At 35.6% G+C, this 576,716-nt stretch overlaps 2 long non-coding RNA genes and 1 other non-coding gene across 5 annotated transcripts; 1 reads left to right on the top strand and 2 right to left on the bottom strand.

The window, feature by feature from the left end:
* Positions 1–161,738: 161,738 nt before the first annotated feature.
* LOC129534500 (uncharacterized) lies at positions 161,739–204,310 on the bottom strand. 2 transcript variants are annotated; one of them, XR_008681115.2, is made up of 6 exons: positions 203,839–204,310; positions 176,813–176,964; positions 173,539–173,570; positions 173,266–173,357; positions 168,459–168,556; positions 161,739–164,319 (listed from the first exon to the last, which is right to left on the bottom strand). It is a non-coding gene; the product is annotated as an uncharacterized lncRNA (long non-coding RNA). The 2 variants fall into 2 exon arrangements; XR_010134349.1 differs by lacking the exon at positions 173,539–173,570.
* Positions 204,311–211,852: 7,542 nt separating this feature from the next.
* On the bottom strand, positions 211,853–506,417 carry LOC129534499 (uncharacterized). Of its 2 annotated transcripts, none has more exons than XR_008681113.2 (4): positions 506,278–506,417; positions 504,932–505,063; positions 402,108–402,161; positions 211,853–212,755 (listed from the first exon to the last, which is right to left on the bottom strand). It is a non-coding gene; the product is annotated as an uncharacterized lncRNA (long non-coding RNA). The 2 variants fall into 2 exon arrangements; XR_010134348.1 differs by lacking the exon at positions 506,278–506,417 and adding an exon at positions 505,291–505,329.
* LOC115935115 (U6 spliceosomal RNA) lies at positions 357,153–357,256 on the top strand. The gene has a single exon (XR_004070822.1). It is a non-coding gene; the product is annotated as a U6 spliceosomal RNA (small nuclear RNA).
* Positions 506,418–576,716: the final 70,299 nt, after the last annotated feature.

The raw sequence follows: 576,716 nt of genomic DNA, 5'->3' as shown, positions 1-576,716 counted from the left end.
CTGAGGTGGACAGATCATGAGGTCAAGAGATGGAGACCATCCTGGCCAATATGGTGAAACCCATCTCTAATAAAAATACAAAAATTGGCTGGGCGCGGTGGTGTGTGCATGTAGTCCCAGCTACTCAGGAGCTGAGGCAGGAGAATCACTTGAACCTAGCAGGAGGAGGTTGCAGTGAACAGAGATAGTGCCAGTGCACTCCAGCCTGGCGACAGAATGAGACACGGTCTCAAAAAAGAAAAGAAAACAAACAAACACACAAAAAAAGCTGGGGATAAACCTAGCGAATCATGGGAGCCTAAAGGAAGTAGGTATACATATCAAATCATTTAAGTACTAATTCATCACCCTTCCATGTAGCAAAGGGTTTTTTTGAGCCAGCAGTTGCAATAAAATGACACGGGAAAAAATGTGTAAGGCATTGAAGAGAGAATGTGAAATGAGAGTGGAGGCAGTAAGTAAGCCAGTACCTGCAAATCCTGCAAAAGAACATTGCTTTCGGAGTGTGATTTTTTGTTTGGGTGCTTTCATTAGGTTGGTTTGTATTACCTATGTCAAATACATATGTTTTCTCCCTGTATTTTGTTATAACTATCTTTAAATATACCAAAGAGAATTTTACAGTAAAAGTCCATACACCCCACACTAAAACATGTTGTTATTATTTAATTAATATTTTATTTCACCTGTATTACCACATCCATATACACATACAACCGCCTATCCATTCGTTAATTCAATATTTTTTATGTTTTTTACAGCAATTTGCATGGCATTGGTACATTTCCCCCCAAATACTTCAGCATGAATATAATTAAAAGAACAAATATTTACTTATGGTTCTTTTAATTTTTTAGATAAAATTTACATAAAATAAAACGTAAAAATATTTTAAATATGCCTTGCATTGAGTAGTGATAAATGCACATAGATATGCAACTAAAATCTCTATCAAGATAAAGAGCATTATCATCAACACAAAAAACTCCTTCTTACTACTTCACAATTCCTCCCTAAGGCAGTGTATATACCTTAGGGGTAAATTGTGAAGTTGTAAGAAGGAACATTAGTTTTATCTCTTCTAGAATTCATACAAATAGTAGTTTGCATTATGAAATTCTTGTAAAGACTTCTTTCACTCAGCCTATAGTTTTAGAGATTTATCCCACTTATTGCATATACATCCATTTCTTTTTATTATTATCCATTGAATGAATATACCACAATGTGTTTGATGAATAACCAGAATGTTTCTAGCTTCTGTCACTTATGAATGAATAAAGGTGCTGTCTACATTGTTAAAAGCGTTTCTTTGGGCACATATCTCATGATTTTAATTTGCATTTCTCTGATGACTAATTATATTGAATGGTTTTTGTGTATTTACTGGCCTAACACATTTTTTTTTCTTTTTTTTAGAGACAGGGTCTCTTTCTGTTGCCCATGCTGGAGGGCAGTGGCATAATCATGGCTCATTGCAGCCTCAAACTCCTTTTCTCATGGAATCCTACTGCCTCAGCCTGCCAAAGTGCTGATATTATAGGTACTTTATGTGATATGTGTGATACATCTACTATACCTGGCCCCATCACATATATTTCTTTATGAAATATCTGTTCAAATGTTTACCCATTTTAAATTTGGTTCTTTATATTTTTATTATTGACTTATAAGACTTAAGTATCCTGGATATTATTTCGTTGTTAAATATATATTTTGCAAATATTTTCTGCCAGTTTGTGGCTACTTATTTACTTTTCTTAGTTATCTATTTTTATGAATAGGAATTATTGATTTTTATTTTCATCTTTTTTGCTCTTTTATGCTTATTGCTTTCTGTGTTTAAGAAACATCTGGAAGCCTGTAATCCCCGCACTTTGGGAGGCTGACGTGGGCGGATCACAAGGTCAAGAGATCGAGACCATCCTTGCTAATATGTTGAAACCCCGTCGCTACTAAGAATACAAAAATTAGCTGGATGTGGTGGAATGCGCCTGTAATCCCAGCTACTCGTGAGGCTGAGGCAGGAGAATAGCTTGAACCTGGGAGGCAGAGGTTGCAGTGAGCCGAGATTGTGCCACTGCACTCCAGCCTGGCGACAGAGCGAGACTGTCTCAAAAAAAAAAAGAAAAGAAAAAAAAAAAAGAAACAGCTGTATATCCCTTGGTGTGACGATATTCTCCTGTGATATTTTTTCTCAAAAACTTAATAATTATAGCTTCTGTCTTTTGGTCTATGATTAATCTCAATTTAATATTTGTGTATGAAATGAGGTGGTGGTCAATTATCATTGTTTTCTGTATTGATATCTGCTTATTTTCTAGCAGCATTTGGTAAACGGACATTCCTCTCCATTGGATTTCTTTGCAAGCTTTTTTAAACATCAAATCAGTGTACCCATGAGTGACTAATTCTGCAATTTCTAGACTACTGTGTTCCATTGATATGTTTATTTATCCTTTGAAAGTAGCATACTGTCTTTTTTACACAAGTCTTAAAGTCAGATAGCAGGAGTCCTCAAACTATTGTTTTTCATGACTGCTTTGGAAATAAACCATTTGCATTTCTGTATGAATATTAGACTCAGATTGTAAATTCATAAAGAAAAAAGCCTACTATGGTTATGATCACAAAACTTTAAATTTATAGATCAATGTGGGGAGAACTGATATTAACAATGCACAGATTTTCAATTGATAAATAGGATGCATCTTCCTATTTAGATCTTCCTTATTTTTTCTCCACAAATTTTGCAGTTTTTCAGCATAGAGTCTTTAATATCACAAATTAATTTTTTGACACTTTTGAAAATTAAATACTGAAACATTTTTATTTCCAAGTTCTGTGTTAAAATATATTAAATAAAATTAATCTTAGCTTATTAGACTTTTATTCTATTAACTTCATAAATTAGTGTATTAATTCTAGTGGTTACTTTACAAACACCTTATACATTTTACATAAATAATCTTGAAATCTACCAATAGAGACCTTCTTAAATTTTTCTTCTCAATCTTTCCGATTCTAATATCTGTTTCTTGCCTTATTTATTTATTTATTTATTTATTTTTTTTTTTGAGACAGAGTCTCACTCTGTCGCCCAGGCTGGAGTGCAGTGACGCAATCTCTGCTCACTGTAAGCTCCGCCTCCCGGATTCACACCCTTCTCCTGCCTCAGCCTCCCAAGTAGCTGGAACCACAGGCACCCACCACCATGCCCAGCTAATTTTTTGTATTTTTAGTAGACTCGGGGTTTCACCGTGTTACCCAGGATGGTCTCGATCTCCTGACCTTGTGATCTGCCCGCCTCGGCCTCCTAAAGTGCTGGGATTACAGGCATGAGCCACCGCGCCTGGCCTGTTTCTTGCCTTATTACAACATTTAGGCAAACTCTAGTATCATGTTAATTAGAATTGTTAAGAGTGAGCTTCTTTGCCTTGTTCCAGATCTTTGAGGAAAAGCCTACCCTATTTCATCCCTAAGTACAATTATAGCTGTAGGATTTTTGATGATGACTTTTTTACATTAAGGAAATTTCTTGGATTCCTTGTTCACAAGAATTTTACTTTTGAATCTATTAAAATAATGAGTACTTTCTTACTATATTGAATTAAATTTTATTTTATGGATATGATATAATTTGTTTATTCATTCACCTTTTGATAGACATTTGACTTGTTTCCATTTTGGGGCCACTGCAAGTAAAGCTGTTATGAACATTCATGTTACAAAGCTTTGTGTGGACATATGCTTTCATTTCTCTTGGGTGAATACCTAAGAGTGTAATGACAGTCTAATGCATACCCAGGTCATGAATTCAGGCACTTCATCTGTAATGTAGAAATCCTGCAATTTTGTAGTTCATTTAATTCCCCTACCCTTTACACTACGGTTGTCATATACATTATTAGAACATATAATCCCCAAAGGATTATAAGTTTTGCTTTAAATCAGCCAAAAAAGTAGATTGGGAGGACAAATTGTCCTTAATTTTACCAAGATACTTGCCATTTTCAATGCTCTTTCATTTCTTTGTGAGGGTCAAGGCTTTTAGAATTTGTGATAATGCAGGTTGATCTTTGGTGAAAATTCTTAGACTTTTAATCCAAAAATATATTTATTTTGCTGCTATTTTAAGGTTATTTTCCCTTGATAGAAAATGCTAGGTAAAATGTTTATTGTTGTTGTTTTTGTTTTCCCCTAGCACCATCAGGATATTGCCTCACTATCTTCTGTCCTTCATTCCTTCTGAGGAGAAGTCAGCTGTATTCAAGTTGTTTCCACTTAAGTGAGTTTTATCAGATTAGTTTAAAGATATTTGCTTTATCTTTGGTAGTTAGCACTTTGAAATGACTATCATACTTGTGATTTTCTTTGTATTTGTTTTGCTTTGGGCTTGATGATCTTATTGAATTAGTACATCTACATGTTTCAGAAATTAGTAAAATTGTCAGACATTATTTCTTCAAATTTTTTTTTCTGTCCCACATCCTATATTCTCTTTCTGGGACCCTACATATATATTTGACCTTTTAATATTGTTCCACACATCTCCAATGCTCTATTAAATTTTTTTCAATTTTTTTTTACTTTAAATGTTACATAATTTCTGTTGATTGATTTTCTAGTTCATTTTTTCCTCTAGTATCTTTATTCTGCTGTTAAGTCTGCTGAGTGACTTAAAAAAGCAATTTCTGGTATTTTCTGTCAGTTTTTAAATTTGCATTTTAATAGTTCCTTTTTCATTTCTGAGATTTATTGTCTGTTTTACTCATTACAAATAAAACTCCATTTTTTTTTTCTTATCCCATTGAGCATGGTTATAATGGTCACCTTAAAATTCTTATCTGCTAGTGTTAACATCAGGGTCATTTGGCATTGGTCTTCATTGATTTTTTTTTTGAGGATCATTTATGATTTCCAGTTTCTTGTATTTTTAAGTAATTTTTGATTGTATCTTATATACTGTGAATGATGCGTTTTAGCATCTACATTTTATAGTGTTCTGCCAAAGAGTAATTGCTTCTTTTTTTCCCTTAAAGAGGCAATTAATTTGGACGAGCTAAAATTGGAAACTGCCCCGCCATCTGCAATGAACAGCACGTCAAATGTAAGTTCACTCTTTTTTTCCTCCTGCACACAGGTAGTTAAGAGAGTGAGACAGAGCTTATGTACAGAATTTGGACTCCTCCTTCCTTGACCTCTTGTTTTTGAGATTCACATCTCAATTTCTGTTATCTACATTTGCAATGCAATCTGTCTTCAAGCTCTCTGTGCCAGTAAAATATAGGTTTTTATATCAAAGTTCCTACACTCTGTTGTCGCCTACCTGATTTAGTCTGCCCTCTGGTCAAAAGCTGGAAAAAAAAAAAGATCTAAAAATATGGAAAACTTCCCCTTTGCTCTTCCCTTCTTCTAAATGTTAATCTCCCTATATTCTTCAGTGCATGCAGGTAGTTGTTTTATGTATTTTATCCAGCGTTCATTATTTGTATGTACTTAAGAGTTGGTCTGATAGAAACTTAGTCATGACCTGAAGGGGAAACTCATTTGTTTCTTTTCTAGATGAAAAAAATTGAGAACATTTTTTGATTTAAGAATGAGAATTAGGATTGTGGAAAATAACCAGAAAGGGAGGCGATTTTTAAAATGCTAAAGAGAGAGAGAGAGAGTAGAAGAGGAAACTGATGAAACCTGGTCACTAAAGGAGAAAGTCAATAAGTCATCTAGGGAACTTACAGAGTTATTAGCACTAGACAAGAGGAAACAAATGGTGAAAAGTGGAAAGGAGAGATTCTTCAAGAAGATAAAGTTTGCAGGTGTTTTGAAATAGATGTAGAGTATTTTCATTATATTCCTTCTGTTATCTAAAACATTAAAAATATAAGATTTATTTGTGGTGTAGTAATTTTGGCAATATTATGGAGTGCCTCCCATTAAGAAAAAAAGACATTTAAAAATATCCATTAACTCATAGCCTTGTTTCCAGCTCTCCAAATGAACTATTTCACAGCTTCTCACACCTGTGCTTGGCTTCAGATTGGGATGGCACTTGTGTGAGGTGTTTTCTTCTACCTGGAAGACTCAGGCACTTCAAATTCAACATTTTGGCTCACAAACTGGCTCCTAACAAGCAAATTAATATGTATTCTAATATATGTAACACAAACATAATGCACATATTTTTTAAATCTAATTTTCTTAAATAACTATTTTCCCAACTAATACAAAACATTTTCAATGTTTACAAGAGAATCTTGTAAAACTTGCCCCATAGACATACTTATGTATATATATATATGGTTATTATAGAACTTATTATATATGTATATAAAGAATGAATAAAAGAAAAAAGTAAAATAAAACAACCATTAATTATTAATATGTAAAATCCCCAGAAGACCTTCACTCAGTTGAAGAAAATCTTCTGAACAGATTTTCAGACATAAACTCCCTTCACAGCACAACTGGGGACAAATTTCATGTCTTTGACAGATGGATGAGAAAGCGTGCCAAAAACAGAGTCATTTTCCGGGTCTAAAAGAGGCCAGCCAAGCTATTGTTGATGGCAGCAGCAGGTGGGAAATATTGAAGTCTACAATGTCATAAAATGTGACAATATTTTGCTTGGTATTCTAACTCTAACTTATCTCAATGTTGCTGAGAAAAAGGCAGTAAAGTTGGGACTGAACAGGAGAAATAGTGTGGAAATCCTCATGCAATTTCTCAATGTTTGGAACTGTTTCATCTGAAGGTAATACTTTGGCTCAATAAGACCCCTGGTTGCAGGCTAAAACAGTGCTAAGGTCAAAGAGGCTATTGCCTCCCAGCAGCAGTGGCAGCGTGGGGTGTTAAGAGTTGGGTTAACTGAAAGTAAGCTCACTCTTCCTAGTGTTATGGCTCAGTCCCAGATGAGCTAGACTCTTGGCTCAGTAGCTTAGGTGCAACATATAAAAATGAGCACACCCTGTCTGAGGAATAAAATACAAAATATTACTATACCTGCATCATCATTGTTCTCCTATATAAAATATCCAATGCAATTCTTTAAAGCATAGAAACTGCAAAGAAGCAAGTAATGTGATACACAATCAAGAATAAAATTAACAAGTTCAATCTCCAGATGATCCAGTTATTGGGACTAGCAGACAAGGACTTTAAAACAACTATTACAAAAAGGTTTATAAATATGTAGGAAAAGGTGTAAAGAATTAGTAAACAAATGTGGACATCTCAGAAGAGATGAAAAATATAAAAAAGAATGAAGTAGTTCTGCTTCAAGAAAACTAAGTACAAATAAAATCCCTGCATGCAATATAGAGAAGAAAACAAACACAAGAAGGTTCTGAAAGGTAGAGGGAAGAGAGGCTGGCTAGGGACACAGTTGTTAATTCCCTTGGGTTTTCTTTTTTATCTTAGAGATCTCAGACATAGAGTTGAAGAAGTTGACAACTCAGAAATGTCAACAGGCACAAACTACAAAAGCTCTGACAAACCTGCTCTCTTTAATCAAAGGACCAGAAAGGGGCAGTGTAGCTTTGTATACAACTTTTAGTCTAATATTAAAACACAATTTATTCCCCTCTCCCATGAAAGCAAAAGCCAGATGAAACCCTAGACTTCCACCATCACAAGGTTGTACTGAGATAGTCCAAAACCACTGTTGTGGTTATTTCAGAGAAGGCCAAGTAGGTAGCTGAGAATTCATCTCTGTTGTCCAGTAGTGAACCACCACCTCTCTATTCCTGAGCCCAGCTGGGCAGTAGAGACCACATGTGGAGCCTAGACTTCTGTCCCCACCCAGCAGTAACAAGGCACCTCTCTCCATTGGATGATATCAGAAAAGGTCTATACAAAGAGATTTATTAAAAAGCAGATCAAAAGATTAACCCATAGGGAGGTGGAACAAAACAAAACAAAACAAAAATAAAGTGGCACAATTAAATCCTAAGATATCAGCACTTACATTAAGTGTATTAAGACAGAAATTGACAAAAATTAAAAATACAACGAACTATATGCTGTGTATAAGAAATTCACTTCAAATATAATGACATAGATAAGTTAAAAATATAGAATGGAAATATATATTATATATGCATATATAATATATAGAGTTTTTTATATATATAAAATATTAATCAAAAAAGCAAGAGTAGCTATATTGATATCAAATAAAGAGACTTCAGAGCAAATAAATTTACTGTGGTCAGAAAGGGATTTTATATAATGAAAAAAGTAAATTTATCAAGACAAGGCAATCTTAAATGTATTTGTGCCAAACAACAGAGGTACAAAATATATTAAGCAAAAAGTGATAGATCTTTACCACAATTAAAAAATTATAAAAATGATTAAAAGTAATAGAACTGAAAAGATAAATAGAGAAATCCATAATCATTGTTGGAGATGTCATTTCCCCCTCTTACCAATTGATAGAACAACTGAACAGAAAATTAACAAGGCCATAGAAGAACTCAAAACTATTGACCAAAAGGTCCAATCAACAGTTATAGAATACTCCACTAATCATCAGCAGAAAATACATTTTTTCAAGTAGTCATGGAACAGATACTGAGATAGACAATATTGGGCCATAAACCAAAGCTCAACAAATTTAAAAGGGATGATATCACTGTATTCTCTGAACACAACGGAATCACACTAGAAATAAATATGGTTAACTTAAAAGGAAAATCTCTGAAGACTTGGAGACTAAAAAACACACTTCTAAATAATCCATGAATAAAAGAGAAAGTCTCAGAGCAAATAGCAACAAAAATATGTAAATAACCTAAATACCCATCAACAGAAAAATGGATATACAACTTGTAGTATACTTATACAGTAGAATTCTACTCAGCGATAAAAAGAAATGGACTACTTGAACACTCAGCAACGGGAATTAATCTCAAAAGCATGCTGAGAAAAAGCATCTAGACACACATGAAAACATTAAAGAACAAACCAAACTAACCCAAGGAGATAGAAATCAGAACGGTGGCTCTATATCGGAGGTGAGAGATTGGCAGAAAAGGGATAGAAGGGGACTTTCTGAGGAGCTGGGGATGTATTATATCTTGATTGGTTGTGGGTTACACAGGTATGTATGTTTTTCAAAACTTATTAAACTTTATTCTTAAAATCTCAGTATTTTACTAAGTATAATCATACCGCAATAAAAATACAGAAATTATTTTTATATTTATTGATACATAGTAATTGTACATATTTATAGTATACATGTGATATTTTGATACATGCATACAATGTGTAGTTATAAAATCAGGGTAAAAAAAGATACAGAAATTAAACAAAGCAAGATAATAATTCTGAACTTTAGCCCCTTTTCCCTGTTCTTATAAATTCCAACTCCAAATGCTGTTGAGGTATCCTCTGAAGTACCTTCAAAATCTATCAAATCCTCTTCACCTTGCTATCACTGCCCCAAACAAGAACTTCATTTGGACTGAGACAATCTTCATTGTTATCCCACTGCTCACAGTCCTGTTACTCTTAAACCATTCTTCCCAGAGTTCCTGAGTGATTAAAAGAAAACAAGCTAATGCCTCCCATAGACAAATTTTCAGTTCCTTAGTACAAATTTATGCCTTGATTTACTGTCTGCCAATTCAGCCACCACAATTCCAGCTGCTTCCCGGACTGAAGTTTATGTTTATTTCTTTGACTAATTTTGGCCACAGCATCTCAGCACTCATAATTCCACATTTGACATCTGTAGGATTGCTCATGTCATCTTCTATGATATAGTTTGGGTATTTGTCCCCTCTTAATCTCATGTTGAAATGTGATCCCCAGTGTTGGAGGTGGGGCCTATTGGGAGATATTAGATCATGGAGACAGATCCCTCATGAATGGCTTGGTGCCCTCCTCTTGGTGATGAGTGAGTTATCAGTTAGATCATGTGAGATTTGGTTGTTTAAAAGAGTATAAGACCTCCCCCTTCTCTCTTGCACCCTTTCTTGCCAGGTGATACACCAGCTCCCCACTTGCCTTCCATCATGATTGAAAGCTTCTTGAGCCCTTACCAGAAGCTGAGTAGATGCCAATGCCATGATTCCTGTACTGTCTACAGAACTGTGTGCCAATCAAACCTCTTTACTTTATAAATTACTCAGTTGCAGGTATTCCTTTATAGTGATGCAAAACAAACTAATGCGTCCTCTGTCTAGAATGACCTTACCTCTTAATGTAGTGCTGTTACCTCTTCTTTCTTTGTGAATAAGCGAGGTAGTCAACACCTTCTCCTCTCTGACAGCTCTTGGGAGACTATATTTGCATAGCCTTCTGATATACTTTGGCTCTGTGTCCCCACTCAAATCTTATCTTGAACTGTAATCTCCATTTGCCTAGGGAGGGACCTGGTGGGAGGTGATTGAATCATGGGGACAGTTTCCTCCAAGCTGTTCTCATGATAGTGAGTGAATTCTCATGAGATCTGATGCTTTAAAAGTGTAGCACTTCTCCTTTCTCCCGCTATCTCTCCTATCACCATGTAAGACATGCCTTGCTTCCCCTTTGCCTTCAGCCATGATTGGAAGTTTTCTGAGGCCTCCCCAGCCATGCAGTACTGTGAGTCAATTAAACCCCTTTTGTTTATAAATTACCCAGTCTCAAGTAGTTCTTTATAGCAGTTGAAAATGGACTAATACAGAAAATTGGTACCGGGAGAGTGGGGTACTGCTATAAAGATACCTGAAAATGTGGAAGCAACTTTGGAACTGGGAAACAGGCAGAGGTTGAAATAATCTGGAGGGCTCAGGAGAAGAAAGGAAGATGTGGGAAAGTTTGGTACTTCCTAGAGACTTGTTGAATGGTTTCGACCAAAATGCTGATAGTGATATGGACAATAAAGTCCAGGCTGAGGTGGTCTCAGACGGAGATGAGGAACTTACTGGGAACTAGAGTAAAGGTCACTCTTGCTATGGTTTAGCAAAGAGACTGGCAGCATTTTGCCCTTGCCTGAGAAATCTGTGAAACTTTGAAATTGAGAGAGATGATTTAGGGTATCTGGCAAAAGAAATTTCTAAGCAGCAAAGTGTTCAAGATGTTACCTGGCTTTTTCTGAGCGTATAGTCATATACATTCACAAAGAGATGGTCTGAAATTGGAGTTTATGTTTAAAAGAGAAGAAAAGCATAAAAGTATGAAAAATTTGCAGCCTGACCATGTCATAGAAAAGAAAAACCCATTTTCTGTGGAGAAATTCAAGTTGGCTGCAGAAATTTGCCTAAGTAACCAGGAGCCAAATGTTAATCTCCAAGACAATGGGGACAAAATGTCTCCAGGACATTTCAGAGATCTTTATGGCAGCCGCTCCCATCACAGGCCCAGAGGCCTAGGAAGGAAAAATGGTTTCCTGGGCAGGGCCCAGGGCCTTGCTACTTTGTGCAGTCTTGAGACTGGGTGCCTCATGTCCAGGCCATAGCTTAAAGGGGCCAACATACAGCTCGGGCCATTGCTTCAAAGGGTGCAAGCCCTAAGCCTGGGCAACTTCCATGTGATGTTGGGCCTGAGGTATGCAGAGGGCAAAAATTGAGGTTTGGGAACCTTTGCATAGATTTCAGAGGACGTATGGAAATTGCTGTGTGTCCAGGCAGAAGTTTGCTGCCTGGGCAGAGCTCTCATGGAAAACCTCTACTAGGGCAATGCAGAGGAGAAATGTGGGGTTGGAGCCTCCAAACAGAGTTCCCACTGGGGCACTGCCTAGTGGAGTTGTGAGAAGAGGGCCACTACCTCCAGACCCCAAAATGGTAGCTCAACTGGCAGCTTGCACCATCCACTTGGAAAAGCCACAGGCACTCAACACCAGGCCATGACAGCAGCCATGGGGGCTGTACTGTGCAGAACCACAGGAGTGGAGCTACCCAAGACCTTGGGAGCCCACCTCTTGTGTCAATGTGCCCTGGGTATGAGACATGGAGTCAAAGGAGATTACTTTGGAGCTTTAAGATTTAATTACTGCCCTTTTGGGTTTCAGACTTGCATGGGGCCTGTAGCCCCTTTGTTTTGGTCAATTTCTCCCATTTGGAATGGGAACATTTACCCAATACTTTACCCCATTGTATCTTGGAAGTAACTAACTTGTTTTTGATTTTGCAGGCTCATAGGGAGAAATAATTTGCCTTGTCTTAGATGAAACTTTGGACTATGGACTTTTGAGTTAATGCTGGTATGAGTCAAGACTTTGCAGGACTATTGGGAAGACGTGATTGTGTTTTGAAATGTGAGAAGGACATGAGATTTGGAAGGGGTCAAGGGTGGGATGATATGGTTTGGCTCTGTGTTGCCATTCAAATCTCATTGGAATTATAATCCCCATTTGTTGAGAAAGGAACCTGGTGGGAGATGATTAGATTATGGAGGTGGTTTCTCCCATGCTGTTCAGAAGATAGTGAGTGAGTTTTCACAAGATCTAATGGTTTAAAAGTGTGGCACTACCCCCTTCTCTCGCTCTCTCTCTCCTGCTGCCGTGTAAGACGTGTCTTGCTTCCCCTTTGCCTTCTGCCATGATTGTAAGCTTCCTGAGACCTCCCTAGCCATGCAGAACTGTGAGTCTATTAAATATCTTTTGTTTATATATTACCCAGTCTCAGGTAGTTCATCATAGCAGTGCAAAAACAGACTAATACACCATCTCTTCTGTATGCTTACACAGCATTTTGTATTTTACTATATCACTGTACTTCTATCATTTATAATTGTTTTTTCATATTTATGCCTTCTCACTAGACAATATGCCTTGTGAAGAAAGGACTTAATCTTATTTGTTTTTGGTACCATAAGTGCCAACTACAATACCTGGCTGATAGTAGGTCTTAATTAATGTTTGCTGAAAGGAAAAGGGTGTATTAGTTGATACGCTTAAACTGGCTATGCTGCTGTGACTCTGAGGTCTTATTTTGTCAAAGCAAATTAGATCTCATTGTTCAGATGCTGCAAAATTTTGATTAGAATAAAATGATTTGACCTTATCTAAAAGCTTGGCTGACATTCAGGGTATGAAATAAAGTCATCTTCTAGAAATTAATTTATCACAAATTGCAATTGGTGAAGTGATTAAAAAATAGATATTGATACATAAGATGAACAATTTTTAACTGAGACCTACACATTGTAAACATAGAAAAATGTCCTAACAAACTCCTTCATATTTGATTTCTTTTCTCTGGTAAAAATTGATAAAAATACTTAGTATTAATTGTAAAAACTAATTATTTAGGAAAATGAAATAAAGAAAATATATGTTTTAAGTATCATAGTAAGTATTAATTTTAAGCTCAAAGCTTTTAAAATTAATTAGTATTATTTTTAATCCTTAAAACTCTCAGGATTAAAGGTATTTTAAGCATAGGTACTAATTTTACATTCTCAAAGACCTAAACTTGTAAACATTTCAAAGTCTGAGGCATTTTGCCAGTTTTCTGATTTTTTGTTAAATTTATACTTTCATAAATAAGGATTTGTATTAAGCCAAATCAATTACTTTGGACAGTTTGCTAATTCAACCAAAATTGCACTCCAGGTTTATTAATCTTTTGATAGACTCTACACTACTTGAAGTCTTTGAAGATAAATTGTCACAAGCCCCACTAGATTAATGATTCTCTTTCTGTGGTTCAAGAACATAAGAAAACAATGATGACTATGTGATAAAGTTGCACTTTCAGCAACCAGTAAAACTGAACTTCAGTGCAAACATGGAGGTCTCCTGTTGGACAAAAGCTTCTATTTTTCTTTCACCTAAAATATGCACTTGGTGAAGCATATCTGACAATAAACAGTGTCCCAGTGTTTACTCTTAGGAAATTTGGATTTCAAAAATCTAAGACCGTGGGGGAAAATCATACTAAACAAGAATGTATGCAATACATTCTAAGGTTCTTTGTTAATAAGTAATCAGGAAAATAATTTAATAAATGACTTAAAGAGCCAATGAAATGTAGTGTCAACCATGGGAAAACCTGTGTTTTTGTCTTGGCTTTGCTACTTGCTAAGGTTTGAGCTCTGAGACAAGCCACTCTACTTTTCAAAGTCTGCATTTCAATATTTAGAATTATGGTTATAATAGAATATACATTCTTTACCCTGTGGTTCTGAAAACTGAGGAGACTTTAAATCAGATAAATCTTAATTTAAGTCCTAAGCTGTATGCTTGCTGCTGCTTGTGCAGCCTTAGGCATGTTAGCAAAACTCTCATACTTTTGTTTCTTCCTGCTATAAAATGGGGATAATAGTGTCTACATAATCAGGTTGTTATGAACATTATTGTAAATAATGGTTCAATTTATAAACAATAGGGCTTCCAAACTGTAACACATGCAATATTCTACATTTTAGCAGAAAGCCTAGTATCCTGTCCTTGTACCTTCTCAACCTGCTTTCCCAATGTCAATATCTTAGAAACCCCCAGATCCATACTGGGCTTTCTCCTATCCGAAGGGTCCATCACATTTGCACCTTCTATGAACTCAATGCTTGGCCTTGAGAATACTTGCCCCCTTGAGCAGGAGAACTTCCCAATCATACCTGAAGCTGGTTGCTTCAGAAGGATGCAGCTCAGCAGCTCAGTCCTGTTCTGCTTCCACAGCAGGAGCCTGGCACAGGCTTTGAAACACATAGTCTGAAGAGGCCTCTGTTGACAGGTGCTGCTGATTCTGCTGGGGTAATGTTTGTGTCACTCCATGTTATATCCAAGGAAGGAAGGTTGGATGGAAACCTCACAGTCAGTTTGCTGCCAACATAACTGATAGAGTGCACTTCTGGGTTTCAGTGTTCCCATAAAGTACTAGGTGGGACCATCTTTCGAAAACCAGTGTTATACTTTGCCAAAGTTGAGCTAATGTCAAAACTGAACTGAGTTCCCCAAGCTGCAGCGCTTTAAAAAAATTATTGCCTTTGCTCTTAAGCTCTCCTCTTTAAAAATTGCTTTCTTCCAGGATGATGCATTTGAGAAAGGTTTTAGTGTCTGTCCTGAGAGACTTCAAGCCATAATTCATCTGCTTTGTGCCTTAGCATATCTTTCCCGCTTTGAGGCCAACTACTCTTGCCAGATACTGGCTTTGGGAGAGACCAGTTCTAACTAGTTTAGTAGCCTTGAATTTGTGGGAAAGAGGAGGCCAATTTGGCCTCCCTTTCTTCCCAGGAGGTCCCTGGTTCCTTATACAAATTTGAATATATCTTTAGCAAAATTCATAAAAAGTATGACATTTAAAGGCTACAGAGTAAATTTTCTTTACCAAATAAATTCCAAATATATTCCATAAATGCTATAGTTTTAAGTAAAATACCATAGCATATTTTAAACAAATACATTAAAATAATTTTAGTATAACAAATAATTTAGGTAACATCCAGATAAGTATGAAAAAACTGTTTGAGAACTACATGAATTTTTCACAGTTGGAGAATTGGTTAGATACGTCTTTTTTCTTCTGCAATATAACATATTCAGAAATGTTCATAGTGCTCTTGAAATAACACTGATGACTTCACAATACTGAGACCAAGTGAGACCTTTTGAGATTAAACTACCTATAAAACAAAAATATTCTTACATGTATCTTTTAACATCCTTACATTCTGGATCCAGAGTTATTATTTAAAAAATAGTTATTTTGTTATTTGGAGATTTTAATAATTTCACAAGGATCTATACTGAACTAAAATTCAAACTGAACTGTGAAGGACAAAAAGTATGTACAAAATTTTCTTTCTGATTTAGACATTTAATTTGACATATTTATTAGAAAATGAATGTATTCTCCTTGCTTAAAACAATACAAAAACATATTTTTAAAACTCTTGATCCTATCTCCCACCCATTCTACTTTCCAGTAAATAGTAACTAAAATTATCATTTGCTGATACACATTATTGTAGGTACACATACACTCACACAGATATACAAGCACATGTTATTTTATAAAGATAATATTATAGGCTACTATTCTGAAAATGTTTTAGAAATGGATATCAGATTATAAGGTAAAATTATTTTAAATAATTTTTAAGATTATTTAGATTATAAGATAAAATTATATCAGATTATAACATTATTTTATTTTAAAATTTATGAAATTTTTTTTCAGGCCCCAAAGGTAAACATACCTTTTTTTTAAATGAAAACAAATTCAATGTGAATTTATAAGTTGATGAGATATATTTTTTACACAGTGCTATTAGATATATTACTTAAACAAGTTTTTAAAAATACTTGTTACACAATATAACAGGCTCTCTTTTTGTATTAAACATAATCTATGATGTTGAAAATTCCCAACAAAATTTAACATTTAGCAATACATTTCTTAAGGATATACCTAGAGTCATTCCTGGAATACTTTTGAAGATTGCATCCTTCATCTGGCCGGTCTGCCTGAAATTAAAGTAGTCAGGAAATAGTGGTTAGCATTTTTTTTTTTTCAGAGTAAAATGGTCAAGTAAATGAATTGTTGGAAATGACATATTATGTCGTGATTTCAGTGATATTTGATTTTTACTTTAAATTAATTTAAAATGTGTGAATATTCACATTCTGCTTTTGAAACTTATGTGTTCATTGATTTTTCCTAAAAATAATATGTTTTCATCTTCTGAGGATATTTTACACCTATTTTTCTCCATGGTGCTTGAATAGAAGTTATTTGACAGTTGTTTATACCTTAATTCTCCTTGCTATTTATGATCCAAAGTTTGAAAAATATTGAGTTTGACCTGTAAATGTATAAATATCTCTATGAGATAGTGAACCTCTTTAAAATGACTAATATTTAAATATATTTTTATTGGAAGAGGTTATAAAGAGGTACAATATATTCAGACATTTTTAATTTTTTTGTTTTTGTTAAGAAAGGTTTTTTAAAAATTGTATTTAAATATTGTCATATGCTTACCTTGACATGCAAATACATAGTGAACTGATTACTTCAGTCAAACAAATCAACATACCCATCATCCCATATAGTTACTTTCTTGCTGTGTGTGTTCATGTGTGTGTGTGTGTGTGTGTGTGTGTGTGTGTGTGTGATAAGAGTACCTAAAAAACTACTCTCTTGGTAAATTACCAGTATATATAATACACTGTTATTAACTAATATTGTACATTAAGTCTCTTAGATTTATTCATTCTATGTAAATGCAACTTTGTACCTTTTGACCTCCATTTCCCCATTTCCATCCTGCCACTGTCCCCTCCCCTGGTAACCACCATTCTGCTCTCTGCTTCTATGTGTTCAACTATTTTCATGCAGTATTTTTCTATCTGTGTCTGGCTTGTCTCCCTTAGTATAATGCCCATTGGGTTCACCATGTTGTCAAAAATGTCAGAATCTCCTATTTTAAGACTGAATAATATTCAAGTATATGATACAATATTATGACTAATATCTAAGTATCTATCTAATAGTAGCTAACAATTCTTTCATATTAAATATTATTATATGATATATAGATATATTATTGATATATCTATATCTGTAATATAAATTTTCATATCCATCCATCTGCTGATACTTGTTTCTCTCAATTGTAAGTTTGATTGTACTATTGTTTATAGTTATTCATTCCCCCATCTCAGTAAGATTATACATCTCTACCCATTGCTTTGTCATTTCCCCTCCTGTGAAAAGAAGCTGTCCCTGCCTCATTGCACTATGGTTTGATTATATGACTTACTTTTGCTAATGGAACGTCAGCCAATGTGACATACGCCATGTCTGAGCAGAAGCTTTTAATACTGTTGCATGGTTTCTCTCAGCCCTTTCTCTTGTCCTCTACTGTGAAAATACACATGTCCCACACAGAGACTGCTCCTGCAGGCTAGGTGTCATAAGCCATTGAGATATTGGGTATTGAGATAAGCTGACTAATGCTAATAAAAATTCTGAGAAATAATGCTGACTAATACAAATTTTGGAAAGAAAGCCAGGTGCTCACTTCCAAAGTAATTATTGTAAGTAATTATTCTTTATATAGAAATGAGAGTTTGTTCATGAGGTTTGCTCTAAACCACCCCATTCTCTTCCCTGCATAACTATCTGAGGTCTAGTGTAAGAAAAATGCATAATTTATATTTTAAGTAATAAGTCAGCAATTTAACACTGTTTCTAATTACAAGGACTATAATCAAAGGTGTAACCATAACATATTCTTCTGTCTTCTCATAAGTTCCTATAAGCCAATAATTCCTTAAAATACATACCAAATTATTTCTAAATCAAACAAGTTCAGAGATAACTAATAATAGCTTACTATCTATTGAAGCAATATAAAAAGCCCAAAGCGTTATTAAGAATGTTTATTTTACCACAGTATATGATATTTGTGAAGAATTTCTGCTACCTTTTTATACTGAGAAGTTAGAAGGGTTTTTCTGAGTTGCATTTAGAAACTGTAAAGTTCTCTGATGCACAGGAAAGTGGTGATTGGAAAAGCCCAAATGAGTACTTTGAAATTACTACTTTTTGATACCCTATATAGGCAGTGAAAATCTGATGGCCATGACTGGCTTCTCAGTACAGCCTGATATTTAATTTCAGGATGTAAAGATGTGAATGCTGCATTTATATTGCTACCACTCATATATATCCAGATGTTACCATTTTGGTGCTAAAAAGCATGGTCAACATTTTTGTTGGCTTATGTGATGAAGTAGCTATTCTTACATCGTAAGATTATACATTTCTCACTTCCACCTACACTCCTATCTCCTTATAGGACCCCATGGGTTCCTATAGGTTTTTTAAAAAAACCTATAATGTTTTTAAAGAAATAAGTGAATAAGTGACCTGTGAATATTTTTTATTGCTTCTTAATTTTCTTGAGATCAAAATTAGTTTCTAAAATTTAACAGATATTTTATAATGATTTCTAAGTAGAAAACAGAAGTGATAATTCTCATGTGGAAGAATGTTATGGATTAATCGTTACAAAATGGATGTGGCCATAATACATGTGTCAATTTTCTATTGCTGCATACAAATGATCAGAAGCAATGCCTTAAAACAACATTCATTTATTATATCATGGTTTCTATAGGTCAGAAGTCTAGACACACTGCAGCTGGGCTCTTTGCTGAGTCTCATAGACCAAGATCAAAGTGCAAGCTGTCCTGCATTTTCAACTGGAGCCTGTATTCCTCTTCCAAGCTCATTCAGGTTGTTTGCAGAATTTAGTTTTTTTGGCCATGTAGGACTGAGGTCCCTATTTTCTTCCTGGCTGTTGACTAGGGTTGCTTTCAGCTCCTAGAGGCTGCCTCTAAGTCCTAGCCATGGCCTTCTCACAAGATGGTAACTTATTACATTAAAGCCAGTAGGAGAGTCTCTCTCACTGTATTTTTTAAGAGACTCACCTGATTAGGTCAGGCCCACCAGAGAAAATCTTTTTATTAACTCAAAGTCAACTGGCCTAAATTACATCTTCAAAATGTCTTTTACCACATTATGTAATGTAATCATGGTAAGGATATCCCAGTACACTCATTAGGTTTCACTCACACAGGAAGTGGATTGATTATACAAGAGCATAGGTTATTGGTGTGGTCTTAGAATTCTTCCTATCTCAATAGATAACTTGCCCAACAATTTAAATAATGTCAAAAAGTGAAGTGATGGAGAGAGCCTGCATTTTATTCTAAAATTATCGTCATTTTTTTTATTAACATCTCTAATATTTATCTGGCGTGTGATTAATAATCTCATCCCTTTACTTAAGTACATTCATTTCTGCTGGGAAGTTAAACATCCACTTATTTAATGACATGTCTTCTTTTTTCAATGAATTATACCTCATTTAACTGTTTACTCAAGACAATGTGATGGCAACTATATTGTAGGTAATAGATTATATACTCCAATGCTTATAGGGAAGAGGTAGGTAACAAAAATTGTTAATCAAGCCAGGGAATTATGTCCATGTGTGAATTGCCAAAGTATCCCTCCTTCCTTGGGAATTCAAAATGATTTTAAAGGGAAAAACACTTTGCCAGCAAATAACGCCGATTTTCTTACTGGGTACCTCCAATGAGATGACTTTTTTGAACACTTGCTGTTTGGAAAAGGATGGTAGATCCTTGATAATGTTTTTATCAGTACATCAAAACAAACCAAAACATACTATGTTTCTCCACAAAATTTCTTCTCTGAAGAGATATTTGAGCTCAACTTCCAGGTAGCTAATTACTACTGAAAAAATTAAAAATAGAGTAGATTGGTAACTATGAATTAAATATAGTCATCAACATACTTGGCCCTTCATGCTACCTGGCCACATTTCTATGTTCCTCATAACTCTGAATCTCTTCCTAATCAATTTTAGCTCTTACTACTCCAAGAAATAAGCACACTCCACTTATAGCTGTCACAAATATCACCAATGACTACCTATTACCAAAATCTTGACATTTTGGTCGTTTTCTAGTTGATTTTTTTCTGTGCTGTATTTTTTTTTAAATATACATTCTAAATAATTCTCTTATCTTGCTTTTAAAACCTCTAGCTCTTCTCTAAGCTTCAGACCCACAAATGCATAACTTATGAATTTGATGTTTTAAGGTACTCTGAACTCTTTAGGTTCAAAACAGAAACTGTGATTTAATCCATCAACTCTGGTTCTCTTCTTATGTGAGTAAGTAGAATAAATGGATTATATTTGCTACGTGAAAGCAGAATTCTAAGATCCATTACTTGCACCTCCTTCTTCTTCACCCCATTCCCAATCCATCATTAAGCCACTTTGACTTTGCTTCCTAAATGTATCTCACATTTGTCATCTTCTCTTCATATCACATATTCCATTTCTCAGCTAAGATATCTTTATCTCTTGCCTGGTCTCCTGTTATTCCTAATTTGCCTGTCCTCATTAGAATTAATTTATTACAGGCCAGGCGCAGTGGCTCATGCCTGTAATCCCAGCACTTTGGGAGACCGAGCCAGGCAGATCACCTGAGGTCAGGAGTTTGAGACCAGCCTGACCAACATGGAGAAGCCCTGTCTCTACTAAAAATACAAAATTAGCCAGGCGTGTTGGCACATGCCTGTAATCCCAGCTACTAGGGAGGCTGAGGCAGGAGAATCGCTTGAACCTGGGAGGCAGAGGTTGCAGTGAGTCAAGATCACGCCATTGCACTCTAGCCTGGGCAACAAGAGCGAAACTCCATCTCAAAAAAAAAAAAAAAAAAAAAAGAATTCATTTATTACAAAAGTAAAAATTTTATCATGCCACTAATTTGATTAAAAGCCTAAAATGGTTTCCCATTGCTTTGATATCAACACCTAAACCTTTTTCCTGACCCACAGGACTGGTGAAGTCCAGATCATTTCTCCTCTGCAGCCTCATTTAATGCCACTCTTCACTTTTTTCCCTGAGATTCAATACCTCTGGCTTTGTTTCTGGCCTTCAGACACAAGTTATTTCAATTGTTTGTGTGCTCTTTGCATATGCTTTTTAGTCCTTTTGCCTAGACTTCCTTTTCTTCTCATGGTTTTTTACTACCACTAAATGTCACCTCCTTGGGAAAGTCTTCTTTGATCCTTCAAATTAGATAGATGCCCCACTGATATTCTCTTAAATTGTTTTTATTGTTGGAGTATTTGCCAGAGCTTGGACTTACACATTTATGTGACTATTTAGCTTATAATAGTCTCTTACACAATACTCTAAGCACCATGATAACAAGGACCATCTATTTTACTCAGTAATGTATCCTCACTGCTAAGCACCAACAGGTACTTCATAAATATTTCTTGAATAAGCATTTAAAAGTACATGAATCAATGGATACCTGAGTAAGGAGTGGTGGCTATGTCTTTGTTAAGCTCCTCTGTTTTTTTTAAGATATTAATCTTATTCATAGATTGGCTTACCATCAAAAAATATTAGCACCACTCTTATCTTACAACTTATAATTGGTATACTTCACAGTCCTCTTAGCGAGATAATCATGTTGAATTCAAGACTGTTAAATAATTTTGAAGCTTCAGTTGAGGAAAAGTAGTATATCTATGGAGATTAGTTTTAAAAGCTATTTTCTAGTTCAAAGAATTTCAACCAATGCTTTTGACATCCCTTCCTGAAGGCACTGGTGGGTGATTGGGATGGATATAGATGAGGCGCGAGTATAGAATTATCACAAAAAATGTTCTAATTTTCCATAATTATATCAAGAATATTAACTAGACTGAATAGTAGCTTTTTGTGTATGTACTACATTTTTAAATATATAAAAATGCTATTGTGACAAACAAAATATAGCTTTCTTAATTATTTTTGGATTTATAGTAGCTTTCACTGTAATCCTTTCTCTCTATCAACAGATAGTATTAATAAAAGCATAATTATCATCGTTAAGGATATGGGACCATTTTTTAATATCATAAAGTCTATTTAATCAGCTTTGGGCATTAATGTGGCTTAGTAAACCATCTCATAACTCAATGGCTTAAAATATAATAATTCATTTGCCCTATATGTCAGCAAATTATCTCTTGGTTGGTTGATCTATGCTGGTTTTGTCTGGGTTTGACTTCAAACTACAGGTTGGGTCAGGTCTGCTACGTGTGTTTCATCTCCCTGAGATGAAAGTGGCCTAGGCTGGGCGCGGTGGCTCACGCCCGTAATCCCAGCACGTTGGGAGGCTGAGGCCGGTGGATCGCGAGGTCAGGAGTTCAAGACCAGCCTGGCCAACATGGTGAAACCCCGTCTCTACTAAAAATACAAAAAATTAGCTGGACATGGTGGAGCGTGCCTGTAATCCCAGCTACTCGGGAGGCTAAGGCAGGAGAATTGCTTGAACTTGAACTGAGACCTGGGAGGCGGAGGTTGCAGTGAGCCAAGATCACGCCACTGCACTCCAGCCTGGGCTACAGAGCAAGACTACGTCTCAAGAAAAAAAAAAAAAAAAAGTGGCTAGTTGGACGCACATTATCTATTACCAATGGGAGAAAAACAAGATATATGAAAGAAAACCCTCGATATCTCTTAAGGACTAGGCCCACACTCAGTACAATCTTAATTTTGCCCAGACTTCACTGGGCAAAGATTACATGGCAAAGCCTAATATTAATGATGTGGAGAAATAGGAGCTGGTTCTAGTGCAAGAAGCTACACAGTCACAAGAAAATGGGATGCATACAGAGAGGAAGGAAGTATCAGGAAAAGAAAAGACATTCTATAGCACAAAGTATTTCTCTTAATTGAGAAAATTGAGATCCATTATTTCAGATTTCTAAAAATTTTTTCTATTAAGTCAGAGCAACAGAGGGGTGCAATATTTAGCGACATCGCCAATTCATTTATCTATAATTTAGTGATTTGTTTATTTATAATTCACTTAATAAAAATACACTTTTTGATGTATGATTCTGGGAGTTTTGATAAAGCATAGTTACGTAACCTCTACCACAATCAGGATGTAGAACAAGTGCAATTGTCACCCAAAATATTTTCACCAACTACATTGTTTCTATACCCTGGTAACCACTTTTCTGAGAGCTTTGATTTTTTCTCCAGAATGTCATATAAATGGAGTCATTGAATATGAAACTTTCTGTTTGGCTTTTTTCACTTAGCATAATGTTTTTGAGATTCATTTATGTTGTTGTATATACCATTAGTGGATTTTTCTGTGTCTCCTTTCAGTTATGTTATTTTTTGCCTCATGTATTTTGCAGCTCTAAGTTTCATGTATAGACATTGCTATGGCTTCCCGGTAAGTTTATCATTATTTAGTGAACCTTTTTATCCCTGGTTGTTTTCCCTCTTTTGAAGTTTACTTTTTTAGTAATAACATAGCCACTTTAATATTTGATTAGTGTTTGCATACTGCGTCTTTTCCATCCTTTTTCTAATGACCTTATTTCATTATACATAAAGTTTCTTGTAGATATAAAAGGTACAAAATATATCTTGTGACTTACTTTACTCATCTAATCTGATGTTCTCTTTTAGTTGGTCTGTTTGCTCAATATTGGGTTTAGGTCTTCTATTTTATTATTGATGAATGATTGTTAATTTTATTGTTATTATGTTTGTTCTGCGGATTTCCCTTTTATACTTCTTTTGGTTACTTGAATATTTTAAAATTCCATTTTAACAAAAATATTGCCTTTTTGTCTCTATATTGTTTTTCAGTGGTTGCTCTATATACATACATACATACATGTATATGTAACTTTTTACACATTCTACTTAGAGTTAATATTTTACCACTTCAAGTAAAAAGGAGAAACTTGGCCGGGCGTGATGGCTCACTCCTGTAATCCCAGCACTTTGGGAGGCCGAGGCGGGTGGATCATGAGGTCAGGAGATCGAGACCATCCCGGCTAATGTGGTGAAACCCCGTCTCTACTAGAAATACAAAAACAAAAAATTAGCTAGGTGTGGTGGCAGGCGCCTGTAGTCCTAGCTACTCAGGAGGCTGAGGCAGGAGAATGGAGTGAACCCGGGAGGCGAAGCTTGCAGTGAGCTGAGATCGCACCACTGCACTCCAGCCTGGGCAACAGAGCAAGACTCTGTCTCAAAAAAAAAAAAAAAAAAAAAAAAAAGGAGAAACTTTATCACATTATAAATGTCTTTATTCTCTACTGTTTATTTTTGTGTTGTTCATATGTATTGTGTCTACATACATTAAAACCCTCATAATTATCACTTTTTACAATCACACCTATTTTACATAAGAGTAGAAAATTTGTTATATTTACTCAGGTATTTACCAATTCTTCTGCTTTACTTTCTCTCCTGAAATTCCAAATTTCTCTCTTTTTTCATTGTACTTCATCATGAGGAAATTTATTTAACATTTATTTTTAGACTAGCTCTACTGGTGATAAATTATGTTAGTTTCCCTTCAAGTGAGAAAAAAATCCTTGTTTTGTCATTATTCCTGAAAGATATTACACTAAATCTAGATTTGTGGGATAACGGTTCATTTCTTTCTATACTTTGAAAATATTCTTCCACTGTCTTCTGGCACCCATTTTTATAATGAGAACTCTTCAGGTATTTGAGTTGTTTATCTGCAAGCAATATTTTGTTTTCGTTTGGCTAATTTCAAGACTTTTTTTGTTAATCTTTGCTTTTCAGCAGTTTGATTATGATGCGTCTGGTCATGGTTTTCTTTTCAATGTGTTCTGCTTGAGTTCATTGAGATTTTGAATCTGTAAATTTATGTATTTTTCCAATTTTTGGTAATGTTTAGCAAGTTACATTGTGTGTGTTTATGTGTGTGCGCAGGCACACATGCAGACGTACAGAACATTCTTCTCTTTTTTTGGAACCCCAAAGACACAGATGTTGGAACTTCTGATATTGTCACACAGGTCTCTTAGGCTCCATTTATTCAATAGCTATTTTTGATGTAGCTTGGATAATTTCTATGATCCATCTGCAAGTTCAGTGACTCTTTTATAATTTTCATTCTGTGATTGAACTCCTCTGTTGAAGTTTTAATTTCTTTTATTTTTAGTTCTAGAATTTTTATTGGTAGTTTTTTACTTACCAGTTTTGTTGATAAGTTCTATCTTCCCCTTCATTTCAAGAGTTTTTCATCGTATTTTATAAAACACGGGTAGAATAGTTACTTTAAAACATTTTTCTAAGTTTAGCATCTGGATTCTTTTGTGATTGTTTATTGATGATCTTTTTTCTTAATAATTTTTAACATTATCCCCCTCTTTTAGGTTGAATAATTTTATATTGTATCCTGGAAATTTTGAAGATTTTGTCTCTGTGTCTTGTTAAAATCCTCTGCTGAATGTGTACTTTCTGTTGTTTGCTAGTTAACGTCACACGAAGCAGTCCAGATTCACCTTCTGTGGTCTGCAGGTTCCAATCTTAGTTTTGATTGTGCTATTTTGGTCCATTCTATTTATCCAGTCCTCAGGAGTGAGTCAAATGGCACTTGAATGGCCATCTGTAGAGTATTTCCATTCCATAAGCCTTTGCTCTGTTGTTCTACATCATTCCCTCACCTGTACAGATCAGGAGTAAGTTCAGGACGTTATATAGGGTTTTAAGGGACCTTGTTCTGTATCCTCCACCCCCTATAATTCTCTAACATATTATAGCTCCCAAAGGACCAATTTTTGGTGCTCTGGCTAGAAAGCTGAAAATTTTGTCTCCCAAACTGTTACAAGCTTTCTGCAAATAGGTCTGTTTTGAGGAAAAGTGACAAAAGAGAGAGAACAAGTAACAGAGATTCCCCCTATATGCTTTGACCACAGGAGCTCCTTTCATGTTTCTCTAGTCAGGAATGCGAATATTTTTATCAGTGTTTTAGATACCTAGGTGACTGCCATCTCTACTGTCACTGCCATCACTATTGCTATTTCACCGCATTTTCGCAGGAGTGCAGTTTCCTAAGAGGGGCTTTCTTTGAGTTAATGCTGAGAGAATAAAAAGAAAGAAAATACAAAAAGAGGATTTCCTTTTACATGCATACATCCCATAGATGTGGCCCTTCCGAGTTCTCTAGACTAAAAGAGACTGTTTTTCATGGACATTTCTCTGTCTATATTCACTGCACTGTCCAGGGGATTTTGGTGGTGTTTCCTGGGAGAGAGAGTGTACTTTTTCCATCTTAACCTGATCTGGAAATTAGGCTATATAATTTTGATTGACAAAAAGATTGTTCTTATTTTGCTTTCAGCCTACCTGGAAGGATGTTACCCAAAAGTGCCTTTGAAATTCTCATTGCCCTGTTCATTGTAAGGATGGTGCTGAGGAATGTGTTTATATTACCACAAGTTGCTCTTCTCCTTTTGAAAACTCAGGATACTTTCAGTAGCTTCAACATGTGGAAGAGTTACATTGTTCTGAGTACCCAGTCTATTTTTTATTACAGGTGATTTGATGTGACCATTTCTTTTCTTTTTTTGGCTACTGGATTGCCAAGAAACATATTTTAAAACCACAATTAGCAAGTTTATTGCCTAGGTATTATACTCATCTCAGTTTTAATTTATTATACTGCACCTGCTTTCATTTGCATTGTAGATATTTATGTAGGCAATGTTAACTCTCCTCTGGAGAAAAGAAAGACTATAAACAAATAAGTCTAAGTTTACCAAAATTACACTGCATATCATAACTGAGAAGTCAATGTACATGATTGAAACAGAAAAAGCATATGGTAAAATTATTCTCTTCGACTCTATTAATAGTTTAATTTTGTTTTTGAAAACTTATTAATGGACTGTGAAAGTTAATTTTGGAAAAAATACATTTGGGGAAATATTTTTAAAATATGAAATACAATTATTTTAAATTCCTGTGAAGCTCACCACAAGCTGCCATTTAAAAATAAATGGCATACATAACTACATAAGCAATAGATAACTGATGCTTATATCATAGTCACCTTTGTAACCACAGTTGTTAGCCGGGGTCATATGCCTTTTAATTGTATATATATATATATATATATATATATATATATATATATATATATATATATATATATTTTGAGATGGAGTTGCTCTTGTCACCCAGGCTGGGGCAATTTCAGCTCACTGAAACCTCCACCTCCAGGGTTCAAGTGATTCTCCTGCCTCAACCTCCTGAGTAGCTGGGATTATAGGTGACTGCCACCACACCTGGCTAATTTTTGTATTTTTAGTAGAGACAGGGTTTCACCATGTTGGACAGGGTGGTCTTGAACTCCTGACCTCAGGTGATCCACCCACCTCAGCCTCCTAAAGTGCTGAGATTACAGGCATGAGCCACCATGCCCCACTGCTTTTTAAGATCTTGATAGTATTTGCTCTTTCACTTCATAATTTCAGGAAATTCAAAGCTCTTTCTAAGATTTCTAGAAATTATTAGTGGGATGAAGCCATCAGTAACAGATTTGAAATGATTAGCAAGAAAAATCTAAATGAAATGGATATGGAAATTATCATGTTGTCTATGGCTCAGAGCCTAATTCAGCTTAAGGGTTTTCATGCAAACTCAGTGCCATGCTGGTGTTTTTATTTTTTATTTTTTGGCAATCTGGTATTCCCTGATCCTCACTGACCAAAAGTGTTATCTTTATAGCAGTCTTTATTAAATACTTCCAGGATACAGATATTTTCTTTGCAGTGATATAAATAAAGTTGAATTTTCACCATTATATTTCTCTAAAATTATGGCTATTTCTGCAATCTTGGCTCAGGTTCTGGATGCTATTCATCCCCCTTCTCTCCCTCTCTCTCTCGTCTTTCCTCTTTCTTCTCTACTCCACACTTCTCTTTTCTACTACCATCCCTTAAGGATAAAAAATAAAGTCCTACTGTATCAGTCAGGTTTCTGCAGAGAAATATAACTGATAGATAGGATATCTATCTAATCTATCACCTATCTATCATCTATCCATTTATTTATCCATCTGTCTACCAAGAGATTTTAAGGACTTGACTCACACAATGAACTAGCCAGTCTGAAATCTGTAGGGTAGGCAGGCAGGCTGAATTTTTGGCAGGGTTGATGCTACAGTTTTCAGGTAGATTTCTTCCCTGGAAACCTCAGTTTTTGTTTTTAATGTTTTCCATCTAATTGGATGAAGTTCACTCACCTTATCAAAGGTAATTCATTTACTTAATGTCAACTGATCGGCCAGGTGTGTTGGCTCACATCTATAATCCCAGCACTTTGGGAACCTGAGGCAGTCAGATCACTTGAGGCCAGAAGTTCGAGATGGGCCTGGCCAACATGGTGAAACCATCTCAGAGACAATGGGGTCTAGAGACAATGGGGTAAACTAGTATTTATTCTAACCAGTCCTATAATTCTAAATGTAAATATATATAATTGTTAAACTTCTAGTGAGCAATCATTTTGCCAACAGAGATCTAGTAAGAAAATTTAGCCATAAGGTTATAAATCCCCATAAAGCTACTTTGTTCTTAATTTATCTACAGTGTCACTTCTTTCCTAGTGTATTAATCCATTTGCAATCCGTGTATTACCCAGAATATTCAGATTCACTTTGAATTCATTTTCTCCTCCCTTTACATAGCTCATATACATTAATTATAATAATAGCCAAAAAATAATTTTGCATTTACCTTATAATACTGGTAGTCACAGAGTACATTTGTATAGTATTTTCCATGGGAAAGGCTCACAAGAAAGTGTGAATTCATGCATACAAATTTATTTCTCTTTCCAATAACATATTGCATTTATGTTTCATAAAAGTGGCTTCAGAAGAGAAACATAAAGTAGTTTGGGTTCTTTGGCTGTGAGGGCAATATACTGTTTCAAAAATGTCCCTTTACAATTTAAAAAATAAACACATTGTTATAAAATGCAAGCTGTGTTTAAGTTCTTAATCAGTAGTTATAGAAAAAATATGTTCCAAGACTATTTTTATATTTGTCCTTGAGAAAATGAAAAGAGAAACTGCAAAAGAGTTCAAGTATTTCAGTGTTTGTTATATTATCTTTAAAGATCAAAGCAAGTTCCATTTTGTTTGGGTGGTAGTAAACTAAGAAGTTTTTAAATTTCATTGGCATTTTTAGCAATTATTATCTTGAATAGGCATCTAGGTAATTTACTTGGTAATTAATTCTATTTGACCTTGTTTTGCTACTCGTAATTTTTTTCCAGCTCTCCTTTTTTATGTGTGAAGTCCTTGGAATAAGCAGTATGCCTGCATTTCTTTTCATGCTCTTCAGTAGCTGGGAGTAACATTTGCATAGCACAGTTTGTGAGTACTTAAATAAATAGATGAATGAATATAATCAAGTTACAGGGCCTAATTCTATCAAAGTAATTTATTACTCTTATTTGTTTTTAAAGTTTAAGTAAACTATTTATAAAAGTACAGATTCTAGAGGAATTTAACAGTATAGATACTAACTGCCAAAAAAGGGAGAGAAAGTTAATACACTGAAGTATCTAATTAAGTCAGCATTTAAAATCGTGCTATCACATTAAACTTGAGAGAAATCGAAAAGTAAAGATGAAACCATTATAATCTACTTGGCGCTATGTTTGCTGATAGTAAAGATACAAAACTGAACCTGCAGCTCTTTATAATCTTTCTGCATTATTACTTGGTTTCATTTTCTCAACTACCTGTATTATCTTCCTGAAGCCTGCATTTTATACCCAATTTGTGGTTCGTTAACAGGAAATATACTACTTGAATTTTATCTCTGTCCTCCGATTATTTTCTCCAGGTGTTACTTGATAAGCTGTCCTCCTCTTAATGGGGAAAAATGCGCTCTGATCAAACTTGTTACATAGAAGATTGCTGTATTATAAAATTAAATAGCTAATTTGAGGAAATAATTTTCTCAAAATATTTCTTTTCTGAAATTATTAAGTCAAATTTCATGTTGACCAATAACTATTGATTATGATTATTTGATTTCCCAGATATACAACAAGTTAATGAGTTTGGTCTACATTTTTTACTTTTTGGGGTACAGTTTACATATTAAACTGCACCTCTTTTAAGTGACAGGTTCAATGAGTATTGGCAAATGCATTTGTTCACGTAACCACCTCCACAATCAAGATATAAAACATTATTTTTACTACTTTTAATATTTATCTACCATACCACTTTGTAGTCACCCCATCTCCACCCCAACCACATAACTACTCTTCTGCTCTCTATAACAAACATTTTAAAAAATTGATCACTGATGTACATCTGACTTTAAACTATTTGTAGTATACTGACTTCCTGTTGACAACTAATCCTTTTTATGCATATATATTTTAAAGTTTTACAATAAATCATTTTGTAGTTATGTAACAGTGTGTCAATATATAACAGTGGGCAACATTGGATCATCTTGAAGTTAATTTTCATTGTTTATTTTTTCTGTTTTTTAAATGTCGAATTATTTTTTATTGTATTTTAGATGTTGGATATGTTCAAGTATTAAAGCAATAAGAAATACATTAAAGTAGCCAGTTAACATAAAAAATTATGGCTGATAGATTATCATTCTAAGTCTTGTTCACATTCTCTCTTCATAGGGAAGTATTGAATGCTTAGAATTTCTCAAGGATAGTTGTTTTTGAATTATCAACCCGTGAATTAATTGCCAGATATTCTTATTTTCCATTACTTCAGGCATCATTAGGGACAGTGTTGACAGAGTTATCATATGAATATCCTATAGTAATTAAGGGCTTATTTTATTTTTAGTTCTATCTTTACATTCGTTTTTAGTGGTTACTCTAAGGACCCCAATATGCATTCTTAACTATTTCACTGGATCACTTTTTTATGATGTAGAAATCTTGCAATATTAGGTCCATTTGTTACATCTAGCTCCATTTTATATGCTATAGTTGTTATAGAATTATATTTATATGTTATAAACTTATAACATACATTTTTTGCTTGTATCATGTATATTTTATAAAATGTGACAGAAAACATAAAACTGCTGGTTTAACTCTACATTTCTAAAATATCTGAATTTTCTTTTGAATTTCTTTCCCTTCAGCCTGGATAACTTCCTATAGCAGTTATTATAGAGCATATCTGCTGGTGATGAATTTTCTTGGTTTTATTTTGTCTGAAAATGCCTATATTCCACCTTCAAAGGATATTTTCACTGTGTATAGAATTCTGACTTTTTTTCTCTTTCAGCTCTTTAAATATTATCTCATTCTCTTCTAGCCTATATTGCTTCTTATGAGAAGTCAGTAGACATTCACACTGTTATTTCCTTACATATGATGTGTGATTTTACTCTGACTGCTTACAAGTTTTTTTTTCCTTTATCTTGGGCTTTCAGCAATTTGACCATAATTTCCCTAGGTGTGGTTCTTTTTTGCATTTACTCTACTTGGGGTTCACTGAATTTCTGGAAACTGCAAACTTACAACCTTTCAACAAATATCAGAGATTTTTGTCATTCTGTGTTCAAATACTCTTTCTGCCCCATTCCCTCTCTTCTCTCTTTCTAGAATTAAAATTACATGTACTGATGTTGTTTTACAGTTCACTGAGAAACTGTTCTTTTTTTTTCCTCATTTTTCCCTCAACTTTTTTTTTCTTTTTTTTTTTTTCTAATTGACAGAAGTGGAGGCACTGCAGTAAGAGAAGGCAATCAGACTCCCAGGGTGCATATCTGATGAGATAATGGCAAATTGCTGCCTTTTTAAGAATGGAAGTACTGTACCCCTTGAGGTAATAGGGCATATTAAGTGTTCAATATCAGTCTCTTCTCCTGGAAGGTTAAACATTTCGCAGTGGAAGTAATTATATTAGTCTTGGTGAGAGAGAACAATCTCTACTGTGGTTACACACATGACCTCCATCCCTACTATAATGGTCATTTGTTCATATGTCCATTGAATAAACAGTAGAGTGGCCAAAGAAAATGGCTGGTCACTGCTATATATCCTTTCTTCAGATTGGCTCGTCCCTAATATTCTAGGGTCTTCCCAGATTCTCACCATAACTAAGCTACTTGCCAATGCTTAGAAGTTCATGTACATCTATACTTTAGGTCATTCTTTCTTTCATTTTTACAATTTCTCATAAATGTACTAGCATCCCTGAACATGCAGGAGATACAGGTAACCTTTTTTAAAATAAAGAGCAAATATCTGCCAGAGAAGGCATGGCCTTGCTTCTGAACCTTAGAGGTCTGCACTGTCACTTTCATATCAGGGCTTAACAGAAACAGTCCACAAGTTTGTTACCTACCACAGACATCTTAGCATCATTGACCCTCTTGAGTCATGTATTCTGAATGAGCATAGGCCATCTTATTTTGATGCCTAAACCTGATAGATAGGCCTATCTTATCTTAAGCCAGAACTGAAGGTGGGAGTCTTCAGAGTCAAAATAAATAAGTTAGAATATTTTTTTATGTATGTTTTTTTCTCACATCTAAAGAGGTTCAGCAAGTACTGAAGATCTTTCTCAGTGGTAGAAAGCATAACATGCAACTATTTGTAATTTTCCTTAGGATTTTGTGATGTACCTCTCATACCACTGGGTCCCTAAAGACTTAAGTGACATTATTTTCAATCATCTGTCAAAAACACCTTACTAGAATTCGTCAGCATCACACTAGCAATTGAATACACAGAGCGATTACAGCATTGAGTGATATAGCTCCCAAATCCTATCTTGAAGTTCTTTTCTTAGGGTCAGTTTGGTACCAAATAGCCTCACCAGAATTTCTCACAAAGGAGAGTCGAAAGTAAAGACTTAAGTGCTGCTACTACTTTATGTGGAAATATAATTCCAGGATGTAGACATAAGGGAAAAGGGGGCCAGGCATGGTGGCTCATGCCTGTAATCCCAGCACTTTGGGAAGCTGAGGCAGGAGGATCACTTGAGGCCAGGAGTTCGAGACCAGGCTGGCCAACATGGCAAAAGACGTCTCTACTGAAAATGCAAAAATTAGCCAGGCCTGGTGGCAGGCACCTGTAATCTCAGCTACTTGGGAAGCTGAGGCATGAGAATTGCTTGAACCCAGGAGGTAGAGGTTGCATGTACCACTGCACTCCAGCCTGGGCAACACAGCAAGACTCTGTCCTCCCAAGAAAATAAGTAAATAAACATAGAAAAGAAAGAAAAAAGGGAAAAAGGGAGTAAGGGAGAATCAGCATGAGTCAGGGAATAAGAAACACCATTATGTGGGTGCATTAATAATCTGGCAACAATTAATACCTAGTATCAAGTGCCATTGCTTTATCTTGATACAATCTTTGGATGGCCTACAAAAATTAAAAGGGTTACAAAGGACTGAATCTGAAGATTATACACATAAGAAGGGGGAAGAAGCGAATACCCACAAAACTTTTATCTACTGGTTGCTGTGTCTTATTTGTTAAACGTTTGCCTCACAAGGTCTTAACTTCATTGAGCTTCTGGTTTGCACATGAGAGGGCACCGACTGGGGTTAGATGGCATCTCATGTCTCAACATCAGCAGGGAAGTTCCAGGTAGAAGGTGAGGAATGAGCAGTGTAGACATTAAGCAAGGCACTCTTAGCTTGTGTCTTTGTGAAATATGTCACACTCACACACACAGCTGGTCCACACCTGACTGCAACAAGAGAGATAAGGCTGAGAGAACTTGAAGCGGTATGTAAGAAGTGTCTGATATGCACACTAAGGTATGAATAAGCCTTCTCTTACTGCTAGAATGTGTGCAACAGTTTTGGTGTATGCTATCACATCAAACTTATCACCCACTGGTCGGTGAGAGACTAAAATATAAAGACTCATTTTAGCAAAGCAACAAAAGTTCAACCTCTTATTTACCCACTTGCAAAATCAAAACAATAAGATCAGTTATGAAGAGCCTGAGTCGTTTATGTAATGATCCTGAAGCTTACTTGTGTGCTGAGTGTGGTGCTGAGCCACCTGAGGGAATTCATCCTATGATGACAGATGCTAGGAAAGTTTTTGCTTTGGGCAGCCATGCAAACATGTCCCTTGATAGGAACTTTACATATCTCTAAACCTCCAACCCAGAAATTCTTTTGCCTAATCTTATTATTTTCACAATACACATTGAAAGGCTTTTCATTGCTCCTGAATGTGCTTTCTTTACCTCTTTCCCTAGCCAGGCTGTGTCTTCTGGTCAACTTTTGCCTCAGCTCTCAGTAAAAATTATCTCATTTTACCTCCTAACCAGTCCTCTTGTTTCCCTGTCTGCACAACAGTTATTGCTATTTTTTTTTTCGCTCTCCTCAGCTTTGGACAAGATTGTGCTGTCATTTTTCATGTATTTTTTACTTATATTTACTTTTAATACTATTATCATAAGTAAAACCAGGTTTATTATATAATTCTTCATGAAGCAGAAAAAAAAATCCACAGACCACAAATGTATTTCGCAAATGTAAATTAACTTTCCATCTTTAATCTTACTCATTGAGATCTATCTGTTGCCAATTGCTTTCTTTTCATTCACTGTCTAGAAGTCCTTCAGATAGCCAGAGACTTTAAATGAAACTCACTACTGTTAAGTCAAGTTTAGTTTAAAGCTGCCTCCTTACATATTTAAGTTTGGCCTAAAGGTTTTTCTGTACATCTTGAACTGTAACAAGTGGAGGTGTAAACCAATCATAGTCTACACCTGTGCCAATCACTGAGGTTTGTCCAATCAAATGTAGCCGACTGCTTGAACCATGTTCAAATAAGGCAAACACCAAGTTGTAACCAATCCAGTTGTTTCTGTACCTCACTTCCATTTTCTGTATGTCACTTTCCCTTTGTTATCCATAGATCTTCTTCCTCCACTTGGCTGCACTACAGTCTCTGAGTCTGATGTGATTCTGGGGGCTGCTCAATACATGAATTGTTCATTGCTCAATTAAACGCCTTTCAATTTAATTTAGCTGAAGTTTTTCTCTTATCACTACAAAACATTGGGTTCCTGAACCACTTATCTTCATTTTTTTTCTACTTTTATTGAAGACACTAGTTCTTAAAATATAATTAATTTCTCTATTCTCCTATGGAATTATAAAAAATTATCCTGACCTAATGAGGTTCTGAATTCCATATTAATGAACATATTTACAGTGTTTAATAAACTGTGTTCCTGTAATTTCACTGATGACCATTTTCTTGAATACATCTTTTTTTAAAAAAATATATTGCTAGCTTATATTAAATCTTCTCTACTTGAGCTCTGTCATTGTCCAGGGCCAGTATGGTGACTTCTACCCAACCTTTGCACAGTTTAGGGTCCCTTCTTCCACTATGGAGTTACTTTCTTTCCAACTACCATGGCAATGTGTGCTTGCTGTTATTATAACTTTTGTCTAACACGTGTCTGATATTGTTCTAATTACTTTAAGTGTAATGTCTCATTTAATCTTCAAAACAACCAGAAAAGCTGAGAACTATTTCAGTTACACTTACCAGTGAGGAGATGAATTTCTAGCATAGAAAGTAAGTGATAGAGCTAGGACACCAACTTAAGTAGCTGTTTTAGGACTGTTCGTAATCTCTGTAGTAACTCATAAATCTCTGTAGATCCCTGTGGCCAGGATAGGAAAGGATACAAATTAAGCACTGTTGCCCAGGCAAAGGATTTGGACAAGGAGACTGGCCACATAAGCTTAGGGGTGAGGTCTTTTAAAGTGCAAGAAACCTGGCTCTCCTTTGGCCCAGAGTCTGGCCAGAGGAAAGCTAGCCAAAGAAAAAGCTAACATTAGCTGATTAATAAATCTTCTTGTAGAGGAATCCATCGTATATATTAGACACAACAATAAAAAAAGCATCTCATAATTTGTGAAAGTTAAAGGGTGTTGGCGTGGAGAATATATGGAAGAAACAAATGGTAACATTTTTCATGGCATATTAATGATTATTGCTGTGACTGAAGAATTAGTGGCAGTGGTTTCCTGAATAAAGGCTTTGGGGCTAAGGACCAGGCATGAGCAAACAGCAGCACAAGACATGAAGGGCAGCAATAGCAGCAGTAGCCCTGTGAGGGATGGCTGTGCCCAAAGGTGCCAACATGGGAACAATTATGACAGTAACTAAAGATTAGTGATGGATGGGCCCCAAGGATCTGGGGACATGGCAGAAGCTCTTGAGTTTTCTAAGTCATTTTATCCTGCAACAACACAATTGTTGGTAATAATGCATGTCCTTAAAAAGTTCTTATTATAAAAAAGAGGTAGCATTCTATTTCCATTTATATTTTGTTTATTTTAGTGAAACCTAAATGACCTTCGGTTTTGTTACAATACTGTGTAACTGACTTTTTGTATAGAGTTCTAAATTATAAATAATAATAATGTCTGCATACTTTCTTCACTGCTGTTTCAGGAAAATTATTTTAAATTTTTGTATCATTATTGTATCTTAGCCTCCAGCTTCCTTACACAAAATATTGTAAGGACGTTATTTATTATTTTTATACCATAAAATAAAGCCTACCCTAGAAGTTTTTTGGTATAGAACCATAGCTATTTTCAGGAAATTGCAAGTAAAAAATTCTAAATGGGTTTCCTAATGATTAAGGCATTCATTATGAGGCTAGCTAAGAAAAAAAAAAAAGTCTTCTCTCAAACAGTCTGCATACTTCCCAGAAGCAAAAATCCTAAATCATGTTTGCATGGCTTGACAGCAAATGCCAATATTATTGCAAAAGGTGAGTTTTCTGACGTTATTACAAATCCCTTAATTTGAAACAAAAACTGTTTCCACTGCAATTTTACAAAAAAACGGTAACACTTAGTCCTGATGGAAACTGAGCTTTTAATTGGGTATTCAGATATGGATTAGCCATGAATGCATTGACACTTGTTCAGCATATGCACACTTTATTTTAAAGCTCAATTTTAGAAGCAGAGGCTGTGACACATTAGGGGTTTTTTGTTTGTTTGTTGTGGTTGTTTATAGTTTGCTGTTATTCTTTAATTTCTCATATAATTCATGTTGGTTACTAGTATACCTTCTGTATTTCCATCAAAGCATATGACATAGTGTATTTTACTGTCATTGGCCTAATTATTGAAAGTGTACCTGTCTTTACTGGCCATAACAACAATGAGAATAATGTTTTGACTTTTTTTTTTTCCTATACTTTAAGTTCTGGGATACATGTGCAGAACGTGCAGGTTTGTTACATAGGTATACACGTGCCATGGTGGTTTGCTGCACCCATCAACCCATCATCTACATTAGCTATTTCTCATAATGCTGTCTCTACCCTAGCCCCCAACACCCCGACAGGCCCTGGTGTGTGATGTTCACCTCCCTGTGTCCATGTGTTCTGATTGTTCAACTCCCACTTATGAGTGAGAACATGTGGTGTTTGGTTTTCTCTTCCACTGTTAGTTTGCTGAGAATGATGGTTTACAGCTTTATCCATGTTCCTGCAAAGGACATGAACTCATACTTTTTTATGGCTGCATAGTATTCCATGGTGTATATGTGCCATGTTTTCTTTATCGAGTCTGTCATCAATGGGCATTTGGGTTGGTTCCAAGTCTTTGCTGTTGTGAATAGTGCTGCAATAAACATACGTGTGCATGTGTGTTTATAGTAGAATGATTTATAATCCTTTGGGCATATACCCAGTAATGGGATTGCTGGGTAAATTGGTATTTCTGGTCCTAGATCCTTGAAGAATCACCACACTGTCTTCCTTAATGGTTGAACTAATTTATACTCCCACCAACAGTGTAAAAGCATTTCTATTTCTTCACATCCTCTCCAGCACCTGTTGTTTCCTGACTTTTTCATGATCGCCATTCTAACTGGTGTGAGATGGTATCTCATTGTAGTTTTGATTTGCATTTTGCTAATGACCAGTGATGATGAGCTTTTTTTCATATGTTTGTTGGCCACATAAATGTCTTCTTTTGAGAAGTGCCTGTTCACATCCTTCACCCACTTTTTGATGCGGTTGTTTGTTTCTTTCTTGAAAGTTTTTTTAAGTTCCTTGTAGGTTCTGGATATTAGCCCTTTTTCAGATGGATAGATTGCAAAAATTTTTTCCCATTCTGTAGGTTTCCTGTTCACACTGATGATCGTTTCTTTTGCTGTGCAGAAGCTCTTTAGTTTAATTAGATCCCCTTTGTCAATTTTGACTTTTGTTGTTTTAGTCATAAAGTCTTTGGCCGTGCCTATGTCCTGAATGGTATTGCCTAGGTTTTCTTCTAGGGTTTTTATGGTTTTTGGTCTTTTTATTTTTTTGAGATGGAGTCTCGCTCTGTCACCCAGGCTGGAGTGTGGTGGCTCACTCAGCTCACTGCAAGCTTCGCCTCCTGGGTTCATGCCATTTTCCTACCTCAGCCTCCTGAGTAGCTGGGACTACAGGCACCTGCCACCACGCCTGGCTAATTTTTTTTTTTTTTTTTGCGTTTTTAGTAGAGACAGGGTTTCACCGTGATAGCCAGGATGGTCTCAATCTACTGACCTCATGATCTGCCCACCTCAGCCTCCCAAAGTGCTGGGATTACAGGCGTGAGCTACCATGACTGGCCAGTCTTACATTTAAGTCTTTAATCCATCTTGAGTTAATTCTTGTATAAGGTATAAGGAAGGGGTCCAGTTTCAGTTTTCTGCATATGGCTGGCCAGTTTTCCGCATATGGCTGGCCAGTTTTCCCAATACCATTTATTAAATAGGGAATCCTTTCACCATTGCTTATTTGTGTCAGGTTTGTCAAATATCCGATGGTTATAGATGTTTGGTGTTATTTCTGAGGCCTCTGTTCAGTTCCATTGGTCTATATATCTTTTTGGTACCAGTACTATGCTGTTTTGGTTAACGTAGCCTTGTATTATCATTTAAAGTCAGGTAGTGTGATGTCTCCAGCTTTGTTCTTTTTACTTTGTATTGTCTTGTCTATGTGGGCTCTTTTTTGGTTCCATATGAAATTTAAAGTAGTTTTTTCTAATTCTGTGAAGAAAGTCAATGTATCTTAATGGGGATAACATTGATTCTATAAATTACTTCAGGCAGTATGGCCATTTTCACGATATTGATTCTTCCTATCCATGAGCATGGAGTGTTTTTCCATTTGTTTGTGTCCTCTCTTGTCCTTTCCTTGATCAGTGGTTTGTAATTCTTCTTGAAGAGATCCTTCACATCCCTTGTAAGTTGTATTCTTAGGTATTTTATTCTCTTTGTAGCAATTGTGAATGCGAGGTCACTCATGATTTGGCTTTGACTTTTTTATGGTTATAATGTTTAATGTGGAAAAAGAATGCTATTCAATTTGAAATCCAGCAGTTCTCTGGGAGAATTTGGCTCAGTGGGAGGTGTTAACAGTTACTTGTTAGAGTCTTCGAGAGACTTTTTTCAAACCGCATGTAATAGTTTGCTCCTTTTTTCTTTGTCTTTTGAGAATTTCCTTTGTAGAGGACCACTGTTAATACACTCTTGGAGGTATAGAATTGGAAATAAATGTTAAGAACCACTAATCAACATGGAAATTTGTAAAGGACTTTCACCTGTTTCCTAAGACAAAGCAAATGTTGAATATTTTTGTTTTTAATTTAGGGCTTTGTCAATGAGTCTTCACTTGGAACTTGAACTTATCCTCTCTAAAGAAGAGAATGATAAAGTATTCATTGACATTCCAGAGGTTGTCCAGCATAATAACTGGTGGGACTGAACGATAGTCTCTGTTGGTATAATGACAAAGCAGCAGTGACGAGACGTTCTGTCATCATTATCTTGTTGTTTTTGTTCACAGAAAAGTTAGTTTATATAGAAAAAGTTTAATGTATTACCTGAAGTCTCACTGTGACTTTCAATTATAAGAGAACTAATAGATAAGATTACATTTTGACCCATTATTAGTAATTATGGAGGTATATTTTTTGAATGTTTTTGCTTCAATTATGCTTCATGATCAGCTCAGTAATATATTTAAAGAGTTAACAAAATATTCTAGGAAATGATACATTTGAGATACATGCCTTAACTTTAAGTAGTTCTCAGCCTTAGCAAACTTACTGACAATATAAATTATAAAAATTCATTCTATTATTATTTGTGCCAGACACTAATGCCCTGCTCTATGTATGAAGATTAATATAGGAATGTAGATTCCTATGAATCTTATGATGAAGAGTAATATAGGAATGGTCTCTACTATCAAGAAACAATCAATTAATGAACTTGTTAAGTTATGCTGACAATCTCTAAGATTCAAAAAGACAGAGTCTAAAGCATTTGTGGTATGGTTGTCTTGGTTAAAAATACCTTGTCTTTTTAGACAGAAGAGATGGAAGGGATCTAATGTCATAGATTAGGTCGTTGAAGACTTGGTAGCGTATATTAGAACTGTAAAGACATGGAACTAAAGGAAAAAGATGAAGCACATCTTCAAAAATTCAGAAGGCTTTCACATGGAGCAAAGAAGAGATTGACTTCAGTTCATACTCAAGTTCTGAACTAGTATCAGTAAGTGGACATTTCTGTGTGACACTTTTAATTTCACGATCAAAAAGGGTTTTACAGCTAATGGAAGTGTTCAATTTTGGAAACTATTGCCTTGAACAATAATCAATTGTGTACTGGCAAAGACATTTTGAAGGTTATTCCTGCCTTGGATGGGGAAGTTGAGCTATTAGTGTCTCTGAGTTCTCTTCAAACTCTAAATTGTAAAACTTAATTTTGGGATTTCCCATTTTGATTTTAAAGCATAGAATCAGTCACAAACCATATTTTATAAAATAAACAGTTAAAAGTCATAGACTATGATTTTAAACTAACAGTTTTTTAAACAAAAGAAGTTTAAAATAAAACTATTTTATGTTTTATTTTGTAAAAGAAAACTGGATTTTATCAGAGTTGGGGTATGTGTGTGTGTGTGTGTGTGTGTACACTGTTGTTTTATGTACATACATGTGGGATATAATTTGCTGATAGAACATGAAAAGACCAAAATAATTTAACTTCACCCTTTAAAAGAAAAGCACATTCTTTTTTTCTAGAGGACTTACATTAGCGTTGTTTTGCTGTATCTATTTGTTGCTTAAAATATGGTCTTTGTGCAAGAGTTTTATCCCTAGTAGCCTACTGCCCAACATGCACTATTGCATGTTTTATACAGGTGAGAACTTCACAAAAGAAACTAGCAAAACACATTTAGAGTAATAATCAATGCTAATGACAGTTATGTAGATAAAATCATTTAGGTGAACAAAATGCCCTAATTCTGAATTCTTTTTTGATGAAATGTAACTCCAGATGATAACTCATCTTATATTTTTAATTCTCTGGAGCACGTCTGGTGCTGCTACATTCTGAGATCTGTTATATAAAACGACTTTTTTGGAAGATTAACATCACACTTTCTCTGTACTGCCAGCATTAAGCCTTCAATAGCAGCCATCTTTTGGATGGTTGCCACTTAATTCTGCACTGCATGTAAATTTTAGTCAATGTGTTCATAGGTAAATAGCTTATTGATTAAAAAAATTTACACTATGTACATCTACATACTAAGGATATAGCAGTTTTTAAACATAGAATTTCATACTTTCATTTTCATAAAACTTACAGAGCACAGTGGCTCAAATGCCAAAATACTTGTATCAAATCATTGGGTGGCAATAACTCTCTTTACTTAATATTTTGAGTTCTGCTAGCTATCTCCAGCATCAGAATAATGTATCTGTCAGGGTAAAGAAAACTTCTCTAAGTATTTTAAGCAAAAATGAATTTAATACAAATCCTTAAAAATTACTGACATAGAAGAGGTTGAGAATGAGTGCTCATTGCTAAAAATTTCTAGCACAGGTTAAAAACAGTCATATATATCACAATTACTAAATTACTAATGTATTAGTATATTAAGAATGTTAATAGCTACTTACTTCCTCAGACTCCTTTGAAGAGAATGTCTTTCTTATCAGAGGCCTGGTAATGTTGATAGTGTCAAATAATTTAGATACATTTGGCCATAGAAATTAGATCAGAGCTGGAGATTTGATCAAAGATGAACCAGGTAATAGACTGGAATGGGCCCATCAGATTCAATTATTCTTTTGGTAGTTTGAACCATGAGACATCAGATCCTGAGTTATTTCATTAGAGGTATTCTTTAGGAATTATTGCTATTGACAACTCAGTTCATATACTTCTTGGATTTAGGTTTATTTATTTGTTCTTGTTTTTGGCTTAGTTTGATTTTTCTTAAATTTTTCTTTATTAATTTTTTACTTACTGTCCAAGATACTCATAATCTTATAGGATCTTTCCCCCTCTTGCTTCTGCTTTGAACACATTTAAATAGTTTTTTCTCCATGAAACAAAATTTGTTATGATTAATAAAATAAATCATAAATTTGCATTTCATGGATTATGTGTTTGACCTTCACAGTTGTTAAATCATTACTGATTTCCTATAATTTGATATATACCTGCACTGCTAGGAACTTATACACATGTTTATACATTTTAAAAAACTTTGTTGAAGCTTTTTCAAAATATCAAAGAAATTTTGACCCTAAAACAGTTAAATTTGTTGTATGAGAGTAAGATCTTCCATATATATATATATACACACACACTATATAGTTTATATATATATAACTATATACTTCCATATGGAAGTATATAGTTATACTTACTATATATACATTAGGTATATATACTATATATGCAGTATATACAAAAATATATATGCAGTATATATATAAATATATATATGCAGTACATATAGATATATAAGCAGTATATATATATGCAGTACATATATAAATATATATGCAGTATATATAAATATATATATGCAGTATGTATAAATATATATATGCAGTATATATAAATATATATGCAGTATATATAAATATATATGCAGTATATATATAAATATATATGCAGTATATATAAAAATATACTAAATTAGTAATTTCTTAATGGTGATATATATGATTATGATATATAGTAAGTATATATACCTACTGTATATAAACTATATAGCTATATATAGTATAGCATAGTTATATGGTATAATATACACTTAGTGTATATATATACTTTATATATAAATACATATAACTACATAGTTTATATAGTAAGTATAAATACTTCCATAAGTTATACTTACTATATATATAGAACTATAATTTTTGTATATATCTATATAAGTATATAGTTATATATAAACTATATATAAGTATGTAGTTATATATAAACTATATAGTATATATATACATATATATATGGAAGATCTTAGGCTCATACAAACATATTTAACTATTTTGTGGCCTAAATTACTTTGATATTTTGAAAAAGCTTGAACAAAATTTTTAAAATGTGTAAGTATATAACTCTATACTTATATATAGCTATATATTAACTATATAATTGTATATAGTTAAGTATGTAGTTTATATATAACTATATATGAAGTTATATATACATACAAGTTATATATACACATAACTTCATATATATAACTTTTGTATATAAATATATATAAAAGAAAGTTATATATAGTCATTAGAGAAATGCAGATCAAAACCACAAGGAGATACCATCTCATGCCAGTTAGATGGCGATCATTAAAAAGTCAGGAAACAACGGATGCTGGAGAGGATGTGGAGAAATAGGAACACTTTTACACTGTTGGTGGGAGTGTAAATTAGTTCAACTATTGTGGAAGACAGTGTGGTGATTCCTCAAGGATGTAGAACTAGAAATACCATTTGACCCAGCAATCCCATTACTGGGTATATACCCAAAGGATTATAAATCATTCTACTGTAAAGACACATGCACATATATGTTTATTGAAGCACTATTCACAATAGCAAAGACTTGGAACCAACTCAAATATCCATCAATGATAGACTGGATAAAGAAAATGTGGCACATATACACCATGGAATACTATGCAGCTGTAAAAAGGGATGCATGTCCTTTGCAAGGACATGGATGAAGCTGGAAACCATCATTCTCAGCAAACTAACACAAGAATAGAAAACCAAACACCACATGTTCTCACTCATAAGTGGGAGCTGAACAATGAAAACACATGGACACAGGGAGGGGAACATCACACACTGGGGCCTGTCGGGGGGTGGGGGGCTAGGGGAGGGATAGCATTGGGATAAACACCTAATGTAGGTGACGGGTTGACGGGTGCAGCAAACCACCATGGCATGTGTATACCTATGTAACAAAACTGCACGTTCTGCACATGTACCCCAGAACTTAAAGTATAATTTTAAAAAGTTAATAAAGAATGCTTTTATATATATAGTTATATATATATTCTTTTAATTTTATTATTTATGGTAGTATAGTAGTTAGGATTAATTTGGTAACAAACATTTTTGAAATGTCAAAATGCCTGGCTTAGATGAGATAAAAGTTTATTCCTCACTCACATGACAGAACCAAGGTGAAGGTTATTCTGGACTGGCATAGTGGCATGTGTTCAGTGATGCAGGTATTTTATGTCTTGTTCTTCTCCATCATTAGCCTGACTCCCATCTTATACTCCTATATGATATGTCAGTTCAGGCATCACATCCACATTCCAGTAAGTGAGAAGATGAAGAAGGGAGAAGAGCCCCAAAACATAAGTGAGATTTCTTGTAGGCTACCATATAACATGTTTATGTGTATCTCATTTGCCAGATCTTTCATCTCTTGACCACCCCTACAAAAGGAAAGACTAGAAAAGGTAGTCTTAATTTTAAGTCTCTAAAAACACCCAGTTTCATATATTTGTGCAAATTGCTGTCTCTAATACAACTTACTTAAAAACAATCAAAAAATGAAATAATGTGTAGATACAGTCTCCTACATGAATTGCTTTTGGTGGCTATGTTCAAAAAATATCATTAGAGTACTAAAAGAACAAAGTACAAAGCTAGTTAAAAAGTGATAGTCATATGCACAAATGATAGGGACACCTGTGCAAGAACTTTGGAGTAGGAAACTGCGTAATTCTAATTGTGTTATTTCCATATTAAATATATTTCTTTTAATGATAATATCTTTAAATTAGATAATTTGTTGCATGTAACGAACTTCAATCTCCTCAGAAAACTAACATCAACAAAATAAATACATGACTTATATAAGAATACAAATAATAATGACCAACATTTATTGACTAACATATACCAAGAATCTCTTGACATGTGTGTTGCATTTAATCCTCACAACCACCCTAGGACATTGACACTTAAATTAAATCTTTTTAGAGATGAGGACATTTACCAACTGAGCAGTGAAGAATATTGCTCATATTCACAGGGCTAGGAGGATGCTAAGGCGGGTCCTGACTCCTGCAGACAGGTTTCAAAGCCCTTATTCCTGACCACTCAGCAAGCTTTCTCACATTCTTTATTACACAACAGTGGTGCTAGACTTAAAGCTTAGATGATCATTCTAAGTCTGGGTTCCCCCTCTGCTGCCTAATGTGACTTCATCAAGACATTTTGAGATCTATCTGTCCTCTGTCCTTTCTCTCCTCTTTAAATGTCATCCTTTGGGGATCCCTAGAAGCATTCTTTTAACTTCTCAGGCCCCTCTCTGACTACAAACCCCCAAGAGTGCCCCGAAGAACATTCCTGGAGCCCTGGCTCTCAAGTGCATTCCTCTCCTCTGCAAAACCTATTGCCTGCAACCTAAAGAATCCATTTGCTCAAACCTTTTCCAATGCCTTACATTTTAGACTCTCTCCACTATGCTTCCAAACATCCCTTCGTGATTTGATCCCTGCCAATACCTTGGCCTCAACCCTCGCTCTCTCTCCTGGACTTTGTGTTGGAACCATGCTGGCCTTGCATGTTCTTGAGTGTGACAGGATTTCTTCCTGCCTGGGCCTTCACACTTGCTATTCTTTCTACACAAAATATTCTCTATTCCTCCTCAATTATCAATTAACTCCTATTTCTCCTTCAAGTCTGGACAATGTGTGCATTACTTCTCAGAAAAGCTATCCTTATCCTCCTAAATTCAGCCAGGTTTCCTGCTGTACATTCTGCCCAACGCTGGCTCCTTGTTAGTACAGGTGTGAGCTGTAGAACAGCCTGCAGTGCTGGCATCACTGCAGTTTGCTGGGAACATAGAACCTCAGGCCTCTGCCCAGATTTATTGAATAAGAGTTTGCATTTTAATAACATCTCTAGATGATTCAAATGCACTTTGAAGATTAGGAAGCTCTACTTCTTCATAGCACCTCTCACAATTGTAATGCCATGTTTGGAATCCATTGTTTGATGTTGCTCTCCTTGATATGTAGGTGAGCTCCATCAGGTAAAGGGCTTTTCTGTCATTTTTACTGCTTTATTCACAGTTCCTGGTACAGCATATTGCCCATAATATTCACTCAGAAATAATTACTGAACAATCAACATATTTCATATATTTTGTATAAAACAGAAAAATCTCATAAATCCAAATTATTACAACAGACTCTTGCAGATGACCTACCGCTATAAAATTATTGAAATCTGTATTTCTTACAAAGACTAAAAAGGGCCATTATAGAATCTTACATAGAGAATTATAGTTTATGCCACATTCTATTACATACAAAATATAAATCTGAACACTAACATGTATTAAAGTTTTAAAAGTTTGCAAAACTATAAAAAATATACTATCAAATGACTGCACTTGAAAAATAAATAGATGCTAGTTAGTGCACAAAAAAATGCATCTTTCAACATGGTGTTAGATATGATGTTGAAATCAAAAAAGAACTTTTTTCTCTTTTGGCAATACAATGAGAGGCAACACTATTTTTTTTCTACCTCTCAAAATATCATTGAGAGTTAAATCTGTATTTGGGAGGTTCAGGTCCTACTAAAAGCACTATAAAAAGTGAAAGTTGTTCTTATATTAGCTATAATGAACACTACTTGTTCCTAATTGCTACTACCACCATGAATGGTTAAATTAAGCAACACATAGCCAGACTGCATCTCTAGATTCCTAGTCTCTGGGCAGGGCATCTCTGAAAGAAAGGCAGCAGTCCCAGTCAGGGGCTTATAGATAAAACTCCCATCTTCCTGGGACAGAGCACCTTGGGGAAGGGGCGGCTGTGGGCACAGTTTCAGTAAACATTCCTGCCTGTTGGCTCTGAAGAGAGCAGCGGATCTCCCTGCACAGCGCTAGAGCTCTGCTAATGGACAGAATGCTTCCTCAGGTGGGTCCCTGACCCCCTACCTCCTGACTGGGAAATACCTTCCAGTAGGGGTCGACAGACACCTCATACAGGAGAGCTCTGGCTGGCATCTGGGGTGTGCTCCTCTGGGATGAAGCTTCCACAGGAAGGAAAAGGCTGCAATCTTTGCTGTTCCGTAGCCGCCGCTGGTGATACCCAGGCAAACAGGGTCTGGAGAGGACCTCCAGCAAACTCCAGCAGACCGGCAGCAGAGGGGCCTGTTAGAAGGAAAACAAACAGAAAGGAATAGCATCAACATCAACAAAAAGGACGTACACAAAAATACCCCAACCGAAGGTCACCAACACCGAAGACCAAAGGTAGATGAAGCCACAAAGATGAGGAAAAACCAGTACAAAAAGGCTGAAAATTCCAAAGCCAGAATGCCTCTTCTCCTCCAATGGATCACAACTCCTCATCAGCAAGGGAACAAAACTGGACACAGAATGAGTTTGATGGATTGACTGAAGCAGACTTCAGAAGGTGGGTAATAACAAACTCCTCTGAGCTAAAGGAGCATGTTCTAACCCAATTCGAGGAATCTAAGAACCTTGAAAAAAGGTTAGAGGAATTGCCAACTTGAATAACCAGTTTAGAGAAGAACATAAATGACTGATGGAGCTGAAAAACACAGCACGAGAATTTCGTGAAGCATACACAAGTATCAACAGCAGAATTGATCAAACGGAAGAAAAGATATCAGACATTGAAAATCAACTTAATGAAATAAAGCTTGAAGACAAGATTAGAGAAAAAAGAATGAAAAGGAACAAATAAAGTCTCCAAAAAATATGGGACTATGTGAAAAGACGAAACCTATGCTTGATTGGTGAACCTGAAAGTGACGGGGAGAATGGAACCAAGTCAGAAAACACTCTTCAGGATACTATCCAGGAGAACTTTCCCAACCTAGCAAGACAAGCCAACATTCAAACTCAGGAAATACAGAGAACAGCACAAAGATAGTCCTTGAGAAGAGTAACCCCAAGACACATAATCGTCAGATTCACCATGGTTGAAACAAATGAAAAAAAATGTTAAGGGCAGCCAGAGAGAAAGGTCGGGTTACCTACAAAAGGAAGCCCATCAGACTAACAGTGGATCTCTCTGCAGAAACTCTACAAGCCAGAAGAGAGTGGGGGCCAATATTCAACATTCTTAAAAGAATTTCCAACCCAGAATTTCATATCAAACCAAACTAAGTTTCATAAACAAAGCAGAAATAAAATGCTTTACAGACTGGCAAATGCTGAGAGACTTTGTTAACACCAGGCCTGGCTTACAAGAGCTCATGAAGGAAGCACTAAATATGGAAAGGAAAAACCGGTACCAGCACTGCAAAAACATAACAAATTGTAAAGACCATTGACACTGTGAAGAAACTGCATCAACTAATGGGCCAAATAACCAGCTAGCACCATAATGACAGGATCAAATTCACACATAAAAACATGAGCCTTAAATGTAAATGGGCTAAATGCCCCAATTAAAAGACACAGACTGGCAAGTTGGATAAAAAGTCAAGACCCATCAGTGTGCTGTATTCAGGAGACCCATCTCACATGCAGAGACACACACAGGCTCAAAATAAAGGGGTGGAGCAAGATCTACCAAGCAAATGGAAAACAAAAAAAGGCAGGGGTTGCAATCCTAGTCTCTGATCAAACAGACTTTAAATCAACAAAGCTAAAAAATGCAAAGAAGGGCATTACATAATGGTAAAGGGATGAATGCACCAAGAAGAGCTAACTCTCCCAAATATATATGCATCCAATACAGGAGCACCCAGATTCATAAAGCAAGTTCTTAGAGACCTACAAAGAGACTTAGACTCCCACACAATAACGGTGGGAGATTTTGACACCCCACTGTCAATATTAGACAGATCAACCAGACAGAAAATTACCCAGGATAGTCAGGACTTGAATTCAGCTCTGGACCAAGTGGACCTAATAGACATCTACAGAACTCACCACCACAAATCAACAGAATATACATTCTTCTCAGCACCACATCACACTTATTCTAAAATTGAACATATAATTGGAAATAAAGCACCCCTCAGCAAATGCAAAAGAATGGAAATCATAACAAACAGTCTCTCAGACCATAGTGCAATCAAATTAGGACTCAGGATGAAGAAACTCACTCAAAACCGCTCAACTATATGGAAACTGAACAACCTGTTCCTGAATGACTACTGGGTAAATAACAAAATTAAGGCAGAAAAAAAATCATTTCTTTTGAAACCAGTGAGAAGAAAGGCAAAACGTACAGAATCTCTGGGACACAGCTAAAGCAGTGTTTAAAGGGAAATTTATAGCACTAAATGCCCACAGGAGAAAGCAGGAAAGATCTAAAATCGACACCATAACATCGCAAATAAAAGAACTAAAGAAGCAAGAGCAAACAAATTCAAAAGCTAGCAGAAGACAAGAAGTAACTAATATCAGAGCAGAACTGAAGGAGCTAGAGACACGAAAAACCCTTCAAAAAATCAATGAATCCAGGAGCTGCTTTTTTGAAAAGATCAACAAAATACATAGACTGCTAGACAGACTAATAAAGAAGAAAACAGAGAAGAATCAAATAGACACAATAAAACATAATAAAGGGGATATCACCACTGATCCCACAGAAATACAAACTACCATCAGAGAATACTATAAACACCTCCATGCTAATAAACTAGAAAATCTAGAAGAAATTGATAAATTCCCGGACACATACACCCTCCCAAAACTAAACCAGGAAGAAATCAAATCCCTGAATAGACCAATAGCAAGTTCTGAAGTTGAGAGAGTAATTAATAGCGTACCAACCAAAAAGAGGCTAGGTCCAGATGGATTCACAGTTGAATTCTACCAGAGGTAAAAAGAGGAGCTGGTACCTTTCCTTCTGAAACTATTCCAAACAATAGAAAAAAAAGGGACTCCTCCCTAACTCATTTTATGGGGCCAGCATCAACCTGATACCAAAACCTGGCAGAGACACAACAAAAAAAGAAAATTTTAGGTCAATATCCCTGATGAACATCGATTTGAAAATCCTCAATAAAATACTGGCAAACCGAATCCAGCAGTACATCAAAAAGGTTATCCACCACGATCAAGTCGGCTTCATCCCTGGAATGCAAGTCTGGCTCAACATATGCAAATCAATAAATGTAATCCATCACATAAACAGAACCAAAGACAAAAACCGGATGATTATCTCAATAGATGCAGAAAAGGCCTTCGACAAAATACAACACCGCTTCACGCTAAAAACTCTCAATAAGCTAGGTATTGATGGAACATATCTCAAAATAATAAGAGCTATTTATGACAAACTCACAGCCAATATCATACTGAATGGGCAAAAGCTGAAAGCATTCCCTTTGAAAACTGGAACAAGACAAGGATGCCCTCTCTCACCACTCCTATTACAACATAGTATTGGAAGTTCTGGCCAGGGCAATCAGTCAAGAGAAAGAAATAAAGGCTATTCAAATAGGAAGAGACGAAGTCAAATTATCTCTGTTTGCAGATGACATGATTTATATATTTAGAAAACCCCATCGTCTCAGCGCAAAATCTCCTTAAGCTGATAAGCAACTTCAGCAAAGTCTCAGGATACAAAATCAATGTGCAAAAATCACAAGCATTCCTATACAGCAGTAATAGACAAACAGAGAGCCAAATCATGAGTGAACTCCCATTCACAATTGCTACAAAGAGAATAAAATACCTAAGAATGCAATTTACAAGTGATGTGAAGGACCTCTTCAAGGAGAACTAAAAACTGATCAAGGAAATAAGAGCGGACACAAACAAATGGAAAGACATTCCATGCTTATGGATAGGAAGAATCAATATCTTGAAAATGGCCATACTGCCCAAAGTAATTTATAGATTCAGTACTATCCCATCAAGCTACCATTGACTTTCTTCACAGAATTAGAAAAAGCTACTTTAAATTTCATGTGGAACCAAAAACAGCCTGTATAGCCCAAACAATCCTAAGCAAAAAGAACAAAGCTGGAGGCATCATGCTACCTGACTTTAAACTATACTAATGGCTACAGAACCAAAACAGCATGGTACTGGTACCAAAACAGATGTATAGACCAATGGAACAGGACAGAAGCCTCAGAAATAACGCCACACATCTACAACCATCTGATCTTTGACACACCTGACAAAAACAAGCAATGGGGAAAGGATTCCCTAAATGGTGTTGGGAAAACTGTCTAGCCATATGCAGAAAACTGAACCTGGATCCCTTCCTTACACCTTACACAGAAATTAACTCAAGATGAATTAAAGACTTAAACGTAAGACCAAAACCCATAAAAACCCTAGAAGAAAACCTAGGCAATACCATTCAGGACATAGGCATGGGCAAAGACTTCATGACTAAAGTACCAAAAGCAATGGCAACAAAAGCCAAAATTAAAAAATGGGATGTAATTAAAGAGCTTCTGCACAGCAAAAGAAACTATCATCAGAGTGAACAGAAAACCTACAGAATGGGAGAAATTTTTTGCAATCTATCCATCTGACAAAGGGCTAATATCCAGAATCTGCAAGGAACTTAAACAAATTTACAAGAAAAAAAACCATCAAAAAGTAGGTGAAATATATGAACAGACCCTTCTCAAGGGAAGGCATTTACACAGCCAAAAAACATATGAAAAAAGCTCGTCATCACTGGTCATTAGCGAAATGTAAATCAAAACCACAGTGAGATACCATCTCATGCCAGTTAGGATGGCAATCATTAAAAAGTCAGGAAACAACAGATGCTGGAAAGGATGTGGAGAAATGGGAACACTTTTACACTGTTGGTGGGTGTGTAAGTTAGTTCAACCATTGTGGAGGACAGTGTAGCAATTCCTCAAGGATCTAGAACCGGAAATACCATTTGACCCAGCAGTCCCGTTACTGGGTATATATCAAAAGGATTATAAATCATTCTACTTTGAAGACACATGCACAAGTATGTTTATTGCAGCACTATTCACAATAGCAAAGACTTAGAACCAACCCAAATGCCTGTCGATGGTAGACTGGATAAAGAAAATGTGGCACATATACACCATGGATTACTATGCAGCCATAAAAAAGGATGAATTCATGTCTTTTGCAGGAACATCAATGAAGCTAGAAACCAGCATTCTCGGCAAATTAATAAAGGAAGAGAAAAGCAAACACTGCACATTCTCACACATAAGTGGGATTCAAACAATGAGAACACATGGACACAGGGAGGGGAACATCAAACACCGGGGCCTGTCAGGGGGTGGGGGGCTAGGGAAGGGATAGCATTAGGAGAAATACCTAACGTAGGTGACGGGTTGATGGGTGCAGCAAACCACCATGGCACGTGTATACCTATGTAACAAACCTGCATGTTCTACACATATAACTCAAAACTTAAAGTATAAAAAAATTAAGCAATAACTATTTCAGGTACTGTTAAAAGCATATCTAGTGGACTAAAACAAGATGAATTTCCTCTCTAAGAGTATTGTTGTTACTAAATCAAATCTTCTTGAACAGTATACCAGTTGGGGTTGGTATTTCTTCCATGTCTCCTCCAGCTGGGTATGATATTAATTTTTAAAATGTTCTGAGTCAGTGACAATTAACTAATGAATCAAATTAGATCTAATCAGACACTGTCTTTGCATGAACCCATCATCTGTGTTTGATTTTGTTTCTCTCAGAAAATATTGGTGATTTTTTTCTTTTACATTATATGAATTTTTTAGATTACTGGGTGGTTCAATTTCTGAATCATTGGCCTGGGACCTTGATTAAAATCTTGCCATTACCCGCTTGACTCAAAAGTCTTTCTCAGTTTATAACAGAAACCTAGAAATGAGAAGTCCTCAGTGAAATACATTTCATAATTGGAGTTTCTGACAAATTGCAGTCAAGAGAATATCCCTTCTTGAAGCTTTCAGAGGCCTCCTTCAGGTTACACAGCTCCTGATTGAGCAATGATGGAATTGCTTCCTTTCTTAGAGAAAGTAGGAACCAGAAAAAGGCCTAGCTTGTCAGAGTAACAGGCATCAAGCCTCTAGGTCAGCACCTGTAATATCAATGAAGTAAATTTGAAGTTTTGAGTTTACTTGCTAACTGAAATTTCTGCTTTTCTTTTTAAAAGGAAATCTACTATGTCAGCATATTTGTGTCATTTTTATGCAAACATTGAAGGGGAATCATCACACAATATGTCTTTTGTTGTCATTTTATAATTCTCAGAATAATGTGGAACACAACTTACAAAAGTCAGGGATTTCTAAGCCATTTTATATTCTGTCTTATGCTACTTTCCATAATTTCTTTTCACAGGCAGTCATTCTAATATTGGGTTTAGTAGCTGTAGCAGCAAAGTGTTATTTCTAGCTATGACTTACTGTCTGTTGCTTTAAATACTGAATTTATCTTGGTAATCTCTACAGAAAAGTGAAATATTGATATAAATCATTTTAGTAGGTATGCAGCACTAAGAAATTGTCTATAGAAGAAAAAATATATAATTACATCAAATGCATGACTCCCATATTTTGCCAAGCTCACTTGGTTTCTTTCACTGTGTCCCTTGATCTGGTTAATTGTTCTGCAATATGTTTTATTTTATATGGTTAAGAAGCTAGAAAAATATGGCTTTGCCCAACATTAGACAGATTAATTTGGCTAAAGTGAAATTATTGTTATCTTGTTTGATATGTGCTGCTTCAATATAGACATGATTTTAATGGTCCACTGAAACTCTTAAGGAAGCTGGTAGTGGAGCTCCCGCTCATGTTCAACCAATATGGCATGTCGCATCAATCTATTGAGCTTGGCTATTGAAATGCTTCTTTAAAAATGATCTAAATAATACCTGCATTTTATTAGAAAAAGAAAGCATTTATTCTTACAAATAGGACATCTAAAAATGCATTCACTTTGGCAGCAATGCTGCACTCAGGTGTAATAAAATTGATGAGCCCATATAATAAAATTTATGAAACCAGAGTGAATTCAATTTATTTGAATATGCTCAGTTATGTTTTTGTTTATTCCCATAGCAGATGTTTAATTTACAAACCAGGCAATTACGACAGCTCTTCCAAACAAATAAGAGCAGATTAGTCAAACGTTCACATCAATTTTTATGTTTATCATTAGTTTTATGAGGTGTCATGAATATTCAATGGTAAGAAAAACTATCATTATGGTACCTGGAAAACCTCAAAATGATGTTTTGCATCTCTAAATGCTATTTCTCCTTTTTTTGATAAAGCTATTAGTGTGTGTGGTCTCTTATTATAAGTTGTGCTTCTGGGTTGTGATAGGAAAAAAGTACTCATTCTCTCTGGAGATCTAATACATTCTAATCAATGCACTGATGGCATTTCTGTGAAAAGCATATTGGTGATCATATTTTTATTTTTGCTATATAGATAAAGTTTGCATATTTGGAAAAATTAACATGCAGATTTTTTCTTTGATTTTATAAATTTTAATTTTGCTTCAAAATAACTCAGCCTGCACTTATTTCTGTGATTAATATGCTTCCTTTTCTTATAAACATCTTTTATTATACCAAAGGAAAGTTTTGCTTTTCCAGACATCAGACTTGTTGTGGCTCTTAGATAGGAAATCTTAACATGAAGCCATTTATGAGGGAAGACCCCACACAGCAGTTTTATTTTTCTTTTTGGTGTTTAATTGTCAGAATAAAAAGGCTATAGCTCCATTATGAGTCAGTAAAACTACATGGCATCATCCATAAACAAGGAAGAAATATTTTCCTGGCTGCTTTTGAATAGATTGCATTTTGGCAAGCTCTGCCCTAAAAGTTGTGAAATGTCCTCAATATCCTAACTGGCATCCCACAATGCATTTTCCGCAATCCATTGTAATGGCAGGTTTCATATCATTAATCAGCAGTCAGAGTGAAAAGAAAATTAGGTGATCAATGTGTTAAAATAGCTCTGATGGAATAACTTCAATATAAATATTTGCAACATACCAAATGCTGAAACAGAACCTGGTGTAAACATGCTTTTATTATAAAAGAGAATTTCAACTATCACATCATAAGTTTTGGTGTTCTTGTATGTTTGTTTTCCTCACTAGCATATTTTTTTTTTTACTAGAACCAAAATATCATCTGCCTCTTTGTCATTAGTTATAGTATAAACCTCTCAGGAATATTAACTTCAAAATTAACTTTACACACACACACACACACACACTATATATATATATACACACACACACATATACACACACATACACACACACACAAACATATACATACTTCGATATATAGCACGTGTGTGTATATATATTTATATATATATGATTTTTATGTTTTGAATTTGAATATGGGCCATGTAAGAGAGTTTGAGGATGTCAAAGTCGATATCAATTTAATGTATAGACAGATATTGGATTCTCACTGAAATTTCTAAAAGTTTGTTATTTAGAATGCAAAACTGAATCTGAATTTGGGTTTCATGTTTCTATGATCTCTATATGCAAACAATGTCATTCTAAGGAAGAAATAGGAGGAGGAAAGCTAAGAGACACAGATACATAGACAGAAAGCACCATTGATAAATAATTGCACACAAGTACAACTGACCCTTGAACAATGTGGGGGTTAGAGACACTGATAATCTTCACAGTCAAAAATTCACATATAACTTTTGACTCCCCAGCAAACTAACTACTAAAAGCCTACTGTTGACTAGAAACCTTACCAATAACATAAGCAGTCAATACATATTTTGTAAAACATATTTTGATAACACATACTGGATAATACATATTTTTTATAAGTATTATATACTGTATTCTTATAACAAAGTAAGAGAGAAAAATTATTAAGATCATAAGGAAAAGAAAGTGTATTTACATTCATTAAGTAGAAACAGGTCATTATACAGGTCTTTATCCTCAACTTCTTTATGTCGAGTAGGCTGAGGAGGAGGGGAAGGAGGAAGACTGGTTGGTTTTATAATATGAGGGGTGGCAAAGGCAAAAGAAAATTCATGTATAAGTGGACCCGTACAGTTCAAACCCATGTTGCTCAAGAGTCAACTATTGGATCATGGTGGATGTGGGCAGGAATAGATTGCAGCTCCAGACAGAGTAGCATCCAGAGTCTTGCATTGTGAATATTAGCTCCAGATAGACTGCAAGAACAAACCAGCAATCCCAAGAGGACCCACAGACCCTCTGAAGGAAGTGGTCTGCTCCGGCAGGACCTGGAAGATGCCCCAAATACTATAAATGCCCCAACTGCAGAAGTGGGAAAGGGAGACTTTCCTGTCCCGAACACACACCACTGCTGGAGAAGCTGAAGGTCTGTTTGCGGGAGAAGTTTCTGACTTGACCTGGAGCTGAGTCAAGTTAGAGAGCTGAGTGAAATACAGGGGTAGAAGAAGCAGGAGAAAGGCACTGGGAGCTCGCTGGGTCCCCAAGCAGCCCATTCCTGCCTGGCACCACAGGGATCCATTGGGAGGGTAGCCAGAGGAGCAGGGGGTAAACGTCCACAGAGAGAAAGAATTCTCTAGCCAAACATTGTAACAATTTGAATGGGGGGAGAAGCCTCCTGGCCAGAACTCGCAGAAGGGCATGAATCAGGTGTGCAGACTTCACAGGTCCTTTCACAGCTGGGAGGCGGATAGCCTTGGGCAAGTTTTCAAGCCCTTCTCACCTTCCACCTGGAAATGGACTCAGAGATGTTGGTGGGGGCACAGTGGGAATAAGACTGGCCCTTTGGTTTGCATGGATGCTGGGTGAGGCCTGTGATTGCTGGTTTTCCGTGACTTCTCTGACAACCTGCATGACTCAGCAGAGGCAGCCATAATCCTCCTAGGTACACAACTCCAGTGACCTGGGAATCTCACTCCCATCCCCCATAGCAGCCACGACAAGATCTGCCCAAGGAGAGTCTGAGCTCAGACATGCCTAGCCCCACCCCCCCATGATGGTTCTTTCCTATCCATCCTGGTAGTGGAAGACAAAGGGCATAGAATCTTGGGAGTTCTAGGACCCCACCCACCACCAGTCCCTCACCACACTATTACAGCTGATGCTTTCTGGAAAGACCTCCTGACAGGAGGCCAACCAGCACAAAAATAGAGTATTAAACTACCAAAGCTACGGACCCTCACAGAGTCCATTGCACCCTCTGCCACCTCCACCGGAACAGGCACTGGTATCCACAGCTGAGAGACCCATAAATGGTTCATATCACAGGACTCTGTGCAGACAACCCCCAGAACCAGCCCAGAGCCCCATAGACTTGCTGGGTGGCTAGACCCAGAAGACAGATGATAATCACTGCAGTTCGGCTCACAGGAAGCTACATCCATTGGAAAAGAGGGGAAGTACTATATCAAGGGAATACCCCATGGGACAAAAGAATCTGAGCAACAGCCTTTCAGCCCTAGACCTTTCATCTGACAGAGGCTACCCAAATGAGAAGGAACCAGAAAACCAACCATGGTAATATGACAAAACAAGGCTCTTCAACACCCCCCAAAAAATTACACTAGTTCACCAGCAATGGATTCAAATCAAGAAGAAATCCCTGATTTACCTGAAAAAGAATTCAGGAGGTTAGTTATTAAGCTAATCAGGGAGACACCAGAGAAAGATGAAGCCCAGTGAAAGAAAATTCCAAAAAATGATACAAGAAGTGAAGGGAGAAATAGTCAATGAAATAGATAGCTTAAAGAAAAAAACAATAAAAAATTCAGGAAACTTTGGATACACTTTTAGAAATGTGAAATGCTCTGGAAAGTCTCAGCAATAGAATTGAATAGTAGAAGAATGTCAGAGCTCAAAGACAAGGTCTTCTAATTAACCTGATCCAACAGAGACCAAGAAAAAATATGAAAACATGAACAAAGGTTCCAAGAAGTAAAGGGTTATGTTAAATGACCAAATCTAAGAATAATTGGCCTTTCTGAGGAAGAAGAGAACTCTAAAAGCTTGGAAAACATATTTGGGGGAATAATTGAGGAAAACTTCCCCAGCCTAGCTAGAGACCTAAACATCCAAATACAAGAAGCACAAAGGACATGTGGGAAATTCATCACAAAGAAAATCTTCACCTAGGCACATTGTTATCAGGTTATCCAATGTTAAAATGAAAGAATCTTAAGAGCTGTGAGACAGAAGCACCAGGTAACCTATAAAGGAAAACCTATCAGATTAACACCAGATCTCTCAGCAGAAACCATAAAAGCTAGAAGGAATTGGGGCCCTATCTGCAGCCTCCTCAAAAAAAAAAAAACAAAAACAATTATCACCCAAGAATTTTGTATCCAGCAAAACTAAGCATCATATATGAAGGAAAGATACAGTCATTTTCAGACAAAGAAATGCTGAGAGAATTTGCCATTACCAAGCCTCAACTACAAGAGCTGCTAAAAGGAGCTCTAAATCGTGAAACAAATCCTGGAAACACATCAAAACAGAACCTCTTTAAAGCATAAATCTCACAGGACCTATAAAACAAAAATACAAGCTAAAAAGCAAAAGCAAAAAACAACAAAAACCCCCCAAAGTACTTAGGCAACAAAGAGCATGATGAATGCAATGGTACCTCACATTTCAACACTAACATTGAATGTAAAAGGCCTAAATGCTCCACTTGAAAGATACAGGACCATGGGATGAATAAGAACTCACCAACCAACTATCTGCTGCGTTCAGGAGACTCATAGTACATAAGGACTCACATAAACTTAAAGGGTGGAAAGAGGCATTTCATACGAATGGACACCAAAAGCAAGCAGGGGTTACTATTTTTATATCAGACAAAACAAACTTTAAAGCAACAGTGGTTAAAAGAGACAAAGGGAAACATTATATAATGGTAAAAGACCTTTACAACAGGAAAGTATCACAATCCTAAACACGTCTGCACCTAACACTGGAGCTCCCAAATTTGTAAAACAATTACTACCTGACCTAAGAAATGAGATAGGCAACAATACAATAATAGTGGGGGACTTCAATACTCCACTGACAGCACTAGACAGGTCATCAAGACAGAATGTCAACAAAGAAACAGTGGATTTAAACTATACCTTGGAACAAATTAACTTAACAGATATATACAGAACATTTCATCCAATAACTGCAGAATACACATTCATATACACCTATTCAGTGCATGTAACTTTCTCTAAGATAGACCATATGATAGGCCATAAAACAAGCCTCAATAAATTTAAAAAAAATCAAATTTTATCAAGCGCTTTCTCAGACCACAGTGGAAGAAAACTGGAAATCAACTCCAGAAGGAACCTTCAGAACCATGCAAATACATGGAAATTAAATAACCTACTCCTGAATGAGCATTGGATCAAAACCAAATCAAGATGAAAATTAAAAAATTATTTGACTTGAATGACAATAATGACACAACCTATCAAAACCTCTGGGATACAGCAAATATGGTGCTAAGAGGAAAGTTCATAGCTCTAAATGCCTACATCAAAAAGTTCAAAAGAGCACAAACAATCTAAGACTACATCTCAAGGAAGTAGAGAAACAAGAACCAACCAAACCCAAACCCAGTAGAAGAAAGTAAATAACCAAGATCAGAGCAGAACTAAATAAAATTGAAACAAACAAAAAAATTACAAAAGATAAATGAAACAAAAAGCTATTTCTTTGAAAAGGTAAATAAAATTGATAGACCGTTAGCAAGATTAACCAAGAAAGAAAGAGAAAATCCAAATAACCTCAATAAGAAAACAAGAGTTATTACAACTGACACCACTGAAATACAAAAGATCATTCAAGGCTATTATGAACACCTTTATGCACATAAACTAGAAAACCTAGAACACACGGATAAAATCCTGGAAAAATACAACTCTCCTAGCTTAAAAAAGGGAAGAATTAGATACCCTGAACAGACCACAAATAAGCAGCGAGACTGAAATGGTAATTCAAAAATTACCAAAAAGAAAAGTCCAGCACCAGATGGATTCACAACAGACATTCAAAGTAGAGTTCATACAAATCCTTTTGACACTATTCCACAAGATGGAGAAAGAAGGAACCCTCCCTAACTCGTTCTATAAAGCCAGCATCACTCTAATACCAAAACTAGGAAAGGACACAACCAAAAAAGAAAACTACAGACCAATGTCATTGATGAACATAGATGCTAAAATCCTTAATAAAATACTAGCTAACTGAATCCAACAGCATATCAAAAAGACAGCTCACCATGATCAAGTGTGTTTCATACCAGGGATGCAGGGATGGTTTAACATATGCAAGTCAATAAATGTAATAAGCCACATAAACAGAATTAAAAACAAAAATCACATGGTCATCTCAATAGATGCAGAAAAAAATTCAGCAAAATCCAGCATCCCTTTATGATTAAAACTCTCAACAAAATCGGCATACAAGGGACATGCCTTAATGTAATAAAAGCCATCTATGACAAACCACAGCCAACATAATACTGAATGGGGAAAAGTTGAAAGCATTCCCTGTGAAAATTGAACAAGACAATGCCCACTCTCACCACTCCTCTTCAACATAGTACTGGAAATCCTAGCCAGAGCAATCAGACCAGAGAAAGAAATAACGGGCATTCAAATCAGTAAAGAGAAAGTCGAACTGTAACTGTTTGCTGATGATATGATCGTTTACCTTGAAAACCCCCAGGACTCCTCCAGAAAGTTCCTAGAACTGATAAAAGAATTCAGCAAAGTTTCTGGATACATAATATACACAAATCAATAGCTCTTCTATACACCAACAGTGTCCAAGTGGAGAATCAAATCAAGAACTCAACCCTTTTTTGTAATAGCTACAAAAAAATTAAAATAGGAATATACCTAACCAAAGAGTCCAAAGACCGTTACAGAAAACACTGCTGAAAGAAATCATAGATGACATGAGCGAATGGAAACACATCCCATGCTCATGGATGGGTAGAATCAATATTGTGAAAATGACCATTCTGCCAAAAACAATCTACAAATTCAGTGAAATCCTCATTAAAATACCACCATCATTCTTTGCAGAATTAGAAAAAACAAATCTAAAATTCATATGGAGCCAAAAAAGAGCCTGCATTGTCAAAGCAAGACTAAGCAAAAAGAACAAATCTTGAGGCATCACACTACCTGATTTCAAACTATATTATAAGGCCATAGTCACCAAAACAGCATGATATTGGTATAAAAATACGCACATAGGCCAGTGGAACAGAATAGAGAACTCAGAAATAACCCCAAATAATAACAGCCTACTGATCTTCAACAAAGCAAACAAAAACATAAAGTGGGGAAAGGACATCCTTTTCAACAAATGACCCTGGGATAATTGGCTAGCCACATGTAGAAGAATAAAACTGAATCCTCCCCTCTCACCTTATACAAAAATTAACTCAAGATGGATTAAAGACTTAAATCTAAGACCTGAAACTATAAAAATTCTAGAAGACAACACTGGAAAAAAACCCTTCTAGACATTGGCTTAGGCAAGGATTTCATGACCAAGTACCCAAAAGCAAATACAATAAAAACAAAAAGAAATAGCTGGGACCTAAATAAACTAAAGAGCTTTTGCACAGCAAAAGGAATAGTCAGCAGAGTAAACAGACAACCCACAAACTGGGAGAAAATCTTTACAATCTATACATCCGAGAAAGGAGTAATATCCAGAATCGACAACAAACTCGAACAAATCAGTAAGAAAAAAAAATACCATCAAAAAGTGGGCTAAGGATATGAATAGACAATTCTCAAAAGAAGATATACAAATAGCCAACAAACATATGAACACATGGTCAACATCACTAATGATCAGGGAAATGCAAATCGAAACCACAATGTGATGCCACCTTACTCCTGCAAGAATGGCCATAATCAAAAAGTCATAAAACAGTAGATGTTGGCATGGGTGCGGTGAACAGGGAACATTTCTACACTGCTGGTGGGAATGTAAACTAGTACAGCCACTGTGGAAAAGAGTGTGGAGTTTCCTTAAAGAATTAAATGTAGAACTACCTTTTGATCCAGCAATCCCACTACTGGGTATCTACCCAGAGGAAAAGAAGTCATTATTCGAAAAAGACACTCACACATGCATGTTTATAGCAGCACAATTCACCATTGCAAAATCGTGGAACCAACCTAAATGCCCATCAATCAACAAGTGGATAAAGAAACTGTGGTACATGTGTACAAAGGAGTACTTCGCAGCCATAAAAAGGAATGATTTAGCAGCATTTTCAATGACCTGGATGACATTGGAGACTATTATTCTAAGTGAAGTAAGGCAGGAATGAAAAACCAAACATTGTATGTTCTCACTTATACGTGGGAGCTAAGCAATGAGGACACAAAGGCATAAGAATGATACAATGGACTTTGGGGACTTGGGAGAAAGGGTGGGAGGAGCACAAAGGATAAAAGATGACAAATGTGGTGCAGTGTATACTGCTTGGGTGATGGGTGCACCAAAGTCTCACAAATCACCACTACAGAACTTACTCATGTAACCAAATACCACCTGTATGCCAATAACTTATGTAAAAATAAAATAAAAAGAATCAACTGTTCATTGATAGCCAGTATTCTCCTGGGAATCCAGGAAACACAGAAAATGATACACCACGGGTGTTTAGATTACAAAGATTTACAAAGTCTGAATTGTTCATGGTCTTTGCTTTCTTATAACAGAACTACAGGCTTTTAAATTGAAGGCTGGCAAAATTACCTGGTAATTATTCACATCAGTCTGTTATAAAGAACATAATTACGTCTGTAAATGATAAATGATGTTCTTTATTCCCCAAGTTCAAGTTATGAAGTTCCAATTTACAATAGCTAGTCACAAAATTTACTAAAATATTTTCTTTGTCCCTTTGCAAGGATGTCATAGTTTGCCTCTCACTACTTTAGACCTATATACATATTTCATCATTGTTCTGGGATGGCAAACATTAGAAAATTTTCTTTTCTTTAGGACCAAAACATGACTTCTGTGAACATTTGCAAAGCAAAACTCCATATATTTTCAGGGTTTCCATATTAATTCTAGGTCAGAATACTTCAGTGTACTACAAAATATGTAACTTAGACTTATAAACACTAAAGTTCTTATAAATGAAGTGTGGAAATTTGTTTTCCTAATGCATTGATCATAATTTCCTAGTTAGATGTCTCAGTTGTTCGATTTTTAGTGTTTCAAAATATAAAAATGATCTAGGTGGAATTAATTTACTTGTTTTAATACAGTAACATGTTTTAAACAAGGAAAACAGAATAAACATGTATAAAAACTTTTGCATACTGGAAGATATCAATATTTTTTATGCTTTACTGAAGATTGAAACATTTTATGCAAAACTATTGTTTCTTTTCTTTATAAGGTAATATTTTTAGCCCATTTTCTTACATCTGTGTCAAGGAAAAAGACTTATGTCTCTGCATGTTTATAATATTAGCTTATAACACTTATTCACTAATATATTTTTAAGATTGAAATAGTCAGCAGCAACAACCTTAGAGATAAAAACTAGTAGGCTAGAAGGAACGTTGGATAGAAAATGCAGTTTGCAAGTCAAGTTATATAATTTCTCATTCTTTCATGCATTTAGTATTCATTGAGTTACATTTATTCAACTTATTGTTTACTTCACAGTTACTATTTTCTAGTTAAGGGGATGTAAATGTAAATGCTCACCATACCTTAACATGCTCAGGTCAAAGTATCATGGGGGAAGTTGACTCACAATATGAAAATTGGGGAAGCAAAGTCCTGTGAATCTTGGCTGTGAAGTAAGAGGCAATACTGGATGTCTCTAATATATCTGTCAGTTTTTATTTTAAAAATTTCTAAAGTTGACTCCACTTTGAATGATTAATTTTCAAAAGTGAAAAAATCAATAGTGTAATGATTAAAGACCATATTTAGTAATTACATACATTTACTTTTTAAAATATGTTAATCCCATTTTCAATATTATAAAATGTAGTTATTATGTTCTCCTGATAATGTCTTCATTAGTCAGTTATTACTGATTTGAGCTTATTAGAGTTCGGCTTTTCACTGATGGTCAACTCTAATTGCTAGAAAATGTTTCTTTTGCAATACTACATCTATTTTGGGAGAGAAAAAGACAATAAGTCATGTTTCCCTACTTCTAAATACTGAAGTTAATGAGGGACTTTTTTTTTTTTTGCAAACACTATCAGGTTAGGAAGCCATCTCTAAATGAGGTAAAATGCCATAGGACTGCAGGGCTGAGAGTGGTGGACCCCACATGGCCTCTTCCTAAGGGCAGGGGATACCCTCTGGATTGAGTGCCACACAATAGTGACCTTGAACAGGATGGGTAGGGTTTACAGAAGTGCTGTTTGACGAAAAAGCATCTCAGTTAGAAGGAGTGAAGGGAATAGGCTTAGAAGGGAGAAATAGGGTGTTGTTTAGAAATAATGAGAATGTATGGTCTTGTGTGAATGGGGGCAGCAAAAAAATGCATGTGAAAACATGTAACATTAAATAAGTCATGGATAATCACAATTCTCACTAATAATTCTTGATTCTTATCTTTCCTCCCTTTCTCCCTCCTGCCACACCTATATTCTTCAAATTTCAAATAGTTTACTTTCAAGCACAGTGACCTTCAAGCTTTGTAATTGTGCAACTTAAATTATTATATGCTTCTATTTAGATATTTTATACATGTATTATGCAACAGGAATCTACCACGTACTAGCTTGGCACATTATTTAACTTCTTAAAGTGCGTTATTGTAAAAACACCCATTAACTGTTATTGAAAGGATTAAGTAAATATATATTTTAAAAAATCCATTCTCTTAGAACTGTGACTGGCACTGGTCAGTACTATTTAAGCTTTGGGTATTATTAGTAATACTAGGTTTAGTAGTATTGTTGTTAATAGTAGTATTATTAGTTGAATGAGTTATTCAATTTGTAAAACAAAATTTAAAAAATATAAACCAAAATGCTCCATATTTAAAACAAACAAAAATGTTTCCACTGCTCTAGGAAATAAGGAAGTCATTAAAGATTTTGAGTAGAAGAACAACATGTTTCATGGTGTCTTTTCCTTTTCTTATTTGTTTTTGAGACAAAAGAACATCCCATCCCTAAGGATGGTAATTCACAACGTAAGATTGCCTGGCAAAGTTACTTACTGACCCAGTTAGATTTTAGCAGTCCCCAAACACAAAGGAACAGCTCTGGACATGTTCTGTCCGTTCAAGGTTCCAACAGCCTGAGTCAGCTTTCCTCTGAATCAGCTTTGGAGAGTTGACTCTTCTCAAACAAAACTGGGCTGATCTGTGAATTGCCTTTTGTAAGGGGTGTGTTCTGTTTTACCTTTTCTGTGAACTGAAAGGACCAACTCAGGGAATTGGCTTAGTTATAGAAGTTAATTTGCATTTTCTTTCCTATTTTTTTAAATTATACTTTAAGTTCTAGGGTACATGTGTACAACACACAGGTTTCTTACATATGTGTACATGTGCCATGTTGGTTTGCTGCACCAATCAACTTATCATTTACATAAGGTATTTCTCCTGATGCTATCCCTCCCCCATCCCCCCACCCCACGACAGGCCCCAGTGTGTGATGTTCCCCACCCAAGTGTTCTCATTGTTTAATTCCCAGCTATAAGTGATAATATGCGGTGTTTGGTTTTCTGTCCTTGTAATAGTTTGCTAAGAATGGTGGTTGCCAGCTTCATCCATGTCCCTACAAAGGACATGAACTCATCCTTTTTTATGGCTGCATAGTATTCCATGGAGTATATGTGCCACATTTTCTTAATCCAGTCTATCATTAATGGACATATGGGTTGGTTCCAAGTCTTTGCTATTGTGAATAGTGCCACAATAAACATACATGTGCATGTGTCTTTACAGCAGCATGATTTATAATCCTTTGGGTATATACCCAATAATGGGATCGCTGGGTCAAATGGTATTTCTAGTTCTAGATCCTTGAGGAATCGCCACACTCTCTTCCACAATGGTTGCACTAGTTTACACTCCCACCAACAGTGTAAAAGCACTCCTATTTCTCCACATCCTCTCCAGCAATCTACCCATCTGACAAAGGACTAATATCCAGAATCTACAAAGAACTTGAACAAATTTATAAGAAAATATCAAACAACCCCATCAAAAAGTGGACAAAGGATATGAATAGACACTTCTTCAAAAGAAGACATTTATGCAGCCAACAGACACGTGAAAAAATGCTCATCATCACTGGTAATCAGAGAAATGCAAATCAAAACCACAATGAGGTACCATCTCACACCAGTTAGAATAGCGATCATTAAAAAGTCAGGAAACAACAGGTTAATTTGCATTTTCTAGAGAAAAATTCCCAATATCAAAGGAAAAACTGAGGTAAAAGTGAAATAAATCAACTTGCTGTAAAATAATAATGTGTTAGTTACACACCTAAACTGTTTAAACCTAAATCTTTACCCCTAGAAATGTAATTTGGAGCAACTTAAGCTCTCTTTGTTTTTCTTTCTTTACTGGTAAAATAGGGACAGAACCCACCTACCTCACAGTATAGTTCAACACTATTATTTCAGGTGATCTATGCAAAACGCTTAGAACAGTAGCTTGCACATGCAGGTAATTATTTGCTGTTATATAGTTAGAATTACTCCCATACAATGTAAACATGTCTGATCTCTAAATTTAGTTATTATGTAGATAATTTTTACAGTTGTGGTATGGACAGTGTGCACAGAAACAGAAAAACATTTAATAACCATAAAGCACAATCACCCAGTTATAAAAGACTGATAACGGGTACTCCTAACCCAGCTCTGACCCTCGAGATTTTGCAAGACACCTCCTCTGTATTTATCCTTTTATCCAATGAGTATTTATTGTGTACCTGAGGTGTGCCAGTCATTGTGCATAGGCTGGGGATACGTGGTCAATAAACCATGGATTCTAGCACGAATCCCAGAACAGATGTCTGTATCTATTTAGACCACATCTTAAAGAACTATTATTACAATGTCTTGAAGGAAAGAGGAATATAACATAGGAAATGGATTTTTTAATGGTTTACTTTTAACAGCTCCAGGTAAAAAAATATATGATTTTGCTTCTGATTAAAAATCAAAACCATAAACCATTATGTTTGTACTATCTCAATTTATAATTATAGAATACATTTCTACAGTATTAGACACATTTTAAGAAGTCTCAATTCAGAGTATCAAAATTATTCTGAAAATTTAAACTTAATTCCCATAACAAACCCTCAGGTACATTCAGTAGCTTTACCTATTTTACAGGCAAGGAAATTGAGGCACAGAGTAATTAGGCAAATTGCTTTAGGTCACACAGCTGGTGAATGGCAGAGACAAAATTCCAAACCTAGCAATTTGGCTCCAAAGCCTAAATTCACAATCATCATGCCGTATTGCCTCTTAATGTTTCTTCTCCACCTTACACCCAATCATAAGGGTTTGATGATTGATCAGCCACTCGCTGCTTTAGCCCCTTGGTTGGTTTGTTTGTCTGTTTTGATGGAAGATTGGAATAGGAGGAGATTGCAAGTCAGGAGAAAAAGTAGAGGTTGTAGAGCCTTGGGAGATTTAGCTCTGAAACTGTTGCAATATTTATTTGTCTAGCGGAGAAATCAGTTAAATCTCTATCAGTCTAGTAAAATATAAAAATTGCTGTTACATATGGACAACACAGTTGTATTACAGGCTGAAAAATTCCTCAACTGTTCTTACCTAGGAACCAGAAGTCTCACACTAATTAGGAAAGTCTTTAACCTCTGTCTTTTAATGCCTACGTAAAGAGAGGTGATAATAAATAACCTGCAATAATTGCTAAGAGCTAAATTTTAAATTTCCAAATGTACTCTTTCAGATTCTTTTATTTTTCCTTTAGCCTAAAGTGAACAATAACTTTTCCATGTATTAAATCTGTCGTCCATTTACAGATTCTGCTCTTCTGTGCCCAACTGATTTTTTGATCTGTGAACATTCTGAGAGAATTTATTATCCATGTGTTTATAGAATGTTTATCAAACAAGAGACCTGGATACACTAGGGAAATACAGTAACTTGTGAAAAAACATACATGTTAGGCTTGTCAGCTAGATTCCCCAGGGTGTTCCTCTTTCTAGCTATAGAGTCTAATTATTACCACTGGTTAAATATTATCTCACTGACTCAAATTAATCATTATAAAGCCTTTTTTCACATTAATAGCAACCTTGTAACGTAGAAGTCCCAAGTATATGATGCCAAAATCGATGAAACTTTCAAATTAAAATATCTGTAATATATTAGTTATTGTTATTGCAGCAGCATCTAAATACTTACAATAGAATTCTTATATAAGAGGCTTTCTCAAGATTTCATCTGTAGCCAAAAGCAAATCAAATTTCTTGCACAATAGTTCTTCTGAATGCATCTATTATATCCTCTCTGATTCTTCTGCTTCAGATGTAAGAGAGCAGGGTTTAGTGGAGTTGAGAAGGCAGCCACAGTCAGTCCATTTCCAGGTAAGGACACATGGCACCTAAAACTAATATTCTGGAAGAGATGCCAAAGTTAAATAAAGCCTGGATACAAATTCAGGACAAGAGTCAAAAGAATGATTGCAAGAGTAGGAGCCAAAAGCAACAGAAGGGAAATACTAGAAATATAGAAAGACTGAGAAATAAAGAGTGGCACAGTAGATGCTTGGGTATCTGTAAGAGCCTTTTATTGTGGGGTAGCACATCCTTTAGAGGATACATGAGGTTCATGGAAAAGGGTTATTACTCAACAGACACTATCCTCACATGAGAAAAGACTTGGAAAGGATAGAAGAGAATGGGATGTGGCTAATATATGTTGGTAATGAGATTGCAGATGGGAAGATGGTGATCTGAATTAATGTATTTGCCTTTCCTTCTGCAACTTCAATCCAAGCACCAAATAATGTTCCTTGGAAGTTCAATAGCTGGAAAGCTGATGGTCGTGCTTAGAGGATGTTTTTGGTGACCCACGTTTTCCTGGGACCCAGATAGAAAGAGCCAACAATCAACTTTAATTCACCTCAGGGCTATACAGAGAACTTGGTCCATTGTATTCCTCAGAGGATAGGAGTATCATTTAAAAAGATAGGTTTATTTCCAGTATTTGGTTAAGTCCAAGTGGATTAAAAATAGAATGATTAGAAATGTTCAATGTAAGCTATGTCAGCAAATCTTTATAAATAGGATGGAAGTGGGGGAGTAGTTTTAAAAGTTTTCTAAAGTTCTGCTGAAGAATGTAAGAGAGAAAAAAAAGAAAAGAAAATGTTCTAAAACATTTATAATTTTGAGGGTGGCCAGTGAGGATAGAGGTAGGCTGGTAAAGTTGAGTGACTGGCTCTCTTTATCTCTGTCAGATTTCGCTCTCTCTCAAGATATGTACTCATTGATGTGGCTTTAGGCTATGGAGAGCAGGGGATTGTGGTAAGGTTTAACCAGGGAATTTTCTCTCTTCTAATTAACATTTATTTTTATCCCAGTCTCCCTCAAATTATTCCTGTTCTTTTCTATCTGTGGCTGTGTAAGTTTTATTCTCCTTTCAAGGTTCAGTTCCAACGCTATTAAAACTCTTTTATGGTAGCAAGAACACCAATAAGACCACGTGAGTTCCTATATTTGTTTTACTGTTTACTATCTTTATAATTTTAGATGAGTTATTTAAACTTTATGTGCCTCAGTTTCTTCATGTATGCTATGTGGATAATTATGAATCAATGTATATAAGGTGCTTTGAAAGAATGGCACCAAGAAGCCACTTAAGTGTGAGCTGTTAATATTACTATCATTATTATTGCTATTATCTCATCTCCCTTCAGGAAATTAAGAGGAGAATCCATGTTTGATTCTCATCTTAAGCTTCTCAATCCATTGTCGAAACCTCAGGATCAAAAAGAGAGAAAACATTACAGGTATTAGCTGGATGAAGTTTTCCACATCCCTTAGGCTGTATTCTCAACACATTAGACCACAGTGAGTGAACACCCCAGATATGAGCATGTGCCATGCAGGCATTTTATCCATTAATTACGTTTTCTCTGAATACCTCAACACAAGTGTGTACATACAATCTTAAACTTAATTTTATTGTCTTGTATTGTTTACTGTTTCAGATATTAACAAGTTAAAAGTTTGTTTACTTATGATTAGACTATTAGTAAAGATGTTAAGTACGGTATCACATTTAATGAAAGAGATCTCACTGTTCTGAAAAAGTGAGATTCCTTGAGGTAAAGTAATGGGTTTATAACTACAAAGTTAAAAGACAGTGGAGATTGTGTTTCAAGTCAAGTTAGCCTGGCTATGGAGTGTTCACACGGAACTCCTGGCACAATCATGGTGTCCCAAGACTGAAAACTCCCTGAGAACAGTGACCATGCCTTCTAGCGCATGACTTCACCAGGCAGAAGATGTCAGGCAATATTTGCTAATTAATCTTTTACTCCATAAATATTTTAAAACGAGCATGATTAAATTTCCTGTTTATTAAAGAACTTTAAAATCTGAAGTGTATTTTTACATGAGAAAACAGCAGTGTAATTTTGGTTGCTTTCCTGTAAAAATCAATTTTAATGTGTCTGGAATTGTGTAGATATGATCCTGATAAAGAATAAAGTTTGTCTGAAGGTATCACCCTACACAAAAACACATGGAGAAAAAGCAATTTCTCTGAAATATGTCCCTTTCTCCACATTATCACCTTTAAAATAGAAAAATGTTATCCAGGCTGGGCACGGTGGCTCACGCCTGTAATCCTAGCACTTTGGCGGGCCGAAGCGGGTGGATTGCCAGAGCTCAGGAGTTTGACAGCAGCCTGGACAACACGGTGAAGCCCCGTCTCTACTAAAATATAAAAAATTAGCCGGGAGTGGTGGCATGCGCTTGTAATCCCAGCTACTCGGGAGGCTGAGGCAGGAGAATTGCTAGAATCCTGGAGGCGGAGGTTGCAGTGAGCCGAGATCGCGCCACTGTACTCCAGCCTGAGTGACAGAGTGAGACTCCAACTCTTAAAAAAAATGTTAATCAGTGCTTTTGAGTCTACCTGTCATCATTATTCCTCCAGACCTAGAAGCTGCCTGCAAATAAACTGCCTGCCACTCTGCAGGCAGCACCAGAGACACCCACCTGATGACAAAACAGAGCCAATGTTTCCTCTTCTTCAATATCTGATCCACCTGTTCCCAGCTCAGCTCTCCTGTGGACCAACTCACAGCCAGATGGCGTAGTACTGATACCCCATCCACCTGCCGACTCTCTGTTGATGTCTTCTTGAGTCTTGTCTGTATGCCAGGTGATACTTACTCAGTGATAGCTCTTATCTCATAGGTGTTGAGTCGCTTGCTGTGTGTACTATTTAGCTGGCTGTCCTTAAATTTATTTAAGTGTACCATGTGAGGCATAGAGATTATATTATGCCCAGATGAATCATTTAATTCCAGCGTTCTTGAAACTTAATTGTGCATAACCATCGCTCTTGGCATTTTTATTTGGATGTGATTCCCTTTTCAGCATTGGCTAAGAAAAACGTGTTTGCATCCCTCAAGATTTACATGTCTCCTCCCAAAGAAAAGGAGCTGAAATTATTTATAATATATATTTTCTGCAATTTCGCATAAATCCGTTGAGAATTACATTTCTCACAGATCTGTTTTCTGCCTATAATTCCAAATACGGTTACTACAGAGTTTATAGTTTTGCTGAAAAGGCTGATTTCCAAACCTCAATCTCTTTCCTGGAAATATTGTGAAGAGTAGTAGCAAAATGCTGCATTCATCACCAATCGGGATCATTACAATAAAAACCAACACTCATTAGGCACTTACTATAAGCAAAAACTTGCATTTAATAATTTACATGCCTTATATCATCTAATCCAAATAGCAACATTTAGTCAAGTACCCTTCTCATTTTATGAAGATAAAATAAACTTGGAAAATGTACTCTGCTTATGCAGTGTCACTCAACTGGTAAGTATCAAAGGTCATACACAGAGATTTCTCTACCAATGAAATATTTGCTCTTAGCCATTACACTATAGTTGTCCAATATTGTTTTGGTGCTTTCTGTTCAATTGCTTTCTTTAAAAACATAGTTTATTAATGAGAAGGATCACTCTTTAAAATTACTGCTGTCTAAGATCCATACAGACATTGGTTTTACAATATCTCCAGCGAGAATTTGTTAAAAGGTAGTTAATTGAACATTTTTGCATATGCGATCTACTTTTACCAATGAACTTGGAAAGCAGATTGTTCTTCATCCTTATTATTTTCAATTACCTAAAATCATCCATTATAAATTTCAAATGAAGTTATTGTTTTAAAATTTAATAATTACATATTTATCCTTTTGCCTCTGCTATATTCAAGAATAATGGCAATTGTGCCCCTAAAAAGGAAATAAAAAAGAAATATAATAAAACATGAATTTATTTATTTATTTATTATTATTTTTGAGACGGAGTGTCTCTCTGTCGCCCCCAGGCTGGGGTGCAGTGGCACGATCTCGGCTCACGGCAGGCTCCACCTCCCGGGTTCATGCCATTCTCCTGCCTCAGCCTCCCGAGTAGCTGGGACTACAGGCACCCGCCACCACGCCCGGCTAATTTTTTTGTATTTTTAGTAGAGATGGGGTTTCACCATGTTAGCCAGGATGGTCTGGATCTCCTGACCTCGTGATCCACCCACCTATGCCTCCTAAAGTGCTGGGATTACAGGCGTGAGCCATCACGCCCGGCCAAAACATAAATTTATACATTATAATCTTTAAACTTTAAACCTAAAAAACAAGATATTATAAAATGAAATGTTGATTATTTATAACATTGCCCTAATTTAAAAAGAAAAAAAGTTAGCCTAACTCTGATAACTGATTACTTCTATAGATTTTTTTTCTACAATATGCACATTTCAGATTCCATAGTGGCATGAAAGAATATTCCAAAAGAAATGAATCTAAAAAACGAAGAGTTGTTCTGGAGAAAAATGAGAATATGGCTTTATAGTCATAATGTCTTCAAATCCAAATTTCTGCTAAATTAAAAGATGCATTAGGAAAGGTGATTTTTGCATTAGATAATGCATAGGAAGTACATCACATAATCTCTTGATCACAGCTAGTATTTACTCTTTATTTTTTCTTTTTCCAAATATTAATAAGTAATGAAAATACCCCTGACACATTTTTATTGTAATTTTTAGTTTTTCTGGATATGTAGTAGGTATATTTATGGGGTACATGAGATGTTAAGATACAGGCATGCAATGCATAATAATCACATCGTGAAGAATGGGGTATCCATCCCTTTAAGCATTTATCCTTTGTATTACAAACAAATTGATTAGATTTTAAAATGTGCAATTAAGTTATTATTGACTACAGTTACCCTGTTGTGCTATCACCCCTGACCCTCTTTATCCTTCTTCTCTGTTTTGGTTTGTTTGGTCTCATCCCTTAGCACTTGTCATCATATAATGTAATATATATTTTATTTATACATCTTACTATTGTCTGTCTATCCATTAGAATGAAGTCAGGGATTTTTTGATTGAGTTATTTACTACTAGATTCCTAGTGTCCAGAACAATGCCTGGTTCACCATAGGTGGTCAATAAATACAAAGTGAATGAATAATTTTGCTTGTCTTATAAGAACATATTCACTCCGGAACAATAAATTCAGAAATAGATTTTTTAGCATTACATATGAAGAACAAGTCAGAATAAAAGAGTATTGTTCGTATGGTTGTAGATATGGTAAAATGCAGAACATGAATATGTAGAGACACAAGTAAAAATAAAAAACTCCAGTGATATAAAAGCACTTTGAAGCCAATTTGTATGTAAAAGCTACGCATGTAGCTGCTGAACGTAGTGGGCAGTTCACCCATATTCCCCACTACATCACACTCTTCCCTCATGAACCACAGGGAGCTATAGGGCATCAGCTGTTTTACCCAGCAAGTGTGAATCAAAAGCTCTTTGCTATAAGTCATATGCAGCTGAGATGTTTTCTTTTTAATTTAAGGAATCTAAATTTAGTCTGCATGAGGTATAATACAGTGATGTTATTTACAAAATTCTGAATGCCAGGAGCTATTATTCTAATCATCATCGTCGTCATCATCATCATCATCATCATCATCGTATTTACTGTAGCTTTTTAAGAGGAAAGGACTTTTAAACCTCATAAATGCCCCTCACTTCTTGAAAGAGAAAGCAGAAGGAACGATTAGTCTGGTTTTCTCTTCTCTGGTTATTTCTAATTTCTTCTTAGATCACCGTCTAATCTAAATCTCTAATCCAATGAGCCTTTAAATGTATATGGAGTTAAGAGTGTTGCTTTTGGAGAAAACAAAACTGCATTTGAATTCCAGCTCTGCTGCTTACTTCCATGTAAAGCAACCATCTCTGGTGATTATTCTTTGTATAATAATCACTCCTTTCCACCTTTCTGTGCCCCTAGAGCCTGAGCTCCATGGGCTGCCACATCTTGCTAACTTGCTCTCTGGATTGCCATTGGGTACAGCTGATAGGAGCCACTTGATGACACCCAGAGCGTGAAAGCAAGAGGTCAGTTATGTATTCAGTCGGCTCCCGCCCAGCCTCACATCAGTCTGGCAGTAACCAGCTTCCTCTCAGTCAGAACTGCTATCAGTTTGGGTATCTCCCCTTCTCAGGCTCACAGGGGTCAGATTCCTTCTCCATGCTCTTTTCTGTATGAAATATGATAGCTTCCTGCTGTTGTTCCTGCCTGGGTGTTTGACCATCCTTTGTTAGTTCCCCTAACCCTGACTATACTCTGTAAATACTCCCTTCTTTAGGGACTGACAGATACACTAACAAAAACTTGAGTTTCTCTGTCTATAAACTGGAGACAATGTCTACCTTTTTGTTTGTTGTGATGGTACAATGATATCACATATTTAAATTATCTCACATAGTACCTGGTATACATGAGATAATTTTGGTGGTGGCTGTGATGGCAGGGCTAGTAATAGTGATAATTGTTATTATCTACCTGTATTAGGAAGACTTTTCTCAGTTTTTGTTGGTATTGTATACATTTCTGAAGCACAGAACTCAGATGAGCAGGAGAAGATTTTAAATGAAAAAGAAGACAGCCCCATTTATAACTGTGCTTATAATGACAGTTTTTGTGGCAGAAACAACAAACACATATCTTTACTTCCAAGGAGGATAGTACTGCGATCTTATGTTCACACCACCACAAAAGTACACTTTTGTGTTCAATGATTGTGTCTATGCTTCTGACTAACCACCACCCCAAATCTTTTCTTTGGAAACTCTATGCACATATATACTAATATCCTAAAACTGGACTAGTGTGTGGGAAGGTGGACTATTTCTGGAAACTCAAATTGATGCTAGGGCTCTGAGTGCCATTCTGGCTGTCATTATATCACAAGTCCTCAGCCTCAAGGACACAGAGATGATTACTCTCCATCGTAAGAATCCTGCACTGAAGGTAGCGCAGCCCATACAATGAACAGCTGAATCACAGCAACATGTTTCTTCTATACTTTACAAACTCTTCAATTTTCATAATTTGAATTGAGAAACTGACATATTTTCACGAGAATCACTATTAAAATGATGATCTATAATTCAGAGCAGTCAGAATATGCCTAGGTCTGTGAACTTGAGTAGGGGAAGAAATTGCTGAGAGCGACAATAAGTTTAAGGTTAATTTTCAAATTGGTATATTTTAGTCAACCAATCATCTAAACTTAGAAAATATTCATATGAAAAGAAAATAATCATTTAATGTCAAATATATCATGAATTTGAATTAGAATGATATAAATAGAAATGGTGTCCTCATGAGAACTGATGTATTGGAAAAGAACAAAATTACAGATACAACATTAATCCAATAGGTAAATGGATTAATAGGTAAGCAAAGTAAATAAGATATTTACATAAACATTGACATATAGAAATAGAGTCGATTATCTTTTGAATCTCATATCTTAATAAACAAAGATAATGGTTCAGTTTCACAGAAAAAGCTACTTGAAAAGAGTAGATTGTAAAATTAGTTTTAAAATTCTTCCTTGGAGTCATGAAAGAAAGGGTGTAGTTCAGAAAAATTAACCTTTCTATATAAACAATCATTTATGGTCGCATGAGACAAAAATTTTTCCACAATGATTTTTAAATTTTTCACAGCTTTTGCCATAAACAGAGGGAAAAAAATCTGCTTGAAATATTAGCTCAATATAAAAGCCACATAGCTTCAGCAGCAATATTCATTCAGTGAATTTGCATTTTCTCATCATATGGATGATTTTTCTTTTATTTGTTTGTTTGTTTTTTGCTTCCTCCCAGCCCCCAGAGAACATGCAGAGAAAGTTTAGACTTTAAAAAAAATTCTTCCAGGAAGAAATGTTGTGGATAATGACAAGAGAAGAGGAGTGAAACTAAATACTTGATTGTCCAAGTATCCATAACTTGGGAAGTGACATGCTTAAAAAAAAAAAAAAGAAAAAAGAAAACAAGAATCAAAGGAATTTAGAATAAGATTCACATAATTTTTCAGAAATGTAATTAAACTGAGTTTTAATATCATTCTAAAATGCATGTATTAGTAAAACAGCTGGGTTTTGGTGGATGTCTATTTTTGAAATTCTTTGTGTTTAGTAATTTTCACTTTCTAAAAATTAATTCTAAAAGCGAGTTATGCAGATAAAGGAGAAATCATGTCATGTGACCAATATATAATATTACTTTTCTGTTTTTTAAAAAAGAATTTTAATGAACAAATGAATTTTGGCTACTCTAAAATAAAGCTGTGCTGAAGAAAAAGTTCTTATAGTTGTAATTATAGTCATAGCTTTCAGAACTAGTTGTGTTTGGTGAAAGGTGAAGCTAAAATGTTTCCCTTGCTTTCATGTTGTTTTCTTGCTACATCTTTAAAACAACAGTGGAAATGTTCTGTTTCTCACAATGAATAAAGTGCAACTAGCTTATTTGTGTTTAAATGATTAACTTGAAAAACTGATTCAAGACTTATATATGTGTGCAGTTTATTTTCCAAAGAAATAATTAAGGTTAAGAAGACTCCCTGAGCTTACTAATTTCTTTTATAGTGGGGTGCAAAGCTATTTGTTCATGAAATTAAAAAAAACGCTTTAGATCGTTTTCAATGCATTTACTTCCTTAGCAAATGGGTTAAGCAATGGCATTAGTAATTTCTTCTTCAGGATAGAATTAGATTTTGGATTATAATTAGATTTTAGATTTTCAAATTTTCTACAAAGTTTGAAATACGTTTTCCTGATTCTGTAGGATTTGCAGGAACCACTGACACTGAAGCAAGAAAATGTAATCCTAGAAAAATTGATACAAATTGACACTCCAACTGCTTCATTAATTTGAACTTACAACTGCAAAATATGTTCATATAAAACTTCTTAACTTTTCTTTTAAAAACAAATGCCAGAAAGCAATACTTTTAAACATCCACTAAATTGAAGTATATTTTGCTCAATATGGAAAAGATATGGTACTTGCAGTTTTAAAGATTATCAAAATCTCTCTGTTTCTTATATAGATGGCATTTGAAAAACTCCAACAAGGGGAAAATGTCAAAACTTTCCTTTTTCTAATCCATTACAATACTGTGTGTTTCTTGGATGAAGTAGGTGTCTGGGGATGGGATTGGATGAGAGAATTTTACTGAATATGCTTATATATCTTTTGAAATTTAAATTATGTGAATATATTATTAAAGAGGTCAAATTAAAATTTAAAAAAGCATTATTCATCTTTATTTTGTGAAAAAAGCAACTATACTCTCAACTTCAAATTAATAGACAAAATTGACTGCTAACTGGAACATTCTAGGGATATTTCTTTGTATTTGGGCATACTGAACTTGATAATGATTAATGCCATGGTGGTGGGATAACAGGTCACTGTCTTTTCTTCTCCCTGATGAGGACAACTGCTAATACAAATCAAAAAAAATTAGACCCAGTCAACTCTTTGAGAAGGAAATAAACTCTATCTTTAAGTGAATTTAAATAACATCAAAGTCTGAGTCACTTTACTGCTAAATTCAAATTTATCTTCTATTAACAATGCCCATTAGCTACCCTGCTGCTTGTATGTTTTGGACCCTCTATGACTGGAATTCAGAACACAGCCTCATTTGCATATTAGAAGACCCTATCCTTAGTACACAATCACGCCAGATGAAGCTAAACTGAAAAACATCAGCAAGTTGTCAGAAGTAGAGTTTCATACATCACAGAATGATAGGTACTAAAACAGTGCTTTTATTTTTTTGGCTAAGCATAATGGCTCATGTTTGTAATCCCAGAACTTTGGGAGGCAGAGGAGGAAGGATCGCTCAAGGCTGAGGGTTCAAGACCAGCTGGGCAATATAGAGAAACCTATGCTCTACAAAAAAATGAAATAATAAATAAATAAATACAGTGCTTTTTGCAGGAAACAAAATATTTTCTGTATTTTATTTAATTAGTCTTTGCAACATGATTGTGTAGAGGTAGGAGAATGTCTTCTTTACAGAAAAGGAGGATAAACAAAGCTAAGTGTAGGAGGAGGAATTTACCAGAAAAAAAAATTCCTTCTGCTCTATGTCTCTGGATGATTTTATTAGCATGATGCAACCTTTACTTGGAGTTGCAAATAGAGTGCTGTGAAGATGGGTGTAAAGGCTTGTCAAGGAGAATGATGATGGAGCTGTCCTGTGATTGACAAGTGTAGTGCTGTCTCATTTCTCTACATTTTTTTTTTTTTTTTGAGACAGAGTTTCGCTCTAGTTGCCTAGGCTGGAATGCAGTGGCATGGTCTCAGCTCACTGTAACCTCCACCTTCTGGGTTCAAGCGATTCTCCTGCCTCAGCCTCCTGAGTAGCTGGAATTATAGGTGCCTGTCACCATGCCCGGCTAATTTTTGTATTTTTAGTAGAGACGAGGTTTTGCCATTTTGGCTAGGCTGGTCTCGAGCTCCTGACCTTAAGTGATTCTCCCACCTCAGCCTCCCAAAGTGCTGGGATTACAGGCATGAGGCACCACACCCAGCCCATCTTTCTACACTTAAAAAATATGTTTTCCTCTTTTGGCTATACTCCTCATCTCAGTGCTCACCTTAGGCAAAGTGCTTTTGAGGTTTTTTTTTTTTTTCTTTTTCTTGTTAAATGCTGACATTATTTATTTTTCTTTATTGTTCTCTCAATGTGTTCTGCAGACCTTTGCAAGTATTTGAGACCCTTTCAAGTATTCTAAGGGCTTAGAACTAGCTTAATAATAATAAGACATTATTTACCTTTTATACTGTGTTGACGTTTGTACTGATGGTGCAAAAGTAATGGTGAATGAAAATGCTGACACCATAGCAGTAGCACCCAACTATACCAGTAATCACTGTATTCTTCTTTGCTATGCATTTGCAAGAAAAACAAGAAAAACAAAATCTAGTCACACATAAGAAAATCCTTGGTGAAGCAGTACAAATTGTTAATGTTATTAAATATCTACCTTTAATTTTGCTAAGTCTCACATAGTCTGTGTGGCTAAGTGGGAAGTATACAAATAGTAATTCTGCTACAAACCAAAATACTGTGGTTGTCCCCAGGAAAAGCACTTGTGTAATTGAATTGTGAACTCATTACTTTCCTCTTAGACCACCATTTTTATTTGAAAGAACAATTGACAAACTGTGATTATTCAGATTTAGGTATTTGCAGGTATTTTCTTAAAGAAGAATAAAATAAAACTGCAATTTTAAGGAAAATAACTGACTATATTTTTTACCAATGATGGCATCTGATATTTCAAGTGAAAATTAGAATTTTGGAAACTTGTGACAACTGATGTTATCTTGACAGCCTCCCAGTCCATAAAGCCTTTTCTGATCGGATAGGTGCAGGTGGTAACATTAACTAACAAATGCAGTGATATTGTAAAATGAGATGTGTCAAAATATGGAATATCTGCATAACTCAATGAATCAATATTTTCCAAATGATTAATAAATGATGTTACATATTCATGAATAGGTAAAAGATCCTTTCAAAGTCCAAGATAGATCAGTGGATTTTAACGTGACAGATTGTAAAAAGTTAATTGACATGGTTTCCGATTCCAAATCACTGATTAAATTTTGCTATGTTATCAAGAATATCCATAATTATCTGAAAAATCTACTGACCCAGGATTTTTGGTGCCACTTTGCCAGCTGCAGAACTCCATGGCTGGTGAAGCCCTTGCCCATGCCCTGCTTGGCTTTGGGCTCACTACTGGTGGTGCCCCACCCTCTTGGCTCAGCAGTCTGTGCCTGGCTTGCACTCTGTCCCAGATCCCATGCTCACTGCAGAATCTGCACTCAGTCTGTGGCTGGGCCAGGTGTGCTTCAGCCTTTTTGTGTTACAGCTTGTTCAGTCCTGCCACCCCACTCTGACCCATGGCTCCTGGGCTGACCCAGCCCTGCCATTGCTTCCTGTCACATAAGGTGGGCACACAGCAATGTTACAGCCTTTATTCGTTCCCACATTTAGTGGGTCCTGGGTTCTTATCCTGTGTCCAAGAAGAATGAGGTTACACTGACAACTGGAGGGTGAGCAGGGAAGAGAAGAGATTTTTTGAGCAGTGAAACAGCTCTCAGTGAAGAAGGGGCCCCAAGTTAGGAAGCCCCCTTACCTGAGGTTGGGTAGTCTCTGCTCCCAACACCAAGGATGGGTAGTCCTAAAGTGTGGCTGAGTCCAGGGATTTTATGGGCTTAGAATGGGGGAGTCCATGCTAATTGGTTTGTGAGTGTGCAAAAATGGCTAAAAAATGGCACCACATAAAGATGGGCGTGACAGTGTAAAATACAAATTAGGGAAGAGTAGGTATATGAAAAAGTAGGTGAAGAGTAGGGATCAATGAGAGGCAAGTGCATCAAACAGGAAGAGAGGTTTTCAGTCTGGTCTGTGGATTTATTCATGATTCGTAGCTTGGTTTTCTTGCTTAAAACTGTCTTTGGTTTGAAGGTCATGCTTCACTGGGGACCCGTCCCCTATCTGCCTAGGCATTTGACTGCCTCCTGTCACTATCACTACTAAAGTGCTCCTCCCTTTCCCGGCTACATTTGTATGAGGCTGGATTACCTTTACACAGAACAAGTAAAACAACATTTCACCATGAAATGACTGCAAAAGCAGATAAGAGCCTCAGGCTCTTTTCCATTAATACCAACATTAAAGAATATTTACAAAAATGCTTTTCTTACTACATTTTTAGAAAGTATGTTTTAAATATTTAATCTTTCATATTAATATATGTATTAATATATGATAGTCTTATTTTAAATTTTACATAATGAAAATCTTTTTAGTTTTAATCTCTAAAATGATAAACATCAATATGTATAAGCCACATAATCAAAGTTATTTGTCATCCTCAATACTTTTTATGCATCTAAAGAGGTCTTGAAACCAAAAAGTTTGAGAACTGCTGTTGTGCAAAAACCGCAATTTACTATAGTGATGAGATTAATTACACTATTTATTTGAAAATATCTGTCAAATTGAGATTATCCTGATAATAAGTAAATTACTATACTTATTGGTCATTAACTGATAATGACCAAAACATCTCTAAAATTGTTTGCTTAAATTTAATGGAATGATATATTGCTAATTTCTTTGAAAAGTTAGACAAGATAGGTCTAATAATAATCCAAGTACATCAAATATGACTACCTTCCCAGATATCCTGATTGATTTAACACTCTTTAGGGGTGTTGTTTACCGTGTTACATTACTATGCTTTGTTATTTTTTTCCTTCAGAGTTAGATGAAAATGCAATAGCTAATTTGCATGTTTGCATATATTTACAGAGCATGCTTTAAAACCTTAACATCCAGTTTGCAAACTAAGAGAAAAAATTAATGAATTAGTATAATTCATTATTGTACTAATTCATAGTACTACATAATTCATAATACAGTGATATTCATGGTCAATATTCTGGTACAAAATATTTCTTTTAAAATTAACTGATGTGACACATTTGAAATTGTGAGTACTAGACATGTATACAGAAGGAGAGTGTAAAAAGTAGGTAAAGAGCTCAGATTGAAACATAGATGACCTTGCAAAGAGTGATGGTGGAGGTAGTAGGTAAACAAACGGAATGTAAAGGGAAAAAAGATATTCTTTATCTGTCCTAGCTCTGCTGTTACACAATGTATATTGTGAACATTGACAACCCTAAGCAATGTGTCTGTGTTCTGTATATTTGTATATACATATGTATGTGCATTCTCTATACTTATATATAAAGACAAATATATATGTGGCATTCTCTATACATATATAAATATATATTTATATTCCATATACTCTGTATTGCATTTTATATTTCACTTAACAAATACTTTAAGATTTTTCATGGTGACATTGGTAACTTTGGCAGTGTTTACATCTCTGTAATACAATTTAAGTTCATGCAATTATTTTAAATTTATAGTATATTTTGCTCTTATTTTATTAAAATAAATGAAAACCTTTAAAATGTTTTTATTAGTGGAAATACAATTGAGACTATGGTACAAATCATTCCTCATGCCATAATCAATGGATAGCCTCAATTAGGAATTCAGTTAATTTAAGCTGGTTGATCCATATTAGTTGTGAAGAAGGAAGGAAAAAAGCAAATGTTTAAAATGCTATGATATGTATACAGACATATATATACAAATACACATACATGCACAGTGTTACGTTTAATTGATGATGAGATAGAATGGATTAATAATTAACCAGGAAATAAGCAGTGAACCAGATTGACAGATCTATGGAGGTGTTTGTAGGGATGCAGCTTCACTACAGGTTTATTTTGAGGAGAAGGATACTCTTCAATTTCTGGGGGTGCTGGTAGGGAAGCAAAACTTGTAAGAATATTTTAAACATTTTACCTCCCCTCCTAGTCCATTCTCCAGATAACTGCCAGTGATCTTTGAACCTGTAAAGTGGATCAAAATGGACTTTTCTACTACTGCAATTGTACTCAGATTAAAACTCAAAATCTATGTTGTGGTAAACAAAGGAAATAGCCTGTTTCCTTCCAACTACTCTGGCCTCACCTAGAATTATCTTCCCTCATTCACAATATACCTTCACAGAGGGACTGTCTCAGTTCTCTGAATAGGGCATGATTTTGTTTGTTTGTTTGTTTTAATCTCAAAGCATTTACTCAAGCCAGTGCTTCTGTTGGAATCTCTCTCCTCATCTGGTTAATTTTGACTGATTGATAAATGTTTCAAACTCCCTTTCTCCTATACCAACACCGCCCCTCCCAGCCTAAACTATTTCCTTTTACATTGTGCTTCCTTAACTATCTGTAATTTTCCTTTACAGTACTTGTTGTACAATGCCAGTATATATATTATTTACATATAAAAGTATTGTTTAATATCTTTCTTCACTTTGGTGAATGTTTAAATTTTATTTATCCTCAAGATCTAGAAACTTTCACATAGTTATCTCAATCATTTGTTGAATGAATACACAAGTGAAAGTATTATAATCTATACTTAATTTCTTGCTCAACAATCTGAAAAATGTCCTATTTAATGTCGTGTATAATTACCATTGTTCCTTTTTTCCAAGCATGTCATGTTTGTTTTATTAGATTTATTGAAACGTAATCTGTCATCTTTTGAGTTCAGTAATAAAAACATTGTCTTTGTGTTTTGCATGTCTTTTTAAAAAACAGTCTTATTTAGATATAACATATAAATTGTACCCACTTAAAGTGTATTAATTACTAGCTTTTAGAATATTTACAGATTTCTACAGCCATCACCACAATCTAATTTTGCAACATTTTTATCACCCTGAAAATAAACCCAGTACCCATTAGCAGCTACTGTCCAGTCTGCCTCTAGTCATAGACAACCCACTAAGCTCCATTCTGTCTCTGTTTATCCCACACATTTCATGTGATTGAAAACATACAACATGTGATATTTTGTGATTGGCTTCTGTTTTCTTAAATTCATTTTTCTAGTCATTCATACTCATTCACTTTTACAAACATGCCAATCTATGATTAATTGTAAATTTTAAAAAGGGCCCTTATCTACAGATAGTTTGAGAAGCCCTATTTGATAAACATTTATACATTGTTAATGTGGTTGCCAAACAAATGGACATTTAGGTAATAATTAGAAGTTTGAAATGTGTTTAGGTATGTGATTAAAAACAATCTTACCACTTGTGTACAATGTCATTTCAGAAATCCATGGTAGAGGAAAGTAGAATGTCTCTGAAGTGGTTGCAGTCGAGGTGAGAGAATGACACTTAAGGTAGCGTCTTTAAGATTTTCCCCCTCACTGTAGCTCTCATAACTAAAATGTTTATCACTGGCAAGTCATTCTAATTAAAAAGCATGTACTGAAACAATCCACTTTTTAAAATTTTATGTCTGCATGACAAAGTTTACTTTTCTTAAACGTATACATATATTTGTCTGTGTAGATGCATTTGTACATAATTTATCAACTTTTTTCCCAAAATATTTGAAAGCTGAGTCTTCACCTAGCAGGTGCTGGGCTCAAAATCAGTGGTAGTAACTTCCTAGAAGATATATTTGAATAAAACATGCACATCAATGATGATTTTTCCTAGAAAATGTGAGGAAGACTGATTTAGCGTCAAAGACTTATCCATGTTTAATGTATATCAAAATGCTTATGCTAACACAAAGAAAACAGGATAGAAATGGTCAATTCACAGAATCCAAAAATTGCTGGGTTCTTATTTCAGTTTATTTTTGTTTTAAATACTACTGATTTAACCAAAATAAAATAGGCAGGGGAAAATGTAGCTTAATATTTTCTACCTATACTACATCTAACTAGTACTGTGTTTACTATGTGACAAAGACCATCCTATCTTAAATATACTAAATCTTTTCATTCTTACAACAGCCTCATTTCTACCATTCCAATTTAAAATGGTAAGTGGTAGAGTGAGCTTTAGAACACATAGATACTGGTTCCAAACTTTATGTTCTAATTATCATAATCATAACCAAATTTTTGTTAATACCAGCTTTTACACAAACACACACACACACACTCACATACACATATGTCGTGCTTACTGTCAAAATTAAAAAAAACAACTGGCACGACTTAATCTCTTACCCTTCATTAGGATAAAACTCTCTCAGGATTTAAGTGTTCTTTCTAAGGTTATGGACAACAATGAATATTAATTAGTGATTCTTCCTGGAGCCAGCTGCTTAATTCTTAGCCTTCTTCTTTCTTTGTTTCAAAACATCACCAAATGAATGATTGAAATCTTTGCTTATCTTCCAAACAGTAAAGATGTGCACTGCCACAGGACCACTCTGTGGGCTGCAAGAATAATGATCTTATTGCACCCCAGGTATCATTAGATGCAGAGCTCTCTCCTTAAGTTTTTCAACCCCAAGCTGATAACATAAGCAGTAGGACTGACTTTCTTTTGGCTTACTAACCCCTAAGACCAGCTTATTATAAATGGGGCATAACACTTATTGGTCCAACTGCTTTATTTTACATGATGAGACAAATTTTAAAAAGTGTAGGTATTACAACAATCCTGTGATTGGGTCAGCGATTGCAGACCGCTGCAAGGTTATTGCTTTTCTTTTTTCCCCATTACAACATCTGTCATGAATAAACCAACTTGACATTTGTTTTGTGTTTTTTCCTCCTCTATCTAAGCAATATAATAAACAAAGATAGTACTTGTAGGATATTTCCTATATATTTCTGTTGAAACAAATGTGTTGTGAGAGGTTCATCCAAAAAATTGCCTCAACTATATCCACAATGCCTCTGGAAAATAAACTATACAACCAAACTTTGTCAATTAAATTTATCTTTTTATTGGAAGATTCTCATCATGACAGATTCTTATCAATTATCTGTGGAACTGAAATAAGTACACAGTTTTAGGTCTTGAACAAATGTTACAAAAGTGTCATAATTTCTGCCTCACTAAAATTATTCTTTGGATCATATTATTTCTGTACTACAAGCCAGGCCTGCTAAACTGATGTTGACTATTTTTAAATTAAAATCAAACCAAACCAAATTCCAGCAAGAATATCCATCAAGACAAAAATTCTTATTTTTTCTCTATGAAAAATCTGACTCAAATTATCTCCATATTTTAAATATGAAACATTTTTTCTGAGATATTCAGCAACTTAAAAGTGCTACTAGCACCTTAATATCTGCTTCATAAATACCAATCACTACCTACTAAAGAAAAAAAGGAGAAAGGATCAAATTCATAAGTATGCCTCAAGTCACAAGAAAACAAAGGGACTCTTTCCTGGCTTTTTCATGAACTTCAAAAACTTGAATCTACTGGGCATATGCAGAAATCCATAAAAACTTCAGCATTAGCTATTTTTATTGATGATTTGCTTTGATCACGCTAATTAACTTGTTTGTTTCAGGGTAAGCTTTACATAAATATTAAATATAAATTATTGGAACATAAAGTTTTCCTTTCTGTATTTTGAAACATTTAGTTACTACCAATGAGTGGCCTGAATAAATACCCCCATTATTATTTATTTTGGTGATTATATATCTTAATTGTTTTCAAGAATTTTCAGTTTTTGACAATACATGTTTCTTAAGTTTATTAAGACAATACAGTACTGGTAATGGTAGCTTCTCTCAGAATAAGCATAATGCACCAATTATGTATGGTATATTGGTTTTGGCACAAAACTAGCACATTCACAGTATATTCATACATAGATAATAAAATTGTTTGTTCAATACAACAATATCATAACATGACTAGAATGTACATATATTAAAGGAATATACTGCTTATTAAACAGAAAAAGGGGATATTTCTTATTAAGCATAGAACAAATATCCATATCCCATTAAATATTTAGTTTCATGATATTCTTTTGTCATTATAGTTATGGCTTTGTTCATTCGTATTTATCTACCAGAATACTTTACAAGAGAGATGAAACCATACATTTAGTTCAGCTATAAATACAAAGACAGTGGCTCAAAAAGAAATTCTATGTAAGTTACATCCATAAACTTTTGAATAACCAGAATGTTCAGTCTATGTCTATCTATCAACCTATTTATCTATCTACCTACCTATCTACCTACCTGTCTACCTATATACCTACCTATCTACCTACCTATTTACCTATCTACCTATCATCTGTCTGTGTCTGTCTATATTATCTGTTTATCTACCTGCTTATCTACCTACATATCTACCTATCTACCTACCTATCATCTGTCTATATCTGTCTATATTATCTGTCTATATCTGTCTATATCTGTCTATATTATTGACAGATAATAACTGGCAACAAAGCAAACATCCATCCACAGCAGAGTGAATAAATAAACTGTGTTGTATTCATGCAGTGCTACACTGTGCAGCTAAGAAAATGAATGAAATATTGAGAGTTTTTAGCATGAAGGGTTGTTGAATTTTGTCAAAGGCCTTTTCTGCATCTATTGAGATAATCATGTGGTTTTTGTCTTTGATTCTGTTTATATGCTGGATTACATTTATTGATCTGCGTATGTGGAACCAGCCTTGCATCCCAGGGATGAAGCACACTTGATCATGGTGGATAAGCTTTTTGATGTGCTGCTGGATTCGGTTTGCCAGTATTTTATTGAGGATTTTTGCATCAATGTTCATCAAGGATATTGGTCTAAAATTCTCTTTTTTGGTTGTGTCTCTGCCAGGCTTTGGTATCAGGATGATGCTGGCCTCATAAAATGAGTTAGGGAGGATTCCCTCTTTTTCTATTGATTGGAATAGTTTCAGAAGGAATGGTACTAGCTCCTCCTTGTACCTCTGGTAGAATTTGGCTGTGAATCCATCTGGTCCTGGACTCTTTTTGGTTGGTAAGCTATTGATTATTGCCAAAGTTTCAGCTCCTGTTATTGGTCTATTCAGAGATTCAACTTCTTCCTGGTTTAGTCTTGGGAGAGTGTATGTGTCGAGGAATTTATCCATTTCTTCTAGATTTTCTAGTTTATTTGCATAGAGGTGTTTGTAGTAATGTCTGATGGTAGTTTGTATTTCTGTGGGATCGGTGGTGATATCACCTTTATCATTTTTTATTGCCTCTATTTGATTCTTCTCTCTTTTTTTCTTTATTAATCTTGCTAGCGGTCTATCAATTTTGTTGATCCTTTCAGAAAACCAGCTCCTGGATTCATTAATTTTTTGAAGGGTTTTTTGTGTCTCTATTTCCTTCAGTTCTGCTCTGATTTTAGTTATTTCTTGCCTTCTGCTAGCTTTTGAATGTGTTTGCTCTTGCTTTTCTAGTTCTTTTAATTGTGATGTTAGGGTGTCAATTTTGGATCTTTCCTGCTTTCTCTTGTGGGCATGTAGTGCTATAAATTTCCCTCTACACACTGCTTTGAATGTGTCCCAGAGATTCTGGTATGTTGTGTCTTTGTTCTCGTTGGTTTCAAAGAACATCTTTATTTCTGCCTTCATTTCGTTATGTACCCAGTAGTCATTCAGGAGCAGGTTGTTCAGTTTCCATGTAGTTGAGCGGTTTTGAGTGAGATTCTTAATCCTGAGTTCTAGTTTGATTGCACTGTGGTCTGAGAGATAGTTTGTTATAATTTCTGTTCTTTTACATTTGCTGAGGAGAGCTTTACTTCCAAGTATGTGGTCAATTTTGGAATAGGTGTGGTGTGGTGCTGAAAAAAATGTGTATTCTGTTGATTTGGGGTGGAGAGTTCTGTAGATGTCTATTAGGTCTGCTTGGTGCAGAGCTGACTTCAATTCCTGGGTATCCTTGCTAACTTTCTGTCTCGTTGTTCTGTCTAATGTTGACTGTGGGGTGTTAAAGTCTCCTATTATTAATGTGTGGGAGTCTAAGTCTCTTTGTAGGTCACTCAGGACTTGCTTTATGAATCTGGGTGCTCCTGTATTGGGTGCATATATATTTAGGATAGTTAGCTCTTCTTGTTGGATTGATCCCTTTACCATTATGTAATGGCCTTCTTTGTCTCTTTTGATCTTTGTTGGTTTAAAGTCTGTTTTATCAGAGACTAGGATTGCAACCCCTGCCTTTTTTTGTTTTCCATTTGCTTGGTAGATCTTCCTCCATCCCTTTATTTTGAGCCTACGTGTGTCTCTGCGTGTGAGATGGGTTTCCTGAATACTGCACGCTGATGAGTCTTGACTCTTTATCCAATTTGCCAGTCTGTGTCTTTTAATTGGAGCATTTAGTCCATTTACATTTAAAGTTAATATTGTTATGTGTGAATTTGATCCTGTCATGATGATGCTGGCTGGTTATTTTGCTCGTTAGTTGTTGCAGTGTCTTCCTAGTCTCGATGGTCTTTACATTTTGGCATGATTTTGCAGTGGCTGGTACCGATTGTGCCTTTCCATGTTTAGTGCTTCCTTCAGGAGCTCTTTTAGGGCAGGCCTGGTGGTGACAAAATCTCTCAGCATTTGCTTGTCTGTAAAGGATTTTATTTCTTCTTCACTTATGAAGCTTAGTTTGGCTGGATATGCAATTCTGGGTTGAAAATTCTTTTCTTTAAGAATGTTGATTATTGGCCCCCACTCTCTTCTGGCTTGTGGAGTTTCTGCCGAGAGATCCGCTGTTAGTCTGATGGGCTTCCCTTTGTGGGTAACCCGACCTTTGTCTCTGGCTGCCCTTAACATTTTTTCCTTCATTTCAACTTTGGTGAATCTGACAATCATGTGTCTTGGAGTTGCTCTTCTCGAGGAGTATCTTTGTGGCGTTCTCCGTATTTCCTGAATTTGAATGTTGGCCTGCCTTGCTAGATTGGGGAAGTTCTCCTGGATAATATCTTTCAAAGTGTTTTCCAACTTGGTTCCATTCTCCCCGTCACTTTCAGGTACACCAATCAGACGTAGATTTGGTCTTTTCCCATAGTCCCATATTTCTTGGAGGTTTTGTTCATTTCTTCTTATTCTTTTTTCTCTAAACTTCCCTTCTTGCTTCATTTCATTCATTTCATCTTCCATCGCTGATACCCTTTCTTCCTGTTGATCGCATTGGCTCCTGAGGCTTCTGCATTCTTCTTGTAGTTCTCGAGCCTTGGCTTTCACCTCCATCATCTCCTTTAAGCACTTCTCTGTATTGGTTATTCTAGTTATACATTCGTCTAAATTTTTTTCAAAGTTTTTAACTTCTTTGCCTTTGGTTTGAATTTCCTCCTGTAGCTCGTAGTTTGATTGTCTGAAGCCTTCTTCTCTCAGCTCGTCAAAGTCATTCTCCATCCAGCTTTGTTCCATTGCTGGTGAGGAACTGCATTCCTTTGGAGGAGGAGAGGTGCTCTGCTTTTTAGAGTTTCCAGTTTTTCTGCTCTGTTTTTTCCCCATCTTTGTGGTTTTATCTACTTTTGGTCTTTGGTGATGGTGATGTACAGATGCGTTTTTGGTGTGTATGTCCTTTGTGTTTGTTAGTTTTCCTTCTAACAGACAGGATCCTCAGCTGCAGGTCTGTTGGAGTTTGCTGGAGGTCCACTCCAGACCCTGTTTGCCTGGGTATCAGCAGTGGTGTTTGCAGAACACCGGTTTTTCATGAACCGCAAATGCTGCTGTCTGATCGTTCCTCTGGAAGTTTTGTCTCAGAGAAGTACCCGGCCGTGTGAAGTGTCAGTTTGCCCCTACTGGAGGGTGCCTCCCAGTTAGGCTGCTTGGGGGTCAGGGGTCAGGGACCCACTTGAGGAGGCAGTCTGCCCATTCTCAGATCTCCAGCTGCATGCTGGGAGAACCACTGCTCTCTTCAAAGCTGTCAGACAGGGACATTTAAGTCTGCAGAGGTTACTGCTGTCTTTTTGTTTGTCTGTGCCCTGCCCCCAGAGGTGGAGCCTACAGAGGCAGGCAGGCCTCCTTGAGCTGTGGTGGGCTCCACCCAGTTCGAGCTTCCTGGCTGCTTTGTTTACCTAAGCAAGCCTGGGCAAGGGCAGGCGCCCCTCCCCCAGCCTCGCTGCCACCTTGCAGTTTGATCTCAGGCTGCTGTGCTAGCAATCAGTGAGACTCCGTGGGCGTAGGACCCTCTGAGCCATGTGCGGGATATAATCTCCTGGTGTGCCGTTTTTTAAACCTGTCAGAAAAGCGCAGTATTCAGGTGGGAGTGACCCGATTTTCCAGGTGCCGTCTGTCACCACTTTCTTTGACTAGGAAAGGGAACTCCCTGACCCCTTGCGCTTCCTGAGTGAGGCAATGCCTCGCCCTGCTTCGGCTCGCGCACAGTGCGCTGCACCCACTGACCTGTGCCCACTGTCTGGCACTCCCTAGTGAGATGAACCTGGTACCTCAGATGGAAATGCAGAAATCACCCATCTTCTGCATCACTCATGCTGGGAGCTATAGACCGGAGCTGTTCCTATTCGGCCATCTTGGCTCCTCCTCTTATACTTTTTCTTTAATTTCTTGTAAGACTGTTTTACTTGTGTTCCCATACCATGTATTGACATACTTTTAAAAACAATTCCTCCTTACTCTTCTTATTTTGTTTAAATGGGAAAATTTCTTATACGTGAGTAAATGGAAATTGAGTTAACCTGTGACCTGCCAAGGTCAGTTTTAAACATCATTACTCACTAAGGTGCACACATCAAAAAGTGATTAAGTGTTTCATAAAAGGGACAATGGCATAAAAATGGGCTCAATAACAAAGTTGAGATTTATTCATTTTCTCTTCTAGCTCTAAATTTTAATTTCTGGACAAACACTGGCTATGGTATAAAGTTTAGAAGCATATGTGTCCAGCAAATCAACTAAGAAACTAAATCTCATTTACCGAAACTAAATCTCATTTACCACAACTAGAAACATTAGCATCTCCTTATTCTTTATGTTTTTGTTAGAAATAAAGAATGTAGGTAATTGGGGGAGGGGGATAAATCAGTTATTTTATGGTTGTCATCTACTCTTTCTATTCAAGAAAGCATAATTTCCTCCTGGAAGGAAACAGATTTTATGCCTCAGGCTGGACATAAATCAAACAGAAATGCTATAGCATAGACAGTAATTTTATAAACTATCATGTTGTGGAAAATAGAGTTAAGCTGTAATCTATGATGTAGTTACCATCCCTCTAAGGGATAATTGAGTAACGGGCAGGCAGCTCTAAAGAGCTTTTGGTGTTGTGATCTTTTGACACATCCAGAGAATGACTAGGCTCTTTTAGGTAAATGATTTGAGGAAGTTTTCATAGTGGCTTTTATACTACAAATGTTGTTTGGCCAAGCCATGTATAGCTGTTTCTCAACATGAATAGATTTTTAAGCTATTTTTTTTAAATAGCGTTTTCTCCCAAAGAGTTTATCTTAAAAATATAATAGCAATTACATTAACAGTTCTGAAAACTATGAGTCATTCCTTAAAAATGGTTTACATTAAAAAGAAGAAAATTTTCATTACAAATTTTTAGAACTAGAATAAATTCTATTGAAGTAGAGTACATATGTATAATTTGATAGGGTTTCTGAAATCACATAAATCTAAAAGGACATTATGAATCAGCTCTAGGAAAACTGATCAGTTGGGACAAACATTGGGATATTAAATCATGATTTTTAGCATTTATCGTGCATTTTTAATATGAATCATCACCTCTCAACTGCCCAGTATGCTCATGGCTTATAATTTTAGCTTTTTGGCTTGTTCCCTGCTTCCTGCCTTCTGGGTACTTCACCAAGTCATCAGGCATCTCCATCACAGCTAGTCAGAAGGGGGAAAAAATGGTGAGACTTTCAAGTCAGTCAATTTCATTCTTCACTCCTAGTACTTTTTTATTTTTTAACAGACCAGTGGAGGATAGTTTGAAATCATTTTCTAACTCAAATATCTCATTAACTTCATCTATCTCTTATTCATATTGGGTCACTTTAAATTATAAATATTATTCACTTTTGACAACTTGAACACAGAATGTAGTTTTAAAGACATATTTTTGTGTTCAAAGTACACTACATTTTAGGGGAGGCTTGGCAAATTCTTGCCTGGTTACACTGTCATATTCTGTCAGATACTTTAATTGTAAAGTTAATGTATGTTTATTTTAATGAACCGAATCATAATGAGGGATATTAATTTTCTCCCTATTCATTGGAATGACTAATTTCGTTCTCTAGAAGAAATTAAAGTGAACTCACATTGGTGTGCATTCTTCCAGAATGTTTATTTTCTTTTTTTTTCTTTCATAAATGAGAGCTACTCTGTATTTTGTTTGAACCTTGATTAATTTTTTAGCTAAATAACAAAAATGAGTATTTTTTCCATTTAGAGTAATATAGATCAACCTCTTTAATTTAAACCACTAAATATTATTGTAATGTTTGTATATACAAAAATTCATTTATCCAGTCTCAAATAAAAGGGCATTTAGGCCACAGAAATTTTTCATGCTTATAAACCATGCCAAGATAATGCCTGTATCTACCTAACTCTATATCTATCTATGTAGCTAGCTAGCTACTGCGTGAGTGCATCTGTTGGATAAATTTCTAGAAGTAAAAATATTGAATGAAAAGTTATGAAAATTTAAAATTTTTATGATATTGGCAAGTTGTTCTTTAAATACTTCAATTTACTTTTCAAATGTTACAAAATGTCTGCTATATTTCCCAAACAAAACATGACAAAAATAAAAGTTGGAATGTTATAAATATGGTCAATGAATGCAAAAATGAATGTTTAAGAAAAGAATTTTTTATTTGTATCAATTCAACACATGAGAATAAAAGCATTTTGGCACTAACAAAAGTTTTTCATATATACACTCAAATGCCTCTATCTGTACTTTGTATGTATATGTGTGTGTGTGTGTGTGTGTGTGTGTGCAGCACTACTGGTGATGAATGAGGTTCTAATATCTCAAAGTTCCAAAACTTATTTGACTCAACTGATATATAAAAATAAATTACAATTTAATGAGATTTACTGAACAGTGTGAAGTCTGTTGAAATGGACAACGACATACTTTGCAAATAATTGTGAATGATGATAAGATCATGTATATTTAATACATTGGATAAAAAATAATAATCCCAAGTTCTGAATGTTGTAATTTAATATTATCAATAGTAATAATTCACTTACCCCAGTATTCATTTATTCAAACATCCATTAAGTATCAGTTTCATGTGTGGTAAATTATGTAAAACAACTCATACTTATATTCAAGGAGAGCACAGTACAGTGAAAAATCATATGAATGTTTAAACTACAACAGATTTTATAACAGCAATCATTAAAGTATGACAGCAGAGATTTAGGGGCCAAAAAGAGAAGAAAGCCAATGACTAATGTGTTTTGGTTAATAAAGTAACAATATTGATTTTCAACATTCCAGATCCTGAAAATAATAGTCATGCACACACATACACACGTGTCTGTATCATCTATCTATATCTATATTGTATCTATCTATCTATCTATCTATGTATCTATCCATCATGGCTTTCTTTATCACAAGTTTGTGAATCACCTCTAAAGCTTTTATAGCTTTTTTTTTTATCTCTAACATCTTCTAATCTTATTTTTCCAGTTCTTCCTTGTCCCTCCATGGAGAGCATCCTTGGCTGTCTGCTGTACTGATTGCAGATTGTCTCAAAAATCTCCTACACAAGGCAGTATTATCCATTTGAAAATCAATGTTCTAAACAGGGATTTCTATTCTAGTTATAATAATCATGTTATTCAATTTAATTCTTTTTAGTTTTACCTAGAATATTACCATCAATGACGAAATTGTGAGAAGAGTAAAGTATAAGAAATGGTATCACCATTTAAAAAGTATCAATGGCTAATATCTGTCTTTGTATATTTATTTGTTTTTAAAGAAACAGCATGGAAATAATTTTATTTTATTGTGGATTAATATTGGAGGAAAATCTGACTCTGATACAGCAGTACCTAAGCATAACATTAAAAGAAAATATTATTTATGTACATATTCTTGTGTACAACGTTATTTATGTCTTGTTAGTGCTAATATCTTATCTTATTTTTCATTATACTACTTAAATTTTTTTACTTTCTGAACTCAGTCACTGTATGTTTCATCAACACCAGGTTGCATTCCCTTTAATGAACATATCTTTCTGAAGGCTGTATTTTTCCTGCTACTTCAAAGGCACATCCTCATGTCTATATTCTGTGGTTCTACCATCTCCAAGGGCTAGAACTAGGGTCACTTCCATTATAAACTAAAGCCAGTCAGTCAACTCTATGTTCCTTGGCACTTGTTCATGACTCTATACGGTGTTCATCAGAGTGTGATATTTTATTTTTTGTAACAAACAAGTGTCCCTTAAGTTCAAGTTCTTGAAAATTGCTATTACATATCATTTATTTTTAAATCTCCCTTAATATTTATAGGTAACAGTAATACTGATTTAAAATAACCATATAATAAAAATTGTACTCACAAGTTTTTAAAATGTGTTGTAAAAACTAGCTCAACAAAGCATTTGGTCCATAAAGACTTGCGTTGATGGCTTTTCAGTTTCCCAGAAGGAACTTAGAATGCAGTAGGCATTAAAGAAATAATTTTTCTATTGATCTTCATCATCTAATGTGGCCTCTAATGCAGTGCTTCTTAACCTCACCATTCCCAGTCCTCTCTTTTAAATCATGAAATAGAATGCATAGATAATATAACCAATCCACACAAATAACAGTCACTCAAAAATCAATACAACGCTGACTATGATATAAAGAAGAAGGCTTTTAATACATAAATGTTCAGATATAACTATACTAGAAAATTTCAGTACAAAATTTTCAGGTATAACTACACTAGAAAATATAATAAAATAGTTGAGTGTTTGCATTTGTATAAAAGAATGCAACAGCTACAAATACACACTGGTAGAGTTGTTTTGGAAGCTAAAATATCATGAGCAATATTGCTATGGGAAGCATGAGAAAAAGAAGTGCAAAAGAATTCTTGATAAAGTGCTGAGTTACTTCCAAAAAGTACAATTTCTTGATTTACACAGCATTTAGACTTCCCTCTTAAAATGTGTTTGCAAATCCTTTGTGTTTATATGCAAACTAGAGTTAGATTATAGACTAAAACCGTTATATTTTTTACACATGCAAAAATTGTTCAGTGGCCATTTATAAGTCATATGGGATAGGGGACCATTTTTCCTTGTCCCTCCATGGCGAGCATCCTTGGCTCTCTGCCTTACTGAATGCATATTGTTCCAACAATATCCTGCACAAATTTCTGAAACACCCCAATAGGGCGGTATTATCTGTTTTGAAAAGCAATGTTCTAAACAGAGATTTCTACTTAGTTATCAAAATCATGTTATTAATTTTCTTGTAGTTTTAACTACAATATTAGTATCAATGATGAAACTGTGAGAATAGTAACATATAAGAAATGCTATCACCATTTAAAAATAACGGTGGCTAGTATCTGCCTTGTATATTTATTTGTTTTTGAAGAAATAGGATTGATAATAATTATTTAATTTTAGTGTGGATTAATATTGAAGGAAAACCTGACTCTGTTACAGCAGTATCTAAGCACTGCATTAAAAGAAAACATTATTTATGCACAAGAGTTCCCTTAAATTAATATGTCAAAAGTTAACCCCAGATGTGATGTATTTAGAGGTGGGGCTTTTGGGATGTGATTAGGGTAGAGCGCTCATGAATGGGATTAGTATCCTAATAAAAGACTTACAGAGAGATCCTGTGCCACTTCAGCCATGTGAGGACACAGGTAAAAGATGTCATTTATGAATGAAGAAGCAAGTCTTTACCACAAATTGTAAATTGTATCTACTGGCATCTTGATCTTGGGGTTCCCAGTCCCCAGAAGTGTATGAAATAAGTTCCTGTTGTTATAAACCACCCAATCTATGTGGTGGTCTATTATTTAACTTAAATGGACTAACACATTATGTAAATGTTAGGCTGGAGCATTAGTTATACTTTGTATGTCTTTTGCAATTAATAAGTATTTATGGCTCAAATTGAAAGAATACATTTCTGGACATGCAGGAGACAGAAAATGTAACCATCTGCAAATTAACAATCATTAAATCACTTGGAGAAATTCCCTGATGATCTATAGCTTTAAAAATTATTTAAGTGGCAAAATATCAAAAGCAATGAAACTATTACACATGTGTGCTGAGTTACATTTTAATGAAATGAACCTACATTCAATGCATTGATTGTATGCTCCAATATTTTTCTAATATTATTTTCCTTTTTATGTGTTTTCACATTTATTTGTTGAATGAATGAATCATGAGACGAAAATGTACTATGGAAACACTATTAAAATTTAAATGACAAGGTTTTAAATGCGTTTAAGTCTATCTTTCATTTTTAAAAAGAAAATAAATAGTAAAAGTGAGTAGACTGTAACTTGAACAACTCATAAATACAATTTTGCACTCATTTGAAAAAATATTGATACTATTATATTTTTATATGATAGTCTAAGTTACAAATCAATGTAGATATATTCTCAAGCATTTTCCAAGCATATGAGTATTAGTCATTGTCAACAAACATTGGTGAGCTAGCAAAAACAAAAAACCCAAAACACATGAATTTATTTATTTATTTATTTATTTAATTATTATTATACTTTAAGTTTTAGGGTACATGTGCACAATGTGCAGGTTAGTTACATATGTATACATGTGCCATGCTGGTGGGCTGCACCCATTAACTCATCATTTAGCATTAGGTATATCTCCTAATGCTATCCCTCCCCACCACCGCACCCCACAACAGTCCCCAAGTGTGATGTTCCCCTTCCTGTGTCCATGTGTTCTCATTGTTCAATTTCCACCTATGAGTGAGAATATGCAGTGTTTGGTTTTTTGTCCTTGCGGTAGTTTACTGAGAATGATGATTTCCAATTTCATCCATGTCCCTACAAAGGACATGAACTCATCATTTCTTATGGCTGCATAGTATTCCATGGTGTATATGTGCCACATTTTCTTAATCCAGTCTATCATTGTTGGACATTTGGGTTGGTTCCAAGTCTTTGCTATTGTGAATGGTGCCGCAATAAACATACATGTGCATGTGTCTTTATAGCAGCATGATTTATAGTCCTTTGGGTATATACCCAGTAATGGGATGGCTGGGTCAAATGGCATTTCTAGTTCTAGATCCCTGAGGAATCGCCACACTGACTTCCACAATGGTTGAACTAGTTTACAGTCCCACCAAAAGAGTAAAATATTCCTATTTCTCCACATCCTCTCCAGCACCTGTTGTTTCCTGACTTTTTAATGATTGCCATTCTAACTGGTGTGAGATGGTATCTCATTATGGTTTTGATTTGCATTTCTCTGATGGCCAGTGATGGTGAGCATTTTTTCATGTGTTTTTTGGCTGCATAAATGTCTTCTTTTGAGAAGTGTCTGTTCATGTCTTTCGCCCACTTTTTGATGGGGTTGTTTGTTTTTTTCTTGTAAATTTGTTTGAGTTCACTGTAGATTCTGGATATTAGCCCTTTGTCAGATGAGTAGGTTGCAAAAATTTTCTCCCATTTTGTGTGTTGCCTGTTCACTCTGATGGTAGTTTCCTTTGCTGTGCAGAAGTTCTTTAGCTTAATTAGATCCCATTTGTCAATTTTGGCTTTTGTTGCCATTGCTTTTGGTGTTTTAGACATGAAGTCCTTGCCCATGCCTATGTCCTGAGTGGTAATGCCTAGGTTTTCTTCTAGGGTTTTTATGGTTTTAGGTCTAACATTTAAGTCTTTAATCCATCTTGAATTGATTTTTGTATAAGGTGTAAGGAAGGGATCCAGTTCCAGCTTTCTACATATGGCTAGCCAGTTTTCCCAGCACCATTTATTAAATAGGGAATCCTTTCCCCATTGCTTGTTTTTGTCTGGTTTGTCAAAGATCAGATAGTTGTAGATATGTGGCATTATTTCTGAGGACTCTGTTCTGTTCCATTGATCTATATCTCTGTTTTGGTACCAGTACCATGCTGTTTTGGTTACTGTAGCCTTGTAGTATAGTTTGAAGTCAGGTAGCGCAAAACACATGAATTTATAGAAATTAAATACATTAGAAAACTCTAAATACATATACACACACATTTTCATTGTAGATTCATTATTTTAGGAGAAATATAAATAAAATATCAACATGCTTTTAATATGTAATAACAAAATTATCACACATTAAGTAAATGCCATAGTCCTAAGAGCTCCCCATGTATTAAATCATTTTATTATGTTATATTTCATTCACAGTAAGCAATATATGCATCATATGCAATTATGAACATAAAAAAGTGAACACCCATGTTCCAATTTAAGAACTTAGATATTATTATTATTATTTTCATAATTAGATATTGGTAGCTGCTTTTATTTTTATTATACTTTAAGTTTAAGGGTACTTGTGCATGTGCAGGTTTGTTACATATGTATACATGTGCCATGTTGGTGTGCTGCACCCATTAACTAGTCATTTAACATTAGGTATATCTCCTAATGCTATCCCTTCCCCCTCCCCCCACCCCACAACAGGCCCCAGTGTGTGATGTTCCCCTTCCTGTGTCCATGTGTTCTCATTAGAACTTAGATATTATTGATACTAACGAATCTACCTCTGGGCTTCCTCCATCTCCTCACAGCCTCTACCAACACTGAAAGCTAGCATCCTAAGTTGTCTTATAATTCACTGATTTCCTACAACCTTTCTTTCCTGACGCATGTGTTACAAGACAACATTTATTCATTTTGCATGATTTTGACTTTCATCAAAATAGAAGCAGAGTATAAGCAGACTTCCACAATTTGCTTTTTTTTCAATGATATATTTCAATGTTACATTAATGTTTTTCCATGTAGTTGCAGTACCTTTATTTTGACTGCTACATTTCTTTTGGTAATTATACCCTAATAAATGTATAATTCAATGGTTTATACAATGTCCCATTAACAAAAATTTGATTTTTTTAGTCTGTTTGTAATGCTAATATAATGCCAACAACAATTTCGTACGTATTGCTTGGTACATCTACACAGGATACACACACATACAGGCAGAGACATAAAATTCTTGGGTCATTGGGCCATAGGGTATATAATATTCAACTTCACTATTTAATTTCAAATTGTTTTCAAAAATAGTCATAGCTGTATATACTCTCATATAAACTGTATGAGAGTTCTTATTTATTCATTTGCTCAACACTAACAATTGAGTTCTGCTATGTTCTAGGAACTATTTGTTCATGGAACTTGATTTATTCTCACAATTTTTATATATCCGAGTGGATATAAAGTGTTATCTTGTTCTGATGTCAAGTTGCATTTATCTGATTATCAATAAAGTTGTACATACTCTTATGTTTATTGGTCATTGCTATTTCTCTATCTGAAAAAAACCCCACTTATCTCTTTTGTCTCATTTTTTTGTATTTTTTTACTGATTTTTAGAAATTGTTTATACATACTGAACATTAATTATCAGTAGTATATTTTATTAATATGTTTCCACTCTGTAGCTTGTCTTTTGATTCTCCTTTTGTTATCTGATGAACAGAAGTACTTAATTTCCACACAGACAAATTTATCTATAACTTTTTTTAATTGCAGAAATTTAAATGGCTTCTTTAGACATTATTTCGGAGGATCAAGATTTTAAAGATTTTTTCTATGTATTATTCTAACTTTAGAAAATTATCTTTTGTCAATCTGAAATCGTTTTGGGATATGGCATTTCATAGGAAAACAACTATTTTTTGAATATGAATAAACAAGAATCCCTCTTCTCATCAGAGTTTTGCCATACCACATCAATTATGTAACAATACCATGCATGCACATGCATCTGTTCTGAGTTTTCTATCTTGTTTTATTGTCAATTTGTCTATTCCTACACTTATTTCTATACTGCACTCTATTCATTACCATAAATCATAATACCTGATAAGACAATTTCTTTTGTTTCCTTGGTAGGATAAGTTCCTTATTTTTGCTTAATTTAAAATGAAATAAAATTTAGTTTTAATTTTATTTCCCTTCATTTTTAATTTATCAAAAGCAACATTTCAATAGTGGTTCTTTAACAAATATTAAAGGTTTCTAAAAATGTGGAAGGAGTTCTGAAGGTAGGTGAAACTGATAAAAATATGGAGGGATAAAAAATGATAGCAAACTTTCTGACAGAGAGAGCGAAGGCAAATAATGATAAGATAGAAAAGATACAAACACAACTTATGTAATGTGGAAAATAACCAATCTTACTTAGCTGTCTGATAGGATTGTTATATTCAAACTCAATCATTTTCATTTCTGCTCAATTTCCTTAAATCAACACATTTTAATCAATTATAAGTTTACTTAACACAAACTACAGAGTCAAATTCACACCACAGTTTGAATTAAGAATCATGTTCTAGAAAAACTTCCTCTAAGTCTCTTGTTCCTTCAGGCACAGTGTCATTAACAAAATTAGAGGCACATCTTCAGGATCTTGGAGTATTTTAAGTTTTGCCATGCAAAAAACTGACCTTTGTGATTTTTTAAAATAAATAAACAAATACTCCCCTTTGTAGGTAAAATATTACAAAGGAGAATTTATGGTATTTAATTACTATTTGGGTCTCCTAACATTATGTTTGGGAATTTAAATCCATCCCATTCCTTTTCTACTTTTGGAACATAATCAGTCACCAAAGTTTATAAGGACCCTGAAAAGAATAAAGGACTAATCTCACTCTCAAGGAACACTTATTTTTTTTTAATATAACTAAAGTTTTACAATCCCAATAGGAAAACTAATACTACTTCTTCTAGTATCCATGTCAAGGTTGTCTTCTTTGATGAATGGCTTTGCCTCAGTAGGGCACTTTAGGAAGTATCCTTCCTAGATGGTTCAAGCATCTGGGGGAAAAGGCAGCAAATCATCATGGAACTTAGGCTAAGAATTTGAGGTTCCTAGTCCATATAGCTTTACACACACGACTAACTTCTCTAAATTGTATAAATCATGATTTTCCGCAAAATGCCCATCTCCGTGTTAAAAATGTGTCTTGATCTTACTTCAATTCCTCAGATTATGTCCAAAATCTTCCATAGGTCCAAACAAATTTTACTTCCTCAGAAGGAAAGCTTGGATAAACAATATAAAAGGCAAAAGAGAGAAGATTCCCATCAATTTGATCGGAAGTTTTAAAGAAAAATGGCTTAGGAAGGATCAAGATGTATTTTGGCAACTAGATGAAAATAATTGCATATGGAAGGGAAATAGTAGAGAACTGAAGAAATCAAGTTAAAAGCAAATCCAAAAGGTTTTTATTGTGGGCACATTTTATTTTAAGAAAGTGAGAAAATAAAGTTAGAGAACTTTAATAAGGGAAAATAAACTACTTTGGAACTATGTAACATGGTGAATGTATTTGAATATTAGCAGTATTCAGTTTAAATGTAATTTTTATTTCTGCCAGCTTGTGCAGTAACACAGGAAGCCCACATAAAATAGTTCATCTTGATTGGTATGATTCTAGATTAAATTGAATTCCTTGGCCTTTCTGTATAAAAATTACCAGAGAATCTGCTTCATTTGTAACAAATTCTAACAATAACAATAGTTACAACAAGCTAAAGCCACTAATTGATGTAAAACCTGCATTTGTTACATGTTAAAATGAGGTAAAATGAAATAAAATTTGATAATGTTAGATTACAAAACTACAAACACTCATCTTTAATTCAGAATCCGTTAAAAAAAAAAAAAAGAAAGTGGCATGTTGTTGCTTTTTCCTAAATCATTTGATAGAAAAACTGAACTGAATTTATTTGGTGGCAAAAGTTGAACCTTAGCTATAATAAAGTTTTTTTTTTTAGTCTCTATTGCATTTAGTGTAAATATTCCTATATCTGGAAGCAGAAATACTAATATGTTTGGTTGTATAGCACTATCTCTGGTATGATGGGTTAATATGTATGCCATAATGCCTTTTTAAAATACAAAAAAATGCTGAATTCAAAATTTAGCCCCAAAAGTAGATAAAAATGGTGGAATGGTGACAGTGTTCTTCCTGCATATATTTGCTTTTGCTTCTCTTAATTAAATTGTTAATAAAAAATGAGTTTTTATTATATGTTATTTTTTACTCTTATTTTTAGTAAAGTACTACAGGTACCTAATTAGTAACATCAAACAGTATTATAAGACTCATAAACAAAGCAAAAAAACAAACAGTAATTCCCTGCATCCCTTTCCCCCACTGCTACTATCTGTTCTTTACAGGCAATAAATTTCATTATATTTTTCTCTTTTTTTGAAACAATTTTGAAGCTACATCTACAATTCACCCATTTCAAGTATACAATTCAGTGGGTTTTAGCCTATTCACATTTATGTACAACCATCACCACAATCAATTATAGAACCTTTTTTTGTCACATCAAACAAGGAACTCTATACCCGTTAGCTTTCACCCCCTATCACCACATCACCCTCCAATCATAATCAAACCTAATCTACTTTTTGTCCTTATATATTCTCCAGTTCTAGACATTTAATGTTAACAGAATCACAAAATATGTTTTTTTGTGTGACTATGTTTTCACTTAGGTTTCAGGGCTCATCCGTGCCATGGCATGCGTTAGTACTTCATGCCTTTTTATTGCCAAATAAGATTCCATTGTATAATTATAGCACATTTTGTTTGTCTGTTGATCAGTTGATGGGCATTTTGATTGTTTCTACCTTTTGACTTTTGTCAATACTGCTACTGTAAACATTCTCATGTCTGTTTTTGCTTCAATGCCTGTTTTCAGTTCTTTTGTGTGTAGAACAAGGAGAATTGCTTCATATAGTAATTCTATGTTTATTTTAGTGTGAACTCCCGAACTGTTTACAACAGAGACTGCATCATTTTACATTCCCATCAGTAATTTATGAGAATTCTAATTTCTCTGCATCGTTGATGACATTTATTATTTTCCTTTATAAAAAATTCTGGCCATCCTAATGAGTATGAAGTGGTATCTAATTGTGGTTTTGAATTGTATCTTCATTATCGCTAATAATATTAAGCATCTTTTCAAGTGTATATTGGTGATTCGTATACTTCCCTTGGAGTATTATCTATGTAGATCCTTGGCCCATTTATATATTGAATTACTTGTCTTTTTATTCTTGAGTTTTTAGAGTTATTACATATTCTAACATAAAACCCTTATTAGATATATGATTTTGAAATACTTTATCTGATTCTCTGTGTATTCTTTTCATTTTTTGACAGTGTACTTTGATGCACAAATGTTTTAAATTTTGATAGAGTACTATTTGTCTACTTTTTCTTTAGTCTTGTATTTTTGATGTCATATCTAAGAAATCATCACCAAATACTAGGCCATGAAGATTTACCCCCCAAATTTTTTCAAATAATTTTCTAATTATAGCTCTTAACTGTAGATATTTTATCAATTTTGTGTTAATTATTGTATATTATATTAGTAACAGTCTCACTTCACTGTTTTGCATATGCTATCCAGTTGTCCCACCACCGTTTGTTGAAAAGACAGACTATCACTTCCCTCATTTAGTAGTCTTGGCACTCTTGTTGAAAATAAGTTGGTCATAGACACATGGTTTTGTTCCTGGATTCTCAATTTTATCCCATTGGTCTCTGTATCTATCTTTATGTCAGTAAGATTGTCTTGACTACCGTTGTTTTGTACTAGGTTGTGAAAATAGGAAGTGTAATTTCTTCAACAGTGGCACAGTCGTGGTTCATTGCAACCTTGAACTCCTGGACCCAAGAGATCTTCCTACCTTGGCCTCCTGAGTAGCTGGGACTATAGGCATGTGCCACCATGCCTGACTAATTTTTTTAATTTTTTGTAGAAATGGGGTTGCACTATGTTGCCCAGGCTGGTCTCAAACTCCTAGATTCAACAAAACTCTTCTTACTATTATTTCAAACTTTTTCAAGATTTCCTTGGTTACTCTGGGTTCCTTCCAATTGCATATACATGTTAGAATCAGGGTATCAATTTCTAAAACAAAGTCAACTGGGATTCTGATAGGGATTACATTCAATCTATAGGTAAATCTGGGAAAACACTGCCATCTTAACAATATTAAGTCTTCTGATCCATGAACATGAGATTTTGAACAATTTATTATATCTTTTTTAATTACTTTCAACAATAATTTGTGGTTTTTATAATAAAATTATTGCACTTCTTTTGTTAACTTTATTTCTAAGTATTTTATTATTTAATGCTATGGTAAATAAAATGTTCTTAATCTAATTTTCAGATTATTAATTACAAGTTTATAGAACTACAATTAGTTTTTATTCCTGGGTCTTATATCCTAAAACCTTACTGAACTCATTCATTTATCCTAGTAATTTGTAATGAACTCCTTAAGATTCTTTATATAAAAGATCATGCCATTTATGAGACATAAAGATTTAGATGCTTTTTCTGTATTTATTGATAAAATCATATAATTTTTAATTCTATTTCTATGATGTTGATATGCTTTGGCTGTGTCCTCACCCAAGTCTTATCTTGAATTCTAACCCCCACAATTCCCACATGTTGTGGGAAGGACATAGTGGGAAGTAATTGAATCATGGGGGCAGGTCTTTCCTGAGCTGTTCTTGTGATAGTGAATAAGTCTCATGAGATCTGATGGCTTTATAAGGGGGAGTTTCCCTGCACAAGCTCTCTCTTTGCCTGCTACCCTCCATATAGGACATGACTTGCTCCTTCTTGCCTTCTGCCATGATTGTGAGGCCTCCCCAGCCACATGGAACTGTGAGTCCATTAAACCTCTTTCTTTGGCAAGTTGCCCAGTTTTGTGTATGTCTTTATCAGCAGTGTGAAAACGGACTAATATAGATGTCTTATATTAACTGATTTTTAAATGTTAAAACAACCTTTTATTACTGGGATAAAACCCACTTTATTATGGTATTTACTTATTTTACATATTTTTAGTATCAGGTTGCTAGTGTTTTGTAGAGATTTTGTGTTTATATTCATAGAAGATATTGTTCTGTAGTTTTCCTGTGATAGCTTTGTCTGGTTTTGGTAACTATTACTAGGTTTATAGAATAAAATTGAGAGGTATTCTTTCCTCTTCTGTTTTTTGCTAGAGTCTGTGAAGAAGTGGCATTAGTTTTTTCTTTTTCTTTTTTCTTTTTTTTTTTCCTGACACAAGATCTGTCTCTGTCACCCAGGCTGTAGTGCAGTGGCACAGTTCATTGCAACTTTGAACTCCTGGACCCAAGGGATCTTCCTACCTTGGCCTCCTGAGTAGCTGAGACTGTAGGCATGTGCCACCACACCTGGCTATATTTTTTATATTTTTCATAGAAATGAGGTTGCATTATGTTGCCCAGGCTAGCATCAGACTCCTAGATTCAAGCAATCTTCCCACCTTGGTCTCACAACATGCTGGGATTGCAGATATGAGCCACTGGGCAAATGTTTAATATAATTTACCAGTGAAGCGGCCTTATCCTGAGCTTTTTTGTGTGTGTATAGTTATTTTGATTACTAACTCAGTTGTCGGTATATGCAGATTGTCTAATTTCTTCTTGAGTCAGTTCAGGAATTTGTGCTTTTCTGGTCATTAATCTATTTCATCAAAATTTTCTAATTTATTGACATAATTTTCATAGTATTCCTTTATATTCTCTTTTATTTTTGAAATGTCAGTTGTAATGTTTCCTTTTTCTTTTCTGTTTTCAGTAATTTGGATCTCTTTTTTTTTTAATTGGTCAATTTATCAAAATAATTTTAAATTTTGTTGGTCTTTTCAAATAACCAGCTTTGATAACAATGATTTTTTTACTCCATTGTTTAGTCTTTATTTTATTAATTTTGGTTCTAATCTTTATTATTTCTTTCTTTTCGATTGCTTTAGATTTAGTTTGTTCTTCTTTTTCCAATGTCTTAAGCAGAAAAATGGATTATTTGTTATCTTTTTTCTTAATGTGGGTATATTTATAATTACTATGGGCATAATTATTATAATTGGTATAGATTTAGCTGTATCCTATAAGTTTTGGTATGTTTTTTCTTCATTTTCATTCACCTCAAAATATTTTGTAATTTCCTTTTTGATTTTCCCTTTAGCTCATTGGACGTTTAAGAGTGTGCTATTTAATTTTCCACGTAGTTGGGAGATTCTCATATTTCTTTCTGTTATTGATTTCTAATTTCACTTCATTGTAGTTGAAGAACATACTTTGTATTATGTCTATCCTCTTAAGTTTGTTCAGGTTTTTTTATGACCTAATCTATAGTATATCGTGGTAGATAGTCCATGTGCACTTGAAAAGAATATATATTCTACTCTTGAATGGAGTGTTCTATAGATATCTGTTAGGTCTACTTGGTGTATAGCATTTTTCCAGTCTCCCAGCTATGAAAATACTTGTAGCAAAAGCTGACAGAAATGAAGGGAGAAATAGACATTTCTACCATAATAGTTGGAGACTTTAAATCCCAAATTTCAATATGGATAAAACAACTATGCACATATATTAATAACTGGCATATCTTTCTGATGAATTGACCTTTTTATTATTATGAAGGGCTTCTCTTTATCTCTGATAATAGTTTGTTGTTTAAATTTTGTCTGATGTTAGTATGGCCACTTCAAATTTCTTATCATTGCTGTTTGTATAACATATTTTTCCATCCTTTTATCTATAATCTGTTTGTATCTTTGAATTTAATTTATAATACTTATAAATAGTATACAGTTGGATTTTTTAATCCAGTCTGGCAATCTCTGCATTTTGATTGAGTTGTATAGTTCACTCATATTTAATGTATTATTAGTTTTAAGAGAAATTTTATTGTCTGTATGTAAGGTATACATCATGATATTATGAGATACATATATAGTAAGATGGTTACTATAGTGAAACAAATTAACATATTTATAATCTTATGTAATTACCCATTTTCCCCCCTGTGGCAAGAGCAGCTATGAAGGCATTTTGAAAAGTTCATAAAAAGAGATAAAAAATAGAATTCAAATATAAAAGTAAAAAATATAAACTCCATTTCCCAACATAAATTCCATAAATTCAAGACACTTTTGTGAGAACTAATACCAGCCATTTAGTCCATTCCTAAAGAACTAAAAGTCCTGAGAACTTAACCATGTCAATGTAGTCATTTTCATATTACTAACTGATGAAAAATAATGGGTGCCCTTTAAAAAATTTTTAAGATTAAGTTAAAAAAAAGTCAGAAGAAGCCAAATTAGAACTGTAAGGTGGATGCCTAATGATTTTCCATCAAAACTCTCACAAAATTGCCCTTGTTTGATAAAAATAATGAACAGAAGCATTGTTGTCGTGGAGTACTCTCTGATGATTTCCTGGCAACATTTTTCTGCTAAAGCTTTCTTAAGACATTCTCATGATAAGCAGACATATCATTTTTTAGTTCTCCAGAAAGTCAACAAACAAAATTTTTTTAGTATCTCAGAAAACTGTATCCATAACCTTTGCTTTTGACTGGTCTGCTTTTGTTTTGACTGGACTACTACCACCTCTTGGTAGCCATTGCTTCAACTGTGCTTTGTCTTCAAGATCATACTGGTAAAGTCATGTTTGATTTCCTATTACAATTCTTCACAGAAATGATTTGGGATCTTGATCCCACTTGTTTAAAATTTCCATTGAAAGCTCTGTTTTTTTCTGCAGCTGATCTGTGTGCAGTGGTTTTGGCATCTATCATGCGAAAAGTTTGCTCAACTTTAATTTTTCAGTCAGAACTGTGTACACTGAAACAATTGAGGTGTCTATGGTGTTGGCTATTGTTTCTGCTGTACTTTGTCAGCCCTGTTCAATTAGGGCATGAACAAGATGAATTTTTTTCATGCAAATTAATGTGGATGGTCTGCCCACTGCAGGCTTTATTTTCAACATTGTTTGGTCCATTCTTAAAATGATTATTCATTTGTGAACTACTGATTTCTTTGGAGCATTATCCCTGTAAACTTTTTGTAAAGCATCAATTATTTAGCCATTCTTCCACCCAAGTTTCACCATCAATTTGATGTTTGTTCTTGTTTCATTTTTAGCAGAATTCATCTTGCTTTGATAGGGGTTCTTTTCAAACCAATGTCTTATCCTTTTTATTGTTATTGTTAATAATTTCAACTTTTATTTCAGATTTAGGGATAGATGCTGCTTTGTGGCCTTCAGTGGGGATACCTCCAGGTAGGAGAGAAACTGAGGCAACCAGGGTCTGGAGCAGACCCCCAGCAACCCACATCAGCCCTACAGTAGAGTAGCCTTACTGTTAAAAAAAAAAAAAAAAAAGACAAACAGAAAACAATAACAAGAACATCAACAAATAAAAGACTCCACAAAAATCTCATTCAGAGGTGAGTAACCTCAAAGATTGAAGGTAGGTAAGCCGACAAAGATGAGAAAGAATCAATGCAGAAATGCTGAAAACTCAAAAGCCAGAGCACCTCTTCTCCTCCAAATGACTGCCACACTTCTCCAGTAAGGGCAAAGAATTGGGCTGAGGATGAGATGGCCGAGTTGACAGAAGTATGCTTCAGAATGTGGGTAATAATGAACTTTGCTGAGCTGAAGGAGCATGTCTAACCCAACCAAAGAAGCTAAGAAATGTGATAAAACCACACAGAAGCTGATAGCCAAAATAACCAGTTTAGAGAGGAACATAACTGACCTAATAGAGCTGAGAAACACAACACAAGAACTTCACAATGCAATCACGAGTATCAGTAGCAGAATAGACCAAGTGGAGGAATCTCTGTGATGGTTAATACGGAGTGTCAACTTGATTGGATTGAGGGATACAGAGTATTAATCCTGGGTGTGTCTGTGTGGGTGTTGCTAAAAAAGATTAACATTTGAGTCGGTGGGCTGGGAAAGGCAAATCCACCCTCTGGTGGGCACAGTCTAATCAGCTTCCAAGGCATATAAAGCAGGCAGAAAAACATGAAAATGAGAGGTAGGCCTAGCCTCCCAATCTACATCATTCTCCCATGCTGGATGCTTCCTGCCCTCGAACATCGGACTCCAACTTCTTCAGTTTTGGGAATCGGACTGGCTCTCCTTGCTCCTCAGCTTGCAGACAGCCTATTGTGGGACATTGTGATCACATAAGTTAATAATAAACTCCCCTTCACATACACATATATATATATGTATGTGAAGGGGAGATATGTATGTGAAGGGGAGATATATATGTGAAGGGGAGTTTATTAACATGTTATATATATATATATAATATAGATATCTCCTATTATATATATCTATATATATATTATATGTATCTATCTATATATCTATATTATATATATATTTCCTATTATTTCTGTCCCTCTAAGAGAACCCTAATACAATCTCGGAGCTTGAAGACTTGAAGACTATCTTTCTGAAATAAGACAGGCAGACAAGAATAGAGAAAAATGAATGAAAAGTAATGAATAAAACCTCCAAGAATTATGGGATTATGTAGAAACTGAACCTACAAATGTTTGGGGTTCTTTGAAAGAGATGGGGAGAATGGAACCAAGTTGAAAAATGTACTTCAGGATATCATCCAGGAGAACTTCCCCAACCTAGAAAGACAAGCCAACATTCAAATTCAGGAAATGCGGAAAACCCCAGTAAGATACTCTATGAGAAGATTAACCCCAAGACACATAATCATCAGATCCTCCAAGGTTGAAATGTAAGAAAAAATGTTAAGGGCACCTTGGCATGGTGGTTCACGCCTGTAATCCCAGCACTTTGAGAGGCCAAGGCAGGCAGATCATGAGGTCAGGAGTTCGAGACCAGCCTGGCCAGCATAGTGAAACCCCATCTCTACTAAAAAATACAAAAATTACCCGGGCATGGTGGTGCACACCTGTAGTCCCAGCTACTCGGGAGGCTGAGGCAGGAGAATTGATTGAACTTGAACCCAGAAGGCAGAGGTTGTGGTGAGCTGAGATCAGTCCACTGCACTCCAGCCTGGGCAACAGAGGGAGACTATGTCTCAAAAAAAAAAAAAAAAAAAAAATGTTAAGGGCAACCGGAGAGACAGGCCAAATCACCTACAAAGGGAAACCCAATCAGATTAATAGTGGACCCAACCCTGTAAGCCAAAAGAGATTGGGGGCTAATACTCAGCAATCTTGAAGGAAAGAATTTCCACCCCGGAATTTCATATCCAACCAAACTAAGCTTCATAAGCAAAGGAGAAATAAGATCCTATTCACACAAGCAAATACTGAGGGAAATTGTCACCACTAGGCCTGGCTTGCAAGAGCTCCTGGAAGGAAAAACTGTTAAAGGAAAAACTATTACCAGCCACTATAAAAACACACTGAAGTACACAGACCAGTGACACTATGAAGCAAGCACATAAACAAGTCTGCAAAAAAACCAGTTAGCATCATAATGACAGGATCAAGTCCACACATAACAATATTAACCTTAAATGTAAATACTAACCTTAAATGTAAATGCCCCAATTAAAAGGCACAAAATAGCAAGCTGGATAAAGAGCCAAGATCTACTGGTATGCTCTCTTCAAGAGACCCATCTCACATGTGAAGACACACATAGGCTCAGAATAAAGAGATGGAGGTAAATTTACCAAGCAAATAGAAAACAGGAAAAAGTAGGGATTGCAATCCTAGCTTCTGACAAAACAAGCTTTAAACCAAAAACATCCAAAAAGATGACGAAGAGCATCACATAATGGTAAAGGGTTCAATTCAAGAAGAAGATCTAAGTATCCTAAATATATATGCACTTAACACAGGAGCACCCAGTTTCATAAAGCCAGTTCTTAGACACTTACAAAGAGACTTAGACTCCCATAAAATAATAATGGGAGATTTTAACATGCCACTGACAATATTACACAGATCATCAAGAAAGAAAATTAACAAAGATATTCAGGACCTGAAATCAGTTCTGGATCAAGGGGACCTGATAGATATCTACAGAATTCTCCACTCCAAAACAACAGAGTATACTTCTTCTGAATATATTCTTCTCATCACCACATGACATTTACTCTAAAACTTATCACATAATCTGAACTGAAACACTTCTCAGCAAATGCAAAAGAACTGAAGTCATAACATACATCCTCTCAGACCACAGCACAATCAAATTAGAACTCAAGATGAAGAAACTCACTCAAAACTACACAATTACATGGAAATTGCACAACCTACTCCTGAATGACTCTTAGGTAAATAATGAAATTAAGGTAGAAATCAAGAAGTTCTATGAAACTAATGAGAACAAAGAGAGAGCATACCAGAATTTCTGGAATACAGCTAAAGCAGTGTTAGGAGGGAAATTTATAGTACCAAATGCCCATATCAAAACACTAGAATGGTCTCAAGTTAACAACCTAACATCTTGACTAAAAGAACCAGAGAACGAAGAGCAAACAAACCCCAAAGCTAGAAGAATACAAGAAATAACCAAGATCAGAACTGAACTGAAGGAGATAGAGGCACACACACACAAAAAATCCTTCAAAAAATCAATGAATCTGGGAGATGTTTTTTTCTGAAAATTTTAGTAAAATAGACTGCTAGCTAGACTAATATAAAAGAAAAGAGAGAAGGGGCAAATAAACACAATTAGGAACGATAAAGGGGATAGCACCACTAACCCCACAGAAATATAAGCAACCATCAGAGAATATTATAAACATCTCTATGCACATACACTAGAAAATATAGAAGAAATGAACAAATCCCTGGACACAGACACTCTTCCAAGACTGAATCAGGAAGAAATTGAATCCCTGAATAGACCAATAACAAGTTGTGAAATTGAGACACTAATAAATAGCCTACAAACCAAAAAGAGCCCAGAACCAGATGGATTCATAGCTGAATTCTACCACAGGTACAAAGAAGGGCTGGCACCATTTCTACTAAAACTATTCCAAAAAACTGAAGAGTATGGACTCCTCCCTAACTGGTTCTATGAGGCCAGGATCATCCCGATACCAAAACCTGGCAGAGATACAACAACAACAACAACAACAAAAACTTCAGGCCAATATCCCTGGTGAACGTTAATGCAAAAATCCTCAATAAAGTACTGGCAAACTGAATTCAGCAGCACATCAAAAATCTTATCCACCACAAGCCAGCTTCTTCCCCAGGATGCAAGGCTGGTTCAATGTACACAAATCTAAAAATGTTATTCATCACATAAACTGAACTAAAGACAAAAACAACATGATTATTTCGACAGATACAGAAAATGCCTTCAGTAAAATTCAACATCACTTCATTTTAAAAATTTTAAATAAAGTAGATATTGAAGAAACATACCTCAAAATAATAAGAGCCATACATGACAAACCCACAGTCAATGTTATACTGAATCGGCAAAAGCTGGACGCATTCCCCCTGAAAACTGGCACAAGACAGGGATGCCCTCTCTCACTTCTCCTATTCAATGTATTACTGGAAGTTCTGACCAGGGCAATCAGGCAAGTGAAAAGAAATAAAATGTATTCAAACAGGAAGAGAGGAAGTCAAATTGTCTCTGTTAGCAGATTACATGATTCTATATTCAGAAAACCCTATTGTCTCAGCCCCAAAGCTTCTTAAGCTGATAAGCAACTTCAACTGATAAGCAACTGAAGTCTCAGAATGTAAAATGAATGTGCAAATATTGCTAGCATTACTATACACTAACATCAGGTAAGCAGAGAGCCAAATCACGAGTGAACCTCCATTCACAGTTGCTACAAAAAAAAAAATACCTAGGAATACAGCTAAAAAGGGAAGTGAAGGACCTTTTCAAGAAGAACTACAAACCACTGCTCAAGGAAATAAGAGAGGACACAAACAAGTGGAAAAACATTCCATGCCCATAGATAGGAAGAATCAATATCCTGAAGATGGCTATACTGCCCAAAGTAGTTTATAGATTCAAGCTATTCCTATTAAACTACCATTGGCATTCTTTGCAAAATTAGAAAAAACTATTTTGAAATTCATATGGAACCAGAAAAGAACCCAAATAGCCAAGACAATCCTAAGCAAAAAGAACAAAGGTGAAGGCATCTTGCCACTGAACTTCAAAATATGCTACATGGCTACAGTAACCAAAACAGCATGGTACTGGTACAAGAACAGACACATAGACCAATGGAATAGAATAGAAAACTCAGAAATGAGTCTGTACGTACAACCTTCTGATCTTCAATGAACTTGACATAAACAAGCAAATAAATAAATTGTGCTGGCAATAATGGCTAGTTATATGCAGAAAATTGAAACTGGACCCCTTCCTTACACTACATACAAAAATTAACTCAAGATGGACTAAAATAAAGACTTAAATGTAAAACCCCAAACTACAAAAATCCTAGAAAAAACTCTATGCAATGCCATTCAGGACACAGGCACAGGCAAAGATCTCATGATGAAAATGCCAAAAGCAATTTCAACAAAAGAAAAAATTGACAAGCAGAATCTAATTAAACTAAAGAGCTTCTACACAGAAAAAGAAATTATCAATAGAGTCAACAGACAACCTACAGAATGGGAGAAAATTTTTGAAATCTATCCATCTGACAAAGGTCTAATATCCAGAGTCTATAAGGAACTTAAACGAATTTAAAAGAAAAAAACAATCCATTAAAAAGTGAGCAAAGGACATGAACAGACACTTCTCATGCTGTCAACAAACATATGAAAAAAAGCTCAAAGTCACTGATCATTAGAGAAATGCAAATCAAAACCACAATGAGATACCATCTCACGCCAGTCAGAATGGCTATTAAAAAGTCAAAAAACAACAGATACTGATGAGGTTGTGGGGAAAAATAAACACTTTTACAGTGTTGGTGGAAGTGTAGATTAGTTCAACTATTGTAAAGACCTAGAGGCAGAAATGCCATTTGACCCAGCAATCCCATTACTGAGTATGTACCCAAAGAAATATAAATCATTCTATTACAAATATACATGCATGTGTATGTTCATTGCAGCACTGTTCACAATAGCAAAGACATGGAATCAACTCAAATGTCCATCAATGATAGACTGGCTAAAGAAATGCATGCAATACTATGCAGCCACAAAAAGGAACAAGATAATGTCCTCTGCAGGACGTGAATGGAGTTGGAAGTCATTATCTTCAGCAAATTAACCCAGGAACAGAAAACCAAACATCACATGTTCCCACTTATAAGTGGGAGCTGAATGATGAGAACATGTGGATACAGGGAGGGGAACATCACAAACTGGGTCCTGTCTGGGGTGATGGGGGAAGGAAGAGCATCAGGAAAAATAGCTAATGGATGCTGGACTTAATATCTAGGTGATGGAATGACCTGTGCAGCAAACCATCATGGCACATGCTTTTTTTTTTTTTTTTTTTTTTTAGATGGAGCTTTGCTCTTGTTGCCCAGGCTTGGGTGCAATGGTGTGATCTCAGCTCACTGCAGCCTCTGCCTCCCAGGTTCAAGCAATTCTCCTGCCTCAGCCTCCCAAGTAGCTGGGATTATGGGCATGTGCTACCACACCTGGCTAATTTTGTATTCATGGTAGAGATAGGGTCTCTCCATGTTGGTCAGGCTGGTCTCGAACTCCCGACCTTAGGTGATCCGCCCACCTTGGCCTCCCAAAATGTTGGGATTACAGGCATAAGCCACCTCACCCTGCCCAGGGCACATGTTTACCTGTGTAACAAACCTGCACATCCTGCACATATACCCCTGAACTTAAAAATTGAAGAAAAAAAATACAAGACTCAAATGAAAATACTAGAAATTAAAAGTACAATAGCAAAAACAACTGTTTTAATGGTCTTTATTTCATCATACATAGCCCTTAAAAAACAGATGCCTGTCTATTTTTTACCTTAATTTTCCTGTGCCTCTACCTCCAGTAAATCCTGTATTCCTGACAAACTGAATGTAATGACCTTTCCAAAATATACCAGACTATTAATAATCTTGAGCCTTTGTGGAAATGAATTTCTCTACATCGAATTCTTACTGCACCACCTTCAATATACATACACTTACAAGCTGTCTCTGCTCTTATTCACCAAATTCTTACTGATTATCAAAACTCAGCTTAAATGTTACCATCTAGGTGAATCCTTCGCTCATCAATGAAGAGTGAGTACTCTACTTTTTGTTTCCAAATTATATTGTTTCTGATTTTGCAGTCGTATTCACTACCTGCTATTATAACTATTCTCTTTGCATGTGTGCTTACTACTACTTGAAAGCATGAAATGTCTCTTTAATATTTAACCCTCAGCTATTAGCAATATGCTTGGTACATATTAAAAAGGCTCAATAATTGCTTGTGGCTTGAATAAATAAATGGGATAAATCATAATTTTAATAATGCAATGTATTAACAATGATGCTGTAAAATTTGTACCTTAATTCTGTAGCAGATGCTGGTAGTATCCAGCCCACATCTCCTTTTCTGTCACTATCTGGGTGTACTCTGGTCTGAATTTTATCTTTCAGCATCTTCATTTTTGGCTTGAGCCCTTTCAGTGGATGTTGAAATCTGTTTTCTGCAGAAGTGCATCACACTGAAGTTGTATGATTAACACACTCCAGGAGGAGCCCTTACCCAATGACTAACAGAAGTTAGTGTATAAACAGGAGTTGGTGTATCCCCCATCTTCCTCTCCTTTCAAATGGAATAACTCTCAGGCCATGCTTGACAGTGTTTTCCCACAGTTAGCTAGCAAAATTAAGCTCCAGTTTTCCACAGCATTAGCTTGTTAGATAATGCACTTGTAGTAGGCTTTCTGATTTTTCTTATGTCACTTGTCTATTTGCCTAAAAGGTATTTAGGAAGACAGGTTGCGCCTTCTAAATAATCTCCTGTTACTCAAGTCCTTATCTCACTATCTGCTCCTTGGGAAAGCCAAATTAAGGCATATTCACATGTGAATTTACCCGCTTTCTACATTTTACATTTGATCATATGTCTTTGAGAAAACTATTGTGTAAACTGTATGCATTATATTACATGTCTTAGAGTATTAACTAGAGAGTCACTTTGCAAGAATAAAAAAACAAGTCTTCGCTCATCTGTGAATTTATATCATGTTTGTAAGCTTCTATAGTTCTATGCAATATGTTGGTTATTTTAATAGTATTAGTAGGAAAGAGAAAGGTCTACAGAAAATGTTAAAAGTACTTATTGAAAGCAAAGTACTTATTGAAATACCCACAAAGAAGTCACAAAGACATACTCCATAATTGTCAACATAATTATCAAGTCTTGAGATCCACAGGTATTTAATGATGAAAAATGATGCCATGTTTATGAAACTCTATAATCATGGAAATCACTACATAGCCAGCTGCTTCCTAGGCAGCCACTTTATTATGACATGTCTTTTTCTTTAAATGTCAAGTTCTTTTATGACTTTCTTTAGTTTGCATTGTGATTTTGTGGAGAGTATTATAGGTGACATAGCTTTCTTTCATCTTGCGGAAATTACAAGCCTAGCTTAAATTATACTCATGCAGGTGTGGAAAGGAAAAAAAGGGTATTGGTAACTGGTGACATTGAGTTGTGGCAGGCTATGTCAATAGGACTGAAATGATTCCCGTATGCTGCCTTACAGGCTAAATGAGACACCTAGAGCACTTTCATTGGACTTCCCTGGTTTAACCATTAGCTCTAGTCTAATATAATTTCAAGCACATAAAAAACTCATTTTTGAATGAGGAAAAGAGTGACAGTCAAATCTTACTTTCAGATATAGTATGATGGAATTTTAACTTGACTCTTTGGACTACCTCTAGTTTACAACAGATGTGATTTATACTATGTAGGCTTCTCAGGATTGTAGACTAGCTGAGGTATTTCACATTGAACTATCTCATTGATTTTTCAAATCTTTAGTCTTGTCCTGGGGAATACATGCAGACTTTTTTCTTCACCACCATACAATTTTCTGGCCCTTTTCTTTTTTGACTATTCCCCCTAAACTTTAAATTGCTTTTATTTAATCCCCACCAGACTTTCATAAAGCACTTGTCCTTTTTGAAATGCTAACTCTGGGCTCTGACTATTATTTCCCATGGTGAATTTTTATTTCTATCAAGGAAATCTTATTGAGATGGATGTGGGCTCTCTTTCTGGTGCTAATAATAGTTCTTATAGTATTATAAGTAAGTGAAAGAGTAATGCAAAATATATTAATTTCCATTAACTTGTTCTTTTCTAGGACTGTAGGGAAAGTGGGATCTCACAGGACAAATGCCATTGTGAATGAAAGTGTCCTGGGAATGGGGCAGAGTACTATAATTGCAATTTGCTCTATTGCTAATGTCCTGGGCTTCATGGAGTTGTATGAAATAGGAGCCAGGTGGAAGACTGCACATTTGGCTCTACAGCATGGGGTATTGATGAGTTCAACTGTGAGAAGTTAAATCCATAATTTAGTAAAAAACAAAACAGCAACTCAAACCCATCTTGACTCTTGAGCTTCTTCTAATTCTCTCTGTATATTTGTCTTCTTTGTGAGTTCCTGTTACTCTAAAACTATTTAAATTTCTAATTCCCAAGATTCTGTGCACTTTTTCTGCTCTTCTACTGGTGCCTTCTGTCTCTCTGTAATGTCATCCATCCTCAAGGTTTTATCTATTTCTTTATTCTAATGACTCAGATAAAGGTTCCTTTATCCTAAATTCCTGATAGAAATAGGCAGATTTCTTCTAGGCACATCCACTTAGAGTATTTCATAGAAACCTCAAAGGCAAACACACACCGATAATTAATTGTCACTGTGCTAGGCACATATTATATATTCACAACAGTTCTGTGAGGTATCTGTTGTCCTTTTTTTAAATATGAGAGAAATAGGAGAACCCAATAAAGGAAATAAACTGCCTTAGTCACACATCTAGTAACTGGCATATCTGGTCTATATAACTCCACAAATAATGTAGTTCATACAGTATTATCAGGTCAACTTCCAAAAGAAATCTCCAAACAGAGCACATCATTGTTCACTCAAGATCTATTTCTGTAGGAATGCTTTTAAACTGTTTGTGGGAGTGTAAATTAGTTCAACCATTGTGGAAGACAGTGTGGTGATTCCCCAAGGATCTAGAACTAGAATTACCATTTGACCCAGCAATCCCATTACTGGGTATATACCCAAAGGATTATAAATCATGCTACTATAAAGACACATGCACACGTATGTTTATTGCGGCACTATTCACAATAGCAAAGACTTGGAACCAACCCAAATGTCCATCAATGATAGACTGGATTAAGAAAATGTGGCATATATACACCATGGAATACTATGTAGCCATAAAAAAGGATGAGTTCATGTCCTTTGCAGGGAGGTGGATGAAGCTGGAAACCATCATTCTCAGCGAACTATCTCAAGGACAGAAAACCAAACACCACCTGTTCTCACTCAGAGGTGGGAATTGAACAATGAGATCACTTGGACACAGGGCAGGGAACATCACACACTGGGGCCTGTTAGGGGGTGGGGGAGAGAGGGAGGGATAGCATTAGGAGAAATACCTAATGTAAATGATGAGTTGATGGGTGCAGCAAACCAACATGTCACACGTATACATATGTATCAAACCTGCACATTGTGCACAGGTACCCTAGAACTTAAAGTATAATAATAATAAAAAGATCTATTTCTGATTTTTCATACTTTATATCTTACTGGAGTTACTATCCTTCTAGATTCAAAATTCTAAAAACCTTAAAGTCTTTTTAGATTGTCCTCTCTCCTTCATTTCTTTATATTCAGTCAGACAACATGTTTATGGAGTATAGTCTGCTTATTGAGTATATAGTCTTCTAAAGCTTCCTCTTCTCTCCATCATCACTTCTCTAAGTCAGGCTCTCATTATCTTTAACACAACCTTGTGGCCTTTCTTTACTCCTCATGTCTCTCTCCAAACAGCCATCAGAATGATCTATATAAAATGCAGATCAGAACATGTACTTCCCTTTTAAAAACATTTTAGAAGATCTCCCATTACCTGTAAAACGAAATCCATACTTCATAATATGGCATCTTATATTCATCATGACATAGCCTTTTCCTACCTTTTTTTTTTTAACCTCTGTTGCTGGTCTCACAACATTTATTTGCATAATAGTTAGTCCCTTGCAGTACTGACTACATACAAAAATAGCATACATTTCTACACATTTACTCCTCCTTTCTTTTTCTTTTTCTATTTTACTTTAAGTTCTGAGATACATATGCTGAACGTGCAGGTTTGTTACATGGGTATACATGTGCCATGGTGGTTTGCTGAACCTATCAACTCATCATCTAGGTTTTAAGCCCCACATGCATTAGGTATTTGTCCTAATGCTCTCCCTCCCCATGCTCCCCACTCGCCGACAGGCCCCAGTGTGTGATGTTCCCCCTCCCTGTGTCCATATGTTCTCATTGTTCAACTCCCTTTTATGAGCGAGACCTTTTATGGTTTTCTGTTCCTGTGTTAATTTGCTGAGAATAATGGTTTCCAGTTTCATCCATATTCCTGCAAAGGAGATAAACTCTTTTTTTATGGCTGCATAGTATTTCATGGTACTCCTCCTTTCATTCAATAAATATTTACTATGCATCTACAATATGCCAGGCATATCTCAGTACTGAAATATACTGTTGATTATAACTGACTAAGATCCCTGCCTTCATGGACCTTATTGGGTAGTAGTGGGAAGTAGACAATAAACAATACATAAGTTAATTATCTAATACGTAAGAATGTGGTAAGTGCTGTGGGGAAATGATACATAAAGAAAGGGGTATTTAGAGTCCTGGGGCAATTTGCAGTATTAAATACGATGTTTAGAGCAAGCTTCATACAGAAGGCATCATTTGAAAAAGAAAAAAAACTTTAAGGATGTGATATACTTAGCCATGTGGTTATCTAGAAGAGCATTCCAGGCAGAGGCTCCAGCTAGTATATCTGTAATAAGGTAGGAATGTGCCTTGTGTGTTCGTGGAATAGCAATGATACAAAGAACTCCATGAGACTGAATAATCAGAGTGAGCAATGGCACAATGGTAGTGGTGAGGGCAAAGAAGTAAAAGGAAGTTAGCTCATACAAGGACTTACAAGCGCAGGGACTGGCTTTAATTTAAAGGATAATGAAAATCCAGTGGAGTTATTGAACAAAGGGGTAGTTTGCCCGTTACTTTTAAATGATCACTTCCTGTGTGAGTAAATTAAGGCTGTTGGGAATGAGGGTAATATCAGAGAGACCAGTCAGGTTGCTACTGCTAAACTTCAGGACAGAGAGATATTGGTATTTGGACCAAGGTAATAGCAGTGGAGATAGTGAACGTTGGTGGAATTCTGAATGATTTAAAAAATTGAGCCCCCCACATTTTCTGACAGATTAAAGGTCAGGGTTGTTCGCAACAGGATTATTGTAATTCTTTGCTTATCTTTAGGCATGTCAAGAACCATGGTGCTTGTTGTTGAACAAATCCAAATGATATGTAGTAATTGTTGATTAATATACTTTTCTAAAGTCTCAGATAGAATGGAGTAACTTGTACCAGCTTGACAACAATATTTATAAAATATATAAATGATTATTTGCACCTGATTTCTTTTATGTTCCCTTGATTTTGTACTATTGAGCCTGGTCATGCAGCCCAATTTTGGCCATGTGACTAGGGGGCTATAAAATATTTCTTTTCAGACAAGATGTGGCTCCTCTGGGACCAAGGTATCTCACAGGTATCTTAATGTTTTACAATCTGAAGACAAAGCATGTCCTGTGTGATTAACAACATCCCCTAGGAGCTGCGCCTGGAATTCTTAGATCTCTCTGATATTTGCCTGTGTTTTCTTTCTTTCTTTCTTTGTTAGGCTTTCCAATTATATAGCCCTGCCGAGTTGCTGCATAGAATACAAGGGAAAGAAAGGAGTTAAGACCTACCACAGGGTTTTGATCCGAGCAATTGGAAAATAGAGTTGCCATAAACCTAGCAGAGAAGAGCTCAGGTAAAGAAAATTTGAGAGTAAACAGACAAAATCAAGAGCTCCGTTTTGGACATGTGAAATTTGAGACATTTATTAAATATCTAAGTATATACGCTGGGTAGGCAGTGGAATAAACACATCTAGAGTTTGCAAGAAGGGTCTGGACTGGAAATATGCACTTGTCAGGACACAGATGGTATTGAAAGCCATGTTACTTGTAGATTTCCTTCTCATGTAAATTTCTTTTTTCTTATATTCATCTGGCAACCCTTATATATTCTTAAAGATCCAGTTCTGGAAAAAAAACTTCCTGGAAACTGTCCCTGAACTTCCTAGGTTGTACTAGGTGCCCTTCTTTTGTGCTCCTATACTGTACATAAATATTGAATTTAGCACTAGGAGAAATTACTTATCTACATATCTTCTCCCCCATTAGATAAAATGTCTTTTTTTCCAGGACAGGACTCTGCATTATTCATCCTCATATTTCCAGTACTCAAAACAGTGTTTTGAATTGGAAACTATACCTCATAACACTTCTATAGAGTAAACCTCAATGTTTCTTTGTAGACTTCAGACTTGTCAAGACTGTGAGCAGGGAGATAATCTTTTACAAAAGGATAGATAGTAGTACTGTCGTCAGAGATGCTTAGCTGAAGCTTGTGAACCCATTTATGTAGGGCCCACCCAGAAGAGAAACAACAATCTATACTTATGCTCTGAAGACTTACATATTGAGAGTTGATCACTAGCCCAAATCAACTTGTCATCTGGTTTGTCTGGTTAGAAAGCCACACAAGACTGGTGTCATCTAATCACATCTGTGCTAGATCCTTCTGGTGGACATGGGGTGTGCTAGATCCTTCTGGTGGACATGGGGTGTTCTAGAAACTTAGTCAACCTTCTGAAGCATGGAAAAAGGATGCAGATCTTGGAGACCTTGTCCAAATCAAGTAGTTTATTGACCTAGAACTGGTTAAATAAGGAGATTTTTCAATAAGACTTTGGAGTATTCTGCAACTAGGCCCAGGTATCCAGAATCCTGAACCACCTGATGAGGAAAAGTTGATTGAAAACTTCTCTCTGAAATGTTCCTCTTTCTCTCCCTAAGGTTATATTTATGCATTGTCATATTTACTCCACAAAGAAAACACATAGAAAAATTACCATTGTGGCTTGTTCTAGGCTAGAGTTCTACCTATCATTTATATGAAAATCAAGGACCAAGAAAACCCATCTTACTTGGAAAGTGTTTTGTTTTGTTTCCTGTATGTATTTTCCCACATGAACACTTTTTAAATAATAGTATGCAGACAACTTTTTAATTTTATTTTTGGTTTTGGCTTGCTGTAAAAATGCCTCACATTTTATTTATTTTTTTAATTTTATTTTTATAGATTCGGGGATACATGTACATGTTTATTGCATAGATATATTGAACAATGGTGAGGATATTAACTGTTTTTTTCCCTGGTGTTAGCTGAAAACCATTATCTAGATCTATAATTTCATTAAGTATGTGTAGAATGGCAATGTTTTTGTCCTACCATTCTTTCCCCATTTATTAGCTAAAATGATTCTATGAAAGGAAACTTTCCCTCAAAATTTATCTTAAGATACTAATAATACAGGAAAAGCAGAATACATTTTTATTTCTGTTTATTTAACATTTTGACAGTCATGAGTTAGTTGCCCAGCATCTTCTGAAACTGGTGAACAAATGTTGTTTTTCTCCTTTGAGTATAGGGACTCACAGATATCAACATCTTTAATGTTTTTAAATTCATTGTAATTACTATTTATATTAATGTTCAAATTGTCTCATTTTGTCAGTGGCAGCTTTAAAGTTGGTCCCTGATTTATTTTACCATAATTACATATTTTAAAAGCTTTTTTGCTTCCTGTTTTGATAATATAGTCTATGTTTATCTCCATTACTTCATTCAGACCTGGAATCAGTTTCTTCTCCAAGAAGTCTTATTTCCCTTTATAGGGAATGGTGTGTAGAGGCTAAACTCTGGACTGCATAATTACATGATTGACATGGTTTGGCTCTGTGTCCCCAACCAAATCTCATTTCAAATTGTAATCCCCACAATCCCCAGGTATTGAGGGAGGAACATGGTGAGATGTGATTGGATAATGGAGGTGGTTCCCCTATGCTGTTCTTGTGATAGTGAGTGAGTTCTCACGAGATCTGATGGTTTTATAAGTGTCTGACAGTTTCTCTTTCACATGCTTCTTCTTGCCTGCTGCCACGTAAGATGTGCCTGCTTCCCCCTTTGCCATGAGTGTAGATTTCCTGAGGCCTCTCCAGCCATGCAGAATGTGAGTTAATTAAACCTCTTTCCTTTATAAATTACCCAGCCTTGGTTATTTATGTATAACAGTGTTAAAATGAACTAATACAATGATGATATTGTTCTTTTTTCAGGTATTTATTTTACAGAGCTAAAAATATGCTTATTTTTAAGAATTAAGACCAATATGTTAAATTCAGTTTCATAATTACAGAATTTTTACTTAATTTCTTTAATTTTATATTTGCATCTCTATTCTTTAACACTAAAACTCTTGGATCTTAGTTCTATTTGCTTTATCCTATCATATATGTCTGTTAGTAAGTATATATGTCTGTTTGTAAAGTATATAATTAATAAAATATGATTACCATGATGGGATAACTAGGACTAATTTTATTCTTCCTTCTTAAACAACTAAAACCCAGACAACATGTAAGAAATAATATTTTAAAACCAGATAAAACATATGATTAACAGGTGGTTCAGGACAGTGATCCTTAGTTAGACTAGTGATCTCTCTAGTTTATCACTTCAACTGCAGGGCAAGGAATGGGAGCCCAAAGAACCTGGCAGTGTTGCTGAGTAGAGAAAGCAGCATTCAGAATTTGTTATGTAAAGATAACTACAATTCATGGGATAGAATACCAGAAAGGAGGGAGATTTATAGACATAGAGAAAGTCAGAGATCTGAAGAAGATCCTTCTCAAGTTTTCAGCTGAGTATTGATCAGCATGTGTGTTTAAGGAAGGAATCTGCCAAAAACAAAGGAAAGAATCACTGGTAAAAATAAAGAGAAATTTTCTTGAGCTTACTCTAGGCTGGGAAGAGTTTGTGTTTTCATTATGCCGAGTGCAAAGAACTTCTGACATGAGGCATCAAGTAGAGTCTTCAGCAGATATTGCTTTAGGAGAGGGGTAATATTAGTTCTACAAAGAAGGTTGTTTTGAATCTGATAAAATAGTTTAAAAGAAAGCTTTAAGAGGATTAAACCTTTTCCCAAGTAACGTAAGTACATTGCAAGAATAATCCAAAAAAGAAAATAAAAACTGAAGAAATAATAAATAATTTGAGACCAAGTAATTTAAAGTTCACAATGTCTGGAATCCAGTAAGAGATTACCAGAGATACAAAGAAGCAAAAATGCATGATTTAAAACAAGGAGACAAATATATCAATAGACATAGATCCATAAATAACACAAATGATAGATTTAATAGAAAATGATATTAAAACAGCTATTATAAGAAAAGCAAGACCATGATAAAAAAAGGAGTTGAAAATTATAACAAACATCCCATCCCAGTGGAACTTCTAAGATAAAACCTAAAATGTCTGAGAGTAAAATTACTCTACGTAGGTTAACAGTAGATTAGACACTGCATAAGAAAAGATTAGTAAGTGAAAGTCATAGCGATAGAAACTATCCAAAATGAAATATGGAGAAAAAAGACTAGACAAAAGAACAGAGCCTCAGTGAACTTTGGAACATAACGTGTGGACTACCATATGTGTAGTTTGTGTCTCAGAAAAAGAAAGAGTTGGGGAGGGGTAATTTTTAAAGACATATACCCCCAAATTCCCATGATTAAGTTAAGTTTTAAGCAGTTCTCGTCAATGTGATATTTGCTCTCATCCCAAGACCATGTTTGCTTTACTCCTGACTCTTTTTTTCTTTTTATTGATTTATTTCTTTATTTATTATTATTATACTTTAAGTTTTAGGGTACATGTGCACAATGTGCAGGTTAGTTACACATGTATACATGTGCCATGCTGGTGGGCTGCACCCACTAACTCGTCATCTAGCATTAGGTATATCTCCCAGTGCTATCCCTCCCCCCTCCCCACAACCCACAACAGTCCCCAGAGTGTGATGTTCCCCTTCCTGTGTCCATGTGTTCTCATTGTTCAATTCCCACCTATGAGAGAATATGCAGTGTTTGTGTTCTTGCGATAGTTTACTGAGAATGATGATTTCCAATTTCATCCATGTCCCTACAAAGGACATGAACTCATCATTTCTTATGGCTGCATAGTATTCCATGGTGTATATGTGCCACATTTTCTTAATCCACTCTATCATTGTTGGACATTTGGGTTGGTTCCAAGTCTTTGCTATTGTGAATAATGCCACAATAAACATACGTGTGCATGTGTCTTTATAGCAGCATGATTTATAGTCCTTTGGGTATATACCCAGTAATAGGATGGCTGGGTCAAATGGTATTTCTACTTCTAGATCCCTGAGGAATCGCCACATTGACTTCCACAATGGGTGGACTAGTTTACAGTCCCACCAACAGTGTAAAAGTGTTCCTATTTCTCCACATCCTCTCCAGCACCTGTTGTTTCCTGACTTTTTAATGATTGCCATTCTAACTGGTGTGAGATGGTATCTCATTGTGGTTTTGATTTGCATTTCTCTGATGGCCAGTGATGGTGAGCATTTTTTCATGTGTTTTTTGGCTGCATAAATGTCTTCTTTTGAGAAGTGTCTGCTCATGTCCTTCGCCCACTTTTTGATGGGGTTGTTTGTTTTTTTCTTGTAAATTTGTTTGAGTTCATTGTAGATTCCGGATATTAGCCCTTTGTCAGATGAGTAGCTTGCAAAAATTTTCTCCTATTTTGTAGGTTGCCTGTTCACTCTGATGGTAGTTTCTTTTGCTGTGCAGAAGTTCTTTAGTTTAATTAGATCCCATTTGTCAATTTTGTCTTTTGTTGCCATTGCTTTTGGTGTTTTAGACATGAAGTCCTTGCCCATGCCTATGTCCTGAATGGTAATGCCTAGGTTTTCTTCTAGGGTTTTTATGGTTTTTGGTCAAACGTTTAAGTCTTTAATCCATCTTGAATTGATTTTTGTATAAGGTGTAAGGAAGGGATCCAGTTCCAGCTTTCTACATATGGCTAGCCAGTTTTCCCAGCACCATTTATTAAATAGGGAATCCTTTCCCCATTGCTTGTTTTTGTCAGGTTTGCCAAAGACCAGATAGTTGTAGATATGCGGCATTATTTCTGAGGGCTCTGTTCTGTTCCATTGATCTATATCTCTGTTTTGGTACCAGTACCATGCTGTTTTGGTTACTGTAGCCTTGTAGTGTAGTTTGAAGTCAAGTAGTGTGATGCCTCCGGCTTTGTTCTTTTGGCTTAGGATTGACTTGGTGATGCGGGCTCTTTTTTGGTTCCATATGAACTTTAAAGTAGTTTTTTCCAATTCTGTGAAGAAAGTCATTGGTAGCTTGATGGGGATGGCATTGAATCTATAAATTACCTTGGGCAGTATGGCCATTTTCACGATATTGATTCTTCCTACCCATGAGCATGGAATGTTCTTCCATTTGTTTGTATCCTCTTTTATTTCATTGAGCAGTGGTTTGTAGTTCTCCTTGAAGAGGTCCTTCACATCCCTTGTAAGTTGGATTCCTAGGTATTTTATTGTCTTTGAAGCAATTGTGAATGGGAGTTCACTCATGATTTGGCTCTCTGTTTGTCTGTTGTTGGTGTATAAGAATGCTTGTGATTTTCGTACATTGATTTTGTATCCTGAGAGTTTGCTGAAGTTGCTTATGAGCTTAAGGAGATTTTGGGCTGAGACAATGGGGTTTTCTAGATATACAATCATGTCGTCTGCAAACAGGGACAATTTGACTTCCTCTTTTCCTAATCGAATACCCTTTATTTCCTTCTCCTGCCTAATTGTCCTGGCCAGAACTTCCAACACTGTGTTGAATAGGAGTGGTGAGAGAGGTGATCCCTGTCTTGTGCCAGTTTTCAAAGGGAATGCTTCCAGTTTTTGCCGATTCAGTATGATATTGGCTGTGGATTTGTCATAGATAGCTCTTATTATTTTGAAATACATCCCATCAATACCTAATTTGTTGAGAGTTTTTAGCAGAAGGGTTGTTGAATTTTGTCAAAGGCCTTTTCTGCATCTATTGAGATAATCATGTGGTTTTTGTCTTTGGTTCTGTTTATATGCTGGATTACATTTATTGATTTGCGTACATTGAACCAGCCTTGCATCCCAGGGATGAAGCCCACTTGATCATGGTGGATAAGCTTTTTGATGTGCTGCTGGATTTGGTTTGCCAGTATTTTATTGAGGACTTTTCCATCAATGTTCATCAAGGATATTGGTCTAAAATTCTCTTTTTTGGTTGTGTCTCTGCCTGGCTGTGGTAGCAGGATGATGCTGGCCCCATAAAATGAGTTAGGGAGGATTCCCTCTTTTTCTATTGATTGGAATAGTTTGAGAAGGAATGGTACCAGTTCCTCCTTGTACCTCTGGTAGAATTCAGCTGTGAATCCATCTGGTCGTGGACTCTTTTTTGTTGGTAAGCTATTGATTATTGCCACAATTTCAGATCCTGTTATTGGTCTATTCAGAGATTCAACTTCTTCCTGGTTTAGTCTTGGGAGAGTGTATGTGTCGAGGAATTTATCCATTTCTTCTAGATTTTCTAGTTTATTTGTGTAGAGGTGTTTGTAGTATTCTCTGATGGTAGTTTGTATTTCTGTGGGATCGGTGGTGATATCCCCTTTATCATTTTTTATTGTGTCTATTTGATTCTTCTCTCTTTTTTTCTTTATTAGTCTTGCTAGCGGTCTATCAATTTTGTTGATCCTTTCAAAGAACCAGCTCCTGGATTCATTAATTTTTTGAAGGGTTTTTTGTGTCTCTATTTCCTTCAGTTCTGCTCTGATTTTAGTTATTTCTTGCCTTCTGCTAGCTTTTGAATGTGTTTGCTCTTGCTTTTCTAGTTCTTTTAATTGTGATGTTAGGGTGTCAATTTTGGATCTTTCCTGCTTTCTCTTGTGGGCATGTAGTGCTATAAATTTCCCTCTACACACTGCTTTGAATACGTCCCAGAGATTCTGGTATGTTGTGTCTTTGTTCTCATTGGTTTCAAAGAACATCTTTATTTCTGCCTTCATTTCGTTATGTACCCAGTAGTCATTCAGGAGTAGGTTGTTCAGTTTCCATGTAGTTGAGCGGTTTTGAGTGAGATTCTTAATCCTGAGTTCTAGTTTGATTGCACTGTGGTCTGAGAGATAGTTTGTTATAATTTGTGTTCTTTTACACTTGCTGAGGAGAGCTTTACTTCCAACTATGTGGTCAATTTTGGAATAGGTGTGGTGTGGTGCTGAAAAGAATGTATATTCTGTTGATTTGGGGTGGAGAGTTCTGTAGATGTCTATTAGGTCCGCTAGGTGCAGAGCTGAGTTCAATTCCTGGCTATCCTTGTTGACTTTCTGTCTCGTTGTTCTGTCTAATGTTGACAGTGGGGTATTAAAGTCTCCCATTATTAATGTGTGGGAGTCTAAGTGTCTTTGTAGGTCACTCAGGACTTGCTTTATGAATCTGGGTGCTCCTGTATTGGGTACATATGCATTTAGGATAGTTAGTTCTTCTTGTTGAATTGATCCCTTTACCATTATGTAATGGCCTTCTTTGTCTCTTTTGATCTTTGTTGGTTTAAAGTCTGTTTTATCAGAGACTAGGATTGCAACTCCTGCCTTTTTTTGTTTTCCATTTGCTTGGTAGATCTTCCTCCATCCTTTTATTTTGAGCCTATGTGTGTCTCTGCACGTGAGATGGGTTTCCTGAATACAGCACACTGATGGGTCTTGACTCTTTATCCAATTTGCCAGTCTGTGTCTTTTAATTGGAGCATTTAGTCCATTTATGTTTAAAGTTAATATGGTTATGTGTGAATTTGATCCTGTCATTAGGATGTTAGCTGGTGATTTTGCTCGTTAGTTGATGCAGTTTCTTCCTAGTCTCGATGGTCTTTACATTTGGCATGATTTTGCAGCGGCTGGTACCAGTTGTTCCTTTCCATGTTTAGCGCTTCCTTCAGGAGCTCTTTTAGGGCAGGCCTGGTGGTGACAAAATCTCTCAGCATTTGCTTGTCTGTAAAGGATTTTATTTCTCCTTCACTTATGAAGCTTAGTTTGGCTGGATATGCAATTCTGGGTTGAAAATTCTTTTTTTTAAGAATGTTGAATATTGGCCCCCAGTCTCTTCTGGCTTGTAGAGTTTCTGCCAAGAGATTGCTGTTAGTCTGATAGGCTTCCCTTTGAGGGTAACCTGACCTTTCTCTCTGGCTGCCCTTAAAATTTTTTCCTTCATTTCAACTTTGGTGAATCTGACAATTATGTGTCTTGGAGTTGCTCTTCTCGAGGAGTATCTTTGTGGCGTTCTCTGTATTTCCTGAATCTGAATGTTGGCCTGCCTTGCTAGATTGGGAAAGTTCTCCTGGATAATATCCTGCAGAGTGTTTTCCAACTTGGTTCCATTCTCCCTGTCACTTTCAGGTACACCAATCAGACATAGATTTGGTCTTTTCCCATAGTCCCATATTTCTTGGAGGCTTTGCTCATTTCTTTTTATTCTTTTTTCTCTAAACTTCCCTTCTCACTTCATTTCATTCATTTCATCTTCCATCACTGATACCCTTTCTTCCAGTTGATCGCATCGGCTCCTGAGGCTTCTGCATTCTTCATGTAGATGAAAGGAATAACTTGAGCCAGCCGGATTCAGGGTGTTTGGCCCCTTCTGACTTGTTGCAGTTTCCTCTCATTCTGGGAGAACCAGAGTAGGGGCACATACATGCATGCACACACACACACACACCCCCCTACACACATACACTCACCCCTACACACATACACTCACCCCTATACACATATATACACACACACATGCACACACACACACCCCTACATACATACACACACACACAGACCCTACACACATACCCTACACACATATGTACACTCACATCGCTACACACGTATATACACACACACATGCACACACACACACACCCCTACATACATACACCCACACACAGACCTGCTACACACATACACACATACCCCTACACACACATATACACTCACACCCCTACACACATAACTTTGAAAAAAATTTAGAAGAATGTATAACTAGAATAACCAATACAGAGAAGTGCTTAAAGGAGCTGATGGAGCTAAAAACCAAGGCTCGAGAACTACTCCTGACTTTTAACAATTTATTTTATATTGGGTGTATTTCCATATTAAAATTTTCTATAAAATTTTTATAATTCCAATGTTAAATCTTTGAAGCAAGATATATTCAGATAAACCTATTTCCTACCCTTTTTCCATCTGCCTCGTTTCTTCCTTGACTAAATATAAACCTTCAACCATGTTATAATATATGGCTTAAATTGTTATTTAATAAAAACAAATATGTGTGTAGGGGTGTGTGCCTGTGTAGGGGTGTGTGTGTGTAGGGGTGTGTGTTTATGTGTGTAAGGGGTCTGTGCATGTATGTGTGTAGGGGTGTGAGTGTATATATGCGTGTATGTGTGTAGCAGGTCTGTGTGTGGGTGTATGTATGTAGGGGTGTGTGTGTGTGCATGTGTGTGTGTATATATGTGTGTGGGGGTGTGAGTGTATATATGTGTGTAGGGTATGTGTGTAGGGTGTGTGTGTGTGTATGTATGTAGGGGTGTGTGTGTGTGCATGTGTGTGTGTATATATGTGTGTGGGGGTGTGAGTGTATATATGTGTGTAGGGTATGTGTGTAGGGTGTGTGTGTGTGTGTATGTATGTAGGGGTGCGTGTGTGTGCATGTGTGTGTGTATATATGTGTGTAGGGGTGTGTGTATGTGTGTAGGGGTGTGTGTGTGTGTGTGCATGCCTGTATGTGCCCCTACTCTGGTTTTCCCAGAATGAGAGGAAACTGCAACAAGTCAGAAGGGCCCAAACACCCTGAATCTGGCTGGCTCAAGTTATTCGTTTTATATATTACTAAAATTTTGCCTTTCTAGTCATCATTTCTTATCTGAAGCAAAGTTCTTTCCAAATTACTTTCCAGACTTTTTCTACTAGACCTTACCTCTAATTATTTTTATTTATTTATTTATATTTTTGAGACAGAGTCTTGCTCTGTCACCCAGGCTGGAGTGCAGTGGTGCGATATATCAGCTCACTGCAACCTCCACCTCCTGGGTTCAAGCAATTCTCCTGCCTCAGCATCCCGGCTAGCTGGGACTACAGGCATGCACCACCACGCCTGGCTAATTTTTTGTATTTTTAGTAGAGACGAGGTTTCACCATGTTAGCCAGGATGGTCTTGCTCTCCTGACCTCGTGATCCGCCCACCTAGGCCTCCCAAAATGCTGGGATAACAGGCGTGAGCCACCGCACCCAGTCCCTTTCCTATAATTATTATTAACTTCACCTAAATGTGGTTTTTCTCAGTGTCACAACAATAACCCTGTAACCAGAATGTGGGACTCTCGTTACCAAGGCAACTCTTGCTTTGATTCTGATTTTCTGAACTGTTGAGTCTGAGATGTTCTTGGCTTCCTTTACTCCTGAGGTTAAGACCATGATAAGCATTTCACTGTTCTGTGGATATTCCATTTTCGTTCTCACTCTCTCTAAGGTTTGACTAATCTAGAGTAGTTTCTTTGGAATTCGGCTGTGTTAATTACATTTACTTTTACTATCTAAAATTAATGTCCCCCTCCTGAGCAATTCAGTCTCTTGTTTAAGTTATTCTTCTAGTCAATAAACCCTATTCAAAAATTAAAGGAAGACTATGTAAATTTTTAAAGTAATATGTTAGTTAAAATAGAAGAAAAGCAAGTGATATGGAACTTATCATTTCAACTCCATAAACTGATTTACACTTGTGATCAAAGGCTGAAAGATAACATTAAAATTGTTTTTTTATATGTCTGATATGGGATTTTGTATAAATTTTAAAAATGTACATTAGTATTATGTATTGTTATTGTTTCAATTTTGAAAACCTTTAAATGGATAAGGAAAATAATGACTTTTTATATGATATAAATTTGCTTTTATAATTTTTAAATCCATAATTTATTTAAAATAATTATAATTATTTGAAATTAGTAGATTGTATTTGAATAAATCAATTTGACTATATGCTATTTAAAAGGCAGTAAGACACAGACAACTTCATTTTTCTGGAGTCTGAAAATCCACATGCTTGATTTCTAAAACAGAGCAGCAATGTAAACATATTTGAAGAACTTTTGAGTTGAAGATATCTATAGACACAATGATTTAACACCCTTTCTTCATGTTTCGTCTTTAAACTCCCAAATGGAAAGTTCCTACTTGTCTGCTTTCTCATTGGAGTGCTGGGAAAGTAACATCTGCCATTCCTTTTATGACTCAATCTCTTTTTCCTTTCTCTTCCATGGAGAGAAATGTCTTATCTGTGTGGTAGGAATAATACTCATCTGACATTTTTAAAATGTTGCCTTCTCTTAAATAAATTTGTTAAAATTTCCGTCCTACTTAGTGTTATATGTGAAGCCTATTTTTCAGCCTGTTTTTTTCTTCTCTTTTGGCAAAGCTTTCTAAAATTTGTTGAAAAACAAACAGCATGTTATATTGGAGAATAGAAACCAAAGAAAATAGGCATTTAGTGTGACAATTTATATTAATAGGAATTAGTTGAATTTAATGTCTTTTGCAGCTATCAGTACCAGAGGCTGAAAATTCTTTTAGTGTTCTCATTTTGTTCCCCACTCTTGGCTTTGGTGTTTTGGTGCTTCCTTCCTCTGGTGCTGCTACTCAGAGAGAGTTGTACTTTACAGATCTTTCAGTTTTTGCAGTCATAGTTCACTGCTATTACACTGGAGCTCCCTTGGCACAGTGGTGGGTGTAGGGGGTGAATTCTGTGATCTCCCAGTTAAATGTTTTAGTTGGCCTACGTATTGGGGCTGTGGCTTCACAAGTGTTTCCAACCCTCCTCCACATGTATTACATTCTTCCTGTTGCCCACTCCCTTCTCTGGCTCCAGTGTTCCCAACCTATTTCCTTGAAGTTCTGTGCCCTGTTGATGACTTTTTCCCCCTCTTAAGGGAAGACTAGAGGGAGCTGGAGTGGGAAAGAATCACACTCACACTGCTGGATAAGGTTTCTAAATTGTGCTCTGGCAAAGTGTTCCTTTGTTAAGACTCTAGAAATGGGCCACCAGCGGTCTTTAAAAAATCACCGATTTTCTGTTTGTCCAGCTGTTTCTTGTAAGGATGAGAGCAAGGATTTCCAACGTCTTTCCAAAGATGTAAGAAACTTGAAGCCCCTACATACTGTTTTTAACCTAAAGCATTGACTTTAATTTACTTAATATAAAAATTAAAATTTTCATTAAGAAATTCACTAGCTTTATTAAGGTAAGAAAAATATTCTGAAAAATGTTTTAATGAAAGAGTGATAAACTCACATTTCTGTATTCATGTCATATAATTGACTACTTATTTGAGAACATGAGGAAATTAATTATTTATATTTTATCTCACTTCACCAACTATGCCTCTATATTTTTTGTTGTTTCTGATGTGCTTTTTATTTAGACAGTGGTTTTATTCACCCATTTTTTTCTATTCTGTTCCTGACTTTGGCTATTGTGCTATCTATCTTCTTCATTAACTTGTAAGTTCTTCTTTGAGCCTCTTTCTGGGCATATCATATTATTGCCAACTTCTTTGATTCTGTGACGATGTAATTGCATTATTCTATGGTATCCTTAGGCCATTCTTATGATGTATGTAGTTCTTGTGTTTTTGCGCATCCATTTCTTCTTTTGGGGGAAAGATTGCTAATCTCTAAGTGTAGCTTTTCTCTTAGTTTTTTTCAGATTATTACTCATTTTTGAAAGGTGCAAGGTATTTGTTGAAGAAAAGCAGGGTAGCAAAGGGAAGATGATAGATCACCAGTATTCTGAAGTGTTGACTTCTATTTGATGCCTGTTAACCAAATCTATCATATCCTTTGTTAAGAAGAAAGTGTCTCCTAAATGTATGGGATTCAAGTATCCATATCATTTATGGCTAAATGCTTTAATTTGAAGTTTCTCTTCTTTGTGTTCACAGACTGGCCTTCTTTTATGACATTTACTCCTGGCAACCCCCTTTGGCTAAGGGGCTAGATTATAGAAAAGTGAATAACTTGACAGCACACTTTGATTTTGCTACTCTACTTCTTTTGCTCTTCTGAGTTGTCACACTGAGTCATTAGAGGGAAAACTCCCACTTCTGCCTTTGCCCACCCACAGCTCGATGTTTTTCATTCTAGCCAAATAATCAATGGAGATATTCTTTCCTCAACGCCAATATTAAGTTTTGACAAGACTGCTTCCAGCATAGAGTGAGAGAAGGCCCTTGTTCACCATGCAGTTTTCTCCTTTGTTTGAACAACCTTTCCTAGAACCTGGCAGAATGGCATTCCTAGATTTTTATTAGAGTTATGGCCTTTTAACATTTTTTCCCTGTTGCTCTTTTGATAAGTTTGAGGAAAGAGAATATAATAGCAGGATAAAAATGTCATTTTCTGATCTCTGAAAAAAAATTAATTTGCCAGTTAAAATAGATGATACTGCCTGGGAAAACAACAAAAACACAATGACTACCATTCCTACCTTCTCTTCATTATACTTAGGAATTTTCTGAATATCTATCAGTAGACTTTTGGCTCTGAGATGGGCTATGAAATGTTTTGGATAAATTTTGAGCTTATGGAAATGTGTTCATGTCATACTAAGAACTAGTAGCAAGAGTCTTTCGCTGGTAGGACTTTCATCTCTAGAACTTATTCTGTGCAAACTTCTAGCAATTGTAGGATATTAGGTCTTAGAACACAGGATCAGAACTATCTGTTGCCTGAGCAACTTCGAGGGCCTGCAACCTTGAATATGAATAAGCTCCCAGAGACTGACAGGATTTCTTATTCCTTTTGCAATATCTTGAGAGCTAGTGGAAGTTTTTTGGTATTACAACATCTGTTTGTATTTACATATAGCCTCCCAAAAGGTCCCATGTTAGCGTAAACTCTAGAAAAGACTAAAGAAGAAGTTTCACTCTGAGATAAATATATATAGAATATATTTGGGCCTAGAATATAAGAAGATATATTTTATTATTAATTTCCATAATTTTATTAAAAATTTTGCACATTTACTGAAATAAGCAATCAGTTTTGTTTTTTTGTTTGTTTGTTTCAGGGTATAAGTGTAAAATAGTGTTATTGTTACAGGTGCAAATAGCATCATTCCTTTTAAGAACTTCCTTTAGGGACAAAGGTTTATTCCAATCCTTTTGAGACTAAGTGCATATATTACATTCAGGTTTTCCAAACACTTTTCGATACACATGTATAAATGCAATGAATATTAATAATTCTTCTATATCTACATTGAGAAAAAACAGCCATTTAAAAAATGTAATTAAAATTTTACTATATGTTTACTGCCTTTTGTTATTGCCTTGCTTATCTGAAAAGTGCCTAAGACCATTTTTTAATATAACTGAATACTCTGTCATCTCATAACAATTTCCTATAAAATTTTAAGTCACAAAGTCAAGACTACTAAAATAATTAATTAAAATACTGAAAATAAATTTAGATTCCATTGACGAAGAAACTCTGGAACACCAGATTTCTAAATTACAAAAAAGAATTTTGGGAAGATTTCTATGTTGCTCAAACTCTGAAGAGTATCATATGGAATACTTTTAATATATTATATGATAAATAATATATGTGCTATATCATAAGTGAAGTATTCATATTGAAACTTGAATGCATTACTTCTCTTGTGGTTAGTCCATACATTAGACTCAACTACAAAAACAGAAAAAAAGCCTTATTTTCTTTTTTTAAGAAATTTAAAATTTATAAAAATCATATTATTTAACAAAGTAAAATGCCTTTGGGACAACATAGATAATAGGCTATTTCCTTTGAGCATAGTTTTTTCAAAAATCATAAATATATGAGTTTCCAGTTATGTATAGATTTTGTTAAGCATTGGCATTAAGAAGTCAGGGTATTTTGCTACAGTATTGACACACATTATGAAATTTGTCAAACCAGCATGCAACAACTTTGTTAACCAGGCAATTAAACAGTCTACAGCACATTTCTGTATGAAAATGAGGAGAAAAAAGGAAACTAGCATTCTGTGTTTCTTTAAAAATTAAATAGAAAAAGAACTATTAAAAATCATTTTTGCTATGTATTAACAATTTTAAAGAACATCAATTATACAGGAAAAGACCAAGAAATGTATTTACATAGAGCCACACATAACAATGGTACCCAGGTACAGTCATCTATAATTACCGGCAGCAAAGTCAAAGAATTTGTTGTCAAATACTTTAGGAAATTATGCAACTATCCTAAGGATAACATAGGGTTCTTATAATCTGTAGTAGTCAAGCTTTCTTCTGATGTGTACAAATGATCTCAGGTTTATGGTGCTCCATGAACCTGGGGTATAATATGACAGTCAAGCTGTGAGGACTTCAGCACACCGTGGCCTCTCACACCTGTCACACTAGGTGTGAGTTTTCTTTTACTTATGCCACAAATTCATTAACCTCAAACTCTGTTATATACGTTTCCTTAAGATGTCTTCCCTTCCTTTCCCTTCCCTTTTTTGTTCTTTTCTTTTTTCCAGGAAGATGACATAGCAGCTTTTGCATGGTAACTAATTCCCAGTCCTCAAAAAATCATGATTTGAAATTGCAGGAATCATTATTTTGATTCCCACTCTATCCTAAAGGCATACTCACTTTTACCAGCAAGTCCTCTGAGGTGGCTGAGGTGTCTTGCTGTTTCTTCTAGTCTCCATTTCTGGCAGTTTTCTGTTTGTTCATTTTGCTTTCTGTACAGGACTCATCAAGAAGTGACATCCCATCTCTTTGGGAGAACATTCCTCTGTAGTAGATCAGATGTCTTCTTTCCTGAGGCAGTCATCTAGTCTGACTTTTCTGGATATTATGTCTGGTTAAATTTTTCACTTCTCACCTTCTGAAGATTGCTTCCTGTAAATTGAGAATACGGCTTTCTGGAATTCATTTAGTCTTGCTTTTATTCCAAGTAATGTTACTTTCTCTTCCATCTAAAATTTCCAAGTACTGTGCCAGATAAAATTTTATTTTTTCATTGATATATTTAGGCATATGTCAGAGACATAGACCTAGTGTCCCATAATTAGTGACTGTTCTAGTACTAGGACTTAAATCTTTTGACCCTTATGCAATATTTCAAGCTTTTGTGATGTCATATTCTAAGCTACTTTGTAGTGATTAAAGGCAGTGGATATGCCCCAAATTGTATTGCATTGCATTTAAATGTTTCACCATTGGAGACAGTTTATACTTTTGAGATAACAAAATTAATATGATAAACATTTAGAGTATAATATGTAACACATGGTTTCCAGTTATACATATTTATTTAAATTTTAGCACTAGAAGTCAAGGCATCTTGTCACATAGCATTAACAGGCATTAACACACAGTGGGTGCCTAACGACAATAGCAGTAGTTCTGTTGTGAAATGCTTTGTAGTTTACACAGTACTTCCACATACATACACATATATGTTTTTAATACAAATGATATTCCTATTATTTTTTGTTATTGAGGATACAAAATGAGCTGAAGAAGTAATTCTTATGCCAATAAAAAACCAAGTTGCCTCAGGAAAATTTGCTTCCAGAGCTTCTGCCACTACTATGTGTGGTAGATACAAAAAATGACTACAAGGTTTTCCAGCAAATACTAACAAGAAATTTAGTAAACTTTCAAATTCTTAGAATCTGAGCTGGCCCAGTGATCTTCCTTGACCAACAGAATGTAATAAAATTACCTTGCGCTAAGCCCCAAGAGGTGTTGTAGCTTCTGCTCTCACATTCTTGGAACCCTATTATCATGTGACCAAGCAGAAGCTAGCATGAGAGATGGTAACTGATGTATGGCCCAGTCATCCCCATCATCTGGCTGATCATAGATGACCTATGCGTTGGGTCATCTGAGTTCAGCCAGCTTCAGCCCATCTTCCAACTGACTCCAGAGGGTTACATGAACAAGCCTGGCTAACATAGCTGAGCAAAGCCCAGAGCTGAAGAACCACTCATCAGCATTGTGAATTAAATGAATAGTTAGTGTTTTAAACCACTAAGTGTTTGGTTAGTTTATTATTTATCAAGAGATAACAGACACACAACAATAGGCTGTCTATTCATTATGGCCATTACTATACACTATTTATTGATCATGACAACAACCCTGTTGTATGAGATGAGGTTACATTGCTTACCTAAGAACACATAGTTGGTAATAGTAGAGTTGAATCCTCATCTCAGGTCTTCACAATTCACATTCCTACTAAGTCACCAAAATTACTGACATCATACAAACTTTCCATATTCATATCAGAATATAAAGAAAGATAAAATAAGACATCAGCATTAGAACAGAGAGGTCTTGGGTACACATGACTAAAATAGCTGTAATAAATATAACCATCAATTTTAAAAAAAGCTTTATTGATATATAATTGTCATACCATACAATTCAGGTGAATTGAAGTGTACAATTCAATGATTTTTACTATATTCAATATGCAATCATAATCTCAGTCATTTTTAGAGTATCTTAATCACCAAAAAGAGAAATCCTGTACCTTTTACCTATCTCGCTTACCCTCTATTTTCCCTAGCCCTATGAAACCACTAATCCACTTTCTATCTCTATATATTTAACATTCTGGACATTTTATACAATTTAAATTATATAATATGTGTCTTTTGTGCCTAGAATATTTCACTTAGACTAGAATGGGTGTGTTCAAGGTAGCATGGCTGTAGATGATTATTCACCTAATGTTTTCAAAGTTGATCCCTGTGGTAGCATGTATCAATACTCTATTACTTTGTGTAGCTGAATAATATTTCATTATATATATACATATGTATATATATATATATACACCATATTTTGTGTATCCAATTGTCTGTTGATGGGCCTTTTGGCAGTTGTTAATTGTGCTTATATAAAGATTATTGTGCAAGTTTTTGTTTGCCCATGTGTTTTAAGATACTTTGATTAAACAGTATACCTAAGACTAGAATTGCAGGGTCATTGGCAATTCTATGTTTAACTTCTGGTGGAACCACTAAAACTGTCCACATCAGCTGCACCATATTACATTCTCACAAGCAGTGTACAAGGATTCCAATTTTTGCCGACACTTGTTATTATCATTTGAAAAAAATATTACTCCAACCATCCTAGTAGGTATAAAGTGGCATTTTTTTTTATTATTATACTTTAAGTTTTAGAGTACATGTGCACAATGTGCAGGTTAGTTACATATGTATACATGTGCCATGCTGGTGCGCTGCATCCACTAACTCGTCATCTAGCATTAGGTATATCTCCCAATGCTATCCCTCCCCTCTCCCCCAACCCCACAACAGTCCCCAGAGTGTGATGTTCCCCTTCCTGTGTCCATGTGTTCTCATTGTTCAATTCCCACCTATGAGTGAGAATATGCAGTGTTTGGTTTTTTGTTCTTGTGATAGTTTACTGAGAATGATGATTTCCAATTTTATCCATGTCCCTAAAAAGGACATGAACTCATCCTTTTTTATGGCTGAATAGTATTCCATGGTGTATATGTGCCACATATTCTTAATCCACTATATCATTGTTGGACATTTGGGTTGGTTCCAAGTCTTTGCTATTGTGAATAATGCCGCAATAAACATACGTGTGCATGTGTCTTTATAGCAGCATGATTTATAGTCCTTTGGGTATATACCCAGTAATGGGATGGCTGGGTCAAATGGTATTTCTACTTCTAGATCCCTGAGGAATCGCCACACTGCCTTCCACAATGGTGGAACTAGTTTACAGTCCCACCAACAGTGTAAAAGTGTTCCTATTTCTCCACATCCTCTCCAGCACCTGTTGTTTCCTGACTTTTTAATGATTGCCATTCTAACTGGTGTGAGATGGTATCTCACTGTGGTTTTGATTTGCATTTTCTCTGATGGCCAGTGATGGTGAGCATTTTTTCATGTGTGTTTTGGCTGCATAAATGTCTACTTTTGAGAAGTGTCTGTTCATGTCCTTCGCCCACTTTTTGATGGGGTTGTTTGTTTTTTTCTTGTAAATTTGTTTGAGTTCATTGTAGATTCTGGATATTAGCCCTTTGTCAGATGAGTAGGTTGCGAAAATTTTCTCCCATTTTGTAGGTTGCCTGTTCACTCTGATGGTAGTTTCTTTTGCTGTGCAGAAGCTCTTTAGTTTAATTAGATCCCATTTGTCAATTCTGGCTTTTGTTGCCATTGCTTTTGGTGTTTTAGACATGAAGTCCTTGCCCATGCCTATGTCCTGAATGGTAATGCCTAGGTTTTCTTCTAGGGATTTTATGGTTTTAGGTCGAATGTTCAAGTCTTTAATCCATCTTGAATTGATTTTTGTATAAGGTGTAAGGAAGGCATCCAGCTTCAGCTTTCTACATATGGCTAGCCAGTTTTCCCAGCACCATTTATTAAATAGGGAATCCTTTCTCCATTGCTTGTTTTTGTCAGGTTTGCCAAAGACCAGATAGTTGTAGATATGCGGCATTATTTCTGAGGGCTCTGTTCTGTTCCATTGATCTATATCTCTGTTTTGGTACCAGTACCATGCTGTTTTGGTTACTGTAGCCCTGTAGGATAGTTTGAAGTCAGGTAGTGTGATGCCTCCGGCTTTGTTCTTTTGGCTTAGGATTGACTTGGCAATGCGGGCTCTTTTTTGGTTCCATATGAACTTTAAAGTAGTTTTTTCCAATTCTGTGAAGAAAGTCATTGGTAGCTTGATGAGGATGGCATTGAATCTGTAAATTACCTTGGGCAGTATGGCCATTTTCATGATATTGATTCTTCCTACCCATGAGCATGGAATGTTCTTCCATTTGTTTGTATCCTCTTTTATTTCATTGAGCAGTGGTTTGTAGTTCTCCTTGAAGAGGTCTTTCACATCCCTTATAAGCTGGATTCCTAGGTATTTTATTCTCTTTGAAGCAATTGTGAATGGGAGTTCACTCATGATTTGACTCTCTGTTTGTCTGTTGTTGGTGTTTAAGAATGCTTGTGATTTTTGTACATTGATTTTGTATCCTGAGACTTCGCTGAAGTTGCTTATGAGCTTAAGGAGATTTTGGGCTGAGACAATGGGGTTTTCTAGATATACAATCATATCGTCTGCCAACAGGGATAATTTGACTTCCTCTTTTCCTAATTGAATACCCTTTATTTCCTTCTCCTGACTAATTGCCCTGGCCAGAACTTCCAACACTATGTTGAATAGGAGTGGTGAGAGAGGGCATCGCTGTCTTGTGCCAGTTTTCAAGGGGAATGCTTCCAGTTTTTGCCCATTCAGTATGATATTGGCTGTGGATTTGTCATAGATAGCTCTTATTATTTTGAGATACGTCCCATCAATACCTAATTTATGGAGAGTTTTTAGCATGCAGCGTTGTTGAATTGTGTCAAAGGCCTTTTCTGTATCTGTTGAGATAATCATGTGGTTTTTGTCTTTGGTTCTGTTTATATGCTGGATTACATTTATTGATTTGCGTATATTGAACCAGTCTTGCATCCCGGGGATGAAGCCTACTTGATCATGGTCGATAAGCTTTTTGATGTGCTGCTGAATTCGGTTTGCCAGTATTTTATTGAGGATTTTTGCATTAATGTTCATCAAGGATATTGGTCTAAGATTCTCTTTTTTGGTTGTGTCTCTGCCAGGCTTTGGTATCAGGATGATGCTGGCCTCATAAAATGAGTTAGGGAGGATTCCCTCTTTTTCTATTGATTGGAATAGTTTGAGAAGGAATGGTACCAGTTCCTCCTTGTACCTCTGGTAGAATTCAGCTGTGAATCCTTCTGTTCCTGGACTCTTTTTGGTTGGTAAGCTATTGATTATTGCCTCAATTTCAGCTCCTGTTATTGGTCTATTCAGAGATTCAATTTCTTCCTGGTTTAGTCTTGGGAGAGTGTATGTGTCAAGGAATTTATCCATTTCTTCTAGATTTTCTAGTTTATTTGTGTAGAGGTGTTTGGAGTATTCTCTGATGGTAGTTTGTATTTCTGTGGGATCGGTGGTGATATCCCCTTTATCATTTTTTATTGTGTCTATTTGATTCTTCTCTCTCTTTTTCTTTATTAGTCTTGCTAGCGGTCTATCAATTTTGTTGATCCTTTCAAGAAACCAGCTCCTGGATTCATTAATTTTTTGAAGGGTTTTTTGTGTCTCTATTTCCTTCAGTTCTGCTCTGATTTTAGATATTTCTTGCCTTCTGCTAGCTTTTGAATGTGTTTGCTCTTGCTTTTCTAGTTCTTTTAATTGTGATGTTAGGGTGTCAATTTTGGATCTTTCCTGCTTTCTCTTGTGGGCATGTAGTGCTATAAATTTCCCTCTACACACTGCTTTGAATGCGTCCCAGAGATTCTAGTATGTTGTGTCTTTGTTCTCTTTGGTTTCAAAGAACATCTTTATTTCTGCCTTCATTTCGTTATGTACCCAGTAGTCATTCAGGAGCAGGTTGTTCAGTTTCCACATAGTTGAGCGGTTTTGAGTGAGATTCTTAATCCTGAGTTCTAGTTTGATTGCACTGTGGTCTGAGAGATAGTTTGTTATAATTTCTGTTCTTTTACATTTGCTGAGGAGAGCTTTACTCCCAACTATGTGGTCAATTTTGGAATAGGTGTGGTGTGGTGCTGAAAAAAATGTATATTCTGTTGATTTGGGGTGGAGAGTTCTGTAGATGTCTATTAGGTCTGCTTGGTGCAGAGCTGAGTTCAATTACTGGGTATCCTTGTTGACTTTCTGTCTCGTTGATCTGTCTAATGTTGACTGTGGGGTGTTAAAGTCTCCCATTATTAATGTGTGGGAGTCTAAGTGTCTTTGTAGGTCACTCAGGACTTGCTTTATGAATCTTGGTGCTCCTGTATTGGGTGCATATATATTTAGGATAGTTAGCTCTTGTTGTTGAATTGATCCCTTTACCATTATGTAATGGCCTTCTTTGTCTCTTTTGATCTTTGTTGGTTTAAAGTCTGTTTTATCAGAGACTAGGATTGCAACCCCTGCCTTTTTTTGTTTTCCATTTGCTTGGTAGATCTTCCTCCATCCTTTTATTTTGAGCCTATGTGTGTCTCTGCACGTGAGATGGGTTTCCTGAATACAGCACACTGATGGGTCTTGACTCTTTATCCAATTTGCCAGTCTGTGTCTTTTAATTGAAGCATTTAGTCCATTTACATTTAAAATTAATATTGTTATGTGAGAATTTGATCCTGTCATTATGATGTTAGCTGGTTAATTTGCTCATTAGTTGATGCAGTTTCTTCCTAGTCTCGATGGTCTTTACATTTTGGCATGTTTTTGCAGTGGCTGGTACCGGTTGTTCCTTTCCATGTTTAGTGCTTCCTTCAGGAGCTCTTGTAAGGCAGGCCTGGTGGTGACAAAATCTCTCAGCATTTGCTTGTCTGTAAAGGATTTTATTTCTCCTTCACTTATGAAGCTTAGTTTGGCTGGATATGCAATTCTGGGTTGAAAATTCTTTTCTTTAAGAATGTTGAATATTGGCCCCCACTCTCTTCTGGCTTGTAGGGTTTCTGCCGAGAGATCCGCTGTTTGTTAGTCTGATGGGCTTCCCTTTGAGGGTAACCCGACCTTTCTCTCTGGCTGCCCTTAACATTTTTTCCTTCATTTCAACTTTGGTGAATCTGACAATTATGTGTCTTGGAGTTGCTCTTCTCGAGGAGTATCTTTGTGGCGTTCTCTGTATTTCCTGAATCTGAACATTGGCCTTCCTTGCTAGATTGGGGACGTTCTGCTGGATAATATCCTGCAGAGTGTTTTCCAACTTGGTTCCATTCTCCCTGTCACTTTCAAGTACACCAATCAGACATAGATTTGGTCTTTTCCCATAGTCCCATATTTCTTGGAGGCTTTGCTCATTTCTTTTTATTCTTTTTTCTCTAAACTTCCCTTCTTGCTTCATTTCATTCATTTCATCTTCCATCGCTGATACCCTTTCTTCCAGTTGATCGCATCGGCTCCTGAGGCTTCTGCATTCTTCATGTAGTTCTCGAGCCTTGGTTTTCAGCTCCATCATCTCCTTTAAGCACTTCTCTGTATTGATTATTCTAGTTATACATTCTTCTAAATTTTTTTCAAAGTTTTCAACTTCTTTGCCTTTCATTTGAATTTCCTCCTGTAGCTCGGAGTAATTTGATCATCTGAAGCCTTCTTCTCTCAGCTCATCAAAGTCATTCTCCATCCAGCTTTGTTCCATTGCTGGTGAGGAACTGCATTCCTTTGGAGGAGGAGAGGTGCTCTGCTTTTTAGAGTTTCCAGTTTTTCTGTTCTGTTTTTTCCCCATCTTTGTGGTTTTATCTACTTTTGGTCTTTGATGATGGTGATGTACAGATGGGTTTTTGGTGTGGATGTCCTTTCTGTTTGTTAGTTTTCCTTCTAACAGACAAGACCCTCAGCTGCAGGTCTGTTGGAGTACCCGGCCGTGTGAGGTGTCAGTCTGCCCCTGCTGGGGGCTGCTGCCCAGTTAGGCTGCTCGGGGTTCAGGGGTCAGTGACCCACTTGAGGAGGCAGTCTGCCCATTCTCAGATCTCCAGCTGCATGCTGGGAGAACCACTGCTCTCCTCAAAGCTGTCAGACAGGGACATTTAAGTCTGCAGAGGTTACTGCTGTGTTTTTGTTTGTCTGTGCCCTGCCCCCAGAGGTGGAGCCTATAGAGGCACCAGGCCTCCTTGAGCTGTGGTGGGCTCCACCCAGATCCAGCTTCCTGGCTGCTTTGTTTACATAAGCAAGCCTGGGCAATGGCGGGCGCCCCTCACCCAGCCTCACTGCCGCCTTGCAGTTTGATCTCAGACTGCTGTGCTAGCAATCAGTGAGACTCCGTGGGCGTAGGACCCTCTGAGCCATGTGCGGGATATAATCTCCTGGTGCGCCGTTTTTTAAGCCCGTCGGAAAAGTGCAGTATTCAGGTGGGAGTGACCCGATTTTCCAGGTGCCTGCCGTCTGTCACCCCTTTCTTTGACTAGGGAAGGGAACTCCCTGACCCCTTGCGCTTCCTGAGTGAGGCAATGCCTCGCCCTGCTTCGGCTCGCGCACGGTGCGCTGCACCCACTGACCTGCGCCCACTGTCTGGCACTCCCTAGTGAGATGAACCCGGTACCTCAGATGGAAATGCAGAAATCACCCGTCGTCTGCATCACTCATGCTGGGAGTGGTAGACCGGAGCTGTTCCTATTTGGCCATCTTGGCTCCAATACTAAAGTGGCATCTTATTGTGGTTTTTTGTTTTACTAATGACTAATGATGCTGAACATCCTGCCAGTCATGTGGTTTCTTGACCATTTGTTTATCTTTTATGAGAAATGTTTATTCACGTTCATTTATTTTTTGATTGAGTCATGTGTCTTTTTGTTTTTGAGTTGCAAGAATACTTTATATATTCTGAACACTTCATCCTTTTAAGATATATGATTTACAAGTATCTTCCCTTTCTGTATACTATCTTTTCACTTTTTTGATAGCATCTATTGACAGTGTCCTTTGAGGGAAAAAGAATATAAAAAATGAAACTCGGTAAAAATTTCATTTATCTAAAAATATCTAAAAAATTAGAAATTTTGAAATTTTTCATCTAAACATTTTTGCAAAGTTTTATCTATTTTTTCTTTATTGTGTATGCTTTTGGTGTCATATGAGACTATTGCCAAATCCAAGGTCATCTAGGTTTACTCCTATGTGTTATAGTTTTAGCTCTTCCCTGTAAGTCTTTGATCCATTTTGAGTTTTGTTTTTTGTTTTTGTTTGTTTGTTTGTTTGTTTTTGAGATGGAGTTCTGGTCTTGTTGCCCAGGCTGGAGTGCAGTGGCACGATCTCGGCTCACTCAAACCTCTGCATCCCATGTTCAAGTAGTTCTCCTGCCTCAGCCTCTCAAGTAGCTGGGATTACAGGCACTCGCCACCATGCCCAGCTAATTTTTGTATTTTGGGTAGAGACGGGGTTTCACCATGTTGGCCAGGCCAGTCTCAAACTCTTGACCTCAGGTGATCCGCACACCTCGGCCTCCCAAAGTGCTGGGATTACAGGCATGAGCCACCACACCCGGCCGAGTTAATTTTTACAAATGTTGTAAATAAAAGCTCAGTGCCACAATGAAGGTGAACAAAAGAAAGATTCCTCAGCAAGGCAAATTTACTTCTGCAGAAGGGTGCTGCTCGCATGTCTGACTGCTGAGAGAGCACACCGAGCTCAGTAGGGCAGGGGTTTTCATCCCTAATGCAGCAGGTCCTGGAGCTGTGTCCTTTCCCCATTGGCTGGAGTGGGATGCACAATCTAAGCTGACCCGATTGGCTACTGTTTAAAATTGAATAGGGCTAACTAGGCAGGAAGGGAGAGGCTGTCCATTACAGTTGAAGGCATCTCTGGGCATGTTAGGGCACAGCAAAGGTGGGAAGGGTGGTTCTGACGGGAAAGACAATTGCAGAGCAGGTAATCAAGGGAATAGATGTAAATTACAGATTAGGGCTGGTGGGAAGGTTATTTACCATAACTAGGGAGAGGGAGAGGTACAAAGAACAAGGAAGTTAGGCTTGAAAATAGAGAAAAAAGAACAAGGAAGCTGAGCAACCCGTCTCTTTGAAGAGGAACTTACTGTACCTAACATAAATGATGTGAGTTAAAGGTTCAGCTTCATTCTTTTGCATGTGGTTATCCAGTTGGCTAGTGATTAATTTTCACACTAAGTTTGCACATCAGTTTGTGCAGGTGAATTATGGGGAATACAGAAAATTCTGTATTATTTTGTATCTGCATTTTAATGTCTATTATATTGCCTGGAATATGACAAAAGTATTTGATTTAGTAAATAAAATATTATGCAATGTTATAATGCATTAAAGAAGAACAACTATTGGTGTGTATCATACCCTATGTCATATGGAAAAATGTTGTTTAAAAATATATATGCACACACACACAGACACACACACATATATTACACTAATAATAGCTTTACTTGACTTCTTAGGTTGCATGGGTTATTTTAATAAAATAGAAAATAATAATGTTAAAGTATAGACTTTATAGCTACAAAAACTTATATTTACATTTTCCAGTGATCTTCAGAACAATTTCATAGGTACCATTCTGGATAGGTATTATATCTATTTTATATATTAACAAATGAATGGGAAAAATTGCCTCAGGTCTAAACAGGAAAATGGAATAATAAAAAATAAAATAAACAAACAAACATCTCTCCTGATTATTAACTTAAATTCATGTTCCATCCATGTCATCATAATGCTTTTCATTTGAATTTGGTCTTTTAGTAATTTGTTAGTCTACCTAATATGAGTATGTTCAAAACCAGCCTTTCCTACAAAGCTAGTAGAATTTTCAGGTCAAACCAAATCAAAAGCCTCAGTGTAATACAGTTGTGTCAGATATAAGTTGTTTTTTTTTTTCTACCTGGTATTTCTCCCTGGCAGAGAATTAAATTATTCTGGTATAATTTGCTTATCATGAAAACATGCTAGCTGCTATTTAGTATCCTAAAAGTTAAGATATTTTAGAAGGATCTGATGAGTATTTGTTATAGGTGATTGATTGTTGGGAAAAGCAAATGGAGATATTTTAAATCTTCAAGAAGAAAAGATAAGTATTTCAAAGAGCTTAATAAAACTTAATGCCCATTTTCCTTTTTCAATAATTACCTTAAAAGGAAGCCAAAAGAATGCAGAATAGAGAATCACCATGAGAACATAAATTTGATTATCAAGAGAGTTATTTTCCATGTGTTAAGACATTAGAAAAATATTCACAAGTATTCAGTGGCTCAGAATGTGTATCATCGACACAAAAACTGCCCCCCACAAAAAAATTTAGCCAACTGAAGAATGAGGAAACAAAAGGAACTAAATAATGGAGGAAAGGTGATATAAAAATTATTGTAATATTCACTCAATGCTTTTAAATAGGATCAACTCTATGAAATTTTATACATATGGTTATAAAACAAGTCAAATGTCATAATAAACCTTAACAGAACATACATATAATATAAAAATAATTTTAAAATAATAAATTCATTTACAAATTCTGATACAACTATAGAAATTTGAAATGGAAGAGATGAGGATGAGGAAAAAAGTTCATCTTACTTTTCTCATCTTCCTTGAGGAGAATTGGATAGATACACTCTTTCAAGTTTTGCCATTGTTATTTATAACATGTGTTCATATATTTTTTAGACCCTTTTTAGAGCCTCAAATGTAACCAACAGTAGGATTTAAAACATAAAATATATCTTTCAAATGAATAATAATGAAATGTGGAAAGACAAAGCTCATATAACAAAATATACAAACCAAAGGAACTTATTCCAAACAACAGAAAGGAAAAGGAAAAGTAAATAGAACCTGTAATTATGAGGGTCAGCAAGCTACTTTCCATGGGTCAAATCTGGCCCACCACCCCTTTTTGTAAATAATGTTTTATAGGAACTACACCCATTAATTCACAAATTGTCTATGACTGTTATCATGCTATAATGGCAGAGGTGAATAATTGTGGCAGAGACTGTAAGGCCCACAAAACCTAAACATTTACAATCTGGTAATATTTTATAAAATAATTCACAGAAAAGTTTGCCAGTTACTGATCTATGGTAATAAATATATATAGGATTATTTCATTACAATAGCTCAAGTTAACAGGGTAAGAGAAGAAAAGGTAAATAAAAACAATAATGTTATATATATTTTGAAAGGACATTCACAAAATGTGCCTAGAATAACTAGGTAATGCTAATTTCTCAAGTCCCTTCCTTTTCAAGCAGTTGAATGATGAGAGTTTCACAGAGCATGTGTTATTTTTGTTGGATTTTGAGTCATAATTACAGGTTTTCTAAGCAGAGGACAGAAAAGTCATCCTAGGCAGAGGAAATAGCATGTGAAGACATGAAGGTGGGAAATAGATGAATATTTCAGCGGCAGCAAAAAGTGATCAAAACAAAAGAAAATGACTCTGCAGGTCTTTGCAATGATTATTCCTTCTCCTTGGTTCTTTCTAAAGAATTTGTCACTTTCTGAAATGATCTTACCTGCTGATTAATATAGTCAACTCCATCCTCCAGAAGATAAGCTTAATAAGTATTTGTTGAATGAATGAATGAGTGAATGAATGAATGACCACATTAATTTGTCATGTGGTCCATTAAGCATAAAAGACTGCTTGGAGAGTCCCAGAGCTCAAACAACATCACTGCCCAGTCACACTGATTTTATCACTTAGGTGTTATTGCCATACCGAATAAATTTCCTCTGGGCCTTTCTTGTTCTACTCTTCCTAGTCTGAGACCATTTCCTTTAATAAAGATGATAAAAGCAAAGAAAGGAGTTGACTAGTCTGCTTCCTCTCGGATAGTTACAAGCATTATTACATCCACTTTTGACCAGAGTAATTTTTCTTCTAGCTACAAACATAGTTAAAAAGTCTTTTTCTACAGTTTTGTCTGGCTTTGTTCAAAAAGAGTCAAACCTGCCCTAGCCGCTTACTCAGCTCCTCAGATCTCTGTGGTCAATCGTTTCAGCCTTAGCCTGTGGCTGATAAGAGCAGAATTAGAGGTCTAAAGTGTCAGTGGTCTACTTAACTTTTGTCTGTTACATACCCACAAACTCTAGTTACAAGACAGTCCTTAGTAATGCAGGTCTCTCAGCATGAAAGACCAGGTGAGAGTCGATAGAAAAACTTTTGCTAATTTATCCTTAAGCTGAAAATGACAACTTCCTGCACAGGCCCTATCATTGATTGAAAAGTGGTATTTTACCTTTTTTTTTTTTTTTTTTTTTAAAAAGCAGCCATCATAAATTATTGTTACTTTGATATTTACACATATTATACACACATTAGCTTAAAAGCTAATATTTTCTTTTACAAACAATATAGCTATATGCTTTATATAATTGATTGGTAAGTTACATTGTTTTGTTTTTTATGACTTCTCAGGAATTAAGTAATCAGAGTAGGAATAACAGTTTATGTGTAGATGTATTCCTAACTTTAAATGAAATGTTAAATGCATATTTACCCTTATATAATAGAATTGTCTCTTTAATATAATTTTACTTTTATCAAGAGACAGATTTTCCTTAGTTCTATCTGCTTTCTAATAGTACCTAACAAAATTAGTTATAATTTTCTTATGCAATTATCAGGTGATGTTCCTCTGTTAGACAGGAACCCTTTCTCTTGTTTACCAGCCTTTCTAAAAAAAAAAAGTGACAATTCTTGTAAAACAGCCATACACATGGATTGTGATTTTCATTTTCAAATAAGATTGCTCCTCCTAAAAAGAAAGGAATCAAATTCCATTTCAAATTACACTACTACCTGTATTCGAGTATGGCTGGTTACTCACCCATGCAAACCTGCAGGTTTATGCCAGATGAAACAATTCTGAATGTAGGATTTTCAAGATTTGTAGAGGTAACCCAATTGTTAGGGGTGTGTTTTGCCTTGAGATTATCCAAAGCTTCAGGGGAGAAAGAAATATGATAACAGGGTTTAGTATTTTAAATCCAGAATGAAAATACCTCAGAATAAACCAGGATGCTTTGTTGAGACTTTTCGTGTCCTTATACCTCTGAGAAAATGAGAGAATTGTTGATACTGTGAAAAAGATGAGACAGAAATTAAAAGACAAAAAAGATTTGGGCGAATATAAGTCAATACCTAAACCTTCCTATACCTACAGAAATGTATCATTTTAGAGTGTTTTTCTCTATCTTTATGCCTCTAACACTTAGGTTTCAAGCTTGTTAAATAAGGTGTTACTGAGAATTTTTACAGAATTTTACAACAGTGCCCTAGAAGCCATTCTACGCTTGTTTTCAGTAGTCCCTGGGGCGGAAAATATGCTTGCAAATGATTGAGCACTGAATTTGTTGCATATTTTGTCTAATAAAAATTAGTTTATTGAAACTTCCACATTTATTAAGTGTTCCTGACCACTTAGTCCTGGGGCTGTGGCACATGCCCACCCTCCAAGGGACACGGACGTGGAACTGCCCATGATCCTGCCCATGGGAAGTTTCCCATCAGCTCTGGGGTTATCTCATGAGTCAAGGGAGGTACAGACCCTGTCTACACATTCCAGGACCCTACATTTATTTCTACAAAATTTCTCAAACTTTTTTTGAGGCTCATAGACCTGTTGTTACTGCCTGTTTTCTACTTTGAAATGAATCTTCTGAACTGAATTGGAATACAAAGCAAACTAGTTTCAGAGACCAACAGGCCATTCTGAGTTATGAATGATAGGCTGATATTTTGAAACTCTTGTTTCCTAAAGATGACTTTCTGCAGGAAAAGAGCTTTGAAAGCAATATCATATATGTTCCAGTGAGAGTCCAAGTTTTCTCCATATGCCCTTTTGCAGAATCTATATATTAAACACCTTTTGCACATTTTTTTTAACATACCATGAAATTCAATGTTTGAAACCAAACAGTTGTTTATTATTTGCCAATGGTCATCGGGATTTTATGGCTTCATGTTCTTATGTTCTTTCCTTTTTTTTTTTTTTTTTAAATAATGGTCATTATAATTAAGCAAAGTCAGCAGAATATAACAAAGATGTCAATTTTCTAAATTAAATAGAAATTTTATTAAAATATTCACAGCAGCCGGGCACAGTGGCTCACACCTGTAATCCCAGCACTTTGGGAGGCCGAGGTGGGCGGATCACAAGGTCAGGAGATTGAGACCATCCTGGCTAACACGGTGAAACCCCATCTCTACTAAAAATACAAAAAATTAGCCAGGCGTGGTGGCGGGTGCCTGTAGTCCCAGCTACTGGGGAGGCTGAGGCGGGAGAGTGGCGTGAACCTGGGAAACGGAGTTTGCAGTGAACTGGGACTGAGGTGGAGCTTGCAGTGAGCCGAGATGGCGCCACTGCACTCCAGTCTCAAAAAAAAAAAAAAAAGTATGTGTGTGTGTGTGTGTGTGTGTGTGTATATATATATGTATATATATGTATGTATATATATATATGTATATATATGTATGTATATATATATATGTATATATATGTATGTATATATATGTATATATGTATGTATATATATATGTATGTGTATATATATGTATGTGTATATATATATGTATGTATATATACATATATTCACAGCAGATCAATAATTCATTTCATTAGTAGGTTACTTTAAAGCACGTCAGGGAACTCTCTAGAGGATTCACTTTGTACAAAGGTGTTTCAGAGGTAGAACTTCTAGGGGAAATTAAGGGTTTTTGTTTATTTGTTTTTAAATAAGACATTATTATTCCTGGATCTACCACACGATTCCATTAACTGTTAGAAATTTTCATCCTGAAATTTGATATCCTCATGATTAGTTTTATTTACTCATTTGTTTAAATATGCAGAATTAGAAAGACTTTATTCTGGACACGTGTTTGCTTAATACCACATTACAGAATAGTCTCTAAATACACAGAGAAACTGAGATAAAAGGCACTTTGTAAAATCAAACTATTTTAATATACTGTTACCATATGAAAGAAAATGAGAGCTATTCCATGAATAAAGACTCTGCAGTCATTTTCTTACATAGTTTCAGGACCCTGTTTACACCTACACAGCTTACAATGGATGATATTGTTTCTCTGTTCAGTGTGAAGTAATTATGTTGCAGTTTCATTCCTATGAGATATTTCCAGATGCCATCAAGATAAGAGAACTAAAGTCACATCACCACAGGCAGCAGACAAAGGCAAACAGTTAATCAAACCGTGACTGTGATTAGCCAGAGAAAAAGTGACAGTTTCTAGCAGTTCTGCAGCACCTGCATTTCTTCAGAATCTAGCTTTGGAGCAAGTATGGTTGGCTCAGCAAATTCCAATATCGCAATCAGGAAATAAAGCATTTCATAGAAGAAGATTAAAAGAAGCACAAAATGCAGACTGCAAGAAAAACAGTGTTTAAAAAATTATATAAACTTATAATTTTTTATATAAAATGGGGGAATGTCTGTAATAAGCTCAGGAAATTATCTTTAAACTGGGAGAACGACAAGAATTTGAAAGCCACGGTAAGGCTGACAATCTTGCAAAATGAACTGCCAGATAGGAAAAGAAGAGATGTGGGGATTCCTATAAGGCATCTGAAGAATGTTAATGTGGATTAAAATTGTATTAACATAAAGAAATAACCACTCAGGCTTGAAAAATGAATATTGCCCTTTCACTGTTTCTAATAATTAAGTCATCTAGCAGCAGGCAGTTGCTTGTTTGCATTACACACATCCGACACTGTAATGCTTCTTATCTTTATGTCCTAAAATGTGAAAACTAGAATGTACAGGTGTTCATTGCAAGTTCTGCATAGAGGATTTTGGAGGTCACTATAGAACTCTTAAGAAATTGAAATGTTCAAGGCTGTGATGAAGAATTGAACCGTAATATATTATCTTTGTGCATATTCAAACAGAGCAATCTAGGAGACCAACAAATTCATAAAAATGTAAATCAAAGTCTATGATGTAGGATTCTCTACTATAAGAGCACCTACATTTTAAGAAACTTCATTCATTTATAAATGAACATTCTGAATTTTAATATATACTCAAGTTTTAGACACTGAGTTGGCTTGACAAAGGAATTCAGCTACTCCACAACCCTGATCTGCCAGCCATAGGCATTTAACAGAGTTTCAGGCCCTTAAAGGGTTTCAAAGTAGCGTAAACATTTAGCATAAAATAGCACCTATGCTGCCATCAATATCTTAGGGGTGCACAGAGCTGCTGATCTTAGGCCTAGAGTTTCACAAGTCTAGGAATAATTTTCATAGAAATAGAGACTCGAACAGTCTAGTCCCTATCTAGACTCTAGGTAACTCCTGAGAATTGAGGTTCAACAGTTGATTCTAGAGTCATGAAGACAGGAGTGCCTCCCAAAAAACTGAAGTTCAGCTCATCCACCAGAGTATCTTGGGTTTCTCCAATCATACTTGCTTGGAAGTTTACTATAATCAACAAATATTTGTGGGAAAAAATGTTATGAACAACGCATATGTTTGACACTGTAAAAGATTCTAAGAATTGCATATATTGGCATGATTATTTTCAAATATTTCTTACAATTACAACTTTTCATCATTAAGTAAATACTAAAGAAAGGAAAATGTTATTTCATGTTAGTTATTACAGTGAGCAGTGGTTCTAACATATATTTTATATTCAGGTTAACTTTTTAACTCATTTAAATATTTAATTAAATACCTAATTGCACAGAATATTGTATCAAATTTTGTACAAGCTGAATTTAGTGACCATCCTCTATGAATTGGTCATCTCAAAATACTCTGCAGCGGATCACATTATTAAGTTCCCAGGGGGCCGGGCGCGGTGGCTCACGCCTGTAATCCCAGCACTTTTGAGAGGCCGAGGCGGGCGGATCACAAGGTCAGGAGATTGAGACCATCCTGGCTAACATGGTGAAACGCCGTCTCTACTAAAAATACAAAAAAATTAGCCGGGCGTGGTGACGGGCGCCTGTAGTCCCCGCTACTCAGGAGGCTGAGGCAGGAGAATGGTGTGAACCCGGGGGGCAGAGCTTGCAGTGAGCCGAGATCACACCACTGGACTTCAACCTGGGTGATAGAGAGAGACTCCGTCTCAAAAAAAAAAAAAGTTCCCAGGGACACTGTCTATATTCTCACTTTTCATATATGTGTGGAAAATATATATGTAAATAAAATTACACTTTCTTTACCATTTATCCATTGACAGACACAGGTTGGTTTCATATCTTGGCTATTACGAAAAATGCTTTAGTGAATATGGGAATGCATATATCTCTTAGAGATACTGAATTCATTTCCTTTGGATATATACCCAGCAGAGAAATTGAGGGATCCTTTGGTAGTTCAATTTTTAATTTTTTGAGGAAGTTTCAAACTTCTGTAATGGCTGTACCAATTTATATTCCCACCAACAATGTACAAGGGGTCCCCACCCTCACCAACACTTACCTCATAAGGCACTATTATGAACAATTATGTGCCAACAAATTGCAAAACCTAAAAGGAATGGACATATTCCTAGAAACGTACAATCTACCAAGACTGAATTAAGAAAAATAAAAGCCGGAACAGACCAATAATGAATAAGGAGTAATAAAAAAACTTCCAGCAAAGAATAGCTCAGGACCAGAAGCCTTCACAGCTGAACTCCATTCAAGGAGGAGCTAATACCATTACTTCTTAAACTCTTCCAGGAAAAAGTAGATGAAATACTTCCAAACTAATTTTATGAGGCCAGCGTTACTCTTATACCAAACCTAGACAAGGACACTACAGGAAAGGAAAACTAAAGGTCAAAATCTCCCATGAACATAGATGCAAAAATTTTCAATAAAATACCAGCAGACTGAATTCAGCAACATTTTACAACAGTTCTTTTTTCTTCATAATCTCACCAACACTTGCTATTGCCTGTCTTTTTGATAATAGCCTTCCTAACATGTCAGATTGAGCAGGGTTGGGCAGCCAGTCAATATTACTCTGAGTTCTCAAGAAATTGAATCTTAAAACATAAATCAAAAAAGTAGACTGACATCTATTTCTGGAGAATATTATAATTTGCAAAACTCATAAAATGAAACATCTTTTCTATGACTATTGCCTTAAGTCAGAGTGATAGTTTTTTCCTTAAATTTTCACGATGTCCTTCTAAATTTAAAATTATATTTCCACATGTAGCTTGAGGTTACTGTATTGGACAACACAGATTGGAATGAATTACTTCCTAGATTCATTTACTTTGGAGATAAGATTTTCACAATGGTTTGGAATATTTTTTACAGTTCAATTTATGTAGTTGCTCTTCATAGCTATCCAAATCCCTTAATTGCATATCATTCAGGATAAATTTTCTCCAGTTGGTGAGAACATTCTTAATCCCTGCTAGTGAATCAGTGACACCAGAACATTATGGTATAAAATTAGTAAATGTGTAGAAAAAACTAAGATACTTCTAGACCTCACAGAAGTATCCACTTAGTGGCTTAGCACAAGAGTATGGACCTAAAGATCCCGATTAGTTTCTAACTGCCACCATTATGTAATGTACAAATTATTTTCCTCCTGGGCCTTAGCTTTTCCATCTTTAAATGCCAAATTTCTGTCATAAAATGATTTTCTAAAAATATGAGAATAAAGGTATGAGAAAAGTGTGATAAATACTTTGAGTCATGCCTTAATAATAATAATTATAATAAGAATTATCATCAATATTTACCAAAATGCTCATATTTGAATAGAAAATATTATTTCTAGTAAAAAAATAAGGTTAGGCAATCAAGTGTTGTGCATATATAGGCACGTTGTAGTGTCACCCGATATTAGAGATTAGTTGATTACAGCTTCCTTATTGATGCATTTCTTTGCTCTGAGGTTTTGTGTTTTAACCAAAAATCATTTAACCATAGTATGTAAAATGAGAATATAAAATAAAGGAAACATTTATACTGAAGGTTTTTTTTCTTGGAATTATTTCTAGCCAAAAATGTATACCTCATATGAAAAACCTTTAGTTGCTAGAGTAATATTCATTGGAATTTAGTCATTTACTTGAAGACAAAGGGGAATAAAACTTTTCCAGTAAAAAATAGTTTAAATTATTTTAATCAGAAACTAAATAACTTAAAACAGTGACTCTTTAAAATGTAAAAAATTAGACATGATTTAGTTTTAAGTCAGTCAACTCTACAATGGGAATAGCTTTATCTTGGAAAATTTAACTCGGAAAGACTGGAAAGTATAAAACACTTGTTTGAGAATAATTTTGTACTTTAGGACACATTTTTGGCTGTCACTACTTGCAGAAGAGGCATTACTGGAATTTAGTGAATAAAGACTAGGGAGACTGGTAAACATCCTGCAAAGCATAGCTTAGCTCAGCTCCTCACAACAAATAACTATGGGCCCAAAATGTCAATAATACAACTGTTAAGAATCCCTGCATGAAATAAAATTGGTGTATTCTTTCATCTCCTTTTTTCACACCTGTCTATTTCTTGCTCTCGCTAGACTCTCAAGGTCTCTCTCTCTCTGTGTTTTTTTTTCTCATTCTTTCTTTCTCCAGTGAAACCTCTTTAATGAAGGCTCATTCATATTGTTGATGGCAAAGCACAGCTCCTTGTAATTAGAAATGAGACTCGAATTCCTCAGAAATAAGAAATTCAATCAAGAAAGAGTATAGCACAAGTTACATCAGCAAGATAAAAAAATAATTTGAATCAGCAATACTACTTTTAAAGATAATTTAAATTGCCATAGTGATGAATTGAAGCATACTAAGATAAAATATTTCATGAACTTTAAGAAAGTTAGTCTTAGAGGCTGTAAACAGGAATACCAACAAGTGTCAGTGAGCAGAGGGGACTGTACATTTGCCTAACACTTTTAAGTGTTTCTTCATTTTTTCAATTAACCTTTGTGAGAAAACTACTGGATTTCAATTGCTCACATTCCTTTGTCTTCTGTCATTTGTAACCAAAAGTATGAAAACTATAATTTCCTTTTTATTTATGATTTCATAAGATTATTCTCCTGACTTTTACATGTTATTTTTCATTTTGCAATGTGGTAAATGAATGAAATTCATCCAACATTTTGAAAGAAATTACACAAAGTATGATAATTTTGGCCATCACATTTTATAAATTTATTTTACTCATTTAAATTCTGTTCATTATCTTTTCCTTTGGACTTAATTGTTCTCTATAGAAAATTTCTCTTAAATTTGACTTCTCATTCATTTACTGCATTAATTAATTGAAGACAAGGGTATAAGAAAATGAGAAAGTCTCATTATTGAATTAATTGAACGAGGAAGTTGAGATATGAAATAATGAAAGTGAAACATTTCCACAATCAATTGATCATTTTATAAAATTCCCTCCTTAAATTGTCTCATTCTTCTTATTAATTACTTTATTTACTTCTGCCACATATCCTTCCATTGTTTCTTGTCTGATCCAAACACAGGAGGTTGAATTTCTCTGTTCTCTACTTCTGCAGTATTCTCACAGGTGCAGGCAGAGCCATATCTACTGTCTTATTTCCTGAGCCTTATGACCTTTCACATAGGTTTGAGTAGAGGTCAGATTTCCACATTAGTAAAAGATGGGATTTGCAAGGAATTGATTGGCATTCAGAACCCACAGACTGAGCAGGGCATCCCAAAGTCAAACACCTACAAGGGCCAAGACAATTTTCCAGGAAGGGCAGGTGTAAGTATACAGGTAAGTGGAAAGGACTGGAAAATGAACAGGTTAAGGCCCACGTGAAAAGAAACCAGCTGCTACTTAAAGCACAGTGTTAAATTAAATTTAGTCTAAAGCTGCCTCCTTACATATTTTGAGCTAATTCTAAAGGTTTCTCTATACATAGTGAACCGTAGCCTAAATGGTTGTGTAAACAGGCTGTTACTCTTGTAGCAATCACTGAGTTTCACACAATCAAAGGTGGCCAACTGTTCAAAGCAAGTTCAAATAAGGCAAATGGCAAACTGTAACCAATCCAGCTGTTTCTGTTTCTCACTTCCATTTTTTGTGTGTCACTTTCCTTTTCCTGTCCATAAATCTTCAACCTCTCAGCACTGCCAGAGTCTCTCTGAATCTATTCTGGTTTGGGAAGCTACCTTATTCATGAATCGTTCTATGCTCAATTAAACTCTGTCAAATTTAATTTGTCTAAAGTTTTTCTTTTAACAGCAGTGTCACCAAATATTCTGTTCTTTCAAAAGAAGCCAGAAAACTTATTTTCATATAAAATTTCATTATTTTTAAATGTTTGCAAAATTTAAAATCTCTGTAGACCAAACAAAACTGGTCTTCATGCCAAATGAGTTTTGTAAACCTCCCGTTTCTAACTGTTGACCTAAGCAGACACATTTGTTTATGTTAGGCTGTGTAAATAGAGAAGCGGCTGTCAAAGTTCTGTTAAAATAGTATTAGTAGGTTCCTTCATTCTACCATAAAGACACATGCACATTTTTGTTCATCACAGCACTATGCACAATAGCAAAGTCATGAAATCAACACTAAGGCTCATCAACAATAGACTATGTAAAGAAAATGTGGTACATACATATCACGGAATACTACGCAGCCATAAAAAAGAACAAGATCATGTCCTAAGCGAACTAATGCAGGAAGAGGAAACCAAATACCATGCGTTCTCACTTATGAGTGGGAGCTAAACATTGATACACATATTAGGTAGTATGCTTATTACCTGGGTGATAAAATAATCTGTAAACCAACCCTGTGACATGCAATTCACCTATGTAACAAATGTGCACATGTACCTTTGAACCTAAAATAAAAGTTTAAAAAACAGTAGTAATAAAAATATAGTAGGTTCTTGGGAGAGAGAGCTTAAATGCTCCTACCTTCTCTACTTCTAAATATACTTTAATGTTAACTGTAAACTTGTGGTTAAGAATTTTTAGGTTTTCACTGGAAAAGTTTTTCTCTTTCTAGATATCACATTCTTTTTTTCTCCTCTCTTAACTGTTCTTTCTGTCACATTTAGGAGACTTTGGAACCACCAAACTTGCTAATTTTGATTATATCTGTATTTAATTCATAGAAAACTTAATAAATGTTCATTTTTTAAACAGTATTTCACATTTCAACATGTACATTAAATATGATGGAATTAGTATGATCTTAGGGTTTTCCAGAGAAATTGAACCAACTGGATATGTGTTGGCATAAGAGAATATTTATTATGGGAATTGGCTCATGAGATTATGGAGGCTGAGAAGTTCCATCAGATGCTGTCTGTGAGCCGGAGAACCAGGAAAGCCAGTAGTGTAATTCAGTCCAAATCTGAGAACCTGAGAACCAGGGGAGCAAATAGTGTAAGTCTTGGTCCAAGGCTGAGGGCCCTGCAGGTTGTGGGTGTTTGGGGGACACGCTGGTTTGAGTCCCGGACTCGAACCAGGAGCTTCAGTGTCCACAGGCAGGAGAAGATGCATGTTTCAGCTTCAGAAAAGAGATGAAAATTTGTCCTTTCTCCACCTTTTTGCTCTACTCAGGCCTTCAACAGATGAATAGATCTTCTTTACCCAATCTACTGATTCAAATGCCAGTCTTTTGCTAAAACATCCTCACAAACATACCCAAAACTGTTTTACCACCTATTTGAAATTCCTTAACCTACTCAGTTGACACACAAATTTAACCATTATGTTTTAAATGAACACTTCTTATTTTTTAATTTTTCATTTGTACAAGTATATAGTAGGTATAAATGATTATGGAGTATTTGAGATATTTTGATACAGGCATGCAATGAATAATAATCACATCAGGAAAAATGGAGTATCCATCAACTCAAGCATTTACACTTTTTTTGTGTTGCAAGTAATCCAATTATATTCTTTTAGCTTTTTAAAATGTACAGTAAATTACTGTTGACTGTAGTTACCCTGCTGTGCTATCAAATACTAGATCTTATTTATTCTAAGTATATTTTTGTAACCATTAACCATCTCCATTCTATTTATTTTATATATACAATATATAATGGTATATATTTTTAGTGCATATTGCATTCTCTTTCCTCAATATTTCTGCTTTTCAGATTACTAAATTTTGTTTGCTTATTTGAAAGAACCATATTTTATTCAATTTTCTTCTTTAGGTTCATTTTGTTAGCATGCATTTCAATCCTGATGTACAAAATATTTGAGCTCTACAAAAGTTATCCAATTATTAAAACTCAATGAAGAGACGACATTTAAAAGGATATTATAATAACTATTTTACAAAACAAATAATGAACTTCTGTTTAATTCTTTGTATAAAGGATTCTGTAAATGTTACATTTGTTCAAAGCAAATGTTCATCTCTCTGACATCTTTCTTTAGACTATAATTTTTAAAAGACACAGAAGTTGTCTTATATCACTGAATTATTCAGAATTTCTTGCCTATAGTGTACGTACTAATATCCAAAGTCATTCCAAAAGTATCTGATCATGTTCATTCACACATACACACACACACACACACACACATTTTCCTACTCAATCTCAGGGCAGCATTGAAAATTTCCTGGAGCAAAGATCTATTTCTGTTTGCTTATTTTATATAATTACTGTAGCCAAAAATTATTTTCAGGGGGCATCTATAGCTAAGCTGCATTAGCAGGGGGCAAAGTTGGTGGTTCTCTTTGAATCTATTCTACTGTCAAGACTCAATTTCTTTTCTCAGGACTGACATTTAATGTATGATTGACCTTTACCTCGAATTCTAAAAGTTACAATTTTCTTTGTGGTAGCCTCCAATAAGGAAATTAATCAAAAGTTTAGGAAAATAAATGAGTTATTTAACTTTTGTCACCCAGTTAGTACTAAAAGTGACATGAAAAAATCCTTTTTGCTGCCCAAAATTACAGTATATGTGGTTTCTTTTTGTCTATTTTGGTATTCCTCTCACTCTGCCCTAATTATCTTCAACTTCTTCAAAACACTGACTTTCATATTAGCCAGCTGAGTCACTCACATAAGCACTAATAGTATAGATTTAATTATCAGTTGAAAACTTTCTTTGGATAACCTACTCTGAAATCTCACTCTTTGACTGTGCCTCCTAATGTTTTATGTAAATTTCTACTGAGTCATATCTTTATTTCTACCAAAATGGAGATCTTTAGTTGTCCAAGTCCTACCATATTCCTCTGCATCTCCTGAATCTGGCATCACCTCTCTCTTTTTCAAGTCATTGTTTTACAACCAGTCATTCAATATAAACTTTACTATTATTTTGTCAATCTAATAGTCTTTTATAATTCCAGTTATGGAAATTTATTTGATCTTATTATTATGGGCTTTCTGGAGGATGTCACAAAACAATGATGAATGAGCCTAGGTACTATTGACCTGTGCTTATCTTCAAACTCAGTTAAACTCTCATTTTTGCCTGACCATCCTGTTATTCATATTTTTTCATTGATTCTTTATCAATAGCCATAACACTTTTGTAATATCAATTGGAAACAGTCCATTCATTCATTCCCATATCCTTTTTCTAAGCTCACTTAATATTTTCACTGTCTGAATCTTGTCCTCAACAAACCTGCAATCTTACTTAGATTAGCCCACCTTTTCTTTCATTGCTGTTAATGACAGAAATGTCTTTCCTTTTACCAAAGGAAAAAGGCCAATATTTCATATCTTCTTTGAAGCCCCATCCCCTTGACTCTTCTCAGAACTTTGTTTCTTTAATTTTTCCTCTTTTTTTCTTCTCTTCTATGGCAATCATATCAGTATACCAGAATTTTCTGGTGTGTTCAGCCACTGTATAAAAAAGAGGTAAAAGAAAACATAATACAGCAAAACATCCAATTTCTCACTATCTCTAACTATTTGCTTATATTCCTGAACTCTCCTAAAGCCAACTTGCTCAGAAGATTGGTCTGCACAGGCTATCTTCAATTGTTGTTTCCAGTTACACACTTTGATCCAACACAATCTTAACTATTTTCCTACTACTCCATTAAAAATGTTTCTGTTAAGGTTGCCAATATTTTTAATGATGTTTCTGTACTCACCTTACTCAATTTCTTACCAAGTCAGCCACACCCATATTCTTAAAACTCTCTTCTCTCATGGCTTCCAAGACTCTAACATGCCCCACTTTTCCCCCTTACTTCACTGATTGTTGGGATTCACTCAGGATGGTGGCAGAAATATTAAAGGGAAACATTAGGGAAAGTTATAGGGAATAGTCACAAACCTTTTTTACATAGCTTGTAATAATTGAACAGGCTGAAGGCAGCTGGTCCTTACCTTAGAGCATTAGGTCATAGGGTAAATACTAGGGACAATAGAGGCTTCCCGAGTTAAGTCTGTTTACCCTACTTCCATTAACTAACCTTTGAGCCAGATGGCCCTCTTGAGTGGGAGGGGGGGGGCTGGGGGGCAGGTCGACCAGGGATGTTGCCGCCTAATGGTATTTACTCTAAACCGTGGTACCTGAGCTTTATTCATTTGTAGAACTATTCTCTTGACCATGTTAGTTATCCACAAGTGTGTTAACTCAGAGCATCTGTTGTTAATTGTATACTAAATAAATGCCTGGAGTGCAGACTGCTCAAGGCCAGCCACAGTGACAAACCTTTCTTGGTGGGCAGGCGGTCGGACACTCAGCAGGACTGGCAAAACAGAATATCTGTGTGTCAGTGTATGTTTTATTCATCCATCGTTTGGGTCAGGGTCTGCGGGAAGACCCCCGCAGCTAATGCCTTCTTGTGAGGAGCAATACCTCAACTGATGCTCTTCAAGAGTCTCATTTGCTGTCTTCTTTACCTGCACTCTCCTTCTACAGATTGGAGCCATTTGTAGTTTAAACTTGGACCCTCTTCTCTATATAAACTGTTTCCATGAAGTTTTTTATCCCACTCAGAAATAGTAGTCAACTTATACATGTGGTTTTGAAACAAACACATTGCGTATTTGCGTAAACTAATATATGTCCTACAATCAACATGTCTTTTAAGTTTTTGGTCTTCACAATGCTTCAGGTTAAAAGACTCCAGGAAATAAAAACTGAAAATTTTAGTCACTAATTAAATAAATGGAATGGTTTCTTGGTCTCTTCATTGTAAGCATTCATAACAGAACTGTGATTCAAAATGACAAGAAATAGAGTATGCATATATTCTTAAATAAGAACTCTACCACCTGCCTAGTCTTCTATTTGAGTTCTTTATATATTTTCTTGTTGTCAGCAGAATGTACATATTCAGGACTTTTTGCAATCTTCTTGAAAATGTTTACTTCAATAAAGTGAGTATTAAAAAACTAAATATTTCCTGCCAAGTAAAAGTGTAACAAACATTTCTGTAAGAGAAAGTTAAAGAAATGAAAGTCTACAAATTCTGATTTCTCTACAAGTCAAATGAAGCCATGAACCTTAAACATGATGTGCACTTTCTATTCTCTGTTTCTCACAAAAGAAAATTCTCATCCATTATTCCTTTGAATAAATAGCATTTCTTCCTAATTATCTCTTTTAGATATTTTTTGAATCCTGTTTGGTTGTGTTAAATTTTCTCACTTTTTCTTAGAACTTTCTAAATCTCTCTTTTGTATTTCTCGTATCTTTAAATATCTGAGATCAATTATGGAAAATTCTTCAACTATATTATCTATTCACTCTCTTTTTACTTGTCTGTAAGACTGTGTTTAACCCATTTATTTCATTTTTAATTTGAATGTTTATGTATATATATAATTATATATAAATCAAATTTTATATGTATATATATACACACACACATATATACATATATATCTCCTTGGTTTGTTTTTTATAATCTTTTGTTGTTGACATATATTTTCAAGATTTTTGAAAATGTATTTTTAATATAGTTAATACAAAAATGTATTTTTTCAATATATTCCAACTTTGATGATTCAAATTTTTTGGAGCCTTTTTTAATCTAACAAGGCTAATTATTGTGTTAGCTAATGCTCACACATGGTGACTTGTTTTCTTTTATTGTGCAATATTTTACAAAATCTGTGACCCACTAAGTTTTTTTTGGTACTTTAACTCTGAAAATTATTTGTGGCTTATTTATTATTTACTTGATTTCTTACATCTTAGAATATTTGCATTTGCTTTTGCCAGTTCCCTGTGGGAAATATCAATCCAGGACAACTTCAAACAAAATTTTCAACTTTAGCTGTTTGTACCACTAAGGTACTTGAGTTCAATCATTAAAATTATTTGAGAACTTGTTTATATAAACTATGTAGGGAAATGTTTTTCTTATTTCTATTCTTGTTTAATATCAAAACAGGCAAGTTTCCTTCTTTATGAGCCATTCAGTTCTCAATTACACTAACACTGAAGAACAGAAATGTTAGAGTGAATTACCTTACCAAAATATCATAATAATTAAGAGATAAATCCTAATTAATTAAGTGTTTTTTTGGGCACAAAGCTAGAGAAATTAAAAATGGACCAGAATGGCAGTTCTGTATAAATAGAATTTGATGCAGGAAACAAATGGCCTTTCAAATTACAGGGTAAATGATTTTCCACTTTCCATTGAATATGTAGTGATGGAAAATAGGTTACCTATAGAGAAAAAAATTAAATACCTACTTTACTCCATATAGAGATAAAAATTTTAATTGAGATTTACTTATGAAAATGAACCATTTAATGTTTGAGAAACCATACACATCCATAGTGCCATGTAATTCAGAAGATCATTTGTAATTGCATGAAATTAACTCACAACAAAGGAAAATAGGTTGAGGCTTAAATGGTGTATATACATTTTACATTTCTCAAAAATTCCAATTACCAGCTGTAGTATCAAAAGTATGCTCAAATAGCTTAAGCTTCCAACCACTTTTTTCCCATTTCATGATTGTTACTGGTAAGTGCTCCTAGGTTCTTGTCTGTGCCTGTCTGACTGCTCAAATGCAAAATTTCTGATAGTGCAGCAGCGGTGATTGAGCAGATGACTAAAAGGAGTATTCAGAAATACTTGCAGTGGCGTTTCAGCTCTGAAATTGATTTCTAAGTTAGATATAAAGGCACATACTGGTGGAAACTTTGTGAAGTCAGCCTCTGTTTGAGACTAATTTCCCAGTATAAAATGTATATTATTGGATTTCACTTGAATTTTTTAAACCAAAAGAAGAAGGCCTTTTTTTTTTTTTTTTCTTTTGAGGGAGTTTCGCTCTTATCCCCCAGGCTGAAGTGCAATGGCGCGATCTCGGCTCACTGCAATTTCTGCCTCCTGGATTCAAGAGATTCTTTTGTCTCAGCCTCCGGAGTAGCTGGGATTACAGGTGCCCACAACCACACCTGACTAATTTTTTTTTTTTTTTTTTTTTTTTTTAGAGACAGGGTTTTGCCACGTTGGCCAGGTTTGTCTCCAACTTCTGACCTCAGGTGATCCGCCCACCTCGGCCTCCCAAAGTGCTGTGATTACAGGCATGAACCACCACGCCCGGCCACTTAATACCTGAAATTCTAAATTTCCTCTGCTTTCCTTGAAAAATAATTATGCTTTAATAAGAAAATAACTTGTTCTAAGCAATCATAGTTTGTCTTCATCTATCTGTTTTAAGCCTGTTTCTGTATCTTCCAAGGGGTAGTTCCAACAGCTATGTTAAATCTGGAAGTGCGAGCACCGGCTTTCCCAAGAGCCATGCCAATGCACACACCACCTCAAGAATTCTCCTCGAGAATATTTCACTTCAAGTGATTCAAGCCGGGTACCCGAGTGTGGACTGTCATTCCACCTCTTTCAACCTGTAATCAAGCTTCAACTCCCACTAATGCTAGTTCCTTTATCTTAGCATCCTTCTACATCTGTCTTTTTCCTTCCATTCCTACAGCTTCTAGCCTAGGACAGGCCCTCTTAACCATTTCACTGGACTATTGCAATAACTTGTGGGCAGGCTTTCACCTTTAATTTGGATCCAATCGTCCATATTCCAACCATCCGTTCTTCACATCACTGATAAGATTGCCTTCTTCGATATTAAGGAGATCATTCTCTTCTCCCTTAAAAAATTAAGTCCAAACAGCTTATTATTGTAATTAAGGCTTTCACTAAATCATAACTTACAAGTTTAAAGATTCTGTTTATATTATTTTTAAATACTTTATACTTAATGATAGTTCATCTTGGCAAACATATTCCAAAGAGCAAACAGATAGAAATGTATAAATCACCTTCTATTTTTTATTTTCATTTTTCAACTTAACTCTTCAAAAAATAATTGATGAACTCCAATATTAACTTAATCTATTTGTATGTTTCCTCATTCGTAAAATGAAATATTTGTAGTTCCTATTAATGGCAGTTAAAGTACAGTTTATGTCAGTGGAAAACAAAAAAATAAGTATGCTCAATTTAAATAATTTTTAATATCAAGACTATAATTCACCAAGTTGAACATTAATCATGAAAATTTTAAAAAATATATGTAAGGCAAATTTTGAATCTTGCTATTGACTATCTTGCTTCTAAAAACATATTATGGAAAGAATATTAGGCATAATAAACTTATTTTTAAGGTAATGAATGGGAAATTATATTTTCCAATTGCTTTCCTATGGAAGGTGACTACAGAGTATTCCAGTCATACCGGCAACATCCTGAGCTTATTCTGTTTTTAACAGGAATAACAACATTTTAATATATATTGAGAAATTCCTTTTCTAACACAAATATGCAGAGTAAATGCTGTTTTTTTAATCTCTCTTTTGCAGTCTCTTTTGGCCAAGAAAACATGCTCACTCTCAAAAGTATAGATATGTTTTCATGTCACTGACCAAAATAATTGGAAGAGAAGCAACCTAATTTTTTCAAAATCCTACACAATTTAAAAAAATAGCTCCACTTGCGGACAAGTTGGTGACTGGAAAATCGTCAGTTTTCTAATTTCCACCAAGTTATGGATCTCTCCCTGGAATCAGGCACTTCAGTGAAACTTTACTAGGTTATAGTGTGGCAGCTGTATGGATCATGTAGGTTTGCATTCTGAACATTTATCCAAACTTATAAAGTCTTTTCATGCCTCATGCATAAACAACAGATTGTTCTCTCCTGTTGTCAGTGTTTTCCAACGCGCTAGTGTTAGTCTCAGTGGTGCTGCTATCTCACTTTACCAAAGACCAAGACTACTATAAATTATTCACAAATTAATTTATTTGGACATAGATTGGAGAAATTTTACCTGAAGAATGTGCCTTATCTCTCTGCCTCTCTCTCTTTCTCTCTCACATTCCAGTAAAACAGTTTTCCAGAAAAAAACACTGGACCAATTTGGCTTAAGTAGTTTTTCTCTGTAGCAATCATAAATATTATCATTGCTCCCATTCATTTCACTAATCATATATTCACAGGTATGAAATACTGATGTCTATACATTGATCTCTAAGGAAACTTTATACTTGTGTTGAATAAAGCTAACTCATAGACAAACTGACCATGGTAGTGGATCATGTATTATTATTCTAAAAAAGGAAAAATATAGAGGAATTTAGAATCTGAATATGGACCCTCAGTATGGAATAAACAGCTAGCATATTGCATAATCTTTCTATTGAAGATGCAAGTTAGAAAGAGACCTTCTCATTTTCCTGCTCTCTCTATCAGTAGCAGGGCGTATATTATTTTTATATCAATCAACATATATGTGCTTTTGGGGAGTGATGAGTTATGATGAGTTTCTCCTACTCTTCCTGAGAAATCAAATGAATTTCAATTGCAAACTCTTTGTAGGCAAAATTAGTATCTATCTTGACTGACCTTGTATCATCAAGGATGATCACCATCACTTTGACACATTCTAGATATCAATAATTATTTTTGAAAGAGTTAATTGATAGACAAGTTTTGAGCCAGCAAATAGTTTTTCAAAGTGCCATCACCTACTATGTTTAATGGACTCACATACAATGAATTAAAAATAATATAATGAGATACACAGCAATTATTTTCAATGTCAGCAGCAAATAGAAGGCTTGCAGTGTTAATTTACTTCCTCTATCACCACTGCTGCTCCATATGAGACCACATCTCCCAACCCCACCAAAATCATTATACAACCTAACTAAAAGCGGTGTAAACAAAACATTTTGACAAGTCTCCTAACTCTCCATTCCAATTAGACATCTTATTATAAAAAGATTGTGTCAACATTACTGTCTTACTGTTCTCTTGGCAGGAAGGAAAATATTACTGCAAAGTGCTTCATCCATGTGGATGAAAAATAATTCTGTTTTGTTTATGAGTATTTAAGAAATCTTATGTTTTCTTATCTGTGCTTTACTGGGATGAACAGAAACATATCACAAGTAATAAACGTAGTAAAATATACAACATAATTTATCACATTCTGTTTTTTGCCCATGTTCTTTAGTTCATCTTTTCCTTGAAATGATCTCTAATATTTTTCCATGCCAAATTTGATTATATAAGGCATAACGTGTTTTAACATTCAGATTGGACAATAACTCTCCTAGGACACCTTCCCCAATACCATGCTTCTCCAGTCACACTCCCTGCACATCTCTATCCTTGCACTTGGTTTAATACATTGTAAATATAACCGCTTTATTGAACAGGTTGAATTCATTGGGGTTAGCAATATAAAATTATTTAAAATTTTCTAATACACTTTTTAATTGTGCTCTGTTGAACCTTTATTTCTCCCTCTGGATTGTACAGTGCATTAATAAAATTTTACTCTCATTCTGATTTCATAAAACTATTTATTCAAAGATTTAACCCTCCCCACCACCCCCTGCAACACACACACACACACACACACACACACACACACACACACACACACACACAGAGTGATTGGACACAGTTCAAAACAGGAAATGAGATATTATTTTTCCTGTCTTACAAGTTTCTTCAAACTTTACAAGTGATTCTCTGAGGGTCTCTCCCCCACCCTTTAATAAGGGAAACCAGTTGAACACCTGACTCTCACTAAAAGGGAGGTGTAGAAAGGCAAGTGAATAAAGTGAATAGCTTCTCTTCCTGAATGATATATTTAAACACAAGCTGAGCTCTCAGGCGCCGTGTCCCTTTCATATGCTTCTCCAGGTGAAGACCTGGTGAAGTTTGGAGAAACTAGCTCCTGTGCACCTGCAGAATTCCATGCCTAGAATGAGGTCTTCTTTGAACTTAGTCCTATATAATTCAAGGGATAACTATTTATCTTCACTCTAATTCTATCTATATGCACTATTAAAAACAACAATTGTTATCACTGCAAAAAAAAAAAAACTTCTTGGGAATAAGTTCCAGTGTTTTATAACATTGTAGGGTGACTACAGTTAACAACAGTTTATTGTATATTCAAATAGCTAGAAGAGGGGATTTTGAGTGTTACCAACACAAAAAAATGATAAATGTTTGAGGTGATAGATTTGCTAATTACTCTGATTTGATCATTACATTGTACATATGTAACAAAATATTACACTGTGCCCCATAAATATGTATCAATTAAACTAATAATATACGTAAGTAAATTTTAAAAATAAAACAAAACCGCTGGGAGAAGTATATTTAAATCATTATCTCATATCATACTATTCACCTGTTAAAAGAATTATGTCCTTCTCTGTCATGGTACCATTCCTAGAGTATAAGCCCAATGAAGCTAGGGCTGTGGCTTTATTATCTTTGTATTTCCAAGTAACATGCAATACTATAGATTATATTAAATGCTTCTTTAATAAATGTCTGAGTGAAATTCTATATTACATTTAAAACCTCATGAAATATCTATTTCAATAATAACCTGGGAATGTCAGTGTGTACTACATGGAATTACACTAAGTGCTTTACAATTACCGTCTTGAGGCTTCAAACAACTTTACAAAAAAGTTATGACGATCATTACTTTATCATTAATTGAAGCTCAGAAAAAATAAGTTGCCCAGGTCATATCTTTAAAGGCAGATTCAGTATTCAAGCTGGCACATGTTTGATTTCCATTTACATCATGTCTACTCAGATAGTCTTCAGTGAAATACCCAGATAAAATTTGTTTTCAGTAAACTATCTATTGGTATATTATGTGCATATGCACACGTGCAAAATTAGGTTACACATATGCTCATGATATACATATGTATATATGAGTTATATACATATATTTATAATGTATATAGTAAATTTTCACTAAAGTGCCTGTATATATATATTGCAATTATATATATAAACTTAACTATATCATGTCTATGTAATTGTGATTTTATATACATAATTTTCATTTTATTTTCTCATAAAAATGTTGAAACAGTGAATGAAATTGCCTGAAAATGACTCTAGGAGCCCATTCTAGGTTGACTAGATGATATGCTAGTTGGGACCTGCTCCTTCCCTCAGTGGCAGGGAATGTACCCAAGCTCAGCTTCTCAAAAAAATAAAACTGTCTCCTTCTAGCAGGGATGACCACAACATTCTATAGACCCCAACAACATCTGTAAGAGGTGAGCAACTGGCATTTCCATTAGTCTCTTGTAAACAGCTGACACCACACTTCCAGGCTTTCTGGCAGCTTGTTTATTCTTCAAATGACAAAAAAAAATTTCCTATACTTTTCCCTATAAGATGGGAAACTCATGGGAAAAAAGGCCTCTTCACTAAAATGGAATTTTAACCTTATTTAGTAGATGTTCTGGTATGTGTCATGATGGATGATGAAATCCTGGGGTGTGTGAATCTTTATCTTGCTTACCTTGCCTTGAGAGATACCCATTCCCAGATGACACCGATAGCTTAACTCATGTAATATGATGTTGTGATGTCATTATGGACTCTAGAATGCACCTGGTGCAAAATAGAGAAATGATTTCAATAGGGAAACAACTTCAAACAATAGAGAACTGATCACGAAGGCATATATTGACCAAGATTTTAAGATGATAGAACCAGACAAAAGTCCCTTATCTTTCTTTCCTCTTTATAATTAATCTTGCCTTCAAAAAGACAAGCTGAAATCCAGGCTTACCTTTCTAAAGGTTTTCCATCATCTGTGAAAGGCTAAAGTCATAAGGAGAAGAAAAAGGGAGAAACAAACAAAAGAAAGAAGGAAAATAAACAACTATTCGAGTTCCCTAATAAACATAGTTCACTGCTGTTGTCAGTGAAAATTCAATGACCATTAACATCACCACTCTAAAAGAAAAATTACCCCCACTTCATCTATCAAATCAATATCTGCACAGAAGAGGGAAAGTATCATAGATTTTAAACAGCAAGCAGCTCAATAAATTGTCTGAGGTTCCCAAGCCACATTAATCAGATGCTTGTTTTAACTGATATTACTGCAACACATTCAGAAATTGCACTGGATATTAACCCCTGTTATTTCAAAGATATTTTTAAAACCCCTATTATTTAAAATAATAAAATTATGTTTATAATTATATGGAGGTGAGGGACAAGGGTGGTGAGGCATTTACATATCTCCTTAGTAACATTCAAAGTTTATTTAAAATTTTATGATGCATGAATTAAATAAATATATTAATGCTGAGAAAAACATTGATTTATGTACTATCATTAAAATGATGCAGCATTGTTTTGTCATATTGGATACTTCATTTTTCTTTCTTACTGATTCCAGTTCTGTTATTGGCACATTGTGTTTCTTGGACTTCAGTCATTGAATGCCTTTAAGATATTTAAAAGGAAAATCTCCTTTTTACTTATTTGTTTTTTCATTCATAAGTTATCAATATTTTCCCAGAATATGCTGATGGGGGCCTCACCTGGTATGAAGCTATCATTAACTAAACCACCTGGGCCCCTTGCCTGATGAAGTGGGGTAATTTGAACCCACTATGTCCTCCCATATACCTTCAAGTGCAAAGCCTGGATTTCTCTGAAGTGAGATGTTTGCTCACACAGTGCCTTTCTTGAATGTACTTTGTTCTCCGCTGGACTCACCTTTGCTAGGGGCCAGTTATATTCCTGCTGAGTATGGGTACACATAGAAAGGGCAAGTAAGGAATGTTTTGCCTTCTGGAAATAGATTATTGTGAACAAGGAGATGAGACACAAGCACTAAAATGCTGAATGAAATTCATAAGACATTAGGCATTTGCAAGGAGAAAGTTATTTTGCAGACAAAGATATGATGTGACTATTTAGAGCTAGATGGGCCATTTTATTAAACAGTTTCCTTGGTGCTCAGGGAGGGAAAGATAATCTTTCCAGAGATTCTGTGAGTTGGATTTCTCTTGGTTCTTCTAATTTACTCAAGAACCTGAGTGACCCAGGCCATTGATGAGGAAGCAAGTGCTAATGACTGATAATGGGCATCAAGAATTGGGCCAGGTGAAAAAGTAGCATAGACATTGTCCTCTCTTTCTTGAAGCTTTGAGTATGACAGAGAGAACAAGTCATTTAACTAATATAAAAAGAAATAAGAAAATATTATAAGTGAGTTAAATCTCATGTATCCCAGTTTCTAAAGAGGGAGCTTTGATGCGACTGGTAATTGGAATGATGGTGATTGGTATTAAATTTTTGTTGTTATATTTTATTGTTCTTATTGTTTGTGATTTTACAATATGCTGAGATTGGCCTCTCAATTGGAAATAAATGTTCTACAAAGGCTCAGTAACATTAGATTACATAAGCAATTGTGAGGAAGCATGGAAAGGGAGATAGAAATGTAATAAAAGCAGAATACAATGGCACATGCACCATTTCATGACAAACAGAAGGTGTCTTTAAAAAATTATGTTTCCAGGCAAGGTGGCTCATGCCTGTAATCCCAGCACTTTGGGAGGCCGAGGCGGGCGGATCACGAGGTCAAGAGATTGAGACCAGCATGGCCGACATGGTGAAACCCCGTCTCTACTAAAAATACAAAAATTAGCTGGGCATGGTAGCGGACGCCTGTAATCCCAGCTACTTGGGAGGCTGAGGCAGGAGAATTACTTGAACCCGGGAGGCGGAGGTTGCAGTGAGCTGAGATCCCTCCACTGCACTCCAGCCTGGGAGACAGAGGGAGACTCTGACTCAAATATATATACAAACATATATATATATATATATATATATATATATATATATATATATATATATATATATATATATATAATGTTTAAACTTATACCTCACATGTAAATAAGAATTACCCAAAGTAAGGTAGTAGGAATGAGTGTCTCACTCAAAAGATGTGTGAAGGTCCAGAAATGAGAGGAAGTTCTAAATATTAGAAGAACTAAGAGTATCTCACTTCCTTATGGTCAAATTTATTGTGTATTGAAAGGGAGGGAAAGTAATGGTAGATTATGTCAGAGATATAGTTAGGGCTAAGTCATCATGATAGGATAAGTTTAGAATTTTTCTTGAAAATTATGAGAAGCCACTGAATTTGAGAAATAAAGGAAGTGATAAGATTCGTGTTTTAGAAAGATTACTGTAGCTGGGCCGGGGTCGGTGGCTCAGGCCTGTAATCCCAGCACTCTGGGAGGCCGAGGCGGGCAGATCACGAGGTCAGGAGATGGAGACCATCCTGGCCAACATGGTGAAACCTTGTCTCTACTAAAAAAAAAAAAAAATACGAAAAATTAGCCGGGCGTGGTGGCGGGCGCCTGTAGTCACAGCTACTCTGGAGGCTGAGGCAGGAGAATGGCGTGAACCCGGGAGGCGGAGATTGTAGTGCCACTGCACTCCAGCCTGGGCGACAGAGCGAGACTCTGTCTCAAAAAAAAAAAAAAAAAAAAAAAACACACGAAAGAAAGATTACTGTAGCTGCAGTATGGAAGTTTTGAAGTAACGAAAAATAGTGGTATTAATCAGGACCCATCACAAAATCAAAATTTGTTCTAGATATTACAACCAGAGAATATACAGTTGACCCTTGAACAATGTGTGGGATTGAACTGAGTGCTGCCATAAATATGCAGATTTTTTCAACCAAATGCCAATCAAAAATACATTATTTTCTTGATGTGAAACCTATGTATATGGAGGACTGACTTTCAACATATGTGAGTTTGGCAGGGCCAACTGTGGGATTTCAGTAGTGCAGGTTTTGGTATATGCAGGGGTCTTGGAACCAATCCCCTGTGTAGACTGAGGGACAACTGTAATTTTAAGGGCTGGGTTAAATAGGGGTTGAAAGATTGAAAAAGCCAAAAAGAGAAGATCAAGATAACACAGACCCGGTAACTTCAGTATGTAGCTACCAGGCCTTGGACTGGGAAATCATATTTTGAAGTTATCAGTATGTAGAGGATTGAAAAAGAGCATCAGAGTCTTTTTACCTGAGGTTTCTAAGGCGTGGATGCCAACCAGTTGGTACTGATACCTTGGAGCTTTGAGAAGAAGTCTTGCAAAGCTATGACTCAGACTTTGGGGAAAGCAGCACCGCCCATATTGTGTCTATACTTCTGAGGAGGTCACAAAGAAGCTGATTCTGGAGGGACAAATGGAAGTACCAGCCAATGTCAGGGTAAAGAGCTGTCAACAGTGACAATGTCAGGAGCAGCAGATAAACAGCAAAGAGCAAGTTCTTCACAGTTTCCTCCTGTCTTCCTGCTATACCCCTATTAGCAGAATCTAATAGGAAGACAGCTGACAATACAGAAATACAGTTTTTGAAATCCTACCTTCATCGTTAGAAAGTAGAACTTAGAAGGGCCTATCAGGATCTGAGAGACAATGGCGTCTTAACTGGCACAGCCCACTCTTGTGGCTATTCAGCACCATCCTATCCTTTTACACGTATTTGGATTTTCATAAAATAATTCCAGCCCTATGTTTTCACTTTACAAAATGAAATCATACTCAAATCAAATCCTTTCACAAAAAAAAGTGGAAATATAAAGTCTCCAGAGTCATTATTTCCCCTTCTGTATGGTACTCATAGTATTCATCTCTGGATGATCTTAATTATTTCTCTAATTCAGTCACTGTTTCATCTGAATATTCCATAACCTGAAAAAATGGTATTGCAGCTAATAGGCTTTCAAGTAATTCTTATAAAAAATGTGTTTGCTAGGAACAGAAACATAATAACGAGGATGAAGATAATTTAAAATGATTCCAGAAATGCTTAGGATTTGCTTAGACATAGTGGGTAAAATAGGAGATGTTAAGAATGATGCTCAAGTTTGCTTTGGGCAACTGGTGATTGTTATTGCCATTAACTAAAAGAGATAACACCAGAGGAGGAGTAAGTTTGGCAGGGAAAATGAACTCAACTTTTAAAATGATTTTTTAAATGTACTTTAAATTAACATGTAAAGTGGATTATTCAGTTTATAGTTATATGAAATGTGACCAATGCAAAAGGCTGTGTAACTACTGCATTGAAGATATAAAATATTTCCATAACTTCCAAAATTCTCTCATTCTACTCTTTTGTAGTCAAATACTCCCTTTACTCCTAGCCCCTGAGCAAAAATTGATGTTTTTGTCCCTAGAGTTCTGCTTTTTCCACAGTGTCATGTAAATGGAATCATACACTTAATATAACTATTGTTAGTATACTGAAAGCCCAATATCAGGGTGAAGGGCTACTGATAGATTTACACTGACAGAAACAGCAGACAATAATTATTATAGAGTTATGCAATCATCACCACAATCCAGTTTTAGCACTTTATATCTCCTCAAAAAATTTTCTCAATCTCATTTGCATCAATTTCTTCTAGCACCCTGCAGCTCCAGACAACCACTGATTTGTCTTCTGTTTCCATAAATCAATCTCTTCTGAGCATTTCATATAAATAAAATTATACAATATAGGGTCTTTGCATCTGGCTTCTTTTACTTAGCATGTTTTTTTTGCAGATGAACCATGCTGTAAGATATATCAGAATTTTGTTTATTTTTATTGCTGAATAATATTCTATTATATGAATATAGAACATTTTGTTTATTTACCAGTTGATGGACATAGTGGTTATTTCTAGTTTTTGTCTACTATAAATAATACTGCTGCAAATATTCATTAACAAGTTTTTGCATGAACATATGTTTTTATTTCTTTGGGGTAGATTCTTAGGAGATTAATTATTGGGTTTCATGGCAAGCTTATGCTTAACATTTTAAGAAAATGACAAATTTTTTTATGTGGTTGTAAAATTTACATTCCCATAAGAAAGGTATGAGAGTTTCTGTTTCTCCACACCTTGGCTGACATTTGGTGTTGTCATGTTTTGTTAAAGCCATTTTTGGTGCACAGTGTTACCACATTGTGGTCTTAATTTGCATTCTCATAATAATATTGAGCAACTTTCCATATCCTTATTTAGATCAGTATACGTTTTTTGATAATGTATCTCTTCAAATATTTTGTCCATTTTTATGTTTGTTTGCTTTCTAATTTTGAGTTTCAGAGTTCATAATATATTTTGGATACAAGTTGTTTGTCAGATATATGATTTGCAAATATTTTCTCCAAGTCTAGCTTGTCTTTTTATTCTGTTACAGGTCACGTGTTCAGATTAGAATCAGAAAAATACAGATTCTACACATATATTTCTAGATATATAGTTATTTTATTTCTTGAATGTTATTTTAAATGCAACTGCCTTCTGAAATTTTGAATTTCAATTGTTAATTTACACCAATTACAAATAGATTTAAATCTTGTATTTTGACCTTTTGTTTTCTGGCTAAACTCGGTTATTCGTTCTGGGAAATTTTTGTAGATTTATTTATTTTTTATTTATTTATTTTTTTTTTTACAGAGACAATCATGTTTTCTTAATAGACATGTCTTTTGTTTTTCTTGCCTGATTGCACTGGCTAGGACATGCAATGCAGTGTTCAATAGAAGTGTGCAAAACAGACTCACTAGTCTTTTTTTTATCTTAGATGGAAAACATTCTGTATTTTACCACTGAGTATCATGTTCACATGAGGTTTATTCATAGTAGTTATTTATCAAGTTAAGGAAGTTCCTTTCTATTCATACTAGGTGGAGAGGTGTTTGTTTGTTTAAATCAGAGATGGATGCTTGGTTTTGTTAAAAGCTTTTTCTAAATCTATTTATATAATTATGTGGTGAGCTACTTTTTTTGCATTTATAGGATAATTCTTATTTAGTCATTATGTATTATCCTTTTTTGTATATTACTCACATTCAATTTGTTAATATGGAACTTGAGTCTTCTTTATTAGGGGGATTTTACCTATAAATTGAATTCCTATAATTGATATAGGACTATTCAGGTAAGGTTATCCTTTTTTTGAGTATGTCTTGATAGTCTGTGTCTTTCTTGAAACTTATTCATTTAGGTTGTCAAAATTTGTAGCAATAGAGTTGTTTATAGAACTATCTTATTATTGTTTTCATGTGTGAAGGATCTGTAGTAATAATCCCTTTTTCATTCCTAATACAGGTAATTTGTATCTTCTCTCTTTTTTTCTTGGTCATTCTGGCTGGGAGTTCATCGAAGAACATTATCAAGAACAAGCTTTAGGATTCATTGATTTTTTTTCCTATTGTTTTTCTGCAGTCAACTTAACTATTATCTGCTCTTATACTTATTACTTTCTAACTTTTTCTTCCTTTGGGTTCAATTGCTTTCTTTTCTCTAGTTTCATTATGTGGAGGCCTGGATTTATAATTTAAGAACCTTTTATTCCTTTCTGTGATAAGTGTTTTAAAATAAGTGTTCCTTTCTATAAGTGTTTCTGTAACCACGCTACAAGTTTCCCTTAAAACATGACAGTCTACAAATTTTGATTCCTACTAGATTTGGTTATTGTGTCTTTAGTTTTATTTGAGAAAAATATTTTCTAACTTCCTGGGTCTTATGGGTTATTTAGATGTATGTGATTTTACATACATCTAATTACATGAATTACATACATATTAGATGTATGCAATTTCCAATATGTGTGTAGCTTCCAAATACATTTCTGTTATTAAATTCTAGTTTAACTCATTAGTCCCAAACCACAGTTTGTATGATTTTAATACTGTTAAATTTATATTAAGGTTTGTCTTATAGCTTATGCTATGATCAGTCTTGGTGAATATTTTATGTACAATTGAAAGTGTTTTCACACTGGGGCCTATCAAAGGGTGGAGGGTAAGAAGAGGGAGAGGATTAGGAAAAACAGCTAATGGGTACTAGGCTTAATACTTGGGTGATGAAATAATATGTACAACAAACCCCTATGACGTAAGTTTACCTGTATAACAAACTGGCACATGTACCCCTGAACTTAAAAGCTCAATTTAAAAAAATAACATAAAGAAAGTGTTTTTCCTTTCACTTATTTGGAATAGGTCTATGTATAAATCAATCAGGTTAATTAGGTTGATGTTTAGTTCTTCTATAATCTTGTTTATTTTTTGTTAACTTGATTGACTATAAGAAAGAAATGGTGAAATCTTCATTTATAATTGTAGATTACCCACATTTAATTTCAGCTTCATCAGTTTTGCTTTATATCTCTTGAACTTCTCTATACAAACATTTAGTATTATGTCTTCTTGATGAATTTACCTCTGTCGTTACGTAATCTCTGTCTGTATTCCTGATGATTTTCTTTGTTCTACAATTTAATTTGTCTACTGCTGATATAGCTACTACAGACTTCTTTTGATTAATGTTTGCGTAATTTTTTTCTTTTTTTTTTTTTTAGCAAGTTAGGATTTTTATTTTATTTTACTTCAAGTTCTGGGGTACATGGGCAGAATGTGCAGGTTTGTTACATAGGTATACACGTGACATGGTGGTTTGCTGCACCCATTAACCCGTCATCTACATTAGGTATTTTTCCTAATGCTATCCCTCCCCTAGCCCCCCACCCCCTGACAGGCCCCGGTGTGTGATGTTCCCTTCTCATTGATCAATTTCCACTTATGAGTGAGAACATGTGGTGTTTGGTTTTCCGTTCTTGTGTTAATTTGCTGAGAATGATGGTTTACAGCCTCATCGATGTTCCTGCAAAGGACATGAACTCATTCTTTTTTATGGCTACATAGTATTCCATGGTGTATATATGCCACATTTGCTTTATCCAGTCTATCACTGATGGGCATTTGGGTTGGTTCCAAGTCTTTGCTATTGTGAACAGTGCTGCAATAAACATACATGTGCATGTGTCTTTATAGCAGAATGATTTATAATCCTTTCGGTATATATCCAGTAGTGGGATTCCTGGGTCAAATGGTATTTCTAGTTCTAGATCCTTGAGGAATCGCCACACTGTCTTCCACAGTGGTTGAACTAATTTACATTCCCAGCAACAGTGTAAAATCATTCCTATTTCTCCACATCCTCTCCAGCATCTGTTGTTTCCTGACCTTTTAATGACTGCCATTCTAACTGGCATAAGATGGTATCTCATTGTGGTTTTCATTTGCATTTCTCTAATGACCAGTGATGATGAGCTTTTTTTCATATGTTTGTTGGCTGCATGGATTCTTCTTTTGAGAAGTGTCTGTTTATATCCTTCACTCACTTTTTGATGGGTTTTTTTGTTTTTTTCTTGTAAATTTGTTTAAATTCTTTGTGGATTCTGGATATTAGCCCCTTGTCAGATGGATAGATTGCAAAATTTTTTTTCCCATTCCATAGGTTTCCTGTTCACTCTGACAACAGTTTCTTTTGCTGTACAGAAGCTCTTTAGTTTAATCAGATCCCATTTGTGAATTTTGGCTTTCGTTGCCATTGCTTTTGGTGTTTTAGTCATAAAGTCTTTTCCCATGCCTATGTCCTGAATGGTATTGCCTAGGTTTTCTTCTAGGGTTTTTATGATTTTTAGGTGTTACATTTAAGTCTTTAATCCATCTTGAGTTAATTTTCATATAAGGTATAAGGAAGGGATCCAGTTTCAGCTTTCTGCATATGGCTAGCCAGTATTCCCAACACCATTTATTAAATAGGGAATCCTTTCCTCATTGCTTGTTTTTGTCATTTTCATGCGTGTCCATGTGAAGAGAACACCAAACAGGCTTTGTGTGAGCAACATGGCTGTTTATTTCACCTGGGTGCAGGCGGGCTGAGTCCGAAAAGAAAGTCAGGGGAGGGAGATAAGGGTGGTGCCGTTTTATAGGATTTGGGTAGGTAAAGGAAAATTACAGTCAAAGGGGGTTTGTTCTCTGGCAGGCAGGAGCGGGGGTCGCAAAGTGCCCAGTGGGGTTGCTTTCTGAGCCAGGATGAGCCAGGAAAAGGACTTTCACAAGGTAATGTCATCAGCTAAGGCAAGGACCGGCCACTTACCCTTCGTTTGTGGTGGAATGTCATCAGTTAAGGTGGGGCAGGGCATATTCACTTCTTTTGTGATTCTTCAGTTACTTCAGGCCATCTGGGCATATACGTGCAAGTCACAGGGGATGCTATGGCTTGGCTTGGGCTCAGAGGCCTGACATTCCTGCCTTCTTATATTAATAAGAAAAATAAAACAAAATAGTGTTGAAGTGTTGGGGCAGCGAAAATTTTTGGGGGGTGGTATGGAGAGAGAATGGGTGATGTTTCTCAGGGCTGCTTCAAGCGGGATTAGGGGCGGCGTGGGAACCTAGAGTGGGAGAGATTAAGCTGAAGGGAGGTCTTGTGGTAAGGGGTGATATTGTGGGGATGTTAGAAGAAACATTTGTCATATAGAATGATTGGTGATGGCCTGGATACGGTTTTGGATGAATTGAGAAACTAAATGGAATAACAGAAGGAGAAAAACAGGTATAAAAGGTCTAAGAATTGGGACGACTCAGGATATCTGATTAGAGAGTGCCTAAGGAGATTCAGCATAGTCCTGCCAGCAAAGATTATTTATTTACTTCAAGAGTTAAGAGTGGCAGTTTGGGGATAGCACCAGGAGATATCAGCTATGATGCTTGGAAAAACAGTGTAAACCGGCAGTGTAAACAAGAGCAGGGCATGTTTGAGTAGTTGAGAACAGTGAATAGGAGTATGACTAGATAGAAGATAGTAGGGATGACAAGTTTTTTGGAGCACAGTCTAAGTTGGCCTGGTGTCTGGAATGAGGCTGGGGCCTAATAAAAAGGAGCGTCTATACAGGAGCTTAAATGGGCTGTACCCTGTAGCATTCCAAGGACAGGCCTGAATTCTGAGAAGGGAAAGTGGTAAAACTATTGTCCAGTCCTTTTTGGTGGCTGAACTTGGTGAGGTGTGTTTTTAAAAGACCTTTAGTCCATTCTACTTTTCTTGAAGATGGAGGACCGTAACGGATATAAAGGTTTCACTGAATACTAAGAGCCTGAAAAACTGCTTGGCTGATTTGACTAATAAAGGCTTGTCTGTTATCAGACTGTATTGAGGTGGGAAGGCTAAACTGAGGAATTATGTGTTACAGAACGGAAGAAATGACTGTGGTGGCCTTCTCAGACCCTGTAGGAAAAGCCTCTACCTATCCAGTGAAAGTATCTACCTAGACTAAGAGGTATTTTAGTTATCTCAGGGCATGTTGAGTAAAGCTAATTTGCCAGTCCTGGGTGGGGCAAATCCTCGAGCTTGATGGGTAGGGAAGGGAGGGGGCCAGAATAATCCCTGAGGAGTAGTAGAATAGCAGATGGAACACTGAGAAGTTATTTTCTTGAGGATAGATTTGCACGATGGAAAGGAAATGAGAGGTTCTAAGAGGCAGGCTAGTGGCTTGTACTATAGTATAACCTGACTTTGCTGGTGTGTGGCGATTAGGCCTGGTGGAACCGCCATCAATAAATCAAGCGTGATCAGGGTGAGGAACAGAAAAGAAGGAAATTTGGGGAAATGGGGTGAATGTCAGGTGGATCAGAGAGATACAGTCATGGGGGTCAGGTGTGGTTTCAGGAATAATGTGGGAGGCTGGATTGAAGTCTGGGCCAGGAACAACAGTAACTGTGGGAGACTCAACAAAGAGTGTGTACAGCTGAAGGAGCCAGGGAGCAGAAAGTATATGCGTCAGGTATGAGGAAGAAAATAGATCTTGGAAGTTATGAGAACTGTAGAGAGTGAGTTAAGCATAGTTTGTGATTTTGAGGGCCTCTAAAAGTATTAAAGCAGCAGCAGCCGCTGCACGCAGACCTGAGGGCTAGGCTAAAACAGTAAGGTCAAGTTGTTTGCACAGAAAGGCTAAAGGGTGTGGTCCTGGCTCTTGTGTAAGAATTCTGACCACACTAACCATGCCTAGGAAGGAAAGGACTTGTTGTTTTGTAGAAGGTGCTTGGGTTTGAGAGCTCAGTCAGACACGATTGGCAGGGAGAGCACGTGTGTTTTTATGAGCATTATGCTGAGATAGGTAACAGATGAGGAAGAAATTTGGGCTTGATTGAAGTAATGGGGGCTGTCTGTGAAGCTTTGCAGCAGTACAGCCTAGGTAATTTGCTGAGCTTGATAGGTGTCAGGGTCAGTCCAAGTGAAAGCGAAGAGAGGCTGGGATTAAGGGTGCAAAGGAATAGTAAAGAAAGCATGTTTGAGATCTAGAACAGAATAATGGGTTGTAGAGGCAGGTATTGAGGATAGGAGAGTATATGGGTTTGGCACCACGGGGTGGATAGGCAAAACAATTTGGTTGATAAGGCACAGATCCTGAACTAACTTGTAAGGCTTGTCTGGTTTTAGGACAGGTAAAATGGGGGAATTGTAAGGAGAGTTTATAGGCTTTAAAAGGCCATGCTGTAGCAGGCGAGTGATAACAGGCTTTAATCTTTTTAAAGCGTGCTGCGGGATGGGATATTGGCGTTGAGTGGGGTAAGGGTGATTAGGTTTTAATGAGATGGTAAGGGGTGCATGGTTGGTCGCCAAGGAGGGAGTAGAGGGATCTTATACTTGTGGGTTAAGGTTGGGGGATACTAGAGGAGGATGCAAAGGAGGCTTTGGATTGGGAAGAAGGGTGGCAATGAGATATAGCTGTAGTCCAGGAATAGTCAGGGGAGCAGATAATTTAGTTAAAGTGTCTCAGCCTAATAAGGGAACTGGGCAGGTGGGGTTAACTAAAAAGGAGTGCTTAAAAGAGTATTGTCTAAGTTGGCACCAGAGTTGGGGAGTTTTAAGAGGTTTAGAAGCCTGGCCATCAATACCCACAACAGTTAAGGAGGCAAGGGAAACAGGCCCTTGAAAAGAAGGTAATGTGGAGTGGGTAGCCTCCATATTGATTAAGAAGGGGACGGGCTTACCTTCCACTGTGAGAGTTACCTGAAGCTCGGCATCCGTGATGGTCTAGGGGGCTTCTGAGGCGATCGGGCAGTGTCAGTCTTCAGCTGCTAAGCCGAGAAGATCCGGGAAGGAGTCAGTCAGAGAGCCTTGACTGAGTTCCAGGGGCTCTGGGAGTGGCTGCCAGGTGAGTTGAACAGTCCGATTTTCAGTGGGGTCCCACACAGATGGGATGCGGCTTAGGAGGAATCCCGGGCTGTGGGCATTCCTTGGCCCAGTGGCCAGATTTCCAGCATGTGTAGCAAGCTCCTGGGGGAGGAGGTTCCGGAGGAACGCCTGGCCACTGCGGTTCAGGCGTTTGGAAGTTCTTGTGCGCTGGAGATGTGGCTGGGGTTTGTCTCACAGTGGAGGCAAGGAATTGGAACTTTTTTCTGTTATTGTACACCTTGAAGGTGAGGTTAAGTCCTGTTGTGGGGTTTGAGGGCCAGATTCCAATTTTTGGAGTTTTATTTAATGTCGGGAGCAGATTGGGTAATAAAATGTATATTGAGAATAAGACGGCCTTTTGACCTTTTAGGGTCTAGGGCTGTAAAGCCTCTCAGGTTTGCTGCCAAATGAGCCATGAACTGGGCTGGGTTTTTATATTTGATGAAAAAGAGCCTAAACGCTATCTGATTTGGGATAAAGAAAAAGGAGCATTAACCTTGACTATGCCTTTGGCTCCAGCCACCTTTTTAAGAGTAAATTGCTGGGCAGGTGGGGGAGGGCTAGTCACAGAACGAAACTCTAAGCCAGACCAGGTGTGAGGAGGGGAGGCGATAAAAAGATTATAGGGTGGAGAAGCGGAGGCTGAGGAAGAATTGGGACCTAGCTCGGCCTGGCGAGGAGGGGAGAGGTCAGATGGGTCTGTAGAAAAGGAAGATTAGAAAGACTCAGTGACGCTTGGGGTTGGGACTGAGGGGACAGGCGGGAGGGAAAGAAGGAAGATTTGGGACGAGTTGCACTGGGCACAGAGACTAGGAAGGGACTGATGTGTAAAAGAATGCCTGGCTATCAGGCACCTCAGACCATTTGCCTATTTTACGACAAGAATTATTTAGATCTTGCAGGATGGAAAAATTCAAAGTGCCATTTTCTGGCTATTTGGAACTACTGTCGAGTTTATATTGGGGTCAAGCGGCATTGCAGAAGAAAATAAGGCATTTAGGTTTTAGGTCAGGTGTGAGTTGAAGAGGTTTTAAGTTTTTGAGAACACAGGCCAAGGGAGTAGAAGGAAGAATGGAGGGTGGAAGGTTGCCTATAGTGAAGGAAGCAAGCCTAGAGAAAAGAGAGTAGAGAAACAGAGGGAAGGGTTTCGGGGGTTCTTACCTTCCAGAAAAGTGGGAAAAGGGGTTGGGGTGCAGAGATAAGAGGTTGGGGCATGGAAATAAGGGATAGGGTGCAGAAATAAGGGGTCGGGGCACAGAAATAAGGGGTCGGGGCATGGAAATAAGGGATTGAGGTGCAGAGATACAAGGTTGGGGTGCGGAAATAAGGGATTGGGGGTTCTTTCCCCCTAGAAAAGCGGGACTTGCCACTAAGGGTGAAAGAGAAGGGGTTGAGGGGTACTTGCCCCTGCCCCAGGAAAGCGGGACTTGCCGCTAACGGTGAAGGAGAAGGGGTTGAGGGGTACTTGCCCCTGCCCCAGAAAAGCAGAGAAGGGGTAGAGACAAGGAGAGAAGGGGTTGGGGTACTTGCCCCTTCCCCAGAAAAGCGGGACTTGCTGCTGAGGGTGAAGGAACAAGGCAGGCGTCCCTGCATGGTCTGACACCTTTGAAACGTGGGTGAATAATCAGAGAGGTGTCCCTGCAATAATTAAACACCAAGGGAAGGCTGCCTTCCCAGTCCGTGACCGGCGCTGGAGTTTTGGGTCCACGGATAAAACGTGTCTCCTTTGTCTCTCCCAGAAAATGAAAGGAATTGAAATTAAGAGAAGGGAGAGATTGAAGAGTGGAAAGGAGAAAGTGGTTGAGGGACAGTGAGAGAGGTTGGAGAAGAGAGTAAGAAGAGGCTGCTTACCTGATTTAAAATTGGTGAGATGTTCCTTGGGCTGGTTGGTCTGAGGACCTGAGGTCATAGGTGGATCTTTCTCACGGAGCAAAGAGCAGGAGGACAGGGGATTGATCTCCCAAGGGAGGTCCCACGATCCGAGTCACGGCACCAAATTTCATGCATGTCCGTGTGAAGAGACCACCAAACAGGTTTTGTGTGAGCAACATGGCTGTTTATTTCACCTGGGTGCAGGCGGGCTGAGTCCGAAAAGAGAGTCAGGGAAGGGAGATAAGAGTGGGGCCGTTTTATAGGATTTGGGTAGGTAAAGGAAAATTACAGTCAAAGGGGGTTTGTTCTCTGGCGGGCAGGAGTGGGGGTCACAAGATGCTCAGTGGGGGTGCTTTTTGAGCCAGGATGAGCCAGGAAAAGGACTTTCACAAGGTAATGTCATCAATTAAGGCAAGGACTGGCCATTTACACTTCTTTTGTGGTGGAATGTCATCAGTTAAGGTGGGGCAGGGTATATTCACTTCTTTTGTGATTCTTCAGTTACTTCAGGCCATCTGGGCATATATATGCAAGTCACAGGGGATGCGATGGCTTAGCTTGGGCTCAGAGGCCTGACAGTCATGTTTGTCAAAGATCAGATGGTTGTAGATGTGTGGCACTATTTCTGAGGCCTCTGTTCTGTTCCATTGGTTTATATATCTGTTTTGGTACCAGTACCATGCTGTTTTTGTTACTGTAGCCTTGTAGTACAGTTTGAAGTCAGGTAGCGTGATGCTTTCAGCTTTGTTCTTCTTGTGTAGATTTTTATCTTTGATTTTTCTGTAGTATATTTAAAGTTTTTTAAGATAATATGTCATTGGCTCTTCTTATTTTACACAGTCTAACTTTTTTTTGTCTTCTAATGAGTGCACTTAGACCATTTAACTTTAATGTAGTTATCAATGTGGTTATATTTTTTATCCACCATTTAATTATTTGTTTTAATTGTCTTCTCTGTTTTTGTTCCTTCTTTCACAATTTCCTATTATTTTTTGAATGGTTTTTAGAATTTTATTTTAACTTATCTACTTGCATTTTTTCTATTTCTCTTTCTATTATTTTTAGTATATATACTAAAAATATATACATTTAGTATATATTTAGTATATACTAAATATACTAAACAAAATATACTAAAAATATATACATTTAGTATATATTGAGTATATATGCTAAAAATATATACATTTAGTATATATTGAGTATATGTTCTAAAAATATATACATTTAGGATATATTTAGTATATATACTAAAAATATATACATTTTAGACCTATATACATTGAAAACATCACCCCTGCAGTTGAAAACCCATGTGTAACTTTTAACTCCCCAAGATCTGAACTGCTAATAGCCTTATGTCGACTGGAAGCCTTACAGATAACATAAACTGTCAATTAGCTCATATTTTGTGTGCTATATGTTTTATTTACTGTATTCTTACAATACAGTAAGCTACAGAAAATAAAATCCTAATTAGAAAAGTAATGAGAGAAAAATATATTTACTATTTGTTAAGTGGGAGTGGATCATCATAAAGGTCTTTATCCTCACAGTCTTTATTTGAGTAAGCTGAGGAGGAGGAGAAACAGAAGGGGTTGTCTTGCTGTCTCAGGTGGCAGTGGAGGGAAAAGGTGGCAGAGGTGGAAGGGGGGACAGGAGAGGCAGGCATATTCTTTGTAACTTTTATTGAAAAAAATCTGGATATAAGTGGACCTATGCAGTTGAAACCCATGTTGTTCAAGGTTCAACACCACATACTTTTTGCTTTGTCTTTCATATTTTGAAGGACTCAAGAGGAGAAAGTCTATTCTAATTACCCAGAAGCATACCATTTTGGTTACTCTTTCTTCATTCCTTACATTCCAGGTTTTCTTCTGTTAAAATTTCCCTTACATTTGAAGAACTTTATTTAGCATTTCTTTTATATCAGGTCTGTTGGCAACAGATTTTCTTAATTTTTCTTCATCTGAAAATTTCAAATTCGTTTTTCCTGAAAGATATTTTAAATGAATATAGAACTTTGTGTTGACATTTTTGTTGCTGTTTCAATACTAATACCACTTAAGAATGGTATATTCTCTCTCTGTCTTCTGTCCTCCTTCATTTTTTCCTGGTAAGTAATCTAAATGAAAGTGCAGCTCTCTGATGGGCAGTGTGTCATTTTCTCTGGTTGCTTTCGAGGTTTATTCTTTATGTTTGGTTTTTAGCAGCTCTATTTTGATGACTCTGAGCATGATTTTCCTTGAGTTTATCCCTTTGAGTATCAGATGAACTTTGAATCTGTATGTTTGTCTTTCAACAAATTTGGGGTGTTTGGCACCATTGTTTTGTAAAATATTTTTTCTGTATCAGTCTCTTTTGATTTTACTTTCCTCAGTAATTCAATGTTAGAACTTTTGATATTGACCCACTTTTCGCTGAGTCTCTGCTCATGTTTTCTAAAAAATCTTTGTTGTTTCTGCTCTTCAAAGTGACTGATTTCTATTGATCTAGCTTTAAATTCATTGATTATTTACTGTTATCTCTCCCACTTAATTGAACCCAGTGAATTTTTCTTTTAGATCTAAACTTTTCAGTCCTTTAGTCCCTATTTGTTTACTTTTTTGTCTCTCTCTTTCTCTCTTTCACACACACACACACACACACACACACAGACACACAGACACACACACCACTCAGAAAAACATATTTATTTCCATAAATTTCAGGAATCCATCTTTATCTCATAAAGAATGATTATAATAACTGCTTTTTAAGTCTTTGATAATTTCTGGTTTTGGCATCTGTTTATGTTTTTCCCCTTCAAATTGGTGAGATTCTCCCCCTTCTTTTGGATTATGTTCTAGATATTTCATATCATGTTGTGGAGCTCTAGGTCCTATTAAAACTCGCAAAGAATGTTGATGTGTGTATGTGTGTGTGTTTGCTGTCTATAAACCCAGTTAGACTTAGAATCCAACTCTGATCTCACCTTCTGTGTGCTGTGGTTATAATGTCAAGTTCAGTTTTCACACTCAGTGATATGTTTTTTAGATTTGTACTATGCATATACCACCCTAAGGTTAATCTAGGCATGGTCAGTGGTTTATATAACAGCTTGTGCTGTGTTTGTTTAGATCTAGCCCATGCATGTGCAGCTGAAGACTTGGTACACCCATGAGTCCAGGACTTGAGTTTTTGTGCACACAGAATTAGTGAATAAAATTATTTAGCTTCCTCCAATTTTTCTTTTTTATTTTTCTCTACATTTTCCATATCCCAGAATGTCCTTTTCTTAGTTAATCTAGTTAGAAGGAAAGATTTATTTCAGAATTTTAGTTCCTGTGCACTTGTACATCTGTGTGCAACTGGGCTGCCCTATAGACAACATAGTAATTAAAAAGAGTGAAAAAAAGAGTTTCCAACACACATAAGTTGGTTCTCAGGAGATGATTTTCTTGATTTCTCTGGCCAGAGGGGTTGATTTTTCTCTCTGGATTTCACATACCCACACTATTATTTTTATTGGGGTAGTGTAGCTAGCAAAGAGATTAATCTCAAGTCAAAGCTGGAAATAAAAGAAAAAAAATAAACAGGAAAGTTGACAGTGATTTTTGTTTTTCAACTTTTGACTTCTCTTGCCAATTTTCCTGTTATTGCTTATTTTTATGTCTTCTGTTAGCTATTTTTCATATTGTGCTCAGTTGACAGTTGTAATTAGTGAAGGGCATAGGCTGTAGTGGGCCTACTCCATCTTGATTAGCACTAGAAGTAAAGAATATGATTTTGAAGGACCTATGAGAGATTCAAATAATTATATCTAGTGAACAATATGAGTCTGGATCTTAGAGTTTCTGTTGAATTCAATTTGGGATTCATATATAAGTATATGGTAATTACATTTCCAGGAATGACTGAGAGTACCCAATTGGTGAATGTAAATGAACAAGAAGAGAGCACAATCTTGGTGCCAGCAACATTTAGGTAACATTTGAAGAAAGGGATGCATGCAGTCAGGCTGAAAGGGAATGAGAGATATTTGTGCATTACAAGGAAATCACAGAGTATGAATTCTTATCAACTAGAATGTTGCATGCTACAGAAGCTAAGAAAAAGAAAGCTTTATAAAGCAAGAAATTGTTAAAAGTTTGAAATTCTACCCAGAGATCAAGAAGCATGACATCTGAAAAGTATCCATTTAATTTAGGGACAAATATATCATTGTTGGCCTTGAGAAAAGCAGTTTAAGTGAAGTTTTGTGTGCCAAATAAAAGTAATTTGACTAGCGAGAGGGAGGTAAAGTAGATGCCACAAGTTTAGACAACACAAACAAGAAATTTGTCTGTAAAGGGAAGGAGATAGGGCATCAGGTAGAGGGGGAAGTTGCTTCTGGAGAGAGTGAGAGATATTTCTGGTTTTATTTTAGTAGATTGTTTTATTCCTGAACTGGATTTGGCCTTAGTATAGTACCTGAAAGTGCCAATGAGGGAAAAAAAACAGTATATAAGAAAAGGTTAGAGGCAGAGAACAAAGAGAAAATAACATAAAGAATGAAATCCCTGAGATGACGGTAGGGAAAGAGATCATAAGCACAGGGGGAGGTATTAGTTAAGAATGAACAAAGGACAACTCTTCCGAATAGCACTGAAAGTTTTTCCTCAGAGTTCCCAGTGGGATTTCTTGACCTTATTCTCTTTTCCACCTTCTTACTGGTTTCTTCTGGGAGCACTTGTCTAATGAATTACTAGCATATAAATTCTCATTCCAGAGCCTGCTTCTGGGGAATCCAATCCAAGACAACCCTAAATTTATTTAGCCCTGATTTCAAATTTTTTACAGGATTCCAAATTCATCCATCCAAATGCCTATTTCATATTTCCACTTTTAAAAAATAATAAGTATCTCAAACATAGTATGTTTGTATTAGTTCATTCTCACACTGCAATAAAGAAATACCAGAGACTGGGTAATTTAAGGAAAGGGGTTTAATGACTCACAGTTCCACATGGCTGGGGAGGCCTCAGGAAACATACAATCATGGCAGAAGGTGAAGGGGAAGCAGGCACTTTCTTCACAAGGTGGCAGGAGACAGAAGTACAAGCAGGAGAAATGCCAGAAGTTTATAAAACCATCAGATGTTGTAAGAACTCACTCACTATCGTGAGAACAGCATGGGGAAACCCACCCCCATAATCTAATCACCTCCCTCCCTCGACACGGGGGGATTACAGGTCTCTCCCTTGACACGTGGGGATTACAATTCGAGATTAGATTTGGGTGGGGACACAGAGCCAAACCACGTCAATGCTCAAATACAACTCTTCTGAGGTTTTTTTGTTTTGTTTTGTTTTTTGTGTGTTTTTTTGTGTGTGTGTGCGTGCTGTTTTTCTTTCAGTCTTTCTCCTTTTGGTAAATGGAAATATAATTTCCTCAAGACAAATAGTCATCTTTAATTTCTCCCTTCCCTTTAACCTACAGCCAATGAATAAATAGAATTGACTGAGAGTTACAGAATTTGTTAAACTCCATACACATACTTTCATCTGTACTGCTACCACTCTTGCCAATCCCCATTACTTTCTACCTGTACTATTCCAATAATCACCTAACTGATTATCTAATCTGTGCATCCCTCCAATCTAATTAATAGAATATTAGCTGGAGAGCTCTTTGTAAGTGTATCTCAAATGATGTCCTGCACTGCTTAGCAAACCTTCAGTGGTTTTCTGTTTAACTTAGAGGAAAATCTCTAATTATCACATCTACATTCAGGGGGATATGAAACATGTAACAACAGGTGTAGAATAAGCATTCACCCGACAGAAGACATATTGGTCATATGTACTGCTGAATCAGTACATATTAGCAGCATTGTCTATAAGGCTCTACAAAACTATTCTCTCCCTCACTCATTCTGGCCAATCAGGCAGTCTTTATTCCAAAGGTTCCCTTTTTCCAGAATCTTTTCATGGCTTACTCTCCCTTGTTGTTCACGTACTATCTCAGATATTACATACTCAATGAGATCTTTTCTGACCAATCAATGTCTAGTCCTTACCTAGTCCAAGTAGTCACTATCACACCTGTTTGTTCCATTTTTTATAGGACTGAAAAATATATAGATTTATTTAGTACACTTATTTACGTATTTTAACCTACCAATTGGAATTTAAGTTCATCAATAACTGAAATTTTATTTCGTCTTCTCACCAGTGTATCTACAAAACCAAGGAGAGTGCCTGACATGTGGCAGATATTCAGTACTCACCTGTTAAATGATTGAGTACATGAATAAATAAATGTAATCATAGATGGATAAAAGAAAGTGGCTACACAAACTAGAAAGTAAATTAGATTATTATTTTATTAGATTAACTATCATTTTTTATTTTTTGCTCACCAATGGGTTGCAGACCTATACATCCAAATTCTTATTAGAATGCTCACTTTCAGCTAATTCTGTATATAAATTCATTCTTTTACCTTGAGGTATTTCTCTTTTATTTCCTGTCATGACAAATGAGGTATACTCATCCTATCATGGGGTGCAATATGGTTTAAAAAGTAGGTTCTGAATTTAAATCTAATGAGTCCAAAACCCATTGCTGCCACTTATTATCTATGAAGAAGTTATGTAACCTCTCTGTTATTCAATTTTCTTTATTACAAAATAGTGATAATGAAAATATCTGCTTCATAAATTTGTTGGGAGGATTATATAAGTTAATTTATATAACCCCTTAGTACTATGCCTGGTAAAGAGAAAGCACTCTCTAAATCATAGGTATTAGTATTTGCCAAGCAACAAGTGTGAAAATAATCCTATATCTCTCTACGTCTCTTACTTGCCCTATCTGGTAGGAACACAGTATCTGCAAATTTTGCTATCCTACATGTCTTGAATTCTAACTCTAATTGCCATTCATATCTGCACCACATCTTGACTACTTACCACACAATAAAAATTTAACTACTCCTGTATTCTTCATCATCCCCTTACTTGTTCATTTTAATCCTAATGATCTTGCCAATATTAAAACTGATATATAACATCCCTGTGTATCATTTCTCAACAGCTTTCTATAGCCTTCAAGACAAAACCTAAACCAAGCATCAAGAAAATCCTGTCATTTCTCATCACTTCCCCCTGGAAAATGTATTCTTCAGCCACACTGAAGGGTTCACAATTGATATTAGGTGTGGTATTATAAGTGGGGTATTAGTTAAGCTTCCTAACTAATTTCCAGCTTTCCTTATGTTCTTGAGTCTTTTATTATACTCTTCACTGCTTGGAAGGGAAGCACTCTCTTGACATTCTCTTTCTTCTCTTCCTCCTTTGAATACCTTTATTTATTTATTTATTATTTTTAAAATAATATTTAAAAAATTTTTATTTTAGAATCGGGGGAGGAGTGTACATGTGCAGGTTCATTACCAAGGCATATTATATGATGCTGAGGTTTGGAGTATGAATGAATCCAACACCCACATTTATCTTTAAAAGTAGCCTTTACAATTGATGCAAGTTCTCATAACCTTTTTACTGAATGACTTAATAATGAACAAAAACTCGTAAAGGCCTATTTCATGCCAAAGTACTTGTGGTTATTATTGCCTCAATATGGCCAATATTCTGCAAGCTAGGTTTCTTTTTCTAGGCCTCCTTTTGTTTGTCCCAGAAAATCCTACATTTGACTTAACATTTAAGCCCATGGTCTTTTTGTGGCTAAGATAATTCATGTTTCCAAGTGAGTTTTCTTTTTCCAAACACCTTTAATTTTATGTATTTATATTCTCTCCTCCTAACACCTGAAATTGTCACTGAAAGTCTTCTTTGCTAACTTCTAAAATATCATTTTCAAGTTCCTAAGTTTATATGAAGTTTTGTGAATATTAAACTTGGAACAGAAAATACTGATGTTTGAATGGTTATATAATAGTTTATTTACAGTTATCCAGACTTTAATGAATAAGAAAATTATTATAGTTGCATTACAGGTAGAACCTTGATTTTTTCTGTTAAGTGGGAAGTAAGCAATGATGATAATTTAAGTATGGTTGGTTACATCCAGACTGTGTAATTTTTATTTATATTTCTGAAAAATAAAACTAATGAAAATAACTTTGTTAGTCATGACAGTTCTCTCAACATGTTTAGTCCAATTTCACACCTATTTTTAACAATTTAGGCACATCAAACTCTAAGCTGCAGGCATCATAAGACTAGTAGAATGATAACTCCCTGGTGATAAAAGAATGCATTGCTCTTGGCAATGTCTCATCAATAAGCCAGAATGAGACATGTTAAGGACCACAGTGTGATACACAGCTTGTAAAGTGGCAAATGTTATGTTGCTAAGGATGAAGAAATTCAGGTGTAAACTAGAAACTAGAAACTTTTATTCTCTGGTGAAGAATCTTCCCAAGGTAAATTACATAGAACTTTAGAAAAAGAATTAAGCTTCCAATTCATCATGAAAATAAGTGGAATCTTGAAATTATGGCAGTAAAAGGCCTGCTACTTGATACCATCCTCCATATTACCAAGGGACTTCCATACAATCATTAAAAACTGGTGAATGTTTGCTATCAACATCTTTGTACTTCCAAACTAATGTTTTCTCTTGGCAGGGTTCTCTCTAGTATGGCCGTGAAATAGTTATCATAGAATGCATAAATGGCACATTATCCAAAATATAGGGCTCCAGATTGTTTTCTTGGAGTCTAAGGGGCTTCACAAAAGTAGCTCCATGGCTGTTGTAGTTGGAGAAGTGCTGGGACAATGCTGAGCAGATGGGACTCCAGTATAAACCAGTGGTTCTGCCAAAATGGCTGTTCTCTTACCTGATTACATGAGTGATGTTTACATAGACTTTGAAAAATGAATTCAAAGAAGTATTGTAACTGGGATGGGGGCTAAGCTATTGAAGTTACCTTATACTTCAATGCCTTAAAATATATGCATGTATAGCTTTTGCAAACCTATATAAGAAAAAATGAATTCTAAGGCTATTGCAAGTCTTAAATCCACTACTCTCAAGTAAGCTCATTCTTGCTTTAAAGTACTTCGGAAGCCACTTAAAACACTAACAATTTGAAGGTGTTTATTGGAGAGTAAGCATTTTCTTTTACATTACAAACAGTATATTTCTTTTTAGTGAAAACTGCATAATCAAAATATATAACTTAAAATAATGTAAATGTGTTTAGTGTGATTTGGGACCAGTTATAACTATTTCATAAACCATCTATATAATATAAAGCTGTAGGCAGATTCCAATGCTCTGTAATTATATAACAAACATTTCACAATATAATGCCTAATCCTTAAAGTAACTTGAGTGGTTTCTGGTGTGTTATAATTGTTCTTTGCTGTAAATACTACATAAACAATTTGTAAGCTTTTTATGCAGCACTACATTTTCTTTCTTCCATATGTGGTAGCTATTCTAAAATGTATATCTTTTTGTTAACTGGGAATGTATCACTAACATTTCTGAAAATGATTATCTCAAGTCTTTGGAAATTACTTATACATTGGTATATAAACATATAACTCTGGATTAGGACTAACATGATAAAATTCAAAGTGAAGAACATATCTCATCTGATATTTATGAAAGGGACTCCCTATCAATTATTTGTGTCATATATGATACGCATCTACAACATGTTAAGCATCCTGGAAAATTTGCGAGTAATAAATAACATGATATGGCTTCTGCACCCAAAACCTTATATATTGTTTAAGGCAATAAGTATTAAACACGAAATAAGGATACAACAATGATGTATTCAACTAATCTCTCATTTCCAATATGTCACTTTTTTTAGTTGATCGGCAAAATTACTGATAGGGTAATATGGTTTGGCTGTGTCCCCACCCAAATCTAATCTTGAGTTGTAACTCCCATAATTCCCATGTATTATGGGAGGAACCCAGTAGAAGGTAATTGAATCATGGGGGCAAGTCTTCCCATGCTGTTCTCGTGATACTGAATAAGTGTCATGAGATCTGATGGTTCTAAAAAGGGAGTTTCCCTGCACAATCTCTCTCTTCTCTTGTCTGCACCATGTGAAATGTGCCTTTCATCTTCTGGATGATTGTGAGGCCTCCCAAGCCATGTAGAACTGTAAGTCCAATAAATCTCTTTTTTTATTGTAAATTGCCCAGTCTCAGGGATGTCTTTATTAGCAGCATGAAAACTGACTAATAGAGTAAATTGGTACCAGTAGAATGGGGCACTGCTAAAAAGATACAGGAATATGTGGAAGCAATTTTGGACCTGGGTTACAGAGAGAATTGGAACAGTTTGGAGGGCTCAGAAGAAGACAGGAAAATATGGGAAAGCTCAAAACTCCCTAGAGACTTGTTGAATGGCTTTGACCAAAATGCTGATAATGATATGGGCAGTGAAATCCAGGCTGGGGTGGTCTCTGATGGAGATGAAGAACTTGTTGGGAACTGGTGCAAAGCTGACACTTGTTAAGTTTTAGCAAAGAGACTGCTGCCCTAGGGATCTGTGGAACTTTGAACTTGAGAGAGATGATTTAGGGTATCTGGCAGAAGAAATTTCTAAGCAGCAAAGCATTCAGGAGGTGACTTGGGTGATGTTAAAAGCATTCAGTTTTGTAAGGGATGCAGAGCATAAAAGTTCAGAAAATTTGCAGCCTTAAAATGCAGTAGAAAAGAAAATCTCATTTTCTGAGGAGAAATTTAAGCTAGCTGCAAAAATTTGCATAAGTAACAAGAAGCCAAATGTTAATCTCCAAGACAATGGGGAAAATGTCTCCAGGGCATGTCAGAGGTCTTCACAGCAGCACCTCCCATCACAGGCCCAGAGGCCTAGGAAGGAAAAATGGTTTCATGGGCTGCACCCAGCGTCCCATGCTATGTACAGCTTAGGGACTTGGTGCTCTGTGTCCCAGCCAATCTAGCCATGACTAGAACGTGCCAATGTAGAGCTTGGGCCATGGCTTCAGAGGGTGCAAGCACCAAGCCTTGGCAGCTTCCCCATGCTGTTGAGCCTACAGGTGCATATAAGTAAAGAATTGAGGTTTGGGAAACCTCTGCCTAAATTTCAGATGATGTATGGAAATGCCTGGAGATCCAGGCAGAAATTTACCACAGGAGGGAGGCCCTCATGGAGAACCTCTGTTAAGGCAGTGTGGAAGAGAAATATGGGGTCAGAGCTCCCATACAGAATCCCTCCCGGGGTACCACCTAATGGAGCTGTGAGAAGAGGGCTATTGTCCTCCAGACCCTAGAATGGTAGATCCACTGACAGCTTACACCATGCACCTGGAAAAGCCTCAGACACTCAATGCCAGCCTGTGAAAACAGCAGGGAGGGAGGCTGTACCCTGCAAAGCCACAGGAGTGGAGCTGCCCAAGACCATGAGACCCCACCTCTTGCATCAGCATGACCTGGATGTGTGACATGGAGTCAAAGGAGATCATTTTGGAGCTTTAAGATTTGATTGCCATGCTGGATTTTGGACTTGCATGGGGCTGGGGCCTGTAGCTCCTTTGTTTTGACCAATTTCTCCCATTTGGAATGGCTGTATTTACACAATATCAGTACCCCCATTGTATCTAAGAAGTAGCTAACTTGCTTTTGGTTTTACAGGCTCATAAGCAGAAGGGACTTGCCTTGTCTCAGATGAGATTTTGGACTGTAGACTTTTGAGTTAATGCTGAAATGAGTTGAGACTTTGGGGGACTTTTAGAAGGGGATGATTAGTTTTGAAATATGAGGACATGAGATTTGGGAGGGGTTGGGGCAGAATGATATGGTTCGGCTATGTCACCACCCAAATCTCATCTTGAATTGTAATTCCCACAATTCCCATGTGTTGTGGGAGAAACCTGGTGGGAAGTAATTGAATCATGGGGGCAGGTCTTTCCTGCACTGTTCTCGTGATAGTGAATAAGTCTCATGAGATCTGATGGTTCTAAAATGGGGAGTTTCTCTGCACAAGGTCTCTCTTCTCTTGTCTCTTCTCTTGTGCTCTTCTCTTCATTTGAGATGTGCCTTTCACCTTCTGCCATGACTGTGTGGCCTCCTCAGCCATGTGGAACTGTAAGTCCAATAAACCTCTTTGCTTTTGTAAATTTCCCAGTCTTGTGTATGTCTTTATCAGCAGCATTAAAATGGACTAATACTTAGGGACTACCATGAATTCATGCTACCTGAAATCAATAGGTTCTCAATGCTTTTTGTAAAATATTTTATGCATCTCTTTCCTATCATAGTTCTTGTAAAATTGTCCCAAATATTCTTTGCTTGTCAATAGATTTTAGTTCTCCTCCCAAAAATCATACCATTTGGAGATCAAATATGATGTATGAATGCAAAAAATCAAGGCCATTAGACAAATATTCCAATTCATTCCTTAGCAGAAACATACAAAATACTCATTTTCTTTATGTTTATTTGCTTCTCTTGTAGCAGATAGATAGGCCTACTCTTTGTGAGGTGAATACTTTCACATGCAACTTATTTATAATTCTTCTCTTCTAAAACTTTGATTCATAATTTTCTTCTGTCAGTACATCCTCCAGGTTCTACCTATCAGCTGCATCCTCCCCTCTTATCAGAAAACAAGCCCAAATCTCAGCTATAATGAATATACATAAACAAAAAACAATCACAACCAAAATAAACAAATAATTTTTTCGCTTTAAAGCAAAGGCTCTTTCCTCTCTTATAATCAAATTTTGAAAAATCTACCTGCCAACTCCACTTCATCCCCATCACTCTTCATTTTGCACTTTAGTGTCTTCCGTAACCACTATACTGAAAATCTTCCATAAAGATTACCAAGGTCTTATTAATAATTCTACTGAAATTGTGTTCAAGATATGTGAAAACTAAGAGACACGACAATATTTATTTTGCGAGTATCTCTTTAAGCTATGTAATGCTGTTACAGAAACGAGCAGGACTTAGCACACTAGCCTTTAATAAATATGTGCTGAATTAAAAGAAATGAAATTCCTCCATCTATGAAATCCAAGAAAACCATAAAATAAATCAATGGCCTTTGCCTAATTTTTAATCATTCAACATTTTGTATAGCATTTCTGACTGTTGAATCATAATCTTCTCCTTGGAATTTTTTCTTCTATTGACTTTTATGAAATTATTCACATTTTATCAGTCAGAACAGGATTTGGCAGAATAAGCTCATTTGGGAATTGATGCACCAAACTAAAAGTTTTGAAACAACTTAGAGATAGCCATTGGTATAGTAGCAGGTTTCGTTTATAGACTGAGAAATCAGGAAACCTGATTGTACAGTGGGGATACAAAGTACAGTACATACAAGGTTAAACAGTGGATGAGAGTTGAGTCAACTGGGCATCATGGAAGAGGTTTGTCAAAGGGGATTATCCTGAGATGCATATTCAGCCTGGAAAGTGGTGGTCAAGAAATAGGCAGATGGTTAAGATGCAAGCAAGAGGCCCATACTGCATCAGAGATTAAGGCAGTGGGGAGTCTCATATGTAGGCACAAACCTAGATCTAGAGAAACAGCTGGCAACCTGGGAATATGCTATCAACAGAAAAACCCAGGTTTGGGCTTAAGATCCAGTTTCTTCAGTTGAATACAGAGCCAAAGAGCCCAACTGGTAAAATTTTAATTTGTATAAGGTATCTGTTTACTGAGCTCTCAAGGCTGGGCCTAGGGTGAAGCAAACAAGGCACTTGCTTTCGGGACAAAATTTGAGAAGAGGTTAAAAAATTGAATAATCAAGATAAAGAAGATTTTAAAGTAATATTCTAAATAATAAAATTAATGCAAAATTAATAATGAATAAAATATTACAGTTTTAGACTTTTAATCTCTTTTAACTTTGACAGCAACATAAGAGATACAACAAGGTCTTAGATACCTAGCTGCCAAATAACTGATATAAAAAATAAATACTATAAGTACATAAAAAGAGAATAAAACTCCAGATCTGTGAAGAGTGAAAAGTCTTTGGAAGTGAGGCAGAATTTGCTGGCTAGTATTGAAGACAGTTAATACAGCCATTTTTCTTAATTATCTCCACCTACACATAAAATGATAGAGTAAGTTTTATTCATCAGATTCTCTCTTGGAGATAGCATTGTATGTTTTTGGAAAAGTTACTGTAGCCTTGTAGTATAGTTTGAAGTCAGGTAGCTTGATGCCTCCAGCTTTTTTCTTTTGGCTTAGGATTGACTTCGCGATGCGAGCTCTTTTTTGGTTCCATATGAACTTTAAAGTAGTTTTTTCCAATTCTGTGAAGAAAGTCATTGGTACCTTGATGGGGATGGCATTGAATCTATAAATTACCTTGGGCAGTATGGCCATTTTCACGATATTGATTCTTCCTACCCGTGAGCATGGAATGTCCTTCCATTTGTTTGTATCCTCTTTTATTTCATTGAGCAGTGGTTTGTAGTTCTCCTTGAAGAGGTCCTTCACATCCCTTGTAAGTTGGATTCCTAGGTATTTTATTCTCTTTGAAGCAATTGTGAATGGGAGTTCACTCATGATTTGGCTCTCTGTTTGTCTGTTATTGGTGTATAAGAATGCTTGTCATTTTTGTACATTGATTTTGTATCCTGAGAGTTTGCTGAAGTTGCTTATGAGCTTAAGGAGATTTTGGGCTGAGACAATGGGGTTTTCTAGATATACAATCATGTCGTCTCCAAACAGGGACAATTTGACTTCCTCTTTTCCTAATTGAATACCCTTTATTTCCTTCCCCTGCCTAATTGCCCTGGCCAGAACTTCCAACACTATGTTGAATAGGAGTGGTGAGAGAGGGCATCCCTGTCTTGTGCCAGTTTTCAAAAGGAATGCTTCCAGTTTTTGCCCATTCAGTATGATATTGGCTGTGGGTTTGTCACAGATAGCTCTAATTATTTTGAGATACGTCCCATCAATACCTAATTTATTGAGAGTTTTTAGCATGAATTGTTGTTGAATTTTGTCAAAGGCCTTTTCTGCATCTATTGAGATAATCACGTGGTTTTTGTCTTTGATTCTGTTTATATGCTGGATTATATTTATTGATTTGCGTATATTGAACCAGACTTGCATCCCAGGGATGAAGCACACTTGATCATGGTGGATAAGCTTTTTGATGTGCTGCCGGATTTGGTTTTGCCAGTATTTTACTGAGGATTTTTGCATCAATGTTCACCAAGGATATTGGTCTAAAATTCTCTTTTTTGGTTGTGTCTCTGCTGGGCTTTGGTATCAGGATGATGCTGGCCTCATAAAATTATTTTGATTAGTATCATAGGGGTATTAGATTTTAAATAAAAAAATATGATTCATTGATGCTTGTGTGTAAGGTGTTTAACTAATAACCTTTTTTTATGAGGACTGAAGGTGGTCTGGGTTACTATTATAAAGTTTGAAGATAGAAGCCAGGTAGACCTGAATTTTCTCTATGTAATTGGGCAGCAGGGGGCAGGGAAAGGGTGCATCTGAGAGCATGGGGACCAAAGGCAGTAAATCTGAGGAACATATTGTCTAGGAGCAAAAAGAGAAATCTTGGTTTTGGGACAATGCAGTGAAGTGTTTTCATTAAGCAATTTAATAAAAAAAATCCCAGTTATTTTGTTCGTTTTTGCTATTTGAAGTGTACTGTTATCTGCCTTTTATATGTCCCCTAAAATATCAGCATTGTTCATTAATGTTTTTATGGAAGTCAGTAGTGCATGAAAAAAATCTTAAGAAGATCAAAAGAGAGTACATATTTATATTACACATGAAACAAGTATAAAGAGCCTATGACATGCATGTTTTGCTGGATATTTTTCATAAGATGAAAAAGGGGTGCAGAGAGTGTTTTGACTCAATATGGCTAAATTATTCTTATATATCTCCTTCCAATGTTTCCATAAAATTGCAAGAAAACTGGCAATAGCATTGATAGCTAAAGAGAAGGTCATTGGTGGTTATTTGGGAAACTTTTTGCTACCTCCATCGTGGATGGTGTGAATCATAAAACAACACTTCCTTGACTGCATCCTTGTGATCTATCCTTCAAAGCAGAGCAAGGCAGGTATCTTAAAAAAAAATATATATATATATATATAGGCAAAGACCTTCAAACTCTTCCCTACTGTAAGTTCTTACCTCAGAATACACTAAGCACACTGAATAGAAAAAATTATATGCTTACCTCGTATATAATAAAGACGTTTTATGGGACAGGAAAAAAATTCTGCTACCTTTTCCCAAAATTGATCTTCTAAGGCGTATAACTAGCTGAAAGAGGAAAAGTGAACACAGATATACAGAAAGTTTAGTTAGGGGGAAAATTGAAAATAAAACCGGAAACATAAAACTGCTAGAAAAAAATAGAAGTGGAGTGTAGTCTTTCATTCATTAAATTGCTCAAAATAGACTCCAAATGCCTCCGTACTCTTAGAATATCTGACGATAAGTGTCAGAGTAATTTTGTCTTTATCCAGCAGCCCTGGAGAGGCTCATTGATGCTTAGGCATTGCAACTGGGCTGTACTCATTAACCTGAACTTTGTTTTTATACTGCAAAGTTGTGAAGGTATTGAGAAAAAGACACTGCTGGGAAGACGCCCATCCTACCTCTCTAAGCTGTATGGAAGCAAGAGGTCCTATAAAATCTCATTCCAATTCTAGGCTAAAACCAAAATCAGACAGATAATCACTCAGTGACATTGAAAGATATTGAGCATAAAAGAAAGTATTTGATGACAAAAGGAAAGAATACATTCCTGAAAATAATTTCATATATAAACAGAATAAATTTAGTCTTTTTTTGGTCCAAAAATTTTCATAGCTTTTAAACATTAAATGTATAACACAACACAAAGTGCTAAATTACAATGGAGAAACAAACATCAAGTTTTGCAAAGAAATGATTGTGTCCCAAGACTTTTATGTCCAACCAGATTGTTGGTTATGTATAAAGGTGACAATGATGTGACTCAGAACCTGTAACTCTAGTGCATATTTTTTGAGACTGTATTCATAGATCAAACCAACTTAGAAGCTAATCAAATTCAGGAACTCAAGCATAGAAGTAGATTATTCCATTGCATGAGTATAGAATAGAATGAAGGCAATTAATCTCATATTGCTTAGACTGACTAAATTAAATTAAACTGGCCATTGTTGAGAAGCAGCTGTTGTATCACTGGTTAAAGCCCAGATTCTGGAACTAGGCTGCCTGGGTTCCGATTGGCATGAGCCATTACTAGCTCTATGTATCAGTTTTCAAATCTATAAAACAAGAATATTAATAGCATCTACCTCCCTAGGTTGTTGTGAAAATTATGTATAAAATTATATGTATGTCACATAGCAAGTGCTTGATAAATGATAGATATTCTTATTGTGGGATATTTAAATAGGTTTTTTTCATTATTATAAATACTGTTTGTTTTGGTATGTTTATTAATATAGGTGCCATTATTCTTATTGGACAACACTTAGAAATAGAATTTCCAGGTCAGAATATGTGATCATTTCAAAGGCTTTCGATACTAATTCTCACCAGAAAGATACCAAAGAACAGATGTAAAAATTAATTTCACCCTCTTCCCTTTAAAGATAATTCTTATAATTAATAATACATATTTTAATTAACAGGTAATAATATGCTCGTATTTACACATGGAATTTGTAATTGTGATATCATTAGTAGAAATTTGTTTTCTTTTGTAAATTGCCCATTTCTGAATGATATCTATATTTCTATTGGAGTATTTGTATTTTGCTTGATGATGACTAATCCAAAAGTTAGTTATTGCTGAAAAAAAGAACTGTATTATTAAAGAAAAAATTATGTACTAATAGATTAAGTATATTACTGTATATTAAATTTACAAAGATTGAAAATATTGAGATAAAGATTTTATCTTTTATAGTGAGAAATCATAAATATATTCTCAACAAAAATAGTAAGAAACAAATACACACCTAGCAAATCAGAAAACAAATTAATGAGCAAGGCAGCTAAAAAAACAAATAAAAGAAAAATAGAAAACTTGCCAACAAAATGATGACAGAAGTTTGAACATATTAGAGATGCCAATAAAGTTAAGTAAATTAACCTCACTGAATGGTTAAGTTTCTTAGGATGGGCTTTAAAAATAAAATGACTCAAGTACGCAACAGTTTTTAAATAAAGGCAAAATTAAAATAAAATCTTACAGAGAAAATAAAAGTATACATGTAATTTAAAGAACATTTGAGAAAGTTTTACCAAAGAGAAAAAAAATGAAAGGGTATTTTCAAGCTATTTTTAAGTGTATGAGTCCAGAAGTATGAGTCCAGAAGTTTTCTTTTTTTTTTTTTTTTTTTTTTTTGAGACAGAGTTTTGCTCTTTTTGCCCAGGCTGGAGTGCAATGGCACAATCTCGGCTTACTGCAACCTCCACCTCTCCGGTTCAAGTGATTCTCCTGCCTCAACCTCCTGAGCAGCTGGGATTACAGGCTCCTGCCACCACACCCAGCTAATTTTTGTATTTTTAGTAGAGACGGGGTTTCGCCTTGTTGGCCAGGCTGGTCTCAAACTCCTGACCTTGTGATCCGCCCTCCTCGGCCTCCCAAAGTGCTGGGATTACAGGCGTGAGCCACCACAGCCGGCCTCTTTTTAATTTGATACTAGAACAAAATAAAACAATTAGATCGCATAGTCTGTAATATAAACATACCTATATGGATGTATAAGATTAATAATTAAGGAATGAACTGTTCAATAAATTTAGTATTGGGGAAAAATCAAGTTTGCTGGCTTGCAATTCATACAACACCAAATTGAATTCCATGTTATTTAAATATTTAAAAGTGAGAAATGAAAGCACAATAAACTAGAAGAAAGTAGATGTAAATTGTTCATTGATTCTGGGGTGGGAAAGTTTTCCTAAGCTTACAGAGAATGATAAAAAGTATCAATGTAAATAGGCAAACTTGGCAATGTATAAACAAAAGCATTTAGATGCAAAAGAACACCATAAATAAGTTATAAGGCAATTTAAAAACTAGAAACATATGGGCCACAAATATGACAAATGTTAGGTTAGTGCCTTATATAAAGAGGTCGTAAAATAGATAGGAAAGCACTAATAAACCATTAAAAAGGCCATGAACAGACAATTCCCAGAAGATCCATCATCACTGGTAATAAAAGAGATTAAAATTAAAACAACAATGACATTGTTTCAATGTAAAATTAGCTAAAAATTTTATAATTTGTAATTCTCAATATGACTGAAGAAAAGGTGAAACAGTCACTCTTCTACCCTCCAAGTGAGAGTTCATTACATGAACTTTTATTCATTGGGAAACACATGTGAAGAATTTTTAAAAATCTCCTCACTTGCCCTTTTATTTTCAATATTTTCTAAAAAATAAATCACATATGGCCAGGCGCCGTGGCTCACACCTGTAATCCTAACATTTTGGGAGGCTGTGGTGGGCAAATTGCTTGAACCCAAGAGGTCAAGACCAGCTTGGGAAATATGGTGACACCCTGTCTCTACAAAAAAAAATTCAAAAAATTACCCTGGCATGGTGGCTGATGCCTGTAGTGCAAGCTGTCCAGGAGGCTGAGGGAGGAACACTTGAGCCCAGCAGGTCGAGGCTGCAGTGAGCTGTGATTGCACCAGTGCACTCCAGCCTGGGCGACAGAGTGAGACCATGTCTCAAAAAAAAAAAAAAAAAAAAAAAGAAAAGAAAAATAAATAATTATATATAGATTTATATATATGACTTTTATATAGAATAATATTTGTTGAATTATTATTTATAAAAGAAAACATTAGAAATAGTTTCTATAGGTTCTTGGTAAGTTATAGAACATAAATATAAGGGAAAGGGAAAAGTATATTCATTAAAATGTGTTGAAACAGTAATGGGATGGACATGGAAAAATGGACAATGGAAATGTTAGTTATGTAATATTTAGTAAAAAATATATATAACCATCTGTAATAGTGATACAAATATATATATCTGGAGGGAAAAATGGAAGAAAATATGCCAATATATGGATCATTACTTTTGAAATGTTAAAACACTGCTAATTTGTGTTTTTATTTTTATGCCTTCAGTAATTATTCCTAATGACTATGACTTTTGTTATCAGGAAAAAGTAGCATAAAATACAAATATCAGGAAAAAAGGTGATATGGGCTGGAGAGCAGACACCGCCTTCAGAGGCCAGGTACCATGATGGCCCATGGCTGCCCTCCAGAGCACCTACACAGCTTATCACTTGCAGCCACTATCACTGCATTCACATCAGACCCCAGAATGCCTAGGTGGGGGCAAGTGCTCATAGTCAGCATATTTGCCACCCTTAATATATTTGTTTGTAACTTAATATATTTGTATATATGTACATATATACATAACACACATTCATAAAGATATACATTTCTCTCTTTTTTTATATATATGTATATTTCTCTTTTGTGAGTACATATGTTAGGGAGGGATTGTACACATAAACTACTGAATTTATGAGTCAGAGGGCATCAAACATGGCTAAACGTCAGAATTACCTGGGAGACCTTTAAGTAAAAAATGACATACCCAAGCCTTATCCACAGATATTCACATTCAATAGGTCTGGGAGGTGGGAACTGGACATCATTTTTAAGTCTTTACGGCTCCCCGTGCGTAGAGTCGAGAATCATTGCACATGGAATTAAAAAAAGGATTTTCACTTGCAGCCAAATACTTCAACACTATGTTCAATAACTCCTATAGTGCATTTAGGTATTACAATGCTATTCAATTAAGCCCCAATGATGATGTCTTGGTCTTCTGGACAAAATGATGAAACGTTTTAAAGACATTAAAAGCAAATATTTTAATTTTTTTGAATGGTATGCTCTTCAATAACATCCAATAGTGGCTTTTGGGAGTTTTCAATTAAATCTCTGAGCAACTTTATAAATGTTGACTCACATTTCAGATCAGGGTGCTAGGAGGTGCTTTTGGTGTAACAAGTCCTCTCAGATTATTAGCAAATATTCTGCAACTTTGTGTATGTCGAGGTCTCAAATACCTCTAATAGGTGGTCATCCTTTTCCCCAAGTGTAAGAAGGAACTACTTTAGGAGAAGGAAGCCTAGTAAAGACTAGTTTCAGCCAGCTTGGGTGGATTTCAATGTGGGCCTCACTGTTTATTCACTGAATTTCAATTTCAGGAGTGATGGTACGAATTAAAAGTGAGGCTCCTTGTGAATCTCCAAGTAGAGGATGCACCAGAACCGGTCCTACCCTCCCCTGTGTTTTCCACTTCAACTGCCTGGTCCATGCTCCAATACATATAATAATCTTATTATTTTTCATCATTTCCTGTGGGATGTTTTCTTTGGGTCTCTAGTGAGATCCACCACCATGCTGTATGCTCTGTTTATTGCAGAACTAAACGAAGCATGCCGGGCAGCATCTGAAAACAATTAAAAATAATTGAAATGAGCTGTGGACTCTGCTAGTCTCATTAAGTTTTTTATTTCAGCCTCTACACATTGGGAGATTTAGATCTGAAACTCCAATCCCTGTGGCCTCCTGCTGGCAGGAGAAATTCCCCTTCCCAGGGCAGATAAAGGGCCATCAGTTTTCAATGTTAAGGCTGCACTCAAAACGATCAGGAAGGGAAAAGGCCTGATCACTGCCAAGAGGATTCTGTGGGAGGAGATGTCGTTCTCCACTAGCTGCCTTTGAGCAGCTGCTTTATGAATTAATAAACATCACTATGAATATGCACACTTCTCTTATTAAGAACTCACAAGCGTATTAATCAGTCAGCTCACTGAAATTCAAGGTATTAAAGTTAGCTTTTCTGTTGTCTTTCTTTGAGAGAGACAGAGAGAGAGAGAGACAGAAAAAGACAGAGACAGAGAGTGAGAAAGAGCCAGGCAGCCAGACAGACAGAGACAGAAGAGACAGAGAGAAAACCAAAATATTTCAATTATTTCTCTATATAAGGAGGGAAGACAATAAAAAAATGTTAAGTTACTGAAATGAGATCATATTTCAAAAGTCCTCATTAAGGTAACTTGGATATAACAGCCTAAATATCTTAAAAGTTATATTGGAACCCATTTGATGGTTTAGTTACATGAAAATAACATGCATGCTTTTCTACAGAATAAGTTAGTTATCCTAGGAGATACTGTTTCTGAGTGGCAAAAAAAAAATTCATTTTTTGTAACTAGAAAGGTCAGGGAAATTTAGCTGCGAGGTAATTATTCTTATTCAGATATTTAACATGATTCAGTGACAGGTATGAGGAAATGAGATTAGCTCTTTCCATGAAGAATGACTCAGATGTGAGCTTGGAATAATGTGTGTATAAGGAAGATAAAGGTAGGTATTTTATTAAAGTGATGGTACTTGTGAAGATTATTCCATAGGCAGCACTATGCATTTGCATGTTTGACATAAAATATCACTGGGAAGACTCCAAGTATAATTGACCTTTTAATGTTCCCTATTTCAGAAGGATCTGATTACCCCTAAGCTCATCTTAAAATGTTCTTCTCCTTTCAACTTTAGAACTGATATTACAATTTATTCCGGATGATCATGTTGATGGGACTAGGAGAATTAGAATCCCTTTAGTTTGTTTCTGTGAGTAAATTAGCTACAAGGGAAAGCATTTTTTTCCGATAGAGGATCTTTTTCACTTAATAGTACAAATTCATGATTCTCCACATCAATTCTACATTAGGCAACAAGCCCTCCTTCCTGCCTCATCTAAAGAAAAACAAGAATTTTCCAGTTTCTTTCCTCATACAAAGCATTTTGTTTATAATAATAATAGCCAGCACTTATTAAATACCTACTATGCACCAGTCATTGTTCTCAGTGGCTTACATGCTCTTTCTCATACCAGACAGCTGCCTATGCGGTAAAATATTATTATTTTGATTTTGATTTTTACACATAAGGAAAGTATAACTGACGATGAAAAATAGTTAGCTTATATAATGTTTAAAGGCAGAGCTAGAACTCAGACCCTGACATTTTAGCTCTTGCATCTGTGTTCTTAACCATCATACCTACTACGTTTATGGATATTGTCCACACTGCACTGGCCTGATTTAGATGCAAAATCCAGAAGAGAGGAGAGAAGAGACACCCTTGAGGTACTGAAACAAGCTCAAAAAGTCTGGAAAGGGGGAAGAATAGATTATGAGGAAGTTACTCGTATAAGATGAAGACTAAATCAGGGTCTGGAATTCTAAGGGTCTTGTGCTCCTTGTAAAGGAGGATGAACTTTATCCTAAAGCCATGGAAGTCTTTCAAAGTGTTTCAATCATGGCAGTGAATGGTCAGGCTTGACATTTCAAACAAACACTGACTGTAAACTGATGAGGAGAAGCAGAGAATAGATTAAGAGGATACAATCATGGTCCATTCACAGATACAGATGGCTATGTTTTTTGCCCTGAGTGTGCTGGGAGAATGTAGTTAAACATTATGTGTTGATAGATGAAGTTCTAAGAAAGAGTAGGTGACAATATGTGTGTGAATTATAGTAGGCCCTAAATACATTTTATTTCCTTTTTTTCAAAAAGATAAGTGAATAAATTTTCCAGAATTCTCCTATTAGTACATATTCAAGTAAGCAAGTACCAGAAGCCCAGGAAAAGATTATAGGTTGTAGGGGATTGGATATGGAATGTTATGGGAACATTTAATAGTTTGGTGTAACTTTTTCTAGTTGTGTCACTCTTCTTCCTCCTAGTCCTATAGCCAACACTAATTTCCACAGCTGTATGAAATTGCAACCCTCTATTGAGGTGAATGTGAAAATGATTTTGAGATGATTACAGCTCTATATAATTACGTTTCTTGCATCATAAATTGCAGATTTATACTATTAAGACAGTTTAAGGAAAGATAGCAATCAAGACTAGATAAAATAGCATAAAACACAAAATTCTCTGTATCCTTAAAATCTTTTTTTAAATCATTTTTGTTATTCTTCCGCTTGTTCAGAAATAAGAAATCTTACCTATAGGTTACAGTCCCTTTTTGAAATTCTAGTATATTGGAAGTGACTCCTGCTGTCATTAGAAAGAAAATGGGAATTAGAATCTGAGAATTAAAAGATTCAGTAAAGAACAAAGACTAGAATTTATTTTTATGAAACAGTCTTAGTGTGGATAAAAAAAAAATTCTTAAAGGCTTGGTATTTTTTACCTGTTAGGTAGTGAAAAATAACTATGATGTGAATAACTCTTGAATTATGTTTTCAAAGGAAGTGATATTGAGACAAGAAGTCTTCTTCTGATTGAAGGTTTTTCTCAATTGAAGGGTTCGTGGTCTCACAGGCTTCAAGGAATGAAGCCGTGGACCACAGCAGCGAGTGTTACAGCTCAATTAGAGAAACGTACAGACCCAAAGAGTGTGCGGCGCCAAGGTTTATTAAAGTGAAAGTAAAGTAAAAGCAAAAGTAAAGCTTCCACGTGGTGGAAGGAGACCCGGAAGGGTTTCCGTTTCTGGCTTGGGTGTCTTATGCTTATATCCCCTTATGACTCCTCCCCTTTTCCTTTTTCTGTCCCATAGGATTAGCTTATTTTCTATCCGCTTGTGGGTTGGCAGGCCTGATTGGTTAAAAACATCAGGCTGCAGCTAAAGCTTAAACTCCCTATATGATTGGGTGAAGTTTCAATCACTTAGTTTGCAGCGGTGACTCATTTTTGCTTAGGAGAAAGTCCCCTTTGATTGGTTGAAGTTTCAATCCCTTAGCTTGCAGCTATGACTCATTTTGGCTTAGGGGAATGTCCCCTTAGGGAAGTCCCTGTTGACCCAGGAAGTCTAGCCAACTTAGCCACTTAGTGCCTCAGTACCCACTCTCAACAGGAAAGCCCAAGTGCTGTTGAGAAGTTGGGCAATGATCATTCTAGCTACTTCCTGCTGAACTGGGGCATAGAAGGGGATCTGCAGTTGAGGGTTCCTCAGGAGGGGAGTCTTCAGTGTCGTAGTGTTAGAACAGGTTGGTAGGTCAGTCTAGGGGTCCTCAATAGTAGGTGCTAGTGGTGATCATTTGGGGCTCCATTTGTAGAACCATTTGCAGTTTCATGGATTCTATTCTGGAAGAGACAAATTTTACAAGGAGGTTAAAAATGCAGGGTCCAAAGATAAGCAGCATCACAATAGCCATCAAGGGTCCCAAGAAGGGGAGAAGCCAGGGCATCCATTGGTTGACAATACTCCAAGATCCTGTGTCTTGGAGCTCTTGTGCCCAGTGCTGTGTCGAGTCTCGAAGCTCTTTAACCTTCTTGGTAACAATTTCACATTGATTAATGAAATAACAGCACTCTTCTAGAAAAAGACAGTTTCCACCTCTTTTGGCTGTTAATAAATCTAAGGCTCTCCGATTTTGAAGGGCTACTGCTGCTAAAGAGTTAAGCTGGCTTTATAAGTTGACCAGTGAATCTGTGACTCATTCCATGTCATAATTTAACTCTTGTGATAATTTGTAATAGAATTGGGTGGATGTGGTAATGCCTCCAATGCCGGTTCCTAGTCCTCCTAGTATCCCAGCCCCGATAATGAATGGCAGGACAGTCCAGGTAAGCTGAGATGCTGGGTTTGACGGATCTTTAAAGGCAAATAAGAAGTGAGAGTCAGGATGCCGAGGGATACAGAAAAAAGTATCCTTAAGATCTAGGACTGTAAACCATTTTGCTTCTTCTGATATCTGGGAGAGTAGAGTATAAAGATTGGGTACAACTGGATACAGAGAAAAAACTGCCTCATTGATAACTCTGAGGTCTTGCACTAACCTCCATTGTCCATTGGGCTTTTTTATGCCTAGAATAGGAGTGTTGCATGGACTGTTGCATGGCTTTACTAATCCCTGTGCTTTTAGATCTTTGACGATCTTTTGTAACCCTTGTTGGGCTTCTGGTCTGAGGGGGTACTGCCTTTGATAAGCAAAGGAGGTAGGATCCTTTAATTTAACTTGAAATGGACAAGCATTTTTTGCTCGTCCATATTGTCCTTCCTCTGCCCAAGCTTCAGGATTAACTCCCTCCTCGAGTAGAGGGCAGCAAACAGGTATTCCTTCTCCTATATTCAAATATATAATGGCCCCTGCTTTAGCTAATGTGTCCCTCCCTAGTAAAGGAGTAGGGCTCTCTGGCATAATAAGAAAGGCACGTGAGAAAAATAAGTTTCCCCAGTCATAACTTAGGGGGTGGGAGAAATACCTAATGACTGGCTGTCCTAGGACCCTTTTGATTTGACAGACCTGGAGGATTGTTGTCTGGGACAGAAGAGTAAAACTGAGAAGGCTGCACCAGTGTCCAGGAGGAAGTTAGTTTCCTGGCCCTCAATGGTTAAGCTTACCTGGGGCTCTGTGAGGGTGATGGCATGGGCTGGTGCCTGCCCTGGGCACCCTCAGTCCTGTTGTTGGACCATCTGGTTAGTGGCCCCTGGCCCAGAGGACCTTCGCCCTTGGGAGCAGTGTGCCTTCCAGTGATCCCCCTGGCACAAGGGACATGGATGAGGGGGCGGCTTATGTTTGTTTGGGCAGTCCTTTTTGAAGTGCCCCTGTAAGTTGCACTGATAACAAGCCCTGTTAGGTGGGTTGCCTGCCCAGCCTTTCTTTCTTTCAGAGCCACCGAAGTTCGATTGCCTGAGGGCTGTGACTAAGGAGGCAGCCTTTTTCTTGTCTCATCTGTCTCGTTCAGCCTGCTCCTCCTGATCCCTATTATAAAACACCGAAGTTGCCAAATTCAATAGAGTTTCCAGATTTTGCTTAGGGCCCAGGAAAGACTTTTGAAGTTTTTTTCTAATGTCTGCAGCTGACTAGGTGATAAACTTATCCTTTAAAATTAGTTGGCCTTTAATAGAGTCAGATGCAAAGAGGTATGCTTTCTTAATGCCTCCCTTAGCCTCTTTAAAAATGCCGTAGGGTTTTCTTCCTTTCCCTGCATTATATCATTGACTAATTTATTGGATTTTTTTCTGGTCTTTCTTAATCCCTTTAGTATACAAGTCAGTAAATGCCTGCGACTCCAGTCTCCATGCTACAAATCGAGGTCCCAGTGGGGATCCACACTGGGAACCACCTGTTGGCCTGTGGGGAATTGTTCCCTTTCTTCTGATGTTATTTTATCATTTACCTGGCTTAGGTACCAGAGATCCCCAAACTTCCGGGCTGCAGTTAAGGCGGCCTCTTTTTCATTGGGAGTTAATGTTTGACCTAACAACAATGTAACATCTTTCCATGCTAAATCAAAAGATTGTCCTAATCCCTGTAAGACATCTATGTATCCATCAGGATTATCTGAGAATTTTCCTAGGTCCGGTTTGATCTGTTGTAAGTCTGAGAGGGGAAAGGGGACATGTACTCATGCTGGGCCAAAGTCTCCTCCTCCTACCACGGCTTGGAGGGGGCACAATTGAGACCATTGGCACCTTTCAGTTCCTTGACTGTCTTTTTGTCTGGTTCCTTTTGGGCCATTAGGGTCAAAGGAGAGTCCTTACTAGGGGGAGACGTGGGGAGACCTGGGTATTGGGGTAAGTTTAAGGACTCCTGGTAGGATGTAAATTACATTTTTTACATAATTGTGGGTTATCACTTAATGAGAAAAAAACCTGTACATATGGCACTTCACTCCATTTGCCCTCTCGTTTACTAAAGAGATCTAGCTGTAGGATGGTATTATAGTTTATACTTCCCACAGTTGGCCATGGATCTCCTCCGGGAAGAGGATATTATGGCTAGGCAGTGCTGCAGGAAAATATGTTACTTCTTCTTCAGTGTTTGAGGGTCGAATTGGTCCCAGTTATCCAGAATATACCTCAAGGGTGGCTTCACTTTTGAGGGAACGCCTCCCATCTGAAAGGAGAACACAGGAGTGCCCACACCCCTAGTCATCCCCTAGTAAGCACTCGCCCTAGGGTGTCCCCTATGGTTCTAGTGTCCTTTTCTTTCCAGGGTGCACTATCACTCATGGAACACTGCTTATCAGATTTAATTGCACTTAACCAACGTAGCAGTTTTGCCTGCACTTGTTTCCCGCCCTTTTTTAGCCACAAAAAAGGGGGCCGGGGCTACTGGATTTTAGTGGCTCCTTACCAGCATGCCCACAATTGCCTTTGCATCTGCAAGTAGGTCTTAGGTTTGGGGTATATTTTGAGTTCAGAGACCAGGCACCAATTAGCATATTTCTGGGCCTGGAGCTTTCCCAGCAAGATAAATTCCTTGAAAGTAGCACTGAAGCACAACAATTTTAGGGTAGGCAGCGGCAAATTGGAGGACCAAGGTTGGAGCAGTGCTTTTTGTACCCAAATTTTCTGTCAATAAATAAGAATATTTATTGACCTTTGGACTTGAAGCGGGGGACCTATTGTCTATTACATTGTTTTCACCCTATACCTCTGACTACTTCTAGTGGACAAGTTCCACAGTTCTAATCGCTGATCCCAGACAGGAAAGGTGGTAATTAAAGTAGCCTGTACAATCTGGAGTAAGTTTTGGGCAACAAAAGGAAAAATGTCCTAGGCCTTCTATCAGCCACTGGCATGCCTTTTGATGTCCCGGATAGTGCCTAGGGTGCAGGTTATGAGGGACAGGTCCCCTATAAGTGTATTGATACCCATTTGCATAAGAATAAGCCTGGGGGCACCATAGGCAAGGGTCTTTGGATTGCCACCCCTGTCAACTTAGACTCCTAGCTAAAAGATTCTTAGATTCAGGGGTAGGAAACATCCTAGAGAACAGGGACTCAAGAAATTTTTCTCTGAGGACATTAGGACCCAGGAGGCATGGGTCAGAAAAGGCAGGGAATGCACACATGGGCGGCTGCAGCATAGCGGCTTCTCACTGTGCCATGATCTGGACTGGTCAGTGCTGGGAGTTCGGGACAACAGTTTTCTATCTTTAGCCAGCCCTCGGCGTTTCCTGGGAAAGGTAGAGAAAGGTGGAACTGGTTTCAGGCAAACCAACGCACCCAGCCTGGAGGGCCGGGGGTTGTAAAAGAGCCGTTTCCCAGAAAGCCTCACACCCGTGTCTTAAGTCTGGTCGCCAGGCTTATCACTTTTAAGTGGCCGACAGGTGCTTGGTGTTTTCCTTCAATTTCTAGCGAGAAGATAGAACAGAATAGCAAGCAAAAGGGGTCCGATGTTACTCACTGCTTCAGAGAAATCCCAGACATGCCCCCAGAAATGAGATGAGAAGTCTTCCGATCGAAGGTTTTTCTCAATTGAAGAGTTTGTGGTTCCACAGGCTTCAAAGAGTGAAGCCTTGGACCGCAGCAGTGAGTGTTACAGCTCAATTTGAGAAGCATGCAGACCCAAAGAGAGTGCTGGGGCAAGATTTATTAAAGCCAAAGTAAAGCAAAAGTGAAAGTAAAGCTTCCACACAGTGGAAGGGGAACTGGAAGGGTTGCCATTTCTGGCTTAGGTGTCTTATGCTTATATCCACTTATGACTCCTCCCCTTTTCCTTTTTCTGTCCTATAGGATTAGCTTATTTTCTATCTGCTTGCAGGTTGGCGGGCCTGATTGGTTAAAAACATCAGGCTGCAGCTAGAGCTTAAACCCCCTATATGATTGGTTGAAGTTTCAATCCCTTAGTTTGTAGCTGTGACTCATTTTGGCTTAGGGGAACGTCCCCATTGATTGGTTGAAGTTTCAATCCCTTAGCTTGCAGCTATGACTCATTTTGGCTTAGGGGAAAGTCCCCTTAGGGAAGTCCCTATTGACCCAGGGAGTCCAGCCCATGTAGCCACTTAGTCCCTCAATGTGGACAAAATTAAGCTATAAATGCAAACATAGATATAAATAAAGTATAAGCCATTATATATGCGTGTATATAAATGTATATGTGTATAGTTTATGTGTATATGTTTATGTATCTATATCTTCACTGTCTCTTTCTACATATGTGTGTCTTATGAAAATATGTTTGTATCTGAAATATACATTACACAGATACATATGTGTGTGTGTGTATACATGTATATGCGCATTCAAGATATTGGCAGAGCCTGGGGTGGAGGAAGAGTATAAAAAATGGTTAAATGAAAGTCACCTAAACTGAAAACACCCAAATTTTCCACATTTTATGATCTGTGTAGCAAGCCTAGGGAAACAAGAGGCAATGACACTCAATTAATAAATGAAAAGCATTTGGGTAGAAAGGAGTAGACAAAAAGAAAATGCCATTCAGGATTCATTTTATTTTTTACTTTATTTATCTTGATTAAACCGACTCAGGACTAATAAGGAGTGAAAATACAGGAGATAGGTGTTATACTGCTGAGTTTCTCACAAAAAGAGAAGGTGATTGGAAGGCAACTGGCTTTTTTTTTTTTAACTAATTTACCATGTGTAAAATGTCATTGAAATTTTCTTTATTTGAAATGCTATCTTCTAGAATTAATTAGAGAAATCCTTGTATGGATTTTTTTAATGGCTTCATTCACACAAACCATTTTTTTTCCAATTAAGATTTGATTGCTTAGTGGGAGATTTCTCTTCCATAAAAACGAATGTGTTTATGAATTCCTTCCTTTTAAATAATGTTTGAAGAAACCTTAATCCAGCAACCATTTTTGTAGCATTCTTATGTTGTACTTCTGAAATTGTGCTTGGAAGCTCATCTGTAACTTGTTTTATATGTCATGTAGTACATATTTCATGTAGAAGGGTAAGCACTTTCTGATCATTTATTTCATTTGAGCTATGTTAGTTTTGACTTGTAAACCAAAAAAAATAAAAATAAAAATAAATTCTAAGCCCACCAACCAACTGAATGGACTCCTCTTGGCCAGGAGCATCACAAAGTAAACCTGAAATAGTAGTTCAGGCCATGATGGGAATGTGGGGCCGGACATGCCTCATTCTACCTTCCTCCCTTTAGAATTCAGGCACAGCTGACCAGTATTAACATTAAAAAAGATACCTTCAGACTGACAAAGGGAATCTTTGTGATAATGTGACACCAACATGATAGCCAGTAGGCCCTGACAGAAATCCAAGTGTTTTACCCCAAAATATATTTCTTTGACATAGTTTTAAATGGCCCTGCAAAGCTGTCTCTTTTGGGGGAAAAATCTACATTCTGTAGAAAATCTCCTTCCCTCCAGGTCTTTTTCTTGATCCAGGAGAGTATTAACTAAGAGTCTTGTACCTTTTTAAGTCAGATAAGAAACATTTGCAATCTATTCTCTCTGATGCCTGCTACCTGAAGGCTTCATCTACATAATAAGAACCTTGCTCTCTACACCCTCTTATCTTAAGCCAGACACTCCCTTCTATTGATTTCAGGTCTTTAGATAAAACTCTTTCAACCAATAGACAGTCAGAAAATCTTTGAATCCACCTATGACCTGGAAGTCCCTCTCCACACTTCAAGTTGTCCCACCTTTCCAGACCCAACCAATGTATATCTTACATGAATTGATTGATGCCTATGTCTCCCTAAAATGTATAAAACCAACTTGTAGCCTGACCACCTTGGGCACACGTTTGCAGGGCCTCTTGAGGCTGCGTCACAGTCCATTGGTCAATCATATTTGGCTCAGAATAATTCTCTTCAAATATTTTACAGAGCTTGACACTTTTCATCAACAGACTGCATAATTTTTCCTGGCATTATACATTTCTATATCCACTTCAAACACTCTGATGCTCACGATTTAGCACATAACTTATAAGGAAAATACTTAAATGTAATGTTCAATTTCACAATATAGATTGTTACTGAACAAGATGGCCTTAAAAGTTCCCCTTGGCTTGACTACACTGTACACAGGTTTCTTCTCTGGTCCTTGATCTTCCTTTCCTTAGAGCATTTACTTTAAAAAACTTGAAACCAAATTCTTTTTCTGTGACTTTGAGATATAAATCTTCTTTTAGCTTCTTGATGGTTTTACATCCCAGGATTCTTTTTCATGTGGACCTTGGAACTATCCTTTTGAAATGTGATCATCAAGAAAGACAGTACTCCTATCCTCTCCTTTCTGTGGGAGGGGAGGAGCCTGCTTTCCATTAGTACCAATTTTAGAACACAGATAACCTAATCACAATGACAAATTTTTTCCCTAAAATCTTCCAATTTTTAAAAAATTTATTTAGAAGGAACAAATGCAGATTTGTTACCAATAATTTTTCAGTAGCTCATCCTAGCCTTAATAACTCTCTGGCTTTGTGTTTCAATAGATTTGGGTTCAGTCTCTCTCCCTTTATTTCTCTTCAGCCCTACTGCAATCATCTTGAATAAAGTCTTCCTTACCTCTTTAACTTGTCTGGTGCAATTTTTCTTTGACATTACCAGATGTTATGCTTTATTTGAAATGTTTTCCAAAGACATAGGGCCAGAGATTTATATAAAAGTATAATTAGATTAGACAACAAAGTTAAATAGGAGAAAAATACATTTAAGAATATTATGTGCATATTAAAATGATTTTGTACATTTAATATAGAAAAAATTCATTAAATCTAAAACATATTTTAATGCACTTGATATGGATCTAGTTTTAATAGGAAAACAGTATCAATCATACATATATTTGTGTGTATGCATATAATATTCATCAAAACAGCAAAAGGATACAGTGTTCTTCACTAGAAAGAGATGTTATTTTATAATTTAAAATTTATTTTCTTATATTTGTTACCAGGAAGGGGTCCCAATCCATTCTCCATGAGAGAGTTCTTGGATCTTATGCAAGAAAGAATTTGGGGTGAGTCCATAAAGTAAAGTGAAAGCAAGTTTATTAAGAAAGTAAGGGATTAAAGAATGGCTATTCCATAGGCAGAGCAGCCATAAGGGCTGCTGGTTGGCTATTTTTATAATAATTTCTAGATTATATGTTAAACAAGGGGTGGATTATTCATGAGTTTTCTGGGAAAGAGGTGGGCAATTCCCAGAACTGAGGTTTCATCCTACTTTTAGACCACATAGGGTAACTTCCTGACATTGCCATGGCATTTGTAAACTGTCATGGTGCTGGTGGAAGTGTCTTTTAGCATGCTAATTCATTATAATTAGCAGATAATGAGCAGTAAAGATGACCGGAGGTCACTTTTGTTACCATCTTGGTTTTGGTGAGATTTGGCTGGCTTCTTTAACACAACCTGTTTTATCAGCAAGGTCTTTGTGACCTGTATTTTATGCTGACCTCCCATTTCATTCTGTGACTTGTTGTAGGTCTCAGCCTTATTTTACCCAGTCCCTATTCAAGATGGAGTTGCTCTGGTTCAAATGCCTCTGACATATTCTTGAGTTTTTTCAAAAAATTTTAAACTTATAAATTTGAACTTTAAAATGATGTTTTAAAGGTTTGAATACTAATATTTAACCCTTTAGCTTTGAATTTTAATGTCATGAGAGATTTAGTATTGACAGCTGGCTCAGGCTGCATCTATTAGTTATACTTGGTGGCTTTCATTCCCATAAAAACCCTATAGAGAGACTTCAGCACTCTCAGCAGAAAAACATTAAAATGATTGTGTTAAGCCTTTTTAGTTTTCTAAAGTCAACATGGAAACTTTTTAATGGAAAATCCAAAACTTCCCTTGGAAATTTCTACTAAGCTAATTCTAAGTGAATAGAGGGAATTCCTGAGGCATAAGAAGTGGAAAATGAATATACCCTATAACTGCAGGGATCAGTCTCTGTCAAGTGAACATGAAGAAATTCATTAAAAAAAAAAAATTCTATGTCTGTGATTCCACATCTCATTTGTATACTGGTCAAATTCAAGTCTTTTTTCCAGGAAGAGTAATTTACCACTTGAATGAATGAATTTCTTTCTACTTTTTCTTTCTCTCTCTCTTTTCTGTTTTTAATATGCATGGACTTGAGAAAGAAGCATTCAGCAAGGCAAAACTGCAGAATGTGGTATCTGAATTGTCAAGGTGCCAGGGTGACTGTATACCATTTTTGCACCTAGGTAAATGTCAATGTTGCCAGGAAAATCTTTTTTATTTTCTTCAAATTCTGCTTTGTCTGATTGAAATATTTCATTACCATAACATAAGACTGTGCTGAAGCCATAAGACCTGCAGGTGATTATCAGAGGTCCATATGACTGCAAAAATAGAGTGTTCCCAGCGTTTCAAACAGCACTCACACATATAGTAAAGCAATGATTCATGAAGGTGGGGAAAACCAGGTTGTATTATCACATTATGGTGTAGTCTGCATTTTGTGTTCTTTTTTGATGGAAAGAAGTTAAAGAAAGGGTGAAGAAAGGCATGAGCTGATGCGTTTTAAAAAACTATTTGCTAATGCTAAATTATAAACATCACCAAAAGGTATAAGCAGATAAATGAAACATCATTTGCATAATAAAAACAGATTTTTCACAGCACAAAAATTTTCAAGGGAGGTTTTTTAAACAGGTATCTATCATCTTGAATTTTAAATACCTTTTAATTCCCCCAAAATAGCTTTATGTATACATTTTTTAAATTTACCTATGTAAATAGCTTAGAAATTTGAAAAATGACTTTTAAACATAGAGACACATTTCATAAAAAAATCACTGCCAACAAATAATTGTAAGAATTATTTTATTGATTGAGAAACAACACTGATGGCAGATAACTCCCTTTAAAACTTTAATCTAAATGAAAACATGTTATTAAATGACGTTTTAAAATATATATCATACTTTTGCAAACATAAATCCTCTGTGATCCAGTGTTTCTTTTAGAAAGAAAGGATTGTCGTATGATTGCATGATAGCGTTTGGATTGTAACATAGCTAAGAATTTATCCTCCTCCTTTAAAAAGCCTTATATGATTCAGCAGCTATCTTCTGCCAAAATCACTGATACAGATGATTGTTTTTTAACTGCTAACCCCTGAGTAATAGAGATTAATTGTCAGTTAAATGCAGTCAGTCAATATTGTCTAGTATTGTAACTCTATAACTACATTAGAATCTGCTGAGGAAGGTAGAAACAAGTAGCAGGGATAGTGTTACATAAAGGGAGGGAGAAATTACCACAATGGCATTCATGTCTCTTATCGCCTTTATTAAGGTCTAATGAAGTAGAGTATAAGCAGTTTGTCCTTATTGCCTCTAACTAGCTATCTGGTTGGTGCTACTGCAATTATTGTTTGTGTGTGTGTGTTGTTGTTGTTGTTGACCTGTTCTTTCCTGCTAAAGCTTTTGAGATTTTAAACAGAAGGTGATCACTAAAATTGCAGTAATGAAATCACTGTGTCTTTCTGTGTAGATAAAGTGATTGGCTAGATACTTATACAGCTATGCATTGCTTAATGATGGGGATATCTTCTGAGAAATGCATCATTAGGGTATTTCATTGTTATATGAACATCACAGAGTGTATTTACACAAACCTAGGTGGTATAGACTACTACATACCTAGACTACATGGTATAACCTATTACTCATAGACTATAAACCTGTACAGCATGTTACTGCACTGAACACCACAGACAATTTTAACACAAACACAAGTATTTGTGTATGTAAACATATCTAAACATATAAAAGGTTCGGTGAAAATATGATATAAAAGATTTTTTAAATGGTACACCTGCACAGAGCACACACCATGAATGAAGCTTGCATGACTGCAAGTTCTGGGTGAGTCAGTGAGTGTAAAGGCCTAGGACATTACCATACACTACTGTAGACTTTAAAATCATTGCACATGTAGGCTACACTAAAATTATAAAACATATTTTTCTTTCATTAATAAGAAATTAACCTTAGCTTACTATAACTTTTTACTTTATAAACTTTTAAATTTAACTTTCTGATACTTTTGTAATACATAGCTTAAAATACAAATGCTTGTGCAGCAGTACAAAAATATTTTCTTTATGTCCTTATTCTAGAAGCTTTTAATTTTTTTACTTTTTAAAAATTTTTAATTTCTAAAATTTTTAATTTTAATTTCTAATATTTTTACTTTTTAAAAATGTTTTGTTCAAAACTAAGACACATACACACTACCCAAGGCCTACACAGGGTCAGGATCATCAGTATCACTGTCTTCACCTCCACATCTTGTCCCACTGGAAAGTCTTCAGGGGCAATAACATGCATGGAACTGTCATCTCCTATGATAACAATGCCTTATTCTGGAATCCTCCTGAAGCACATGCCTGAGGCTGTTTCACAGTTCACTATTTTTTTTATAAGTAAGAGGAGCACACTCTAAAATAGCAATAAAAGATATGTCACAAATACATGACTAGGAACACATAGTCACTTACTATCATTATCAAGTATAATGTGCTGTATGTAATTATGTGCTATACTTTTGTGTGACTGGCAGTGCAGTATGTTTGTTTATACCTGCATCACCACAAACATGTAAATATGCATAACGCTGTACAATGTCACTAGGAAATAGGAATATTTCAGCTTAATTATAATCCTGTGGGACCATGATCATATGTGCAGTCTGTCATTGACCAAAATGTTATGCAGTGCATGACTGTACTCAACTCTATTTAAACTGGATAGAGCACCACTTTCTTCTGTGTCTAAGCACATTTGCAAAGTATGTATCTATAAAAGATATAATTGAAACTTCATTTTCTTGGTAAAAGACAGCATTATAATAATTAATTTTATATTATTAAAAGGCAAAGTACCAGTGGAAATTTATTTTAGAGTTTGATATACCAAGGACCTGCAAATGAGAGCAGAGAAATAGGCTTCAACTTTTCCTAATGTTTATATTATTGCCTTGAGTATTTTAGCTTTTTAAAAAATACATATTGGAAGGTAAATTTAGGGAGTGTTCATAAAATATTTATTGTTATATAAAACAACTATATAAGAAACATGCCTAACTTGTTCGTCATGTATAGAGAGCTCTATTAATATAAACAAGGCTTCTTTGAAAATCTTTCTGTCTGTGTAAATGGTAATACTGACTATTTATTAACAGTTTTCTGTATACTTTCTTTGAGAAGCCAATTTTGCTTTGTTTAACTGAATAACAACAACCCTAAAGGAGAGACCATTCTTGGGAAATAAGTGGAAAATAAATTAACACGGAGGTTGTATAGGCAGTCTGAATAATGATTAGAAAAAATGAAAAGCATCACAAAAATTACTCTGAGAAGTATAATTGAATGGAATTTTTTATTATTGGTGGCTAGAAAAATCTACAGGGAAGGTCATATTTGGAGAAAAAAGAGTTTATTGAGCTTGCTGACAGAGCAAAGGGAGTGAACTGAATGGCTGCAGAGCACCTGTCGTGGAGCTGTGGTAGCATGTTGCATCTGTCTCTCTATAGAAATACCCTGTCAGGCAGACCAGAAGATATATTTGATGATCGGATATGGTCACCCAGTCAGTCTTACAGACATACCGTCAACTTGATCACAAAGATTTTAGGTATTCAAGTGATGCCATGTAATGTGATGCTGAGTGGAATCAAAACAAGAAAAGCTTGATAATTTTGTCATTTTGAAGAAAGGGAAAAGATAACTCTTGGATCTTTTGAAGATACTGACAAAAATGGCTTTGCTAACCCAGCTGTTACCCTCAACCCAGGAAATTCCTTTTATCTCTATAGGCAGACAATTTAGGAAAGAAAAAATTATTCCAGTTATTCTTAGTGTCAATAAATATGTGGTGGCCCTTTCCTCTTTCCATGGGAAATGGAATATTTTACTCACACAACCCACCTATGTGTATCGTCAAGAGGTTTGAAGAGAGGGGCATAGCAGGAAGGGTGACATGTACCTCACTTCCTGCTTGGGGCTTGCTGCTAAAGAATCAAGGGACTTCACTCTGGTGTTGACATCAGAGTGTGGTCAGGACATTCTCAAGAAAACATGACTACTTCCTTGCAATTTGGTTCTGGTACATAGATGTGGCCATTAGTATCTGCCAGTTAGCTGCAAAATTCTGGCAGTGGGAAGCTTGCTAAAGAAGCTAACATTACCAGGACAAGTAGGATCTAGAAGAATGAGGATCCCATAGCTTCCCCAGTTTTAAATGGTCTTTGGAAAGCTGGAAAGCAGAGTGATGGTTTCTGTGGTTCCATCTGAGGGAGCATAAAGGTCAAAGAATAGGCCTAAGAAAAGGTTGCATAGGTGGCTGCCAAAGAGAGATTTTCCTCGCCCAGAATTGGAGCTAAGAGCAAGGTCTACTCGCAGGGACTGAGGATGGCAATGTGACTCTGCCTAAGGAAGTCCTTTATGATGCTGGAGACTGCAATAAAGGAAAACACTGCCCACAGGAAACCCAGCCATGCTGTCTACATGGAAACCATCACACCAACTGAAGCTACTAGGAACAAGACAAAACAGACCCTGCTAGAGTGGAATTAGTAGTGTCTCTCCATCTACAAAAGGTAGCTGGAATGACACAACCACTCCTGTCTCCCCAGTTTCCTCTCTCCATTACAACACAGTGAAGAGTAGAATTAGGCATGTGTGCTTTCCCAGTGCAGGGCCCTGGAACCTGGACAACACACATGCAGCCTCCTGGAGCCACAGCAAAGCATGTGCAGGCCCTCAGAGAAAGGGTAAAGCATGACGTGAGGAGAAGTTGTGGGAGAGAGAAAGATGGGATGAGAAAATGTAACTGCACAGGACTGGATACTTTTTTAGTTTTTTTTTTTTTTTTAATGTGAAAGTAAACAGAAAATTATGGCTCTCCATGAGTTGTCATTAGGAGTAGGAAAGGGGGCCTGGTGCGGTGGCTCACACTTGTAATTCCAGCCTTTTGGGAGGCCAAGGCAAGCAGATCATTTGAAGTCGGGAGTTGGAGACCAGCCTGGCCAGCATGGTGAAACCCCATCTCTACTAAAATACAAGAAAATTAGCTTGGCATGCTTGTGCATGCCCGTAATCCCAGATACTGGGAAGGCTGAGGCAGGAGAATTGCTTGAAGCCGGGAGACAGAGGATGCATGCAGTGAGCCAAGATTGCGCCACTGCACTCCAGCCTGGGAGACTCTGTCTCAAAAAACAAACAAACAAACAAACAAAAGAGTAGGAAAGGGAAATTTCCCAAACTAGTGGTAAAGGCAGTTGTCGAGAAAAATAAAACTATTTTCTTATTGTACCCTATGGAGTTGATTCAGTTCAATAAACCTGAGAGAATTTTAAGTTAAATGTGGGAAACAAAGAAACAAAAAAAGGAATTTTTCTGTTTCTGACTGTTCATGTTCTAATCTACTGATTTCAGTCAATTAATGAATTTAACACACTCATTTTATCACAAAAGAAAGAAGCTACTACATGCCATAAAAACAATAGTCAGTCACCTGCCTCCTGAGCAGTACCAAACCAATCTTTGAAGCAGGTTTTAGCTCAGAGATCTACTTGTCCTAGTTATGTTAAAAAAAAAAAAAAAAAAGAAAAGAAACCAAATTAGCTAGTTTCTGCTTTGCCTAAAGGAGCCTAATTTGTAGAATTTACCTGATATGAAAATAATTTTTTCCAATAGAGGCCTACAATTCCAAAAAAAAACAAAAATATTGCACATCTGGAAGCAATTTGTTATAGCTGAAAGAACATGAGCTTTGGAAACAAATCTGGGCTCTAATCACTTTCCCACAATTTATTTTTATGAGACTTTGAACAAGACTTTTCTAAGCCTTAGTTTACTTGAGGGTAAAGAGTTACGTGGATGATGATGAGATTAACTGAAAAAGCAAAGGCATCTAGGATATATTTATACCCTACTTAATAGTAGTTGAGCTGATATTACTGAGCCTCGGCTCGGTTACAGTCCTTTGTTTTAGTTCGCAGTGCTGTGAACTAGTGGAGTACTTCCTCCTGCAGGCATAAGCGTGACTGACAGGCACCCCCTTGGAAACTGTCCTTTCTAAAGGAAGCCAGATGAAGGGCAGTTATTGTGGGCAGAAAAGGACATCAAAATGATCTCCAGGCCCAACTCACCACACACTCCTATCTAAGTCTACAGAGATCCATGAAGTCTCAGAAATAAAATAAATGAAAAGAGACCTGGCACTGTGGCTCACATCTGTAATCCCAGCACTTTGGGAGACTGAGGAGGGCGGATTGCTTGATGAGTCCAGGAGCTGGAGACCAGCCTGGGCAACATGGCAAACCCTGTCTCTCCAAAATATACAAATATTAGCCCAGCATGGTGACATGTGCCTGTAGTCCCAGCTACTTGTGAGGCTAAGGTGGGAGGATGAGGTCGACGGTGCAGTAAGCCAAGATCAGGCCACTGCACTCCAGCCTGGGTGACACAGGGAGACAGTGTCTCAGGAAAAAGAAAAATGATACTTAAATTTTAACTGTTGTGACATGGTAGAACTAAACAGTAGCTTTTCTTCTGCACTTACTATAAAGAAAGTTGTAAAACTAGATGGGTAAAATAAAAGACATAGGAAAAAAATAGTACACTTGATGGATGACAGAGGAAATTACAGGTTTTGTGTATGACCACAGGAAAGACAATTCCTGGGAAGTCCAGATATTATTGGAAGAAACTTTTTAGAGGCCCATATGTCTGACAATAATACTGGATACAAGAATTAGTGAAAATTATGCTGCATTTTACCTAACAGCTTATTCAAATCTCTCATGAGCAATTTGAATAGATAAAGCTAAAATGAGATGTATTTTTTATTCTTTCATGCCAATCTTTTTGTCCTTACGATTTTAACTAATTCCCTTTTCAATTCAGACTCTGAGAAGCAAGTTTGAATGATACTATATTGTATAGAGCCTCTCTTTTATTACTGATAGTTTATATTATGTTTCTTGCGTTTTTTTAATGACAAGTTATTTTCACTGCAAACATTTGTATGAAACATTATTTCAGTTAAGAATGCTGACAGATTGGCAGGCGGCAGGGGCAGCAGCTCCCGCCTTCTCTGCAGCTCCACGGCCAGGGGTGGAAGGAAGCCGCAGCCGCAGCCCCAAGTCAACCCCCGCTGCCCCATCCCACCGTCTCATCTCTCCCCCCTCGGCTTGACTTCTGTTGAAGAAACCACTTCCAGGGGGAGGAGCCAAGATGGCTGAATAGGAAGAGCTCCAGTCTACAGCTCCCAGCGTGAGCGACGCAGAAGACGGTGATTTCTGCATTTCCATCTGAGGTACGGGGTTCATCTCACTAGGGAGTGACAGACAGTGGGCACAGGTCAGTGAGTGCGCGCATCGTGCGCGAGCCAAAACAGGGCGAGGCATTGCCTCACTTGGGAAGCGCAAGGGGTCAGGGAGTTCCCTTTCTGAGTAAAAGAAAGGGGTGACGGACGGCACCTGGAAAATCGGGTCACTCCCACCTGAATACTGCGCTTTTCCGACAGGCTTAAAAAACGGCGCACCACGAGATTATATCCCGCACCTGGCTCGGAGGGTCCTACGCCCACAGAGTCTCGCTGATTGCTAGCACAGCAGTCTGAGATCAAACTGCAAGGCGGCAGCGAGGCTGGGGGAGGGGCGCCCGCCATTGCCCAGGCTTGATTAGGTAAACAAACCAGCTGGGAAGCTGGAACTGGGTGGAGCCCACCACAGCTCAAGGAGGCCTGCCTGCCTCTGTAGGCTCCACCTCTAGGGGCAGGGCACAGACAAAGAAAAAGACAGCAGTAATCTCTGCAGACTTAAATGTCCCTGTCTGACAGCTTTGAAGACAGCAGTGGTTCTCCCAGCATGCAGCTGGAGATCTGAGAAAGGACAGACTGCCTCCTCAAGTGGGTCCCTGACCCCTGACCACCGAGCAGCCTAACTGGGAGGCACCCACCAGCAGGGGCACACTGACACCTCACACGGCAGGGTACTCCAACAGACCTGCAGCTGAGGGTCCTCTCTGTTAGAAGGAAAACTAACAAACAGAAAGGACATCCACACCAAAAACGCATCTGTACATCACCATCATCAAAGACCAAAAGTAGGTAAAACCACAAAGATGGGGAAAAAACAGAACAGAAAAACTGGAAACTCTGAAAACCAGAGCGCCTCTCCTCCTCCAAAGGAATGCAGTTCCTCACCAGCAATGGAACAAAGCTGGATGGAGAATGACTTTGACGAGCTGAGAGAAGAAGGCTTCAGACGATCAAATTACTCTGAGCTACGGGAGGACATTCAAACCAAAGGCAAAGAAGTTGAAAACTTTGAAAATAATTTAGAAGAATGTATAACTAGAATAACCAATACAGAGAACTGCTTAAAGGAGCTGATGGAGCTGAAAACCAAGGCTCGAGAACTACATGAAGAATGGAGAAGCCTCAGGAGCTGATGCGATCAACTGGAAGAAAGGGTATCAGCAATGGAAGATGAAATGCATGAAATGAAGCGAGAAGGGAAGTCTAGAGAAAAAAGAATAAAAAGAAATGAGCAAAGCCTCCAAGAAATATGGGACGATGTGAAAAGACCAAATCTACATCTGATTGGTGTACCTGAAAGTGATGGGGAGAATGGAACCAAGTTGGAAAACACTCTGCAGCATATTATCCAGGAGAACTTCCCCAATCTAGCAAGGCAGGCCAACGTTCAGATTCAGGAAATACAGAGAATGCCACCAAGATACTCCTCGAGAAGAGCAACTCCAAGACACATAATTGTCACATTCACCAAAGTTGAAATGAAGGAAAAAATGTTAAGGGCAGCCAGAGAGAAAGGTCGGGTTACCCTCAAAGGGAAGCCCATCAGACAAACAGCGGATCTCTCGGCAGAAACCCTACAAGCCAGAAGAGAGTGGGGGCCAATATTCAACATTCTTAAAGAAAAGAATTTTCAACCCAGAATTGCATATCCAGCCAAACTAAGCTTCATAAGTGAAGGAGAAATAAAATCCTTTACAGACAAGCAAATGCTGAGAGATTTTGTCACCACCAGGCCTGCCTTACAAGAGCTCATGAAGGAAGCACTAAACATGGAAAGGAACAACTGGTACCAGCCGCTGCAAAATCATGCCAAAATGTAAAGACCATTGAGACTAGGAAGAAACTGCATCAACTAACGAGCAAAATAACCAGCTAACATCATAATAACAGGATCAAATTCTCACATAACAATATTAACTTTAAATGTAAATGGACTAAATGCTCCAATTAAAAGACACAGACTGGCAAATTGGATAAAGAGTCAAGACCCATCAGTGTGCTGTATTCAGGAAACCCATCTCACGTGCAGAGACACACATAGGCTCAAAATAAAAGGATGGAGGAAGACCTACCAAGCCAATGGAAAACAAAAAAAGGCAGGGGTTACAATCCTAGTCTCTGATAAAACAGACTTTAAACCAACAAAGATCAAAAGAGACAAAGAAGGCCATTACATAATGGTAAAGGGATCAATTCAACAAGAAGAGCTAACTATCCTAAATATATATGCACCCAATACAGGAGCACCCAGATTCATAAAGCAAGTCCTGAGTGACCTACAAAGAGACTTAGACTCCCGCACATTAATAATAGGAGACTTTAACACCCCACTGTCAACATTAGGACAGATCAACGAGACAGAAGGTCAACAAGGATACACAGGAATTGAACTCAGCTCCCAGGATTTGAACTCAGCTCTGCACCAAGCGGACCTAATAGACATCTACAGAACTCTCCACCCCAAATCAACAGAATATACATTTTTTTCAGCACCACACCACACCTATTCCAAAATTGACCACATACTTGGAAGTAAAGCTCTCCTCAGCAAATGTAAAAGAATAGAAATTATAACAAACTATCTCTCAGACCACAGTGCAATCAAACTAGAACTCAGGATTAAGAATCTCACTCAAAACCGCTCAACTACATGGAAACTGAACAACCTGCTCCGAATGACTGACTACTGGGTACATAATGACTGACTACTGGGAACATAACGAAATGAAGGCAGAAATAAAGATGTTCTTTGAAACCAACGAGAACAAAGACACAACATACCAGAATCTCTGGGACGCATTCAAAGCAGTGTGTAGAGGGAAATTTATAGCACTACATGCCCACAAGAGAAAGCAGGAAAGATCCAAAATTGACACCCTAATATCACAATTAAAAGAACTAGAAAAGCAAGAGCAAACACATTCAAAAGCTAGCAGAAGGCAAGAAATATCTAAAATCAGAGCAGAACTGAAGGAAACAGAGACACAAAAAACCCTTCAAAAAATTAATGAATCCAGGAGCTGGTTTTTTGAAAGGATCAACAAAATTGATAGACCACTAACAAGATTAATAAAGAAAAAGAGAGAGAAGAATCAAATAGATGCAATAAAAAATGATAAAGGGGATATCACCACCGATCCCACAGAAATACAAACTACCATCAGAGAATACTACAAACACCTCTACACAAATAAACTAGAAAATCTAGAAGAAATGGATAAATTCCTGGACACATACCCTCTCCCAAGACTAAACCAGGAAGAAGTTGAATCTCTGAATAGACCAATAACAGGAGCTGAAATTGTGGCAATAATCAATAGCTTACCAACCAAAAACAGTCCAGGACCAGATGGATTCACAGCCGAATTCTACCAGAGGTACAAGGAGGAACTGGTACCATTCCTTCTAAAACTATTCCAATCAATAGGAAAAGAGGGAATCCTCCCTAACTCATTTTATGAGGCCAGCATCATTCTGATACCAAAGCCAGGCATAGACACAACAAAAAAAGAGAATTTTAGACCAATATCCTTGATGAACATTGATGCAAAAATCCTCAATAAAATACTGGCAAACCGAATCCAGCAGCACATCAAAAACCTTATCCACCATGATCAAGTGTGCTTCATCCCTGGGATGCAAGGCTGGTTCAATATATGCAAATCAGTAAATGTAATCCAGCATATAAACAGAGCCAAAGACAAAAACCACATGATTATCTCAATAGATGCAGAAAAACCTTTCACAAAATTCAACAACCCTTCATGCTAAAAACTCTCAATAAATTAGGTATTGATGGGACGTATCTCAAAATATTAAGAGCTATCTATGACAAACCCACAGCCAATATCATACTGAATGGGCAAAAACTGGAAGCATTCCCTTTGAAAACTGGCACAAGACAGGGATGCCCTCTCTCACCACTCCTATTCAACATAGTGTTGGAAGTTCTGGCCAGGACAATTAGGCAGCAGAAGGAAATAAAGGGTATTCAATTAGGAAATGAGGAAGTCAAATTGTCCCTGTTTGCAGACGACATGATAGTATATCTAGAAAACCCCATTGTCTCAGCCCAAAATCTCCTTAAGCTCATAAGCAACTTCAGCAAAGTCTCAGGATGCAAAATCAGTGTACAAAAATCACAAGCATTCTTATACACCAACAACAGACAAACAGAGAGCCAAATCATGGCTGAACTCCCATTCACAATTGCTTCAAAGAGAATAAAATACCTAGGAATCCAACTTACAAGGGATGTGAAGGACCTCTTCAAGGAGAACTACAAATCACTGCTCAAGGAAATAAAAGAGGATACAAACAAATGGAAGAACATTCCATGCTCATGGGTAGGAAGAATCAATATCGTGAAAATGGCCATACTGCCCAAGGTCATTTACAGATTCAATGCCATCCCCATCAAGCTACCAATGACTTTCTTCACAGAATTGGAAAAAACTACTTTAAAGTTCATATGGAACCAAAAAAGAGCCCCCATCGCCAAGTCAATCCTAAGCCAAAAGAACAAAGCTGGAGGCATCACACTACCTTACTTCAAACAATACTACAAGGCTACAGTAACCAAAACAGCATGGTACTGGTACCAAAACGGAGATATAGATCAATGGAACAGAACAGAGCCCTCAGAAATAACGCCACTTATCTACAACTATCTGATCTTTGACAAACCTGAGAAAAACAAGCAATGGGGAAAGGATTTCCTATTTAATAAATGGTGCTGGGAAACCTGGCTAGCCATATGTAGAAAGCTGAAACTGGATCCCTTCCTTACACCTTATACAAAAATCAATTCAAGATGGATTAAAGACTTAAATGTTAGACCTAAAACCATAAAAACCCTAGAAGAAAACCTAGGCATTACCATTTAGGACATAGGCATGGGCAAGGACTTCATGTCTAAAACACCAAAAGCAATGGCAACAAAAGCCAAAATTGACAAATGCGATCTAATTAAACTAAAGAGCTTCTGCACAGCAAAAGAAACTACCATCAGAGTGAACAGGCAACCTACAAAATGGGAGAAAATTTTTGCAACCTACTCATCTGACAAAGGGCTAATATCCAGAATCTACAATGAACTCAAACAAATTTACAAGAAAAAAACAACCCCATCACAAAGTGGGTGAAGGACATGAACAGACACTTCTCCAAAGAAGACATTTATGCAGCCAAAAAACACATGAAAAATGCTCATCATCACTGGCCATCAGAGAAATGCATATCAAAACCACAATGAGATACCATCTCACACCAGTTAGAATGGCAATCATTAAAAAGTCAGGAAACAACAGGTGCTGGAGAGGATGTGGAGAAATAGGAACACTTTTACACTGTTGTTGGGACTGTAAACTAGTTCAACCATTGTGGAAGTCAGTGTGGCGATTCCTCAGTGATCTAGAACTGGAAATACCATTTGACCCAGCCATCCCATTACTGGGTATATTCCCAAAGGACTATAAATCATGCTGCTATAAAGACACATACACAGGTATGTTTATTGCGGCATTATTCACAATAGCAAAGACTTGGAACCAACCCAAATGTCCAACAATGATAGAATGGATTAAGAAAATGTGGCACATATACACCATGGAATACTATGCAGCCATAAAAAATGATGAGTTCATGTCCTTTTTAGGGACATGGATGAAATTGGAAATCATCATTCTCAGTAAACTATCGCAAGAACAAAAAACCAAACACCGCATATTCTCACTCATAGGTGGGAATTGAACAATGAGATCACATGGACACAGGAAGGGGAATATCACACTCTGGGGACTGTTGTGGGGTGGGGGGAGGGATAGCATCGGGAGATATACCTAATGCTAGATGACGAGTTAGTGGGTTCAGCACACCAGCATGGCACATGTATACATATGTAACTAACCTGCACAATGTGCACATGTACCCTAAAACTTAAAGTATAATTAAAAAAAAAAAAAGAATGCTGACAGATTTACATGATGACTTCTGGAACCATGCTAAATGCATAATATTTTAGGTGTATTCTGTTCAAAAAACAATTATTTTTATATAATAGTAATACTATATTAAGATTGTTCTGAACATATATGTATATGCATTTTTCCTAAAAGAAATAAAGAATTAGAATTTCTTAAATAACTTCATGAGATAAATATATTTAACTTAATTTTATTTTGTTTTTCATTTGTTTATTTCTTTAGATACAGGGTCTTGCTATGTTGCCCAGGCTAGAGTGCAGTGGTATGACCATAGCTCACTGTAATGGGGCTGAGCAACCCTCTTGCATCAGCCTCCCAAGTATCTAGGACTCAGGTGCATGTGACCATGCCTGGCTAATTTTTTAATATTTGTTTTTTTGTAGACTGGGTTTTGTTATGTTACCCAGGCTGGTCTCCAATTCCTGGCCTCAAGATATCCTCCCATTTTGACCTCCCAAAGCTTTGGAATTATAGGTGTGAGCCACTGTACCTGGCCTACTTAACCTCCTGCGGTGTGCAGCCAGACACTCCAGCCTCAGCCATGGCTAAAATGGCCTAAAATATAGCTCAAGCCATTGCTTCAGAAGGTGGAAGCTGCAAGCCTTGGCATCTTCCACATGGTGTTGGGCCTGCAAGTGCACAGAAGTCAACAATTGAGATTTGGAAACCTCCTCCTAGATTTCAGAGGATGTATGGAAACACCTGGATGTCCTGGCAGAAGCCTGCTGCAGGGCTCTGACCTCATGGAGAACCTCTGCTAGGGCAGTACAAAGGGGAAATGTGGAGTTGGAGCCCCCACAAAGTTTCCACTAGGGCACTGCCTGGTTGTGCTCTGAGAAGAGGGCCACCATCCTCCAGAACGCAGAATGGTAGATCCACCAACAGCTTGTACTGTGTACTTAGAAAAGCCACAGGCACTCAACGCCATTCTATTAGAGCAGCCAGAGTGGCTGAACCCTGCAAAGCCACAAGGTCAGAGCTGTTAAAGGCCTTCAGAGCCCGTCCTTTGCATCAGCATGCCCTGGATGTGAGATATGGAGTCGAAAAAGATCATTTTGGAACTTTAAGGTTTAATGACTGCCCCACTGGATTTCAGACTTGCATGGGGCCTGTATGTAGGCCCTTTGTTTTGGCCAACTTCTCTCATTTGGAATGGGAACATTTACCAATGCCTGTACCCCCACTGTATCTTGGAAGTAACTAACTTGCTTTTGATTTTACAGGTTCCTAGACAGAAAGTACTTACTTTGTCTCAGATGAAACTTTGAACTTGGACTTTTGGGTTAATGCTGGAATTAGTTATGTATTAGTCGGGCTTTTCTAGGAGGACAGGACTAATAGGATGAATGTATATATGAAAGGGAGTTTATTAAGGAGTATTGACTCACACAATCACAAGGTGAAATCCTACAATAGGCTATCTGCAAGCTGATGAGCAAGGAAGCCAGTCTGAATCCCGAAACCTCAAAAGTAGAGAAGCTGAGAATGCAGCCTGCAGTCTGTGGCCAAAAACCTGAGAGCCCTAGCAAACCACTAGGGTAGGTCCAAGAGTCCAAAAGCTGAATAACTTGGAGTCTGATGTTCAAGGGCAGGAAGCATCCAGCATGGGAGAAAGATGAAGTCCGGAAGACTCAGCCAGTCTAGTCCTTCCACCTTCCTCTGCCTGCTTTTTATCTTAGCCATGCTGGTAGCTGATTAAATGGTGCCTACCCAGATTGAGGGTGGGTCAGCCTCTCCCAGTTCACTGACTCCAATGTTAATCTCCTTTGGCAACACTGTCACAGACACACCCAGGAACAATACTTTGCATCCTTCAATCCAATCAAGTTGACACTCAGTATTAACCATCACAAGTTAAGACTTTGGGGGACTATTGGGAAGGCATGATTGGTTTTGAAATGTGAAAGGGACATGAGATTTGGGAGGGGTCAGGGATGGAATGACAGTTAAGCTTTGTGTTCCCACCCAAATCTCATCTTGAATTGTAATCCCTAGGGGATTACAGAGAGAGAGACCTGGGAGAGGTGATTGATCCTGGAGATGGTTTCATCCATGCTGTTCTAGTGATAGTAAGTTCTCATGAGACCTGATGGTTTTATAAAAGCCTCTTTTCCCTCTGCTTCCTTCACGTGCTCTCTGTTTCCTGCTGCCTTATGAAGAAGGTACCTACTTCCCCTTCTGCCATGACTCTAAGTTTCCTAAGGCCTCCCCAGTCATGAGGAACTGTGAGTCAATTAAACCTCTTTTTTTATAAATTACTCAGGCTCAGTAGTATATTTATAGCAGTGTGAAAACAGACTAATACACAAATATATATATATATTTCTTTACAAATAAATATATTTGTAAATACATACATATTTCCTTACATATACACAAATATATTTCCTTACAAATATATATATCCTTAGAAATATATATATATTTCCGTGCAAATATATACATATATATAATTCAGTTATAAGCAAATTATATCATTGATTATTTATTAACTGAAAAATGTGAAGAGATAATGAAAAAGATAAATTACTTTTATGAACAAAGACACTGAAACATTAGAAATCTTTAAAATAATGGCTTTTCACTAGTTGCAGCTCAAAGGAAACTATAAATGTTATCTCAGGAAATAAAAGCAAACTCTATTGTACCCATATTTTTGTCTGTAGCTAAAGGAGCCATATTACATTTACAATAGCAACAGAGAGAATATGCTGACTACCACAGGGTGATATGTTAAGTATAGTTTATTGTGTATATTGGATGTGAAACTCAAGGATAAGGAAATAATTTGCTGATAGGGTGTAGAGAATAGAATGAAACTTGGTTGATTACTGTTTGGGGCACTAACATGAAGAAGAATATACTTAGATCTGAAGATGTCCTGGTTTGGGAAATGCAGAGTTACCCTTCTCTGAAATCAATGAAACAGCTCAGAAAGGTGCCTAAGGTATTGCAGGCTCCAACAGCACAATTTCAACATAGGTAAATTATTTTTCATGTAAAATATTGCTCTAATGTTTTATCATTATCATCTCTTATCTGTACAGTAGTTACAGACTGAGATACTATATGATATTCAGATTAATATCATATAGTATCTCTAACTATGATCTCAGTATCTCTAACTGTACAATAGTTACAGACTGAGATACTATCTGACCTTAGTATCACAAAGACTTTCATTAGATAAAAAAGGTACAGGAAAATGAATACAAGTTATCAAATCTTACTATTTTATTCTTTTTTTAAACAAACACCACTATTCTACAAAATAGAAGCAACCGCACATTTTAGGTATTATAGTTAAATTTAACATCAAGTTCTATAGAAATACAAAGATTGAAAAGATGAAGTTCCATTTTCCAGTGGTCCAGTGGGAAATTTCATTTATGAAGTCTTCTCAGCCCTGATAATATATCATTTTCTGAAACTGACATAAAGTGGAGGACATGGAAATTTAAGGAAAATAGTATTGTGTATGATGTTATTTTTTATATGTATAATAATATAATTTTCCTATTACATTTCTGAATGTATAATTACTAGGCTTTCACTTCTTAGAACATATTCACAATGCCTATCCATTTGTATCTAAATTCCTTTTATTTTTCCACTGAAGAATCATATTCCATAATTTAAAAATAGCATAGCAAGAAGAAAAATCTAATACAATCTACATACTTTGTGATGGCCTTCTTAAGAAAGTATTTTAAATCAAGCAAGAAGAATATTTTTTCTCTCAAAATCTTCTTCCTCTCTTCAAATGAGTCTTTCATTTTATTGATTGTCACTGTCAATAAATTTCTTAAGTCTGATAAACTTGGGTTTCCATTTTACTTTAACATGTTTTCACTTATTTTTCTCTTTTTCATCACGCATAAGACAATATTTCTGTGTTAAAAAAGCTTCTGAAAGCTAATATATCAAGAAAAAAACATATATCAATTGCTGTGGCCAGCCTGAAGGACAACAGAATTGCTTTGCATGTTGCAGTCTTACCTTTGTTCAAACAGGGTATACTGCATTTCATCAAACTTATAATGTTCTTTATTTTTTATATATTTATTTATTTTATTTTGTAGCAACAGGGTCTTGCCATGTTGCCCAGGCTGGTCTTGAATGCCTCACAGTAAAATTATAATTGAACTCAAAGTTGCTTTTGTACTTTTATTAGCATTTACATTTTTGTCTATTTGATTCAGATTATTTTAGTCTACTTTATTTAGGTATTTTATTATGTAGAAACAAAATGTGGATCTAGCATTCAACAAAGTGCTTCTTTTAAACAATAGTCATTTAGTAAATGCTCAACTGAATTTGTTGAACTTAACATATGTTAGGTATTCTGAAAATATACGTGGCATCATGTGGCTCTGAGGAATCTGAGATTATATTTTTGACTCTAACATAAAGAATATTCTAACCGCTAGATCTAAAGATGCTTTCGTTTAAGAGATGCAAAGTTATCCCTCTCTAAAATACACAAAATGACACACCTAACCCACTAGACAGGAATGTAGAAAAGACATTCAACTATTGGGTGGTAAACCTATATGTCCTTTTTATACACTTCTGGAAAGAACATGTTTTCAGGTAAGAAAATCCATGCATCCATTCTAAAAATGTTTATTAGTTAGATCCTCTGAGCTATAAAGACCCAGCGGAGGATGCATAGAGACATGCTTAGCAGTTGGCAGTAGAAATCTGCAACATGGCAGACACTTAGGAAAGAGATCATATTTTTATAAAAAGAATAATTGCAGCTGCTGATATAGAAAGATTTTCTAAGAAATCCATACATGTAGAGGCCCTCAGGAAGGCAATGACCATCAACAGAAACAGGGTAGAAATGAGCAGAGCTAAATGGTGGGATGTGGCTGGTCTGACTTCTCTCTTGTTTTCCCCTCTCCAGAATGTTGAAGACTTTCAGTACTCGTACTCTCATTCAGATGCACAAAATTACCTCAAAATTCACACACATAAACACACCCTCCACACCCCTGTGGGCTAGCCTCCAGATTAAAATTTTTAAAACAATGTCTAACATCTCAGAAGGCTCTCTTGTACCCCCTGCAAGTAAGTTAATACCGCCAACCCCAGCAGTGACTACTGCTTTGACTATTACCAAACTCAAATCCTTTTCAAACTTGTGTTATCTACATATGTATACATTTAAAAAAATATGAAATGGACAAATGCATACTCATCAATCATCTTAAGAAACAGAACACTGTTTTTTATTTTCATTTTAACAATGCTGTTTTGGTTCATTATAAAAGAAATTTTAGTACAAATTTAGATAAATATAGCATTTTTGCTTGTCTACCAGTGCCCCAAAAACTAACTCGGTTTGTGTGTAAACTTTCACTATTACCAAAGCTCTGTAAAAAATATGCTTTATAAGTGTCCTGGTGAATATTTGTGACAATTTTTCTATTACTGATACCTAGAAAGTTGGTCATAGGATATGCATTCTTTTGTTCCATTAAAATATTTTACATGGTTCTCTAAATAGTTTACATTATTATTGTAATTACATTATATTAGTAATTTTTTTTATTTCTTCCACGTTGTTTTCAATATTTGGGGACATCAGACATAACATTTCAAACTAATGAGTATGATATGGCATTTGGTTTTTAATTTATAATCCCTTTGGTACTTTTAAAGTTGAACATTTGTATATGTTGATCGAACATTCAGATTCTTTATTCGATGCACTGACTGTTCATTCTGTTTGCTCATTTCTCATTTTATTTTTCTCTTTAATTCCTGGTTTGTAGACATATTCATATATTCCAGAAATTAGTCCTTAACTGGTTATATAATTTGTAGATATCGTCTCTGCATGTGTAAGTTTGTCTATTAACTTTGAATGTGGTATGTTTGTTAAACATACGGTTAAATGAAGTCGATTTGGTCCAGTTTTTCATTCTTGGTTGTACATTTTATGTCTCATCTACAAAATCTTTCCTACTGTCACTACATAAAGATATTCTTCTCTATTTTATTTTTAAAATTACACAATTATAATATTTATGTTTAAGTCTTTAATCTATCTGCAAATTACTAACATATAAAGTGTGATAGGCAAATCCAATTTCATCCTTTTTCCTGTTACATTATTACATTGGTTCATTGACTGTCTCTGTGCTGGTATCACACTGTTTTTATTAATACAGATTTATATAAAATCCTGAAAAATGGCAAACTTATTCTCTTTTTTAAAAACTGACTTAGTTATTGATCACTTATTAACTTTTTATTAAGATTTTAAGATCAGCTTGTGAAGTTCTGTAAAAAAGCCATTAAAATTTTGAATGGAATTGCATTGAATTCATAAGGCGAGTTGGGAACAAATAGCCATCATTAAGCTATTGACTCCCTCTATATACACCTTTTAATTAGGTCTTTTTCTACATTTTCTTGTTTTTCCTGTAAAAGTCTTTATATATAATGCACAATTTAAGATGGTTTGGTTATTTGTCAATTTATATATACACTTCATGGTTTTTGTTTTTCTTGTAAGTAAGGTAATTTTTTCTTAATTACATTTTAATATACTGATTGTACTTTCTTGTGTGTAAGAAAATCCTTAATTTTGAACATGAACTTGCTTTTGGCAAATTATGAGTTTGGTTTGCTCCTTGATTTTTATAGATAATCATATTATCTACAAATCATATGCATGTTATTTCTCCCACTCTAGTCCTTATAAAATTTTAGCTGCTTTTCTCTTCTCAATGTGTTGAGTAGAGCCTCAACTAAAATGTGTAATTGAAATAAACATAGTGATAGTAGCTATTTTTATCTTTTTTCTGATTATAAGGGGAATGCTTTAATATTCCATTCTGAAGTCTAATGTTACTCCGATTTTCTGAACAATACCTCTTTGTGTTAAGTAAGAGTTTTGTTGAATTAAAAACTTGAATGATTGCTAAATTGCGTCAACATTTTTCTGCAACTATAGAAATGAGGATACATTTTTTCTCTATCAGTCTGTTGAAATAGTATGTTTTATGAATACATTTTATAATATAAAAATATTTTACAAATTCTGTGATAAATTTTACTTGGTTATTATATATGACATATATAACATCATATATAATAATATATAATATATACTAATATATAAGGTATATACATAAATATATTTGTGCATTGGATTAAGTTTACTATTATTATCTTTAGCATATATAGACCTATTTTTTATATGTGAGATTACCTATAATTTTACTGGTATAGCCTTTACCCAGTTTTAAAATTAAAGTAATATTAGTTTCCTAAAGTACATTGAGAAGATTTAGCCCTTCTTTTTTATTTTTTAGGACAATGTACATGCATTCATATCATCTGTCCTGTGAAGGTTTGATAGAACTTGTATGTAAAAACTTATGGGAAGGACAAGAGAGTGTTGTATGACAAAAGCAATGTGAAAATATTCTTTAGCAATACAGATAGTGTTGATTTGCTCCAAGAACAGAAAGACTGAGAATTGACCATATAATTTAGCAAAATGGATATCATTGTTGATTCTGATTGGAGTACATCTAGTGATGTGGATTAGGGCCTATCTAGAGTAGATTTAAGAAAAAAAATGGAGGAGTTGGTTTTGAAACACAAGGATAAAGAGTTCTTTCACTAAGCTTTGCTGAAGTAGAGAGTGGATAAGTGAGAGAGCAGCTTGGGGATGCTCTTCAGTATTGCAACTTTTATTGTTTCTCCTTTGTCAGTTAAATAAGAGCAAGATTATCAGCTGACGTGAAGAATTGGAGGAGGTACTGTAGACTTTACAAAAGGGGAGATGGTATGGAATGGTCATCTAGAATACAAATGTGTATATACTAGGGAAATGAATGCATTTGTTTCTAGACAGCTCTCACCACCCCAATTAATGTTCGTGGCCATTAATTTAAAGTGAGATTAATCAGCAAGATCTTTTGGCTTTGCTACACTCAACTCTATTAATGTAAAATATAGAGTAGATAGAGTTCAAATTATCTAGGGTACATATTTTTATTTTTATTCATTTTTTGACAACTGAGTACAACAAAGTGAAGAAATTAAGGGAAGGTGAAGATTAGAGAGTGATCATGATGGCACGTGCAATTTCAGCTGAGTAAGATGAGAAAAGAGGATGTATGTGAGGAGCAGGAGTCTGAAAAATGGCAGAAACAACACATTGTAAAATTATTAGGATAGAATGATTGCTGGTGTCAGGATAGTAAAGGGGAAAACTAGAGAGAAATGAGATGGTGGTCAAAAAGTGGAAGTCTTGAAATTAAGACTATGAAAGGGTTACAGTTATTGATAATCTCAAGGCTTAGTCAGTGAGTAGCTGACATGGAGTAATGGATAAAGTCTTGGAATATAAGGTCAAGAATTTGAGTCGTTTTGGTAAGTCCTGTGTACATAAAAGTCATAAGAATAAAAATAGACATGTCAAAGAGGCTTGAAAATGAACAAGGGATTAAAATATTCAAAAAGCAGCAAGGAGGAACCCATGTGCTATAGATGTAAGGGTAGTTGGTTGTAGAATCATATGACAGAACTTTTGAAACTGATAATTTTAGGAATGACAGAATTAGAAATTTCTGGAAGAGGCAATGAGGACATTCCTCATCATCAGAAGAGGAGATTCCAGAGGTAGAGGAAAGGACCAGCCCCCTCTTGACAAGGATGCTAGGGAAGCAGTAGCCTAAGGGGAAAAAGAGCAGGGAGCAAGAAGATGACCCTCAGCTTCAGAGAAGAAGTTGAAGATGCAGTGGAAGTGAGATCCTATGGACACAGGAGAAGGGTGCTCCTGTCTCAGAATGGATAATCAATCAATGCTACTTCCATGGATGTCTTTCCATCTGGTCCCCAACATAAAGTAGTCAATAGTCAATGAGCCACTGTGTTTCTGCTCATATAATCCTATGTGATACTATTGTCTTCATGTTTGGAAGCCAGGATAGAACAGATTTGGGTGAGGTAGAGTAGCAATAAGAGCAAAGTAGAGGGCGGTAAAATGGGAGAAAAACACAAGGGAATATTTAAAACCAAATTTATAAAAGAATACACACAATAACATAAGAGGAAAGCAAAATCTAATACTGATAATCTTGAGAATCAATTCCTTCTGTGTCAATAGCACCTGAACTAGCTGTATTATTATTTTCTACTTTGGAATTTATGACTACTTTGGAATTAATGACCAAGGCTGAGAAAGAGTCAAGGAGCTATTCCAACTGGTCTGTGTTTTATGGGAAACAACAAAGTATCTTATTTCATCAAATAGATCTAGAAGTAGGGAAGCATTGCCAGTTATTGGAGCTCCACTTCAACCAGATGGGTACAGGCATTGAACTAGAGGCATCCTGCTCACACATACATCCAGGCTATCCTGTTGGTATTACCTAACCTCTCTGTATGTCAGTTTTCTCATCTGCAAAATGTACAAAAAAGTGACTACCTCATATGTTGATATAATTACATGAATTAATAGTGAGTGAGTACCTTAAACATGACCTGGAACACTGTAGGGATTTTATTATTATTATTCACATTGTTCTAAGATTTGTAAAGTTATGAGTCATGGGACTTTGTCTTGGAGGTGTCAGGGTAAAAAAATAAAGCAATAGAACATAATTTCAAATTACTCAGTCTTATTACTATTATTTCACAAATCTTGAGAAGGGGATAAAAGTCTATGCAATACTTCTTAAGACAGCTTCCTTTCCCTTTCACCTTTGTTGTCCATGTGCTCTTCACACTCTAGCTGTTTCATCTCTTCTCTCTTAAAGATCTTCTCTAATAACATTGGTTAACAAGTCTTTGTGCAAATCTCAACTTCTCAATAAAGTTAATTAATTCCTTACAACTGTGTATAAATGTATAATAAGTAAGTCCCCCATAACCAACCGTGCCTATACTCTTCATCAATCTTATCATTTTATCATGGAAACTTTCAACTTCTAACAAACTACACAATTTACTTATTTATCATGTCTATTATCTGTCTTCTTCTGCTAGAATAAAAGCTCCATAATGGTGTAGATCTTTGTTTTATTCACTGAAGTGTCCAAAACACCTAGATAATGTCATGCCTATAGTGCATGCTCAATAGGAATAAGTATTTCCTCTATTATAACATGTGCAGGTTAAGGATTTTCTTTCACCTCCAGGAATACAGAGACAATCTCTTACTCTAAATAAATATTTCTCATGCTCCTCCTACCCCTTAGGACCTATTCTCTACTATATACTCTACTATCTGCTTACAAAAGCCTCAGTGCTGTTTGATAGAAACCTAGTGTGGAAACGGTGACGACGACTGGATGGGAAGTCAGTTTTCAAGGAGCTTGGAGAAAAGAATTTGTGAAAATGCCATAGCAATAATTACTTGTTTCCTTTTCATAGTCTCCATAGTTGTTTTTGATATACTGGTAATTCTTCTTTTCAGCTAGAAATAAGTTATTCAAAGAGATCTCAATAAAGTACTTGCCATCTAAGAATGTTATATTAGGATGCCAAGCAAATGGAACAAATTGTATAACAAAGCAACTGAATTGTCTTCCAATATGTTTTATGATGCCCCACTGTCATACTAATTAACTTTTAAGCACTTAAACTGAAATTTATATTGACTTCCTCAGTTTATTCTCAACCAAATTTTTAAGCTTCATGTCTCCCTGATCCCTTAAAAATATTCTAAACACACAGCAAGTTGAAGAACAAGAAACTGGCCTTTAATATTGTTAATACTGATATATTCGACACAGTTGCATATATTTGACTCTGATAGTGTAAAACTCTTGAGGAAGTCTTGAGGAAGCAACGCTGCGCTTCTGCAGTTATACATGTGTCTGATGTAAACAAGGAGAATTTGTGTAAAAACCTTGACACAAACCCTTTTTTACTTGTGGGAAGCCAAGGGCTAAAGATATTCATGTCAATCTAATATACAAATGGTTATTTGACGAACTACTTAAAAATGCTGGGGATTACATAGAAAAGTCATTCATTGTAGGAAAAAATTGTTTAGGATAAAATTTTAGTCTTTCCATTCCCTGATGTTTTAATATTTGTCATTGTAGACTGTGCATTACACATAAACTGTGAAGTCCCAACAGCCAAAAAGTGAGTAGTACCATTTCCTACTCACTAAAATTCCTTTGGGACCAATTCCTAAAAATGTGTGACAGTAAATGTATAAAATGACTTATATTCTTTATCTTTTTAAGATATTTGTATTCTCAACTCTGACAAAATGAAAAAAGTACAACTTCAATTTAGAGTATAAAGAAAATCAAAAATTGCTGGAAAGCCCACAAATGATTAAGCTTTTACTCTAAAGAATTTACTAGAAAAATGGAAACATTATATGCTGGGAAAGACTTTCCCGCAGAGCTGGGTTAATAGGTTCAGATAAGCCCGTGGCCTAAGTAGGTTCTTCACTACTTAGCTTTTTCCTTCAAGGACTCCTCCAGGTGTGTCTGCTGTGACAGCAGTTTTAGGAGTTTAACAACACAGTGCCTTCTGATCTCATTTCAACTGCTGTGATTAAACAGACACACATCACTTGCTGTGCCACGGTGAAAGAAGCTTGTGGTTCACCTTTGCTGAATTAGTACCCACTGAGCACTGCAAATATTTAAAATGTCAATCCTTTTGATAATGTCAGGGAGGCCTGCAAATACCACAAAATGGCACGAAGGAAGCATTCAACACAGACAAAAAACAAAATAAAACAAAACAAACAAAACAAAAAAACACTTAACATCTCTCTCCTTCAAGATAAAATGAGAGTTAAATGGAAATAGTAAACCTCTGATGAAGTTACTAAAGTGGGCAATGTAATAGCTCCAAGCGAGACATGGGCTTGTAACTTACTGTTTTGTATGTTCTTGATCTTAAACCCAGTACTATTTTTGGAGAATTAATTTATATTGACATAAGATTAGGGAGTTCTTACCACAAAATTCAACTGATGTCATCCTTAGACAATCTGTGGATACCTGCCCCAAGAGCGCAGCTCTAAATGGAAACTTCAAGTCTCAAGTGATATCTTTACTTCATCATCAAATATTTAATTCTAAAACCACAGAGGACATCATTCTGGTGTAGAGTTTGGAAATATCAGCAAAACCACAGACTACCCAGTAACCTCATGATCTTTTCATAAACTCCTGCTACTAAAGTCAAGCTCAAAATTTAACTATCCTTTTGATGTAATTTAGTTTGGTTAGATTATAACTGTTGATACACAATAAATAGGATCTCAAACATTTTTGATTTCTTCTACTTATATTTGTATTCATTAGAGTAAAAGGCTAAATTGCCCTTCAAAAATACCCAACTTATTTCTCAGTGAGGGAACATTGAGAAGTAAGTAAGTATCCAAAGTCATCGGAAGCTCTGCTCCATGGGATATTTAGGGTCCAGGAGGGCAGGTCTGACATATTCACAGAGGAATTCCAAGACCTTTTGGTTTGCTGTCATTCTTGCCTGTGGAAAAAAGGAAAGAGCCCTAGATTTCCTCTTAAAATGTAGAAGAGGCGAGGTGGCTCATGTCTGTAATCCCAGCACTATGGGAGACCAAGTTGGGAGGATTGCTTGAGCCCAGGAGTTTGAGAACAATCTGTGCAACATACTGAGAACTCATTTCTTCAAAAAAATTTTAAAAAAATGAGGTGGGAGGATTGCACCCAGCAGGTTGAGGCTGCAATGAGCCATGATTGCTCTACTGCACTCCTACCTGGGTGACAGAACAAGACAAAAAAAAAAAAAAAAAAAAAAAAAAAGAAGAAGAAGAAAGAGAAATAAAGAGAGAGAGAAAGAAAGAAGAGAATAGTGTAGCGAAAGTTGCAAATATCTCTCTCGCATTCTACTGATGTGAGCTTAGTCACATGGCCACAATTGGCCACCAGTTTGAGAGTTATAGTCTAGTGTCCAAGAAGAATGCAAGAAAATTAATTTCTCCCCATGGAATGTTTGTTCATCTATGTGTTGTAGTGTGAGTCCATTCTTGCCATTACGCATGGGAAAGGATAACATTTTGAGTTGAATATGGTAAAAGAGATAAAGAATATATAAGCACAGGAGTCAAGAATATTCAAACATTGATAAACATAAAATTCACATATAAAAAGTTAAAGAAATATTGGTACATTTGTGTCAGCATCCTAAGTCACAAATTTTTCCTCTTGAATACAGTTTTGTTGTATTTTCCTTTGCTTTAAGAAAATAAGTGGAGGAGCGAAGATGGCCTAATAGGAACAGCTCAGGTCTACAGCTCCCAGCATGAGTGACGCAGAAGACGGGTGATTTCTGCATTTCCATCTGAGGTACCGGGTTCATCTCACTAGGGAGTGCCAGACAGCGGGCGCAGGTCAGTGGGTGCGTGCACCGTGCGCGAGCCGAAGCAGGGCGAGGCATCGCCTCACTTGGAAGCGCAAGGGGTCAGGGAGTTCCCTTACTGAGTCAAAGAAAGGGGCGACGGACGGCACCTGGAAAATTGGGTCACTCCCACCCGAATACTGCGCTTTTCTGATGGGCTTAAAAAACGGCGCACCACGAGATTATATCCCACACCTGGCTCGGAGGGTCCTGCGCCCACAGAGTCTCGCTAATTGCTAGCACAGCAGTCTGAGATCAAACTGCAAGGCGGCAGCGAGGCTGGGGGAGGGGCGCCCGCCATTGCCCAGGCTTGATTAGGTAAACAAAGCAGCCAGGAAGCTCGAACTGGGTGGAGCCCACCACAGCTCAAGGAGGCCTGCCTGCCTCTGTAGGCTCCACCTCTGGGGGCAGGGCACAGACAAACAAAAAGACAGCAGTAACCTCTGCAGACTTAAATGTCCCTGTCTGACAGCTTTGAAGAGAGCAGTGGTTCTCCCAGCACGCAGCTGGAGATCTGAGAATGGGCAGACTGCCTCCTCAAGTGGGTCCCTGACCCGTGACCCCCGAGCAGCCTAACTGGGAGGCACCCACCAGCAGGGGCACACTGACACCTCACACGGCAGGGTATTCCAACAGACCTGCAGCTGAAGGTCCTCTCTGTTAGAAGGAAAACTAACAAACAGAAAGGACATCCACACCAAAAACGCATCTGTACATCACCATCATCAAAGACCAAAAGTAGATAAAACCACAAAGATGGGGAAAAAACAGAACAGAAAAACTGGAAACTCTAAAAAGCAGAGCGCCTCTCCTCCTCCAAAGGAACGCAGTTCCTCACCAGCAATGGAACAAAGCTGGATGGAGAATGACTTTGACGAGCTGAGAGAAGAAAGCTTCAGACGATCAAATTACTCTGAGCTACGGGAGGACACTCAAACCAAAGGCAAAGAAGTTGAAAACTTTGAAAATAATTTAGAAGAATGTATAACTAAAATGACCAATATAGAGAAGTGCTTAAAGGAGCTGATGGAGCTGAAAACCAAGGCTCAAGAACTATGTGAAGAATGCAGAAGCCTCAGGAGCCAATGCGATCAACTGGAAGAAAGGGTATCAGCAATGGAAGATGAAATGGATGAAATGAAGCGAGAAGGGAAGTTTAGAGATAAAAGAATAAAAGGAAATGAACAAAGCCTTCAAGAAATATGGGACTATGTGATAAGACCAAATCTATGTCTGATTGGTGTACCTGAAAGTGACGGGGAGAATGGAACCAAGTTGGAAAACACTCTGCAGGATATTATCCAGGAGAACTTCCCCAATCTAGCAAGGCAGGCCAATGTTCAGATTCAGGAAATACAGAGAACGCCACAAAGATACTCCTCGAGAAGAGCAACTCCAAGACACATAATTGTCAGATTCACCAAAGTTGAAATGAAGGAAAAAATGTTAAGGGCAGCCAGAGAGAAAGGTCGGGTTACCCTCAAAGGGAAGCCCATCAGACTAACAAACAGCGGATCTCTCGGCAGAAACCCTACAAGCCAGAAGAGAGTGGGGGCCAATATTCAACATTCTTAAAGAAAAGAATTTTCAACCCAGAATTTCATATCCAGCCAAACTAAGCTTCATAAGTGAAGGAGAAATAAAATCCTCTACAGACAAGCTGTCAACACCAGGCCTGCCTTACAAGAGCTCCTGAAGGAAGCACTAAACATGGAAAGGAACAACCGGTACCAGCCACTGCAAAAACATGCCAAAATGTAAAGACTATCGAGACTACGAAGAAACTGCATCAACTAATGAGCAAAATAACCAGCTAACATCATAATGACAGGATCAAATTCACACATAACAATATTAACTTTAAATGTAAATGGACTAAATTCTCCAATTAAAAGACACAGACTGGCAAACTGGATAAAGAGTCAAGACCCATCAGTGTGCTGTATTCAGGAAACCCATCTCACGTGCAGAGACACACATAGGCTCAAAATAAAAGGATGGAGGAAGATCTACCAAGCCAATGGAAAACAAAAAAAGGCAGGGGTTGCAATCCTAGTCTCTGATAAAACAGACTTTAAACCAACAAAGATCAAAAGAGACAAAGAAGGCCATTACATAATGGTAAAGGGATCAATTCAACAAGAAGAGCTAACTATCCTAAATATATATCCACCCAATACAGGAGCACCCAGATTCATAAAGCAAGTCCTTAGTGACCTACAAAGAGACTTAGACTCCCACACATTACTAATGGGAGACTTTAACACCCCACAGTCAACATTAGACAGATCAACGAGACAGAAGGTCAACAAGGATACCCAGGAATTGAACTCAGCTCTGCACCAAGCGGACCTAATAGACATCTACATCTCCACCCAAAATCAACAGAATATACATTTTTTTCAGCACCGCACCACACCTATGCCAAAATTGACCACTTAGTTGGAAGTAAAGCTCTCCTCAGCAAATGTAAAAGAACACAAATTATAAAAAACTATCTCTCAGACCACAGTGCAATCAAACTAGAACTCAGGATTAAGAATCTCACTCAAAACCACTCCACTACATGGAAACTGAACAACCTGCTCCAAATGACTGACTACTGGGTACATAATGAAATGAAGGCAGAAATAAAGATGTTCTTTGAAACCAACGAGAACAAAGACACAACATACCAGAATCTCTGGGACGCATTCAAAGCAGTGTGTAGAGGGAAATTTATAGCACTACATGCCCACAAGAGAAAGCAGGAAAGATCCAAAATTGACACCCTAACATCACAATTAAAAGAACTAGAAAAGCAAGAGCAAACACATTCAAAGGCCAGCAGAAGGCAAGAAATAACTAAAATCAGAGCAGAACTGAAGGAAATAGAGACACAAAAAACCCTTCAAAAAATTAATGAATCCAGGAGCTGGTGATTTGAAAGGATCAACTAAATCGATAGACCGCTAGCAAGACTAATAAAGAAAAAAAGAGAGAAGAATCAAATAGATGCAATAAAAAATGATAAAGGGGATATCACCACCGATCCCACAGAAATACAAACTACCATCAGAGAATACTACAAACACCTCTACGCAAATAAACTAGAAAATCTAGAAGAAATGGATAAATTCCTTGACACATACCCTCTCCCAAGACTAAACCAGGAAGAAGTTGAATCTCTGAATAGACCAATAACAGGAGCTGAAATTGTGGCAATAATCAATAGCTTACCAATCAAAAAGAGTCCAGGACCAGATGGATTCACAGCCGAATTCTACCAGAGGTACAAGGAGGAACTGGTACCATTCCTTCTGAAACTATTCCAATCAATAGAAAAAGAGGGAATCCTCCCTAACTCACTTTATGAGGCCAGCATCATTCTGATACCAAAGCCGAGCAGAGACACAACCAAAAAAGAGAATTTTAGACCAATATCCTTGATGAACATTGATGCAAAAATCCTTAATAAAATACTCGCAAAACGAATCCAGCAGCACATCAAAAAGCTTATCCACCATGATCAAGTGGGCTTCATCCCTGTGATGCAAGGCTGGTTCAACATACGCAAATCAATAAATGTAATCCAGCATATAAACAGAATCAAAGACAAAAACCACATGATTATCTCAATAGATGCAGAAAAAGCCTTTGACAAAATTCAACAACCCTTCATGCTAAAAATTCTCAATAAATTAGGTATTGATGGGATGTATCTCAAAATAATAAGAGCTACCTATGACTAACCCACAGCCAATATCATACTGAATGGGCAAAAACTGGAAGCATTCCCTTTGAAAACTGGCACAAGACAGGGATGCCCTCTCTCACCACTCCTATTCAACATAGTGTTGGAAGTTCTGGCCAGGACAATTAGGCAGGAGAAGGAAATAAAGGGTATTCAATTAGGAAAATAGAAAGTCAAATTGTCCCTGTTTGCAGATGACATGATTGTATATCTAGAAAACCCCATTGTCTCAGCCCAAAATCGCCTTAAGCTCATAAGCAACTTCAGCAAAGTCTCAGGATGCAAAATCAATGTACAAAAATCACAAGCATTCTTATACACCAACAACAGACAAACAGAGAGCCAAATCATGAGTGAACTCCCATTCACAATTGCTTCAAAGAGAATAAAATACCTAGGAATCCAACTTACAAGGGATGTGAAGGACCTCTTCAAGGAGAACTACAAACCACTGCTCAAGGAAATAAAAGAGGATACAAACAAATGGAAGAACATTCCATGCTTATGGGTAGGAAGAATCAATATCATGAAAATGGCCATACTGCCCAAGGTCATTTACAGATTCAATGCCATCCCCATCAAGCTACCAATGACTTTCTTCACAGAATTGGAAAAAACTACTTTAAAGTTCATATGGAACCAAAAAAGAGCCCACATTGCCAAGTCAATCCTAAGCCAAAAGAACAAAGCTGGAGGCATCACACTACCTGACTTCAAATTATACTACAAGGCTACAGTGACCAAAACAGCATGGTACTGGTACCAAAACAGAGAGAAAGACCAATGGAATAGAACAGAGCCCTCAGAAATAATGCTGCATATCTACAACTATCTGATCTTTGACAAACCTGAGAAAAACAAGCAATGGGGAAAGGATTTCCTATTTAATAAATGGTGCTGGGAAAACTGGCTAGCCATATGTAGAAAGCTGAAACTGAATCCCTTCCTTACACCTTATACAAAAATCAATTCAAGATGGATAAAAGACTTAAACGTTAGACCGAAAACCATAAAAACCCTAGAAGAAAACCTAGGCATTACCATTCAGGACATAGGCATGGGCAAGGACTTCATGTCTAAAACACCAAAAGCAATGGCAACAAAAGCCAAAATTGACAAATGCGATCTAATTAAACTAAAGAGCTTCTGCACAGCAAAAGAAACTTCCATCAGAGTGAACAGGCAACCTACAAAATGGGAGAAAATTTTCGCAACCTACTCATCTGACAAAGGGCTAATATCCAGAATCTACAATGAACTCAAACAAATTTACAAGAAAAAAACAAACAACCCCATCACCAAGTGGGCGAAGGACATGAACAGACACTTCTCAAAAGAAGACATTTATGCAGCCAAAAGACACATGAAAAAATGCTCATCATCACTGGCCATCAGAGAAATGCAAATCAAAACCATAATGAGATACCATCTCACACCAGTTAGAATGGCAATCATTAAAAAGTCAGGAAACAACAGGTGCTGGAGAGGATGTGGAGAAATAGGAACAGTTTTACACTGTTGTTGGGACTGTAAACTAGTTCAACCATTGTGGAAGTCAGTGTGGCGATTCCTCAGGGATCTAGAACTGGAAATACCATTTGACCCAGCCATCCCATTACTGGGTATATACCCAAAGGACTATAAATCATGCTGCTATAAAGACACATGCACACGTATGTTTATTGTGGCATTATTCACAATAGCAAAGAGTTGGAACCAACCCAAATGTCCAACAATGATAGACTGGATTAAGAAAATGTGGCACATATACACCGTGGAATACTATGCAGCCATAAAAAATGATGAGTTCATGTCCTTTGTAGGGACATGGATGAAATTGGAAATCATCATTCTCAGTAAACTATCGCAAGAACAAAAACCCAAACACCGCATATTCTCCCTCATAGGTGGGAATTGAACAATGAGATCACATGGACACAGGAAGGGGAATATCACACTCTGGGGACTGTTGTGGGGTGGGGGGAGGGGGGAGGGATAGCATCGGGAGATATACCTAATGCTAGATGACGAGTTAGTGGGTTCAGCACACCAGCATGGCACATGTATACATATGTAACTAACCTGCACAATGTGCACATGTACCCTAAAACTTAAAGTATAATAAAACAAAACAAAACAAAAAAATAAATAATCTTATGCTTTTTAAAGAAAAAAAAGAAAATAAGTAACTTTTATTTTTGTCATTAGATGCCTCCAAGTTTCAAATGTAAGGAAGTTTATAAGATGGAATCAAACTTAATAATTTAAAATAGAGTTAATACTTGTACTGAGCACAAGTTTAAACATTATAGGAAACGATGCTTGAAAGTAAACGTTTATGAACAGCACTATATTTCCATTATTTGTTTTATTTTATTAATTTATTTATTTTCCGAGTTTTAGGTCCCACCCTTAACAGCACTTCAGTCTATTTATTTAAATTGATGCATAATAGACATTATGAGAATGCACTCATCTTGGAAAATGAATAGTTTGGAACTGGAATTTTATGCCTGATTGAAAATTTTCAAGCCTAATTTCACTCTGGAACTAATCTTTCTATGAAACACTTTCTATCCTCAACTAGTGTTTGCATGCCTTCAATAATTGTAGATGATTATCGCCTTTCCTTTAAACCACCTCTGACCCATGCTCTTAAAATATAATTTCATTTTGAAAAGAATAATTTAATTTGATAAATATATCACAGATTAAAATGTAGAGATGAAGATGAATGATGTTCAAACCAAGCTATATCAGGGTCTATACAGAATGCTATTTAAGATGCAATGATGAGCTAGCTCATCATTATTATTCTTCCCACATGAATCAATCCCTGTAACTCATTAATCATTTTCACCATCTTTCTTGAAAGTTTCCCCACTTTGTCTTCATCACATACCATTTTTTAAATACATTACACCTAAATGATACTTGTTTCAGATATAGCCTGAGCAATATGAAGTAGTGATACTCTATCACTTTTAGAGTTGATAATTGTTCTTAATTTTAACTTGAATTAATTTTATGTTAATAATTATAATGAAGATAGCATCTCAGTTTCAGAATTTTTATTTTCCATGGTATAATACACACAATTCATTTATTTATGTCATTATGCAGTGAATATTTCTTGAGTGCCAAGTGCTAGGCACTATACTAAGTACTGGAGTTTTCACGATGAGCACAAGGAAATACAAGAGCAGGTCTCATAAAGTTTATAGTTTAGTAGGAAAAACATTAATGGAAGAATCAAATATTTAAATTAGAAACTTCAGATGTGGCACTTTGAAGGGGAGTTGCTAAGTACTTTCCAAACTTACGATAAAGAAAACTGATCTAGTTAGTGAGAAAAGAAAGGCCCTCTCCGAAGATGATTAGCTAAGCTACGATCCAAGGAACTGATGGAAGTAACATAAAAGCAGAGGTTGGGAAAGCTGTAAGAGGTAACAGTCTGTGTCAGAAAGGAACATAAGCTCATTCTGGAAACTAGACATAAGCCAGACTTACCAAAATATGGAAAGGAAAGAAACAAGCTGTGAATTAAAATTAGAGAGGTAGGAAGATGCTTACAAAAAGTCATATCAGATATGTGGCTTTTTATATTACACTTTTAGAATTCTTTTAAGCATGTGGATAATATGACCAGCTTTAAGTTTTGAGAAAACACTGTCAACCCTATAGAGATCCACAATCCTAAATGTGGAAATCCCGAAAGAACAAAATTTCTGAAGTCTAAAATCCCCAAAATCACAATTCTAAAAGATAAAAATCCTGAAAATATAATTACAAAAATAATAATTTTTGCAGACGTATGTTTGCAAGCATAAACACCTAGCTATACTAACAAGAACCACATCAATATAACAGTTATGAGCAGAGAAATTCTCTTCAAAAAGAAATATGTCCAAAAGAAAAGTATATAAACACATATCACTATGGCTGATCATTGTGTGCATAGGTTTATGACTATGGTCATCTGAAATACTGTGATAAACAACTTAAGCCTTTTGACAAAATTGATCAAAAACCACAACAGCTCACCATCATATATGCAGTTACCCAAAGAGACAAACCTCTAAGAAATTTTGTCTTTCACAAATGCAGTTGTACAAAAATGGCATCTTTCCATTTACTAAGGAAGTTTCAACATTTTTTACAACATGCACAATGCTTACACACAAAGTCAAGTTGTGATAATCCACTTTCGTAGAGTCACAAAAAAAACACATGAAAAGAATTACAACTCTAAAAGTACTGGAAATGATGGAAAGATAAAACATGTAGCATAGTGAATTGTGTAAAATAATGCTGACATTTTAAAATAATGGGTGAAAACTATAAAAAGAAAAAAGAAAAAACCCACAAAATTTCCCCAAAAACAGAAAAGAAAATTTGATACACACACAAAAAAAAGGGTATCGCAGGGAATCCCCAGAATTAGTCCATATGGGCTGGCCAATTTTCACAATCATTAACTATATTTTGAAGTCTTTCATAGCAATGATAGCTGCTTTTTTTTTTCTTTTAAGCCATGGCTTTCCTTGGAGAATACATTCACATACATTTTCTGTGCAGTGTTGCTCTTTTTAAAATTATTCTGTATTTCTATATACACTGACATGAACATTTCTTAATAAACTTTCCAATCTTCTGTGCCATGCTTGTATGTTGCTTTGGGAAATCTGTTCTTCATGCACTGAAACACCAAGCACATATTTGGTGTAAACAATACTGGTGATCAAGCAGTAACACTGGTGCATAGATGTCTTCTTATCCTATTGTGCAAATAATTATTTGCAAGCTAGTCAGTAATTTGCTGACTTTTTTCAGGCAAATGTGACTTTAATTCATTAAAAGCTATTGGAATTTCATCAAAAGGGAAGAATGCTAATTAATTCAGACAAATGCCATACTTTTAAACTGAAGTTTTTGTCATTGTTGCATTGTGTGGCAAATCCAGGCATCTAGATTTTTTGCCAAATGCAAATAAAGGCAACAACAAGGTAATAGTCTAACCTATCATGTTGCAACAAACATGATGTAACTATCCTGCTTACAACTGAAAACGTACTAATCCCTTTCTCAGAATTCAACTTCCAGAATTTTGAAATATAGGATTTTAACTGTTTGGGATTGTGATTTTTGGGATATTTTACATTAGGAATTTTAAATATTAGGGATTTTGCTCCTTTGGGATTTCGACATTCCAGATTATGATCAGCACTAGGAGATCCAAGGGTGGCCTGAGATGATCTAGAAAGTTAAATTAGGAGACTATTTCTGTGCTTTATACAATAAATTTTTATAATTTAGGCTACAGTTATGGTAGTGGAGAGATAGAGGAGCAGGTTCACTCTAGAGCTTCTTACTTCTTATGAGGTAAAATCAGTAAGACTTTATATAATGCATATGGGTAGAAAGGGACAGAGCAGTATTGAAGTTAGCCCTATGATTTCTGGCTTGTATAACAAAATAGATGTTGCTACTGTTGTCTGCAATGGAATGGTGCTGAGAACCAAGATGTAGGAGAAACGTAAGATTCAGTTTTGAAAAGTTTGATTTGCATTTCTTTTAAGATAGATATACAGTAGAACTCCAAATTAGGTAGTTGGATAAATAGGTCTGATGCTCAGAGGAGAGGTATAAGCTGAAGATAAAAAGTTGTGAGCCCCCTGAAAAAAGGTGAAAATTTAAGCCATACACAGAAGTACACTTATCTAGGTATAACAGATAAAATAAAAAGTGAGAAGATAAAATAAAAATATTAAAGAACTTTTAATATTTAATGGCTTAGTAGAGGAGAACGAGCCTGCAGAAGAGAGAGAGAAAATGCATAGAAATATACAATAAATGTTATGTTACATCAAATCAGCAAAGGTAATAAAGCATTTAGAGATGGAGGCAAAGGGCAAAAATGTCAAATGTTTCCAAAGGTTCATGTAAGATAAATAGTAAAAGATTTCCACTAGAGTTAGTGACATTGTATTCACAGGTCAGATTATAATAGAGTGAGAGATGTAAATCAAACTGGAAGGGTTGATGATTTAGTGATAGGTGACAATGTCTCTCTTATAAAAATTTGACTATGAAAAAAATGAGATCAACAAGCAGTTGGAAGGTCTAGTGTATTCATTGTTTTTATTAATGCTTTTGTTTATATCTTTAAAAATGCTTGAATGAGAAATATTTCATTATGTTTAAAGATTATCGGAAAGAAAAAGTTGGTTGAATACGATGAGATAAGGGATAATCAATAGTGAAGAGAGAAGATATGAGGGGTTAGGTTGCAAAACACATGTGGGAAAGAGGCACCTTTATGTTATTATCAGGGAAGGAAAAGATGGTGATAAGATTAATACAATGGGTTTGCTTTTCAGTAGAGATATTTGGCCTTCTGGTGGTTTCTGCATTCTCTGTGAAACAGAGGCTGCTTTGTCAGAAGTTTGAGGGAGTGGAAAGTTTTAAAAAAATCATTGCAAAAAGCAATATAGAATCTAGTGCATGTTACAGAAGAAATTGGAGTGATTGTTAATAACATTTCTTGCTAAGGGTATATCCCTTGATAAATCCTAATTTAATAGAAAATCAATAGAAAGAAAAAATATGTCTCTTTTCAGTATCATTTATACTAAATTCATTCACTTGTATATGACTGTTATTAAGGGTTACAGAAAAAATAGAAAAGGACTCTAAGTTTCTTATCAAATCTGAGATTGAAAACAATTTGACATTTAAAATAAAAAACTTTGCCTTTTGTTAAATGTGTTCCTTTTTATTTGACTAGCATACTATTTCAACTACTTTCAAATGTGTTTGGTACAATAAAATTCTTCTTCAAAAGTGCTTTAGCTTAATTCCAAAAATCTGGCTTTTAGAAAGATACTGTAGTTTGTAAATAGTAGGGACTATATTGCATCAGAACGTTTCTAGATCATTTACTTGAATGCTATATCTTCAAAATATTTTGAAGAAATTTTCACAGTTGAAAAGAAAAAAGTTTTAAAATATTTGACATAAATATTTTTAAAGAAAATTGCACTTTTTCTATTACAAATAATTCAAATCATTGAGAAATTTGAAGTTAGAATAAAATTCAAAATCTGTTAAATTTTATTGAACATTGTTCATGTTGGTATTATCAGCATAAGCTAAAAATATCACAAACACAATAAATCAGTAGATTAGACAGCTTCTCTGTTATACCCATGTTTTAATAAAAACTCCCACTCTTTTCCCAAAATATGGGTTAGCACTTTCGTAACATTTATTTCACTCTGTTTAATTTTGTTACCATTCAACTTCCCATGAAGCAATTAAGTATCAAAGATTGATAACATCGGTTGTCATAATAGTTTTCAGATTACATACTGACAACAAATCATTGAAATTATGTCCCAATCTCATTCAAAGTGAAATGCTTTACAAAACCCAACAAAATTTGGAGTAGATAAATCAATACAAAGATTTCTGCAAAAGTAAAAGATTTTCATATTTTCAATGATGAATTGTAAAATTACAGGTTTCATGGTGATTCTCAAACTTCTTTGTAAGCCTGACACAATTGAGGGACTCATACAATCTGATCAACGATGACTTATATCTACAGCAATATTTCTTGAAGTGGGGAAGATAAACTGAAAGAAGAAAGTAGAGTCTGGTGATGAACAAGAATGGAAAGGGAATATATAATAAGCAGAAAAAAAATAAGTAAGTTAAAAAAATACTACACATAAGAATAAACTGGCTGGGTACGGTGGTTCATGCCTAAAATCCCAGCACTTTGGGAGGCCGAGGCAGGTGGCTCACCTGAGGTCAGGAGTTCGAGACCTGCCTGGTCAACATGGTGAAAACCCATTTCTACTAAAAATACAAAAATTAGCTGGGCATGGTGGTTGGCACCTCTAATCTCAGCTCAGGAAGCTGAGGCAGGAGAATCGTTTGAACCTGGGAGGTGGAGGTGGCAGTGAGCTGAGATTGCACCACTGCACTCCAGCCTGGGCGACAGAGGGAGAATCTGTACCAAAAAAAATAAAAATAAAAATAAATTATCCAGATGGCATAACCCTTCTCCCACCATTGAAAAATCACTAGTTTTCTATATTTGACTCTGGGGTAGAAATCTGGCCCATTTACTGACATGTTTCTCCATCAGTGGACACAGGAGAGAAAGATAAAGAAACACACACAGATCTTATCCTCTCCAGTTTGATTCTAGTTGTTTGCGGATCAACATTGTAAATCTATGTTTTTAAAATGTATTAACAGCACAAATATTCATCAGTGGATGAATGGGTAAACGAAGTATGCTGTATACACACAATGGAATATTTTTTACTCATAACAAAGGTTGACAAATACATGCTACAATGTGTATAAACCTTAAAAAGGTTATTCTAAGTAAAAGAAGCCAGACACAAAATTCACATATTGTATGATTACATTTATATAAAATATGTGGAATAGATAGATAAATCCATACAGATAGAACACAGATTGGGGGTTGCCGGGGGTAGGGAAGGAGTGCATGGGAGAGAATCCTTAATGGATAAGCAGTTTCACTTTGAAGCGACAGAAATATTTTGGAACTAGATAGTGGTGGTGGTTGCACAACTACATATTGTGATTATTAAGTGTCACTGAGTTCATTTTAAAATAGTTCATTTTACAGTATATTAATTTTGCCTCAATGCATTATTTTTTAAAAATTTAACCATATTACAAATGAAAATGCTGCTAAATTTAATAAGTACTGGTAGAATTTGAAGTCAATATTTATTACATAATAATACTAGCTCCCATTTATTATCTGTTATTTTACTTAGTTCTCCCTACAATCCTGTGAGGTATATGCTATATCTCATATTGAGAAACCAAAATAGATTAAGTTTGTGTTACTTGCTCAAAATAATGTAGCTTGTGAATGGCAAAGCTGAGCTTTACTTTTCTGACTTTAAAAACTATATTCTGAAAGATAAAACTGCCATTGACTCAGCAATCCCATTTCTGAGTATTTACCAAAAAAAAAAAAAAATTGTTCTACCCAAAAGTTACATGCACCCACATGGTCATAGCAGCACTACTTAGATAAGCAAAGACATGAAAATCACCTAGGTGCCCATTGAAAATGGATTGGATAAAGAAATGTGGTACATATATACCATGGAATGCTACACATTCATTAAAAAGAACAAAAATCACGTCCTTTGCAGCAGCATGGATGCAACTAGAGGCCATTATCCTAAGCAAATTAACTCAGAAAGAAAAAAAAAATATATCGCATGTTCTCACTTATAAGTGAGAGCTACACTTTTGCTACATATGGACATAAAGAAGGGAAGAGTGGACACTGAGAACTCCAAAAGGAGGAAGGGAGAGAGGGGCACAAGAGCTGAAAACCTTCCTATTGAGCACTATGTTCACTATCTTAATGACTGCGCCAACAGAAGCCCAAACCTTAGCATTAAGCAATAAATCCTTGCAAAAAATCTGCACATGTAACCCCTGGATCTAAAATTAAAATGTAAATTTAAAAAGTGAATTCAACAGAAAGATTTTGTAATAATGAAAAAAATCTATGTTTTTAAAATTTTACTTCTCTACCCTTTATTGTACATGCTCGAATTCTCAAGTACATACCTTTTCAATAGAACTCTACTATATCACAGCCAAAGATGTGAACTACATGGTCTTTACCTCCATTAAAAGAAACCTTGTAAGCAGTCAGAGAAGTCAGGGAGGTATATCTGGAGACAGATGAGAAGACAAGAAGGAAATAAAAAATCTATCTAGAAGGAATATTTTTATTCCAAACTTTAATATGTAAACATATTGGAAATGTGTGAAAGGCTGAAAGCAATGAAACAATTTAGTCTTTAAAATAACAAATTGAGAAAATAGCTAATAGGATAATCACATGGAAACAACCAAGCAATTAATGTTCCTCATGAATCATAGACATGAAGGCATAAACATAGGTATTAGTGTTTTATCCTGAAGGTGAGGGATTAGCTGGTGTAGGAAGGAAACCCTGAGAACAAAGATGCAAAGTAGGCACATAAAAAAGATATAAGTGGAATATGGTGGAATACCCTTTTGTTGAGTAGCTGTAAAATATGATAAGGCAGAAATCTAATTACAATGTCTTTCCAGAACTATAACTGATGAGGGACATAAGAGCAAAAAATTAGCAATAGTGAAATTATCAATACATTTTTTTCTCTCTCTCTGTCAAACATTTGTACAGACACTCACACACACACATTTATATGCCCACATGTATGCACACGTGTGTGTATGAAACACTGGACTAATGTAATCTGTTCATTCATATTTTACCCTTCTCCCATTATTTTTGGTAACATTTATCATACTTTTTCTAAGAGAAAGTATAAGAGCCAATTAACCCTAGTTGCTTTCAAATTCATCTATCTAATAACTAAGACAAAAATGTACATTCTAAAGATTTATGAAAACAGCACCAAAATTCTAAAATAAACCAAAGAAACTCATTTTTACCTTATCTTTTCAATAGTTACACTTCTGTCTTACTATATTGATACTGTTGCTATATTTCTTTTTATTTGTAACCACCTATATGTTTGCCCAATGCTTTTGAATAAGCCATGGCGCTCAGAAAAACATATTTCTAGCATTTTATAGCTCTGTATTATTATAGTTTGTGTCTCCTGCCATATGACTTTCTGTCAATCATTATGGCTATCTTTGTTTCTATTACATTATTGCATTTATATGCACAGAACGTTAAAAATTTTTGAGATATTTTCTATACCACTTCTCAGATAATTGAATTTCTCTCATTGCATCATCTTCAAATAGGAGAAGTAAGAGCAGAAAATGGTTCAGAAAAAAAAGATTCCAGATTTGCAAAATGACAACATATGCCTCATTTGGATATTCTAATTCCTTGTTTTCTCAGTTTTCTGTGTATATCTATATGATAAGACCAAAGCATTTAATTTGTGCTGAGATTTAATCTTGCTCAGCATGTTTATTTTGCTTTCCCAGGCTCAAGGTTTCAGTCAGTGGTGAGCTTACCATGGACCCTGAATATGTTCTAAAAACATTTCACAGTTATTCTGATGTCATTTTATCAGTTGGTAGTTTCTCACATGAAAGAGATAAAGGGAGAGTGCTGATAATGAAGATATTTAATATCATGGAGCTTCATTTTGTGTTGTTCTAATTTTTCCTTGGAATATGTTACTAGATGTTTTAAATTATGTTCTTACTTCTTGTCATTTAGCTCTGTTCTCTCCCCACCTCCCGTGGAGAAACCACTGTACTGCTGATTAACACCCATGTTATTCAGGGATTCCTGAGTGTATAACTTGACTTATTGATTTCCCTGAACGTTCCCCTCGAAGTTTTCAAGTACCTCCAAACATTGTGTTATGGTTAGAAATTACTTTTAAAATGGAGTGTGATTATATTTCTCTCAAGTTAATTGATCCACTACCCCACAGACATGCAGAATAAACTTAATGCAGACCGATTTATGTGACTTGACATAGTAAATATTAGAAAATATTAGGGAAACTATATGCTACCCTGACTCCAAAAGTATGCCTGGCATTGTATTTGAAAGTGAAATTTTAAAAAGTATACTTCAAGCAAAATTTTTAAAAAAGGAAAAATGTTTGAGGAAAAAGTCATAATCATATTTCTTTTTAACTTTTCAAACAGAAACTTACTTATTTTCTTTAGGGTGTTTTAAATTTGATTTTTACTGCTTTATTTGGTTTATATACAAGCTTATAACAAAAAAGACCTTTACACTCTGCTTATTTTTTACTTCAAACCCATGGCATTGAATGACTTACTTTGCAAGCACCTCTAGAGATTTGATGCAGTAGTATATGATTGTAGTATATGATACAGTAGTATATGATATAGTAGTAATTGATAACATTATCAATTCAAGTAATAGATCCTATTAGAAAGTAATTTATCAAAAAGCTCATGTATTCGTGTTGAAAATTTTGTAATCATATGTTTATGATTTTAATGTCAAAGAAATGTCAATAAAAAAAGCTATTATTCAGATACTGTTCATTACTTGGTAATTATATCTGGCCATAATTTTTTTCTTTTTTTTAACTTTTAAGTTCAGGGGTACATGTTCAGGTTTGTTAGACAGGTAAACTTGTGTCATAGGGCTCTGTTGTACAGATTATTTCATCATCCAGGTATTAAGCCTAGTACCCATCAGTTATTTTTCCTGAATCTTTCCCTCCTCCTACTCTACATTCTCTGAAAGGCCCCAGTGTATGTTGTTCCCCTCTATGTGTCCATGTGTTCTCATCATTTAGCTCGCATTTATAAATGAAGACATGTGGAATTGGTTTTCTGTTCTTGTGTTAGTTTGCTAAGGATAATGGTCTACAGCTCCATCCATGTCTCTGCAAAGGACATGATGTCATTCTTTCCTATGGCTGCATAGAATTCCATGGTATACATGTACCACATTTTCTTTATCCAGGTTATCATTGATGGGCATTTACAATGATTCCATGTCTTTGCTAGACAATTGAATTTTTTTTTAATAAATGAAATAAAGGAGAAATCACCTGGATATCAGTAAAGAAAACAAAATGGGTAAATTCTGTAATTACATTGCTCTACTGCACAGTCTCATTTGCTTATGCACTATCAGACACACTGAGTACTGAATTCCATCATCCTGAATTTTAATCTTGATGCTGCTACCAGAATACTATGTGAGCTCAAATAAATCATTTAATTTTTATGTAAAATTGGGATAATTTTAACTTGCAGGATTGTTGTGGGAATGAAATCAGATTGTGTTTCTAAAGTGCTTAGCAAGTTCCCAGAGCCATATAAAGAAAGCTATAATTAATAGTTATCATCTTTGACTAATTTTCTCTTCCCCACATAAAAACATCTACTAATGCCCTACCTAGCTCCTCTCCCATAGGTTACTCTTACTAATTCGTAAAAACCCATATTCAACCCAATGAAAATTATCCTGTTTGAGACATACTGTATTAGTCTGTTTTCACACTGCTATAAAGATACTACCTGAGACTAGATAATTTACAAACAAAAGAGGTTTATTTGACTCACGGTTCTGCATGGCTGGAGAGGCCTCAGGAAACTTACAATAATGGCAGAAAGTGAAGCGGAAGCAAGACACGTTTTACATGGCAGAGAGAGAGAGACAGAGAGAAAGAGAGAGAGAGAGAGAAGGGGGAAGTGCCAAACACTTATTAAACAACCAGATCTTATGCTAACTCACTCACTATCATGAGAACAGCATGGAAGAAGCCACCCCCATGATGCAATCACCTTCCACTGAGTCCCTCCCTTGACATGCAGGGATTAAAATTTGAGATGAGGGCCAGGCGTGGTGGCTCACATCTGTAATCCCAGCACTTTGGGAGGCTGAGGTAGGTGGACCACCTGAGGTCAGGAATTCAAAACCAGCCTGGCCAACATAGCAAAACCCCATCTCTACTAAAAATACAAAAATTAGCCAGGCGTGGTGGCATGAGCCTGTAATCCCAGCTACTCAGGAGGCTGAGAGAGGATAATTGCTTGAACCTGGAGGCAGAGGTTGCAGCAAGCCAAGATCGTGCCACTGCACTCCAGCCTGGGCGACAGAGCAGAACTCTTTCTCAAAAACATAAAAAATAAATAAATAAATAAAAATAAAAAATAAATAAAATAAAATTTGAGATGAGATTTGTTTGGGAACACAGAGCCAAACAATATCATCTATCTACCTTTATACTGACCTATATCACCTATATTGAGTCACAGTAATTAATAATCACATCACACACACACATACCTCTACATAAATCTAATGTATTCCTTTAAATGATATGTATAAATAATAGTTTATTCAAAAAGTTCCATTTACCTGATAATTACTCACCAGCTATACTGTGACCATGGATTAAATTGGAAAAGTTTTTTGTTTTTTTTTGTTTTTTTGTTTTTTTGTTTTTTTTTTTTGAGACGGAGTCTTGCTCTGTCACCCAGGCTGAAGTGCAGTGGTGCAATCTTGATGCAACCTCCGCCTCCTGGGTTCAAGCTATTTTCCTACCTCAGCCTCCTGAGTAGTAGCTGGGACTACGGACGTGCACCACCATGCACAGCTAAATTTTGTATTTTTAGTAGAGACGGGGTTTCACCATGCTAGCCAGGCTGGTCTCAAACTCCTGAGCTCAGGCAATCTGCCCACCTCAGCCTCCCAAAGTGCTGAGATTACAGGCGTGAGCCACTGTGCCTGGCCTAAATTGGACAAGTTTTTAAAGGTCTAATATTTTGAATATTTTTTCCAAATGCTGGAGGCATAGTGATTTCACTTGTGAAGTAGCGTGTGGAATCATTAGCACTTTTCTGCATTGGTGAAAGCATGCTTGATTTCTTCCATGCAAAGAGAATTACAGTTGGAAAGTCACCTATTATGTACGAGTATGCCTTGACACTGCAGCCTTTTTTCCTTATTTTGCCCATGAGCCTATTGATATGAACATTTTGATTGCAATCTATGATTAAAATAGTGACATTATCAATAAGCATGAAACCAAACTTAAAAAAGCAAAGAAATTAATGGTAAAAGTCATCAAGGCAAATAAATGACTAAAGGATTCTATCTTGTGCTAATATGAAAATTATGGAAAGTGACAAGCTTATTTTAATAGAAATAATATTTTCTTTTTGGAAATTGAATGAGAGGCTAACTACAGCACCAACAGTAGAAAAGAGTTGAGTACACAAAAATGCTTGTATCCCCATGGCCTAATGTACGGTGATTATATAGCTTGGCTTCCCCAATATAGTTCTTGTTTATTTTTTCAGCTCAATTACTAATACATAGAACTCATTTTAACTGTTAAAATGGTATCAATTTGAGTTAAATTCTTTGTTTGTATTACCAAAACAAAGGGCTCTTTAGTTCATTAAAAATATTGTCCTACCAGGTCATAGTTAATACACATGAATGAGAGCAAGAGAGAGAGAGAGAGAGAGATTTTATTCTAATAACATTATACTTGGCTTTCATATAGTGCACTTTTAAAAACTTATATTTCTTGCTAATTTTAATACATAAAAAATCAAACGCGTTCATTTATCAGCCTGGTCAACATGGCAAATCCCATCTCTACTAATAATACCAAAAAAAAAAAAAATTAGCCGGGTGTAGTGGCATGCACCTGTACTCCTAGCTACTCAGGAGGCTGAGGCAAGAGAATTGCTTGAACCCAGGAAGCAGAGGTTGCAGTGAGCAGTAATCGCATCACTGCATTCTAGCCTGAGTGACAGAGTGAGACCCTGTCAAAAAAAATAAAAATAAATGAAAAATAAAAGAAGAAAGAAAAGAAAGGAAGAAGAAAGGAAGGAAGGAAGGAAGGAAGGAAGGAAGGAAGGAAGGAAGGGTAGTAGATATATTTAAAGAAATAATGGCTGAGAATATTCCAAAATTAATGGCGGAGATCAAACCACAGATTCAAGAATTTCTGAGAACACCAACCAGGATATGTATGATAAAAATCTATACCTAGAAAAATTAATTTAAAACTGTCAAAAACCAAAAGAAAAGAGAAAATCTTGAACCAAAAGAAAAAGTTGGGAGTGGAGGGAGAAACCTTACTTATAGAGAAACAAGGATAAAAACTATAACAAATTTCAGAAACCAAAATGTAATAAAAGTATTAAGTATTAAAATACCTACTTGCCTAGACTTCTATATCCGGTAAAATTATCCCTCAAAAGTGAAGAAATAAATTAAAATATTTTTTAGACAAAAGCTGGGGAAATTCATCATCAGAAAATCTTTCCTTTGAGAAATGCCAAAAAACGATTCTTTAGAGAGAAATGATATATGTCAGAAACTTGGAACTACATAAAGAAAGAAAGAGGGTTTGAGAAGGAATAAATGAAAACAAACTAAAATATTTTATTTTTTATTCTTAATTGAAAACTGTTCAAAATAATAATAGTAACAATGCATTGTATAATTATATGGATAATTAAAATAAATGATATCAATGTTATAATAGATGAGGTGGAAGAAATGGGAATACTGTATCATAAGATATTGTAGTAACTGGAAAGCAGTGTAATGTTTTCTGTAAGTGTAATTAGATTAGTTATAGATGCATATTGTAAACTCTAGGATAATTTTTTTTAAGGAAGCATAATTGATATGCTAATAGAGGAGATAAAATAAAATTATAAAAAATTCTCTATTAAAACCAGAAAAGGCAGAGAAAGACAAAAAATGCATTAAATTAAAAACTGTTACATGCCTGGTAGGTGTTAATTGAACTATATCAATAACCACTTTTAATGTAAATGGAAAAAATAAAATAATTAAAATACAGAGATTGTCAAAAAGATTTAACAATTTTAAGACCAAATTATGGTACCTCCAAAAACCTATTTTAAATATAAAGATGTGTCTTTATATTATGATAATTAATGGTAAAAGTCACCAAGGCAAATAAATGACTAAAGGATTCTATCTTGTGCTAATATGAAAATTATAAAAAGTGACAAGCTTATTTTAATAGAAATAATATTTTCTTTTTGGAAATTGAATGAGAGGCTAACTGTAGCACCAACAGTAGAAAAGAGTTGAGTACAGAAAAATGCTTGTATCCCCATGGCCTAATGTATGGTGATTATACAGCTTGGCTTCCCCAATATAGTTCTTGTTTAAATATAAAGATGTATCTTTATATTTAAAATAGGTTTTTGGAGGTACCATAATACCATAACACAGATAGATTAAAAAGAAAATGATGGTCATGGAAAAAGCTATAACATAATAACACAAGACCCAAATATAAGCTACCTATAAAAGCCTGACTTCACCTATAAAGACATGCATAGACTGAAAGTGAAAGGATGAACAGAAACATTCCACACAAGTAGAAACCAAAAACATGCAGGAGGGCTACACTTATATTAAGCAAAACAGACTTCATGGCAAAAATCATAAAAAGAGACAAAGAATGTCCTTATATAATGATAAAAGATAAATTAATCAAGAGAATATAATTGTAAATATATATGTACCCAACATGGGAGCATCCATATATATAAAGCAAACATTACCAGAGTTATAGAGTGCATTAAACTCCAATACAATAATATCTGGGTACTTCAGGGCCACACTTTCAGTATTAGACATGTCATCTAGATGGAAAAAATCAACAAAGGAACATCACACTTAATCTGCACTATAGGCTGAATGGACTTAGACATTTACAGAACATTTCATACCACAGCTGTGAATACACATCCTTCTCATTAGCACACAAACATTCTGTAGCATAGACCAGACATCAGAACACAAAACAACGCTCAACAAACTCAAAAGAATTGAAATTACGTCAAGTATTTTCTAAAATGGCAGTGGAAGAAAACTAGAAGACAATCACAACAGGAACTTTGGAAACTTTGTAAATATATGGAAATCAACATGTTTTGTTTCAATGAAGAAATTAAGAAATAAATAAAAACATTTCTTGAAACAAATGAAAATAAAAACACAACATACCAAAACATATGAGATATAGCAAAAGTAGTTCTAAGAGGGCAGGTTACAGCAATACATGACTTCATCAAAAAAATAGAGAGACTCAAATAAATAATCTCATCATGGACCTTAAGAAACTAGAAAGTAGGAACAAACCAAACCCTAAACAAGCAGAAGAAAATAAATAATAAAAATGAAAGCAGACCTAATGAAAATACAGACAAAAAAAACCCACAAAGGATCAGTGAAATGAAAAGTTTATTTTTTTGAAAAGATAAAGAATATTGACAAACTTCCAGCTAAATTAACCAAGAAAAAAAAGAGAGGGCCCAAATAAATAAAATTAGAAATGAAGAAGAAGACATTACAAATCTGTTTTACATTCTGTGAAAACACAGAAATATAAACGATCATTAGAGATTGTTATGAACAACTATAACAAATTGGGAAACCTAGAAGACATAAATAAATTTCTAGATACATATTATTCATTAAGATTGAGCCATGAAGAAATAGAAAACCTGAAAAGACCGAAAATGAGTAATACAATTGAATCAATAACAAAGAAAAGCCCAAGACTTGTTCCACTGCTGAATTCTACCAACTTTCTAAAGAAAAACGAACACCAATTCTTCTTAAACTATTCCCAAAAAATTAAAGAGAAGGGAATTTTTTCAACTCATTCTAAGAGGCCAGTATTACCCTGATATTAAAACCAGACAAGGACACAAGAACAACAACAACAAAGAAAAAACAAAACCTTATAGGCCAATATCCCTGAAGAACATAAATGCAAAAATCCTCAACAAAATATAAGCAAACAAAATCCAACAACAAATCAAAAAGACAACACACCATGAACAGGTTGGATTTATCTCAGGGATGCAACGATTGTTCAGCATATACAAATAAATAAATGTTATACATTACATGAACAGAATAAATAACAAAAACTTTCTGATCATCTCAATAGATGCAGAAAAATATTTGATAAAGTTCAATAGCCCTTTCTAAAGAAAATTCAACAAATTAGGCATAAAAGTAACATATCTCAAAATAGCAAAAGCTATATATTGCAAACTCACAGATAACATTGTAATGAATGGGGGAAAAGCTTTTCCTCTAAGAACTGGAATAAGACAAGAATGCCCACTATCACCATTCATTTTCAGCACAGTATTAAACGTCCTAGCCAGAGAAATTTTGAAAGAGAAAGAAATAAAAGGCATCCAAATTGGAAAAGAGGAAGTAAAATTGTCCTTCTTTGCAGACAGCATGAACTTATATATAGATAAGACTACAGACTCCTCCACAAAAATACCTCTTAGAACTGCTAAACAAATTCAGTAAAGTTGCAGGATACAATATAAACATACAAAAATCAGTAGCATTTTTATGCACCAATAATAAACTAGTTGAAAAAGAAATAAAAAGAAAAAAGAGTAAAAGAAAAGCAATACCATTTACAATAGCTATGAAAAATACCAAGGAATAATTTTAACCAGAAAGTGAAAGAACTCTACAATAAAAACTACAAACACTAATGAAATAAGTTAAAGAGAACACAGACACATTTTCATGGACTACTGGAAGAATTAAAGTAGGTAAAATGACCATACTACCCAAAGCAATCTACAGATTCAAGGCAATTCCTATCAAAATACCAATGACATTCTTCACATGAATCGAAAATAAATCCTAAAATTTGTATGGAACCACAGAATAATTTGAATAGCCAAAGCGATCCTGAGCAAAAAGAACGAAGCTAGAGGAATCACACTATCTAACTTCAAATATACAAAAATCTATAGTAACCAAAACAGCATGACAGTGGTATAAAAACAGACACATAGTCCAAGGAATAGAATAGAAAACAGAAACAAATCCATGTATTACAACCAACTTATTTTTGACAATGGTATGAAGAACATGCTCTTCAATAAATGAAGCTAGTGTAAGAATTAAAGAAAGAGGAAAGAAACATGAAAAGTGGCTTGGCAGTCAAGGACACGTTTATTTTAGAGAAAACAAACCTAAAAGGGGCTTCTGGCTGAGTTAAGTCAGAGGCACACTCTCGTACAGAATAAGAGATTTTAAGGATTCAGGGTGGGAGAGTTTATCAGAGGCTTGGACTGCTTCTGTGTCTCTTTGTTGTGCTTAACTGGAAGGCAGAGTTGTGTGTCTGTTTTCCATACAACTTTCTGCAGCTGCAGGCATACTCCCCAAGTCTGCATTTAGCCTCCCTACCTTAGTGCACCTGAAGGGAAAGGAATGTGCTTATTAAGGCCCACCGTATTACTAGGGCCCATTGTATGAAATTATATATGAAACTAGGGCCCACCGTATTACTAGGGCCCATGAGGGTGAAATTTGGCAGTTACCCAAGAGACTTTTCCCCTACCTCCCTCTGTGCCCGAGCTGTCTTATCTGTGTTTTACTATGTGTGCTTTCTTGCTGCTTGTAGTTAGAAGTGATTTCCTTGAAATGCATGAGGCTAGAAAGAGAACTGGGACTTCGAGTGGTGGTGTTTGTCCAAGATGATGGTGTGCCTGCTCTGTCACCTAGTATATTCATATGCAGAAAAATAAAATGTAACTCCTGTCTCTCACCATATACAAAAATAAACTCAAAATAGATTAAGGACTTAAACATAAGTCTTGAAACGTTAAAACTACTAGAAGAAAACATAGAAGTAATGTTCAAGACATTGGTTTAGGAAAATATTTTATGACTTAAGACTTTAAAAACACGGGCAAAAAAAAAAAAAAAACCGACAATGAGGGTATATTAAACTGAAAAGCTTCTGCACAGCGCAAGAAATAATCAGCAGTCTACAGCCATACCACCCTGAACCTGCCTGATCTCATCTGATCTCAGAAGAAATGATCAACAGAGTTAAGAGACAAAAAGTAGAAAGAGAAAATATTTGCAATGTTTATCAGACAAAGGACCCATATCCAGAATATGAAAAGAATTCAACAGCATAAAAAGCAAATAATCCAATTAAAAAGTGGGTAAAGGAACTAAATAGACATTTCTCAAAAAGAAGACATACACATGGCCAAGAAACATTTTAAAAATGCTCAACATCACTAATCAGAGAAATAAAAATAGAAATGACAATGAGATATCACCTCATGTCAATTAGAGTGGCTATTGTCAAAAAGACAAAAAAAACAACAACAACAAATGCTGGCAAGGATGTAGAGAAAAGAAAATTCTTATACACTACTGGTGGGAATGTAATTTAGTACAGCCATTATTAAAAACAGTATTAAGGTTTTTTGAAAAAGTAAAAATAGAACTATCCTATCATCCAGTAATCCTGCTACTGGGTATTTATCCAAAGGAAAGGAAATCAGTATATCAAAGAGATAACTGCACCCTCATATTTACTGCAACTCTATTCATAATAGCTAAGATATGGAATCAACCTAAATGTCCATAAACAGATGAATACATGAAGAAAATGTGTTATAGACACAATATAATACAATTCAGCCATAAAAAAGAAGAGGGTTATGTACATCATTAATTAACTTAAAAATAGTCATTATGATTAGATTATAGTGGATGAGGAAGTCATGGTTAGAGGTGTGTGCAAGGTGATAAAGAAAGACCACATCACACAAAGCCTTCTAGGTTAAAATTAAGCATAATAAATTGTGTTAATATATTGAGCACTAATGAATCAGCCTTATTTTCTTGATATAAACCTTTCTTTGCTATGGTGAATTATTCAGTTAGTGCTCTCCCGGATTCTATTTACTAATGTTTATTTATATATTTTGATCCACATTAATGTGATATTGAGCTATAGGACAAAAAAATCTATTTTTCTGCCTCCCTTATCAGTTATTGATGTTGAAGTGTTCAGCTTCTTAAAATGAATTAGTGATAATTCTATTGTTTTTGTGATTGCAAAAGTTAAAAATGTTTTTTCAAAAGATAGCCCTCAACTAAAAATCTATTAGGATTTGCCAATAGACCTGTGCCTTTTTAAATATGTAGAATGATATTTACTTTTATAACCTTTTTCTTCTTAATTTGCCTGCTCAGTTATTTTTTATTTTTTTCTAGCGTGATTAATTTTGTTTTGGAAATGATTCAATAAGTATAGACTTAAATTTTTTGAAAAAAATGTAGCATTGTACCTGATAATCTTTTATATCAGTTTTAATCTCTCCTATGACTATGAATACATTTCCTTGTTAATTCTTAATAAACTGTCTCTCTCTTTTATTTTTTAGATTAAAAAATTATGGAAAGACTGAAAGAAGTAATTCTAGGAATAAATTACAGGAAGACTGAGAGTAGTCCTTTGAAAGTTCAGGCATTGCATTTTAAATACTTTTTACTGTATTTTGTTTTTAATTAATTCATTTTAGGTTTGGGTTTAATTTATTCTTAATAAATTTTACTCTAAATTAATTTTCTAATTTATTAGTATGAGAAGTTTTTTTCTTTCTTTTTAAATATAAACACATTTAAATTATATAATTTGCTTTGAGTACAGTTTTAATTGTATCCCCAAATTTTTCTATGGAGTATTCTTTATTTCACTGCATTCATGATGATCTGTCATTTTGTTTTTAAAAGCCTCAGTTATACAGGGTATTTTGCCAGTACCTTTCCTAATGTCAAAAGAGCTTTTGTTTGATGTCATTTTATGCTTAAAGCATTTCATACTTGTAAATATTAAAATATTTAATTTTTGAACTTTATAAAGGAGTTCCTGCCTGTGCTGATTTCTGCTTGTGGGTGCTAGGGCCTCTACTAAATTGGACTTTTTGTATTTGTGAGGCATTTAATAAAAACCCTATGATCATTTTTTAAATAAATAATAAAATTATAGTTTAGTATATGTTAGTTCAGGTGAGAATTTAGTATCTAATAAAACAATGTGCTCCTGAATGTAAATATGCAAACAAAAGGATGAAACTAGTATGACAATTAGGAATAGAATAATCTAATAAATGTAGTAAAATGGAAACCATTTCTTAAATGTCTATCTGATTACCATAATGTCCTAATTTTCTTCTAGAAGTTTACAATTTTAGGTTTTTAAGAACAATAGCTAATGTCTAATGTCTATTGAAGTAGAAATGTATTTAGAGTAGGAACTGCAAGTAAATGATTAAATAGTTATCAATATTAAGTTCTACTTTAACTGTCATTTTTGGAAAATTGGCCAAAAAATCAGACATTTAATATCCATAATGAATAAAATTACTTAATTCTTTTATTGCAATTCTTACTTAGGAGACCTAAAATTATTACCAAAGAACCCCAAACATAAAACCTTGCCTCAGTTGCTAAATAGTAACACAAATTTTAGGAAAATCAAGCAATAATAAAGTGAGCTGGCCAGATAATTAATGTATAAATAAGCAGAATAAATCTGCACAAATAATAACTATATTATCAGTATAGATAATAAATGCTTATTCACATATGCCAGATGATAGACATGCTAAATCATTTAATTCTAAAATAAACTTGCACGGTAATGATAAATACTTGCATTTAGCAAGGAGAAAAATGAAGTGCAGAGAAATATTTTGCTGAGGTTAATTTTTTTTCACCAAGCCAGGCTGTTCCCAATGATGCCTCTTAAAATAAAAACAGCAATGCCAAGATAAAACTCCACAGAGAGGACAATTTATAACTTTTGTAATTGATGATAACTCAAGGAAGTAAGATAGGTTTATTTTAACGATTGCAAGTTATTTCATGAAACCCAATGGCAAGAGTAATAACATCAGCTAACATTTATCAAGTATTTATTATGTGCCAGGGTCTGCTATAAATACATTAGCTTGTTTAATCTTATTACCAACCTTATAGTATTATTATGAGGGTTTAATGTACTATAACTCTTATAATAACATACACCATTATTATGGCATTATATACTATTATTATCTCCTTTTTATAGAGGAGGAATTCAAGGTACAAAAAGGTAAGTTTTTTGCCTATGTTCACAGGGCAGGATGAGGAGGCCTACAGTCTGGTACCAGAATCTTACTGTGTTTTGAAGAGTGGAATTAAACAGTGGAACTGAAAAATCTACCAGAATGTTCTTTCTCAGCTCTTCTCTTTTGAGTGTTACTGAATGCTTCTAAGTTTAGGTGATATTGGCCTATTGTAAGCAGCCCTTCGCAACCACTTCCGAATCTTGCAGGTCTAATGATTTTCAATTGATGATCTATTTGAGTCAGCTGTCCAAGCTTGGTCTAAGACAGATGAGATCCCATATTACAAATTTGGTTACTGGGATCTTTCTACTGTAGATAAAGGGAAGAGAAAAATTCCTCCCAAAGAAAGTCACTCTGAATAGACAAAACAAAAACTAGCACTGTGGCAAAAGTAAGAATCAAGGTAAACAAAAAAGTACCATTAGCCATAACACAGTATGATCATTATTTGATCTGATACAAGTTTCTCTTTCGAACAGCCTATTCCTTCAAATTATGAACTGTGTCTTATTCAACTTTGTTTTTCCATGTTGTGGGCATTGTCTGATGTAACAGGCTGACTTCGAATGTTTTAGACGTGAACTGAATGACATACTAATTTACATTTTCCCCAAGATGTGTACAGTTCATTAAATATTCTCCCAAGGAGGTGTATTTATTAGAAAAAAATACTGCAGATTCTACATAAGTTTTAAAAATGCATTTCTATAAGTGAATTAGCTGTATATTATCTTAATCACATTAATAAGAAGTGGGAATAAAGAAATAATAGGAAGTAATATATTCACAAAAAAGTAAACATTAAGGGAGCCAGAAACTCTGAATTGATACGGTGCAAACCTCATCCTATGCACCCATGACCCCTTGAGCACAATGAAGAATTTCATAATTTCCCTTGGGTCAGCAGGAGCCCACAGTGCTATAAAGGGACCAATAGCAAGCCAATCTTTAATAGGACTCAGAAGGAAACAGAAATTGTTTGGCTTAATTTAGATAAATAGCAGAGGTTCACCCAAGAACTTTCATGTTGTAATTAAAAACATTTATTATGTTAAACTAAACACAGAAACATTATGGAATAGAAGCAAAAAAACACATAATTCTGAGGAAAAAAACAGGAATTTTTGGGAAATTATGTCTAGAGAGGGCTGCATCCTTCATTTTTTCCAGGTGTGTTAGTTCACTTCTTCCTGTCAAAATTTGGTTCATCACCTTATTTTGTATCATATGCAGTTTCTTGGAATTAATAAAGGCTGTTTCTAAATTATTATATAATACATTAATATAAGAACAAAATCACATTTTTACATTCAATTTCAGAGGGTCCAGCCTCATCCATATATTCTCCAGAGGTCATGGTGCTCCAAAATAAGAGGGCTTGCTGGATTAGAGTATATCAATTTCTAGAAAACTCTGAGAAGTCCTGTTCAAAGGCATTGGCCAAGGGTAAGAAGGAAAATGTGGTTAAGCCATTATTAATAATTAGCATTTTGTTGCAGTTATGATAACTCTTCTCTATTTGATAGCTGGATAAATCATATACACAGAGTGGGAAGTTTGACTGGATACACAGATCTTAGAATTATCTGAGATTGGCAAAATACTAGAGAAATCAGAGGGAATTTAAGGATATAGTCAAGGACAAAGGCTTTGCCATGGTTAGCAATTTTTACCAATTTTTGTTCATCTTAATTCTGAATAGAATTATTTTAGATGTATAGCAGTAGTTCATTCTCTAAACAATAGAGAAAATTCCACTGAGATAATATTAAAAGTGATTAAAAATAAAATTTAAAGCTTCTGTATGAGCATTTAAAATATGTATTAAATTTGTGTTTGTGTAGCATGTGTGTGTCTGTGTGCATGGGAGAGAGAGGATGATATGGTTTGGTTGTGTCCCCACTGAAAACTCATCTTGAATTCCCACATGTGAGTTGGACCCAGTAGGAGGGAATTGAATCATGGTGGTGGGTCTTTCCCATACTGCTCTTGTGATAGTAAATAAGTCTCATGAGATCTGATGAGTTTAAAAATGGGAATTTCCCTGAACAAACTCTCTCTCTTTGCCTGCTGCCATCCATGTAAGATGCGACTTGCTCCTCCTCACCATCTGCCATGCTTGCGAGGCCTCCCCTGCCACGAAGAACTGTAAGTCCAATAAACCTCTTTCTTTTGTAAATTGCCTAGTCTCAGGTGTGTCTTTATCAGCATTGTGAAAACAGACTAACACAGTAAATTGGTACCAGGAGTGGGGCACTGCTGAAAAGATACCTGAAAATGTGGAAGCAGCTTTGGAAATGGATAATAGTCAGAGGTTGGAACAGTTTGGAGGGCTCAGAAGAAGAAGGCAGAAAAATGTGAGAAAGTTTGGAACTCCCTAGAGACTTGTTGAATGTCTTTGACCAAAATGCTTATAAGGATACTGACAATGAAATCCAGGCTGAGGTGGTCTCAGACCGAGATGAGGAACTTGTTTGGAACTGGGAGAAAAGGTGACTTTTGTAATGTTTTAGCAAAGAGACTGGTGGCATTTTACCCCTGCCCTAGAGAATTGTGGAAATTTGAACTTGAGAGAGATGATTTAGGGTATCTGGAGGAAGGAATTTCTAAGCAGCAAAGCATTCAAGGGATGACTTGGGTGCCATTAAACACATTCAGTTTTTACAAGGGAAGCAGAACACAAAAGTTTGGAAAATTTGCAGGCTGACAATGCAATAGAAAAGAGGATTCCATTTTCTGAGGAGAAATTCAAGCTGGCTGCAGCAATTTCCATAAGTAATGAGCAGCCAAATGTTAATCCCCAAGACAATTGGGAAAAATGTCTCTACGGCATGTCAGAGGTCTTCATGGCAGCCCTTTCCATCACAGGCTCAGAAGCCTAGGAGGAAACTATGGTTTTGTGGGCCAGGCCCAGGTTCCTCATGCAGTTTAGGGTCCTGGTGCCCTGTATCCCAGCTGCTTCAGCCATGGCTGAAAGGGGCCAATGTAGAGCTCAGGCCGTGGCTTCAGAGGGTCCAAGTCCCAAGCCTTGGCAGCTTCCATGTGATGCTGAGCCTGTGAGTGCGCAGAAGTCAAAAATTTAGGTATGGGAACCTCCACCTAGATTTCAGAAGATGTATGGAAACCCCTCGATGCCCAGGTAGAAGTTTGCTGTAGGGGCGGGGCCTTCATGGAGAACCTCTGCTAGGGCTGTGTGCAAGGAAAATGTAGGGTTGGAACCCCCACACGGAGTCTCTACTGGGGCACTGCCTAGCGGAGCAGTGAGGAGAGGGCCACCGTCCTCCAGATCCCAGAATGGTATATCCACTGACAGCTTGTAATTTGTGCCTGGAAAAGCTGCAGGCACTCAATGTTGGCCTATGAAAGCAGCTGGGAGAGAGGCTATACCCTGTAAAGCCACAGCATCAGAGCTGCCCAAGGCCATGGGAACCCACCCATCAGCATGACCTGGACGTGAGACATGGAGTCAAAGGAGATCATTTTGGAGCTTTAAGATTTGATTTCCCCACTGGATTTTGGACTTTCATGGGGCCTGTAGCCCCTTTGTTTTGGCCAATTTATCCCATTTGGAATGGCTGTATTTACCCAATGCCTGTACCCACATTGTAGCTAGGAAGTAGCTAACTTGCTTTTTATTTAACAGGTTCATAGGCATGAGGGACTTGCCTTGTCTCAGATGAAACTTTGGACTGTGGACTTTTGAGTTAATGCTGAAATGAGTTAAGACTTCAGGGGACTGTTGGGAGGGCATGATTGGTTCTGAAATGTAAGGACATGAGATTTTGGAGAGACCAGGCATGGAATGATATGGTTTGGCTGTGTCCCCATCCAAATCTCATCTTGAATTCCCACATGTGAGAAAGACCTGGGGGGAGGTAATTGAATCATGGGGGTGGGTCTTTCCTGTGCTGTTCTCACGATAGTGAATAAGTCTCATGAGATCTGATGGTTTTAAAAATGGGAATTTTCCCAAACAAACTCTCTCTCTTTGCCGGCCACCATCTATGTAATATGTGACTTGCTCCTCCTCATCTTCTGCCATAATTCTGGCCACCCCAGCTATGTGGAACTGTAAGTGCAATAAACCTCTTTCTTTTGTAAATTGTCCAGTCTCAGGTATGTCTTTATCAGCAGTGTGAAAACAGACTAATACAGAGGGTGAGTGAAAGACAGACATGAGGAGACACAAAAGACAAACCAGTAGATAAAAGTCTAAATACAGATCTAAATATTCATGTGATATCACATTATAATAATTCTCATTAAATATATACATAAAATACATTTATTGAAAAGACTTAGAATCTTAGGTATTAAGAATTTTTTTTACAAACATTAAAATTTAGAAGAATTAATGATGGCTTTTGACAAAATTATCAATTTTTTCTGGATACATAATTTTGATTTAAAGGTGTCAATGAAATAATTATTTGCAGGTTAAACTGTTTCACCATTATCAATATCCAATGCCTCAAAAATGACCTCTTTTTGTTTGTGTCAGAATCTATAGAACTAATTTGTGGAAAACAGCTTACCGGTTTGTTCATGTTGAAGGCACGCAATTCTCTTGTAAATATATGATTCCTAAGTTGTAAGTTTTAATTTAAAAAGTTCATTAACTTTTCTGAAAATAATAGTACCACTCAGTTCATTACATAAGTATTATTAGGATAAAGGATGATTAATGAGCTCAAATAACTCAATCGAAACCATATAAGTTTTTTAAAAATTATAGTTTTTTTAGTATAAATAATTTTGGTTAAGTACATTTCACTATAGGTTAATTAATCCTGAAATATTTATAGTTATCAGTTTTTTAAGCATTTAAATTATATACTTTTTGTTCCTCACATTTTTTATGGAAGCACCTAATAATATTCTGATCATTCTGTTATAAGGCAAGTTATTTCATTGTTCTTGAAGTAATGATCTACTGATAAATATTTTCAAATAATTGAGATGTACTAATAAAAGGGATTTTTAATGTATTACACTACAATTTCTGAGAACTCCACCATGACAAGACTGTATCAATGCATATGCAATATATAAATTCTTAACATAGAGTCTGTTTCTTTCATAAAGCTGTATGTCACTTTAGTAAAATGTTTTTATATACAACTTATTAAGACAGTATTAGATTGAAATGAATTAGCTTAATTGTAATTATATATAATCATTCTAGTAGTAAAATCCATGTTATTTTGTGAGATATATATACAAAGAGGGAATATTAACTAAGAAAGATTATTGCCTGCATGCATGTCTTCCTGTTTCCAATCCATCCAATTTCTTACAGCAGAAATATTTTTTGAATCATTTTTAATTTATCTTACTTCGCTTTCAACTAGTCATGGTGACTTGCAATTGTCTACTGCATCAGATTCAAATTGTTTATTTTGCTTTCATACGTCTTCATATCTGATCTTTCTGCTCAATCTCAGTTATCAACTGCATTCAATAATCACCTTTGCCTTCAGTTCAGGCCAAGTCCATTATTCATGCAGCCACACATCATGATTGAATGAATTATCCAATCATTCATTTATATGTTCAACATTTTTTTCTTAAGAAAATATTTATTCAGTCAGCATTATTATGCCACATACCAAAAAAGAGAAAAAAAAATATAACCTCAAAGAGGTTAAAATCTGCAAAGGAAGATCATGTTCATTCACATATTTAAATAAAAGGCATCATCCTCCTCAATATCACCATTAAAATAGTATCATTTATTGAGCACTAGCTATGTGGCAGACACTATTCTACATGCTTTCTATGTATCATCTCTTCTAATTTTTAACATCATCCTGTAACATAGCACTTATAATCCACATTGTACTAATAAAGAAACTGAGGCCTGGAAATATTAAGTAGTTTCTCCAAGTCAGAACTTGGAGGTGGTAGAGCTGAAATCAGCAACCAGGCAGATGGATTCTTGGCACAAAAGAGATATAATCTGATTTTCCCAATTGTTCTATGAAGTAGACCAAGTACATGTTATTTATTCATTTCATGGACCATGGGAAAAAATGGTGAGAAATAAAATGACTTGTTCAGCATTGGATGGCAAGCCAGAATTTAAATTCAGATCTTCCACTTTTTAGTCCCATATTTTTTTTTCAGCTACGCCACATTCTAAAATTTAGTGTTAAACTATTTCATAGGAGTACTTTGCTTTTGGTTGAGTCTTGCTGGATAGAACTTGTGCAGAAAATATTACTTAACACTATGTTTTGAATAGACGGTATTTTATATTTGATGAGAAATAAAGGACAAAAGGAAACATGTGGAAACTTCCTGGAGATGATTTAGGTGACGGCAAGTCTTTCTGTTTGAGAGAAGCACAGAGTTTGTGTTAAGATGACTATTCCTTATCAATGAGCTGAAATCAGATTATGGAGTGTCTTAAAATGATGACTTCATTAGCTCACAAGGAGAAAGGCACTAAAATCCTGTTTAGAATAGAGTGAGAGATTTAGGATGACTCATCTTACAATGATTTGTGAAGTACAGTTCACTAATATTGTATAATCACCAGTATGTGTGCCGTTGCATCTGAGTTACCTAGAGAGCTTGTTTGAAACCCACTTGCTCTTGAGTGTAGGTAGGTCTAGGTAGATCTGGCAAAGTCCTTAGAACCTGCAGTATTTATATGAACAATGATGTTTGGGTTTAGACTGGAGGATAAATATATAGGAAAAGTGGACCCAATAAGGATATTGCGGTACTGAATATAAGAAAAAAAAAAAGAAAACTTGAACTTGTGTATTTTCAGAAAGAAAGGGAGAGAAAAGGCAAATATGCCCTACAAAATATTCCATATATATTTGCAAGTAACAAAATCTGAATGAAGAAGAGATCTGAGGTATTTCTAAGGCATTAAGACTGTGAGGCTTTGAGACCATACTTTAAAGAATAAATAAGAGCATGAATCAAGACAGGAAGCAAGCAAGAAAGAAGGATTTGAAGATCATTAGGGAATTTACTTTGAACCTGGAGTAGAGATGATTGTGATTGTTTGACGGCTTGTAGTCTCCTGTGAAACCAGAGTCATACCTCCCCTTTAACTCTTAATTGAGAGGTGGATCTAAGTAGCCTTGTTTATTCCAGATTAAACCATATCCTTGGTCACAGCTTTTAAGATCAGGGATAGCATCAGATTCAACCTACACTAGAGTCTTGCAGAAGTGCATCTAGCTACTCTGCTTACAATGTTAGGGATTAGCCTCAGCTTTGAGGCTTCAATTTAGATTAATAGGAGATTTTTCCATATTCTGTTTATCTAGCTACTCCTGTAATTTCTTGTATAACTACCTATCACTAAATTCAGATGTCAGCTGTCACCTCATTCTCCTCTTCAAGCTCCTTCTAAAGAAAAAAAAGTTACACATATATTTATGTTTTTGAGCAACATTGTATTTATTAAATATTTCATAGAGGAAATGCAGGAGAGGGTACAGACTTCATGCCATACAGCAATCAGTTTAGTAAAATCTTCAGTACACACAGAGCAGCAGGGTGTAATTGGGCAGGAGTGCACTGCACAAAGGCTCCCTGCTGAGGTGGTAAATGAGATCAAAACATTGTTCCACTCACCAAGTCATGAGCCCTGGTGAGAGACTACATCAGTCTAGACAAGGAAAAGAGCTTCTTTGTACCCTCCTCTCTGGGAGAGCTGCCTTCCTGAAAATCATCCTCTTGAAGGAGTGACTTTATGTAATTCATGGAAGAGTGCCATATATGCTAAGAGGCACACGGGATTAGATATTACGGTTTAGCTCAAAGTCCATCTTTGGCCATACCACCACTTAGACATCCTTTTCCCTCCTCCATCTCTGTCCTATCACATCCTCTCTGTATTCAGCATTTAATCTTGCTCCATTGTTCTTCCAGCACCAGTAATTGTAGAGGGATCTAGCCAGCACCAGAAAATGCAGCCAAAAGTAGGGAAAGAGCAGGAAAACCAATAACTTTCTCTACCTTGGGATCTCCTGCCAGTGGTTTCTCTCAACTGTCACCAGTAAGAAACCAGAAAGCAAGATAACCCTGGTGAAGCAACTCATAGATATCAGCCTTCTGCTTGATACAGAAAGGTAAAGGAGGGTAGAGAATGGATTGGAGTGGACAGAACAGCAAAATAATTTTCATTCCAGCCTCTGCAGTCTAAATACATTAACAATCTCCTTTAAGGTTAGTCATTTTCAGGTGCAAAATAGTGGCTTTCATACTTTTTTTTTTTGTAACTCTGAATTTCAAAAATATTAATTTGAAGCACATGCTTGATTTGTCTGTTCATCTTTTCCACATTTATGTAAATATCAGTTTTAAATCATGTGTTAAAAGGAAAAATCCTTAAACTTTTAAATTTAGCAGAGTGCATTTGAGTAAAATACATAAAACAATGACTGAATCCAGCAGTTCCCAGAACCAAAACAAATTCATAGGACTCTAGCCAACAACATATAAATAGGACTCTAGCCAACAACATCTAAGGAGAGTGAAGTATAGAGACAACTTACTTGGTTACAATGTAATTGGTTAATTGGTTGCAGAACCTCCTGCAACCGATCCTTGGCTACTGTGATCAGACTCTATACTGTATTGGTTTGGTCCACTGAGGCTAGGGCAGGAACCCAGCACAAATCAATGGCCTCTTACAATTTTATTTAACAATGAAAACATTGATTCCAAAATCTTTAAGAGTTTGAAAATTCAAAGACATATACTATATTTGACTTAAGAAACTAGAGAAGTAAACTTTATACTTGAAATACTTCTCAATGTATATAAAGCCCTTTCTTTCTATAAACATTTTTATTTTATTAACATAACATCCTACAGGATCCCCCAAAACATATTTTGTTGTTATCTAAAAGAGAAGTGTGTCAAATGTGACAGCAGATCATTTCCAGATTCAATTTGGTTACTCACTTTTGGCAGAAGAATCATGCATTAGATGGGACAAATTCCCTGGGATACCTGAGGCTACTAACTGTATTTAGCCTAGTCAGCTGTTTTGAGTAAATTGAAAAGGCTTGATCTCACATACGAAGACAAATGGTAGAGTGAATGTGAAAAAGCTTCAAGATCCAATTTCGTGCAGATAAGAGTTCTGCTTTTACTTGGCAATTGAAAATGCTTTTCAACTTCACCAGATGGGAATTTAAGTACTTTCTCTGTTGTCATTCTTAAACAACAAATGAATTGTCAAAAAAAGGGAAAAGTAGAGTTTATTTTAAAGTGAAGACATACAGTGGAAGAGTTAGTAATAAGCAATTCTCAATCACAATTCTATACAAGAAGTTACCAGAACATGTTACAATAATAAACAAGGCATGAAGTAGAGTGATGTTGAGAAAACAAGGTTCAAAAAAGTGTATTTAAAAAAGATAAACAAAATTCTGGGAAAAAAACTTCAAAAAGGGTGCCCTGTAATTTGTTTTGAATGTAGGTTCTCCTGTTACAAGAAAATGCCCCATGGTAGTCAAAATGAAATATTCAGTGAAGCTTAAGGTAGATCAATGACCCAGTTATGTGATGCATATGTCATTTTTGTATAAAGAAAAATTGTTGGCCAGGAATGGCGGTGCATACCTGTAATCCTAGCACTGGGTGGATGGCTTGAGTCCAAGAGTTTGAGAACAGCCTGGGCAACATGGAAAAACCCCATCTCTACTAAAAAATACAAAAACTAGGCGGCATGGTTGTTCACCCCTGTAGTACCAGCTACTCCTGAGGCTGAGGTGGGATATTACTTAAGCCCAGGAGGTTGAGGCTGCAACAAACTATGGATGTGCCACTGAACTCCTGCCTGGGTGACAGAGTGAGACCCTATCTCAAAAAAATAATAATAATAATAAAGAAAAAAAGAGAAAAATTGTTAACTAGAATAATATTAGAAGTCCCATCATTAAGTTGAATGGAGAAGAAATGAAATTAACTGAAGTTAGAAGATCACTTTGAACTTCACATAGACATGGAGATAAACGGAATGCTGTCAACACATGCAACTAACTGTATGGTTCCAGATATAACTTTTATAGCTCTTTCTCTTTTAACTGTTACTTTTGCTGACTGTGATACATATTATGCCTGAAAAAAAATTAGGATAACTTCACACTGGGATCCTAAACAGATGGGAAAGAGAATATAAGTCATTTTGACAAAGCTATACCAAGATTAGGCTGAAAGTTGATTACACTGACAGAGAGAAAGCTCTAATACAGAGGCTGGGCAAGCACAGAAAGTAGAATGGATGAGAGGGTAGTCCTAAGATCTTAACCACAGGTAAGAGGAGGTGGTAAGCAACTCTCTGAACCATATTTCAAGGGGAAGAGTAAGACTTGGGGCAAATGATTCCTTTTGACACTGGTAACTTAATCTTTCATTTGGCAGTCCCTCCAGGCCCCCCTTCTGTATTGTCTGAGACAAGGGGATTACAAGGATTTTATGGCCTCTTTACACTGAGGCAAAGGGTACACATCCTTTACTCCTGAGTATGTCTTTCAAAGCAGCACTATGCATTCAAGACGAAAAGGCCACGTTCTGTTCCCTAGATTTCCAGTGCATGATTCCTCCCAAATGCTTCTCTACATAGAGCATCTGATTGTTGAAGTTCCAACCATATGTTTCTGCTTTATTCAAAGAAATCACAGTCAACATACCAGAGTCCTCTAAAACCTCTAAGTCAAGGCAATACTTAAGAAAATACATTTTATGTCCTGCTTAATATAGTCAGGAGAATATAATCCCCAAATACTTCCAAGAGTAGAAGAAATGCTATGGTTATCCCGAAAGATTTCTCCTTATTTTACTTCATAAAATGAGAACCAAAATAAGTAATCTAATCTTTATCTTCACCTCTAAACTTGATAAACACCTTAGCATCTTTGTCACATCATAGAAGTATTTTAATGTGCTAGAAAATAATCATTTGAGACTACATTTCATGCCTTTTGAATATTGGTTATGGGGCACGGTTTGGCTCAACTCTTAGCATTTTGAAAACCAATTGGGTAGATAGAAATTGGAAAGAAAAATTACTTAATAGTCAATATTAGGAAAATTCATACAAATAATATGGTGCTTGCCAATTAGAAAAATATAACAGTCTTTAAATAAAACATTACACACCGAAGAAAATGGACTATAGCTACATACATTAATGTGAGAGATGCAAATCTCAGGAGGTTTATAAAAGAGTATGGCCCAAAAATAATCAAGCCTATCTAGAAAAAGAACAAAGTAGTGTGATTTGCTTTACTAGACATAAAAAATAACACTGTTAAATAATATAAGGTATTAGCAGTGTAAAGATATTGGAACCTAGAAATAGACCACTTTTAAGACTAATTTTTCATTATTTAGTTAGTATTGAAGATTGGTAGAAAAACAATAGGCTTTTTAATGGTGCTGAGACAATTTTTACATGGAAAAATGAATATGGAAACCTACCTGATACTAGATACAGAAATTCATTCCATATTTATTGAGTTCACAATTTGTTTAAGTTATAAAACATTTAGAAGGGAATACACAGAAATATCTTAGGATATGGAAGGATTTCTTAAGCTAGAAACAAAATTTATAAAACATAAGGGACAAGAGCATCTTTGGATTGTTTACAACACCAATGATAAATGCTTGAGGGGTTGGATACCCCATATTACATGATGTGATTATTACACTTTGCATGCCTGTATCCAAACATTTCATGTACCCCATAAATATATACACATGCTATATACCCACAAAAATTAAAATAAAAACAATTTAAAGTATGTATTTTAAAGCCCAAAATAACATCTCATAAAGAATGAACATGGTAAATCACAATCAGGAAGAAAATTGCATTACTATGAATATTCAACTTGTGAGAAGAATAACTCCAAATCAAAAAGAAAAAAAAAACAAGTAAAATGAGAGCAAAAGAGCTTAAAAGGCACTTCATAGGATATTTAATACAAATTCAGTAAACAAATATATAAATGCAAATTACAACTATAATTAAATGATATTTTATACTTTCCCGCCCTCTAAACCACACAATTTCACTAGGCATCTTAATTTTCACATTCTGGTGGATGTAAAATGACTAATTGCCATTGGTCACTTGTTTTTCTACATAGAAAATTTGCCTAGTTAATTATTTGTACCTTGTTAACACCATAAGTAATGGATTTATGTTAAGTGCTACATCTTGTTTGTGAATGTCACTCTCCCCTATGCTGGAACAAAAATCAAAAGGCCCACAGGTCTTCATGAAGAAACCTAAACTTTACTTGAACGTCCTAAGCTGAGGACCATAGCTCACTTGTTCTACAATGGGATGTAGGAGAGAGAAAAGTAGGACATTTCAAATGGAGTATATCTGTGTGTTAACACACTTTTCTTTTTCTGACATCTATTCAATCGGAACAAACAGCAATGTAAACTGCTTCTTTGGGCAGCAAGCTGTGTTCTAACTGTATTAAAGTCTGTGGTCTCTAGAAGAACCAAATAGTGTCCAGATGCACTGATTTTGCTCACTGCAGGAGTTCATGAGTCCAGCAGAGCTGCTTTAGAACTGCATGCTGGGGCTTTTCAGTAGAACAGGACATGCCTATTGGAAAACAGATGAAGGAGACAAAAACTCAGAAACAATAGGAACAGGAACCTATGGATCACACAAGGACTAACAGTGGAGTAATTTAATTACTGAAAAGGAGGTATGGAGAAAAAAGACAATCATGTGAAGGAAGTACATAAATTAAGACAGAGAAGGAGATGAAAAAAATGAGCATAAGCAGGGTCTCACATACTCATACAATGGAGAAATATAAATTTAAAGAAAACTGTGTTGTTCATTGAACCTCAGTAAGCTGTGTCTTTTTTCAACCACACTAGGATACCTAATTTTTAGAATTTAAATATTAAAAAAAAAGATTGTTTATTTTTTTCCTGTTTCCCCTTGAATTGCATTTTGAATTTTTTTCCAAAAGCAGTATAAGCTGTGTATAATTCTCCAATGTGGCTACTGAAATTCTATATTGATATTTCTAGTAGGCATCTTATCTAAATTTTGTCAGTCCCATGTTCTCTCTTCTCCAAAAAACTAATTTTGGTGTCATATTTAATTTTTTCTTTAACGTCATATCCCAAATAAAGATATCTTTTAACAAGATACACTTTAGATGATGAAGCAATGAACTGAATGCTTTGATCTTTTGGGATAGATATGTATTTATCAATAGAGAAATTTTTGGTAAGAGTTTTATTTTCTCAAAAATGATGTGAGTTTTTGTTTATTTGTGTGTACGGGAGGCTTTTTGGGGGGTTTGTTGCTTTTAAAATGATCCCTTTTTCCTTCCTTTTTTGTGTTTGAAGGTTGTGATATGTCTTATTTTAGTCAGTTTTCTTGATTATAAGCAACAGTAATCAACCAGATAACTGAAGCAGAGACCAATGGGTTGAAATGATATTTCAAGGCTCACAATCTTGACAAGAAGGCTAGAAAACCAAACTTACATAATGGGTAGAAACAAAAGAAGTTAACCAACAAAGAACTCATCCAACATCAAGCCAAGAATATTGTGTATGCATACCACAGCGTTGATGATAACCAACATCAGGCACTCAGTGCTGCCCTCCTTGGATTCCCACTGACACTATCGCCTCTACGGATAATGTATCAAATGGCCTTGGATATTTGGACTGTTCTCTCAAGATTCAAAGCCCAAATAGGGCATACAAGCTTGAATTATGTACCTGTGTCCTATCTCCCAGGAGCCATTGGGAAAAATACTCATTGTTGAGTTTCTAATAATGGGAAATTCTGCCTTTAATCATATCTCACACAATGATGGATGCCTTTAAATTCAGAATGATGTTTTGATGTGAAGCTTAAAAAGTAACAATTGTGCACATATATAACTATTAAAATCACTTTTAACATATCTCATTGAGTTTTCTATAGTCTACCCTACTTTTTGTACAGCTAAGGCCTCTTCTCCAATGTACAAACAATAAGTTTTTAAATTTACTGCATATATCAGAAACCACTTCAATCTTTGTAGTCAATAATTTCATCTGTCTTCTTCAAAACCTTTAAAATTATCAGGTCTTTCTGTTTCAATATTGTTTATGCCATATTACAAGATGAAAATTCATCATGTTTTGACTCCTTTGGTGTGAGATTCAGCATATAAAAGTTATAAAGTGACTGTCTACATTAAAAACAAATTATCAAGAGAGGACAAGATGATGGCCAACTAGATGCATCCAGTAAGCACCACTTCCACTGACAAAGACCAAATTTTCATGGAAACCAACATAATTTGGACAGACCTTTAGAGAGAAATTAGCAAGAGCATATGGAGATGCAATGCAGATGCTGAGGCTGAGGAGGGAGGAGGCTGGGAATCCTGTGCAGGATAAACAAACACTGGGGCTAGTTCTTGGCCCAAAACAGCTCCTGTGGAACAAGTAAGTGAAGGGGCTGCGGGACTGCCCACCCTTGCTGCAGACCTCTGGGATCCTGGCTACAGGAGGCCCCATATGCCCCATGAATGTTTGAGCTGACAGGGGAATCTGTCCAGAGAGTAGACAGAGATCAAAGTTCAGCTGGCATAGAACCAGAGGCCATTGTGCCTAGTGCAGTTCTGGCAGAGTGTGGCCACCCATTCCCCAAGACCTCCCTCCAAGAAGCTCTAGCTCCAGCTGCCCACCAGCTAGAAGAAAGTGGGGCTGGCTTTCTCATGGGACTGGAGCACACCTGTCTTATAGGCCCTCTTTCCCACCAGCAAGGGCCCCTACCTGGCAACCCTGAGGAGTGTGTGCATAGTACAGCCTCTGCTGCCCAGCCTGGGTGCTTTGCTCCACATAAATATGCTTCTGGCACACTGGGAGCACCTTGGTTCCCCCAGCACACCTGAACCTAAATTAGAGGGTCCAGAGGATAGAGCTGCAAGCCAATCCCAGAGCCCCGGGGCTGCAGTGCACAGGTCAGGAATACTAAGCCAAGATCTGTGTCCAGCACTTGGTTGGGAGAGGAGCCCACACTCTCAGAGAACTGAGTGGGTGAGTCATGTGGGTTCGTGAACTGGTGTGGGAGTAGAACATGCTACTCTCCACAGGGCTGGCCCAGAAAATGTGTAGCTTATCTCTCTGCTCTGGTCTCTGCCCAAGGGAGCTCCATGGCATGAAACTCCTAACAAAAGAAATGCAGGTGCAGTGCCAGTTTGTGAAGGGGTCTCCCCCAAGGTCCAGGAGCAGACCTAGTGAGGTGGGGAGGGGGGCACCCTTCTTCTTTCCACATCACAGAACATGGCTGCAAATGTGAGGAAATATACAGGAGCCAGACAGCTAAGAGCCTATCTACTGCCCATTACTTATAACCACCATCTACTGGATTGCAGACCAAACTACAATAATAAAAATGCTTTACTCATATACCCTGCTGTGAAACCAAGGGTAAGAATTCAGCCACAAATAAATACCCTTTAATGAGCTTCAGCCCTCTGAAAACATCCCAAAATGGAGCCAGCTGACTATAGTCAACTAATACCACAGTTAAAGGAACATCAACCCTCCCAAATGAGAAAGAGTCAGTGCAAGAATTCTGGAAATTCAAAAACCCAACATATCCCCTTGCTTCCAAAACAGTCCACCAGTTCCCCAGCAATGCTTCTTAACCAGGCTGAAATGGCTGAAATGACAGACACAGAATTCAGAATCTGGATGGCAAGGAAGCTCAGTGAGATTCAGGAGAAAGGTGAAACCCAGTCAAAGGAATCCAAGGAATCCAATAAAATGATAAGAGAGCTGAAAGATGAAATAGCTGTTTTAAGAAAGAATGAAACTGAACTTCTAGAGATATAAAATTCACTAAAGAAACTTCATAATACAATCAGAAGTATTAAGAGGAGAGTAGATCAAGCTCAGAAAAGAATCTCAGAGCTCAAAGACCAGTTCTTTGAGTCAACTCAGATTTTAAAAAAAGAAAAAAAAAAGAAATGCAAATCAAAACCACAATGAGATAGCATCTCATGCCAGTCAGAATGGCAATTATTAAAAAGTCAACAAACAACAGATGCTGGTGAGGTTGTAGATAAAAAGGAATGCTTTTACACTGCTGGTGGGAGTATAAATTAGTTCCACCATTGCGGTGATTCCTCAAAGACATAGAGGCAGAAATACCATTTGAGCCAGCAATCTCATTACTGGGTATATACCCAAAGGAATATAAATCATTCTATTATAAAGATACATGCATGCATATGTTAATTGCAGCACTAATCACAATAGCAAAGACAGGGAATCAACACAAATGCCCAACAATGATAGACTGGATAAAGAAAATGTGGTACATTTACACCATGGAAAACTATGCAGCCATAAATAGGAAAGAGATCATGTCCGTTGCAGGGACACGGATGGAGCTGGAAGCTGTTATCCTTAGCAAACTAACACAGAAACAGAAAACCAAACACTGCATGTTCTCACTTATAAGTGGGAGCTAAATGATGAGAACACATGGACACATAGTGGGGAACAACACACACGGGGGTCTTTTGGGGGTGGGGGAGGGAGAGCCTCAGGAAGAATAGCTAATGGATGCTGGGTGTAATACCTGGGTGATGGGTTAATCTGTGCAGCAAACCACCATGGCTCACATTTACCTGTGTAACAAACCTGCACCTTCTTCACACGTACCCTGGAACTTAAAATTGAAGAAAAAGAAAGAATTTTAAAAACTGAACATAACCTCCAAGAAATATGAGATTATGCAGACACCAAATCTAAGACTCATTGGTATTCCTGAGAGAGAACAAGAGAGAATAAGCAACTTGGAAAATATATTTGAGATGTAGTCCACAAAAATTTCCTTTATCTTGCTAGAGAGGTTGACATGCAAATTCAAGAAACACAGAGAACCTCAGATACATACCATACAAGACAACCTTCCCAAGACAAATAGACATCACATTCACTAAGGTCAATGTAAAAGAAAAAAATTGTAAAGGCAGCCAGAGAAGAGTCAAGTCATGTACAGAGGGAATCCCGTTAGGCTAGTGGCAGATCTGTCAGCAAAAAACTTGCAAGCCAGGAGAGATTAGAGGCCTATTTTCAGCATTCCTAAAGAAGAGGAATTCCAACCAAGAATTTCATGTCCTTTCAAACTAAGCTTCATAGGTAAAGAAGACTTAAATCCTTCTCAAACAAGTAAACACCAAGGGAATTTGTTTCAACTAGACCAGCGTTATAAGAGGTCCTTAAGAGAATGCTAAACATGGGATTTCAATAATGACAACTGCTACCACAAAAACACACTTAAGCACATAGTCCACAGCACTATAAAGCAACTACACAGTCAAGTCTACATAACAACCAGCTAACAACACCATGACAGTATCAAAATCTCACATGTAAATACTAACCCTAAATATAAATGTGCTCACATGTAAATACTAACCCTAAATATAAACGTGCTAAATTCCCCATTTTAAATATGCAGAATGCCAAGCAGGATAAAGAGACAAAAACAACTATCTGCTATCTTCAAGAGACCTATCTCACATATAATGACACCCATAGGCTCAAAGAAAAGGGATGGAGAAAGATCTACTACACAAAGAGAAAACAAAAAAAAAGAGCAAGAGTTGCTATTCTTACATCACATAAAACATATTCTGAACTGATAAAAATTAAGATGCACATAGAAGTGTATTACATAATGACAACAGGTATGATTTAAAAGAAGAATTAACTATTGTAAATACATATACATCCAACATTGGAGCACCCATTTATATAACAAGCTCTTCTTGGCCTACAAAAAGAATGAGACAACCACACAATAATAGTGGGAGACTTCAACAACTTACTGACAGTGTCAGATAGATCATCAAGGCAGAAAACTAACAAAGAAATTCTCCACTTAAACTTGACATTTGACAAATTGGAACTAATAGGCATCTAAAGAACACTCCACCCAATAACCACAAAATATAAATTATTATCTTCTGCACATGGAACATATCTAAGATTGACCAAATTCTCCATCATAAATCAAGTCTCAATAAATTCAAAAAAATTAAAATCATACCAAGGACATATTCATACCACAGTGCAATAAAAATAAAAATCAGTATAAAGAAGACCTCTCAAAACTACACAAATACATGGAAATTAAAGAACTTGCTCATGAATAACTCGTGGGTGAACAGTGAAATTAAAGGCAGAATCAAAAAATTATTTGAAATTAGTAAAAATTGGGACACAATTTAACAAATATCTTGGATGCAGACAAAGCTGTGTTAGGAGGAAAGTTTATAGTGCTACATGCCTTCATCAAGAAATTAGAAAGGTCTCAAATTAACAATCTTAAATTTGTACCTGATGGAACTGAGAAAAAAGAATAAACCAACCCCAAAGCTAGCAGAAGAAAAGAAATAACTAATGCCAGATAACAACTGAGTGAAATTGAGATGCAAAAATCCGTACAAAAGATCAGAGAAACTAAAAGTTGGTTCTTGGGAAAAATAAACAAGATCAGTAGACTGCTAGCTAGATTAACAAAGGAAAAAAGAGAGATAATTCAAATAAGTAAAATCAGAAATGATAAAGATGAAATTACAACTGATTGCACAGAAATACAAAAGATCCTCAGAGAATAATATGAACCACTCTAGGTACAGAAATTAGAAAATCTAGAGGAAATGAATAAATTCCTGAAAACTCACATTCTCCCAAGATTTATTCAGAAGACATTGAAATCCTGAATAGACCGATATCCAGCTCTGAAATTGAATAAGTAAAACAAAACCTACCAACCAAAAAAAAAAAAAAGCCAAAGACCAGATAGATTCACAACTGAATTCTGCCAGATGTACAAAGATAACCTGGTACTAATTCTACAGAAACTATCCCAAATTATAAAAGAGGAGGAACTACCGATTAACACATTCTATGAAGCCAGCATCAGCCTAATACCAAAATCTGGCAGAGGCATAACGAAAAAATGAAAACTTTAGGCCAATATCCCTGATGAGCATGGATGTAAAATTACTCAACAAAATATAACAAACCAAATTCAGCAACACATCAAAAAGTTAATACACCATGATGAAGTAGGCTTTATTCCTGAGATGCAAGGTTGTTTAAACATGTGCAAATCAATAAATGGGATTCACTACATAAACAGAATTAAAAGTAAAAATCTTATGACCATCTCAATAGAGGCAGGAAAAACTTTTGATAAAATCCAACATCCTTTCATAATAACACCCTAAAACAGAATGGGCATCAAAGGAACATATCTCAAATTAGTAAAACCCATCTATGACAAACCCAGAGCCAATATCATACTAAATGAGTAAAAGCTAGAACTATCTTTTCTTGAGAATTGGAAGAAGACAAGAATGTCTACTTTCACCTCTCCTATTCAACACAGTATTGGAAGTCCTTGCCAGAGAATCCAAGCAAGAGAAAAAATAAAAGCCATCCAAATAGGAAAAGAAGAATTCAGTGGGTTCCAAGATGGCCAAATAGGAGCAGCTCCAGTCTACAGCTCCCAGCGTGAGTGATGCAGAAGAGAGGTGATTTCTGCACTTCCAACTGAGGTACTGGGTTCAACTCACTGGGGCTTGTTGTACAGTGGGTGCAGCCCATGGAGTGTGAGCTGAAGCAGGGCAGGGCATTGCCTCACCCAGGAAGTGCAAGTGGTCTGGGAATTCCCTTTCCTATCCAAGGGAAGCCGTGACAGATGGTACGTGGAAAGTCGGGACACTCCCATCCTAATACTGTGCTTTTCCAATGGTCTTAGCAAACAGTGCATCAGGAGATTATATCCCATGCCTGGCTCAGAGGGTCCCATGCCCATGGAGCCTCACTCACTGCTAGTGCAGCAGTCTGTGATGGAACTGTAAGGCAGCAGTGAGGCTGAGGGAGGGGCGTCTGCCATTGTTCAGGCTTGAGTAGGTAAACAAAGTGGCCGGGAAGCTTGAACTGGGTGGAGCCCACTGCAGCTTAAGGAGGCCTGCCTGCCTCTGTAGACTCCACTTCTGGGGAGAGGGCATAGCTGAACAAAGGGCAGCAGAAACTTCGGCAGACTTAAATGTCCCTGTCTGACAGCTTTGAAGAGAGAAGTGGTTCTCCCAGCACAGAGTTTGAGATCTGAGAATGGACAGACAGCCTCCTCAATGGGTCCTTGACCCCCGAATAGCCTAACTGGGAGACACCTCCCAGTAGGGGCTGACTGACACCACATACAGCCAGGTGCCCCTCCGAGATGAAGATTCCAGAGGAAGGATCAGGCAGCAACATTTGCCGTTCTGCAATATTTGCTTTTCTGCAGCCTCCCCTGGTGATGACCAGGCAAACAGGGTCTGGAGTGGACCTCCAGCAAACTCCAACTGACCTGCAGCTGAGGGTCCGGACTGTTAGAAGGAAAACTGGCAAACAGAAAGAACATTCACACCAAAACCCCATCTGTACATCACCATCATCAAAGACCAAAGGTAGATAAAACCACAAAGATGGGGAGAAATGAGAGCAGAAAAGCTGAAAATTCTCAAAATCAGAGAGCCTCTTCTCCTACAAAGGAACACAGCTCCTTGCCAGCAACGGAACAAAGCTGGATGGAGAATGACTTTGATGAATTGACAGAAGTAGCCTTCAGACGATCGGTGATAAAAAACTTCTCCGAGATAAAGGAAGAAGTTCGAATCCATCACAAAGAAACTAAAAACCTTGAAAAAAGATTAGACAAATGGCTAACTAGAATAAACAGTGTAGAGAAGAGCTTAAATGACCAGATGGAGCTGAAAACCATGACATGAGAACTATTTGACACATGCACAAGCTTCAGTAGCCGATTCGATCAACTGGAAGAAAAGGTATCAGTGATTGAAGATCAAATGAATGAAATGAAGCAAGAAGAGAAGTTTAGAGAAAAAGAGTAAAAAGAAACAAACAAATTCTCCAAGAAATATGGGACTATGTGAAAAGACCAAATCTATGTCTGATTGGTGTACCTGGAAGTGACAGGGAGAATGGAACCAAGTTGGAAAACACTCTGCAGGATATTATCCAGGAGAACTTCCCCAATCTAGCAAGGCAGGCCAACATTCAAATTCAGGAAATACAGAGAACACCACAAAGATACTCCTCCAGAAGAGCAACTCCAAGACACATAATTGTCACATTCACCAAAGTTAAAATGAAGGAAAAAATGTTAAGGGCAGCCAGAGAGAAAGGTGAGGTTACCCACAAAGGGAAGCCCATCAGACTGTCAGCGGATCTCTCGGCAGACACTCTACAAGCCAGAAAAGAGTGGGAGCCAATATTCAACATTCTTAAAGAAAGAATTCTCAACCCAGAATTTCATATCCAGCCAAACTAAGCTTCATAAGTGAAGGAGAAATAAAATACTTTACAGACAAGCAAATGCTGAGAGATTTTGTCAACACCAGGCCTGCCTTACAAAAGCTCCTGAAGGAAGCACTAAACATGGAAATGAACAACCGGTACCAGCCACTGCAAATACATGCCAAATTGGAAAGACCATAGATGCTAGGAAGAAACTGCAGCTAACGAGCAAAATAACAAGCTAACATCATAGTGACAGCATCAAATTCACACATAACAATACTAACCTTAAATGTAAATGGGCTAAATGCTCCAATTAAAAGACACAGACTGGCAAATTGGATAAAGAATCAAGACCCATCAGTGTGCTGTATTCTGATACATATCTTACATGCAGAGAGACATATAGGCTCAAAACAAAGGAATGGAGGAAGATCTACCAAGCAAATGGAAAACAAAACAAAACAAAAAAGCAGGGTTTGCAATCCTAGTCTCTGATGATAAAACAGACTTTAAACCAACAAAGATCAAAAGGGAAAAAGAAGGCCATTACATAATGGTAAAGTGATCAATTCAACAAGAAGAGCTAACTATGCTACATATATATGCACCCAATACAGGAGCACCCAGATTCATAAAGCAACTCCTTAGAGACCTACAAAGAGACTTAGACTCCCACGCAATAATAATAGGAGACTTTAACACCCCATTGTCAACATTAGACAGATAAATGAGACAGAAAGTTAACAAGGATATCCAAAAATTGAACTCAGTTCTGCACCAAGCGGACCTAATAGGCATCTACAGAATTCTCCACCTCAAATCAACAGAATATGCATTCTTCTCAGCACCGCATCACACTTATTCCAAAACTAACCACATAGTTGGAAGTAAAGCACTCCTCAGCAAATGTAAAAGAACAGAAATTATAAGAAACTGTCTCTCAGACCACAGTGCAATCAAACTAGAACTCAGGATTAAGAAACTCACTCAAAACCACTCAACTACATGGTAACTGAACAACCTGCTCCTGAACGACTACTAAGTACATAACAAAATGAAGGCAGAGATGAAGATGTTCTTTGAAACCAATGAGAACAATGACACAACATACCAGAATTTCTGGGAAACATTTAAAGCTGTGTGTAGAGGGAAATTTATAGTACTAATGCCCAGAAGAGAAAGCAGGAAAGATCTAAAATTGACACCTTAACATCCCAATTAAAAGAGCTAGAGAAGCAAGAACAAACACATTCAAAAGCTAGCAGAAGGCAAGAAATAACTAGATCAGAGCAGAACTGAGGGAAATAGAGACACAAAAAACCCTTCAAAAAATCAATGAATCCAGGAGACATTTTTTTTGAAAAGATCAAGAAAATTGATAGACCACTAGCAAGACTAATAAACAAGAAAAGACAGAAGAATCAAATAGACACAACAAAAGATGATAAAGGGGATATTACCACCGATTCCACAGAAATACAAACTACCATCAGAGAATACTATAAACACTTCTACCCAAATAAACTAGAAAATCTGGAAGAAATGAATAAATTCCTGCACAAATACACCCTCCCAAGACTAAACCAGGAAGAATTTGAATCCCTGAATAGACCAATAGCAGGCTCTGAAATTGAGGCAGTAATTAATAGCCTACCAACCAAAAAATTCCAGGACCAGATGGAATCACAGCCGAATTCTACCAGAGGTACAAAGAGGAGTGGGGACCATTCCTTCTGAAACTATTCCAATCAATAGAAAAAGAGGGAATTCTCCCTAACTCATTTTATGAGGCTGGCATCATCCTGATACCAAAGCCTGGCAGAGACACAACAAAAAAGAGAATTTTAGACCAATATCCCTGATGAACATCGATGCAAAAATCCTCAATAAAATACTGGCAAACCAAATCCAGCAGCACATCAAAAAGCTTATCCACCATGATCAAGTTGGCTTCATGTCTGGGATGCAAGGCTGGTTCAACATACACAAATCAATAAGCTCAATACATCATATAAACAGAAGCAGAGACAAAAACCACATGTTTATCTCAATAGATGCAGAAAAGGCCTTCAACAAAATCCAACAGCCCTTCATGCTAAAAACTCTCAATAAATTAGGTATTGATGGGATGTATCTCAAAATAATAAGAGCTATTTATGACAAACTCACAGCCAATATCATACTGAATGGACAAAAACTGGAATAATTCCCTTTGAAAACTGGCACAAGACAGGGATGCCCTCTCTCACCACTCCTAGTCAACATAGTGTTGGAAGTTCTGGCCAGGGCAATCAGGCAGGAGAAAGAAATAAAGGGTATTCAGTTAGGTAAAGAGGAAATCAAATTGTCCCTGTTTGCAGATGACATGATTGTATATTTAGAAACACCCATTGTCTCAGCCCAAAATCTTCTTAAGCTGATAAGCAACTTCAGCAAAGTCTCAGGATACAAAATCAATGTGCAAAAATCACAAGCATTCTTATACACCAATAACAGATAAACAGAGAGCCAAATCATGAATGAACTCCCATCCACAATTGCTTCAAAGAGAATAAAATACCTAGGAATCCAACTTACAAGGGGTGTGAAGGACTTCTTCAAGGAGAACTACAAACCACTGCTCAATGAAATAAAAGAGGACACAAACAAATGGAAGAACATTCCATGCTCATGGGTAGGAAGAATCAATATCGTGAAAATGGCCATACTGCCCAAGCTAATTTATAGATTCAATGCCATCCCCATCTAGCTACCAATGACTTTCTTCACAGAATTGGAAAAAGCTACTTTAAAGTTCATATGGAACCAAAAAAGAGCCCACATTGCCAAGAAAATCCTAAGCCAAAAGAGCAAAGCTGGAGGCATCACACAATCTGACTTCAAACTATAATACAAGGCTACAGTAACCAAAACAGCACAGCACTGGTACCAAAACAGAGATATAAACCAATGGAACAGAACAGAGCCCTCAGAAATAATACCACACATCTACAACCATCTGATCTTTGACAAACCTGACAAAAAAAAAGGAATGGGGAAAGGATTCCCTATTTACTAAATGGTGCTGGGAAAACTGGCTAGCCATATGTGGAAAGCTGAAACTGGATCCCTTCCTTACACCTTATATAAAAATGAATTCAAGATGGATTAAAGACTCCAATGTTAGACCTAAAACCATAAAAACCCTAGAAGAAAACATAGGCAATACCATTCAGGACACAGGCATGGGCAAGGACTTCATGTTTAAAACAACAAAAGCAATGGCAACAAAAGCCACGATAGACAAATGAGATCTAATTATACTAAAGAGCTTCTGCACAGCAAAAGAAACTACCATCAAAGTGAACAGGCAACCTACAGAATGGGAGAAAATTTGTACAATCTACTCATCTGACAAAGGGCTAATATCCAGAATCTACAAAGAACTTAAACAAATTTACAAGAAAAAAATCAAACAAACCCATCAAAATGTGGGCAAAGGATATGAACAGACACTTCTCAAAAGAAGACATTTATGCAGCCAACAGACACATGAAAAAATGCTCATCATCACTGGCCATCAGAGAAATGCAAATCAAAACCACAATGGGATACCATCTCACATCAGTTAGAATGGTGATCATTAAAAACTCAGGAAATAAGAGGTGCTGGAGAGGATGTGGAGAAATAGGAACACTTTTACACTGTTGGTGGGACTGTAAACTGAGTTCAATGGGTTGAACTCAACCATTGTGGAATACAGTGTGGTGATTCCTCAAGGATCTAGAACTAGAAATACCATTTGACCCAGCCATCCCATTACTGGGTATATAACCAAAGGATTATAAATCATGCTGCTTTAAAGACATAGGCACATATATATTTATTGCAGCACTATTCACAATAGCAAAGACTTGGAACCAACCCAAATATCCATCAGTGATAGACTGGAGTAAGAAAATGTGGCACATATACACCATGTAATACTATGCAGCCATAAAAAAGGATGAGTTAATGTCCTTTGTAGGGACGTGAATGAAGCTGGAAATCATCATTCTGAGCAAACTACTGCAAGGACAGAAAACGAAACACCACATGTTCTCACTCATTGGTGGGAATTGAACAATGAGAACACTTGGACACGGGATGGGGAAACATCACACACCGGGGCCTGTCATGGGGTGTGGGGATTGGGGAGGGATAGTGTTAGGAGACATACCTAATGTAAATGATGAGTTAATGTGTGCAGCACACCAACATGGCATATGTATACATATGTAACAAACCTGCATGTTGTGTACATGTACCCTAGAACTTAAAGTATTATAAAAAATAAAAAATAATAAAAAAAGAAGAATTCAAACTATTTCTCTTCATTGATGATATGTTTCTATACCTTGAAAACTCTACAGACTCCACCAAAAGCACCTGGAACCAATAAACAACTTCAGTAAAATTTCAGTATACAAAATTAATTTATGAAAACCAGTAGCATTTCTATACACCAATAATATTCAAGCTGGGAGCTAAATCAAGAGTGTAATCCAATTTACAATAGCCGCAACAACAATGAAAATAACTAGCAATACATCTACATCTACCAAGGAGGTGAAAATATCATATAAGGGGAACCACAAAACAGTGCTGAAAGAAATCATAATTGACACACACAAAAATGAAATAACATTCAGCAATCATGAATTGGAAGAATCAATATCACAAAAATGGACAAACTATCCAAAGCAATCTACAGATTTAACACATTCCTATCAAGTTCCCAAGTTATTTTTCACGGAAGTAGAAAACACTATTGTAAAACTCCTATGGAATCAAAAAACAGCCCAAATAGCCAAAGCAATCCTAAGCAGAAAGAACAAAACAGGATGCATCATAGTATTCTACTTCAAACTATACTATAAAGTTACAGTGACCAAAACGGTATGGTACTGATACAAAACCACATAGAACAATGGAACAGAATATAGAAGCCAGAAATCCACATACTTACAGCCTTCTGACCTTTAACAATGTCTACAAAAGCAAGCAATTGAGAAAGGAGTCCCTATTCAATAAATCATGCTGGGATAGCTGGCTAGCCACATGTGGAAGAATAAAACTATACCTTTACCTTTTACCATATACAAAAATTAACTCAAGGTGGATTCCAGATTTCAATGCAATACCTCAAACTGAAGAATCCTAAAACAAAACCTAGGAAATACTTTTCTCAACACTGGCCTTGGCTAAGACTTTTTGGCAAGTTAAACTAAAGAGCTTCTGCACAGCTCTTTAGAAAGAAACTATCAACAGAGTAAATAGACAACCTACAGAATGGAAGAAAATATTCATAAACTATACATCTGACAAAGATTTATTCAGAATTTATAAGGAATGTAAATTAAAAAGCAAGAAACAAGCCCATTAAAATTAACAAAAGACATGAACAGCACTTCTCAAAAGCTGACATACATGCAACTAACAAACATGAAAAAGTGCTCCACATCACTAATCATCAGAGAAATGCAAATCAAAATCACAAGGAGATACCATCTCACACCAGTCAGAATGGCTATTATTAAAAAGTCAACAAAATTTGCTGGTGAGGCTGCAGAGAAAAGGGAATGTTTATACACAGTTGGTGGAAATGTAAAATAGTTCAGGCACTGTGGAAAGCAGTTTGGGTATTTCTCAAGAGACTTAGAACTCCCACCAGAACCGGCTATCCCATTACTGGGTATATACCAAAAGGAAAATAAATCTTTCTATCAAAAAGACACATGCACACATATGTTCATAGCTGTGCTAGTCACAATAGCAAAGAAAGGGAATCAACCTAGGTGCCCGTTAGTGGTGGATTAGATGAAGGAAATGTGGTTCATATATATAATAGCATACTATATAGCCATAAACAGAATGAAATTATAACCTTTGAAGCAACATAGATGAAGCTGGAGGCCATAATCCTAAGCAAATTAATACAGGAACAGAAAACTAAATACCGTGTGTTCTCACTTATAAGTGTGAGCTAAACACTGAGCAAACATTGACATAAATATGAGAACAATCGACACTGTGCACTACTTGTGGGGAGGGAAGGATAGGGGCATGGGTTGAAAAACTGCCTGAGTGCAATATACCCATGTAACAAACCTGCATATGTACCTCCTGTATCAAAAATAAAAGTTGAATTTAAAATAAATAAATAAATAAAATTTAAAAATAAAAAATTTTACAGTTCTGTCTTCTTAAGATAATAGAAAACAGAATATGCTTTTTTCAGAGCTGTGGATTGTTATAAAGAAAACATCTTTAAGAGAACAGGTGGAATTTTGCATACTATCTTCTATTTAGGAAACATATGTGCGGAAAATAAATAGGCCCTGTGTATCTAGGGATGAAAAATATAAGTGCGATTCCTGTGCTCATGAAGATTGGGTTGTTGTGCAGCCTCCGTTGTAATTCCTTCTCTAGATTGTCAATTTATATAAGTAAGGAATAATGGATTTTATTCTTCTCTATTGCTATATCTATGATAAGAACACAATACTCACATGACTAAATATGATTTTAGAATTTCAATTAAATTTGACTATTTCATTATTATTTGATTGAGTTTTTATTTCCTTTTTATACCTAAAGTGTCTTTGAAAGTTATTAATAAACTTTTGCTTTGAAAATGGCACTAAAGCATGATCTTCTTGAACTAGAATTTTTGATGTTATTGTTAATTGGTTGACTTAAAGGAATACACACTCATGGTGACAACATAAAACACTGCAAAACTATATAGAATTAAGACTATTTTTCCCATTACAAATCTCAGCAAGTTATTTTGTGGATATTGACAAACTAACACACGAGTTTGTATGGAAGGCAAAAGATCCAGAGCTTCCGACACAATATTCAAATTGTGAGAGAAGGGGAAGATGCTCACCTATTAACTTTGGAAGTGAGTGGTGTCTATAACTCTAAAAGCAAAAAGAATTGTACATAAAATCTGACCTCTAGTTGATAAAATTGTTTGCCATGTGGATATGGGTTAGCAATATTGATACTGATATACATGTATATTGAAACTGATGGTAGGTTGTAGGAATAAGATTTCTTATTGTTGTCCTAGGAAGTTACAGTTAAGCAGGGGGAAGAAACTAGAATGATTCATATTGTAATGGATAAAATTTGAAGAGATCCATAAGATTTCACACTTAGCTTAATATGGGTACAGATGTGTACATATAGAAACATTTATAGATATGAGAGACCCTAGAAGCAAAACTATCCCAGTAGTAAGGAGCAGTTATTCACATATTGGTTTCTAACTGTATTCTCCAGCAAAAGGATTTAGTGATCTTTGGAAAAATAACTAATTCTAGGACTGGGGTAGAAAATACACAAGATAAGCTTGCAGCATTTTGTAGAGACAGAAAGTAAGGAAGTGCTAAACAAACAAACCATTTTGGAGTGAAATGGACTGAATGCTTGTGTCCCCATAAAATTTATATTTTGAAATCTTAATCCCCATTGTGATGATGTTAGGTGGGGCCTTTGGGAAGTAGTTTGGGCATGACAATGAAACCCTCATGAATGAGGATTAGGACCCTTATAAAATGTATCTCAGAGAGCTTGTCACCCTCTTTCTGCCATGTAAGGATACAGTGAGAAGGCAGAAGTCCGCAACCTGAAAGAAGTTCCTCTTTTGAAGCTGATTATGTGAGCACCCTAATCTTGGACTTCCAGACTCTAGAACTGTGAGAAATGAATTACAGTTGTTTACAAGCCACCCAGTCTATAGTACATTGTTACAGGAGCCTGAACTAAGATATTGGGCATTTTAAAAGACCACGGAAGCCAACTAATAGAATTTCCAATGCCCAAAGCTGAAACAATTTGAGCAGCAAAGAAATAAGATAGTATTAAATTTTAACCCAAAGTGTAATTAAATATCAATAAGTCTATACAGACATAAATAGATGACTGAACAAATAACTGAATAAATAACAAATCTCTCATGCATAAGAATTCCAAATAATTTATGCATATACTTTACCCTAAAGAAAGGGATGCATAATTCCCCATTCCTTAAGTATATGTCAAATATAGTAACTTACTCTCAAACAAATCAGTGTGAAAAGAGGATGAGGTAGTGGGAGGGAGAGTAAAGGTACAGTAGTGAAACATGACAAACGCTACCTCAGCAAAGTGATAAGGGTTAATGTCAATGGTGGCAGTCACATTGATAGCATATATCCTTGAAATGATGTGATAGCATTGGAAATATACATGTGTGGTCTTCCTCCCTAATACCCAATGTCCCAGCCTACTCATGAGAAAATGATCAGACAAGCTGAAATACAGTGGCATCCTATAATATACTCGATCAGTACTCCTGAAAAATCTGGAAGTCAAGGAGAGTCTGAAAAAGTGTCACAGCCTGCTGTGAATGTGTCCCAGAGATTTTGGTATGTTGTGTCTTTGTTCTCGTTGGTTTCAAAGAACATCTTTATTTATGCCTTCATTTCATTATTTACCCAGTAGTCATTCAGGAGCAGGTTGTTCAGTCTCCATGTAGTTGAGCGGTTTTGAGTGAGTTTCTTAATCCTGAGTTCTAGTTTGATTGCACTGTGTTCTGAGAGACAGTTTGTTATAATTTCTGTTCTTTTACATTTGCTGAGGAGTGCTTTACTTCCAACTATGTGGTCAATTTCGGAGTAGGTGTGGTGTGGTGCTGAAAAGAATGTATATTCTGTTGATTTGGGGTGGAGAGTTCTGTAGATGTCTATTAGGTCTGCTTGGTGCAGAGCTGAGTTCAATTCCTGGGTATCCTTGTTAACTTTCTGTCTCGTTGATCTGTCTAATGTTGACTGTGGGGTGTTAAAGTCTCCTATTATTATTGTGTGGGAGTCTAAGTCTCTTTGTAGGTCACTAAGGACTTGCTTTATGAATCTGGGTGCTCCTGTATTGGGTGCATATATATTTAGGATAGTTAGCTCTTCTTGTTGAATTGATCACTTTACCATTATGTAATGGCCTTCATTGTCTCTTTTGATCTTTGTTGGTTTAAAGTCTGTTTTATCAGAGACTAGGATTGCAACCCCTGCCTTTTTTTGTTTTCCATTTGCTTGGTAGATCTTCCTCCATCCGTTTGTTTTGAGCCTATGTGTGTCTCTGCACGTGAGATGGGTTTCCTGAATACAGCACACTGATGGGTCTTAACTCTTTATCCAATTTTCCAGTTTGTGTCTTTTAATTGGAGAATTTAGTCCATTTACATTTAAAGTTAATATTGTTATGTGTGAATTTGATCCTGTTATTATGAGGTTAGCTGGTTATTTTGCTCGTTAGTTGATGCAGTTTCTTCCTAGCCTTGATGATCTTTACAATTTGGCATGTTTTTGCACTGACTAGTACCGGTTGTTCATTTCCATGTTTAGTGCTTCCTTCAGGAGCTCTTTTAGGGCAGGCCTGGTGTTGACAAAATCTCTCAGTATTTGCTTAGCTGTAAAGTATTTTATTTCTCCTTCACTTATGAAGCTTAGTTTGGCTGGATATCAGATTCTGGGTTGAAAATTCTTTTCTTTAAGAATGTTGAATATTGGTCCCCACTCTCTTCTGGCTTGTAGAGTTTCTGCCAAGACATCAGCTGTTAGTGTGATGGGCTTCCCTTTGTGGGTAACCCGACCTTTCTCTCTGGCTGCCCTTAACATTTTTTCCTTCATTTCAATTTTGGTGAATCTGACAATTATGTGTCTTGGAGTTGCTCTTCTAGAGCAGTATCTTTGTGGCATTCTCTGTATTTCTGTGTGTAGAGGGAAATTTATAGCACTAAATGCCCATAAAAGAAAGCAGGAAAGATCTAAAATTGACACCTTGACATCACAATTAAAAGAACTAGAAAAGCAAGAGCAAACACATTCAAAAGCTAGCAGAAGGCAAGAAATAACTAAGATCAGAGCAGAACTGAGGGAAATAGAGACACAAAAAACCCTTCAAAAAATCAATGAATCCAGTAGCTGGTTTTTTGAAAAGATCAACAAAATTGATAGACCACTAGCAAGATTAATAAAGAAGAAAAGAGAGAAGAATCAAATAGACACAATAAAAAATGATAAAGGGGATATCACCACTGATCCCAGAGAAATACAAACTACCATCAGAGAATACTATAAACACCTCTACACAAATAAACTGGAAAATCTAGAAGAAATGGATAAATTCCTCGACACATACATCCTCCCAAGACTAAACCAGGAAGAAGTTGAATCTGTGAATAGACCAATAACAGGCTCTGAAATTGAGGCAATAATCAATAGTTTACCAATCAAAAAAAGTCCAGGACCAGATGGAATCACAGCCGAATTCTACCAGAGGTACAAAGAGGAGCTGGTACCATTCCTTCTGAAAGTATTCCAATCAATAGAAAAAGAAGGAATCTTCCCCAACTCTTTTTATGAGGCCAGCATCATCCTGATACCAAAGCCGGGCAGAGACACAACCAAAAAAGAGAATTTTAAACCAATAACCTTGATGAACATCGATGCAAAAATCCTCAATAAAATACTGGCAAACCGAATCCAGCAGCACATCAAAAAGCTTATCCACCATGATCAAGTTGGCTTCATCCCTGGGATGCAAGGCTGGTTCAACATACGCAAATCAATAAATGTAATCCAACATATAAACAGAACCAAAGACAAAAACCACATGATTATCTCAGTAGATGCAGAAAAGGCCTTTGACAAAATTCAACAACCCTTCATGCTAAAAATTCTCAATAAATTAGGTATTCATGGGACGTATCTCAAAATAATAAGAGCTATCTATGACAGACCCACAGCCAATATCATACTGAATGGGCAAAAACTGGAAGCATTCCCTTTGAAAACTGGCACAAGACAGGGATGCCCTCTCTCACCACTCCTAGTCAACATAGTGTTGGAAGTTCTGGCCAGGGCAATCAGGCAGGAGAAGGAAATAAAGGGTATTCAATTAGGAAAAGAGGAGGTCAAATTGTCCCTGTTTGCAGACGACATGATTGTATATCTAGAAAACCCCATTGTCTCAGCCCAAAATCTCCTCAAGCTGATAAGCAACTTCAGCAAAGTCTCAGGATACAAAATCAATGTACAAAAATCACAAGCATTCTTATACACCAATAACAGACTAACAGAGAGCCAAATCATGAGTGAACTCCCATTCACAATTACTTCAAAGAGAATAAAATACCTAGGAATCCAACTTACAAGGGATGTGAAGGACCTCTTCAAGTAGAACTACAAACCACTGCTCAAGGAAATAAAAGAGGACACAAACAAATGGAAGAACATTCCATGCTCATGGGTAGGAGGAATCAATATCGTGAAAATGGCCATACTGCCCAAGGTAATTTATAGATTCAATGCCATCCCCATCTAGCTACCAATGACTTTCTTCACAGAATTGGAAAAAACTACTTTAAAGTTCATATGGAACCAAAAAAGAGCCCGCATCACCAAGTCAATCCTAAGCCAAAAGAACAAAGCTGGAGGCATCATGCTACCTGACTTCAAACTATACTACAAGGCTACAGTAACCAAAACAGCATAGTACTGGTACCAAAACAGAGATAAAGACCAATGGAACAGAACAGAGCCCTCAGAAATAATGCCACATATCTACAACTATCTGATCTTTGACAAACCTGACAAAAGCAAGCAATGGGGAAAGGATTCCCTATTTAATAAATGGTGCTGGGAAAACTGGCTAGCCATATGTAGAAAGCTGAAACTGGATCCCTTCCTTACACCTTATACAAAAATTAATTCAAGATGGATTAAAGACTTAAATGTTAGACCTGAAACCATAAAAACCCTAGAAGAAAACCTAGTCAATACCATTCAGGACATAGGCATGGGCAAGGACTTCATGTCTAAAACACCAAAAGCAATGGCAACAAAAGCCAAAATTGACAAATGGGATCTAATTAAACTAAAGAGCTTCTGCAATGCAAAAGAAACTACCATCAGAGTGAACAGGCAACCTACAGAATGGGAGAAAATTTTTGCAACCTACTCATCTGACAAAGGGCTAATATCCAGAATCTACAATGAACTCAAACAAATTTACAAGAAAAAAACAAACAACCCCATCAAAAAGTGTGTGAAGGATATGAACAGACACTTCTCAAAAGAAGACATTTATGCAGCCAGAAAACACATGAAAAAATGCTCATCATCACTGGCCATCAGAGAAATGCAGATCAAAACCACAGTGAGATACCATCTCACACCAGTTAGAATGGCGATCATTAAAAAGTCAGGAAACAACAGGTGCTGGAGAGGATGTGGAGAAATAGGAACACTTTTACACTGTTGGTGGGACTGTAAACTAGTTCAACCACCGTAGAAGTTAGTGTGGCAATTCCTCAGGGATCTAGAACTAGAAATACCATTTGACCCAGCCATCCCATTACTGGTTATATACCCAAAGGATTATAAATCATGCTGCTATAAAGACACATGCACACGTATGTTTATTGCGGCACTATTCACAATAGCAAAGATTTGGAACCAACCTAAATGTCCAACAACGATAGACTGGATTAAGAAAATGTGGCACATATACATCATGGAATACTATGCAGCCATAAAAAATGATAAGTTCATGTCCTTTGTATGGACATGGATGAAACTGGAAGCCATAATTCTCAGCAAACTATCGCAAGGACAAAAAACCAAACACCACATGTTCTCACTCATAGGTGGGAATTGAACAATGAGAACACATGGACACAGGAAGGGGAATATCACACACAGGGGACTGTTTGGTGTGGGGGGAGGAGGGAGAGATAGCATTAGGAGATATACCTAATGCTAAATGACAAGTTAATGGGTGCAGCACACCAACATGGCACATGTATACATATGTAACAAACCTGCACGTTGTGCACATGTACCCTAAAACTTAAAGTGTAATAATAACCAAATTAAAAAAAAAAAGTGTCACAGCCAAGAGGAGCCCATAAATATACACACCTACTATGTATCCACCAAAATTTTTAAAAGACAGAACATTAGAGAAAACTGATGAAATCTGAATATAGACTTTAGTTAACCATAATGTATCAATAGTGGTACCATACTAATGCAAGATGCAAATAGTAGAGAAAATTGATTGTGGGGTATACAGGACTTATCTGTACTATCTTTGCAATTTTTCTGTGAATTCAAAACTTTTCAAGTAAAAAATGTATGAATCAGAGTAAAAGGTTTTCTTCTGTCTTACGCAAATTCTAATTCTGAACTCTTCTTCACAGAGGTAAGTACCAGACCCAGTTTGTCAATTTTCTTAATCTACATATTTACGGCAATATGTATATGTATATGTGGTAATTTATAGAGTATTAGATGTATAAATATGTACAGGGGTGTATATGTGCAGTAGATAGATACATGGTTAATTATATTTATGTTTGTAATACTACACATTTTATATATTTAAGAGCTTATATATTTGTAAACATACCCTTCACTTACATAAATTTTAGCATTTAATATATAGACATTCTATTCTGAAGATTAATATTTCTTAGAATTTATTATATGTTGGTGCATATATGCTCACTTCATTCATGTTCCAACAACTAGCAGTAAAACATAGAATTAATTAACTGATTTAATGAATTTCTTGTTAATGGTAATGTATGTTGTTTTGCATATAAACATGACGTATTTATTCTGCAAATGGCATTGCTGCATCAAAGTATATATGCATATGAATTGTTTGATAGATACTGCCAAAATACTCTCCAACAAGGTTGTACCATTTTGCCTTTCATCAACTATGTATGCAAGTTCCTGTCATCTCTCATAATCAGTAATATCATGCAGTACCACAATTTTTTATACAAAAGTATATGATGTTGTTGTTTTAATATATATTTGTATGATCAAGATTGCATATCAATTTACTATTTAAAAGCCCTTTGTACCTCAAATCAGTGGTGATAACTGTGAATGTATTCATCAACAGTGTTTGTTAGACAAATTGCTAGTCATTTAAAAGAGGATAACATTGGCTTCATATCTTCTACCAAACCACAGGATAAACCACAAGATTGTCAACACTTGAAATGTTTGAAAAAATGAAACCTGCAAATAGTTGAAGAAAATTGGGAATTTTTTTATGTCTTTGGAACTGGAACATTCTTTTGATCTATGCCTCAGGAGCTACTTTAAAAATGTCCAGACACCATGAAAAAAAATTGAGTCTTTAGCTTTATCAAAATTAAAATTATCTGCACGTTCAGGAAAGAATCAGAAGCAAAAACAAACAAAACAAACAAAAAATATATTTATATATACACAAAGACATAAGAAAACAAAATGACACTGGAACATATGAAAAGACATTCAGTCTCATTCATATTAAGTGGAATTACACAAAGATATATGTGTGTTATCTATCCAGACTGTCAAAAAGCTAAATGTTAACACTATTTGCAGGGCTTTGAGAAAGGAAGCACTCTCACACATTGCTGGCAGGAGTGTAAAATACTTCAACCTCTAATGAAGGGAAATTTGACAATATCTTTCAAAATTGCAATTACATTTACTCTTTGACTCAGGAATTCCACTTTGGAAAATATACAGACATACCAATAAACATAGAAAATGACCTATATATGTCATTTTTCATAGCCTTCTTGTTTATAAGAGCAAAATGTTGAACACAAGCCAAAGGCCCATCTATATGGGAGTTGTTAAAATAAACTATAATATATCCATATAGCGGAACATGTACAGCTTTTAAAGAATGAGAATGCCCTCTATGTACAAAAAGGAAAAACTCCACATTATGTTTTTACATAAAAAAAGTGTGGTTAGAAGAGTAGATAATATATGCTATGTTCTGTGTAAGGTAAGGGTAAATAAAACTACATATTTTCATTTTCTTATGTCTGTATGAATAAATGCTAAATAGATACATTTAAAAATAATAGAAATTGTTTCCCTCAGGGGATGGGGGTTTGGTGTGGACATGGCACAAGGATAGGAATGACATTTCAATGTTTATCATCTATTATTTTTATTTTGATCCATGTGAATATATTTACCTATTGAAAAAAACTAAAAAAATAACAAATTAAAGGCAGAAAACTGCTTTTTATATTCTTTGTTTATTTTTTTATTGAGTTGTGTGTTTCTTTCTTACTGAGTATAAGCTTTCTTTTCAAAATACAGAGATTAATCCTTTTTAATATATTTTGTAAATATATTTTTCACATCTGATATTTCTCTTTTTGTTTTGTTTGTGGTATTTTTCCTATTGGAGAAATGCCTCTTTAGTCAATGATCAAATTCATTTTTATTTTATAACTTTTGTGTTTTGTAGGTTACTTAAAATGAGTATTTGCCTATTATTAAAGAAAAATTTACCAATTAGTTTTGTCTAATATTCTATGATTTCCTTTTATTCAACAATAATCTTTGATCTATACGTTATTTGTGTTTCAAAAAAAGTAGATAGCAATTTTTCTAACCTTGAACAATTCTAGCCAATTATTATATTTATTGAGTGATGCACTTTTCCTCCACTACTTTAAATAACACTTTAATTACATACTCAAATAAACTACCTTCTATCATCTTTCTTTATACATTTATTTTGATCATTTAACCTATTTTCTGCTGTTATAAATAGAACATTTACCCTTATTATATTCTCATTATTTTCCTGGTTTTGTTTATAGAAAATATATAAGCTTTTATTCCTTAGTCATTTAATCAACCACTTACTAAGTTTTCTTATAGCCTCATAGTTTATGGTTAATGTTTTGGGATTCACAAGTATAAAATCATATCAGTTCAAAAACTTAATTAATTCACTGCATAAATTTAGAGTAATAACGTGTGCTTTAATTAGTTTGAACTTGTCTAAATGAAATCACTTCTTGGTAAACCACACACAATAGAGACATATTAACGTTGCCTATGGTGTCTCTGGGTGCTTATTTTAATAATTTGTTTTGCTCCCGATAGCATAGCACTGGTGAAAATTAAAAAAAGAGAAACAAAAGTATAAATGCCATATTTTTTCCTAGTTCCTCTGAAGTCAATTTTCTATAGGTAAGAATAAGAATTGGAGTTATTTTTTACAATCAGTTGCAAAGATTATTTTCAACTTCGTGATGGAGGAGGTTCAAGATTTAGAAGAGAATGCATTATCTGGAAAAGAAGAGTATAAATAATGATAGAAGTCAGATTACTTAGTAATGTACAGCTTTATTTTCATCTCAGACTATTACATCCATAATTCTCAGCTAGTATTTTTGCTCTAGAATAATCAATACTCAATACAACGTAATAATGTTGGCTAACACTGCAAACAGTTTTCATAAATGTTCTACAAAATTCTACAGGACAAATTATCCCTTTTACCATTTGCATTCGTTTACTTCATCTTACTTTTGTTAGTTACTCGTTGTTTCTTAGCAAAATTATTAGACATTCGAGCTCAGTTGCTCTATAATTTATGTAATTATCACTGTGTTCTGTCTTAATTTTTCTCTTCAGAATATGTTAAATCCTTTTCACTACCTTTTCAATTTTCAAAAACTGAAAACATGGCAAGCATCAGGTTCAGTTTTTTTTATATGTCAACACTTAGAGATACATACTCAACATTTAAAAAATTATGTAATATCTTGACATATCTGTTACAATAAGAACTATTTCAATATAATATTTCTAAGATCTGTATTGAGAAAGCTTTAATTCACATCCCCATGTATTCGGTGTGTCCATGTGCTGGCTGCCTTCTTTTGGTGACCTATTCTATTCTAGGAGCGAAAGCGTATTTTCATGTGCATACATAATAGATAGAAACTATCAGTTCTTTCCTTCGTGTGTGGGTAAATTTAATTCAGAGGACAATACATTATCATAAATTTAAGTGAAGATAATTAGGGAGTGCAGTGATTCTGGGCAATTTTAAAAGTAACTCAGAAGTATGTAAATTAAGTTGTCAATAGTCAATTAATTATCTGAAACAGTACCTCATCAGGATTAGTTTATAAATGTAGAAGTATGTGTTTCAATATATAAGTATTAATGGTGCTTATGATGTGAAACATTGGATATTTAGAAAATGTTGCCAGGTAATGGTCAGAAAATCATGGTTTTAAAGATTTTTGTCATTTCAAAGGACATTTCTAAATTTGTGCATCTTTATTAGACTGAATTACAAAGTACTTCAGTCATTCTAAGGAGATGCAAGGACAAAAGAAATTTTAAATAGTAAAATTTGAATGTAAACTTTCCATTGCAATTAAAACTAAACTTGCAGAGATTATAGTAGACTATGCAACTTCCTTTATTAGTTAGAACAACACCGTAAGACACTCTAATTTCATTAACATTAATAGTAAAATATCACTACATTTGAGTTTTAGTTTTGAGGATAGATTTTGTATTTTGACATTTTTAAGAATGAGTAATGGAGATCATTTTAAAAATTATATCACTTACAACATAACACAATTTATGCTTTTATCACTTATAATTAAATTTGAAGGTTTTTTTTTCAGTTTCTATCTTTTGAAACATATTTGAAATACTATTTTACATGTCTGTGGTTTTTTTTCTGAATGCTAATTGGGACATACTCCCTTATACTAACTTCGAAGAATTTAGTATTTCCTCCTTTAACATATTTTTTCTTTAGAAAAAATGTATAAAATATATGCAACATTGATCTATTTTTTTCTAAAAAAATTGCATAAATCATTTGAAACTGTAAAATTTCAAAATAAGATTGTAAAATGCTTGAGTGATGTCTGTACTATTTGCATTGCAGTTGGGTGCCACATTGGAGAAAGCCTGTGCATATAATCTTAACTCTCTTCCCAGTGAAATCAAAGCATGGTCCCTTGTGACTTTTACCTATTACTTTCAGTATTAATTTCTGGGAAAATAAAAATGTTTGGCATTTTTTCTACACTATTCCTTAAACTATTAGAAAAACTATTCTGTTTCTTACAGGATTCATGTCCATACCCAATAAGTAATCCCATCATCTTTATTTGCATGAATTTTAAATGGCATTCTTGATACTTTAATCTTAGATTTTTTAAAAGACTTGGTATTAAATAAATAACTGTTTTGATGATTTATGAAGAGCTAGGATTTTGGGCTAGGTAACTTTTTAAGATTATCTTACTTAGTACAAAAACTGTGTAATATAATAAATAACTCCCAAATCTCAGTGACTTGATACATTAAAAGTTTTTGTTTGCTACATCACAGTTCATTGAGATCAGCAAAGATGGGAAGTAGATAATTTCATGTGGGGAACTTTTATGGGTAAGGTGAAGAGATTGTGCAACTTTCATTCAGGTTCCATTGGCCAGAGCTCAGCCACATGGCCCAAATCTAACTATGAAGGATTGGAAAACGTGGTTGTGTTGTGTACACAGGAAGAAAATGAGATTCAATTGCTAAATACCTAACATTATTGCTGCCTCAGTCCACTTTTATCAACAAACATTTGTCCCTCTTAGTTTTCCAAATGAAGACAATCCTCCCTGAGTCAATGGTCCAGTTAATACATCCAGCTCAAAGATAAGGTCCTCTGTTTTACGTACAACCCCCTGTCTGGTCTGAGTGTGGCTCTTGGGTTCAAACAGCCTACGAACTAAAATGGCAAAGCTGAGAAAACAATTATTCCTTTTAGCAAAGGGGAAGAATAAGAGTCCCATGACAGTCACTGGCCAATAGCAATTCTGAAACTCCTCTGGATAAACAACATAAAATCCTTCTGTTCTGAGGATTAAACAGTTCCTTGAAGAGGCCATGATTCTGCTCTCTGTGTGGTTTTCTTCATCCATTTTTCTCTAGCAATATTCCATGCCAATTTTCTTTCATCTGTTGATGGGGAAGGTGTTGTTTTGTAGCCTTCTCCGTGACCTAGGGTCGTTTTAATGTTCAACTAACAGTATCAGGCATTTTGAAATCAGGCTTTAATTTTCTCGAAACCAATACAAATCCCTTCCAGAATTAGTAAGCTTCTGATCCATTTGCTTCCAGCAGGCCCTGTGTCAGTACTTGCCACTCAAATATTATTTTCCTAGACATGGTTCTGCAATCTTTGCTCTGTATTTTTTCTTCTTTCAACTAGTTGCTGCAACTTGGTGGCTAATAAGCTTGCGTGAAAATGACACATCTTTCATCCATTCATTGTCACAGAGTCATTATTTTCAAGGGAGAAGGCCTATTGGGACTTTGTCACTGAGAGTCTATTAGAATCGCATCTATTACTATTTATGTCTAGATGTTGTCTTTCCTAAATCTTCAAGAATCCAAGTTTCTGAACACTAGTTTTTTCCTTTCTATTTTCTATTTGGCCAATTTTTTTTTGTATTCATTTTTTTCTTATAATTATTTGCTAAGTACAGTCAATGAAAACCAATGTAGATGATGATTACTAACCATTTTCCTCTAGAGCTATAAGCTCAGTAAGCATAATGGTTTCTTTGAATTTTCGCAGGTGATGGTTTTAGCAAAGGTGTTGCCATTATACTGCATTAACACACTTAATTTAGGTATTTTTAAAAAGGTTAATGTCATATTAATTTACATTTTAATAAAAATGAAATTTCAATTATAAAAATATTTACCATTTAATTTATGGTTACCAATTGGTCTAAGTGGAAGTGTAACCTTGAAATATTAGTAATGTATTTATGATAAATTCCTAACTTCAATATCAATTAACCTGTCTTTAAAGGTTGCAAAAGCAGAGATTAGTGTTAAGTAATAAACTCAAGAATAAAGCAATGCAGATATTTGAATACTGGTGATTTAGTACATGAATAGTAAAATATTTAACCCTGACTCAAAGTGAAAAGACATTAATATTCACTGATTATACTTTATAGCTAACATGCATAGTAAGATTTGTATAAAAAAAAATTTGTATAGGCCTTCAACCTTGTTCAGAATTTTGTATGGGCCAGGCACAGTGGTTCACGCCTGTAATCTAGCACTTTGGGAGGTCAAAGCAGGCGGATGCTTGAGGTCAGGAGTTTGAGACCAGCCTGGCCAACATGGTGAAACCCCATCTCTACTAATAGTGCAAAAAATATTAGCTGGGCGTGGTGATGCACACCTGTACCACCCATCCACTTGAGAGGCTGAGGCAGGAGAATCGCTTGAACCCAGGAAGCAGAGGTTGCAGTGAGCCAAGATGATGCCACTGCACTACAGCCTGGGCAACAGAGTAAAACTGTGTCTCAAAAAAATATATAAAATAAAACAAAGAATTTTGTATAAACACATTAAGAGCATTTAACTCAGCAATGTCAGTTCAAAAGTAAAATTATTAAAAAATTACCACCTTTGGTCATGTCTTCTAGAATGCTGCAATAGAAAAGAGATTTCTTTCCAGAAATATGAATCACGAAAGTCCAACAACTGATTTCCTTCCAGTCCAATACATTAGACAACTTTCAAAATAAACACACTTGCCACAAAAAAGGAGAATAAATTAGATGCTGTGATTTCAACCACTTTCCTCCAATGTTACATTTATGAAAATATTTACAATAACTTGCATTTTGATCACATAGTATATGCCAGGTGCTGTAATATGTAATTTATACATTTTATCTCTACTAATTGCTATAATTTCATGGAGGAAGAAATTTTCAAAAGATGAAACTAGAACTTAAAGAGGTGAAATAAATCTCCCAGTCAAAAAATGCATAATTCAGGATCCAACAGTTCATGTCTGGGTCATTGCAAAGCTCATACCCTCAACAACTATGCTAAACTGCCTAAAATTAATTAATGAAAAGCCTTTAATATTTAAACATTACTCTTACAGTCAAAGCTTTTTTCATACTTATTTTAAGGAACTCTTCTTTTCGTTAATAAGTAGTACATTCTTACCTACATTATACTTTCTCATCTCCTTTAGCCTGAGACTGCATGAGATAACTAAGGCATGATATTCCTGAGACTGTAATGATGTCTATCTAATATGCTCTTGTCCTTTAGCAAAGATGTTAAGGGATAACTATGTTAAGAGCTATACCTTATATTTAAATGGGTTTATGCTTCTCAAATTGTCTGTAAGCTTCCTTATTTTATATTTATTTTAGGCATGCGAGGAAATAAGTATTATTCTATATTTTTGTAGAGAATTAAACACAGCATATATAAAAATCCTTCTGTTAAGGATAACCTAAAAAAAAAAAAGACAATTGTGAATAAAACATAGAGAGCCAGAATGTGTGGGCGGAGTGAAGATGAAGAGGTGGGTAGGGATCTGTGAGGGAAATGTGTGATGTTTCTGGAGCCACAGCACTTTTTATATTCCTTTTGGTGCTGGGAAAATTTCCTGTCTTAAGCATCCCACATACTCCTAACTCAAGCAGAAGCAAGAATTCCACTTTGCTAACCTCCATTTGTACCCAGGTTGCTGGCCTGTCATGTTGGCTCTGCCAATCAGACTCAACTGCATGAGACTTTAATTCAGACATGGACAATGTGACATGTCTTGAGCAGACATATTAGATAGACATCATTATAGTCAATAGCCATTATAGTCTCTGAAAGATCACTCCTCAGATTTATCATGTAGTCTTCTAAAAAAGATGAAAGTCTAATAATAACATTCTTTTTCTAGGTAAGCAAGGGTGTACTACTTATGTATACCTTATGTATATTTAAAGGGAAAATATTTTCCAAATGATAGTGTGAGTACAGGATGCTAACATATTCTTTGGAGGTTAATAAAGAAAGAATAAACCAGGAGAAATTTATTTGAGAATGATGGTGTGATGAAGCTTCTAGGGCAGTGGGATGGAGATTCTGCCACTTACGTCAGCAACAACTAGTATGGCATTTGTGTCGTATCTACAGTGGCTAAAATAGACAAAGTAAATGTGATTTGAATATTATCTTTGAATGTGTGGTCTTTGGCTTGACCATCTGACTTTCCTATTTGGAAAGCTCTTTAATATTCTTAAATATTTTTTTAAAAACTACTTCAAGAGGTTTTTATTACTCGCATCTGAGATCACTGACTGACAGAGGACATGGCTTCCTAAGTCTTTAGGTGTTAAAGTTTACCGTTTAGTATATATTTAGTAATGATCAGAATACTAATTTGAAGATTGTATTTTGTTAGGGAAAACAAACTTGCCCATTTTGACTACTTAAATTTAGCTTTTTAGAAATAAGCACCTGACAAGTCCTAGCATCACTAAGAAGAAGTCATCATTTCACGTAGCAGTAATTACCTCAAGAGAATACATAAATTTCACAACTCTTAATTCACAACTATGTATTTAACAATATTATGTTGAATATTTGGACTACAGTAAGTTAGTGCAGTCTCTATCCATGAAGAACCTATAATCCAGGGAGACCATGTTTTTAATACAATCAGTTTCAACAATTTCTCACAGGATTCTTAAATTAGATATTAATGTAAGTAGCATCAACCATCAATAGTTTACTTTAAAAGTGTATAAATTTATGAGGTACAAGAGAAATTCTCTTACATGCATAGATTGTCTAGCAGTCAAATCAGAGCTTTTAGGATATCTATCACCCCAATAACATATGTTGTATCCTTTAAGTAGTTTCTTGTATTCCACCTCCCTCCTAACCCTTTAACTTCCCACGTCTCTGTTGTCTATCATTCTACTCTCTATGTCCATGTGTACATATTTTTATTTCCTACTTATGAGTGAAAACCTGTGATATTTGACTTCCTGTGTCTGAGTGTTTCATTTAACATATTGACCTCCAGTTCCATCCATGTTAGCGCGAAAGATAGGATTTCATTCATTTTTATGGATACATAGTATTGTATTGTGTATATACTGCATTTTCTTTATCTAATCATCCATTAATAGATGCTTAGGCTGATTTCTATCTTTGCTATTGTGAATAGTCCTGTGATAAACATATGAGTGCAGGTATCTTTCTGATATATTGATTTATTTTATTTTGAGTAGATATCCAGTAGTGGGATTGCTGGATGGAATAGCAATACTATTTTAAGTTCTTTGAGAAATCTTCATAATGTTTTCCAAAGAGGTTGCACTAATTTAAATTCCCACCAACAGTGTATAAGAGTTCCCTTTTACCTCACCCTCACTAACATCTGTTTTTTAGTAATAGCCATTCTGACTGGTGTAAGATGATATCTCATTGTGGTTTTAATTTGCATTTCAGGTAATTAGTGATGTTGAGCATTTTTTTCATATATCTGTTGGCCATTTGCATATCTTCTTTTGAAAAGTGTCCATTCATGTCATTCGACATCGTTTTAATGGAATTATTTGTTTTTCTGTTGTTGTTAAGTTCATTGTATATTGTGTGTCAGACGAATCATTTGCAAATATTTTCTCCTATACTGCAGATTGTCTGTTCACTCTGTTGATTATTACTTTTGCTGTGCAGAAGCTTTTCAGTTTAACTAAGTCCATTTGTCTATTTTTCATTTTGTTGCATTGGCCTAAAGATTTTGTTGTTGTTGTTGTTGTTGTTGTTGTTGTTGTTGTATCTCTGCCAGCTTTTTGTATCAGGATGATGCTTGCCTCATAGAATCAGTTAGGGAGGAGTACCTCCTTTTCAATTTCAGTTTCAGTAGGAATGGTACCAGCTCTTCTTTGTACCTCTGGTAAAATTCAGCTGTAAACCTGTCTGGTCCTGGGCTTTTTTGGGTTGGTAGGCTATTTATTACTGACTCAATTTTAGAACTCATTATTGATCTGTTCGGAAATTCAATTTCTTCCTGATTCAGTCTTAAGAGCGTGTGTTTGTCCAGAAATTCATCTGTTTCTTCTAGATTTTCTTTTCTTTCTTTTTTCTGTCTTTTTTTTTTTTTTTTGGAGTCTCATTCTGTTGCTCAGGCTGGAGTGTAATAGCATGATCTCAGCTCACTGCAACCTCTGCCTCCTGGGTTCAAGCGATTCTTCTGCCTCAGCCTCCCAAGTAGCTGAGATTACAGGTGCCCGCCATCATGCCTGGCCAATTTTTGTATTTTTAGTACAGACAGGGTTTTACCATGTTGGCCAGGTTGGTCTTGAACTCCTGACCTCAGGTGATTTGCCCACCTCGGCCTCCCAAAGTGCTGGGATTACAGGCATGAGCCACCCCGCCCGTATTTCTTCTAGATTTTCTAGTTTATGTGCATAGACATGTTTATAATATTCTCTAATGGTTGTTTGTATTTCTGTGGGGTTATGGTAATATCCCCCTTATTATTTCTGATTGTGTTTATCTGATCTCTTTTCTTCTTTATTAGTCTAGCTAGCAGTCTATCTATTTATTTTATTTTTTTCAAAAAACCAGCACCTGGATTCATTAATCGTTTGAATGATGGTTTGTATCTCTATCTCCTTGAATTCAGCTTTGATTTTGGCTATTTCTTGTCTTCTGCTAGCTTTGGGATTTGTTTGATCTTTGTTTTCTAGTTCTTTTAGTTGTGATGTTAGGTTGTTAACTTGAGATCTTTATAACTTTTTATATGGGCATTTAGTGCTATAAATTCCCTCTTAACACTGCTTTAGCTGTGTCCCAGAGATTCTGGTATGTTGTATCTTTGCTCTCATTAGTTTTAAAGAACTCCTTGACTTCTGCCTTAATTTCATTATTTATTTAAAAGTCATTTGGGAACAGGTTATTCAATTTCCATATAATCGTATGGTTTTAAGTGAATTTCTTAGTCTCGAGTTCTAATTTGATTTTCCTGGGTCTGAGACTCAGGAAAATCAATGTTTGTTATTATTTCAGTTATTTTGTATTTGCTGAGGAGTGCGTTCTTCACAGAACTGGAAAAAACTATTTTAAATGTCGGGAGGCTGAGGCAAGAGAATGGCGTGAACCCAGGAGGCGGAGCTTGCAGTGAGCCGAGATCGCGCCACTGCACTCCAGCCTGGGCGACAGAGAGAGACTCCGTCTCAAAAAAAAAAAAAAACTATTTTAAATGTATCTGGAGTAAAAGCTGGAGGCATCACCCTACCTGACTTCCAACTATACTACATGGCTACAGTAACCAAAACATCATGGTACTGATCTAAAAATAGACACATAGACCAATGGAACAGAATAGAGGACCCAGATATAAGACCACACACCTACAACTATATGATCTTCAACAAACCTTACAAAAACAAGCAATGAGGAATGGATTCCCTCTTCAATAAATGGTGTTTAGATAACTGGCTAGCCATATGCAGAAGATTGAAACTGGAACCCTTACTTACACCATATACAAAACTTAACTCAAGATGAATGAAAGACTTAAATGTAAAAACCAAAATTATAAAAACCCTGGAAGACAACCTAGGCAATACCATTCAGGACAGGCATGGGCAAAAATGTCATGATGAAGATGCCAAAAGCAATTGCAACAAAAGCAATAGTTCATAAATGGGATCTAATTAAACCTAAGAGCTTCTGCACAGCAAAAGAAACTATCAGTGGAGTAAACAGACAACCTACAGAATGGGAGAAAATTTTTGCTAACTATGCTTCCAACAAAGAAGCATCTATAAGGAACTCAAACACATTTACAAGAAAACAAAAACAACCCCATAAAAAAGTGGGCAAAGGACATGAACCAACACTTTTCAGAAGAAGACATACTTGCAGCCAAAAATTATATGAAAAAAGGCTCAACATCACTGATCATTAGAGGAATCCACATCAAAACTACAATGAAATACCATCTCACATCAGTGAGAATGACTACTATAAAAAGTCAAAAAATAACATGCTGGCGAGATTGTAGAGAAAAAAGGGAATTCTTATAAACCGTTGGTGGGAACGTAAATTAGTTCAGCCATTGTGGAAGACAGTATGACGATTCCTCAAAGACCTAAAGATAGAAATACCATTCAACCCAGCAATCCCATGACTGGGTATTTACCTAAAGAAATATAAATTGTTCTATCAAAAAAGTTCATTGTAGCACTATTCATAATAGCAAAGACATAGAATCAACTTAAATGTCCATCAGTGAGAGACTGGATAAAGAAAATGTGGTACATATACACCATGGAATACTCTGCAGTCATAAAAAATAAGATTATGTCCTTCGCAGGGACATGGACAGAGCTGGAGGCCATTATCCTTAGCAAACTAACACAGGAACAGAAAACCAAATACTGCGTATTCTCCCTTAAAAGTGGGAGCTAAATGATGAGAACACGTGGACACATAGAGGGGAACAATACACACTGGGGCCGTTCAAAGGTTGGAGAGTGGGAGGAGGGAGAGAATCAGGAAAAGTAACTAACGGGTAGTAGGCTTAATACCTGGGTGATGAAATAATCTGTACAACAAACCAACACAAATTTACCTGTGTAACAAACCTGCACTTGTATCCCTGAACCTAAAAGTTTAAAAAAAAAAAAAGAAATGCTGGAGTGGCTCTCATAATTCGAAAACTCTAGCCAGTGATCTACCTTTAGAAAGTCAACTTGCTTCTGTGTATAAGAGAAGATATATGTGCTCTGTGTCCATCTCCTCACAGAGCTGTTCAAATTGATGTGAGTTAAAGACATGTACTTCAATGTGGTTGATAATTTTAATCACATCCTGCAAAATGTTCTTAAGTTCAGATGACATTTTTCAGCTAGCAGCATTTCTCTATGGAGGACACAGTACATAGACTCACATTCAGAAGCAACCTCTTTGACCCAATTAGTGAAACCAGAAAGCTATCCATTCATGCAGCCACTCCGTCCATGCATATACTGACACAAAATTACCAATTCAGTTTTCCTGATATGTAATCATTCAAAGACTTGACTAGTTCGGCAGCTGTGATGTTGGTTGGCCACAAAAGTTCACATAACATATCTTCATGCACATCCTCCTGAATAATATATCGCACAAAAACAAATATTGTTGCCTTATCGTCAACACTGGTAGACTTATCAACCTGAATTTCGTACCATGGTGACTCATTAATCCTTTCTAACATTTGTGCCTCATATCCTCTGCTATTTCACAAATTCATCTAGTTATGATAACAGCCAAAAGAGGAACACATGCCACCTTTGGAACAAATGTCCTTAGCAATAGGGTGGATCAACTCTTCACCAATAGTAAAGGGCTCCTTGGCTTTAGCAAAGTGGTAAGCCACTAAGAATGATGCTCTCAGTGCAAACACATTTGATGAAGTGATGGTCTTCAATAATTGCTTCTGTTCTTTGTGTTCACATTTTTTTTCTTATGAAAAATTCCAAAGGCTTCTCTTTTAATGCAGGGTGCTTGGTCTCCATGTGGCAAAGCAGTTTGAAGATTTCATGGCTTTGTTGGGTAGCCAGTTGCCACATATTACACAAAGCAAAGCTTGGAGAATGTGAATCACCTGTTGCAATGAACTTGTAATTTAAGTAGGACTCTTGCTATTTTATTTTAAATGTAGCTTTTCTGTTGTTGGCAGCCTTAGTGTCTTCTGCTGTCTCATCATTGGGTTCTTCCCCCTTTTCAAAGAAGCTCTCTAGTAAGGTTTGTTTTATATTTATTTTAGATGAGGTTAGCTTGTGGGCTTGCCAAAACTGTGACTAAGACAAGTGTGCAGTGAAGGAAAGAGGCGTGGATGAATGTGGTAAATGAAACAATGGATGGGTCAAACGCAGACTAAAATAAGTGTAAGATTCTGACTTAAAGCCTGCCACCAAATGCAGCTGTACAGTTGTACGTCAACTCACTTGCCACTATAAAGCAAGCCACCAGATGCAGCTTAATTGTCACTGACAGTCACTGATAGGGTTATGATATGAGTCTGTGAGCAACTGATTGATCATGGTCTCTGTGCAGTCAAACCTCTCTGCTCATGTTAATCTGTATTTTCAGCCACTCCCCATTGCTAGCATCATGACCTCAGCTCCACCTCAGATCATCAGGCATTGGATTCTCATAAGGAGAACACAACCTAGATCCCTCACATGCATAGTTCACAATAACATTCACAATCTTATGAGAATCTAATGCCACCATTGATGTGACAGGAGGCAGAGCTCAGGCAGTAATGCAAATAATGGGGAGTGGCTATAAATATAGATGAAGTTTAGCTCCCTTACCAGTCACTCACCTCCAGCTGTGCAGCCCAGTTCCTAATTTCCTGGGGGCTTGGGACCCCTGCTCTATAGATCCCTGTCCTGTTGATGTATGTGTCTATTTTTATACCAGTGCATGCTGTTTTGGTTACTACAGCTTTGTGGTATAATTTGAAATCAGGTAATGTGTCACCTCCCACATTGTGCTTGTTGCTTAGGATTGCTTTGGCTATTCAGGTCTTTTCTTTTTTTTTTTTTTTTTTTGGTTCCATATACATTTTAGGATTACTTTTTTTAATTCTGTAAAAAAAAAGATATTTGTATTTTGACAGGAATACCAGTGAATCTGTAGATAGCTTTGTGTATTATGGTCATTTTAGTGATATTAATTCTTCTGATAATGAGCATGGAATTTTTTTCAATTTGTTTGTGTCCTCTACGGTTTCTTTCATCAGTGTTTTGTAGTTTTCCATGTGGAGATCTTTCAACCCCTTGATTAAATTTATTCCTAGGGTTTTTTAAAGCTATTATACATACACTTGTCTTTTTTATTTCATTCTTACTTACATCGTTATTGTTGTATAGAGATGCTACTAATTTTTGTGCTTTGATTTTGTATCCTGTAACTTTACTAAATTTATTTATCAAATCTAAGAACTTTTTTGGTAGACTCTCTAGGTTTTACTAGATATAAGATCACATCACCAGCAGACAGGGACAGTTTGACTTACTCTTTTCCAATTTGGATGTCTTTTATTTCTTTTTCTTGCCTGATTGCTTTGGCTATGATTTCCAGTACTATGTTGAATAGACATGGTAAAAGTAGGCATCATTGACTTATTCCAGTTCTTAGAGAAAATGCTCTCAACTTTTCCCCATTCAGTATGATGTTGACTGTGAGTTTGTTGCATATGCCCTTTATTATTTTGAGTATATTCTTTCTATGCCTAGCTTGCTGAGTTTTTATCATGAAGGGATGCTGAACTTTATCAAATGCTTTCTCTGCATCTATTGAGATGATCATGATTTTTTTTTCCTTAATTCTGTTTATGTGATGTATCACATTTGTTGATTTGCATATATGGAACCATTCTTGCATGTCTGATATAAAGCCCACTTGATCATGGTGTATTTTTTTTTTTTTGATGTGCTGCTGGATTCAGTTGGCTAGTATTTTGTTAAAGATTTTTGTGTCTGTGTTCATCAGGAATATTGGTTTTAAGCTTCTTTTTTAAAAATGTCATTGCTTGGTTTTGATATCAGAGTGATATTGGCCTTCTAGAATGAGTTGGGGAGGAGTCCCTCCCTTGAATTTGAAACAGTTTCAGAAGAATTGGTATTATTTTTTATTTGTATGTTTGGTAGAATTTGACTGTGAACCCATCTGATCCTGGGCTTTTCCTTGTGGGAGGTTTTTTTTTATTACTGAGTCAATCTTGTTACTCCTTATTGGTATGTTTACATTTTGAAATGATGCAACTTTCTGATAAATAAAACAGAAGAAATTTTAAAATTGTCTGTACACAAATATAAATTTATTTAATTAATGGATCTGAATATTTAAAGGGAAAATGTTTCCCAGATGATATTTTAAATATAGGATGCTAACATACTCTTTGTAGGTTAATAAAAAAAAAACTAACTGTTCTTTATCTTATCCTGTTCATCTCTAAAATCTGAGAGTTAAAATAAGATCCAAAAGAAATATAGTCATACTAAAATAAACTTAGGTAAGCATAGCTAGTCTAATCTTACACATTACAGATTGTTGGTCAGTATTACAGGTTCTATTGTTTCTAGGTAATTTATATTTTCTATTTAGATTTTATTGCTCCTAAACTTAACTGTATAAATTTCCATGTATAGTGGTGTCAAGAAGAGAATTTGATGAGATGTTTTCCTTCATGATTTACAGAGTTATTTCTGGAGGGATGACTAATGGGCAAACAATTGTTCTAGCCCTGAATTCTGATACTTCCTGGTTTGGAATACTTTTGCCAGTGATACCTTCTAAATATTTATACTTCTTATGTTGATGAATCATCAAGAAAAATGATGTCCAGATTTCTTAGTTACAGACAACCAAAAAACCACATGCAAATTAGCCTAAGTGGTTGTATTTTGAATAGCATTAAATTATATTCATTTGCCTTCATGTATTTATGTTTAACAGAGATAAGACAGGCATAGTTATCCTTGCTTATTTATCTTGAAACCTGTAATTTATACAAAATTTACTCATGTAATTTAGCTTGTAAGATATCATGTAGACAGCATTTCAGAATCTCTAACTTCTGGGGCAATAGTCTCTCTATTATACAGTATTTCATCTTAAATTAGCCATGCAATTACAAGCAACATTAGTAATGTACAACTAATTGAAATTAAAAATTATATTCCACATTTTGTACCAAGTACTCTAGATATGTTGATTCATTTAATCCATACAACTACCTTAACTTCATTTCATACATGAAGAAACCATAGCTTAGGAATAATTGAAAGGCATAAAAAGAATTTAATCATTTTGGTTCCAAAAATATCATAGACATGGTATCACAAATACCAAGATATAATCTCCAAGAAGCTGATTCTTAAGAAGGAGACAGAAAATACTAGCTTTGGGCATAGAAGCCATGGTTTCAGGTGTTCTTTTTGAGGCTTTCCAACCGTATGAAGGCCACAAATTATCTGAAACTTGGAGTCTAAGTGTTTTGTATTATTGGTGGTAGATGTTTGTTTTTTGTTTTGTTTTGAAACTCCATATTTGAATGAAAAATAACGACTCCTTGGCTAGTTGTTGGATATCAATGAGATGACATAGTTTGTGACATTTTGTAATCTATAAAGAGCCACACCTGTGTGGTAAATAGCATAATCACTGTTTATATATGGCTAATTCTCTGATACCACTAGAAAAATTATTTTATAAAACAGGATGCGCTGAAAGAATATTGATATTGATTGCAAGCTAACTCCAGTTTCTAATAAAAATTAAATGAATATATTTCTATATTGATTATGTACAAAGAAGAAAGGGGCTTATAAGTTTTAAGCTAGTAGGCTAAACCAATTATAGCTCATGTTCCTCATTCCAAAATATAAAATTATTTTATATATATAATCAGAATGCATTTCAATATATTCTGTAAATGCGAGTTTATGGATCTAATAAATTTAGAATAGATTCTAAACTCCTCTTTAGTAAAAAAAAAAGTGCTATCTTAAATTTTAATTAATTCATTCACTTAAATTATCATCAAGACTCTTGTTTCAGAAATAGGCTTACATAAACAAAAGCTTGAATAAGGAAGAATATAAATGTGATTGGTAAAAATATTCTTTATATTTTTAAAAGATACTTTGGCACATACCCCTGTGCCAAAGACGGTTAAAATAGAGTGTACTTATGGTGCCCTACAGATAGTGACACTTGTGACCATGTAATAAAATGCTTCATGGCTGGGTTCTGTTCTATAATTCCATTTTGCTCCAAAAGCACAGTGCCACAAGTTATTTTATCTCCTGCCATTAGAGTATGTATTGCCTTTCTAGTCCACATGCTAGGAATAAAACCAGACAACCCTGGTGCTTTAAGGGCAAGAACATTTTCACCCTACTTAGCCCCGACAGTTGGTTTTACTCTTGTTATTCAGTGTATAAGTGAGTATTAATGTATAGGAAATGTAGGGCACATATACCATGATCTGGAGTTAGAGGATGAAGACTCAACATTTTGTACTCTTGCTTATATTCTATTTGACACTGGGAACATTGATAAAATTCTCTAATCTCTTCTTTTTATATCTGTTAAATAGGGTTAATAATAACCTCCACTTGGCCGGGCGCAGAGGCTCACGCCTGTAATCCCAGCACTTTGGGAGGCTGAGGCAGGCAGATCACAAGGTCAGGAGATCGAGACCATCTTGGCTAACACGGTGAAACCCCGTCTCTACTAAAATTACAAACAAATTAGCCGGGTGTGGTGGAGGGTGCCTGTAATCCCAGCTACTCGGGAGGCTGAGGCAGCAGAATGGCGTGAACCTGGGAGGTGGAGCTTGCAGTTAGCCAAGATTGCGCCACTAAATTCCAGCCTGAGTGACAGAGAGAGACTTTGTCTCAAAAAAATAAAAATAAAATAAAAAAATAATAATAACCTCCACTCAGTGTTATGGTGATGAAGGAGTTGTAGATGGCCAAACACTAAATGCAGGTAATCATTGTCTCTGGTTGAATTATAGGTCTTACACAATGAAGCCGTGTGACCACAGCTGTCCTGGATGTGACATTAAGGCCAACTCTAATTGGAAGAGAAGAAGTGTTAATTGCTTCCATCATTCTTTGTATTATTTTTGGTACTGAATAAACCAAGTTCCATTTTTCAAACCACATTTGTTTCTTTTTAAAGTTTTGGGACAGTATTTGTGTAGACTCCAGTATTTTTTTGCTCTCAAATTCTAGATTGAAAACAACAATCTAGCCATCCTTTGAGATATCCCTGTAAAAAAGTTTCACAGAACAAGGCAGCTGTCTTACTTTTCCTCCCAAACATGGTTTAAAACATAATTTTACTCATGATTGTATTTGGTTATATTTTGAGAAAAAAAAATTGTTAATATCACTAGTGAATAGAGGACTCAAGGCTGGGTCAGAACTATTCCCATGGCTCCATGCAGTGTCTATATATATTCTTTAGTGTTCTCAATTGCTAATTTCTTCTATTCTGAAACAGTTGTTTCCTAACCATAAACCACAGCTTCTTGTGATGAATTCAGGACCATTTTTAAAAATACATCTCAAATTTTGGGGATTTTGCAGTGTCTCATGAATTTTCTGCTTTGAGATGATTTATAGTAGGGTGTTTCCATTAAGAAATAGCCTCAAGTACTGGCTGTAGCAGACATGTGCATAAAAAAAACAAAAAAGAAGACCTCAAAATAGTGATGTCTCTGTATAGAGGAACAAACAGTCTGCCTCTGAGATAATATTGAAAGAGGAGTTTTTAAACAAAAGAGAATGCTATTGACCAATTGCTTATGTCCTCCCAAAATTTGTATGTTGCAATTCTAACTCACAATTTGATAATATTAGGAGGTGGGGACTTTGTGAGATCATGAGGGTAGAGCCCTTATGAATGGGATTGGTGCTCTTATAAAAAGATATGGTGAGCATGTTTTCTCTCATTCTGCTCTCTGCCATGTAAGGATAAAGGAAGAAGATGGCAAGCCAGGACATGGACCCTCACCAGGCACTGGATCTGCCAGCACCTTCATCGCACCATATTCTTGGACCTCCCAACTTCCACAACTCTGAGAAATAAATTTCTGTTGTTTAAGCCACCTCGTCTATGGTATTTTTGTTATAGTAGCCCAAATGATTAAGACAGAGAATTAAACAAAAAAGAAGAAATAAAACCCTGGATACTTCACAGGGCCAGAATAAATTCTATGTTCTCCCCAACTACAGACAAGCTTCCTAATTGAGTACAATGTAGTTCTAATTAAACTTTTGTTATTGTCAATATAAATATTGAAAATCCATCAAGAAGAAATAATACTGGTCTAACTTGATCACTGATGATTTCGTCTTTCTGCATTTGTTTCCAAACCTGTAAACTGAGAGGGGTTAAAACTAAATTTCTTATAAATTACCTTCTGTTAAAACTTTTATAAATTTTAAGGCATTTAACCCATTATCCTCACCTTTCATCCTTCCTTTGTTGACTAACACCAGCATATAAAGTTTCATTACCTAGAAAGTTTATGCTAAAAATTGCAGCATCTCATCCATATTCTGTACTCATTGGTCAAAGTAGCACAATATTCTCTGAACCAGAACATCTTTGAATTGATCATAATATAATGCTGGATTAATGTGTTGCATTTCTAATTTAATTATTGCCAAGTCTGAGTAATGTATATAAAACATATTGAATGCTGTGTAATATTTTCTTCCCTACAAGAGAAAGCAGTGTGGAAGAAAAATAAAGTGAGTTATATGTAAAAATAGACCTTAGTGATAGTTATACATGCTATTGTGAGGCAGCAATTGTATTGTATGACCAGAATCAAGGTCATACAAAACAATTGTGTTTCAGACTGCCTCAGCTTCCGATTACACCTCTGACCAGGGCTGTTGCTGAGAGTGGAATTGGTCCATTATAGAAATTAGTCCAATTCTTGGGTCTGGGTGAAGGTGTTCATGAGCCAGGCCACTAAGGAAAGAGCAGCAATGGAAGAGCTGCCTATATAACCCTCACTAGAGAGCGCCTCTTCTCAAATGATATCAGAATATAAGTTACAGTAATTCAAACCAGTTCTCATCTTAAAGATATCAGAAGCCTATTTCATCCCAATGTTAAGGCAGAAATATTTTGTGTGGGATCTGTTAATAACTTTTGTGCAATTTTTGGCTGAAAGCATGCATATTTAGTCAAATAGCTCCCTCCCAAATTGTTTATTATCGCCCCAAATTCTGTTTTTACATATTTCCCTCTCTAGGGAACTATTTTTGGCAATAACATTATTATAAAAGCTCAAGATAAGATTTTTATTGCTTTGAATAATAAATTGTAGTGTTTATCCACAAAATTAATGGACCATCATCTCTCCACCACACACCCTCCCTCTCTCCCACCCCCACCAAATCAGTGGTTTTATTTCTGCCTAAGAAGTTCCCTGCAATCAGCTGTATTACAGTGATAATAACTAAAATGAGCACAGAGTCTGTACTGAAAGAATTGATGTGGCAAAATTCTGCTGACTTTCTTGTTAACACTTGAGATTTTTAGGAACAATACAACATAAATGTTTTATCTGAATGTCTCTTCTTTGGAAAGATTATATTGAGGCAACAGGAAAGGCAAAAGTTTTAGGCTCTCAAGCCAGTTAGAATTTTGATTAAAATGTAGGATCCATAACTTTCTAGTTGTGTGACTTTGGGTAAATTGTTTAACCTAAACTTCAGGCTGCTTATCTATAAAATGGGTGGGTGAATTAAATCTAGTCTTAAAGAATTGTGAGGTTCAAATGATGTAATATGTAAAAGTATATAGCACAGTGAATACTAGGCATATGGAAACACTCCATGGATGGTGTGTTATGTTTAATGTTATTTATGTTTCTTTTATTTATTATATTATTCATTATTTGTGAGTTTATTTTGTCAGATGATTATTCTTTTTCATATTTAGTCATACTTACTATGAAGGAAAGAAAGATAACTAAATGTAGTACACAAATACATGAAATGGCTTGGCACTTTAAAATATGATTTTAATACTTTTGTCTCAGACTGCTGTGCTAGCAATCAGCAAGACTCCGTGGGCGTAGGACCTTCCAAGCCATGTGCGGGATATAATCTCCTGGTGCGCCGTTTTTTAAGCCCGTCGGAAACCAAACACTGCATGCTCTCACTCATAGGTGGGAATTGAACAATGAGAACACATAGACACAGGAAGGGGAACATCACACTCTGGGGACTATTGTGGGGTGGGGGGAGGGGGGAGGGATAGCATTAGGAGATATACCTAATGCTAAATGACGAGTTAATGGGTGCAGCACACCAGCATGGCACATGTATACATATGTAACTAAACTGCACATTGTGCACATGTACCCTACAACTTAAAGTATAATAATAATAAAATTAAAAAAATACTTTTGTCAATTAATTTCTCCAGAAATTTATTTTTATGGTATTTTGCAAAAATATCAGTTGCTAATGGTTGGGTCAGGGTCTTGTGGAGAAAGCAAACTGGTCATTCAGCATGAATAATTAGAGAAGCCCTACCTGGAACAGGGCATCTTCAACTTTCAACGCTCACACAAATCACCTATACTAGGATGAAAATGAGATTATACATTTTCAACAAACTCCAGGTGAGGCTGATGCTGCACAGAGGACATAATTTAAGAGGTAAAATGTTAGAGGATTCAGACTAACCTGCAGAACTTGTGACTCATTTATATTTAACAGACAGCCATATTGGTCACCACAAATAAACTGAATTGGTCACCTTAAATTAACTGAGTGCACTGATGAAGTATATATAATGCTTAATTAAGACAAGTCAAAATGACATCTAAATTGGCATTATTATGTAATAATATTTTTCAAGCATTTATAATATACATATACTGAGATACCTTTATTCTTGATATGGAGAAGATCTTGGCTCCCTGTTGAATATAAAGGTCTTCCTCAAGAGGCAAGGGAAAAAATTTTGGTATTCTGATCTATTCTGGGCCGGAGACTGACTACTGTGTCACAGTGGAGGTCACCAGGTATACTAGACTGCTTGTAAAGCTGCTTCCTGAATATGGGAGACTGGAAATTTCTGGGCTGTTTGCCTCCTGTACACTGAGGAGAGAGGAAGAGGAGAAATTTTTACTGAACTCTTAGACTTGGTTAAAAATTCCTGGAGTAAATTCCAAGTGAAGAGAGGAATGAATTGTTGGTGAGGAAAGTAAATACTGGAAGAGACTCCTTAGCCAACAATGTAATGAACAGAGAACCACTGCCATCTGATTTTTCGGAGCTCCCATTTGCCTCTCATCGAATTAAGACTCTGCAGTAAAGAGATGGTAAGGATTTTTACCTGGGTGTAGCTGTCTCAAATACGCTCCCTCATAAATGTTCCTGCCCTCAGCATCTAGCTGAAGATCATTGCTTTTAAAATAAATAAATAAGTGATTCCTATTTATGCATACATATTTAAAATTTATCTTGGAGTCAGATATTAATATGTCTGTCTTTCACCTAGAATAGTCATCACCCAAAGATCATTTTTTCTTCTATCAAATCTCTGTTGAAAAATAAAACTTTTACATGAAGACATTTTTTCACAAGCACATTAGACTCTAATAAATTCTATGAAATTCCTTCTTCCTACTTCCTTGAATCCTCAAGATATTGTGGGTATATCAGTAAAATTATGGTTCTTATGTAGTTGTCATATATCCATATTTTTTAACCAATTTGAGTAACAAGTAAGTCAAAACACCATCAGAAGCTGTCTATGATCTTTCAATTTATTAAAATCATTCATAACATTGAATTCACTGCATTAAATGAATATCGATCATCTGAGTTATATTTCTATTCTAGAACTAACGGGGTTTTTATAGAATTTTGTTTTATTTTTCTTTTGAGTGAACATGCTAAAATTATAAGGCCAATTTTTAAAAAATGGGAAACATATAGAAAGCTAATTGTGCTCCTCAGTTTTTCATTATGATTAGTTATCACTATTCAGAAAAATTTATTGTATTTAAATCTTTGTGAAACATACCTATAGTGTTTTCTGATTTCTGTTAATTGAATATAGCCTTAAATAATGAACTAATTAATTTATCAAAAAAGATAGCTATTGCTTATCATGAACTAGGTGTTGTATCAAAAGTTATACTGTGATGACCATAATTTGCAGGGAAAGATAAATGATAACTAACAAACTTATGTTATAATTACTAGTAGAGTTACAAAATGTTTCCATAGTGCAAATTAAAGTATTAGAGAAGGGTCCACAGAAGAGGAAATTACAGTTTTGTACCACTGGATAAGAGTGTGTGCTCTAGGGTCAAACAGACCTAAATTGAGTCCCTATTCTGTCATTTATTAGTCTAGGGAAGCAGGGCATAAACTAGTCAATAAAAAGTGAAATACAAAGAAAAATATGGATTTGAGGAATGCTTTGTAGACAGAAATATAAAAAAACAATAATTATATATGGTGAGATCCAATGGGGCAGCATTCACATGGCAAATACTTTCAGTGTATTTAAAACAAAAGATACCAAACTGTCATGAGAAGAGTATGGATAGAATATAAAGTTAAACATTATTGTAACATTTTTCTAAGAGAAAATAAAATTATTTGAGGACTCATAGTATATACTATGATCGAGCATATTTTTTCTTTTAATAGTACCTGAGTGTTATTGGATAAGAGTTTGCTTGATTCTTCAGTAAACCTGGGCTTTTTCTTGACACAGTAATTTATTTTGTCTGTTAGATGTATCATCACCTTGAAAATAAAAATATATTTTTTAAAAAACTAATTGTATAAAGTCTGACAAATCTACATGGGAACTAATTAGCTGTGTCAAGTCAACTACCACCTGGAGATCTGTACTGTGCAGGAGTATCCAGGTGGGCTGACTTAAAGGTGGCCCAGGTTTGTTGAGCACCTACTGTGGCCAGAATTTGTGGTAACTGTAGGTTTACAGCGAGAAGCAAACCTTTATAGACCTTAAATACTAGATCATTTATGTATAAAAGAGATCTTTATTGTGTAACTTCTACGTGCCAGGGATTTTTCTGGATACTGTAGATAACAGCAATGAATACATTAGACAAAACCCCTGACTTCATGGAACAACAAGAAAAAATTATTCACTAAATTTAAGTGATATAATATTGCAGGTACTTTGGACATATGCAAATTATATATAATTGAATTTGTTAATTTAAATATTTGATTAAACAACTTTAACCCCTTATATATGAATAGCTGACTTCAAGCAATTATATAGTATATTCCTGGATCAATTATTTTGCTCATTGCTACAGATGAGGACTGAGAGTGACAATCACATTTTTAAATTAAATTTTAGAGTACTTCTCTCATAAGTGAATATCACAGATATTAACCTGTGGTTGGTTTGTTGGTTGTTTTGCCATTTTTTGATTCTTTTTCATAGATATATCAGCATATCCCTCAAGATGATTGTTAATGGATTTTAAAGTTATGACCTAAGTGGAGCTACGAGAGAAAATAAACCATAATTTCCAAGCACCTCTAATGAATTCCTTCAGAAAACCCACTTGGAACCTCATGTTTTTCTTAACTTCTTGGTTATTTGAAAAGAAATGCCTTAAATGCTTTCTACTGTGCTCCAATGCAGATATGAGAATATGACCAAATAAAATAAGTCCCCCGGATAGTAATGTACATTTCAGTAGCAATTCATAGAGTGCTTTATTACAGTACCCTCTAGAACTGCATAAAGCAAACATTAAACTGTAGAGCAATCAGCTAAAAGCCTGATTAAGCAAGTAAGGTTTAAGCAAACATTTCAAACAATCAAGATGGATCCCTGAAGTTTCTAAGCAAGGGAGCTGCCTTCTTTTTACCACCAACAATAAGCCCATGGAGACAGAATCAAATCTCAAATGCAAAAGCAGAGCTATCAATATGACCAAAAAGCAAGAGCAAGGCACAATTCCAGCAATCTAAACAATGAATGCATGATTTAGAAGTTTTGCCTCTAGCATAGAGGTAACCAGGGCCTATTAAATGCCATATGTCCACTGCAGGGCTGTCCTGAGTGAGTGAGATATGAATAGATGTCCAAGTATACCAAGGAAGTAGGAAGTGCACTCTCCTTTTATTGGATCACTAGCTTTGATAAACAATGTATCAGCTAAATAATTAGGTACCTCTGGTTTTAGAAGCTATATTTTGCATAAAAATAATAATACAGATATCTTATCTTACTACCAAAGTTAATACACTTTTCTTACTCTACTACATTCAGAATGGCACACACACACACACACACACAGAAAGACTTATGTCTCATTTGTGTCCATTTATTGTTGTCTCTTAGAGGTATGATTTGAATTGCTTTAGTAATTTTCTTAAGCAGATAAATTACTTGAAATAGTTGCTATTCAAATTGTGAAGGTGACAAAGTGACAGTATACTACCTCTACAAAAGCAAGACAGTAACTACCTCAAAGACTATATATTAATAAATGGATGCTACCAAGCCAGTGACTACCAGCCTACAAATGGCTTGATAGCATTCTCATTATTTACCATCAGAATTGTTATCACAACTATAACGAGAGTTAGCATTTAGTTTCCTACAATCGTGTTAAAGGCTTAAGGTGAAAGAACTTACTTAATTTTTATAACAGCCATTGAGCCAAGTATTTCACTTTTCCTCACTTTACAGATGAGGAAGTGTATGTTTTAGAGATATTGACCAAATTGTCCAATACCACACAGCTTGGAAAAGGAAGTATGTGAATGCAAATTTAGGCACTGCCTAGAGAACCTTTCATCAGTGTCCAATACTTGTGATTTTATTATTTTTAATCATAGAGTTTACATGTAGTACCAGGTTCTTTTTCTTCTTCTTTTTTATGCTCCTCTTCTAGCCAATTCAAAAAGAAAACCATTTATATATTTTTTGTTGTTGTTTTTGCTGACTAGTTACTTTTTCACATTCAAAATGAACTTTTCAGCTGGAGCATTACAGGAGTCCTTCAAAAACCAATTCTTCATTATTGTCAAAATGTATATTTTTTGCTTCTAGAAGAATATTTTAGATAAAGGATCACATACAGCTGTTTAAGTATCCATTCTATATCCCTTCTTCTTCTAGGAGGGGAATCTGTAATAAGGATATTTGCTTGATAGTGGAGGTAGTCATATAGCCTAAATGGAGACTTATTTTTAAATAGCAAGGGTTAAACTTCTGTACCAGCTGAAGTTTCCAGATGGTGTGTAAAACAGGAAGCCAAAGACAGGCTGGCTCCAGAATATGTCCTTGAAATAGCTGCATGGCAACAGAATTGTAGGAAAATGGTAGTGTCATCATTGATGATAAACAAAATATGTCTGGACCCATGGGGCCAATAACTTAAACAGGAAGGCTATGAATAATAGGTTCAACCATCTGATGAGGATGTCTCCAAAGCTCTTGACTCAAAGTAATTTGCAAATGTTCAAAATTACATGTCAAGTTTAAGAGGCCTTAAATCCAAATAAATTAAACAACATAAATCAGTGTAACCTCTTCCAATAGCATTCACATGTAATGTTTCACAGATGGTTAAAGACTGAAGTCACCACAGAGTTTATCTAATCCCACTCTCTCATTTTACAGATGAGCAAACTGATTCAAAACACAACCTAAATTCAGCACATAGTATTATAAATCCGACTAACTTAATTACATTAAAAATTAGTAAATGAGTAACTGTAGCTGTCTTTTTCCCCTTTTTTAAATACCCTTATAACCTTGGTTAGAAAAATGTATCCATCAAGTGCCATAGGTTCCAAGTATAGCACTAGAAAAAATATATAGTAATACAAAATTGAAAAAATAGAAACAATACATAATGATAAGAATAATTTTGTTTGATTTACCTACAACTGGATTTTTTTCAGAGATTATAAACTGATGAGAAATAAAAGAAATATTAGAAAGAAAGAGAAAGGTATGGCCAACTTGAGAATAACTTGCCCTTTCATCTATAGATGAGAACTTTTGTCACATGGATAAACCTCTAGCTCTTAAACATGTCACAAAATTGTAAAGACACAAAAAAATGACAGGATCTAAGAAGGCTTTTGAAAACATTTTTTATTTCTAAATAATTTTAGATTTACAGAAGAGTTGCAAAGATGGTATAGAGAGTTTACATAAAACCTTATCCAGGTTTCCTGCAATGTTAACATCTTATGTAACTATCATACAATTATGAAAACCAAGAACTTAATATTGGTATCATCCTATTAACTATTACCAACTTTATTTGAATTTTATGAGACTTTTCACTAGTGTCTGTTTTCTGTTAAGGATCTAACCCAGAATGTCATTGCACTTAGTTGTCATGTTTCCTTTGTCTCCTTTAATCTGTGATGATTCCCTAAGTACTTCCTTGTCTTTCATGTTCTTGGCACTTTTTGAAGAATACAGGTCAGGTATTTTGCAGAATGTCCCCCAATTTGGGTTTGTGTGAGGCTATCTCACGATGAGATTGAATTTATGGATTTTTGGCAAGCATGTCACAGAGGTCATGTACCCTTCGCACTGTATCTTACCAGGGGCACATGATGTTCATATATCTTACTCCTGGGATGTTAACTTTGATCACTTGGTTAAGGTGATATCTACTTGATCACTCTACTGTAAGCTAACTTTTTTGTATTTAATAAATATTGGCAGACGGGAAGATACTTTGAGATTATGAAAATATCCAGTTTCTCATTAAACTTTGTCCACTAATTTTATCATACATCTTTGAAACTTGCTTGAATCAGTTATTACAATAATGTTTTAATGGTGATTTTTCTATTTCCTTTATTCCCTCTACATTTATATTGTACAATGATATTAAAGAGTCGTATCTTCACCCCAGTCCATTTATTTAATCAATATTCATTTATCTCAACAGGGACTCATAGATGTTTATCTGGGTAATAATTTAATAATTGGGTTATTTAATTTTTCTAATTGTTTTAGCTTTGGCCAATGGGAGCTCTTTCATATCTACTCCTACATCCCTTTGACATGCCCTTATATTTTTGGTTTTGCAGCACTTTCTTACTAACTAGAATTATAAGATACTCCAGGAGCATCTGGTAATTTGTCTGCCACAGTCTTGAAATCAACTATTTCTCCAAGGGGCCCACTTTATAAAAAATTGGAAAATGGATTATAGAAACCAAGATCTAAATAGATTAGTGCATTCATTGCTACTGAAATATTATTGCTTCTAGACCCTTTTAGTAAATAGAACTAGGAGTTATATTTATACACATGTGTGTGCTTGTACTAACCATGTATATACGTCTATCTCTTCCTTTGTGCATACACAAACGTTGTATATATATGGTAATCACGCATGCACAAGCATATATTTTTTCTATATCTGTGTGTATTTCTATGCAAATATATGTGTATATAAGCATATATATGAACATATATGCATATATAAAATAAGTTCACATAGTATTTCTTGTCTGTTTATTTTTCTTTATAATTTCAACCTTTATTTTAGATTTACGGGCTACATGTGCATTCTGGTTACATGGATATATTGCGTGATGCTGAGGTTGGAGTATGATTCATTCTGCTACCCAGATAGTAAGCAAAGTACCCAACAGTTCATTTTTCAACCCTTCCCCACCGCTCCTATCTAGTAGTCCCTAGTGTTTATTGTTGCCATCGTTATGTCTGTATTTACCCAATGTTTAGCTCACACTTATGAATGAGAACATGCAGTATTTGGTTTTCTGTTTCTGCATTAAGTTTGCCTGGGATAATGGCCTCCAGCTCCATCCAAGTTCCTGCAAAGACATAGTTTCATTCTTTATAATGCTACGTAGTATTCCATGGTGCATATGGACCACATTTTCTTTATCCAATCCACCACTGATGGGCACCTAAGTGGATTCCATGTCTTTACTATTGTGAATAGTGCCGTGATGAATGTATGAGTGCATGTGTCATTTTAGTATAATGATTTATTTTCTTTTGGATAGGTACCCAGTAATGAAATTGCTGGGTTGAATGACCATTCTGTTTTAGGTTCTTTGAGAAATTTCCAAACTGTTTTCCACAGTGGGTGAAATGATTTACATTTCCACCAATAGTGTATAAGCATTCCCTGTTCTCTGCAGCCTGGCCCAGCATTAGTTTTTTTGTTTTTTTTTTTTTAAATAATAGCTATTCTGACTGATGTGAGATGGTATTTCATTGCATGTCTCTGATGATAAGTGACATGGAACATTTTTTCATTTGTTTGTTGACTGCTTGTATATCTTCTTTTGGGAAGTATCTGCTTGTGTCATTTGTCCCTTTTTAATAGGGTTATTTGCTTTTTGCTGGTTGAATTGTTTAAATTCCTTATGGGTTCCAGATATTAGACCTTTGTCAGATGCACAGTTTGCAAATATTTTCTTCCATTCTGTAGGGTGTCTGTTTACTCTGTTGATAGTTTATTTTGCTGTGCAGAAGCTTTTTAGTTTAATTAGGTCCAACTTGTCAATTTTTTTGTTCCAATTCGTTTTGGGGACTTAGCCAAAAATTATCTGCCAAGGCCAATATTGAGAAGGCAATTTCCTAGGTTTTCTCATAGGATTCTTATAGTTTGAAATCTTACATTTAAATCTTTAATTCATTTAGAGTTAATTTTTGTATACGGTGCTAGGTAGGAGTCCAGTTTCATTCTTTCGCATATGGCTAGCTAGCTCTCCCAGCACCACTTATTGAATAGAGAGTTCTTTCCTCACTGCTTATTTTTATCAACTTTGGGGAAGATCAGAAAGCTGTAGGTGTGAAGCTTTATTTCTGTGTTCTGTATTCTGTTCCACTGGTCTATGTGTCTGTTTTTGGACCTCTACTAGGTTGTTTCAGTTACTGTAGCCTTTTAGTATAGTTTGAAGTCGGGTAATGTGATGCCTCCAGCTTTATTCCTTTAGCTTAGAATTTGCTTTGACTATTCAGGCTCTTTTTTGGTTTCATATGAATTTTAGAATAATTTTTTCTAAGTCTTTGAAAAATGACATATGTAGTTTAATAGGAATAGCATTGAATCTGTAAATTGCTTTAGGCAGTTTGGCCATTATAATAATATTGACCCTTCCAATCCATAAGCATGGAATGATTAATTTTTTTGTGTCACCTATGATTTCCTTCAGCAGTGTTTTGTAGTTTTCCTTGTAGAATGTTCCACCTCCTTAGGTAGCTGTATTCCTAGGTATTCTATTTTTTGTTGCTATTGTAAATGGGATTATGTTCTTCATTTAACTCTCAGCTTTAATGCCTTTCCTGTGCAAAGGTCTCTCCTTATTTGTAACTTATTTGCCCAACAGTGGTACACCTGTTTCTCATTATAGGTGTCTACATTTGTTATGGTGTGGTAAAGTAGTTTCAGAACTTACCACCTAGACTTCAGTTTTTTTAGATTATTCTCTTCATCATTAGCCTTACACTATTCAGTGAAAACAGTTTTCCAAAGTTTCTAGATCCACTCCTTTTCTTTCCCACCTTCTCAATGTGTTATGTCATTTATTTATAATGCAGTTAGAATCATTGTTGCAATCTGCATTTCATCTTTGATTTTCCCCAAATCCTGGTTAACTTTCTAAAATTTGCAGACATTAAAATTTACTCTCCTTTATGTCCATATTTATGAGGTTTTACACCACTTATGGTTCTATAATTACCCTCACAGTACCACACAGAACTATTTTATCACCTCAAATTTTTTTGTGCTGCCCTTTTGTAGTAAAGTCTTCTACCATTACAACCACTGGCAACAATTAATATCTCCTGTTTTTACAATTTTGCCTTTTCCAAAATGACAAAAAATGGAATCATATAATGTAGCCTGTTAGGTCTGATTTATTTCACTTAGAAAAATACATTCAACATGCATCCATGTTATTGTGCAAATTGATAGTGTATTTATTTTTACTGCTACAGTGTCTTTCAGTGTGTAGGTGTTTCATAGTTTATTATCCCTTCACCCGTTAAAGAATATATTGGCTGTTTGTAGCTTTTGGTGACAACAAATAATGCTGCTCTAAAAATTCATGTATGAATATTTTTGAGAATGTAGACTTTTTATTTAGGGACAAGCTCCAGAAATAGAATTTTTGTGTTATAAAGTTTTGTTTAACTTCATGATAAACTCCTCACCGTATTTTACAAAGTAGTTGTATCATTTTTTATTCTTGCCACCAATGAATAAGAGTTCTGGTTCTTTGGAATTCTTGCCAGAATTTGATAACGTCAGAGTTTTGTTTGCTTATTTAATTGATTGTTTTGTTTTGGTTTTGCCATTCAAATAGTTGTGTTGTGGTAGCTTATTGTGGGTTTGATTTCCATTTCCCTAAGGCAAATAAAATTGAGCATTTCCTGTATGCTTATTGTCCATCCACATATCTTCTTTGGTAATGTATCTGCTCAGAACGCTATCCTATTTATTTTTAGCTGTGTTGTTTGTTTTCTAATGTTGATTTTTAAGAGTTCTTTAGATATTTTGGTTATAATCCTTTCTCAGATATATCACTTGAAAATATTTTCTCCAGTCTGTGCCTAACCTTTTCATTCTCTGAACAGTGTCTTTCACCTGGCAGAATTTCTGTATTCAGATAAAGTCTCGGTTACCATTTTTGAAAATGAATCCTGCTTTGGATGTTATATTTTAAAACATCTGCCTATGCAAAGTTATACAGATTTTCACCCACCTTTGATCCTAGAAATTTTATATTTTTATGATTTATATTTAGACATATAATCTATTTGAACTTTAATTTTCTATAGGTGTGACATGTTGAAGTTCAATTTTTGATAAATGGTTATCCAATATTTTCAGTACCATTTTTTAAATATACTACTTTTTCTTGTATTACTGTTGCACTTTTGTCCAAATCACAATTGGATTTATTTGTGTGGGTCTATTTACAAGCCCTCTATTCCATTTCATTGATGTATGTAACCATACTTTTACCAGTGCTACAGTATCTTAAATAGAACAGCTTTATAGTAAGCCATCAGTATTGAATAATGTGAGTCCTTCAAATTCTTTTTCTTTGTCTAAGTTGTTCTGGCTATTTTAGTCACCTGTTTTCCTGTATAAATTTTAGGATAAGCTTGTTTATTTTTCAAAAAGAATAAATCTGTTCTAATTTTCATTGGAATTATATTGATTCCATAGAACACATTGAGGTAAATTGACACCTTGAATATATTGAGTCTTCTAATTCAGTAACATGATATAAATCTTGGTTTATTTTGGTCCTTTAATATTTATTTCTTCAATATTTTGCAGTATTCAGCATATAGATACCACATTGTTAAAGATTTCATTGTGCTAAATTCCCATTGTGCTAAATTCCCATTTATATAGAAATAAAATAGATTAGTGTTTATGAACCTTGTGTCCTTCAACTAGGAGTACTGACATCGTCAACAATAATTATAAATGTATCTATTTATCTGCTTAAATTATAAATTTATCTATTTATCTACTTAAGTCAGCTTTTACTTTACTTATTTTTAAACTCAGATGTTAGGTATGCACATAACATACATCTTCTTAAATAATTATCCCTTGTTAATTATATAATCCTGTTGCACCTCTAATAAAGTCATTGTTCTGGAGTTTATTTTGATACTATATGGCAAATCCAACCTTCTTTTTGTTAGTGTTTAGATAGTGTGTTAAGGGTTCACAAGACATCCCTCAGCCACAATGATTCATTAGAAAGACCCACAGGTCTCAGAAGTTCTTATAATCATAGTTACAGTTTATTACAATTAAAATATTCAGAGTAAAATCAGTGAAGTGAAAAGGCACCTAAGTTGAAATTCAGAAGAAACCAGGTAAAGCTTCTAATTGCCCTTTATCAGTAGATTCACACAGAACAAATTTAATTCCTTCAGAAATGGTATCTGACAACAGGTTTAAAGAGATGTCAACCAGAAAAGCTAACCCAAACTTGGTAGTCCAGGTTTCATTGGAAAGTCTTTTTTTTTTTTTTTTTGTGGGCATACAGCACCTGTGTAACTAGCCTCAGTTTCTCAAGATCCAGAGCCTCAGAGAAAAAGCAGGTGTTCACCATATGTCACATTGTTTGCATAAACTATCTTGAAAACTGATACAGCATAGCCCAAGGTCTCAGTCTTGCAAAAATATCCACATCAGACATATCATTCTAAGAACTTGGTTTCTAGGAATTGACCAAGGGCCAGTCATAAATGCAAATTTCTTGGAAATATGTAGGGTTTGAATAACCCAGGCCTGCTGAGTTAAGCCATTTCCATACACATGGTATAACTTTTTCAACCTTTTTATTTTAATTAGTATGTGTTTAGATTTCTTAAAGTGGGTTTCTTGTAGATGACATTTAATTGGACCTTGCTTTTTATATGATATGGTAATCTCTGTCTTCTAACTGCTATGGTTATACCATTCACATTTAATATGGTTGTTGATATGTTTGGGTTAAAATTTGCCATCTTAAGCAAGACTTTTTAATAAGGGATATATGGACACTTGGTGATCCAGGAGGAAGCTTCAGGGGCCTCTGCATATCTGTGGAAATTGTATATAAAATATTGTGTGTGTGTTTGAATGAAATTATTTGCGGGGAAAAACCACAGGTTTTATCAAACTCTCATAGGCATTTGTGACATGTTTCCCTTAGGAAAAGAAGAAAGGGTCATTGATATAATAATAAGTATCATTTTCTGAGCACATAACTGTGTAAGCCAGCACACTTGTAAGAGTATTGCATTTATTAACTCCCTCTTAATATTCCTAAAGATCCTATAAGGAATTTACTATTATCATCTCTATTTAACAGACAAGGAAAGTGAGAGTTAAAACTACTTCTATGGACTCCACAGCTCATACATAGCTCAGAGGATGCAAATACAGGTGTGTGGCCCTAGAGAGTACACTCAGCAATACATTGCAATGTCAGTCATAAAGCTCTCATAAACATTGAGACTGTAAATCTGTCCATATCAACACCAACAATGAAACGATATTATTTGTAGATATAGATTTTCATTTGCAAAACTTCAGAAACAGTTTTTAACTTCTACTTTTTGGCAGCCAATTGTCCAATAATTGATTTTAAAAATAGAAAACTAACCCAAAGGATCTAGTGTATTCTTTTACAAGGTGGCAGAGAGAGATGCTTTAAATGTGAGAAACACGGGTCCAGTGAGTAATGCTAAATCAATACAGATTTCCCTTACAGTCGGTTTATTTTATAAATGACATATCTGGCCCTTTTAGCCTTTTCCAGCGTAATTACTTACAGCCTAATTACTAGTGTAATTTTAGGATCTGAATAATATCTAACCTAACATCCGTGTATATTATTTCTGCAAGACTATGAAAAATAAAGGAAATATCTGTTTCATTTTGTAAATAAAAAGACTGTATTATCTAAAAGCCACAGGTAAAATTGTATTTTAAATCTATTTGCTTTTAGAAGAAATCCCCTGCAAAAATTTGGAGAAAGAGCTTTCCATGTCAATATGTAAAAACCACAAAATAGCCCTGTAATAAGTATGTTTGGTAAGATCCCAAAATAGTAGAGTCCAATATAGCTGGGAGCGGAGTAAGTGAGTAGTTAAGCAGTTTAAGATAAAATGAGGTGATGGAGCTTGCAAATCTTTGTAAGGGCTTGGGTTTTGTTCTGAATGAAATGCATTCATTTCACAGCTTAATTTGTCCAGGGAAAAGGGTGGAAGCAGGGAGGCCAGTTAATGTTTTGCAACAATCCAGGCAGGAGAAGATGCTGGCCTTCATTATGATAGCATTGGAGGTGATGACAGTTGTTTAAAATCTGGAAATATTTTGAGAATAGCATTGCTTTGGGAAGGGATATATGATTATGAGAGAAGAAAGAAATCAAGAGTGGCTCCAGGGTTTCTGATCTAAGCAACAGGAAAAATAGTTTGACATTAACTCAGATGGGAAGATGTGAATGAATAAATTTCAGAGGAAACATTGAGTTCAGTTTGGGGCATGTTGAATTTGAGGTACCAATAACACACCAAGTAGTAAGCGTTGAGTGAATGAATGAATAGTACTCTTAGATGAGCCAAAGAAAGTGTAAAGTCTTTGTAAAAAATAAACTGGTATTTGTGTTATTAATTTTTAGAAGCATTTCTAACTTCATATACCCATTAGGTGCCAAACACTTTCATAAGTTCTGAGAATATACTAGTTAGGAAAGCAGTCAAAAGTCATTGTCTTCATGAAGATTGAGTAAGAGAAGGAAGAGATAGAAATTTTAGAAATCAAATAAGTTAAATATATAATGTGATAAAGGGTAGAGAATATTGGGAGTATCAGCAAGGTGGGGATGGGTGCTATTATGAAAACAGTATGCCCCACAAATGAAGCTTGCCATACAATACTCAGATAAGCTGTCTTAGAAGTTGCAATATTTGTAAGGTGCCTACTTATCTGCCAAACTCTTTATGAGGTAGAGATCTGTGAACATCACCTGTAATCTTTAATTCAACCTAGAAAGACATTTCAAATGGAAGGACTCTACAAACATCTATCAAACACCACAGCTAACAATGAAATACCCTGAAGTTTGCTCATGCTCCTTCAGTTCCATCATTCATATTTAAACAATTCAGCTCCCACTGGTGACCTGGTGACGTGAGGGAGTCATGCTTTTCAGCTACTATAGTCAAGATATTATCTGTTTCCAGCGGTGGAAGAGATGAAGACAGGATAATAAAGGGATAATAGCGTTGGGTAGGAAAGAGGCAAAAGGACAGAAAATCTGGCAAAGAGAGTCTTATATTCTAAAGCATTATTGAAGATCTATGCTGAAAATTGTGAGAATGGTAATAAGTAACATGACCATTTACTGCCTGACAGAGATTGTTCTAAATGCTGTACATTTATTATCTTATTCAATCTGTATACGAATTCTAAGAAATAGATACTATTTTTATCCCCATTCTACAGATGCAGAAACTGGGACTCATAAAGTTTCAATCACTTGTCAAATTCACACAACTAGTAACTGATAGAGCTTTTGGCAATCTGACACCTCACCTGGGGAATACAGCCCCTTACTAACTTTCAGATGAAAATTGCCTGCCCTATTTCCACATAAGATTTGTTGTAAATTCAATTTAGTCACCTATGTGCATTTACCAAAATAGATCACAGCACCAGAGAAAAGAAGCTCAAAGCAGAATGCCACATTACAGAAACTTTTATTTTGGAAACATCTCTTTTTCTATCTGAAATGATTATAGTTGAACACAGTTATAAACCAATATATACATACATATATATATGTCTATATATATATGTCAATATATATAGACAGATATACATGTAGGTATACACACACATATATACAATTTGCCAACAGCATTAAACTTGGAATCACTAATCCACAAGCTTTCTCATTATATCATCTGGCTTTTTACAAATTAATAAACAAATATCCAATTAATTCCCTTCCTCTCTGCTGATGCTCCATCTTTGCCTTAATCACTTATTAGTGATGATAATTGCTAGTATTAGAATATGTCCCCTCCAAAATTCAGGTGTTACTAATGTATTAAGAGGTGGTTAGGCCATGGCAGCATCTCCAGCTTCTCTCTTGTGAAAGAGATTAAGGCCCTTACTAAAGAGGCTTCAGATAGCTTTCAGGAAGATTGCTCTTTTGCTCTTTGACCACGAGAGGACACAATATTCCTCCCCTCCTGAGGCTGCAGCTCACACCGGACAACTGAACCTCCTAGCACCTTGATCTTGGACATACCAGGCTCCAGAACTGTGAGAAAAAGTATATTTCTGTTCTTGTAAGTTACCCAATCTCAGGTACTCTGCTTTAGAAGCGCAAATGGACTAACACAATAATAATAACAGTTTTAAAAAATTTTTCATGTAATAATGCCTTTGTTATTTCAAGCAAATCCAATGAAAATAGGGATTATCTCTGCCTTAGAAGACATGAAAAGGTATTTCATAGACTCAGATATTTTTACTCAGCTAAATAACATCAGAGACTGGATCAAAGCCAGTTCACTCAGTATTGTGCTTCTCCACATTTTGTTCTGACACCATGAACAAATAGATTGCCTGCAAAAACTCATCTATGAAGGGAAGTGGTTTATTATGCCTAGAATTTTTATCTCTGCCACATAATCATGGGAAGTGAATTTGTGCCAACTTTGATAAACAATCTAATTGATCTAACTAGAGTAGAGGAGAAGAGAAAATAAGAAAGGAAAGCAGAAAAAGAAGAGGAGACTGGGAAAGAAACAGGGAATGAAATAGAGGCCTCCTTTAAAGAATTGCAAATACTTTTGCTACAATATTAATAGGCAGAAAAGCAGTGATAAGCATTACCGTAACAGAGTTTAAAGGTAATGCTTGACCTTGAAATTAAGCACTATTACGTAAATGAAGCCAAATTCTCTCCATGTTCTGGTAAGACCAAGGTTTGAATTTTCTCAGTACTTTTTTAGTGATAAACATTCATTTTTGAAAGGGAAACCTAAAGTCTGTTCTTTACTTAAGTAAGGTAGCATTCATCCTTTAACACCAAAGAAACCAGCAGCTGTCATGGCTGAGTCCTGATTTAATTATCCACATTTTAAAAAGCCAATATACTTAATAGAAATACCCTAAGGAATGCACCTTCACATTGTGAATCATGATGATCTGGAAAGCCCTCCAATGCTTAGTATTTGGGATATGGTTGCAAGCATGGAAAGGAGATGTCACCAAGAATGAAACTGTGAGCCTTTCGTATCATATTCTATGCATTCTCACAGCATTATTTTGATTTTTTAAAGAAAAATATCTGGAGCTTGATTTTATATCTTACACCAGGGTTTTAGTTGACTATTATTTGCCTTATCTTAAATTCAATTATAAGGCCAAATAATAAACTTCAAACCAAAAGGCATTTAAAATATCATCAATTTCATGAATATGAAGCATTGTTGAAACTCAAATAAACACAATAAAGAGAATCCAAAGAGATGAGAATGAAGCAAGTTGGAAAGTGATGTCTTTAAAAATTTCATTAAATTCGTATTCATTTTAGAGTGTCTCATCTTTCCAGTGTTTGTCATCACTGATTGTTCCAAATAGAATCTAGTTTACTCTCCATTGAACATTAGATGTGATGGGTTTCATTAAAATGGCATAACTTGTGAAATTCCCTGGGAAATCTTACAGACCCCTGAATGAATAAGCAATCTATTAAATTATAGATATATAGCTAGGATGATAAGTTCACTTTCACAAACTCTAGCTTTTTTGGTCCCATGGTACAAAAACTCAGCTTAAGGCACTTGAAGTTAACACAGTGGAAAAATAATGGAATTCATATAATGTAGCAATAGATTATAGTTGACTGTGGGGTGGCGGGAGACGGGCTTCCATAGGGAAACAGAAACATGCTTCATTTCACTGAGTAACAAAGAAAAGGAAAAGTGTCAGATATGTGAGAGGGTAATGTGGCAAGAAGGAAAATAAGTTAGGGGATAAAAAGAGGCCAGCAAACAATGGCATAATCAGTCATGACACATTCAGAATTGTCAAGTGAAAGTGATCACATGAGACTTCTGAGCTACCGACACGTGCAGAACATTTAACAGAAAATAACGGAAAACTCTAAAATCATTACTGATGTGATTTTAGAACTTAGCCACGAATCAAGTAGAGAAAAGCAAGGTGGTGTTTCTACAATGAGGAGCTGACAATGTTTATTTCCACTTTTCTGTGCAATTCCATAAACAAAGGGTAAATATGTACACTTCTTTCTCAACTCTGTACTCCATCATCTAGATTTTTGCATCATAAAAAGTGACAGTAAAATTGAAGGTAGATTTCTAGTTTTTACTTTATTAATTTCCATTTTTGTTCTATCTTTTAAGAATGACACTTTTGGATTTATTCTCAAAATAGTATTTTCTAAAAGAAGTCCAAACTATGACCCTATTTTCTCAGATCTAACACTAGCTTGGCAAATGATGTGAAGATTTGTACTAAATTACTAGAAAAAAGATATTAGGATGTAGAAGAAATAATTTATTCTAAGAAATTGAATGATAACCTTATATTTTAAAAAGGTATTTTTTGAATAAATATTACCTTTTTAACATTCAACTTCATATAACTAAAGCAAGAACATAAATTATTTTCATAAAATAGTGCCCCACAGAATCCTGTTTGAAAATAAACATGTCATTATCCATAAAGCAACTTATAAAACTTTAATTAAAATACTATACCCAACAAATGAAAGAATTCACATACATTTCGGACTCAAAATTTAACAAAATGTTAGCTCAAGACACAAATCTAACAAATTTCAAAAACTGAAATATTTTGAGTATGTTCTCCAACCACATGGAATTAATCTGAATACCAATTGAAACTTAATTAATAAGTACAAACTGCTTAAACAGTAATATATTTTTAGAAAATCAATTGAACAATGAAGAAATCAAAATTGGAACTAAAAATATTTTAAATTTAATGACAATATAAGCAACATATCTAAATGCATGGGATGTTGCTAAAATAGGACTTAGAGGGTAATATATAGCTTTAAAGATATATTTAATCAGAAAAGTCAAAAATCAGTATCTAACCTTGCTGCACAAATAAACTACAGCAAATCTAACCCAAAAACATAAGTCGACTAAAATAATAAAGTTAAGCTCAGAAACAAATGAAATAGAAAACGAATGTACAATAAAGAAAATCTAAAGGCTCAAGACTGAATATGAAAGAGAAAAGAGAGAGATGCTGCCAATATCAGGTTTGAAAAGGATGACAACTCTACAGATATTAAAAGCATTAATTCAGCAACTTAAGTGAAATGAACAAATTCTTTAGAAACACAATATATCAAAACTGATACAAGGAGAAAAAATGTATATTCCTGTATATGTTAGAAATTATATATTTCATAAAAATTATTCCTACAAAAATCTTCTTCTATCAATTAAGAAAAAAACACTAATTCTATAAATTCTACACAATTTCCTTTAAAAAACAGAGAAAAAGGCTGTTTCATAACTTATTTCATGAGACCAGGATAATGTTGACACCAAAATCTGACAAAAACATTACAAGCAAGGAAAACCACAGTCCATTTTCTCTCAAAAACATGGATGTAACAAATTATAAATGTCAGCAAGTTGATTCTAGTGATCTTAAAAATGATTATACATCATAGTGTTGATTACAATTTAAAGTGGTCTCAACTTTTGTAAATCAATGTAGATATAGTTTCACATTGACTGCAAAAGGTATAAAAATCAAATGATTATCTCAATAGATGCCGAAAAAGTAGTTGATAAAATTCTACAACCAGCCAGGTACGGTGGTTCGCATGTGTAATCCCGGCACTTTGGGAGGCTGAGGTGGGAGGATCTCTTGAAGTCAGAAGTTTGAGGCCAGCGTGAGCAAGATATTGAGATCCCATCTTTACAAAAAAAAAAAAAAGAAAAAAAAGAAGAAAGAGAAGGAGGAGAGGAGGAAGAGGAAGAAGAGGAAGAAGAGGAAGAGGAAGAGGAAGAAGAAGAAGAAGAAGAAGAAGAAGAAGAAGAAGAAGAAGAAGAAGAAGAAGAAGAAGAAGAAGAGGAAGAAGAAGAAGGAAGAAAGAAGAAAGAAGAAAGAGGAAAGAAAGGATTATAATTCTGAGCATGGTAGCACACGCCTATAGACCTAGCTACTTGGAAGACTGAGACAGGAGGATTGCTGGTGCCTTGGAGGCCCAGGCTGGTCCAGGCTGCAGTGAGCCAAGGTCATACCACTGTGTTCCAGGCTGGGTGACACAGCAATACCTGGTTTCAAAATAAAATAACAATCTACAACCATCTGCCATTACAAACTTTTAGCAAACTCCAAATAAAAGAAAATCTCTTTAATCTTAAAGAGAATATCCAACAAAAAACACCAGAAAACACCATACTTATCATATTCACGGAATATGAACACTTTCCCCCAAGGCTAGGAATGAGACAATATTGCCTGAAATCTTTTTTTATTTCAACATTGTATTGGTGTTCATAGCCTGTTAAGAAAAGATATAAGGACAGGAAAGAAAAATTAAAACTGTTATTATGCACAGATGACATGACTGTGAAAGTATAAAGCCTGAAAAAATTTTACTTCAAATAATAATAATTAAGAAGCATTTAACATAGTTGCTGGATACAAAAATAATATGAAAATTATATTTCCATATGCCTTCAACCAACAGAGAAGAAAACATAACAAATAATAAATTGTAAAAGCACAAAAACTCAAATATCTAGAAACAAATCTAATTTTAAAATGGGAAGGATTTACATATTAAAAACTAAAATATTTTTAAGAACAGTTAAGGCATACCTAAGTAAATAGGGGTATATATCGTGTTAGTCATTTGAAACCTCAAAGTTGTAATTAAGCTAATCTCTCCAAATTTATCTACAGATTTAATCCAATCCAAGTCAAAATCTCCCATCTTTGGTAGAAATTGACAAGTTGATTCTAAAATTTATAAATAAGCCAATCTTGAAGAAGAAAACAAAGTTGGAGGATTTAAACCACCAAATGGGAAGACTGATTTTAACACAGTAGTAATGAGGGTAGTGTAATACTGGCACAAAGACAGAGATCAATGAAATTGTAGAGTCTAGAAATAAACCAACACTCTTATGCTCTCCTGATTTAAAACTATGTTGGGAGAAAATGGTCAATTGAATAACCACATGATAAAAAATTAAATTTTGGTTCTTACTCCATTTCATATAAAAATAAGACAATTTTAGATGGATTGTAAATCTAAAGATGAAAGATGAAATGATCTACTCATCAAAATCCCAAATGCCCAAATAAATTCAAAAATAAGTTAATGGCTAAATAAATTACCATTAAATTTATTTTTGAAAAATATTTAAAGGCTTACAAAATGTCAAAACTTAAAACATGGAAGAAAACAGTGTGCTAAATTGTATATAGAGCATGATTCCAACTCATGTATAATATGGATGTAAAACTGGGAATAAACCAAAATAACATTAAGGGCAGTTATCTTTGGGTGGTAGAAATATTGATAATGTTTGCCTTCTTAATCTTTTTTGTATGTGTTTTTAAACTTTATACAATGTGTATACATTTTTTTAACCTGGAGAAAAGTTGTTGTTTTTTTAAATTGCCCCAACTAGTTCATAACTCAACTGATGTTTTTCATCTCATGTAAATCTACATAAAATCATTTATACCATCCAGTCATGGCAAAGTGTACTTCCCAAATGATAAGCATGATAAGTATGACTTGCCTGACACAAGTTGGTTATTTTGCAGTATTTTAATAGATCTGTACGTTATTTATTTGCTGGTTTTTACTTCTCATATTTGATTTTTCCAGACATGTTGAGAGTGGCTCAAAAATTCATAGATTTAAATTTCAAACCTCTGACTGTGCTCTTAAACTTAATGATTAAAAAAAGCAAACAACCCAACTGGGTCATGAGCAAAATATATAAAGAGACATTTATCTAAAAATGATGTACAGATGGAAAATAAGCATGTGAATAAAATGATCAACATAACTAGCCTTTAGGGAAATGCAAATAAGTACAATAACCTATCACTACCAACTTAGCAGAATGGCTAAAATAAAAAATAGTGACAATTACAAGTGCTGGTAAGGGTTTGGATAAATGGAATCATTCATACAATGCTGGTGAGAATAAAAAGTGATACAGACACCGTGAAAAACTGGTTGGCTGCTGACTTAAAGTCCAAACATGCAACTACCATAAAACCCACTGACTGCATTCCTGGCCCACTGACTGCATTCCTGGGCATTTATACCAGAGAAATGAAGACTTACATTCACACAAAGAAACCTGTACATAAATATTTATAACAGCTTTATCTGTAATAGGCCCAAACTGGAAACGACCCTGATGCCCTTTAATGGGTGAATAGTTAAACAAATTGTGATACATCCATACCATGGAATACTACTCAGCAATAAAAAAGGGAATACAGTATTAATACACACAACTTGGATGAAACTCCAGGAAATTATACTTAATGAAAAAAGGCAATCCCCAAAGGTTATATTTTTATATTATTTCACATATATAACATTATTGAAATGACACATTTGTAGAACTGAAGAATAGATTAGTGGTTTTCTAGGGATTAAGAAGGAGGTGGGAGCCAGAGGAAAGTGGGTGTTGCTGTAAAAGAAAACATGAGGGATCCTTGTGGTGATAGAAATCTTGACTGTGGAGTTGTATAATAGTATTGCAAGATGTTACCATAGGGGCAGAAAGAACTGGGTAAAGGATACACGGATCTCCTCTTATTACTTCTTACAATTACATGTGAATCTATGATGATCTTAATATTAAAATTTAATTTAAAAACGTAAGCTATAATTATAAACCTCCAAATATATTAGTTTTAAAAAAGTAAAACAAAAATGGATTAGGTGATCATTAGACAAAGAACAGAAAACATTCCACGAAATCAGGTAATCGGTTTTTTTCTGCCACTACATAGACATAGTTCAGTGTAACTTCATATACTCCAGAGATACTAATTTGGGAGACAACCATTGTCATCTGTTCATTTCTACTGTTGGTTTATTTACTTCTATATATGATGCATCAATGAGCCTTATGTACTGTCATCTTTAAATTAGTGTAGTAATAATACTAACTTCTTACAAGTAAAAAGAAAACCTGCAAAACCGGATTTCAACTTTTTAATGAATTCTACTGTAAGTCTACTGAGCCTGAGCAAGACCTCAGTAGGAAGAATACAATTATGTGCTTTGCAGCATTCTGTGCAAAAAAGATTAATATCTTGACAAGTCAAGTACCCTTAAGGGAAGCAGTTCTCTTCATAATTGAAAAGAGCTGGGTTACATACATCTCAGGGAAAAAAATCATTTATCTCTGAATAGAACATTGGTAATAATGAAAACAACCTGCAATTGTATCTGGTGACCCAATGAAGTGCAACAAATACCTAAGTTAGGTATTTGTTTAATGTTAACTCAGCACAGTAATAGGAAGACCAATTTATCTTTGAGTTTTATCATTTAGAACTTAGGTACTTGAGGCTTTGACAAGCACTGTTGTCAGGAAACAACACACAAAAAGTAGTTGTCATGAGATTTACAAAACAAATCCAAGAAATGATGGTAAAACTGCAGAATTATTTTAATCTATTTTAACAAACAGCTTCTGAAGGTGTTGACTTCCTTATAAACAATGCAAATCAGAAGTCTGAAGTTTCATTAAGTACATCATTGTCAGAGTACCTAGAAAATATTCCTAACAGCATGTATGTCTAATCTTTACTCTCTCTTTGTTCCGTTTTCACCAAATATTGCCACATGCAGGATCCATATATATTTTTAATAGTGGAAGGTTTCTCATCCTCAGTACAGTGTTTTCCTTCATGTTCTAACCTTATAAAAATAGTTCTTTTAAAAAAGCCACTGCCCATTGTTTTAGTGGGTAAGGTTCTAAAAACCATGGCATATATTTGGGTTATCCTGGTCCTTATTTCTTCATAGTCAAGCATGAAATGAGGCAGGAACAATAAGGATCTGATGAACATAAATCTCATGATCCAATTATCGTCCACCTGGGACCATACTTCACAGCTGCAAATCTGCTCACTGTCCCTACATGGAGCTTGAAAATACTTGTCTTCAGTTCTTTCTTCCACAGGAGAGGTACTATATTGCTATTGCCCACTCTTGAAAAATATTTTCTAATTGCCTCTTCAAACCTAGTTGAAATTTGAATTAAATATGCATCTCCCTATCATTGCTTGACTCAAGGCGGCATCAAATACTTCCTGTTTTAGTTGTGTTGTGTTATCTTGATCCTTTAAAATCACCTTTGGACACAGATCTTCAAATCTGACTCAGGACCACGGTCATATCTAGTAAGGTATGTGGAGAAAGTCAGCTAAGATGAGTAAAAGAGTGAAGTGTGACTTTCTCCTATTGAGGGCGGTTGCCGGTTTCTGAGTTCTCTACGGTGGCTCCATCCCGCTTCTCAGCCAAGTGATAACATTACAAAACAGAGGAAGCAATTGAAGCCTTGCCCTAACCATTCAGCTGGCTTAAAGTTTTCAAGTAATTTGAAGAACTAATTAAAAGTTTGCCTGAGTTATTGTGCTTTAGATAATAAACCTGATCTTTGCATTCAGAATCAAATTATTCACTGGAAGCATAGACTTTAATATAGAAGCTTGGAATAAGTTTGGTCTAGTTAATGTTAACACAGAGACAATTTACATTTTGCGTAAAATTGTGAAAAGCTTGTGAAACGAGGGATAACTTTAACTCTGATATGGTAAGCTAACTTTCTCAACAAATGTCAAAGGAATGGAATAATTACTTTAGTCTGAATCTAGTTACTCTGTTTTTATGGGCAGCTGCATTTTAACAGATTAAAAGAATGTAACTGGCAACACTAATCAGTGAATTAGTTTGAATGACTGGAAAACATAGTGTTCATAAATCCAAGAAAATAAACATTTTCTCATGGGACCTATTTATTGCATTTTTTCTAGCCATGCATCTATATTCATAATACACAAATTTATTTTTTAGTTTTAGACAGGGTCTCGGTCTGTTGCCCACGCTGGAGGGCAGTGGTGCAATCACAGCTCACTGCAGCCTCGACCTCCTGGGCTCAATCAATCTGCCCGTCTCAGCCTCCAAAAGTGCTGGGATTGCAGGGCATGAGCTGTCACACCAGGCCATAAATTTGTCTCTATATAAAACAACATTCTATATATACTGGGGAGAAAATAGTTTTAAGCAACCTTGATATAAGCTTTAGAAAACAAAGATATTAGCAATAGAAATAACTGTTAAAATGTTAATAATTGTTGCTTTTCAGTAAACTTATGAATCTGCACTACATATTAATCATCTGATAACAATTAAAATGTCACTTTCCAGAGAATCAGAGAATTTCAGATATAAAAGCCCATGTAATCCAGGCTGTAAGTCCAAGTTGCACAAATGTAATCACCAATGTTGGTCCTTCAAAGTAGGCCCATGGTAGTGCTTATGTATTATTACTAAAGAGATGATAAGACACTTGTTCATCCAAAATGTTCCTAAAGTAGTGCTTGCTTTGGCACCACATATGCTAAAATTGGAATGATACAGAGAAGATTAGCATAACCCCTGTGCAAAATGTTCCTAAAATCTATAATACACCTGGTTTTCCCAGTAAAAGTCACCACTTTAGATCAAGGTGCAAACACTCATATTTAAATGTGTTTTTTTGCCTTTAGTGATTTTATCAGATTGCCCTTAAATTCTTTAGCAAGGCTCATAAAAAGCAGCCATAGATAAAAGGTTTAGAAGGACTAAATAAAGCCTAAGACTATAGGCTCCTACCGAGCCTACAAGTAAGGATTTGGACCTGTATTAATATTCTGCTGCTGCTATAACAAGTTATCACAATTTAAGAGGCTTTAAAAAAACATTCATTATATTTCTGTAGGCCAAAAGTCTGAGTATAACTGGGTTCTCTGCTTAGAGTCTTACAATGCCAAAGTCCAGCTATCAAGCACCCTGGCTTTTGTCTGGATGCTCTGGGGGACAACCTCTTTCCAGATTCAAACAAGTTGTTTTGTGAAAATCAGTTTTGAGCAGCTGTAGGACTGGGGTCCCTGTTTCTTTCTGATTGTAAGCCAGGGGTTGTCCTCATGTTGTAGAGACCACCTATAATCCCCAGCTTTTGGACTATTGGAGTTTGAGTCTCCTCCATCTTAAAGGCAAAAGATGTATAGAATCTTCATCTGCTTCTCCTGCTTCTTCCTGCTTTGAATCAATTTTTCCTTCCTCTTCTGCCACTCTCTTCTGTTCTTAAAGGACTCAAGTGATTAAATTGGGCCTACCCAGATAATCCATAAAACCTCCCTCTTTTAAAGTCAGTTGATCAGTAGTCTTGCTTATATCTTTGAAATCCCTTCTCAGAAGTAGCTAGGCTAATATTTGAATAACTAAATATAAGAAACTTGAAGCATCATCTTTAGATTATTGCCTGCCACAGAACTTCAGAAGCATATCTATTTCACTGGGTGAAAACTGGGGAAAGGAAAACCAGCTTTACCAGAATTATTTATGGAAGCAGCCTTAACCCCAAACTACCTTTTAAAAGAATTTTGGACTTTTTGAGTTTGGATGTTTTGTAGTTTTTTTTTTTCTTTTCAATCTGAGATTTGTTTTATAATTTAAACTTCATCATTATAGAAAATTTGAAAAATTGAGGCAGGCAGGCCTCCTTGATCTGCGGTGGGCTCCACCCAGTTCAAGCTTCCCAGCCACTTTGTTTACCTACTCAAGCCTCGACAATGGCGGGCGCCTCTCCACCAGCCTCGCTGCCGCCTTGCAGTTTGATCTCAGGCTGCTGTGCTAGCAATGAGCGAGGCTCCGTGGGTGTAGGACCCTCCCAGCCAGGCGCGGGATATAATCTCCTGGTGTGCCATTTGCTAAGGCCATTGGAAAAGCGCAGTATTAGGGTGGGAGTGACCCGATTTTCCAGGTGCCGTCTGTCACCCCATTCTTTGACTAGGAAAGGGAATTCCCTGACCCCTTGTGCTTCCTGGCTGAGATAATGCCTTGCCCTGCTTCGGCTCACACTCAGTGCGCTGCACCCACTGTCCTGCACCCACTTTCCGATGCTCGCCAGTGAGATGAACCCAGTTCCTCAGTTGAAAATGCAGAAATCACCCGTCTTTTGCGTCGCTCACGCTGGGAGCTGTAGACGAGCTGTTCCTATTTGGCCATCTTGGCTCCAAATGTCCAACAATGATCGACTGGATTAAGAAAATGTGGCACATATACACCATGGAATACTATGCAGCCATAAAAAATGATGAGTTCATGTCCTTTGTAGGGACATGGATGAAGCTGGAAACCATCATTCTCAGCAAACTATCGCAAGGACAAAAAACCAAACACTGCACATTCTCACTCATAGGTGGGAACTGAACAATGAGAACACATAAACACAGGAAGGGGAACATCACACACCGGGGCCTGTTGTGGGGTAGGGGGAGGGGGTGGGATAGCATTAGGAGATACACCTAATGTTAAATGACGAGTTAATGGGTGCAGCACACCAACATGGCACATGTATACATATGTAACTAACCTGCACGTTGTGCACATGTACCCTAAAACTTAAAAGTATAATAAAAAAATTTTAAAAAGAAAGAAAATTTGAAAAAATAGAATAAAAATATGAAAATGTCACCGATGGTCTCAACATTCAAAGATAATAATAGCCTTGACATTTAGTGTGCTTCTTTTCACACACTTAGAAAGTTTTGTGTGCCTGCTTCATAATATCGTATGCCTAAGCAAAATTGTAATCACATGTGTTTGTATTTCTAAATGGTGGAAAACTATCTCTGGGAGAGTTGTTCCCTGGAGAATTTTTGGGAATTCAAAATAGGATGTTTATACCTATCATTAGTGATAATAATTCACTGGCTTTCCTGTTGAAAGTTGTATGCATGGGTAGAAGAGAAAGCAAGTCAATCTTCTTACAGGTTTAATCAAATGGCCAGTTCAAACAGATGTGGTGCAGTAAGATGGTGATTTCTTCAAATCTTGTGATGCAAGTCAGCGATATGTTTGTTATTATGAAAGATCTATTCAGCTCTTTAATCTCCAAGTGTCCAAAGTCTTGAATTGTTAATTTGGAGTTTTCACTGTCAACTGGAATATGATTGCAAATAACTTTATCAAGTATGCAAAGGCATTTAATCTGAATCTTAATGTAAGTGAAAGTAGTTTATTATTGCCTTCACATTTAAAATACATCTTAGCTGGATATAAAACTTATTGAATTACAAACTTTTCTCTGTCAAAACTCTGAATCTTAGCCTATCCAATTTTGCCATTTGCTGTAAAGAAGACTGAATTCAGAATAATTTGTGTTCTTCTGGAGATGAGCAGAATTTTCTACCTGGATGCATATAAAAGTTTGCTTTAATATATCATTAAAATTGAAAATGGTTTGTTTTCTAGATATAGGTATCTTTTTATGCTTTTTCTCTTGCAACAACAGTATTTTTATCTATATCTCAAATTTTACAATAAATCACAAATCAGTTTTATATTACTGCTTCTGATTATTTTGGTATTATCTTCACTGACACTGACAGTGACAACTGATAGATTAAATCTTTACTTTCCAGCTCCATATGTGTTGTATTCCGTGTCACTGTTTTAATCTTTTTTCCCCTTGTACATTGTGGAAGAGTGACTCTGAAGGAGTGATTCAGGTATTCCACAATATTGATCCAATTTCTCAGTGTCAATTCAGCTGTTGCACTTTCACTTTCCCTGAAAACATTATTATCTCTCTCTTTTTTTTCTTTTCCAAAATTCTATGGGGTTTGTTTCTGTTTCATAGACTCTATTTCTTATTAAAGATGTCAAACGGGGTTCTATAATTTCCTTCCAGTTCTTAGAGGAAATGATTTTCAGAATGTCTGAATCTTCAAGATGTCCTCTTACCATTGTTTCACAACATTAATTCATAACCTCAGGTTATCTATATGAATCTCCTAGGAAGGTGAGAGCTATATCCAGTCTGTATTTGCCAACAGGCAATGTGTAAGAATATCTTTGATCTTGTTATCTGTTCATTCCAGTGCCAGTCAACTCTTTTAAATGACAAACTGAAAACATAATTGAGGATCTAGATTTTAAAACAGATTTGCTTTGTTAAAAAATACTTTTCTATCAGGCAGCTCTTTCAGAAGAGCTTGCCTCCTACCTCTAGCTTAATATTTCTCTGATTAGGTAGAAAAACCTAATCTTGACTGCCCTGACTACAGTTAGCATGGTCTAATGAGAATTCAGAAAGACCTAGTTTTGAATCTCCACTCAATCACTTTCTAGTTTTATAGCTTTTAACAAATTTCCCAATCTCATTGAATTAGTTTTATAATCACCTACTTCTCAAGATGGTCATGTGAATTATATGAAGTGGCACATGTAAAGCTCATGACACTGCCTAGACCACATAGAAGAAAATAAGCTTAGTTATTATTACATTCCCAGGAGTGATAAGTCACCACCAGTTAATCTTTCTTTTTGTCTAGGTTCTCCTCTTTGATGTGGCAGATTTCAGCTAAATATAAAAATCAAATTTATACTGATGGATGTAATGGGGAGGGGCTAAGGTCGGTATGTTGCCTCCGTAAGTGTCATATTCCCAGGAGAGAGACAGTCAATTGCCTTTCCTGTGGATATAGATCTTGAATTTAGGAACCAAAAGCAGAATATGTCTCCTAATGAATTGCAAACATAAGGCTGTTTAATCTATGACTTTTATTTTTCAATCCCATTTCCTCAGGCTCTTTGGTCATAGTAAATCCCTCAAGTTTATCATAATACTTTGACAGTCATCTCTTATTGTTAGTGTGAATTTGTAGTATATGTATACCCATTCCTTAATAAGTATATTTGTGGATACCTGTTCTACTTCACGGGGCAGCTGTTAGATACCATTTTGGAACAAAAAGCTATATTTTAATGAAATTTTCTTCTTTAAAAATTCTTGATGTCATATTGCCGCATTTCCAGTGGGGTTTTTTTCCATATGGTAGTTATGAGATAAATTAGTCAAATTTATTTGAGTAATACTGGATTGGAACAAAAATGAATAATTTATTTATTCTATTACTACATAAGACCTATAATATGCTATTGTGCATTATCAATCTCAGAAGGAGGTGTAGCATATAACACTTCTCATGTTAGTTGGACCACAAAAACAGCGTGAGAGGTGAGTGAGTAGCTGCAGTGAGCACTCTGAGTTCTGCTGAGAACCCTTCACATCCCCTTTTTGGACACTGTGCTCTGTCTTCCAGCTTCTGCTCATTTTTCTGCTAAAAGTTCTCACCTGAAAATGACTTCTGGGGATCTCTCTGAAGCATTAGAACTATCTTTTCAGTTGGAAGAGCTAGAAATGCATGGAAATTTACATCCCCATTCAATCCCACTTCTACCCACTTCCAACTGTTGACCCACAGCCAGTGACTGGTGTCAGGGTACAAAAGCCCAGCCCTTTTGCTGAGAAAACTCTCGTCCATAATCTAGAACTCCTAATGGATCAGGGCGAGTGCAGGACATCACTTGAAGTTATTAATACAATCTTCCCTGGAGATCGCCTTCCCTGCTCTGCTTCCCCACATTTGCACTTCCCAGCAGTTTCTTCTTAGTAAGTCACTTGTTCCTAAATCTTTGCCTCAGGATCTCTTTCTGGGAGAACACAGTCTAAAGCAGTGTAATATTTTGGACCTTTCACTTGAGAAAAATAATTGGAAATATTGCTGTACAGCATGATAATTGCCTTCAGGACACCTGAAAGTGGGTTTTAGAATCTGCTTCAACAAGCAGCTGAAGTAATTTGATGCAATTTCAAGTTTAAGAATAAAGTAACAGGAAGTATATATTAATCAATATTAAACATGCATTTATAAAGAAAGCCTTTCATAGTTGCTCATTGGTTTCAGTCTCTATTATGCTTTCTTCAGACACATTTCTGTGCTTTCTTTTGAAGACTTTTGCCCTTTTTTTCTCAATTATTTTAAGCAATCACTTCAGGAAAGTTTCACTACCAAGAGTAAAATTTATATTAACCTATTTGAATTTCAAATAATAGTCTATTAGAGCTGGGTGAGACCTTAATGATCATATATTTTAACCCTGTCATTTCAAAGATGAGGAAACTTAAATTTAGAGAAGAAAAGTTATGGCCCAAGGTCACACAGAGCCATCCCTTGTCTTTTGAATCTTAGTCAGATATTTAATCTTTACACAAGGGTGCCTTTCTAATTTTACAGATAATGAGTGAGCTGGAATGCATTACATTTCTGGACTCTTCATTTTAGCTATAATTCTATTCACAAAAATGTGATCATTGCTTTACATAGAGCTCTTATTTAACATTCTAAGCTCCACAAATTGAAAATTGATTTTTCTGTTTATCTTCAGAGGAAGAAAGAAAATATTTAAAAATTCATATATGCAGCAAACTGCAGTGAAAATTACTAACACTTGCCATGATTCCATTTAAAAATTTCTAGCTATTGTAATAAATAATATTGGCCCCAAAACAGAAAGGAAACTCTTCTTTGTTCAAAAAACACAGTTTAAACATGGAGAAGGAATAATTAAAACTTCTCTATTGCTTGTGTAAATTTTTTGGTGCAAACAAGGATAGTTTTGAGAGGGAAAGAGGGTGCTATTTGTAAGTATGCTGAATCTGTGCCAGCAAATTGGGATGTGTGGTCCTTCTTTCCATAACCCCAGAAATTTTGCCTCCTCCAAGAAGAGTTCCTCATTGATCTTACAGACAAGCTCTTTTTCTCACATGACCATTTGTCCTAGACATTTCTCTTTCCTTTCTGATAAGTTATTCCCCCTCTCCCACTCACCCCCTACCCTCTACACCCCCACCACACACACACACACACACACACACACACACATACATTTTCAGTCCATTTTGTATCCTTCACACTGGCTAGACTAGGGCATTGCTCATCATTGATGCCTTAGAAAATAATATTTCCATTTGATTACTTAAGATTCATTCATATACAAACTACTAGACTTAACCTGAAAATAACACAACTGCATCCAGTTAAGCGAAACTCAGTCCTCTTTCTATATTTTGTTTCCAAACATAGAGATAATTAAGATGCTGCTAAGAAGTGGCAACACTCATTTGCTACACACAGATGAAAGGGCTGCCAAAAAAACTTTCTTAAAAAACAAAATATATGTGTGTTTGGCTTATTTCTTTCTTACATTTTAGATTTTGTGTTAAAGAATTCAGAAGCATTATAGGTGTTTATTGACAAGTCAGATCATTCATTAGTCCCCTATTCCTTTTTTGTAACTAAAGCTAATTCTAATACCTAATGATTCTTCTAATTACATTATAAGCTCTGTGAATATTGATCTCAATGCAAATAGTGTGGAAAATTAATGAATAGAAGCCAAAGAAAAAGGTAATGTTAAATCTCTTCTTTATGATACCCTTGCATGTAGTATAATTCTTTTTGATACTTACTGTAATCGGCATCTCTGCTCCCTTGTTCTACTATAATAAGACTGATTAAAACATTAGTCCATAGATATAAAAGCAATATGCAATTATTGGCACTGAGGCATTAATATTACAATACCATTTTACACTCTTCCTCATGGAGTCTGAGTGAGTTGCAACTGTTACATCAGCCACTTTAGGAAACAATTTCTGTTCCACGGACTTCAAAAAATTCTCTAATTTAGTTTTTAAATTTATCTATATTTCCAAATACCAGCATCATAATTTGGATTCCACTGGCCTTGAAAGTACTTGTTCCATCTTCAAGAAAAGAGAAAATGGCTCTAGGGTGTTAAAAACTCAATAACCAGGATCAATTTTGCTAACTATCCTTGTCCATAATTAGCCTAATTTGATAATTTGTAAAGCCTACCACACATAAGTCTTCAGTAAGCAATTTTGCAAATATTTGCAATGAGAAAGGACATATAAAATATTTAATAAGTATTGAGCAGGTTTTTAAAGGCTTTTTCATGTATTATCTCATTTTATCTTCAAAATAACTCTAAAACCAGGAATTATTGCTTGTTACTGAGATAAGAAAACCTGGCTGATAGAGGTTGTTCAATGTCTACAAGGCCACAAAATGGCAGACCTATGCTTTGAACATAGATTATTTTCTAACTACAATCCCATGCTTTCAAATATAACAAAGTCCTGTGAACTCTAGCCATAACTGAAACACATTTTGAAATTACTCGTATCTCATTTCCTTGTTTTTAACAATATCAATTTTATTATCAGTTAACTCTTGATGTGAAAACATGTGTTACAGTCATTAGGGGTAGCTAAAAAAATAACCTTGAAAATTCAAGCCTACGTGATTTGGGGTAAGTCACTTGATGTCACTATCTATTATCTTCATCTCTAAAATAGAATCCACGTATCTGTTTCTCAGAGTTTTGAAGACTACGTGATAAAGTAGCTGGTACAGGATTTTCTTCCCTATAAAATAATGTTCACATGTAAGATATTCATTGTTGTTTTAAGACTAGATTGAAAATTTACTGCAAATTCTCAGCTAGGAAATTTTGTTTTCACAAAGTAGCAATGAAGCGAGTGTTTACAAATCAGCCAATATTTTATATTCTTATGTTCTGCATGTCAAATTTCATAACTCCAAATATGCACATGAAATCCTAGATTCCTAAGAGAAGTAAAGGTATCAGAATTTTTTTTAAAGTCTCAAACATTATTTTTGTCTAAATACTTTCTATATGCTGATTATGTTTCTTTACAATAGGGCAGACTTGACAGCATGAGTGGCTCACTGAAGGTCATATATGTTAGGTTACAATATAAATGTACAGCTTCTATCAACTTGAACATGTGTAGGACTAGGTGGTTATTACTCAACAATTTTGTGAGAAATGGGACATTATTAATTGAAAAATATCCATTTGTGAACATTGATTTTAAACTTGGCAGAGACCAAACCATTTATTTCCCACCCCCTTCTTCCTCTGTAGAACTTAAGAATTTGCATCTGACAAAGCATCTAACATGGATGAGCCAGAAAAATTAAGCACTTTGAATAGAGGGCAAGACTCAGAGAGGCAGACGGGATATTATTTTTGCACACTGCCGTGCAAATAGGCTCCATCCTAACAATGACAACTTCAAGTGTAGGGAGAAAAGATGGTGGCCAGTTGCCATGAAAATGTATTCAGTATATTTCTGCTCTTCTGGGACAACAGGCACAGGAAAATGCCATTTTTATACTACTGGTAAAATAATTTTTGTCTACATGTATAGCACTTTTCCTATTATATGATGTGCAAGACCAAAGGCAAATCATGTTCCATGCTCATCCCCATTCTGAAATATTTTGCACACCCCCATCAGTACTTCTGCATATGTTTTCAAAAATATTCTGTAGCCATGATTGTATTTAAAATATTAGTGTGGTTACTTTGCAACTTAACTATAAATTGCTTAAAGTCATGAAATTGCTTTCCATTCACAGTAATTAAAACCATTTTCAATATGCTAGGAAAAAAGTGAGTATTTAGTTGGTGTTTTGTAGATACTTCTTTGCTTGCACACTGGTTTATCCTATGACCCTTTACCCATTTCTATTTCTTGTGATCTCTGAGCCACAGGAAACTGATTTATATGAGCTGCATCACCCAGGCCCTTTTGCCATATAGCTTCCCACAGGGTTCAGCCAATGCTAGGTGCCAGAGAAGAGCAGAAGGCAGAGAAATGGAGAGATCAAAATATTTCTTTACACTAACCCCACCCCCAGATTTCCCTGTGGCACCTCCCTGGCTGAAAACCTGGTAGACTCTGTGTTCCTTTATAGGCACAGCTCCTTTTGAGCAGTCCCTCCTCCGACGCTTCAGCCATTGCCCCTTCTGCCTTAGAGTAGCAATGGTTTTCCTGTTGTTCTGAGTATGTATATATATATATATATATATATATATAAAACAGTTTCTTTATCCACTCGTTGACTGATGGGCACTTGGGTTGATTCTATAATTTTGCAATTGTGAACTGTACTGCTATAAACATGTGTGTGCAAGTATCTTTTTCGAATAATGACTTATTTTCTTCTGGGTAGATACCCAGTAGTGGGACTGCTGGATCAAATGGTAGTTCTAGTTCTTTAAGGAGTCTCCACACTCTTTTCCATAGTGGCTGTACCAGTTAACATTCCTACCAGCAGTTAGAAGTGCTCCCTGATCACCGCATCCATGCCAACATCTTCTGTTTTTTTGATTTTTCGATTATGGCCATTCTTGTAGGAGAAAGGTGGTATCGCATTGTGGTTTTGATTTGGACTTCCCTGATCATTAGTGATGTTGAGCATGTTTTCATATGTTTGTTGGTCATTTGTATATCTTCTTTTGAGAATTGTCTATTCATGTCCTTACCCGACTTTTTGATGCGATTGTTTTTTTTTTTCTTCCTGATTTGAGTTCATTGTAGATTCTGGATATTAGTCTTTTGTCAGATGTATAGATTGTGAAGATTTTGTCCTACTCTGTGGGTTGTCTGTTTACTCTGCTGACTGTTCCTTTTTCCATGCAGAAGCTCTTTAGTTTAATTAAGTCCCAACCGTTTATCTTTGTTTTTATTGGATTTGCTGTTGGGTTCATGGTCATGAAATTCTTGCAACGCCAATGTCTAGAAGGGTTTTTCCAATCTTATTTTCTAGAATTTTTATAGTTTCAGGTCTTAGATTTAAGTCCTTAATCCATCTCGAGTTGATTTTTGTATAAGGTAAGAGATGAGGATCCAGTTTTGTTCTCCCACATGTGGCTAGCCAATTATCCCAACACCATTTGTTGAAAAGGGTGTCCGTTCTCCACTTTAGATTTTTGTTTGCTTTGTGGAAGATTAGTTGGCTGTAAGTATTTAGGTTTATTTCTAGGTTCTCTATTCTGTTCTGTTGATCTATGTGCCTATTTTTATACAAGTACCACACTGTTTGGGTCACTATGGCCTTATAGTATAATTTGAAATCAGGTAGTGTGATGCCTCCAGATTTTTCCTTTTTGCTTAGTCTTGGTTTGGGGATGTGGGCTCTTTTTTGGTTCCATATGAGTTTTATAATTGTTTTTCTAATTATTTGAAGAATGATGGTGGTATTTCAATGGGAATTGCATTGAATTTGTAGATTGCTTTTGGCAGTATGGTCATTTTCACAGTATTGATTCTACCCATTCATGAGCATGGGATGTGGTTCTGTTTGTGTTGTCTATGATTTCTTTCAGCAGTGTTTTTTAGTTTTCCTTGTGGTGGTCTTTTGCCCCCTTGGTTAGATATATTCCTAAGTATTTTATTCTTTATTTTATTTATTCATTTATTTTTTGAGATGGAGTTTCACTCTTGTTGCCCAGGCTGGACTGCAATGGCACAATGTCGGCTCACTGCAACCTCCGCCTGTTAGGTTCAAGCCATTCTCCTGCTTCAGCCTCCCTAGTAGCTGGGATTACAGGTGCCTGCCACCACGCTCAGCTAATTTTTTTTTTATTTTGCATTTTTTTAGTAGAGATGGAGTTTCATCATCTTGGCCAGGCTGGTGTCAAGCTCCTGACCTCAGGCGATCCACCTGCCTCAGCCTCCGAAAGTGCTGGGATTACGGGCATGAGCCACCGTGCCCAGCCAGTATTTTATTTTTTCTTTAAAGCTATTGTAGAAGGGGTTGAGTTCTTGATTTGATTCTCTGTTTGGTCGCTGTTGGTGTATAGTGGAGCTACTGATTTGTGTACATTAATCTTGTGGGCGAGCGGGGCTTGAGAACTTGCTCCAGGCTACCTGCCTCCCAGCTGCGAAAGAAAAGGGTTTTGGTTCTCCCGCCTGTGGAGTCTGCACGCCCGATTCACGCCCTCTCCTGAGTTCATGCCCTCCCCCGAGTTCTGGCCAGGAGGCTTCTCGCCCAATTCAAATTGGTACAAAGTTCAGCTGAAGACTTCCTTCTCTCTCTCTGTGGTGATTTCCCCCCAGCCTCTGGCCACCCCGCCAAACGATCCCTGTGGTGCCTGGCAGGAACGGCCTGCTTAGGGACCCAGCAAGCTCCCAAGGGCCTTTCCAGCTGCTTCCTCTACCCCTGTATTTCACTCGGCTCTCTAAATTGACTCAGCTCCAGGTAAGATCAGAAACTTCTCCCGCAAAGTAGACCTTCAGTTTCCCCAGTGGTGGTGTATGTTCTGGTGCAGAGGGTCTCCCATTCCCACTTCCACAGTTTGGGCACTCACAGTATTTGGGGTGTCTCCCTGGTCCTGCAGGAGCAGGCCGCTTCCTTCAGAGGGTCTGTGAGTCCTCTTGGGATGCTTGGTTAGTTCTTGCAGTTGTTCTGGAGCTAAAATTCAGTGTGAGCCTCCACACACTGCTCTGTCTGTCCAAGTCAGAGCTGCAATCTAGTCCTGCCTCCCATCCACAATGATGAGTATACTCTCAATAAATTATGTTTAAAGGAAAAAGAAAATATTCTTGTGTATCCCCCACTGTCACTTAAACATATCAAACATTAAATAAGCTATAAATAACTTAAAAATACAACAAAATGATCTACTAATTAAACAAAATTGGTAGTTTTATACCAACCAATTAAAAAATTCAAATCAATAGCATTTGCTATGACAAATGTTTTGCAGAAATTAAAAAGCTACTTCAAATATGGTGCCACAAATACACTTATGAACTTTATGCAAATTTATGGTCTTATCTCATTTGAGAATTTTATGCGAAAGACATCACTACCTATGCAAGACATCAGGTGGAAAACGTGGGTACCATCTTGAATTATTCTTATTCACCCTCCCCAGAATTCAATTGATCCACTTCTCTCTAATTTTAATGCCACAATAACATTGTGAGTTACCATTATTTCTATACTGTATTATTAAATCAATGTAATTTTTTCATCTAATATTGTCTCCTTCCAAACTATTCTCCAATTTGGATCCTGTGTCATTGTTATTGCATGCAAACCTCTATGTCATGTCACCTCTTTTCGAGACCTCTGATGGTCATTTAGTACTTCTTTGATAAAGTCAACACCCTTTGCACAGGGGTCTCATATGATCTGGCCCCTCTTTGGAATTCCACTACAACAATAAGAACCAACATCTTACACTCAGTGTTCCAGTCGTTCTACACATCTTAACATTCCTCTCCAGGCAATTCTTTGTTGTTTGGGTTTCCACACTTGAAGTTATCTCCCTAACACATGTTTTCCATTGCTCTTTTTTTTTGCCTGGCATACTACTCCAACTCATCTTAAGAATCTCATTCTCTAGGACTCCTTCTCTTAATCTTACTTGGATCTGGTTTAAAAGATCCCACCCTTCTCTCTCACACACTGTTAAAGTGTTCAGTTCGCACATCTGTATGACTTCTCTTAGGCTCTGTCTAGACAGAAAATATGTCTATCTTGTTGACAGGTTTATTTCCAGCCTTTGGCATGTTATGGGGATATTCGTAATTGTTGCTTAATAAATGAATCAATATACAATAAAGGAAGCATTGCATTTGAACCCACTGCCACATTTTACTGTGATTTTTTTTAATTTAAGATTTCTCCATTTTATTTCAACATATTTGAAACTGAAATGATAAAGGCTCAGTACCCATTTCAAAGTTCCTATTTGTATCCTCAGATACTATATTGAAAAGAAGCTTTGGATATTTTCATTCTCTTAAAATTCCAGATAGTGGTAGGATCATTAAAAAGCCTTTAAAAAGCCCACTTGATCATGGTGGATAAGCTTTTTGATGTGCTGCTGGATTCGGTTTGCCAGTATTTTATTGAGGATTTTTGAATCAATGTTCATCAAGGATATTGGTCTAAAATTCTCTTTTTTGGTTGTGTCTCTGCCCGGCTTTGGTATCAGAATGATGCTGGCCTCATAAAATGAGTTAGGGAGGATTCCCTCTTTCTCTATTGACTGGAATAGTTTCAGAAGGAATGGTACCAGTTCCTCCTTGTACCTCTGGTAGAATTCGGCTGTGAATCCATCTGGTCCTGGACTCTTTTTGGTTGGTAAATTATTGATTATTGCCACAATTTCAGCTCCTGTTATTGGTGTATTCAGAGATTCAACTTCTTCCTGGTTTAGTCTTGGGAGAGTGTATGTGTCGAGGAATGTATCCATTTCTTCTAGATTTTCTAGTTTATTTGCGTAGAGGTGTTTGTAGTATTCTCTGATGGTAGTCGTGAAAATGGCCACACTGCCCAGGGTCATTTACAGATTCAATGCCATCCCCATCAAGCTACCAATGACTTTCTTCACAGAATTGGAAAAAACTACTTTAAAGTTCATATGGAACCAAAAAAGAGCCTGCATCACCAAGTCAATCCTAAGCCAAAAGAACAAAGCTGGAGGCATCACACTACCTGACTTCAAACTATACTACAAGGCTACAGTAACCAAAACAGCATGGTACTGGTACCAAAACAGAGATATAGATCAATGGAACAGAACAGAGCCCTCAGAAATAACGCCGCATACCTACAACTATCTGATCTTTGACAAACCTGAGAAAAACAAGCAATGGGGAAAGGATTCCCTATTTAATAAATGGTGCTGGGAAAACTGGCTAGCCATATGTAGAAAGCTGAAACTGGATCCCTTCCTTACACCTTATACAAAAATCAATTCAAGATGGATTAAAGATTTAAACGTTAGACCTAAAACCATAAAAACCCTAGAAGAAAACCTAGGCAATACCATTCAGGACATAGGCGTGGGCAAGGACTTCATGTCCAAAACACCAAAAGCAATGGCAACAAAAGCCAAAATTGACAAATGGGATCTAATTAAACTAAAGAGCTTCTGCACAGCAAAAGAAACTACCATCAGAGTGAACAGGCAACCTACAACATGGGAGAAAATTTTCGCAACCTACTCATCTGACAAAGGGCTAATATCCAGAATCTACAATGAACTCAAACAAATTTACAAGAAAAAAACAAACAACCCCATCAAAAAGTGGGCAAAGGATATGAACAGACACTTCTCAAAAGAAGACATTTATGCAGCCAAAAAACACATGAAAAAATGCTCATCATCACTGGCCATCAGAGAAATGCAAATCAAAACCACTATGAGATATCATCTCACACCAGTTAGAATGGCAATCATTAAAAAGTCAGGAAACAACAGGTGCTGGAGAGGATGTGGAGAAATAGGAACACTTTTACGCTGTTGGTGGGACTGTAAACTAGTTCAACCATTGTGGAAGTCAGTGTGGCGATTCCTCAGGGATCTAGAACTAGAAATACCATTTGACCCAGCCATCCCATTACTGGGTATATACCCAAAGGACTATAAATCATGCTGCTCTAAAGACACATGCACAGGTATGTTTATTGCTGCATTATTCACAATAGCAAAGACTTGGAACCAACCCAAATGTCCAACAATGATAGACTGGATTAAGAAAATGTGGCACATATACACCATGGAATACTATGTAGCCATAAAAAATGATGAGTTCGTGTCCTTTGTAGGGACATGGATGAAATTGGAAACCATCATTCTCAGTAAACTATCGCAAGAACAAAAAACCAAACACCGCATATTCTCACTCATAGGTGGGAATTGAACAATGAGATCACATGGACACAGGAAGGGGAATATCACACTCTGGGGACTGTTGTGGGGTGGGGGGAGGGGGGAGGGATAACATTGGGAGATATACCTAATGCTAGATGACGAGTTAGTGGGTGCAGCGCACCAGCATGGCACATGTATACATATGTAACTAACCTGCACAATGTGCACATGTACCCTAAAACTTAAAGTATAATAAAAAAAAAGCCTTTAAAAAATCTAAAAATTGGAAAAAAAAAAATAGGCAAATCCAAAGAAATATTCTCTTATCAATTACCTTTAAAAGACACATGCTGGTGTCTTATATATTACTAACTAGTAAAATAACATTTTACTTGTGATTTTGTAATCTGTGAAAAGCGACAGATAACTATAAATAAATTTAATTTAGGTTCTATATATAAAATACAAAATGGTGGCTAAAATAACACTAATCTTAAATTTTCCACAAAACAGAAATAAAAAATGGTCATACAGTGAAATATCTGTTATATTAAATTATATTATTGAAGAGGTAATTTCCATACATAAGAATTTCAAAATATTTTAATGAGATGCCTTCAATATGATGCTAACTCAAATTACAAATAATGTGTATAGTATGCCTACATTTTTGGTTGAAAAAATGATAAACTTATTTGAAAATAATCTAGAATGATATGCAAAACAATCTTAATAGATACATCTTTAGATGACAAGATAGCAAATATCCTTTCTTCTGTATTATCTGTAATTCCTAATTTTGCAGAATAATTATGAATTATTTTTAAATAAAATTTTAAAATATTTTAAATTAGAAAAACAGTTGCTTCTGTGTCACTACAAATCTATATAATTCTGTGAATGAAAGCAAAACCATTAACATAATGAACAGTTGAAAAGTGCAAGCAAAATCATCATTGTTAAAATCAGTTTACTATAAATCAAGAGAAAACAAAACATTACCTAACATATTATTTAAAACACAATGTATCTGCTCTTTTTCTTTTTTATAGCACCACAAAAGGTAAATTCACTGTCGTCTTGAACACTAATTAAGTCTATTTTAACCATCCTGATATTATTAATGCATGAACAGATTACTATAAATGCAAGTATAGATACTTTAAATTTTCTGCTAAGTAAACATGCTGTTCTTCCTATATATACAGTGATGATATTTGCTTTTATTTCTTTCAAATCGTATATGGACAGACAGGGAGTATTATCTTCTCTAAAGAAAATCTATTCTTAACTTATTTTTTACTTAGGCTTTCACATACCTTTGGGATTGACTACTGTAGAAGAAAATTTATTATTGTTGTTATCATTATTATTGATTATTAATTAAAGCCATATATTTGCTAAGCTTTCCTACTCTCGTCATTGATCTTACACAGTAAATTATGTCTACGAAGCAATATTTTATGTAACCATGTCTAATATGCAGTTATGATGACATACGGGTTTGCCAACTTCTTTTATTATATAATTATATTAAGTACATAAAAATATGAACCTGACTTCTTCATTAAATTGATCTGTAGATAATTACTAAATTGGTACTAACTTGTAAAACCTGAATAAAACATCCTAGACTTAAAATTAAATGCTTAGCATTGAAAATAGTGATCTATTTTTGCTAAAATCTCAATATTTATATCATATTGGACATTGGCTACTAAAATTCAATCCCAAGATTATTTTAATTATTAATACTACTAATAAAATTGAAAACAAAGGGAATTTGTTCTACCTTTATAGCATATGCAAAAACAACTGAAGGCTAGTGCTAAATTATTAAATACTAAATAAATCCTCCCAGAAATAACAATGTATAATGACACTCAAGTTCATAAGATTCCTGGGAATAACAGAATATTCCATCTTCAAAAAATTTTCTCAAATTATATTTAGTTTTCAATTCTAAATTTGCAAGGAAACAGAAGTCTTTTTAAGACTGACACTAAAAATTATTTAGATCCTATGGAGCAAAACTGGCAAGAATATATAGGACTCAACAAACTGAGCCTGTAATACTGCTGTCTCTGACACAAAGTCTCACCATATGTCTGGACCTGAATGTTTAGAACATGATTCATGTATCAAGCAGATATTTTATCACTTTCTTAGAAGTCACTGTAATTCCATCCTTGTAATATGCACACATAGGAAACACATGGGAATCCACGTATGCCATTTTTTCTTTTTCTCTAGTCCTACATAAATTTACTACTGTGATTTTAAAGTACAATTCCAGCAGCATTAAGATAAACTTGGAAATGTGAAAAGGTTGTATTGGCAATTTAACAATTAAGGGACAGATTTATAATTTGATAATCACAAGTCCCTGGACATACAAATATGCACTAATTGTTGACTCTGGTCATTTTCCCTTATTGTCGCATGTGGTAGCAGGCAAAGCTTGGAGCTCTAGTGGGCTGCTTGTGGTGCTAAAGAAGCCAATCTAAAATTTAAAAACAGTGGAGTTTATTAGAAATTGAAAACATAAATGGCCTCCCCTGGTTGCTCCTTATAGTTTTCGGCTTTTTCATTGTCATCCCTAAGGTCTACCGAGAAGCCTACGCTCTCAGCAGACACAACACTGCACATCACTGAATCAGAGCATTTGTTAATATCTTTATGGTGAAAATATTTAAGCTCTATATTTGATTAGATCCAGGACACAGTATCATCAAGAAGAAATAGCACACCCCAGAGAACTAAACATTTGTCTCATTTGGCCTATTACCATCTAGCAGCCAGAAAAAGGATCCTGCTGGACTCCACATACGGAAAATGCCACAGGTTTAACTTTTTCCTCTAGACATTTTACTCAGTTGTTTTACCTTTGATTCACATTTAATACAGTAAATTTATTATTTTCTCCAAGATCTTTGAGCTAAATGAAACTAGGATATTTTGAAAATACTGAGAAATGGATTATTCATAATTATACCTGACATGATAAATGAGCACACTGACCAAAGTTCTGAGACACTATGGTTCTTAATAAGTCCAATTTGTATGTAGAAAGTCAGAGACATGAAGAAAGAATAAGAATATGGTAATACACAGAACAATAGTATACCTCCAAAGCAAAAGAGTGATCCCTCATGTGTATTTGCAGCATAGAGAACATTGTTCAAATAAGAGAACAAACAAATATTTCATAGAAAAACAGATGAGATTGATACCAGAAGGAAAGACGGGCTGAAAGAAACAGTAACCAAGTTCTTTAAAACAGCAATATTCAACACAAGTCAAACTTGCCTTAATAGTTTATATAACTAGGCATATGCTATGGAAAGACCATAAAGGCTAAACCCCAACCCCCTAGGTTTTAGACATGTCTAGATTTAGTTAGAAGACAGATGGAGGCTGGGCTTCCAGAGGTCCACTGAAATGTAAGCAGATATTGATTGCCAGGTCTCATCACTTCAAATGAATTTTCTTTTACTATCACCCATAACAATAACAGCAGGGAGCATGCCATAATATTACCCAACCTACTGGACTTATGACATTGGAATCTGACCTAGGAAGGGGCAATCAGGGTCCCTTTCAAGGAATTTTAGTTTGGACTGAGAGAGCATGTAAACAGTGAGATCAAGTTCATTTTCTTCTTTGTGCTTTGTGAGACAGAGCAAATCAGACTACAGGAAGAAAATAATGAAGCAGATGCACAGAACAGAACGTGGATTAAGTGTCCAGGATCCTGATTGTTTTCCAGCATTAGGAATTCTTCCAGTGGCCTGACCGCATTCTTGTAAGGGAGAAAACATTTTCCCACCTTGTAACATTAGTGCCTGAAATCAAAATCACTTCCATAACTATTATAATTTTTATGTGTCTATTAACTTCTAGTTAGTCTTGTCCATATATACCATACCATCGTCAGAGTGTGTCATGGTAGATTTTTACTTTTATCAGTTGTCTTATTTTTAGTGATTTGCTTTGGTGAGAAGCGGCTTAGTAAAGAATATGACATATGCTACAATGTCAACTAAATGGTGCTCAGCACATTTCTAAGTAAAACTTCGTTTGAGGGAGTGATGTAATAGTGATTTACATATTTCCTTTTTTAAAAAAAAGTTTTCTGAATTTTGAATGCTTTTAAACTAAGAGTATATCACATAAATAATCAAAGAAAAACAACACAAAGTAAGTTATCACAGTCCTGTCTCTCCAAATGAAGAAATGGACTTTATTCAATAAGTACTGGAAATTCTGAAAAAGAAAAAGGCTCACTTTAGTCAACATATCTGTGAACCTTAAGGAGTTAGAATTCTTTAGTAAATAACATAATATATACTTATAACACCATAAACCGTTATACATAAACTGCCAGAGAGGAAGAACAAAAAGATGAAAATCAAAACTGTGGTAGGATAAATAATGACCACCAAAGGTATCTAATATCGAATTGCTGGAACCTATAATGTTACTTTATGTGGCAAAAAGGAACTTTGAAGATGTGGTAAAGTTAAGGATTTTGAGACTAATAGATTATTCTGGATTATCAGGGTGGGTCCTAAATGCAACTACATGGGTACTTATAAGGGAGGCAGAGGAAAATTTGAAACAGACAGAAGAGGAGAAGGCAATATGAGCGTGAGGCAAAGATCAGAGCAATGGAAACACAAGCCACAAAAAGCTGGAAGAGGCAAGGCATTAATTTTTTCCTAGATCCTCTGTAGGGAGCACAGCCCTCTACACACTGATTTTATCCTAGTAAAACTGATCTGGATTTCTAACTTCCATAACTGTCAGAGAGTAGATTTCTGTTGTTTGTTTTAAGCCTTCTGGTTTGTGGTAATTTGTACCAGCAGATCTAGGAAACAAACGCAATAACCAAATATAACCAATAATGAATTACATTCTTTTCTGAGACTTACTGAGCAACTGTTATGAACTGGGTGTTATGTTATGCCCAGGGCTACAATGTTGTACCAAATATAAACCACTCCTTTCCTGCCAGAACTTGCAGTCCAGTGAGAATCAGTTAATGATGCTAGGGAAGAAGCCTACACCTTGTTTGTGTGAAACATGGACCGCATCATTCAAGAGTAACCAGGAGGGCTCAAAGCATGATTGCTTGTGCCATTCCCTAGGTCTGAAATGCTTGACCTGCCTTACTGATAATAATATAGCAACGGGTACTTTTTGGTTGCTTACTTTGCCACGGGCTTTTTGCATGCATTATGTTCTAATTCTAATCCAAACCTTCAATCTAGATACTATTATCCCTATTTTACAGATGACAAACTATTTACATTTACTTAATTTAACTAGATATCTCTGTGTTTATTGATATTCAAATTATTACCATTATAAAATGCCACAGACTGCAATTAGAATACAAATACAATGTAAACAAAACATAAAATATAATAGTTATTAAAATTCTAGAAATACTATGGTTCGACTTCCATAAAAAAAATCAAACCCGTTTTCAAGACTTGGATAGATTCAGTCATCAAAGTGGTGGGTCTAATATTAAGTTACAGAATAGCCATAGGTATTTGTGTTGGTTCAGTGGGAAAATAGCTTTGTTGTAATAAATTATCATTGGACAATTTCAGGATAATTACTAAATAATTATTCTGGTAATAAGCAAATATAAGGCTGAAAATTAAAGTTCATTATTGGTCTTCAGAATCATAATCTAAATTATTTGGGTTTAGTATGGTAAGTTAAGGCAATAACACAAAGGTTTATTTTTCTTAATATAATTTCTAAGGAACAAAATACTATTTAATTGTGTATCATAATGTGATGTATTCTACATGCTCCATGACTTCAAAAATAGAGCAAATGAATACCAAATCCTGATAAAATATTTGGGAAAATATACACAACACTGCAGTGTAGTTCTGTGTGTGTGTGTGTGTGTGTGTGTGTGTGTGTATGTGCACATGTTTGTGTGTCTGGGGTGTTCACAGAAACAGATGTCAGTTTTTATGTTTGGAATAACACTATGAGATTAAGGTAACATCTCTAATATGCAAGTGCTTAGCAAGCTAATTCATCATAGATTTACGGTGATGACTGAGTGATCTAGTACATGTAAAGTACCCTTGAATAATGCCTGGAGCATGTTTAGGTCACAAGAAATGTTAGAAAGTATTACAATACATGAAATTATAATTTAATGTTCATTATGAAAAAATACATTATCTAATATCAATAACCAATGTATGTATTCTCTGCTGTAATTACACACAAATGTTTAGTGTGGTTTAGATTGTTTTCTAATGGACTATTTGGCTTCTCAACAAGCACTATGAGTTTTGAAATTCAGTTGAGTTTATTAGCTGCATTTATTAGCTGAATAAACTTGGGCAACTTAAATAAAATTTCTGATTATTAATATGTTCATTCTAAAATAGAGATTATACAGCAACACTGTGAGCATTAAGTAACAGTAGGGTACAGTGTTGATGAAGTGACTTGGGGATTCAATAAGTAAAAACTATTAATACTACTACTAACAATGGCAAATCATCCAGTCTCCAGTGAAAATACAATATACTTATTTGTTAAATGCATATGGGTATTTTTCAACCCAAATACAATAAAATTTTAAGCTAGTGAATATTGTGATCTATGCATTTTACGATAAAAAACATTCCCCTCAGCAAAGACCACGGGGAGACATCCATAAAAGGTTTTGACAAACACTTGTTAAAATACTGTTTACCTCAATCTTTTCTCTAAGATCTGATAAATATGCACAACACCTCATAATCTACCCCTTAGGGATTGAAGTCTTCTTGTCTTGAATTTCAGCCAGTACATGAAACCAACCTCCAATGTATCTAACTTATGATTAGCAAACCTCTGGTTGAATGTTTTGATAAGTGTAAACTATTACTTTTCCATCTGTTCCTTTTTCATGAATACAGTTCCATTTCTGAAAGATTATTAATATATTTGGCAATATTATAACTCTTCATATCTACTTCCCTTTGGCCAGAATATGTCATGATTTGCATTTTTCTATTATAGGATTTACCACATTGCATCTTGCATCTTCTTTTTGCATGTATTTCTTATGCAGTAGATTTGGAGCATTTTGAAGGCAAGAACCAAATGACAGCTTCAATTTTGTTCCCAAACCACATAAGATTTCTGACATGCAATAGCTGTTTAATAATGTTATTGAATAACTGAACAAAGGATTCTTTGTTCTAAAGCCACATAAAAGAGTTTACACCTTGTTTTGCATGATGGACATCAAAAATCTAATACCAATTCCACTGTTTCTCTCTTAAAATATTAATTTTCAACTGCTTTTAATGTATGACTCCAAAGCCTATGTCAACTATTATTCATCTCATATCACTTACTTTTATTATCCAAACTTCTTTTTTCGAGTGACAACAAAAAGCCTTAATTGAAATAAAGAAATATTTGTTTTATTTACTTATTTTCAACTTTTATTTTTGATTCAGGGGGTAAATGCGCAGGTTTGTAACCTGGGTATATTGCATAATGCTGAGGCTTGAGGTACGAATGATCCTGTCACCCAGGTACTGAGCATAGTGCTCAAAAGTTAGTTTTTCAGTCCTTTATCCCTTCTCCACCTCCGCTTTTAATAGTCCCCAGTTTCTATTGTTGCCATCTTTATGTCCCTGTGTACCCAGTGTTGACATCTTTATGTCCCTGAGTACCCATTTATGAGTGACAACATGTGGTATTTGGTTTTCTGTTCCTGCATTAATTCGCTTAGTATAATGGCCTTCAGATACATCCACATTCCTGCAAAAGACATAATTTCATTTTCTTTATGGCTCTATAGTATTCTATGATATATATGTACCACATTTTCTTTAACCAATCCACTGTTGCTGGGCATTTAGGTTGATCCCATGTCTCTGTTATTGTGAACACTGCTGCAATAAACATACAGATGTGCATGTCTTTTGGTAAAATGATTTATATCACTTTGGGTATATACTCAGTGATGGGATTGCTGGGTCGAATGGTAGTTCTTTTTCAAGTTCTTTGAGAAATCTTCAAACTGCTTTCCACAATGGCTGAACTATTAAATAATTTACATTTCCACTAACAGTGTATAAGCATTCCCTTTCTCTGCAAATTTGCCAGCATCTGTTCTTTTTTGACTGTTTAATAATAGTCATCTGACAGGTGTGAGAAGGCATCTCATTGTAGTTTTGATTTGCATTTCTCTATTAGTGATGTGAAGCATTTTTTCATATACTTGTTCACTGCTTGCATGTCTTTTTTTCATAATTTATTATGTTTATTGCTTATTGTTTGTCTTTCCCATTAGACTGTAAGCTCCATGAGAACAGGAATTTGTTTTATTTTCTTGCAGTATTATGAGTACCTAGAACAGTACCTGTGCTATAGTAGGTACTCTAAACATTTGCTGAATCAGCAATTGGGCAGATGTCCAAAGTGAAGTTTTTTTTTAAATTTTATTTTTTATTATACTTTAAGTTTTAGGGTACATGTGCACAACATGCAGGTTTGTTACATATGTATACTGTTCATGTCTTTTGCCCATTTTTTAATGGGATTGTTTAATTTTTGCTTGTTCATTTGTTTAAGTTACTTCTAGATTCTGGGTATTAGACCTTTGACAGATGCATAGTTTGCAAATTTTTTCTCCCATTCTGTAGGTTTTCTGTTTATTCTATTGACAGTTTCTTTTGCTGTGCAGAAGCTCTTTCGTTTAATTAGGTCACACTTGTCAGTTGTTGTTTTCGTTGCAATTGCTTTTGAGTTCTTAGCCATAAGTTATTTCCCAAGGCCAATGCCCAGAATAGTGTTTCCTAGGCTTTCTTCTAGGATTCCAGGATTTCTTTCTTTCTTTCTTTCTTTTTTTTTTTTTTTTTTTTGAGACAGGGTCTCACTCTGTCACCCAGGCTGGAGTGCTGTGGCACAATCACAGCTCACTACAACCTCTGCCTTCTGGGTTCAAGTAATTCTTATGCCTCAGTCTCCTGAGCAGCTGAGATTACAGGTGCACACGACCACACCTGGCTCATGTTTTTATATTTTTCGTAGAGACAGGGTTTCACCATGTTGGCCAGGCCAGTCTTGAATTCCTGACCTCAAATGATCCACCTGCCTCCACCTCCTAAAGTGCTGGGATTAAGGCGTGTGCCATCACACCCAGCCTTCTTCTAGGATTCTTATAGTTATATGTCATACATTTAAATCTTTAATCCATCTTGAGTTAATTTTGGTACATGGTGAAAGATATGCATATAGTTTCATTCTTTTGCACATGGCTAGCAAGCTACTCAAGCACCATTTATTGAATAAGGACTCCTTTCCTCATTGCTTGTTTTTGTAAAAGATCAGGTGGTTGGAGGTGTGTGGCTTTATTTATGGGTTATTCTATTCTGTTCTGTTCTGTTCTGTTCTATTGCTCTATGTGTCTGCTTTTATACCAGTGTCATGCTCTTCTAGTTACTTTAGCCTTACAATATAGTTTGAAGTCAAATAATGTGATGCATCCAGCTTTGCTCTTTTTGCTGAGGATTGCTTTGGCTATTCAGGCTCTCTTTTGGTTCCATATGAATTTCAGAATAATTTTTTCCAACTCTATGAAAATGACATTGGTAGCTTGATAGAAATAGCACTGAATCTGTAGATTGCTTAGGGCAGTATTGCCATTTTAACAATATTGATTATTCCAAATCCATCAGCATGGAATGTTTTTCCACTTGTTTCTGTCATCTATGATTTCCTTCAGCAGTGTTTTGTAGTTCTCCTTTTAGTGATCTGTCACCTCCTTAATTAGATGTACTCCTATCTATTTTAATTTTTTGCAGCTATTATAAATGAAATTACATTCTTGATCTGGCTCTCAGCTTGAATGTTATTTGTATGCAGAAATGCTACTGATTTTTGTGCATTGATTTTGTATTCTGAAACTTTACTGACGTTGTTTATCAGTTCTAGGAGCCTTTTGGTGGACTGTTTAGGGTTTCCTAGATATCAAATTACACTGTAAGTGAAGAAAGACAGTGTGCCTTCTTCTTCTCCTATTTGGAAACGTTTTATTTCTTTATTCTAACCGATTGCTTTGGCAAGCATTTCTATTACTCTGTTGAATAGGACTGGCAAAAGTTGGCATACTTGTCTTCTTCCAGTTCTCAAGGGGAATGCTTCTAGTTTTTGCCCATTCAGTATGATGTTGATTGTGGGTTTGACATAGACAGCTCTTATTATTTTAAGGTATGTTCCTTCGATGCCTAATTTCTTGAGGGTTTTTATCATGAAGGGATGTTAGATTTGATTAAGAGCTTTTTTTTGCACCTATTGTGATGATTTTTGTTGTTGTTGTTGTTTCCAGTCCTGTTTATGTGGTGAATCATTTTTTATCTGTATTTGTTGGACAAAACTTGCATCTCAGGAATGCAGCCTACTTAATCTTGGTGAATTAACTTTTTGATGTGTTGTTGTATTCAGTTTGCTAGTATTTTCTTGAGGGCTTTTGTGTCTATGTTCATCCAGGATATTGATCTGTAGTTTTCTTTTTGTTCTGTCTTTGCCTTTGATATCAGGGTGATGTTGACTTTGTAGAATGAGTTAGGGAAAAGTCCTTCCTCCTCAATTTTTTCAAATAGTTTTGTAGAATTAGTGGCAGCTCTTCTTTGTACATCTGGTAAAATCTATCTGATCCAGAGCTTTGTTTTTTTCATTGGTAGTTTTTTTTTTATTATTATTGATTCAATTTCAGAACTTGATATTGGTCTGTTCAGTGTTTCAGTTTCTTCCTGATTCAATCTTGGGAGACTGTGTGTTTTCAGAAATTAATCCATTTCCTCTAGATTTCCTAGTTTATGTGCATAATAGTTTCTGAGGATCTTTTGTATATCTGCAGAATCAGTAATGTCATCTTTGTTGTTTCTGACTGTGTTTATTTGGGTCTTCTGTTTTCCCTGGTTGATCTAGCTAGCAATCTATTGATTTTTGTTTATCCTTTAAAAAACAACTTTTGGTTTCATTAATTTTTTGTATGGGTTTTGGGGTCTCAATTTTGTTCAGTTTCACTCTGATTTCAGTTATTTCTTTTCTTCTGCTAGCTTTGGGGTTAGTTTGTTCATGTTTTACTAGTTCTGCTGGTTTAATGTTAGATCATTAATTTGAGATATTTCTATCTTTTAGAGGTAGGTGTTTAGCACTATAAAATTTCCTCTTAACACTGCTTTTGCTGTATCCAAAATATTTTGGTGTGTTGTTTCTCTATTTTCTTTTATTTCAAAGTTTTTTTTTAATTTCTGGATGAATTCCATTGTTTAACCTAAAGTTATTCAGCAGCAAGTTAATTTCCATATAGTTGTGTGGTTTTGAGAGATCTTCTTGGTATTGATTTCTATTTTTACTCCATTGTCACCAAAGACTAAGGTTGGCATGATTTCTATGTTTTAGAATTTATTAAAACTTGCTTTATGACAAAGCATGTGGTCAATCTTGGAGTATGTTCCATGTGCAGATAAGATCAATGTATGTACCAGGTGATGGGTGTATTCTGTAGATGTCTATTAGATCCAATTCTTCAAATGTGAAGTGTAAGTACGGAATTTTTTTGTAAGTTTTCTATCTCAATGATGTGTCTAATGCTGTCAGTGGTCTGTTGAAGTCCCCCACTATCATTGTGGGGCTAAGTCCCTTTGTATATCTAGAAGTATTTGTTTTATGAATTGGATCCTCCAATGTTAGGAGCATATACATTTAGGATAGTTGTCGTCTTGTCAGATTGAACCTTTTATAATTATGTAAAAAGTCCTTGTTTGTACTTTTTTATTGCTTTTGGCTTAAAGTCTATTTTATGTGATAGAAGAATAGTGACCTCTGCTCTTCTTTGTATTCCGTTTGCGTGGTAGATCTTTCTCCAGCACTTTACTTTGAACCTGTGTGTGTCAATACATGTGAGATGGGTCTCCTAAAGACAGCAGATGGATGGGTCTTATTTTTTTATACATCCTGCCACTCTATGCCTTTTAAATGGGGGTGTTTAGACCATTTATATTCAAGGTTAACATTGATGTATGAGGTTTTATCCTATCTTGAAGTTGTTAACTGGTTACTTTGTAATTTTTGTTACGTGATTGTTTTATAGCATCTTCAGGCTACGTACTTAAGTGTGTGTTTTTGGTAGCAGGTATCGTCCTTTTGTTTCCATGCTTACAACTCCCCTAAAGATCTCTTGTAAGGCTAATCTAGTGTTAATTAATTCCCTTTGTGCTTTATTGTCTGGTAAAGATTTTATTTCTCCTGCATTTATGAGGCTTACATGGGCAGGATATGAAATTCTTGGTTGGAATTTCTTTTCTTTTGGGAGGCAGAGGTGGGCAAATCACTTGAGTCAGGAGTTCAAGACCAGCCTGGCCAACATGGTGAAACCCCGTCTCTACTAAAAATACAAAAATTAGCCAGGCATGGTGGTGCACACTTGTAACCCCAGCTACTAGGGAGGCTGAGGCAGGAGAATCACTTGAACCCAAGAGGCGGAGGTTGCAGTGAGCCGAGATCGTGCCACTGCACTCCAGCCTGGGCAAAAGACTGAGACTCCATCTCAAAAAAAAAAAAATTATATATATATATATATATATATATATATATATATATATATATATATATGCTGTAAAAGACCCCCAATCTGTACTAACTTGTAAGTTTTCTGCTGAGATGTCCACCATTAGCCTGGTGGGCTTCCCTTTGTATGTGATCCGACCTTTTTCTCTAGCTTTCTTTGAGATTTTTTCTTTAGCATTGACCTTGGACAGTCTAATGACTATATCCCTTGATGACGTTCATTTTGTACAATATCTCACAGGTGTTCTCTAGATTTTTTTGTATCTGGATATCTACTCCTCTAACAAGATTAGGAAAGTTTACTTGAATTAGTCCCTCGAATATATTTTCCAGGTTGTTAACTTTCTCCTTATCTTTCAGGAATGGTAATAATTCATAGGTTTGGTCACCTTACACAATCCCGTATTGCTCAAATACTTTCTTCATTTTTCTAAATTATATACTTTTAAATTTTTTCTGACTGGGTTAGTTCAAAAGACTGGTCTTCAAGCTCTGAAATTCTTTCTTCTGCTTCCTCTATTGATAAGGTTTTTGATCATATGTTGAAATTCCTTAAGTGAGTTTTTCAAGTCCAGAAGTTCTGATTGATTTAAAGATGTTTATCTCTTCATTTTCTGAAGTACTTTAGAAGTTTCTTTGTGTTGCTTTTGAACCTTTTCTTGGATCTCATTAAGCTTCCTAGCAATTCATGCTTTGAATTCTTTATCTGCCATTTTTGAGTTTTCATTTTGGTTAGGAATCATTGGAGAACTAGTGCAGGAGGTGTCACTACATTCAAATTTTTCATGATGATAGAATTCTTGTGCTGATTCCTTCTTATCTGGAGATGTTGGTATTGATGTTTTGAGTGACTCTGAGACAGTTTCAGATCATGGATGAGGTCTTCACAAATTTTGGTGAGATACAATTTCTCTGGCACCTTTTAACAAGGCATTCAGCCTATTTCATGTTCTATCAAGTTCTGATCCTTCTCTCCATGTTGAGTTAATTTTTTTTCACATACCACACCATCTTTGTAATACATGGGGCAGAATAATGAATTGATCATCCTTGGCCAGGTGTAGTGGCTCATGCTTGCAATCCCAGCACTTTGGGAGGCCATGGCAGGAGGATTACTTGATCCCAGAAGTTTGAGGCTGTAGTAAACTATGATCACACCACTGCAATCCCGCCTAGGGGACAAAGTGAGACCAGTTCTGCAGCCCTTGAAGTTGAAGATCAAAGCACTGGGAGATTCAGTATCTGGTGAAGGTCCACTTCTGTGTTTGTAGACAGCTTTTTCTCAGTGTCTTCACATGACAGAAGGGGCAATAAATATTTATTTAATGAACTAAGCATGCCTTTCTTCATATAGCTCTTTTATTGTCAGAAAATCCAAGTTTATTTGAAATTTTTTCTTGGCTATAACATTAACAACATGATGTTTTTGAAAATAATAAAACTTTACTTGTAACCAATAAAGGACAACATTTTGGTTATCTATTAGCATAAATGTGTAAATATGTTTCTGGCCACAAAGAAAAAAGATGAGTTGACAGTTAGTGTTCAATTTTTTTCTTTTCTATTTACTAATTTGCTTAGTAACGTACAATGCAGGGATAATACTACTACCTTATGGACTATAAGTCTAATTAAATAAATTAATATTTACAAATAGTACTTTGTGTATTATAAGCACTATATGTAATAAATAATAAAATTAAACAAAAATAGCATACACACATAAGCATGCCGTATACATACAATTGAGGTTTTTCTACCTATCAAGTAATTTGGGAAAATTGTTTTCATTCATATATTCATAACTAATATTTACCTACTAATGGATAGCTTTCCTATAAATCCATACTTATTTTACCACACTTGCTTTAACACTGATATAAGAAGAATAAAGAACTAAAATACTTTGTATTCCAAAATATACTCCTAAAATAGAATATAATGTTTCCCTTCAAACAGAATTTTGATTAACATGGACACAAAAATCCTTCGCAGAATATTTTTAAAAATAGAATATGACAATTTATAAAAATATTATACACCAAGGAGTTTTTTGCAGGTTCAATATTGAAAAATGTATTATAATTCTTTATGGAGCTGGCTAAAAAGAAAAATTGCATTATTATATTTATTGATCAGAAAAAACAAATGACAAAATTCGACACCCATTCACAAAAACTCCCAGAAAAATAGGAATACAGGGGAACTTCATCAATCAATAAAATGATCTATGAAAAACCTGCTGCTAACATTATTTTTAATTGAGGGGGAGTGAATGGTGACCCACTAAGATTGGGAATAAGGCAAGTATGTTCATTCTCACCACTCTCATTCAATGTAGGGCTGGAAATTCTAGTTAGGGCAATAAAGCAAGAAGAGGAAATAAAAGGCATACAGATCAGAAAGAAGTAAAACTCTTACTATTTGCAGATGACCTGATAACACAGAAAATTCATGGTGGTTGCTAAAGGCTGTGGGCTGGGAAAAATGGGGAGATGCTGGTCAAAAGGTTCAACATTTCAATTATGCAGAATAAATAAGTTCTGGAAATCTAATGTATAGCATGGTAACCAAAGTTAATAATTATATATTGTATGTTTGAAAATTGCTAAGAGAGTAGATCTTATAAATTCTAACTGAACGCACAAAACATAAATGTGAGTTGATGGACTTGTTAATTAGCTTGATTGTGATAATCACCTCATAGTGTATACAAATATCAAAACATCATGTAGTTCACCTTAAATATATATATATATATATATATGTCAATTATACTTCAATAAAGCTGAAGACACATAAAAGTTAGCTACATTTTTATATATTGGCAATGAGTACACGGACACTAAAATAAAAAATACGATGCCATTCACAATCATTTAAAAGTGAAACACTTAGGTATAAATCTAACAATACATTTAAAGGACTTGTATGCTGAAAATTGCAAAACAGTGACAAAGAAATCAAAGAGCTAAATAGTGAGGGATACGTGTTCATGACTGAAATACTCAACATAGTAAAGATGTCATTTTCTCAAATCGATGGGTAGGTTTATGGAATTCCTATCAAAGTTTTAGCAAGATTTTTTATAGATATAGACAAGATTATTCTAAAATATAAACAGTTAAGAAATTGGAGAAAATCCGATGGTGTATATGTGCCACATTTTCTTAATCCAGTCTATCACTGATGGACATTTGGGTTGGTTCCAAGTCTTTGCTATTGTGAATAGTGCCACAGTAAACATATGTGTACATACGCCTTTATAGTAGCATGATTTATAATCCTTTGGGTATATACCCAGTAATGGGATCGCTGGGTCAAATGGTATTTCTAATTCTAGATCCTTGAGGAATCACCACACTGTCTTCCACAATGGTTGAACTAATTTTACACCAACAGTGTAAAAGCATTCCTATTTCTCCACATTCTCTCCAGCATCTGTTGTTTCCTGACTTTTTAATGATCACCATTCTAACTGGTGTGAGATGGTATCTCATTGTGGTTTTGATTTGCATTTCTCTGATCATGGATGAAGCTGGAAACCATCATTCTAAGCAAATTATCACACGGACAGAAAACCAAACACCGCATGTTCTCACTCATAGGTGGGAACTGAACAATGAGAACACTTGGACACAGGGTGGGAAACATCACACACCGGAGCCTGTTGGGGGGTGGGGGGCTGGAGGAGGGATAGCATCAGGAGAAATACATAATGTAAATGACGAGTTGATGGGTGCAGCAAACCAACATGGCACATGTGTACCCATGTAACAAATCTGCATGTTGTGCACATGTACCCTAGAACTTAAAGTATAATTAAAACAAGAAAGAAATTGGAAAAAATCTAGATGAGAGAATTTGGTGAAAATTTATATTTTCCAAATATTTGTAGGATTATTGTCTGGAAGAGGGACCAAATATGTTCTCCATGTTTCTAAGATATGAAACTAGGTTCTGTAAGAAAAAGAATTATGCGAAATTATATGTTAGATTAAAATAAAGAAGTTCTTCGCATGTCAGTCATCAAGTCAAAGATAGGACAGACCTCCCCACCAGTAGACAAAATTCAGTTGTGAGTCGCCTTCCTAGGATCATAATAAAGAGAATATTAGCATCAGATCAAGAAATAAACTGACTACAAAAAGTCACTTCTTATCCAGATACAACTTTAATGTCATGATTCCAAGTCAGAAGAGAAGTAGGGTAGTGTTATCTCTACTTTAGAGTTGGACAGTATAAGATCTAGAAGATATAAATACATAAATAAGTGTTGCTTATAGTACTAATGAAAGCATCATAAAATAATCATGATTTATCTGTATGATTGAGTCCTCAGCAAATTATCATACATGAAAGGAATTCTTAACATTTTTTCCCAAGCTGTATTTTCTTTATCTTATTTGAACTAGCAAAAATATTTTGTATATACTTGCCTTTCATGGCCAGATGGACACCTAGCTTTGAGAAGAATAATGGTGTTATGTGCTCATTCCATGACTAGCTTTTCACATATTGTATGCAGTAATATACTTTTCTTGTCTTTTTCATTTGTATTATCCTTTACAGCTATCTAATCAATTGTTCTTCATGAACATTATTATATTATTGAGTTTTCTCAGGAAACATATTTATAAAGTAAATGTGCTGTCTGATGAATAAAAATGTAATAATTATTATAATTACTGTCTATGTATCCACTAGGTTAATAATTGAGTATCAATTTGAAAAGTTTAACCTTCTAATTTATATTTTCCTCCATGGACCTTATTTTTGGACATTCTACCAAATTACCCTACATTTTAACTCTCTAATATCATCTTCTAAAAATTTGGTTTTACAAAAAGTATTTTTCAAAGCTCTATACACATTATTAAATTGTAATAGGAATGATTGAGATTAAAAAGTAATCTCAGTTCCATGACTGCAGTGAATTAGAAGGCATAAAAAATCAGTAGGCACATGGGAGAAATAAAAATAAGTATCTTTATTTGACACAGTTACAGTAAAGAACTGTAGGATTCTAGGATTATTAACCTCAATCCTCCATTATAATAGAGTCATCCATAACATTTTGAGGAAAGAATCTTCACACTATAAAATGTATTTGTTGAATTTATTTTTCTCTTTTTGTTTTTAAATTGTTTTACCATTCCCCCCAAAATACCTCAATTTCACTTAATATTTATAAAACATAAAAGTAATTCACTGTAATTTTTCTAATGTTCCCAAACAATAAATCCTCTTATAACTTCACAATACTGAATATAGATGACAATTTCAACTTTTACTTCCCATAAATGTTCTCCCCACTTGCTCTGCACTCCTGCACACCTCTCCACATGACTCTTAGGGAGAAAAAAAGAAAACCTACATGGAGTTTATTATTTGTTTAGATGCCTAGCAAAATGCCAACTAAATTCTTTTGTTCAGATATTAATTCACTCAAGTAAATTTACAAGCATAACATTTTAGTTCTCTTTTTCCTCCATAACTCACCCTACCTTCATGTAATGAAATCGTACTCAAACCCCAAACCGTAAGTCCAAAATTAATAAGCATTCTCATCTAATTTAGTCTTAAAAATGTCTCCATACACCTGACCCAATTGTTTTTGAAAAGCTCAGGCTTTGTGTTTTGGAATCTTTAATTATATTTAAAAAGTAAAGAGGAGATTTTAAAGGGCTTGATCAGCTTGTCTTATCCTCTTCGATTTGCCTTAAAATTTCTATAAGCAAAAGGAAAACTATTAGATGAACCATGACACTCCCATCTTTTTGCAATTTATAAGGGAGAGATGAAAGTGGTGTAAAAAATTACTTCCATCCTAGAAAGTACTGAATGACTAACCTAGTTTTTGTCAAGACAGAGGACTATGTTTATACACGTTAGAGCTGCTACGCTCCATCTTTCTGAAGAATTAATTATCTAATCAGTCCTTCTCGGTTATCTACTTACTCTAATGTTCACATATTACCAAACAGGATGATTCTCAGGAAAAAAGTACACTCAGAAATTCACAGGCAAGTGTAACCAGATCCACGATGCTGTATCTCCTAGTAATCAGTGAGTTTACCCAAAGGAGTTGGCTCCATCTTTCACATATTTTAAAAATAATCCTAAATAACACCAAATACAGATATCAATTGCCAGAAAATTATGAATTCAAACCTGAATTTCATGCATGGTTAGGACAAAGGAAAGAACAGTTTAAAAAAAATAATGCAGAATAAACAAATTTGGATAATGATGAAAGGGAGAAGAACAGGAAGGGAGAGGAGAGAGAAGACAGGGGGAGGGTCATGGGGGAGAGAAAATGTAGAGATAGCAGTGAAAGGAATACACAGAAAAAAAAGCAAGGCATAGTGTACTTCCTTCTCTAAGCCAGATGTAGCTGCCTAGGGTCAGTCAGAAATCAGACCTCATATCTTCAACCTCACTAGAGCTAAGATAGGATATTTAAACAACTAAGAAACATTTACACAAACACATCCTGTGGTTCACAATCTTAAGTGACCAGCCCACTTGGTAGGAGCTTGGTAATTTGTTGATTTGATTCATTCAAACTAATATCTAATCTCCTTAAATGTTCTTTAAATACAGACTAAACTTTCTACTTTGGAGTATATTCATGCCGTCTCCCTACCCTCAATTAGAAAGCAACAATGGAAGTGTGCTTCACACTTGGCAAAGACTGCTGAATGAAACAATATGTGATGGATGTTCTCAAGGACTTGCAGATAACCCATCTCTGCATTGTTTTGGTTTCCACTGCTTGGTTTTTACTGATTGTGCTTATTAGGCATATAATAGCTTAACAGCAGTTTAATGACATCAAACACTTAAGAGGGTTACAAAAAATTTCCTAGATAACTCAATGTATAAAGAGACATTGTTGGGGAAAGAGTTTCAATGACTTAATATAAATTCTTTACTCTTTATTATGGCCCATGAAGGGGAGCGGGGGGAAGTGTTCTCTGGTATGTGCAACAGGAATAGTTTCACTTTTCCAGAATAATGATTTTTGTTTTCATCTTCTGGATTCCAAGAATCATGTAGCACTTTGTATTTCCCAATTTATTTTGGCTGCTACAAACGCTGGACCAAATTTATATCATCCAAAGAGCAAATATTTGGGATAACAATCTTACTACTGGCTTCAATGATAATTCAATATGGAATTAATTTTCATGGTTGCCAAATCTGTTATACAACTTAGTGGAATGTAAATGGGAGGCAAGGAAGGTATTGTTTGGTGAAAGCAGAGGGTGTAAGTGAGAAATAAGTATTTTAGCTAAATGATACTGGCCTAATCATGTTCTCAGTGTTTAAGCCTTATCTTTATTCTAATCAATTTTAAACTGATTTTACAGAATTAGAATATAATTTTACATCATAGATGTGATAAGCTGAAAGTAACAAAAAGCCATAAAAACATAGTCTTTCAAAAAGTAAAGGGTTTATTTTCTTATGCAATATCATGTCCAGGGTTTAGTAACCCAGAGCTGGTGTAGGCTCTGTCTGTCTTCCTAAGCAATGTTTTTTATGTGGTCTATTTTTCAGACACATGTAAGAGAAAAGACAAAGATAAAAGGGCAGTTTTCTATAGGGACTTCTTTCTATACTTCATTGGCCCAAACTGTATCACTAGGCCGCCCCTAACTGCAGAGGAGGCTGGGAAATCAAGTCATTTTAAATGTCTACTCTCCATTAAATGAAGAGAAATAGAAAGGGGGTTAGACAGGGTAGAAAATGGGCCCCAAAATTATGCACCAAATTTTGTTACTATGTTGTTTACCTGAGGAAAATCTCACAGGGACTATCTAAAAATGCAGTACACATGAAAAAAGTCAACAAGGAAGAAAAGTTGAAAACATAAGAATGTATATTATATTCCTGCAAGCAATGGGATTTTATTTATATATAACTTTATGCAAATAATTTATTTCTAGTTTAAGTTCGCATATTTTCTAAAACATTGGCAGTGGCTTGGAGATGACTGTTTAGTATGACATACTACGACATCTGAAGTGAAAACTGGTCTTTGAGTTTAAAGTACTGGGCTTCATTTGATTATATTACTTATTACTTGGATGATTCATTATACATAACATTTCTGAGTCTCATTTTTCTCATCTAGAAAAGCGTAAAAATTTCTGCTTCAAAAAATTCTTGTGACCATTATATGAAATGTAATATTTGAAAGTGCCTGGCATATAATATATGCTCAACAAATGTTAATTTCTTTCCAAGTAAGATTTGAAACAGAGGCCATGAGACTATTCATGCAAAATAATCAATTTTAAAGAACAATTTCTAAGTTGTCTTCTGTGTAGCAAAGAAATCTAGCATAAAAGGAAAAAATCTAATCTAAAATGTAAGCAATATTCTACGCTAGGTACAAAGCTAAGTATTTTATACATTTTATATGTTATCTGTAAGTTAAAAATTTAATACATCATAGTATTCTTTTCTTCATAGTATGTAAATGCAAAAGATAAAATGTTTACTTTATACCCCTTAAACAACCAAGGAAAACACAAATTCATATTTGTGCATTTACAATGACATCATATTCCTTTTTTCCATTGTGGTACCTTCATTGCAGCTGATGAAAGCTATACCATGTCCCTCTGGGAAGAAAAGAAATTCTAAATAGCACATCATGACACAGAGTTTCAGAAAAGAAAAATAGGTTCCTGAAAATATATCATGAAATCAATATATTTCCACAAGTGACCAGTTTAATCACCCAACCCTCCAGTCAAAAGAATTCCAGTTGAAATGCTGTACTGCCTCTCTCTCTTCAAAACTGAATCTACTCAACAGTACATTGACCATTTTATAGGAGAAAGTAGATCTGGAGACTTATGTATTGACTTGAAAGGAGGGCATTGCAAGTCTAGCCAGAAGGCTGCAATGCCTGTGCTTAGAAGTAATCAATAATTTTTAAAAATCACACTCATAGTTCTAGCTATGTATTTCTGTCAAATATATTATGGTGATCCTTTACATCCTATGAACTACACAAATAAAAATAATTTTTCTACTGGATAAAGGCACTACTTGTTTTTGTTTTCTTTTTGAGGTTTACAAGCCACAAAAGTTACAATTTCATGTTCTTCCAAAAGTAAAAAAGAAATCTTTTTCTACTATAATAGGGTCTAGGAAAACATCATGAATTCTAGTGGAATATTATATGTATATGAAATATGGAAAGTTCTTTTACAAGTATCTTTTGTTTAGGATTTCTTTCACTGTACTCTATAAAACTACTTAATAGAAATAAAAAAACACCATTTTGCCACTTTTCTTTCTCAAAAGGAAAGGTGAAATGACAACCAGTACCACTGAGGCAAAAGTGAACTCTCATTTCATTATTTGCTTGGCAAAACATAAGTGCTGCCTGCCACAGCATCATTCTTTCTATAAAAGACAGACTATTACCTTTTCCATATGACAAAAGAACTCTTCTCATTTCTGAAATTGTTCCAGAAATACCGTGTGGCTATTTTAGTTGGAGACTCCCCTCTAGGAGAGTGATGTATGGTCTGCAATATCCTCTGTTTGGAGCTTATGTTCTGATAAAGAAGATGATTGAGACAATAACTCTTCATTGTTTCTTTATCAGAGTTGTGTCTCTGCACTCCGTCAAATACTTCTGTGTTATGTACTGCTAATCTGACAAAGTCTATCTATTACTTTATTTATTTTAAATTAAGCCACGAGGTTGTTTTTGAGTCTGTAAGTCTAGAGTTAAGACCCAAACAACCACATAAACAATAACAAACATTTCTTTCAGTAATTCCTTGCATTTGACTTGTATTCACTTTATTAATTTCACTGGGGGTTAAGCTGTTCATTTTAAATTCTTCACATCTTCGCACCAAATTAATGTAGACAAGCCTTTCAGCAATAACAGTTACATTGCTTTTATTACAGATATCAGCCCTGACACACTCCCAGCCTTTGACCTTGGACAGGTTGCTTAACCTCTCTATGCCTTAGTCTTTAGTAGTAAAAATGAAGATCATTATAATCTTTATATGAGATAATATAATGATTATATTGACATATTGTGCTATAGCTCTAATTAGGAGAGCAAAAATCTTTAAAATGTTTATTTCTATCATCAGAAGGAAAAAAAGCAAGAACTCTTTTCAGAAAAAAAAAGAGAGAGAGATAGAGCAGTTTTATCAACAGCAGAGAAGATTTCAGTGTCTACATATGTCAGAACGATTTGGATCCAGTATACTTGGAGTGGGGGTTATAAACCATGTCAAAAAAACAGGCAAGACTGGAGAGATATTTGGGGATGAAAATGTAGTGTCCTTAAAGCAATTTTGATTTTAAGCTGCATGAGAACACTGACCAAGGGCTTAAGGAAACACCAATAAGCTCATTTTTGTATTGGTAAAAGATTTTTCAATGCATATAGGGTGATGTAGGGGAATACAAGACTGGAGAGTTGGACAGCAGCTGGTAAACCGCTGCCATAGTACAGACACGATAATCAAGTCATTTACTGAAGCACAGGGAATGAGGTTGAAGATGAGAATGAGGGGAGAGATTTTAAGAAGACAGAATGTACAGGACTACATGGCTGATTTGGTGTGAGACATAAGGAAGCCCAGGAGCACTGGGATACATGCATCTACAACCAAGGAGAAATTTGTGCTGAAGTTCAGATTTGGGAAAAACTCGGATCAAATCATGGGAGCTGCTAAGCTTCACCAGAGAGTGTATAGTGAGAGGAGTTTAAAAATGATGTCTAGAGGACAGAAATATCTTTACTCTGTCCTCTTTACCCCAGAAAAGAGGCAAATGAACTGGAAGAAAACTTCAGATAAAGTATGAGAATCTCAGAAAAACTGGTGTGGTGAAAGTTCTGAAACTCAGCCTGAGGAACTTACCTCATCAGGAACTAATGAAAATGGTGTTAGATTAGGATATAAAGGTTTCAGCAGTGGTAAATTAACTAAAAAGGTAGATTGGCCATCACGGCTGAGGCTTCATATGTATAAGAAAACGGGGAGGACTAAAAGAAATTGAGATGATAATTAATCTGAGAGAAGTCAAGCTAAACAAACACGATTTTATAACAATTATCATATATGCACATGCAGATCTATATACTTGATATAATTATGATTAAATATTAAGAATATTTAAGAATTATTAAAATTGCCTACAGTTCTTGACAAAAATATTTGAAGCCTACTACAGAGAGCTTATGAATTAATTTTCTTTTTATTAGTGGTTACTTAGTGTTCTCTGTTTCTCTTCTATTATGCTAACATTTTGCTTTTGATGTTTAGAAATATTGCAATGAATTTGATACAAAATATCTCAAATGAATAGGGAACAAATAAAATATTGATGTTAGGCTTGTTAAGTATCCCAAAGAGAAAACGCAAAGCTATTTCATAAAAGAATAACTAATGGAATTCTACTCAGATGCTTACAGTGAATAGATAATGTATTATTTCTCAGACATCAGATGTAGAAGCTATGAGATTTTTTTCACAATTCTTCATGGAAGGAATACTTAATATTTGTAGCATAAGCACCCCCAAACCCTCTATGAGTCCAGCATATATCTAATCAAGAGAAATGCCAGTAATCAAACTGAATTTAATATGCTGCACTTCCAGGTTTACTCTCTTGAACTTTCAGTGTCTCTTTACAGAAATATTGCAACATTTACATGGGTGTTAGAAGTTACATTTACCAGAGAAATTGTTTAAAAAGTGAATGGATACCATCCATTTGATCTGTTTGGCTTGTTGGGAGTAAGTGTAAAATATATACGAAAATAATTCACCAGAAAGCGGTTGAGAATGGGTCAAGTGCTGGAGGGAGGTCAAAGGGGAGGAACTCCACGGTGGTAATAAACCTTGTAATAATATGTGTGTCCTAAAGAGAGACACTGTATTGGGAATGCAAAGAAGGTGGGGAAGATGGAGAGAAAATATGAATCTTCAGATGCAAGACATCAACTGAAATTTATTCTGGATATTTTTACATCCTATACTTGACAAATAAGTGCCTCAAAAAACAAAAGTTGAAAGGGAGAAGAGAAATATATGTCATGATATATCTTTCATACTCTAAAGTGAACTAATACTTTATAAATAATTTAAAAACAAATAAAAATTATTATCTTCCATGAAAAATCAATCAGGGATATAAAATACTTATGTGAGTTGTACACTAGACACTCCAGGAGTAACCAGTCACATAGACCACACTATTAATGCTGCTCCAAGTAGTCAGCAATGAGGTGGTCCTAAAAACTCTGTTGTTTTCATTCTTATTCTAGAATCTCTAGTACCTTGTGTTTAATGTTAGAATGATGAAAGACCATTAGGAAACACATAAAAAACACCCGCTTGGGTAATAAATACATGAAAGGTATACCTTTGTAAAAGAAAAGTTTAATATACGTAACAACTCAAATAATTTTTCTTGTTAAAAGTCTAAGAATAACAAGACTTTTCAATTATATGATTGTGAATTTTAAGAATACACTTCCTAATTCAATGATACCAGAATACATTGTTTAAAAGTTAGAATCAAAATATGAGTAAACCTCTAAACAATTAAGATGCTTGCTCTCTATGCAAAATAATTCACCTCCACTGATTTTTTGCCTTAATAGTCTCTAAACCAATTTCCAAACCCACTAAAGCACAACTTTCATATTATGAAGTATTCAGAACTTCACTCGGCCTAATATATTTTTTATCCTTATATTTAAACACACTTACACACACGTTAGACACAGACTATCATTCTTACCATGTATCTTCTCCAGAATTTTCAATACATAAAACTGCACTGACCACTAAACTTAGTGATTTAAGTACTTTTAGTAGTAATTTATGGGAATTTAATATAATTATTGTAGCAATATCTAAAGGAAACAAAGCTGTCAGTACATATACATCATTCTAATATGGCACCACTGAAAAAAGAAGGTGAGTTAGCTTGTTTTGTCCTGGGAAGTTAAAAGGGTACATTAATTTATGCTGACAAAGAAAAATCAATAGCACATTGTGCACAAAAGAAGAATCAATCATTATTTCTATGGCCTCGATATTCATAATGACATGAATTTATTGAGGAAAACATTGCCTTCAAATATGAATTGGGTATGCCACAAAAGTCACTAAGCTCATCAAAGGCATAATCAAGGCCACTGCATTAGAATCTTTTAGTGAGCCCCAACCTAGGCATGACAACCTGAACTCAGTGAACCAGCATATTCGGCTGGCTTCAGCAGCATTGGAGACCTATAAATCTTATATTTCAAATGCCATGATAATGGACACTTCCATCTTGTGTGTCTTCATACACTGGTTTTACTTTTATCAGTTTTTCTGTAAAATAGCTCTAGTATAATAACAGGCTCCCAAGATTATTTCAGGTACTTGCAGGGAAATACATGTATAGTCATTTGTGCCCATTCTTCATTTTTTATGTGGTTTTTTGTTGTTGTTTATTTATTTGTTTCCAGTCATTCTTACTCTGAAATAACTTTCTACCACTCTGGCAACACTGGCAGAACAAGTAAAATGTTTCACTTTCTTAAAGTATATTTTAAGTATTTTCTCCAAGATGTAATTAACTTATTAATGACTACATTAAAAAGTGTAATAATACAAAATTCTTCAAGTGAACAAAACTTTTCCAAAATGAAATATATCTAGAATAAAAGCTCTTTGAAGAAAAGGAATATGTTTTTGGTGTGCTTTTTATGGCTTATTTATGTAACTTTTATTTCCTGGGTCATATATAAAGCAGAAAAATCAAGATTCTAGTTATAATCAAGATTCCAAAATTTATTGGCTCAAATTGAAGCTTATAATTTCTTGGTCCTGGCAAGTTAAACTATGTCTTTATGGAGCGAATATCTATTTGAATATTAAATAAGTATATAAGAAACCCCTACAGGTTCTTCCTTCTTTACTAGTCCTGTGATAACAAATTGAAATGAGCCAATGGGCCATCCCCACTGCAACAACATGTCTCTGAGTCTGTCTTGTAGTGACTAAAAATGTTGTTTAGAACTGCTGTCAACCCACCATCACTTCCAGTCTCATTCTGGCTCTGATAGCAACGCAATTACTATCACGCCAGTCTAGTTTTCACAAAAGTAAATTGAGTTCTTGTTTCCATGATTTGAAGAATGCTGTGCTGCCATAGAGGGAACTGTCTTCAGCTCAGGACAAATCCTTTCACCCAAAATGCTTTGTAAAAAATTGTTTTCATGGTTATAACCGTTTACAAAGAAATAGTAGAGTAAGCCCTCAGTTTAGATGAGGGCATGCAGTATTGGCCATGCATACATGCACGTGTGTGGGTGCACACACACACCCAGTGTAACTAAGCAGAAGAAATTCTTTTAATTAACAGCATGGACCATAAAGTAAGAAACAGATATACCAGAACAAGTGACATAGGGCCAGATCAACTTGAGACACACAAAAGAAAACCCCAGGCTGAAACCACTCACCTTCTTTAGTTGTAAAGACTAGACCCTTAGAAAGAACTGGATACCCCAACATATAATTCTAGCTGGTGATTTCTGTTTATATTCTGGTGCCCAGAATAGACAAAATGAGAAAAGGGTTTTCCTTTACATTTTTCTTTTTTCTAAGGAGACTTCTGCCTCAAGGAGAAGCTGGTGCCATTTTGCAGCTGGGAGGTCCTCCTCAGCTCTGTGCTCACATGCTTCTCCCACCACAGCTCTGTGGCTGCAGCTGTGACTACTGACTACCAGTGCCCTGCAAGACTCCAGCATCCTTTCCGACCCACTGGCTGGCTGTTTCTACTCCAAGCCTGCTAGCAATGTGTCTTAAAACTGTGATTCCCTTCATCATCCCAGTTCATCAACAAGTAGCTTTTTAATAATATAATATAATGATTGAAATGAGAGAAGTATCTTTGAAACCAAGGAAGCCACTTATTACATACGCTATTTGGGCAAAATAACTTTACATCATTGACAGTTTATCATTATAAAAGAGGATTATTATAAGGATTAATGCAATAATATATGTAAACCACTTAACTCATTGAAATTATGCAATATTTGGTACTTCTTATAATTAGTATTATTGTGAAAGGCCAAGCTAATTAATTTTGTATTTCTATCTAGGTTTCTTGGATAGCAAACTCTTCCCACTCTACCAGTGGTTCTTAGTCTTGGCTATGCACCCACATAAAAACAATACAGCTGTTTAGTATATATCCCAGACCTACTAGTGAAATCTCTTAGGGCAGAGCTCTATCATATTAATTTTGGAAAGTTTCAGAGGTAATTTTGAAAGGCAGCCAGGGTTGGGAGCTTCTCTTTCTAGCTATCATATTATACTAAAGCTTAACTCTGTATTTACTAAGCTAAATAATTAAACACAGAATTCAATGCAGCTTATTCAATGCAGCTGTCCAAATGTGACACAAGAATATCCCCTTCTGACATCAAAATATTCTACTTATGTTAATGCAGTATATTTTTCTGGATAATTAACAATGTCTTTTCTTTGATGAATATGATTTTTAAGTGAAGTTTCTATAATTCTGGGTTTGTCCTGTTGATTTTATTGTTTTGCCAAAATGCAGGCTTTGACATTTTCTTTCCTGTTGTATATCCCATTGTTAGTTCCTGGAGGTGCTCTGGAGATGAATCACAATTCTCAAACGTATTGTTTCTGCCCTCTCATCCAGCATATCATGGGAAAATTTGATGAGCACATCATTTATTTCTTCACCAAAATTGCTGGTAATCATGTTTAGTCAAAATAAAGGACAGAGTACATAGAAAGAGAAGACACAGTATCTGACAACTCCTTCCAGCATCTCTGAGGGCCTAAAACAACCAAAAAATGTCTTCTTCAGAATTTAAGTATAGTTTATTTACAGAGGTGAATGTAAAAGTCCAAATGGATATTTGTTCAAATAAAGCCAGAAATTCTTGTAAAGTTTGACAAAGGCTGCTATTCTTCAAATAGAGTTAAAAGATATTGATATGGAAATGAACAAAGACCTATATTCTGGTATAAAGAGCATTTCAAGCCATAAATAATAGTATTAAATATGTTCTGGTATGATATATTGAAATAAGAACGCTAGAGCATGTCACTTGCCTGAGTTACTAGAAATGTCAGTATAAGGGAAAGGTAATCAGAAGAAGAAACTTCAATTCATGGAATTTTAGAGGTGCAAATTGCCTTAGAGATTAGAGATCAATTACATAATTTTACAGATGGGAGAAGTGAAGAAATGACTTGCCAAAGGTTGCATAGCTAAATAGTGGCAGAATTAATAATAGAATCTAGGTCTTCTGACTCCTAGTCAATATCCTCTTACTGCACTAAGTTTCCAAGCATATCTTATTGGGTCTATGACTATAACTAACCTCAGTGATAAATTTAAATTTATAAACAAGCATTTATTTGTTAATGTTTAGAAATGTCCTAATATATAGTATACCTATATCATTTATAATCCAGTTTTATTTAAATTACTACTCTAGATATAGCCAGAATCATGGAGAAAATCTTGTATGTTATTACATTTTCAAATTCTATAACAAGAAAGCATGATTAGGATAAGAACAATCCTCTTAATCTTTCACATTAATAAAATATAAACACCTACCTTCCTGACTTGCTTTCTAAGCAGATGCAATTTAGAGATTTTTTTTTAAATCTTCTTTGCAGTAAGATTACTAAATACTTCTGTGTGAGAACATGTATATGGTATAACACTGAAATATAAATCAATTATTTTCGACCTTACACTAGCCAGAAGCTGTACTGCTAATTAACAAGCTGAGCTCCAGGATCCCTTTGCTACTGCTCATTAAAGAGTTCATCACAAATGATAAAAAAAAAAAAAAAAAAACTCAAGACAGGCAAACTCTAGAGCATTGCTATTTAGAGAAGGAGGCAGATGTCCATCTGGTTGGAATTATTAAGAATTCAAGTATGAAAAGAAATGGAGAAAATGTTCCTGAGAAGACAAATTGTCACATGCATTCATAGAAGGGCTGCACTGACTTTTAGCAGAAGGATATCTCAGTGTCATTTAAAAAAGCTACTGCAGTAAGCTAATGGTTACTAAGGCAGAGCAGCTCCGATTCCCCAAATACATAACAGAGTGGTGCAACTATGAATGCTGCTATGTATCTTAACACAAATGAGATTGTTAGTTAAAGCAAGGACGAATTAAAGTTCACAGTCTTCTCCTAGTGCCTTGAACAACATCCTCTAATAGGTTAAATTTAAACTACTGTACTTACCTCCAATTTTCACAGATGATTATGCAGCCATTTAGTCGTATACAGAGAGCTACACTGAAAACAAGCAAATGAACAATGAAAAGAACTCATTATCTGTAAAAGTAAGATTACTTTTAGATCTGGTCTAGAATCTAAGCTACTCTGGCTAAGCTATTCTTTCAGACAAAACCATTCTCAGCTCCCAATAATACCATATAAATGAATTTAGGGAGCATAGTGAATATGTAGATTAGAAATTGTATGTATTTTCTCCATTCATAAAAACACATTTTGAATCTAAAACTCAAATGCTTATTTTTAAAGTTAAAATTAAATAGGAAGTCGGTTTTCTGGTTCATTATAGTCCCACTTATCCTGCAAATATGCAGTTAGCACTCTGATCAAGAATTCTAAAAATTTATTTTTATCAACTCCCTAGACAAAGCAACCCTAGGTTATCCCAACACACATAATATGTGTGATCCTACCTCTCCTAGAAAAAAATACAATATGCAATTTGCAGCTTTTCACTCAGGGGAAAAATGAGTACGTGAACAACATGAATATCATAATATTTTTAAAATACTCAACCTAAGTACAGGTCCAATATAAACTATTAGAGCTTCGATTTTAACTTGTGACATTTTTTAGCTCTGTATCTACTTTCCTCTAAAAAAAAATAATGATTTTTCTTTGTCTACTATATTACCTACATTCCAATTTTGTTATATTAAGCCACATATTAATATAAGAACAAGCTACCTATTGTCACCCCAATTTAAGCAATGTTTTCACTATTCCAAAGATGTATATTGTTCCACAAAAATTATTAAAATTAAGAAAACTGTGGTGGCTTGCATAGTGCTACAGTAGTGGGGCAAGTTTACTGTAATTTTGGAGCATTGTGGAAGATTATGGATTGGTTGAGTATACATCAAATGCTACTTGGCAATCAACGTTACATGTTACTGTTAAGCAAAGGAAGTTTTTAACACCTTAGCAGTAATCTGAAGTTCCTCACAGAGAAAATGCTATACAGAACACTGAAATTATCTAAAACATGCATACACCACTATTAGATGCTGAGTGTTTATAAATGTGAATCTGTTAAGTCTGTCTTAATAATCATGGACTATTTAATAAATGTGAATAAATCACTAAGTTTAGAGAAATATGATTAATTTGATCATAATTTTTGCAACACCCTAAAGACTATCTAGTGGAATGTGAGCAAATCCTAACCTTCTTTATCTGGAAAGCCTCCAAAATTCTGTGGATGTTATGGTAAACATTTAATGGATCTCCTTTTTAAAAAGGGGTCCCTACATTTTTCATTTGTCCTTTCTCAATAGTAAAGTAAATCTGAAAATTTCCTAAATGATATTTTAGGCAGGATGGTCAGACCACTTGCCGGAAATTGGAGATGCTGCTTTCAACAATTCTTTAGTTTTTAATAAAAATTTAAGGCCTGGTGTGGTGGCTCATGCCTGTAATCCCAGCACTTTGGGAGGTTGAGGTGAGCAGATCACCCGAGGTCAGGAGTTTGAGACCAGCCTGGCCAACATGGTGAAACTCTGTCTCTACTAAAAATACAAAAAAGTAGCCGGGTGTGGTGGTGTGCACCTGTAGTCCCATCTACTCAGGAGGCTGAGGCATGAGAATCACTTGAACCCGGGAGGCAGAGGTTGCAGTGAGCCGAGATCATGCCATTGTACTCCAGCCTGGGTGGTGGAGTGAAACTCCATCTCAAAAAAAAAAAAAAAATTAAATGTCTGCACTCTGTCTCTGATCCTCACCGCTTATTCACTCCACGCCTGCTCACTCTGACGGCCCCAACAGTATGACCAATAGAGTATTCTCAGAGCACGAACAATCTCTGTATTGCCAAGCTGGTGGACTCATTCTTGTGTTTAGCTTGCTTGACTACTTAGCAATACTCCCCACGGTTAAACAATTTCCTTTTTCTTAAAAGCCCCCTCTTTTAGATCACTCTTGGATTTTCTTAGTCTACTATTCTGGGTACTCTTCCTCACCCAGACTTCTACAACTATATATTCAGAATTCATTTTCTGGCCTTTCTCTACAATGTTATCTACCTCCCACTCTAATAAAATCTCCACAAATCTATCATATTCACTAGGATATACCCCATACCGATAATAACATTTATTCCATAAAAGATGCTCACTGTATATGTGAGTATCATTGTACAGTGATATTAATCTATTCCCACAGATTTAAATATTGCTTTTATTTTGATGTTCACCAAATGTATTTTTCAAAATCTGATCTCTGTCTGCACTCTAGGCTTAAAAATGGCTTATTCCTTAAAAGTTACAGACTTTTATACTTAACAAGTATAAAATATAAATTATTGATTCAGTTCAGTTACCCCCAATTTTCTCCTATCTCAGAAAATGGTATGAGTATCCTTCATGTTACTAGATCTAGAAATTATGTACCATTCTTGAACTATTTCATTTGCTGAACCTCACACATAATACCTCATATATAATACATCAGAAAATCCTGTCAATTTTTTCTTCAAAATAAAACTAAAATTTATCTGTTCATCTCCATCTTCATTGTTACTATTCAAAACCTGGCTATTAGCAACCCTTGCTTACACCATTGCCTAGTCTCCTAATTTCTCAATGCAAAGAATACTGGAAGGAAGTCTACATAAGTTGATTGGACTGAAAACCCCAAAGAGATTCTGCACTGAAATACAAATCCTAAATACAGAATTAAGCCAATCTGGATCAAACTCGCTCTCATGAACCTGTCAATCTGTTTCCACATAACAACTTTTAAAAATGTATATCAAACTATATCATTTCCACATGAGATTTTTACTGGATTTTTATTGCACATAGAATAAAACCACTATTTCTTATTGTAAAAGGCACATTCCCTTTCTTCCTTGTTTCCACCCTTCCTACCATATACTAGGTCCTGGAAACTCTGTTCTTTTCAAGTGCTGAGCTCTTTCCCATCTCTGGAATTTGTATGTCTGTCCCCTATATTTACAACCCTCCACACTTGCTTGACTGCTACTTCTCAGTATTTTGAGGTCTTAGTTCATGTAGCACCTGCTCCTCACAGAGGCCATTTCTAATCAAGGTGCTTAAACAGGTCCTCTTTTGAGATGGGCAGGAGAAGAATGCAGGGAAACAGAGCAAATGCCATATTTTCAAGGGGGGAATCTGGATGATGGAAATAAAGGAATTTTTTTGCACTGTTTGGCAGTTTTTCTGTGAGGTTGAAATTATTTCAAAGTATATTATTCTTTTTTTTTTTTTTTTTTTGGAGATGGAGTTTCGCTGTTGTTGCCCAGGCTGGAGTGCAATGGCGCGATCTCTGCTCACCACAACCTCCGCCTCCCGGGTTCAAGCAATTATCCTGCCTCAGCCTCCTGAGTAGCTGGGATTAGAGGCATGCGCCACCACGCCCAGCTAATTTTGTATTTTTGGGAGAGATGGGGTTTCTCCATGTTAGTCAGGCTGGTCTAAAACTCCTGACCTCCGGTGATCCGCCCGCCTCGGCCTCCCAAAGTGCTGGGATTACAGGCATGAGCCACCGTGCCTGGCTATTTTTCTTAGAAAAAGAAAAAAAATAAATTTTTTTTTGTTACTCTCTTTAGCTCTGTCCCTCAGATGTTTCCTTAAGAATGTACATCAGATTAAAAACTCATTTGTAGCAATTTCAATTACTTTCTTTATTTATGTTTGGGTGTTTTTTCCCACCAAACTGCATACTCATGAAGTAAAATTAGCTTTTCAGTACTGTGGGGTGTCTAACACACAGTTACATGATTGAGAAATATTTTTTTGGAATGAATACATAGTGTATATATTTAAGTGCTGTCTAGTAAAATGTATATGTTATTCATGTAAAGTTAATTATTTTTAAGCAATAATTATATATTATTTACCAAGAACAATAGTAAACATCTTATACATTTCTAAGAAGAGAGAGATTCACCAATATTTCCAGTCACTATCCTGAAAATCAGACTGAGAATTGCAGAGCATAAACGTCTTCAGAATGATGCTTGAATCCAGTTTATTAATGTGTATGTATAACAGCCCTTTATTAGCAATAGCAAATACTCAATAGCATGTGTTTGTTCAATTAAGAAAAATATTAGCCCAACATATTATGTTTTTTTTCTCTATTTCATTTATTGCTCCATTATTGGCTCCCAGAGTGCAGAAGCTTCACTCCTGGCAGGCCTCCATTCTCTGAGGATAGTTCCTAATTTGAACATGAGAAAATTCATACTTTGGCATGCAGATGTTTTAGATAGGTCCAGCATTACTGTTGGTACAGTTGTTGCATGTCAGTTCAAAGTTAGAAAACTGAAGCAAAAAAAAACTATGCCACACTAATTTTTTCAGGCTTATAGATTCAAACTGTTCATTTTTGACATATCACATTAACACAAGATAAAGTATTAACTAATTTACATTCTAATGTACTTTTGGCAGAATAAATTATATTTCAAATAGCCAAAAAATTGCTAAGTATAGAATACTGGAGATTATCAAAATGCAAAGATTTCCAGTAATGTTAACTCAGCCATGTTAAACATACTGTAGATTTTATACCTCTCATTTAAGTACTACTTAATGTCTATATTGACAAGTTACTATAGAAATGGTTGTAGAAATGTAGGAAACATAGATGCTTAAACTTCAGAACAAATAAAGTAGATAAATTACATAAGTATATTAATGTTTCCCATTTTAAGATAAGAAGAAATTGTAATATTTTTAAGGATGAATTAGAATGATAAAATTAAGAATAGTAATACTCAAAGGGATTCTCATTCTTAATAGAATACCTAGAATTGTAAATTTTTTTAACCAGAAGTCTAAACCAAAAATTTATAAACAAATGCTAGGAAGATTTACTTTTCTCAGTAGTTATAAATTTCCAAATTCAAAATGTGACATTACAACCAGGAAGTGTTTTCTTACCTCAACACCTTCTGTTCTTAGAATAAATTTTAAATTGCAATTGTAATTCGTTTAAGCTAAAATAGACTCAGTTTTCTATTGTTAAATATAAGAACTTTGTTCACTGACATTTCTGTCAGCCTTGTCCCTTTTGAGTTCCTAAAGCTAAATGCTGTGGTTATTTCCATTATTCTTTTTTTCAAAAACCTTCATTAAGTGCACCATTCAGAGCAGATTTAGCTCCAGCAAAAAATAAAACATAAAAGATAAATGACTGGAGCCTTTCTCTCCCCTCCCCCACTTTTTTTTCACCTCTTTCATAATTAACACAATAAAGGCCACAGAGAAAATTTTTCTGCACATAAAACAAAGTGCACTGGTAAGAAAGTTTTTAAAGTTGATGGTTTTAAAATGATAATGTGTAGATTTTGAGAAAATGGCTTTCTTTAGTGAAATATTCTCAGATAACATGTCTGTTTCTTTCCTTATTAAAAATCATGCATAATAAGGTACAGATGATGTGAGGACTTATAAAAGTCGCAAATTAAGTTGTAACTAATTCCACTACTCAGAGATAACCACTAACAGTATTTTGGCATATATAATTAATTATTCATCCATTTGTGAATATAGAGAAGAGGAGGAGAAGGGGAAGAATGGAGAAGAAATAGCTCTTTCAAATATTTTTATATAAATAGGATGCTACACCCACAACAAACATTTTCATGATTATACAGTATAATATCTTAAGATCAATTAACAACCTATTTAACAATCATCTGTTAAACTTCTTGGTTGTTGCTTTAATATCTATCATTAGAAATAATGCTGAAATGAGCATTATATACAATATATAAACCATCTCAAAATTTCAATTATTTCCTTAGTGTATGTCCTGATAATAGAACTACTGGTCAGTACTATGCTTATATATTAGTCTTTTGGAAAGTTTTATTAATTCACATTCTCCATAGCTCCACATTCTCCACATTTACAGTACTCTTGACCAGTATTTGCTTGTTAAATGTCTGCAATGTCACACAAGCCTTACTTAGGTTCTGGGAGATGAAAAGTGTCTCCCAGTACCTAAGTAAATGTTGTATTACATTTCTCACAAATATCTCATGAGAAAGAGTGAATCATCTTCTACTTATTAAAAAGAAATACATTCAAAATAGAAATAAGGAAGTAAAACTCTCTTTCACAGATTACATAATCCTTGGTCCAGAAAGTCCCAAATAATCTACACAAAAAAGCCTACTAGAGTTAATAAACTAATTCAACAAAACTTCAAGGTAAAAGGTAAACATACTAATATCAGTCATGTTCCTACATACCAGCAATGAACAATCCAAAAAGTAAGTAAAAAAATCTCCATTTATAATAGCATTCAAAAAATAAAATACCTAGGAGTGAATTTAACCAAGGAGTTAAAAGACTTGAATGCTGAAAACTACAAATCATTGTTAGAAATAAATTAATTAAATAGACCTAAGTAAATAGAAAGATATTCCTGGATGTGTCCATCGGTAGAGACATAATATTGTTTCAACGACAAAGCAATTTACAGATTCAACACAATCCTTATCAAAATTCCAATGATCTTTTTATGTAAAAATTGAAATGTTGATCCTCACATTCTCATAGAATTACAAAGGGTCCTGTATAGCAAATTACAGTCTTGCTAAGGAAGAGAAAAATTGGATGTTTTAGCTCAGGCTGCCACAACAAGATACAGTAATTTATTTTCTCATAGTTCCAGAAGTTGGAAGTCCAACTTCAAGGTGCAGAATGGTCAAGTTTTGATGAGGGCTCTCTTCTTGCTGCCATCTCACTGTATCCTCACATTGCAGGTGAAGGGGAAGAGCAAGTCCTCTAGCATCTCTTCTTGTAAGGGCACTATGCCCATCATGAGGAACCTACCCTCATGACCTTATCCTAATTTAATTACCTTACAAAAGCCCCATCTCCAAATACTATCACATTGCGGGTTAGGGCTTCAACATATGAATTTGGCAGGAACATAATTTATCCCAAAGTATTGGAGGATTAACACTTCCCAATTTCAAAACTTACTACAAAGCTACCATGATCAAAATAGTACAGTACTTTCATGAAGACTGACACATAGACCAACAGAATATGATTTAGTCTCGAAATAAACCCATACGGCTACGGTCACTTAATTCTCAATAAGGGTGCCAAGATCATACAATGGGGAAAGGACAGTCTTCTCAAGAAATGGTGCTGCCATAACTGGATATCCAAATAAAAAATAAAAATAACGTTGGACCATGTATTAGTTCATTTTTGTTGCTATAAAGTAATAGCTAAATAGCTAAAACTGGGTTTTTTTTTAAGAGAATTGGCTCACAATTCTGCAAGCTGTATAGAAAGGACAGAATCAGCATTTGCTCATCTTCTGGTGAGGCTCAAGGAGCTTACAATTATGGCAAAACGCAAAGGGGGAGCTGATATATCACATGGAGAGAGGGAGAGAAAGAGAAAGAGGGAGAATGTGCCAGGCTCTTTCAAACAACCAGATCTCACATGAACTCACAGAGTGAGAACTCACTCATTACCATGAGCGCAACACCAAGCCATTCATGAGGGATCTACCACCACGACCCAAACATATCCCACTAGGGTCACCTCCAACATCAGAGGCCACATTTCAACACGGGATTTGTAGAAGACAAAACATCCAAATCATATCAGACCACTACTCACACCCTATATACAAAAATTAAGTCAAAATGAATCAATGACCTATACATAAGAGATAAAAATACAAAACTCAGAAGAGACAAATCTTCATGACAGTGAGTTTTTCGATGAATTCTTAGATATGACACCAAAAGCACAAGAAAAATACATTGGACTTCACCAGAATTTAAAAATATTGTTCACTAAAGGATATTACCAAGAAGGTGAAAAGGCAATCTATACTAGAAAAAAAGAATATTTGCAAATCATATATCTGATATAGTTCTAATATCCAGAATACAAAACGAACAACTATATCCCAACGACAAAGATAAAACAATCTAAGTTTAAAATGGCACAAGACTTAAATGTACAAATTTCTCCAAAGATATACAAATAGCCAATAAGCAAATTAAAAGAGCCACAACATCATTATTTATCAGGGAAATACAAATCAGAACCACAATGAGATACCACTTTAAACTCTCTGAGATGGTTGACACAAAAATAAAAGTGGAAAATAAAAAGTGTTGGTGAGGAAATGGAAAAATTGGAAACTTCATACATTGCAGTGATAATGTAAAGTGGTTCAGCCAACTGTAGAAAACATTTTGGCAGTTCTTCAAAAAGCTGAACATAGAATTACCATATGTCCACCAATTCCATTTCTAGGTATATGTCCAGAAGAATTAAAAACAGGTATTCAATAACTACATGTACATGCATGGTCAAAACAGAATTATTCATAGTAACCAAAGGGTGGAAACAACACAAATGTTCATCAATGGATAAATGGAGAAACAAATTTTGGTATATACATATAATGAAATATTATTCATCCATAAAAAGTAATAAAGAGCTGACATGTACTATAATATGGATAAATCTGGAGAACATTATGCTGAGTGAAAGAAGGCAGACACAAAACATCACATATTATAGATTCCATTTGTATAAAATATTCACTATAGGGCAATGGAAAATAACTGCTTAAAGGGCCCAGGACTTTCTTTTGGGGTGATAAAAATGTTTTGGAATGAGATAAATGTGATGGCTACACAACATTGTGAAGATACTAAATTCCACATCACTGTTCACTTTAAAATAATTAATTTTATGTTACATCAATTTCACCTAATTTTTGTGAAAAGGAAGGAGGGAATTAAGCTTTGAGAAATTATTCCTTATGCAAAAGTATAAGAGGTAAGTGAGGGATTTAGGTTCCATTATTGCTCCCTTTGCTCACTATGGTCTAATGAAACTGGTTTTCCTTCAGTTTCTTGAACACAAATACTTCTTTTCATAGGTAAGGCCCTTGTAGATGCTATTCCCTATACGTGAGAACACTTCATGATATTCTACACATAACTGGCATCTTCTCATCTTTTAGGGCTCAACACAAAAATCATTCTCACAGAAAGGACTTCAGTGACAAGGCAATATAAAGTAGACCCAGCTCATCTCAAAGCATCCTTCCCAATATTTTACACGTTTACTTATTTGCCTATTTATTGTTTTCTCAACCAAATTATAAGCTCTGTGATGAGAAGCATGATAGTGCATAAAGATACTTAATAAGCATTTGTTATATGAATGATAAATGGTGTATATATATTTATACACACACACACACACGCCCCAAGTGAAATAGAATTGATACTAAGAGGTAGAATTGAGGGTTTAATAGTTGAAAATCTTCATTTCTCTCTGAATTAAAAATAAAATTCAATTACTTATGGTAGAGACCTTTAAAAATCATTTTGAGTTTTGTTAGGGACCAAATTAATGTTGTCCTAAAGTCTTTTCATAGGAAGGTAAGATCTGAAGAATGAGTAAGTTTGAGCTGCTACATGAAGTTTGGTGGGGAGGTACTTGTTTGTAAATACAGACAAAGGGTAATCAGAAGGGCTAAAAAGGGAAAAGAGGTATAAAAATTCTTGGTAGCAACCACAGTAGTGATTATCTCTCACTGGGATAGCTGCACTGTTATTTTATTTTTATTGTTCCTGTTGATTTGTATTTGTTTGATTTTTATTTAATATTTTTAGTCTATCACAAGAATCAATACCAAGGGCATATGTAATATTTTATATACATATAAAGGACAATATAAATATCCTTTACTTTTTTAAAAAAAATAAAAATACAGAAGAGATAAGTTCAAATCAATAATTCGTTACCCCGTCTCTTAACTCCCCAGAAAGCAACCACTTAAAAAAATTTAAAAGAAAATTTTAGTCCTTTTAGTGATCTTCCATTACTCTAACATGATTTAACCCCTAATTCATGACCTACCAACTTTAGAAGTTATCACTTAATTTCTGTCTACTCATCCATTCCTTCTTCAAATAAAACCATATCACTATTCTAGTTTTCCCACTGATCTGTGCAATTATAAATGATCAACTTAAATCTTCATTCCTTGTCGCATTTAACAAAGGTAGAATCTTTGACTCCAACTTTATGAAAGGAAAACGTTAACCTACACCATTCCTGCCTCCTCTAGCTAACTAATATCTATCCACCATACTTTTATCTTTATACGCTCAAAGTTAGTAATTTACATTTTGTCCAGTATTCACAATAAAGTGTTTCTCACCTTTTCAATAGCTTGACCCTAAAAGTTGAAAAACAATGTAATAGGGATATGTTTTATAAATAACTCAGCATCTAGTCTGCTCTTTTAGAAATCTAGAGATTTTTAGTTATTTTTCCCAGCAGTCCTTCCAAGTAGAAAGGTAAAATTTAAGTGAAATTGTCACCCCTTCTAAAGAAGAAGAAATGACAATTGAGAAGTTCCCATTAAGAATGAAAATAAAATATACATTCTTTCCAATTAGGGGGAGCAGAAAGAGAGAATGAGAAATGTTCAGGTAGTGTATTAGTCCATTTTCACACTTCTATAAAGAACTACCTGAAACTGGGTAATTTATTAAGAAAAGAGGTTTAACTGACTCATGGTTGCAATGCCTTAACAGGAAGCATGACTGGGAGGCTGCAAGAAACTTATAATCATGGGAGAAGGCCAAGGAGAAACAAGCATGTCTTACCATGGCAGAGCAGGAGGAAGAGAGAGCAAGGGGGGAAGTGCCACACACTTTTAAACCATCAGATCTCTTGAGAACTCACTCACTATCAGAACAACAAGGGAAAAATCTGCCCCCGTGATTCAAACACCTACTACCAGGCCCCTCCTCAACATGAGATTTGGGTGGGGATGCAAATCCAAACCATATCAGGTAGTAAGCCACAGGGTCTGAGTTATCACCCCTTACCCATCTCCATACTCTCACCTGCATTTTTCACTGTGTCAAAATCCCAGATTGAGGAGTGTATAAAAGCAGACAGGTTGAATAGGAATGTTTCCCCTGAAATGTACATTGACAACCCTGTTATTTTTTCTTTCATTTGTATACTAATTTATGAAAAATTAATATTTCTCTCACTTCCAAAGATGCAGCTATGGACAATTTCAGCTCATTAGAGAAGTCTTGGATTCCAGTTGGTGCTGTTGATGCTAGTTAGTATCACAGTACAATGTCTAAGCAGAAAGTCTGAAGAGAGGCCCACAGAGCTCTGCCCTCATTCTCTTTAGTGTCTCAGGCTGGGAAGACATGTTTGTTCATCAAATGTTTGATAGGAACAAGTGGTAAGTGATAAAGATAAAGATAAAGATAAAGCAAGATAAAAAAAGCATCATCAAAGAGATAAATAAAAAATTTTAAGACACAGAAAGCATTATTGATATTTTTAACAAGTTAAATTCAAAGTTTTGCATTGTTTTATTCCCTAATAAAAGTAAATATACTTTCTGTATAAGCTCCCATTGACTGCTAACATTTTTTGTAGCAGTCAATGATACATAAGTTTTCAGACAATACATAAAACGTCAGTGAACACCAAAAAACTCAGTTTTGTATCATCAATGAATAAATGGATAAAGAATTTGCAGTACACACACATAGAATATGATTCAGTGATAAAAATGAAAATTCTACCATTTGTGACAACATGTATGAAACCTGAAGGCATTATGCTAAGTGAAATGTCAGATGTACAAAGGGAAATTCTGTACTTTCTCACTTACATGTTGAATCTATAAAGGTCAAACTCCAGAAGCTAAGAGTAAAATGGTAGCAGGGATTGAGGTATGGAGAAAATGGAGAAATGTTTGTCAAAGGACATCAACTTTAGTAAGACAAGTTTTGGAGAGGTAATATACTGCATGAGGACTATATTCAACACTACCCTATTGGATATGTTTTCACCAGAAAAAAAGGGAAACAAAACAAAACAAAAGTGGTATCTAAGCGAGCAGATAGATGTTAATTGACTTGATTGTGGTAGTCATTTCAAAATACATGTGTATATCAAATCACCATATACAATGTAATTTGCCAATTAAAGGTGTAAAATAAAATTTTGAAGAACAAATAAATCAATTTTGCTGGCCACATTACTTTAATGCAAAATATTTAACTTGGAATTTTACGATAGAATTTTATATTTTTATTGTTGAATGATAAGGGGTGAAATCATATTCCTTTAAACCACAAAATTGCCATATACAAAGTTTTTAGGGAAGATGATTTTTAAAACAGTAGTCATCATTATTTACGAGATATGGCCAAAGAAAATTTGAAGTTTTGAATATTTTAAAAGAAAAGAGTAAAAATGAATCAACTGAACATTCAGTTCAAATTAGAAAGGAAAAAATAAAACAAATAAACAGAAATAATTAGGAGACAAAAGCAGTAATCAATAAATTAGAATATATCTTATCAATGATTAAATCTGAGGTCAGATTTTATTAAAATTATAAAATATACCAATTTGGGGGAAATCTAGTTAAAAAAGACATAAAAACACAAATAAATGATACTAAGAACATATAACGAACATACAACTACATATACAGACATTGCATATATTTTCAAAACTATGAGAATTTAATATGTGACAAATGTTAATAACATTGACAGATCTCTATGAAATAGTTAAAGTGTCCAAACTGACTCAAGAAAAAAATAGAAAACATGAATAGTTGTAGGGCAATGAGCATGTTTTAAAATGCTTTTTAAATCTTCTGCATCCAAAAACAGCATCTGACACTGATATTGCAATAATTTCTAAGAATGAAATTATAAATTACTATTTCGGTGCTAATACTGTTCCAAAGCATAGTGTTCTACATCATAAATATATACAGCTTTTACTTGCCAAATATATAAATAAAATCTATGTTTTAAATACTACCCAAAACTTAAAAGCTTGACAAAGTTAATAAACACACAGATTAATTATAATGTAACCTTAATTATACTTGGTTAAGCTCTATGAAATTGCTAATGCATTTCTTTTACCTACAATTATGAAAAATAATAGTGTTTGAGATAATTAAATATAAATTCAGATATCCTAATTAAATGTTAGCAAATAAAACCTACAGCATATTCATATTCAAAGAATAATATAATTTTTATAATGGTACTTTTTGATTTACCAGTTTACAAAGAACATTAAGCTCTTTGTAAACTGATAAAATAAAAACAAAAATTTTTAATGCTAAACACTTCAATACATAGCAACATATTAATAAAAAAGTAAAAATATTTTTATTAAATTAAGAAATAAGTTGAGAGGTTTACTATGAACCCTATTCTTTAAAATTGTTCTGAAATTGCTAGTCATTGAAATGAGAAACGATAACAGAAATGTGGCACAAATTTTTTAATGAGACAATTTTTTATTATTTTAGATAAAATGGTTAACCTAAAATGAAAAAATACATTATATTTAATAAATTTAACAAAGTGAATGAATATTGCTCTCTCACACTGTATAAAAATAACAGCTTTTATAGTTTACCTCTAATTTTTCTAATATTCACTGAGAATATGTAAATCAAAACATCTTGGCTGGGCATGGTGGCTCATGCCTGTAATCCCAGCACTTTGGGAGGCTGAGGCAGGCAGATCACTAGGTCAGGAGATGGAGACCATCCTGGCCAACATGATGAAACCCCATCTCTACTAAAAATACAAAAATTAGCTGGGCATGATGGTGTGCACTTGTAATTCCAGCTACTTGGGAAGCTGAGGCAGGAGAATTGCTTGAAACCCGGAGGGAGAGCTGATATCATGCCACTGCACTCCAGCCTGGTGACACAGTGAGATTCCAACTCAAAAAACAAAGCAAAACAACATCAACAATAAAATCTTTTTCACATCATCAAAAAACTCAATACTAAAAATTAACTTAATAAATATGTTAATTATAGGAAGAAAGCTGTACAAGTATAAGCTCCAAAATGAATAAAGAGGAAGATATAGTTAGGAAATGGGCAAACTATCCAGAATTGAATTCACTTAAGAGACAGGCAGACAAAATAAATAGAGGTGGATATATCACAATGACTCCAGCCAAAAAAAGTATCAGGAGCAGTATGTAAAAATCTCAGTAATGTACTTTTTTACTCAAGATAATTTAATAATGTTTTAAGGTTTATAAGTTCTAATAACAGTTAAATAATTATGAAAGTGATCATCTTTCATAATCATTTTTCTTTCTTTAATTAGGAATTTCATGATTTTAAAATTAGGAATTTTAAAATATACTACATTAACTGGAGATGTGCTAGGACTCACATATGTTTTGCTTTTATAGTGTTCCATGAGCACTTACTTTAGAAATAAACTATAGTCCCTTTTGTGTGGGCATAGTGTTCACTGTAATCAATTGTAGTTATTCTAGTTACTTATATTTTTGTTTCTCAAACTCTTACCTACTCTTGGGCCATTTGAAATGTCAAGGTCTGAGTGAGTTGAAATAAAGCCTCTATCTCCAATGTGTTTCTATTTTTCTTATATTTTTGTAGCCCTTTGCTTAGTAAGTGTTGGTACTATGATAAACTCATGATATTATCCCTGTTTATTGCATTCACTATCATTTTACGTGGTACTCTTCATCTCATTTGTTGTCTTCTTGCTGAATCAGATTTTGTCTTATGTAATTTTACAACTACTCCTTTCTGTTCAGTTGCATTTACTTGATATTCATTTGTCCGTAGATGTGCTTTCAAATTTTCCAATAATTTTTAGGTATATCTTGAATATAACAAAAAATTTTATTTGGCTTTGAAAACCATATATTTTTCTTTTTATAGATGCACCTAACACGTTAGAATTTATTAATATGACAGATGTGTCTAGCCTTAATTCTATCATATTGTCTACAATCTTTAAATGTATGGTACATATATTTTTTTACTTTGTTTCATTTTGGTATTTCATATGGTGATTTTATGGTATTTACTTTTTATTCTGGTGCCTAACCTCACAAAAGCAGCATTATATAAAGCACAAGATTTAGTTATTGAGTGTCCATTGAAACCTTAATGTTGGTAATGATGAGATTGAACATTTTCATTTCCAGCTTCTCATAATATTTAGTAGCCAATTTTCTTTGATTAGTCTCTTTATTTAAGTATTCTATTTTTCTTATTTTTTCTTTGTTTATTTAAGTATTCTTAAGTATTATTTTTGTTTATTTAAGTATTCTTATATTTCTTTACAATAGTTTTTATTTAGATCATATCTTTTAAACCCCAAGTATGAAAGCTGAAATCAGTATATTTATACTCCTTCCACACTTTCTTTCCTTTTTCCCTCCTAACTATAAATATATATGTAATATAGTTATAGTTTATGTAGCATATATACATATACTTACATTCATATTATCAGACTGTATAACATATATTCTATCCCATAGCCAAATTTGTCAGATTTATTTTAGTTTTAATAATTAAATGGGTCCACAGCTTAGCACTATTTCTTTGGCAAAAGGTTTTGTTTTGTTTTGTCATTTCCTATTTAAATTTCATTCCCTCACAGACTTTAGTGTGGTTTTTCAGTTTATTTATTTATTTATTTTTTGAGACAGAGTCTTGTTCTATCACCCAAGCTAGAGTGTAGTGGCACAATCACAGCTCACTGCAGCCTCAACTTCCCAGGCTCAAGAGATCCTCCCACCTCAGCCTTCAGCCTCCAGAATAGCTGGGACTACAGGCATGAGCCACCACACTGGGCTAATTTTTAAAATTTTTTGTAGAGACAGGGTCTCAGTATGTTGTCTAGGCTGGTCTCGAACTCCTGATCTCACATGATTCTCCTGCCTTGGCCTCCCAAAGTGCTGGGATTACAGGGATGAACCACTGCTCCCGACCCCTCACAGTTTTATCAACAAAAACAAAATGTTATTCAACATTTGTACAACAGCTTACATTCAATGAGCAAAAATTAGATTCTATTTTCATGTATTACACTAAAATTAATTTTAGGCTTATTGTATTAGAGATAAACATAAAACGAAATAAGTTTTACATCTTAAAAATATATAATTCAATATTTATTGAACCCGTGTATTTCACAGATTTCATAAAATATATCATGATATCACAATGTTAAATCTTGATAGCTATTATATAAAAATAGAAATGTTTCTGTGTTAGAAACCCCTTAATATAGCTTAGACATTTCAGGTGGAAGAAATAATTTGAACAAAGATATGATACTATTAATGGTAAGAACATTGTAGTTGGAAACTTCAAAACAGATTTTTCAGATATTATGTACTCTAAAAGCTCTAAAATGCAGAAGTGAGCAGCCATCAATAAAGTGGGTTGAATATCTTGAAAATAAAAAAAGAAGAAGGGAGGAAAGAAGGGATGTGTGGGAGGAGGGGAGAAGGGGCTTTCATATCTGGGTTTTAAAAGATATGATCTAAATAAAAAATATTGTATAGAAATGTAAGAAATATTGTATAGAAATATAAATAACCTGTGTAGAAAAATAAGAATATTTAAATAATGGACTAATCAAAGAAAATTGGCTACTAAAAATTATGAGATGTTGGAAATGGAAATGTTCAATCTCATCATTACCAACAGTAAGGTTTCAATGGACACTCTCAATAATTAAAAACTTGTGCTTTCAGGTCGAGACAAGATGGCCGAATAGGAACAGCTTCAGTCTACAGCTCCCAGTGTGAGCGACACAGAAGATGGGTGATTTCTGCATTTCCAACTGAGGTACTGGGTTCATCTCACTGGGGAGTGTCAGACAGTGGGTGCAGGACAGTGGATGCAGCGCACCAAGTGTGAGCCGAAGCAGGGTGAGGCATCGCCTCACCCGGGAAGTGCAAGGGGTCAGGGAATTCCCTTTCCTAGTCAAAGAAAGGGGTGACAGATGGCACCTGGAAAATCAGGTCACTCCCACCCTAATACTGCGCTTTTCCAATGGTCTTAGCAAATGGCACACCAGGAGATTATATCCCGTGCCTAGCTCGGAGGGTCATATGACCATGGAGCCTCGCTCATTGCTAGCACAGCAGTCTGAGATCAAACTGCAAGGTGGCAGTGAGGCTGGGGGAGGGGCGTCCGCCATTGCCAAGGCTTGAGTACGTAAACAAAGCGGCCTGGAAGCTCGAACTGGGTGCAGCCCACCACAGCTCAAGGAGGCCTGCCTGCCTCTGTAGACTCCACCACTGGGGGCAGGGCATAGCCAAATAAAAGGCAGCAGAAACCTCTGAAGACTTGAATGTCCCTGTCTGACAGCTTTGAAGAGAGTAGTGGTTCTCCCAGCATGCAGCTTGAGATCTGAGAATGGACAGACTGTCTCCTGAAGTGGGTCCCTGACCCCCGAGTAGCCTAACTGGGGGGCACCCCCCAGTAGGGGCAGACTGACACCTTACACGGCCGGGTACTCCTCTGAGACAAAACTTCCAGAGGAACGATCAGACAGCAACATTTGCTGTTCACCAATATCCACTGTTCTGCAGCCTCCGCTGCTGACTCCCAGGCAAACAGGGTCTGGAGTGGACCTCTGGCAAACTCCAACAGACCTGCAGCTGAGGGTCCTGACTGTTAGAAGGAAAACTAACAAACAGAAAGGGCATCCACACCAAAACCCCATCTGTACATCACCATCATCAAAGACCAAAGGTAGATAAAACCACAAAGATGGGGAAAAAACAGCAGAAAAACTGGGAACTCTAAAAATCAGAGCGCCTCTCCTCCTCCAAAGGAACGCAGCTCCTCACCAGTAATGGAACAAAGGTGGATGGAAAATGACTTTGATGAGTTGAGAGAAGAAGGCTTCAGATGATCAAACTACTCCGAGCTAAAGGAGGAAGTTCAAACCCATGGCAAAGAAGTTAAAAACCTTGAAAAAAAATTAGACGAATGGCTAATTAGAATAACCAATGAAGAAAAGTCATTAAACGACCTGATGGAGCTGAAAACAACAGCACAAGAACTAGGTGATGAATGCACAAGCCTCAGTAGCCGATTTGATCAACTGGAAGAAAGGATATCAGTGATGGAAGATCAAATGAATGAAATGAAGGGAGAAGAGTAGTTTACAGAGAAAAGAACAAAAAGATACGAACAAAGCCTCCAAGAAATATGGGACTATGTGAAAAGACCAAATCTACATCTGATTGGTGTACCTGAAAGTGACGGGGAGAATGGAACCAAGTTGGAAAATATTCTGCAGGATATTATCCAGGAGAACTTCCCCAAACTAGCAAGGCAGGCCAACATTCAAATTCAGGAAATACAGAGAACGCTACAAAGATACTCCTTGAGAAGAGCAACTGAAAGACACGTAATTGTCAGATTCACCAAAGCTGAAATGAAGGAAAAAATGTTAAGGGCAGCCAGAGAGAAAGGTCGGGTTACCCACAAAGGGAAGCCCATCACACTAACAGCTGATCTCTGGGCAGAAACTCTACAAGCCAGAAGAGAGTGGGGGCCAATATTCAACATTCTTAAAGAAAAGAATTTTCAATCCAGAATTGCATATCCAGCCAAACTAAGCTTCACAAGTGAAGGAGAAACAAAATACTTTACAGACAAGCAAATGCTGAGAGATTTTGTCAACACCAGGCCTGTCCTAAAAGAGCTCCTGAAGGAAGCACTAAACATGGAAAGGAACAACCGGTACCAGCCACTGCAAATACATGCCAAATTGGAAAGACCATCAAGGCTAGAAGAAACTGCATCAACTAACGAGCAAAATAACCAGCTAACATCATAATGACAGGATCAAATTCACACATAACAATATTAACCTTAAATGTAAATGGGCTAAATGCTCCAATTAAAAGACACAGACTGGCAAATTGGATAAAGAGTCAAGACCCATCAGTGTGCTGTATTGAGGAAACCCATCTCACATGCAGACACACACATAGGCTCAAAATAAAGGGATGGAGGAAGATCTACCAAGCAAATGGAAAAAAAAAAAGGCAGGGGTTGCAATCCCAGTCTCTGATAAAACAGACTTTAAACCAACAAAGATCAAAAGAGGCAAAGAAAGCCATTACATAATGGTAAAGGAATCAATTCAACAAGAAGAGCTAACTATCCTAAATATATATGCACCCAATACAGGAGCACCCAGATTCATAAAGCAAGTCCTTAGTGACCTACAAAGAGACTTAGACTCCCACACAATAATAATGGGAGACTTTAACACCCCACTGTCAACATTAGACAGATCAACGAGACAGAAAGCTGACAAGGATACCCAGGAATTGAATTCAGCTCTGCACCAAGCAGACTTAACAGACATCTACAGAACTTTGCACCCCAAATCAACAGAATATACATTCTTTTCAGCACCCCATGACACCTATTCCAAAACTGACCACATAGTTGGAAGTAAAGCACTCCTCAGCAAATGTAAAAGAACACAAATTATAACAAACTGTCTCTCAGACCACAGTGCAATCAAACTAGAAGTCAGGATTAAGAAACTCACTGAAAACCACTCAACTACATGGAAACTGAACAACCTGCTCCTGAATGACTAACGGGTACATAACGAAATGAAGGCAGAAATAAAGATGTTCTTTGAAACCAATGAGAACAAAGACACAACATACCAGAATCTCTGGGACACATTCAAAGCAGTATGTAGAGGGAAATTTATAGCACTAAATGCCCACAAGAGAAAGCAGGAAAGATCTAAAATTGACACCCTACCAGCACAATTAAAAGAACTAGAGAACCAAGAGCAAACACATTCAAAAGCTAGCAGAAGGCAAGAAATAACTAAGGTCAGAGCAGAACTGAAGGAAATAGAGACACAAAAAACCCTTCAAAAAATTAATGAATCCAGGAGCTGGTTTTTTGAAAAGATCAACAAAACTGACAGACCGCTAACGAGACTAATAAAGAAGAAAAGAGAGAAGAATCAAATAGACACAATAAAAAATGATAAAGGGGATATCACCACGGATCCCACAGAAATACAAACTACCATCAGAGAATACTATAAACACCTCTACTCAAATAAACTACAAAATCTAGAAGAAACGGATAAATTCCTCGACACATACACCCTCCCAAGACTAAACAAGGAAGAAGTTGAATCTCTGAATAGACCAATAACAGGATCTGAAATTGAGGCAATAATTAACAGCTTACCAACCAAAAAAAGTCAAGGACCAGATGGATTCACAGCCGAATTCTACCAGAGGTACAAGGAGGAGCTGGTATCATTCCTTCTGAAACTATTCCAATCAATAGAAAAAGAGGGACTCCTCCCTAACTCATTTTATGAGGCCAGCATCATCCTGATACCAAAGCCTGGCAGAGACACAATGAAAAAAGAGAATTTTAGACCAATATCCCTGATGAACATTGATGCAAAAATCCTCAATAAAATACTGGCAAACCAAATCCAGCAGCACATCAAAAAGCTTATCCACCATGATCAAGTGTGCTTCATCCCTGGGATGCAAGGCTGGTTCAATATACACAAATCAATAAATGTAATCTGGCATATAAAGCGAACCAATGACAAAAACCACATGATTATCTCAATAGATGCAGAAAAGGCCTTTGACAAAATTCAACAACCCTTCATGCTAAAAACTGAATAAATTACGTATTGATGGGACGTATCTCAAAATAATAAGAGCTATCTATGACAAACCCACAGCCAATATCATACCGAATGGGCAAAAACTGGAAGCATTCCCTTTGAAAACTGGCAGAAGACAGGGATGCCCTCTCTCACCACTCCCATTCAACATAGTGTTGAAAGTTCTGGCCAGGGCAATCAGGCAGAAGAAGGAAATAAAGGGTATCCAATTAGGAAAAGAGGAAGTCAAATTGTCCCTGTTTGCAGATGATGTAACTGTATATCTAGAAAACACCATCATCTCAGCCCAAAATCTCCTTAAGCTGATAAACAACTTCAGCATAGTCTCAGGATACAAAATCAATGTGCAAAAATCACAGGCAATCTTATACACCAATAACAGACAAACAGAGAGTCAAATCATGAGTGAACTTCCACTCACAATTGCTTCAAAAAGAATAAAATACCTAGGAATTCAACTTACAAGGGACGTGAAGGACCTCTTCAAGTAGAACTACAAACCACTGCTCAAGGAAATAAAAGAGGATACAAACAAATGGAAGAACATTCCATGCTCATGGATAGGAAGAATCAATATCGTGAAAATGGCCATACTGCCCAAGGTAATTTATAGATTCAATGCCACCCCCATCAAGCTACCAATGACTTTCTTCACAGAATTGGCAAAAACTACTTTAAAGTTCATATGGAACAAAAAAGAGCCTGCATTGTCAAGTCAATCCTAAGCCAAAAGAACAAAGCTGGAGGCATCATGTTACCTGACTTCAAACTATACTACAAGGCTACAGTAACCAAAACAGCATGGTACTGGTACCAAAACAGAAATATAGACCAAAGGAACAGAACAGAGCCCTCAGAAATAATGCTACATATCTCCAACTATCTGATCTTTGACAACCCTGACAAAAACAAGCAATGGGGAAAGGATTCCCTATTTAATAAATGGTGCTGGGAAAACTGGCTAGCCATATGCAGAAAGCTGAAACTGGATCCTTTCCTTACAACCTTATACAAAAATTAATTCAAGATGGATTAAAGACTTAAATGTTAGACCTAAAACCATAAAAACCCTAGAAGAAAACCTAGGCAATACCATTCAGGACATAGGCCTGGGCAAGGTCTTCATGTCTAAAACACCAAAAGCAATGGCAACAGAAGCCAAAATTGATAAATGCAATCTAATTTAAACTAAAGAGCTTCTGCACAGCAAAAGAAACTACCATCAGAGTGAACAGGCAACCTACAGAATGGGAGAAAAGTTTTGCAATCTACTCATCTGATGAAGGTCTAATATCCAGAATCTACAAAGAACTCAAAGAAATTTACAAGAAAAAAACAAACAACCGCATCAAAAAGTGGGTGAAGCATATGAACAGACACTTCTCAAAAGAAGATATTTATGTTGCCAAAAGACACAGGAAAAAATGCTCATCATCACTGGCCATCAGAGAAATTGAAATCAAATCCACAATGAGATACCATCTCACCCCATTTAGAATGGCGATCATTAAAAAGTCAGGAAACAACAGGTGCTGGAGAGGATGTGGAGAAATAGGAACACTTCTACACTGTTGGTGGCACTGTAAACTAGTTCAACCATTGTGGAAGTCAGTGTGGCGATTCCTCAGGGATCTAGAACTAGAAATACCATTTGACCCAGCCATCCCATTACTGGGTATATACCCAAAGGATTATAAATCATGCTGCTATAAAGACACATGCACACGTATGTTTATTGTGGCACTATTCACAATAGCAAAGACTTGGAACCAACCCAAATGTCCGACAGTGATAGACTGGATTAAGAAAATGTGGCACATATACACCATGGAATACTATGCAGCCATAAAAAATGATGAGTTCATGTCCTTTGTAGGGACATGGGTGAAGCTGGAAACCATCATTCTCAGCAAAGTATTGCAAGGACAAAAAACCAAACACCACATGTTCTCACTCATAGGTGGGAACTGAACAATGAGAACACATGGACACAGGAAGGGGAACATCACACACCAGGGCCTGTTGTGGGGTGGGCGGAGGGTGGAGGGATAGCATTAGGAGGTATACCTAATGTTAAATGATGAGTTAATGGGTGCAGCACACCAACATGGAGCATGTATACATATGTAACAAACCTGCATGTTGTGTACATGTACCGTAAAACTTAAAGTATAATTAAAAAAAAAAGAAAAAGAAACCCCCCCCCCCCAAAAAAAAAACTTGTGCTTTATACAATGCTACTTTTGTGAGGTTAGGCACCAGAATAAAAAGTAAATACCAAAAGATCACCATATGAGGGAGGGAGGGAGGGAGGGAGGGCGGGCGGGAGGGAGGGAGGAAGGAAGGAAGGAAGGAAGGAAGGAAGGAAGGAAGGAAATTGTAGAATATTTGGAGCAATTTGGATAGAGATAAAAGGCAGTTCTTAAGAATGGGATAATTTAGAAGTAAATATGAACATACTATTAACCAGCTGATTAAAGGTTCATTAGAATGTTGGATCTTAGCATGTTTTGATTTCCAAAACTTACCTAGGTATCCAAGATTTTTATTTTTTCCATACTCAAGATTTGAACATTGTCTTGTAAATCTGTCTAATTCCAAAAACCATTCCCATCAGTTTCTTACAGACCTCCTCCTAAGAGATGCTCATAAGCCAAAATAACATCCTTGTTTACTAAACAACTAAGCCCAAAGAAAAAATACACATAGGAGATTTCTCCCTTAAACTTTTCTCCTGTATGAAAACTGAAGGAGAGATTTTCCAAATAATTATATTGATGAGATAAGTAATAATGACAAATATTTTCATATATTCTATTTTTTAAAAAGATGCCATTTTTGGCTCAGAATCCACCACCCCAACCATGAAGACACAAGGCAGTTTTCACCCAAACAAAAGAAAAGTGTGAAAGGAAACAGAGCTTGAAAAGTTATAATACAAAGATGCTGATTGCTCAAAAGTGCCCAGGGTCAACAGAACCCACTGGCCTGCAACCGCTGAAGACAAAGTAGTTTAATTTGTAGAAAACCATTGCACTGTCCATATTGCAAAGGCAAAACAACTGCCAACAGTGGAAAATTCTCCAGGCCATGGCCCTAGCTACTGTTCAGAATACAGGCTGCCACCTAATCAATGTGTATGACTGTGGCTCACCAATCTGTCTTCCTAACCAGGCAAGCAGCTGCACTATGAAAAGCAACGTCGTAAAAATAAACATGGATGATATAGTTTATCTGTAGGATGAAATTGGCACCAAATATCTAACTCAAACTTTTCACCATCTTTAACATCTACATCTAGGGACGCCACACTCTTCCAGTTACATCAGGGGCCAAGAGGCCATTTTGCCTTCCCATGTTATAATAATAGAATATTATCTCAACATTGCAAAATATTTTAAAGCTTATCTTATTCTGGGAAGCAATCACTCTTATTTCCTCACAATGAACTTAGCGTTCATGATACAGAACATTTAATTATAGCAGCAGTAACCCATTTGAAATAGAAGTTTAGTACCTGCTTTTTTTTAATGTTATGACAAGCTAGAGCTCCTTGAAGACGTATTTTTTTCCCCAGAATATTCAAACAATTCCTCAAATGAGTTTGAGTCTTCAATTAGGAAAAAGGCACTTATATAGGCTTGGGGGAAAAGGTACTTAAACAGTGGCTTCAATTTTATTTTGCCAGATAATGATATAAACCACAACATATCAGAGAGGATAATGAGCTTCTAGAGCTTTCACCAAAACCTCATGATCTTAAATCAGATCTTAGTGTCTCTAACCTACATCTGAATAATCTACTGGACATGCAGAAAATTGCTGAAAGACAAAGATATATAGTTGTGAGGCTTTAAAGTCCTTATAACACGACACATACCATGCAGATTTTGACATACTTCCCAGGATATCAAAGATGAACTGTGATGAAATATACAGCACCCATAGAAATAAGCTCCAATTAGCAATTTCATGAAGAATATGCCCGGCTTAGAAAAGCATATTAACCCAATTGTTTGCATAGAAGTTTAATTTTATTTTCCCCTCGGGGACTAACATCTCCCAGGAATGAAAGTTCCACATAAAAAGCAAATTAATAATTTTCTATAGTACGTTGTTTTTAAAAATGTTAAATTTTAAGTGTTTTTTTAGCAATCTCAAATAATTGTTCACTTGTTTTCCATCCAGATCGAAAATATTTTTAATTATATTAGCTTCTAAAACAAAAGTTTTATAGCAAAACAAACAAGAAGAAAGCAAAACTAATCTAACAAGCACATTAAAAAATAGCCACTATCTTAAGTGAAACACCCAGAAACAGAAAGTCATTTGATTTTCTCACTCATAAGTCGGAGCTAACCAGTGTGTACACATAGTGTGGAATGATAGATCTTGGAGACTTGGAAGGGCAGTGGGGTGAGAGGCCAGTGAGTGATAAGAAATTACTTTATGGGTATGATGCACATTATTCAGGTGACAGATACACTAAAAGCCCAGCCTTCACCACTACACAGTATATCCATGTAATAACATTGCCCTTGTACCTCTTACATTTACACAAATAAAAATGTAGGAAGAAAGATCACTAACATTAAATCATAACTATTATACACTTTGCATCTTTCTGATCGATTCACTTAAAAAAGGCTAATGTTGAGATTTTTTAGTTACTTTGAAATATTGGTTTTCTTTTCCATGCTTTTTGACTTCAAAATGAGAAATAAAAGATAATAACATTCACTTTAAAAGCGTACTCTGCTTTAAAAAAATAAGTAACCCAAAACTCAATTACTGACTTTTGTATGAGGAGAAGGTGTTAACATGCACCAAACTTTTGATATTAAAACAATATTGTATAATAAAACAAGACACTGCTAACAGGTTACTAAATAGGAGCCAGATATGAGATTTTCAAAGACTGTCTTAAAGAACACAACTAGGACCATCTAGGATCTCCAAAAGAAGCACCAGACTCAAGGGATAATCCTTTCACAAGGAGAACTTGCTTAAAAATCAAAAACCTTAAAATAGTTTGTGCCTAGCCAGGCCAGCTACGTAATTTGTGGGACTCAGTGCAAAATAAAAATTTGAAGACCTCTGTTCAAACATCGGGGGAAAAAAGGCTTTATCTTTTCTGCTATTTCTCTACCTGTCTTGGGTCTCTTTTATTTGTTTTTTAAAGTTGCATTTCCTCAAGCCTGATGGTATTCCTGGTGCAAGTGCAGACCCTCACAGGCACCCAGGACCCCTCCCAGTGACTCAGTACTCAGTGTACATGGGCACAATCACTGCCCTCTCTATGCCTGTGCCCAGGCCCCTCAAAGGTTGGAGAGTGGCAGAAGTCTCTGGGCAGGGGCAGAGAGCAGGCGGCTGAGAACTCATCTCAGGGAGAGGGAGTGGGAGGCAAGGGACTCTGTATGAGCTGAGATTCCAGGTCTCGATTGTCCCATGGGACTTCAAGTACAAAACATAATTCCAAAGACAAAATGTTTCAACATGTTGAGATAGTGACCACAAACATTAAACCCCAAGCCCTTCTGAGTGTGTGTGCCTCATTGGCCCTGTGTGACTGCACTGTTCACACTGCTAACGAATATACTACGTTGCCCATACTTATAAGAGGTCAGCCCTGTACTTGTGACTAGGGTTTCTCCATCTCAGTGATATTAGCATTTTGGACCAGAGAATTTTTTTTCGGGGGGTAGGGGATGCTGTCCTTTGCAATGCAGGACGTTTAGTGGCATCCTTAGTCTTTACTCACTAGATACCTGCCCTGTGTGACAGCATGTCTAGGAACATTGCCCAGAGTCCCCGGCGGAGAAATTGTCCCTAGTTCAGAACCAATGCCCTAGATTAATGTCCATCTACACAAACACAGGCTGATACCCATGCACTTCAAATAGTCCCTTACTGATATGCATAGAAGATAAAGATTCCAAGATGTAAAATTAACTTTATGATAATCATTCGGCAGTTACCAGTTAAATAAATGAAAGGCATCAAAAGATGAGTCTTTTTGTGCTCAGGCTAACTCCTTACCAAGCCATCTCCCACCTGAAGCCAGAAACAGGGGTCTCATTCAAGCAGGAGTGTTTAGGAGACAGGCTCAAAGGATATACTTAATGTTCTTCAAAGATATAGAGGCCAGTTACTACTTTATTCATCTTTTATTTACTCTGGGACAGAACTACATCTAGTAATTTTTTCCAACATTGTAAGTGTCTTGGGAGCTATCACTTGGACTTTGAAGGTTTTGTGGAGATGGCAGTAAGGGAAGATCAGATGGCATTAGGAGCTCCACTTAGAAAGCCTTGCTGGAAACATATAGGATCAGATGAAAAATATTTTCACCCATCACCTTCTGTGGGTGCCATACTGATTTTTAATATGTTATATCCTTATATATTTATGTCCATTGCATCTTCCTAATTTTAAGAATCCAAATTTCAGTATAATGGCTTGATATGGTCAGCAGCTTATCATCTTCACTTTCTCTCCAATGCCTTCCCAGTCCCCCTTCCTCACCATTCTACCTTTTCCTCTGCCATCCACCCCATTCTAGACTCTCTATTCTTCAGTTACAGCCACTCTTCCTTCTTCAGGGCCAAATGAGGTCCTATTTCCTGATGAAAGGGTAATATGTACTGGAGGGCAAAAAGAACAAAGTCTGTTATACCATTCCAGTCTGATGTCTCCTATTTCCTTACACGAGCCCATGGGCTGACCAGGCTGCACTTAGTTGCACCTATTTGCACCATCTTATCCTTCTTCGTGATGTTCCCATGTCAACGGCTTACCTCTATGCCTGTTTAAAATCTTATTCTTTAAGATCCAGATCAAATGCATCTTCCTCTAGAAACCTTCTCTGACCATTCCATTCCACAATAACCACAGGCTTTCTCAATTTCATGAACAGGTGTTATGGGGCATGCTGCCTAGCACATGGCAGTCAGTCAATTATCATCTATAGAAAAAAATACAGCTCACATTTATGTCAGTGTTATATGTTATAATGTTATTTTTTGTTATCCTTTCAAACTCTATTATTAAACGCTTGAGAGCAGAAGCTTCCTCCCACGCTAAATGAAGAATGAATGAATTAATGCATAATTAATCACTACTTTAATTCTATTCTTCTACTCTGTTCCCTTCTCATTCTGAAGCAGACATTACCAAGGAGCATTTATTCTTTTCCTCATAAGCTGTATCAATCCTTAAATTCAGCTCTTCCAATGCCCTCTAGATAGTTTCCCCAGTCAAAGAAGAAATTGAGAACATTGACATTTTTCTCACTGCTTCCTGTCGAAATATTGACTATCTGTCAGCTCTTGGATTGTGTTATATTGGCTGAATAATCATCCCACTGGGGGCTATTTCTCTATGTTTTATAGTACAAATAACACACGGTAGGCACTGAATATTGTGATCATTATTGTAACAAAAGGAGCACAGTGCCCTATATTCTTATGACAAAATTAAGAAGCATAAAAGAATTGTTTGTGTCAAGCCAGGAGCAAACTGAGAATAATTTTTTTGTTGTAGGTATCCAGGTGAATCTGATTTTCACAAATTATTATTAACAAATGTTTTGTTATTTCATTTTATCCTGTATTGTAAGAAGATAAAATATTTGGTATAAACATGTCTAAAAATTATTCGTAGGGAATTTATGATGTAATGGTGAGTATAAAACAGAATGTTCAAAAATACACATACAAGTGATTTAAACTGCATAAACATGAAAGAAAGATGAAAAAGAATTCAATTAATATAGAAGAATGATTGTCTCTGGCTAAAGAGAGGTTTAACAGTAAGGGATTTTTCCTGTTTATATATACTTTCTTGTATTTTCTAAAGTTTTCTTCAAGAATCATGTGTTTTGTTATCAGAAAAAAAATGACTATATGTAACAAGTTTGAAAAATCATGACTAATAAGAGGTGGAACAGGACTTTTTTGGTTTTGGTCTCAAAATTATTCTTGCATCCCCAAAGCTAAAGACCACAGATGCTGGGACCATACATGCTCTTCCAAATAAAGAGATTACCAGGCGTTTCTTAAGGACTTGCTCAGAACCAGCAGAACAGCTCTGCTACCCAAAACATTGCCATCATACAGCACCACCACCACCCTAACCCAGATTACAAAGATCACTAGAACAATCGTTCAGCATTTTAGATTTGTCCACTCAGGGGCTTACTGCTGTGACTTTCTCCTTTTGTCTAAATCAAGCAAATGGTTCTGCAAAATAATCCCTCACAGAAAACACAGATGTTTACAAGAAGGGGAAAAGAGAATCTCATTTTTTCAGTTGGATACATATTTACACAATGGCTTTGCTTCTTTCTCCCCTTGCCCATACAAACAGGAACAAAGGAACTGCAGAGATGACAAGAAGGAGACAGAAAGTAGCTGCTGATCTGTCTGGGTTCCTCCTCTTTGGCATGGTAACAGTGGATGAGTCCCCATTGTTCAAGTGAACTCTATGAAAAACCGGAGAAGCTTGAGCTGCTTCCCAGGCAAAGATCCCAATATCAAAGCATGTTACATGGTGTATTATCAGGATTTCTTACTGAAAGATGAAGACATGCTGAAACTCAGAAGACATTCCCAGGTGAGGACTTCTGAGGGACTCATGCTAATTAGCTGGAAGAGGATTACCACAGTAGCAGTTCAGTGAGGGAATTTTGCTTTTTTTCCTATCCATCATCCCAGGCTCTAACACTGTGAAGGAGAAATGGAGATACAGAATGGTCTGTTGAATAAATGGCTATCAGTGCTGAGAAACAAGCCATTATAAGCTTTTGAGGCTTAAAAGAATAACTGTTTTACTCTCTCTCTCTTGTTTTTCTGTGAGTTTACTGGGCTAATCCAGGCAGTCCTTCTGGTCTCACTTGGGGCCTCCTTTGAGATTACAGTCTGGGATTTGGAGCTGGAGTCACTTGGAGGCTCAACTGGGACACTGAACCTTTCTCCTTTTCTTATAGTCTCAGGACCTCACCTCTCCACATGGTCTATCCAGCATGAGCAAGTGTTCCCTGAGGAAGAAATCAGAAACCTTAGTCCTCTTGAAGACCAGGCCCAGAACTGGTGTAGAGTTACTTCTACCACAGCATAATGGTTAAAGCAGTTACATGGCCTTCCCTGATTCAAAGAAGGAGGAAATAAGCCCCTTCTCATGATTCAGGGGTGACAAATGCTTTATGATCATCTTTAATCCATCAAAGATGAGAAAGAAACTAGGAGAGAAATGAAAAACTCAGTGGACAAAGCATCCCTTCTCAAGACTGATTCCTAGGGCCAAGTGCAAGACAAAGCTAGGGAGAGATAAAGAGTTCTACATTGGATGTGAAATTGAATTTAACTTGAATCAAATTGGACTGCACAAGATTTGTATACTTGAACACATTTAGAGAGCTATGGGATCAGTCCTTCTTATCATTTACAAATAAAAGGAACATGATTGGACCCAGGGATAGAATGATAAAATTACCTTATACTTGTACCAAAAGAATAGTGCTTATTCTATTCAATAGAATTGTTACTTTCAAATGCTAATTGAGCCTAGACAATAGAAAAGGGAATTTTTCACACAGAAAGTAGGCTGAATGATTTAACTTATATGCACTTGTAACTTGTCTTTATAAGCTATTCATTTGTTGCATACTAATTAGTGCTTTCCAAATGCCAGATGCTGTGCCAGGTTAGACTTTGAGCTTACTCTATAGTGTGAAAGCCTTGTCCACCTGGGTTTACAGCTACCAGAAACAAACTTTTTTCATATCTTCAAAGCTGATAATAATCCCAGGATTGTGAAATAACATAGCATGGGCTTGTGATTGGCCAAACGTAGTCTCTCTGGCATTTGAGTTGCTGGCTACTTCAGGGTGCCAAATCCCTTCTTTGGGTCTTGACTCAACTATATATGAAACCTTCTTGGAATATAATAATATATAGGCAAATACCAGATACTGTCTTCATGATTCAGAAGTCATTAATAGCAGGCCCCCCAAAGTTTTCCCAAAGCTCATGCAGTTTTCTTGGAATCTCCTGGATTCAGACAGCACCATTAGGGATAAGGGAGGGAAGTGATGAGTCTTACACACTGCAAGCTATACTTGAAATAATCTCTCTATTCCCTCAAGGAGATACTCCTTTTTGACAAATCTTTAAGATGCAAGAAAAGAGATACTTCTTTCAAAATATCTTTGTATGGAGCAGAAGAAATCAATATAAAAAGGTATACTACTCCTTAGATATCAACCAAAGGGAATTAATTTGTATAAGAGGGCTTCACTGAAATAAGTCACATGGAGTGTTAGTCTCAGTGATATTTCATTGCACATGTACCATAAAAATTCTCATATTGCACTGAATTGTTGAACTCACCCCAGATTTAATTATGTAATTTCCCAAAGTTTTGGGAATAATATTCACATACCAATAAATTCAAAATCAACCTTCTTCCAGCATGAATAAGGTAACTTTGGATATAAATGTAGAAAGAAGAACAATATCTTTATGAAATAAACTACAAGGCAGGCAATTTACACATTACTGCAATGAGACAGAAAGACCTAATTGTGCATGTCGTTTTATTATAACACAGATCCATATACTTTATTTATAATCACAAAATCTTTTTAAAAAAATCTTAAACACTGAAAGGTTATTGTTTCTTGTAACATTTTGTTTTGTTTTGCTTGATAAATCACTTGGAGGCAAAACTTAACCCGAATTAATGAAGGCAATTTACAATTCTTAGTCATCATATGTAGACAAAATACTTTCACCATAAAGATATTAATGTGTTTGATTACAGGCCCTCGATTTCACTTAAGGTATTACAGTATATAAGATATATATACCCTATTATCTTCCTAAAATCCAAAATATGCTGAATTTCAAAATCCATCTGACCTCAAAGGTTATGAATAAAAAATTATGGACCAGTATGGGATCTTTAAATCCCTTATATTAAAATATATGTTCCATTTCTAGTATAGGTAATAAAGCACTGGAGAAAACTCTTATTTTCCCATTCTCTTAGTGAATACTTTTCTATTAATTATTTCTCATATCTCATGTTTTTTAGAGTCAGTTCTACATTTTTGCTGGCATAAAGGCAAACAAAAAGTGTTCTATTATTGGTAAGTTCACTAGTCATTGGTTAAAACACAAAGTCTTCAAAGAATAATGTCACCTCAAAAGCCCTAGGTAAGAAAGCATAGTTTTTACTTGATAGCAGAGTATTTGTAATCTGAAACACTTATGATCTTACAAAAGCATAATAAATTGGACTTTATTGTGACCTGATAGAATCAGTTGTCTGTCTCTTCATGCTGAGGATAAAACAACATTTTAAGATTTATCAGCTGAGTTAGTAAAAATAAAATTACAGAGAATGAACAAAAATTATAACCATTTAGGGGTTCAGACTGAAAAAAATAGCGAGAAAGCAGTCAACCCTATGCAGTGCTAACTAAACCTCTATTTATTAGAATATTTATAATCTCTACAAATCAAAGAATAATTTGGGTCTCAAAGGAAAGGTTCAACAGAAATAGTCAAACTTGACCAGAAGGAAAAGAAAGTTATAACAGTTAATATAGACCATAATTATAATTATGAATATATTTTATTTCTTGGAACACTTGACCTACCTTTGATCACTGTAGGAGAATTATAAGATATGCAAGATATGCAATTATAAGATATGTAAAGTACATGGCATGGTTCTGCCTATTTTAGCTTTATCATTCCAGTAATTAATATTATAATATCACCCAGCCTCTTAAAATTAAAACTGAATGTTCAAAGAACTTTCAAATGATTGTATATAATTTAGACATATTAACAAAACCAAAAAAACTTGGAGGAAAGGATTTTTTATACTAGTTTTTCTTTTAACAGGAATAATTCACTTAAAATTGATTATGGGGTTTTTCTTTAAAAATTAAATTAAATACTGTTAAGGAAAGTAGATGTATCAATTAAGGAAAAATGGAGAAAAAAATGAAAATGAAACAAGCAGAAACGGTGACCAAAGAGCAGAAATCTTTACGTGTCCTGAAAGACAACAGGATGGACTGGCAGAAAAGCAGTCATGACATTTTCCATTCAGAACAGATGGACCAGGAAGACTCCACCTGCACAGGCAGCATCAAAGGAAACCAATACCACACCAGGATGGGCACTGAATTTTGAAGAGACTGTGTATTGCATGCTTTCAATCTCAAAGGCACTCAAGCAGGAGAGAATTGCCATCAGTTCACTCCAATCAGTGTCACATTTTGGCACAGCAGAAATCCACCCAACATGGAGTTCCAAAATTTGTACATAAGCTGTTTTAAGATTGTATCGGGTACTATGCAGCATGAGAACCAGAGAATGTTGGAAACCCATTAAACAAATGAATTAGGTTTGAAAAAGCTAAATATCATCTTGAGGTACCAGAGATCAGAACACATTTTTCAAACATAAAATGAGTTTTCTACTTCTTGCTCTGTCTTCCAAGTCCAGGAAAAAGAATGTGCTTAAAGGTGCTTTTCCAAGTTTACACCTTAATTAATACAGACCACTGAGGCTTGAAAACCATTTTCTGAATGTATTCCTGGAAACTTATTGTGTCATTTTAATAATATGAGTGACAGCCAGAAACTTTGGGGTTGTCTTCCCTTTTGACAAGAACTTACCTTTTTGCCTTTATTTCTACCTGTAAAAAATACCATAATAGAAACTAGTTAGATAAAAATTACCATTGTGCATAATGAGTGCATAAGGTGACATCCAAGACACTAAAGAAAGGAAAACAAAACACTTTTTGGCCTGCAAACACTTCTATTATATCTTGGAGACAAACTACAAATTCAAAGATGTGACCTCTTATGAGACACTTGGAATGATATGCAGTTTGTGTCTAATCTTTCCTCTTGAAGCCTGCCAGAATGCAGTGAGAACCAAACTGCACCCAACAGTGATTAAGGCAAGTGGTATTCATTAACTCACCCAAACAAAGCTCCTTGACAAATGACAGACTCAAGTTTATTCTAACATTGGCAAAACATGGAGAAGTGTTTAAAATGATCAATAGTAAATTCACTTTCTCTCTTTAGCTCTCCCACTGTTTCACAGCAAGCAATCAGCATTTTCTATATTGTATAAACACCAGAATCACTCATTCTTCATGTACATAACATTTTCTATTCTTTTTTTAAGTTTGATTTTATTTTTAATTTGCACATGATAATTGTACATATTTATGCGGTGCAATGTAATATTTCCATACATACATGCATATATTCTGTAATGATCAAAACAGAGTAATTGGCAAAATACTAACAAATGGATTTCGACAGCATATTAAAAAGATCATTCACCATAATCAAGTGAGATTCATCCCAGGGATGCAAGGATGGCTCTACATACCAAATCAATAAACGGGTTACATCATGTTAAGCAAGTGAAAGACAAAAACTATATGATCCTTTCAATAGACGCAGAAAAAGAAAAACATTTGAAAAAAATTACCATTCCCTTCATGATAAAAACCCTCAACAAATTAGCCACAGAAGGTACATCCTCAACACAATAAAATCTGTATGTGACAAACCCACAGCTAGCATCATAATGAATAGGGAAAAGTTTAAAGCTTTTTCTCTAAAATCTAGAACAAGACAGGATGCCCACTTTTACCACTTATTTTCAACATAACACTGGAAGTTCTAGTCAGAGCAATTAAGCAAAAGAAAGAAAAGGGCACTCAAATTGGAAAGGAAGAAGTCAAATTGTCCTTGTTTGCAGATGACATGATCTTATATATAGAGAAACCTATGTAGTTCACCAAAAAAACTGATAGAATTCAGTAAGGTTGCAAGATACAAAATCAGCATACAAAATCAGTAGTGTTGCTATATGCTAATATTGAACTATTGGAAAAATAAATCAATGAACCATTCTACTGACAATATTTACAAAATAAAAAGCCTAGGAGAAAACTTAACCAAAAAGGTGAAAGACGTCTACACTGAAAATTATAAAATATTTTTAAAGAAATGGAAGAAGACACAAATAAATGGAAATATATCTTTAATTCATGGATTAAAATAATTAATATTGTTAATATGTCCATGCTACTTAAAGTGATCTACAGATTCAATGCACTCTCCATCAAAATACCAATGTCATACTTCACAGGAATAGAACAAAGGAATCCTAAAATTTGTATGGAACCACAAAGTCCACCAATAGCCAAAGCAATCTTGAGTTAAGAGAACAAAGCTGGAGGCATCATACTACCTGACTTTAAAACATGCTACAAAGCTATGGTAACCAAAACAGCATGGTAGTGGCTTAAACACAGACACATAGATCAACGGAATAGAATAGAGAACCTAGAAATAAATGTACACACATACAAGCAACAACATGATTTTCAACAAAGGTTCTAAGAACACCATCAGGGAAAGAACAGCCACTTCAACAAACAGTGCTGGGAAAATTGGATAACCACATGCAGAAGAATGAAACTAGACCCATATCGCTCACCATATACAAAAAAATCAACTCAAAATGGATTAAAGATTTAAATGTAAGAATGGAAACTATAAAATTACTAAAAGAAATCATAGGGGAAACACTTCCTGACATTGGTGTGGGCAAAAATTTTCTGTTTCTTTCCATACATATACCAATGTGATCTCAAAACATCATGTGGATCATGTCACTTTACAGCACAAAACCCTTCCAGGCCTCATGTATCCTGATTAATATGTAAAATCCTTAACGTGACCTATAAGGCCTTTGTAGATTCATCTGTGCTTCTTAAACACATCCTTAACCCAGATATTCCAAGAAGGGAATTCCTACCACCTGGTCCTTGAGTGACATGGATGATCCCTGACTAAGCCATTTCCCAGCACCCTTAGCAGCTCCTCAGTAGCCCCATCCTCTTTGTTTGATGTCACAAATCTGAAAGAAAGTTCTTTTACAAATACCACTGATGCTAGATTATACAGCTTAGACCAGAGCAAATGAAACCTGTTCTCATGTGTTCTTACCACATCATCATCTAAGACAACCAACACCGAAGACTCAGGCATTGTCAGGATTCTGGTTTCTAAAAGTAAAAAATGCACACAAGCATCACACTCACAGGAAGCAATAATCATGAGCAGTCACTGTTCATACAGAAAATTTTGTTTAAAACATTAGTAACTATTCTAATTGTATAGATAAATATTTGGTAGCTCAAAGAACATTTATATGTTGTAAATAAATGTAAGTATAAAATAAATGCATGCTCACTTAGTATAATTATGGCCCTAGGCATCAGTAGATATAAATCTTCCTTCTCTATATAAATTTTCCCAGGTTACATGAATTAGAAACTTTCATTTTTCAAAATGTTTTAATGACTATTCTTCTGATAATGAAAGTCACCAAAAATATAGGTTAAATGAAAAAATTCTAGGGTCATGGAGCTTTGAACTCAAATCCTATTATTTGGTTTCATTCTAATTGTCCACATCAGGATTCTGGCAGTAAGCATATGAAACACATATATAGGTTAAATGAATAATGTTTAATAAGGAGAGGTTTATATGTGCAGGCAAGTTTCAGGGAAACTGACAGGCAGAGCTAGCTTCATGGGCTTCTGATCTCTACAGCTGCACGATTTTTGTGTTTAAGTGCCCTGCACTTGGTTTAATGCTCTACCGTTGCCATCTTGAAATTCTAAATAATATTTTTAACAAGGACCCCCACATTTTTATTTACACTAGGCCCCACAAATTATTCAGCCAGCCCTGTCAATAGGAAGTGTTGGAGCACCAGAAGGAATTCTGCTCCATACAGACTGCCTTTCAATTCAAGACTGCAAGGTTAACTCTTCCCTGGGTCTCCAGCCTGCCTACGTACTCTGCAGATTTTAGACATGGCAGTACTTAAAATCTTGCAAGTAAATTTCTTAAAATAAAACCAAAAATTGACTTCTAAAAAATAAAACCTCTCTCTGTTCTCTCTCTCTCTCCATATATATACATATATATACACACATACATATGTATTATGCATATATATACTTAAATCTATCTACAGCTATAATTATATATCTATATATAGATATCTATATATATTTATATAAGTATTCATATATATACATACATACACACATATTTACATACTACATATATAATACACATTCATACACACACACACACACACACACACACACACACACACACACACACACAGAGAGAGAGAAAGAGATAGGGTGTAGGGTGAGAGAAATGACTTTATCATTCCTGAACTGAAAGGGGCAAGAAACAAGAAACTAAAGAAATAACCTGTAAGAGAGAGAGATCCAGAAAAATAAATACCCCAGATCTTTCTCTGCTCCATCTGGCAATTTCCCTCCCGGATCCTTTCTTTGTATCAAGAAAATTGGAAGCCAGAGGGCAACAGAATTCATTCATGTAACCCACAAATGTCAGCTTCTTGAGGCCAAGCACCAAATGGAGAAAGGTGGTAATATATCTAGAAGGCAAAACAACAGTACTAAGCATCCTAATACGATTTTCTAAATGTAAAGTTATAAAGACAGTTTCTAGCACATGCAGTGCATACCTATGAGCATAATGGTTGCTTCCTCATATGACCTTCTTTCAGCTCCATGAGATACAGTTGCTATTTCCTTCACACGGATATAGAAAAGGAGACTTAAAAAGTTGAAGTAAAATACCCCAAATCTTACAGCTAATAAAATGGCAGAGCTAAGGTTCATATGTTAGTCTGATTCCCAGAGACAGTGGTCCTGGCTACTTCCTAAACTGATGTAGGTGTTTTTCTTTGTTGTACACTTATATTTAATACACTCCCTCACACAAATTATTCAAAATATTTCCAATGTCTTCCTTTATATCTCATGGTCAACTTATATCCAACCCAAACAATCTTGTTCTTCCAGATCATTCTCTTTGTAGGAAATAATCTCTGCTGAAATGAACCTAACAGCATCATCCTGAAAAGTAGGAAGAGCTTTTCACAGATTCCACATATCTATAGTCTGCAGCAGACTCCATGAAATATTTTTTATATTTTTTGTATTTAGTTTGTTTAATCTACCATCTCTTTTGAATATTTTTAGAAGTATGTAAGAATAATAGGTTTTTTTTTCACCATCTTTTGCAAGTCTGACAGCATAAGTAGTTGACAAATCAACATGTAGTGAATAAACTTTCCCATAGTTCAATAATCTGGTATATTTGATTATTTTCAATAGGAGACCTGAACATGAAGAGAATATTAACCTGGTTTTAGACCTACTCACCAGGTCAGAAAAAGTACCAGATGCTGACTCAGCTGCAAGTTCTGACAGGAGATTAAATAGGACAGGCAAGCAGAGTCTAATCTCTGATCACAGTCTATGCAAATCTCCAGCAAGTGGGGCTCTAAGACCAAAGGCAATTCAAGATCAAATGTAGAAGCTGGACATGGCAGGATCACTGAAGTTCCAGAAGACACAGTCAACAGCAAAGGTAGCTATCAGGGGTGGCAGAGTTCCATCTAATGGCCAGAGTTCAGGGTCAGAACACTCAATTCAGGTGTGAAAATAATAAGAACAGGTCAGAGTCCATAAATAGAAATTGTCCTGCATACTAAGCAGGTTACCACAAGAGAAGTAAAAATGTAACAACTAGGTCATAGACACAAGGAACAAGGTAGAAGCAGATTTACCCAACTAAGGCCTCATACAAAATTCTCACAGCAAGGATTAACAATGAGCACAGCCATGGCATTCTCTGATGATGCCTGATTCAAGATGAATCAGACCGGAACAGCTGATAGAGGCAGAGAGTCAGCACCAGACTGAATTCCACAAATGCAGGCAGCCTGTATTTCAAATATCAGACAGTATTTATTTTTAAATTTAGGTGCAAAGCAGAATCCAATTTGGAGCAGTGATATGCTCTAGGCTATAAACTCATTGACTCATTCAGAGCATATATTATCTTTTGTTTTTGAGCTCTAAAGCCCCAATCAGTTCAAATCCTCTTAGTCAAAGTTAAAAGGAGCTTGATAGAGGCTAGATGGAATGCAACTTTGAACCAAGGGACTTCTATCCACTTTTGTTCTTAAATTTTTCAGAAACTATGAGTTTTATACAATTTATAAAATTTCATATAATTATGAAGTTTCATGTACAAACTTTCTACAAGTTTTATTTAATCCATTATGTTTACTATGGGGGCAGGGTTCTATACATACACATTGTCTTACAAGTGAATATGTGAGTTACTTTCTCAGTCAAGTAGCAGTTTGGTCATTGCCCTGCTACACTTATGCAGGAGCACTTATATATCAAGACTCTAAGTTACAACTAGATAAGCTATTGTTCATCTATTTATGCATCTTTTATTTAAGCAGCAATTTATACATCCATAGAAACTGATGAAAATGGCATAAGTGACAAAAGAAAGAAAGAGATAAAATTTTGTGACAATTCAAAGAGGATGAGAATGTCCCTTGTGCAGAGCATAGACTATTGAGCTGGATAAAATTGTTTAATTCACTGCTCTCTAATTTTTTTTTAAATTTTTGAATACCTCATGTAAGGCTTTTACCATTACTTTGCTTATTGCCATTTTTAATCTTTATAATTTTGACAAAAGCTGGGTGTATTACCAAATGAGGCAGACTACTTAACAGAATGATTACAAAATAAGGCAGTCAAAGAAAACTCTGCTATAACCAATGCTATCCAATGTGTGCATGCCCAAGGCTGCGTTCTTAATAAGCAACACCAAAGGCTTCACACTACAGGGAAAACAGATTTTATGAAAATAGTCTAGCCAAATTAATACACAAGCAAACAACAACAACAACAAAATCTAAGCCCCTGAGAGCAGGAAGAAACTCAGTATTCAAGTTGCTAAAATACATTAACTATAATAAAGCGTCGAGATTTTTAACAACAACAAAAATATAATACAGGCAAAAAACCAGAAAAAAATGTAACCCATGAATAGGAAAAAAACAAAAGCAAGCAATACAAATGATCTGTGAGAGGGCCCAGACGTCTGATTTAACAGCCAAAGACTTCAAAACAGCTACTATAGAAATCTTTAAAGAACTAAAGAAATCTATGCTTAAAGAATTAAAGTAATTTTGGCAATATCTTATCAAATATAAACAAATAACAAATAAAAATTATTTTTAACTTCTGGAGTGACAAGTATAACTAAAATGAAAATTCACTAGAAGGACTCAACAGGAAATTTGAAATGGAAGAAGAAAGAAACAGCAAACTTGATGATAGATCAATAGATATTGTGCAATCGGAAGCACAGAGAAAAAAAAGAATGAAGAAAGGTGAACAAAGAAGCAGAAAAAAAATGTGGGACATCATAAGTGCAGCGATATACATGTACTTTAAAGTACCAGGAGGAGAGGTAAGAAAGAAGCATAAAATATATTTTAAATTATAATATCTAATAATTTTCCAAATGTGACAAAATTATTAATTTATCATGAACTAGCACATTCCTTTATACATCCAAAGCTCAGGGCCAGGCACAGTGGCTCACACCTGTAATCTCAACACTCTGATAGGCTGAGGTGGGAGGATTGCTTGAGTCCAGGAGTTGGAGACCAGCCTGAGCAACACAGTGAGACCCCCATCTCTAACAAAAATTAAAAAAAAAAATTAGCACAGCATGGTAGCACACACCTGTAGTCCCAGCTACTAGGGAATCTGAGGCCGGAGGATTGCTTGACTTTGGAAGGTCAAAGCTGCAGTAAGCCATGATTGTACTACTGCACTCCAGCCTGGGTGACAAAGTGAGACCCTGTCTCAAAAACAAACAAACAAAGTAAAGTTCAACAAACTCCAAGTAGGATTAACACAGAGATCCACACCCAGAAGCATTATAGTCAAAATGTTGAAAGCTAAATGCAAAGATAAAATTTTGAAAGCAGTAAGAGAAAAATGACTCATCACAATGCAATTCCTATGAGGTTAATGGCTGACTTCTCATCAGAAACAATAAAGGCCAGAATGCAATGGAATGACATACCTGAAGTGCTGAAAGAAAAGGGTGTGTCATCTGGCAACTCTACATCTAGCAAAACTATCTCAATGAAGCCAAAATGTAAACATTCACAGGTTAAAAACTGAAAGAATTTGTTGCTGGAAGAAACAAGAAATTCTAAGAAACAAGAAATGCAGAAATACTAAGAAATTTCTTTAAGCTAAAAGCAAGTGACCCCAGATAGTAATGTGAACCCACACACACACACAAAAAGAACAGTTAAAATAATTACATGATTACAAAAGACAATTTAAATGCATATTTTCACCTTTGTTGCTTAATTGCTATTTAAAAGTTAAAATAATATATAAATAATTGTTTTTGAACCTCTAACATACAAAAATCTAATACATTTGACAATAACATTATTAAAAAAGTGAAAGGAAGCTAAGTTTGCTTGAAGTAAAAAATGATACCATATAGTAACTAGAATCCAGAGGAACAAATAAACAGAACATAACAAACTCTATAAACATACAATTGCTCTTTATTCTTTCCTTAACTTCTTCAGTAGTCATGGAAATATCTAAACTAATAATCATAACATGTATTTGGGGGTTTTTAATCTACGGTATCCCCCGATCCATGAAGGATATACTCCGGGACCCCTAGTGGACGCCTGAAACCATGGATAATATCGAACCCTATACATACCATGTCTTTTCCTATATGTATACACTTATGATAAAGCTTAGCTTATAAATTAGACATAGTAAGAGGTTAACAACAATAACTAATAATAAAACAATTATAACTGTGACAGCTTCACTACCTATTTTTAAGTCAAATAAGTGTTACTTGAACACAAGCACTGCAACATCACAACAGTCAGTCTCATAACCCAGGCAACTACTAAGTGACTAATGGGCAGGTAGCATAGACAGCTTGTGCAAAAAGGAATGCTTCATGTTCCACTCAGGAAGGAGAAGGATGGAGCAAGATTCTATCATACTACTCAGAACCCAATGCCATGTAAAATTTATGAATTGTTTGTTTCTAGAATTTTTCATTTACTGTTTCAAGCCACAGTAGAATGCAAGTAAGTGAAACCATGAAAAACAAACCTACAAATAAGTGGGGACCATTTCACATATGTAATATTCATAATAATGATAATGATAACAAAGATGGCACAATAATAGCAGGAAAAAGAGGGAATAGAACTACAGTTGACTCTTGAACAATGGGAGAGTTAGGGGTGCCAACTCCAGCACAGTCAAAAACGTGTGTATAACTTTTGACTCCCCCAAAACTTAACAACTAATAGCATATTGTTGACCAGAAGCCTTATTAATGATATAGAAAATGTATTAACACATATCTTGTATACCACATATATTATATATTGTATTCTTACAATAAAGTAAGTTAGAAAAGAAAAAATGTTATTAAGAAAATCACAAGGAAGAGGAAATACATTTACAATTCAATAAGTGGAATTGGATCATCATAAAAGTCCTCATTCTCATCATCTCCAAGTTGACTAGGCTGAGGAGGAGGAAGAGGAGAGTGTTGGTTCTGCTGTCTCAGAGGTAGCAGAGGTGGAAGAAACTCTGTCAGTAGACATGCAGTTCAAATTTGTGATGTTCAGGAGTCAACTGTATATAGGAATAATATTTTATATCCCATTGAAATTAATTTTGTATAAATCTAAAGTAAATTTGGATAAGATGTAAATGGCACACTATAGGGAAACTCTTAAAAATTTTAAGTGAAAAATAAACCGTTAAAGTGTTACACAGAAAATATTTACTTAATGAAAAAGAAAGTAGCAGAGGAATAGAGGGAGAAAAAAGATGTTAGACACAGAAAATAAAAAGTGGCAGATGCAAATCTAACTATATCTATGATAACAGTAAATGTGACTAGAATAATCAATCCAATTAAAAGGTAGAACTTTGAAGAATGGATATGAAATAAGGTCCAGTGATGTTCTGCCTAAAGGAACATACCTTGATCTGTTATTGCAGGATGTCCGACAGTACAATTATTGCAAGCACAGACTCAGGAGACTGATGTCTATGTAGGACTCCAGACCTACTACTTTCTAGCTGTGCAACTTTTGGTCAGTTAAAACTCTGAGTCAGTTTCCTCACTTGCAAATAAGATGAAAATAAATGTATCAATCTCATAAGATAGTTGAAAGGATTAAATGAATTATTACACTTGGGCATGGCACAGAGAAAGTGCCATAAATGTTAGATATTTTTATAACATTACTATCTTTTGGTGGCCTGGCATACAGGTAGAGGTCTTAGGATTAGAAGAGAATCTTGCCTTCATATCTCAGCAGATGAGGTCACTAAAGAGAGATCAGGAAAAGGTTACAGGTCTAGGATACAACCTATTCCCAAGTCTTACCAGAAAACACATATGACAGGTTCCTCCTGCCATAGGAAGTGGTAGTTAAGTTAAATTTTGAGTTGATAGGCCCTGTCAGTGAGTTGCACATGATCATTATAATTATCTCATGAAAATATCTGGACTACCTCTCACAACAAAGGTTAAGTGGTTCTAATATTACGTGCCTGAATAAAGAAGCCTACCCTTACTTTGACTGTGTGATTGATGATTTATTGTAACCTAAGGCAAAGACTGGTCAGACAGCAATTCAGTCTGACCGACTTGTTACGTATGCAGAAAATAGAGGCTATAATTTCAACAAACTGCATATTTTAAAAATTGCTGGCTGTGTTTATTCAATAGCATGTAGATTCAAATTAGTAGAACCCATTCATATCCCACTCCATATGAGAGAGCCTACAGAAAGAGAGAACTGACAGAATCCAATTCCACTTTCTCCTGTTGTTGGGGTTCCCCAGCATCCTTCAGAATAAATCTTAAGAACTTTGGACTTACAGACTTTCTAATATCTAAATCGTGGAAGAAGACATTGAAAATGAATTCCCAAGGCAAGGTTAATATTTCCATTGGCTTTGATGTGAGAGGTATTAAGAACCTTCAAAATGAAAGGTATATAAACTCAACTGTGTAAAAAATGCTTAGAAAGAAATTACATTTTCTCAAATCAAAGACAGAATATTAGAGAGTTCTTATTAACAAAATAATTGTCATCATCCTCTGTCACTTCACAATGGTGTGTACAAAATCAGGAAAAATACACATAGAGGCTCTGTTTTACACTGAATAACTGCCCTAAAATGGATCAGAAAACTATATTTGGGACAAATTAAACCATCTGCTAGAGAGTCATTATTTTTAATATTAAACTTGAATGAACATGATTGTCACTTACTGATGCAAAGTAAACACTACCTTCACATACTCTTTAGAGCTTAACTAATTTGAAATGATTCTCCCCTAATTTCAGGTGATCAAAGATACAACATGTAAAGGATTTCAATAATTCGACGGTATAATTGTTTTCACCAGGGTTATGGACAAACTTGACCATCAACTCATTATGATACTGATCTAGAAATTTTGAGAAATGTGCGCTTGAAGTAATTATTTGATAAAAATAGAATATACTAGACTTTCTTGAAGAATGCCAGATATATATGGTAAACACCAACTCTGAAAACATATCAGCTAGCATCCATTGGCATTTATTAACAATCACTCAGACTCAAAACTTTCTTAGTATTAAATGTTTATTTTAGAAGTCTTATGACTCAAGTTCACCATGTTAATCCAGGGACACCATAAGCAAACAAAAGAAAGTCTCAGGACAACATGATGATTACTGCTTTTGTGGACAAGAGTTTATCTGAGGATCACCCCAAAATTTGTGAATACTGATAAGTTTTAGGAATATGTATATTGGATGTTTGGGATTTTGTTAACTATGGATAACAATCCACTTAATTTTTGGTTGATCATATTCTAGATGCACTAGGACAAGGAAAATGGTCTAAGCCACTGCTATAATTTTCTTATTAGTTATTGGTACACACATGCAGTTCATTAAAGGCAGATCAAGGGCTCTTTGGATTGTTCAAGAGGTAGGATATATTATTTAGGGAAATGTGGCCAAGAGATTTTAGGCAGTTAGTTATGTAATAGTCATATATGCATCATAGAGGAAGATACAAGAGAAGGTTGCATAAAGCTGACCTAAACTAAGGAGATAGATTTTTTTAAGTATATAACTAGGAGAAGAATCAGGACTTTCTCCAAGGATAAATTAAAATTTTGTTGCTAAAATGAATGAATTTACCAATAGAGAAGAGCAGACTAATAAACCATGAGGTGGTTCTTTGCAGAGAAATTACCTGCTAGATAAATCATTAGCTAACCTACTCAAAAATAAAAATGAAAACTCCAACACAATATATAAAAATGAGAATGTGTGAATGACCAAAGGCATAGGACATTAAAATAATTGTGAGATTAATTTGTTTGTATATTTAGAAGTGAATTTGGAAATCTGAGTAAAATAGGTTTTTTCCCCTTGTGAAAATGTTAAATATGCTCATTACCTTCATAAAATTTCAAGGAACTATTACCTTCAAATATATACCAATCAATTTACAGAATAAGTCTACCAAATTAATGTGGAAAGGAAGAGGAAAATCTCTGTTGTTGTTATTGCTTCATTTGTGAACTGCCTGGATTCAAAACCTGTCTTCAACTAGCTTTTTACTGGAGTTATTAGATTGGTGCAAAAGTAATTGAGGTTTCTGCCATTAAAAGTAATGGCAATACTTGGCCAGTCATGGTGGCTCAATCCTGTAATCCTAGGACTTTGGGAGGCTGAGGCCAGCAGATCACCGGAGGTCAGGAGTTTGAGACCAGCCTGGCCAACATGGTGAAACCCTGTCTCTACTAAAAATACAAAAATTAGCTGTGATTGGTGGTGCACACCTGTAATCCCAGCTACTTGGGAGGCTGCTGCAGGAAAATTGCTTGAACCCAGGAGGTGGAGGTTGCAGTGAGTAGAGATCATGCCACTGCACTCCAGCCTGGGAGACACAGCAACACTCCATCTCAAAAAACAAAACAAAACAAAACAAAACAAAAAAGGTAATGGCAATATTTAATCTCCCTCTGCTTCTATCTTACAATTTGCAAAATGAGAATGGTAATAGTATTTTCTTCATGGGTCTATCATGAGGATTAAAGCAGTTAATATTGATGAAGCTTTTAGAACAGTGCCAGATACATAATGCTATATATGTTTTTATTAAATAAAATAATAAAATATTTAACAAGCACATATATTTTAAAACCACAGATAAATCTAACTTACAAATATTAATGGAAACATTACAAATAAACAGTCACAGAATTATTTCATCAACACAATGAACAAATAATACACAGTAAAAAAACAAGTCATATGCCAAGAATGTCATAATAGTCTAGTAATATTAAATTTAAATATTAAATCATATAGTAATTTCCATGGCTATTGAAAAAGCAGTTAATAAAAATATGATATTTATTCCAACTGAAAACGTCAAATAAAATATGAAGACTATACACTGCTTTGGATATGTATTTATGAATCTTGCACTACTTTTAATTGCCAAGCAATAAAAGTAAAGTTGGAAACAAAAGAAAGATATTGTTCTGGAGATACCAGTTGATGGAATCAGAATTGAAAAAAATAATAAGTATACAATTTTAAAATGGATATACATAATTATTTTTTAGAAATGATGCAACTGTATAACCAAAAAAAAAAGAACTTAAAAAATACTACCAAAAAAATAAAAACAGTCATAAACATAGGACAGAAGACGACATGTACTTGTCTTAACTTTTTCATAAGCCTTTGATTGAAGGACCTGACTTGGGTGGGGTGCTTAGGCAACTGTAGCAAAGTGACCTCAATGATGTTTATCTCTGTTTCTAAGGATACTTTCTCCTGGGGAAGTTTTCCAAAACTAGTGACCAGAGCAAACATGAAATAAAAAATGAGAGGGCAGGAAATAGAGACTTTCCTTCCAACTTTGAAAACCATTTATTTGACCATAGGTAAGTTAGAAATTGAACCTCTCCAGGATTCTCTATCCTCATATGAAGGTAAGAAGATTAAGGAATGATGCTTCAGTCCTCACATTCCATTTTATACAGTCATAGGACAGACAAGATTAGTATTTTTAAAATTCTATAACTCTGAAAACCATTTGGATCTATAATAGAAGTTCATTGTAGGAATAATCAGTGTCTTTAATGTGTAGGGAGCATATGAAGATGAAACAAGTTTACCAAAATGTTGATAATTGTTGAATCTGGGTTATGGGTAAATGGAAGTTCGTTATATTCTTCTCATCATTTTTGTTTATTTTTGAAATGTTTCATTATAAAAAGTAATTTAAAACCAATATTATTTCAAAAAAGTGGTATTTCTCTATAATAACCACTTACATAGAGGAAGGAGATTTAAGCAATTTGAAAAGGAATAAGTAAAAATGTAAAATACAGTATTTAATATAATTTATTTTCTAAGAAATAGCACTACAGGCAACGAATACTTTCAAAGATTTTCTCAAAAAGCCTCTAGAGAAATAGACATTTTGCACAGAACTCCCTTTTGAACTAAGACAAAACTGTGATCTATGTAAAATTTATGCCTTTTAGGAATCAAATCATTCTATACTTCAGTGTCCAGAGGAAACAGAAATAATATATTCCTTATATTTTCTTTATGTTAACCATAGTTTTAAGAACAATGAGAACAGAAAAGTTATATTGTTTCAATCACAAGCAAGATAAATTCTAATTTTATAAATTTCATGCTTGGGAATATAGTTTTTTTCTACCATGAGTTATTTTCCAATGTTAATCTGCATCTGGAATCACAAGACAACCTTTAGCTAGACAGCTTGAATTTCCATATTAAACGAAGAAATAAAAGAAATACGGCTGGGTGCAGTGGCTCAGGCCTGTAATCCCAGCACTTTGGGAGGCTGAGGCAGGCAGATCATCTGAGGTCAGGAGTTCAAGACTAGACTGGCCAAGATGGTAAAAGACGGTCTCTACTAAAAATATTAAAATTAGCTGGGCATGGTGGCATGCGCCTGTAATCCCAGCTACTCACGAGGCTGCAGCAGGAGAATCACTTCAACCTGGGAGGCGGAGGCTGCAGTGAGCTGAGATAGCACCATGGCACTCCAGCCTGGCTGACAGAGCAAGGCTCTATCTTAAAAAGTAGACAGACAGACAGACAGACAGACAGACAGACAGATGGATACATAGATAGATAGATAGATAGATAGATAGATAGATAGATAGATAGATAGATAGATAGAGATTAGATATAGATGTGGAAAACGGTAGTTTTTTCTTTTATTCTTACGTTTTTAAGTGAACAAATGGTATCAAAAGCATTCCTCAATCTTACATTCAAGAGAAATAAAACAGCGAAAATTTGTTCAGTACCTCCTCTATTTCCTAAAATGTGTAAGCATCTATGGAAACTAAAATGATAAAAAATGACTTCTGTCTCCACCTGGAAGGAATAACACAATTGTAAGTGAAACAATCTGAGAGCAAATCTGTGCTAGAAAAAAATGGCACTTGTGCTAACTGCAATGTGAATTCAGAGAAGAGAGGTAATGAATGAGGTCAGGGAGAGAATGGTAAATAAGGTCTTATGGAGGATATGACTTGAGCTAGTCCTGGAAGAACAGGAAGATTTCTGTGAGTAAAAGGGAAAGGAAGGCGGGGTGTGGTTTTAAGATAAAAGGCAAGGAGTCTGATTTTTGCAGTGCCCTGTGGAAATGTCTTATCTGAATTGCAGAATCTTTTAACGTAAAATGGGATTTTATAACAAGAATCAATTCATGCTATAATTTAGCCTTTATACTTTAGATTATGGGCAACACTGGAAATTAGACACTGGCATCAACTTGATGCAACAGCTACAGGAAATTTTTGTTCAGTTTTTAAGCAGAAAAGCAATATTTAAAAAGAGAATTATTAGAAGATAATTTTGTTACTCTGTGCCAACTGGATTTTAAAATGAAAAGCTTAGGGTCAGAGAGACCTATGAGGAATTTGTTGTAGCATTCTAAGTTTTAAGGTTGTAGTGGTTTTAAAATATGCTCCCAAATTCTTTAATACTCCTTCCTTCATGAAGTAGAGCTTAATTTCCCTCTCTGTAACTCATTTGCTCTGGAGATAGCTGTCATGTCATGAGGAGCACTTTGGAGGAGCTTACATAGGAAGGAGTTGAGGCCGGCCAACAGGCAGCTAGAAAGTGAAGCCTCTACGCAACAGTCATGTGAGTGAGCACTCTTGAAGAATTTTCTTCCCTCCGAGTTGAGCTTTCAGATGACTACACCCTCTGCCAGTAACCTGACTGCAACTTCATAAATGATTCTGAAACAGAACCAACTAACTAAGCCACTCCAGGGTTCCTGACACTGGAAATTGTGTGAGACAAACGTTTGTTCTCTTAGGCTACTCCGTTTTAGGGTAATTTATTACACAATAATAGAAACCAAAAAGAGAATGAAGAGCTAAAAAAGATAACAATAAATTGATTGGTTTTTGATATTATCTGGTTTGGTTTCTAATTTCTTTATTACTTTTTACTTTTAAAGGAAAATGTAAATATATGCACTATATGACAGTTTGACTATTTTGAGCTAAGAAAAAAAAAGAAACTCAAATTATTGCTGTAGCATTGGTAAGGCTAGAAGGCTGTCTTCATAGACAGCATTGAATAAACATATATAATCTTGCTTGTGAATTTCCTAGTTGACATACCCCACAACATACAGTTTATTTACATCAGTTTCCTTTTATATTGGTTGTTTCTTGATGATATACTGTATGTCTTCATCCTAGTAATCAATCTCAAACACTAATAATGGGTCATTTTGCCCCTAGAATTAGCACCATGTAGTGTGCGTGATACGCATTCTTCTCTTACTGAAAAAAAGGCTTTATGACTTTTTGTATGTGTGTATTAAGTGACTCACAAGAATTGGCAAATGTAGTAAATGGACAATTCTATGGTAAGAACTAGTCTTTTTGCCTAATAAGTACAATAACCTTAAGATTCTACTTTGAGAAAATGGAAGAATTGTGGTATTACTAACATAAATAAAATAGTTAATATTACAACCAATTTTAAATTGAAGAAAAAATTGGATTAGATTCATGTTCTCCAAACAGTGTTCCTTAATATAGTAGTTCAAAAATATATTAATAGTCATTGCTCATAAATAGATTTCTTGGTCAAAATATTTAAGTATCAGAACTCAGGCAAACACATTTTGATATGTGATAGACTTGATAATCCCTGTATCAATTTTAATTATTTCAAACCTATAATAAATTTAGTTTCTGTCATGTAGATGGAAATAATATATGAAGAACACAAATTAAACCATGAATCTCCAACAACAGTTTAAATGATATAATGATGCTCTAAAAAGTTATAATTATCTTTACCACCCAATTTAAAATGTGTAAAAAACATAAGACACTTGCTTTGTGAAATGGATTCGTACATCTCTCCCTATATTCCCTTAATAAAATTAAATCCCAAAGTGAAAATAGCTGAAAGCCATTATTTTATTATTAATTCAATAATGTTCAAACAGCTTCCCTTTTGCCTAGGTAAATAAAAATTATTTGGATTGTGAGTAATTTTTAAGTAGGAAAAAATCAGAGGGTATAGAGTCAATAGGCAAATGTGAACCTTACTATAATCGTCATTTCCCAGTATTCCCAAGATACAGCCAAAAAATATAATTTTATATTGTCCACGGTAAATAATTCTATTACTGAGCAAGGCAGTACCTATCATTGTATACAATGAGCTAAAAGAAAGATGAGACATTTGAAATTATAGAAAATGTTTCAAAAAAGGTCTTGGGATGAGAAGTATTGTCCAACATGCATTGGTGTTGCATATAATGGAAAAATGTATCTATAAATTTTTCTACCCCTAAATGTCCAGCTATATGCATTTTATTCAAAATTATATTTTAAAAATTCTGGAAGATTTGAAGGGAGGATTGAAGACATATTTTCTATCACTGGTGTAGATCACGTAAGAGTAAAAAAATGGGTTTCATTTAAAACTTTGCTCTGTTTCCATTATATTCTTGTATGTTTAGGTCATGATAGAAATAGGCATTTGAAAATTCACAGTATGGTATTTCTCTTCTTTTGTGAATTGAAATTTATCTTATAAATACTTGTAATTTGTATTTTTTTCAAAAATTATGGTAACAGAGATCTCTTAAAAGTTAGTTGCAAAGCAATGATTTGACATATACCATGCCAACACACAACTTTTTACAACTGGTTGTCAAGCTTTCTTTTATCATCATATAACAATAGGTAGTGTTTTCAGATAAAATATGGGACATCCAGAAAAAGTTTAGTATTGAATCAACAACAAATCCTTTTTTGGGTATAAGTATGTCCCAAATAATATATAGAACATACTCCTCCTACCCTACAAAAAATTGTTGATCCATTGACCATAAATATAAGGGTTTATTTCTGGAAGCCGATTCTATTCCATTGATCCATATGTGTAGCCTATGCCAGAAGCATACTATCTTCTTTGCTGCAGCTTTGTAGTAAATTTCAAAATTGAGAACTCTGTCCTCCAACTTTGTTCTTTCTTTTCAAGATTGTTTTGGCTAGTCTATGTCCCTTTTATTTCCATACAAATTTTAGGATTCACTTGTCAATTTCTTCAAAAAGTCCTCTGAGAACTTGGTAGGAATTAAGTTCATATAAGAATAGAGATTAATTTGTATAAAAAAATTTGAGAAATATTGCCATTTTAGCAATATTAAATCTTCTAAACCCTTAATATGGTAGGCAGAGAATAACACTTCAAAATTACTAGTATTCTAATTCCTGGAACCTGTGACTATGTTACCTTTCAGGACAATAGAAACTCTGCAGATATGATTAAATTAAGAATATTGAAATGGGCGTATTATTCTGGACTATGCAGGTAGACCCATTATAATCACAGGGGTATTTATAAAGGAAAGAAGGCAAGAGACTCAAAGAAGAGATGAAAAAGATGCAGGAAAAAGCAAAAACAAAAAAGCCTCCAAACGGAATACAAATTTCCAGACCTATTTTAGACATCTAACTTCCAGAACAGTAAAATACTAAATTTGTGTTGTTTTAAGCCACTAAGTTTATGGTAATTCGTTATTGCAGTATTAGGAATCTAATTACAACATTGTATACCTTCTTACTTATTTAGAACTTCCTTTTATTTTGAAATTTGTAGTTTTCAATGTGACAAGGTTTGAACTTCCTTTTATAAATTTATTCCTAGGTTTTTTTTTTGAAGTTTTAAAATAAAATTTTCTGTTTTATTTTCATTGCTTCTATAGTATAAATACAATTGATATTTATATATTGGTCTTGTATCTTGCAACCTTGCTGAACTTATTAATTAGTTATAATTTTTTGTTGATTCCTTAAGATTTTCAGTATACAATACCATGCTGTCTGTGAATAGGATAATTTTATTTCTTCCATTCCAATCTGAAAAGGAAGTCTTTTTCTTTCAGCACTTGTTTCATGGCCTAACATAAATATTCTGTTATTATGATCTAACATTCTCCTCCATCCTGAAGACTATTCCATGTGTAATTGAGAAGAATGTATATTCTGCTCTAGTTGCATAGAGTGTTTTATAGACATCTGTCTGGTCTGGTTGATTAGTCTTCTACTAAGTTATTGATATTTTTGCCTAATTGTCTTTACCTATTCTTAAAAGGAGAATATTGAAGTCTCCAGCTTCAATTCTGTCAGCTTCATATATTTTGCTGCTCTGTTGTTAGGTACATATATGTTTATAATTACTGCATGCCTGATCGATTATTTATCATTACAAAATGTCCTTCTTTGTCACTAGTAACAATTTTGTCTTAAAGCCTATTTTGTTTGATAATATAGCCACACTCGCTGTCCTCTGGGCACTGTTTGAATGGTATATTATTTTCTTTCTTTTTAATTTAAACCTATTATTTGTTTTCAATCTAAGGTTTGTCACTTAAAGATAGCAAGTAGTTGGATTACTTTTTAATAGTCTGCAAATCCCTGACATTTGACTGAAGGACTTTTACATTTGATATATTTACTGATAAAGTATAATTTTTGTTTATCATTTTGCTGTTCGTTTCCTCTATGTTTTATGTCTTTTTTCTGTAATCATCTATTGGTTTTGTATTTAAATATTTTCTATTATACCATTTTAAAGTATAGCTATTTCTTTTACTTTATTTTTAGTTATTCTCTTAATAGTTGCACTTGGGTTACAATAGCTTAATTTTTTTTTTTTTTTTTGAGACGGAGTCTCGCTCTGTCACCCAGGCTGGAGTGCAGTGGCGCGATCTCGGCTCACCGCAAGCTCCGCCTCCTGGGTTCATGCCATTCTCCTGCCTCAGCCTCCCGCGTAGCTGGGACTACAGGCGCCCGCCACCACGCCCGGCTAATTTTTCATATTTTTTAGTAGAGACGGGGTTTCACTGTGTTAGCCAGGATGGTTTCGATCTCCTGACCTCGTGATCTGCCCGCCTCGGCCTCCCAAAGTGTTGGGATTACAGGCGTGAGCCACCGCGCCCGGCCAATAGCTTAATTTTTAAAAAATCTAGTTGAAATAAATACTAACTTAATTTCAAAATGTACAAAACTTTGCTTTAACAAAAGTTTTTCTTTCCTCCCCTTTTATGTGTTATTATCATACAAATTATATCTTTAGGTAGTGTAAGATAATCAACACAGTTTTATAATTATTGCTTTATGTAGTTTTCCTTTAAAAATAGGATAACAAAAGAGCTACAAACAAAAATGGATTTATACTATCTTTTATATTTCCCTATGTAGTTACCCTCCTGGAGCTCTTTACTTTGTCATATAAGTTTGTGTTACTATCGAGTGTCCTTTCATTACAGCCTGAAGGACTCACTTTAGTATTTCTTGTAAGGCGGGTTTACTAGCAAAAAATTCTCTGTTTTAGGGATGGGAGGTAGTTTGTTTCCTGAAGCTACTTTTGCCGCATATAAAATTATTAGGCGATAATCCTTTTCTTCCAGTACCTTGAATTTCTGGCTGTTTAGCTCACTGAAGAAAGCTTGTATGTAATGATTTGCTTTTCCCCCACTGCTTTCAAGATTCTTTGTCCTATTCTTTCAGTAGTTTGACTATGATGTACCTAGGTGTGGATCTCTTTAATATAATCCTACTTTGAGGTTATTGAGCTTCTCGAATATGCAAATAAATTATTATTAAAATAAAATTTGGAAATTTTTCAGCCATGATTTCTTCCAGTATTCTTTCTACTTCCTCTCTTTCTCTTCTGCTTCTGAGGTTTCCATCATGCCTATATTGCATACTTGGTAGTATCCAGAGGTCCCACCTATATAAAATAAGTGAGCCATCATTTTTTTTATTTCTGTTTCTCAGATTAAATAATCTCTATTACTCTATATTCATATTTGTTTATTCTTTTTTCTTTCCATTAAATCTACTGTTGTGCCCTCTGGTCAATTTTTTGTCTAAGTAATTTACTTTAAAACTCCAGAATTTCTATTTGATTATTTTTAAATAATTTAAATCTGCTATTGTTCAAATTTATTTGGTGAGAATATTCTAACAGCTTCTTTGAGTCCTTTAGATATGTTGTTCTTTGGTTATTTAAGCATATTTAAAATAGTCAAGTAAAATCTAGTAAGTCAAATGTCTGGGCCTCCTCAGAAATAGTTTCTATTGACAGTAAGTTTTTCTTTATGTATGGGTAATACTTTCCTGGTTTCATTTTTTTGGTTTTCTTTTTCACACCTTAAAATTTTTTGTTGTAACCTGGACATATCAAACAATGTAATTAGAGCTCCTTTCCTGGGGTTTGTTGTTATTATTTGCTATTGTTGTCATTATTGGTGAGGATTTCTTCTTTAGGAATTTTTCTGGCTTAGTTCTGCATAGTTTGTATTCATTTCCATGTATGTTCAGTAAATTATTTCTATTATGTTAGCTCTGTTGTCTGCTAATGATTAGACACAGATTTTTTAAAGTGATGTGCATCATTAAGTCTCCCAGCCTTGCTGAGGGTCTTCCTGTGTATGTGAATTCTCTAGCAAGCAGTTTACAACTTTAAAACAGTCACTTACTGCTGGCACAGAGCCTCAAGACCAGCCCCAATGAGAGATTAGAGCCTTCACAGGTCTTTCCAGGGCATGCACACAGCCCTGCACATAGACATGACTAGATTCTCAGAGAGATGTTGAAGACTTCCAAAGCCCATATGGACATTATATTCCTTCATTTTTCTTTTGACATTTTTGTCAGCCTCATGTTAGTCTCAAAAGGTAATGGGACTGTGGGCAGCTCTTAAACAATGACCACTGATTTTTTGACAATGTTTTTGGTATAGGGCTTTTTTCATAGAACAAGTTCTGAATCAAATTAAATAAAGACAAGCCTTGAGAATGGAGCTTTTTAACCAACTGTCAGGTGGGTAAATATGGACAATTCTATGAGAATGGGAATTCTGAGGCGGTTCAAACCTGCTCTGCACCCTCCAGCAACTACCATTATGCTGGTTTTCACAGCTATTATCGTTGTGAACAGATTGGAAGTCTTTACTGCACCACTTCAAAAGTGATTACTCAATCACTTTTTAAATATTAAGTTAAAAATTTCTTTAAAAATTAGATGCACCTGGGCCAGGTGCGGTGGCTCACGCCTGTAATACCAGCACTTTGGGAGGCCGAGGCAGGCAGATCATGAGGTCAAGAGATTGAGACCATCCTAGCCAACATGGTGAAACCCCATCTCTGCTAAAAATACAAAAATTAGCTCGGTGTACTGGCGTGCACCTGTAGTCCAAGCTACTTGGTAGACTGAGGCAGGAGAATAGCTTGAACCCAGGAGGTGGAGGTTGCAGTGAGCCGAGATCGAACTACTGCCCTCCAGCCTGGTGACAGAGTGAGACTCTGTCACGAAAGAAAAAAAAAAAGAGAGATACATCTGTTTGCACTCTTCAAGAGACCCATCTCATACATAAACACATCCATATGCTCAAAGTAAAGGGTTGGAGAAAGATCTACCATGCAAACAAAATGCAAAAAAGAGTAGGAGTAACTATTATTATATCAAATGAAAAAGACTTTAAGCCAGCAGTGGTTAAAAAACGAACAAAGAAGAGCATTACATAATGATGAAAGTTTTAATTCAACAAGAAGACTTAACTGTGCTAAACATACATGCACACAACATTGGAGCACCAAAATTCATAAAACAAGTACTTCTAGACCTACAAAAAGACTTAGACAGCCAATAATAATAGTGGGGAACTTTAACACCCCACTGCCAGCATTAGACAGATCATTGAGGTAGAAAACTAACAACAAAACTCTGGACTTAAATTTTACACTTGGTTCATTGGACCTAATAGAAATGTACAGAAAACTCTACCCATCAACCACATAACATACATTCTTCTCATCTGCACATGGAACAAACTCCAATATTGACCATATCCTCAGCCATAAAGCAAGTCTGAATAAATTCAAAAAAATCAAAATTATACCAACCATATTACAGACCACAGTAAAATAAAAACAGAAATCAATACCAAAAAGACCTCTGAAAACCACAAATTACATAGAAACTAAACAACTTGCTCCTGAATGACTTTTAGGTAAAATATAACATTAAGAAAGAAATTTTTAAAAAATTGCAATTAATTGAAACAGAGACACAACATACCAGAATCTCTTGGATGCCACAAAAGCAATGTTAAAAGGAAAGCTTATATAGCACTAAACAGCTACCTCAAAAAGAAAGACCTCAAAATAATGATCTAACAACACATTTAGAAAAACTAGAAAAACAAGAACAACCTAACCCAAAAACTATAAGAAGAAAAGAAATAACTAAAATTGGGGCAGAATTGAACAAAATTGATACTCAAAAATCCATACAAAGATTTAATAAAAACAAAAGTTGGATTTTTGAAAGGATAAACAAGATCAATAGACTGCTAGCTATATTCAAAAGGAAAAAAGGGAGAATATCCAAATAAGGACAATCAGAAACAACAATGGTGATATGACAACTTATCCTACATAAATATAAAAGATTATCAGAAAGTATTATGAACACCTTTATGCACACAAACTAGAAAATCTAGAGGAAACAGATACTTTCCTGGAAACACACAATCTCTCAAGATTGAATGAGGAGAAATAAACCATGATCAGACCAATATCAAGTTCTGAAATTGAATCAGTAATAAAAACTCTACTAATCAAGTAAAGTTCTGTACCACATGGATTCACAGCCAAATTCTCCCAGAGGTACAGAAAGTACTGGTACCAATTTTACTGAAACTATTCCAAAAATTGAGGAGTGACTCTTCCCTAACCCATTCTATGAAGCCAGCATCACCCTGATACCAAAACTTGGCAAAACCACAATGAAAGAAGAAAAGTACAGACCAATATTTCTGATTAACATAGATGTAAATATCCTCAACAAAATACTAGCAAACTGAATCTAATGGCACATCAAAAAGGTTATTTATTGTGGTCAAGTAGGCTTCCTTCCTGAGATACAAGGTTGTTCAACATGCAAATCAATAAATGTAATTCACCACATAAGCAGAATGTTTTTTAAATATGATCATTTCAATAATTGCAGAACATACTTTCAATAAAATCCAACATCCCTTCATGATAAAAACGCTCAAGAAATTAGACATGGAAGAAAGATATCTCAAAATAATAAGCCATCTGTGACAAACCCACAACGAACCTCATACTGAATGGGCAAAAATTGGAAGGATTACCCTTGCAGAAAGAAAATAAATCTCAGATCCCCAAACTCACTAAGCCGAAGGGAAAAGTCAAGCTAGGAACTGGGTCACACAAATCTGCCTCCCATTTGGTTCCTAAATAAGATAGCTCCAAAGACAAAAAGCTACATACCTTCCTCATGATTTGCCCCTAATGAAACTCCTTGTGGGACCCAAGATCTTTAACCTAAAATAATTCTGTTGAATTTCACTCTGGCAATGTAAATTGAAGTTTATCTTCACAGGTGCAGAACAAAGGACAGAACTCCATCATCCCTCTGCTCACCTGAGACAAATGCATATCTGATTGCTTCCTCTGCCTTATTGTTCATGTTATCTAATGTAAATATGCAGATTCACTGAGACACACAAAGGCATAAGTGACTATTTTTTCTACCATCCTTCTCACACAAAAATTATATATTCAGTGAAAGACTGATCAAAGACCCAAAATGATAAAACTTTTGTCTTTTATCTACTGACACATTTTTTAAAAAACATTTCTTCCTCTTTCCCCAATATCTGCCCCTTTCCCTTTAAATACTGAAGCCCTCAAAATCATCTTTTGAGAAAGGCATAGACCTGCCATCCAAGCACATGATCTTAACTTTGGCAAATAAACCTCTTAAAATAATTGAGACTAGCCTTGCATATTTTCATCCATTTAAACGCTTGAGAGCTAGAACAAGACAAGGATGCCCACTCTCACCACTCCTATTCAACATATAATAGTACTGGAAGTCCTAGCCAGAGCAATTAGGCAAGATAAATAAATAAAAGCCATTCAAATAGGAAAAGAAGAAGGCAAGCTGTCTATTCATTGACAGTATGATTCTATACCTTGAAAATCTGAAAGAGTCTGTCAAGAGGCTCTTAGAACTGATAAACAACTTCAGTAAAGTTTTAGGCTACAAAATCAATGTACAAAAATTAGTAGCATTTCTATACACCAATAGCACTCAAGCTGAGAGCCAAATAAAAACATAAAATTTCTTTTTCAATAGCCAAACAAAAAACAATACCTAGGAATACATCTAACCAAGGAGGTTAAAAATCTTTACAAGGAAAACTGCAAAACACTGCTAAAAGAAATCATAGCTGACATAAACAAACAGAAAACATTTCATGCTCAATAATTGGAAGAATCAGTATCATTAAATAGTCATACAACCCAAAGCAATCTACAGGTTCAATGCTATTTCTATCAAGCTCCCTATGTCGTTTTTCACAGAACTTGAAAAAACTATTCTAAAATTTATATGGAACCAATAAAGGGCCCAAATAGCCAAAGGAATTCCAAATAAAAAGAACAAAGCTAAAAGCATCATATTACTCTACTTCAGACTACACAATAAGCCCACAGTAACCAAAAAAAAATGGTAATGGTACAAAAACAGACACATAGACCAATGAAACAGAATAGAGAACTCAGAATTAAAGCCACAAACCTACAGCCATCTAATCTTCAACAAAGTTTACAAAAACAAGCAATGGAGAAAGGACTCCCTATTCAATAAATGTTGCTTGATAGTTGGATAGCCATACACAGAAGAATAAAACTAGACCCCTACCTTTCACCACATACAAAAGTTAACTGAAGATAAGCTAAAAATATAAATGCAAGACCTTAAACTATAAGAATCCTAGAAAAAAACTTAGGAAACACCATTCTAGATATCAGCCTTGGCAAAGAATTTATGACTAAGTCCTCAAAAGCAATTGCAACAAAAACAAACATTGACAAGTGGAACCCAATTAAACTAATGAGTTTCTGCACAGCAAAATAAACTTGATATGGTTTGGCTCTGTGTCCACACCCAGATCTCATCTGGAACCGTAATCCCTACATGCTGAGGGAGGGACCCGGTGGGAGGTGATTGGATCATGGGGGTGGTTTTTCTCAGGAGATCTGATGATTTTATGAATAGTAGTTTCCGCTGCTCTCTCTCCCTTTCCTGCTGCCTTATGAAGAAAGTACTTGCTTCTCCTTCGACTTCCACCATGATTGTAAGTTTCCTGAGGCCTCCCCAGCCATGTAGAACTAGGAGTCAGTTAAACCTCTTTTACCTAGTCTCAGGTATTCTGTATAGCGCTGTAAAAAATGGACTAATACAAAACACAACAGTGTAAACAGAAAACCTATACAGAATCAGAAAAAAATATTTGCAAACTGTACATCTGACAATGTCTAATACTCAGAATCTATAAGGAAATTAAACAATTTAATAAGCAAGAAATAACTTCATTAAAAATGGACAAAAGACATGAACATACACTTCTCAAAAAATGACATACAAGCAGACAACAAACAAATGAAAAAATGCTCCACAATGTTAATCATCAGAGAAATGCAAACCAAATCCACAATGAGATACTGTGTCACACCAGTCAAAATGGCTATTATTAAAAAGTCAAAAACCAACAGGTTGTGGTGAGGCTGCAGAGAAAAGGGAATGCTTATACACTGTTGGTGCGAATGTAAATTAGTTCAGTTACTGTGGAAAACAGTTTAGAGATTTCTCAAAGATCTAAAAACAGAGCTACCATTTGACCCAGCAATCCCATTACTGAATGTATACTCCAAGAAAAATAAACTGTTCTACCAAAAAGATACATGCACTCATATGTTCATCACAGCACTATTCACAATAGCAAAGACATGAAATCACTGTAGGTGGCCATCAGTGGTGGATTGGATAAAAAAAATCATGGTATGTATAAAACATAGAAGACTACACAGCCATAAAAAAGAATAAAATTATATTCTTTGTACAATACGAGTGCAGACAGAGGCCATTATCCTAAAGGAATTAATGCAGGAACAGAAAATCAAATACCACATGTTCCCAGTTATAAGTGGGAGCTAAACAATCGGTACTCATGGACATAAAGATGGCAATATTAGAAACTGGGGACTAGTAGAGGAGAAGGGGAAAGAGGCAGACAAGTGTTGGAAAACTACTGTGTACTATGCTCAGTACTGGTGTGATGGGATCAATCATACCCCAAACCTCAGCATCATGCAATATACCCATGCAAAAAACCTACACAGGTACCCCAGAATCTAAAATAAAAGCCAAAATTATTTTTTAAAGAGGGAAAAAAATCCCTGTTTTTTAGCTGAAACTGACAAGTATTATGGTTCACTTTTAAATTATAAATAAGTAGAAATAAGGGCTTAAATATTTATGCAAAATATCCCAGAATTTTGATTATAGATTTTTTATTTACTTATTTTTTAATTGACAGATAAAATTATATGTATTAATTGTGTTTTGAAGTACATATGCAGTATAGAATTACTAAATATAGCTAATTAGTATATGCACTTCCTCACATAATCATTTTTGTCATGAGAACATTTAACATCCACTCTCAGGATTTTTCAAAAATACAGTATATTGTTATTACCTATGGCCACTATTTTATACAATACATCTCTCGAACAGATATTTATTTTTATTTGTGGGTATTCATAGATTTTCTCAGTATTTAGCACAACGAAATCTCAGTGGAAATGGGCTCTGCTTCAATAAGATCGAAGAAACTACAAAAATATTTTTGGAGAGAATCCTTGTGTACTATTTTCAATTCTTATTATACTTTGATAACAATAAGTTGTACTGATGTGAAAACACATGAACAATTAGAAAGTAATGACAATAATTTTATAAAGTACAATAACTAGCGGAATTTTTCTGTAAGAGAAGCACTGTCATTTTTTTCTAAGTTTCCCATGCATGGTTTCCAACATCTTTTACTCTGTGAAAACTGAGAATATATTGTAGCATGCAATAGTTTTAGAGTTTATTTTACTCTTGGTAACATGGTCAGTGCTACTGTAACATGAAGTAGTACATTTTTAAATAGGTTAATCATTAAAAAGTACATAAATACTACAATAAATATGTCACTTTAGCATGAAAGTGACCTGAATTTTACTTGTAGAAATGAGCATAAGACAGTTTTTAGCTAGTGAGTTATTATGAAATGGTGGAAGCAGGGTTATCTGAAATAGGAGGGAAAATCGTAAGAACAAATGTAGATGAGTGTCTCACAAATAAGTGGTGAATAGAGGTAACTGATACATATTTGAGATGTGCATATATGTGTTTAGTTTACACCCACATAGCGTCATTCAACTGGGTGCATTTTTTTGCATACACCTTGTGTTTCTAGTGGAGAAAATTGCATATAGTCAAATGCAAAATTAATGTTATGCTTCAATTATCTCTTACCTATCACTTTGCAACAAATCTGAGTTATCATAGCAGAGCTGACTGTATCTTAAAAGTTGTACGTTTAACAAAAAAAAAAAAAAGGTCTGACTGCATACCCATCTAAGATACATGCTTGAGTAAGGAGACTGAGCAAATAAATCCATCTTTTACAGTTGGCATTCCAGAGGCTGTTTGGGAAGTCATTTGAACTGACACAGCTGAAGTGGCAGGGAAACTGATGGATCTGTATGGTAAACAGAAAATAGGCCACATGACAGAGCAGCTCCAGCATTCGTAAGCCTCAGAGAAAAAGACACTTACCCAGTCAGCTTTACAATACATCTGTTCTTGTACCATGCTAAACCCTGGATCACAAATACAATGCCGTTCTCTTAAACAGCCTTTATTCATTGTGTTAGAGGAAAACATATGGCTATTTCTTAAGCTTTCTTGGAGAATAATTTAAGAAAGCTGATTTTATTTTATATCACCATTATAAATGACATACTAGTTAATATGCTTCTCTGTATATAAGGAACATAACAATAGAACCAAAACTTTAAGGGTATTTAACTTCAGAACGGCCAGGATCTCTTCATTTGTATAATTTTGTACTCTTAAACATTTTATTTACAGAAGGAAATAGTACAAAGATTTATATAAGGTTCAAAGTCTTTCAATTCTGTTTCATAAATACTTATTTTTAAGGATTTGGCATAAAATCATTCAGTTTTTTGTTTCTGTCCTATATTTTACATGGTTTCATGTGTTAGTGATATTTTACTTCAGTATCTTTTAATCTTACTTACTGTATTTGAATACGGGTGTGAAATATTTCTTACCTTCAATTATACCTATAGTCTTTTGACTAAAATAATTTTCAAACCTTATTTAAGCCTAAGTGTTTTAATATTTTATCCTTTTAAGTGATATTTAAAGCAGAGCTATAGTTTTGATTATTATATGGGTGATCTATATTTGATTACTATGTAGCATAGTAATCAAAAGTAGAAAACATTGTTTTTATATTTAATTATAATAAATTAGTTATAACTATATTTGTTTTATTATTAAAAATATATATATTTAATTTGGAATAGTTAAACCACTAATATTTTTCAATGTTTTTATATTGACATCTGTACAATTAAAGATACAAACAGAAAAATCAGAGATCTATCATGCTCAAATTATCTAAGCAGACAGGAAGAATGTTAAAAAAAAACCCACAATTTTATGTTTAGATCTTAGTGTTTTCTAACCTAAGAATTATGTTATTTTCTCCCATAGTTCCTTGATATTTGGAGTGAAAGAAGTAATTGCATGGTACTTGGTGTGAGAGGCTGCCAGATGTACCTTCCATTTAGTCTTTCTTTTCTTTACCAAACATCAAGCAAAGAGAATTATTCTCATTCTATTCTCCAATCATTACTGGGAGATTTTCAACGCATGTATTAGGTGTGTAGGTAACATTACAGGTGCAGGCATTCTCTGGGTGTTTTGTTCCCCTCTATAGCCCATGATTATAGCTGGCTTGGATTTTACTCCCTCATATTAGAGTAGGTTAAATTATACTATCAAATAGCCTAATAATAAACTCATGGCTGTAGCATAATAACACTATAATTTTTTAAGCGTCCTTAATGTAAATTGTACTTCCAACATAAATTTTCTTCTTAAAAACAATATTTTACCTTGCCAGCCTCCTAAGTTTTATTTAATTTATATCTACTAAGTTTAAGATCTTATTTCACATTTTTACTTTTCAAATTATCTCCATATTCTACTTTGGTCATATTCAAATATTTGCCTAAAGAAGTTCAAATAACTTTTTTATTGATAAATTTTAGAATTTTTAAATAATTTCAGAATTCAGAATTTTACATTAATTTTCTTGGCTTACGGTAAATCATTTTATTTTACTAACATCATTATTTTCAGTCAATTAATTCAAGGATTATCATAGTGCTATGCTCATCAGCTTAGGTTGAATGCAGAGATTTTGGTTTGAAAGCAGTCAATGTCTATTTCTGTGTTAAGACTTTTATTAATATAGGCCGGGCGTGGTGGCTCACCCCTGTAATCCCAGCACTTTGGGAGGCCGAGGCGGGTAGATCACGAGGTCAGGAGATTGAGACCATCCTGGCTAACACAGTGAAACCCCGTCTCTACTGAAAATACAAAAAAATTAGCCTGGCGTGGTGGCACACACCTGCAGTCCCAGCTACTCGGGAGGCTGAGGCAGGAGAATGGCGTGAACCCAGGAGGCAGAGCTTGAAGTGAGCCGAGATCACACCACTGCACTCCAGCCTGGGTGACAAAGCGAGACTCTGTCTCAAAAAAAAAAAAAAAAAAAAAAAAAAGACTTGTACTAATATGACAAGCCTAAGAGATATATGAAATCACATTCAATTAAATTACAAAACAATAGAATGCCATTATAATGCAGTTTGTCATAATTCATTTGATTAAATCATCCCATTAAAAATAGTTAACTATTAAACCTGGCATGACATAAAAACAGAAAAAAGAAATCTATGTAACATTCCAATGCTGGCAATATTAAAGTGTTCAGTGATTCTTCATATGATATACAGCAAATTTTGGCAGCTCCTCACACCAATAGAGACTTTTATCTTAAACTTATTAATTTTATAACAAAATATTGAGTGTACTATTTATTAGAAAATGTGTGCCCACAAAAATGTGACTTTTTTCTGAAATAAAGCTTAAGTCTGATTTAATTTTATTCTAGTATTTGGACAAAAATTAAACAAAAAAATATTATTTCTATACATATTTCAAGTTATATTACCCATGTAGTTTATTTACTAAAATTCAGATTTTATTTGGGTTTTTCTGGAGCATTATTTTTACTATTTCATATTTCTTTATATTGAATGTGTCTGATATTTCTTTTGTGAAATAATCATGAAAACTTGGCACTCGCAATGTTACCCTTCTTCCCAAATCATGCTTGCATTCTCAAGTTCTAGGTTACTGCCTATTCTACCCAGTCACTCATTCATTTATTCATCCATATATTTAAACAATCATATATATAATATCTCCTCTGTAACAGATATATATTGTAGATGTAAAAAATAAGCAAAATTGAGTCACTATTTCAAGATGCACTGGGGGTAATGAAGAGAGAAACAAAAAGATTAAAGAGCATATTATATATGTTAAAGTGGGTATAAAAACAAGAAACGCTGAATTTCCTGGAATAATTTCACTGTGTTGAGCCTCGAAGTGTTAATAAGAGTTAGCCTCGTGCAATGTGATGAGGGAGGTGGGGGAAATTATCATGAAATAGAATGAATATCATGAGCAAAGATTTTGAAGTGCACACCACATTTCAGGCAGGCTAATGATCATGGCTAGAGAAGGTAGAATACGAAGATGGGACAATGGAAGTGATGAGAAAGGAAGCTGAAAAGATGTAAAGACCAAGAGCCACGTGTACCTGAAGTCCAGTGAGCCACTGAGGCTTTGAAGCAGATAAATGTCTCCAATAAACTTTTATTGTAGAAAGATTATAAAGGTTAAAGTAGTTTTAAACAAGCTAAAATGTGACACGAGAAAGTTGGGGACATAATTAGGCTGTTGCAATCATCTAGAACAAAAATATTATGAAAAGCCAAACTAAGAGAGTGAAGTGGGAATAGGGATAACACATAGACGTCAGCAAAATCATGGAGGCGATTTGTATTTGACTTGCTGTTCATTTGGAGGTAAAGAGCAGAGTAGACAGTCATGGTTGTTTTCCAAGATTCTGGCTTTAGCACTGAAAGTAAATGTGACATAAATGAAGAGGAGGAAGTTTAGAATATGAGTTTAGTTTATATGTATATTTATCTGGTGTATATCTGCTGTGTACTTGGAAATATTCCTTACAGGATTGGACATGTTGATCTAAAACTAAGAAGAGAAAACTGAATTAATGATATAGACTGATATCGTTTGGCTCTGTATCCCCACCTAAATCTCATCCTGAATTGTAATTTCCATGTGTCAAGGTAGGAACCTGATGGGAGGTGACTGTATTATGGGAGCAGTTTCCCCCATGCTGTTCTGATAGTGAGTGAGTCCCACAAGATCTGATGGTTTTAAAAGTGGAAGCTTTTCCTGGGGTCTCACTCCCTCCTGCTGCCTAATGAAGGTGCCTGCTTCCCCTTTGCCCCTCGCCTTGATTGGAGGTTTTCTGAGACCTCCCCAGTCATGCGGAACTGTGAGTCAATTAAACCTCATTTGTTTATAAACTACCCAGTCTCAGGTATTTCTTGATAGCAGTGTGAAAACAGGCTAATACATAGACTTAGGAGTAATTATCACATTAAACAATAAGTTCAGGCATGGAACAGGTGCCCAGGAGAGTCAAGGATCAAAGGTTGCCAGGTAGAATTTTTGAATCAATAGGGCATTTATTAAATGTTTGAATATGAACATCATTTAATAGGGCATGCCCCTTCTGGTTTGTCTCAGTTCTCACCAGGCACTATCCTATTAAATCCTGCTCCACTCCTTTTGTTACTGGCCTTCTCCTAAAGGCACTTGATTCTAAGATCTATAAGGAGATATAAGGAGGAAAGGATTAAACTCTGGAAAACATCAGCGTGTAAGTCTCAGGCAGAGGAAGGTAATCATGTGAATCACACTGGTAAAGAGGAAGAAAAGGAGATTCAGAATACATCTGCTTGTATTGGATTCTTCAATTGATCTCCTTCCCAATCACTGTTTCTAGTTCTCTTCAGAAAGATACATAAGATATATGGGGGTGGGGGGGTGAGATTTAGGTATAGATAAAGTCTTAATTGACTAAGCGAAAGTACTACCACATTTTTTCACTGAAGACTCGATGTTGTTTGGGGAAGTCATAGGATAAAAATATTTGAGATACCAAGGGTTTAGAGTAGCTCTCCTTGATTTTGCTTGCTCCCTACTTCCTTCTTTTATTTTGAGAATCTCTACAGTTAAGATGCCTGACATATAGAAGTTCCCAGAAACATGTTTGTTCTTCTCTTCATATACCATAATTTATTTTGCACAAAATTGGTAATGCAAATGTGTGTAATGACCCCCCGTATCCCATTAGCAGCAAATTTTTCTAAAAAGAAGAGGAAATAAAAATGAGAAAGGCCTGGAATCGAGAGATAATCATTTGTTTATTCTTGAACAGCAATGTTGACTGTTTTTCTACTAGCCAGGAAAAACCTGTGAAGGAGAACTAGCTTTATAATATAATAAATATATTTTGAAATGGCAGTAATTGAAACTATTTGTAATAGAGAAGAAACAGAAGGACATAATGAAGAGCCTAGAAATGAAGCTAGGGGTGTGTGTGTGTGTGTGTGTGTAGTAATATAGTTTTAGAAAATTATTAAATATCTCTCAGTAGAAAAAAAGGGTAATTAATAAATGCCATTGGGATTAACATGTATCTATTTAGAAAAGTTATATCCTCAACTAATATACAAAGGCTGAAAAGTATAATTACATAAACATTTTAAATTAGAATAATAAAAGAAACCATAAGCTAGTGAAAATGCATATAACACACTATAAGCATTAGTTCTTAAAAGAAACGGGATTAGTTTACCACAACAAATAAAGTCTATAGAAATAAATAAGAAAATGATATATATCTTCAAAAGACAATGGGCAAAAAAACAATAAGTTTGAAGAATGAAGAAAATTAAAATGAAGAAAAATATGGAAAGTATGCTTATCCAAAGAAATACAAATTGAAATAATGAATAATGTTTTTCTGCCCAATACATGGGTAACATGAAAAACACTGACAGCCTTTATTAATCATTCATCTAGAGAAAATGGCCATTCTTATTCCATATTGGTGGAGAGTAAATTGGGGGCTTTTTTGAAGATTATTTTAAAGGATTTATTAAAATTGTAAATGTTCATACAGTTATATTAAATTTCCACCTCTACATGCTTATTCTGAACAAATACTTGCACATGTACATAGAAGCAAGAATTAAAATTGCAACTGCAACACTGTAATACTGAAAAAAATCTTTATCACAATCAATATAGTGAAAAGGTGCCAGCATACTTTGGGATATTTATTACCTAGCAATTAAAGTGTAGAGCTACATGCACTGACACTGGAATTCTTCAAGGCATATGAAGAAGAAGGGGAAGGAGAAGAGTGGTTCAAGTGATGGTTGGGGTAGGTTTTGGTTTTAGGTTGTTACTATTTACTTTGTATCACTGTTCCTCAGTTGGAGGTCCACAAATTAAATGAAATAACATGGGATCTAAGATAGGACTCGGCAATCTGCATTTTGGCAAACATATACTTTTTCTAACTTTGTTGAGACATATTTTACATATTATATATATAATCTATTTCAAGTATACAATTCAGTTATTTTACAGATTTTACCAACTTGTGCTATAATCATCATAAATCAGTTTTAAAGCATTTCCATTGCCCCAATAAAATCCCTCATGTATTTTTACTGTTAATCTCCATTCTCCACCCACAGGGCATCATTAATCTATTACCTATCTCTATTGATTTGCCTCTTCTGTACATTTCATACAAATGAAATCATACCACATGTCATGAACTTTAACATTCATAGGAATCACCTGGGCATTTTGTTAAAAAGCAGATTCAGTGGGTCCAGGATAAGACCTTAAAATCTGCAGTTCTAACATGCTCTAAGACGATACTGATGCCACTGGTCCATAGACCACGTTTCCAGGAGATTCCCCAGGATGCTTCTGATTCTTACACACGGAAAATCTTGAGAACCATTGCTGCGTGCCTTTCTTTACTTTTTCAGTTTTTAACAATGAACATATTAGCCAGGCATAGTGGCACATGCCTATAGTCCCAGCTACTCAGGGGCCTGAGGCAGAAGGATCGCTTGAGCCTGGCAGGTCAAACGCTGCAGTGAGCCGAGATGGCACCACTGCACTCTAGCTTGGGTGACAGGCGAGACTCTGTCTCAGAAAAGAAAAAAAAAAAAAAGAACTTTTATTCTTGTGTTCCTATCTTACATTTATCACTTGTTTATTAGAAGATAACAGAAAATGTACAGCATTATCAAATAACAATAACTGAAAACTTTAGTAAGTACGTGAAACCTTTGCAACTACCCTGAACTTAATTGTTGTATTTATACGGTCTTTTATTGTCTAGAAAGAGGTTAGTCATAAAACACGAGGATTATCTTGGTTCACAGGAAAATAAAGAGCCAGCATCATGAAGATAAGACTCTCAGGAAATAGAGAAGAAAAACATATAACAGGAAAATAAAGCCAAATAATTTCCTGGGGCCTATGGAAAAAATATACAGGTGGCTTAGCATGGACTGAGGTAGGACCCAGCTGTTTCTTACTCTTGATAGAAAAAACAAGTGACAAAAGGTATTTTACTTATAGGCATCCTCTCTTGACAAGTTTATTTTTAGTGCCTGCGCTTAAAATGCTTCTCCAGCTGATATGGTTTGGCCGTGTCCCCACCCAAATTTCATCTTGAATTGTAGTTCCCGTAATCCCCACATATCAAGGGAGGAAACAGGTGAAGATAATTGAATCATGCAGACAGCCTCCCCCATCCTGTTTTTGTGATAGTGAGTTAGTTCTCACGAGATCTGATGGTTTTATAAGGGGCTTTCCCCGTCACTGGGCACTCATTCTCTCTCCTGCCACCATGTGAAAAAGAATGGGTTTCCTTCCTCTCCTGCCATGATTGTAAGTTTCCTGAGGCCTCCCCAGTCATGCGAAACCTCTTTTCTTTATAAATTAATTACCCAATCTCAGGTATGTCTTTATTAGCGGTGTGAGAATGGACTAATACACTGACCTTATTAGTGGTTGGACTAGCTCATGCTTTCAGAAGATATTTTCCACGTGTCATATAACATAAAATCTTTAAACAGCACTTTTCTAGTATTATGTGTATCTATTTCGGGTTGGAAGAAAGCATTACTAGTTTATATTAGCATTTAGTTTCTCCTGACCAATATTCTGTTGTGAATATAGATAAAAAATATATATATATAGATGTCCAGAACACTGTTATCTTTATTGTGAACTCTTGGTGAAGTCAGTTCACATTATGTATCATTTTAATCCAAGCCAATCAATTTTATTAAACATGTACTTAGCACACTCTCTTATTCATCTCCTTCTATTTTTCAATACTACCAACTATTGAATTTCCATTTGTATGAAATAAAGCTGTGGTTTGGTTAATCCAAAACAATAGTTAAATGTAAGATATTTGGTTTTGAAATGCTTTATAAAATTCTGTCATTTTTGTTCACTTGGGCTTTGAAACCCCAGAAGTTTAGTCCAGAGAATGATCATGGGTCTATCAGAGGTTTCTGAGAAATATCAGAAAGAAAGGCATATTAGTATTTCTATTTTTTCATACTTTTTGCATCCCAGCAAGTATACATTTTCTCATAAAAATCATAGCCCATTTTATAGAACAATAAAACATTTTTTGATCTGAAAACCTAAAATTTTACAATACAAGGAATTTGCTATTTCTCTGTCTAATTACCTTAACAGGTATATTTTAGGTTTTTTCTAGGAAAAAGTTTATATCTTTGACCTAGTGTTATCACTTCTACAAATATATCTGAGAGTTTCAGAAGCAGAAAACACTTCACATTTGAAGATGTTCATCATATAATTACTTATTTTTTAAAAAAAAACTGAAAACAACCTAAGTGTCAGATAATATGGGAATGGTTACATAATTATGGCAAATTTGCTTGTTAAATAAGCCAAAACTTAAAAATAGTGCTTATGGAGAATTTCAACAAGCATGGTCTACAACAACTGTATTCACTAAATAATTCATGCATTAAACAAATGTCTGTAGCATATGCCAGGTACTGTATAATTTAAAAAGTATTTATATAAAAATAGGTTTTAAAAAGCAGCATGCAAAATTATAAAATATCATTGAAACTGTTTTAGTACCACAACAACAAAAAACTATAGATATAAAAAGATCAGAAGGAAAATTGGCAACTATGTCAAACTAATGTTTATGTTCCACTTTTCAGTATGTTTATAATTTATATACTGATTTTTATAAAGGCAATTTTAAAATGTAAGAAATAGGTAAAGTTTGAAAAACATGGCTTAGCAAAATTAGTGATAAAAGAATTAAAACACCTTTTGAAGCTTTTCTACATACTGAAAAAATACAATGTCTTCTTCAGTTCTCTATTCTCTTTATGCATAACAGAGTTTGTCTACTCTGGTTATTTTCCATTTCAATATCAATGATAACCAGGCCAGAGGGCTCCTAATCTTTGAAATTGTACTGTATAACGGATGAGTAAGAGGGTATTAGTAAATTGGATCTAAACCCAAGGCATTTCTCACAATGCATCTCAATGTTGTTTTTTGGATTCTTGCTTGTAATGTCAGTGGCAGCACAAGTAGAAAGCTAGTTTAGCCTACAGAAAAACCTTTTCAACTGATATTAATTTTTATGTCCAAAATAAAAAAAAATAGAGGTTGACTTATTGGCTGGCTGCATTGATACTAAACCAAGTGAAATTCCCATCTAGTTAAATAAATCCCTCTCAGGAGGACTCTAAACATTTTATAGAATATATCTGAATTTTCTGGCCACAAGACAATGATAAGAGAAAGGATACTGATGTAATCAAAAAGGTATGTTTTCTGCTAAAGATTTTCCTTGTGTCTTAGAAGCTATGAAGACCATCTATGATGGTTAATTTCATTTGTCAACTTGGCTAGACCACAGCGCCCAGATATTTGGTCAAATACTGTTCTACATGTTTCTGTGAGGCTATTTTTTTTAGATGGAATTAACCTTAAATCAGTAGACTTTTAATAAAGCAGATTGCTCTCCAAAATCTGTGTGGGCTTCATCCAATCAGTTGAAAGTCTAAGAAAAAGACCAACGTCCCTGGAGAGAGAGGGAATAGAGGGAATTCTTCCAGCAGATTGTCTGTGCACTTGAACTGCAACTCTTCCTTAGGTCTCTCTCCTGCTGGCCTTCCTGGCTTATTTTGGGCTTGTCAACCTCCATCATTTCATAAGCCAATTCCTTTAAAAATCTGTGTCTCTCTCTTTCTCTCCACACACTGTTTCTCTCTTTATTTCTCTGGAGTAACTTGACTAGCACATCATCTTGTTTTGACAATTCAGTACATTGGCTCTTCTCAATACCAAATGGACTGGCCTTCTCTAAGTATATCATAGTTATGTAGAGTTGCTTATGGAATGTAAAATAATTAGCCATATTATAACATTCATAGGAAATTCTCTTGTAACTCAGATAGTGAACGAGGTCTGGACTCCTCATCCAGGTGTCTTACCCATCCACCCTTTTCAGATACTTGGCCAATAATAAGACATCTTGGATATTATGGCCTAGGAATGATTGTCATAGCAATAAAACCATCAGTAACCAAGGTTTTACAGAGAAATTTTTAAGAAAACAAGTCATTATAATATTTGGAAGTTTAATTACAGTCTAGGTATATTATAGAAGTGGATGCTTATTTTGTTAACAATATTTTCAAGGTGAAGGAATTATCCTTCAATCTACTTTTTTAAGACACATTGGTCAATCCAAATGGCTACATTAAGACCAGCATAACATTGTTTTCCTATTGGTTTGTCTGATGGAAAATCTGGCCTCTTAAATAATTTTACATTTAATCAAAAAAACTTGCACCAAAGAAAATGTTTTTACAAAAAGTCTTTATTTATACCTCTTATCTGCATCATAAAAGGTACTACTTTAAAATGGAAAAATCCAATCAAAATCAGCATGTCTATCTGACATACCAAAATGAGATCAAGATTTAACTGCACATTTACTAATAATTTTATTAGTTGAGTCAAATTTGGACTTATCCGCTATTAATTTGAAACAAAATATTAGATTGATAATGCTTGCCAGTTCTGTTGTTTTCACTTGCAGCTGCAGTTCACCATGATGCAGTGTTAAGAACAAAGAACACAAACAGTAAACATGCCACATTAAAAGAGATTTGTGATCTACTCACTACATTGTAGAGCTTATTCTGAGACATGTGATGGAATTGTTTGCATGTATCTGTTCTGAACTTCATGTCTTAAGACTGTACACCAGACTCCCCCAAGCTACTGGGTAAAAATACAGAAAAAACTTTGGGGAAGAAATTTGTGCCCTGAGAAACAGAGATTAAGGTAGCCAACTGAAAAGGAGAAAAAAAATGATGTGAGTTTGAAAGTTAGGTGGATGGATATAGAAACCTTATGAAAGAGTGTGATATGCCTAAGCAGGGACACATCAGCTGAAGTAAACAGTGTTCTAGAGTGTAACAGGGAAAGTCATTTCAAATGTCTTAAGATCTAACTTCTACGAAACTTGCTTCACAGAAGGAATTTATGTGAAGTTGGAGGAATTACCCAAACTCAAGAGTGCCTGTAAACGAAGTCAAGAATCTGCTCTTAACTAAAGTAGTATACAAAGTGAAAACTGGAACATCATATAAACAATAGGAAGAAATGTCTATGGCTGACTATGTGAGAGTATGAACCACAAATGAGCCATGATAAAAGGAACTGCTGGTACCTTGCACTTCCAACATTTACATTAAATAGTTGCACTGGAGGCTGGGCACAGTGGCTCTCACCTGTAATCCCAGCACTTTGGGAGGCTGAAGTGGGTGGATCACCTGAGGTCAAGAGATCAAGACCATCCTGGCCAACATGGTGAAACCCCGTCACTACTAAAAGTACAAAAATTAGCTGGGCATGGTGGCATGTGCCTATAGTCCCAGCTACTTGGGAGGCTGAGGCAGAAGAATTGCTTGAACCCAGGAGGTGGAGATTGCAGTGAGCCGAGATGGTGCCACTGCACTCCAGCCTGTCAACAGAGCGAGACTCCGTCAAAAAAAAAAAAAAAAGTTGCACAAGTCATGAGTTTACCTATATAACAAACCTGCACATGTAGCCCTGAACCTAAAATTAGAAGTAAAATATTTAAATAAATAAAAAGAAAAATTATCTTTTCTAGTTCTAATGAACAGTGATACTATGATTCTAAGTGTTTGCCAATAAAGTAGAAGACCTGAAAAAAAAAAAAAAAAGTTGCACAGGACTCAAAGCCATTATAGCTCTTCAAATCTTTATTGTTCTTCAAGAAGTATGAAACCAAAAAACATTAATCTAAGATACATGTATTTAATTTATTTTGTAACTAGCAAAATGATGAGTATTAGAATGTTGGCTTTGAGTATCTGTATAGTCCACATTTTCATCATTGATCAATGAACATACTGATAAAATTCTTATTTCACAGAGAAAATACACGAACAATATCCTTGATTGGAAAGAATAAATCTAAATAAAGTCACTGTGGTCTACCATAATTTTCAACCCTCTTGGATACAGTTTTCTCATTAAAAACAAAACATCCCAAAACATGCAACAAAAGTTTAACATTTAAGTAATAATTTTGCTTAGCTGTGAAATAATCACAGTTGTAGCTTTCTCCTTTTCTTGATGTCTCCTCCTTTTCAACTTCTGTAGCCAGCTTCTTACTTATTCTAAATATTTAATAGTCAAGTTTCTCAACATTGGGTAATAGGCCCTCTTCTCACTCTACATTCTATCCTTGATTAATCTTGTCATTGTCAACTCTCTTGCCTTTAATGACCATTTCATGGCCAATAACTCCCATGTATGCAGTCCAATTACATTGCCTATTTCTTGCATATGCATGTATATAAGAGCAGAGGCCATAATACACGAGTAACTTGGCATCTTGGATGTCAACGTGGATGACTTACAACTATTACAAACTTTTCAACATTCACATATTTAGAAACATGAATTGTTAATCTTTTTCTGCAAAACTTGCTTTTTTCCCAGTCTTTGTTTTAACCAAAAAGGGCATGTCTTAGACTTGTCATTTCCCTCTCCATCATTCTATAGATTCATCAACAAGTCCTCTTGACTCTACTTCATGTGTGTGTGTGTGTGTGTGTGTGTGTGTGTGTTATTTTCTTCTCTAGTGTCACCACCATAATTTCATCCACCATTATCTCTTACCAGGATGGCCACAAAGGCCTTCTAATAAGTTTACCTGTATCCCTTCTATTTCCACTCTAATTTTTTTCACACATATGCCAATATAACCTTCTCAAAACATAATGTAGATCATGTCACTTTCCAGTACAAAACTCTTCCAAACCCCATTGCATTCTGATTAATATCTAAAATTTTAAATGTGTATCTTATAAGGCTCTTATAGAATTGTAAGTTGCCTTAGTTCTCCTGCTTTCACCTACCCTGACCTGCATCCCTTTGATCACTCAACTCCAGACTCAATAGGAATCTCTCAGTTCCTCAAATATGTCAAGATCTCCTCTCCGTACAGTTCCCAAAGATACAGTTCTAACTGGACTATTCTTTCTTCTTCCCAGTTTCCCTTCTCATGATTCACTTAGATAATTCTTAGTATCCACCACATTAAAACTTCCTCTGAGAAGACTTCCCTAAATACTTAACCAAAGTTATAATTCCATTACACTTTCCCATTGCAAACAGTGCTTTCTCATAACACTTTATGTTATGTAATCCTATATTAGAATAATTATGTGTTGAATGCTCTCCTTTCTTCTTAGACATGGGATAATGTGGTCATATTTGTTTTGTTTAGAATTGTGTACCCAGATGTAATCAATAAATAGATCATGTTAAATAAAATATGGGTTTTATTCTGTTTGATATCAATGTAAAATATTCATAATGACACTGACACAAGTTGTTTCCTTCAAAAGGTTTTCTTTTCAAGTTATATAGCTTAACATGACTTGTGAATTTGTAAACAGTTGCTAAACTTCTTTATGAATAATCTTTCTTACATCACAAAGGATTTCTCAAATAATTTCCGTCATGGGATTTAAAAGTACTTGCTCACAGCTTGCTTAGAAGACACTCTATTTGTTTCCTTTAGTAAGTTAGTTTCCCTTAATTCAGATGTAAAATATTTGAACACTGTGTCTTAAAAGATGTATGCATTAACCCTCCCACATGTAAAATATATTGCATATACTGCCTGTCAAGCAGGCAGACCCTCTCAACTTCCAGATTTTTTCTATCCATAATTACATGAACCTGATATGCATTATGTCATTAAATTTGTAAGGTCATTTGCATTTTACAAAGTGCTGTCAGCATGTAGATCATAAGGGCTGTAGAAGATAGGATACTTCACTGGGAAAAACACATTACAAAGAAAACATAACTGTGGTAGTGTCACAGCAACTCACTCCAGAAACTAAAGTGAAGCAATGTTATTTTAATAAGATACTAGAGAGCTAGCAGTTCATGTGATTTTGAGTCATCTTGTTTTTCTTTTATTCTTACCAATTGTGCTATCATTTTGTTCTTAAAAGCCGGATTTTCTATTAAAATTCTGAAACTGTACATCACTTCCTTTGTCCAGTAACTTGCTCCCCCTGGTGGTGGTCTTGCCAAGCTCAAACAGTCATCAGATATAGATATTTAAATTTATGATTTGGATTTTTCTTTTTCTTAATTTGAAGACTGACATCTCGATACCATATTTCTAGGGGGATATAAATTGTCATGAGTTGTCACTGAACTTATGGTTAAAAAGTGCTGTCCACTGATTTGGAGAGATCATCCCAGTGATATCTCTATTTCAAAAAATTCATTATTATATTTCCTAAATCAAAACATTTTATATGCTAATATAAGGGTTACTATTAAGAAGCATAGTGACAGATAATAATTGAGTGTTCTGCTTTTTGAAAAGTGAAAGCAAGTTTCTTGGGAAAGTAAAGGAATAAAAGAATGGCTACTCCATAGTCAGAGCAGCCAATAATTAAATGTTTATCATAAAAGTCTGAGAAAATGGACTAATATTCAAGAATGTGGCTGTGGGGAGGCCAAAATTTCCTGTTTGGGAAACATCTTGCATCTTGACAGCAACATTGTTTCCCATTTTACTGACTATTACTATAACTTAAGGAGTTCCTTTTGAAATCACTGAGTGCTTCTGGCATAAAAGAGATACAGGTTGAAAAAGAATTAGATTAAGGGAAATAGCACTTACTTGAGCCTAGTCATCTGAAGTAAGGTGGAATATTAAAAATAAATGGCCACATCTCTGAAGATCATTAAAAATAAATGATATTTTCTAATTTGACATCAAGTAAATACTTCATATATTTAATGCTGGCAGTATACAAGCTTAATTCTAAGTCAAATGCTAAAATCATATATTTGTGTCAGAACATCATACTGGCATCCAACTTAAGAAGACTTCAGTGAAATGCTCTCAGAGCAAAGGGGAGGGAAGCTGTCTTCAGCTGAATGTATATATGCTCCCAATGCGTACTTGAAATGTTTTACTTGGGACTCTTCATTCTGAAGAAGGCATTCAGAAGGAAATCTACAATATATTTTCCTCAGATGTCCTATCATGAGGACTTTGCATTTTTTAAGCCTTTCTATCTGTCAGAGCCCAGTGAAAAGATGGATTCACTCCAGTAAGTTTTGAAAAAGTGACTGGCTTTTAAGAATAATGAATAAAAAGAGAAAATGGAAAGAGAACTGGGAACAAGGGAGAGAGTTGAACATTTACATCAGAAATAAAAAGACTTTCAGAATGTTTTTGGCTTAAAAATATTGTTTACATAATAAATGCTTAATAAGATTTGGAATGGTTTGGAATCTAAGGAGTTAGGAGATTTTAGGGACATTTCACTCAACCATTCAGCACAGATTTATAATAATGCTACTGGATTTATCCCATCGACATTAACTATTTATGGTCTAGCAGGTACCGTAACTATGCCCAAACAGTAACTAGTAATTGCAGTGCATTAAAAACACTCTGGAGAAATCATCTATGACATTCTTTTGTAAGATCAGGGCATCTGTGAAGGTCTTCTTTACTGATTTTGAGATATTGGAGATTCAGGAAGGGAGTTAAACCTTTTCCACTCATGGGACCCCTAATCTTAACAGAGAGCCAGCAAGTCCCTGCAAAGCACTCTGTTCCATTTGCCATGAGACTTCATTGCACATAATTCTCTTCAGCCAATTAAAACTTAACATTTTGGACCCCTCTGTAATTAAAATGTAAATGAAGCAATACATTTTGTCTCTAACAACAGATTATACAGGTTAATTAAGACGAAAACTTACCTAGACTGTTTTTCAGTCAAGTATGGTTTTCAAAGAGCCTACTTATGTGGTAGAATATGAATTCTGGACCTGAGTTCTACATAACAGAAAGATCCGTTATCTACTTGTCAAAGCAAGGAAAGAAAGTCCCAGAGAGTAAAAAACAAAATACGATTATTAAATGTACTTTTTAAAGTGATGATAAGGAGGAAGAGATTCACTAGTTTCTTTTTGAAATTAATTTTTTATAGTTCAATTTTGCTTCCGACTTAGAAATTGCTAGCTTTAAAAGCAAATAGCCTTCAAATGGTATGGATAATAATGAAAATTGCTACAATGAATGCATTTATGGAAACCATAAGTTTTGTGCATTTACTCTATTTTTATCTATCTACCTGAGTAATTAAAGGGGAACTTCTAGACACATTGGAGACATTGGGGCCACATAACCTCCCTCCCTAAGAGGAAAGGTGAACAAAGAACAGAAAAGCAAACACTTTAGAAATGACCTTGCATTATTCTTGATGCTACCGCAGGAAGATGCAATTCTAAGGGTGATGATGGAAGGGAATAAAATACAACATTTATTTTCCTCACTGAAAAGGCAAATAATGATTTCTTAGTGGTTTTTCCAAGGGAGGATTTTCTAGTTGTTGCCACTTAATCATAGCTGAACTCCTTGCACAATGTCACATTTAATTTGTAGCCATTAGAAAGATGGATACTGTGTAGATGTTAAAAGCAGCAAAGATAAAGAAACAATTACATGATATTTATGACATGAGAAATAAAATATTTCTAGATATCACAGATCACATATAATAATTATTTTAAGAACTGAAACATATAACACCAAATTGAAAATTTGGGGCATGGGATATAATTAACATTGGGGTTAGAAAAGGTCATCATAGCTACCTTGAAAGTAAAACTATTGCCACAATATAAATTAGGTCATTAGAAATTGAGAGTAGGAGTTGAACCAGCATCCATAACATGATATATCACCCTGGAACATCTCATTAAATACTTCAAATTGATGAAGTGCTTTAACATCCTTATGTTTTCATTTACTGATTTAAATTCAGTCCTACAAAGAAGAAAAAGAGACAGACTACAGGCTAAGGCCTAAAACAGAGCTAAGAGGTAAAAAGCATTTTTCGTGGATGTTTCAGAATATATTTGTTTCTCATGCAAGTTGCTTCAGTAGACTTTTAGGGCACAGCTTTTCTCAAGAGAAAACTAAGACAATAGATTTTTTCCCTCATCTAGACATTTACCGCTTCATCCTCATGTGAAGAAAACCAAACCAAAACAAAAAAAAAAAGTATTTAATTTCCTGTAACTTTATTCTACAATTTGAATTAGACATTTTAAATCCCAACCTAATGAAATGGGTATGCTTTTCACTTAGAAATTAACAAATGAATTTCCCAAAGATGTTGCTTTCTTAACATTTTTATTATACACTCTGCATGTTAGTCATTTTCTTGGTGTTTTTGTTATCTGTTTTGCATACACACACACACACACACACACACACACACACATATTTCTTCGTGTTTTACTTTCTGAAAAAAGATTCTCCTGAGCCTTATAAACATTTTTAAGCATCCCAAGAGTCTTTACTCTCAAGTATGTGGTTATTGGTTTTCTGTTTTTGTAAAGCTCCTTAAAACCTTGCTTTGAATCTTTTTCCTCATAATTTTAGTCATGAGGTTCCAGAAGGCATTTGCTACAGAACTTCCAGATCCGGCCAAATGTCTTACTCTAGGCTTTCTAGCATGGTGAACTGATAGAAGGGCAATGACTGAGTATCTAGAAAATTCAGCCCTTTATCCATTCAGAGACACAACAAGAACTCACAAGCCAAATTCAGAGCACTCTTAAACTGCAGCAGAGACAGTAATTGTGCCCCTGGGGCTACCACACACCCTTTCATTCCCCAGCTGTTGGTCAAACCCTTTAAAGAAGACCATGGTTTTAGGTCTAATATTTAAGTCTTTAATCCATCTTGAATTAATTTTTGTATAAGGTGTAAGGAGGGGATCCAGTTTCAGCTTTCTACATATGGCTAGCCAGTTTTCACAGAACCATTTATTAAACAGGGAATCCTTTCCCCATTGCTTGTTTTTGTCAGGTTTCTCAAAGATCAGATGGTTGTAGATGTGTGGTATTATTTCTGAGGGCTCTGTTCTGTTCTATTGCTCTATATCTCTGTTTTGGTACCAGTACCATGCTGTTTTGGTTACTGTAGCCTTGTAGGATAGTTTGAAGTCAGGTAGCATGATGCCTCCAGCTTTGTTCTTTTGGCTTAGGATTGACTTGGCAATGTGGGCTCTTTTTTGGTTCCATATGAACTTTAAAGTAGTTTTTTCCAATTCTGTGAAGAAAGTCATTGGTAGCTTGATGGGGATGGCATTGAATCTGTAAATTACCTTGGGCAGTATGGCCATTTTCACGATATTGATTCTTCCTATCCATGAGCATGGAATGTTCTTCCATTTGTTTGTGTCCTCTTTTATTTTGTTGAGCAGTGGTTTGTAGTTCTCCTTGAAGAAGTCCTTCACATCCCTTGTAAGTTGGATTCCTAGGTATTTTATTCTCTTTGAATCAATTGTGAATGGGAGTTCACTCATGATTTGCCTCTCTGTCTGTAACTGGTGTATAAGAATGCTTGTGATTTTTGCACATTGATTTTGTATACTGAGACTTTGCTGAAGTTGTTTATCAGCTTAAGGAGATTTTGGGCTGAGACGATGGGGTTTTCTAAATATGCAATCATGTCATCTGCTAGTTCAACCATTGTGGAAGTCAGTGTGGTGATTCCTTAAGGATCTAGAACTAGAAATACCATTTGACCCAGCCATCCCATTACTGGGTATATACCCAAAGGATTATAAGTCATGCTGCTATAAAGACACATGCACGTATGTTTACTGTGGCACTATTCACAATAGTAAAGACTTGGAACCAACACAAATGTCCATCAGTGATAGACTGGATTAAGAAAATGTGGCACATATACACCATGGAATACTATGCAGCCATAAAAAATGATGAGTTCATGTCCTTTGTAGGGACATGGATGAAGCTGGAAACCATCATTCTCAGCAAACTATCACAAGGACAAAAAACCAAACACCGCATGTTCTCACTCATAGGTGGGAATTGAACAATGAGAACACTTGGACACAGGGAGGGGGACATCACACACTGGGGCCTGTTGTGCGGAGGGGGAGCAGGGAGGGATAGCATTAGGAGATATACCTAATGTAAATGACGAGTTAATGGGTGTAGCACATCAACATGGCATATGTATACATATATAACAAACTTGCACATTGTGCACACGTACCCTAGAACTTAAAGTATAATAATAAAAAAAGACTTAAAGACAGTAATACTTAATTCGAAAAAAAAAAAAAAGAAGACCATGAGCAGCAACACATTAGTGTTGCCAAGGGAAATTCCACCAGCCCAGGAAACAAGCAAACCACCCCTTTGGGAAAAATAGAGAAGCAACTGTCACCACAGAGCTAGCCTGGCTTCTACCTCATTTATTTTCTTCTTCATTACTGCATAGCCTATCCTCAAAAATCATTTATTTCTCTTTCTTATACCTTCTTTCAGCCTCACCTCAGGGAAGAGTCCCATTTACATTTTGCTCCAGCCTTAAGGAAGTTTATTTTCCTTGGTTAGCCATCAACATCTCATTTGGAAATTAAGAATCAATACCATGGATCATTATGCTAAGAACTAGTTTAGTATTCTATGGTTCCTTCTGGAGAAGTCCAAGTTTTCCCATCCACCAGAAACTGCTACAATTTACAAAGAAGACATATGTCCTAGGAACTGTATTATCGTCCTCTCTAACCTTAGCCTGGAATTTCTCTAGAGGCATCGTAACATGTTGATGTAGCATTCTGCATCAGTAACATTCTGTCGGCACCCTAAGGACAGCCCATCTACCTACATCATAGTTTATCTGACTCCACCTGGACCCCAGCCCTGTATAAATACTGAAGTAACTAAACCAAGTGTCCCCAACCTCTGGGCCACAGACTGGTCCGTGGCCCAAAAGGAACTGGACTGACTACACAGCAGGAAGTGAGCGGAGGGTGAGCAAGTGAAGCTTCATCTGTATTTACAGCTACTCCCTTTCGCTCGCATTACCACCTGAGTTCTGCCTCCTCTCAGATCAGCGGTGACATTAGATTCTCATAGAAGCACAAACCCTATTGTGAAACGCACATGCGAGGGATCTAGGTTGCAGGCTTCTTATGAGAATCCAAAGCCTGATGTTCTGTCACTGTCTCCCATCATCCCCAGATGCGACCTTCTAGTTGCAGGAAAACAAGCTCAGGGCTCCCACTGATTCTACATTATAGCGAGTCGTATAATTATTTTATTATATATTATAATGTAATAATAACAGAAATAAAGAGCAGAATAAATGCCATGTGCTTGAATCATCCCAAAACCATCCCCACTCCAATCCATGGAAAAACTGTCTTCCATAAAACCAGTCCCTGGTGCCAAGGTTGGGGAAGTGTTGAACTAAACAACAGAAATACATGAAACTCAGCAATATCACCATGTATAACATTCTTTTCACCCTTAATCAGAACATAGAATGTATCTCATCACTCTCATTTCAGCATAGCTATGTGACTTACTTACCCCAGTTAGCTTTTACTGATATTCTCCTCCAAAATCTTAATATTGATTCCTTCTAAAATGACTGTTTCATAATAAAGCAAACAAAGCAAAACAAAACAACCCCATTTTACATACGCATTTCTTTATCAGTTATTTTTCCCAGTCCTTGTTTTTGCTGAAAATTGTTTCTTTCTCCTCCACTAACTTCCCAGCTGTCTGAATTGGAGAATGCTAGTCACCAGAACAGGGAATTCATGCCCCAGGAAAGGTGTCAGCTGCTAGTCCCCAACTCTACCCCATCCTCAGATCTAGCTCCTTACAACTTTTACTCTTCCACCTCCTTGTGTGCATCTGACCTCCTTTCATAGGATGCCATTTGGCTCTACAATCAGAGACATGCATGAGCCTCCAAGTCATTTCTTCACATTTATCAAATAATTCAATACCATGTGCACGACTTTCCCCTCCACTCAAAACCTTTTCAATATTCTGATTAGTTCAATGCCTATGCAGAAGACCAATTCACTTGTTTGCTTTATAGTTTATTGAGCTTTTCAACTCTGATGACCTTCATATCCACTTTTCCCCAGCCCCTCAAACCCATAACTCCACATTGGACCTTGTAATTACCTAGAACTGTTCCCTTTCTGAAGTTTTCAGCTGTAAATTCCCATTTGTACTACCACTTATCCTTTCATTTTCTCACTTATTTACTCCTACTACAATTAAAAGCCATAAAATTTCTAGTTCTGTATCTCCCTACCTTTCCTCAATGTGCAAATAAACTCATTTTTCCTTCTTATCCAGTCTAGACTCACTAACATGAATGCATCCCTTGTTAACATGAATGCATCCCTTGTTAACAACATGAACTTACTTTCTCCTTTAACCTTCTGCCACCTCTACCCTGAAAAAACTCCAACCCGGATCTGTAACAGTCTACCTTCTCTACACTAGTACAACTGCCAAAATGAGATTGGAGGTCATTGCATAGCTATGTACAATAGATTCGAAGCCTCTGACCTCAGCCTGGCATCATACACTGCTTGGCAAGCCTTCTAGTTAGCTCCCTTAAATATCAACTACTTCAGGTATGCTCAATCCTTATATCCTGCCACAACTACATAAGCTTTAAGGTTATTTTTTATTAAAGTACAACATGACATAATGAAAAGTGCATAAAGGTATATATAGCTTTATGGGTTCTCAAAAACTTAATATGCTGTGTAAGCCTGCACCCTAACCAGAAAACCAAACATTATCAGCAACCCAGAGCTCTGCCATGCTGCCAAGCTGCTTCTTCTCCTGACTTCAGAGAGTACACGTTATTTTGCATTTTCTCTTTTTCCTTTTCTTCTTTTTTAATCATATAGTGTGTACTCTTTTGTCTATGGCTTTTTTAGTTCAACATTATGTTCCTGAGGTTCTTCAATGTTGTTGAGTATAGTTTGTAATTATCAAAGCTATCTAGAATTCCATTTTATGAATACACCATAGTATATTTATCTTTTATACTATAGACAGACATTTGGTATGTGTCCAGTTTGGAGGTATTAAAAATAGTGCTGCTATAAAAATTTTAGTACATGTCTTTTGTTGCAATACTTGTACATTTCTGACAGATGTATACTTAGGAGTAAAATTATACTTAGGTATCTAATTGTTAGATCATGTTTCCTGCATATGCTCAGCTATACTAGTTGTTAAAAAAACACCCACCTTCCAGAGCAGGTGTAACATTTTACAGTTTTGCACAAAGTACTAGGCCATTCTTGGGTTGGTATAAAGAAATATATAAGACTGGCTAATTTATAAAGAAGAGAGGTTTAATTGGCTCACAGTTATGTAGGTTGTACAGGAAGCATGGTGCCAGCATCTGCTCACCTTCTGGAGGGGTCCCAGGGAGCTTTTACTCATTGCAACAGGCAAAACAGAAGCAGGCACTTCACATGGTGAAAGCAAGAAAGCAAGAGAGAGAGTGTGGGAGGGAAGTGCCATACACTCCAAATAATCAGATCTCATGAAAACTCACTCACTACCATGAGGATGGCACCAAGCCCTGAGGGGTCCACCCCCGTGATCCACACACCTTCCATAAGGCCCCACTTCCAACACTGGGGATTACATTTCAACATGAGCTTTGGGTGGGGACAAATATCCAAACTATATCACATAGTGTCTCAATCCATTTTGTGCTGGTGTAACAACATATCTGATGCTGGGTAATTTATAAAAAATGGAAATTTATTTCTCACAGTTCTAGAGGCTGAGAAGTCCAAAATCATGGCACCAGCATCTGGTGAGGGCCTTATTGCTTTGTCCTCAAAGGCGGGAGAGCCGAACAGGGCAAACCCACTCCTACAAGCCCTTTTAATAACAGCATTAATCCATTCATGAGGGCAGAGCCCTAATGACCTACACACCTCCCAAAATGCCCCACCTTCCAATATTATTCCATTGTAGATTAAGTTTCCAACACATGAATTTGGGAAAACACATTCAGACCATAGCACACAGTGTGTAAGGGTTCTGGTTGCTCCACTCTTGGCATTTTTTGTCTTTTTCATTTTAGCTATGCTGGAGAATGTGTAGTATCATCACATTTAATTTTTACTTTGTGTTAAAAACTCAGAATATTTTACTTTGTTTCTTGAATGACGGTAATTGAGCACCTTTTCCTGGTTTTATTAGGATATCTTCTTTTGTGATGAGTCTATTCAAGACACTTTCTTTCTATTACTACTTAGTCATCTTTTTCTTATTGATCTTAGGGACTTCTACATATGATTTGGACATATATATAGTGAATACTTTTCCATTTTATTAATGTAATCTTTTGAGGTACACAAGTTCTTAATTTTAATATAGTCCAAGTTATAATTTTTATGTGACTATCTCTCAAATTTGTGCCTTCTTCAAGGTCATGAAGATGTTATCATACATTTTCCTCTAATAGCTATATTTTTCCCTTCAAATTTATGTCTTCAATCTGTCTGATACTGATTTTGTATGTGTTGTGAAGTAGAGGTCTAGATGTAGTTTTTCATATGGATATAATTGACCCAGCATAATGTAGCAAAAGGATCATTCTTCCCCCAACCCCACTATACAGTAGTGTTACTTTTATCACTTAATAAATACATACATATGTAATGTGTACATATGTAATGTGTACATGTAATAGATATGTACATATGTAAAGTGTACATTTAATAGATATGTACATATGTAATGTGTACATATCTATTTTTGAAATCTAGTCTATTCTTGAACTACGCTTCATGTTTTTTTGTAGATTAATTTTTCTTTTACCTTTCAGAAAAAGTAGAGGCCATTAGCTAAGAATTCTTTCACTGATTTCCCCATTGCTAATATAATTATTTGTTACCCATATATTCACTCAAAAAGTGTTTCTGAGGGGTGGTTACTATATACAGACACTGACTAGAGCATAATAATGACTGAGATAGACATGGACTTCAACCTCATGGAATTACCTATCAGTGAAAGAAAACAAATAACACAGAAGTAAACAAAAAAATACATAATAATTATAGGTTGTGACAAACTGTATGAAGAATATAAACACGTAGTAGGGTAGATAGTGCCTGGGAGGTTAGAAGTGTGCTACCTGTAGATAGTGCCTGGGAGGTTAGAAGTGTGCTACTTGTGTGGTGAGGAAGGAATGTTCTGAGGTGATGACATTTGAACTTGGACTTAACTCTTCAGAAACAGCCACCCATAGGATGAGTCAGGAAAAGTGCACCCTAGCTGAAAGAAGAACAAATGAAAAAGCCCTGAGGTATGACAGAATTTGTTTTTTTTTGTTGTTGTTGTTGTTGTTTTTCTTTAGCTATATAAAGTAGGCAAGAGACCTATTTGGCTGATGGATTCTAAAAAAGAAAGATGGGCAGTGGGCCTAGGATCTGAAACAAGTTGGAAAAGGTGATCAGGCCTCAGCTCATGCAAGGCCTTGCAGATTATTGAGGGGAGTTGCTTTTAACTGTATGCCTAATAGAAGTCTCCAAAAAGTCTGAAGGTGGGAATAGGTGAGGAAGAATGCTGGCACCATTTGATTACTCTTTACTCTTGCAGTCATATGAAGAACAGACTGCACAGGAACAAGAATGGAAAAAAGGGGAATTCATTAGTGGGATGATCATTCCTCTTAGGCCCTTTGGGTCTTTTCTAATACTCCTTTTAAGTATAAATATCTTTTTAATCCATTTCAAAGAAAATGCTCTCTTTAGGTTAGGAAGTTATGTCTACGGTCAACCTACCCATTAAGGAACTTTAGCAGTACAGTAGATAGATAGTGATGGTTTGAGTTGGTTGTTGGTGGTAGAGAGAGTAAGGAATGATTACATTCAAAACGTATCTTGAAAGTTGCACTGAAAGATATACTGACGGATTGCATATACAAGGCAGAGGAAAGGCACAAATTGAGGATGACTTTTAGATTGTTGTCCTGAATAGATGGTGGTACCATTTACTAAGAACATCTAAAAAAAAAAAGAGAAAAGAAAGAGAGAGAGAAAGAAAGAAAGAAAATAGAGAAAGAGACAGAAGGAGAGAGAGAGAAAGAGACAGCGAGAGAGAAAGAGAGAGAGAGAGAGAGGGAGAGATTTGGGTAGAAAAACACAAGCCTAGCCAATTGACTGAGAAGTCAGAACAAAAGAGATATAAGAAAAATCAAAAGATAAAATTGCCCAAAATAGATATTCACCTCTTTTCTTCATCATTTGTTAGAAGAAGGACCCTTCTAACTTAACCTGAATAATTATTTCACTTGTTATCTGGGTCTTCTCTCTTTTCTTTTTCATTTGCTCACACTCTTAATTATCCCTGTTTCTATTTTATCTTCACCATCTTCTTACTTACTCTCTCTGAAAGTCAATAGATGTAAACAACTATTAACCATTAAAAAAAATAGAAAACAGACTAAACAAGCAAACCCTTAACCCTCCAGGGACCCTACATTCTTTCTCACTACCGTAATTCCCTGGAACTTTAGAGCCATGTTTCTGAAAAGGGTAGTCTATATTCAAGGTTACCATCTCCTCACCTCCCATTGCCACAAAATCACTGGCACTACGATTTTTACCCTCATCATTTTGATTAAAATCTCTCCCACAATTACTTTCCTGTGCCAAACTGGTGGATATTTACCATTTTTCATTCACTTGATTTTATTACTTTTATACCCTGTGCCTTTTAAAACGTGTCCTCATCATTTGTTTCTTCCTACTGTTATTCCTCCTACCTTTCTTTTGACTTCTATTTTCTCATCTCTTACACTTTTTCCATCCCTTATATAAGTTAATATTCCGCAAAAATCTATTATCAGCATAATGTTCTTCTCATTATAAAAAGTCTTCCCCCTGGGTCTCACACTTACCTCAAAGGAGTGACAACTATGTTCCCTCTCTTATGGTGATGTTTACATGGATGTATACACCAAACTAAAGCTTATCAAATTATAACTTTAAATATGAGAAATTTATTGGAAATAAGCTCTTTTAAAAAATACACTCCTTAATTTGAATGAATCTTACCAGAAAATCTATAAAAAGAGAAAACTTGGCTGGGCGCGGTGGCTCATGTCTGTAATCCCAGCACTTTGGGAGGCCGAGGCAGGCGGATCACCTAAGGTCGGGAGTTCGAGACCAGTCCAACCAACATGGAGAAACACCATCTCTACTAAAAATACAAAATTAGCCAGGTATGGTGGCACATGCTTCTAATCCCAGCTACTTGGGAGGCTGAGGCAGGAGAATCACTTGAACCCAGGAGGCAAAGGTTGCGATGAGCCGAGATCGTGCTATTGCACTCCAGCCTGGGCAACAAGAACCAAACTCCCTCTCAAAAAAAAAAAAAAAAAAAGAAAAGAAAACTTGTTCCCATGACACTCTAGTTATGGTGGACTCTTGCTACTTTCTTTTCTCCTGTGAGATACACTAACCATGATGACTTAAATCATCTATCACCAGGTATTTATTGCCCAGATGTGCACAATTTGTTCCTAGAGACAAAATTCAATAAAAGTAACTTTAATAACTTTTCAGGTATGAGTCTAGTTATGACTTTTCAGATATAAGCCTGGTATGAATCTGCTTTAGTGTTTTTCGTTTGTTTATATCTGGTGAATGCATCAGGCATAGGCTTCACGTTTTGTCTGATCACTTTTTCCCAGCTTATGTGAGAAGAACAAAGACTGAATTAACTCTGTGTCTATTTTCTTTCTGGCATTCCAAAGTTACCACAACTTATTTCAGAGTGCTGTAGTATGCTAGGGAGTGCCTCCATTAAGTAGTGACATCATTCCTACAGCAGCAATTTCCTGTCTTTGGAGAAAGTCTAAGGTCTCCCACAAGAAGGACCCAGTTTCTCCCTCTTAGGATGGATTTCTAAAACTCCAAATCTCTAGCGTTCATCATTACTGCAGTAGGGAGTCCAGAGATAGCCCCAGACATTAGCTTTGCCTAACATTTTGGAATAAAACAGCCTGTTTGCTGCCCCTAGAGGTTCTGCTCCTCTTGCTAAATAGTGTATTTGTATTCTGAGAGTACAATCTATGGGATAGAGCAAATGCATCTTTTTTGCTTTACTCTGATCTAAAATAAAACTTGGAATACAGACTCCTACAGTAGCCATTCTGAAATACTTTGCAACATCCAGCATAGCACTAGTCAGGGCTAAAGGAAAGGAGATGGTATTAATTTACAGTTAGAAGGGTAGTCTACACATGCTCTTGATTATATTCTTGGATGATCCGCTTCAACAGGAAAAAATATACATTTAGAAAGTGAGGCCGGGCGCGGTGGCTCACGCCTGTAATCCCAACACTTTGGGAGGCCGAGGCGGGTGGATCACGAGGTCAGGAGATCGAGACCATCCTGGCTAACACAGTGAAACCCCGTCTCTACTAAAAATACTAAAAATTAGCCGGGCGTGGTGGCGGGCGCCTGTAGTCCCAGCTACTCGGGAGGCTGAGGCAGGAGAATGGCGTGAACCCAGGAGGCGGAGCTTGCAGTGAGCCGAGATCGCGCCACTGCACTCCAGCCTGGGCGACAGAGCGAGACTCCGTCTCAAAAAAAAAAAAAAAAAAGAAAGTGAGCATGGAACTTAGCTGTCAGATAGGTTCCTAATCGAAAGTGCCCTAGGGAATCTTGCCTTTGAACAGTGTATAACACCACTCCTACGCTTTCCAAATGGGATTCAGTAACATTATGAAAATTTTGGTCAGTACTGGAGTATTGATTAGTCAATAATTGAAGATCACTGTCAGGCTTTTCCTAACTCTCATCTAATGCTTAGATTTACTTTTCGATGTGCATATTGATAAATATTCACTTTATATTAGCTCCTACCATTTTGCCTAACCCAGTCCTGGTCCACCTTGTCCAGGATAACGTTAAATTCACAATCTCTAACAGTGGTCTTCAAACTTCTTTGAGAAGTACCCGTATCAGCAATTATTAGTTAATTAATTAATTTTAAAAAAAGAAAATAAATATAATGAAATAAACAGTTACACATGATCATAATCTATATTTACTTGATTTCTTTAAAAATTATACAGATGTATAAATATACTATTATTAGCCAATATTTCAAGATATGATATGTTTATCATTTACAAAATGTATAGGGTGTTTATTGTTAAAAATAGAGTATTGAAGTATATCATTCACATTGTTCAAATCCTTTTTTTTTTTTTCTGAGATGGAGTCTCACTCTGTCACCTAGGCTGGAGTTCAGTGGCACAATCTCGGCTTGCTACAACCTCCCCTTCCTGGGTTCAAGCAATTCTCCTGCCTCAGCCTCTGGAGTAGCTGGGATTATGGGTGCACATCACCAAGCCTGGCTAATTTTTGTATATTTAGTAGAGACAGGGTTTCATCATGTTGGTCAGGCTGGTCTCAAACTCCTGACCTCAACTGATCCACCCCGCTGGGCCCCCCAAAGTGCTGGGAATACAGGCATGAGCCACCACACTCAGCCAAGTTTCTTAATAATTTCATAATTGCAAACAATTTAGCTGACCTTTTTACCTGACCTGATTGGATCTTCATTTATCTTGCTTTGGAATGTAGCTAGTGAAAAACCTATACATGAAGCAGAATTTCAGCTCTTTTTTTTTTTTTATGGAGTAGGGAGGAGAGTTGCTTTTCTGCTTGTACTTACAAATATTATCTTCAACCCAGAGTTATTCACGAAATTCATTTTGATCATTTATCCATTTGCAGAAGTTTAGTGTAGTTAAAATTAGATAATATAATCCATAAACCACTTAATGAGATGCCTGCACATTATAATGCATTGCAAAATGCTGAAAGCAAACATTTTCTTAAGGTTGTGCAACCTCCACTCTTCCCTCAGGATTCTTCACAAAATAAGAAATATGACATAATGAACTAGTGAAGACTCCAGTACCAATTCATATTTAAAATATAGGCAAAGCTTAACTTTAATTTTTTTCAGGAATTTGTAAATGCCATTGCTACTATTTTCTTCCCATGCTTCAGTGGACTATCATTTGTATCTGATGTTGCAGTTGCACCAGTTCAGAAACCACTGATTTATACAATGAGTTCTTCAGTCATCATTCCTGCTGCTTCTATTTTCTCCTATTTTAGCAGAACATGCAAGATTTCATCCACCCTGGTAATACATATTTATTTTTAACACAATTAAGCTAAATTATATATCTCTACTTTTTCTTAGTCCACATATTTCTTGACACTTCATTAATACCTTCGTAGATTCCACAACTCTTTCATTAATAAGAAAAAATAATTTATAATTTTAACTTTATCCTATAACAGCATCTAATTACTTCAGTAAGTAAATGAAGGTAAGTTATCTAATTTAGGAAATCCAGCAAACAACTATTAATATACAAATGGTATTGACATCTCACACCCAATAATTCAGGCCTCTAGCTATCTCTATATGATGGACATTTACTTAGTTTTGTGCTCTATAGCAAACTATATGCTCAAGAGATGCAATGATTATTGTTTCACTACCATTATCTAAGGGAATAAAATATGAATCCCATTTTTATATATTCCTGCCCTCCAAGAACATGAATATTTAAGCATTATTAAATATTCAATAGTTTAATTTCATAGCTAGATATTTAGAGAAAGTCACTGAGTCTTAGGCATGCAGGGTATTAAATGGACAATACCTGTAAAGGCATTATCCATTAGTAGAGAAAAATAATCTAAAATTGAATATGCAAGCTTAGCAATAATTTTGCATGTGCATGAAACATGGAATTAAATCCATTATTTAATGAGTGCTTACTATGTTTAGAACAGGTTAGTGGATCCTGTAGGGAACTATCAAGTTGACTGAAAAACTAATGCACAAAGGAAATGATGATGAGGCGAGGCACTAATACAAAAATGAGGGAAAATAAATATATAAAAGTAATGGGGATAGGAAGTTTCACTGAAAATATTGCGGTAAATAAATAAGATTTGTTCCCTTTATCAGTTAAGTTCTGGAGTTTAGAACTTAGGTAGTCCCAGAAAAACTATCATCTTGATTATTTTTCTAATATTTTAATTTATGACTCCTGACAATGTAATCTTTTTCAGAATGTAAGTTTTACTTAATGCTTAATAAATATTTATTAAATAAAAAATATATAAATTAGAAAAAGATGGATACCTGACATAAAGTGCATAATTCCACTGTTTTCCAGTGCCCAGAATAAATTTACATTATCTGTCTTATTATCTGATGCATTAAGATTATACTATACATAATTTTTCATAATCTCAGAACAATGGGAAATTTTTTTAATTTTGAAAACATGTGGCTTGCTTTGCTACTTATGAAGCAGAATGGCTAGTATTAGGGTTATAGTTGGGCTGAGTTTAGAGAAAAATTATTCATAATCTATATAATATCTACCCAGTGTTTTTGGGATGTTTGCAATTGTTGGAATAATGTGACCACAAACATTTTATAAACAAACCATGAGCAGTCCTCAATACATTTATGTTTTGCTAGCACTTTTTTCTGACTACTTAATAGTAACTTTTGAAAATTAGAACACTTTAGAGTAAAAAGAATGAAAGTTTACCCACAATTGAAGATTAATATTTCAGTGGATTTCAGGCATGTCTTTGCTTATGCATTTACATAGGTAACATATGAAATTGTATTCCTACCATATGTAATTTCATTCTAATTGTTTTGTTTGTTCAGTTCCCTTTTATAAACATTCCTCCATTCATTAAAACTCTCTAAAAACATAACTAAACATTTTTATAATATTCTATTCTATGGGTGTACTGTGATTTATACAGTCTTTCTCATATCTGTGGATATTTAGATTATATCTAATCTAAATGTACTTATTTTGAAAAAATCCTATTTATGAAATTTCTAGTCCAAAGGTTATTTAAAACTCCTAATTCAATTTGCCAACTAAGCTTCCAGAAAGGCTGTAGATTCTTATATCCAAGCTAATAGTGTACAAGAGAAACTCCCATTTTACTACTGTCTAGCACTAGATGTTATGTTGCTTACTTGTCATAATGTGGAAGATGAAAGAGTATTTTGTTTTAATTTTATTACTTTCCTTATAAACCACTAAGAAACCTATTTTTACATGTTAGCTTTTATAGATAATTTTTTAGTTTACTCTATTTTCTGAATTTTATACTGATGTGATAATTTTCAAACTGATTTTAGTAATATATCTCTTTACATAGAAAAATAATACTTCTACATTTAATATATATGTTCTGAATATATCCCTTAGTTTATTATTTCTAATTCTTTGACTTATAAAATATTAGTAGTCTTTATTCAGTCAAAGCAATCACTTTTTCCATATCATTTCTTCTGCCAAGTTTATGCTTAGAAAGATCTCCATTCTGAAATTGTATTTACCTATATTTCCATGTGGTTGTTATGTTTTCTTGTTTTTAGTTATTTAAAATAAGTTGGCTGCATAGTGAAATAAGTTGGTGAAATAAGTTGGGGGCATGGTGTATGAAAAGACTCTAAGTTTATTTTTGTTCTGAATCCATTGTTCCAGCACCATATAATGAATCCACTCTGATTCAATCAGCACTCTGCTCACAGAGAGCCAGACACTCCCCTAAGCCTAACAAATTCAATCATCTTCCTTTTACCACATTGGTCATAGTCAATCTTTTTAAACTGCGCTGTATCACTTCTTGGCCAGTAATATATTACTTTAAGAACTGCCTACTTATAGCACATGTAACATGCAATGGGGTGGCTTCTTCAGATATCTCAAGCTACTCTGTACATTTGGACGCTTTGGGAAAATGTGTGGGGCTAGAAAGGAGAAAGAAAGGAGAAAATCTTTAAAAATTTTCTTCATTCAGTTGTGTATGGTTATATTTTTAATAACATAGATGTATTTTATAATTTTATAACTGCTTTATTACTTTGTAAGTACTTTTTCAAGTTCAATATTCTCTTCATTCTGTTTAGAATCACATTACCTTGATGACTTAATATGAAAATAATTAATGTATTTATTTTTGTAATATTTAGTTTCTCATTTAAGAACACATTATGTCTCTGTTTAGTCATTTAATTTCATCCTCATTACCGATTTGTAATTGTTTTCACAAAGTCTCTCTGTGTTTCTTTTTATAATTCAATTGTTAGGTCATTTGGAATATGACATTTTAAAATTATTTTTGCTACTTTTTTTGGCTACAATATAAAACTATATTGTTTATACATTTATTTATAAGTTTCTTTAATAAACTTTTAATATTTCTAATTTATCTTCAGCAGAATCTCTTAATTTACACTTATTTGTTCAAGAATGCTGTGAGTCATATTTTCCCTCTTTTTTTAATGGTACAATCTCTTATAACTGCTGATTGTTTCAATTGATTGGTTCCTACTCCCAGAACAATGCTAATAGCAGTGTTAGTGCCTCTAAGTCTTGTTTCTGATTTTAATGGAAATGCCTCTGATGCTTCAAGGTTAAATATGAAGTTCTGTTGACTTCAATAGATAGCCTTTCATTATAAAGGTAACTGTCCATTCCTATTTTTTCATAATTTAAAAATAAGAACTGGTTGTTATATATTATAAAATTACCTTTCTGAATCTTTTGAAAATAGTATTTTTCTCTGACTTATTAATTATATTAGTAGGTTCCCTAACATAAACCCACTTGTTTTCTAAAATAAACCCCATTTGGGCATGTTGTAGTAATCTCTTAATAGAGAAATCTGAAATATGAAAATGTTTTCTCTTTTATACTATTTTTAAAAGTTTTGGTATGCTAATTATGATGGTTTAATGAAATAAAGCAAAACATTTCCAAATGAAAATTTTGGGGGGAGATGGTTTATATAAAAAGAGAATTTCTAGTTAGTTGAAAACTAAAAACAGTATATTTTTAAACTGACTAGGTTTAGAACCTTTTGACAATTTAATAATTCTATATTGCATTTATTTGCTGCTCTACTACTTAAATGGGGTTCCAGGTGAAGAGGAAAATATTATTGAATTTGCTATTCATAACACTATGAATTAGGCAGAACAGACAATCATTTCTCCATCAAAGATAAAAACAGTAGCTCAAACATACTGTTACTTATCCAATATCACACACTGTTATAACAAGCAACAAACAACAGTCAGGCTTAAAACCTTAAAATCTTTTGACCACACCACCTTGCCTCTTAACTTTTAAATGGCACTGTGAATCATCTTAACTTATACTGCCTATATAACTTAACTATTATCTTCCTGTATGTTCCTTGAGATAAATATTCCAACATTCCATTGATTACTCTGTACTAATCAAGACAGCCTTCATGTTTTCCCATCAGCTTGAATACATTTTGAACAGGCAGGTTTCTTCCTGCCTGTTGGCCCCTGACTTCCCTTTTCTTAGAGCACTTATTTGAGAATACTTGAAATTATCATTCTTTCTCTGCCCCCTGGAGATATGAATTTCTCCCAGCCTCTTGCCGGTTTACAACCCAGAAATGTATTTTTAAGGACCTGGGGGCCACCCTTTGAATGTACTCACCAAGAAAGATAGCACCCCATTGCTATCTCTGTGGGAGGGGAGGAGCCTAATTTCCCTGAGCACCAATTCCAAACACCCACCACCTAATTACGATGACCAACTTTGCCACTAATATCCTCCAGTACTTTTTCACTGGTTTGTCCCAGAGCTTAGAAACTCTCCTGCCTGTTTCAGTAGAATTAAGTTCAATCTCTCTTCCCTATGGCAATAGTCTTAAATAAAGTCTTCTTTGTCAAACTCTATCAGGTGCAATTTTTCTTTTCTACCCTTAAAATGTTTCTATTTATTTAGCAGCCTTCCTCTCTGCTTTCTGAAGTTCTTAAGGGCTATGCTAGATTTTACTGTACTAGATTTTAGTTCTGTGTTGAATCCCCAAGGCTTAACAAAAGTGCCTAAACATATGAGGTATAAATGTTGATTGAATATGAGATATATCTGAATGAATGAATGAATGGGCTGCAGGTAAGTAATTCTGGGTCTAGAGTCCTTGTTCTTGGTATAGATGCAGCTCTCCTAATTTTTCAAAAAATGTTATAACATTTGGAAGTGCTAACCCTTTACCAATGCAGAGATGGAAAATTAAAAAGTGACTGGTACCTCAGAGGTACACCCTCTAGAGGGCCCAGATATTGTTGAGGGGAAGATGGCATCCTTCTAATTTAAATCCATCCTCCATTTTTTCATGGATTGCTAGTTGGAATAGTACTAACAGGCCTAGGTCTCAAGAATAATAAATGAGTGTGTCATTGGTAGATGGCCCAGAAATACAGTAGCCTTTGTTTCAATGAGAGAGTTTTTTCCCACCTACCAACATTCACCTTTCCTCAGATATCAGAAGACCACAAAGATGTTTTTGCTATTAGTTGAAGAGGCAAGCACATAGTGTAGAAAAGGCATCAATTAAAAAAATATCAATGCTTTCTCCAGACTCTTCCTTTTAAAAGCTGTCTTCTGCTAATGGCAATGTAACTGGACTCTTTATTAATGAAAGACGGATCATTAGAGTACTCACTATGACACACTATGATAATGCAGCTTTCCTTTATCATCACTAGTTACAAGGTCTTGGAATTTCCTTTTGCTTTTGTATCATACTTGCTTTATTTCCTCAGTTTTTCACCATTGTATATAGCCAGCCAATATGTAAAGTGTGTGTAATTATGTCTGGCTTCCAAGACATATTCGTTCTTTCAGACCGAACCAACACTATTTTTGTCAAAGTTCAACTTCTCTCTGTAGGGTATGTGCATTCTCACAACCTTCCTTCACGAAATACAGGTCCCTTAACTTGAAGGTTAATAGGCCTAACATAAGCCAGCCAAGGGACCCTTCTCTTCTGCCCACCTCATCTGGAACTTAGCCTTCTGATGCTTCTTTACCACTTGCTGTTTTAGTGTTTCCTTTATAACACTTAGCACAATTTGCAATTGTGTCTTTATTCATATGTTTATTTGCTCAATGTCTGTCTTTGCCACTAGACTAAAAAAATCTGTGATCATAGACCATGCCTTTTGCGCACTTCTACATTATAAAACATGATAGATATTTGAAAAAACACCTGACTGAAAAAAAAAAAAAAAAGGCAATCTCTAAGGAGCCAAGCCACAACTGAGAGAGGCAGCTCACAGCCTCGGGTGGAGAGTTCATATAAGGTTAGCTGTCCATATCAGTTCATTAAAGTACTTGAAAAACATATAGTTGAAATTTAGGATTGTAGTACATTTTTAAATGGGAATCTATGGGGCATATATAATATCTTGATAACTTTACAAAGCGAAACATTTGAGCAACAGTTTTTACAATTGTTCTAAAATAATTTTCAGAAAATTTACCTTCTAATAATCAACAACCATTTACTCAGAAACTATCTGGGTCTAGAGACAGGGGAGCAGATTTCACAGGAGGCCAGCTGAAGGTTCATTTTAAATACTGGGATCCTTCTCCTCTGCTCACCCTACCCATAATTACCTCCGGGTTCTCCTCTGCCACTCACCACTTTGCATCTTCTTGACACATGATACACATTTTGCATGAGGTATTCCAAGGGGAGTTGGTAAAATACGAGGTATTCTGGAATGCTACCTGATAATAAAATCTTTCCATGATGGTATAAAAGACAAATTATGTCATTCTGTTAATATTTATATTTTAACAGTGGTGAGCTGTGGGCTGATGTAAATAGTCATTAGAACACAGGTTTAGAGACCAAAGATGCCTGGATTTGTAGCTTAGCTCCATTATTTAGTAATTGTATACCACTTAAGCAAGTTTCTTATGCTTTTTAAGAACAGTTTTTGTTAAAGTAATGCATATTTCTTTTTTTAAGAACCAAGGATATAATGTTTGCAAAATATCTAAAAGTGCCAGGCACATTATTAGTTCTCAAGAAATGATAATGGCATGACGATGGTGATACTGGTGATAATAACAAGTATTTAAGTCACCTCCATATTCTGTATATCTTAAAGAAATCTTGTATCTTGAAGAAATGTGTTATGAGGCCGGGCGCAGGGGCTCATGCCTGTAATCCCAGCACTTTGGGAGGCCGAGGCCAGCAGATCACTAGGGCAGGAGTTCAAGACCAGCCTGGCCAACATGGTGAAACCCTGTCTCTACCAAAAATACAGAAATTAGCTTGGCATGGTGGCAGGCACCTGTAATCCCAGCTACGAGGGAGGCTGAGGCAGGAGAATTGCTTGAATCCGGGAGGTGGGGGTTGCAGTGAGCCGAGATCGTACCACCACACTCCAGCCTGGGCGACAGAGTGAGACTCCATCTCAAAAAAAAAAAAAAAAAAAAAGGAAAAGAAATGTGTTATAAACACACCCCTCAGTCTTTAATATTAAATTGTTAAATTTCGTAGGAAAACATATACATATACTACCCTCTAATAGCTTTTGAAATGATCATTCTCTTGCACCTGTTTTTCTCTCATCAATAGCCTCTTTTGTTGTTGTTGTTTCTTTGGAAGAGTCCACATTATTCTTGATTCAGGGTAGGATAGGGCAAGGTGATATCCAGGAAAGATGCCCAATGTCAGAACTGTCAATCCAAGATTTCTCTGGAGATTGGGATTCCAGTCCTAGCTCTACTACCAGTTAATGATATGACCTTGGGCAAGTGACAACCTATCTGGCCTTAGCTCCCTTATTTATAAAATGAAAGGATTGGCAAAGATCCTTTTCTAAAGCTCCTTCCAGTTCTACAAGGACTATGATTAGTGCCTGTCACTCTCAGCAACATCTTACTGCCATAGCTAATAAGGTCACCTATGGTCAAAGTTTATAAATGCATCATTTTGCAGAGGTGTTACAGTTCTTTATTGATGTTATTCAGATCATTTTGGACAAATGCTGTTAGAAATGCTCTCCTTAAAAATGTACCAGGTAATAAACTTGTAGTTTAACCCACACATTCATTAACGAGTGATTCCCAGGAGTTCAATAACAATATTTCTTTAGGCATACTCCCTAGCTTTGCAGATACCACACAGTTAATCCTGACATCAATGGCCATCACAAGCCTCATCAACTACTATTATTGGTGATCACAACAGACTCACATGTTTTTTAGGATATCCAGATATCATGTATCTTCCAAAAAAAAAAACAAGACAAATAAAGTAGCTCTTTATATAATTTCTATGCTTTATTTATTTTTATTAAGAGTATTTAAAAGTGGGGTGCCTTAATCTTTCCATTTAATTTTGCTGGTTGCTTTTTAAAATGTTATGTCATTTGTTCAATTAGTTTTTACTCAGAATTTTTTGTTGTTCATTTATCTTCCAGAATTATCTTTCTAACCCTTTATTAACTTAATCTCAGTTGGTCTCAACAAGATTTTTAAAAAATTAAAACCATTCAGTAACCTTCTTTATAAGGCAGATCTTTTCACAAGACTTGACTTCCTTCATCAGAGCCTTTAGAAATGCTTACTACACATGACATAATAGCCCCCTTGTTAAATATCCTGAATAGACAGCATAATTAAATTAAAAGTTGGAGGCCTATTCCTCCATTTTGTGGTTCTGGTAGCTGGATTATTTACATTAGTACTTTAATCCTTTAATCTAGGAATCAATGTATGACCCGAGGCAATAAGTTAACAGCTTGCCAAAACTAAGCCTGGGCAGATGGCAACATTGATCCAGATTTCCATTTTTCAAGACCCCTGGAACTATCTAGTGCAAAAGGTGGACCAACAGTCACAAAAGCATCAGGGGCTGCCCACAGCAGATCACTGACCCTGTGGCATCCCATTTACTTTCTCTCTCACCTCAAGGCACAGAGTTTCTTGCCTTTTCTGTAATAATTATACGTTTAATTAAAAATTCTGTTTTATCTGGGATACTATGAATCAAGACAAATTATATTTCTATTTAATTCACCCATCATTACAAATCTGCCTTCTTCCTTCTCGATGCCAGTAACATATCCCTGTAACTCTTTGCAAGATTTTTCTTTCTTTCTTTTTTAATTCTGCCTTGTTTACTTGTCATTATGCATTCTTTGGAGCTCTTGAGAAAATTTTGTGGGTTTTTTTTTCTTTTTTTTGAGAAAAATTTCCAAAACATCTTAAGAATTTAAGTTTTTCTTTGTAGGTAAAACCTTCAGGGCCTTGCTTTCACAGCAGATGGCAACAGAATGCAAACAACACAACGTTTCATTCAGTTACAGTTTCCACGTTCAAAGCAGCAATATGGTTTCTGGGAGGCACTCAGATGAATGAGTTGAATCACTCTGCTATTTTGAATTTTTGTACTCCTTAGCCAAGAGCACACTTCCTCATGTGTTTGCCTTGTTCATTTATGTTCTTTACCTCTTTTTCCTCTAACTCACAACCTAAAAGGCTTATTCTTTTTATTCTGCCCAATTTATTTTTTTTTCTTGTAAAGACAGGGTCTTGTTATGTTGCCCAGGCTGGTTTTGAACTCCTGGCCTCAAGTTATCTTCCTACCTTGGCCTTCCAAAGTGCTGAGATTACAGGCAAAAGCCTGGCCTTACCTCCCCCATTTTTATCTTGCAGATTGTGTTTTCTTCCAACAACCATTTGATGGTGACTATTTATAGCTTCTGTATCATCAATTGCGTAGATCCCACTCAGTCTAGTTCTTTCATTTCCCCTAGTCCTTTAAAAATTGCAACAACTGACTTAGTTGCTTTACTTATTTCATTCTTACATTGAACACACATAGCCCTATCAGTTCTCTTGCCAATTCATAACCCTGCTCAAAATCCAACTTCCCCCAAATTATCTAAGTTTATTTTCCACTATTCCCCAACATGCAATCTCCATTCAGATTTGCCTTGTCTTTTTTTCATAGCTCACTCAGTGTTTGTTTCTACTTCTACCACTTGCCCTGCCTGTAACACCTTGTTCTTTATGGACAACTTGAAATTTCATCAGCCTCAATACTCTTGAAGTCATTCTGCCTACAGCAGCTCGTATACCTCAATCTACTCTGTCCCTCCCCAGTACTTCAATCAGGCCTTTCAATTTAGCATACATTAAATGGACTTTTGTACTATTTCAACCAGATAGCTAGCTCTCTGCCCCCAGACACCTTCTGAAGAAACTTCAATACCATCTACAACCATATGCAGTGCTTACCACATGGTAAATACTCTTTGATTGAACCATATCAGAGGAATCTTTGTACAGTATCTTTATCTACAATCTCAAGATATAAAAAAGCTTCTTAAAATTAATATCTCCAGTTTTTTTCAAATAAAAAAGTAACACAAAACTTATTGTACAAGATGTAGACAATAACAATCTATTACCCAAATACCCAGATATCTACCATCAACATGGTGATATATTTCTTTTTAGTCTTTTGTAGACAGACAGAAAAGTCACTTATTTCTTTAATTGTAAGAAAAATGTGTATATACATTTATTTTTCCCACTTAGTAGAAAATGCGGGTTTTTATAATATACAGCCTTCAGAAACATAATATGCAATCATCTAATTATTTTCACATTATTGAACATTTTGATTTAATCCAATATTGTAATGTTTTAATATTATGAATAATGCTTTTATGAAGATACTTCACATAAATTTGCGTTTTTTATATCCTTAGAACAGATTCCTAAGGTATAATTGCTAGATCAAAGGGTAGGAATTAATTGAAGACATTTGATTGATATTACCAATGTGGCAGGGTTAAAGTGCCTTCTTGATTTCTTTTTATCTCATTATTCATTCTCTTATATAATTATATATATTCTTATACATAATTCATGTATTCTACAAACATTTGTTGAATAAGAGTAACTGCCGCTCACTGAGGAGATACAGAAGCTGATTTCACTCTGGGTCTGCTGTTGTTAAAATTAGAAATTCCTCCAGGATAAGGGTGGCAGGGTATCTGTCTGTGTTAGTTTTCAATGTTGAGTTTCTGCCTCAGGCCCTGCTAACCAGATACCATTTGAGAGAGAACATAATCTTTCATCCGATTTTCTTTTAGGATGTGTGCTTTTTTTTAAATGAGGTAGTTTTCTTGGCTTCACTCAAGTGACTTCCCAGAGCTTCATTACGGGTTCTTGGTTATTCCTTTTACCAGGTACAATTCTATAACCCTAATAAAAAGCAACTGGGTGGTATTTGCTCTTTTTCAAATCACTACTCCTCCATGCCATTTTATCAGAACCATTAAAATCCAAGTGAGAATGCCTCATACCTACGTTTTCATTCCTGAAGACTCCAAAGAGTGTTACTTGGAATAACCTTTTTACTAAAAGTCACTGTACTTCTCTACATCCACTCCTAGACATTTCTCACTGGACTTAATAAGTTATAAAGAATAAGTTTAATTTCTCCACTGACCTAATGATCACACTTGAACTCTTATTTCTGGAAATTAAATTACCTACAAATATTTCCCTTCAGCTTATCCTAATGAAATATGATGAACCCCACCATTTTACTCTGTGACGGTATCTCATCCAGAGTATTCTAAAATTTTACCTCATCAAAACTGAAAATGCCCATACATGACTTTTTTATAGGCAGCAGAAGTCAGAAGGCTAGGCAAGTAAGCCAACAGGAGCAGGAAATTAACAGATGAGTTGTCTCTAACCCTCACGTAGAAAACTTTTTACCTTTTATCCTAGTTTTACATTTTTGGCAACAAGAAAAGAAACACTTTTCTGAGGGTGTTATTTGCCCTAGTTTATATCCAACAAGAAATATAGGGTATAGATTCTAACACTTTGAATAAAGCTGCAAAGGTTTTATTCACACTTACCTTCTTTTTCTTTTCTTCCAGAGACTGTTGAGAAAATAACAAAAAATGGGATGCATTTTTTTCTTTCTTCCATGCTGTCCTTGTACCCTGTCTACCGCAACTTGTCTTCCACTGACAGAGTTGCAAAGGAAGCTGAAACAGGAAAGCCAGGGTTGAGTGAACTGACCTAATACAGATCTCCTGATAGTGGTTACCAGAATCTAAATTTCTACAGAAATGGTGAGCTTGAGTAAACCTGGTCCTTATTCAGCGACACCTGAGAGAATCTATTTCAATTAGATGGGCAGAGGAACTAACAGAGGCAATGATTCTCAGCTGTGGCAATACATGAGGATCACCTGGGGAGCTTTCGAAATTACCTATATCCAAGTGATTCTGATTAACTTTCCTGGACTGGGGGCTGAGGTATCTGCATTGTTTTTTAAATGCCCCAGGTGTTTTTAATGTGAAGCCAGAGTGGAGAACCACTGAGCTGGAATTTCCCCACAGTGGTAATTCTCACTTTCACGCAGCAGGCAACAAAGGGGTTTTTGGTAAAGTGTTCATTTCTTACAGAGCCTCAAAAAGCATGTCAGGGAATAATGTTTTGTGTATTCTCCTAAGAGGAAGGACCCACAAAAGACGAGAGATAGGCTGAAAGTCAGAGCCTCTGTAAGCTTGCTGAACTTCTCAACAATGTATCAACCTTATCAGAGAAAAGTAAAGTTCTCATCAGAAACCAAAACAGAAGTATAGGCAAGAGGACTTGACTAATACAGTGTCAAGGAAGGTGGCATGTGAGATGCACACATAGAGCTTCTCCAAGACACAGAAGACCCTACACCATTTATTCTAGCTTCTCCACAGTTGAGGATGAGTATGCTATATAGCCCTCACTCTGGTCAGAATGAGTAAGGTGTTTTAGTGAAGGAGACTTTTTAAGGGCAGTGTATTGCAGACCTCAATTTATCGAAGCTGAGGAAATCTAAGCTTGAAGTTCTGTAGCTTCTTTATAATGGTTCTCTATTACAATAGTGCCATTTGATTGGAAGTGTGAAATTGAATCAACTTCAAAGTTTACTTTAAAATATAGTATATCTTATACATATGAAACTATCCTAGATTTTATTCTGATGACCCAATTGTCTGTCAGTCTAAGCTGTATCTTCTCTATGAACACTCCAGGAAAAGGAAAATCAAAATTGATCAGGATAACCAGAAAATAAAAACTAGAAGCAGAAGAAAACTGGATGAAGAGACAGGAAATCAGCATTTTGGGTGAAATCGATAAACAGAAACATCAAATTTATCTGGCTTCTAGATCAGCTTCTCGCCCCTACCCTAGAAGACAGAACAGGAGGACATACCTGAGTTAAGTGCAAAGTGAAGATGGCCTTTGTTCTGCCTCTTTCTATGATTTTCTTTTGCCTTTTATTTCCCTACTTTTGCTTCTTTTCTCTGACCTTTTCCTCTTTCATATGATTTCCATCCTTAATTTCACCTCAGAATCGCCTGATCTGCAATATGATTACGTTAAGTTTGTTCAACTTCTTTAAATCATTCAGCGACAGTTTCAGATTTGCATTTCTATTTCTGGAGTTCAGAGGGAGTATTTTCAAACTTCCTCCATTGTTCCTGAGAACTACCTCTATCTTATCACATTTCTAATCAAACTTTAGTCTTAAAATACCTGTCATTTCTCTCAGATTTTGGAAGTTTTTCTTGCTCTAGGAGAAGTTTTTGAGGAGTTTTTTTTTTTTCACTTTAAAAAAAAAAAAACCATAGTCTGAGAAGATGATTTGACTTATCCTATGAGTTTATTCTGTTAATTATAGTCATCAAAGACAATTTTTGCATGGTTTTCTCTCTCACACACACAGTCTCTCTCTCTCTCTCTCTCTCTCTCTCTCTCTCTCTCTCTCTCGTTGGTAAGGTTTAAGTCTATTAATCACAGGATGGTTTTAAATAACTGACCAGGACCTTTGAATGAATTCAGCGACACACATTTATGAGTTTTTAGATTAGTGTTTGGTATCAATTTGACTGGTATCAGCAACTTTTGGAAGGTCACATTTGACTATCCTACAGCTTCTCAGATTTTTCAGGGGTATCATCCAAGAAGGGAAGCTGAATGCATGCTGGGGACACTCCCTTGATCTGGATATTTTTATCCCTCCATAGTTGCCAGGTAGGCTCTTACCTGCTACTCACCCTCCCACACTGTCTCCACTGACTGAGAGACTAAGTTCCTGGCCCCTCAACTCCTAAAGGGAAATTCTCCCTATCCCCAGCCATAGAAAGGGCCCATACAAAGGTCTGGCCTATTACCCAGGTGTCCGACCTCAGTATCCATCTTATTGCCCTCTCAGCACTGCAGCTTCTTTGTAGGACTGACACTCTGCCCTCCTGATTGTCTTGTACCCCACATCTGTCTACGAGCAAGGGCTCTGCCATAAAAGAACAGTGAAAACTAAAGGGAGGAAATATAATTTGGCTTTTGTCACCTCCTTAGCAAGCCTCCCTTGACTACCCTAAAAGAGCCCCTTCAGTACTGATTTACTAGCCCAGAATTGTGTGTGTGTGTGTGTGTGTGTGTGTGTGTGTGTGTGTGTGTGTGTGTGTGTAATAGATATGGTTTAGATGTGTCCCTACTCAAATCTCATCTTGAATTGTAGCTCCCATAATCCCCACTTGTCATGAGAGGGACCTGGTAGGAGGTAATTGAATCACGGGGGTGGGTTTTTCCCATGCTTTTCTCGTGGTGAATACGTCTCATGAGATCTAATGGTTTTATAAAGGGCAGTTCCCCTGCACATGCTCTCTTGCCTGCTGCCATGTTAGACATGCCTTTGCTCCTCTTTTGCCTTCTTCCATGATTGTGAGGCCTCCCAAACCATGTGTAACTGTGAGTCCATTAAACCTCTTTTTCTTTATAAATTACCCAGTCTCAGGTATTTGTTCATAGCACTATGAGAATGGACTAATACTGTGTGTGTGTGTGTATGTATGTTTTTCCTTATAACACTTGTAACACTTAGAGTCATATTTGTTTGTCCTGAAATGTGGATTTTGTCTTGTCTTCATGGACTGCCTGTCCCTTTGTCTGACTGTCTTATTAGATATTTCATTATCAAAATCTAAGACAGTGTTGTGAACATATACTGAAGCACTGAATAAATATTAATTAAATGAAAAAAGGGACTATAACTGATAGGCTAAATATTTTCATGCCATGATCTGTGCTGCCCTCCTCAAAACTAGCAAATCATCCTCATTCTTACTGAGAGTCTCAATAGGAACCTAGTCTAACATGAACCCAGACATTGCAAATGATTCTCACTTCTCTGATTCTAGCACCTGTCCTGAGCACCTGCTATAAAATCTCACTATCTCTTCTCAAGTGAACACATGATTTCAGAATCAGAAGTCAATTTTATGCATTACAGATTCTGTAATTGTTACCAAGATACAACTCAAATAGAGAATGTGCTTAGGTAGCATTCATGTTCCTATCACACATCAGCAGCTGCCGTGTCCTTGGTCTGACTAAATGCATGCACTGAAGCTCTTCAGCCAGCATATACTCAATACTAATTAATACTTCAACTCAATACTAATTAAGGCTGGCCATATATCAGCAGCTCTAGTTCCTCAGTGCTTGAGGTCTAGATTTACCCACTGCTGCCCTCATTGTGGCATCTAGTAGATCTAGGACAAGTCAATATTAATTTGTATGCTTACTTGGCTGTAGCCTTTCTTTCTGACTTCCTGTGTATAAAATATATATAACCAGATATTCATCTTGATTTCTGATGTATCCTCGAGTTTTCTCAGTTGAAACTAAAGCATTTCACTAAACCTTGGGTCATTTGACTTGACTAGAACCCTGACAAGCCATCCAGTTCTTTCCAGAACTCATCTGCAGGAGCAAGACCATACTTCTCCCTATAGCTGCAGGCTCCGAACATAACCCACAATGCCACTGCCACCTGACAATCCTGGCACTGCCTGTTGCTGCTCACCCTTCACCTGAGCAGAGCCCATGTGCATGCATTGGCTCAGGTCAGACTAAGGATGCCAGAGACATTCAGCTTTGTGGTTTGGATTGTAAGCTTTCAGTCCTCAGAAATGAGACCTGGAACCAGGAGAGGGCCCTGGCTCTTGTCGCACCTGTCCTCTGATTATGGTGTCTCTCAAAAATTCCATCAGGTTCTGGTAGGCTGTGAGGGCTTTGGATTATAAATGTGCCCCTCAAACACCACTGGTATTATGAGCACTTTCTTGCCAATTCCATGTAGGCATTTTGGGTCTCAGTGGAAGAAAACTCCTATTAAGAAACTCTTAATTTAAAACCTTTCTTAAATCCTTGTCTTCCCAAGTTATAAGCCCATCTCTCTCACTTCTGAGGCCTTAAAGAAGCCCACTTTTATCTAGTCTAGCTCGCAGGTTCCTGAATACACCCCTACTGTCTCATTGATGTGATAGGGCTAAGTCTCAGCTAGCCTTCATAGCCCAGTGGGACTAGATCTAGCAGATCTTATGAGAACAAATTACTGACTAAACTCCTAGATTTGTTGTTTGTATATCCCACTGAATCTGTCCAAAGCAACTTTAGCGAAGTGACTTCTAGGTCTCTATTTAGAAAACTATAGATAAGTCAGTAAAGGCAGCTGACCGCAGCTCAAAACAGCTCCAAGAGATGTGTATTTAAATGACTGAAAATAGAATACCAGAAGCTCCACTCATATGAATCACGCAGAGGAGGAACATCATGAAAAACAGTTGAAAAATATGACCCCTCTTCCATGAAAAACCATTAAGCTTACAGACACACAAAAGTATGTCAACAATTTGAGGGACTCGCAGACACCTAAAACTCATTCATGGACCCCAGGTTAACAACTGCTAAATTAAGATCCACCAGATATTATTAATCAGTTCATGTAAAGATTTGAGTGAGTAATGACAGTTCTGCATTATTTTCTTTTATGCTTTAAGGATACACTTTTTTTATAAAATAAGTTAACAGTATCTAAAGACAATGTTAAGACAAGACTACATTTGACTCTTGGACAACACAGGTTTGAACTGTGTGGGTCCACTTACACATGGACTTTTTCGACAAATTGAAAATAAAGTATTCATAGGATGTAAAACCCAGTTAGATGATGGGTCAAGTTTTTCCTTTTGTGGGTTTCACAGAACTGACTGTGGGACTTAAGCATGCTCAGATTTTGGTATATGGGGAGGTCCCCATATAATTGGGGGGGTATATGGTACCAAGAGAAGATTTTATAATAATCTAGTGTCTTCATACTCAGAGCCTGAGAAGTACAAAATATTAGGTCCTGATTCAGACCTACTAAATCAGAATCTGAAACTTCAACAAGGTCTTCAGGTGATGTAGGTACACATTAAAATAGAAACATTTATCTAGCAAATATGAGGGAAATACTGGCTGTCTCTAAACACGGAGTAATGTTATTTGGCCGGCATTGAAAGTTAATCTTGTCTTTGTCTGCTTAGCAAGCTTCTATCTATCCTTGAAAACCCTACTCAAACATTACCTCACATGAAGGCTTTCCGGCACTGGCCTCCAACCCAAGAAAAAATAATTTACTCCCATTCTCTTGTTAGCTGATTTTATTGTATTTTATACATGTTATTTATATTAAAAGTTATTTAATAAATATATCAATTATGTAAGTTCCTCTGTAGTTAACATTATGAGCACATAGGTCATAAAATTGCAACAGGTCATACTTTTGAACACTCTGTGACAATGTTCTGAGCAATTATAAATGTATTAACTTATTAAATCCTCAAAAGCCTTACAAGGTGGATGCTAGTAAACTGTGAGACAGAGAATGAATTAGTATTTGGAAAATGCCGTGGTTCACAACTAATCTGGTTTGAATTTTTTTAAGTCTTGAAATTATATGTAGAATAGAAACAGGCCATCTATTCAATAGTTTTCAAAGTTTCATGTTTCTATGGAGCATTAAGCATACAGTTTCTTTGAAACCTCATTTCTACATTTAACAAGGGGTTATTTTCTATTTTATAGTAAATAAAGGGGTTGATCTTTAAATTGTTAGCAGGAATAATACCAGAATCTCCAAGATCATCTCTAAAATGTTGCTTCTCTAAGGTACAGTACTCTACGGTAAGCGGCTACATGTAGGACACATCTCCAAGTAAGAGGTTGACTATGGTCTCTCCAGCCTGTCTGGTGTGCTGAAACGCACTTGGCTGTTTTATTAATTCTCTTCTCTTCACTAGTTAGAGTTCCATACAGAAGAAAAACAAACAATAAGCAAGTCCAATGTTGAAACAGCTCTCTCAGGTTTCTGCAAAGCATTGGATGGTGCTGCACTATTTGGTCTGATTGAAGCCAGGTAAGGGCCGTTTGGCTGTTACCTAGCAACTGCCCGGCAGGGCTCTGCCCGAAGAGCATTATCAAGGTGGGGTCTCTAGGATCACCAAAGCATGCTTCTGGGTTCTGATACCCAGTAATTCTCTTGGAGAGGTTTTATGCAACTGGAATCTGACCCTTTAAATCGTCTTCACTACACACTTTATTTCAGAAGAATTAAAACACACATGCAAGTACATGGAGAAAGAATCAGGGGATGAAGGCAAGGTGAATTAAACAATAGAAGATAGAAGGTAAAGAAGAGACAAAAGTTAAAAAAAAGTGAAAAGAAATTGTAATAGTCAATAGTCTAAGACTTGATTTCCAATATTTTCCAGTATTATTTTATGTAATTCTGCTTATCAAAATCATTATTTTGCAGAAGATTGTATGCTCCTATTTCTCAATGCCTGTCTAAATAAATACTTTAAAATAATAGGTGTCATAGTACTAAAAAAAGAAGCTACCTAATACGAGGCATACAATGGTCAATCTAGTGATCTAATAATAAGTGATTTAATACCAGGGGGAAAAATACTTTAAGTGGGCCAGGAACTATGTTGCGTTCAACTGTATTATGTAAGATAATAGAGTAACCGTATCAAATTTTTAAGCATTTGATCCATCAGCACTTTTTTACACTTAAAGAATTTGTCTGTCATTTATGAATTTTATACGACTTCTAGCATGACTTTGCTATCAGCAGCAAATCCAATGGGTCTGCAGCAAACTTGATCCTTGCGTCCTCAGAGGAAAGAATTTGGCTGAGGAGCAGGAGGAGATTTAAGGCAGAGGAAGAAATCAAGGCAAGTTTTAGACCAGGAATGAGTTTGTTAAAAAGTTTTAGAGCAGGAATGAAAGGATGTAAAGTACACTTGGAAGAGGCCAAGCTGGCAACTTGAAAGATCCAATTGTGCCATTCGGCCCTTGACTTGCAGTTTTGTACATTGACCTGGTCCTGGGGTTTGCATTTTTTCTCCCTTGATTCTTCTCTTGGAGTGGGCTATCTGCATGTTCAGTGGCCTGGGAGGGGCCACATGCCCAGTGTGTTTACTGAAGTTGTGCACATGTTCACTTGAAACATGTGCACATGTTTCCCTTACCAGTCGAGTGTTCTAGAGGAAGGTCATAGGCCAGTTAAACTCGGCCACTTTGCCTCTTAGTGTGCATGCTTGGGACTGCTCACCCAAATCCTGAGATTCTATCAGGAACTGCTAATCACCAGCTTCAGGTGTTTTCTTTCTATTGGGAGACTATTTTTCCCTAGCACTGGCTGTGACCAATTATTATTTTACAGAGACAGTTTAACAACCGCCTGACCATCAACTAACTGATCATTGCCTGACATTCTTGGTAGGGGGCCCTCTCCTGTTCTGCACACTTGTGCCTAGCTACCTACTCCAACAATTTTATAAATATTAAAAGAAACCATACACAAATCATAGGTTGCTGAAATTTAGACACAACAGAAACATGCTAGGTATAGTAGCAAAACAAAAAAGCAGAGATCAAAGTTCAGTAAAATATTCTACTGCAGTCTAGCACAAGTTAATTCACTGTTTCTAATTTGTCATTGACAATAGAATTACCCATTTAAGGTATTTTAATAAAATTTATGCCTTCTGTGTCTTTTACTCATTTCTACTACATGTTGAAGTATGAATTTTGGGGGGATTTGAGACCATCAAATTTCCTTAATTTTCCACATCTGCAGTCTGCTGTTCATGCTGCTACTAACATGAACAGCAATGCTCATTCTGTCAGTAAAAACAGCATCAATGCTAAGAAGCATTTTAGAACATTGATCCCTAGCAGTCTCATATAATCTAAAGCCACTGTTTATTATCCATTATCAGCCATTGCTAGAAAAACATTTCCCGATCTCAAATTTCAGGCCATTATCTAACGGCTGAGGCTGCTGTTGCTGTTATTACAGAGTCAAATGCTTTCAGAATGAGACTCTATAATTGTACTGCAGGGGGAAATTCCACAGAAACTGCACTTCAGTTTCAAAAAACAGGGCGGATAAGGAGAGAAGGATTTTCTCTGAGAAAGCAGCCTTTCTAGAGTTCCTGGAACAGCATGGCTTCAATAGACCCTCCAAGCTTCTGTCTGAACAACCTCCATTGATTCCAGCTGCTGCCTAATTGGCCCATGACTGCGTATCACCCCTAAATGTATTGCATTTGTATCACCAGAGTAAACAAGCAATCTTCACTCTGCATAATACCAATGCTAACTAAGGCTGCCTGGAAAGAAAATGCTCTTATCTAGTGTTTTATTCTTAGATTTCTGGATGCCTGTGGCCTGTTATACAATCTCTATCACTGAAGTCTCTGACAAGTGAAATCTTAACAGGCCTTGGTGGGATACCATACATTGCAGTTAGAAAATTTAATAATATTAAATAAATAATAATAGTTGAGCAGTAGCGATACTTATAGCAAAGTCCATTGCATGGTGTGTAAAATCTTCAAAGAAATACTCATCTATCTGTATATATACATACACATATTCCTAAAGTTATAATTTATCTTTTTTTAATCAAGAAAGTATGGTTAAAAGCAAATTTTTCAGTTTATCTTGCTCTCTTGATAAACAAGATAAATTCTAATTTCAGGGACATGCCAATAATCTTTCTCTTTTCCGCATTTCTGGGGTGAATTTGCTCTAAATATTTAATTTTAGAAATAAAAGTTGTCGGCCTTTTAGGCTGAATTTCTTTTTCCCGGAAGCAAAAGAGAGGAAAATGAATTTATTTTATAATTGATCTGGGAGGGCTTTTTGCCATCCTTTTTGTTTGGATGGATGACTAGGATAACAGCTGCCATCTGCAATGCCAATGGTGAAGTAGAACTTAATTATCACCAGCTGGTTGATCAGGTTAGACTTGCTTAATGAAGACCCAAAACTAGATCTAAATAAGGCAAACAAATTAAGTGAATAAGATTTAATAGTTTACCTTCCAGCAGCCACTTTCAAAGGATGTGTTAATTTTAGTAGAACTTTCCAAATCATACTTGAGTTAATTCATATAATCTTATTTAAAGGGAAAAAAATGTGTGTCCATATAATGTCTATATCATATGCATGACACTATAATACAGTTTAAACCTCTTTCTGATACAGCAATATTGGGAATAGATAACAGTGATCTATTACTTTATGAAAGCCACATTTTTGGGATTCATGAATCTTCTTTTCTTTTCCTAAATGCCCAGATGATGCTTTGGCGTGTTGTTGTTGTTGTTTTTAAAGTTATTTTTTAATTAAGTAATTTTTGCCCTTCACCCCAAGATGTTTAACTCCAAGGAAACCATTGAAAAATACAATTTTTTTTTTTTTACAAGTAAGTCTCCTAGAAAAATTTGGTGATCATGTTCTAATCATTTTCTGATGTGTATACAGAGAATCAGGTCATATAATGACCAGAGAACCTGGTCATAATCACCAGACTGATGACTGAGATGGACCCAGTCCTTCAGATTGCCTTTTGATTTTTATAAAGCTGAGCTAGATTTAAGATGTTGGCCTTGGAGGCCCAGAGCCCATGATGCTGCTTGTATGTTGAAGGTAGTACTGTTACACTGAGGGACAGAGTTTCATGGAAAGAAACAAAGGACCCCAACACTAATGGAAGGCAAGTTTATGAATTGAGAATCCTCAAAATGCAAGACACTGCTCTACCTAGCTAGGAGTTTTGAAGTTCAACAGTCAAGGATATCTTGGTTCCCACATCTCTAAAAGAGTATATGGTATTAAATAATAAGATCCATCCCACATCCCTCATCCTATAATTCAGACAATTATTATTTTATCTGAAATAACTTTATTCTACTAATTTATATTTGAATTTTTATTACCCTTATTGCTTCAACCTTCTTTTTTATCAGCAGCCATTCTTGTGTATCTTTTAAATGTTTAACAGAACCTTCATTTCTATTTTAAAAGACAAAGAGGAGATTTGTGGTATTTTATGAGCAATAATATTTAATCTTAAACTGAAGAAGTTTATCTTTTGAATAAAAGATTAGACCCTCCCAGCATGCTTACAGCAAAATATAAGTCCCAGTAGTGAAACCAGGTACAAGAACTCAGCTTTGTGACCTGAACACTTGTGTCTGCTGGATGCTCTGTGTAGCACTGAAGGATGATGGGTTACCACTAAGACAAGCAAGGGAAGACAGTAAGCATTGTAAGTATTAGAGGATGTCTCGCCAAGCTCCAGAACCCACGGTTACAGAACTTAGGAATCAAAAATGATTGTGTTCTTATGTAGAGATTTTCCAACTGCCAGAGATTTATTTCATTATCTTTCTCTAACCTTCAAAACTATTTAACTGAAGTGAAAAGCATGCAAATTAAAATCTCAAACATAATTAACCAGAAGATCTAGTGGAAAGCAGACAAGTCTTTAAATAATAAACCAAAATAAATAACAAGCATTTCATCAAAAAGTTGTAAGTTTCTTTGATGAAATGGGTTTGGTCTCTTTGTTGTAAAGACAAACAGAAAAGAAAGTGCATAAATAAAGAAGACAAAGGCAATTAAACAAATTTTAATAAACACATTAAATTGTAAATAATATTAGTCAGCTTATAGTTTTCAAAGAAAGTACATAACATTATGAATTTTATTCTATTTTGTTGATGAGGCTACTTTAAGTAAAAATGACTGTTTTCATTATTCGGCTAAAAGTACCATTATAAAAAGCTGCTGTTAATTATGGCAGCTCTGAAATGGAGTAGATAAGTATGTAGAGAAGCTTTAATAATTGAAAGAATATTAATGAAGGGACCCAGCTGCTTCAAAAATTGGTAGTTCTGATCATAGGGATAAATGATGTTCAGGGTGAACAAAGAGATCTGAAGAATTAACATGGAATGTATAAGCCATTCTATGAATTCTACTAAAGACTCAAGGAAGTCATATGCAAGATTGTGGACCCACGATAAGCATACTCTCTAGAATATATTCTTTTTGTTTCTCTTGTGTTTTATACTTACATCCCAGGGTGGCTTTGCTCATTTAAAATACAGGAATATGTCAACAAATATTCAAACTCTTGTCATGGGTCCTTTGAAAAAGTTATGGATGTAATATGCTGTCTCCTGTGTTTTCTGAAAGCTGAAATGGTTTCATTATGACTCTATTTATGGCATAACAAAAGTAAGAGTTTCCATTGTTATTTAAAGCTTGACTAGGAGAGACAACATCATGGAAGAGATGTATCACACATTCACATCTTGGAAAGCTGATTTTAACGTTCTTTAGAAGAGTGATTTATTACACATTTTTGCTGGTCTGGTGAATTTAAGCCAAAAAAAATCACTATATTTTTATACTATGAGAAAAGAAACAACAATAGGAAAAAAATAGGAAATGATGATTGAGAATTTCACCTTCAATTATAACAAGGAAGAAAAAATGAAAAAATGAAACACAAGTTCTTCATGAAGTATACAAAATCTACCAAGTGTGACTTAGAGTCTAAAATATGATATGACTCAGCAAACACATGTACACACAAAACATCTCCTGTAAATATTACAATTTGTTATATATTTTTGTCTATCGGGTTTAATCAGAATATAAAATTTCATAAAAGCTATAGCTCAACAGAACAAAATTACCATACTCCTAATTTTGCCAAACATAATTAACTTTGAATTGTGTGAATTAACAGTGCCTAACAAATTACCTTTCAGCTCTGAAATTAAATTCTTTCGTACCATTAGATTTGTTTGTTAAGCTCAAGTAGACAAAAGTAGTATTTAATAAAGTAATAATGGTGCTTTGCTGAGAGTGCTGTTGAGAAACATATAGATGTACTCAAAATAAATCAAAGAATTTCTATTAATAGCTAATCTGTGAATATCACAGCATCTACATAATATAATTAAGGGGAAAGTATGATGCTGTGACAGGGTACTATATTTTTATTACTGGAAGCCTTTATCTAATTGCCTCTTTAATTAGGTATATTATAGAGTTATTTTGTGGTTGTATACATGTAATATAAATATCTTTAATATTATTTTAGATTCACAGGTATTTTTCTTTTAAAATCATACTATCACCTCCATTTAGAAAAAATAAATTTAAAAATCAAGATCATCTAAACTTCAGTTTACATAATCCATCTCAATAAATCTCTCCATTCTTTCCCAAAATATATTTAAAGTTAACGAACAAGAAAATGAGGAATATAATATTCAAACATTTTGTATAATAACAGGACTTGGAATTTGAAATACCCACCTATGCTGCAGAGCCTATCCATGTAAATTCTAATGTTTCATTAGACTGAAAGTTTAATACATCAAGAGTAGGGATGAGGACGCGCTTTTACTTCTTTCTGTAAAGAAAGAAACTTAGCTCATCTGTTTGATTAACTTTTCCTGCAGGGTATCATCTGAACACTATAAACCCAAATGAAGACTTCAAAGAGGCCTGTGGAATAACTTTGATTGACAGAAAAGACAAATGATTTAAAAACAAAGTCAAACAAAATTCTAGCAGATTCACTTTACTTGAATGCTAGCCTAATGCCGCTGCTTTCTCATTCCAAAGTGACTCCAAGATAATTTCCCAAGATCTAGGTACCCTGGCAAGCTTAAATATCTTAGGTTCTTCAGTGATATTTGAGTGTGGTTTGAGACTAAGTGTTTCATTAGGGAAAATAGAAAATGTTTAAATGGATGGTGTTTGGAGCCTGATTTTAATCTTACGGGTTATGTTTCAATGCTACCTTACATTAAAACTTTCTGCAAATTCTGGTTATAAAATTGAACTGAAGAGATGACAAGAAGAACCTTTATCAGGAATTCTACCCTGCAGTAATGACTGTTACTACTGTGAGGCACATAGGTCTTCTTTCAAAAGTCATCTCACCTACCCCTACCTTTAGGAGGACTCAGGATATATGAATAATTTTTCTACTAAAAGAGATGGGTTTGTCCTTCTTCATTCCATACCATAGCCCCTTTCTGAATCCCTCTTGCAACGAGTGGTTCAAACACTCAAGGTAAATTGTCAGGGTTAGCTGTTAGTGGCTGTGAGGAAATAAATAAAAAAGACAGATAATAGAGATGTAGAGGAGGAGAGAGGGAGGGAGGGAGGAAAGGCGGGAGGGAGGGAGGAAAGTCAGGAGGGAGATAGATTAGAGAGAGAGAGACAGAGAGAGAGAGAGAGCAAGCTACGGTTCCAGAAAGATAAAAGGTCGGTCTTAAAATAATTAGAACAGACCATCTAACTTCAAGCCTACTTTTAGCTGAAAAATATTTTGTATTATTTTAATGAAATAAATTGTACCTATTTTCCCCAAACAGTAAAATAAAAAGTTTGTGCTATTCAAATTACGTATTAAAATACTGGTTCTTAAAATATTTAGTAAAATAATTTTCCAATAGAAGATAAAATTTACTCTTTGAGATAGTTGTGTAGTTTTAGAGAGAAAAGTCCATATCAAAGCTATGGGACAGCAGAGGAAAGCTGGCTTGCTGGCCATCAAGACGTGGCCCTTTTTAGGAAGGCTTTATCTTGAATATACATCCTAGTCCCATATCTGTCCCTCATGGCAATAATTTTTGTCAACATGCCATCAGCAACCTTATGTCTTAGGAAGGCAGATTTACATTAACCAAACTCAGAAAGATCCATATATAAAATCTAGAATGTCAACTTATCTAACAAGTAGCCAAAGTCTCTAGGAAACAGACCTCTACATGTTTGTGGGACAGAACAACTCCTGTGCTGAAACCTAGTAAATTAGTAGAATCTATATGCATACATTCTCTTGTAACTCGTATGGATGCCTGGCTAAGATTAATCCATCTTTGAACACATTAACACATTCCTTCTTCAGAAGAAGAACAAGCTGACTATAAAGACATTCTTAGGAACACCCTTTGTGTGTCTCAGTAAGTTTGCATTCTCTAAGAACTTGGTTGCATGTAGGTTACTCTCAGACATCTCTTGGATTGTTCCCACACACAGCGGATTATATTCCTCACTGACTTACTTATCCTGAGATTCTTCCTAATTTTCTCAGAGGATATGTTCCAGTGATTTATTTATTTAAGCCAAATTACTACTTTTAAGAAATATCCATTTAGTATTTCATATGTAAATATTTATTTTGAAAACACTGGTCAGAGAAGAAAATGCCTACATTCGATCATTACTATGCTAGTTTGAACCGCATGCCAAAGATTATACTAGGAAAATCCTGGTCATCTATCATTCATCCCATAAAATTGGAGAGTATTATTATTCAACTACATTCAATTAATCTTTAAATTCTAATGAATAGATCTCATGAAATTCTAAAAGTTTGTATATCCCCTTTACCACTGCTCTTGTGCTAGTTACCAAGACCTCCCTCCTGTATTACTACTAACAGTCTCTTAACTGGCTTTAGGATCTCCATCACTGCCTCCATTGCAGTTCATTCTCCACACTGTGAAAGGAGTGTCTTCCTAAGGTGTATCTTATTTCTCTGTTTACAATATTAACTTCCTTTCCCCCCAGAAAAATACTACTTAATATTAGGCTTAACATATCGTAAAATAATCTCCTAGTTATTTGACCAGTCTTCCTAAAGATAGTCACTGTACTTTGTTCACCATTTTACCCTACTACTGAGCAGCATCTGACAAATGACAATAGCTCAATAAATATTTATCTAGTGAATCAATGAAACAATACAAACGTTGATAAAAGGAATACCTCCAAACAGAAAATAATGCACTCATAACATTAGGAACATGTTAAGGGTTAAGGATATGAAAAGAAATAACAATATCATAAAAATTGCCATGTGTGTAAGACAGTAGTATGCATACCAAGAAACAGGAAGGAGGAATGATTTCATGTGCATTCCCTTTATTGAACCTCAAAACCAAGTAGTGAATTAAAATATTCAAGGGAAACAAAAGAAGATAAAAGTAAACATTGTAGGTGATTACAGAGCTCTAATTTTGTAGTACCTGTTTTAAACATAACATTATAAATATTTTTATTCCAATAACTTACTACTCTTACTTGATATTAAATGTTTTGACTAGCAGTATTTATATATAATTAACCTTTAACATTATTTTCTTAATGGGTACATATGTGTATCTATACCTAGAGAAAATAGACCATGGGTGGGCTTGTGAGCTTTGGCAAAAGGTGACTTTATGCCTCAATTGCCTCTACTATTAAATAAAAATTATAATAGTACCTACCTCATAAGTTTGTGTGAGGATTAAATAACTTTACTTATAAAGTAATAAGAACAGATTCTGGGACATAATAAACACCTATTATTAGCCCCTATAATTATTTTGCATACATGATGTTACTAATTTGAATTCTATCATTTTATCTGGAACCCAATATCAATCTATGTGTGGAGGTCACTGTCAGAAATTTGTACTAAGCTTAGTAGAAGGCAATTAATTAATTAATTAATTTTTAATTTATCATTTATTTTCATTTAAATTGTGTTTATGCCATTTTTCTAATTATAAAATAACTCTCCTAGGTTTTTATTTTTTAATATTATTTTTCTTAATTGGTAGGGAAATTTGCAATTAAAATACACAAATCTCTTCTAGAATCAATTCACTTTTAGCAAATTCTATACTCAGATGTCCTTAGTGTTTTGAGTGTTTTCCCTCCTCCCTGACATTTATATTGATAGCATTTTTATTACTTAACTTCTAAGAGCAAATGACTGTTACTAAAATCAAATTTTTATGGGCTGTTAGTTTGTAGCAGATCACTGCCTCTAGGTGTTGCAGAATCAAAATCAAAACTACTAAATAATTTAGAGGTAAATTAGCAATAAACTGAAAATGTCTTATCACAAACCATGGTGGCTCATATGTGGGAACTGATCTGATAGAATTGTTACCATCTGCCAGACCCACGGTCACACCCTCTCTTTTTCCCAAAGAGATAAGAATCTACAGAGGATGTAAAAGTGTATTTATACAGTAAAAATAATTAATACATTTTTACTTCTCTTCTCTTGCAAAACTAGTTGTGCCTGAAAACTCTATAATGTGCTAGCATATAATGGCTGCTCCCTTCTTATTATTTAAAACAATCCTATACTTAGAAACAACTTGGGGGTAGGGAAGAGGCATTTGATATTGAGGTAGAAGATTATGATTTCATATCATTTTCTATCCAGCTATATTCTATATCACTAAATCATTTTAAGGAAATTTAAAAATATCCATTTATTTGGGACTAATCTAACATTTTATTTTTGTAGTGCTTCACATTTGAAAGGAAAAAATAAACAACTACCTTTTGTCTTCAGACACCATCATGAAAGGGATTGCAATTACAGAATTGGAAAGGATCTCATAGATTTCTCCCAGATTTTATAGTTGAGAGAAGTGAGACAAAGAGGGGAATAAATGTCATTGCCAAATGCAATACATAGGTTTGTACCATTCCTGGAATGAGAACCTTTGTCGTCTAATGCCAACTCCCATGTTCTTTCTATGTCTCAATTCAAAACAAATTATTGTGGATCACTGGCTCCTGTTAATAAATTAGTTTTTAAGACAAAATATTTTTGTCTGTCACACAAGATCACCCATACTTTAGAGCACAGAGAATGTGGTTTGACTCTAAGCCCAATAAATATAAGCAAAATCCACAGGGTTGCAGCAATACACACAATTTCTCACCTTGCCTACTTTTCCTAGAAATGATATGAGATCTAAAGGCCAATATTAAGGTCCTTCTTAATGTTAATGCATGTCTTCATTCATAAACAATCCAATATAACTGAGATTGATTAAAGTATTATTATAATGATCAAGGCCCTATCTAAGCCAAGTTTTGCTTTTCCAGTCTAGGAACAATAGATCTTGTAAGAGCTTTCTCTTCAAACAGTGATTACACCCTGATTCTTCATTTTTTTCCACAGCTGACTTTGCTCAGTGGCCTTCTGCATTCTGGCCACTCTCCTTCAGGGAAATAGAGAAATAGAAAGAGTTGAGCCAACAGGAAGTCTTTTATCAGCCATTTCCTTTTTGCTCTTGTCCTTCTTTCCCCAAAGTCGAAAACCCCCTGGCTAATAGCTTTTAGCTTAATTTTTAGTTCCAGCTACCTATCTGACCTCCTGATTCTACATTTATCAGACTCTCATCTGTCTATTTGGCTTTCTTTCCTGCCTTACCCTGACCTCAACGCTTACGTGTGTCTTTCATTAGATTGGCCAGTCTACTGTTGCCCTCCAATCTGACACCAATTTCTATTATTAGCTCATCTCAACAGGCCTCTTCTTGGTTTTCACTCTTTAATGTGTCTTTACGGCCTACATATAGATCCCAGTCCTAAAGGAGAAAAGGGGATCATACTCATAATCCTGGTTGAAAGCTTAAACAATAGTATTTGTGTATATTGAAATGCAAAGAAAATACACATTTGTAGATTAGGCATTTTATTTTTTTCACTAATTGGGGACAAGCTCATTTAGAAAGATAATTATCTTTCTGTCTTGGGATGTTACTATAATGGATGACTGCCTAAGTGCTAATACAGGAGAAATAGACCCTGGCAGGGAAGGGGAGGGTTTGAGAATGGATATTAGGCTGATCCTGAGTCAGCAGTAAAACATTATTTTCTTTAAGGAAACATGGTATTTAAAACTAAAAGATTTCTCACAATTTGAAATTATAAAGTAATCTTTCCATTTAATACTGAATGTTTGTGCCCTTAGTAGAGCGTGATGCCCAGTCTTGTACTTCTTTACTATTGAAAAATTGGGAGGAAAATTTTAAAGAGTAAAAAAGCTTTGCAAAAAACAATAAAAAAGGCCGGGTGCGGTGGCTCACGCCTGTAATCCCAGCACTTTGGGAGGCCGAGGCAGGCGGATCATGAGGTCAGGAGATCGAGACCATCCTGGCTAACATGGTGAAACCACGTCTCTACTAAAAACACAAACAAATTAGCCGGGCATAGTGGCGGGCACCTGTAGTCCCAGTTACTCAGGACGCTGAGGCAGAATGGCGTGAACCCAGGAGGTGGAGCTTGCAGTAAGCTGAGATCATGTCACTGCACTCCAGCCTGGGCGACAGAGTGAGACTCTGTCTCAAAAGAAAAAAAAAAAAAACAATAAAAACTAAACTGTAAAAAGTTAAAGGAAATTTTCAGCGTGAAGAAAATAGTCCTCAAGCTCATAAGTGACTGATTGAATAAATAGTTTATTTATTCTAAATTGTATTTGGCACCTATTTGGTGCTGGGCACACATGTGGGAGGTGGAATTAATTCAGAATTAACTATTGCTGTCAAGAAAGTTAGACTTAGCAAACTGTTGAATGAACTTCTAAGTAGGGAAAGCACTGAGAATGTTGATCCAGGCTTCATTTTCTTACTGAGAGTGAAATAATATCAAGGAGACCCTCATATATCTAGATGAAAAAGGAGAGAACTGAGATCTATCACTGGATTAGTAGATGTTAAATTGTAGAAGAAGAGAGTAGGACCTTGCTTCTTTGAAGGTTAAATTAAGCATAATCAGTTACTCTTTTTCCTGTGTGGTTCTGTATTACCTTTTCCATATTGTCTTCTACTAGAGAATCACTCTGCATTGGAAGTCAAAGCAGAAAAAGGACAGAGAGCTGGCCAAACTCTGGATGACACTCTGGAAGCTTCTCAGGGTTCCCAGTAAACCTGGCTTTCCTTTCCACTTTGTCAAATACTCACTGAGCCCCTACTATGAGACCAGTGGTTCATCATAGAACATGACTGCAATGTAGAGATGGACTCTAGGAGATGAAAAGATCAAGGAATGCCCCCACCCAATCCTCCTGATTTCTAGCACACTGCCCTGAGATTTCATATTATAACTCTGGTTTAAAACTTCATGTTCACTAAACAAAATCAAATATATTACCCACTCATATATTTTGAGAATTTTTAGGATTGTTCCAGTTATTCAAAAATCAATGTTAAAAAGATATAGTCCTTGATTTAGATATTCCATGGTCTGTAAAGGGAACATACAGAAATCTTGAATACCATCTCCTCTTGCCAGAAAAGTATAAGCAAATAAATGTTTCATTTATCCTATAAGAATTTAAGAGAATTTTGATTCTGGAATTAGAAAAAAAACAGTCAATCATTCTTATTGAAAAAACAATAAAAGGAGATAACTGTGAATTAGAATTTGAAAAGTACAAAACAAGAATAGCAGAGAAGAGGTGTACATATGTATTTTTCACACATTAATTTCATATATTATACGCACACACACACTAGAGTATATATATATATATATATACATATATATATATATATATGTATATACTCATCCTCCAAGTTGGAATCAGTCTAAAAGCCTCTTTTGAGTCTGAGTACATTTCCCCATGGATGAAAACAGCTTGTGATAAATTCCAGATGATGGCTTCTACTGGCCCATGGCTGAGCTCTAAAGGTCCCCAACCTTACCAGTCTTGGATAAACCGAGTGTTTTGAATCTGGGGCAATGATAATGATGGTCTAGATACAGCACTCACTCTATCAAGCCCCAGAAGAAGGCTTAGAATTTTTATACTGTCAGTTTCTCCACCCTATACACCTATCCTTTAGACCTGACAATCAGACTAAAACTCTCTTTTCCTGATTGCATTTCTTCCAAAGTTATTTACAGTTGAGCAGCAGAAATGGAGACCAGTAATCTCTCACTGACTTCTTTATTTTTAGGCACATTGATAGGCAAAGAGTCCTGCTTTGTTTTATCTCAGGAGATAAATTAACTACCTCAGATATTTTTGTGGTTAGGTCTTCTTGATCATTATATATTTATCTTTTGACCCACTGGATTAGTCAGTTCACACTGCTATAACAGAATATCACAGACTGGGTAGCTAAACAACAGAATTTTTTTTCTTGTGGTTCTGGAGGCTGAGAATTCTAAGATCACGATGCCAACAGATCTAGTGTCTGGTAAGGGCACCTTTCCGGGGTACGGATGGTATTTTCTCCTAGTATCCTCATATGGTGTATAAGAGAGAGGAAAAAAGCTGTATCTTATCTTTTTATGAGGGCACTAATATCATTCATGAAAGCTCCACCCTCATGATCTAATTACACCCCAAAGGTCCCACCTCCTAAAACCATTACATTGAGGGTTAGGATTTCACCATATGAATTTGGGGGCAGTGACAAAAACGTTCAGTTTATAGCATTCTGAATCTGGCCTTCCAAACTTCACATCCTACTCACAAACTAAATACATTTATTCCATCCCAACAGCCCCAAAACTCTTAACTCATTCTAGCATCAACTTGAAAGCCTAAAGTACAAAGCCTCATCTAAATGTCATATGAATCATATATGGGTGAGACTCAAGATATCATTCATCCTGAGGCAAAATTCCTCCCCACCTGTGAACCTTTGAAACAAAACAAGTTATATGCTCCCAAAATATGAGTGGAACACTCATAGAATATTTTCACTCCAAAAGGGAGAGATGGGAAAGAAGCAGAGTGCCAGGTCCCAAGCAAGTCTAAAACTTAGCAAGCAAAATTGTATTACATCTTAAGGCTTAATAATAATCCTCTCTGGCTTGATTTTCTGCCTTCCAGATCCACTGGGGCAGTGGTCCTGCCTACAGGACCCACTGGGGCTGCAGCTTTTCCTCTGCAGTTCTGCCTGGTAGAGGTCTGAAGCCAATGGCTCTGTGCAGTGTCACCCTCATGGCTCCATGGAGTGTTGGTCCATGTCACTCTCATGGCTCCACTGAGTGATGGTCCCACCCTTTGAAATTGAGGTAGCAACAGCCCTATCCCTACACCTATTTACTCTGGGTCTGTGGTGGGAGTGGCAGGCTTGACAGCCTCTGCATCACCTTCTAGGTCCTTCTTTCCTTGTCTTAAACAATAGCATGTTCAGAGATAAATAGTTCTATCGTATGTTCCTATAAAGTCTAAGAAGTTCAACAGTCTTTCCTCATTTGGGCCCATTTTCTCTGCTTAATTATGTCCCAGGTAGCAGTGTTTCTGCTACCATAATCCCATATCTATTCCTGGCTTCTGTTGTGATGGTCATTTAAGTCTGTGGTTCACAGCCACACTAATCTTCTTACCAAATGTGCCATCTACCATATCCTTAGCATTATCTTCCTAACACTCTTTCACATATTTTACAATATAAAAAGCCTGATGAGAATTTTCTAAATCTTTAAGTTCTGACTCCTTTTTGCTTAACAATTCCATCTTCAATTCATTTCCTTCTTCACATTTTACCCTAAGCAATCAGGAGGAGCCAAGCTACTCTTTCAACACTTTGCTTAGAAATCTCCTCAGTTAAATATTCAATTTCATTGTTCCACAATTTCTAATTTCCACAAAACACTAGAATATGAAGATAATTCAGCTAAGTTCTTTGACAAAATATAACAAAATTTGCCTTTCCTCCAATTTTCAATAGCATGTTCATTTCTATCCGATGTCTCATCAGAATGGCACTGTTACAGTCTGAATGTTTGTGTCCCACCAAATTTATGTAAGCCTAATACCCATTTTGATGATATTCAGGTAGGACTTCTGGGAGAAGATTAAGTCATGAGGGCTTAACCCTTATGAATGAAATTTGTGTCCTTATAAAAGAGGCTTGAAAGAGCCTGTGTCCCCATTCTGCCATGTCAGAATGCATCAACAAGGCAACATCTATGAAGCACAGACCTCTTATCACAAACAAAATCTTCTGGTTTCTTAATCTTGGGCTTGCCAGCTTCCAGAACTGTGAGCAATAAATGCATGTTATTTATAAGTTATCCAGTTTAAGGTATGTTGTTATAGCAGCAGGAACAGACTGAGTTTTTTACTGTCCATATTTCTAGCAACATACTATTCCTGATTAATTTTGTTCCCTCTAAGAAAATGACCTCTAAAAGTCCCTTCATGCAAATATCAGCATTTTTCTAACATGCCTCTCAAAATTCTTCCAACCTATACCCATTACCCAGTTCCAAAGCCATATATTTTTATGTATTTGTTATAGCAGCACCCTTACTTCTTAGCATGGTAGCCCCTGTCCCCTGCTCTTATCCATGGTTTTGCTTTCCATGGTTTCAGGTACCCACAGTCAACCATGGTCAAAAATTGTTAAATGGAAAATTCCAGAAATAAACAATCCATAAATTTTAAATTGCACATTATTTGAGTAGTGTGATAAAATTTCGCACCAACCCAGCTTGTCCTGGTTGGGACATAAATCATCCATTTGTCTAGCATATTCATGCTGTAGATGCTTCCAACCCTTAGTCACTTAGTAATCTCAGTTCTCAAATCAACTGTCATGGTAGCACAGTGCTTGTGTTCAGGTGATTCTTATTCAACTTAATAATGGCCCCAAAGTGCAAAAGTAGTGATGCAGACATAATGTTGTAATCATTCTATTTTATTGTTAGTTGTTAATTTTTTACTATGCTTAATTTATAAATTAAACATACATATATGGTTTGGAACTCTCCATAGTTTTAGGCATCGACTGGGTGTCTTAGAACATGCCCCCCACAGATAAAGGGGTACTTCTATACAAATTGCTGTCTTAGTTAGTTCAGGCTTCTACAAAAAAATACCATAGACTGGCTGACTTAAACAACAGAAATTTATTTCTCACAGTTCTGGAGGCTAGAAAGTCCAAGATCAAGGTGTTAAGAGACCCACTCTCTGGTAAGGGCCCACGACCTAGATTGCAGACAGCCATCTCACTGTATCTATACATGGCATAGAGCAGAGAGAAAGTACACATTTTACCAATTGCTCAAGTGATTTTTTACTTAATGATTTTAATGCTGTTGATTTTTTGACATAAATCATGTCTTTTTATAATGGCACTAATTTCAATCATGATGGCTCCAACTTCATGACCTAATTACCTTCTACAGGCCTTACCTCCTAATAACATCACATGGGGCCTTGGGTTTCCACATGAATATTGGGGTCTCATAAACATTCAGCCCATAGCACTCATGATTTAATTCCAAAACAAACTTATTAATGAAATATGGAAGTGTATGCTTTAACTCCTCTTATTTTTAAAAGGGAATAAACCATAAAGTTCCTATTCACAGGCTGAAATATTTCACTTTGTAAAATCCATTTATAAAGGTTATATAAGCTTGATGTTATAGAGCAGAATGGCTCTTCTTTTCTTGTTCTTACTCTTTTTCCCTGCTTTGTGACATTTAATAAGAAATTGTAAATCTTCAGAATAATTTCTAACAGGCTGTAAGCAAACAAATAATTTCTGATTGATAGGCTGAAAACAAAATTATGAAGAAAAGGAAGAATGACCCAGCTGAGAATGTGAGACTAAAGGCTGTATAAATGAAGTTAATTAAGTAAAAAATGAAATTTCTATCAAAAAAGTAACAGCATTAAAAACATTAAATAGAAAATCACTTGAGCAATTGGTAAAAGTAGGTATCTACAGTCTTCCACTATTTCTGAACAGATGTAGATCACTAAAACCAGGAGTTATTTCTTTACATAAAAAAGCAGTGGCTCACCAGACTGTAACAAGATTTCAGCCTGAACTGGGGGTTTTGTAGGAAAAGAGAATAAAATAGTTTGAGATAAATCAAAAGAACAGTAGTACTGTGGAAAAGAGGGCTGCAGGGAAACCCAACTTTTTCTCCTAGAACCAGATTGTGCAAGGGCTCATGCCAATGCTACTCCATATTTTTTTTAATTCTTGTGGGTACATAGATGCATATATTTATGGAGCACAACATGTTTTCATACAGGCATGCATTGTGAATTAATCACATCACGAAAAATGGGTTATCTATCACCTCAAGCACTTATCCTTTGGGTTATAAATAATCCAAAAGCTATTTGGAGGGCTGAGAAGAAGACAGGAAAATGTGGGAAAGTTTGGAACTTCGTAGAGACTTGAATGGCTTTGCCCAAAATGCGAATAGCAATATGGACAATAAAGTCTAGGCCGAGGTGGTCTCAGATGGAAATGAGGAATTTGTTGGGAATTGGAGCAAAGGTGACTGTTGTTATGTTTTAACAATGAGACTGGCAGCATTTTGCCCCTGCCCTAGAGATTTGTGGAACTTTGAGAGAGAGATGATTTAGGGTAACTGGCAGAAGAAATTTCTAAGCAGCAAAGCATTCAAGATGTGGCTTAGGTGCTGTTAAAGGCATTCAGTTTTATAAATGAAGCAGAACATAAAAGTTCAGAAAATTTGAAGCCTGACAATGTAATAAAAAAGAAAATCCCATTTTCTGAGGAGAAATCCAAGCCAGCTGCAGGAATTTGCATAAGTAATGAGGAGCTTGGGCCATGGCATCAGGGGGTGCAAGCCTCAAGCCTTGGCAGCTTCCTTGTGGTGTTGAGCCTGCAGGTGCAGAGAAGCCAAGAATTGGAGTTTGGGAACTTCTGCCTAGATTTCAGAAGATGTATGGAAATGTCTGGATGCCTACGCAGAAGTTTGCTGCAGGAGCGGGGCCCTCATGGATAACCTCTGTTAAGGCAGTGCAGAAGGGAAATGTAGGGTTGGAGCCCCCCAACACAGAGTCCCTATTAGGGCACCACCTAGTGGAGCTGTAAGAAGAGGGCCATCATCCTCCAGACATCAGAATGATAGCGATCCACTGGCAGCTTGTACTTTGCACCTGGAAGAGACACAGACGCTTAATGCTAGCCCATGAAAGCAGTGATAGTGAATAAATTTCACGAGATTAGATGGTTCTATAATGGGGAGTTTCCCTGCACTAACTCTCTCTTTGCCTGCTGCCATCCATGTAAGATGTGACTTTTTCCTCCTTGCCTTCTGCCATGATTGTGAGGCCTCCCCCACCACATGGAACTGTAAATCCATTAAACCCTTTTTCCTGTATAAGTTACTCAGTCTCAGGTATGTCCTTACCAGCAGCATGAAAACTGACTACATTAGATGTATAACCTCATGCATATTAATTAGCCTCTTTAAGCCTTAGTTTTCTTCTTCTTATAACCGAAGTAATAATTGCATGTATCATATGGAGCTATTGTGATAAATGAGATAATACATTAATGCCCACTAAACATTAACCATTATTATTAGAAACTATTATGTTGAAGTCCTAATCCCCAGTACCTCAGGATGTCAGACTATTTTGAGATAGGGTCTTTACAGAGATAAAGAGAGAAAACTATATGAAGACATAGGAAGAAGATGGCCATCTGCAAGCCAAGGAGAGAGGGCCCCAGAAGAAACAAACATGCCAAAACCTTGATCTTAAACCTTGGGGCTTCAAAATTGTGAGGAAAGATAGCTCTGTTGTTTAAAACGCCCAGTCTATGGTACTTTGTTATGGCAGCCATGGTAAACTAGCACATAAACTAAATAATTAAATTTTAACAGTTGCTTCATTAAAAGTCTACTTGACCCTCAGAAACCAGTTTGACTTTTCTTTTTAATTTTCAAAAGTTTAGTGTATACGCAGTTGTATCGGTTACCTATTTCTGTATAACAAGTTACTCTAAAACTTACCCAGTTAAAAAAAAAAACAAGCATCATCAACTCATGGTTTCTGGGTATTGGGCATTCTGTTGAAGTTTGTCTGACTATCTCTATTTCAAGACATCCCATAAGGTTGCAGTTAAGCCACCAATTAGGGCTACAGTCTTATCTGAAGACTCAACTGGGAGGATCCTATTCCAAGCTCCCTCATGTGGTTTTTGGCAGGATTCATTTCCTTACACGTTGTCAGACTGTAGGCCACAGTTCCTCGCTGGCTGTTGGCCAGAACCTTCTCTCAGTTTCTTGCCATGTGGACTTCTCCACAAGGTAGCTCTTGGAAGCTGTCTTCCCTCAGATCAAGCAAGCAGGAGAAGGAGAGAAAACATTCAAGAGAGAAACCACAATCTTCTAAAACATAATCTCAGACACTTGTGAAAGTACCACGTTCCCTCACATCTATATATCACTATCAAGAGCATTAGCACAAGTTCTGAATCTCCATCACCTCTGCCTCATTCAATTCACTAAAAATACATTGTTGCGGGAAGTCAGGGACCCCGAACAGAGGGACCAGCTGAAGCCATGGCAGAAGAACATAAACTGTGAAGATTTCGTGGAAATTTATTAGTTCCCCAAATTAATACTTTTATAATTTCTTATACCTGTCTTTATTGCAATCTCTGAACATAAATTGTGAAGATTTCATGGACACTTATCACTTCCCCAATCAATACCCTTGTGATTTCCTATGCCTATCTTTACTTTAATCTCTTAAACCTGTCATCTTCGTAAGCTGAGGAGGATGTGTGTCACCTCAGGACCCTGTGATGATTGTGTTAACTGCACAAATTGTTTGTAGAGCATGTGTGTTTGAACAATATGAAATCTGGGCACCTTGGAAAAAGAACAGGATAACAGCAATGTTCAGGGAACAAGAGAGATAACCTTAAACTCTGACCACCAGTGAGCCGGGCAGAACAGAGCCATATTTGTCTTCTTTCAAAAGCAAATGGGAGAAATATCGCTGAATTCTTTTTCTCAGCAAGGAACATCCCTGAGAAAGAGAATGCATCCCTGAGAGTAGGCCTCTGAAATGGCCGCTTTAGGGGTGGCTGTCTTTTATGGTCACAGCTGTAGGGATAAAATAAGCCCCAGTCTCCCATAGCGCTCCCAGGCTTATTAGGATGAGGAAATTCCCGCCTAATAAATTTTGGTCAGACCGGTTGTCTGCTCTCAAACCCCCTTTCCTGATAAGATGTTATCAATGACAATGCATGCCCAAAACTTCATTAGCAATTTTAATTTCGCCCTGGTCCTGTGGTCCTGTGATCTCGCCCTGCCTCCATTTGCCTTGTGATATCTTATTACCTTGTGAAGTATGTGATCTCTGTGACCCACACCCTATTCATACACTCCCTCCCCTTTTGAAAGTCACTAATAAAAACTTGCTGGTTTTATGGCTCAGAGGGCATCACGGAACCTGCCAACATGTGACGTCTCCCCCGGACACCCAGCTTTAAAATTTCTCTCTTTTGTACTCTTTCCCTTTATTTCTCAGACCGGCCAACACTTACGGAAAATAGAAAAGAACCTACGTGAAATATCAGGGGTGAATTTTGCCCGATAATACATCATTAAATTCAGTCAACTCAAGGGTAAGGGATCACACAAAGGCATAAATACCAATATATTGGTATTGTTAAAGGCCATCTTTGGAGTTAATATAAAAGTATATTTAAATCAGAATTCTAATCAAAGAGATTCTACAGATTTAGAATTGTATTTGCAAAATTTTTAGAAAAGGGAAATAAATTCTCAAAACAATAAGATAATCTTTTGATGAAAACACTTAATCTCATTGATCCCACACTAAAATGTTATATGCATAGTTTAAGATGAATTATCCTGATTCTAGTAAGTGTCTCAATTATGGCAAATTAAGCAGCACCTGGAGAAGAATTCTAAAAATTTCTTCTTACTTCTTCAGAAATCACACACCCATGGTCAACACGGGTCATGATACCACAAGGATTACGGACTACAGTCTCCTCTTAACTTTTGGGCTTACTTCATGAAAAGTTCAACTGTCATTATACTAACGACTTGAGAGAATAAAATTAAGGCAATAATGCTTATACAATAACATAAGATTAAGACAAACCTGAAGCAAATACTCTGTAACCATATCACACAAACAGTCTGAGCTAAAATTGAGCCATTAGGTAGCTGATGAATCCTCAGAGTGAAAGAAAATTCCATTATCATAAATTACCATATGATAATTGAGTTGCAGAAGTGTTTGGAAACAAAAAGAACTTTTTCTACTGGTGTGTGTATAGGCTATAAGTACCATGTTCCCTCACATCTATGTATCACTATCAAGAGCATTAGGAAAAGTTCTGAAAACCCAAGCAGTCATAAATTCTCATCTGTGTTTAATTACCTGAAATAGCTAGACAAGTTTGAATCATCCAAGTCACTGGTGTTTTACATGACCAATTGTTTCTAACAAACATACATTATCAGAAGCAGTTCTGTTTCCTTAACCATTAGCAAACTGAAATACCCATACAGAGAAAAGCAATACTACAGAGCACATAAAATGTACCCTGTGGAGTGTTACAAGGCAATGTATTCATTAAATACTTCTTATGACACTTTACTTTACTCATAAATGCCATGTAAAATTACAGCCTTTCTAATACTGCAGTTAGGATGACTTTACTTACACGTCTATTTCCGCCTTCCCATGATTTTTACCTTTGATTCTTCCCAAAAAGGACCAGGAGCTTCTATTCTATAAATTTAGATTGGTTTTACCAATTCTAGGATAACCCCACATACAGATATTTATCACTTTGAAATGATCCTTTGTAATATTTAAATAATCATGTATCACTGCTATCACCTTTAAAAAGTCATCTGATGATGACATAATTGAATAACGGTTGAAAAATTCTTAACTCTAAACAGGTACTGATGAGACCTACAAACACCTAGGTAACATGGACTATTTGTAATCTATAAGGGAGAAAAAAAACATGACGTGAGGGAAATTTTTGTATAAATTCACTCTAATAGAAAATTATGTAGTAAAACCTCACAAGTCTGAAATAATTTAGGAAAGTTTGCTTGAATAATTGAATACCTCACGGAAATATATCACTAGTACTTTCAAACAAACAAATGAATGAATAAGATATCCATTTAAGGGCCTATCTATCTCATTTAAAGTATTGTAAGAATAAAAGAGCTACTTTTGGACTTGCCACTTGGATTTTTAAAAAATACTTTGAGGCTTAATTTAGACAAATCTTTTGATCTGGTTACATAACAGTAGTCCCTGTCTTCCCCAGCCCCACATATTTGTGGATACCAAAGACACAGCATTTTTACAACCCCAGTCAGTTTATTCGCTCTTGAGGATCTTATAGACCAGTGAAGGAGATAGATAAATAAATAATTGCAATATGATGAGATAATATAATATTAGACAAATATACAAAAATTCAGCAACAGCACAGGTAAGAAACAAATTGTGCTACAGTATATTACTCTCTTATTGCTTTGTTTCAATCAGATTTAATAGGTAATAAATAACAACTAAAGCTGGCATGTTAAGCCAATATGAGAGACGAAGTGCTATTTTCAAATGCTGATTATGAATAACCTTTAAAAAACTGCTACCCTACAATCTTTTAAAAGTTCAGATAATATGGCTTTTTTAGTTTGGGGTACATAAAGAAGAACAGTGTGACAGGGAAATAAATCAAAGATCCATTTGTCTAAGAGTCTCAACTAAATTTGTTTCTATAATTAAGTTGGACCCTGAAGTATTTTTGATAGTGAGGATAATTCTCACTATAAATGCATAGGATTACTCATCACTGACTACTACATGTTGAGATATTGGCTGGTAAAACACTATTCTAGGTAATTATTCATTTTTTAATACATGTGTTTTATGTCAAGTATGACTTACATGAAAAGTGAAGGACACATCCCTTTTTTTGTTTGTGATTTCGATCATTTCCAGGAGTCCCAAGTTACATTTCTATTTTGTTTAAAACCACGAAGTGTGAATTATTAGCCTTCTACTTGATTCACAGGCCACACGCCACATTAAGCCACATCCCCCTCTCACTTTGGATGTGTGAATACTGTTCATTTGTGCTTTGCAAAGATTTTATTCAAATTACATATTTTAGTCATAGTAAAGCTATAAAACTTCATGAAATTCCATTCAGAAATCACTTACCATGAGAAATGTGCTTTCAGATATGCATAACTAATGTATCCTGCTATGTATTGATAAAGCATAAGCAAATAAATTCTCACCCCTTCCCATGATTTAATTGCATATGTTTAAGAATTGATGATAAAATTTCAGCCTAAGATAAAATGATTGCAATTTTCCAAATATATCACTTGAGCAATCTTTAAAGATAGAATTATTCACAAATAAATATATTTTACTGTATTGGCTTCTCATTGGTTGGTTTTAGCTTTTATTTAAAGGATAACAATTATTAAAAGTCTATCATGAATTTATAATGCTCCAATATAAGATGACAACCTCTGAGTTTCTGTTGCATCTAACAAATGTATAAAATTACACACAAGGAGCAGGCATCCTTGTGTACAAATGTAATTATAGAAGTTAAAGAAGTGGTTGAAAGATAGTCACTGTATTTTACTAAGTCACAAATGGCTCTCTAGATCTGCATTTTCCTGGTTGTTAGAACTTCATGTTATTCCTCACGGATCTGACTTTGTGCATCTTTGAGTTTTTCAAGGTTGGCAAAAGTGCCAAAACAAAATAGCTTTATTTTAGGTATATTAATAGCTATACATGCCAAATAAAATTCATCAGCTGCACGATTTAGGACCAGTGAAAGCATATAAGGGTGACTGAGGCTATATCCTTATCCAGTCGCAATACTTCTCTTGGTGCCCCAAGTCAGTAGTTCATGTAGTCACTTTTGCTTCAAAATCCTTAAGGCTGATCACACAATGCTGCTGGTCTCTTTTTGTGTACTCTAGAGATGGCCAACTCAGTGTTACGACAAATTATCTTGACATGTATTGCTGCGATTTGCATGTGTCCCCCAAAAAGCATGCATTGGAAATAACCCCCAGTGCAAGAGTGTTGGGAAGTAGGGCCTAATGTAAGGTGTGTAGGTTGTAAGGGCTCTGCCCTTATAAAAAGGCTAAAGGCTGCAAGTTTAATCTGATGCTCTCTCCCACAAGTGGTCTTTTACCTTTCCACTTTCCATCATGGGATGACACAATAAGAAAGCCCTCTTCACATACCAACCCCATGCTCTTGGACTTTGCAGCCTCCAGAACCAAGTAAATTGCTGTTTATTATAAATTACCCAGTCTAAACTATTCTGTTATAGCAGCATAAAAACAGACTAAGAAAACATCTATATGGTATGTGTGTGCTGTGTTGGCATTAAGGATAACAGTGGGTGTTAATGGAGGTGGAAGAGGAATCCAGTGAGAAAAATGTCTTTGCGTGAGGATTCTTAATTCATTCGGTAAGAGTTTATAACACGTCTCCACTTGGCTTGTACCATGATGTATCCTGTGTAATAATAACATCAAGCATCCGTTCAATTGCTTTTTAATTCTTTCATGCCCCATTACATGTCTGTTACATTTGCAGGATATATTTTAAAGATTTATAAATCAGAAGAGTACTGGGATGAAGGAGTCATAATTAAAATTACAGGCTCCATAATTAACCACATGGTTTAATCTCAAAGCCACCATTTACCAACTGTGTGACCCCAAAATGTTTTTGGTTTCTCATCTCTTAAATCTACAGCACTTAACTCTTTTTAGTGAGGATTAACTCAAATATTACGAAGCACATTAAATAGTATCAGACATGAAGTAAACACTATAAAATTAGCTTTTATTATTACTATAAATCTTATCAGCAAAAAAGCACATGAAGTTTCTGCTTATTTCCTTTCCTTAGAGACTAACAAATGTTAAGTGATGGAATGTGCACTGGAGAATGAAACAGAAATTTCTGATCTCCCAGGTCAAGTGCTCCTTCAGCTTTATCATTTCATTACTTTATTATATAAAGTCCTATAATGTTCTCTAATTACAATCTTTGTGTTGAAGTTGATTCATCAACCCCAAACTCTGTTAGACTAATTTACTATTAGTAAATAGTATTGGCCTAATACTATTTACTAATAAACAATTTATGGTTTATATTTACTGTTTATTTAATAAACAATGTAGCACAATGTTGAGCACATAGCAGGTTCTCAATAAATAGTTGTATTCAATTGTGACCTTTGACAATAGAATGAATAAGGCACTTTTCTCTATGGCTTCCATCCATCCATTTATTTAAGATCTTTTTCTCTAGTTAGTCTTAATGTCTATCTTGGTAATTCATTTCTGTCATGCTAGCATGCTTTGTATAATTTTATTTCCCTTCTGTACTCTAAGCCAAAAATTGTTTGATTCAAAGAATATACTAAATGTAAAGGTACGTTCTATTTCTAAACTGTTTCTTCTTTACTTACTTCTCAAATTTAAATTTGAAAATGCCAAAGTCCTAGATAATAGTTAGTGTGAATATGTCTCCCAAAAATGATATGTTATTCAATTTTATCATGTAATAATTATTCTATCTTTCATCAGGTACTCTCATATGGGTGTCATATAATCAAATGACTTCTGGACATCCTATTTGGCTACAGTCTAGTTCAAGATACATAAATATTGTCTTTCTTCATAGTAATTCAAAGGTTCTGCTCAGTGACATTTAAGTTCTATTAGCCAACATAATATTATCATAGAGTATATTTAAACAATTACATGAATATTAATACCTGAATTTTAATATACTTAACTATTATTATATTATCCATTAAATCATTAAAAACCTGAGATACCAGAAAGATGGCGGACGGGAGGCAGGACTAGACAGCAGCAGCTCCGGACAGAGCAACGGGCAGTGGCTCGCGTTGTGAATTTTAGCTCCAGATCTACTGCAACAACAAACCAGCAATCCCGAGAGGACCCACAGACCCTCTAACGGAAGCGGACTGCTCCTGCAGGACTCAGCAGTCCCCCCAAAACTGTGAGTGCCCCAACTGGGGAAGTGGGAAAAGGAGAACCTTCTCTCCCTAACACACACCCGCCAATGGCGAAGCTGAAGGTCTGTTTGCCAGAGAAGTTTCGGCTTTACCTGGAGCTGAGTCAATTTGGAGAGTTGAGCGAAATACAGGAGTAAACAGCAGAAAGGCCCTGAGAGCTTGCTGGTTCCACCACAAGGATCCAACAGGAGACAAGCAGGGGGTAAAACTGCACAGGGAGAAAAATAAATAAGGAAGGAACTTACTCATGTAACCAAATACCACCTGTACCCCAATAACTTAAGGGAAAAAAATTCATCAAATACTTTTTACTGTATATTTTCTCTGGACATCTTCCTTTCCTTAGATTTAAAAACTGTATTTCAGGAGCTCAAATAGTCATAAAGAAAGAAAGAAATAAGTCAACTTTTCACTTATTTTTAATTATTGGAAAGAACCTCATTGATACGAATTTTCTAGAGATTATAGCTGTCAGATGTTATTATATTGCTTATGGAGAGCCAAATGTCACAATATGCCATATCCCAAACTTAAATTCTTCACTGTTAATCACCTTTATTTACTAAACTTGTTTGCCCTCCATCCATGAGCTCCTGCTTGTGTTCCTTATTTATTTTATATCACACATTGGACTTTATTTTTTGCTGTCTCTTTCAACCCATTTTTGATGCATTTCTTCCATCTCTGTTTTACCTGTACCTTATTCTTTAGAAATCTCATTGTTCATAGCTCACAAAATTAGAGACTGTAACCACTTCTATAACATCCTCTAACTAAAAATACCACACCCATCATTATTTATTTTTTACTAAATATAGCTGAACTGTGGGGTTAAGTCAGGGCTTAAATTAAAAAAAATGGCATTCCAATCTAACATTTGACAATACACTGCAGGTAATTATTCATGCTTAAAGCATTTTTTCTATAAGTTCCAAATAGGGTTTTATAATGTTAGCATTGTCCTCAATCTTTTCACTAACACCTTCATTCAACAGTTGGAGAAACAATAACTGATTAACTGATTTACTCAAGTTATCTCTGCTAGTCAATGACAGATTTTGAATTTGGTTTAAGTAGGATTTAATAGTTATAGATGGTAATTACTTTTGTATAAATATTCACTTGGGATTTGTAAAGAATTACGATTATAAACTCATCCTCCAAAAATTTGAGATAGTAATAATACATAGTTAGAGTGACAAAGATATCAATTTGGCCAAGAACTCACATCTAGTTACTATTTTTATGAAACAAATAATATCCAATTTGTATATTTTATTTCTACTTCAGTAGTCTGCCTTTGTAAGAAAATTCCAAAACTAGATCAGAATTATTAATGTCATTTACTTGATTGTTTAGCAAAAGGGAAAATGTACAATGAGAGAAAAGAACAGGTATATGGACAGTTTGAGTGGAAGTGCTGAAAGAAGACTCTCTCAAAATTTATCTCAGAATATTGAGCTGTCAGGCTACACAAAAGAAGAATATTTATTCTTGTAACTGCAATGAGAGTCATGAAGTTTCTGCTATTTGTAAATATTCCTTGTATTTGGATAGTCCATAACCAAAATCCTTTTCCTCACCACTTCCCATACCCTAGCAGCTGACCCCTTACCCACTTCTAAGAGAATAGCATGTACAACCAATTGCCAACCATGTTGAAGACTCAAACAAAAAATTGTCATGTGCAAATAAAAACTATGAAAAGTGATTTTCATATAATATAGAACAGTGGAATTTGATAAATAAAAAGAAGAAAAGAGAGCCAGAAATAGAGAGAGAGAGAAACCAAGAAAAAGAGAGAAGAGAACTAGTTTAGAAAAGCATTTGATTAAAACTTTGCTCTACTATGATTTATCTTGACCTCTAGACAAATGCATCACATAATGTTTCATTCTGTAGAACAGTTAAGACAAATGCCTATCTCACAAAGATGTTATACAAACTAAAGAAATAAGAAGAAAGCCTTTTAGTGTATAATGAATAAGGCCTTGTAAAAGTGTAAGTATTGCTGAAATTTCTAAAAACTGAGGAGGTTAGTAAAAATGAAGCAGAGATTTGTGTGGACAAATAAACAACATGGAAAAAAAGGAAAGTAAGCCAGGTTCCAATTAGGTTTTCTATTTTAATAATGGTTATCCCTTCACATTTTAAAACCATTACTAGAGTTCAGCAATTTTACCTGTAGAGGCTGACTTTGATTTTGATACCTGTTGTTACAGCATACAAGTTTAACAAAAATACAGATCAGTCATCTGGGATAACAGCAATTCACAAAATGTATTGCTAGTAACAGGAGATAGACAAATTCCTAGGTAGACAGGGATGGATCCCTAGTGAAACTTGACCTTCAAGCCACAGACAGTCTAAAGCCTGAAAACTGAGCTACCATTTCCAGATAAGATCCATGGACCAGAGAGACAAGTTCCATCCCTGTCTTACCCACTCTCTCTCAATTGGTCCTTTCTGAATGGCGCCTTTTAACCAATTGCAGAGTGCCTTTTCCAAGCCCACCCATAAACCAATCAGCATGCATTTCCCCATTCTAAGCCCATAAAAACCCTGGACTCAGCCTCACAAAAGGCTACCCACTTTTGGGTCCCTGCTCACTGTCGAGAGCTTTACTTTTACTCAATAAATTCTACTCTGCCTTACCCTCTCTCAGGAGTCCATGTACATTATTTTGCTTGGTCGTGGGACAAGAACCCAGAACTCACCAGGCTGTGGAAGTGAAAAAGCTGTAATGCTCTCTGAGCTGTAGGCAGCAGTGGTAAAATAGCTGTAACATTCCTGCCCATGTACCAACAACAGGAGTTAAAAAGCTGCAACAGTATGTCTACAATTTATTTCACCAAGTAAGAGTTATGAATAGCAAAAAGAAGCAAAGTGATTGAATGGATATATCATATAAAGCTGTGAGATGAAAGATGTTTAATCACACTAGCCACCATGAAAAGAAATGTTGGCATAATTTCATCAAACATTGGCTAGCATCACCACCAGGAGGGTTGTGTACTCTGTCAAGAGGGTTTTCTACAGAACTGAACATTACTTTAAACATTAAAACTTTATGCCAGACCCAGTGGCTCATGCCTGTAATCCCAGCAGTTTGGGAGGCTGAGGCGGGTGGATTGCCTGAAGTCAGGAGTCCAAGACCAGCCTGGCCAATATGGTGAAACACCATTTCTACTAAAAATACAAAAATTAGCCAGGTGTCATGGCACATGCCTGGAGTCCCAGCTACTTGGGAGGCTGAGGCAGGAGAATCAGTTGAACCCAGGAGGTGAAGCTTGCAGTGAGCTGAGATCATGCCACTGCATTCCAGCCTGGGCAACAGAGTGAGACTCCATCAAAAAAAAAAAAAAACAACTTTAAAAGCTAATTTATAACTAATGGTATGCTCTTTAACATGTTTACTCTTTACTTTTATTCCATCCTTAAATGGGGACATAACAAATCACACACACACACACACACACACACACACACACACATACACACACGCATGCATGTACAAATACAGAAATAATCAAATACCTGTGCTTTCTAAGGAGACTTAGGTAGAGGTTTCTATATACCAAGGGTTCTGGTTGATGGGTGGGGGTGTCCCACTTATTATCTCTTTATCATGAGCTCTCCCAACTATCCATGTGCCTTCTCACTTACCCAAAGCCAGCCTTTAACCTCCATTGTTAATGCAAAAGGTTCTCACCATGCAGATGCTGCCCTGTGGGCTACTGCACTTCTCAACTCCACTTTTATCTTCTCCCCTTGTTTTGATTTTTAATCTTTTATCTCTCTAATTGCTCCCCTTTTCTTGAATTTCTCTTGAAAAGCATTCAGAAAACTTTTTGAAGAAACTCTTCTTTTCGAAACTTTCCTACAACCCATATACTGAGAAAGTACAAATATCTTATTATATAGATATATCTGCTATAGCATACACCCTACTCTAATTGTATTCATATTCTGAATTTGTGTAATTTGTGTCACAAATTATATGGAATATAATCGCCTTTGTGGTATTTATATGTGGTGTTATTTTCTATTGTAACATTTAATATATTTTATTTTTTGTTTGGTATTTTCTTCCTTTTGGTTTTAATTTTTCTTTTTTTAAGTTTCAGGTTTAGGGGTACAAGTGAAGGTTTGTTACGTAGGTAAACACATGTCATGTCACAGGGGTTTATTATACACATTATTTTATCACCCAGGTATTAAGCCCAGTACCCAATAGTTATCTTTTCTGCTCCTCTCCCTCCTCCCACCCTCCCCCATCAAGTAGACCCCAGTGTATGTTGTTTCCTTCTTTGTGTTCATAAGTTCTTATCATTTGGCTCCCACTTATAAGTGAAAACGTGTGGTATTTGGTTTTCTGTTCCTGCATCAGTTTCCTAAAGATAATCACCTCCAGCTCCATCCCTGTTCCTGCAAAAGACATGATCTCATTCTTTCTTATGGCTGCATAGTATATAATTATATATTTACCTATATATAATGTATATTTGTATATGTGTATATACATGTACATCTATACACATACAGACATATTTTTATAGTAGTTTCTGACTTGATTATGAACTCTAAGAAAAAGACTGAATTTTATCCAATTTGTAGGCACATGCTAGGCAATCAATAAGTATTTGAAGGATGAATGGGTGATGAACATTGAACTCTTTCTTCTCTTATTGACCTCAAACCAAGAACTCACAGTGAAGCAGACATCATATTTAAAACTTTGAGTTGGCATGTGTGTTTAATTACAACTTCCTGCTGAAGAGTTATTGCCTTCCAGTCAAAGATGTTCTATTTTTTTCCCTATGTCTGTTTTTTGTTTCTCTTCTTACTTTTTAAAATTATTCTGGGTAATTGAAAAGCTAGTAGTGGTTCACAGAAACCCAGTTTTTACTCCAGAAAAAAAAGGTACACAACTGCATTATCTACATTGACGTATAAAGTTAAATATACCTTTTGCCGTATGAGTTCATGGCACTATTTTTAGGGATATGTATCCACTTTGAAATAAACACAGTAAAGGGCTACCAATAGTTTAAAACAATCAGTATTCATGAATTTTAACAAAGTATCCCTTCCCTGTTTTTGAATGAAAAAAAAAAGGCATTAAGAAATCAAGTATTCACTGGATGAAACTATCTAGTATAAATTAACTTAATTTCAGTCATTTAGCTCCCTGGAGCTTAGACTTTTTGTTATCTTATTGACTGAGGGTTGAGACTGAAAACTGGGCAAGTCAAGCCCACCAGGTCAACACTTTATAAAGATAATTAATTATCTTGCCAATATAATAGTTTTATTAACTAGCTGAGTTTGGCAATGAAAACCTAAACTAGGCAACCCCAGAGGGGTCCTTTCAAGTGCCACAATTCAGTCACCCCTGAATGACAATAGAACCACCAAATAAATTAATGCAAAACGGTCAACCTACAGACTTTTGCCCCAAACTATGTTTTAGCTTTCAAATTTATAGCAAACTCTGATGTAGAGACTCCAATAGACAGACCCTCTGGATTTGTTCCCATGAAGAAGGAGGCATAATTATCTGTTCCTTGAGAGGCCACAGTTGTTTTATAGAAATTAGAAAATTCCATGGTCTGTGTACTTCAGTTGGTGATTACAAAATAATTAATTATTGATGTTATCAAATATAACATGCTAATTTAAATTTTTCTGGTCATTTATAGCACATGAATATCTGTGATGCAAGACCAGATCTGTTTTCTTACCTTTGTCGTCCACTCAAGAGGATCAATAGTCAAAACAATTCAGGAAAAGCAATTGTTCTATTTTACAGTAACTGTGCAAATATCAATATCTACTAAATTTAATAAGATAAACATCTAGCTTAAGTGCCAAGAAGTATTTGGAGTGCCTTTTGTACTCAAAAAGGACACCTTTATAATCTGTAAGAATGGTATTATTATAGTATCACATTGCTGAAAAACAAAAGATGCTAGCTTTTGCTTTCAAAATAATGTATTTGTCAGTGATTTATGGAGTGTGTAGAAAAACCAAGAGTTACTGATGTAAGACTTACTCACCTCTCTGATAGATAAATTCCATGCAGCTATAACAGAATGTTTAAATAAGTTATTTTTGAATAAAGGCTTTTATGTTCAATGCAATTCAATGCCTCAGGCTGCAGGCTCCTATAACTTGGCTTGAAGGATGTCTAGTTTCTGTTGAAACAAAAGTACGAGACGAATTGTGTCAAGAGAAACCCTGGTTTGTGTGCTGTGCTCCAGCTCCCTTATGGAGGTTTCTTTGTAACATACAGTGCCTGAGGCTGCAGGCAAGGTGCAGATTCCAGTATTTCTCTGGTCAATTCCAAGCAAACAAATGAAAATGAAATAAAATGTCAGTAATATAGTCTTACAAGCATATAGAAGCTTGATTCTTCTGTCAGCCTCTTTAACTTTTTCCAACTGTGTTTAGTGTTTTTCCTTTATTATTTATTTATTAAGAGGCAAAGCTTTCCTTTGCACATGTCTACTGGCTCTACGAAAAGTAAATCTCCAGAATAATAGCCAGCTGGAATTTCTGATTTCTAAAGCATTTTATTTTATGTGTTTGCTTCTAAATTTTACCTTGTTGGTGAGATCTTTATGAGCATGCAATACTCTTATTTCCTACCCTCTCCCCTGACTTTATTTTTCTCTAAAGCATTTGCAACTGTCTAATGTACTGTCAACTGCCAGTTTGGCTTTACGGATTGCCTCTCTCTCTCTCACTCCAGATTATAATCTCCATGTGGGAAGGACTTTGTGTCTGTTTTGCTCACGTTTAAATCCCCAGAGGCTTAAACTGACTGGTACATGAGCTACTAACCTTGGATCAGCATCCTAACAGCTAGGATTCATGGAATGAATAAGAGAGCAGGAAAGTAGGCTAGAAACACAATAGATATGTACATGTGCTCTCTGCAGAAGGTTTCCTTACTGATTCTGGGGGGATTATTGATCAAAGGAAATTTTTCAAAACAGTCTAGGTTTATTTTTTACTTTAATTCTTTCTATGTCTTTTCTAAGCCCTTGCTTGTTTGCCCCCCAAACTCTGAGTGATTTTCCACACCCCATTCCTCTATAGAGCTCCCATACTTCTACTTTAGAAAGGTAAGTAAGGAAAGTCTCCTCTCTCTTAAAATATAAAATTCCCCATGATCCCAATTATTTCTATTTTGATCCTTCCCCGCATCTTACCCAAAACTACCATTTCTTTTGAGCTTATAGTAGATAACTTTTAAGAATAGAGCCATAATTTTAAGCAAAGTTATTTTAACCCCTTAATTTCCTCAGGTTCTGTTAGCCTATTTATTTTTCTTAACTCAAACTAACCTTGAATTTTTGAAAGATTAGGAGTGTAACACAGTCAAATGAAATATTCTGGACACTTTTAGAGATCTACCTTTGGGGACAGAACCTAGGATAACCAACTTATCACAGTTTGCCTAAGAATGTCTTCATTTTAGCCCCGAAAGTCCCACATATGGGGAAACTTCTCAGTCCCAGGCAAACTGAGACAGTTTTCATTGTGAAATTACCTCAACATATAGGCAAAGTTTCCAGCCTGGGAATATGTCCCTGGGCTCAGGTTTCTTAAGTTGTCCCAGCTTATCTCCACCTTCTACTTCTATTCTCTTAAAGCTGCAGAGCTTTGCACAGCAGCTGTCAAGGTAGTGGAAATGCTGGCTCTGTTGGTGGGGACGTGGGTAGTAAGTATAGCTCCAGCTCCCCTGGAAACTGGGAACTTTGACTACCTACCTTGGATGCTCACTTGGGATAATTCACTCAAATTAACAATGCAACCTAAACTGTAAGATAATGAGTCTCTGAAAATCAACACATATGTATATGTTATCCTATAATAAATAAGCACATTTTATTGAAAATACATTCTAATTTATAAGAAGTGGTATGCTGTTCTGCAAAGAATAATTTGATACTTGATGTTTGAAGGCCACAGCCAAAGCTATTAGCTTGTTTTTCAGTTTACATCACAGATGAGTGAATACCTTTTATTCATTGAGAAGGTACCATAACTGTGTAAGAGAAGCATCAGCTATACTATAGCACCAGTTAGGAGAGATTCACCGTAATATAGAACTGAGCTCCAAGCTTCTCACTCTGCTATTCTGCTGTGTTTTATCTATATTATGGAAAGAACACTGTTTTAGAACTTAGAAGTCCTGATTCAGTCTTAGTTCTGTTGTTTATTAGATATGAGAATTTGGACAATGATAAAACATTTCAAAGGTAACCAGTAAACAAAGAGCAATAAGAACTAACCTGCACAGTTTACATGACTTGTTCAATCAATGAGACAATGACCTTGAAAAGTTTTCTCACACATATAAAATATTCTATTTGATAACAACAGTAGTTCTTCCTATCAAATTTAATGATGGGGAATTAATCTATTGATAGAAAAAAATGAATTATAGCAACCAAAGATGTTAGTGCAGCAGATGCCTTGAATTCATAGCACTTTATGTAGTTAGCAAAAGCATAAACTATGGCATCATAAAACTTAGAACCACTAAATAAAGTAGTCATCGGTGGTTGAAGCACTGAAAAGTGGGTGTGTGGAAACCTGTAAAGTAGGAAGCAGGTTAAATAATTTGTTCAAGGCCATACAGAATTATCTTTATAAAAATCTGTGTTCTTGCTTACTTGCAGTAAAAATGTAAGATATCTTACAAAACTGAATGTAGAAGAGCCAGCCCTGAACCTGGTAGTTAAAAAATTTAACCCTGGGTTCTTTTCCTTGAATCATAATAGAAAATATTCTGTCTTGGGAGCTCAGAGATCTGCAAGTAGCAGCCTGCTTGTCCTTGGGAAAATCACACAACCTGTCTGGGAAAGTGTCCTCATTTGTAAAAAAAAAAAAAAAAAAAAAAAAAAAAAAAAAAAAAAAAAGAAGACGAGTGTTATTTTGTGTTTTTTAAACTATTAGGTGAAGTAGAATAAATTAAAAAAAAAATAGGCCAGTCAAATACATAAGGAACTTAGATGTCACCACTCCATGGCAACAACTAAAGAGCTAAACAGACTGAAAACCAAGTCCTCCTCTAAGATCTATCAGAGAAGGAAGATCACAGGGCAAATTACTGCCCCTAAAATTGGAGTGACAGACAGATACAGAGATTCACAACTTAGTGGAGCAGAAAGTCCTAAGCATAAACCACTTTAGGAATCAGTGCTAAGGCAGAAAAACTTGAACTGGAGGCTCAATGTGCACAAGTTTGAGGGATAAAAACCTCGGAAAAACCCAGTCATAGGGAGACCCACACACTTTTGTGAGTTTTGTCTCCAGGGGCTCTACCAGGTATTCACAGTAAATGTTTGAAGAAAGTCCCCTCATGCTTCCAGCAATGTGAGGGGAAAGTAAACCATTTGAAATACATCAAAGCATTCTGTTCTTAACATGGCCTGTCTGCAAGAGAAACTATTTTATCAGTTTCCTTATCAGGGTGAGGAAATTTCCAACTTCTAAGCAGCTGTAACCTTCCTCCTGGAGGAAGGGAAAACCTAGCTCCAGCCCCTTCTAGACTTCCACTTGAAGGAAAGGATATAAACAACTCCAGCCCCCTCCAACCATCTAAAAAGGGACAAATTGAGAAGCACTGGGGAAATTCAAAGTCCAGGGGCAAAGACTCACCAAAAGACCTAATTATAGGCCTATAGGATGCTTCTTCTTCCCTCTGAAATTCAACCACTACATTATTAAGGGCCTATTTACTGCCATTTGTTTTACTCAGTATATCATGCCTACTCAACAAAAAATTATAAGGTATATTAAAAGGCAAAAAAATACAGTTTGAAGAGATTAAATAAACATCTAATCAGGGTCAGATATGGCAGGAATGTTGGAATTATCAGACAAGGAATTTGTAATAACTATGATTGATATGCTATGAACTTTAACAGAGAATGTAGTCTGTGCAAGACCAGATAGGTAATGGAAGCAGAGAGTAGACAGGTGAATATTCTAAGAAAGAATAAAAAGGAAATGCTAGCAATCAAAGACACTGTAACAGAAATGAAGAATGCTTTTGATGCTCTCATTAGTAGATTGAACAAAGCCAAACAAAGAATCTCTGAGCTTGAGGATATGACAATAGAAACTTCCAAAACTGAAAAGCAAGGAGAAAAAATACTTTTAAAAAACACAGAGTATCCAAGAACTGCAGAACAACTATAAATGGTGTAACATACATGTAATAGACACCAGAATAAAATGAAAAAGAAAAAGAAACAGAAGCAATATTTAAAGCAAAAATGAATGAGAATTTATCCAAATTAATATCAAGCATGCCACAGATCCAGGAAGCTCGGAGAACACCAAGTTGGATAAATACCAAAAAACAAACAAAAAAAACCCCTACACTTAAGCATATCATATTCAAACTTCATAAAATTAATGATAAAGAAAAATATTGAAAGAAGCTGGGCATGAAGAAGGGGAACAAAGATAAGAATTACATCGTAATTCTCAGAAACCATGCAAGCAAGAAAAGAGACAAGTGAAATATGTAAAGATTTGAGAAAAAAAATCCCACTGAACTGGGATTCTGTATCCTGCAAAATTATTCTTCAAAAGTAAAAGAGAAATAAATACTTTTCAGATGAACAAAAAATAGAGGGAATTTGTTGCCAGTAGACTTGCCTTGCAAGAAGTTTTAAAACAAGTTCAGAGGGAAGTAAAATGATGCAGGTCAGAAACTTGTAAGTACATAAAGGAATAGCATCAGAGAATTAATAAACAAAGATAAAATAAAAATTGTTATTTTTCTCATTCTTAATTGATCTACTTGAAGACATTTTGTTCAAAAAATAATAGTAAAAATGTATTTGCTTATGTGTGCTTATATGTATAGATGTGACTATGTATATTTATGTATCAGTGAAATGAATATCAGCAATGATACACGGGACAGAAGGAAGGAATTAGAAATATATTGTTATTGTAAGGTACCTTGCATGACCCATTAAGTAGTATAATGTTGTTTTAAAATGGACTTGGATTAGTCATAACTATATATTGCAAACCCTAGGGTAACCACTAATAAAGTAAAAAATATATATGTATGTGTGTGTGTGTATATATATGTATATGTGTATATATATGTATATATGTATATGTGTGTATATATATGTATATATGTATATATATGGTTTTTAAAACCATAAAAGACAGTAAAAGTGTGGAAGACATAAATAGGAATAAAGAACAAGAGCAACAAATAGAAAATGGTAACAAATACAGTGGATATTCATCAACTCATTTCAATAATCTTAAATGTCAAATGGGAATTTGTAGCGCTAAAAGCATATATTAGAAAAGAAGAAAGGTAAAACAACCAGTGTTCTAAGTTTCAACCTTAGGATACTAGAAAAGGAAAAGCCTATTAAATACAAAGTAAGCAGAAAAAAAGAAAAAGTAAAAATTAGAAGGAAAATTAAGAGAATTGAAAACAGGAAACCAACAAAGAAAACAAAACCAAAAGCTGACTTTGTGAGAACATCAGTAAAAGTAATAAGTCTTTGGTCAGGCTAACTAAAAAAAAAGTGGGAAGACACCAATTATTAACGTTAAAAGTGAAAGAGGGAATAGGTCCTCAGATCTCATGGACATTAAAAGATAGTAAAGGATTATGAACATCTCTATGCCCACAAATTTGATAACCTATATGAAAATTCACACAAGAAGAAATAGACAGTTTGAATAAACCTAGTTGAATCAATATTGAGTAACCTTCAAAAACAGAAAGCAGCAGGCACATCTGGCTTCACTGGTGAATTCTACCAAGCATTAAAGAAATAAATTATACTAATTCTCTAGTCTTTTTCAGAAGACAGAAACAGTGACTTCTTCCTAATTAGTCCTATGAGGCTAGCATTACCCTAAAGCCCAAACCAAAGACATTACCAAAAAAAAAACATAGCTACAGACATACATATCTGATAGACATAGATGCAAAAATTCTCAACAAAATATTAGCAAATCAAATCTGACAATGTGTAAGGAGAATTTTATACCATGACCAGGTGGGATATGCAAGGCTGGTTAAACTTTGAAAACCAATTAATGTAATTCCAACAGGCTAAAGAAAAAATTCACATGATTCTAACAATAGATGCAGAAAAAGCATTTGACAAAATCCCACACTTATTAATACTAAGAACTCTAAGCAAATTAGAAATAGAGGGGAACGTCCTTAATTTAAAAAAAAAATGCCTACCAAAAAACCCTACAATTAACATCGTACTTAGTGATGAGAAAATAAGAACTTTTCTGTTAAGATCAAGAGCAAGGCAAGGATGTTTCTTCTCACTGTTCATTTTCAACATTATTCATGAAGTCCCAGCTAATGCAATAAGACAAGAAAATGGAATAAAAGATATACAGATTGGGAAGGAAGAAATGAAACTGTCTTTTTTCAAAGATGACATGATTATCTGTGTTGAAAATTTAAAAGAATAAACAAAAAGATTCCTGAAACTAACAAGTAATTAGAGTAAGGTTGTGGGATAGAAGGTTAAATACAAAAATCAATCACTTTTTGATATATCAGCAATGTATAATTAAGAACACATTACCATTTACTTTTGAAAATGAAATATTTAGATATAAATCTAACAAAATATGTATAAGATCTATATGAGAAAACTATAAAACTGATAAAGGATATCAAAGAAGTACTAAATAAATGGAGAGACAGATAGGAAGATTCAATATTGTCAAGATGTCAGTTCCTCCAATTTGATCTATATATTCAACTTAATCCCATTGTCAGAGGAGGGGCCTTGTGGGAAGTGATTGGATCACAGAGATGGACTTCCCCCTTGCTGTTCTCATAATAGTGACTGAGTTCTCATGAGATCTGGTTGTCTATAAAAGTGTATAGCACTTCTCCCTTCACTCTCTCTTGGTCCTGCTTCAGCCATGTAGGATGTGTCTGCTTTCCCTTCACCTCCAACATGATTGCAAGTTTCCTGAGGCTTCTTCAGTCTTGCTTTCTGTGTGTCCTGCAGAAACATGAGCCAGTTAAACACCTTTTCTTTATAAATTACTTAGTCTCAGGTAGTTCTTTATAGCACTCCAAGAATGTACTAATGCATATGATAATGACCTTTGAGATACAATACCAAAGGCAGAGTTGGTGAAAGACAGAATTGATAAGCTGGACTTTATTAAAATTAAAAACTTCTGCTCTGTGAAAGATAATGTCAAGTGAATGAGAAGACAGGCCACAGACTAGGGGGAAATGCCTGCAACAGAAATATCTGATAAAGGACTGTAGTCCCAAATATACAAAGAACTCTTGAAATTCAAAAATAGCAAAGTGAACAACCCAATTAAAAAATGGAAAAAAGACCCGAGCAGACACCTCACCAAAGAAGATACACAGATGGCAAATAAGTATATTAAAATATGTTCAATATCATATGTATTTAGGGAATTCCGTGTTGCAACAGCAATCAGATACTACTACATATCTATTAGAATGACAAAAATTCTAAATGTTCACACCACCGAATTCTGGTAAGGATATAGAGCAACAGGAACTCTGATTCATTGATGATGGGAATGCAAAATGGTATAGCCACTTTGGAAGATATTTTGACAGTTTCTTACAAAGCTAAAGATATTTTTTTTCCATATGATCTAGCAACTGTGCTCCTTAGTATTTACCCAAATAAACTGAAAACTTTTGTCCACACAAAAACCTGCATACAGATATTTGTAGCAGCCTTCTTCATAATTGCCAGTTCCTAAAGGCAACCAAGATGTGCTTTAGTAGGTGAGTGGATAAACTGTAGTACTTCCAGAAAATTGAATATTATTTACTGCTAAAAAGAAATGAGCCATCAAGTCACAAGAAGACATGGAGGAAACTTAAATGCATTTTACTAAGAAAAAGAAGCCAATCAAAAAATATTGCATTCTGTGTGATTTCTACTATATAACATTCCAGCAAAGGCAAAAAATGAAGTAAATATATTAGTGCTTGTCAGGAGTTAGTGGTGAAGGAGGGATGTATAGGCAGAGCACTGAGGATTTTTAGGTCAATTAAACTATTCTGTGCAATACTACAATGGTGGATTCATGTCATTTGTATGTTTACCAAAACCTATAGAATGTACAACACCAAGAGCGAATGTTAATGGAAATTGTGCACTTCGTGTGATAATGATATGTCAGTGTGAGTTCATCAGTTGTCAGAAATGTGCAGAATGTTGATAGTGGGAGAGGTTGTGCCTGTGTGAAGGGAGAGAGTATGTAGAAACTCTCTATTCTTTCTGTTCAATTTGTCTGGAACCTGAAACTGCTATAAAAATAAACTTTACTAATTACAAAATAGGTAAGATAACATAGCATATAGTAAGTATAATTTTCCCTTCTTGAAATGTTCAGTACTATATGTGTATGTTTACATGCACACATTGGGTCACAATGTAAAATGTACTTCTTACATTTCATAGTCATAATTCATAGTCAAAGCCACTTTCTTTTGCCTTCCCTTTTGCTTCCCTTATCCTTCTCTTTCCCTTCCCTTCCCTTTCTTTTTTCTTTCTTTTTTCGGTGTCTTCTAAGATTTTTCCTAACTCTTCTTCTCCATTGATTTTATTAAACCTTCTCTGGTTTTAGAATTAAAAAAGCATCACCTAGATTTCAATTATTTCCATACTTTGTCTATTAGCTTAAACATTTCCATGAGATCTTGATACATATTATATTTCCTTATTTTTTTTTCATTCTTACCCCCCCACTCATCCCTGCTCATAAATACTTCAACATTCTGTGATTTTAAAGGATCACCATGTTATAATAATATTCCTTCTCTGACCACAGATTAATTGTAATTTTGTTACTTGAATGTAGATTAACTTGCATGTATTATACTACAAATATAATATTTTAAAAGTTAACATATTTGATGTCATCTTTATTGTGTTTAACGAACAGCCAGCAACAGCTCTAGAGTGGCTGCTTTTGGAGATTTTAATGTCCTTTTTCATGAAATTTGTCCTGGAAGGAATAAATAGACAAAGAAAAATAAAAGTGATTTGAAGAGCTAAACAGTCATCACAAGCTGGATCAGCAAAATGGAATCCTCTCTCCCACACTCACACATATGATCAAACTGAGATAAACATGCACATGCTTCAGTTACAAGCAAAACTTTCTTGAGAAACAAGTGGCAGGGAGCACTGAAGCTGAAAGCAGTGTGACAACACGGTGGCACACAATGGTGAGAAACAACTCAACCCTGTAATGAATTTATATCATTAAAGTCCCATCAATATCACTTAGCTAGATGGCTCTGACAGGATGGGAATATTACCTAGAGATAAATTTCCTACTTCAAAGGTTATAGTAGTGTTTTCATAGGTACCTTAGAACAAATTATAAAAAGGTGAAAATATGCAAGCCATTCTGTATAACCTGAGAATAAGTTTGCAGAGCATAAATGTATACGCTTGACGTTGTCTCTGATTAATACAATGCATTGCATCTTTTTCCCCTCTAAATGGAAATGCAGAGGTTCAATTCCCAAAATTGGATTGAGAAAATAATGTATATTTAGAATCATTGTATAAAAAATCCTAGGACTTTCTATTTATACTACATAATGATTAATACCTATGAAGTATACAAAATTTTCTCAAACTAAGCCCATTGTTAGAGAAAACAGAAAGGAAGGAAAAATGGATTTTTTTAGCCCATTGCTTAGAAGACACTTAGTTAAATGGATATAGAATGGAAAAAATAATAAGAAAAATATTCCTCGGTAACTGTACCAGTATGGCTAAAGGAAAATTACATAATAGTGGACATCATGAAAAGAATTATATGAAAAGCCATAAAAATTTCCCTTAGGCTCAAAATATAGTTTCTCTCACCCTACCAAAGATTGTCAAGTGAGTTATCTGAAAGGCTATTCTGAACTCCCCCAATTGAGAAATATCACATCATTTAATCCTTCCTGTCCAAGATATATTATTGCATGACACTTATTGTATAATTAAAGCATGAGTACATCACTTAAAATGATTTCTATCCTCCATCTATGCACCCATTTCACTCTCTTTTTTTCTTTGAAATTCTGAGTAGATGATGATACTAATGAAATGTATCTAATGAAATGATGATAACTGCACACTATTTTGTGACTTAAGACAGGATTTGGACTTAAAATTTGAACTTAAATTTTACCTTCAATTTGAACTTAAATTAATATGGAAAATAAATCAAACTTTTACATTCTTTCTTCAGATTAAATCTACAAAAACAACAAAATGACTCTGTTGGCTATTTCTGACTTTTAAATTAAATTTACACCTTGAAAAAAATGTAACTTAAACATGTTTCAGGCATATGTATGAATAACATGGTGATATTTTCTTCATCATTTGAAAAAATCAGAAAATATTTAAAAAGGGATGAGTTACTTGAAGAAGAGGTTCGTATTTCTTCTTAACTTTGCCTCAGGGACACTATCTTCATTGTACTATTTCTAAGTTTTTAAAAATGCTTTTGAATTATCTCATTGTGAGCCTCAGGATCAGTTGAAGGTAAGCTGATGGAATGCAAATACCATATTCTGTATAAGTAGATAAAGTTCAGAACTCAGATTCTATAGTTTATATACCAGATATTGTAACTCTATTGTTGGTTAATTCATTCAACAAATATTTTTGAGTGTCTAAAAGACACCAAATATTGTGTCAGGCAGTATGGTAGGCACTAGGAGTATAATAATTAATAGACAGCTATGATCCCCGGAAGAAAAAACTGAAAAAGCAAACATTCCTAAACAATCAGTAAAGATGAATGCAATAAACAAACAGGATTCTGTAAAAGAAGTTAACAACAGAGAACAAGGCAGGCAGAAAATTCAAGGAGCGTCCTGGAGGAGATGTCATTCAGGTTGAGATATCAAGGATGAAGCAGGCAAGAAAAGACCAGGGGTAGAGCTTTACCAGAATGGGAGACTGGCTTATATACAGTCTTGAGCCAGGAGACAGCTTGCAATGTTTTAAGAACCGAAAAAAAAAAAAAGGCATACAAGGCTGGGACAAAGGTGTTTTCACAGATGGTAAGCAAAGGAAACGAGGATATGAGATGATAACAGAGATGTCAATCAAGGTCAGCTCATAGTATTTTCTGTTAAGCCATAGTAGCAAGTTGATATTTGATTCTAAAGGGACTGGAAACCATTGATGAATTTTTAAGAAGAAATATTAAAGCTGATGACCTACTAGCTATAATTATTTCTCTGCTTAATAAATAGCTGTTGCAAATTAATACCAGTAAAGGAATGGACATTTAATTGAGGGCCAAAAGCAGATGGGATGCTGCAGTAAAAATATAGAGAGTCATACTAAGAAGAAACAACTTAGCATTGTGTTTTCCATAGAAAATGTAAAAGGCTAACTGAAAAGAATAGTTCAAACATGTTCTAAAATTAGGCTTGCTTTTCTACCACCATCCCACTCTTATCTCCTTCTAGGCAATAAAACATATTATAAATGTGTGAATAATGAAGCAAAGGTAGTGGCTACTACATAACCACAGTTATGACCACTGCAGATATTTCCATAGTGTTCTATGGATCTGACTCTCTACTAGAGGATTATAGGTTTTGTAATAATAAATAGCCAACAGCCCTTGCCTTTTTTTCTTATGGTTGAGAAAACTAAAGTTCAGTGAACCAAAGCCATGTCATCTTGTCTAAATTCACCCCAAAGTCAGAGGCAGTGTGAGACTGGAATCCAGGTCTTCAACTAAATAGCCTTTAATAGTATGATTTATTTAATGATTTAGACTAAATGGCAATTTCTAGGTTAGTTTGGTTTATGTCTAGTTTGTGTTTGTGTGTTTGTGTTAGGTTTTTTTCTTTTAAGTGACTTTTCTATATGCATGTATGTATGGTGTGATACATTGGGGATGGGGTAAGTTTGTCACATGTCCATATTTTTCTTGTAACTATTACACAAGTAGCTAAAAATAGATAAGATTTGTTGAGCTTCTACTAAGTGTCAGGAAATGAGAAGGCCATCCATTAGGTTTCTCAAGTCAAACATCTCTGAGTTATCTTTAATAGAGCTCTCATTTACACTGAATATCTAAACAAGTACCAAGTCCTGTGAATTCTACCAATAATACTAAACATATCTCCAGTCCACTTACTTCTCAACATTGTCATTGCTGCCACCCTACATGAAGCCTTCCAACTTTTGGCCTAAATCACTATAATAACGGAGCTTCCCACATCCTCTCTTAGCTTCCATCACTCTCAGCACAGCAGCCAAATTAATCTTAAAATATTTCTCTACTTAGACACTTCAGTGGCCACCCTATCTTGAGAAAAGGATACATCCTTCACATGATCTACAAGATCCTGCCGAGTCTCTAGGAATCTCCTTTTCTGCAATTCTTCCCTTTGTTTTTTGTGTTATACTCTTTCTGTGTTTTGTTTGTTTGTTTTCTATTTTACTTTATTTTCTCCATGCTCCAGCTTGGAGGTCCAGACTTCTGTTCTTCTCCATTGCAATTTCCTTTCTCTGAAATGCTCGACCCATCTATCTTACATTATTGAAATTCTTATTCTAAGAGAGTCAACTTATATATCACTTCCTAAGAGTGAACCTTCTTAGTTCACAAGTTACTCATATATTTCTCCATTCTAGCAGCTATTACAATGGTAAATCAAACATTTCTTTATTTATAAATTTGTTTACATGATCATATGCTATCTCTTCTTCTGCTTTGAAAGCCTCGGGTGGGTAGAGACCCTGTTACTAGGTTTACAACTATATTTTCAGGACAGAGCACAGAGGCAAGCTTACATTAGCATTCAATAATTATTTCTTGAATAAGTGAAAAGAATGTTGCTATGCTCATTTTTTTTCAACTTTAATTTTAGATTCAGGGGATACATGTGCAGCTTTCTTACCTGGTTATATTGCTTGACACTGAGGTTTGGGGTACAAACAATCTCAACACCCATGTACTGAGCAAAGCACCAACAGTTAGTTTTCATTCCTTTTTATGGCTGCATAGTATTCCGTGGTGTATATGTACCACATTTTCTTTATCCAGTCCACCACTGATGGGCACCTAGGTTGATTCCATATCTTTGCTGTTATGAACAGTACTGTGATGAACTTGCGAGTGCACATGTCTTTTTGATAGAATAGTTGGTTTTCTTTTGAACTAGCCTCATTTTTAAGAGTGTTTGCTTATGTAGGAAGACTCACCTTAAAGAGGCCCAGTCTGCCTAGATCAGCAAGTTCTCCTTATAACCTAAATGAAAACATTAGTGTAGCTAAGGGGATCACAAGTCAATAACAGTGCATTCCTCAGTCCTGAATGCCCAAGCACTGAGCTAAAGCTGCTGGTAGTGCCCTTCAAGAGGAGTAGGAAACTCAACCAGAGATCACCAGAATATCCCATTCTTACTAGAAAGAACCTCCTGCTGCTATATTTTTGCATTGATCTTATCCTTGTACCCAAGATATTTAATCTATTTAACTCACTCTATTTGTTCAAAGAGCTAACTTCTGAAGTTGATTAATACCTCTTATAGGTGTTCCTTTGGAAAGAATGAAGTGGTCACTAATATGGGAGTTTTCCCACAACAGGTATGTTTCTTATTAGTTCACATCTTGGGTGTCTGGTTTTGTTAACAAAATATCCTAATGAGTTTAATGTGGATTCACATCTTAGACATGAATGCACACTTGAGTATACAACTTAAAATTTATTTTCTCTCTGTGAAGTTGATGACCAAAACATGGACCATGGTAAGTGGTCAATGTAATGATTATCACTCACTTAGATAACTGGAAATCAGCTTCCTAAACTGTCTCCTGATACTGATTTTCTGTCACATTTTTAAAAAAATTATACACTTGGAAATTTAAAAATACTTTTCTTTAGTAATGATTTTTCAAAGTGAAAAGCAAATGTGCAATAATAAATTATTTAACAAAAACAAATCAAAATGTATAAGATACAGCAAGAGCTGTACATAGAGAAAAAAATCACTTGAAGGCAATGTATTTCCTTATTATTAAATAAGAGAAAATAAACATTTCAAAGGCAAACAAAATGAAGTTAGAAAAAAAGTGGAAGAAAGAAAATGATGAAATTATACAGTGGGGAAATCTCTAAAAATGATAAAACCCAGGCATACTTTTTTGAATTTCAATAAAATTGAAATGATAAATTGTGTTATGGCTTGAATTGTGTCTACTTTCCCCCAGCAGATTTTTTATATTGATGCCCTATTTCCCAGGACCTCAGAATATGACCTTATTTGAAAATAGGGTTGTAGCAGATGTAATTAGTTAAGTTGAAGTCACACTGGAGTAGGGTAGGCCCTGATACAATATGGCTGGTGTGCTTATACAAAGTGAAAATTTGGATACAGATATGTATATAGAAAGAACATTATAGGAACATGAATATGGCCATCTCCAAATCAAGGAGAAAGGTATGGAACAAATCCTTCCCTCACAGCCTTCAGAAGGAGTCAGCACTTTCCCTTCAGATTCTTTCCCTAAAAACTGTGAGACAATATATTTATTTTGCTTAAACCACCTAGTTTGTGCTACCTATATTATGGCACCCCTAGCAAATCAATACAAATCGAATCAAGAAAAATGAGAGAAAAACACAAATAAGCAAAATTAGACTAAGGGGGAAAAAGTAAATATACTTTCTCTACAGTACACACTATATTTCTGTGTTAATAAATTTGGTGATTAAAAATTGATAACTTCTGTAAAAATATTTAGAAATAGGCAAAATTAAAAGACAAATAGTTACTACATATCTTTAAAATAATCAAAATACTTCCTGTTTAAGAGGCTTCAGAGCTAGATTGTTTTAACCATAAATTGCATTAAACTCTCAAGAAACAGGTAATTCCGTTTATAAAAAAATCAGCTGCCAATCAAGGAATTACTAGGTTTATTGTATAACATTGATACTAAAATCCGTTAATATATTTATTAAGTACTCCTATAAATATGCATGTAAAACTCAACCTTCACAAAAAACATATAGAATTTATGTGGGAAAAATATCTATAAATTTTTTGAATGATACGGGAGAATTGTATTACTCCATTTTCACACTACTGACAAAGACATACCCGACACTGGGAAGAAAAAGAGCTTTAATTGGACTTACAGTTCCACATGGCTGGGGAGGCTTCAGAATCATGGCAGGGGGTGAAAGGAACTTTTAATATCGTGGCAGCAAGAGAAAATGAGGAAGAAGCAAAAGCAGAAACCCCTGATAAACCCATCAGATCTCACGAGACTTATTCACTATCACAAGAATAGCGCAGGAAAGACCTGACACCATGATTCAATTACCTCCTCCTCGGTCCCTCCCAGGAGATAGAATTCTGGGAGATAGAATTCAAGTTGAGATTTGAAGGGGGACACAGCCAAACCATATCATTCTACCCCGGCCCCTCCAAATCTCATGTCCTCACATTTCAAAACCAATCATGCCTTCCCAACAGTCCCCCAGAGTTTTAACTCATTTCAGCATTAACCCAAAAGTCCACAGTGCAAAGTCTCATCTGAGACAAGGTAAGTCCCTTCTGCCTATGAGCCTGTAAAATCAAAAGCAAGTTACTTACTTTCCAGACACAATGGGGATACAGGCATTGGGTAAATACAGTCATTACAAATGGGAGAAATTGGCCAAAACAAAGGGTTTACAGGGTGCATGCAAGTCTGAAATCCAGAGGGCAGTCAAATTTTAAACTCTAAAATTATCTCCTTTGATGCCAGGTCTCACATCCAGGTAACACTGATGCAAGAAGTGGGTTCCCATGGTCTTGGGGAGCTCCACCCCTGTGGCTTCACAGGGTACAACCTCCCTCTCAGCTGCTTTCACCAGCTGGCATTGAGTGTCTGCGGCTGTTCCAGGTGCAGGGTGCAAGCTGTCAGTGGATCTACCATTCTAGGGTCTGGAGGACGGTGGTCCTGTTCTCACAGCTCCACTAGGCAGTGCCCCAATAGGGACTCTGTGTGGGGGCTCCCATCCCACATTTCCCTTCCACACTGCCCTAGCAGAGGTTCTCCATGAGGGCCCTGCCCCTGCAGCAAACTTTTGCCTGGGCATCCAGGCATTTCTACACATCTTCTGAAATCTAGGTGGAGGTTCCCAAACCTCAGTTCTTGACTTCTGTGTACCTACAGGCTCAACACCACATGGAAGCTGCCAAGGCTTGAGGCTTGCACCCTCTGAAGCCATGGCCTGAGGTCTATATTGGCTCCTTTCAGCCACTGCTGGAGCATCTGAGATGCAGGGCACCAAGTCCCTAGGTTGCACACAACACGGGGACCCTGGGCCTGGCCCCTGAAACCACTTTTTCCTTCTGGGCCTTTGGGCCTGTGATGGGAGACACTGCCGTGAAGGTCTCTGACATGGCCTAAGACATTTTCCCCATGGTTTTGGGGAATAACGTTAGGCTTCTTGATACTTTTGCAAATTTCTGCTGCTGGCTTGAATTTCCCCTCAAAAAAATGGGTTTTTCTTTTTCACTGCATCATCAGGCTGCAAATTTTCTGAAATTTTATGCTTTGTTTCCCTTTTAAAACAGCATGTTTTTAATGGTATCCAAGTCACCTCTTGAATGCTTTTCTGCTTAGAAATTTCTTCCGCTAGATACACTAAAGCATCTCTCTCATGTTCAAAGTTCCACAAATCTCTAGGGCAGGGGCAAAATGCCACTAGTCTCTTTGCTAAAACATAGCAAAAGCAAGACTCTGTCTCAAAAAAAAAAAAAAAAAAAAAAGAGTAACCTTTGCTCTACTTCCCAACAAGTTCCTCATCTCCATCTGAGAGCACCTCAGCCTAGACCTTATTGTTCATATCATTATCAGCATTTTTGTTAAAGCCATTCAACAAATCTCTAGGAAGTTCCAAACATTCCCACATTTTCCTGTCTTCCTCTGAGCCCTCTAACTGTTCCAACCTCTGCTTGTTACCCTGTTCCAAAGTCACTTCCACATTTTCAGGTATCTTTTCAGCAACACCCCACTCCTGGTACCAATTTAATGTATTAGTCTGTTTTCATGCTGCTGATAAAGATGTACATGAGACTGGGAAGAAAAAGAGGTTTAATTGGACTTACAGTTCCACATGGCTGGGGAGGCCTCAGAATCGTGGCAGAAGGCAAAAGGCACTTCTCACATTGGAGCAGCAAGAGAAAATGAGGAAGAAGCAAAAGTGGAAACGCCTAATGAACGCATCAGATCTCGTGAGACTTATTCACTGTTATGAGAATAGCATGCAAAAGACCAGCCTCCATGATTCAATTACCTCCCTCTGGCTCCCTCCCACAACATGTGAGAATTCTGGGAGATACAATTCAAGTTGAGGTTTGAATGGGGACACAGCCAAACCATATCAGATATTTATTTTATTTTATTATTTTTATTTTATTTTCAGTTCCAGGATACATGTGCAGAATATGCAGGTTTGTTACCTAGATATACATGTGCCATGGTGGTTTGCTGCACCTATCAACCTGTCATCTAAGTTTTAAGCCATGCATACATTAGGTATTTGTCCTAATGCGCTCCCTCCCCTTGTTTCCAACTCCCAACAGGCCCTGGTATGTGTTTTCCCCACATGGTGTCCATGTCTTCTCATTGTTCAGCTCCCACTTATGAGTGATAACATGTGGTGTTTGATTTTCTGTTCCTGTGTTAGTTTGCTGGGTATGATGACTTCCAGTTTCATCCATGTCCCTGCAAAGGACATGATCTCATTCCTTTTTTTGGCTGTATAGTATTCCATGGTGTATCCATGGTGTATATGTACCACATTTTCTTTATCCAGTCTATTATTGATGGGCATTTGGGTTGATTCCATGTCTTTGCTACTGTAAAGAGTGCTGCATAAACATACATGTGCATGTGTCTTTACAGTAGAATGATTTAGAGTTCTTTGGGTATATGCCCAGTAATGGGATTACTGTGTCAAATGTTATCTCTCGTTATAGATTTTTTTACATTCCCACCAACAGTGTAAAAGCATGCCTATTTCTCCACAGTCTTGCCAGTATCTATTGCCTCTTGACTTTTTAATAATCGCCATTCTTACTGGAGTGAGGTGCTATCTCATTGTGGTTTTGATTTGCATTTCTCTAATGGTCAGTGATGTTGAGACTTTTTTCACATGTTTGTTGGCCACATAAATGTCTTCTTTTGAGAAGTATCTGTTCATATCCTTTGCCCACTTTTTGATGGTGTTATTTGTCTTTTTCTTGTAAATTTGTTTAAGTTCCTTGTAGATTCTGGATATTAGACCTTTGTCAGATGGGTAGATTGCAAAACTTTTCTCCCATTTAAATGACTGAATGTTTCCAGATGGGAATAATAAGATGTCAATACTCCTTTAGTTAACCTACAGGTGTAAAAAAAATCTAAATATTTTAAATCCCCAAAGAATTATTTTAGGATATCTTAGACATTCTAAAGCAGATCTGAAAGAATAATTGTAGAATAATAATAAAAGTTATTTTCCTACCAAATTGTAACTTTTTTGGCTTACTGTTGCTGCCAAGCTAATCTGCTACAAATGCTATCTTACTTAATTTTTCCAACAATCCTGTAAGGTGGGAATTTTTATTTCTCCTTTTACAGCTGAGGAAGCTTCAGGTCTTAAAGGGGCTGTGTATCTTGCCCAAGATTACACATTTAGTAAGTGATGGTATAGACGTTTGGACCCAAGTCTGTCAGCCCTCGAATACCCCTAGCAGTAATCCATGCTACATACACTCCCCAAGCATTCAAATGCTGCAGGAATTAAAACATTAGCCCCAAATACACATGTAGAGAATTGATTCAAAATCTGAGAAATGGATTGTAGAAGTAGTCCATGAGGCAATCTCTAGGGAAATTACCTCTGCCCTTACTGGGGTGCCTTTTTTCCCCCGCTTAAACCTCAGTGCTTCTGGCCCTTCTTTTTCTGTTCTTCAAATATGTCAATCTGGTTCTACCTCAGCGCCTTTATATTTACTCCTCCCTCTGCTTGGAACTACTTTACCCAAATTTTCCATAGCTGATGCCTCTTCCTCTACATCTTAAGTTAAATGTCGCCTCCTCAGAAAGATTTTTTTAATCACCTATATAAAATAAGAAGTAAAATGCAAGAGATGAGAAATGAAATTTTCCCTCAGTGCCCCTCCACATTGCTCTTTATACCATTAATGTGTTTTCCCCCTCTTCATAACATTGATCACTCTCTGAAATTATTGCGTTTATTCGTGTATTTAACTCTTAATCTTCTCTGCTCCACTCTGTTACAAGGAGGGTTCTGTGAAGGCAGTTCACCATTATCTCTGGTATTTGCAATAGCGGCTGATACATAGTAGGACCTCTAAAATCTTTGCCAAATGGATGAGTAATCTAAAATGAATACATGAAACAGTAAATGAATAAATACATATTAAGGTTACTTCTTTGCATGGAAACTGGAGGCAGGAAGTAGTGAAAAGGGAGATTAAACTTTTCATTTCTTATTTTAATTTTTTTAAAATTGTATTTTTTAACTAAAAGTTTCTTTCTCGCTCCAAACACTGAAATAAACTCCAGAAAGTTGAACTAAGTTTAGAGAGAGAAATCATAAAGGAAAAGCAAGGAAAAATTAGAAGACACTAGGTTAGTAAAATAATTATCTCATCTCTGAACTAGAAAACATTTCCTAATTGTTAAAAATAAACCTTCTAAAAAAGAGAGAAAAGCACATAAATACGTAAAAACTACAATACACACACATAAAATGTTTAAAAGCTAATTAAAAGACTAAGAAAAATATTTTCAATTAATACAACATAGTTAATATTTTTAATTTACAAAGAAAAACAATACAATATACAAAAAATGGAGAAAGAACATTAGTGTAAAACTCACTGAAAAAGAAATGATTTAACGAATACATTTGTTTTAAACTTAAGCTAACTAGTAATTACATAAATGTAATTTAAAACAAGAAGTTGCAATTTTTCACCTATAGAATTTTTAATGAATACTCAAAAGACCAGGTGCAATGGTCTCAAGTCTAAATTGATCGTTGCTTTTTATTGTTATTTGGAATGTGAATTGGTGCATCATTCCTAGAAAACAGTTTACCAATGTGTGTTAAATCTGGAAAATATTTAATCCTCTTTACTCAGCAGTTCAACTTCTAGAAAAGTATATGAGTAAATTAATGATGAATACATGAAAAGTTTCAAATTGATGATGTTCATTTCAATGTTTATATTAATAACAAAAATGTGAAGCAAGACAATAGAAATGCTGTAAGCACAGGAATGAGGGGAAAATACTATTTTGCATTTTGTTTATGCTTCACAATAACATGCAATTAATAAAAACATTTCGGAAGAATTCTTAATGATATTGGAAAATGTTAATGGCATATAATGTTAAGTAAAAAACAGCTGATTAGTAACTATATTTCGAGTACTGAGAAAAATAGAAATATATCCTGGAGAAAATACAACAAAATGTTTGCAGTTTTCATATATGGAAATATATATAAGTAAATTTGTTATGTATTATTTATTCTCTATACTTATATATATATATATATATTCTTTTTTTTTTTTTTTTTTTTTTTTTGAGACAGTCTCGCTCTGTCACCCAGGATGGAGTGCAATGGTGCAATCTCGGCTCACTGCAAGCTCTGCCTCCCGGGTTCACGCCATTCTCCTGCCTCAGCCTCCCAAGTAACTGGGACTACAGGCACCTGCCACCAAGCCCGGCTAATTTTTTTGTATTTTTAGTAGAGACGGGGTTTCACCGTGTTAGCCAGGATGGTCTCAACCTCCTGACTGCGTGATCTGCCCGTCTCGGCCTCCCAAAGTGCTGGGATTACAGGCATGAGCACTGCGCCTGGCCTATACTTTTCTATATTATGTAATTTGCTTTAATATTACTTTTAATGCCCCCAAAAATATTCCACATCACAACATGGATGTTTTTATGAATAATTAGAAATATAAGTCACCTTTCTAAGATCTTTAAATACCATTACATGCATGGTCTCTCACTTTACAAGTCATTACTATTTTAAAGCTGACATTTCTCTTTGACAGTGAGAGTTTATTATATTTCAAACTTCAGGTGGCTCATAGTCATAAATATTATTTATTGTTATTTTATTGTAATTTTTAGGCAAGTTAATGGAAGAACTCAGTGAATATTTTTTAGAACAGTTTGGAAAAAAATGTTCCTGAACATTTTTAAACATTATTATGGAAATGTTCATTTAAACTCTTTTCCAACTTTGTTTATAAAACAATTATACTGCATGAAGACCAGAAAATAAATAGGCTTAAAACAAAAAAGAAAAACCAGCCTTCATTCAGTTCCCAACCTGAGAAGAATACAAAAAAAGAAAATGACCTTAAAGAATGAAAATAAATTTCTAAAAGTATTTTAGTTTTAATAATCTACAATGTTAACAGTATCAGGGAAAATTAAATACAAACTTTAATTTGTCAGTGCAACATTATTTTAATGGGTTTTCTTTGTTTTAGTGTAATGAACATGGAAATCACATTTTCGGGATTTTGCAAAGACTGAAAATCTGACCTGAAGCAGAGTTTTGCTCAGTGAATTACTTGCATCCTTTTAAATTATTTGATTCATGTAAGAATCAGTTTTAATTTATTAATAAGATAGATACCACAAATAAAACACTTACATTATGACCCCAGAATGTATTTATTTTGAATATTCTGTTTTCTATTGCTCTGAACCTTCTAAACCTTAATCAGATTAGTATTTGAATAAAAAATGACTTGCTGCCTTTATTATTTTGGATAATAATAACCTAACAATATCTTTTCCCCGAGGAAAAGTGTCTGTATACTAAAACAACAATCTGACTAAAACATTTTATTTAAATTTTTTTAATTTTGAATATAACAGAAGAATTGATACATGCTTTAAAAAGTCATGCACTTTGAAAGTAGGAAGAATTCATGTAGTCCAATGTTCTGCTAAAATGAAAGTTGTGTCAAAATATTCTCAAAAACTGTTTCTCCAACCCCAATGAGGTGATAAGTAATGAACCTTTAGGTGGCATGTTATGTCTTTCCAATCGCGGGATTCATTTCACAAATTACTCCCCTTCCCAGCCTCTAAATATCATCCTAATGACCTTACAAAATAAGCCCCTCCAAAATGTGAACAAGACAACCTAATATTGTCTTGGCATGGCAACAGTGCTGTGCCAAGACATGCTAGAGTTAAATGCTAAACAACAAAGCATGAGTAGTGATCTTTTAAAAAAAATTTTGATATTTCATTTATCATGGTTGTTTTGCATTGTTTTTAATTTTCAACTTATTTTTGACACATTTTATATTTATTATGTATAACATGAGGAATAATATATACATATTTCAAATATAGTAAAATATGTATACATTGTGTAATAGCTAAATTTACCTAATTAACATATGCACACTTATTTTCTGTTGTGAAGACACTTAGAATCTACTCAGTGAAATTGCATTAAATATTACTCACCTTGAGTTTTCTGAGATTCTCTTGAATCTTACACCTGAGGGAAGTGCCTCACTCACCTCACCCTAGTTTCAGCTCTCAATGATAATTTCTGTTATGTTTCTAGCTAATTGCATTTGCTAAGTGAATCCCTAACATTATTCTGTTATTTCCTTTTATTAAAACAATCATGCCTATGGAAACACAATTCATTTCAGAAGATGAACGTAGCTCAAATAAGCTCAAGAGATGTAATTTACCAGGTGTTGGTGGCTGGCAGAGTTCCACCAAACTTGAGGATGAGGCAAAGCAGTGCGAATAATACAACTTTTTATTGCACTTTTCCCCTTTTTCATTATAGGAGAAGTAACTATGGGCAAAGCAGCTTCCTTTCGCCAAACCAAGTTCCTAAGGAAGACCTCAGCTCCCAGCCCTCAGCAGTCAAAACTCTTAGAAGCTAGGCTAGGGGAATATATGGTTCTAACACACTACAATATGCAATACAGTTCACCATTTGACCTGCTTGGAACGATGTGTTATTAAGTTAAACAATGTGATATCAAATTTGCTTCATCTAGAACACAGCTGTTCTGGGATTCTGATTGATCTCTTTTCATGGGGAAAATTAGAAGTGGAAGGTTAATAAAAAGAAACATTGCTGTAGCTAGTCTCAAGGTCACAACTAATGCTTATCATCTCCTCAATTTTCCACCCATTCCAGATTACAGTCACCCTCAGCCAGCATCTCTACTGGTCTAGGCATCGTGATTATGATGCACTCGAGTAAGATGATATAGACCTTTATCCCTGGTCATCTTGCCGTTCTCATGCACTGGCTGCTGCACTTGTTCATTGATTATCAATATCGGACAAAGAAGTACCCAGAAAAGCTCCAAGAGATCACCTGGGTACCAAGCATATTCCTCCCTGCCCAAATTGTGTAATAGCATCCCTAGCATATCTTGATGATCAGAATCAATTACCCCTGCCAGGATAACTCCTTTCCTTGCCTGATTGTCTATTGGAAGAAGAAATCTGAAGGAGCAAGAGTCATCGCTTAAAGTTTAATGGGAGTCTCACTATGTCCCAAATTAGATGCATTTCCCCTCTATAAACAAGAATTTATAGACCAGAGAGTCTAGAATTACGGGAAGAAGAAGCACAAGTTACCTAAGTGGGTCACTAAGGTGATGATAAGCAAGATTATGCCAACTTCTGTCCCCTTTTTGGAGACCCATTTATTCTATTATTAGAGACACAGAACGATATACTGATATTTCTACATCCCAAAAAGTGTTACCCCATTTTTGCAGAATCTAATGTCCAAGCTGGTTCTTCATCTGCACCTCCAACAGACTAATCAATTTCTCTCTTATTCCAGTAGCTTCTGAATGATGCACTGTCATCTGGCCCAGTGACCCTCATGATTATGTACATATTGACATAGCAACTTTGCTGTAATGTGGGTCCCTTGATTCAGGGAGATGCTATGTGGGATCACATATTGGTGAATCAAGCACTATGAAATCCCTTGAATATTGGCACTGGCTAAGTCCTTGCAGGCAGGAAAGTCAAATCCGTATTGAAAACGTGAATCAATTCCAGTCAAGATGAATCACTGCATCTTCGAAGACAGAAGATGGCTAATATAATCAGCTTGAGACCAAATGGCTGCTTGGTCTCCACAAGGGATAGAACTATATCCAGTGTTGAGTATTGATTTCTGTGGCTGTCAGATTGAATGCTCAACTGTGGTAATAACTGGGGTAGGGAGTTTGTGTCACTTGGGTGTTCTGGGAAGCAGAGGCTGAGGCAATGATAGGAGTACAAGAAGATTATTGGGTGGAAGGAAGGGGATAATGACTATGAAACATAAATTGAGGAAGGGATAATGACTGAAATATAAACTGAGGGAGAAGCAGAATTGGGCAGGGAAAGGCCACAGAAAATAATACAGATTTGATACCTATGGAAGGAAAAAGAAGAGGAAGCAGGATTTTTCAAGGAGAGCTTCAGACCACAGTAGAAATTTGACAAAGTCTGGCCAATCTAACGGAGCTCCAGAATAAAGATCACCCAGAGAGGAGTCTATTCTTTTGATATTTATCCATACCCTAGTATCTTTTCACAATCAATAACTGGCTGGGGGCATTGTGAAGGAGAAGCCTAACTTCAGCTTAAAAACTGAAGTAGGTCTTTAAAGCACTCACAGCTAAAAGTTGTCAGCTAACTGCAGTCCTTGGAGCTAAATAGTAAATTCTTTCTGGATAGAAGATCCTAGCAGAGCATCTTTCTGACAGCCACAGTCCTCTTTGCATCATGCAGACCCACTTCCCCGTATTCATGAGCTCTTCGTTCAGACTTTGGAGGCCTTTCCTCCTAAGGGGATATTCAGAAAAGGGATGTTAGGACAAACTACAGTTGTTTTCAAAATCACAACTGGTATTCATCATTTTTTTCCTCTAAAAACAATTCCAAATTCCCTTCTTCCTCGTGTATTATCTCTATTTCTTGGTGGTTTAGTTAGTCTTATGACCCAGATATTCATTCAGGAAGTGTCAGAGATTTTTTTTGGAAACAGGCACATAAATATTCATATCCTTTCTGTGACACCTATTAGGTGTGAGATCGTGAACAAGTGACATAAGTGCTGTGTAACTGCTTTGCCATCAACAAAATGTGAGAAAACTTGAAGGTAATTATTAGGATTACCTAAAATACCATTAAAAATGGATTAATACTGTTTCTGCCACAAAACAAGCACCCAATAAAATGCTTTGATTATTATTATTATGTCAGCTTTCTCAAAATATCTAGAAATTTAGGAGGTTTGCTTACTCATCAAAACAAAACAAAAATTAAAAACAAAAGAAACAAAGCACTCTTCCCTAAAATCAGCATTAACAGAACACAAAAGTACTCCAAAAATTCCTCCCCCTAAAATGTAATACCCTTTTTGGTAAATAGTTACTTTAAAAAATTATAGGAAGGAGGGAGGTGAAGCCATCTAGAAAGGAAAAAATTTTGCTTCATCATCCCCTTGGAATTCCTTTCGTGCATTATCTGATCAGATTATGATTGCAAATCAGCTGTAAGAATTCACAGTTCTTTCTCCTCTGGCCTTGAGAGCAGAGCTCTACTTAGAACTCTATTTCTGAGCATTGAGAGGCTTCATTAATTTTCCATCCTCACACTCTTTGTCCTAAGACCCCGTAAGGGCGCCCACCTGTCTGTCTACTTAAACAGATTTTATTCAGCAGAATTGGCAATTGCTGATTCCCTAATGGCCTCACTAAGTCATTGATCAGGTAAGTTTTCTTTTATATTTTTCAGAATAGCAAATAAAAGCCTCTTGTAGAGCAATCTCTTAAAATCTATCTACTTACTGACTCTCATAGATCACTCTGTCTTTCCTTGTACACCTACTGCTGAGGCACACCTGACTCTTAACTTCTTGTTTCTTCTGCCTGAAAAAAGGTAAAATTCCCCTTAATATAACTTGGTTCTCTATTCTAATATTGAAGTACAAATGTCTGTAATATAGAAAAGTCTTTATGCCATGAAAAATTCAGAAACTAATGGAATGTAGTACATCCTACAGTTTTTTTCTAGATTTTCCAGAGTCCACAGGCTTTTTTAATCTCTTGAGGTATGCTGGTTTCTTTAACAGCCTCAAGAAGGAAGGTGTTACCTTACTTAAGAAAGGTAATGAAGGTGTTAAGAGTCCAGAAGATCATGAAGACCTTAAGGACATCCTGAATGCTATTGTATTCTAAAACAGGATCATCCCCATTTCCTATACTATTACCCTTCCAACCCCAAGATCCTTATACAAGTAATTTTGAACAGCATTCACAGGAAACAACAGCCAGAATTGTAAGGTGGCCCACTGCTACTGTTTGAATGTGTCCCTCACAATTTGTATGTTGGAAATTAATCTTCAGAGGGCTCTGCCCTCCCTAATAGATTAATGACTTTATCGTGGAAGTAGATTAGTTACCACAAAAGCAGATTCCCGATAAATGGATAAGTTTGGCTCTCTTCCACACACTCTCTCTTGTGTGCCCTCTTGCCCTTCTGCCTTCTGCCATGGGATGATGCAGCAAGAATGCCCTTGCCAGATGTGCGCTCCTCAACCTTAGACTTCCCAGTGTCCAGGACTGTAAGAAATAAATCTCAGTTCTTTATACAATTTCAGATATTCTGTTATAGCAACGCAAAATGGACTAAGACACCCAGCATGGTGGTTTGCCTAAATCTGTTCCAGTTTTAGCACTAAAAGTCTCACATCCTGGGAAAACCTTTGGTCCCAAGCAAACTAGAGCAGTCAGTCTCTCTGCATGAAGTCATTAGAAATATGGATCCTGGAGTCAAGAAGACCAGGAAGAAATTCTTAGCTCTATTTCTTACAAATTGTATCACCCTGGGTGTCTTAGTCCATTTTTTGCTACTATAACAGAACACTAGAGGCTGGGTAATTTATAAAGAAGAAAAATTTATTTCTCACAATACTGGAGGCTGGAACATCCAAAGGCATAATGCTGGTATCTGGAAAGAATCATCTCAAGGCAGAAGATGTAAGGTAGAAGCAGGTGCACCAGTCAGAGAGGCACCAGAGGCCAAGCTTGCTTTATATCAACCCAGTCTCTCAATAACTAACCTGCTCCCAAGATAAGAACATCAATTCATTCACGAGGACTCCACCATCATGATTTAATCACCTCTTATTAGGCCCCACCTTCCTGTTGCTTTGGGGATTAAGTTTCCAACACACGCAAACCATAACACCGGACAAGTAATTAAACCTCAATTAAACCTCAGTGTCCTCAGCTGTAGTTAAGGGCACAAATACCTTTTTTACAACAGAATTCTTCCAAATAGTGACTGAGACGATAAATTTAAATTATTTAGCATAGTTTTTTTAGGCACATTGTAAGTTATCAATAAATATCAGCTATTGTGATTGTTAGGGTTGAGTTACTTGGCATTGAGCATGTCTCTGGTATGTTCCTATAGCCTTTGATGGTGTTGATTAAAAGGGAACATTGTAAGCTTACTGATAACCATAGTGATATATAGTCTTAGAATCAAGAACTTCTGCATTCCTTTGCAATTATTCTACTGAGAAATTAAATCCTTGGAACATTTTATGCAAGTGAATGCTGGAAAAATTTTCATGGGAAATGCCACTGGAAATGAAAGTTATCAAGGTAGTGGTTAAGACCGTGGCTCTGGAATCAAACAGAACTGGGTTTGTCTCTGGTTTTACCTTATAAATCATGCCACCTGAGTCTGAGCTTCCTCATCAGCATAGTGGCTGTGTTCATACTGGTCTCCCAGGATTTTAGGGATTCTTAGTGAGATGGTGCTTGCAAATTGCTTTGTACACCACCTAGCCATTGAAATTGTTCTTTAAACACTATGAAATAATATAAGCTAACATGTATTAAGTACTCATTATGTGCTGTACACTATTTTAAAGGTTTTTATGTATCAACGAATTTAATATGAAAAATTACTATGTGAGATAGATAGTGCTACTTTCTGCATGTGATAAATTTGAAAACTGAAGACTAGAGAGATTAAGTACCATGACCTAGTTGCCCAACAGACGGACTGTGATTAAGGTACCAATCAAAACCATCAAAAATATAGTTAGATAGAATGAATATGATCTAGTACTTGATAGCACAGCAGGGGGACTACAGTCAACAATAATTTATTGTATTTTTAAATAACTAAAATAGTATAATTGGATTGCTTGTATCACAAAGAAAAGATAAATGCTTGAGTTGATGGATACCCATTTACCCTAAATGTGACTATTATGCGTTACATGCCTGTATCAAAATAGCTCGCATATCCTATAAATATATACACCTACTATATTCCCACAAAAAGTAAAAATAAAAAATAAAAACCATCAGGCTCCTGAGCCCAAGCTATTAACCACCACACTGTTGTTAGAGTGTCCAGATAGTAGAGCACAGAAAGGTAAGAAGGTAAGGGAAAGACTCTTAAATATCTACCCTTGAGAAGTAGGAAGTAGGGACCTCAAAGGATGGAAATGTACTCATAATCACACCAGCCTTCCTAATCAAAAGACAAGTTTCCACTCACACAAAAATGTGAGCCCATAGAAATTATTATTATATAGAGACACTAAGTTATGGCTTAATGTACATCTCTGAAAGACATAGCTTACTGGGTATATTAGTCTGTTTTCCTGCTGCTGATAAAGACATATCCAAAACTGTGTAACTTATAAGAAAAAGAGGCTTAATGGACTCGGTTCTATGTGGGTGGGAAGGCCTCACAATCATGGCAGAAGGTAAAAGGCATGTCTTACATGGTGGCAGACAAGAGAAAAAAGGAGAGCCAAGTGAAAAGGGAAACCCCTTATAAAACCATCATATCTCCTGAGACTTATTCACTACCCTGAGAACAGTATGGGAGAAACCAACTCCATGATTCAATTATCTCCCACAGAATCGCTCCCACAACACATGAGAATTATGGGAGCTATAATTCAACATGAGATTTGGGTGGGGACACACCCAAACCATATCGTTGGACTAGCAAAGGCAGAGCCATCTGATTAAAAAAAACTTCACATTTCTTTTATTCAGGCATATGAAATAGCAACCATTTTTTCTTGACTTAAAAGTTTATGTTGGGTTCCCAAAGAATTCATCTTTTCAAAATTAGGTGACTTTATCATCACCATAAATCAATGACAGATAAATCAAAAACAGAAGAAAAATATAAAATTAAAGAAGTTGCTTTCAGATGTAAGAACAATTCCATACCATTGGCTCTTGGCAACACCACCGACTTCAAAGGAACACATTGATTTTGGACTTGTGATTCTCATACAAAACAATAATGAGAACAAGCCAGAAAAACTTCATTATACTAGTTTTTAAACCCACCAGATAGCTGAGGTCAAAGAGAACCTGAATGAATTAAACTCCAGAAAATGATGAACTCTTCTAGAAGAGAAGAAACTTGCACTGCTATCATCAAAATCACCTGCACTGGGGCAAGGAGCAACCAGCTAAATTTTAATGAACTTTCAATGGCCATATGTGGCCTGTATCGATTAATGGAAATCCTAAGGAGCCCAAGCCATTTGGAGTTTACACTCACTTACTAACTTTTTTTGAGTCTTTAGTGAATGAATGAATAGTTTTAATGCAACGAAATCTGAGAGAGTTGAGAGCGTGCCCCCATCCCCTAAGGCAAATAGGCCTTCTTCCACAAGTAAGGCTACATCTTGCTGAAGACTGAGGGTAGTAATGCAGGATTGCTAGAAGTCATGAAGCACTCCAAGCTTTCATGCAACACACTTGTAAAGGCCTTCAGAAAGCCGAGGAAATGTCAGTAGGACAGAAGATCTGCTAATGTTTGGAAAGTCAGAGATGGAGATGGAGGACAAGAATGCCCTAGCCACTATAAAGTGGGCTGACAGACTTTAAAGAAGAAAGAGAGAGGGAGAGAGAGAAGGAGAGAGAGGGAGAGAGAGAGAGAGAGAGAATTTCACATCATTCAGAAAACTGGCACCTAAGTCGTAAAGCATAAAGAGTCTTGACATGCTAGAATCTCAATCCCTGATTAAGGAAAAGTCCTGATTCTCCAAAGTCTGAAACCAATTGTAAACTAAAACTAACTGGAGCTGCATCAAAGTCTACCCAAATCAAATATCTTTTAGATGAACTCAGCTCCCCACACTAACAGCCTGACAAAAGAAGAAACTGTCGACCTAAGGAAAGAAACTGAGACAAAATTAGTATAAGCAGAGAGTTTCTTTAGGCCAAGTTTGAAGACCATAAACCCAGAAGCTATGGGTTCAACTTGCCCTGAATATATGCTTTGATTAGCAGCAGTTACAAGTCAGTTTTTAAAGGAAAAAAGAAAGGGCAATTCTTCAGTTGACATAAGTTATTGGTTGGCTATACATAATTCTTTGTATCACAAATTCCAGGAACATGAAGATAATGTGTGAAGGTCACATTGTGCAACTTGTGGTAACATTTTAGGTAATTTATCAGCTAGTCTGGAAACTACTTAGAAGGAAAGAAAAAACAAAATGCCTTTCTACAATTAAACCAGAACATGATGGGTGTGTTGGGGTAGGAGTGGTTTAGGAGAGCGACCGAAGTCTCTGCTCTTGTCTTTTTGGGCCTGATAAATTTTGCATGCCTAATATTCTTAAAACTACACTGAGCTGCCTTTTTTTCTCAGAACATAAGCTTTTCTAGGTATAAATATTTATTTCAGCCTCTATTTTGTACATAATATCCAGCATATAATAAAAAGTATGTAACTCACAATAAGTATAAAAATCTGATTCATAGTAAAGAGAGGAGATACTCAAGAAGAGCAGACATAGAAATGGTCCCAGACGCAGGAGTTATAGAGTTTTCTTAAAAATATATATATTTATTTTTATTATAAATTATCTATAATACCTAATTTATATTCAGAGAAGATCAAAATTAAGAAACAATAACATTAGAAAATACCAAATACCTAGAAGCAAATCTAACAGGAGGTGTGAAAAATGTTTATATTAAAAACTTAAAATATTGTGAGGAGTAATTAACAAAAACTTAAATAGATATTACATGCAAATGAAGTATAAGATTCAATAATGCTAATATGTTTATTTCACATCTTCAGTCTCAATGCAATACCCAAAATGTCCCAGACATTTTTTGGAGGGTATTGACACATTCATTTTGGAATTTATATGGAAATACAAATATCAAAACAATCTTGAACAAATTTGGAGGACCTTCTATATCTAATTACAAGCCTTACTCTAAAGTTACAATATTTAAGACACTATGGTAATAGCACCTGGAAAAATAAACATTAGGAAAATATAGAGTACGGAAATATTTGCGCATCTATATGGACAACTGATTTTTGATCAATTTACAAAGTCATTTCAATGGGGAAAGAAAAGCTTTTAAAGAAATTATGCTGGAACAATGGAAAATATTCAGGGAGGAATAAAAAATCATCTCAACTCCTACTTTACTCCGTACTCAAAAATTCATTTAAGACAATGGCCCAGCATGGTAGCTCACACCTATAATCCCAGCACTTTGGGAGGCTGAGGCAAGAGGATCACTTAATCCCCAGAGTTTGAGACCAGCCTGGGCAACATGGCAATACCCTATCTCTACAAAAAATTAAGAAATTAACGGCCAGGCACGGTGGCTCACGCCTGTAATCCCAGCACTTTGGGAGGCCGAGGTGGGCGGATCACGAGGTCAGGAGATTAAGACCATCCTGGCTAACACAGTGAAACCCCGTCTCTACTAAAAATACAAAAACTTAGCCGGGTGTGGTGGTGGCTGCCTGTAGTCCCAGCTACTAGGGAGGCTGAGGCAGGAGAATAGTGTGAACCTGGGAGGCGGAGCTTGCAGTGAGCCGAGATCTCACCACTGCACTCCAACCTGGGCGACAGAGTGAGACTCCGTCTCAAAAAATATATAAATAAATAAATAAACAAATAAATTAGCTAGCCATGCTGGCATGCTCCTGTAGTCCCAGCTACTCAGGAAGCTGATGCAGGAGGATCACTGGAGCCTAGGGAGTCCAGACTGCAGTAAGTTGTGTTCATGCCACTGCACTCCAGCCTGAGTGACAGAGTAAGACCCTTTCTCAAAAAAAAAAAAAAAAAAAAAAAAAAAAAAGCTAGAATTCTAAAGCTTATACAAGGAAACAAGAGAAGACCTTCATGACCTTAGACTAGGTATGTTACAGTTCTCCAGAACCAATTGTGTGTGTGTGTGTGTGTGTGAAAAGATTTATTATGAGAAATTGGCTTACATGATTATGGAGGCTCTCAGGTTCCAAGATCTTCAGGGTGAGTCAGCAAGCTGGAGATCCTGGAAGGCCAATGGTTTAGTTCCAGTGTGGAGGCAGGAAGCATTCTCTCTCACTTAGGAGGTCAGCCTTTTGGTTTTATGGGAACTTTTGACTAATGGGATGAGGCCCACCCACATTAGGAAGGGTAATCTGTTCTACTCAGTCAGCCAATTTCAGCATCTAGAATAGTGTTACCCTTTGGACCTGTCAAATTGACATATAAAATTAACCTACTGTATCGTAGGCAATGTTTTATTAGACATGACCTAAAAAGCCCTAACCACAAAAGAAACAAAATAATAATTTAGACTTCATCAAAATAA

The sequence above is a fragment of the Gorilla gorilla genome, chromosome 5, assembly GCF_029281585.2.
Source record: "Gorilla gorilla gorilla isolate KB3781 chromosome 5, NHGRI_mGorGor1-v2.1_pri, whole genome shotgun sequence".
NCBI lineage: Eukaryota > Metazoa > Chordata > Mammalia > Primates > Hominidae > Gorilla > Gorilla gorilla.
Note: the sequence above shows the minus strand (reverse complement) of the source record. Positions and strands in the feature narration are given on the sequence as shown.